This window comes from Lonchura striata, chromosome 11, assembly GCF_046129695.1.
Source record: "Lonchura striata isolate bLonStr1 chromosome 11, bLonStr1.mat, whole genome shotgun sequence".
Classification (NCBI taxonomy): domain Eukaryota; kingdom Metazoa; phylum Chordata; class Aves; order Passeriformes; family Estrildidae; genus Lonchura; species Lonchura striata.
In genome coordinates this window covers 22,371,473-22,936,038 of record NC_134613.1, presented here as the reverse complement: position 1 = coordinate 22,936,038, position 564,566 = coordinate 22,371,473, and the positions used below count along the sequence as shown (strand labels likewise).

The following is a 564,566-nucleotide window of genomic DNA, read 5'->3' as shown; positions in this document are numbered from 1 at the left end:
TCTGCTTCTTTTTAAATTCATCTCTAGTATTTGATACATTCCTGATCAAAAAGAAGAATGCAGGGGTTTAAACACAAAATGAATAATTGACACTTTAATGATGTAGTAGGAGCTCAGCTTGTGGGCTATTTTAATGCCTTGAAAAAGGGGGGCAGATGGGGACCCCCAAGGGGTGGGGAGGGCTGGGGGACACGTTGCACCCCCTTTTCCATCCAGGAATGGGGGCTTGGAGTGTCTGAGCCCAGCCAGAGAAATCACCCCAAACCTGCTGCGCCAGAGCCAGGGGCTCTGCCAAAAACTAAAATGCCTCATAAAATCCTGCTGGTTTTGCTGGAAGCTGATTTTGAAAGGAACCAGAAAAAAAATGTTTTGACAACATCAGAATGTCCCGTTTCCTTTGTTTTCATGACATTGCCATGATTTTCCAGTTCTAACTGATTTTTCATTTTACTCTTGCAAATGTTATACCCTGGGTGGTAACACACTGTGATAGGACCTTGGACCCTCTTCAAAATGGAAAAAGCTAAAATCGGAATGAGGCATTTTGATAAATCCAAAGTATTAAAAAATCATGTTTGAAGAGTTTTCCTCCATGGAGCATTTCCCAACTGCTGGACTCCACACTCCCAGAGCTCCTTGGCATCTTGAAACCCTTTTGGCAGAGATGGGATCTCAGCAGCTCAGGCTGTGCCCCCATCCCGGAGGAGCTGCAGCCTTGGCAAAACCCTTCCCATGGGATGGAGGCACACTTCCCCAACTCTCCTGGGGCATAAAGTCCTGCAATGGTTTCCTTTGGAAGGGACTTTAAACCCATCCAGTGCCACCCCTGCCATGGCAGGGACACCTTCCACCGTGCCAGGCTGCTCCCAGCCCTGTCCAGCCTGGCCTTGGGCACTGCCAGGGATCCAGGGGCAGCCCCAGCAGCTCTGGGCACCTGTGCCAGGTCTGCCCACCCTCACAGGAAGGAATTTCTTCCCAATATCCCACCCATCCCTGCCATTCCCTGTGTCCTGTTCCTCCATCCCTTGTCCCCAGTCCCTCTCCAGCTCTCCTGGAGCCCCTTCAGGCCCTGCAAGGGGCTCTGAGGATTCTCTGGATCCTTTTCCAGGAGAACATTCCCAGCTCTCCCAGCCTGGCTCTGGAGCATCACGCCCAGCCCTGTCCCAGTGTGTGACAACCCCACGGAGAACCTGGGATATCCTGGCCAGGGAGTGCCCAGGTGGGTGCACTGCCACCCCAGCCCATGGCCCAGTTCTGCTCTGGCACCTTTCCTCCAAGGGAGACCCAAGTTTCCCCATCCATCATCCATCCATCCATCCATCCATCCATCCATCCATCCATCCATTCATCCATCCATCATCCATCCATCCATCCATCCATTCATCCATCCATCATCCATCCATCATCCATCCATCATCCATCCATCCAACATCCATCCATCCATCATCCATCCATCCATCCATCCATCCATCCATCCATCCATTCATCCATCCATCATCCATCCATCATCCATCCATCATCCATCCATCATCCATCCATCATCCATCCATCCAACATCCATCCATCCATCCATCCATCCATCATCCATCCATCCATCCATCCGTACATCCATCCATCCATCACCCATCCATCCATCCATCCATCCATCCATCCATCCATCCATCATCCATCCATCCATCCATCCATCCATTCATCCATCCACCCATCCATCCATTCATCCATCCATCCATCCATCCATCCATCCATCCATCCATCCATCCAGCATCCATCCGTCATCCATCCATCCATCCGTCATCCATCCATCCATCCATCCATCATCCATCCATCCATCCATCATCCATCCATCATCCATCCATCCATCCATCCATCATCCATCCATCCATCCATCATCCATCCATCCATCCATCCATCCATCCATCCATCATCCATCATCCATCCATCATCCATCCATCCACCCATCCATCCACCCATCCATCCATCCATCATCCATCCATCATCCATCCATCCATCCATCCATCATCCATCCATCCATCCATCCATCATCCATCTCATCCCATCCCAATCCCACTGTGGCCCCGTGCTGAGGCTGCATCTGCTGCCTGTGAGGGTGAACTGGGGCCGAAACAGCCAAATTGCTTAATTATCCTCCAAATGAAATATCCTCCAAAATTCCTCATCACCAGGAAGGAGGAAGAAGAGGCAAAATCCAGCCGGAAAGGGCCAGGCACGGTGTTTCACTGGGAATTCTTGGGAACGGGTTAATGGGAGCTGCGCGAGGCAGGAGCTGCTGAGTTTCCAGGCTCTTCAAGGCCCTTCCCACGAGTATCTGCTGTGGGTGGGGACAAGCTGACTCACAGTTTCCAGGGCTGTAGTAACATTTCAACACCCGGCGCTCCAGCCTTGGGGACTGATGGCAAAGAGCACATTCCCAGCAGAGTGGTTGGGAAGCTTTTTGACAAAATGTTTTCTTGGGTCAAAAAATGTCACTTGGGCAAAACCAGATTTTTCTTTTTTTTTTTTTTTTTTTTTTTTTTTTGGTAGCAAAGTACCAGTTTCCATGAAATGTTGCTTGGAAAAGTTTTCTGGGAGTGAGCCTGGATTTCTGGTCAAACCCACTGAGGTAAAATCATCTCCCCAGAGGTCCTTGGGGGGTGATGGCCTCCATTCCTGGTGGTGCCCATCCCAGGAAAGGTCCCTTGCTTGGAGCAGGGACATGGATTCTTTAAATCCCTTCTAGGTGGAGCTGGGCCAAATTGTAAAAAATAATTAAGCAGTTTCTGAGGGGGAAAGAGTCTGACTTTAGCACTGGGGAGGAGAGCCTTGATCTGAGATAGGGAGCATTGGGTTCAGTTCCCTGGATTGGCTCATGACAAACAAGGATTGAACCACAAGTCAGGCCAGTGCCACGAGTACAGGATCATCCCCCGTGCTGCTGCTTTCATTTTTAGGAAAACAAACTCAAGGCATCCCAGAAAAGCCCTGCTGCAATCCAAGGAAAGCATTGGTGCCTCCAGCTTTGTAGCACAGGAAGAGTGCCTTCATCCAAACACAATGCCAGCCTCCACAGAGAGAAAAGCGGGGCTTTTCTCCTGAAAAAAAGATTCATTTCCATTTTTCCCAAGGCAGAAGAAGCCAGAGACACCCTGTGGTTCTTGCTCAGTCACAGGGTGAAACGTGAAGCAGGAGAAGCATCTCCTGTCATTCCCAGTGGTGCTGAAAATCCCCTCTGGGGAGTCCAATCCTCCCCAAGCAGCCTTGGGCACCTTCAGAAAAAGCAGAATCAGCTCAGCAAGGCAGAGAAGGATGAAGGGCATGGTCCTCCCAGTACTGGAGGAAAGATGGAGAGGGGACTTCTTACCAGAGCCTGGAGTGACAGGACAGCAGGGAACTGATTAAAACAGACAGAAGTGTTGGGTTGCATATTAGGAGGAAGTTCTTTGCTGGGAGGGTGGCAGGCCCTGGCACAGGTGCCCAGAGCAGCTGTGGCTGCCCCTGGATCCATGAAGTGCCCAAGGCCAGGCTGGATGGGGCTTGGAGCAGCCTGGGATAGGGAAAGGTGTCCCTGCCCAGACAAGATAAGATTTAAGATCCCTTCCAACACAAACCATTCTGGGATTCTGTCACATGAAGAGGGGGTCAGGGAGGAAAAGTCACCTTCAGCACCTCCAAAAATGGTGCAGCCTCTGATGCTCCTGCAGGACAGAGAGGCCCATGCTGAGTCCAGCCCCTGCGTGCATGGAATTTGGGAATTTGGACCATCTTCCTCAGCCTCAATCCTTCCTTCCCCAGCCTCAGAGGGACCAGCAGCCCCCAAACCCCTCCTGTCCTGCTCGGGATGCAGGAGCCCAGCTCTGCCACAAGAACCAGCTGCACTGCTCGGGTGGGAAGGGAAGTACAACCAGAGGACATCAGAAATCACACCCCCCTAGCAGACACCAACAGTTTGTCCTTCCATCAGCTTTTATTCAGCAGCTCGTGGAGACAGTCTGCCTTTCTGGAGCCTTTTCCAGGCAGATAACACCCAGTTCTGAAACTGCCCTTGACGTTCTTGTTGGCTTGGCTTTGGTGAATTGTCATTTTTGAGCTGGAAAGGGACTATTTGAGTAAGAAAAACAGCTCTGTGTGCTGCCACCATGCTGATCCAGCAACAAACTGCGTACCATGCCAAGCCCAGTGTCCCCAAAAGAAGTAAATCTACCCCTGTCCATGTTTACCCATACAATTTGCAAACATAAAACTAGAAGTTCCCCAGCGGGATAGGATTAAAAAAAGGATTATTCTATTTGGAGCTGGTCCAGAAAGCAAAGAGAGTATATATAAATGCATATGTTTATGTCCAAAATGGATTTTAATTGAGGTTTGTTGTGTCCAGTGGTGCTCTGCTAGAAGCAGGAGCTAAAAACACAGTGAGGCTGAAGGAGAAGGAAGGTTGAGGAAGACACCAAAGCAGATCTGAGAAAGGTCAGCCCTAAATGGCAACCTGTCCATTTCTGCAGTAGTTTGCTCTCCTATTTATGATGGTATTTTCTGGGAAGAGCTGGCCAGAGCCAACTAGGGCAGGCTTGTAAAAAGATAATTTTTCTCCCTTCGAAAACACAAAGACAGACAGACTGGGCTGCTGGCTTTTCTCCCTGCCCAAGATGTGCTGCCCTGGGCAATTTGTTGTGTTGCAGCAGCTCTTTGCTGGAGTGAGTGGCGTCTGGGCAGCTTCAGAGCCGACGCCAGTCACTCCAGTAAAGAGCTGCTTACCACAGCTTTGGTAAATATTTTCTGCAGTGCTGCAGCAGCATCTCACAGAGCAGCACTGTTATTTCGTAGGCATCTCCAATAATAACTCCGAGAGGAGCAGCCACAAGACATCAGCAAAAGCTGCTGCCACTGACCAGAACTTTGGAGAAGCAGGAACAGAAGTGGGAAGAGAATAGAAATAGGGATTGAGTCAGTGGCTGGAGAGGCAGCAAGGGGAAATTGAAAAAGGCAGGCTGCTAAAGCTGGTCCTGGGACACGGCTGCGGGATCAGCACACGCTGGGCTGCTGCTTCCCCGGATTTCTCACAGCCTCTCAATGGGGATGTGAAAATCATGGGGGGAAAAAGAGAATATTGGCTTCCCTGTTGTGAGCCGACCAAAGGTAGCCAGAGGCACTCGTTGCTGAAGCACCACAGCTCCATCTCTTTTTGTGCTGAAACTGCGTTTGGAGTGTCCCTGCTGGCAGCTGCCTGCAGCATCTCCAGGGCTGCTTTTCCAGCAGAGAGCAGGATTAGGGAGGAAAGGAGCTGAGCCTGGAGTCACTGGCACTGCTGGGTGTGACTGAGAGCAGATCACCCTTGAACAGACACTGGGACACAGCAGGACCCACTTTGGCCCAGCAAACACCCAGCTCACACACCCAGCACAGGAGCAGGCTCTGCTGAGAGGGCAGATGGGGGCTGGAAGCCAGTCAGGCCTCCAGGGGATCTTCTCCATTCCATTGCCACACCACGGAATGAGAAAACCCCTCTCTGAGCTGGCACCCCCAGGCTTGGCCCTTCTGTTCCTCCAGCTCTGCTGAGAAGCCGTGTCTGTCCAGGAAAACGCTGGCTCTGACATCCCAGGCTCTTGGGAGAGGATCAGCAGCAGCAGCTCCTTCCCCAGGGCTCTGTGGGTGCCAGCAGCACCCATCCCTGCTGCACAGGGATCCTGGCTGCCAGCACGGCCACTCCTGGCCATGCCAGGCAGCTCTGGGCTGCAGGTGCCCTCTGCAGACCCTTTCCATCCTCTCGGAGCCAGGGCTGGGCTTTTCCATGGCTGGACACGCATTTCTGACACTAAACCCTGGTGTTTTGGTGAGCCAAACCCTGATGTAACATCTGTCACCCCCACCCCAGACAGGTCCCAGCAGAATCCTGACCTTGATTTCCCTCCTGAGGTGGGGCATGGCTGCAACACCTCACTGCCCAGCCTGACCTGGCACGCTGGCTCTTGCCCACCCTCCCCAAAATCCATCCTGGCTCAGGGATGCAAAACTGACCTGCTGTGTGCAAAGAGCTCCCCACAGCCCAGCAGGCCATGCTGGGGTGAGGGAAGAGGATGGAGCCCTGCCCGGAGCAGGCACTCGACAGAAACTTCGTTTTTTAGAGGTGAGTGAGGTTTAGCTGCCAGCCTCTTTGTATTCAGCTGGGAAATGGTTGATGCACAGCGAGCAGATGTGCTGAACCCAGACCAAACCTGCAACGAGAGAGGAGGAGCGTGGAGAGCTCAGCTGAGAGGCTGCAGGAACCAAACCCCAGCAATTCTTGTCCCACTTTTCACGGGACCTTCCCTCTCTTCACTGAGCTCCACCAGCCCTGTGCCAGGCACAGCAGCTGCTCAGCACCAGCTCAGACAAGGGAAATAAATGAATAAATTCCCAAAGCCTGCTCAGGACAACGTTTTTGGCTGCTTCTGCCAAGCCCTCCCAAAGCTGCCTCCAGCCGAGGGCAGTGCCCATGGCAGGGACAGTGACCCAGCTGCCAGTGCCAACCCCCAGGTGGGACAGGAGGACAGAGGGACAGCGGCCACCCCAACAGGAGCTGTTCCCATCATCATCAGCCAAACAACAAACGCTCCTCGTGCGGCCATAAAGCCAGGGTGGCATTTTTATTAGCTGAGGTTTCCTCCTTTCTTTCTTTTTTTTTTTCCCCTTCTCCTCCTTTTTTATGGCCTTATCCACAAATGCTGAGAGCCAGAGGGAATTATTTGTTGCTTACATTAAAGCAAGAAGCCCTCAGACCACAGTGCTACAACCACTCCCCCTATCATTATTTTCTTCTTTTTGGATTTATATGAAGTTCATTATTAAGCCTGAGCTAACACAGACATCCTAACAAGGCACCCAGTGCTAATAACTGCTAAACAGCATTGTTAATTATTGTAATTACAGCGTTTAATTGATGATATTAAAGAGAATACTTGCCTACTTTTCCAACAACAAAAAAAAAATTCCACAAATGTAGCTTATTAACACGGATTCTATTCTTATTGGTAAAACTATTGTTAGATTTCAAAGAGAGCAAGTTTGGTGCATAAACAGCACCAAAAAAGACAGCATTAAAAAAATGGCTCATGCTGGGATGGTGGGGCACGTTCCCAAACTGTGGTGTCACTTAGCTGGGATGGGGATGGAGAGAGCTGAGCAAAATGAGGAATTCTGTCCCTGAAACCTGGCAGCAACAGCACTGGTGGCTTTTAGGAGGGGCATAAATCCACATATTCCCTAAAAATTTGGATGCAGGCAGGTCCGTGCAGGCTTGGGGAGCCAGGATCACCTCTCCAAAGGGTGGTTGTGTGCAGTAGGAGGGAGTGGGAATGGCAGGAAGCATCTCCAGGCTCCCCTGGACCATTTGGGGGTCCAATATGGGCCTGGACTCCCCTCTCCGTGTCCTTTTCAGCCCATGTGGCTTTATTTGCCAGGATGGGAAGAAGATTCCAGGGCTGTGACAGCCCCAGCCTCACTGCCCCTCGTTATGTTCAGTGGAATTATTCATGCTGAGCCCAGACACCCAAACGGCCGCATAAACACCAAGCTGCGCTTTTAATTAAAGATGTGCCGAGATAAAAAGCTGCACAAACCAATTTTCAACAATTAAAAGTAATATTAGAGGCGTTTGTCTCCCCAGTCTGCATGTGTCCCGGGCAGCTGGGGAGCCTCGCTGCGTTTTTATGGTTTTTATCCTTGGTCAGGACTTTTTGCAGCGATTCCCTGTGCGGGATGAGCCCGAGTCCAGACGTCTCTTTGCTCCAAAGAGTTAAGATTTCACTTGTCAGGCTGTTTTTGTTTCTATTCACATGTCAGCGCCTGTCATTTATTTAGTCAATGGGACATGTCCAAGGGATGGAGACAGACTGGGTTAGTCATTCTGACCGTGGGTCGCCAGTCACTGCAAACTGCCTGAGGTCATTTCCAAAAGCGCCAGGAACAATGAGAGGGAAGCTGGGCCCGGGAGACCTGCAGGAAACGCCGCGGAGATTAAAGACAGAGATAGTCCTTTGCAAAAGTACACTGGAGGAATGTTCCCTATGTTCTGTCAACAGAGTTTCTTCCTCGCTCAAGACTGTCTATTTTAAGTCTGAGCTCGCACCAAAAATGGAAATCCTCGCTCAATGGCTATCAGTGCATCTTGGGTTTCTGGGGCTGCCTCAGCCGAGGAAATGGAGCCTCCGGCTCGGCTGGAGCGGCTTCAAACGATCCCTCCTTGCAGCAGCTCTGCAGGATGGAGCTGGAGCCATGGCCCCATCGCCCATGAGCATCGTCCCACAGGGTCCCACAGAGCCCAGAACGGCTCCGCTTGGGAGGGACGGCGCCGGGAACATCTGCTCCAGCGTCCCCGCTCCAGCAGGGTCACCCCAGAGCTCCTGGGCTGCAGGAGAGCCGGGCGCTGGGAATGGCATCCCAAACCCACAGAGACAAGCAGGGCTGCCAGGCCCGGCCCGGGCTCCTTCCAGGACGCTCCTGCTCTGGGGAAGGGACTGGGAAGGGAGCGCTGAAACACGACCGTGAATATTTGCTGCAGCACCTTGGGCTGAGCTCAAGCCCCGTGACTGCAGATTTGGGGGAACGGGAAATTCCTCTGGCAGCCTCGGTGCAGGGCTGGAACACAAGAGCACTTTGAGGTGCAGAGATGCACTTTTTGCTTTTTAGGCAGAATAGGCCAGGCCACCCTTACTTAACACATAAGGTACCTCTGGGTGTTTTGGAAAACACTAATAACAACCACATGATTGGTGTAAAACGCTGCCTTTTCCATCCAGACACACCATTGTTTTCAGATAAATACATTCCATCGAGCTTTTTTTTTTCCTATCCTGACTTTCTGCATGTGGCTTGTGCATCTCAGGAAGATGGGGATGGGGGTTTGACCATGGTGGTGGCCAAGGAGGAGCCACTGGAGCCCTCTGGTTTGGGAATTAGGGATGGGGCCTAAACCCTGCCCTCGATGAGGGAACAAGAGCAAGGATGGAAGGGTGAGGAAGAGGAGCTGCACAGTAGATCTGTAGTAGTTTTTCCAGAGGACAGCAGAAAATGCATTTTTTAGGACGCAAACATCCTTCACGGACACTCACGCACACAACACGCAGGAGAAAACCCAAATTCCTCAGTGTGGTATTTATGAATCCACTCGCAGACATGACACAGGCCAGCTCCGGGAGATTTCTCCCCGTGTTGTTAAAGATTCAAATTACAGAGCAATTTGGAGCCTTTGAAGGGGCAGGAGCGGGCACTGGGAGCCCGGGGCTGCTGGGGCAGGGTCTGGCTGGAGATAAGGCAGAGCCAGGGATGGAGGCACTGGGGGAATTGGCTCTGCCTGCAGATAAGGGAAGCATCCTGCTGGAGCACGGGGTAAACAACTTTTAATACACAAGTGACTTATCTGGAGAGTCCCACGGGAGGAAGTGGCGCTGGCCGAGGCTCCGAGGCTCCGTCTGTGACACGGCGGGGACGCCACACTGCCAGGGCACCCGGGGGCTCTGGGGACACCAGAGGGGTCTGGGAAGACCAAACGGTTTGGGGAGCTCAGGGGATTTGGGTTTGGGGAGCTCAGGGGGTTTGGGAAGCCCAGAGGGGTCTGGGAAGACCAGATGGTTTGGGGAGCTCAGGGGATTTGGGTTTGGGGAGCTCAGAGGATTTGGGTTTGGGGAGCTGAGAGGATTTGGGTTTGGGGAGCCCAGGGGGTTTGGGGAGCTCAGGGGATTTGGGTTTGGGGAGCTCAGGGGATTTGGGTTTGGGGAGCTCAGGGGATTTGGGTTTGGGGAGCTCAGAGCATTTGGGTTTGGGGAGCCCAGGGGGTTTGGGGAGCTCAGGGGATTTGGGTTTGGGGAGCTCAGGGGCTCTGGGGAGCCCAGGGGGGTTGGGGAGCCCAGGGGATTTGGGGAGCTCAGGGGATTTGGGTTTGGGGAGCTCAGGGGATTTGGGTTTGGGGAGCTCAGGGGATTGGGGTTTGGGGAGCCCAGGGGGTTTGGGTTTGGGGAGCTCAGAGGATTTGGGTTTGGGGAGCTCAGAGGATTTGGGTTTGGGGAGCTCAGGGGATTTGGGTTTGGGGAGCCCAGGGGGTTTGGGAAGCCTGGCTGCTCATGGGTGCTGGGGTAAGGCTCAACCAGCTTGCAAAAGGGAATGGAGAGAGATGGATTTGTGTAGGAGCCTCTGACATTTGTCTCTGGCAGAGGGACCAGGGCTGCTGGTCCACAGGTGGTCTCATGCTTTTGCAGGTAGGGATTGAGCTAGCCAGAGGAAAAATCACAGAACAGCTGGGAAAAGTCAGAAAGACTCCAAAAAGAGACTTAAATGCTCTTTTTAAACAAAAAAATTGCCAACATCCATCATTTTCCCCACTAACAAGGCAGAGTACTTAGTAAAATTCAGGTGTGCTTTCATTGACAAGGCCAGGAAAGCACTCCCAAGCTGCAGACAGCAAGTCCCAGTTGTTTCACCCCAGCTGGAGAAGGCTGGCTGTTTCACCAGGGCAGGGTAAGATTTGGGAGCAATAAGGAGATCCCAGGCACTCCCTGTGCTCCCTGCGCAGCTGCAGGGTTCATCCTGAGCTCTGAGCATCACTCCCAGGTGGCACCCGGGGGGACACGGCCAAATCCTCGGCCCTTGGTGGATTTTTGGGGAGAGGAGATGGAGTCAGGAGGGAGCAGGAAGAGCTGCTCTGCATTGAGAGGCTGATTTATGGCCGAGGCCTCAGGCAAATCCCTTACTGGCTTTGTGGTTTCATTTCCCCATCTCTACAATCTCTTTCACGGGTCATGTGTGAGGGGGAATTAACAGTCAAACTTTGTTTTTAATAAATATTTAAAGATTTGTCTCGTGTTTTTTATGGGTATTTCTGAATGATCTTCCTGCCCTTGCATAAGGGTCTCTCCCTGCCAGCTCTTTCATCCCAGCTCCTCTCCCTGGCGTGGAGCGATGCCTCTGCTGCAGATTTGGGCTTTCAGTGAGTAACAATTAAGTTGCCTCAGTTAAATGTAAAGGCATGTGAAGAAAGTTTTCTGCTGCCAGATCAGTGCTGGGTGCCAGCAGCAACCTAAACTGAAGGGTTCCTCTGCAAAAACTCACCCAAAGCAGCACCCAGCACCCAGCAAGGAGCTCCGAGTGACCCCCAGCACTCCAAAATTCCCCATTTATATGTGAAGCATGGGTAAAAACTCTGTTTTCACCAGCCCAGCGTGATTTGGAAGTGAAAGCACTTGGGCCTGAAGCTCCTCTGAGCTGAGGCCAGTGGAAATTCAGTGTGGGTTTGACCCCAGCACTGTGCACGCTTTAGTCTCTGCCTGTTTATTGTAAAACTCATTAAAACCATCAGGGTTTTTGCATCTTAAAAGTGTTCTCTGACTTCGTAAAATATGTGAATGCTTAAGAAACAGTCTGTGTGCAACTGTATGAAGAGTGACTAAGGAGGAGGAATTCTGTGGTGTTCAAAGGAGGGGAAGGAGCTGGGGAGCCTGTGCAGTAATGAGTTAATTTGCCTCCAGCCTGCCTGGTGCCCAGCTCACCCTCCCTCAGACGTGGCTGCTGATGGGCCCTGTGCTCCTCCACCCACAGGAGTGATTTTAAGCTAAAAACTCAAAATTTGCTGTCTCAGACGTGCCCCAGCTTCCTCACAATATGGATGTGCAATTTCAATGAGAAGAAATTCAGAGAATTTCAGAATGAAGCGTTTTGACTCTTTGAATTGAAAAAAAAAAAATCTCCATTTCTAACCAACACTTCATGCTAATTTTAAAATGCTACAAAGTTTGGAGATCAAATCCACCCATGCATTCAACCAACATTTTTGTTCGAGCCCTCATTTCCCAGAAAAGAATCTGGTTTATTCTGAACTAGAACAAAAATTTGCAACTGCCAATGATCAGTTTTCATCCCAGATTTAATGTAATAAACGTTCTAGAAGTGCTGGAAGCTGAAGATGTCATTAAGTGGATACCTTGTACTGTCACCAAGATTCACGGAATTCCCCAAACTCATCCCAGGCTTCAGCAGCCCTGGTGAGGGGATGCTTCCAGCTTGTTCTCCTCTTGTGGGAGAATGATCCCAAGCTCTGAACCTGATGGGAGGCACTTGGCTTCTGTCACAGGGGCACACGCAGAAATATGGCAGTGAAAAAAGGCAGCAATGCTCAAAGCACTGCAGGATCCCAGCAGAACGAGGCATGAGAGGAATATTTTATATTTAGGCAGAGGAGGGGGAAGGCAGGAGCTGGATGATGCTGGGTTATTCATGATAAACAACATTTCTCCCTGCCATGGGGAAAAGTTCCACGTTTCATTTTCCTGAGGAACAGCTGTCTCCTGTGTTTCCCACCAGGTTGTTCATGATACAGAGCTGGAGCAATTCTACTTGCCCTTTCCATGTCCTTTTCAGCTCATGTGGCTTTATTTGCCAGGATGGGAAGAAGATTTGGAAAGCATAAACAAACACCACAACATCAGTTGCAAAAAAGAAACAACTGGCTTAATGGCTGTACTTGGTGAAGGGACTTTATGTTGGATATTGGGAAGGAATTCCTGGCTGTGAGGGTGCTGAGGCCCTGGCACAGGGTGCTCAGAGAAGCTGAGGCTGCCCCATGATCCCTGGAAGTGTCCAAGGCCAGATTGGAGCACCCTGGAATAGGGGAAGGTGTCCCTGCCCATGGCAGGGGTGGGATGGGATGAGCTTTAAGGTCCCTTCCAACCCAAACCATTCTGGGGTTCTGTGATTGTAAAGTCTTTTCCAACCTAAACAATTTTGAGATTCCAGCCTGATCCTCCCCAGCTCTCCTGAGCTGATGTCTCCTTTAGTCTTTACAGTCCCTGGAGAAGTTCCTGCCTGCTGTTGCTGGGTGCTTCCCCCTGGATCTTCTGTCCCCCTGTGTCCCTGCTCCACCTTCTCCCCACGCACTGGCTGAGGTGAGGAACCAACAGTGCTGATCCAGAGGGGTGCAAAAGATCCAAAATGAGGGTCCCACATCATCTCAGGCTGAAGAGACAGGGAACATTTCCTGTTCAGGTGTTGGTGCCCAGCACAGAGCTGGCCAGCAGCAGGGGGAGTGACGGGTCCTGCTGCCCCGGGGGAGCCAGCACTGGGGTCCCATGGGTGACACCCTGTGTGCTGCCTGCCAGCTCCCCCCGGCTCCCTCTGAGCGCCTAAAGCAGTGACCTGGCCAGGAACAGACTCATTTTCGGCAGTCAGCCACATTTCATCCCCAGATTCTCTCTCTGTCCCTGGGCCTGACCCCAGCACCCTGCTCCTGCCAGGCTGCTCTGTGCTGGGTCTCCCCTCTCTGTGTGGAGGTGGAACAATGCAGCTCTCTGAGCACGGAGCAGTGGGACATTGTTTGCTTTTCCTGTTTTGTTTTGTGTGCAGTAACTCCCCTCTACGGAGTCACTTCGGCTCCAGAAACAGACTATTAATAAACTGAACTGCTTTGGGGAGCCCAAGGCAAACGCTGGCCTTAGAGGGGAAAAAATAAAATCTACAATTGCACAGAGCCTTTTCATCCCTGTGAACCTTCTGAGGGACATGTGGTGATTATCCAGCACGTCACTGCTGGCTCTGGAGCCACCACAGCCCAGCCTGCCTGTGCTGGCCCTGGGCTGAACGAGCTCTGCAGAGGCTTTCTCTGAGTTGGGGCTCTTTGGTGGCTTCCATCAGCTTGGTTTGGATTCACCAATAAATGGTCCCATGAAGGGGACAAGGGGTGGCCCTGTGGTTAAGGCACAGAGCTGAAGTCAGGGAGCTCAGCAGGAGGATGAGACCGTGCTTTGGGATCAAGGTTTTCTCTGCTGGCCCCACCAGGTTCTGCAGAACATAACCTTTAGGTTTAAAAAGAAAAACTGCTCCATTATTTGGGACACCAAGGTCCAATTCAAGCAGCTAATGGGGATGAAAACACAGCTGAAGTCTGTGCTCCCTGTTCAATGTTAAATCTTACTCCAGGCACAGGACCAGACTCTCAATCTCACTTTGGATAAAACCAAGAATGTCCAGCAGCAGGAAGCAGTCAGGGATCACAGGAAGAGGCTGAGAGTTACTTTGGTAGTGGGGGAGATGATATTTAAAATATGTGAGCACAACGTCCAGCCTAGAGATGGGACCAGAGGTCCCGTGAAAGCACAAAAGGAACAAGACCATGTGCCAGATCTTTCTCCAAGTGATACTTGAAGCCAATGGAGTTGCTCTGGATCTGTGGTAGAGGAGCCAAAACCAGATTTTAGCACCAGTTCTGGAATGGGATGCACACAGAACTGACACGGGGCTGTAAGGCTGACAGAGAAGGCTGAGCACTGAGTCCAGGTGCCACACTGGTATGGATCTCCCAGAGAACAGAGGGGTTTCATTATTTTACTTTTAAAAATTTATAAAATTAATAGAGCTCTGAAACAAGAAACAGCACAAGCCAAGTGTTCAATTTGCACTCACAAACCACAAACCAGCACCTGCCCCCCACCCAACTCCCAAAATAAACTTGAGCCTAAATTTCAGTAATTTTTAAATTCAAAATCCCCAGATAACTACAGGTTTCACTTTCTTCCACTATCTCCAGCACCAAGAAAGCCTGGCAGCTTCCCTTCCATACAACAACTGTCCCTCCTTGGCATTCACCTGCCCCCAAACAACACTGGGGTGGGTCACCTCTATTTTCCTGCCTGTCCTGGAATGAAACCACTGCTTGCCCAGGGTGAGGGCTGGTGCCTTCCCCTTCCCCATGATCACCTGTGCTTGCTCCTGGCCCTCAGAGCTCCTTGTCCATGTGCTTCCCTGAGAGACTGGAGCCTGTTCCCCTGTCTCCCCGTGGATGAGGCTTTGCCTGATGTGCAGGGACTTGCTTTGGCACCATCTGATTAGCTGCTGTTAACATCACTTATCCTGCTGGAGTTTCTTCCCAGTGAGCAATGAAACATTCCTAATCCAGGCAGATTAAAGAGAAACACGTTTCATCATCCACCTCCCAGCTTCATCACTCCATTAGAAGGCAAAAGGCCTTTGGGTTTGGGAATTGCTCACAGCTCCATCGGAGTGGAGCAGCCCTGATGGAGACACAGCCTGACAGCTCCAGCTCCACGGGGAGGTTTGGCTGTGAAAACGATTTTCATGGTGCTTTACCTCAACCTGCTGCAGATGTTTTGTAGCCTGGGTGAGCCCAGCCTGAAGTGCTGCTGCTTCCAGGCACTTCCCAAGGCTTTCCACGCCGGGTCAGCTGCAGCCACTGCTGCTGTCCTGCCTCCCCCCTGGGCTCAGTCTGGGAAACAAGGAGGTCATACCCAGCATGGCCTTATCCAGAACACACCTCCTGTGCTTTAACCTGCTCTTCTAAGCTTGTGGAGATGCTCTCAGTGGATGTGAGCACACGTTCCCCAACCATGGCAGTGGCTTTTGTGGGTCAGTCACCACCTAATTTAGCTGTGCCACAGGAGAGGGGCTCCATGAACATTCCAGCAGCCTCTGAGCACCACTGCTGGGGAAGGACCAACCTACAGCCCAGAAGATGTGACACCAAGGAATTTACTGGCAGGATGGAAATACTGTGTCAGAAAAAGCTGGAATTGGAAGCTGCTTTTTTGCTGTCACCCAGAAATCCCAGCGCAAGGTAAAAATAGGGAGGAAACCAGAGCTTCAGTATTTCCGCTGCTCATGGGGCAAGTTATTTTTATGATCACAATAAAAAAAGATCTGCCTTGAGAGGTTTGGGGAGGTACCACTGGCTCTCTAAAACCTCTCTCTGGAAAGGGTGGTGACCACTAACCCCAGGTAAAGCATAACAGTCTCCCTCCAGCCTGGATCTCTCCCCAGAGTTTCCCATATCCATTGTTTTGCCTGATCCCCTGACATTGTACTCTTGGAGCAGGGGATCTTGTGTGCCTTCCTGGGGCACAGCAGCTCCTGTGCTCCAGCAGGACCCTGCTATAGACCAGAAAAGTTCCCACTTTCCTGAGCCTTGGCTGGACACAACAGAGCGAGAGCAGAGGCAGCAGCACGCAGGAGCCCGGCCGTGCTGCTCCGCTCTGCCACGACACTGAAAACCAATTTAGATTCAAACCAGGCTTTTCACTTGCCACCAAAATAAGCAACTTATGGAATTGCTATCCTCCCCAAACCACAGGGTTGTTTTAATGACCTTCCATTTAAGCATTAAGGAGTGAAATGTCTAATCCTGTCGAGTGTGTAAGAACGTGAGTCATTCCCTCAGCGCTCTAAGCTGCCTCCCTTTTGGCAGCTGCTCTGTGCAGCAACGGGAGCAGCCTTCAAAATGGCAGGGCTTGCATCTGCTCACCTGGAATGAGAAAGAAACCCTAACTGCAGGTAAAACCTCATTTCATGTGTGTGTGCAATAATATTATTCCAGTTGCCAAGCAGCAAACAGGAGGTGCAGTAAAGGACAGAGATAAACCCATGTGAACAGGGGTGTGCTCTCAGAGTTATTGACTCCTGGGAGGGATCTTAAAGCTCATCTTGTCCCCATGGGCAAGGCACCTTCCACTAGCCCAGTTTGGGGCTCCAAACCCCATCCAGCCTGGCCTCGGACACTTCCAGGGATCCAGGGGCAGCCACAGCTTCATTCCTTCGTATGGGAGGGGTTTATCTGATTGTGCTGGGCTTATCTGATCTTGCCCAGTGGTTAAGACTGAGATCTGCTCTGTCTGAATGAAAAGGGAAAGGTGATGATTTGAAGCAAATATGGATTCAAACCTCATAGATAGCCCTGACTGTCCTACTCCTGGCAGCCCTGAGCTTCACAGTGGGTAGAAAATGGACAATGTGATGGGGGAGAATGTGGCCGTGATCATCCCCTGCGTGGGTGGGTTCTGCTGATGGAAAAGGTGATGGTCTTCAAGTCAGCTCCTTAAATTAACCTCTGATATAAACAGTGAACAAACAAGTAGGAACAACCCATGGCTGTGTGTCCACCTGCTTCTGCTGTTCGTGTAACCACTTGTTTGCCCACGCTGCAAGATGCTACTGGGGCAATTAATGGGGTGAGCTCGCCCCAATGGGTTTTTTCATCAGCAGAACCCAAACCACTGAGCCCTCCCTTGCAATTCTTCAAGCAACACAGTTGCTGCCTTAGTCTTCCAGTTGAAAAGGGATAATTGCAGTATCAAGGAGAGCTCTCAAGATCTCCCAGGAGATGTTCTGGAGCTCGCAGGATCAGGTCCTAAGCATGCATGATTCACTGAAATAAGCAGTGGTCTGCATGTTTAAACTTGGCTTTTAAATTGGCTCCCAGAAATGAAGGGCCCACACTCCCTGCAGCAGCAGCATCCGACAGGATGTCCCTAATAGAGGTGGTTGGAACCTCCTTCAAAATGAATGTTGAAATTCTAAACTTGCTTCAAAAGTCTGGTTTAGCACGCACAGAAATGCAGCTCTCAGCAGGCATGCAAAAAAAAAAGCATTTATATCTCCTTTTCCTTTCTCTTTTGGCTCTTTGGCTGGAGGAGGTGATGCCCAGACCCAGCCAGCCATGCATGGGATGTCAGAGCTGGTGCCACCTAGCAGCTCCCCAAAATCATGTTCCTTTCCCTTTTATGCTAAGCAATGCTCTGCACCTGAGTTGTACCCACTCAAACACCTCTAGCCTCACACACCTTGTTAAACTGGCAGCTCAAAGAAATCAGGAACAACTTCATGTGAAGTCTGACGGTCACCTCAGTGCAAAATTACTGGTGTAGTTACTTCATGGAGAAGACATGAAAACCAAGGCAGTTTTAAAAAGAGACAGAGGAAGCGCAAAGGAAGAGAAGAACAAAACAATCCTCCAGTAAATGCACTGCAACGAGCCCAGGGATGTCATTTATGGAGTGCAGCTTTGCTGCAAATGTCACCCCTGTTTTTCCTTCCTGTTTCAAGAGCAGTTAAACTGAATTTCACACCTACTCCATGCAACATCTGGCTTTGTGTCTTGTCCAGCCTTCCAGCTGCCAGACAGGAGAGCGCTGGCATCCCTGCCCCAGCTGCCAACAAAGGCCTGGCACCTGGATTTAGGGATTCCAGGCTAAGGATTTTCTGTAGGAGGCTCCTCTGTGCCGACAGTTATGAATCTCCAGGGCTGTGTAGACATTTCTATCAGTGCTGGCCATCGCTCAAATCCTTGCAAACAATGACTAACAGGAGCCCACACATGGCTCTGAGGGAGCTGTGCTCTCCAGCCTGCCTGTGTCACACGTGTGAGGTGGAGAGACCATTGGGACCAACAGGAGGTTCCTCCAGACCCAAAGAACTCCCATTGTGGTGTCACCCAGGGCTTGGCACACACGTGGGAATCCACTCTGCCATGGGAACACCGTTTGGGGCACCCAGGCTGAAAAGGCCAGAGGAAACTTGGGTCAACATCCCCACGGCCTGGTCACGCCTCCCATGGCAGCTCTGGCAGCCTGTGAGTCACCCAGAAAAGATTAGAGGAAAGTTCCCCTCTGTTTTAATGAATGAATAAGCTCTAAGGTTTTTCTAGGGTGTGGAAAAAGATAAGGCTTAAGGAGGAAATGCAATTGTCTGTGGAGCCTTCAGGTCTACCAAGTGCTTCCAGCACGTTCCTAGAAACAGCTGGCATTTGATCCTATGAATTATGGGTGCCTTTGCATCATGTTCTGGACTGGCTGGAACCAGTGTACCCAAGATTCTGGTTGCAGTGCATTTCACTGGGAAGGGTTTCTAGGTTTTATGAAGGTCATCACCCACTGCCAAGTGCTAAGACTTTATAAGGATCATTCACTTGAGCTACAGCATGCAGGGAAGCTAATGGTGGGAAAAACTCTGCTGAGCCTGTCTAGATCCCTGGAGGTCTGCAGAGACAGCTGTAGCACCAGGAGCATCTCCCACACGCCCCAAGTAAAGGGCAGGGGCAGGCTGAGACTGTTCCAGCTGCCCAGCAGCAGCAGGAACCAGCGGTGGCCACACAGGGTGAGGCAGCTGATTTTGCTGGCTTACCCCTCAGAAATTTGGATGTTTTGTGGGTGGGAAGGCCATGGAAGGTCATCTCCTGGGGTCTGTGCAAGAGCTTTGTGGGACAAAGCAGCACTACAGGTCAGCAAGAACCTGCTCCACTCCCACCACAGAGCTCAGGGCTCAAACTGGAGCAGCCTGGAGCTCCATCATGTCCATGCTGAAACCACCTTCCCTGTGCCTTGCAGGGTTCTTGAAGGGCTCAGCCCACCATGCCTGGGGGCTGCTGCCCTGCCAGGGCACAGATCTCCCCCAGGAGCCCTGGGGGTGCCCTCTTGGAGCACCCCTGAGTGGGTCCTTCACTGCAGGTCATTTCCATCTCTTTTTGTCTCTCCCGTGAGCAGGGGTTTGAGATGGGTTATCCCACGGGGTGTGCTGTGGCCAGGCAGGCTCCCACCTTGAGGAGCCTGGAACACCAGCACCATCCAAGGTCGTGTCTGGAAGCGCTCAGGAGAAGGTTCCAGCCTGGGCAGGCACCAGGAGCTGTGTGTGGCTGCCACAGGATCCTTCTCACTGAACTTTTGGACTCCTTGCAGTTTGAAACTATAAATTATCCCCGTTCTGGCCCCTCAAGATGCCTGTGAAAGATGCAGCCAGGAATGCTCAAGTTCACCCACTGGGGAAACGTGGTGTTACGTGAAGATTGCAGCCTCCCCCCTTATCTGGGAGGCAGCTGATGAAGGGCCTGGCGTCAGTCTGGCAACTCTGATGGCTCCCATTTAGCACCAGGAGAGAGCTGCCTATCAGCAGGACGCTGGGGCAGATAGCAGACAGGACTATCTAATCACATACCTTTTGCATTAGTGCTGCCATCTATTCCTTCCATTTACAATCCCGAGACTGGGCCCGCACTGAATTTTCACAGGAATGAACTGTCAACAACCCCATCCTTCCCAAGGCCTAAAAATGGGAGCTTTATCACAGAGGCCAGTAGACTTCTTTTCTTAGACTTCCAGGCAATGGCCAGAGCAGACTTGGAGCCCCCACGAGCGAGACATTAAGGAGACCTTTTTGAGATAACAGCAGTTCACTTGGCTCTCTCAAGAATGCCTCATGGCTGTTCCTTTTCAAAGCAGAAGTAAGGAAACCAGCTCAATTAGAGCATATCAAGAAACTTTGTGTCTCCTGGTTTGTTTACCTTTTATCAGCGCTCTTAATATGCTTTCCTGCTTTTCCGAGGGGAGTAGGAGGATTTTGCTTTGCAAGATCCCACTAGAAAAATCAAGTAAGAGGCAGTTTTTTAAAGTAACAAATCAGAGTTAATAACGGCAGGGCAAACTTTCTTCTAGCTTGACGTCTCGCTGCTTTTGGGTGCGTGATTAAGTTTCATTTTGCAGGAGATGGTTGTGCTCAGCACACGTTGCCAACCTATAATCTCTGGGGTCACGTTTAAATAGTCTGTGCAACCATTAGTTCTTCTGCGAGCCAAATGCACATTAGGACTTGTCCTAAATGAAGTGCCCATGAAACATCCTCTCCAAGAATGGCATCTCACAACATTTTTCCAAGCCAAGCCCTGACTCGGCAGCAGACTCCAGTTCAGCAGCTCTCGGAGCCTACATTATGCCATTAATTGAAGGCATAATTAACAATGGCCAAATCTCACAAAAGTGCCAAATTAGATTTCACTTGAGACAAGCAGATGTATTTGGGATGACTGGAGCAGGCCAAACCCTGCCTGCCACCGAAGCCTGGAAGTCTGGTCACAGACAGAGAATCAGATTTGCAGCCTTCACATGACTCAGCTCTCCAAGCTGGAATCAGAAGCTCAAATCCCAGAGATGTGGACACACAGGTCCCTGCAGTGCTCCTGAAATTAAAGATTTGCTTTTGGAGGTCGGTTGGTTCATCCTAAATTTATATAAAAGCTTTTGTGCCTCCTGCACCCTTCACATTGTGCAAGTGAGGTGAGCTAGAGCCCTTCCTGTACCCTGCACTGCCACACAGATCCCTCTTGTGCTGAGAAGGGAAAATAATAACAGGAGAAGGAGACAAATCCTTCATTAAAATCTGGTGTTAATCCACTAAAAACCCTGGATAAATGGTCATAGGGTTTTTTATATTGCAGTGACTTATTTCCCTCCTGCTGCATCCCAGTACCACCCTGAGCTGTCCAAACCTTGCTTTGTGACCTCTGCTTACCTCCACTGTGTTTGGAACTTTACTGATTCCCTTTGGGAGGGTTTAGGACAGGACAAAGTTTGGCCAGTAAAGTCCAACTTCCAGCTATCTCCGTGTGTAACTTAGGGCTTGGGCTACTAAACATCCCATCTCACCCTGTCCCTCCAGAAAAACTAATTTTACTCATTTCCCTCTGGGAGATTAAATGCAGGTCTGCTCCCATTCCAGAGTTCTTTGGCTGAGACACAAATAGCTTTGGAAACACTCTTATCTGTGCTCAAACATCCTTTCAGAAAATGTATCGGCCTGCAAAGGGCTGTTCTGGTACCACAAAGCCTCTTCATATGAAAAATGGAAGCTCAGCCCACAACCAGACCTTGTCAAGGAGATTTGCTTGCCTCTTAACACCAACATCCCACAAACCCAGAGGGAGGAACATCCCAGTGCAGGAGAAGCCTCTCACAAACCATCCACCCTGGAAGGAGCCTGCCCACACATTTTGGGGGCTCCTTAGCAGGATGTTCCTGATGGTTTTGTCCTGCACATGGTCACGGTGAGGTGATGCTGCACCCCCAGTTAATCTCCTTCCTGGAGTGCTCTTGTTACCCAAGACAGCTTCCCTGAGACCCCTTGTTTTTATTGTGTTGGACATTTTTTATGGTTTCTCTAACCCAGGCACAGGCTGAGCTGAAAACAAGCCAGGCTTGCTGAAAGCAGGAGCGGTTCGGAAACGTGGGCAAGTTGAAACCTGGGCTGGAGCAGCTCGGGGCTGCCTGGGACATCCTCGGGCTGGAGCCCCCTGCTCGGGCACTTTCCTGACCCTGACCCTTTCCTTTCCTTTCCTGACCCTTTCCTCTCCTGACCCTGACCTCCCTCTCGTGGTGGTGACACTTGGCTCACGTGGGTTTGGATTGCACAAGCACAGCTCTGGCACTTCTGCTGCCACGGTGCCAGAGAGGAACCAGCCTCAACTCCTGACACATCTGCTGCCCCAGGGCACTGCCAGCCTGGCTGCCTAAAGCATTATATAGATTTCTGAGGGAGAATAAAGAGTTTGGCTTTGCACAGCAGTAGCAGTGAAATCCCAGCACACGTCTCTGCTCCTGCCCTCCGTGCCAGCCAAACCTGCTCCTCACACCTCTGCAAAGGGGCTCTGGGGCCTGGCGGGGATGGCTGCCAGCTCCCAGCTGGGTTTGGGTGACTCTCACCAGGCCAGGCTTGGTGGGAGCTGCTGACTTGGGCTCTGGAGCCTGTCCTGGCCCTGTCTCTGTGAAGCCCAGGATCTCCTCTCCTCACAGGGAGCGATGGCAGCTCAGGGGCTGGCAGTGGCTCGGTGAGCCCCCGTCCTCACCTGCTTCTCCCAGGCCATCCCCAGCCTGTCCCAGGCTCCTTCTCATGGCAAAGGAGCAAGCAGGGCCACCCCAGTGTAAGAGATGGATGAGGGGATAGAGGAGAGGCAGAGGCTCCTCGTGTCCCTTGCCCAGTCTTGCACCAGGGACTGTTCATGGCACAGGTGCTGCCACCCAAGGGAACAACTCATTCCTGATGGCTCCCAGTCCCTCTGCCTCATGGTTTGCCTGATGGCTCCCAAATCCGTGCTGTGGAGCACCAGGAGCCCCTTGCAGACATCTCCAGATGAGCTGCAGCTCCTTCCCATGGCCTCAGGGTCAGCGGTGCTGCCCTTTGGGACCCACGGCTCTGCTGTTGTGGGCATGGATTTCCACTGCCCTGCACTCCACACTGGTGTCTTGAAAGGCTGACACGTTGCAAAAGAGGAACAAAATGTTTGCAGCACACTATCAAACCTCAGTGGCTTCATTTATCCCCCAGGACTGATGCAAATGGCCAAAGAGATAGCGAGGAGCCAGGCCCCTGCCCTTGGCCCGCAGCCCGGGGAGAGCATTTTCCATCAGCTCTGTTTAGGAGTTGTCTCCCCACAACACTCCATCTACCTTTGTTCTTTGACAAAAAGCCACTCTCCCAGTAGTCCTGAGGTTAATCACTCCAGTGGTGGCATTTTCTGGTGGGACAATTGTTGCTGTCACCTTGCTCTGGCCCACAGGAAGGCAGCGGTGCTGCAGCACGGTGCCTGCAGGTTGCAGCCCTGAATAATCCCTTAAAGTCCACAGGATTTCATGCAGAAACAGCAGGGTTTGTTTTTTTCCTTCTTTCATTTAATAACATGGGCAAACTTGCCTGGATCACCCACTGCTCTATTTACAGAAGTTCTATTTATTAACAGGTACCTCCCTTGCACACCCTCACTGCACACCCCCATGTCTCCTCACATATTTATGTCCCCAAAAAATAGAAAGGGATAAAAAAACCCCTGCATTACATGAAACCCATCATTTCACCCACTTAATGGAACACATTTTCACGTGCTCTGAAGCTGGAGGCTGCTTTTGCTTGGCCATATTTTTCATGCACTTCGTTTCCTTATCACACCATATAATTTTCAGACGAATGAAAATCTGGGCTTTCACTTGCACAAACACTTGGACATGAAAACCTGGTCACTGCCAACTCTTACAAACATATCCTCATAGCTGATGGGGTTTGTAAGGCCTCAGTCCTGGGAGACCTGTGAATGTACCAGAATCTCAACTTTCCTCTTTTTTTCAGGAATGATTTTCTGGCCTTGATGGTTCCAGAGAACCCCAGGAACCCAAATAATGCCAAAGGTAGGAGGCAGAAGAAAGAACTCCCTTGTTACAATTTAAAAGAATATTCATTTGCTGGAGTTTTAAGGGAATCTTGTGAGCTGGGGTTGGCAGAATTTTGGGAACACAGCACAGGACCCTGCTCCAGCACCTCCTTTGGAAATGGGGTCCAGAGCAACACCCTGCTGGGGGCTCTCCCCCTGGGCAGTCCTTCACCAAGGACTCAGCATCACCCTTTCCAGGCTGCTTCTCAACTGGTTACAAAAACTAAAGATGCATTGTATGTACAGGCTGCCTCTGCCAAGAAAAATAAACCCAGGAGATGCCTTTTCTTTCCAGGCACTCGCAGGCAAACCAACCCAAATATCAACAATCACTGTGTTAGACCCCAGCTCCTGAGAAATAATAAAATAAAGTGACACTGTAACCCTGGGCTTTAAATAATGTGTGCAATGCACTCCTGTCCATCTGCTGCTTTCCATCCCAAAGCAATTAATAGGTAAGTGTTAAGACAGAAAGTAATAATCCCAGGAAGTAGGACAGTTAATTTTTATGAAAGACTGAGGTACTGTTTGCTTTTTTCTGGTGGCAAAACATTCATTGCTGGTGGTGGCAGTGGGAATGAAAGGTCAGACCTGTTGCAGCCCATGGGTCAAGGGCTGTGGAGGGTGCAGGATGCAGAGCTCAGGGCATTGTCCCTGCACCAGTGCATCTCCACCTATGTTTGACAGATCATCATCACACCGTGGGGGCTTCTAAAATAAAGAACACGCCCCTGGGACCTCCTAATTAATCTCTGTAGGGCAAAGAATTGCAGAGGAGATTTCACAGGTGTGCTGGTGTCGAGGATCTGTCCCCAGCTTTACAACTTTGCTCAGCTTTTCCTCAAAGGAAAAGCAGAACCAAGCAGATCAGAACGTCAGGGGCTCAGCACATCCATTTTCCACACAAAAAAAGCCCCAGAAAGTCCCTTCCTGCTGCCACACAACTCGATGGGAGCAGAATCTGCTTGCTCAACTCCTGGAGAGTAATTGCAGGCTAATAACATGCGCTGGCATGTGGGCTGGGATGTGAAGTATGTGTGGAGGTGCCTCTGGAAATATGTCACTTGGAAAACACCCCTTTTGCCCACAGAAACACTGTTCAACAACAGGAATTCCTTCAGATCCATATCCATTCAAGCTCTGAAGCCACTTGTTGTTGCTCTGCCAGGCAGTAAAGCAGCGATAAATGAAGGAATTTACACATCAGACATCTCAGATTTCTCTCTCTCCTTTCCCAGGAGCAGGACGAGGGGACAGTTAATGATCCTAGTTTATGGTATAAATATTTTGACAGAATATATTTTGATACCATAAATTTTAACAGTTCTGTCAGTTTTTAAACTCTGCTTATTCCCCACCAAGAATCTGTGTAGAGTAATAATATCTGAAGTGTTTTTTAAGGAGCATAACCTGTCCTTAGGAAAACATTCTCCTTCTTTTAAAATAATATTGCTTTGCCTGACAAAGGAAGTCCAAATGTCTGGAATCACAGAGCATTCAGCACTCAAAGCTCTGTTTTTCCATCTTTAGGTGAGATTTCTGTATCTGTGTAGGATCCTTTGCTCACACAACATTCCTGGTGGGCTCCTGTTACCCTGTACCTCTGAATCCCACTAATCCCAGCCCAGAACTCTCCTATCAGCCCAGAGCGAGGAGGAAAAGCTGTTCCCACACAGCCCATGGATAATTGGGAATATCTATAGGGAGCCAGGTTTCACCTCTCCTGCCAGAGAAACCATCACCCTGCTGGGCCACTTGGTCCCTCCTCCTCCTCCTCCTCCTCCTCCTCCTCCTCCTCCTCCTCCTCCTCCTCACCTGCTGAGCCAAATTTCCAGCACTGAGAGGAACAGAGACCTCGAGACCCCGAATTTCCCCGCAGCTGCCCTGTGGTGGGACAAGACAGGGATTTGTTCCCCCAAAAAGGTGAGCAGGGCACTCAGGCAGTGACATCACCTCCCACTGCCTGTCCCACGGCAGCAGAAGGGACTGGGATGGGAATCACCAGATGGGATTATTACAGGGCCAGAGACTACAAATCCCAACAAAACCAAGCTTTGTTAGCGCCGCTGCTTAATGAATAACCGGTTTAATTACACAGTCCGAGGGGAACCAGCTTGAAACAACTTTCCAATATGTTTCCTGGATGTCATTCCGCCCAAATAGCTGCTAATGGGATGAATTTCAAGCAGAAGTTCAGCTGGATTTTGGGGTTTACAGTGTGCTGGGACACGCTTCCCACAGCGGAGCTGAAATTCTCTGCAAACATACAATTAAAATTCTCAGACTGCTCTAAAAGCTGCTACAGCTTCGTCTTCTGCAGCAATTTCTGATGGTCACAACTTTCTCTTTCCTAGGGAAAAAAACTTTAATATCTACAAATAACAGGGCTTGTGTCAATCTCCAGACATGCCAGCTCAGGGCTGAGAACGAGATAGGCAGAAAAATGTTGCTGGGAGAAGGCTCTGGCCGTATCTGCTTCCGAACTTTCCCAGGCACAGAAATGAAATGTGGACCCCGGCACCTCGGTGTCTGGCTCCAGCTCTAAAGTGGTTTCCACTGGTTATAGAACATGCTGACAGCCTCTTCAGATAAGTAGGGCAAGGCAAGGGCACTCGGGCACTTGGCAGCCAGAGGCTCCCGAGCCCTGCCTGTGTGGCTTCGGGAGCAGCTCCTGAACCTGTGAACAATTCCTGCACCTGACCCATAAATCCCTTCGGTAATTTAAAGCTCATTAAAATCTCCAATCAATAGTGCAGGACACTTGGAAGCCCTCGAATCCATTACTGTAAGTGGAAGAGGAATGGGAAGGCAGGCAGTGCTGGATGTGAGCTGCCTTGCGTGGCTGATCCCAAATGTAAAAGGATTCCGAGCTCTCTGCCCATCTTAGGTTTTTACAGCGTGCCCAAATCCCTTCCCTGTATCAGAGCTCCCAAACCCTTCATGGCGTTCATGGAATTTCTGTTCTTTTCATCTCTTAAGGATATAATTCCATTGGGATCTGGAGCTCTCACAGGGTGATTTCTGTTTTTCAAGCAAGTTCAAATAATTCCAATTAAATCTATTTAAACACCCACTTAAGGATGCTCTTTCAGGGAGGTGGGGGAGGCAGAGATTTTGAGATGGCTCGGATTTGGAGTCAGATGTAATTTTGCCTCTCTCCTGCTTGCACAACTGACCATTAGCAAAATTGTTGGTGGCGTCAGGTTGGTTGTTCCTGTGTTTTCAGGTCTCTCTTCCACCATTACAGAACTTCCATTTCACAACTGACACGTCATTTTGAGAGGGCAGAAATTGCTTTACAGCACTATAATGCTGCAGTGCTGCAGATAATGGGTCATTTGTATCGAGGAAACTCTCCTTTCCCATGAGGATATTTCAGGGAAGCAGGCAGGTGCTGGGAATTCCAGCGACATTCCAGTGTCCCTGATGGTGTGGTGTCCTCTGAGTGGCCAAGGGACATGATGACACTTCTTGGAGAGAAATGAGCAGGAAAGGGTCCAAAGCCTTCACCAACTTAAGGCTCCAACAAGAGGGTTTGAGGTGTGAGTTTGGGGCAGGAGCTGCTTTTTGGGATGGTTTCCCCATCCTCTCGGGACATGTTTGTTGCTCAGCCAGGAGTCCCTCGTGGACAAACACCCCAAACCTGTCCGTGAGCAGGGAGAGAGGCTGTCACAGGGTATTACTTCCATCCTTGCCGTGTTGCTGAAACAGAAGCAGAGGCTCTTTCACACACACAAATTACTCCGGAGCGTAAACATCGCCCGGAGGAGCCCACTCGGATTTCAAAGCTCCACGGCGCAGCCTGGCAGCCTCACACGGGATTTTACCTCACAGAGGGGTTTCATGACCATGAAAAAACCCTTCTGCCTCAGCAGCAGCCCGATAAGAGCTGCTCTGCCTCTTCTCCAAGTAACCTCTCCCTCATCAGCCGGACAGCCTGAATCAGAGGCGACAGCAGAGCTGGGTGTGATGTCTCTCCTATCAAAACCTCCCCTGACCTTCCAGGCAGTTCCAGATGTTTGCTGGGCGTCAGCACCGGCCCTGGTGTGTCCTGTGGGCAGCCCAGAGCTCTGCTGACGTGATCCATGTGCTGCCATCAAGGCTGGAACGGTGGCAAAGCTCTGCCCTGGTGCTGGCTCTTGGGGGATGAAGGTCAGGCTTTGGCCAGCACCAAGCCCAGCTGCCCAGCGCAGGCTGCAGTGATTTACCCTGGTAAATCACATTTATTCCGTTTTCAGCATTCCACTAGGCCAGGCTGGATGGGGCTTGGAGCACCCTGACACAGTGGAAGGTGTCCCTGCCCATGGGATGAGCTGTAAGGTCCCTTCCAACCCAAACCATGCTGTGATTCATCTGCCTCTTACCCAGTTTCAGGACTATGATTCAAACCAGCAGTCTAATATCTTCAGAAGGCTCAAATTAGCCCGAGACAGCTCGGTTTCCGGCAGATTGGGGATAATTGCTACTGGTTGATCACCCAGACTTCTCTGCTTTGAACTCTCTTTTCAGTTGCTCATTCATTTCCCCCAGACTGTGTCTGGGGCTTAGGGCAGGCGCAGTTTGGACAGGGAAGGAGCAGGTCCTGAGCTGCCAGCACCTCCCTGAGCTCACAAACCCCACATCCCACCTCGTCCCAGGCCTGGCCACGGAGGGGCTGTCGTGACAGAGCGTTTATTGCCGGAGCAGCAGAGCAAACAGAATCCCACATCAATCAGGGCTGGTTAAAGAGTTTATTGCATTTCACGGCTGCCATAATTGACAGGTTTGGAAAGCTTTTCTATTTTCTTTTAGGTCCCTGTGTAAGGGCTTTGCACATTGTTAAGGAGGGTCTCCTCACGGTTCAATTTGCCCTCTGTTCGAGATGAAACTTCCCAAATTTCCCCGGCGTGAGCCGAAGAGGTGTTAATGAGAGCAAGGCAAAGGAATGAACTGCAGCCAGCCCAGGGAGCTGTGTAAAGAACTTAATGTTCGTGGGGAAGTGGTTGAACTGGTTTCTTTCTCTGAAAAAAGCCCTAAGAAGAGCTGGAAATGTTTTTGTAGAGCAAATGTCAACAATGCAGGGCTCTTCCCCCTGGTCTCCTTCAGCAGAGACCCAAAGCAAATCCCGGGAGAGGCACGTAGGATTCAAAGCAGGCTATTTAAATCTCAGCTCACAATTACACTCGTATCAAGGAAACTTAATTATCTGTATTTTACCATCTTATCTCCAGCATGATTTCTCCAAACAAACAGCAGCCTGGAAACAGCCCGTAGATAATCCAGCCGATCTCTGATATCTCAGTCGGGGAAAGTCAGCGCCTGGGGCAGCAGAAAGAGATCCTGGGGGGAGCCAGGAGCTCCAGAGTCCCAAAGGGACCTGCTGGCTGCTGGCCTGGCCATGGGACACGGCTCTGCCCAGCCCAGGCAGGGCTGGAGGGGCTCTGGAAGGGGTCTGGTGGTGGGGACAGAGCTCTGGGGCTCAGCAAGAGCAGGGAAAGAGGCTCCGCATCAAAGCCGGCAGCACAGGGCACTGCTGTGCCAGCCAGATGTGCACAGCTGTGGGCTGAGAGGCTCCTCTGTGTGTTATCAATATGATAACACCCGAAATTCATTAGGAGAAAGCACTTGTGGAAATGGGGAATGCCTGGGAAATCACACAGTTTTTTCAGCATTCCTTTCAAGGTGAATGCTCTTGCTGGATTTCGTGTTCGCCAACCAAGAGCTGCACAACAAATTCCCTTTCCAGCAAGCACAAAGATGGATCCTGGATCCAGCATCCCTCGTCCTTCAGTAAAGATGGGCTCTGGGACACTCCTGTAAGGTCATCAAATTCCCTGGGAGAAGTCTGGGGATTGATGAATCCCCTCAGGTAAAGCTGATCCCACACAGTAATTTTCATAGGCTGCATCCCAAACACATCAGTGGCCAAACTCCTTGGGATGACGACAGTGCTAATGACTAATTCTGATAATAATTAAATGTCAAGGAGAACTTTCCATCCAAAATGATAGCACAAGCACTAGGGAACATTCTGAGATAGAGGGAACAAAGCATGTGGAAGTTCATCCGTGTGTAATGTTTCCTGTTTTCACACCTGCCAGAGGGATCCTGAACAGGATGGATAAAAGTTGTGGTCCCTGGTACCACCTGCAGAGCTCAGAGCATGCAGTGAGTCCTGAGCCAGGACTGAACCCCCCTCCACAGACATTTCACAGCCCTCTCACTCTGGTCATCTCAAGCTCCCTCCACACCACATGGAGAGCTCTTGTGCATCTCCAGTGGGCACTGCTTAAGACCTCAATTACTCCCTAAGATCTTAATTAATCCCTGGAGGTGTTCACCTGCATTCCTCCACTACAGAGGGGTCCAAGTTCTGCATCAGGTATCCCAAGCAGTGAAATGCCTGAAGAAGTGTGGGATGGATCCACAGAAGCACAGAACTGTGTGTGAACTTTTGTGTGTTGCCAGGTCTGGAGCCTTTCCCTGCTGGACTTTCCATGGCAGTTCTCTGAGCAGAAAATGGCCCTGAAGCCATGGCACTGCCTGGCAGAGGGGGGAATGCTGCTCCTTCCCAGCACCACCCAAAATCACTCGGGGTTTATCCCTCTGGAACAGTTCCCTTGCTCCAAATCAGCAGATTGACCCTTTCCATCAAACTGGGAGGGCACAGAGCAGGAAATCCAAACAGAATTCCCTGGCACTGGCTCTGAGCTGCCACAGAATCAGATGGAAACGGGGGAGAGTTAAATGCTCAATAAGTTCATTAAGCTTTCTGCAGAGGCCATGTCCCAGTGCCAGACCCTCCAGTGCTGGCTGCAGATCCCAAGTCCATTCCCACCTTCCTTTGCCCATTCCAGCCACGCTGTCCCCCCTTCCCACCACTGCTGCTTCAGTCAGGCCTTCCTGAGGCCACAGAATTGTTTAGGTTGGAGAAGACCTCCAAGATCATCAACCTTTGATTGATCAACCAGGTCAGCTATTCCCCCAGTGAAATGTCTCTGAACTTGACCTTCTGCCCCCATTTATCCTGCAAGATCTCTGTGCTCCCTCCTCCATCCTGTGGGTGAGATCCAGCTGGGTGCTGAGCTCCCTGGATCCCACTGGAAAAAATTCCCAGCCCTGTGTCTCCCAGGGACTGGGCAGATCTGGGCTTTGGGGCTCTTTGGAGGGTCCCAGGTGTCCCCTGCCCACGTGAGCCTTGTGGTGGGATTGCTGCACCCTGGGAATTGCTGTGCTCTGCTCTACCTGGGGCATGGCAGGGTGCCACGGTCAGAAGTTCCTCCTCACTGAACTGCTAGTCCCATCTCCAAGGAAAATACCCTTTTTATGTGCTGAACCCAGCATCTCATTCCAAATGTAACAAATTAAAGTGTATGAAAGTTTGAAAATACCTTAAATTCTAGGATAAGCAAAACTATAAAAAGCTGAATGCCACAAATCAGGGACTATGCTGGAATAGGAGACTTTAAGGGAACCTGCAAAATCTGGGATTGTCTGGGTGAGGGGACTGTGATTCCTTCAGGTTGTTATTCCCTGGCATTAATTAATGAACTGGGAACAAGCATGAGTAGATTCTGATCTCTGATGTTGTTGATAGACTTGGGTTCAGTTTTTGCTGGCTTTTTTTGGTTTCTCTGAGTTCTGTATTCCCAGAATGCATTTTAAAACAGTCCCTGCTGTGAAAATGTTCTTCAGGACTTCCAAAAAAGTTCATTATAGTGAATTCAGGTTGTTTGCTTCTTCGCTGCTCACCCAAAGTCCTTTTTTCTCTGGTGACTTTGCTCAGAGCTGGTGCCAAAATGATCTGCAGACTTTGCCACTAAAAACGCAGCCTCCTGAATCACAGGCTGCAGTTTGCACAGTAATTTATGTTTGGGTGGAAAGCACATTTTCCCATGCAGAGAGGGACAAAGGAACATCTTTACAAAATACTGAGTGTGTTTGTATGTGTGTAAGAGAGGCACAGAACTGCTTCCTTAGCATTCCTGCTTGGATTCATGGCACAGGGATCCAAACCACTGCAACTTGTCCCTGTGATGGACCCACAGCACTCCAGTCCTCACTAAATATTGCTCCTATTTCATCCCATTTGCAGACTGTTGATTTTTTCACTTCTTTCACACTATCTTGTAGTTCTGTTGTACAATTCCTGACAAAACAGCCCAATTTTGTCACAGAAATCAACAAAATTATACAAGGTGCACCATTACTGCTTCTGGATTTCCACAAAACTTCTGAGTACTCCGCACCCACAGCCAGTATCAGAGATTCTGAACAACCCTCTAAGCTCAACCTTTCTATCCCCACAATAAATTTACAATGAATATTTCCTGTTTGAAACCCTATTCTGTACATGACAAGAATGTTGAGTGAAATGAGTCATAAACTGATGATTAAAAAAGTTAAGATTTTATCATGGAATGGTTTGGGTTGGGAGGGACCTTAAACACCATCTTGTTCCAACCCCAATATTTGGGGGGATGTTTTGTCCTTTTACAGAGGTTCCTCTTTTCTGTGCAACACCTGAGAAGCACCAAGGGAAAAGGTGACACCTGCAGAGCCCCAAGCCTCAGTGATTCCTCTGTTTCATGGTTTGAAAGACCTTCAAGCCCATCCAATGCACTCAACAGCAGCCAGGGTGTCCAGGAAGGAACTGGAGTTTCCCCTCCAGCTTTGTCTCCACTTAAAGAATCATGGAATAGTTTTGGTTGGAAAAAACTTCTGAGATCATCCAGTCCAACCATCAACCAGCTCCACCACCGTGTTCACCCCTAAACCACATCCTCAAGTGCCACATCCACAGGTGTTTTGGACACTTCCAGGGATGGTGACTCTACCACTGTCTCTGGCAGCCTGTGCCAGGGCTGGGAATCCTTTTGAGCAGAGAAATTTTTCCCAATATGCAACCTAAATCTCCCTGGAACAACTCGAGGCTGTTCCCTCTCCTCCTGTCCCTGTTCCCTGTCCCCAGCCTGACCCACCGGCTGTCCCCTCCTGTCAGGAGCTGTGCAGAGCCACAGGGTCCCCTCTGAGTCTCCTTTTCTCCAGGCTGAGCCCCTTCTCAGCTCCCTCAGCTCCTCCTCCTTCATGTCATGACCTCCCTTTGCAAAGAGGGGTCACCAGGTAAAATTTAGCCAATGAAACAGGGAAATCCAGAGCTGGTCTTGGAAACGAGAGAGGAGAACCACGTGTTGCACAGGGAACACGTCAGGAGAGAGGCACCAGATTACTGTGTCCTCAAATGCTTTCGTTGGATATCATTTGGTAATTGGTGCTGGGAACATAAAGCTAGAACAATTGGGGAAGTATAAAAGAAAAAAAAAAAAAACAGGACAAAAACCCAAAGGGAAAATCAGAAGTCGGAATTTTAAACAGGAAAAGCATGGCGTCGGAACGGGCGGAAGATAACAGAGTGCTCTGCTGAATACACAAACAAACAAAAAATAACAGAGACAAACTGGCAAAACATTCCTCTGGCTGACTTAACCACTGCTCTTCTCACTCACAGGTCTCCAACCAGCGCTGTCACTGCTCCAGCATCCTTCCCTGCAGATAAATCCGAGGGGAAGGGATCTCTGCTCCAACAGGGCTTGGTAAGGGCACAGCAATGAGAGAAATGTCACGAGCAAAATGAGTAATAGCTCCCCTCCCATGGAATGAGGATAACACCTCTGACCTCCCCCTGAGTACTTCCAGGATGATTAGGGAAGGTTCTAGATAAGGGGAGGACACACTGCTGTCCCTGCTGGCCCTTCCTGCTCCCGGGGATCCAGGCTTTCCCTCCAAGCCCATGGGGCTGATCCCTCCAGGCTGCAAAGCCAACCCCAGCAGGGCTCCCTCCCCTCCCAGCCCTGCTGCCCGGCCCAGGAGCCAAATGCCACGAGGGAGAAGCCACAGGCCTGTCCCTGCTCCTCCCATGGTCCCTGCCACGCTCCCTCCAGCACAGCTGTCCCCAAAGGCTCCTCCTGCCCCTTGAATTCTCCTTCTCCCTCATCTTGGATTGTCCAAGAGACCTCCCAGCTCTTCTTTTCCCCAGTGATGGCACTCACAGCTTCTGGGGAGCTGTCAGACGCCAGGGAAAGAGCTGATGGCCATGACTGTGCATATAATTAACGTCTGGGTTCTTTAAAACACTAAAATCATCTGGAGACCTCAGCAAATGGCCCTGGAGACGTGAATAGCAACCTTCAGATCCACAGCCCTACTGACAGCCCTCAAGCAGGGATGGGGACAGAGCCCACGATCTCCTGGGGAATGTGGAGTTTATTGCAGTTGTTCCTCACACTCGTTCCCAAGCAGCTCTGCATTCTCAGGAGATGAGGAGAGGGTGGCTGTTTGTACCCTGGATAACTAAACAGTGCTGGGGAATTATCTTCTCTTCCCATCAGGAGTCAAATGCTGAGGGTTCCTTTGTAAAGCCCAAATGAGCCCCCTGGAAGTTTTCCCAAACATTGTTTTACACATTATTTTATCCAAGGAAGTTAAAGGTCTCTCTTCAAAGAATGGGAAATGGATCACTTTTTTTTTGTTTTCAGATCTCTGTGAGAAATCATCCCAAGGGGAGAAATCAGTGGAGAACTGAGGGGGTCTCTCCTGTACAGACAGTTCAAAGAGTTGCCATCAATCTCTCACCCTGATGGAAATGATGTGAAGCCAAAACTTGGAGCAGGGAAAGGGCATCAACCTGTCCTTGGTGTGGAAAGCCTTGGCTGATGGTACCTGAGCAAAATTCACCTTGGAAACCTCTGCTCCACATTTCCATTTCATCCCTTTGCCTCCCCTGCAAGACCGTTTGTGGTATTAATATGAGAAAAAAATAAGAGTATTCAGGAAGAGCCATAAGGGAACTGAGGCTTTAAAATGGTGATGGATAATTATTAGGAATAAATAGGCTCTGCCCTATATACAGTACATCAAACAAGCAGCTCACCAAGTCCTTTCACTATCCTGAAATTTTCCTATCTCCATAGTTTGGGCAGGGAAGAGGTGCCTGGAGAGATGCCATCCCCTGCCCAGTATCATAAAAAACCTGTCTGAGAATGGGGAACCTTTCTCCAACTGAACCATCACCAGAGAACATCATGCACAAAACTGGGGCTCCCTTGTCTTTAGTACAAAAATGAAAACAATAACAGAAAAATGACCACTGCCACCAACTTCTCTTGAGTTCTGAGGGGACCAACTCTTCCAGAGTGGCAACAATTGACCTGTGTGCATCCTACTGCTTTGCCATCAAGTATCTTAGAAAACTGAGTCTTCTCTTCATGTTTCTCAGAAGGACTGAGAAACGTGGGAAAAATAAAAAAGAAAAGAAAAAGCATAACTATCATGACGAAGAAACAGGAAAAGCCATTATATACAGCAATAAAAAGACTGCTTCCCCCCCCCCAGTTCAAAACATGATCCTATTATCTTAGCAACCAGCACAGCCAAGCAGCTTTTACCACAGGAATTGTATAACCATTCCTAAAGAAACGGGAAGGGGAAAACATTTATTCCTTTCTATATTTTATGACGTGAGAGCTGATAGGATTTGCTGAAGCTGAGGCTGCACATATAGAGCCAGAGTGGGTTTCACACTCATTGTTTTTGCTTTTTGCTGCCCATACGCCGCAGGGCGAGGTAGTTTCCTACTGCTGGTGTTGGAAGGGCCTGGAACCATAATAGTCTCTCTGTAACATTCCCAAAAGTTGACATGTTTGGTGCCTGTTTTGTCAAGCAAACCTTTGCAATCTCCTTCAGAGCTGTCTAGGGTGCTCTAAATTAGTCAGTTGTTCTTGCACTCAGTGCTCGCTGCCCAGGTTAATAAAAAGCCCTTCAGGAGAAATATATATGCATTGAAATAAAAAAAAAAAAGCTCCCAGAAAACTCTTTCTTCCTATATAAAGAGTGCACTCAGACCCAACCCCTTGGAAATGCTCCGCAGTGCTCGCATTCCAGAACCCGGGAAGGGTTAAGTTGGATTTACAACCCTTCGGAGCAATTACCCAGCGCTGCATTTTAATGGTAATTCCAGAAAGAGCATCTCTGAACAAGACAGGCATGTTGGGAGAGACACGCACAGGAAGCTCTTCAGGCAAAACATTACATAGGCTCTTAATTAGGGTCATTGACTCCTCTGCAGAACGATCTTATCACGGCTGGAGAGGCAGAATCAGCACTCTGCCACCCTGCCCTGGGCTGGGCTGGGGATCCAGCAGGGATGGGATCCAGCAGGGATGGGATCCAGCAGGGATGGGATCCAGCAGGGATGGGGATCCAGCAGGGACAGGGATCCAGCAGGGATGGGATCCAGCAGGGATGGGGATCCAGCAGGGATGGGGATCCAGCAGGGAGGGGATCCAGCAGGGATGGGGATCCAGCAGGGATGGGGATCCAGCAGGGATGGGGATCCAGAATCAGCACTCTGCCACCCTGCCCTGGGCTGGGCTGGGGATCCAGCAGGGATGGGATCCAGCAGGGCTGGAGATCCAGAATCAGCACTCTGCCACCCTGTTCTGGAAGGATTGGATGGGAATCCAAAAGGGATGAGCATCCAAAAGGGATGGGGATCCAGCAGGGCTGGGGATCCAGAATCAGCACTCTGCTACCCTGCCCTGGAAGGCTGGGATGGGATGGGGATCCAGCAGGGACGGGGATCCAGCAGGGACGGGGATCCAGCAGGGACAGGGATCCAGCAGGGCTGGGGACCCAGCAGGGCTGGGGATCCAGCAGGAATGGGGATCCAGAATCAGCACTCTGCCACCCTGCCCTGCCCTGGGCTGGGCTGGGGATCCAGCAGGGCTGGGTGCTGCTGCATGGAGGACTGGGCAGTGCACTCAGCTTTGCTCTCGCCTGTGAGCTCCAGCAGGCTGCTGAAATGCTCAAGTGCCAAAAGTGGCAGGAGGAGCTTTCAGCTTGAACAAAACCCTGTTTTCATTGCAGTTTTGCCCTTTTATTTCCCTGCAAGATTTCTCTTCATGGAGGGCTTCAAACAACATAACCACACAGCTGAAATGTGGGGCCCAGGGTACCTGACTGTTCTCAAGCAAGTCTAAGCCCTAATAGCAGGGACTGGCCTGCTGAATGCTTAAAATCTGAATAATGAATTACTTATCTTTGCTGTTGAGGCAGAAATGTATTAGGCATTACTAGCTCCAGCCTCAGATTCCTTGACTGGGTTCCAGCTGTAAACATTCAACAGGAAGAGGTTAATTTTTTGATTCAGTTAATATAAATACTGAAAGGTTCCTTACTTCACTGTCCCACATCACTGCAACATGCATTCTGTAATTAGAAGCATATTTTTGTGATTTCAAGGTATATTTTGCCAAACCAACAAAAAGGCATCAAACTCCAACATTTCTGCCAAAAATACCCACTGCATAATTTATGCCAAATCAACAAAAGTCTTCTTTTGTCCTTCCCAAACCACACTAAAGAACAGTCTGTTGAGGAGTCCAAATGCTAAAGTTCAAAAAAAGCCCTCTATTATACAGGGTGCAAGATAGGGAGGAACAGCAAACTTGTGGAAGGAGCATCTCTGTCTGCCAGGAACGGGATCTCCTTAGCTCTGCTCATTCCCCCTCCACCCCACGCACACTTCTCCCTCTTTTTTCCTCTCCCCCCTCCATTTTCCTAAAGCCTTCTCAGCATCTGGAATGTGTAGGCAGCCATCCATGTGTTTGCAGTAAACTTTGAAAGCAGAGCCAACGAGGACCACATGGGCAGGTAGCCCTGCAAAGCCAACCTGGCTTTTGGGGCTGCTTGGCCAGGAATGGGAGATGTCCCCAAAACTATGGGATACAGATAATTATGAACAATGACACAAGAAAAAAAAAAAATTAAAGAAAGAAATAAAAAGGAAGGGGTTTGGTGGTAATTAAGCTTTTCCTTTCCCCGACTCAAAAAAAAAAAAAAAATTAATTAGAAGTTCAAGCATTTGGTTTTAATTCAGCCTGATGCACAAATGGTTTATTTCCACACAGCATATTTTCATAGGCTACAGAGCAGCCTCCAACTAGGAAGCCATTACAGCCCCTGATTACAGCTTTTACATGCACTTAGAGCACTTTGGGAAGTCGTGGCAGAACGGATTCACTCCCATTTCTCCCTGTGCATGAGGGTGGAGCCATGTGCCATTAATTAGACAGGCTTGGTACAGACAATTAACAAACTTTTTTTTTTTTTTTTAACAGAGAAATCCAGTAGTCTTTACATATTCAGCATCAATATTGGAGCGTGGCACTTTGCCAGGGTGCACAGCTCGGAGCTGAATTTACTTTAGACCATCTGCTGGGTCTTTAAGAGACTGCACCACGACTGGAAGTTGTTTGGATGAATGTTGGACAATAATGCTCAGTCTGGCCCCAGCAGAGACCCAACATTCATTGCCATGGCAACCACTAATGCCAAGGGTCCCTGAAATTATAATTCCTTATTTATAGACGCATCAAGGATGCTCCAGTGCTGCTCGAAACCGGCCAAAAACCCAACAGCCTTTTCCAGTGCAAATGCAAACCTTGGGTTTGTGATGTGTGCTGGTGGCTGGGGGTCACTCAGAGGCATCAAATGCCAAAGTCTGGGTGTTCCTCAGCCCATCAAAGCCCTTGGTCCATCCCTGGAAGTGTCCAAGGCCAAGCTGGACAAGGCTTGGGACAACCTGGGATCGTTGAAGGTGGCAGGGGGTGGGATGAGATGGGCTTTAAGGTCTTTTCCAACCCAAAACATTCCAGGATTCTGTGATTCTCTGATTTGGGAACCAAGTAAAAAATGACAGGGGTTTTTGGAAACTGTTGTTTTTAATCCATTACAAAGGATCTTTACTGAAACAGTGCACGAGGCAGCATCTGGGGAGAGAGGCTTATCATCTTTCCAGCCTTTTTTGCAAAACTTTCTCATTCATTTCCTGCTGGCTACTGTCAGAGAGAGGGTACAGGACTAGCTGGGCCACATCCCAGATCCCGTCTGTGTTCCTGCATACTTACCTTATCTCTCTGTGTCATGGAGCTGTGATTACATAGCTCGAGGGGCTAAAAATATTGCCAAAACCTTTAAAAAGAGAGGCGCAGTTTGGGTTCTTTAACTGCACTGAAAAATGGAAATGACTGGACAGATGAGCACTGGGGTGACAGAAAACCCAGTGGGACCCCACTGCTGCCTGGCACGGATCCCAAAGGTGCCAGGGTGTCTGTCACCTGCGTGTTGAGATGGCAGAGGCTGCTGAGGGAAGCACCAGAGCCACCACAATGAAATTCTTTTGGTGACCATTTATCAAAGCTGCATTTCTTTAGGTCTGGCATGAGCTGGCTTTGCTCTCCAGCATGGCTTTGGCAGCAAATCTCATTGGAAAGCCAGAATCTGATCTGGGGGCACATTTACCTGGCTGCAAACCCTGGGCACAGCCCAGTGGGGACACCTCCGTGGCTACAAGGGGGACTGAGTGGCCACGTGCCCCAGCTCCCTCCTGGGCACTGAGGAGCTGAGGGCAAGCACAGCCCCCAGAGCCAGCTCCATCCTGGGATCTGAGTGCCAGGGATTGCAGCAGCAGCCTGGGGGATCAGGCACAGGGCACTTGGCACAAGAGGTGGGAAAGAAGCCAGGGTGAGACCTCTGAGTGATTGGAATGGTGTGGGGGCGAGCCAGGGACACACACGGGGCTGGATAACACAGGGCTGCAAAGGGAATGGAGCCAGGAATCCAGGGGAGAGCCTGAGCCCTTCAGGAACCAGGTGAGAGCCCTGAGAACTTCACTGATAATGTGGTGATAGGAGCCCTGAGAACATCACTGACAACCTGGTGGAGCCCTGAAAACTTCACAGAGGAACCTGGAGAGATCCCTGGGCCATTGCCCAGGAACCAGGTGAGATCCCTGAGCCATTGCCCAGGAACCAGGTGAGATCCCTGAGCCAGGTGAGATCCCTGAACCATTGCCCAGGAACCAGGTGAGATCCCTGAGCCAGGTGAGATCCCTGAGCCATTGCCCAGGAACCAGGTGAGATCCCCGAGCCAGGTGAGATCCCTGAGCCATTGCCCAGGAACCAGGTGAGATCCCTGAGCCATTGCCCAGCCCAGCAGGCCAAGGAGAAGCAGGGGCTGCTCTTGCCCCTCACAAACCCCACCAGGAGCCCGCTGGGAGCTGCAGCAGCGCTCGGAGCTCTGGCAGCACTGAACTGCTGAACTCCACCAGCAGTGACCTTTCACGTTACCTCCAGGACTGTTTAGCCTGGCTGGGCTCCCCTGGCCCAGCAGCAATCCCACCGACTCCATCTGCCCGCTCCAGAGGAGAGTTATGGCCTGTGCTGCTGATGCAGTCTCTTGGGTTTGTTTTTTTTCTGGCAATCTTGACTTCATCCCAGCAAGGGCTCCTGTCTCTAACTGGCCCCTGTCAAAACAACTCCAGCGGGGAGATAAGGGAGAGAGGACTTTGAAGAGGCTCCTTCCTGCAAGCTGCTCACTATCTCCCCAAGACATTTGTCAGCATCCCCGAGGAAGGGCAGCAGACTTGGGGAAGGCAGGAACCATTCCTCCTCCTAAGCCCCAGTCACATCACAGCACAGCATTTAAAATGGCTCGTGAACCCCAGATAAAAAGCAGGAGATTAGTGTCTAGAAGCAACCTCTGTTTTCTATCACCAGATGTGGCCGTTTCCCAGCAGGACAGATATTCATTTACGGGGGGACAAATATTTCTGTCCACTTTTCCCAGCTTTCTTGCTTCTCTGCTCTTCCCAGCCACCTTTCTCCTGATTTAAATTAGGCTGTGGCTTTGGAGCATGCCCAAATCCACCCCCAAGAGAAAATAAGATTAGAAAAGGGATGTGATTCATTTGGTAGTTTCCCTTTTCTTACATCTTGCTTCGAGTGAAGCATCATCGGGCGAAAGCTGCCCCTCCATGACAATTTGCTTCTTCACAAGAGGACACGATGCAGGGCTGCTTCTGCCCCTGTGGGTGGTCACTGCTGCCTCCATGGCACAGCAGGGATGAAATTCCCTCTCTTCCCCATCCCACAGCCCAGCTGGGCTCGGCAGGCCAACAGAATTCCCTTCAGCTGATAAGGGAATCATGCCCAAACTGAACCAGCGCTGCCATCAGGGAGAAATTCTCCCTTTGCTGGTCTGGGTGGGTCACTGCTGCCTCAATGGCTCTGAGCTTGCAACTGGCAGAGGGTTTGGGTGGGTTTTTTGCACCAGCAAACCACACACTTTGAGTACCAATTTTCACAAGCTTAACCCTGTGAAAGAAGGAGATTTGCAAATATTTCCACCCGAGTTTTCTGGGCAGCCGATGGAGGAGCACGAGCCCGCAAACAAGGCCGAGCTCCGCGCTCTCGGACACTCCTCGCTGGTGGATGCTTTGATGGGCTTTGGCTGCAAAGTCTTCTTCTACCCTTGCTCCAGGATGGTAACAACAGTGCTAACAAGCCATGTTCCCTTGGGAAAAGCAGTGTCTTTTCCAAGGATTCCCTGCTGAACCTCCACCATGACAGCAGTTCAACCCCAATCCCAGCCCCAAAGCCCCGAGCAAACCCCAAACACATTTTGTGCTCCAGGGGAAGGTCCCTGCCCACGGCAGGGGTCGGAGCGTGGTGATCCTCCAGGTCCCTTCCAGCTCCAGCCCTTGTGGGATTCTGGGTGCTCGTGGAGCAGAGTTTCAGGATGCCTGGCTGGAAGCTCAGCACTCCCAGCGGAGCGGGGCTGGCTCGGGGGAGCTGTGGCAGTGAGCAGGGCAGGATGGAGGGGTCGCAGCCCCCGGGCCCGGCCCGGCTCCGCGGCCCCGCTCCCGTTTCCTGCGGCGGCGCTTCCCCGCGGCACAGCCACGGCCGAGGTCTCATTGTAAAACGGGCAAACAAAACACGCCACTTCGAGCTATTAAAAAAAAAAAAAAAAAAAAAAAATCCTGAAGTCTGCACAGCAAAAAGGCTCCAGCACGGAGAGACTTTCTCTGCCCAGCCCATTGTTAGCGGAGGCGGCCGTCCCTTTCCCATGCCAGAGAGATTTGCCTGGTGCCGGCCAGTTCTTTATCCCACTGCGCAATTAATACAGCTTCCCCCAGATAAACAGCAGCTTGTTTAACTATGTCTCTTGATAGGTCCCAGCAAGGCTTGATAACATGGATGGTCGGATGTTGTCAGGACCAAGGAGTCAGACATGCTGGCAGCAACCTTTTCCCTTTCAAAGCACACATGTTTAGAAAAGAAATCTCGCTGTGGCATCAGCCGAGGCAGGGCCGGGGCTGGGAGCTGCTCCCTCGCAGGAGCCAGGCTGCTCCCGGCGCTGGCAGCCAGCTCCTGAGCTGTCAAGACCCCTCCTCAACCCCTTCCCGTTATGATGTGTTAAAATCCACCAGCTAAAATTCTCGGGTTATGGTTTCTACTATGCCTAGCAGCAGCAGCAGAATGAAAATTAAAAAGAAATTGTTGTTTTTAATTTCCCTTCTGGTTTTACCCCCAGCACGCTTTTATGTCAGCTCTCCAATGGTCTCTGCTGGTCACAAGCGCCAGTTTCTTAATTTAGCAACTTTTTAACTTTATCTTAAAGCCCTTTGATTTGATTGTGCAAGAATCTCAGCAGTCATTAAAAATAAACTAATTATGTTTGGTGAGATTGGGGATCAGGACAGTGACAATGCCACAGCAGTGGTAACACTCCCATGGAAATGATCCCTTATGGATCAGGACTGCAGCCACATTCCTGCTTTTTGAGGTGGACCCTGGCTCCCCCAGGAGATGGATTTGGGGTGCTGAGGGTCACCCCCACACGATACAAAAGGATGGTAGGGAGACACCTGGGCAAGTGTTTCAATGGGAATTTCCAGGACAACAAAAGGGATTTGAGGGCACCTCACTGATGCTGCTTTGGGGTCTCTCCACACAGCCACCCCATTCCAGGGGTCTCCTACTCCTCTGGGAGTCCACCGGGCCAGAGGCTGGGTTATCTCCACTGCTCCAAGCACTCCTATCTCCCAGCTCATCCTCTTCCCTCCTGAAGAAATCCCTTCCTTTCCCATCTCTCTCTTGGAAACCACCCTGCTCTTTCCACATTCCCTCTTTCCTTCCTTCCTGCTGAGCTGCAGCTGCTCCCCAGAGCTCCTTATCTGGGGCAGGCTGTGGGAGGAACGGGGCTGCTGCCATGGTTGGATGCTCCCTTCCTCCCACCCTGGCCCCTCTGGAGCCCCCTGTGTGCCCACCACCCTCCCAGGCATGCTGGCAGCATTTGAAGTGGGCAGCACCCACGTGGCAGCTCCTGGCTGCTCTCCTGGGACAAGGCACCCCTGGAGCTGGTGGGACACCCCAGGTGGGGCCACCTGAGCCTGCACAGGAGGAGCAGAGCAGCCCCGGGGGTCAGCTCAGGTCTTCAGTGTGATGGGAGGGAGCTCCAGGCATTCCTGGAGCAGCAGCAGAGCACAAAAGCCTCCCAAACCACCCCAGACCCCAATTACAGGGGTAGGGCTCGCTTCAATCTGGCCTTGGGCAAACCCAGGCAGGTTTATTAAAATAATAAACCCCTGGTGTCTCAAGCAGCAAAATACAGGGCAGCAGGATCAGATAAAAGGGGAGCTCTGTCCAGGGACAAGTGAGGCAAAGGAAGGCTCCAAGACCTCCCTGTGGAAAGATCAGTCCATGGCCCCAGGAGTTAATCCTGGGATAGGTTCCTTTCCATTGTGGTCACAGTTGTGCTGGCACCTTTCCCCTCAGCCAGCAGTTTGGGTCTGGGCTGTTTCAAAATCTCTACTTAATAGCCAGATTAAACAGGTTCACAGTTGCAGTTTGCAAACCACAGGAGCAGCAGCAGAAGTAATGAAATGTGGTTCTTTCTGAATGAAAGCACCAAGTGACCTCCGTGGCATGGTGCTCCCTGATGGCAGAGCACTGCAGGAGTGGCTCTGCTCTGCAGCCAGCACCAGGTGACTGCACCCATTCTGGCTCAAAGGGATCATTTCCCATTTATTTACAAAGATACTGCTCCTCCAGAAGAAGTCAGGGGCAGGTTTGGAGAGGAAATGGCATCAGGAAGGCTGAGATGCCTTGTGCCAACTCGTCTGGAATTTTCTCCCTTAGCTCTGCTCTGTGACAAACCACTGAGGTGTCCTCGAGGGCTGCACAAGAGGCATCACAGCCACGTCCAGCTGCCATCAGGGGACACTGGGGTCTCCAAGTGTCACCCCTGGAGGGAGATCACAGGGCAGGCCACCATTCCCTGAGCTCCCACCGAACACAAAACCTGCTGCTGCCAAATGCACGCTGCCCTTTCCTTCTGTCTGGGGCAGAATGGGCTGCTCAGAAATGACAGCAGTGCTTTTGAAAGGTGAGAGATAAAGAGATAAGGTCTGTGACCCAGAACTCCAGCAGCCTGGAGTTCTCATTGGCCTGGTGATGTTTTTTGGGAAGAGCACGGCTGCGAGCCTGGGAAGGGCTGTGGGGCTGGGTTGTTTGGGGGACCATGAAAACCTACACAGATATTGAGGGCTCTGACCTGCTCACACCAGACCTACAAAGGCACAGCCTTGCTACACCAGAAAAGCTCTCCCCTTCCACTCCATCACCCACTGCCATGAAGGTGGAGGCACCTGAGAGCAGCATCCACAAAGTGTCCCCACCCAGAGGGTGCTGTGGAGAGGAGCCCTTGATTCCCTGGAAACCCGAGGGGTGAATTGAGATTCCCTTCTGTGGCACAGCAAAGGTACAGCAGAGTTATCCAGGGCATTTAATGCTACAGGATTCACTCATTCAGCCAAAGCCCAGCCTGCCTGCCTGGGCTGACCATCACTTCACAGTGCTGACCATCCACAGGCACTGATATGATAAATCTGACACAGAAATCACAAACCTTCCCAAGCACCTGGGCCGTGTTCTCCTCTCCCCACGGAAACTGCTGCAGTCACACCTTCCCCTGCTGTGCTGCTCCTCCCAAAGAGCAAAATATCTCTGAATGAGGCCCTGAGCTACCCCTGAACTGTCTTCACTGGAGAACTGGAGCTGGTCAATGGAGACTGGCACGAGGCATCCTCCTCCTCCAAGGGAGAGTATTTACGAGGAAGTCATTACGAGGGAGGCGGGGAAGAGGGGCTGGGGACACTGAGAGAGTCCTTTCATTGATCAGATTATTTTTAGAAAACAAATTTCCCTTAATGGGTTTATGGTTTCAGTGAGAAGAGCAGCTGGTGCCAATGTTTACAACTCTGAGTCACGTCACAGAACGTCGAGGCAGTGGAAAGTCTTATGAGCCCTGGACAATGGTCCCAGTGAGCAGAGCTGTCCGGGCAGGCTGAGCTCCAGGGAGCCACCCCTGCCAGGAAGCAGCAGTCACCCACCTCTGCTGGGCACTGGGGCTGCACCCCTCTGACACCCCCTGCTCCCCGGCAGAGGGGATGGGAAAGAGGGACAGCGACATTCCGAGGGCTGATGTGCTCCAAGGGGCAAGCTCATGTTTTTCTGACGATGCCAATTCTATTTTCATGTCACAAGAAGTTGTTTTTTTTTTCCACCTTGGCCATGCTGGGATGTTTTCTGTAAATGCTTTGGTGTCTTTCAGCAGCACAAAATCCAAAAATCCATGCCTGCATGGAGCTGTGGGCTCTGGGGACAGAGCTGCCCTCGTGTCCTGCAAAAGGGAGGGCAGGAGAGCAAGCAGGGATGTCCTGCAGGGCTGCTGTACCTCCAGAGTGCACCTCTGAAGCAAATTCCCACTGTTCTTCCCAAAGTTCCCCAAATTCCCACTGTTCTTCCCAAAGTTCTTTCCCATTGCCACACGTGGTTTTCCTGTGAGGGCAATCCACAGGTGTGTGAACAGTTGTGAGCCCCAAATTCTACATCAGCAGAAGAGGCTGTGAGGATCTGTCCTGCTGTTCTTCTGTTTTCCCCTATATTCTCATTTTCTAAACTCAAGGAGGTCCAGGATGGAAAAACCCAACGTGGTTTTACACATCAGAACCCTTCCTGCACTAAACCCCAGCTGAGTCACCTCATCCAGCTCCAGGGGAGTCTGGTCCTACCTCCACATCCTGCTGGCTCCTTGCTCCTCCCCAGCAGGGCAGGGACAGCTCAGCCTGACTGCCCAGGGATGCAGGTGCCACCTCTGGGTGTCACACGTGTGACACAGCTGTCCCAGCTGTGGGGCTGCTGTTCCCTCCCCCCAAACGCTGCCCCTGACACAGATCTGCTCCCAGGGTGTTGGAACTCAAAATGTCCCTCAGACATTTTTGGAGGTTCCAGGCCTTGGTCAGAAGCGTTTTAGACCCTGACAGGCAGCTGGAAACAGCTGTGATTTTGAGTTTGAGCCATGGAATGAGTTACCAACTTTGGAGGTGGAACGAGCAGTCACAAAGGGTTAGATGGGATAGTAAAAGTATTTACAAAACAGAGGGAAATTTTTTTAGTGTTGTACAGGGGGGTTTTAGCAGCTGTCCAGGGGGGTTTTTACTTTGTACATGGGGGTCAGAAGTTCTAAGATGGAGCAAAGTGGGCTGATCCTGTTCTTCCTCCTTCTTCTTCCTCACCTCCCTGTTCTTGGTGGTGTTGGCACTCACAGATTGGTTTAGAGTAGAAAAGCACTTTGCAATATAGGTAGTAGGTATTGGGGTAAAACTGTAAACATGTAATACATAATATATCATATAAAAGAGAGCAGCAGCCCTGGGTGGGGAGAGTAGAAGACACAGACAGAGAGGATGTCAGGGTGTGTGTGTGCCTCTGCCTGAGCTGTGAGCAAACCACAGCAGCCCCAGAAGAAAATCTTTTAGATAACTCACAATAAACTGCCTTGAGACCCAGCAGCAAGAGCCTGAGCAGTTTTTTGGAAGCTCAGCTTGGAGGAGGAATTTCACCACCACGTGGGACCCCAGAGCAAGGCTGGGGTTCCCACACCAGGGCAGCTCCAGCAGCCCTGAGGGTCTCCAGGCTGGCACAGCCCAGCCTGCACAGGGCAGAGGGGCACACGAGGGGCAAGGACACGTGGCCATTGAGTGGCTTCTCCCCCAGGGGCCTGCAGTGCCCTGATCTGCTCCAAACCCCATTTCCATCAAGGATCAGGTCCCAAAAACCCAGGTCAGCCTGGTCTGGAGGATGTGGAACACACTTTGGTCCTTTCCCATGTTTGTTTTTCTCCTGCTGAGCACCTCCAGTGAGATTTCCATCCACAAAGCAGCCAGTAAGAAACATTCAAGCAATAAAAATAGAAGAAGCAGCTCTAAAATCTATTAAAATCAGCCTTGCAAAGCTTTGGTTGGGTCTGATTTTTTGGTTTTTTTTTTTTCAGCACATGAATTTGGCCAAAGTTTCATGCAATGTGCAGGGCCCGTGGCTCTGCTGGCCTTTGGTTTGGAAACAGGGGTCAGATTTTGGAACATCTTCCGAGGGCACCATTCCACTGGAAAACGTGGGCTGGTCACACCCAGCCAGCTCGCAGGATTAGGTCAACAGATACTCATTTTTTAATTGGGAAGAAAGTCAGCCTTCAGGGAGAAGTATTCCTAAAAGATTGTTCAACAAGTATGTAGGATTAACAGAAAAATCAAAAGCACAGATTGGGAGAGGCCAGTCATTCCTTAGAAAAAAACAGAAAGACAAAAGGGATACTGGCCATCATGGAATATTGCCCTGTAATGGCACAGGGTGAGGCACTTTCAGTGGGGTTCTGCATTTTTGGGCAAGTTGAGAATTTGAGTCAGAGCTTTCCAAATCCTTCTGCTCACCCCAGTTGATGAGGGCATGAAAAAATCCCTGAATGGACCCAAATGTCCTTAGAGTCAACATCTGGCTCCAATAAGCAGCCCGATGGTCATGCTTTAACAATGTTTGTTCCAAACTAAATCTTTAACTAAACATTTTCTGAAAAGGGGTTTTGATAGTGGAGTTGCAATAGTGAAGAGGCTGCTCGTGTTTGTTTTTACTAGAGATCCCAATTCCCTGGGGTTTAACTCATCCTCACACATTCTTTTGGGCCTGAAACTTGGTGAAGCAAGAGGGATTTCTGCCATTATTGCCAGATTTTATCACGGCATCACTCCGGGGATTTTAACCTGCAAACTCCAACCTGGCACAGCAGCAGGGTAAATCAAATTTGGGCTCTCCTCCTCCGTGTCCAGGATAGGAAGGACAAAGATAACCACAGCAAGGGGAAGGTTCAGGATAGATATCAAGACAATTATAGAAAGGAGTATAAGGGTTAGGTAGAATTTCCATCCCACGATGCCACCTGGTCTGGTGGGTGGCATCCCTGCCCATGGGGGAGGAGTGGAACAAGATGATCTTTAAGGTCCATTTCAACCCAAACCATTCCATGTTTAGGAAATATCAGACTCACACCTGCCATTTTTATGTCAGGTGTCAGCAAAGTCTCCCAAAGCTACATGGACCACTTTCCACATTTGATGGAATGGCAAGCTCTGTCTAAACTCATGGCCAAACTCTATCTCTACAAATGAGAAAGATCCCTTGTGGCAACTGCACAGGGCTACGGTTGGGTGTTGTGTTGTTCTGGCTGGCTGTCAACCAGCTCCCACTGCTCCTCTCCAATGCTTCCCAAAGCACTGCCAGACAGGCTAAAAATGTGAAAGAATGGCTAAGCTAAAGCAGCAACTTTGCCTGCATCTGCTGTCATCTAGATCCTGAGTGCAGGATCACCTGTCCTGCTCCACCCCCTCAGCTCTGGGATGCTCAGGCTGGTGGCACCTGGGCACCTCCTCCTCCTGGCAACGCTGTTTTAGCCATCACAGCTGAACCAGGAGAGGCAGAGACAGCAAATCACACTGCTTTCCTAAATTTACTAATATTAAAAGTTATAAAAACTCCTCTTAGGGATGCTGCAGTGATCATTCGACTTCCACATTCCATATTCTGCTTCTTCCAGCTACCAAATGCAACCCTAAAGCGAAAACTGAATTTAAGACCTCCTGTGTTTTACAGCTCAGCCTCTGTGCAGGGGGATCCAGGCTGAGATCCTGGGGATGCAGCCAGGACAGTGTCCACAGGTGACATCACACGTGCCCTCCAGCCCTGCCAACCTTGATTTGCAGTTTTTTTGGTGTTTAGCTGTCCCTTTCCCAGTCAAGAGCCGTTTCCTGGCTTTGCTGGCAGAAGGGAAGGACACTGGAAAGTGCAGCTGTGGAGTCTGATTCCCATTTAGGACCGAGGGCCCCTTTACCCAGCTCCAGCTCCACAGAAAGGCTTAAATGCAAATGGGAACCAGGCCCTTGGAGGGCTCACTTTGAACAGGTTCTATTCTTACCACTTTAAACAAACTTTTAGGAGAGGGGAGCAACTGAGCTTTAACCAGTACAATATGGCAGGGGCTGCTGGTTCAGGCCTGATCTTTTCCTTGTCCCACCCTTCCCAACTCCCTGGGCACTGCTGGAGAAGAGCTGAAGGGTCAGGGTCAGGCAGCAAAACAGAAACCTTTTTTTTTTTAATTTTTTTTTTTTTTAACTGAATAAATATAAAGATACTGTATATGAACAAAAAATGAAGCGTGTTCCACAGAGGATTTTAAAGCTTCCAAAAATATTCCCTCAGCCCTTGCCAAAGGTAATAGAGCCAGACTTTCCATGGAAAGCATCATTGTGCACGGTGAGGTTCAAGGAGGTCGCTCTGCTTGAAGTGCACAAACAGCCAGCGCCCTGTCCCGTCCCTCCTCACACACACACATACTCTGCCACCAGGAACAAGTGCCCTTTTTTTTTTTTTTTTTAAAAAAAAAAAAAAAAAAAAAAAGGAAAGAAAACAACTTTCTTCCCTCTTAGGTGGTGTAGAATTCACCCTAGCTGTGCAGCAGTAGCAGCTACAGCTTGTATTTACAAGCACCCCCTTAAGAGGACTCGGATGGCTGTTTATGTAACACCCCGACACCAACAGGTTTGCTCAGGGGGTTCTGTATTTTTGGAGGCTTTTCTAAGCCCTGCTTTCTTCCCCATGCCCAAAGCAGTGGCTGTAACAGATCCTGCACTAAGGAGGTGGGAACCTGGCTGCCGAGAGGTTTCTGTAACACAGGCATTACTCCACACTTCTTGGAGGGCTGGAAAATAACCTTCTTTTCTACAGTTGCTGCCTTCCACCTAATTATCCCCAAAGCTTTGACTTGTAAACACCTGACCTAATTCTTTCCACGGGCAGTTTTTAATAACAGAAATTCTTCAAAAGTGTCTTTATGATGCATCACACCATGGTACCTTGTAAATAAGCTGTGGGCCAGCCGAGCCTTTCACGGGGAAACAAGGCAAAGACACTTAGTCACTGAATATTCAGCTTTAGGGAGAGGCACCAAGCGAGGTCAGTCCTGAGCACTGGAGCTGGATGATCCTGTGGATCACTGCGAGCTCAAGGTGTTCTGTGATTCTGTGATCTGAAATTCCACACCCGAGCTACGCCGAGGAAGGAAGATCTTGTCCTGAGCAGCACCGTGTCCATATGGGTTTCCTTTCCCTTTTGGATCACAGAGCTTTCTAGAAAGATGCATCAACGGAGCTGCAGAATTTCCTCAACGTTTAGGTAGAGGTGGGGGTCTGTAAACAGAAAATCAGCACTTCTTGAGCTTCCTTCTCTCAGCACTGCAGCAATCAGCTCTCCCTGGGCATTGGCACACCGGGCAGAACCCAGGAGCCCCTCCAGGGCATCAGCAGCTCAGCCAAGGGAAAAGCTGGCAGAGGAGCCCTGATGTCCCCAGTCCCCCATCCCATCCTGCATCCTGTGCCTTCTCCTGGCACTCCAGAGCAGAGCAGATTTTGCAAATCCTCCCTGTTTGCATTTGGGATTTGTGTATATTTGTATACGGCCGTGCCCAAACCTGGAGTTGTTTTGGCAGCACAAATACACCTAAATTTCTGAGTACACCTGAATTTGTGAATACACCTGAATTTGTGAATAGACTTTTATCTGCGATACACCTAAATCCTTGATACACCTAGATCTGTCATACACCTAAATTTGTGATACACCTAAATCTGTGATACACCTAAATTTGTGAATACATCTAAATCTGCGATACACCTAAATCTGTGATACACCTAAATCTGTGATACACCTAGATCTGTCATACACCTAAATCTGTGATACACCTAAATCTGTCATACACCTAGATCTGTCATACACCTAAATTTGTGAATACATCTAAATCTGTGATAAACCTAAATTTGTGATACACCTAAATCTGTGATACACCTAAATCTTTGATACACCTAAATTTGTGATACACCTAAATCTTTGATACACCTCAATTTGTGAGAGCACCTGAATTTGTGATACACCCAAATCTGTCATACACCTAATTTGTGGCACACTTAAATCTGTGATACACCCAAATCTGTGATACACCTAAATTTGTGAATACATCTAAATCTACGATAAACCTAAATCTGTGATAAAGCTAAATTTGTGATACACCTAAATTTGTGAATACACCTAATTTGTGGCACACTTAAATCTGTGATACACCTAAATCTGTGATACATCTCAATTTGCGATACACCTAAATTAGTGAATACACATGAATATGTGATACACCTAAATTAGTGATACACCTAAATTTGTGATACACCTGAATTAGTGATACACCTGAATTAGTGATACACCTAATCTTGGCCCAGTGACCTTTGGGGCGAGGCAGCAGCGGGACAATTCCTGCTGGCTGCAGGCAGGAGCTGAGGAGCAGAAGTGCAGAAGGAGCTGCCCAGAGCCTTGCAACACGAGAGAAGCTCTGCAGCCCTTTGATCTCGGAGCTGTTCTTGAACTGTCACTTTAATGATGTGTCAAAGACTAAAAAAGAGTTCAGATTAAGAATACTGGAGCCTGGGGAGAGGAGAAGGCCATTTTAAGCCCGCTGGGTCTAAGCTGGGTTTCTGGAAGCTTTTTAGACCCTTGCTGCACACTGTGCACCAGCACAGAGCTGCAAATCAGGTCACATTTGGGAAGTCCTTTGCCACGTTTGCCTTATGAGAAGCCGTGTGCTCCCTGCACGGGCAGATCCCTGCCTGCTCCGGACGTGCGCGTGCACGCTCTGCTCCGGCAGGTTCCCTGCGCAGGAGCTCCAGGGAGTTGTTTTCCTGAGTTTTCCCGAGTTTTCCCCGTGGAATGTGGAATTTTGTCTCCCTTCATGGTGTGTCCCAGAGCAGTGCCACGGCTGAGCTGCAGGGCCGGGCTGGTGGCTGGAAAAGGGACGGGAATTCCTCAGAACAGCCCCAAGTGCAGGAAACACGGGCGGTTTTATCAGCAGGACGTTTGGGCTCTCTGCAACTGCATATATTTCATTAATATCCCAGCCAGCTTTCATGGCATTACCATCAGGTTAATCTACTTGAGATTAATGAACCTCAGTTTCAGCCAGGCAAGCTAATTAAGATGATTTTCTTTGAACTTGTTCTAATGAATGTATTAATATCATTCAGGGCTTCTTTTGGAGCTACAAGCATGGCCATGTTATTCCTGAGAAGAGGCCAAACATTTTTTATTAGGGAATCATGTGCTGTGCAGTCTGGGACTGCCTTGCCTTTGTTTTCTCTGTGCTGCACCTTTACAGTGGCTGCAGAGAGAGCAGCCCTTTGCTTTGCAGATTTTGCTGTGGCTCCACAAGTCAGGAAAAGTTCAGGAGTGCTCTGCACATGCTCAGGGTCTGGTAAAAAAAAAAAAAAACCACCAAAAAAACCTAGGAAAACTTACTATCAACTAGCTCTTGCTCTTAAAAAACAAATTTTAAAATATTTATTTAACTACTCCTCTAGCTCTATTCAAACAGAGATTCAAATACAGAATCACTTGGGTGGGAAGAGACCCTAAAGCTCATCTCATTCCACCCAGCAGCATCTTCTCCCCAGGTAACAAGTGATTCTGATGCCTGGGGTGTCTGTCCTTGACTTCCAGGCCTAGAGAGGAATTGTTGTGTCTGACCAAAATGTGAATGCAGTAGCTAACACTGAATATGGAGTTCAGAGTTATACACTGAAGAACTGCAGGATTGCAAATACATGAAAAATATAAAAGCTAAAATCCTAAGGCATCAACAGAACAGGAAGAAATGGGAAATGGCCTCAAGTTGCACCTGGGGAGCTTCAGGTTGGATATCAGGAAAAATATCTTCACTGAGCAGGTGGCACAGGCTGCTCAGGGCAGTGGTGGAGTCAGCATCCCTGGAGGGACTGAACAGAGGTGTTGGATGTGAGCCCTGGGGACACAGGTCAGTGGTGGCCTTGGCACTGCTGCTAAAGGATGATCTCAGGGGGCTTCTCCAGCCTCAGGGACTCTGTGACTCCGTGCTGGGATGGGGGCAGCAAAGAGGGGAAAGCCTCCAGGGCTTATAAACTGTGTATTTGTGAATACACCGACATCTGTGAGACACCTAAATCAATCTGTGATACACCTAAATTTGTGATACACCTATAACTGTGATACACCTAAATGTGTGATAGACCTAAATCTCTGATACACCTAAATCTGTGATACACCTAAATTTGTGATACACCTATAACTGTGATACACCTAAATTTGTGATAGACCTAAATCTCTGATACACCTAAATCTGTGATACACCTAAATTTGTGATACACCTATAACTGTGATACACCTAAATTTGTGATAGACCTAAATCTCTGATACACCTAAATCTGTGATACACCTAAATTTGTGATACACCTATAACTGTGATACACCTAAATTTGTGATAGACCTAAATCTCTGATACACCTAAATCTGTGATACACCTAAATGTGTGATAGACCTAAATCTCTGATACACCTAAATGTGTGATACATCTAAATCTGTGATACTGACCCTTTCTCCAGCCCCAAAACACCCCACTGCCCTGGGCTCCACCATCCCAGCCTCAAACCCCACTCCCTGCACGTGCACACACATCATTCCAAGCTCCTTAATGAACTGTTACCCTCATGAAATGAGGTCCCCTCTCTCATGGTCACAATCCCTCAACATAAATCAAATAAACAGCCTGAAAACAGTTCTTTAAAATTATATTGCCACACAGGTATCATTCAAAATTGGGGAGAGTATGGTTCCTTTTTTTTTTTTTTATTTTTTTTATTATTTCCCTAAGTAACCAGCCTGCAATCAATGTACCAGGCCAAGGTGGAGTTTATTTATAAATGCACATTTATGATGAATCATTGGAGGAAATGCAGGCAGACTGGAGACAAAAGTCTGCAGTTGCTAAACCAAATAGGAAATGCTCTTTACATCTGCATCTTCAGTTGGCATCCACTTCCCCTCCCAGTCTCCTTTCTGCTGGATAGGCCTGTTTATTTTTGGGCTACTTTTGTTTGCAAAGCCAAACAGCGCTTCTGATTTCTTGTATTTATATATATATATATATATTTTTTTTTTAAATTTGTAAACAGCATTTCTCACTGATTCACTGGTTATTAGCAGTGGAAATCAGGGCACCTTCCTGCACAGAGTTGTTTACTCTCTTCAGGGAAAGCAAAGCCACAGAGTGGAAGCAGAGTGGAAAAACAGCCTTGTTAAAACTATATAAAAATAAGGACAATGCTGGAACTACCCAGCTAACTATGGAAGAATTGCCACCTCTATTAGGTTTGTTTTAGATATCACTAAGCTGAAATGGATAAGTTGGTACAGATCACCACGAGTGTCACCTGCATGTCAGGCCAGGCCGGGTGGGGCCCTGAGCCAGCGAGCCCCATCCCTGCCTGTGGCAGGCACATTTTTCTCTTTCTCAGGATTTTTTCATAGAGGAGTACAGAGAGAAGAAAGAGAAAACAATTTTTATTTCTACTCCTTGTTTTTCCCATGTGGAATGTGTTTGGAGAATTGTTTACCTGGGGTGAGTGCTTGGTTGGATTTTGGTGAGGATTGTTTTGAGCTGATGGCAAATCCAATCCACCTGGGGCTGGGCTCTCAGAGAGGGCCAGGAGATGTGAATGAGTGAGATATGGGAGTTAGAGAAAGTAGGTTTGTAGTTTTAGTATCTCCTTTAAATAATATATTAATGTATTATAGTTCTAATAAAGAAATCATTCAGCCTTCTGGACTGAGTCAGACATCAGCATTTCTTCCCGCTGGGCTCACCTGCATTTCCAAAACCTGCCCATGGCCCTGCTTGGAGCTAGGTGAGCTTTGAGGTCCCTTCCAACCCGAACCATTCCATGATTCTGCATCTCCAGGAACTTTCCAAGCGACAGGACACTACTGGGTGACACTCCCATTCATTTTCACTTCTTTTCCCCCAAACTGGCCCTACCAAAGCCCCTTCCCACCACAGGAAGAAGCATCCCCTGTGTCCCAGGAGGAGCCTGTGGCTCTCCAGGGGACACCCCCGTGTCCACAGAGACCCTCACCCCTCAAAGCAATGAGGAATGGCAGAGCTGCAGGAGCACCCACGGCCCTCCAGGCTCCCACCCTGCGCTCCAGGCAAGGGGACCTCACCCATGTCACCCTGCAGGTTTTAGAGCTCTGCTGCTGCAGTGAAATATTGACTCTGCTGGAATATGAGCTGATGTGAGATAAGGAAGGAGCTCTGGTTCATAAACCTGTCGTTTCTCCCAGGGCTGGTGCTCCCTGTGTGTGTGTGTGTGTGTGTGTGTATCAAACGTGCACATCAGCTATTTGATCACCCCTGCTCAGTGCAGAATTTCTGTGCAGAGAGCTGGCATGGCCTTTCTTTCCTCCAGGAGACTTTAAAATCCTTCCAGCCCAACTGGAGAGAGAATTCACACTGCCATTTTTTTTTTTTTTTTTTTTTTTTTTCCAAAGGTTTTATAGAATGTGCTATGCGTGCAAAACGCAGCCTTTAACTGCTAGAAAAATACAGGCATTTGAAATGCGAGCAACAGAAATAGAGGCACACAAAAACAGAAACAAAGAGGGCTGATTTGATCCACTTCAGAGCCACTGCAGGAAGAAGCACCCTGGTAACTGTGATCAATGGTAAACACGGATCCTTATTTCGGGAGGCCAGAGCAGCTCCTCTTGTTTCTGCTGGCTTTTTATAGCAGGTTAAAAAATAACAATATTGCCGTGGAAGGATGAGGCGAGCAGCAGCTTCCCTGTGCCTGAGCAATCGGAGCAGCCGAGGCAAACCCAAGGAACAAAGCAGGAGCTCTCCCTCCTTGGGCTGGGGACTGCTGGAGCCTGTGGTTTGAGGGGCAGCGCTCATTCCTCTGCAATCTCGACCTGAGGAATGCTCTGCCTCCCCCTGACCTTGGGAGCAGGGATGTGGCCAGGCCGAAGCAGCTTTCCAGCAGTCCCGGCTGCTCCCAGGAGCTCTTTGCTCCTTCCAGCCCCTCCGCTGGCCCTTGGAAAGCCGTGGGAGTCTTCCTATTTATTTTACTGCCCTCAGGAGCAAGGCTTTGTTTGGGGAGGCAGCCTGGAGCAGGTTTAGGGACTTGACGCCCTCAAGAGCGATCCCCCCAGCCGGTGTTTTTATAAAGAAAAGCTTTTTTCTGAGCTGCAGCACCAGTGGGCAAACCCCTCCTGTCAGCTCCTGTCCCATCTGCAGGGCTGTGGCTGCCACCTGTGCCAGGTGTGGCCCCAGGGATGGACCCTGAGCGGGGTCACAGCTCCTGGGCCAGGACTTCCAGAGGCGCTCCAGGCCGGGCCAAGCGGCGCAGGGATGTGTTTGAATAACAGCCCGCTCCCAAAATTAAGAAGAGCTGTATTATGGCTCCTGCCAGAAATAACGTAAACCAACGTTACTCGAGGAATGGGGCTGGGGTGGCCACTTTCAGGGCCATTTTCAGGACGCTGAGGGGAATTTGCTGTTCTTTAAAAAAAAAAAATAATAATAATAGCGCGACTAATGGAAAATCGATAAGAAAATCATTCAAATGCCAAAAATTCTCTCTCGCACAAACCAAACACTAATTCTTGTGATATTATATATATTTATTGGTTAAAAGCACATACCAGCCTGTCTAAATCTGTGATTGGTGCCTAGTTTATAACACCTTTGTGGCTTTTAGGTTCTCACCCAGACACATCAAAGCAGGGGACACTTAGCCAAGGAAAACTTCATTGTTAGTATTAACTCACTCCAAGAAAAAGATTTTTGGAAGTTTGAGAATTTTTCACTTCATGGCAATTGTTGATTAATGAACCTCAATGGACTACAGCCTAAAAGAGGACTTTGTTAATAAAAAATGCTAAACAGTGCAGGCAGAGTAAGGAGATGCTTTCTTTGAACCTATCTGATAAAAGGAGTACACAAAGAAGAGACCTGTGAAGAGGGATTTAGTCACGGTGATCCTGCTTGCTTTCCAGTTCTGCCTCAAGCTACTTCTACCTGCAAAGAACCCCAATTACTGAGGCCAGGAGGAGAAATCAGAGGATCACAATATAGCTGGAAGATTACAGCACTCAGGAGATATTTAACAATGATATTTAGGACAGGCAGAACTTTCCCCCTCTTAGCTACCCCAGCAGGGCTGCTGGAGGAGAGCAGGACCAGGGGCCAGGGCAGTGACACCTTCAAGCAGGATCCTGAGGATCCTGAGGGACTCCTCCTGGTTTTGTTTGGAGAAGTCATCTGGGATCTCTGAAGCAAAATGTATGAATCTGGGAGCAGGGTTAATGAAAATGACTCATTACACTGGGGTGATCCAGTTAATTCCTGTTTACACACTGGTTTAGGCTTCCCAGCAAAGAGGTACCACGTGGAAATGCAGGTTTTTTTTTTTGCTGTGGGTAGATGGTGCTGATGCTGCTGGAGTTAAACACCCAAACCAGAGCAGCTGGGCTGAGGGACCTGCACACACAGACCTGTGCTGGGGACAGCAGCAACCTCACCATCCCCTGAGCATCAGCCACAGCTCTGCAGAGCCCAGGCTTTCTCTGAGAGCTCTGCAGACCCCAGGCTTTCTCTAACAGCTCTGCAGACCCCAGGCTTTCTCTGAGAGCTCTGCAGACCCCAGGCTTCAGCCACAGCTCTGCAGACCCCAGGCTTTCTCTGACAGCTCTGCAGACCCCAGGCTTTCTCTGAGAGCTCTGCAGACCCCAGACTTTCTCTGACAGCTCTGCAGACCCCAGGCTTCAGCCACAGCTCTGCAGACCCCAGGCTTTCTCTGAGAGCTCTGCAGACCCCAGGCTTTCTCTGAGAGCTCTGCAGACCCCAGGCTTCAGCCACAGCTCTGCAGACCCCAGGCTTTCTCTGACAGCTCTGCAGACCCCAGGCTTTCTCTGAGAGCTCTGCAGACCCCAGGCTTTCTCTGAGAGCTCTGCAGACCCCAGACTTTCTCTAACAGCTCTGCAGACCCCAGGCTTTCTCTGACAGCTCTGCAGACCCCAGGCTTTCTCTGAGAGCTCTTGGGGCTGGGAGGGAGGGCTCTGAGCAGAGTTCTGCTCAGCTGTGAGGAAGCAGCAGGGCCCAGCAGGCAGAGGTGAGGTCAGGGTGGCCGTGGCCGTGTCCTTCCCCCGATCACAGAATCCCAGACTGGTTTGGGTTAGAAGGGAGCTCAGATCACCTCACCCCTGCCATGCCAGGGGCACCTTCCACCATGCCAGGCTGCTCCCAGCCCTGTCCAGCCTGGCCTGGGACATTCCATGGATCCAGGGCAGCCCCAGCTGTGAGCCAGGGCTCCCTTTCCTCACTCCTTTTGAGTCTGTTGGTGTGACAGAGCTGGGATCAGACAAGATCAGTTCATGGAGCCCAGGTGAGGATGAGGAGCCCACTGGGGTCTGCTCCTGGGGAATGTGGGTCACTGCCACAGCCCCTGATCCTTTCCTCTGGGGCTCTGAGAGCCAAGGTCTCCTGAGCTATTTTGAGGTTGCTGTCACAGACAGGGGGAGTGGGGATGTGACATTATGGGAGCAGGCTGTGGATTTAGGGAGGCTGCATTACAGCCAGGGAAAGGGCTGTGTTATGGAAATTATATGGGAAGAGATGTGCCCAGGCAGTGCTGGCCGTGCTCTGCAGCCTCAAGTCTCTGTCAGGGGGTGGTTAGATGAGGGAAGAGGCTGCTTTTACTGTGGAATAGCCTGTCTGTCTATATGTTTCTGAGAAAGAAATGAGAATTGTGTTCCTTTATTAAATTCAGTATTTGTATCCTGCCTCTGTGATAAGGAGCAGTCTATAAATCATGGAATAAAACAGCTGTAAATCATCATCCAAGCTATTAAAGCCTCTGAGGTCTTTAACAGATTTTCTACCCCCACTAGTTCATAAATACAACCCAAAATGTCACCCAGACACTTCTTCCTGAGGCCCAGTTTTTTTATTTTGGGTTGGGAGTCTGAATTCACAGCAGACCTGAGGCAGCATTTATCCCAGATGGGTGTTCCACATCTCACTGCTGTGTCTGTGCTCTCCCACCACCACACACAATTCCTCCCCAGCTTGGATCTCTGATTTCCTTGGAAAAGGGGGCAACAAGGCAGGAAAAACTTGGGACTGGAGCTGCTGCAGCCCAAACAGAGAGGGGCAGGTGCTTCCATGGGGCTCCAGCCCCAACTTAGTGTTTAAGGTTTTAGAATATAATAATATATATAAAACTAAGATAGAAGTTTTAGAGAAGTAGCTACACCTTCTTCTTCATGAGTTTAGGTAGGATTTTATAATTAGATAACAAAGTCCACATTGCGAGACACAAAAGATTAATGATTAAGTTAAAGGTAAAAATAATTTGTGTAATTTCTTAATTAAATAGTTTAACCTTAAAAGGACTTATAAAACAAGATAGTTAACCATTTTATAACCTGCCAATAGAATGCTATAAAACTCACAACTAGAAAAACCATAATATAGATAAGAAATAACAAACGTGAGTCTAAGCACAAAATACCATCTCACTTCAATCCCAACCTTAACAAAACAAAACAAAAAGTTAAAGAAGCAACATGGAGTGATGCATGAAATAAGGTTATATCTCACATGGCAGATGCACTTTAATGAAGTTACTACTAGGTTAGTCTTTGGAAGCTCCTACTCAAGATGCAGAGAAACAATAAAAGGCATCAAGACCAAGAAAATCCCAGAAACCCCCAGAGACTTTACCAGAAAGATAAATTTTCAATGGTAGCTGTAAGCCACCAAGATTCCCAGCCTGTTAATATTGCATTGGTGCAGTGGGTAGTAAAGGCAACACTTACAAAACAAAGTTTAAATAAAACTGATAATTCCAGTCAAGAGCTGAGCAAAGCTTAGCTACACATAGTTTACAAACCCATTCCCACTTTTCTGGATCAAACCATGGAAGCCCATAGAAATCCTTGTCATAAATCAGGAGAAGGAACTGAGAAAAAAGGTGTTATTTAATCTTGTTAGCATTTGAGCCTGGTGCCTGAAAACAACCTCACCATAATGTGCCTTAGACCAAATACAGAGAAGGATTCTGATTGTAGTAACTGAATATTGGGAATTTTCAGCCTTATCTAGAAAAGAGATTTGAACCAGCCTAACCAGATCTGTTATAATTTCTAAGTAATAGATGTGACCTTGCACATTATAAGACCCTTAAACAAAAATGCTCCTTTCTGCACCACTCAATGGGGAGAAAAAAATCCTCAATACCTCTCCCTACACACACCCAGAGAGCAGCAGGACACCAGTCAGAGCAGGTAAATCTGCATTACCAGATGTGCTGGAGAGCCCAAATTCCCAGGCAGAGCAGTGGGAGGAAGGGCTGCCCCTGCCATGCCAAGAATGCTCTCCTTAGACAGCTTGAGAGGACAGGATAAGTTGGAAGGAAAAGAAATATCTTTGGCAAAGCCAGTTCCAAGGGTTTTACTGTCAAGATGTTGACTAAATGAAATAAATAACAGGTGACTCCAGCTGCCTTTCTCTGTGGAAGGAAGATGCACTTTATCCTCTGGGAGCATCCCTAATATCTGCAGATCCCCATCCAAATCCATCCATGGCTTAACTTTGTGGAATGAATACTTTGCACTGAACTAAATTCTCAGGTGTTTCAGCAGGGAACAGGAATAATTGGGGGGCAGAATCAGAACACAGATTCTGAACTAAATTCTCAGGTGTTTCAGCAGGGAACAGGAATATTTGAGGGCCAGAATCAGAACACAGATTCTGAATTAATTCTCAGGTGTTTCAGCAGGGAACAGGAATATTTGGGCGGCAGAATCAGAACAGATTCTGAACTAAATTCTCAGGTGTTTCAGCAGGGAACAGGAGTATTTGGGGGGCAGAATCAGAGCAGAGGGTGGCAATGGGACAAGGTTCATCTGAATGCCCACCTGCATCCTCTGTTCCTGTTGCAGGTGAACAAAACCAGGGATGTTGGAGGTAGGAAGGGCTGGCTCAGTATCCAATTCCCATTTTTTCCAGCACACAAGCTGCCTGCTGCCAATTCCAGGTGTTCAACAATAACGCAGCAGTTACTCCCAAGTAACACCTATAATTTGAGTCGCTGGGACATTTCCTCTGGCATTTCAAAGCATATGGAAAGGAATGTGAAAACCTTTCATTAGCCACAGGCAGGCGGCCGCTGTCAGAATCGCTCAGAAGTGCCCGAAAAATTTTCCAAAAAAACATATCCATGTCTCCCAGACAGCACTGGGGAGCAGGATGTGAGCAAGGCACTGATTTCTCCACACCTCTCCTGCCCTCTGGGAGGGTTTCAACACCAGAACATCGTGTTCAAATCGCTAATCCCCATAAAGCATCACCTGTGCTCTTTGAGGAAGAGGGATTCCCTCGCCCCGGGGATGACAGCTCCCTTCCCCAGAGAGGGCATGTGGGGTCAGAGCTGCTGGAGGTTTCTGTTCTGCTGCTCTGGCCCTGCCTTTGGTGGGAAACCTGCAGCCTCTCCTGCTCCTGTGATGTGCAGAGTTGCAAATCTCTGTCAATATTCCATGGGATGGGTAAAACTTGCCAGATTTTCTGTTTACTATGGAATTTCTACGCAGCTTCAAGAACCCCTCTATTTTATAAGAAAACAGAGTGGCATATAAAAACATTCTTAGTGCTGGTTTATTTATACAATTAATGGTCAACAGAATAAAATGTACTTTTATGCACTGCACCTCCCTGCCCCAAAAGCCAGTTTTGTTTGACAGACAGTTTTGTTCCACGCTCTCGGGGGGTGCATTAACCTCTGCAAAATCCATGGGTGAGTTCAGAATTGGCATCATCCCTCCTGCTCCTGCAAAGAAAACCAAGCAAGCTCAACACTGAGCCTTTCTGTCCCACCAGGAGGGAATCACTGAGCTTCTCTTTCCCATTAGAAGGGATTCTTTCAGTGGCATCCCTCGGTCCCACCCTGCAGCTCCGTGGCAGTCTGAGGCTGCCAAGTGGGAATGCTGCCTGTCCAAAGGCCAGTAGCAGCTCCTGGGACTGGGAATTCCCACTTGGGAGCACAAAGTCTTTCTAGATGGGTCAGACACTGATGTTCTGTGCAGGGCAGCACTGAAGATGAAGTTCTGTGTGAAGGTTTTACCAGCTCATGGATCTGCAGCTCCTCACGTGCTGTGAATCTGCCATGGATCCAGCTCTGTTGTGGATTCCAGCCTGGAAACTCCACCAGAAGCACGAGCCTGAAGTCAGGACACTGAATGTTCAGCCTTGAGCCATTTCAATTCCCAGTTTATCAAAGGAGATCAGAATCTACGTGGGTCTCACAGGAGCCTCTTGCACTCCTGCTTTGCTCCTGACTGGACATTGCATGACTGGGATGGCCATCCTCATCCTCCTCCTCCTCCTCCTCCTCCTCCTCCTCCTCCTCCTCCTCCTCCTCCTCCTCCTCCTCCTCCTCCTCCTCCTCTCTCCTGGAGCCATATGCTCCAATCCAAGGCCAGTTAATGGCGCCCAAAATCTCCAAGAGTCCAGAGTTAAAGAAGCACAAACTTGAGATTTGCAAGAAGCTAAAGAAGCAGAACACAGAGAACAAACCTGAAAAGTGAACTTAGCTCAGATCTGTAAATGACAACCAGCTCCCATCTGAGGAGTTCCTGGGCATTTTCTCCCTAACACATCTCAGCTAAACTGGTTTAAGAATGGCTAAAACCAATATGAAGATGTCTACACTAAAGCTGTCTAGGAGTTTAATTAGATCAATTTGAAACTGATTTCGTTAATCCAGTGAATGTTTCGTAATATGGACCAGATTCTGAATTTCAAGCACTTCAAACCTCATTACATGTATCCTTTATTACAACAGTGCTTCCCTCCATGCTCTCATGGCAGATTCCTGCCTCCTGAGGTTTGGGCTGGAATGCCAACAATTCATTTTAATGCAGTTCAGACATTTTAAAGCTTTGCTGAGTTATCCCCAAAATAACCACTGATAGTAGGTGGCAAGCACCCTGAAATGATTAGGGTCTTTCTTGTTGAGGAAAAAAAGATATTTGATGGAAAAAAAAAAAAAGCAAGCAAAACTGATGAGAACAGGATAAGCATTAATGGAGAAAAGCCATGTGTTGGAGTACAAACTGGTTGAACTCAAACACTCAACGAGTTCTGCTAAAAAATATCTTTGCAGAATTTGCAACTGGGATTGTGTTGGGATTTTATTTATCTGCTTAAGAGTTGGAACCACGTTTCCCCGTTCTTTATTCCATGCCAGTTTCCCTTCCCATCCCGTTGCTGGGCACCAGCTGGGCACTGTCCCTGTGCAGTGTTGGATCCTTCCTGGTGCCAGTCAATCAAATGGATTTTGCTAAATTCCTGCAGGCTGGAGCGGGCTGGCAGCAGCGTGTGGTTAGCCTGGCCGTGGGATGGCGTGCCATGTTTGGCTGACTCAGCCTTTTGAAGCCGTGCAGTGATACCAGGCCTGGTGTCTCGTGGTGATTAATCAGCTCTGGGAAGTGACAGCTCATTTGGAAGAACATGAATGGGCTCTCTCTCCATACAGTGAGCAGCTCTAAACTGAAACAGGCCCCAAAATGAAATAATCTAAACAAGACCTCTCCTTCTCCATGGCTGCTTCAAAGTGTCACCTCTTTACCTTTGTAGGAAGGAGAGAGCTGCACTTCTCAGTTTGTGAGGAATGGAAAGCCTGAGGAACAAAAGGATCTCATTCAGGGACTCCAGTCCCAACCCACAGCACTTTTTAAAGCAGAGCAATTTAAGTCACAACCAGCATTAAAGTCAGGAAACGCTAAAAACTTCCAACCATTAAATGACCTTTTATTCAGCCCTAGTTATCCAAGATCCCTGTACTATAACATAAGGCTTTAAGCAAGTAGGAATAAATATGAATCTTGTGACCCTCCAGGTTTTACCAACCTTGCAGAGCTTCTATGAAACCCAATGCACAGCCACAATCCTGTTTGGATTTTTAAATAGATCCCTCTGCAGCTTCCAAGAAATAAAGTCAAGCAGAACACTTCAGTGGGGTCTCTTTGTGGGATGCCTGGGAATGGCAGGAACAGCAGGGAGGATGTGGATATATTATCTTACTCCAGGAGGGACTAGTGGGGAAAAATCCTTGTTGCTGGGTTTGTGCCTGAGCAGCCCAGAAGTTGGTGGGAAATTTTAGGGCCAGGAGAATGCAGGAATAGGAATGACTCAGGTGTTGGAAAAGCAGCCTCTGAGTGTGGCTGGAGTGGTGCAGAAGATGCCCCCAGAGGCTGGGGAGATGGCCAGGGCAGGGTGGGGAGGCAGGGGCTGGAGGGAGATGGGCACAGAGCTGGGAGCCAGAGGCTCCAGGGGAGGCTGAGGAGGGAGGAGGGAGCTGTTTGCTTTGGATTTTGTGCCTGTGTTTTTGCTGCAACGCCCCAGGAAGACACAGCAGGGACTGAACTGACCAGTCTGGTGAACTTTTTATATTCCTTTTGGCCTTTTAATACCCTGAGAAGTGGAGGATCTTTTATTTTTAAACATAGCTGAAGGGCTAAATTAGCATTTTGGCAAGGCAAGTGAGGCTGGAAGGCAGCAGTGAGGGAAGCAACTGTTACCTGGAGCCAAAACTGAATGGAAACTCAGGCAGAAATCCCACCAGTGCTGGAGTCCCATCCCTAGAGCAGAAGGTGAAGGGCCCAAGAGAAAAACCTGCCCAAGCCTTTGCAGCTGATGAAGCCCTGCTGATGAAGCCCTGGCAGTGGGACACATCTCACTCAGGTGGGTTTTTCCCTCCTGGATCCTTCACCCAGAGAGCTGGAAGCTCCAAACCCACCCCACAGTGGGCTGAGGGCTAAACCTGCAAGTTGGGTGGTCCTAGGTGTGTTCATGGAGCATCTGGGGTGGAGCACCCCATTAAACACAAACATGAACACAAATATTCCTGCTTCAGCGGGAAGGGACAGGGCTACCACACACGGGGAATCCAGCTGGAAAATGCTCCCATGGAATCAAAGAATCCCAGGATGGTTTGGGTTGGAAGGGACCTTAAATCTCCTGCCATCCCTTGCTTGGTGTGCTCTTGCCAGCAGCAGCACTCGGGGCACTCGACACCTCCACAGTGTCACAGGCACCCTGCTCACTCCCAGCACAGCCCATGCCTGGGACCAACATCCCCAAATCCCACCTGACAGCCACGGCAGAGGTCACACAGCAACTCTGCACAGCCCTTTTCCTGGGAGGAGCAGCTCAGCCAGCCTGCAGCGTGCTCAGCTTCCCAGGGTCTGTGGTGGGACAGGAACAGGAGCAGGAACAGGAGCAGAGCAGGAGCAGGAGCAGGAGCAGGAGCAGGAGCAGGGGCAGGAGCAGGAGCAGGAACAGGAGCAGGGACAGAGCAGGAATAGAGCAGGAACAGGAGCAGGGACAGGAGCAGAAACAGAGCAAGGACAGGAGCAGAACAGGAACAGGAGCAGGAGCAGGAACAGGAACAGGAACAGAGCAGGAATAGAGCAGGAACAGGAGCAGGGGCAGGAGCGGGAACAGGAGCAGGAGCAGGAGCAGGAACAGAGCAGGAACAGGAGCAGGAGCAGGAGCAGGAACAGAGCAGGAATAGAGCAGGAACAGGAGCAGGAGCAGGAACAGAGCAGGAATAGAGCAGGAACAGGAGCAGGAGCAGGGGCAGGAGCGGGAACAGGAGCAGGAGCAGGAACAGGAGCAGGGGCAGGAGCGGGAACAGGAGCAGGAGCAGAGCAGGAGCAGGAGCAGGAGCAGGAACAGGAATAGAGCAGGAATAGAGCAGGAACAGGAGCAGGAGCAGAAACAGAGCAGGGACAGGAGCAGGAGCAGGAACAGGAGCAGGAGCAGGAACAGGAACAGAGCAGGAATAGAGCAGGAACAGGAGCAGGGGCAGGAGCAGGAACAGAGCAGGGACAGGAGCAGGAGCAGGAGCAGGAGCAGAGCAGGAATAGAGCAGGAGCAGGAGCAGGAGCAGGAACAGAGCAGGAATAGAGCAGGAGCAGGAGCAGAGCAGGAACAGGAGCAGGAACTGGAGCAGGAGCAGGAGCAGGAGCAGGAGCAGAGCAGGAGCAGGAGCAGGAACAGAGCAGGAATAGAGCAGGAGCAGGAGCAGAGCAGGGCCATTCCCTGGGGATGAAGGTACTGGGAATACCCTGCACCCCATCCCTGTGCTGCTGCCCACCTCTCCCTCAGTTCCCTGGCTCTGTGCAGTCAGTGGTGCTTTGGGCTCAGGGCTCTGTCAGAGCTGGAGGGGATTCTCCCCCTGACCCCTCACACCCCTGCCAGGCAGGGCCAGCCCTCAGCAATGCCTCCAAGCAGAGGTGATCAGCTCCATAAAAATCCCCTTTTTTATATATGGATGTGAGACAATACTGATACCCAGTGGCTGATTAAGTTAATTACAGTTGAGTAAATATCCCCCATGGTCACCCCCAGCATGGCACCCCAAGGCTGGCTCCAACCAGCAGCCTGGAAGCAATGGGATATTCAGTTCCCCCTCATTTTTGGCATCCTTCTAGACAGAATTGCTGCTAGAAACTGTTTTTGACTGAGGCTCGAGTGCAAGTTATACCTACTTTGCAGAGTCAAAACATGAGCTAAGGCGAGGGCTGAATCCTTTAATCATTCCAGCATGTGATTTGCATTTGCCTTGGCTAACAAATGCCAAAGAGGCATTACCAAAACCAAAGCTGGATCCTGCTGAGGTCATGTTATGCTTTTTTCACAGCAATGTGCTGCACCTGGATATCAGTTTTTAAATGCAAACAGGTATGTTTTATCAATTTGTAGCAGGAAAACCTATGGTTTCACAAGACTGGAAAAACTTGGCTTAGTGTGAATCAGAATTCCAGGCAGAACTTGCTGCAGCCCTTGGTGAGAAAGTTGCTCTTTATTTCTCCATCAGTATTTTTCCTTCCCAAGTCCATTTAATGTGAAAGAATTAATGAACAGCATAACAAATCCCTGTGTACCACAAACACTAGGCAGCACACGGACCAAGCCTTCCCAAGGTAAGCCAGAGGGTGAAGGTTGGAATTTATCAAAACATGACAGAATAAACTACTCAATTATGTTGGGGTGATTGCCAGCATGCAACAATCCTCAGAGCAAAGAGCTTCTCAAACCAGCCTGAGGGCAGTGGTAGTTTAGAACCTGCTGTTTAACCCTGGATTTCAGGAGTTTCCTGAGCCTCAGGGAGTCTGTGGATTCCTGCCTGTTTTCCTGCTGGCACTGATGGCGTGGGTGACACGGTCCCCGAGCTGGGACAGCTCTGAAGGGCTGCCAGAGCTTATCCCAGTGTCTGTCTTCGGTCACAAGCTGCTTTTTGATATTAGAACAAACCCCAAAGTGCTCCAAGCCCTAGGGCCACCACATTGTCCTATTTCAAGGAAATGTGGAGCCAGACCAAAGGCAAGGCTCTGTGAGGAGGGAGGGCCAGAGGAGAGCTGTGTTTTGGGAGCAGCAGGAGCTCTCCCATGCACCAAACCCCCCGTTCCTGCAGCCCTGCCAGGCTCCAGGTCACCAGGGCTGGACTCTGCTGCCTCGCTCCGGGCTGTGCCTGGCCTCAGATTTGTCCTTTCCTGGCTCAGCTGGTTGTGGCCTCACCCACTGCCTCAGGAGGGACATCTCCTTGGTTTTGGATCATAAGTCCCTTTTTTGGGCATTTAGAATGAGCCCATGTTCCATCCCTGACCCTGCCCATGACACTTAACACCAAAGGTTCAGGGTCTTACTTAATTACAGGAGATTTTTTTCCCCCAGCATAAACTGGAGAAAAGTGATTTCCACAGCTGCATTATTTACCTCAGACTTGACTAAGGCTGCTTTTACAGCAGTGCTACAGGTTAAATCCTCTGTTATTTCCTACCCAGCCCCACTTTGCTGTAAGTTACAGTGCTCAGTAGTCAATTAATCCAAGCAATAAAAGAGAGACCAGCAGAGTTTTCCTAAAGAGGACCTTAAATAAAACAATAAATTACATTTTAAAAAGGTAAAGAAATAAACAAAGAGATGACGAGCTTCACTTGAAGTTGGGGAAAGCTTTTCCCCCACCAGGATGGGATCAATAAATCTCTGACACACACCAAGGCTGGTGGCTCCCACCATGGATTCACCTCCTGCAGCACCCTGTGCTTCCTGCTCCCCTTCTGCAGATCCTCTCTCCCTCCAGCTGAGCCTTGGGGTGTAACACCACCCCAGCCCTGTGGTCCCAGTGTGCCAGGGAAGGGAGACACCTCCAAAGTGCTCCCTGCTCCCTACTTGGACTCGATGACCTTAGAGGTCTTTTCCAGCCTTAATTCTATTTTACTCCCATCCTCCTTCCCTCTGCCAGAGCCACTCATCCACAGCCAGTTTCCCTTCCAAAGGGCTCAGGGTGTTCCAGCCCTGGCAGCATCCCTGCTTGGAGAATGGACCAGGCTGGTGGAAAAGCAAGCAGAGCCCTCTGAAGCTGTGCCTGCAGGAATGAGCTGCACATCCCTCCGGGCCAGCCATGGATGGTGGCTCCCCGTGCCCCCAGCAGGAATAGATACAGAAAATCTCTATAAAAAAGCAGCCTTTGCTCTGTCCTGGCAAGGGTTTTAATGAGATCTCCCACAAACGGAGAGGATTTTAGTCCCTGTAATAAACTGTGTTCTTGCCTGTCTTCTCTGTCCCACCCTTCAGTGCTCTCCTCTCTGAAAATTCCTTTGTTCAGCCTAAAGAGACATTTCATTAAATAAGAAATCATTTCTGACAGTGCTAAATACAGCTTTTTTTTTTTTTTTCCAGTTATGTAGCTGTTCTGTTTCCCTTTCTATTAGCAGAAACAAAGAGAATCCCAGTGCCTTTCATGAGGTGTGAGCTCCAGCCACCCAAACTCCAACAGGTCTGTTTGGTCAGGTTCCATTTGCTCTTTGGGATGACTGAAGCTGGAAACAGAGATAAGTGTGGCAATACTCATTGCCAGCAGGATGACTCATTCTGCCTCTCTGAGCTCTGATACCCTTGGAAAGAGCTTTTTTGCACTGGTTTGGGTTGATCCTCTTTCTGGTTCCTTCACTGTGAGCTCAGCACATGGGAAGGAAAAGGCCCAGGGCAGAGAGAGGCAGGGGAAGAGCCTGGATCCCCTCCTGCTCTGGGGCACCTCCGTGGCAGTGCAATTACACCCCAAAAAAGCAGCAGCAGCAGCACAAACCTGACCCTGCTCCAAGGTGTGCTCTGCCCATCTGTTGAATCCCTGTTGGCCAAGACATCACAACCAGCCTTCCACATGGGTGGGGGGTGGGCAGTGCCCAAAATTTCTGCCTTTTTACTTAATGAGACACTTCATCGAGGTCTGTTTTTCATCTGTGTTCCTCCTGCTTTGCTGAGCCCCTCACTTTACAAATCAAAGCAATTAGCAGGGATGCTAAAAGAGCCCACAGCCACCAGTGTGCCCAGGGATGCTCCCAGGCCCCAGAGGCCAACTCTGGCTCCCCAGAGGGATCTGCTTCCCTGCTCCAAGACATGATCTCGGCACCTCCTCTCAAAGCCTGCAGAGGCAAAGGCAGCAGCAGCAAGACTTGGATCTGCTCAAAGTGTCAAAGGCAGCTCTGCCTGATTTTAGGCCTCTGAGGATTTGGGTTTAGCCAAACCAGGCATTTTTCTACAGGGCAGAAGCCAGTGTGGAAATCCACAGCACAGAGCCACGACCAGGACTTGGACAAAGGTGCCACCAGTGTGTCCCAGTGTCTGCCAGTGGGTGACATTGTCCCAGGAAGAGACTCTCAGCCTGTGGCTGCTCTCTTTTGTCACGGATGCTGCTGGGAACCACCCTGGCACTGCTCTGACTCTTGGATGCAGCAGCAGCATCCCCGTGTTGCTGTTTAACCTGGGTGCATTCCCAGGCTCACACTCAGCAGCCTCAGAGATTAAATTCTTCAAGTTCCATGAGGACAGGCTGCCAGGTGAGGAAGACAGGGGAGTTTTGTTTCCCCTTTGGAAGAGAGGGAGCTCACAACTCTTCCACTGCTGGAAATTCTCACAGGTGCTTTCCTGAGGATCCCAAAGCTCAGGGGTGCTTTGGGAATCACTTCTAAACCCCAGCCCTTCCTCACCCAGCACATCCCTTAGTCTGGCCAGAAGCTCTCTGGGAAGTCAGGAAAACTGAGATATGGGTCTTCTCCCCAGCAGATTTCCTGTGTGACCTGGGCAAGTCGCTTATAATCATGTGAGATCTAAGAAGTGCAAAACATCTTAAATTCCCTTAAGTAGAGGGGAAACCTAAAGGTTTCAGAATAAGATTTGCTCATTTGGAATTCAGCCAAGCCTTTGGGTTTAATACCCTTACATTTGCAAAAAGCTGTCGGGGATCCTTAATGCCCTCCAGAGCTCACAAGCTCGGGTTTAGGTTTCAGCTGGAAGCCAATAAACAAGCAAAAAGAGTGAAATAACCACTTTTGTGCAAATCTGAAGGATGGTATTTCCAACCAGCACCATGGAAGTGTCATTAGGGTTGCCTACAAACTCCCTACAACGTGGCATAAAATGACCTGAGTGTTTCAGCAGCGAGGATGAGGAGACAAACTCAGCATGGCTCTTTCCAGATTCCCCTTTCCCAAACTTTTCCAATAAAACCCCCAGTCACTGCACTGCTCTCACTACACCTAGGCAAATAAAACAGGAGTAAGCACATATGCCCAACTTGTTTAAGCTCAATAGCAAATTCCAGCTGGCAGCTTCCAAACCTTGCCTGTGATTTATTGGCATTTCAAAATGTTTTACAGAACCACGGTCCACTGGCACCAGAGCCTTGTCACACTCAGCAGAGAGAGGAATAACACACTACAAAGTCCTTTATGAACGTGCCAGGTCCTCAACATCCTTTTGGGGGGAGCACAGCACAATTCAAGTGTTTCCAAATAATTGTGTTTTCTGCCCAAACAGAAAACAGGCTGGAAAGGAGCACGGAGACAAGTGAGCCTGGTCAGACCCGAATTCCTTGAGGTGTGTTCTAGCTGGGAGTTATAAGATACACAAGTGGGCTCCAGAATAGCTCTGGCCCAGCAAAACCCATCCCAGTAAACCCAGCCCCCTCAAACCCCATCCCAGCATGATCATCTGAAGCCCTGGAGCATGGATGGTGAATTCATGTAACAATATCTGAGAGCACAGGGACTTCAGTGATGGCACACCTCTGAAATGAGAGAAATTTCATGCTGCTGGCTCAGGGAAAGCCCAGGAAAACCTGGAGCAATCATGCACAAGCTGCTGAAGTGAGTGGAATAAAGTGGGCAGAGAATTCACTGCAGTCCTTGGCAGGAGGGTGAGAAGGGAATGAGCCCAGTGCTCTCCCCTCAGCCCAGGCTGTGCCTGGGGGACCCGTGGTGGGGGTGGGTTTTACTACAAGAAAATTCATCTCTGAACCTTCTTGTGAAGCCAAAGCTGGACAAACTGGTTTCCCATCTTCAGCCCAGCCAGCTACAGGCTGTGGTGTCAGGCAGTGCAATTTTTCCTCTTTCATCCCTGTCCCATTTAAACCCTCTGAGTACCCCTGGGAAGGAGGGGATGGAGCTTTGGGGCTGTGGGTTACTCCCTGAGACCTTCCACTTCTATTTCATAGAAACTGGAGATTGGTGCCACCCTGCATCCCCCTCGCAGAGGCACAGATGGAAGTGGGGAGGAGGGAATTTTAGCTGCTGGAAAGGCTGACGTGGAGTCAAACAGCAACACCCCCAGAGTGTCCCTCACCCCTCCCTCCTCCTGCCTGGCCCCTTCCAGTCTCCCCCAGTTGTCAGCAAAGCCCAGACTGGTACCAGGCAGCCCTGGCCCTGTCTCACAGGCAGAGGCTCCGTGCTGCAGAGCTCGGGGTATTTATGCAATCCCAGCTGGCTCAGGGCCCACGCCAGCTTTATTTATCTAATGTCTGCGCTGCAGGCGATGGATTCAGAGAGAAGGGATTATTAGAAGACAACACACAGAAAGGGGAGGAAAAGAGTAAGTGAGAAGTCCAGTGGAGCGAGGCTTTGCTGCTCTCCCAGCCCTCCCTGGAGCAGCGGAGCGGGAGAGCCACGCGCAGCCCCGAGCTGGAAGGCTCCTGGGCAGGGTCCCTGTCACAGCCCTGGAGACCCTTCCCAGGAGGAAATTCCACTAATGGCCTCGACCCAATTAATTATGCTAGAAAGGATGTAGGATGAAAATTAATTTCATGAAACCAGTCCACGAAAATTATCCTGGAACATTAAATCGGCATTTCCACAACAATTAGAAGTTCCTCTAGGACCCTTTTAATGTGGGAGGGAGTCTTGAGTCGTTGTTACTTGTCATGTTGTGAGAAAAAAGCTGTTTCCTAGAAAGAAAACCACCTACAGAGACCTGATAGCTGGCTGAAAGGATTTAAATTTCCAATGTGTACCTAGAAGGGAAATAGATCCCCTGCAACAGCAGCCATCCCAAAAGTGCCTGTGCATTGAGGAGATAATAAACCTGTGGGATCACAAACCTTTAGGGATGGAAATGTCAGAGCACAGTAAACTCTGTGTTTTATTTCTTATTTCTATTGCTGTTTTCCCCTTTTCTAATTCCACCTTTAGATTCAGGACTGAAAATCCCATTAAATCTCATGTTTCAATCACCAGAATCTGCCACGGCTGCAAATCTGAACAGAAATGGCATTTTCCTACCCCTAATTTGGACATCTGAAAGGGGGAAGGGGCTGTTTTGTTTTGTTTAGGGGTAAGCTTAGAGGATGTTTGGTTTTGTGTTTAATTCCTGAAGTCTTTACCCAACTTTTAAGGAAAATGAGAAAAGCAGCAGCTAAAGCCAGGGGTGAAATTCTGCCTATGAGCACCCTGACAGGGCATTATCTGGTGAGAATTATTTGCCACTATGCACAAACTGTCAAAGAAAACTCCTTTTGCTCCTCCTTATGATTATCTCCAGCCTGCAAACCATGCAGTTCTCACACAGACCTGGATGGTTGTTTAAAAACAAGTTACCTTTAAACTTGCACTGCTTTAGGAGCAAAATGCTCACTCCTCCAGCAGGTACAGGGTTGGACTCGTGCCTTGTTCCCTCAGTACTTTTGGTTTTCTGCCTCTTTTTCTTTCTGTGAGCTCTAGACGGGGGGGGAAAGTGCAATGTAGGGAGCTTGCATTGCTGGGGCCTCAGTAATATCTGTCAGTATAACTGTAATTAGATAGGGAGTCCTATTAATCTTGTGCACTGCCTGAGGGGCACTGCCAGCATCCAGCAAAACCTCTATTGATGGGGGAGGATTCCAAGCATGCCTGTCAGAAAAATGAAAGAGATGAAGTATTCACTTACTTTACCCTTCCCTCGACCACTCATTCCCAACCAAGGGATACTCCAGAGCCCAACAGACTAAATTTCCTCCTAACATCAATGCCTGAACACAAAATGCTCAGCCATTGGGTTCCTCCTCAAGTATTTGAAAGAAACCTGAAAGTGTGATATTTTCAGATTTTTTAATTTGGAGTGTGCTGCTCATGGGATGAGAACGGTTAATGCAAACAAAGATGTTGGTCCGTTGTGATAATGGAAGGCAGAGCCTGCTCATCCTTCCACATGATTCATAGCTCACATCTCATTCATCTGGCATCAAAGATGTGATTTATAGATGTTCTTTTTCTGCACGCTCCACCCTTGTTTCCTGGAGGAGCAGGAATAAACTGTTTTATACAGAGGTAGGAATTTTTTTCAAATGAGTCTGTAGGGTGAGGGATTACTCTGGCCTATTACAGATAGCTGAAACACCCCAAAAAAAGAGTTTTCTTATTGGAAAGGCATGTAATAAAACTGGCATTTTTTTTCTACTGCACCTAACTGCCAACTTCATCACTTCCTATCTTCTTATGACTAGTTTTCTTTTTTTCCTATTTTTTTACATTCATCTGTCTTATTAGAATTACTTGAATGTTAGATAGAGAAAAGAGGCCAATAGATGGAACCTGCCCATCCACAGGTGTTCAATACATCCAACTGAAAACAACTGTGGCATTTTTTTACAAAGGTGGAGAGCAGAACTGAGACAACTTTGCATTTTTTTTCTTTGAGGCTTCTTATTTTATTTTTCAGCCAATTGCAGTGTCATTGTGAAAAGCAGATGCTATTCCCCTGGTTTGCTTTTTTTCAGGGTGAAGGAAAATGATAAAATCAGAGAATGGTTTGTGTTGGAGAGGACCTTGAAGCTCATCTCATTGACTCCCCTGTCCAAGGCAGGGCACCTTCCACCAGGCTCATCCATGGACTCAGTCCTGGGGTTTGACCTGAACAGAACCAGCACTTTCCCCCACTGCTGTGAATTAACTGTGCCAAGGCTCAGCAATTATGAAACGTGAGGAGTCTGACAACATGAGCTACCAAAGGAAACGAGGCACCAGCTCCAGGGTCTTGCATTAATCCCAGCAAGAATTGCAGTGTACACTTAGCATTAAGCTGTTTGGATAGAAATGTGACCATATAAAGAAAATTAGCATTAGTTATGCATCCAAGTGTTTTGGATATCAAGGCCAAACTGCTCTGCAGTTAAAGTTTGGGGGCCACAGCTTTGCAAAACTCCTTCCTCACACATGGCCGCTGAACTGGCAGTGGATTGTGCAGCCCCATGGACGTGACTCAGTACTAATTTTCAAACTCTGACAAGTGTGAATGCCATATCTGTTAGGACTCTGAGGAGAAATCCAACCTGCCTGCTGCATTTTCCCTGTGGGAATCCCACCCACTATGTCACAACCATCATCTTTTGGTATTTAACTTCTTGTTTTTGAAAAAAAAAAAAAAAAAAAAGAAAGAAAGAAAGAAGTGGCTGCCCCAGCAATGAATGGAGCCCAATGTGTCCCTGTGTGTACCTGCAGGAGCACGAGGAAGTGAACTCTCCAGCTGAAGCACGTCTGTGATTTCAGCACAGCACTTGCTGGAAGTTGAATCAAAATGGGCCAATCTAATATTCTGCAGCAAATATTTTCCCTCTTAGGAAGTGGCAGGTTCTGAAATCTGCCCATTGTGGCAGTGAGTCAGGGAAGCTCATTAAAGCAGCTCTCAGGAGAGCAGCTGGATGAGTTAAGACAGAAAATTGCCAACTCCATTTGCCACTTTGCCAACACTTACATTTTTCAGCCAGGGCTTTACACTTTGGTGCCCAAGGTGCTGAAACTGTTCTTCCCAACATGACCCAGCAGACTGGGAATGGGGATGTTTCCTCAATATATGGTTTTATTTAATGCTGAGCCTGTGTGAGGGAACTCTGCTCTAAGAGGGTGCAGAGTCAACCAGGAAATATCTGAGTAAGTCTAAGAAATATCTGAGTATTTCCTATGCATTCCTTGACATTTTAAATACACCCTCCAAGCATTCCTCCCTTCCTTGGACATGCCTGGATCTGGGCTCCATCTACAAAACCAACTGCAAAAGCTGGTCACCCAGCAAGTAAGAAGGAGTTTTTAGGACCTTTTTCTGTTGGATGGTATTTCCTAGCAGCAAGTACTTCTCAATTTTAGTCCAGCAGATTTCTGTTCCAGAGGATTTTCCCTATGGGAAGAGCGTTAGCTTAGGCATCCCTGAAAAATTCTGCATATAAATCTTTATTAGTGACACTGCCAGACAGATTATTAGAATCAAACATTTGTGCTCAAAGACTTTGGTCGCTATAAACATAATTCAAAAAGCCTTTGGGCCCTTTAAAATGCCATATGTTCTCCTGTGATTAAGGGCTGCATCTCCCTGGAGGCAGCCAAGCAAGGACTAAAAATTGATCATTTTATTTAAAGCCTTGAATAACCAGCTTTGCTGTGATTTGGGGAATCTCACATGGAATCCATTCCTATCCAGCTTAGGGTTTGGGCGTTTGTAGGCTCCAGACAAGATTTTTGCCCCCTCAAAGCATCCAGCATCTTCCCAGGGAGGTGTTGGCCAAAAGGGAGTCCTGTGATGCAGCTGCACAGAACTTCTGGAGGATGCACAGTGCAGCAAATAGAACAGATCAGGTCTGGGATTTCACACACATGGCAGCACAGCCATGGTGAGCAAAACTAACTCAGGCTTGTCTTCCACTTGTGTGACTCCCAGTCTTTCTTCACCTCCTTCCCCTGTGTGGCTTTCTGCTGTTCCATGGAAGGTGAGCTTGGCCTCCTCCCTCAGGAGGTGCTAACAGGGGCTCTCCCATCCATTCCCCTTCCCCTGTTTTCCCCCAGTTTGCAGGAGCAGATCCCTCTTTGAGATCTTCACCCTTTTGCTAAATCTGGCTGGAACTGGCCAGTGAATTCAAAAGCTTTCAGACACACACACACACACACCCCCAGAGGCAGCGGGATCACACAAGGCTCATTTCCTTAGGATATTAGGCAAAAATGCCTACTTGAAAGCTCTTTGATGTTGGATGCACCTTTCTCCATTTCCTGGTTCTGCATGAACAGCCAGGGAGAACCAAAGACATCACAAGTAAAAGCCCATCCCCAGCAGACTGTTATTAGCCTTGTTTCTAGAGCAACTCTTGGCTGGATATCAAAACAGAACCTCCTCCCCTCTGGGGTTTGCTCACCCCATGCAGATCTGTGGGTGGCATCTCCTGAGGATCCTTCTCAGCAGATCCTGCTAGCAACACCAAGGTTTAGTAGAAATCAAATCTATTTATGGAAATACCCTATAAATGCCAGTTTCTAGCTCACTGCTTGAGTCAGGATGTTAATGCTGCTGCTCACATCACTGTCACTGACTCTTAGGTGAGCCTGGTCATCAGGGGGACATTCCACTGGTGTAGCAATAATGCCACTCCAGGTGGACAAACCACTTACAAACAGCCACTCTGATGTAAATCAGGGGCTTGAACTAAATCAGACACTTGGAGTTACTGAGAGGAAATGATGGAACAGATGGTCTTTTTGAAGATTTAGCACAGTTTGTATAAATACTGGCAGGATTCTGTTGCTTTGGTCACCCTGCTGCTGGTGAAATCCAGCCACAGGTGAAATCTTGCAGGTGAAACACAGCACAGAATGGAAAGAGAAATGAAACCCAAAAGGATGAATGAGCCACTTGGGGTTTATTCTGGGAATCAGAGGGGTGAGGAGGGAAGCAGAGAAATGCTGCTGCTGCTCCAGCATGGCTCCATTTGGAATTATGGTCAGTGAAGGGGCTGTTACTGAGGGGTTATTCCAGACAACTTCCACTTGTGGTCAGCCCTCAGCCAGGCTGATGAAGGTGGATCCCTGCTGTAAGGCATGTTTTCAACATTTAGCTCTCAGGTAGCTAAACTCTAAACCTGCTCATAGCAGAATTATTTTAAGCCCTTAACCCCAGAGTCATGAACCAAATGTTGATCCCAAAACCATACCCTCAACTCATCTCCCATTCAAATCCCTCCTTCTGGGAGATGCTGAGTTACCTCTGCTCTCGTTCCCTCCACTGAGAGCTGAGGCTGCTCAGCACAGTACAGGATCAGACCTGTGTGGTGGAAAACTGCTCCAGTTCCTGAAGAACCAGCTTTAAAACCAGGAGCAGAGCCTGGGTCTGAGCTGGGAGCTGAACCCAGAGAGGGAGGCAGCAGATCCACGCTCCAGTTAATTATATTAAATAACACCTTCTCCTAGATACCCAGATCCCTGTCCCTACCACTGCTGCCACCTCAGTGCCAATTATGCTAACAATGGGTTTCTTTTCAAAGGAGGAAGCAAAAAATAACATTCAGTTGAAACTGCAGGAAGAAACTTCAGTGGGCAGAGGGTAATTATCCAAACTGGAATCCAACTGGGCAACTGGAGTAACAGACCCCTGCTCCGGCTGGGAGGGATGAGGGGAGCATTAAACCCATGGTGAAGGCAGCAGCTCTTTCAGCACAGCATTTTCAGTCTTTGTTTTCCCATTCTCTGTCTTCCTGAAGAGACAGAATTGTGTTTTTCAGATAACCACACCGCAAATGGAGAGCTATGAAACCACAGAGATCTATTTTAAATTAACGTAAGCCATGTAGCTGAAACCCACAAACCAAGGCAAGGCTCTCCCCACCATAACTCAGGGCACAAGGCATGTGAGATAAGAGAGCTGCAGCTTTATTTGATAAATTTCAAACCCATCTCTCATGCAACCTCTTGGTATCTCCTGCAGCTGCAGCACAGACAGCCCAGGTGGGTGGGTGTGCAACCACAAACCTGAAATTTCCCAGCTTTCATTTTTAATTCAGTTCCTTAAAGTTCTTGGAGGGAAGGGAAGGGATGGGCTTCAGGGTTGGGTTTGGGTGGTTGGTGGTTTGTTAGCCTTTTTTTTTTTTTTTTTTTGTTGTTTCTCTGCCAATTTAAACTTCATTTTATTATGCTCAGTGCTATGTTTAGGCCTCTCTCCAAAGACTGTCTCCCAAAAATTAAGAGACAATTTTATTACTACGCAGAGGAACTTCAAAAAGGGATCTGATAGTGGGGGACTTTTCAACCTTGCTTAATGAGATCTAATGACTGGAACTTGCAACTAGACATATTCGACCTTGTATTCAGATGTAATCTCATAGCTGAGAGGGTAATGACATACTGGAACCACTCCTCATGAAAGGTAGCTGCCCTATTGCTCAGAAATCTTACCCCAAATCAGATATCCTTCTAGAAAACAGCATCTCATTTGGGGCTGGCTGAAGGGCTGGAAGGGAGAGGGGATGAGATGAGGCTGGTTTATCTGGGCTCAGGCTGGGAAGGTCCCTCTCAGCCCCATCCCCAGCTCCACAGCAGGCACCAAGCAGCATTTCCCCTGCCAGGAGCTCCAGGAGAAGAGATTCCTCCTGGGAATGCCCAACTGGAGTGCCCCTTATTGGCTGGCTGTAAGCAAAATCTCTTCTGCAGAAACCATCTTAGCCTGAAACCGTATCCCCTGCTACAGAAATGAGGTGTTTATGGCTTATTTTGAAAATATTTTCCACTGAAAGGTCACAAATCGTGGAGTTTTATCTCAGTATTTCCAGCTTTCATCAGAGGCCTGGTTAAGAGCAAAACTCCTTTTGGAGAGGAGGCTGCCAGTGACCACCTGAGCTCACCCTGTGGTCATCGAGAAAGGAGAGGGGAGCAACGGGGACAAAACCTGCCAGGGCAGGGGACACCTGGCACACACTGGGGGGACAGGTGGCTCTGGGCCAGGTCACTGTCACCTGATGGGCACGTGCCACATGGGCTTGAGGGGCCAGCAGGGGCTCTGGCTTGCTAGCCCCCACAACAATTAATGTCTGTACATAGATATATGTGTATATATATATATATATATATATATATATATATATATATACACACATATATATACATATATATGTATATGTATATATATATAGCTCCACTCTCTATATATTTATATATATATATTTTTATATATATATATTATATATTTTATATAATTTTTTTTTATATTTTATATATTTTATTTATATATTATATATATTTTATATTATTTAATATATATATTATATATATTTTTATTTTTATATATATATCTTATATATATATTATATATATAATATATATATATATTATATATATATATAGGTGTGTACATATACATACACACCTATATATACATATCTATATATCTGTGTGTATATATACACATATATACATACACACGCATACATACATACATACACATATATATATACATATACGTACACACACACACACACACACACACACATACATATATATATATATATATATATATATATATATATATATATAGGAAGGATATATCTCTAGGGGAAGGATTGAGACCTGCAGGAGGTGAAAGCAGCCCTGCTGACCAGAAACCTGTTCTTCCTGTTACAGGTCCTTGCAGGGTCGTGTTACCCAGCAGGGAACAGCTTTGGGTCAGGGGCAGTTGGCACCCCTGGGGACACCCCTGCCAAGTGCTGCTCTCACTGCAGTGGTTCCCCAAAAAGCTGCTGAATTGAGCTCTGAGATATTTGGGCTCAGCTTACAGGATGTCTCCAGGCTGCTCCCACAGACCCTCACCCTCCCCCAGATCCTGCTCTTCCCTCCCCCGTGGAGCTGCTGCCTCTCCCCATGCTCCAGCTGGCCTTAGGATGCTGTGCTCCTTCCAAATATTTCAACTGCTGAATTAGGTGTTTTACCAGCCCTGAAACCTGAAAGGTTTTGGGTGGGATTCCTATCGGCAGGACTTCTGTAGGGGCAGAGCTGGACCAAAGTGAGCACAAAAAGCAGGGAGGGAAAAAACCCAAATGGGATTGTTTTACTCAGCAGAGTTGACTTGTGAAAACTTCATGGAATAGGGAGGGAATGGGGCTTAGGTTTGGATTTCTGAAGATATTTGTAGAGCAAAGAAGCCCTGATGGTTTGGTTTGGTTTGGTTTGGTTTGGTTTGGTTTGGTTTGCTCCTGACAGATGTGCAGCTTTTGCTCTCCTCTTTGTCATCTAAAATTTGTCTCACAGGCTCTGTTCTCCTGGAAAAGATCAGGATGAACTGTCAGGAAAACCCCCCTGGGGATTCAGAGCACTGGGAAAGGGGCAAAGGGCAGCTGGGGACTCCACCTGGAGAGAGCCAGACCTCGCTTCTCTGCCCCCCAGAAATCCCAGCCCTGCACAGGAGCCCTTGGATCCTCAAACGTGGGCACCAGCCCTTCACCAGAAATCCCCACAACTCACATTTCCTGGGGTTTGGCCCAGCTCTTCCAGCCAATGTGAAAAGTGAGGGGAAGCAGCATAAGGTGGGGTTTTGGTTGTCCAATTTGTAACTATAAAATACATACAAAATACATAAAATAATGATAATTCTCTGTGAAGGAAATTGCCCTTATGCAGGTTTATGAATCGTTTTAAAGATGAAAGAATACAAAACATGAAAGAATATGAAAGAGTTTTTAAACATGAAAGAATACAAGGCAGCAGCATAAGCGCCACTAAGGGCAAAAAGAGGGAAAAAGAAAGAAAATTATAAGGTGAGCAAGGAGAAAAGGAAACAGATTCATGCCTATCCCTATGACAACAGCCCAGCAGCAACATCTTTGCCCTCAGATCCAGCAATTCTTCAGAACTCTTGCCACTGCCCATGTTACCACCCGTATTTGGAATATATTTTACAAATATTAAGAGAATCTCTAAAATATTTACAAATAAGCATCATTTCTACCAAAATAACAGAATCTGCTGCTATTCTGAAAGGCCTGAAATTGATTTTGTAGAAATTTGTGGAGAAGAGTCAAAATAACTAGAAAATGTAAACAGCACATGTTCTAAAAAAGTGAAAATAAGTGTCTGAGGTGTTTCACACACTCAGGTCATTCCTGCAGAATTTTTCAGCCCTGGTGCTGCTCTGGCCAGCTCAGGCAGGGGTGATTTGCAGGTGCCCAGGGTGACATTTTATATGCAAGAGGAGAACAAGCATCACTTGTGGCATTTTGGTGAGACAGCTCCACTGATTCCCATTGTGCTGGTGGATGAGAAGCCTTTAATTCCCACCAGGTCCCACTTTCCTGGCTATTTCCACTGCTTTGCTGGAAGTGGAAAGACTCTCATAAATTTTAACAAAATTAAAAAAAAAAAAAAGGAATAGGAAAGTGAGGAATGGTCACGGAGGCTTCACAAATCACACAGAGCCCCAGCATATGAGAAGATGTCATTGTTTTATAGACTGCCTAAAATCCAGCTAGGGCTTCTGGTGCTGTGAGAAAGGGCCAGTTCAGGATCCTTCCTTAAAGGAAGAAAAAAGACGAGCTGGAAGCAGGCAGGAATGTTTTCCAGTAACAAATGCCTTTAGAAGGATCCGATAAATCTTGGCCTGGATTTATTTGAAAAGGAAAATTCACATAAAGACACTCCCTTGATCAACATAGCTTGAGTGGCTTATCTTTAAATCAAACCCAAAAGCTCCAAGGCACACATCTTTGAAATCTGAGCTTTAATGGCATTAAGAGACTCAGAGACCACCAGTTTCAGACTCAGATCCTGAAAAGCAGGACTTGAACCCAACTGGTTGATTGTATCCAGAACAGCATTTTTGTTTTCAGCTCGGGGGAGGCCAGAGAGCGAAGGGTCAAGCAGGACTGAGATTTATTTACTGGCACTGAAAAGTAAACACCAGGCATTACCCTGATAACAACCTGGCCCTGACAAAGGCCATTGGCAAGGCACATTCTTGAGGAGGAAGAGTTTGGGCTGCTGGATTTCTGCTTTGCTAAGGGGATAGGCAGTGAAGCAATTGCATTCTTGAGGGTAGACAGGCTGGGAGAGCTGCCCTGTGCTGGATGTGGCAGGGGAAGGTGGGAGGGAGGCAGGATCAGGGCTCTGCCAGCCCCTCTTTATTCCCCTGCTGGGTAGAAACAGCACAGCTCCACTCTCCAAAACCCAGCAGAGAAAAGAAATGTCTCATTAAAGAGCTGATGGCCTCGCTACAGAGCTTCTGTGTGAGGGTTTGGTCCTCACCTGCATTTACACAGTTACACTCTTATCCATCCATCCCACTGGCACCAGTGGGGAAGAAGCTTACTCCAGGAAAATCCCTTCTGGGTAGGCTTAGAGAAAAAAAAAAAAAAAGGGAAGGATTCTGCCAGGGAAAGGAAATACAATTGAAAAACCTTATGTTGCTTGGGAAGAGCATCACAGAGCTTGGGTCAGTAGGAAAGGCCTCCTGTGCTGGCAGGCTGATCTAGAGCATCTTCACACTCTGCATTTCATTTGCCTATTCTATTTAATTTTGACTATTTCTTAATTGCATAGTAAAGAATACTTAATTCAAACAATAATTAATTTATTAAAGCAGAGCTCCCAAAGTCAGAAGATTCAGTAACTTTCTGAATGCTGTCACTCAGACACAAACACCGGGGATCTGAGCTCCAAAGGAGAAGACTGAGAGCATCCCAAAAACTGCCCCAGGACCCTGGCAGGAAGCAGGGTGAGCAGCCAAAAGCACATGAAACACAGCTGCAGAAAGTCCTCCTGCCTGAAAACTGAGTTTCTGATGCTAATACAGATGTTTTTCTCAGGTGCAGAATAACTGCTGGGGGGTGGGACCTGCAGCCACAGTCCTGGTTGAGGAAGGGCACAGCCACATGCAGAAAACTGAAATTACTATTTTAAGTGTGCAGCTGCAGAGAGGTTTCACATGTTTTCTCATCCCGGCCTGCTTCTCTTTACTTGTGGATTTACTTGTTTACATCAGAACCTTTTCTGAAGGAAAATACTGAGAGGTTTTAAATATTTAGTTCTCCTGAACCAGAGCTCACAGAAAGCCCTTTGTTGTCCCAATCTCTTTATCTGCCTCATAGTCCTGATTTTCTTCATTTTAAGGGACCTTAACATATAGCACAGCTTGATAAATTTATGTCTCAAATTACTCTGAGAATAAGCACAATTTAATACTTTGTATATTATTTGCAGATTTGATTAACATTTGATGACAATGTGTCTTGGCTGGGAGCCCAGAGTGCACAATGCACCTGTCAAAAATGAAGAGCCCTTTATACCCATTGCTTTCCCTGGGACTTCCACATTAATCATCACAATTTGCTGCCTTTTTTTTCCAAAAAGAAACCTAAATAGTGGGTTTGGACTGAGTGCTGCTGAAGATTTTTATGGGATAGATGGGATGGACTGCTGGCCATTCGAGTGGACTTTGATCTGTGAGTTGGGTTGGCCAGTCCCACCAGGATCTTCCTGCACTTTTCCTCCCTTTTTTTGGATGGAAAAGGAGAATTTAGCATGTCAGAGCAAAGCACCTAAGGAAAAGCAACAGAGCATTTGTGACAGTCAGTTTGCATGGAGAAGCAGCTCTCCTGGCTGCTGATCCCCATGGCTGCACTTCACAATTCCATTTTTATACATTTGGGGTATTCCGGTTCAAGAAAATCAGTTACTTGGTAAAGTTCCTGCCTGCAAGGCCAAAACACATCCCATTTTTTCTGGTGACAGCAATCTGGGCTAGGACACTGCCAGACTCAGCTGCACTGAGGGACTGGATGTGGCAGAGGCAGCTGGAAGAACTTCCTGCCCAAGCAGCTGAGTTCCCACCTTCCAGCACTTGCCTCATTTTATTTGTGAGGGGCAACTCTGCAGAGATCTAAACTGAGGATTTATAGAATCACTAAGGCTGGAAAAGACCTCCAAGATCATTAAAATCCATCTTTTGACCAATATCCTCTTTCCCACTCAACCTCATCCCAAAAAGCCACATCTGCTGGGTTGGTGAACACTCCCAGGGATGGTGACCCTGTCACAAGTGCTGCCCTGAGCCTGTGAGGCAGGCAGGGCACAGCTGGCATCTGAGGCACAGGGACATCATCCAGCCAGAGCCTGCTTCCATCTGAAGGCAGGTTGCTGGGGATGGAACAGGGAAAGTAGCAGGAAGAAAAACCTGTGATATTCCAACATATTTTTGGCTACAAAGAGCACACTGCGACGTCTGCTGATATGGAAACACCTCAAGGCATGTTTTCTTCCCCCTGGCTTCTCCAATATAATAAAGATACTGTTGACAGGTGACAGATTGTGGTCTCCCAAACTGAAAGATGAAGGAGGAAAACAAATCTGTTGATCCATGCTGTGCCTCCTTCGGAGCATGGAGCTGGAGGAGCAGGAGCACTCCCACAAAAGGCCAGCACAAAACAGGGGCTCTCTCTGTTTAACCACACAATTGCCCTTTATGATTGTGTGTTTTGACATGTTCTTTTTGATCACTCATGATCACTTTTATTATTAAAAAATTCAAAGCTCAGAGTTCCTCTTGTAAGCTGTCAACATAGAAGAGCCACTTCTATTTGCTTCAGCCAGCAGCATGTGGGAATTCAATGTATTGTTAATTAATGTTCCATAGTTTGATCCTGAAAAACTCAAGAAGCAGCTGAGGTGATGGAAAGCTCAACTTTAACTTCTCTCTGCAACTTATTATGAGGTACCTGTGCTGGTACAAATGGGTTGTGCTGCTGCCAGAGCAGAAAAGTGGATTTTTACCCTCACTCCACACTCCTGCAGATACCACCAGAAAAGGGGTAGCTTCTGGTAACAGAAACCATCAGGTCTCTCCTTAATCCACCTTCCAGTTGTCCCACAGAGAGGATTTTAGCTCATCTGTATTCCCTGTAACACGTGGGGTAATGGGGAGCAGCACTCCCTCCTTCCCCCTCTGGCCTTTCCCCGCTCATCTCCTTTTCTTTTAACATTTTCTTTTATTTACACAAAGTCCTCCTGAATGCTTTTAATCTTTCTGGCCACTGCTGAATTATGTTCTGTAAAGATGTTTAAGGAACTCTCAGCTCTGTTTATATACATACATAGAACAAAATGCAGTAGGTAGTGCAAAATAAACTTTCCCATAATCCTTATAAATCTGTCTTGTTTCAGAAAATTGTTCTGCGTGGGAGAATGGTGAGGTCACTCCAAAGGCCTAATTGCCAAACTCCTTTGGCAATTTTTCCCACCTTCTCCTTGTCCTCACCCCTCTGCTCCCCTCCCCTGCTCCATCCTGTCATCATTCCCGTTGTTCCTTTATTCATTTAATACCAATCCCAGCGCACCTGGAAGGAAACGCACGTGAGGGCAACTTCAAGAGCAATAATGAAGTCCTTAAAGGAAAGCACATGGCAAGTCTGAGCAGTAAAGAATCCCAGAATCCCAGCGTGGTTTGTGTTGGAAGAGACCTTGAATCTCACCCAGTGCCGTGGCAGGGACACCTTCCACCGTCCCAGGCTGCTCCCAGCCCCGTCCAACCTGGCCTTGGATATTCCAGGGGCAGCCCCAGCTGCTCTGGGCACCTGTGCCAGGGTCTGCCCACCCTCCCAGGGAAATTCCTTCCCAATCTCCCACCCACCCCTGTCCCTGGCAGTGGGAGCCATTCCCTGTGTCCTGTCCCCCACCCCGGTAAAGCAGAGCCCCGCTGGCAGCGCCGGCTGCGTTTTGTGCTGAGCAGGGACCATTCCTCACCTGTCAGCACAACTGAGGTCACAGCATCATTTCCAGGAGCAAAAAGAAGTAACAATATCCAGCAACTCCTTCTTAGCAGGTTTCCATTCTCAAGCCCCTTCTAGAAGCTGGAAGAGCTCAAGGGCTGCTCTGAGTAAATCCCACTGGATAAATAACTCAGCTGAAAGCACAACCAACGCTCTGCTGTGCTATCGGGCTACAGAGCCAATAAACTAAAACAACACTCATGAAATCACTTAACCAAGAGGAGCTTTCCCAGTCTTGTTTCATGGGAAGAATGGCATCCAGCCCTGATCCCCAAAAGCAGCAGTCATGCTACAGGATTAATAAACCCAACTTCAGCAGACGCGGCTCCACACAAAAACACGCGCTGAGGTTCTCTTAAAAAAATTCCCCAGCTAGCAGTGCAAGGAAAAATATGTGTAATGCCCTGATACAACTGACAAGAAAAACAGAGAAAAAGATTTATAGAGTAAATTCATTAAACTTTCAACTTGCATTCCATCGTTCTGGAGTCCAACTCAAATTACTGTATGAAAGCTCTTTCTCATGGAACTAGATGAAATTTAAGATTACTTTTAATTACAAAGGGTGTGGGAGAATGTTTTCATGGGAGACAAATACCTCTACACCTCTTACCAGTGTGGATTTAAGAGGCTCACAACAAACAGAAACTGATTTATGAGCATTGGGGCATCATTGTGTCAGGCTGCAGCATGGGCTGAGACTTAATTTCTTTACTTTTACTGCCATGTATATATCTTTTGCAAGTTCTAATTGGAAATTAAAATGGCAGAAATTTTATGGGAGGAAAGTTTATTACTACTAATGGTTTTCAAAACTAGGCTACAGAAAAATATTAACTGTGGTGATGATGTGTTCTTTTTAATTTAAATTTAGCTGTGCTTTCAATAACTTTTTACATAAATCAAGGTTCTGCCAAATTGTTTCTCTGGTTAATCAAACTTATCCTGTTTATTGAATAAATAGTGGCCTCTGCCTTGCTTTTATTTAGGAATTAACAATTGTGCAGGAGCTATTAGCTCACATGCAGGTTGCAACCCTTCTTTTTATCAAGATTTCCCAAGTTTGCCAAAAAGAAACGCTTTTACAATTTCCTGTCACCTTGCCAAACTAACCATTCCTGCTGAAGCTTTCTGTGCTAAGTATTGGGTTGTTTTTTTTTTTTTTTTTTTCCCTAACCAAATGGTTCAGCAACTTCAGAGGAAAAGGGTTAAAACAAAGGAACAAACCCCCCTGGTAACCTGTCATTAAAGACAGATAACACAATACATGTGCCAGGGGGTCAGCTGAAGGTGAACTGTGACAGTTCTGAGCAGCCAAGCACTTGACTTTGCAGAAAAAGAACCTTTAAAGGCAGCTCAGGTTCGGATGTAAGAGAAAACAAGCACATCCCTGGGTGCTGAGCATCTGTTTGCACACATTCACACCCAGCTGAAATGAATACAGGAATAAACTAAATCTACCAAAATGCAAAGACAAAACCTGTGCACACATGAGCACAGAGCATCTCTTTGAGATGTGGACGCTTTGGATTGAAGAAAGTTAAGAAGAAGAGGTTGCTGTGTTATCAACTGATGTACAATTTAAGCCTTAAATTATTTTCCTTTTTAATGACTTCTGTATAAAGGTGTAAACTGTGACTGCACTCCTCTCTGGGAGCCCTGGAATGGAATTATTGCCCCACAGAAAGGTGAAAGCAGCTCTGTGAGACAGGTACTTCTCCAGCTCTGAACGGCTGTTTGCAATGAGGGTCACAAGAACAGAGTTTGGAAGGTTAGGAGAACATAAGAATTGCCTGTAGATTACTGCTTTTAAAATTTCAACGGGAACGAAAGACATCAAAATTCAAGCATGATTTGGGCTGCCCCAACCCTCAGCACACAGTACTTAAGATAAGTGCTTATCTCTGCATCCAACCTCTTCTGTGACGGGACTGGTACGTGCAGTACCCACACCAAACCCTGCACACAACCCTTTTGCTCTCTGCCTTCCATCCTATTTTCAACTATTCCAAAGGGGTGGAGAAAAGCTGTGGAAAACACCAGGATGCAATTGCAGGGTCATTAATTCCATCATAAATCACCTGGCACCGTGTCCTCCCCATCCCTGCTTGCTTTGCTGCCTGCCCTGTGCCAGCAGCACGGTCCCTGATCCAGAGCAGGGAACTGTCCCAGCAACAACCAAACCCACAACAAGGGGATGTCAGCACAGGAGAGGAGCTGGCATGAGGAGGAGCAGCAGGCAGGAGATGGAACCACCCTGCTCCACTGCCAGGTGAAAGGAACCCTACAAACACAGTGCCAGAGCTGTGGGGTCACTGCAGCTGCTGCAGTGGATTCCTGTGTAAATGCACACTTGGATTGGCTCTGCAGCTCCATCCCAAGTCCCACAGTTTCGCTGTCGTGGCTCCAAAGGCATCCAGACAGGATGAAAGACTTTGCTCCTTCAAAACATTTTGCAAAAGCTAATTATTACTCCTGTGCTGTCTTCCAAAAAAGAACTAACAAGGTCACGTGCAGAGGCACAGCTTCTTCAGGTTAGGGGTTGGTTTCTATCCCTGCACTATCAGGGGACTGGATCTTGCTTTCAAGAAAATGCATTTCATGCTGTTGCACTCCTAAAGGGAGGATCCACTTGTTTATGGCAGGAATTTCAGCCAGGAACCCAGGCTCTGCTATTCACAGATATGGGAGTCAGAAGCCACTATCTTATTTAAGGAATTAAATTAACAGAAATTATTTATATACAAACCGAACTATCAGGATGAACTGATGCCCAGGTGGACACATGGAATTGTTTCTGCGCTTCCAAGATGATTTTTTTTTTCTTTGAACTGAGATGATGATGTTGATTTGGTTTGAGGTCATTTTCCAGATCTGCTTTAGCATTAACTGAAGCTTAGCTGGTGCTTCTTGTGGCACTGTGCTCTCTGCCAAGCTTTAGTTTTAGAGTGATTAATGGCAGCTTTCATGTGTCACCACCCTCGTGAAAATGCCAAGTACACCTGCAAGGACTCTGTGGAAGCTCACAAGTTACAATTCCTTTATTCTCTGGTATTTCCTTTGTTAAAAGTTGAGCTCCTACCTTGAAACACTTGAAATCAAGGAAAGGTGTCTCCATCACAATCCCAGCATGTTTTGGTGGTGACCCCAACCTGAGCTGCAGGAGGGAGCTTGCACCTGGGGCAGGGCAAACTCCTACCTTAATTCCATGGATGGGGAACAGTGTTCAGAGAGAGTTAATCAGGGATTTTTGTTGCTGTTTTTGCACATTTTCCTCTCTGTTTTGTGTTGCTGTAGCCAGTCTTACAGCCCCATCAACAACTTTCAATGATTTTCCTTATTTTCCTTCATCAGCCATCTTTATCTCGTAAATACTGATATTTTCCAGCCTCATTATCAGTCCATTTCCCCTTTATTTCCATTCCTGCACTCATATATATGCAAGTGCCTCTTTCCACATGCATTTTCACACAGCAGCTTCCATTTCCCTTCTTTGCTGGGCTGAAGGAGGGGAAGGGGGTGTTTGGTTCCCATTGACAAAATCCTCTTCCACAACTGCAAAACTGTGACTTCTACAGCATCTGCTGAAGTTTTCTTAAACCTTTTCCCATTATCATCCACATTGTTTGCTTTAGGGTGTTTTTCTTTTTTTTTTTTTTCTTTCTTTTCAAACCACTTTGCTCATAATTGCTTTAATCTTTGGGAAAACAGCCCTTTTAAAGAATCCAGTATATCCATTATACAATTAATGACTCCCAGTGGTCTTCCCTAGCGTGAGATGCCTTGACAGAAGGGAAGTGGAGCAGATTTATTTGCAATGGCACTTCACAAGATCTTGTTTCAATTTCTTGGCCGTGCTGCTTTCTGGGACAAGTAGGTCATAGCACATAAACAGACAGCACTGCCATCAAGCTTTCCTTATCTTCCTCAATGTAAAAGTGGGATATGAAAAATTAAGTGAAAAGCTAAATTATTATTCACAGTTTTGCAATGTTTTAACACTCCTGTTACTGTATGCTGTGTCCCACAGATGTGATAAACAAGCAACTGTGAAAACAAACACTGTGAAAGGGGAGGGTGGAAGAAAGGAAATAGGATTATTCCCATTTTACCAAAGGAAAATCGAGGCACTGAAAGATGAAACAACTCGCTCCTAGCACAGGCACACAGGGAAATGGAAGAAGAATCTGGGACTGAACTCAGATCTCCCACAACACAGTCCAGGACTTGAACCACAAACCATTCTTCATCCATAATGAATAGCTCCTGGCATGCTCACCCCAGCACCCAGCCAGGGAAAGGGACATGTCTAGGCAGGAGAATATTAACACTTAGCTGCAAAATGGTCCTGGACCGTCCCTGGGAGCGCAGGATCCAACCCAAGTGTTTGATGAGATGATGAAGCAATTCAACCGTTAACTGGAGATTGATTCCTGGGCTAAAAAGGGCAATGATGTAAACTCGGGACAGAGGCTGAGACTCTCATTTTCTGGAAGAAACACATTCGATTCCTATGCTGATTTAGTTTAAAAAATGGAGCTCATTTAAAGTGGGGTGAAGCTTTTGGCATTCTCCAGTCAATAGTTCATGTAATGTACCATACCAGAAGATCTTCGTGTTCCTGCCAAACTTGCAGCCAGCAGAATCCTTCACTGCTGATAGTTGAACATTGCAGCCTTGTGAGAGAGCAGGCATTTCCCATGATATATGGGGAATCATTTGCTTATTGGCAAGGTCATTGGAAAATTGCAAAATATTTTGCCTAAAACAGAGAGAGTTTCATGCTACTTTTTGCAGGAATGTGTAAAGAAAAAAAAAAAAAAAACAGATAGAAGGCAGTTCTGCAGTTTTCAGGGGATTTCTGTTAAAAGATAGGAAAAATAGACTTTTTGTTTGAAGTGCAAGTGTGAGGTTATTGAGCCTGTGATGTGTTACAGCTCCTCAGAGCCACCATGAATGGAACAGCGTGAACCACTCCTGGTTTATCTTTTTGAGCTCATTCCTGAGGCACAGCTCCCACTCCAAAGCTCTCAGTTTCACCTGCAGCAGGGACAAATTCCCTGAATCCCCCCCTCCAGCTCCCAGAGCAGCTCAGGACTGCTGGAGCCACCAGGAGTGGCAGCAGAGGTGACATCCGTGTCAAACCAGGCACTGAGATGCCTCTAATTTAAATCAGATGCCAAACAAGCCACAGGCAAAAGCAAAGAGCAGCACTGAAGCCTGACAGTCAGAATTCCAGCAAAAACATCTTTCTAGAGGGTTCAAGGAGCAGCACTTCTTCTTTCTGCCACAGGAAGATCATCTTGGATATGATCATGAACCTGCAGAGATTTTTCAGTAGCACTGGAGAAAAATGTGCTGCTGCTGAACAGCAAAACCAGCAAAACCATAGCTTGGCATCTGGCCCCTGGCCTAACAGAAATTTGAACATAAGGTAGAAAATTTATCATTGGGCTTTTGAACTGAAGCTTTGCAGAGCCCCAGCAGAGGAGCCCCACACTTTTTGGGACCAGAAATCTTGTTTGAACAGCCCTGAGAAAGTGCAGCACCAAGTGTGGTGATCACAATGTCAAACAGCTCCTCAACGTTCTCTCTTCTCTCAGAGGTTCCCTGGCTGAGAGAGAGGGCTGGAAAGGAGAGCAGGGAACGTGGCCACATGTCCAGGCCTGTGTGTGCCACATGAGATGTGCTCTCCTGCCCCTGCCTCCCACCTGGAAGCTGCTGGGCCTCCCTGGTGCTCCTGGGGCACAGTGGGAGCTCTCAGTCACCTCCACTGCAGGTCAGCACCACCCGGATCCACCAACAAGCTCTGTCTTGTGCTCAGGAGCTGCTCACACTAAATGAGGCTTGGATTATTAACTCTGCAGGAGTATCACCCAAACTGAATGAAGACTGTTACCCACATGATGTCAGCTGAGGTATGGCTGTATCTCCTTTTTGGGTTTATGAACTTGGGGTGTGTCATGAAACTCTGATTTAATTTGCAATATTATGAACTGGAGTCCCTGAAGCTCCTGATAGCAGAGATGGCTTCAAAGTCCTTCCAAGCAGGGACCAGGTTTCCCATGCCAAAGCAGTGTAGATCTGGGGCTGGGTTCTGCCCACCATGGAAATTCTCAGCTCAGAATTGGCTCTTCGGGGGAGATGGATGGTTCCCCAAAGTCTGAGGCTCTGGGGTTGTAACTGTGTTTTCATTAGGAAGGTTCCCAAGTCCACATCCTAGTGCCAAAAAAATGCGTAAAACTGATAGATGACAGCTCTGTCCCCACAAAGCAGCCACCAGTGGGAGGAATCCCAGTGGCTGCAGCCACTGCTGCAGCCCAGCATGGCCTTTTACTGCAGTGGGGAGGGAGGGCACATGCACTGCAGCAGTGCTGTCACAGCTATCAGCTGTCACCACCCCAACTCAGTAGCTGCCCTTAAAACTGTCTGGCTGCAGTGTGAAATTGCATCTGGAATGGAGGTGCTCACGGAGGGAACTTCCTGGAAAAACACATTAGAAAACACTTTCCTCTTTTTTCAAATACAAGCCTCAGAGCCCAGAGCAAAGTCTGCAGCTAAACCCAGCACGCTCAGGCTGTAAATCTTGCTGGTGCAGAACCGAGTCCGAGTCCTGGCTCAGCAGAACCTCTTGGATGAGGTGGTGGTGTTTGCTGCAGGTTTAGGACCAATCTGTATAAATTTACCCCGGCTCCCAACTTGTCCAATATTTCCTCCTTTGCTCCCAGACCTGATTTGCACAGGTAATGAAGGGCATCTGTTCCACATCACCCTCAGGACGCAGCGCTGCGGCTCCGTGGCTCGAGGCACGAGTGCAGCAGCTATTCCATCTCCAAAAATTTGCCCGAAAACACTCCCTTTGGATCATTTTTTGGACATTTGCTGGAAGAGTTTTCCAGAAACACCCACCCAGAGTGAGCTGGTGTGTGAGATTCCGGATCAGGAGCTCTCCCTGATTTCTCCTTTGCAGGGCTGGATGCTGATTTCAGCCAGGCTCGGAGCAGCTTCCAGCAGAACTCCCCATCCCTGCAGGTCACAGCTGCAGTGAACCCAGAACCCAGCTGCTTGCCCTCATGCAATTCCCATTGCTGGGAATGCTGAGCATAGGATGCTTCTTCCCTTTCATTCCTCCCCACATAGAAAAGCAAACACCTACATTTATTTTTTTAATCTAAGGCACTCCAGTGACCTTTTCCATTTTGAGAGCACTTAGCACTCCCTCCAGGCACCTGCAAAGAAGGCAAAGAGAGCTATTCCATTATCCCTCAAGGAAAAAAGAGGAATCTTTCTTTTCTTTTTTTATCTTTTCTTTCCCTCTCTGCCTTTGCTGCAATATCCATTTTCAGCCTGACCCTTTTCCCCTCTCAGAGTTTCTTTTCTCTGCCTCATATTTCTACTGCAAGGATGCAGAACTGAAGCAACTGCTTGGATCTGCTCTGCACAACCTCGCTTCACCCAGGAATGGATTTTGGGAGGAAGAAGAGGGATTACCTCATCCTTATCTTGAAGCTACTCCTTTCTCTTGACTGTGTAATTTGCCTGACATCCCATATGCACCAAGTCCACTGAACACCAGTGAGCTGGACAGGTTCCAGTCCAATATTAATCCAGGCTCCTTGTTAACTCCAGGATTTCACAAACTTCGGCGCAGGAACTAATGAGAAATCAGAATCTGGCGCCATGGCTGGACTGAAATCAAACCATGAAGCTCCTTCCCGACCTATTATAAAAATTACAGTGTGGAAAGTGAATTTAATGGTGCAGAGTGCTTAATTGTAATATCAGTAAAGGCTTTGATCTGGGTGACTCTTGACATCACAGAATGAGGAAACTCCCTTAATGATTTGAAAAACCACACAAATGGTTGGGGAAGGAAATTTGTTTTATGTGTATATATTAAAAACTGTTACTAAGTCTCAGGAAGAATTTTATTTTGGCGGGGAAAAGGGATCTGTATCACAAAGGGAAACAGAGGTTGGCTTAAAAAAACAAACAAGACATCGAGGACATTTTTAGTGCAGTGGAATCACAATGGCCTGGTACAACATTGCCGAGGATTACAAAATGTGATGTTCTTAGCAGGGCCTGTGCTAAGTGTGGGGTTTAGCCCAGAAGCTGCAGCTCAGGTGCCTCAGAGCTCCCCAGGGCTGAGGGGTGAATCTCTGCCTCCTTAGCCCATGGATGATGCAAGATCCTTCTCCAAAGCACTGCCTCCAGTTGTTGTGTTGGCAGAAGAGCCACGGCTCCACTGACCCTTCCAAGTGAAAGCCCAGGAATTTTCTTTAACAGAGGCTGGCTGAAAAACCCAGGCAGAGGCAGAGAGGAGGGAACTGCACCTTAGAAATCAAACATCAGTGCCTCTCCCATCCTCCCTCCCAAGCCAGAGGTCTAAACACCTCAGGAATGCTCTCAGCATTCTCCTACCTCCAGCTGGCAAGGAGCAGCCACAGGCTTCAAAGCTCTGTCCCACCTCTGCTGGATCTTCTGCATCTACCTTAACGTCAGAGGTGACATTTCACTGAGCCAGGTCCCCCAAAAGGAAGAATTTCCTGCACCTTAGGCTGCTGACAGCTGCCAGAGTTGATCTGGCAAGACTATTTTCATAGTCTGATGTGAAAACCAGAACTTTCAATGACGCCAAGGCACAAGAGTGTGATCTGTGGCTTAGGAGAGGAGAGGAAAAAAAATACATCTATTGGTACAACTACAGAAAAACAAGTCAGGGTGACTCATGAGGTGTCTGGTCTTTCAAGAAGAATTCCCAGGTACCTGGTTTCCACTGGAGCCCAGGCTGCCTCAGTAATCCTCCAAAGCCACCTGCCTGGGCGGGAAAAGTCTAATTTCAAAGGATTAAAATTTAGAGCTTCATCCTAGTGGAGTGGTCTAGCTGATAAGGTAATGTTAGGTCATAGGCTGGACTCGATGATCTCAAAGGTCTTTTCCAGCCTAGTTGATTCAGTGACTTTGTGTTTCTGTGGGGTATTGCTCTTGCTCAGCCTCACAGGGAATCTGGAAATCCTGCCCTGAGGTTGAAGCTGGTGGGGATGCAGCCAGGAGAGCTCTGCTGTGTCCCCTGCCTGGGGATGGACAGAGCAACCCCCATCCCTCCTTGGGGACTCAATTTACACCGAGCCAGGATGTGGCAGCAGAGAACTGAAGTGAAAATTGCACTCAGTGAGTTCCTGGATAGGAATGCTTCAGTCCTTACTGTAAGGAAAGCTGTAGGAGAACAACTCTAAAACTGGAATATTTTATCTGAGCTAAAAGATAAGCGCCTGTCAGGTCAAAAGGTATTAATGTAAAGTTGAACCGTGTACCTGCAAAGTCACCTTCCACTGAGGAATTCCCAAAACATTCAGACTCTGGCACATAAAGCTGGAGCAATCCAGCTGTGAAGAGCCCAGATCTCACCCCACCTATGAGCACTGCCAGCAAACACCTTTAGCTGCCCTTTTCTCCATGCTCCTAGGTCCTTTCCCTGCCTTTTCCTCTGCTGTGACTGGGGCAGGAATGTCTTTGGGGGCAGGCACCTCCTGAGCTGGGACCCCTCAGGTACGGCCATCTGCAAACACACTGAATAAATGCCTCTCCTGCAAAGTGCTTTAAGTGCAGGGAATTTACTTTTCCCCAGTGGCTGCCCACTGATACAGGAAATCTAATCCTAAATCTCATTAGGTTCTACAAACAATTCGGCCTCTTTCCCCAACAAAGTCACCATCCTGGACTGCTGAATGTTTATATTTTATTGCTCAACTCCTTCTTTTTTCTCTCCATTCCCCCACCCTTGCGATTTTCCTTTTGGTAAATATTTCTACATTAGAGAAGTCTAGCCAAAAGATATTTAAAAAAGGAAAGTGAGCAGGAGAGACAGAGTATCAATCATTTACCTTCAGTTCCCCTGGGAAGAGGTGGGGAGAAAGAACAGCAAGGTAAAAAGTTAAAAATGGCAGAACCACACCAGAGATCTTTGAAGAGCATCCAAGTCTATTTCTTCCAATATTAAGGCCCTTGCAACACATGCCAGGACTTGGAAGGCAAAAAAAAAAAAAAAAAAAAACCAACTTAATTCACTTCCAAAAGTGAATTTTTCAGCACCAAGCCAAACTACTCAATGTTAATTTGGTTATTTGGCAAAAAATAACAATAATACTAGTGCCTGAACTGATGCCATCTGCATCTAAAGATTCTGGCCAGCCCATTTCCCAGGCCAAGAATTACAGCAGATACCCCTGACTATTAAAGAAATAATTTGCTATTTAAATGTCTATTGTATAATGAAGTGTTGCATTGTGTTGGGAATGTACTGACAGAGTATCTTGTACACAAACAAGGGATGAGGTAAGAAAAAGTGATATATCAATTGTATAAACACTTCAGAGGTCAAAAATTGGTTCCCATTTCCTGTCATAAATGCAGGGCTTTAATTAAACACTCAGAAAAGTGCTGGTAAAGTGACTTATTTTCCTTTGTTACCCACAAGATGAAAATATTAAAGAGCATCCTCAGATGCCACACGTGGGAATGCCTCGGATGTGCAGGAAAAGCAACAAGGCTGCTCCCAAAGAAAAGCTACTGGCAGCTCCTGGGATGAACCATGGGACAATCCCAAGGAGACCACCACAGCCTTTTCTCCAAAAAAAGGAGCAAGATGTGGAGCTTGGGGGAAGGATTTCAGCCAGAGGCACGGCGGGGTCAGGACAGGGATGGAGGGGAGCAGTCGGGGGGACACAGAGGAGCAGCAGCAGGCCAGGCTGCTCCTGCTCTGCCGGCAGCCAGGAGGGAGCCCCGGGGAGCTGCTGCTCTGAAGAAAGAGCTGGAGGGAGGAAGGAAGGGAAAATAAGGCAGAGGTCTCTGCTGGCTGCCCACAGACACCTCGGGGAGCTGCTCCCAGCTCATTCCCAGCACCAGGCTGGAGCCAGCGCTCATCCTGTGCCTCAGTCATGTCCCCTGTCACCTCTGCCACCTCGCAGAGAGCCACAGGGTCAGCCAGAGGATCCAGGCTCCCTCCCAGGCTGGTCCAGCACCCATGGGAGAGCTCCACTGAGCTGCCTCTTTAAGCCAGGGCAGGGAGAGCCCTTCCTTCCCCTCCCAGGGAATGCATTGCCATGTCATTAATTATGTTTTGGATGACTCCTGAAAATCATGCCTTCAAATAATTGGACAGTGGTTTAATTCAAGGCCTGATAAAAAACACATTGAAAGCTGAAGGAAGGGTGCTGCTGGGATGTTTGTTTGTGCAGGGCTCTTTTTATGGAGAGTCAATCCTCTGTTTAAAGCTTCCACTAACGGGCCAGGCTGCTTGGCAAGTTTCCTGCTGATTTAAACACTCACACCATGGACCTTTGCTCTCACACAGGACCTTAGAGAGCTCAGAGAGGACCAGGATCTCACTGGGCTCCTTCCCTCTAGACCATGCTCATGATGCAGCCAACTTGGCCTAGAAAACAGGGCTAAGGATTGTGAAATAGATCACAAATTCTCTTGAATTCTCCTCTTTTCTCTTATGAAAGCCCTTCATACTCAGGAAATGCTGGGGGATTAACCTATCCTCCAAAGAAGGGGAAAAGCTTGCAATTAAGAGGAGCTCCCTGCATACTTGCCCCTCATCTCAGCCCCTCCCATGGAAAGGCCAGGCAATCTCCATAAAAAAGAACTTCAGGAGCAGAAATGTGGCCAGTCTGGGCCCCGTGTGCTGGCAGTGACGTAGCTGTGAACCAGCAGCACCAACCAGTGCCTGGGGCCCAGACTAAAAAGCTTTGTCCCAATGACACCGAGGGTCAGGATTGATATAAACACAATGGAATTTGGACTGATTAAGGCCTTTCCTCCCCACGCTGGATATAGGATTTCCTGTACTGAAACATGTTGGAGTGTATTATTTCTATGCCAGGGAAGGGAAAACACTCTTGTACACTGAGAGGAGAAAAACAGATTTCATGGGGTGAGGAAAAGATACGAAGCAAAGAATCCCAGCTGAACAACACAAACGTTGGGGATTTGTATCTCTACTGATCACCCTCTTCCCCAAAGCTTTTGGGGAAGGAAGGAAAGAAAAGGAAACTCCAAGCCTACAGCCATCAGGAAGGGGGAGAGAGAACAGAATAAGCATTTACAGTATTAAAGCTCTAATTCATGTTCTGAAGTAACTGGATATGCCCATGAGATTCTTCTGCCCCAAAACCATGGGAATTTGGAGATGATGATCAGCAGGTTGACACAAACACAAATCAGGGCAGTTCCTTGAAGTGGAACTTGTTTATTACAACTGAACGACACCGGCCCACACAGTTCAGACTGAAAATGCAATGGTGAAGCAGAATTTTTACATCACCAGGAAAATGGAGAAACAGCAAAATGGTCTTCACCAAAGTGTATTCCGATGGTTAAATGCAATAAATGGGTGGTGAGCTCAGTCCACCACAGCTACTCACTCAGTACCACTGGGAGTAAATTAAACCTCCCAAGTGAAGTTCTGCCTCATAAAAATTCCCCTATGCAGGACACGTCCTGCCACTCACGTGCAATTCTGCAAGAGGCCTGAAAGAATGAAAGCAGTTTGTGGTGCTAAGATGATAAAACACATCTCCAGGACATCTTTCAGCAGCACAAGCAAAATAGTCCTGGGACTGTTAGTGATCCCGGGGAAAATAAACACAGGGACCCCGGCAAGCCTGGGATTGTTGAGAGGCTCCGTGGGTGGCTTGCATTGCATTAAGGGTAACAAGGTTTTCTTTTTCAAAGGACGTTTTGCTGTTTAAAAAAGAAGTGAAAGAAGCAGGCATTACAAGCAGTGGTCATTCCAGGAGATGCATGAACTCGGGGCTGACTGCATGGAAAAAGGCATCAATAGCTCAGCTGCTCATCCATCACAGGGATCACACTTTGCTTTGTGCTGTTACAGTTGGGGAGAACGCAGACGCCTTCCAGAGGGTTCCTTCCCTCCCTTCTCCCTGCTCAGGACCTTCTCCAGCGGGCAAGCCCCGAGCAGTGGGGCCAGAGCCACACCAAGGAGCCTCCCCAGGGCAAAACTGCACAGATTGACCTCCAACAACAAAGCACTCCAGAGGAAAAAAAAAAAAAACAAGACAAAAAACCAAAACCAACCGAAAGAAAAAGGCCAGAGGAAAAACAAACAAAAGGCCTGGAGAGTTTTCAGAGGAAAGCAAGAGTAACCCGTGAAAGCCTGCAGGACACTGTGAAGGGCTCAGTAAACCACCACTGCCTCAAGCCCAGGGGAGTGTGGAAATCTTCAGTACAATCCTGCTGTGCCCCCAGCCCACGTGCAGCACGAGCCATCAGCCCTGCCCAGGAGCCACACAGCTCTTGCTAAGGGCCCTGGAAGGACACAGCATCACAGCTCCACAAATTGTGTTGAAATGGAGAGTCGTGAGGAGCTAAGTGCCACTAATTAATGTTTTTGGCCTGGCCCAATGCTAATCAAATTCAGTAGATAGTTCAGCTGGAATATATAGAGCAGATCAATAGTTGGCATCCAGTCCTTCACACTCCCTTCCTCAGTCAAAACTCAGTGTGGACACAGTTCTGCCTCTCTCCATGCTGAATTACAGGTCCAGTTCCTCATCCTCTCCCCCTGAAAGGCAGGCTGGATGTTGTCTCCAGGGAAATGCTGCCTGGTACAACTAAATTTTAATTTACACTCACAAGTTTGAGCTTTTCAAATCCCTATTGAGCAGCTGTCAGGTACAGTGTCACTGCAGTCATTTGATCAAGTAGTTGGTGGCGAGAAAGAAGATGTTTAAATGATCAAACCAGCAAATTCAAAAGGGTTTAGAAAATCCCAGCTGAATACAAAAAGTTAAGCAAAACACTGTCATGAAAACATTTCTGATTCCCATCCAAAAAAGCCTACCATTTATTATGAAGCCTTTAAAATTGACAATGAGGGAATTCTTCACTGTGGTCTCGCCCTCACTTTCACCCTACAAAGCAATGCTGTATGGAGGCAGAGTAAACACTCTGTGCTGTATTTTCCTAAATAAAGTGAAGGAAAAAACCAGATCAATGTCTATTCTGCTGCCAGCAGATATGGAGTCAATTAAAAAACTAAAATATACAATAACTTAACTCTTTGCACAGAGCTCCAAACATATCAATACAGTGAGCAGAAAATTGTTTTCCATACAAGCACTGAAACACCCTGGGTAGAAACACACTCTCAGTTTTTACATTTTGAAGGTGAGTTTGTTATTCCAAAACCAAAGGATCAGCAGGCAGCCCCCCGGCAGCTCTCACAGCCACTGGAAGTTTTTTCCCTTGACCAGTTCTGCCAAGGATGTTCCCCAGGTTCATCTTTTCCCAGGATGTGTGGCAGGTATGGCCCCCCTGGCAGGGGGGACATGCAGAAGAGGCTTTATCCTTTCTCCAGGCTCCAGCTTTGGGAACAAGGACACCAGGCAGGGCTCACCCTCCTGCCAGGCAGATGAAAGTGGCCCTGGTGCTCATGAGAAGCTGGAAACAGGCAACAATCTTAATTTTTGAAGGGCAATTTTTGTTCTTCTCTTGCTTTCCAGTTTCACAGCTGCCTTAAAAACATTCACCTCATCTTTTCAGCTGGTACCAAGCCAAAACCCTTAGATCAACTCCTGAGTATGGGAACTTCAGTCTGGGATTGGGCAGCAGCTCCCCCACACTCTGTGGGCTGTGTTGTGCCTTCCTGTATCCCAGGAATTCTGCAGGCCTGTCTGGGAGAGCCAGTGTCCTGTGTTTTTCTCTAGGAGAGGATTCCAGGTGCCACATCCCCACATGATGCCATTACGTGCTCCTGGAGCCAAGCAAAATGTTTCCTTGCAAATTTTGGCTCTTCCCTCCAGCTCAGCCCTCGCTTAGACAAATTCTCCTGCCTTCGGATTTTTAATTCCCATTAGCATCACTCTTTTCCTGAATAAAAACTTTTCAAAATGGGCAAAGTCCAGGAGACTTTGTTAGAACAGCTGCACAGCTCCTGCATTACAGCTCCATTTCCAAATGTTTACAACAGTGTGGCACAATCTGAGGAGCTCACATCCATAAAAACCACCTTGCCATGCTCTGAAGAAGGCAGGGGCTACAGCCAAGGTGCTGGGAGCCACCACTGCTGCAGGCTGGGTGTAGCTGTGGCAGCAAGGACGGCCACCAAAGAGCTGCACAATTCCAACAGCTGCTTTTTGTCACTTATCTGGGCATTTTTCAATGGTTTGGAGGCAGGTGGGACTTTGTTGTGTCCTCATTCCCCTCACTGGTTGGCATGGCAGGCACTCTCCCCCTCTGCCTTCAGCTCGACTTCTTGGCTAGAGATGCCAACTCCTGCCAGGGCTGTGCTGAGGCAGCCATGGTATTTCTCCAGCCTTATTAAAGAATTCCTTCACTACTGAAGAAATGGATTTTTAAGGTACCTTTTGTTCTGCCAGCATCTGGTAAACATTGGCCTCAAGCCCCTGTGGTGCCCTGGAGAGGGAGAGCCCCAAATGCCTGGGGCAGGGACTGGAGCAGCAAATCAGACCCCAAATCAGTTGGGCCAACCTCCCCCAGGCCATGGCATTCCAGAGCCAGGTCCAGATAAGGTCCTGCCTCCATCTGCTCTGGGCACAGAAGCTGCTGGAATGCTGGAGGGGCTCCCAGGCTGGAGGGATGCACAGCCCGAGCTCCTGGCTGGGCTATTCCCAAAGTTCTGTGAGCCCACTGGACCACAGCTAAGCCCACCCTGGATCCAGGACTCTCTTTGCCCATGTGACTTAAGTTTCTCTGAGAATTTCAGCCACTTAAGAAGGTTTTTAAGCAGCCCCCAAGTTTCAGTGTCCAGCAGTGGCTCTGGCCACCTCTCCCAGCTGTGCTCCCCTGGGATGCAGCAGGGACAGCTGCCAGGCCAAGCCAGGCCTGAAGAAAACCAGATTTTAATGGCATTTAAGAGTCACACTTTTACATTCTTTGAGAGTTAAATAATTTCTTTGAGAGAAATAGTCCTGCAGTGATTGAGCTGTAGCTTTCTTTTTTCTTTTTTATGCCCACACATTCATCCACATGCCCTATATGTTCCTCTGCCTATATAGATTTTGTGTCAAGCTTTTCCTGCTCCCCTCGCAGTGCTGCTCACAGAGTGAGGGGCAGCAGAGCTGGGGGGGACATCTGGACATCCCAGAGCTGACCCAGCACTGCCCCTCTGAACATGGGCTGAGAGGGATGGGCTCAGTGAGGGGGCAGCCTTTGGCACAACCTGTGACTTCTACAAGGTGCAGGCTGGATGTGAACTGCCCATCAAACAATGCTTTTAGTTCCTCCAAGTCAGAGAAATTTGTAGCATTCACTTGTAGCCATCCCCAGAGCCTGCTACTAGCATTGCTTGGCTTGTAAAATACTATTTCCTCCTAATTATTCTTTGATTACTTTCAACATTTGGGTTGTGATCTTCCAAGCAAGTGTCTGTTTCTAGCTAAATTGCTCACAGTCATTTAAACCCCAATTGTTCTGGAAAGGAATATAAAGTTAAGCGCTGCATTAAAGTGTTTGATGACACACATTCCAAAAAATTTGGATTCTAACTGTTTCAGACTAGGCACCATTATTTGCTTGGTTTATTTTTATATGTATTTATTCTATGAAAAAATCCTGAGCTACCTCTAAATGATAGTAAAAACCCATTTCTCTTGATTGGAAACATTGGGAAAAGTCAATCATCTTAGTGAAGCATTCAGTTGAAAAACTGGTGAAAACCATGCAAACACATGAGAAATGGATGTCCAGACTGGAGTTTTCATGGCTTGCTGCAAGGATGGCCTTGCCCACGTGGAGAATAAAGAGGAAGGATTAATATCCTGCAAACACACAGCAAATTAAATGAGCAGCTCTCTCCCATGTGGGGTGGCCTCCCTTCCCAGCATGGGCACGCAGGTAGCTGAGGCTGCAGATAAGCACAGAACTCACAAGTGGAGTCAGACCTACTTCAGTGGCAGCCCAGAAACTCTTCCCATCCTCCCCCTTTCCAGTGCTGCTCTCCCCAGCTTTGGAGCCTTCCCTGCACACCCACAAGGTACGAATCTTCCTCCGAAGCTTTGTTTGTTTGCTTGTTTTTAAACAGAAAACCGCCAAAATTCAGCGACTGTTTTCTAATTGGAACATTTTAATTTTCCACGAGGGAAAAGCAAATCCCCCAACACAAGTAATTGCCACTCAATCCTACCCTGGGTTAGAGTTCCCAGTGGGTTTCTCATCTTGCAGGGCTGAAAGGAAAGATTTCCCTCGGGACCTGCAAACGATCCCTCCATTATGTGGAGGCCGTGCGGGCGCATTCAGGGATCACAAATCTGAGTTTCCTTGAGTGGCTGTGGCATGGCTGCCATGAATCCATATTAAGCCATTCCCCAATATTTATTGTCAGCAGCATTAGAGGATGCCTTGCCTCCTGTTTCAGAACTTAATGGCCCATTGACCGCGCTTCCTGCGAAGCACAAACTGTGTCCCACGACACTAAATCTGCGCCACGCTAATGAAAAGCCCTTTTTATTTCAGTCCAGTATCCAGAGTGGAAATGATTTAGATCACAGTCACTGGGTATTTTAACTCACTAACTCACTATTTCTTTAGTAATTAGAGATGAGGCCCATGGCAATGCCAAGTTGTAGGTTGACCCAAACATGCCTATCTATTCTGGATACTCTCCTGGAGTTTTTTATTTAACACATTTCAAATTAGAGCTGAGGTGGGAATGAAAAATTCTTTGGCATAAGTGAGGGATGCAGATGAGTGCATTTTCCACTTGGTTTTTTTGGTCCTCAGCACAGCAATATTTTACTGCATGTTAAAGACACCCAGATGAGATGTGACAACAGGGACGAGCTGGGTTCCAGCAGGGCCCTGCTTAGGAGTACCAGAGCAGAATGATTTCCCCTCAGTACCTTTGGGTTTGTCCTGCACGGTGACTTGGGCAGAATCATTCACACAGACTGGCAATCACTTTCCTCCTCGTTTTATGTTTGTTATTTTTCTAACCTCTTCAATCTCACTTTGCTGAAGCAGAGGAAATGAGGTAAATTGGTCCTAACACAGGCCAGGAATTGCTGTCCTACTCCTGACATGGGGTTTAAAGGCACTGTGGGAGTGGAACAGTAAATCTCTGGAGCACAAATTTCTTGTGATAACATTAAATTTACCCAAATTTTATTGCTAAGATACAAAGTGTTATGGCAACACGAAAGAAAACAAGTTCTAAGGTTTTCCTTTAAGGCATAAAGATCCACAAAACTCCACATACTGCAGCCTACACTTCAGCAGAGACACAGTGAGACTTCAATAACGCAACTGTGCACTCTCATGCTCTTTTTCAGTCCTGTGACACCAGACTTTGGTTTTCCTTGCTCAGCAAGCACATCTATAAACATGCTGTGTGGATTTGCTCTAGATCCCTGCAGTGCCATCTGCTTTGGCATTCCCTTTTGTCCCAAGGAGCAGGGCATGCACTGGTGTGTGGTGGCAGGGGAAACTGCAGGAGGGTTTGGAGTGGAACTGGAATATTTTCCTGTAAGTTAGCAAGAAACAAGTGACACTCAGTGTAACTCAGAGACCCTCCCAAGCATATCAAATAAATCTGAGGATAAGAGTAACAACACAAAGGTCAGTGCTTTCAAAAACATAACCTATGAGAAGCATTATTAATTACATATACAGGCACAAATATACACACAAACCATCCCATTATAAGATAGTTTTGGACCTAAAATCCACATTCTTCTCCTTGATGTGAAAGCACCACCTTGATTCCACATGGATAAAGCAATCCCTGCAGTCTTTGCCTCCATCCTATTTTTGATAAGATATTTCTACTGTGTATCTTAGGTTAAGTATTAACTTACACGAGAAACAGATGTTTCCCCTCTGCAAGGAAAAGCATCTTTTCAAAGGTCATCAGTGGGAGAGAAGGACTTCCAGGATTTACACAAGGCAGTGGCAGCTCTGGCCACTGTCCCTTCTGCTTTTAAGATCTTTTCCATTTGGCTTTAACTCTACCCAGTTTTAAAGAAGTTCTTTCATCCCACTACCTGGTAAAAGATATTTTCCATACTTCCACTGCAACCAGACTCATTCACTGGGCTGTGCCTAAAACCACAAAGGCTATTTTGTTGAATAAATCCAATCCCTGTGTTCATTCCTAAACATAGCTCAAAATATTTCAACGGTGCCTCCCCTCCTTTAGATGTTTTAATATTGGATAGGGAGATTTGCAGGATATAAGCTTTACAGCCTGTGAAGTTTTCACATCTCCAGGTGGAATTGCTTAACAGTTACAAAAAAAGAAAACTTAAAAAAAAGAATAAGAAAAAAGAGGGAGAGAAGACTTGAACCTGCTGGTCCACAAAAGAGAAGTTAATAAACCACAAAGAACAGTTATACAATAAAGTTTTCCTCACTGGTTAAACACAGTGGAATTAATGATCTGAGTTCCAGGGATATCTAAAAGCTGTATTGCATTACTTTGTATAAGGAATAAACAGTCCCTGTCCCCTTCCAGTATTTCACTCTCTTCAGGAGGATGAGGAAGAACTTCCATAAATAATAATGTATAAATATGCAGATGTCCAGAGATAAACAGCACATAGGGACAAACAGCAGAGCGAAGAATAGCTCAGACCAAAATTAACATCAGCACCCACAGAATTAAGGGAATTTGAGATGCAGTCCTTGATCTCAGCACATGAATAAATAAGGATGGAGGAAAAGGCAGATCTAAGCTGAGATTCTCAATCTGGACCTGTTAACCCCAGTGTGTGACTATGGGCAGGGATAACATCCCAATCCTCTACACCACCAGCTGTGGGAATCATAAATGGAATGAGGACACTGAGGAGCTGTGAATGGAGGAAGAACTCTCCCTTCTTCCTTTCCAACAGCCTGAGCTCACCTGATCTCCCAGAAAGGCTCAGACTCTTCCTGGAAGGCTCCACACCCGGAGGGTGGCACAGTCCCAGTAGCACAAGGACTTAGATGAACTCTTGCTCACTGATTTCTTCCAAAGCACCAGGGTGTCCCCAGGGTCCCCAGCCCTGTGCTGAGGAGTGGAGCAGCACCCCCAGCCCTGGGGGATGTGGTCCCTGCCTGCCCTGCCAGCGCCCCAAAGCTCCCAGAGAGGGGCAGGAGCTCTCCAGGGAGAGCCAAAGCACAGGAGAGAGTCTGCAGCAATTCTGCAGCTCTGGAGAGACTCTGATAGCATCAGGGGCTGATGGTGTCAGTCACACACGTTTGGAATTATCAGCAAGGCACCCCTCAGGAGAGCACGGACCCCACTGCAAGGCCCTGCACTGGCTTGGGCTGCTCTTGAGGCCTTTTTATGCTTTAAATAAACAGAATCAAAGTCCAAGAGTTAAAACTCAACTTCAACTCTTATAAACGGCCAGTTTCTGAAATTACACAAGCAAACAATACTAAAATAAATAAAACCTACGGGCGAACCCTTTCTAAGAGCCCACAGCATTGTTAATGTCAGTACCAGAGAGCGTTTGTCTTCTGTAAAGTTATATGGAGTCTTGGTTTGGCTGAACTCACCTTGTCTGGTCACTTCTCCCTTCCCTGGAGAGAATATGAATGGTTTCTATTTCGAGGAGGTTACAGGTAGCCATAAATTATCACCTAAGTGTGGGCTGCCTCAGCCCCAGCACCTTGCCAGCTCCTCAGAGCACTGCATGGCTTTGGCACTGAAAGCTGCCAAGCCTTGGGCCACGTCAACTCAGTTTTTGACATGTGTTATGTGGATCACAGGGAACCATTGCAGAGACCTCGTTATGGAAGAATGAAGCATTTTTTCCCCATCTATCATAGGTACTTTTCAAATGACTGCATTCCTACAGGACTAAATCATCTTTTAAAAAAACGATTTCAGCTCCTCACTGCCCATCCCTAAAATATCAGCCATGATCAGGTAGCTCAGACTGTCACTGAACAGAGTTAATTATCACCTGCACATTGCTCATTGAGGAGCTTTGTATTTCAGGCACAACAAGGAATTAATTACTCAAAGAAGTGAGTTGACATAAAATCCTGCCACGAGTGGAGATGCACACAAAGGCCTTTTCCAAAGTACACATTCCCTTAATGCTCGTGGAATAAAGCTATTTATATGTAATGCATGTGATATATGTTAGCTCACTGATCTTTTGTAGTGTATGAAGGGATGCACTTTAAAGGCAGAACTTAATTAAATTTCTTAACACTCCTTTGTGAGGATAAAATAATCATTCCTGTTTTGCAGGCAAATGCTAAAAAGTTAATTAAATTACAAGATCCAGACAGTGACTTAGAGGCAGAGGCAGAAAAAGAGGTTGGAAGGTTTGGTTCCAGTCCCAGCTGACAGGAAACTCCCCCCAATGGATGCTCTCCATCAATACAAATTTCACCTGACTTCAGATCACCCCACAAACCTCATATTTTTCTGAAGAGACAACCTGAACTGTAAGAAACATTGCTTTCCTATAGAAAGGATAAAATAATCTTGGTATTGTAGAACGGTAACAATAATAAAGGATTACTTTGGATTCCAAATCTCAAAAACTCAGGGAAAAACCCCAAAATTAAAACTTGAATCAAAACTGCAAGAACCTGAAAAAAGGCAATATAACACCTGATTTCTTTGGATTCTGAAGCTTCTGAAGTGTTCTACCCTATTTGCTTACTTCATCAAGTCCAAGATAATCTGAATTAAATTAACAAATAGTTATTACTGGATGCAAAGATGCTGCTTGAAAGAAAAAGTGAGCTGGAGGGCAATCATTAAAATGATCCAAGTAGAAGGTCCCCTGATTTACATAGAAATGATTTGTTATTATTGTATTAATGATGTCATTTCTTTATCAAGTTCACGATACAAACCAAGTCAAGTGCTTGGCAGGGGATTAAAGGAGAGCTGTAATCCCAGAGAACATGTACAGCTTCATTCTTCTAGAAGAAAGCTTGAATATTCAGTTCATTGCGCCATCGCTCCTTTGATTGGGCTAATTAAGTCAATTATGTAAAAATATTCTGGTTTACCAGGGCAGGCAAGACTTGAGGAACAGTGGAAAAGAACAGAGAGAAGGAGGGAGCCCCAAAACTCTTGAGGAGCACCAACCAAAAAGGCAGATGGGTGAAAATAAACCCAGTAATTTGGGAACACAGGAATTGGGGAAACCTGGATGAGTTTGGTTTGTGACACAGCCTGTGGTGGAGTCACAGTGGTGCCTCAGTCCTGTGTGGATTCTGGGATGTTTAGCAAAATGTGAGAGCTTGTCAAACCCAAAATATTCCTGGCATCTCCCTTGTCAGGGCAGCTTCTCTGCATCACAGAAGGTGGGGAGTGTTAAATTCCTTTGGGTGACAGCTTCAGCTGTGTCTGTTTGTGAACACACACAGAAACAAAGCAACTTTTCCTTGGAAAACCAGCTCCCAAACAGCATCAGAGAGCAGGTGACATGAGAGTGAAGGCACTGGGCATCCTCCAGTCACCTCTGGAATGGCTGGGAAAGCTGCAAGGCTCTGGAGATACCAGGAATCCACCTGGATTTAGGGCTCTGGGGAAACACTTGGGGTGTTTTGCTGCTTTTGGAGAAGACCCTGCAGCACTTTCTCTAAATTCAGCAAGTCCCATAGCCTGCCCTGGTTTCCTGCTGCCTCTGACATCACTCAGCTCAAAATGCCTTGCAAAAGTGGAGCAGATAAGAATGCAGAGGGGTCCTTATCACAGGTCAGCTTTGTGTTCCATAGGGAGAACAGTCATGGCTTTGCCTTTCATTGCTTAGTACAGTGAGAAAGGAACTTTTACTTCATGAAAGGTAAATGCATTCTCGTTTTTTCTTGAAAGATTATTCTGATTTAAAATCAACCAGTTTTAACACAAACAACAACAAATAAAAAAGACTGTGAAAACCCTGCTTGGGCCAAAAAGGCCCTTCTTGTCCTAGCAAAGCTGGCCTGACATGGTTGTCATTGTCTCTGAGCACCTCCTGTCCTTCCCTACAGGAAAGCTCCTGTTTTGTCTCTGCTGTGACCAGGACTCTGCATGGGCAGGTGACAGAGCTTGGACAGCCCCACTGTGAGAAATGGATTTGTAAAGAATTCTCAAAACTTGACAGAAGGCTCACACAGCTTTTTTCTGTGATTAGTGTCAGAAGTAATAGCAGCGTTGTGTGGCAAAAGTTAATAGGTTGCAAAACATTTATAAAGTATCATAACCAAGAAATAGTTTAGCTTTGGATGGAACAGTGATAAGTTTTAAATCTCTTCTGTCTCATCCTTCATTGAGACCGATGACAGAATAAAATCTTTTCAAACACATCTCAGCCACCCCCATCTCTGTCAAAGCTGGGGGAACCAACACCCCACGGCAGCACACAACAACGTCACGCCGCTGGAACACGAGGCTTGCCCTGCAGACAGGGGCACCCAGCAGGGCCTCTCCCTTTGCCCAGCACAGCCTGGTCCCTTGGGGCAGGCAGAGCTGGCTCTGGGCACTGCTGGGCAGCCTGAGCTGCACAAACCCAGAGCAGGGCTGGGAGCAGCGCGGTGCCCCTGCCCTGAACTCTGCCCTGCACACCCCAAAGCAGCCAGGGGCAGCAGCTCTGCCTCTCTGCTGGCCTCCAGTGCTCCCCAGGTGCAGAGGTGAGCATGAGGTAATCACACCTCCCCGGTGTGAGGTTTAGTCTGTAGGAAAGCACTGGCATTGATGTCATTCTGGCACGCAGGGTGTTGCTTCTCTGTAAATGTGGCAGCCAGTAGCAGACTGAGCTGCAGAACAGTGTGTGCTCTGTGCTGCACAGGGATCCCCCAGCACAGTGCCCTGGGGCAGGGCACAGCCTCAGCCAGGGGCTCTGACCTTGGGCATCCTCCTGGCATCCTCCCCAACACTCCCTGTGAGTGGGGACACATCACTGTGGCATCCCCACCCCTGGGCATCCTCCTGGCATCCTCCTCAACACTCCCTGTGAGCAGGGACACCTCACTGTGGCCTCCCCACCCCTGGGCATCCTCCTGGCATCCTCCCTGATGCTCCCTGTGAGCAGGGACACCTCACTGTGGTATCCCCACCCCTGGGCATCCTCCCCAACATTCCCTGTGAGCGGGGACACCTCACTGTGGTATCCCCACCCCTGGGCATCCTCCTGGCATCCTCCTCAACACTCCCTGTGAGCGGGGACACCTCACTGTGGCATCCCCACCCCTGGGCATCCTCCTGGCATCCTCCCCAACACTCCCTGTGAGCAGGAACACCTCACTGTGGTATCCCCACCCCTGGGCATCCTCCCCAACACTCCCTGTGAGCGGGGACACCTCACTGTGGCATCCCCACCCCTGGGCATCCTCCTGGCATCCTCCCCAACATTCCCTGTGAGCAGGGACACCTCACTGTGGTATCCCCACCCCTGGGCATCCTCCTGGCATCCTCCCCGATGCTCCCTGTGAGCAGGGACACCTCACTGTGGCATCCCCACCCCTGGGCATCCTCCCCAACATTCCCTGTGAGTGGGGACACATCACTGTGGCATCCCCACCCCTGGGCATCCTCCTGGCATCCTCCCCAACACTCCCTGTGAGCAGGGACACCTCACTGTGGCATCCCCACCCCTGGGCATCCTCCCCAACATTCCCTGTGAGCAGGGACACCTCACTGTGGTATCCCCACCCCTGGGCATCCTCCTGGCATCCTCCCTGATGCTCCCTGTGAGCAGGGACACCTCACTGTGGTATCCCCACCCCTGGGCATCCTCCCCAACACTCCCTGTGAGCAGGAACACCTCACTGTGGCCTCCCCACCCCTGGCAGTGCCAAGGCCAGGTTGGGACTGGGATAGTGGAAGGTGGCCCTGCCCATGGCAGGGGTGCAATGAGAGGAGCTTTAAGGTCTCTTCCAACTCGAACCATTCTGGGATCTGCAATGCACACTGAAAACTGTGTGTGGTAGCTCCCAGAATCTCAACTCTCTCTTAGGGGTACGTTTTCCAAAGAATGCAGCAGGTTACTGCATTTTCAGCCTTTTTTTCTAACTGCAAAATGCTCTTGTACATACAGTTCGTTAACCAATTTTAAAATTTGAATTCCTGTTTGACTCCCGCCTTAGAAATGAGCAGAGCCCTTTCAATGGATCAAAGGCTTGCACTTACAGGAACAAAACATATTGTTCTAAAGGTAAATACATTTCAGCTTATTTGTTATTCATCTTCATGCTCTCAGACAATGAGTTTTTAAGGCTTTTCAAAGTCATTGAGCTGTCCTGTTATTATTAGACTTTTAAAATGTATTAGGCCCCTCATTAGGTGGCCACACTGTGCTATGACACATGTACTGTATTAAAAGCTGTGAACTTCTGGATGCCAGTGCTTCTGGGTTCTTTATTTTGTTTTACCAATGAGAAACATTTTATATGAATACAAGACTTTATTGTAAAAAAAAAAAAAAAAAATTGTATTTCCCCAGTGCCTTTATGTGTCAACAGAGGACTTTCCTGGAGAGTAATGAGTTTGCACTAAGCAGGCAAACACAAATAAACTAAGTCTATGTGGATAACCAAGTGTGGTGTATGTATATATTGTATCTCCAAGGATTTTAAAACCCAACAGCACAAGGAATCTGCTCCTTTTGGAAAACAATAGCCATTTATGAAGCGTTTTTGCCAATTAAATTGCCAGAGAAACATTAACCCTTATTATTGCAGACATTCCCAAAGAGATTCTAAATAATCACTCTGCACCTTACAGAGGGAAGAGGGTCTGGAGCTGCCTTGGCCTTTCAGTGGCTGCAGAGCTGGAATTCCCAAAGCCATTAAGATGCAAACATCCCGCTGATTTCAAGGATACAAAGGGTTAAACTTCTCCCAAAGATTAAAAGCCCCAGCACAGACTAGGACTGGCTTCACCACCACTGTGCTGGAACTTGGCAGTGGCTTAAGAGGACACATCAGCACTGAACAACAGTTTGGGACAGGAAGAGAAGATGAATATCTAATCCAATTGAAACTGCAGAGGAAATATCACGCAGGCTGGCTGGAAGGGACCCAGCAGGCTCAGCCTAATGGCTCTGGGCTCAGGAAAAGCTCTGCTCTGCTCGGGGTCTCACCACCAGCCATCCCTACCCCACGTCAGCAGCTGGATTTGGAGTAGCCAGAACCTCCCCTTATAACAGAACTGAAAAAATCAGTCATGTATCTGCTAAAATCCAAACCAGACCATTAATACGGATGTACGGATAGCCAGGGATGTCTGGGAGGAGATGGAGGATAAAATTCACCCTTGTGTTTCTTTTATACAGAATATATGAAAAAAAAAAGTCTTCTGAAACAGAAATGCTTCCTATTTAGGATACAAGTAGGAGGAGCATTGCTCCAAATGGAAAAATAAATAAATATCTAAAGTCTTTCACCCAGGATTCCCAGACGTCTCCAAAATTTCCTGGTTATCTAGGAAAACCCATTGACACAAGTGCTGTTTTCCCAACAGAGGAGCTGTAAATCACCTCCAGCCTCTGCACAGGAGCATCCCGAGAGCTGGGACAGGAGCCAGAGCCCCGCGAGCAGCCGCTCGGGGCTCCCACACCAGAGCTGCTCCACGGGAGCCTCTGGAGTCTCCAGCTCTTCCTGGAGGCTGTTCTCATGCACATCCAGGAGAATGTGAAGGAACCTGTCTCTCCCAGCCTGAGCCCATGGAAAAAATGCCAATGCAGGGCAGCTCCCAGGTGGAGGAGCTGCTCTGGTGAGTGGCTGTGGCTCACCTTGGCCAGGGAGCAGCTCCTTTGGGAAAGGAGGCAAACTTCCAGTGGTTCATTCCTTAGCATGGCTCCCACCTGGACATTCCTCAGCATTTCCCACCTGGGAAATTTCCTCCCATTCCTTAGCATGCCTTCCACCTGGAGATTTTTGGGCAAATTTTAAAGGTTCTGTCCTGCTGCAAGTTGCAGAGGCACTCCAGCCTGGCCTAAAGCCAACCTGGGGACTTAGTTGATTTATTTATAGTTTGGCTAGTTCGTAGCTGGATCTCTTTTCTGGTCTAGGTTTTTGCCCTGATGCTGGAGCAAGGGAGGCAGCAGCAACAAACACCTGGAAAATGAGGAGAGTGGGATGGGATTTCTGTTGTGCCAACAGCAGATCATTATTTCAGGATGAAGTGACACCTAACAGCAGCCTTGCTTGCTTTTGGGAACATCTTCTGAACACACCACCACAAACTGCACTCTGGGCATTTTTCCAAAACAATACATCTTTTTAGAAAGAGGATATTCTAAAAGAGAAATGGATTTCCGTAAGAAATTTGAGAATTCAAAAGAAGATGATTGTTGATGTTTCGGAGTGTTTTACAGAATACTCCTGTACTCCTTTCTCTCAGATTCCCATTGGTTCACTGTGCTGTATCAGCTCATGCTGCACTTTAGAAGTGCTGTTTAAACTTCATGAATGGTTTTTCAGGATGAAGCAGGGAACAAAGCCTTGGCAGCACTCAGACAGGCACAGTTCAGTGACACTGCCCCTTGCTGCTGGCCAGCTTCCCCTCGTGCCTCTCCCACCAGGAGGGATTCCCTCACACCCCACTCTGACACATGTTCAGAGCCCCTGAGGTACAAGGATGACATTTCACAAAGGACACTGAAATCTCAGCTCCTCATCAACACATGTTGCATAATTAGAATCACATTAAGTGTGGTTTTTGCAAGGTGGTCCCGTCAGGGTGAGGCCTCGCACGGTCGTGGTTTTGATTTACTGGACACAGTAATTGCTTTCTGAGATGAAGGAACCAAAATATGTGTCAAAATATTAATGGTCAATGTCTGCAGAGGCAGAAGGCTTGTGCTGGCTCTGGGGTGATGTGATGAGTGTTAACTCTGTCAGCCCAGCTGAGCAGCTGTCCCTGAGGCACACAAACATCACCCTTCACTCACTTCCCATCTCACTCTTTGCATGAACATCTCCCCATGGGAAACTTTGCCCTCAAGATTTCAGGGGTCCATGAATGCAAAAATAAATTAATCAGAGAGAATAGATGTATGCTCAATCTGGATATCCCTACAGTGGAGCCATCTGTGCAACGATTTCATGCCGAGGTTGCACGTGGCAATTCTTTACACAGAAAATCCCTTTAAAAAGGGTCTGGTTTAAATCAGGGACCTGGGCAGCTTCCTGAACAGAAAGAGCTGGCCCAAGTCATGTTTGGATTATTCCAAAAATGACCTATCCCAACAGGACTTCACTGAGCTTAGCTGGGCACTTTCTATTTAGATGCCAGTGTTAAGATCCAAAAAAAGATCTGCACTTAAGAAACCTTCTTCATGCTGAGGATTCACACCCTGAGATTCCATTTCTCTCTCCACACACACACATTATTTTGATCCACAGGACAAGTTTTATGCAGTCTGTCTTCAGCTGCAACAGAACACAAACTTAATACTGACAAATCCATTTTTTGCCTAGTCCACTTTCTCCTGAGTCACAAATCCCACTTGAAACCACTTTGAACTGGACACCAACTAATTAACAGCCCCACAGAAATCCAAATAATTCTGCAAAACCGAAGCATCTAAAATGAAATGTAAGAAGTCCTGTCTTTAAGAGACCCTCAATTCCCAGATCCAGATTTATTGCCAAAACCTGCCACACACAGGGAAATAGTTGAAATAAGGGAAGAAATAAGGATATTGCAGCCTAATTCTCTGTTTAAACATTGCCATTGGTATTATTTCATGAAGTTTTGTAGAGGGTTTAACTTCTCCCTAAGTCTCTATCAGCACTTTTGCAAGTAATGACAAATCTGATTTGTTACAGGAAGAAGTTGAGTGTATCTCAAACCCTGAAGTACAGCTTAGGACTGAAGAACATCAACTTCCAGCTTCCAGATCCCTCTGGAAACACTGGATCCATTGTACAGGACCTTTTCACTTCCACTGCACGGAGTCTGTGGAGGCTGAAATGGGCCCAGTGGGATTTGTGATGGAATCCTGGCTGCCCCGAGGTGAGAGAGACTTGTGTCAGGGATGTCAGGGCAGCTGTATTTCACTGCTGGAATGTTCCTTGTCTCCAGGTACACACACAGGGCCCATCCCCAGCCCTCCACAGCCAAGCTTTAAAAAGTTTTGATGTCTTTAATTGTTATTTTATTACACATATTTCACCATTTAGCCAGCATTTTTCATTTCACCCCCTAGTCTGGTAGGTCTACAGAAGCAAACCAGTACAACTGGTTTGGATATAATGTTGTAGCTCCCCTTATTCCAAATGGTTAGGGATTTTATTTGCTATTGCACACAGGCTCCAGAAAGTACAGACTGCATCCTGTGTGTCAACACAGGGCTGCAGCCTTGGGAAATTCAGAATTTAAGGAACACAGAGTCATCCTCTGCACCAGTCACCAGCTCACAGCCTGCAAACACAGGAAGCCCAGTTCAGGAAAGATCTGAAGAAATGTGGGACTCCTCATGAAGGTACTGACAGCGAGTTTAACCCCAGCACCCTCCCAGGGACTTCCAAATGAAACTAATTGGAAAGGCAAAACACCTTTTTCCATTAAACTTTCCCAGGGAATCTAATCTTTCTGATTTTAACCCACTTAAGTTGCTCAGCTGCTGCAGAGGGATTTTAGTTCCTTTGCTACACTTTGGACACCAGGATCAAAGGGAGGATTTGACTTTTTGGATGAAAACTGTGCCACCAACCACACTCAGGCTCCAAGGGACATTTCCTCCCTCTGCTCTCCTCAGGAGTACCTGTACTTGGTGTCTGTTCTCTCAGTGAGGTGGGGAATCCTCTCTGGAGAAAAAAAGCCTTTTTTCCTTACAGGGGAAAACACCAGGAGATAAAAATCTGATGGATTTAAGTTGCCCTGGTGTGCAAAGTAATACCTGAATCAAAATTTCAGCTGCCAAGTCTCCATCTTGCTATCTCCTGCCTGTTGTCACTTTTTTGGCCACCTTCTTCCCATAAAGATGCAGCCAGAGGGACACGGGGGACACAGGAGACTCCCTGACCACCAGGGTGTCAGGATAAAACCAGCTCCCACTAATTCCATGGGACAGAAGGCAGCCCAGACCTCACCCAGGGATTTTAGGTGGCACCTGAGTGCAAATGACAGCCCATGACAATAATGGCCATTAGCACTTTTCCTGGGCAGAGCCCATATTCCCATTTCCTTGAACGAGATGATAATTATGGACAGGAGCCTGCCAAGGCCCCTTTTTTTGCCATAACTATTCTGTTTCCTCACTCCCAGTCAGATGGTGGGAGATTTTTCTGAGTGCCCCTACTGTAAATTGCCAAGAATAACTGTTGCCTCCCCTAAAATGGGAGTGAAAACAGCCCTGCGGGTTCCCTCTGAAGTGACAGCAGCTCTGACCAACTTCAAAGGCAACACAAGGTTTTAAGTGAGGGCTGTTTGTTGATTTTTTCTCCAGTGAAGTGATATTACATGGCATTTCCAACCCTCAATCCTATTAAGTGACAGAACTACCTAATAGCACTCATTAAATAACATAACTTGGTGTCAGAAATTCACTGACAGGCTCCTGCAATTGAAGTGGTAGATTTATACCCTAAGAAAATACGGGTTTGGTGTTATTGTGACTGGGTTTTTTTTAATAAATGTCATTTATTTTAACAGGTGAAAGCCTAAGTGCCAGGACAGTTCATGAAAAGGTTATCACAGCTGAGAAGTTGGTGCCTGAATTTTACATTTAGAGGGAAGAAAGCAATAAGAAAACATTTATTCTGAACTCCTCCAGCTCTGGGAGATCATTTCTTGGGTGACACCACCCTTCTCTGCAGTGCTGTCACAAGGCACTCAGATGTTCCAGCACTGCTCAGGAACTTCCCATCCTTCTGTCCAAGGAAACCCTCAGAGTTAAGCACAGGTACCTGAACCTCTCAAAGGGCAAAGCCAGGACTGAGAAGATTCTTATCAACATTATCACTCTCTTATCAACATTACAGCTCAAGGATGGTGTCCACACACCCTGCACAGGGACAGGAGAGGTTTGGCACAGCCAAACCCATTTTAGGTCAGCACAGTGGCAGAGCTGATGCTGCTGAAAGGTCTGTCCCAATCTTTTCTCTTTTTTTTTTTTTTTTCTTCCTGTCACACAATCCTGCTGCTCCTTTACACCAGCTTTAACTTTTATCAGCACTTCAATGCCAACTGCACAAATCCTCAGGTCTTTTTCTCAGTTTTCTGCAGGTGCAGTGAGATGAATCTGCTCAGACAGGAGCCCAAGTGCCAGAGCAGCAGAAGGAACCTTCCAGAACCCTGAAATAATTCAGGTGTGAAGGGACCTTTTGAGGTCACCAAGTCCAGGACAGTGAATCACTGTCTTGGCTCTGCTGGATCAGGCAGAGCAGGCAAACCTGCAGCCTTCTGCATCTGGCACCAAAATCCCAACTCTCACAATTGTCCAAAAAGATTTAAAGGTTTTTTTGTGGTTTTTTTTTCATGCAACATGAATGCTGTAGCAAAAATGACTTCTTTTTGTACTCTAAAAGAACAATAAAACAAAAATCTTCCTGGAAATAACAATTACCAGTTGTATCCCTGACTATAACATTTTGACCAAAGGCAGAATGCTCTAAGGAATACCAAAACAATGCAGTGAATATTTGTGCAGCAGGAAGAGTTTGGAGGTGTTTGTTTATCAGAGTTTGTTCCTACTAGACAGAAAGGTTCCTAAAGAACCCATATAAAGAGCCCTGATTATTAATAGAATCATGAAATGGTATTTCTAACCTGTTTATAAATGGTTCAAAGGAAATCACAAATATATTTAACCCCCAAGTTTACAGTAAATGGGCAGAGAACTAAATTGGTTATTCCAGTAAGCAATATGTTATATGGAACTGAGCTGAGCATGTCTGCCATTATTCTACCTGGAAAAAAATCAAAATGGGGAGAGGAGGAAAGATTTTTAGTTTGCCATTCTTTGCAGAAGCCAAACAAAAGGGAAAAGCCCAAATATTGTATTACCCTCCTGTACATATGGACAAGTAATGCACACAATGATTTCACAACGTGCTTTAAAAAGATTCAATAATGGCTTGGGAAATATGGGAAAGTCATTTTTAACACCACATAAAAAAGTAATAGAGGGTCCAATCCTGTCACCACTAACTTAAACTGGGGAGAGCTGAACTTTCAGGATCTTCTGGCAGATTTAGAACTTTTTTTAACAGCCTAATTCAGATATTAGCAAAGCCCAGCCTGGCTGGCTCCCACCACATTCCCACTTGCTAAATTATTCCCCTCCTCCATTATAATTTAAAACAAAAATATTTTGAATCTGTTGCGTCTTTGTGTATTTGGACAGTGCCTGCCCTTCCCTGTCACTCTGAGAGTCCTGAGGACCCATCAGCTGCCTGAGCATGGAGAGCTGCAGCCAGAGCTGCCCACCCTCAACTGCAGCCCTGAAACCACCAGAGTCTGGTCAACTTCTGATTTTCTGCATAATATTGCCACAAAAATCAGTGTCTCCCACCCAGCCAGAGGGCAATCCTAGAAATGCAAAGAGAGTTCAGTTTCCAGAGATCTCTAGGTTTGAAGGAGACATTTTAGTGCTGCCTACACAGTAAGAAAAATGCAAGGATGAATGTATGGACTGAGGTTGTGTTAGGGACCAGCCACCTTCCCCATCAATAACATCAGAATATGGCACATTTCACAAGGTGAGCTTGCACTCAAGAGCCTTTCTTTTCCTCACCCATCCCATCTGCAGCTGAGTTGGTGCTGCAAACACCAAACCTCTCCATGTGGCACGTGAGATTTCAACCACTGTCCTGCAAACACGCTGCATTTCCAAGATGCAGCTGGATCAGACCAAAGTTCTGATGCAATTTATTTAAAAAGGGGGAAAAAACCAAACAAATGAATCCTCAGTCACTCTTTCTCATGCAATCTCAGTGGCCAAGTCTGTACTACAGGGCTCATCCATTCCTGCCTCCTCTGGCTCACAGCTCGGACACACCCGGCACGCTCCGATCCAACAGCCCCGTGTCATGCACCAGGGAGTTCATGCAGTAAATAAATACAAGGGCAATGACCCAGAGTTCTCACTCACCCTCTGCTTGTCTCACAGTGTTTCCAGTTCTGCTTTTAGCATCTAAAACCTTTCAGTTTCTGTCAACTGATGCAGCTCGTGAACGGAAACCTTGAAGCTGCACAAACACAGAAGGGCTCTGCCCACAACATGCACCAGGAATCCTCTGGGGTGCCTCCTTCAGAGCCACCTTCCCCTCCACTTCCAATGTGTTAAACCCCACAGTTCAGCCCAAATAAATCACAGACTCAGGTCAGTGGTTCCTCTAGTCCCCTAGTTTGAGTTTATATGCAGTGCTGGCTTTAAGTTCAGCTCTATGTGAATGCCTATATCAGCGCCTGACAGTTCTTCCCATATCCAAGACAGCTCTCAGATTAATCCAGGATGTTTTGTGTTTTCCTTCCACTTTAGTGTTACCCTCAAACAGTAAAACTTTTCCTATTCAAATCTCTTGCTGCTCTTGAAGGGAATGGAGCAACGTGGTAAAAAAGTTTTACCAGGGTAAAGTTGGTCTTGAGAAAGAAAGTTCATTTCTGATGCTTTTTATGACCTTGCTGACATTTCCTAGCCATAAGATGGAAATGTTATATGATAAAAAATACAATATTAATCAACCAATTGAGTTGCCAGTTTTAATTTTGGATAGAAAACTGGACAGAGAAATAATCAAAGACTTACCAGAAAAGCAGATGGCTGCAGAGTGCTTCTGGCAGTCATGCTACTCGCACATGGGACCACTTGTGTTTAACAAATTGGACAACAGAGAGAGAACAGAAATGGAAATTGGGGCTCTACTCCATTCAAATTCTTCAGAATGTTTGTTTTGGATTTGTACCTCTGCTGCAATTTACAACTCTAGATTAGATAGAGCAAGAGTAATATTCTTGACTAGAAGGAAAACAGAATGGCTGAACTGTTTGCCAACTCACACACATTGTCTCCCTGTGTACAAATAATACCAACATATAAATGGGTCTAAATAAAACCCAGGACTAAACGTGTCTCTTACTACACAGCAATAAAGTTGCATGAGACATTTCCCTGAGTCAAACTGCAAGGCCCATATCAGCATGGAAACGGGATGGAAGGAAAACCCAGAGCAACCCGAGATGTCACAGCTGTCCCCATGCTGCAGGGACCTCCTATTGCAACTGAGAATCCGTCCCAAAACACACTGCTCAGGAATTAAAGGGGCATTTGTTTCCAGCATGAACCAGTTTTGAAACACAAGGCATAGTTCAATGTTTCTTAATTGATCAGGAAGGTAAAAAACCACAAAACCAACGTCAGCTGTTTCAATACCAAGGCACACAGGTAGCAGATGACACCAAAAAAAGGAAGAAAAAAGACTAATTCTGTCGGTCTTCCTGTAAGAAATCAGTTACCTCAGTGTTTAACAGGAAAACATGAAGGTCTTAGTGAGATGCCAGTTGCAGCTTAAGGAAATGTATGGCCAAATATGACATCACCTACCACAACCAAAAATTAAGATGAAAGTTGTGCTGGTCTCAGGGACCAGTCACTCACCAGGGAACCGGTGGTTTTATGTGCACGCCTTCCTGAAGAATCCAAAAATAACATTTTTCCATGGAGCAGAAATTCCTGCAGCGTTCACGCTTTTCCTTTCAGCAATGTTGCAATCCAACGTGCCAGCCCTGTGTAATGAGGTCATCCGACAGTGTAATTTGTAGTATTTTAATCTGTCAAAATTGATCCTAGAGTTTCTATGGCAACTAGATCCAAACAAAAGATGCAGCAGACAGAATTCGTCTCTCCCTGCACCACCCAGATTTTTATATAAATATATATGTGTGTATATATAAAGCATTACACATATATAAAGTTAATGTTCATGATTCATCATTAAGCAGTGCTAGAAAACTGGCACTGGAGAAATAGCAACACACAGGGCTAACATTAAAAAAAGGTAATAAATGTATAAACTGACATCAATAAAATACATTAAAAAAAGGTAATTCTTCAGTTCTCAAACACCTGGGAACACAGCATGCTTTTCCCCTAAAACCCAGTCAGGGAAAGGTATTATCCATTTCTGGTTGGGATAGATGGAAGGGGATCCTGGCTTTGCTGCCATGAGGTGGAGAACATGACACCTTCCCCCACCCCAACAAAATTACCCTTCAACCATTACTGTTAACATGTTCATGCTCAGGAAAGCTTGACTGCTATCAGCTTCCTAAGCTTGAGTTTGGAAGTTCTTAAGCAAGTCTTGAATGTCTGTAAATTTATTTTAGTGCCCTTGCAGGAGCTGAGCTGGGTCCAGTTGCTGGATGGGAAATTCTGGATGTGGAATCCAAAGCCATTTCCAGTCATATAATGTGATTAACATCAACACCAGCCAGCCCCTTTCTTTTGAAATAAAAAGGTGGGATGAAAAGCTTGATTTTCCTACAGGTCACTTCTCCTTGACATAGGAGGAGCTTCTGAGCACTCCTCAGGAGATCTCATTTGTGTCCTGAACACAGATTGCCAACCACACAGTGTTCCTAACGCAATTCCTGCCAATCCATGCAAATCCCAGAACAGTCACAGGGGTGCTGACTGGGGCTTTAAAGAGAGGCTGAACCTCCCCTAGCAGGTGACATGTACCTGCCTCCAGAAATCGGAGTGGAGTCCATGAACGATTTTCTGACTCCTGTGCAGTGTCACTTTACAGCCTTTGGTGTAAAAACATGGGACAGTTTTAGCAGATCCCTAAAAAGGGTGAGAGGGAATTTCTGAGAGCTGATGTGTCAGCTGGGAAGAGGGTGATACACTGACTTTTGCTGTGCTGGGTCACTGCAGGTCCTGTGGGTTTGCTGCTGGCTGCCATCTCTGGAGGTCACCACGTGCCTGATTCCCAAGGCTCTGGATCAGCCACGGGGTGGGATTGTGGCTGGAGGGCAGCTTCTCCTCTAGGCCAAGTGCTGCTGCCTGTTAAGAAAATGAGAGAATGTTAAGTTAGAGAAATATTGGCCATTTAAAAGAAACAAACACACCCAAAAGCAGTGATCCCAAACTGATCCTCAATTCTCCTCCTAGAAAACAGAATTTCCCCATCAGTTTATGTGTGTTGGAACAAAAAAATCATGGTGAATACAGGAATAAAATGGTGTGCATGCATAATTTGAAGCACAGGAATATTTCCACAGTTTACCCTCCTAAAATTAAACACACTCAAGTCTTTCACCTGAGCAAAGACCCTGATCCCACAAAGCTCATCCACTCCATGGCAATTCCTTTGATAAATGAAAAGTGAAGAATCAAACCCTGGCAGAAACTGAACTATGTATTATACTGAATTACAGATGCTTCTTTAACAACTTCTATCTTTACAGAATATTGGCATTTCACAGCTTATCTTACAGCTGACCTAGACCTTGGCATGTTTTCAGGTGAATATATTTATAAAAATGTACACAATGAGCTGTTCCTTCTTTTGAACTTCAAAAAAGTTATGGCTCTGCAACTGCAGCAGAAGATTCAAAATACTTGTTTAGGCAGGAGTGTTTAAAAAGTATAAAAAGAAATGAAACTGTGGATTTCTTCCTAATTATCAGTTTGTGACCATCAGAAAAGATGTACCTTTTCCATGTGAAACCCCTCATTACCCCCTCCTTCCAATAAAGGCACTCAACATTGAAATTAAAAGTTCCTGTCTGCATCCACTTTACTGCCTGCACCATCCTGCCCTTTGAAACGGAGTCGTGTACGAGGCCCATCAGAAAAACTGGAGGAAATTGGAGATAAAAAAGATTTTAAAATAAAACCAGTATTTATGTCTCCCAAATGGGAAGTTTGGAGCAGCGAGGGCAGGAAACGGGCCGCTATTTAAGCTGATTACCCAAGCAAAGTCCTCTGCCTTTTCAGCAGAGCCACGGTCCCCGAGTAAAACCATTTCAATTAATTGGAGTTTGGGGCAGGGGGAGCCGGGGGAAGATGTCAAATTTGATCTGGAGTGTTAGTGATGGCTGGCTGGCCTTTCAGGGCCGCTAATTGGGCCCGTTGGCTGGACGGCCTTGGGGACGGGCCCTAACGAGGCCGGCGCAGGTGGCCGCGGTGGCCGCGCTGTCGCAGCCGCTCAGCGCCCGCTCGGCTGCGCCGGCGGCTCGGGGCCCGCCGGGCACGGGCCCAAAGGTCCTCCCTGGAGAGGCAGCGAGACCCTTCCCGCCTGTCCCAGGAATTCACACAAAGAAAAGTCTTCTGGGCCACGCTGGCCCTATGGACATGGATCTTATGATGCGTTTTGCCTAATTATCCGGCGGGCTTTTCTCCTCACGGGGCCGGCGCGGGCCGCGCTTCCACGGTGTTTGCACACATGTACAAACTACATCTCCTCATTCACACTTGCACATAACTGACGAGACAAATAATATTATCCTAGCGGGAAGAGCCAGAATTAGAAAGGAAATACTGCAACGTTTAGATTTAATCTGGTGAGCGTTAGATCATGATTCACTCTGACATAAAAGCTCAAGAGCACATTTAGCCAGGGTGAAACGCATTACTGTGTTTTACATGAGAAGGAAATAAGTCTGATGTTTCATGGGCTGCATTATTTGCTGTTGAAATCCTAATGACTGCCCACGCTCTACACCTACGTTGTACCTAATGAATTTGGTTTAAATTTCAGAAAGCTCCAGCAACAAATTGGACGATCGTATTTGCTTCTGGCTCTCCACCACAGAGGAGTTTTTTAGCAGAAGAGAACAGAAAAATTACAATAAATTAAAAAAAAAAAGGTTTCCAATGTAACACTTAATTTATCTTCCCCACATTTCACAGCAGTATTTTTAAAATAAGCATCTTTTTTGATAAAATATTTTTTCTAACAGGTAACTACTCAAACAGCATAAACAGGACTGGTAATCCCCGGTTTTCAATATCCACAGTTCAATATCCTGCTCAAGGCTCAGGAAGTTTTGCTTTATCAAATAAAACACTGAATTAATGCTCCATATGAAACAGTGGCTGAATCAGCACAAGTTTTACAACTGCCTTAACCCAACCTTCTGCTTTCTTCTCACCCACATCCACGAGATTCCATTGCTTCTCTCCCATCAACTCCTGCTTTTTGGTGGCCACAGGAAAGAACAAATCCCTGCAGGCTCCTCCCTGCTCATTGTCTCTCACATCAGTGACAGAGCAGTCACTTGGGATGGCAGCACAGTCCTCCCCTGGCTTAACACAACCCAGGACTGGCAGGCTCCAGGAGAATCCTTTTTCCTGGGACGTATCCAGGCTCAGTCGTGTTTCCCAACCAAGGCTCTCCATCAGAATTCCCAGCACTCTCTCAACAGGACAGAATAGATTTCATTTCATAGAATCATGGAATAGTTTGAGTTGGAAGGCACCTTCTAAAGGCCATGAGCACCTTCCACCAATTCCCATCCAACCTGGCCTTGGACACTTCCAGGGAGGGGGCATCCACCACCCCTCTGGGCAACCTGTGCCAGTGTTTCACCACCACCATTGAAAAATTTCCTTTCTTATGTCTAATCTAAGACTTTCACCTCTTTTCTGTTTATGGGAGGAATTTATAGCTGAGATGTGAGCCACAAGGTCTGCAGTGCCTTCCTCAGCCCAGAGCATCCCAACCAAACCCCCATGTCTGGGTTTCCCGTGACATTTGGGTTTTACTTGGGCTCGTGTTCATCTCAACACATTTCCTTCCTGTAGCAACAGGAATGAAAATATCTAAAAATCCCAAATGCACAGAGCAAGCGGCTGACTCTTTCTCACAAATGCCAATTCCCAGGAGCTGCTGTGACTCCATGAACATCATTCTCCTGCGAATCCAACTGAGGTTTTCAGGGCTCTCCAAATATCTGCAATTTCAAGGCAGATAAATGTCATGTAAACTCAAATTTTGCAACTTTATTGCTGTGTATTATTCCATGCCAAGTCACGCTTTACGTAGAAAGCAAACATAATTGAATTTATTTTCTGAGAAAAGCAAACTAAAGTTTACAGCTCTGCCTGGCCTCGAGTTTGTTTATAAACACAGGAGCAGACTGGCCTTATTACAATGGGGATGGCAAAAAAAAAAACCTTCTTCAAGCTGAATACGAGCCAAGAGTGCTCTCAGCAAGTGAGGGCTTCATCTGAGTGTGGCCTTGGCCTCTTGGGCCTGCTGAAGAGAAGGTGATTTAATAACAGGTTATCTAAGAGGAGATAGATACAACTCCCTCACTTGGAGAGAAATTACAGTGATGACAGAGCCAAACTTCTTGTTCAAGACAGATGCTGGAACAAGGGGCAACATCAAAAACTGCGCCTTGGCAGGCTCAGATTGGAGATTAGCAAAAAAGCTTTTCAGCAGAAAGGTGGTGCAGCCCCCAGACAAGTGCCCAGAGAGCCACAGGATGGTGATTCTTGGAGATATTTCATGCTAAACACGTGCCCTTTGACACTTTTGATAAAGTACATTGTAAAAAACCTTCTTGACAAGGTGTTGGAGGAACCATGGATGTTTGGCGCTTCTCAAAAGCACCTACTCCTCTTTTTTTAATAAACAAACACCTTCAAAAGCCTAATCATAAAATGCCTGATGACTTTTGCTCCACGCCCTGTGTCCTCAGAATACCAGACCATGTGGGGCTTCCATGCACATGCAAACCCTTGTTCTGATGGAATATTCCCTATAAACACAGACTCAGGAGTAACAGTGCAGGATCTGTCCATGCAAGTTGTGTCACAAGAGCAAACTCCAGATATTTGAAGAGATTATCAGTCAACTACAGTTCTTTCCACTGTAGAAACAGTTACTCAGTTAAGATAAACAAAGAAATTCCCATGCACTGAAAAGGAAAACCTATTAACTGATTAAACATGTGAATCAGTTGATAAACTGGTTATCAAAGTTCTGAAAACATTTTTAACAATGACCCTTCCTGCCATGTTTAACAATGACCCATAAAAGCTAGAATAATTCAACCCTTTACAGGAAACCAGCTGGAGAGAAAACAGAAAGTATTTCTGTTCTAAGAAGCTGCAACTATGCCATATGAGCTGACAAATTTAGACACTAATTATGAGTAAAGTAGTGATAAACATTATAAATGCCAATTTAAAACTTTGCACAAAGTTTTTTCAAAGGTTTCTAACTTTTCAGCACACAGAAGAAATTGGATGGATGTTTGTAACTCATTCCTTATTTCAGGCTTTTCAGGAAACTATAAAAATACTTATTAAAAACTAAACCAAAACACCTTTAATTTTTAGGACAAGTTGAAGATCTGGAAGTGGACTAGAAATGTAAATACCTGTGCTTTTCCTACAACTGACCATGTAAATCCACCTCAGAGAAAAAAAACCTCCCCCTCATAAGTATTTGCAGACATGCAAAAGCAGAATTTAGCACAGACGAATAATTTCACCTGACAGAGAACATAATTTTACTTCTCAGCACATTTTAAAAAACGTAAATTGAAAAAACTGTTAGACCTAGTCCTTGGGATAGTTGAAAGATCCTTTCAGACAAGTTCAGATTCACAGAAGAGCAAAAATTTGGGTGCCAGGTGAAGGTTCTGGCTAACCAACAATTGTTCACGTGCAAAGCATGGACAGAACCTGCTCCACATCAGGTGGAGATTTACATTTTCCCAAAAATCAGAGAAATATTCAGACCTAAGGCACATTTCAGAGCATTCTATTCCAATGCTTGACATCTATTCCCTTTCCTGCTCACCTTTGTATCAGACATTAAAACCAAAATATCCCCAAATCCTACTTCTGCATGGCTTCCTGGCAAGCAAATTGCCTATAGGTTTATTTTTCACTATCAGAAAAGTCTGTCCAGCTAAAAAGCAACACCACAAATCAGAGAAACCCCAGAGTGCAAGAGATTTTCATCAGGGTCTTGTACACCAAGTTAGCCAAGACTTTGACAAAAAACTTTTTGATCAACTCAGAACTTTTTAAGAAGTCACAGAAAAAGATTCCGGCTTTCTACCAATTACAGCAGAGTATTGGAAGTAAGTTAAAACAGTCTGTATTTAAACATTTGGCTTTACAATGACCTTAAAACAATCCAGTCTTTTAAAAAAAACATCTCCCAGCCTTCTCCTAAGCTGAAATAATAACACATACAGAATTAAATGCCAGTATTCTATTTTCATTCCAGAAACACAACATTTAAAAGCAATCAAATGAGGCATTTGTTAACAGAGGAGCATAAATAAAATGTCCAGAGGTTTTCAATTTTGAAAAGCCTGCTACCATTTCTGGGAACATCATATCTCAAAAGTGTGGCTTGCTCACTCTATAGAAAGACTGTATTTATTTGGCTACAGCCCTGTTCTCAGGAAGCACTGAGGGCTCTGCTTTTGGAAGAGGAAGAAACCAAGAATTTCAGAGTGATATTTTGAAGTGTATTCCAAGACTAGAATGGATTTGGAACTCGGCTGAGCCCCATGCAGACCCAGGATGTGGAAGGAGCATCTCTCTGTGAAGAGTTCCTCAGTTCACCCAATCTAAAAAGAGATGAATACTCCAAGGATTTGAGAATTTCATTTCTGTAATTTGAAAAAGATGTTGAAACTGCCCACTTCATATAATGAAGGTCATGCTGCTCTTCTGTGGTGTCCAGAAACAAAGCAGGAGCAGAACAGTCTGTCCTCCCCCTCATCTCCCTCTCAGCAGTGAGAGCTGCTCCCACTGGGAGCAGAGCTTTCATTGTGTGTGAACAGAAAGTCAGAACAAGTTTCCCCACAACCCCTGGCTCAGGCAGTGCCTCCTCCTCCTCTGCCTCAGAGCTGGACTCCACGTGGACTTTGCATCCAATGCATCTTCCCCATTGACAATAATCTAAAATATTCCTTCAAACGAGATGAAGCAGAAAAATGCACGGCCAGATTTGCAACCTTTCCTTTCTCCTGCTTGCTTACCCCTCACTTTGGAGCAGCCACTCTGACAGCAGCAGTGCCATTTTGTAAAACCAAAGCCTACATTCTTACAGAAATTGCTTGATTTCAAATGTTCCAGTTACCAAGTTCTCAGCTTGGATATCTTGAAGAATTTTAAAGTTTTCAGGTGGTGAGAGCACACAACTTCCAAGTCACCTTTCTCCAGACAGCCCAGAACCACAGAGCCCATACTGATCATCAAACATTTCCAGTGCTTTGGTCACCTACAGATACATTTCCAGCTACAGCTACTTCCTACATCCCAGCTGTGTCAGCATTCAGTTAAATTCCTATTCTACTTAGATTCCATTCCTATTCTTAGATATTTTTGCAGTTACACCTGACATGCAATCCTTGCTTTTCTTCTAGGGATGAGATTTGAGTTGTAAAAGCATAACAAAGTGATGTTGAGATTCATGGTACTGCTTTCAAAGCAATCTCCTTTGGAACCCACGATACAATGAAGCATCATTTTCAAAACCAGCTTTCAAGCTTTGCAGATGAAGGCAAAAGTGTCAGACAAACAACACTCAGGTCTGGCCCTTCTGGATCAAAGGCAGCAGGGCTGGTGTGCCAGGCTTCCTGCAGCTCCTCTCTGCCACTGGGAGTTCCTGCCAGCTCCAGGGAAGGTTTTTTATTGCTCACTCTCAGCCTGACTCATCCTTTGCAGCTCGATGCTGAGCGCCCCAAAAGAGCAGCTGGGGATGTGTTCTGTGGAGTGCTAGGATGTGTGGCCCATCACCATGTCCCACGGGTGGGACGTGCTCAAGTCCCACCAGTTCAGCCCCTTTGTGCCTTTGCTAAGTGGGAGGATAAAGGGAAGGGAAGGCCTTTGGGCAGGGATTTTTCCTTGGCTGGCAGTGTTTCCCATGGCAGAATCCCATCCCTGACATGGATGCTCCCTCCTGTCCCATGTGTGCCACTCACTTCCAGAACCAGAAGGGAGCATGATGGGAGCAGGTTGGATCAGAAATTAAAGAATTTCCTGATGCAAACTCTGCCTGCAAATCCTCGGTTAGAACAAGCAAATCACTACAGTACCAATAAAAGGTGACTGAGCAATCTCAGACTAGTGCAGCCCTGGCCAGGTAGGAACTGTGCTCAGTGGAGGGGATGACAGCAAAACTTCTTCAGTTCACTATGAAATATTTAAACTCTCTGCACTGTTGAGGCAATCTTTCAAATTGAGTAATTCAATGAAATTGCCACAGACTGATAAAACAAAGCAACTGTGTCAAATCTGCAGTTTCCCTGAAAGACCCGAGGGAGAAAAAGAGTTAACAACGACCCTGAAGGTCTTTATTTCAAAATAAACCACATGTTAAAAAAAAAAAAAAAAAGAAAGAAAAGAAAAAAACCTCACTGTCTGTAACATTATAGTTTTCAAAGACTGTGCAGCCAGGAATTACAGATAAGCCCTCTTAAGACCATAAAGAAAAATCTTTTGATAGTGTTCAGCTTATTGAACTGGCTCCTCAGTGTATTTGCAGCAATAAAGCTGTCAGGCAGACAGAAAAGGAGAGCTAAGTGTTTCAAGGCTCAGCCACATGAACTCCTATTAACCTGCATTACCAGGCAGTTGTTGCTGTGAGCACGGCGTTGCCTGGGTCAGGTGCTTGTAAAGGACACAAAATCTCTCCGTGACAGACAAGGGGAGTGCTGCTCTGTGCCACGCATCTCTGAGCACACAGCCTGCCAGGCAAGCACCACACGGAGCCCTCAATTATTCCTGGAAACTTCCTGTCTGCTGAGCAAATTTCAGGATGGGAAGAGATGTGATTTCACTTTAATAACTTCCACGTTTTCCATCCCACCAAGCCGTTGGTGGTTTGCTGGGGTCTGAGGGCTGGATGAACAATTCCTGATCACACATGGAATGGCACAGGGGGCTGGGGAGGGTCTGCTCCAAAGCCCTGACACACCCTGACAAATCCAAGGTGAGGAGACAGGAGGACATTCAGGATAAACCCTCAACATTTTCATCTTCCCTTCACTCCAGTTGTCCGAGCTGAATGGGAGCACGCCTGGAATTCCCCTGGACACAAACCCAGGCTGTGAATGACAGACAGATTTTTGGACCTGGCAGCAAAGCACATTCCCTATCACCTGGAACCAGGAGCTTGGAATTCTCTGCAGCACTCCCACAAGCACTGCAAAGATGCACCTTTAGGATGTACCAGAAGTGAGGCTGAGAGGAGGCACCCAGGGCTCTCTGCAGATAAATCAGAAGGGCAATCAGCAGGAAGAACTCATCCAATCTGAAGGAAAACATTTGCACAACAAGCAGTGGCTACAAGCCAGCCCTTAATAAATTTCTGCTAGAAATGAGAAAAAGGTGCAGAAAGATTCTGGCACAGCCTTCCAACAGGATGGGAGAAACCACACAAAAAAATGTCACTGTGGTTTAAAATGGTTGTTTATAAATTCTCAGAGAAGATGAGAGGGTGTAGTGGCCTGTGACTGCAGGAACTGGATTTTCTCAGTTTTACCTTGAATTTGTGCTTCATGTTCTCCTAAATTCCCCTCCTTTCCAGCCAGGGCGACATCCTGGCATTTGATTAATGTTTATGAGCTCCAAGGGTATCACTAAAAAGATGATGTAGGAGTATTCTCAGAGGGCAAGATATAAGTTGCAAAGATAGATGTGCTTATACTGTGCTGATGTTTTTTTTGTGGACATTGCTGGTGCAGGTGAGGAGGTTGCTGTGTCCATTATGCTGCTCATCGAGGCCTCTGTCCCTCTCTCAAACCCTACCAGCCTCATTTACAAGGTTACACATGCCCTGATTGATACCAATGGATCAAATGAGAGAAGGAAGGGTGATAGCCTCACCCAGAGCAGGGGTCGTTTGCTGGGGTAACACACTGGTGATAACATCATTGCACTGCCCTACTGAAATATTGTCTCCAATTGCTTCTGTGAGTCCTGCTGTGCTTCCTTGAAGATGTTTTTCCTGGGCAAGCCTCTCTGATTAAACTTCAGTGTCTGGAAGTGAAGGGCAGCACAGCAGCACACAGTGAGCAGGTAATTATGAAGCTGACACTAGGTTTCATGAAAGCACAGAGGAAGTTTAAGGTCCATTTACTCCCCTGGGTTTCATTCCAGGCATTGCAATGTGCCTCCCTCACCTGTCACCATCTTGCTTCAGCAAATGTAGCCCGGGGGGATTTCAGAGCTGGATCCTCAGCCGGGTTAAAGTGGCTGCTGCTGACAGATGGAGCTGAACCTCAGCTCGCAGGCGAGGAGCACGGAGCTCAACTCTGCCAAATTACTTCAGAAGAGCCCTGGTTGAAAGGGATCTTCATTGTAAAATGCTGAAAGACACAAACACACATAGAAAGCCCTGAAACCTCTCAAGTGCACGGGCAGAAGGCAGGAAGCAGCCTGGGTTTTCTGACTCTCATGGTCCTGCTCATTTTCAGCTGACGGCCACATCGGATTAAGGCATTCCAGAGAAAATGCCCTTCACACACAATCCTACCCAAGGCCAGCCTAATTTCCACTGTAGTTAAAGGGCTGGGGGAAGTTTAGGTTTGCTGAAATCCATGCCAGCAAACTCCATCAAATCACTTTTGCTCTCCCATTTTTTCTCCTGTCTAAGCACAACTGCTGAACAGAGATTCACCCATCAGGCTTGTTGTAACTCTGTCTAAAGATCTCCCATTTCCTGCTCCAACCATCCTCATCATGGGACATTTCTCCTGGAGATGCTCTGGGGATGTGGCTGACAAAAAAGAAATAAAACACACATCTCCCCAGCCCCGCTCCAGCAGGGTTGTCCTCACAGGGCTCTGGCAGGCTGGGGGCTGTGGCATCTCCCTGCTCTCTCAGTAGCCACAGCAACCACCGAACATTTTGTAAGAGATTCACACTCCTGCCTCTGTCAAGTGCAGATCCAGGTGCCTTTTGCACTCTGCTTCCAGCATCCCTGCTGAGTGAGAGCTGCAGGAGCCTTGGCTGTGCACACAGGGCACGCACCACGTCGAGTGATGCACGCCCAGCTGCTTTCACCTTCACTCCCAAGACATGTTCCAGCCTGACTGACCTACTTCTTCAAACCCTCTGAGAAAAAGGACACAACAGAGCTCCTTCCACACAGTAGTCACTGGAATTCACCATCCAACAGTTCTCTTTTGTAATGCAAGAGCTGTAACCACCGACAGCAACCACGATTTAGGATACACAGCATTCACCAACCATTTCATTGAATTGAATGTGTATGAGCAGCAAAAGGAAACATCAACAAATTCCAGATGCAGAATGTAATTATGTTTGGATGGCAGAATGTTTCATATTGTTTTCTATAGGAAAAAAAAAAAGTCATCATTAAAGCAGTGGAATTTCAGTAAACTATTTTTTGGGTTACAGCCCAGAATAGTTCCACTTGGCAGTTCAGAGGCTTGGGTAAAATATTCCAAGGTTCATAAATCCTTGACTTTAATTTGTAGATATATGTTACAGCTTTAGTATCACTGCAAGGGGGTAAATCATGCTCCCACCTCAGCAGCTGCCAAAGGGCACCAGACCAAGCCTTTGGCTCGATTAGGCAGTGCTGAGGAAAACCACCCATCAATGTCTGTCCTGTTCCCATGGCACTCAGATCCTCTGTGCTCCCAGAAGGTTCCTTGGCTAGAACAGGCTCTGCAGCACCTACTTCTAACTCACACTTTACATGGTGGTGTCCTGTGAGGGAAAATGATACCTGGAGGTGGGCTGGACATGGACAAGGTGATTCCTTTCTCACATCAGCTTATATCAAGTGTCTCGGTCCTGCAGGCAGTTAGGAACTGGGAGGGATTAATTTGTAAACCCAAAAATCCAGCAGCATTCCACAGCCAATAAATAATTGCATTTACCTTGAATTCTCTGAAACAGGTTAAAGAGTTCTAGCAGTATTGGTTTCTTCAAAACATTCAAAGTGAACCTGTGGTAACCTGGCTCTCACACAGTGCCAGATTTCTGCAGAAAGGGAGTCCCTTATAATCTGGCCAGACTTGCTTTGTTCTTTGAATTCCTGCTCACCCACAGCAGCTCTGCAAATACAGTCTGAGGCTGAGCCAGACTGCTCCAAGCCACCAGTCCTTCCATTGTCCCAAAGAGCACCAGGAATTTGGGTGGCTCACTCAGGGACTTTGTCTCCTTGCTGCTTGTTTTCCCTGGCAGCCTCCTATTGAGCCACAGCAACATGTCCACACAGCAAACATTCAAGAACCAGGTCACCATCTAACATCCAGAAATTAGAGAGCAGCTCCACTTCCACTGCTGAGCCAAACCCCAAAATGAAGTGCTGGCCCAGATTAAAAATTCTCCCAGAAAGGGAGAAAATTGTGGCCTTGTGTCTTAGAGTCTTACTGTGGCTCCTTTTTGGAGGGTTTGGAGGCTTGTACTGGGCTGTGCCAGACTGTAAATCTTCAGTGGAGACAATCCTGCTTCTCTGGAGAGATCTCCTCTCCTGAAAGCAAACCTCAGTTGTCCTGCATCCCAGCCTTGCCTGCCAGGCCAAATGCATCTTCTCCAATAAATGTCCCAAAAGAAGTTGAAAAATAAGTAAAGACATTTCCCATAAATCCAGATTTATATATAATATATATTAAACTGCAGATGGCAGAGGAATGTAAATTGCTTTGCTAATGGAAGAATTCAAGGAAAAAGCCAGAGTTTTAACATGCAAAGAATGCAAATATCCAGCAAAGTGAGCAGATCCATGGCTTGAGGAGTGGACAGCCCCAGCTGGGTGTGCAAAGGACGTGTGGAAACCCAAGAGCTGTTTGTACTTTTATGTTACTGACTCCCTCAGTGACTATAATGTCTCACTCTTTGGGTTCCTCCAGACCCAGATTCTCCAACATATTCAAATCTGGGAGGCTTGGGACTCATCTTGATGATGCACAGCACTGCTGGTCATAAACCAGGCACTGAAACTGTGCTTTTCAAAATGACAGCTCTGGCTCCAAAGCCTGTGTTTGGAACAGGAAAAGAGATGGATACAAACAGGCAGGAAAAGGCAAGGGAGTGCTTCCAGCTCAGGAGGATGGGCAATACTGGCAACTCAGCTTTATAAACCCAAGCCAACCAAGTCCACAAGCCAACAGGAGCTGAGCCAGGGACTTCTGAGATCACCCAGAGCACCATCCCGAGAAGGTGGCTCAGCTTCAGCCATCCTGATGATATTCCCAGAATTACAGACTGCTTTGGGCTGGAAGGGACCTTACAGACCACAGCACTCCTCCCCCTGCCATGGGCAGAGACATCTTCCACTATCCCAGGGTGCTCCAAGCCTGTCCCAGCTGCTCCTGGACACTTCCAGGGATGGGACAGCCACGCTCTCCGGATATTCAACAACCATGAAGAGCCAAGCAAAAATTGTACGTGACACAACGAGGGAGGTTTGAGTGACTGTGCCTGCAAATTCAGGCAGGCATTTGCACAAGCGAAGGTCAAAACCAGGACACAAAGCACTGGAAAAGGTTTTTGCATCTCAGTTCACATCCAGCCTACAACAATTTCTTTTTTTGTATCTTATTTACATCTTCATCTGAATAGAAACACAGTAAATGAAGTGAAGTTGAAATGGTAAACAAGAATTTCAGCCTTTAAGCTTTGATTTAGATGATCTGCTTTCTGATAGTGCTGAAATGAATTGTGCCACTCAGTTTTTTCTGGAGGCAGAGTTTATAAACAGGTAATGTACAACAATGTTTCTTAATCCCCCCACCCATTTAATAAGTGAAGGATCACCTAAATTTAAAACACCAAGAACCATTTCCTGGAGTATTGCCTAGTTTGTTTTAAATTTTTTTAACCAAAATAAAAGAGAAGTCCAAGCTGTGTTTGTTTATTGCTTTTATGTTTCAGTTGTACTTATTTCTGTGCTCTTACAAGTGGGAGCACATAACTTTTATTTTTACAACAGCCTTTTTAAAAAGGGAAGTCACTTCTGTTCCCAATTGTATGTGTTTTCAACTAAGGACCGTAACATATGAGAAAGTGGACGACAGAATGATAACAAAGATTAGTTTTAAAGGTTTTTCTGATATATCCTAATGAGTAACTTGTAATAATGTTTAGATATGCTTGATTATGGGAGAACATGATGCCCATTCCAATTTGTAAAAAAAAAATTCAGACTTCCCTAAATTCTTAAATTCCCTAATCTAAATGTCTGGAGAGTTTAGAGTCTACCTCCCACAGCTTCCCCAGGGATATTTCCTAAAGCACTGAGAATGGAAAGATAAGCCTTCCTCAGTGTTCACACTGTTTGCTGCATTGTTTCATTTCCCCCTAATTTTCAAAGGAATCTATATGATAATGGCAGTGCCGGTCTCTCATCAGGGAGAACCCTTGTTCCCATGGACATGGGTGGCCAAGCAAGCAAGGAAATGATTTCTGGGGTATCTGTGCACGGCCAAGGATCTGACAATCCTTGTGGGTCCCTTTCAGCTCAGGACATTCCATATAAAACACCCAAACCACACCACTCCCCAACTGTGTTCAGGGTACAATTCAAAGCGTTATGATTTTCAAAGTATTTACAGTTTGCTGCCTAAAATAGAACCCCAACAATTAAAGCTTCTGCCATACCTTCACCTAAGACCAAAATGATTTTTGAAAGGTTTTTCTTTAGGATTTAAAGGCAACAGATGCAAAGCTGTGCTATGAAATAAGGAAGAGAGCAGCAGGGATTGTCTCTCCCGTATGATTCCTTCAGCAGATGTTCCTTCCCTGGCATGGAGGACTCTGTGCTAAGCTCCATGAAGACCCTCCTTCCTTTAGAAGCTGTTGAAAAGCAGCTGTGGTTGGGCCACCTCTACCATGAGATTGACCCCTGCCCTGCCTGCTCCATCCAGGCTCCGTTCCCCAGGGACACGCGGGGCAGGGTTGAGTTTCCCGGCTGCCATTCCAAAGCAAAAGCCAGAAATCCAAGAGTCTTTGCTTAATAAATAAAATTCCAGTGCTATTCACGATGCTGGTGGCTCAGTTTACAGGGAGAGTTGACAGTTTTCTTCTTGCTCGGGCTCAAGTGAGTTACGGCGATGAAGGAAGACCCAAGAATGTTGATTAATAGATATTGGAATCTCCAAAAAGGAGGCCCAAAACCCATGGCTGGAAAAGCACAAGGGCAGGGCTAAGAGGCAACCAGAGCTGCAGAAATGGGGGGTAGCAGTGACACTCTGGCCAGATCAAGTAACACTTTGTTCTTTGCAAATCCAGGAACGACTCATGGTAGAAAAATTCTAAATATCAGCACTTCCAACTGCACAGAGACAACTTCCAACTTCATGAGGTGCCAGGCATGTGCCAAATTTGAGGCACTGACCAGAAGCAAAGTCAGGCTTCTCATGGCTTTGGTCCCAGAGTTGCAGGGCTAAAATAGAAAAAAAAGGAATCTGCCAGGAAGCTGCTGTAGCCCTCGGGACACTGGATGAAATTCTGGTTTGATCCATCTGGGGAGACCATGAGGTGTAACCATGTGAGGTTTGAGGATGGACAAACAGCTGTCAACAGTGATGTTGGTGTAGGTGGTCATGGCAAGGGACTGGGAGATCTTCTGAGGAACTTCCCAATCTTCTCTTCCCATTCCTGAGCACTTTCACACCACCAGCTCTGTAGCAAAGCATTGGAACAAACTGCCCAGGGACGTGGTGGATGGGGCACTTGAGAACTTGGCTCAGTGGTGGACATGGGGGTGGTGCAGAGTAATAGATGGACCCAATGATCTTAAAGGTCTTCTCCAGTCTTAATGATTCTGTGATTAATTGGAGTGTTACTCCTGCATCACTCACTAATTTTACAACAACAAATTTATATCCAACATCCACAATTTTGCTGATTACTGACACACTTGCTAATAAATCTAAAATCCAGGTGTCCTTCAGCTGACACTGGCAGTGAAGGAGGAGCAGGACACACATTGAACCCTGTCAGAAATCAGCTGTCAGCCTCGGCCAGCAGATCCTCCAGCTCTCAGCTCACTCTGCAGAATCTCAGACACGAGTACGAGGAGCAGTTTTACAAATTCCAGACAAACTGCTCGTTCTGGCATCATGACAATGCAATAAACACACATTTCAAAGCCACTTTTGTCAGGTTCCTCTGTTGCTCACTGGACAGCTGCCAGGAGGAATGAAAATGTTACCCAGGGGTGAGCTCTCTGAAGGTATCTGAGCTGGGGCTGAACTGTGCTGATGGATCTTACAGAATCTCAGTCAGGAGCATGCTGGATATTCTGAATGCCGTGTTAGATTTATGGAAAACAAGGTGATACATAGAAAAAAAAAATTACTAGATAAAGCAAAACATAATTAATGCTCCAATACTGTGATAGGAGATTTCTCAAAAGTGGGGGGAAAAAAAAGGAACCAGAACTAAACCAAACCCCAAGGAAGACGTAACCATCAGTCAGCTGTTAAAGGAAACCTGTTCTTTCTTTTATATTAGCTACTGTCTAGTGGTCCATAATTAATATTGATTTGAAGGCAGCCTGCCCAAGGGAGCCAGAACAAGTGAGTGCAGCACATGCTGACAAATGAAATATCATAATGGTCACTTTGCAGCATGCCTTGAATGAGTATCTATCAGTAGGAGGGGGTTCCCCCCACCCTCAGACTTCCAAAAGGCAACATTCTAATTTGACCAGATTTCAGACACTGGAAAATGGAACTGATACTTGAGGAAGCTGGAAAGTACTCCTGTATTTTTTCAGCTACTTTAATCAGTTTTTCATGTCAAGCCCAGACTGCGTGTCTCGGGGAAGGAATTCCTCAGTGAAAGTCCATGGACTACAGGCTGGCATTAAAACTTGCATTCCTGGGTGGGTTTTGTGTGAGTGTTCCATGAGCAGGGACCTCCCCTCCCTGGGACCTTCCCCAGGGGAAGGAGGGCGAGAGGTCAGGCTCTAACCCAGGATTTTAGCAACCTGAATTTCACTTCTTGGCCTGCCACAGACTTTCTATGAAACAGGGGGAAATTCTCTATCTTTTTGGGGTTTACTTTCGCACCTGTGGTAAGGGAGTAACAGGATCACCTCATGGAGGCACAGAAAGGATAAAAAACAAAGAGCTGAGGAAAGTGAGACCTCTGATCAAAGTGTGATTGCCCAAAGGCTTAGAAGGCCGTAACCTGCAGCCAACATTGCCTGGCACACTGAGAAATGCAGTGGAGGGACCAAAATTCAACACGCTGAGGGGTTTCAAGCAGTGTTTGGATCCATAAATGCAAACAGTGATCTCCTCAGAGGTAAAACATGCCAGAGGAAATGGTTCTGAAGTCTTCTCCCCCAGAGCCACACCAAGGAGCCTCTGGTGGGGAAGAGCAGCGAGTGCTCCTTGCTGCCTTCTGTCCCTCTCCAAGGGGAGGGTTCAGGCAAAGGGTAGGAACGTGCTCGGCTTGAGAGCAGCCTCAAGTGACAATTAAAAGGATAAACCAAAAATTGCTTGCACAAGGAAAGCAGCTGCTGTGTGGGAGACCTCTTTACACTCTGCACTGGGCTTTCTTTCATCTCTCTAATGACTCGTGCAAGTACCAGAGTTCAGTGCGATTCCTCCCCACGGCAGAAGATCAACTCCTGACGTGCAGCTACTCTGAGGATGCAAGACACAGTAAACATTACATAATTCAGTAAAAGCTGTGCTCATGACCAGGACAGGAGCTGGAAAGATTTCCTATGTTTCCATAAACCATCCCATTTCCCTCTATACAATCCTATCTCAGGAAACAAACACAACAAAACAAAATCTATTAATTCTAAGTTCTAAGACTAAAGAAGGAAATGACAAGTTATATTAAGAAAAAATAGTGTGGCGCTTGAAAAGAAAAACCAAGATGTCCCCAATTAGTAAAAGCAGATCTGTGCATCCCCTTTAGGGACTGAAACAATTTTAGAATTACTCCTTTTTCTTCAATTTATTTTTAAACAAGAATGCTGGATGATAGATAAAACTTAACTAAAAAAATAATGAATCATCCCAGAAATCATTCATATATTTCAGTAAGATTATTTAAACTTCTTAAACTGTTTGTTTCCAAGTCCAAAACAGTTAAAGTTCACTGTGTAAATACTGGGCTCCTGAGCATCCTGCTGAATTCAACAGCACAGAAAACCTTTGGCATCATTAGAAATAACACATTGTTTGCATTTTTCATAAAGACATCAAGTGTATTTCATCCCCCTGAAACACGATCTCCCCCGGGGAATTATGGATGAGCAAAACCAGGACAAGTGGAAGTTTAATTTTTTTTAAATGCCAAGAAGCCAATGGGTTAAGCTCTCAATTTATCTTTGTTTCTCCAAAGATACAACACTCTCACAGAGACATTAGGAGCGAGACCACACCTGTGTTTCTTTAGCGGTGGCCTGCTGAAAATATTTGTCAGGCATTGTGTCAGGAGCCAGAGCACATTCCTTCACTTTATGATTAACCTTTGCAGAGATTACGTTGGGAAAAGGCTCAAAGTGACATTCAGAGTGAATTAACGGCGCTTGGGCTCAAGGCTCTGCCCTTGAAGCTGCCGGTGTGTTTCAAACAAAGCCCAAGGCAGACGTGGGGTGAGTGTCCAGAGGAAACAGAATCCACAGTCAAGTGCTGAAAACGAGCCAGGGACGTTGTGATATTTGGGCAGTGGTAAATTCAATACTCCATAGGAAAAAAAAAAAAAAAAAAAAAAAAAAAAAAAAAAAAAAAAAAAAAAGAAGAAGACAGATGAGAGAAAACTGAGCTTCCTAATCAGATCTGGTCCCAGGGATGAGCAGAGCAGCTTCAGTGGAGTAAAACCTGCCCAGAAGCAGATCCCTCAGCCCCCATCCCACACCACCCCAAACATCTGTGACAGGTTCTGCCATCTCTGCTGGGCTTGGCACTGCTCCGACTGTTCCTCCTGACAGGGTTTGCTCCCTGGATCTGTGTCAGCTGGGGCAGCTCCAGCCTTGTTTCATTGAGAGTTTATCTCGAGACTAAAGCAAAAGTCAGAGGCTGCCCGAGGCTGGGCACTCGGCCAAATCTCCAAAGACAAAGAACTTTGTCCAGCACAATGCTAATAAATGATTACACCCTCCTTCTACAAAACATTAATTCACTTGACTTGGGGCACAGGATCCCTTTTCCAAGTGTACGGTAAGGGTTTAAAGAAAAAAACAAACCCATGGCAAAGCAACAGCAAGAAGCCCTGAGCAAAGAGATTTTCCTGCTGCACATTGCCCCAGCTCCCTCGCCCCTCAGCAGGGATTGCAGTGGCAGGAGCGATACGGGAGTGCTTCAGAGGTGTCAGGGGCACAGGGCAAAGCTTGGTGTGCTCCCCAGCGCGGGACTGTCCCCAGGGTCAGCCCCAGGCCAAGGGGACACCCCAACACCCAGTCCCCCTGCCTGGGGTCTGCCCTGTCCCAGCGCTCTGCCTCAACCTCTCCCACGGCACGCGTGTTCCCCTCCACGCCTGGCTGCAGAACGACACCCAACGCCTCCAGGACGGCCAGGCCGGCTCTGGGTGTGCCAGAGGTGCCGAGGGCAGGGCTGGGAGCAGCGGCCATCCCTGCGAGGAGAACATTCCCTGCGAGGAGAACATTCCCTGCGAGGAGAACATTCCGCGTTGTTGAGCACCATCTGCCGGTACCACGCACGGCCACCTCCACCTGAGGCTCCTCTTCCAAGGACAGCAGCTCCCCTACCCCACCAACTGCTCATCTCGCTGCCTTCCCTTTCAATTTTTTGTTATTCTTACAGCACTGCTGCAGTGTCAGAGCCTGACGTGGTTTTTCACGGTGGCTGGGGTTGGCAGAAGTGTTTCTGCATTGATCAATACTCGTCTGAATCCAGCTTCACCTTTATTTGAAATTGATTCTGTCAGCTATAAGTCCGTAACTTGGGGATGAATACTCAGCAGCCTAATCTCACACAAAAAACGGATGATGCTCCTCCTGAGAACAAGGGCTGCTCTAAAAACTCCTGGCAAAGGACATCAGGACAACCAGAGGATGTACGGTTTCATCTCCATCCCCCTCTAATTCCTGTTGCTTCCTCATGAAAGGCATGAGGAGTACAAGGGAAATCATACACTTCACTACAGTAAATTTTCAATACTACTTCAAGCTTTTTTTTATGTGATTGAGAACAATTCCCTGTCTTCAATTATTAAAAGACCTGTGGCAGGGATTGGCTTGAGTGCTCCAGCCTCTGCAGAGCCTCAGTCCCTCCCAATGTGTTCCCATTTTCCATACTGCTCCAAGCAGTTTGCTTCTGCCCTTGGAATGCAGCGAGCTGGCAGCTACATCCATGCATTTATCAGGAGTCTGTGAGCTCCAGATGGGAGCACAGGATTAATCCCTGCATGTTCCTAAAGCATCTGATACCCAGGAACATCTGGGATTTCTGCAGTGTCCCACAGTGCAGACCCTTCCTATCATCAAAGCATTAAACTCAGCTTTCCCAGGTGGCAGAGAAATATTCAGGACACTGGGTCTGTCCCCAAAAGCCAAGGATGAGCCTGGAAGTTGTGGGGTTCAGGAGAGTTGTGGGGTTTTGGTTAATCAGAAAGACTTGATAGCAAGTAAATAATGGAGTTTACAGACATTCTTTCCTTGTTAAGGGACTTCTCAGTACTTGGACTTTGAGGTTGTTTGTGTCAACATCAAGGATTTACTTTTTTTCCTTTTTTTAATAAATTCCAAAAACTCTTGAAAAACACTAAGACAAAGGCATGACTCATATTCTGAATTTCCTGTTGATTTTTTTTAATGACCAGGATGTCATTGGACAGCTAGTCCTAAAATAAACTGATTACAATGGTTTTAAGAGACATGGGATATAGCAAGTTTAAAGCAGCAGTTCTGCCTTATGAGCCCCTCTCACCAGCAGTGCTGAGTGAAGCCTCCAGGGCAATTTCTGAGACTTTTGCAGGTACAGAATTCCCAGCAATGGGTTTTAGAGGTCCAGTTCTCACCAAAGACCAACAAAGCTCTTCCTGGAAATTGAGACTCGACAGAAACAAAACCCAAAGCCATCTCCAAAATCAGAACTGCGCTTCCAGGTTCGTCCTCCTGTGGGATATCAGCACAGCTGGGAGGCTGACAGGGACACCAGGGGCTGATAGTTCCTCTTCCCCTGGGCCAGGCACGCTGGAATGGGCAGCAATGGCCAGTGGGGAGCACTTTTCCCCTGCTCCAGGCCAGAGGCAGCTCTGCCACCCAGCACTAGCCCTGTCTCCATTAGCAGCACGAGCTGTTTTCTCTGCTGGGCTGCCAGTGGCAGGGAGATGAAGATAAATGGAAGGAAGCACACAGCAGAACATTAAACAGAGAGGAAGTGGTTTGGGATGGCACTTGGAAGGGCCCAGGAGCATGAGGCTGGCCTGGGTCCTGCTGGAGCCCTCTGGAAGTTGAGGCCATCACGTTCCTTACAGGCATATTAACCAGAAAAGGCAATTTTGGGGTTTTTCTCAGGCTCTCAAGTTCTTCCAAAGCACTGCTCTCTTGGAAAAGCATTCTGTTGGTTCATTGGATGTGGGGGATTTCTGCTGACCAGAAAGGCTGAATTTGAAGGCCATATGCTCCATAAACCCAGGCGGATAACGCTGATGAGCTGTGAGTTATTTCATTAGCATCATGCAGCTCTAACGGGGGAGAGGCCACGTTAAACTCCACACAACTTTTTGAATCCTGTGGAGGAGGGGTGGTGGGGAGAGAAGGAGACTCTTCTAATCCAAATAACACATTATGAAACTCGGTTTTGGTCAGGCTGACAGGGTTTGCTGGTGAGCAAAGCTTTCACACACGCAGATTTTGCAACTGCAGAGGAAAGCCTTGGTACAAATTACAGAAGGTGAAAAGGCAAGAAAGCCTGTTCCTTGATCCATTCTGAAGTGGGGCTGATCCCAGAGAGTGAATCACAGAGCCAGCTGAACACAGGATGCTCAAAGACAGGAGCAGGCTCTGGCTTTGCACGGCTCTTGATGTGAGAGCAACAACAAACCGGGGTGGGAGGTGGTAAAGCCTGGCTTGGGAGCACAGCCTGCATGATTCATTCCCCAAAAAGCATCTCTCAGAGTCTCACAGCTGAGAAGCAGCCAGCCAAGAGACTTCTTGCTATTCAGAAATTTAGTATACAAGGAATAAAAATTTGTTATGGAGTTACATATGGCACTACATCTGCAAATATTTTGTATTCTCAAATGTTTAGAGAATTACAGAAATACTAACTCCTCCAGCCTCCTGTAAATGTTCTGAACACATTTTATAGGAGCAGCAGAGGCAGGAAAGTAACTTTCTCCAAAGCCAGACAGTTGGTAGCAGTTTTGAGGAGACCCAGAGCTAAAAAATACTGCAGAATATTTAAGAATGCTCCTTTCATGGCACACACAGATTTACTACAACAGCATTCACCCCCCACTTTTATTCTTACAGTTTGGGGATCATTATAAAGTTTTAATTTAAATTCCATCATATATTTATGGAAAGGAGATTGGTGGCACCACCACCCTTACACCAGCTATGATGAAGCAAATAAAAGAGAACCCTTTAGTTAATTTTAGGTCCTTATTATCTCTGCATACATTTCATGATATTAATGAATATTGCTAGTGAATGTTATGTCAAGTACTATGTGGAGGATTGATAATTAAAGATCCAGAGCAAAAGCTCCTTTTAAAACCCTGATTTAACTCTTTCTACTTATAAATTCCCAGCCAGCCTTTCAGGATGCAGAATTTAGTCGCCCAGTCAAGTACTGGACATACAAAACGATGGAAGAAAGAGAAAGCAAAATGTTTGGGAACATCTTACAGGCTTAAATCTGCTCCCAGGAAATCAGTCCTGCACAGATAACATAAGTGAACCAAGAAAAATGGAATTCTGGTAAAAAGCAATGAATAAAGAGGAGAAAAAGTAAATGACTGCTGCAGGCTCAGCTCAGGAGCTGCTGGCTCCCATTCCCCCAGCTGTGTCACAAAGCTAAACCACACTGGTTTGTGCCACACCAGCTGGAGAAGGCTGAGCTCGGGGTGTCCTGGTTCAACAAAAGCTGCAGCGCAGGGCTGGCACCATTGCAGCAGGGCTGGCACCATTGCAGCAGGGCTGGCACCACTGCAGCAGGGCTGGCACCACTGCAGCAGGGCTGGCACCATTGCAGCAGGGCTGGCACCACTGCAGCAGGGCTTTGGCGTGGCAGGCTGCAGCTCTGCCCTCCCCCACTGATAAACACAGGAGCTTCCTGGGCAGAAAACTCCAAAGTGTGACTGCTGTACCTGCAGCTGAGCTGGGATGGACCTTTCCTCCTCCTCCTCCTCTCTCCTCACCCAGATGACCAAACCCAGGCGTGGTTTTAGGGACTTGCACTGCTGCACTCCCATGTAAGCCAGTGTTTGTCTGTTTGCAAAGGACACAGGAACTGATACAACACATCTGCTCCCACAACACTATTTCTTTCATCTGTTGGAGCTTTGGCTTCTCGGAGAGGAAGTAATTGGCTGTTAATTATGGGGGCTGAGAGCTGGTCACATCACAGAACTGTGTTTGCAAGCATGATTCATGACAGCATCATTTCTCAGCAGCTGTCAGCAGTAAAGGCTCAGCACTTACAAGAAACTATTATAATATTATACCAGCAAAGGATGAAGACAAATGCTGTGCACAGCTGAGAAAGCAGCAAACAAAATATTTTTCTTAAACCTTTATTCGATAGAGAATCAACTTGAAACATGCTGTTTCTCAGGAGAGATAAACAACAACGCTGCCAGCACGGCTTCCCAGACCGTGAAACTGAAATCCAAACTCTTCAGATGTCCTCCCCAGAGCTGGATGAAAAATGAAAGACCTTTTCTCATTAATAGCTGGAAATTTTAAACTTGCTCTTAATACTCCCCAGACTGTCTCTGTTCCTGTGTCTTTCTTGTCTTGTGCTTAAATTGTTTGCTCCTTGGGGAAGACATTTTGATTTGTTATCTTCATATAGGCCCCAGGAGATCTGGCCAAAATCCAGCCCTAAAGTATTTAAAAGCAGGAAAACAATCAACCTGCATCAGATCAGAAGTCCATATAGAACAGCATCCTGTCTCCAGCGGCTCCCAGCAGCAAATGCTTTGGGGCAGAAAATGCAAATATCAGAGCATTGTGGACTGAACTGCTTCCTGGCTGTATTTTCCCCTGCTCCCTGCAGCTCAGTAAGAAACAAACAATAAGAAATAAAATGGGCACTATGACTCTGGTGCATAACAGAGAGATCTAAATGCCATTTATTGTTGCTGTCTCTGTGGATTCTTCCTGAGGGAGCTTTGGCAAGCCAGGGGAAGTTCGTCCTGTCCAGTGTTACCTCATCCTTGCAGATCCCATCACCTGAGGCAGAGCCTGGGAGAGCTGGGCTGCACCCATTTCACAGCCCTGAGCAGTGACAAACTGAAATCAGTGGCAGCTCAGGTGACACTGCTGGGCTGCAGGCTGAGGTGATTGAGGAATGATTTCCATAGGGTCCCATCAGCCATCCCTGCCAAATCTGCCCACACACGGCCCACAGACACTTTTATCTCTTTAAACAAAGTCCAGTCCTGAAAACATTTCTTTCTAGAAACCAAACTTTAGTGCACTGGTCACTGGAAGGGGGAGTTGCACACAACCAGTTTGTCATAACCTCAGTTCTAGGTTGGGTTTCTACAGCATAAATAAAAATGAGAAATTCTACAGAAGCTGTGGAGAACTCTTTTCTCCTCAGCAACAACCATAAATCTCCTGTTTGCCAGAGCAACCACCATGAGGAAGATGATGGTAAAATGGGCAGCACCTCTCAGCCATGGTGGAAAACAAGGTGGCCCAAAGACAGCACACACTGAGGACCAGGGGCTTTTACTAGAAACTCAAATACTTTTGTATGGGCTTCAAACTTTTTGGTGTGGTTTTACATCCACAGCTCCCTTCCGGATAATTGATGCTGGGGAAAAGTCTGGTTTGCAGTAGGCAGGAAAAATTAAGGCTTCATGTTGTATGTGGGCTCAACCAAAATACCAGGACTTGTATATAAAACACAAATGAGAAGAAAGGAAAAACAATGTTATAAAAATCCCTCAAAGGAATTTAAAGAGAGCTGACAGATAATGGCATCTCCACAAAGGCCTGAGCCTTTTCCCACTGAATTCCTGAGACTTTGGAGGAGAAACTGAGCAAAATGTTTGTTGCTTAATACTCAGAAAACATTCGGTTCAGCACTACTTATATCAGGAAAACAGGAGCCCTAGGAGTTTGAAGAGAATGATATACTGCCCTCAAAAGTCTGATTTTTCGCATCAGAGAAAAGCAAGACATTTCCTTAATTTAATGAAAATTGGCTCAGCCTGGAATTAGAAGCTAAATACTGCAGTTTTATTGATGGGCAGATGACTGCCAGAGAACAAATCCCTTGTCCAAAAACCAGAGAGTATCAATAAGAATTTCTTCAATATCTTTTAAGGTCACGTGGGTGCAGAGCTGTGGTTTCACAGTGCCACGTAATGGCTGTAGGGACAGCACACAGGAACCTGAGCAGGTTTGTAGTTCAGGTTTTGTCTCTTGGTGAGTATGAGCTGGAAAAACTGAAGGTGCTCTCAGTCCCAAAGAGTCAGGGCTTATGCTCTAATACCACCTGACTGAGCTTAATCCAACAGTGACCAGCTCCTGATCCATAAGTCTCTGTGCAACTCTTCAGGTCGAGTTACTCAACTCCAAACCCAACCCCTCTGCACCATCCTTGAGTCTGTCCAAGCCACTGAGCACAGACACAGAAAGAAATAAAAAAACCACCTCAGGCACCCCTGTCCTCACACCTGTTCAACACTCCCAGCCCCAAGATAAATTAACCCAGGCCCTGTTGCCAAGGTTAACAAAAGTTATTCAAAGAAAAACAGTAGGTAAGTCCTGAATCTAGAAGTTTGGAGGGCACCAGCCTCTCTTTGTGCAAGTTTTGCAGAGCAGATGAATAGTTCTGATGATAGTTGAGAATTTAGTCTGCAATAAATGTGCCACAGACCATAGAGCACAAGCACCCCAAGAGTTAAAGGCAGTGTTACCTGACTGATCAAAAGCTGAGTGGTGAAGCTTTTCAAAATCCAGGTTGTCTTCATAATTCCTGGGCCTTAGAGACATCCAGAGCAGGGTGAGCTACCCAAAATGTCACCACAAAAAGATTCCCAAGCTACTTCTGCCACCTGATAAAAGCTCGTTAGCTCTGTAAATGTTTTCAGGTGGTCCCTATAGACTAATAACGGATCTGCCCAAATTGGCACCACCTGGGAGGATTGGACTCCCAGCCTGCCCCTTGGTTGGTGCCACTCAAGTCCAGAACACGTGCTCCAGAACATGCTGGGTGTGAGAGCTGAGCAGGAGCTGAGGCTGCCCAGCCAAGAGCACACAGCTGTGCCTGGCTGCTGATGTTCTCACAAGCTCCCTCCCAGCGCTGGGACACTCGGTGGCTTTTGTTCCACAGCACAACTGGAGCCATGCACCCTCATGTGACTGCAGTCAGGGAGCCAAAAATCTGCCTGAGAACAGAGCTGGCAGTGCTGGCCAAAATCCCACGCTGCTGGTCTGTGCCAAGGGGGTTCTGATCCAGTGGGAGCTGCAGCAGCCACCCCCAGGAGCAGAGGGTGACACACAGGCACAGAGCTGATTGCCCAAATCATTCCTCAGATGTCCTCCTTGGGACACCCCGAGCTGGCTTTGCCATCCAGGCTGAGGATTTAGGGAGTCCTGGGCAGGCCTGGAGGCACTGCCTGCCCACCCAGGGTCCATGTCCAATCCACTTCTGGAGTGATGCTGAAGATTCACCTCAAAACCAAATATCTCAGCTGGGTAATCTTGAACCAATTCATCACAAAGAAAAAGAGAATCCTTTGCGGGACTCGGAGGAAATGTGGACAGTTCCCTTCTGCACAGATTTATTGGAAAGGTTTTCATAAACACAGATGTTGGGAACGGATGGCTACTGTGTAATCATGTGTAGGAAAAGCCAAAGGACAAAATATCCCTTAATGAAGACCCACATACCATGCAGGAGTCCAAAACAAGGCAGGAAGAAATATGGGTGGTGTTACAAATACACAAATTGCAGGAATCCAGGTGCCAATATTTTTTTTTTTTAATTATTTATTCTCCCACTCTATTTGTAAGCAAAACCCCCCAAAAAACCTTGCTCTCAGCACACACAAAACAGCTCAGGCATGCTCTACGTGGTATTTGAGTCAGATTTTAGAGAATTAAGCCCAGTTTAAAACAACTGCATTGAGATGGGAGATAAGTCTCACTATTTCTGATATCCTGATTTAATGTTTGCAATGACTGCACACAATTTAAATTGGCATTTTAATGTCACAATTTATCTGAAGAGCTTTTACTGGATTTTATAGAACCACAGAATGCCCTGGATTGGGACTTCTTTGGGCAATTTAAGATCTTTGTTCTGTTTCAGGTTTTAGAGGTATAAAATAGATTTTTTTAATCTTGCTGAAAATATTTGAGGCAATGAACCCATTGCCCTCTGCAATTCCCAGTAGCAGCACTGATTCTGCTGTGACCAGGAATAATCCTGCATTAGCACAAAAGTGTTCACCTTTCCCAAAGAAGAGAAGAAAAAAAAAAATATTAGACATTGAAGCAAATAGAAAGTCCAAATTTCTGGCTTTAAGCAGTTATTAGTGCAAAACTATATATTTTAATTTTTACAGAATATCTCCATAGTGTTTTTAGGGAATTCTACTCTCCCTTTCCCCTCCTTCATTTGTGACTTTCATTCACTAATCACAGAAAAACAATATCCAAGGAGAAGAAGTTATTTTTGTCAGTCCAATATCCCTGTTATGCCAGTGAACTTTGCAGAAGTACCCCAAACTCAGGCAACTTAAGAATATATTTGTAATATTCAACAAAATAATAAATTCTGCACATGACACAGGAAATAATTATCAGATGATCTCAGCCCCAGAAGTATTTCACTGCTGTGGAAATGCCAGGTTGGAGAGTTCATGTGGAAAAGGAAAAGCCTTGTAACTTCTCCAAACATCAGTCATCACTTCCAGATACCTCTAAATACAGCCATTCATTTCACACTGCAGGATATTGTATTGAAAAGCAAGGCAGGGCCAACACAGCACCTTCCACCACTAACTATGCACTGCACAAACCTTAGCTAAGTGTGTTTTTCCTATTTGGAATAGGGCTCTTTCATTTCCAAAAAAGAGCTTCATGCTTCTCGCAGAGAAAAATATTTATAGCCACATGCAAAGAAAAAAAAAAAAAATACAAAAGAGCTTGAAAAGGCAAATCCAGAGGTATTCCAAGATAGCTCCGTGTCAAATATAGAGTGACTCATCCACTTCTTTCAATGAAAATGTTCATCGCAGATAGATCAAAGGCCCTGAGTACACCAAGCCCTTTTTGCTAAACCTGGCAGGAGAGTAAAAAGGGTTTCAATCAGCAGCCACTTGGTGGGAGGTCTGGGAACAAATGAAAGCCAGAAGACGCTGGCATTTGAGAGAGACCATCCCCTACAATGCACAATAGGGACAATGTATATAATGTAAGCACGGTTTGTGAGGAATGGAGGAAAGCCTGGCTGGATGTTTTTGTGCAGCTCTACCAGATGGATCTGATATGAGCAGTTCTGCCTTATTTTTGTACCGACTTTCAAAGATCCTGCCCAGTGCCCATCACCCACGTGCTTTAAAGGCTGGGCTCTTCATTGAGGATTTCTTCGGGGCCGGGATGGATCCTGCCGGCCTGCCGAGCTCTGAGGATGCTGTGCGGTAAAGGAGCCTCTGCAAAGTGCGATATTCCTGTGAGCTCCCGTTGTACCGCTTGGGCTTCCACCTCTTCCACCACCCCCACAAAGGTTGGGCTGCGGGGGGAGGGAAACCACAAAACACAGGAAAGTAAAATGTCAAAGTCTCATTTAAAATCACCCTGACCTGCTGCAGCGGCAGCGGGACAGCACAAGGCTAAGGATTATCTTGCACAGTGGCGTTTTGTGCCGTGCTGCTGCTGCAGCCTGGCCCCCGACCCCCCGGCAGCGCAGCGGCTCCCCCGGCCCCGGGATGCTCCCGGTTCGCTCGGCAGTCCGGGGCTCATCTGGTTCTCCCGATCCCGGGGGTTCCCGGTGCTCTCGGGGCATCCCCCGATCCCGGGGTTCCCGGTGCCTCGGGGCATCTCCCGATCCCGGGGTTCCCGGTGCCCTCGGGGTTCCCGGTGCCCTCGGGGTTCCCGGTGCCCTCGGGGTTCCCGGTGCCCTAGGAGCATCCCCCGATCCCGGGGTTCCCGGTGCTCTCGGGGCATCCCCCGATCCCGGGGTTCCCGGTGCCTCGGGGCATCTCCCGATCCCGGGGTTCCCGGTGCTCTCGGGGTTCCCGGTGCTCTCGGGGTTCCCGGTGCCCTGGGGCGCTCCCGGCCCCCGCGGCCGCAGCGCCGATCCCACGCTGCCATCGTGCGGTCGCTGCCGGCTCCTCGCTCCGCTCGCCGGAATTCCGCAATGGTTTGGGTTGGAAGGGACATTAGAAACCACCTCGTTCCACCCCACGGGCAGCAACACCTTCCGCCACCCCAGGCTGCTCCAAGCCCCGCACAGCCCGGCCTGGGCACTGCCAGGGATCCAGGGGCAGCCGCAGCTGCTCTGGGCGCCTGTGCCAGGGCTGCCCATCCTCGCAGCCAGGAATTGCTTCCCAATATCCCATCCATCCCTGCCCTCTGGCAGTGTAAAGCCATGATCCCCTCTGTCAAGCACTGCTGGGCTTGGGCAGACCCGATTTCTTCAGGACTAATTTTGGGGATGGCGAGCTCTCACAGTCAGGCAGGACACAAGTGGCCCCTCCTGCGAGGGTTAAATAGGAATGAACATTTCTGGGCGTGTTCCATGCCCAAGGGTTCAGCGTTTCTGTGCAGTAAATCCATCATCCCGTCCTCCTCTCGCTGAGGCTTTACCTTGCTGTTTGTGGGAAATGGAGAGAACTGGACCTTGTAAATGCTCCTTAACTCCTTCCCAATTCCCTCTGCTGGCTTTGTTTACCATTCCAGCAGCACAGACAGCAGGCCAGGAGCCCCATTTCCATCCTGCAGCGTGGCCAGAGGGAGCAGGAATACACAGACTGCCCAAATCAGCCCCGGGGAAGCAGCACTGCCACACCAAAGGGCACAAACTCCAGCTGCCTCCCCTCTGGGATACCCCAAACACGAGGAGAGGGATGGCACAGACTGGTGTTAACATCTCACTCACTCACCAGGGCATGGGCTACTGCAGCTGCCTCAACTTCCCATACACAGGAATCGTCTGGGCCACGATGCCCCAGCCCTGCCCCTGCAGCTGAACAGTTTTTAGGAAGTCATCACAGTGAGAAAAACTAAGTTGCAACTTCCTTGAGTTTTTCTGCTATATTTTTGTAACCCTTTTAAAATATTAACCGTGCAGAATTGACGATTCCTACAGAAGGGAAAATCTTGACACTAATATGCTTCTTAGTCATAAAGAATTCATGCATTTTACCCTGTTTTGAAACTCATTAACCAGGATTCTGGAAGCAATTTTTCCATGACCCAAAGTTACAAACAGTTTGAACATTTCTCTGGGTAACAGTTGCCTACAAAGCACTTAAAATTTATAAACTTCTCGTCCAGTTTGTGCCATTTATCATTGCTAAAGTAAATGGAAGCAGTGGAATCGACTATGCATCATGAGTAATATAATGCAATATTAAAGGACACCCAGTGGAGCACTTTGGAGGCTGAAGGGTCTAAATCATACACTCAGTGCTGGGAAACCATAAGGAAAATGTGCAGCACCATTTGTTGGTGGCTGGAGCTGTCAGTGCTCAGCATCCTGTGAGCACAGGGGTACAGGGCTGACAGCAGGGATTTACTGTTTGTGTGAATGAGGAGAGGAAGGGACACAGGAAAGAATTCCTAAGGATGATCACAGGCATTTCCACACCACCCAAGCTACAGAAAAACTTGCAGGGAGACAAGGAGATGGGTTGAGGGAAAGGAAAAGCCCAGCTCTTCCCACCTTTCCTTCATTGCTTCTTATCTACATCCCAGGAGAATATATAGATTTATTTTAGCATAATAATCAGCCTTTGGAATTATTTGCTTTCATCCTCTTTTTAAAAGGATATTTTGGTTTTTAATCTTTCACTCATTTTCTTTCCCTCTTTTTGATTTTCCCTTCAATCCCACTGGAGATGCACAGAATCATGATGTAAGAAATAAGTCATCCTTCCCATTCCTCTGTTCCTCCTCCAATAATCTGCAAATTCCATCAGCTGAAGGATGTGGGACAGGGATGGATCAGGGCAGCCAGGGAGGCACAGACACAAATCCTGCCTGGTGCAGGGCTGTGCTGATACTGGGGAAGAGTTTTAGCAGAAGGATCAGAACAAATCCTAATCATGTTACAGAAAATGTGGGATGAAAATGAAAGTTTAAATTCCTTGAGTGTTTATCTTCATTTGTCCATTTTTGGCTCTTAAGATGGACACGTAGACACCATCATCTCCAGTCAAATGATAAGAGGATTTATGAAAGATGAAGCAATAGGAACTTCATCTCAAAAGTCTCAAAATGCTATTTAATTTATCGAAATTAATAATATCAAAATAATATATAAAAATATAAAAATATACATTATTTTTCTATGATGGTTAAACAGTCCTATTGCTCTTCTGCCATAATTACTTGTATTATTAGAAATGAGAAGCTTCTGAAAACATAAAAGCGATTTTCAGTGTGCTCTGTTTTCAGAGTTTTTAATGAGAAGCTTCTCTCCATCACAATCACAGAATAAAAGTTTGGAAGAAAATAGATACAAATATTCCAATGACTCAAAAACACCCAGGAAACAATGAATTTTGAAAGCATACTTATCTGCTTTAAGCTTGTGGTCTTTAACAAAATCTCCTGACTTTAGAGAGCATTTTTGGCTTTTGAAAGCTACCATTTAGATCTCTACAGCTGCTCTTCACAGCCACTTCCTTCAAATTTTTGCAGAAAACATCTGGGGCTGACACAGGGAGCAAACAAGGCAGCAGAGGTCACATCAGCACGAGTGCCTTGTGCTCCCCTGGCTCGATGTTTTTATGGCAAAAGTACCTTTATTTGTAAAACCAGCAATGTTTCATCAGTTACCCAGCAACAGGGATCACACCGTGCAGGCAGTGAGCAAATCTGCCTCAAGAAAAGCTGGAGATTCCACGTGGCTGGAATGATTCTCCACACCCATGAGCCCATGGAATTTTGGCCTCCTGTGACAGCCCCTGGCTGGGCTGGGGGCTCCAGTGGCAACTTCCCAGGCAGGATGAATGTGCCAAGAGAACATCTCCCCTTCCAGGACATTTTCAGGTCTCCCATTTATCCAGACTGATGCTACCAAGAGTAAACTTGAGCTGGGGGCATGTGGCACTCACCAACATTCCCAGTTTAGTCTGGGAGTAAAGATTTCCCATTCCCAGCTCTACCTGACATCCTCAGCTCATCTCCACCTCCAGATTCAACAAAGCACCACTGCATTGTCCTCCCATAAAACCCCAGCCTGTCCTACCCCGGGAGCTCATGGAATAGTAAATTAGGCTCTGAGCTTCTTGAGGATCCTTTGGGAAAGCATTAAAAGGGAGGCCATATTCATATTCTACTATTCCAGCTATATTCAGTGCAATATCAAAGTCTTGTCCCCATGGCTCTGATTTCCAAAATGCCAAGTCCCTGCAGGACACACACACACATACTTCAGAAACAAAACACCATAAAAAGATCAAAGATCCCTCTGGGAATACATTCTCTGCACTCTTCAAAGCTGCATGTCCCCTCACTTGCCCCCTTGTAAACTGATTAATTTCAGTGGGAAAAGTGCTCACAAACCCAGCAGATCCACGCAGTGAGGATAAGTGTTTGTACATGTTAACTCCCCAAGCAAAACCCTCTGTATCTCTCCCTGCTCGAAAGAAACAACAGGATTTACACTAAATTCTCATTTCCAAGCTGCAGTTGATGTTTAATCTGTTAGCAGGCAGCTTTTCCTTGAGTGCTTTTGCACATGGATGGGATGCAGCCCCTTGCTTTCCCTGGATGCAGGAATAAATGAGAGCACCATCTGGGCAGGCCCTGCCTGCTCCAGCCCAGCGCCTGCGGTGCAATTCCAAAATGTGAGGAATGCTCACCCAGAAGACTCCGTTCACATCCTCCCTCCTACTGACTAAAGCTGCTCTGACCCTCCTGGGCTGCTTTAGGAAGAATTTGGTGGGAAGATGAGGGCTCTGAAATCCAAACCATCTTCAAATGTGCCTGTGTGTGGTCCGAGCAGGCAGCTTATGCAATGAGAAATGGGAAGCCACTAAAACGATTCTGCTTCTAAATATTTTGACCTTTATTGACATTTATAAGTAGCAGGCAGCTTAATTACCAATTAAAGGAAGTTATTAGCTACAAAAGGAGCCTGTTCTTTTTTTTCCCTCATGGCTCCTTTCCCAAACCAGGGCTGTTGGATGAGATGTCTGAGGCAGGACAAGGCGGAGGAGCCCAGGAGACCTCAGCTACTTTATGGCAAATCTGTGCAGAAATCCTTATATCAGTCAAAAACCTTCATAAAGGGGATATCCAGAGACAGCCCATGCAGAACTACACACTCTCCACTGCTGCTGGGGTTCAAGCCTTGTTTTACAGAACTGTCCCATTTTCCTACATGGAATTGCTTGATGGACATTATTTCTGGCTGATTTTCTTTCAAGCACATCCATAAAAAGGCCTTCCCAAACTGGTTTTGTGGGTGGTTTTTCCTCTTTTATTTATTTTTTTTTTCCTTCACAATATGCATTTAGGAGTTGGCCTGAGGAGCTGAGAATATTCAGGACTTGGCTGCTAATCCTGACACACACTGTTAAAACAACTGGAAGTTCTGCCCCAGAGATGGATGAATTCTTAGAGCAAACAAAGCAGCTCCTTTAAAATCACCCAACTCTTCATGCTGGATTGCAAGGGCTGGGAGCTCTACACGTATTTATTGTCCCACTAGAGCATTGAGATTGTTTGCTGGCATCCATGAGAATTAAAATTGAAATTAATTTAAAATATACATATTGGAATGATCAATGCTCTCCCATAATTTTAGAGTAACTTTCAACAAAAATTAAATACAACACTGCAGGATGAGCAGAGCTCTGATACTGACAGATGCATGTATGACTTTTTAAACTAAATTAGTGCTAATATGAATCAAGAAATAGCCTTGTGAAAGAATTACCCTACACTTGTATTATTTTCAGTTCTGTAACACACATTAATGTTGATTTAAGAGTCTATATGTATGAAGGGAGACACAAAGTAGAGAAGACATGGAATCCCAAAAATACTTAAAACATTATTTCCTCCCTGGGTGAATAAGCTGAAGGTATGAATTCCCCAGAAGCTGGGAAGGTGGATGAGTGATCCAAACCTCATTTTGGAGTATGGTAAGGAAGATAAGAAAGTTCCAGGCACAGTGATTTAGCTTTTCCTCAATTCTTCTGCTTTTACCCGAAGAAATCCCACAATCCTTTCTACCAACCTCAGCTTCTGATTTTCTGGCAAACTTCCAGACTCCCAAGCAAGATTTTAATGCTATTTTTTTCTTTCCCTGAATTTTTACCCCAGATCTTCATGGCTTTTTCTACTCTGCATTCTTTACACCTTTTTTACTGGGTTGGTTATTCCCCCTCACTTTCAGAGGGAAAAGAAATTTTACTTTCAACATATTTGAAACTTAAGAGTTTGTTTCTACAATCACTAAAGTCTAAGGCAACCAGGTGTTCTGTTCAGAGGGAGCAGAAGAGCCCCAGGTGCCTGGACATGGTGTTTTCAACCAGGGAACCTTCACATTTAAAAGGAGAGCATTGGCATCGTGTTCATATTCATTGTCCACCTACAGAGGGTGGGAAATTTGCTGGACAAAAAGGTTAAATGTGCTGATGGCAGGAGGGCAGAGCTGCTCAGCTGTGCCTGCTGCAGGAAATGCCACCAGACCCCTCTGCAGTCCCAGCTCAGGGGAGCCACACCTGGTTCTTGGGACATGGGAGCTCAGCTGAGAGTCCTCCGTGGGGATTCCAGCCCAGGAGCAAAACCAGATCTAAAACTCCAGGGAAAGAAGCTGCTGCAGCCTGTGTGACACAGACATCCACTTATCAAAAGTCTGAGAAGAAATTCTGTTCAGATTTTTTCCTGCAGTTTAATGCTTGTGCAAATATCAGCTGCAAAGACTTGGGAAAGCAAATGAAATCTTGCAACAGTGAACAGGTATCAGTGGTAAGGAAATATTTGCCTGGATTTTTGACAACTTTGAACAATTCAGTAAATCCTAGCACTCCATATGCACAACCTGATAATAATAATTATTATTATCAGATAGCTACACTGCCCTTGAGACCTGGGCAGTGGTTTCTGGGAGGAAGGAAATTGCTGCCACATGCAGTAAATAAAAAGAAGTTTTTTTAAAAAAAGAAATACACACAGAGTTGTGCTGCAGAATCATTCCATTGAGCCTGGCTAGAAACACAGGCAGCTACAAACCAATCATTCATCTCCAACATAAACACAGATTGGGTTCAACTTGCAGTAACATAGGTTGAGATTTTTAGTAGATGACATAAATAAATGTATTTTTATATTTCCTGACCACATTAAGCTTGAAATCAAGAGTTCTAAAATGTGAGCCATACACTGTAAGGCTTCTAATAGCCAATAAATTCAGACAGTCACACTGAAGCAATGTTTTCTCCTTAAAGGTACATTTTGCTGCAGTGTGTACAAATACAAGGGGACTTGTTTTTTTATGGATTTGTAATTATATGTAGCTGAACACGATCATTCAATAAAGGTTAAAGTTCTCTTAGGAGGACAGCAAGATGGAAACCACTTCAGAGGGCACAATCTCAGATCCCAAATATTATTTCTACATGGAAAGACATTAGTAAGGAGATGGGGAAGGCTGAGGAAAATTACTTTCTCCAAAAAAAAGACCAATTGAGGAAAGGTAAAACATTCTGGCTCAAGAACCTCAATGTATTCCTCTGTTCTTGCCCCACTTCTGCTGCACTAAGAAAGCACAAAACCAGTTCTTATCCTGCCCAGTGCATCTACTTCCCATGAGTAAAGCAGGGCTCAGAGTACTGGATTTCCTTCAGGTGGAGTTAAAGGAATGAACAATTCTAGAGAATCACCAGTGATACTTAAGAGCTAAAACACTCCCTCATCAGAGGGGGTTTTTCATCCCCAGCCCTTACAGCACTTCAAAAGGGAGCTCAGCATTATCCCCACACTGGGAAATGGAATACAACACAGCAAGGAAATTTTCAGCTTCTCAGGAGGGGCCAGCAGCAATGTCAGGAGGGATTTCAGGTGGCACAAGAGGTGTGTGAGATGCACAGAGGCTGATGGCCAGCAGTCAGACAGCTCAGGGCCAGGGGCCACAAGGCTGAATTTCAGTTTTGCTCCCCACAAAAGCTCTGGCTGAAGGACACAGTCACGGCCCAGGCTTGGAAGGCAAATCCCCCAGCACAGAACGAGCCTGTTTGTGTTTTGGACCCAGCACTGGCAGTGGGTCTCTCACAGAGCCGTGTTCCCAGTGGGGGAGCCATAAAGAGTCAGTGTGTGCTGGCTCCAGAGCCCCTGCTTGCCTGGATGTGCTGGAAAAGCCAACTGGAAATGTCTGAGTGCTGATGTCACTGCACTTCCATAGTTTTGGAGGCTGCTCAGCTTGCCTTGGGGCGCCCATTCCTTGCAGGAGCCTCACTGAGCTTCGTCTCCTGGCTGGAGGTTTGTGAGCAGAGAGAAGTGAAGGTGGCAGCTGAGAGCTTTAATTCACCTCACCCTAACCCAAATCATGCTTTTCAGGGAGAATTTAGCATTCCTAGCCCAGTTTAAAAACTAGTTGGGACTGAGTAAATGAAATGGAATTTATTTTCAAAATAAACTTGAAATCACCAATGCTTTCAAGGGAAATTGAGCTGCCTGTGACAAAATTCATAAGAACCTCCCCACCCACCTAAGTTAAGGTTGAAAAGTCAAGTGTTTAAGGGCTGGAAACACCAGAGTTAAGGCTGCCCTGTGCACTCCTAATTCACATCTCCTGCGTGATACAATTAAAAGCTATTTTTCCCCATGGCCTCACCCCATTTAGTGGGCAGGATAAACAGAGCTATTCAGTATTTCTGGTTGGGTTTTTTCCTACCTTTTCGAGTCAATGTGTGGCCTTGGCTTTATTTATAGCATGCCATTTAAACTCTTCACTGAAAACACGATTATTCACATCCTTGCGGGTTTTAATATAACACTTATCACAGAAATATTTGCTTCAAAAACATAACAAATGTCTCCTGACAAAACCCCTGCCAGTGAGGTAGGATGGTAGCACAGTCCCTTGAGCCCAAATGCTTAATCAGAATCAGAGGTCCCACAAGCTTGTTTTGCTTAGGATGAGATCATCTGAATGTAATACAGTGTATAATATATTCTTGGGTTTTAGCAAACCAATAGTAACAAAAACCCCATTTCTCTGGGACAGAGCTCCAAAACTTGCAGTGCCCTGAGTTCTGCTTTTGGAAAAGCATCTGTTTCCTTTCAGCAGTGGCCACAGCATTTGCAAACCTTGTTCTCTGTGGTTTAAAGACCATGGGGCAAACAAGCAAGGCCTGATCTGAAGCAAAGTAACATAGCAAAGTAAGGCTGGAGTGAAATTATTCCTGGCTTGCTTGATTCTGGAGGACTCACACTGAAATTTGCAATTTAAAAGGCAAAAGAATTACTCCTACTTCTGTTTGCAGGCCTCTGAATGTGCATGTGATTATGTAATACACCTAAACCCAAAATGTTTTCATATTTGATTACAAAAAACCTGAAACTTCTTTGAATGGGTACCACACAGCAGTGTTAATGGCTTTTTTTCAGCAGTGAATCAACCATCAGCAAAAGTTTAGCAGACATTAGCTCAGGCACTACACAATTGCTCCTCTCATAGAAAATTCACATTTACCCTTTGAATTTGGATCTGTGTTACAAATCAAGTATCTTTTCTTTTGAGACACTTTAGAAAAAAATGTTGCTTCAGGTTCTTCCACACGTATGAAACCACTTGATAAATACAATTTTGAAGTTTATACAAGCCTGCAGTCCCACATGCACATCCTGTCTTGGAAATCAATCCCCGATTCCCTGTCATGCTGCTTGTTTTACAGCACAGGCTCAGAGCAAAGTGGTTGTTAGAAAGATTTTTAAAACATTTACTCACTGTTCTGACAGCTCTTAGGATCTCTTTTCCTTCCTCTGGTCTGTGTTGCTTATCTCCCACTGTTCCTCACTGATGCTGTCTTCAGAGGCCAACTGAAAGAAAAATGCACAATGCCAACAGTTTATATCCACCAGACTGGAAACATGTCTGGAACATTATTATTATTATTAGTAGTAGTAGTAGAAGTATTGTTATTATTATTATTATTATTATTGTTATAATTATTATTATTATTATTATTATTACAAATATGTTTTGGAATTTGTATTTCTGGCATAATGAGAAGATTCATTCTAAAGAATGTAGCTTTGCTTTTTAAAAATGTGCTAAATCAGTTTGGATCATATCAACTTGAAGCATTTCAGAGATGTCTGGGACTAAGATTATTTCCTGATTTGATGTAGCAAAAAGAAAGTTCACCAATATAATCTCAAGTACCACTTAGCAGCATCTTGAATACTTAAATTCTTCTATTAAAATACTGCTATTATTATTGTGTTTATGCTGTATTTAACCCTTCCCATGGCAAAGTGACAGAGGCTCTCAGAAATCACTAAGTCAAGCTGTAATTTGCTACACTTTTAACTGATTTACCTTTTAAACAATAAAGAGGCTGTGATGGACTGAAGTGCAGTATCTGCAGTGGGGCAGATATTTCACTTTAAGAACACATTAAATCTCCAGGGACATCACTTGGGTTTGGACTTGAGCTGAAGTTGCTAAGGAGCATTAGTGAGGCCTTGTCTCTGAATTTATCCCTGAAAAAGCAGAAGTAAAAGATTTTTAAATTTTTCTTCCCTGGTTTTGTTTGTTTGATTTGATAAATAAGCTACAAGAAGGTTAGGCCATGGCACCAAACAACTGTCACTGTGAGAGCTGTGAAAGAATTTAGATTATCCCAGTTCATATTCAGTTTCTTCATGAAATTTTAAATTTTATTTAGGAAATAAGGAGCCTGAAAGTTTAGACAGGACTTTTCTCAGGCTGTTCTTGTGTGAGGAAAGCCCTCCTGTCCCTGGCAGCCCTGACACTGCAGCTCCTGAGGCTGCACAGAACCTTCTGCTCCCTTTGCTGCCCTTCCCCACCTGCCTTGGCCAGACAGACAGAGCTCCCTGACTGCTCAGGCAGAAATCAGAGTTTGCAGCTCCCTGGTGCCCTGTGCAGAACCTTTCCCTGGGGTTTTTCAAACCTGCTCCCAGCTGAAGGGCTGAGGAGGCCCGGCCAGGCTGGCAGTGCCCAGGCTGTCCCCAGGCTCCAAACTCTCCAGCCTCAACCTCCAGCCCTGGGCAGAAGCAAAATGAGCCTGGATGTCTTTAGTTATTAAACTGTTTTATCTGTCCACTCCCTGGCAATTTGTGCCTGTCTGGTGCATGAGAAAGGGCTCTTCTGGGGCAAAACCACAGATAAAATGTGTTTTAAAACTGAATTTAAAGCCCTGAATGTGTATATTTCATAATCTAAACTGAATATCCATAGAAAGAACAACTGTATGTTTTTAATAATGACCTAATTCAGCTAATTCAATAATGAACTAATTCAACCCCTTCCAAAACAATTCATGAGCTCTTACTCATTATCAACTGCCAGTGCTTGGGGACCTTCACTAATTACCACTATTCTTTGGTGCTGGATGTATTTATGTCATGGGTGCAGGGTAAAGATGGCCATGGAAAGAAAATATAACTGTTTCTTTTTGTTCCTACTCACAAACAGTGATGGGAAAACCTCCAAAAGCTTTCTTGCTGTTTTGTGGTTGTCAGGACACTTCATTTTCCCTCATTCCCAAGCTTCAGAAGCTTCCTCTTTGTGATTGCAAACAGATGATGGCAGAGGCAGCAATTAGACTAATCCAAGTAAATTCCAATCACTGGTAGCCTGCAGCAGCTTGCAGGGCTCACATCAAATGGAGGCCCACCCTTAGCACCAAGCTGTCAGCAGGAAAAGAGAAATTAAAATTGATTTTTAGAAGCAAATTTCTGTGACCTTCCTCATTGCACCCAGGAGTATCTATAACATCTGTCATTTATTATATATCATGGCTAGGATTTTTAACCAACCACTGAGCTTGGGCATTCCAAATCCAGTGTGCACCTTTGACTGTGTCAGTGCAAAGTCTCAGGAGTTTTGACCACCTGGGAGTTCCACAAAAGGAGGAATTGTCTGCACCTCTCTGCACACACCAAGAAACATTAAAAATATACAGTTTGGTTTGAAAATTACACTTGAAAATTGGAGATTTCAGTACAGCCAGAATAGATTCTGCAGATTTATCCTGTCTTTGCCAATCTTTATAATCTTTGCAAAACAGAGGTGGTAGGTTCTCAAAAAGTTTCATTTTTTAAAATAATGACCCCAATAAAGCCAGTGGCTACTGATAGCAGCTCCTCAATGAAATAAAATATGAGAGCAGTGTCTTTCATAAGAATGCAAGAGCTGCTAAGGAAATTCAGTGTAAGTTTCAGAGTCACTCATCTCCACCTTTTCTCAGGAATCCTAGTTCAAACACAAGATTCCCAGACTCTGGAGGTTTTCTTTCAATGGAGACTGTCTCCAGAAGCTGCCCACAGATTTCCCAGGATACCAGACTGGTGTTCCCCACAGTAAAGCAATTTCTCTTCCTTTCAATATTCTTCCATAATTCCAATGTTTTTCTCTGAAAAACAAAACCAGGTCATAAACCCAGTGGAGCTTTGGACAAAAAGTTTCCAAAAGAAGCAAATATAATGCAAGGAAAGTCATTTTGTAACACAGAAAAATACAAGCACAGTTACACAAGTGTTCTTGTTCCAAGAACAATTGTAAGTGGGTTTTGTTTTGATTTGGAAAAAACTCCAATATCTCAGTGTAGTTGCAGCAGACCACACACTGGAAAAATTACATGGTTTTCTGTGGCTGTATAATAAGAAAGGATTTTTCTCTCTGAGACAGAAAAGGCCTATTCAAGGTTGGAAAGGGAGTGTAGCTCAGAAGAATGAAGAATCAGGAAGCTGAGGAGATAGGTCAGAATTGTGTGAGGTTGATGTGGTCTCATTGTCTGAACAGCTGCCAGGAATTAGGAAAGACAGCTTCTCCTTTTTCCTCAAAACACAGGGACTAAAAGCAAAAATCCAATAAGGAGCAGGTTTAGGGTGTTTGCTCTTAGGGGTGGCTCCATCCCTGGTGTCTAGCTGGAGATAAGAAGTTTTGCAACACAAAGTGGCACAGATAGAAAATAAAGTGGGAGGATAAGCACAGTGGGCTCTGTGCCAAAGCTTTTGTGATGTGCTCACACATTTCCTGCAGCAAGAGAAGCCATAAATATCTCCAGCATAAGATGCACTCCAGGCTGGAGACAAGTGAAGCACTCTCAGAGTCAGCCCCTGACTTCACACTCATGGAGCGAGCCCACTGCAAAAGCTGCTTTCCAGGTTATTTTACTGCATTTTACTTCACTGGGCAATTTTGGATGGACTCCAAGGAGTAGATTTTTTAAAAAACATTCTTTTTACCAATAAAACACAATAAAAGATTTTATAGCCTTGATGTGTGTCTGGCAAGGTTTAAAAACTGCTACTAATAAAACTTTTCCAAGAGGAAAAAATGACCAAGCTGTCACAATGTAAATACGATCTTTTTTTTTTTTTTTTTTTTAATTTGGGGTTTTATGCAGGAAACTGGGAAACAACATCACAGGAAAAGATTATGTTAAGAGAAGAAAACCTATGCAAACACAACTTAGAATGGAATAGCATCATGTTCCTGGCAGCCCATGTTAAATGCAGTTGGAAAGAATTATGTTTTCATGCTCACCAAGGGCTGCCTCCTCCTGACCACTGGGTCAGTGACAATTCACCAAGTGACTTCAGGGATGCCCTAGAGCAGCAGCCTGGCTCATGAATATGGCACCAGCAGCCAGAGCAGAGCTCTGAGCTCAGCCCTGGCCAGATCCAAGCTCCCTGTGTGAGATCCATGCAGCTTCTCCCATGGAGAGAGGGCTGAGCTGTCAGTCTGCTCCCCTGCCAGCTCTCTGAACAGTCCCAGCCTCTCCTGGCGTGCCAAAGCCTTTGTTCTTGAGGTGTTTTTAGGTGCAATTATGATTTAATGAGGAGTGAGTAATGCCCACCCTTAATCACCACACCTCTGGCGTCGTTCAGCGCTGCGGTGACTCTGGTTCACTGCCCTACCTGGTTCTGCAGGAGATTAAATGTGCCAAATGCCCAAAAAAAATGATAAAAACGTGCCTTCAGCACCCATGTCCCCTGCAGCAGGAGCTGTGAAAACAGCACTGCCCTTTGTGTGCAGAAGGATTTTCAAGGATCATCACCTCTGTCCCTCCTGAGGAGCAGGGGGGCAGGCAAATGGACACAGAGACCTGCAGGGAGGAACAGGGAGCTCCTGGTGATATTCCTGCTCTCATTTCAGTGCACTTTTTACTTCTGAAATCTCTCTTCTGAGAGCCTCTGTAAGAACTGCAATGTTGATATTTATTTGACCCTACCTGGCAACATTCTCAGTTATGAAATCGGCCACGCGAGGGCACCAACACTACTCAGGGGAAAAAAAATATTAAAAAGGTAAAAAAGACAAAACTAGGTAACTAAAGGAAAAAAGAGAGCTTTGTTTACAAACTGTACAGCTGCAAAAGCACAGGAGAGCAGGTTCCAGGCAGGAGTCACCCAGCCAGAGCATCCAGCAGCTCGGGGGTGCACAGCAGGGAGGAGAAATCCCCCACCATCAAAAGGAGCTGAGCTGCTGCTGCTGGCCCTGCCAGGCTCCCCTTGCCCAGAGATCCCTTTCCTCAGGGTGGGGTGGGAAAAGCTCCCACACCTTTGTCGTGTTCGTGCCCAGAGCCCCCTCTGCCCTGGCTCAGGCACGGGGGCAGCAGTGACCCCCAGGCTCTGCCCCTCTCCCTCAGTACAGAGAGGTCTTCTCACCTGAGAGCCAGAAAAGTGCAGAAAAGTCTGAAATCACATTTTCCACCCAGCAGTGCTTACCTGGTTCTGTGCCTTTTCAGTGGACATTATCTGTGAGAGGGACTGAATGTAACTCCAGAAGTAAAAGAAATGAGGAGTTGTAGCTTGAGCTGAATATCCAGACTTTGTTTTTGCCACAAAGACACCACCAGAAAGAATTCCTTTAGAAAGAAAAGCATGTGATTTTTTTCAAGCCTGCATCTTAATTATCTGATTTTAAATTATGTAATGTAAAATCAAATTATGTAATGTAAAATCAAATTATGTAATGTAAAATCAAAGCCCTTGGCCTCGCCAAATCTGTCACTGAGTCCTCCCTGCCAAATACCATCCAGGACAGATATTAGCACCAAGAGAAAATCATAGAATTCAGAATTCCAGAATGCTCTGAATTGGAAGGGACATTAAAGATGTGTCTGTACCTGATTCCACCTCTGCCCTGCCATGGCAGGAACACCTTCCACTGTCCCAGGCTCCTCCAAGCCCCATCCAACCTGGCCTGGGACATTCCAGGGGCAGCCACAGCTGCTCTGGGCACCTGTGCCACCCTCACAGGGAAGAATTTCTTCTATATATCTCACCTAAATTTCCTCTTTCAGTTTGAACCCATCCTTGGCCCATCACTGCAATTCCTGATGAAAAATGTCTCCAAACCCTCTGTTCAAGAGGCAGTCCTGTATGAATGTATAGATGAGTGCAAAGCTAATTTTGCTTACAAAGGAAAATCCTCATTGCTAACAGATTCCTGTGGTTAAGCTAAAGCTTGTCCTGCAGCATTGACTGGATACAAAAGGATTGTTCTTTTTTGTTGTGACTGTAAGTGAACAAAATGCTGTTTGCAACTAGATGTTTCTCCCGAGGTTTTGTGATAGCCTGGATTAATTCCATGCAATTATTCTGGGCAAGTAAATTTATTCTGAATGCCCTGGTAGGTTTGTGGCAGTTCAGAGGAATCTCCCAGACAGGACACATCTGTTGTGAAGAACACCAGGTAAGGCAGGGATGGGGGAAATGGAAATAACTCCAGCTACAATCAGGGCAGAAGGGATCCCAGCTGCCAGACCAGGGGTGAAAAGGGTTTTACAGGACCATCCTTACAGTCTGAACTTATTAAACATTTTTGTACTATTGGAAAAACTGTTTCTTCTACTGTGTTTGTAGAGATACAGGCCAGAAAAACAGAGCAATGCAAAGTTCCAAAATGTACATATGAATTTGAAAAGTGTTTGAATATTCTACAGCAGACTGTGCATAGATTGTTTTATCCAGTACAGAGTGCTGTAAAATCCTAAAGTTCTTTATTGTTCTTGAGGTACTAAAATTATTTCTAATTCTACTACTAAGAATAATCAAGCCAAAAGTGAAAAATACATTGATTTTGTTGTTATGCCTAATTCCAGACGAGTTCCTAGCTCCTGGCAGCACTCTGTCAAACCACACAGCCCTGCTGCCCTGGGGCAGTGCTCAGCTGCAGAAACATGCACAGACCCCCTGAACATTTCCTGCTCTCCTGCCTCCTTTTCCTGGGACTGTTGGTCAGGGCTAATGAGAAGATGAAGGGCAATGCTAAATTTAAATTTACTGACTAAAACAGAGAGCTACTGGCAATGTCTAAGTTAAAATCACATGTATTTGTGACATTTTATATTCAAAATAAAAGCAATTCTAGAAGATTTAGACCTGATTTAAAATGTCTGTAGTCTGCTACAAACCCTGTAATCTAAATGCTCCCACTTGGAATGCCGAGATGGAGATATTTTGAATCCAGGACTAAAGCCTTGAGTGCTGAAGTAGTTCCATTTTCCCAAGCCAGCTGTGCAGCTCCTGTGTTAATTAGCAGATACGGGATGATCATTAATAAACAGGAACAGGAGGTCTCTGAGGTTGTACATTTATTACATGTTCTGAAAAGGGGCTCAGTCATTTACCTTTTGCTTTTTGCCACATTTGGGGGTTCATTTTGGTCAGGAGCCAACCTGCAAAGAAGCTCAGGTACTCCAATGAAAACATGACTATTTAAAATATTTGTTCTGCTTTTCCTCATGGCCCAGCCCCATCTTCAGATTCAGCAACAGATGCTCAGGAATGCAAAACATCCTTTGGGGACTGTATCAATTTGGGGAAACAGTGCTTTTCTAAAAAGCCCTTCTGAAACTTTATTTAACTCAGCTAAAATGTGTCTAATAATTTAACTCAATGTCACAGTTCAAATTTCAGGCTGGGATTGGATAAAAAGGAGAACATCAAGATAAAAGCTGCAATTAATTAAAACTGCAATAATTGCAAGTATTAGTTTTCCTTTCCAACTTCCACAGGGCTTGTTGCCATGACAGGTGGGAAGATGCTACCAGCATAATTGTTTCTTTTTGTCATGGTTAGAGGATTTTACTTACTGATATTTGTGGAACAGTTTGAAATTCAGAACTAAACAGTTACCAACAAAGAGACCTTTAGAATAAAGTAACATTAGCGAAAATATGTGGCTTCTAATAATTATAATTTTGATTGAGGTGATCAATGTTTCCTTGTTTTCCCCACCCTGCCAGAAGTTTAACTGCTCCTTCCACTTTGCCCAAGCTTTCAGCCTTCAATTATAGCTCCCATTCAGCAGAAAAAAAATCATCTTTTCCCTCTGGACCCCACAGATTTGTGGAGCAGCAACCCCTGAGAGAGCTCTGGTGTTTTCCCCGGCAGGGAGCAGCTGGTGAGGATGAGGAGGGACACCCTGAGGTGCTGCGCTGTGCTGGTGGCAGCGATGGGACTGAGCGTGGCCGAGGACTTCCCGTGGACCAAGAACAACCCAGGCTCCTTCTACTACGGCACTTTTCCAGCTGGTACCGTCCAAACCCGGCTGCTCTGGGCTTGGATTGTTCTAGATTTGCTCCTGTTTGCACAAGGAAGTGAGCCAGAGGTTTTCTGTGTGCTTCCAGGGAAATGGCAGGAACAGAAATGGAGGTGGCTGCAGAATGCAGAACGCTTTGGGATCTGCTCCTGGGCATACAGGGATCCACATGAGCCTGCATTCCACAGATCCACTTCAGCAGGAAATCCAGAGGAAAGGCTCACACATAACAGCTCATGTCCAAGTGTAACAAGGCATACCTGAGAACTCTTCTCCTTTTTATAAATTACCTACAATTAATGAAATAAACCAAAACACCCTTTGTTATGCAGCTAATTTAAGAAATCAGTGAAATAACTGTGCTGGGTTTTGTTTCAAGCTGTTCAGTATTATTCAATCCACTCTTCAGTATGGATTTATAAACCTTATTCTTTCTTCAACGCGTACTTAAACATATTTCATCCAAGCAAAATCAAAACTAGAAAGATAGAGGCACTGATTGGTTTTCATGCTCAAGTTTTTAAGTAATTTATGATATGGTATTTTGTGTAACAATAGGAAAATAATCCAGAATATTTCTGTATATTTTACATAACATCTAAACTTGTAGTTGCTAACGCTACCATGAAAACCAGGAGGGAGAAATTATGTGGAAACCTAATTTGTTTTTTACAGTAAGATATTTCTGCTATCAGTGCCCTACCTCATCACTGTAAAATACAGATTTTACAGGCTTAATAAATGAAAAGATTCAATTTCTTTTTCAGTGGATCAGAACAGGACAGCTTCATTTATTCCCCATTTCCAGACCTATTTAGGCACAGACACATTTGGAAATGTAGAAAACCTGGGCCTCTCCAGCAGTGCTTGCTCTCACTTCCAGTTCCTTTCTCCTACGAACATTTAGCACCGAGACCATTCAGCAGGAACACGGTTCAGTAACTGCCCTGGTTTTCCCTTCAGGTTTCTTGTGGGGTGTGGGAAGTTCTGCCTACCAGACCGAAGGGGCGTGGGACAAGGATGGCAAAGGGCCGAGCGTCTGGGACACCTTCACTCACAGGAAAGGGAAGGTGCTGGGGAACGAGACGGGAGATTCCGCCTGTGAGGGCTACTACAGAGTCAAGGTAGGGCTCAAGAGCAATTCAAATCTTCTGGGGCCATCCCTCGATCCTGCTTTCCTGTTTTGAAGGAACAATTTAGCTGCTCTAAAGGTTATTCAACTTAGGAAGCCAAGTGCTGATATTTTTAAGCAGTACAGTAAAATCTTCTTCCTTTATAAGCTCATAAAACCAATAATTCCACAGTGCTTCCCAGATACATCTCAGCTTTTCAGGATTTTTGTGTCCAAAAAATATTCTAGATGCTGTAGGAAGTCCAAATGCTTTAGTTAGAAATACAAGAAATATATTTGACCTTTAAATAAAATTAACTTTGTGTGTGTGTGTGTGTGTGTGTGTATGAGATTTTCTATGTATTTTTCAGAGGCTTTAAAATTCAGTCTGGATATTGCCCATTTTTTGAAAGGATAATAAACAAATAATCAATGCAGCTCTGTTCACAACATGTTTCCAAGGCTAATACCATCAAAACCAATTTTCAAATTACTGTGCTGGAGGAAAGACAGATACACAGTAAGAAGAATCCAAATGACTATGAGAAGGCAGGGTTACATAATTGGAATTGCAACTAATTTAATAGAAGTTATAGTCCAGTGAGGTTTCTCCACAAAGATGAAGTCCAAGAGAGAACCAGAGGTCTCAGCAAAAACTAATAGAAAATAAACTAATTATGCCTTACTCTCCTAAAATGGGAAATGGCAGGTGAGGTTTCATTTGACCTCTCAAACCAGAAGTTTGAAAGAACTTTAAAAAGTTTGAAAGAGCTTAAAAAGTATCTCAGAGAAACTGGGACTCTGAGCCTCACTGGGGTGTGGCACCAGAATAGACTGACACAGAGAAAATTTGGATTTAGAAATACTTTCTAAAACTTGCTTGTATTTGTCCACTTACCTGGTCCTCTTTATATCAGAGCACTTCTTGCTTTCATTATCAGAATTCTCTTTGCCTTGGCACAAATACCACAAATTTCTACTTTCACTGAACACTGAAGATGTACAATTTCTTAGCAAAAGAACATATAATCATATGGGATTTAGGGGGTTTTCTCATTCCAGTATTAGACAGTAAAGGAAAGCCCAAGTAATTATGTTTTTGAGCCTGAGCTGAAATGTTTGAAGTCAATATTTACAGGCCTCTATTATTTTCTAACACAAATTCTGATATAAATATAATTGCACTACAAAACCTCAGCTCATTTTTCTGCAGTGCAAACATTCAGTCTCCACAGTTGCACAAAACATTACAGGACTTCTTTGGGCTGTCAAAAAAGTGGTTAAAGAGGAAGGCTTCAAGCAGAACAAGGCATCACCTCAAAGATTAGAAAAAACAGATTGAATCCTCTTTTGTGCAAATCTTCCATGGATTTTCTGCATTCAGAATTAGTTAAGAACTGAAGTTATTCTGCTTGGCCTCAGGATGTGTTAATTGGATTTTCTTCTCACAGGATGACATTCAGTTACTGAAGGAGCTGAAGGTGAATCACTACCTCTTGTCTATCTCATGGCCAAGGATTATGCCCACAGGCATCAAAGGTAAGCACAATTCCACCACATTCTTCCCAATATTCTTACCTGTAAGGGATTTTACTCCTGAGTAACCCACAGTTGTTCAGCATTCCTGTTATCCAGATTTCTGTTTGTCTGCATTTCACCGTTACAGAATTCCCAACACTGTACTGTAAAATTCCTTGCTTAATATTTTTAGATTTCTGTTCTTCCTGTTATTTGGGAACCAATGCAGGTAATTCCTTGTCTGTGCTTTTCGTCAGCTGAGCAACTGAATGAGAAGGGAATACAATTCTACAATGACACAATTAACAGCCTTCTGGAAAACAACATCACCCCTATTGTGAGCCTCTACCACTGGGATCTGCCACAGGTCAGACAGTATTTGAATTAGTAAAACACCTCAAATAAAGCCTTCTGATAGAAATAATTTCCTAAGGTTAAGAACTAAGAGTACTTTAAAAAATTAGAAAAACCTGCATGATTTTAAGAATTTGCATTTCCTGTTCATTTGGATTTTACGTGCATTGAAGTTTTAAAATACCTTTCTGAGCTAGAAATAGAAACAGAATTAAATAGAAATAAAAGTATTTTTTAAGCAGCAGCTGACCTTCAAGTAAAATTATTGAATCTTGAAATTCTTATTTCCAAAGGTTCTCCAAGAAAAGTATGGTGGCTGGCAGAATATAAGCATGATTAATTATTTTAATGATTATGCAAATCTGTGTTTTGAGAAGTTTGGTGACCGTGTGAAACACTGGATTACATTCAGCAATCCTTGGGTAAGTCATGAATGCTTTCCTTCCAAACTCTCCCATCACACTGTTCTGTTCCCAAAATTCTGTGGGAGTGACAATAGAGGAGAGCAGGTGAAAAAAAATGGAAAGGAAAAATATTTAAACCATTAATCCTTGTGGCCAAAAATCTCAGCAAGCAGATTTTGCACAAGGGCAGGGTTTTAAGACATGAAATTCCAGGAAATTTTTGAAAACTCCTCAGCTGGAGAGACTGAAATTAGAAATTAAGAAGTGGAAAGGCAGCTGTTTTTTCCCCTTCCCCATTCCTCAGCTCACCCCTCTAACCCTCCTCACCAATACCCTGAGCTCAGTACAAGCAGGCAGGAGATGGGAGCCAAGGAAGGGAAGAGGGGATTGGGGAGGACCAGCCCAGGCAGGGGAGCACAGGGTGCAGAGGATGGAGAACATCTCTGGAGCACAGGGTGCAGAGGATGGAGCACATCTCTGGAGCCCAGGATGCAGAGGATGGAGCCCACCTCTGGAGCACAGGATGCGGAGGATGGAGCCCATCTCTGGAGCCCAGGGTGCAGAGGATGGAGCCCATCTCTGGAGCCCAGGGTGCAGAGGATGGAGCACATCTCTGGAGCCCAGGGTGCAGAGGATGGAGCCCATCTCTGGAGCCCAGGGTGCAGAGGATGGAGAACATCTCTGGAGCCCAGGATGCAGAGGATGGAGCCCATCTCTGGAGCACAGGATGCAGAGGATGGAGCCCACCTCTGGAGCCCAGGGTGCAGAGGATGGAGCACATCTCTGGAGCACAGGATCCAGAGGATGGAGCACATCTCTGGAGCCCAGGGTGCAGAGGATGGAGCCCATCTCTGGAGCCCAGGGTGCAGAGGATGGAGCCCATCTCTGGAACCCAGGATGCAGAGGATGGAGCCCATCTCTGGAGCACAGGATCCAGAGGATGGAGCACATCTCTGGAGCACAGGATGCAGAGGATGGAGAACATCTCTGGAGCCCAGGGTGCAGAGGATGGAGCACATCTCTGGAGCCCAGGATCCAGAGGATGGAGCCCATCTCTGGAGCCCAGAGAAGGACTGACTCTGTGACTCTGTGTTTGCAGGCAGTGGCTGAACAGGGCTATGAAACAGGAGAACACGCGCCAGGACTGAAGCTCGGCGGCTGCGGCGCCTACAAGGCTGCTCATCACATCATTAAAGTAAAAATCCTCCTGAAATTGTGTGTCAGTTCAGGATTTTTAGCAGACTTCACTCTTTAAACTGAAATATAGTTTCACAGCCCTGTAATTTCCAAGTAGGACACTGAAATTATCGTCTGGCTTTAAACTTCCAGTGCAGAATCCAAGGCACCAATGTTCAGTGCTTGATTTAACACTTGCAACAATTTGAATTTCCTTATATTATAAATGTCTCTTCTAGTTGGTTTCAAGGTGGTTGAAAAAGAAAACATCCAGATTAGTCTAGAAAAAAACATCCTGGCCTGTTGAAATGTATCTGAATGTTGCAAGTGACTTCAGGAAGTTTCTGGTAAAAATTAATCTTTCATCTGCCTGAATAAATTAGGGAAAGCCATCCAAAGCGCAGAGCCCTGTCCTGAGGGCTGTGTCAGCTCCATGTGGATGTCCTGGAATTCAGGGAAGGAATCTTGCATAAAGGACTTTGTAATGTCTTACATGAAATCGAGCTTTCTGTAACAAACACACAAAAAAAAAAAAAAATTCTGTGGTATTTTTAGGCCGACTTCAGTGCAAAAAGTGCTCACCAGTTTTTCCATGCCCTAAGAGATGAAAACGCCACATGATTTATTCTATTTCTACATTATTTTTACAGACTCATGCCAAGGTTTGGCACTCCTACAACAGCACCTGGCGAAGGGAGCAGAGAGGTAATGAGGATTCATTCTGTGATTGTGCTGCTGTTTCTGTTAAGGGCTTCAAGAACTGCAGAACTGTCCCTTTGTTTTAAGGGATGGTTGGAATTTCCCTAACGAGTGGCTGGGGGGAACCTGTTGATCCACACAGCCAAACAGACAGAGATGCTGCTGAGAGGTACATCCAGTTCCACCTGGGATGGTTTGCAAACCCCATTTACAGAGGGGACTACCCAGAAGTTATGAAGAATTATGTAGGTAAGTCCCAGTAGCTGTGACATGAACAGATCCACACTTCCAGCACATTACAGGGGAATAACTCCTGGCCAATGTGTGCTTCAGTCAAGTGAGGGCACAGGGGAGATGTGGATATTCTCAGTTCAGTCAGAGAGAAAAAGAGAAATATTTCTGCCAGGCTAAGCCTGGGAAAAAGTCTGAGAGGAATATAAACAATCTATTATCTTGGTTTCTGTTCATAGTGTTTATAGGTATGTTCTACCACGCTGACCTAAATCAAAGTGTACCAATCAGGTGAAATGTTGTTACTTTAAGACCAATGAAATTAATGTTCACAATTTTCTCTATAAAAGAGAGAGGTGCTTTTTAATAAAGATCATTCTTTGCCTTCTGAAGATAGAGCCTCTTCATTCCCATCCCTGCCTCAACAGCAACAGGGAGACACAGCAAAGCAAAGGCCCCCGGGCTGGACACAGCTCCTAAAGCACTTTGGGGACACACCAGGACACTTTAAATCACTGTTTCTTCATGTATTGTACCCAACTTAATTCTCCAAACCAAAAGGATGAAATATTATCCCATTTTAAAAAACCAATTAAGCTCAGGTGCCCTCAACATTAACACTAAATTCAGGAAAACCCTATTTGTCCCCAGCACAGGGTGCCCAGAGCAGCTGGGGCTGCCCCTGGGTCCCTGAAGTGTCCCAGGCCAGGCTGGACAGGGCTGGGAGCATCCTGGGATAGTGAAAGGTGTTCCTGCCTATGGCAGGGGGTGAGGTGATGATTTTAAAAGTCCCTTCCAACACAAACCATCCGGGATTTTATGATTCTATGATTTATTGCTGGTGAGATAAAGAAAACCAATTTCTGTGCTCCTCAGAAGTTGTTTCCTGTAATTATTTTGCTAGGCAGGAAGAGTGCCCAGCAGGGCCTGGGGACATCAAGATTACCAACTTTTTCAGTTCAAGAGAAAACCTATATTAAAGGCACCTCGGATTTCCTGGGAATTGGTCATTTTACCACTCGTTATGTTCTGCAGAAGAACTTTCCCTTCCTCCAAGTGTCCAGTTACCACACTGACCATGACCTGGCTGAACTGGTGGACCCCAACTGGCCAGCTCCAGGCCCTAAGTGGCTCTACTCTGTGCCCTGGGGGTTCAGAAGGTTGCTCAACTTCATTAAGGTGAGTAGAGCAGATCTTTAATTGGAAAGGAAGCAAACAAAACGCCTGGTGTAGATTTAGATGTTCAACAGTTTCAGCTATTGGTCTTGTCCTAGTGGGAATTTTCGTTGTCAAAAAACCCTGAATTTCAGCTCAGAAAACTACAGAATTCAGTCATTTTAAAATAAACCCCATAGTTAACTTAAATTCCTACTACATATTCTTCTTATTTAGGTAAGTGAATGTAGAAAATTGCTTTTAATGTACTTTGCTAATTCATATATTGTAAAAATGAAATGATTTTATGTGAAGAAATTTAAACATTCCTGTTTGCAGACCCAGTATGGGAACCCCCTGATTTATGTGACAGAGAATGGAATGTCTGAAACTGTGCAGTGCCCTCAGCTGTGTGATGAGTGGAGGATCCAGTACCTGAAGGGATACATCAACGAGATACTCAAAGGTCACTTGAAAATAGCTTTATGGGATCTGATTTTCAGGGTGTTTTCAACTTCTGCTTATTTTTTACTTTGTCCTTTCCATCACAGAGAAATAACTATTCACAAGTCAAAATGGACAGCAAACCAGACCATCAAATTTTCACCAAAATGATAACCTAAGCAAACATATTAATACTAATAATTACAATAACCTACCTGAGATTTAATACTGCAATAAATCATCAGTTTCCACTCTCAGAAAGGAGAAATTATCATGTCCAGAGTTCTAGTACCTCTAAGCTAAAGACAACAATTCAAATAATCTGAATTAATTTGTGCTTCATTTTTCTGTCCTATTCCCCATCTGTTCCTGCTATAAACCAAAACATTTACAGAACCACATTTTAAAGACAAAACCCACCTTTATCAGTCATTTGTGTTGTTTCCAGCTCTAAATGATGGTGTAAATGTCAAAGGTTACACTGCCTGGTCTCTGCTGGATAAATTTGAATGGAACAAAGGCTTCTCTGAAAGATTTGGGCTTTACTACATTGACTTCAAAAACAAGAACAAACCACGATACCCAAAGGCATCTGTTGACTACTATAAAAAGATTATCAGTGCAAATGGATTTCCAAACCCAAGAGAGGTGATGTAGCTGTTAATTTTGATTTTTTTTTTCCCCTTCTTCTTTGTGTGCAAATGTCACATTGAATTTCAGGAAACAACTTGTATGAATATGGTACAGAAGTGACACTTTGATTCCCTAAAATAGGGATCTGTTTAATACAGAGATACTCAGATATTGAAAGCGGGAACAACCTTAATTACTGCTCCTACAGCATTCCACAAACTCCAACTGGACTTCCTGATGCAGTCAAAATTTCTCCATCAGAAGTTATTTAGCAGTGCTGTCGGATTTCTAGGCAGAAAACTCCACATATGTACTATCCTACTGGAAAATAACCTGGGATGTATTATGTACCATTAAAAACTTTATTAAACAATTAACTCCAAGAAATACACTGAAATAAACACCACAAAGAAACTTTCAGAAACCCACGTGTTGGGAGAATAAAGTGGTTTTAAGTTAGGTGCAGGGACAATTGTGGGAGTGAGGAGGATGCTCAGTCTCTCAGAACTGTCACCCTTCCCAGGTGGAACACTGGCATCAGAAGGCCATGGACACCTGCTCTGCCACACACCAACACCTTGCTGCAGGTAAGGATGCCTCTGTTTTGCTCTATAAAAGCAGATTCTGTAAAGTTCAGCTATTAAATTGCTCTCTGAATGCTGCTAAAAGGTATTTTCTCCCCAAAAGCACTACAACGCTCTAAAGAAAAATGTTTTTATTTATTGTCTCCAACTAAAACCAATGGATCAGCTGTGGATGTTACTGAAATACAGAAACTGGAAGAGCTAATACTTAAAATTGAGGTTGGGGATGACAGCTTTCTCCTTAAAACAAAACTGCTGAATGCTTTTTCAAACACAAACCAAACCCAGAGAAATCAAGATAATCACATAGAAAATCTCTAAATGCTTGACTTCTACATAAAGGGAATGAAAAAAAAAAATAAAATAAAATAAAAGGGCTTAAGGACTGGCCTAAGATTAAATTTGGGCTCTGATGCTCCAGGTAACAAAGAAACCCCAACACAACTGAGCCAGAACACCTAAAAAACCTCCTAGTGTAATTCAGGACCTTTCAGAATTCCTGAAGTAGGGATTTTATTAAGAAAGATCAAATAACTACTATAGATTTTTTAAAAATGAGCTAAGTTCCACATGGTAGGAAACATCCCAGCAGTCAATTTAGGTTAATCTTGCTCAGCCTCCACTCCCAGGTCATGTTCAGTGTGAATGAAGTGGGTTTACTGAGCTCTTCCAGGTTTCTCTGTGGAATAAAGTTCTACAAAATAAAACCCATTTAATTTTTCAAGTAGATAGAGAGCAATCATAAAAAGGCAAAGCTTCCTAAGGATTTCTCTTTGACAAATCTCTTTCACCTTGAAGTGAGGGAAATAAATATCAGAGGACCAGTAATTTATTGTTAATGCACTGCAGCTAATTCACAGCAAGGACAATTTCTGCAGCCCTTTGACCACTGACATATCTTCAGAAATTTAACTTCAAAAGAAAAAGAGAGGGAAAACTATCATGGATTTGCTCCAGTATCTGCAGACTTAGGAAATTCTGTTTGCTTTGTTTGCTGTTTATGCCAGTGTCAACATTTTTATGTTCAAAAAAAATCTTTATGTTAACTCTAAGTTAGGTATTACTGTACTCCAGGGGATTAAATCTCTTACATATTCCTCATTTCTCAAATTTTAGATTCCCTGATTACTCACATGGAAATGGTGACAGAGATTGTTCTTCCTACAGTTTTCACACTCTGCATTCTCATCAGTATTGTCCTCCTCATATTCTACCTTCGAAACCACAGCTAAAATTGATGTTTGCACACATCATCATTTGCCAAAAGGACTAAGCTGCAGCTGCTTTATTTGAGTAGTTAAAAATTACCACAGATGGTTCTTTTTATACCCCTATAATGAAATAGTATTTGTCAATCCACCTAGAGCTTTTATAGTTTTTCTATTCAATTCCCAAAACATTTCTTTGTTTTTACCAAAATACATTCTCTTTCCACTGATTCTAAGCAGTAGATTTTACAATCCTTATTATTTTGCAAACTATTACATATTTTGTTCATCAGAAAAATAGGTAAGAGTAAAGAGATTAAAATCTTACAAATTTCAAGTGATTAAAAGCTGCTTGCAAATTCTGATTTCAGTCTGTTCATCAACAGCATTTTGATTACCTTGTAATTGCTATTTGAAGAAAGACAGACATGATTTTAAAATATAAAAGGACTTAAATACTCCAAGAGCACTGCTTAAATGGGAACTTATTCACGTCTACAATTTAGGATAATACATTCCTTGCTATTTAGTTGTGATGAAGAGTTGTTTGAAGTGAGTAATCCAAGGTGACAATTTCTAAATCAGATTTAAACCACATCTCTGAAATTTAAACTTACCTTTTAAAACTTTATAATATATTACACAAAAAAATGTGAAATTTAAGTAATCCAAGTACTTCCAAAATTAATTTTCCACCTAAAATTCCCTTCTACTGCAGGTAGAAACAAGTACTGTAACAACTTGGTTCCACAATTCAAGTGCCTGAAATACAGCTTTGCTTAAAACCAGAAGTTATAAAAATTCACAATAATAATCTATAATTTATAGTTTTTAAAAGCATGAATATTGGGGGTTTTCCTTATTCTTACTTATCCATAGTTAAGTTTTTAATGCGAAATATTTCTGTCTTAGATTATTTAGTCAGCATGAACAAAACTATGGAATTGCTTTAATCAGATCACCAAAATGTTACCTCACTGATTAATCAACTTAACACATGCAACTGCCAACATATCTAAATGATTATGTCCAAACAATTATTCTGATTTTGTTTTTTTAAAAAATTATGCAAAACATACAAAACAACACTGTTAAAATAACTCACTTCACATTGAAGGAATAAACTATTTTGAAGAGGAGAGAGAAGTATTTTCAAGAATACTGCAAAATATAAATACAGGGACAAAGAAACCCAAACTGGCTGAAGATCCCAAGGCCCTGGATGAAGAGCTTTCCAAATCCTTCAGGATGATGAAGCATCACTTGATCTCAGAAGAACATAACAATATTGCTTGGTTTGTTGGTTAAGACAATTCACACTTTGAACAGTGTTTGATTGCATTTTTAATGATCAGAAAATAAAATATGAAACCCCAAAGTGCACAACTTTGTTGAATGTCTGTAAATATATGAAAAATATCCACCATATTTACAAAATATTTATACTGTACAGTCATAATTGCACTGCATTTTTAACAAATGAGGTCCCACTTAAGTGTAATAAAGCAAATAAATCAGTGAAGATTAACTGTTTGAAGCCCAGAGTTTCTAAAGGTTCTGTTAAGACAGAAAACACCGAATTTTCCTCCTTCCTGTACCTTTCCAGTCCTGCTTGCTCAGTAACATCAACTTAAGTGAACTGCAACTGACTGCACTGAGTCATGGTAATAAAATACAGCCTTTCTTCACTGCTTCCATTTACTGTGGAGTCCGACAAGAAACCTGCAAGGACAAAGGGAAAAGTTGGCATTAGCCACTCTTGTTAGAAGGTAGAGATTAGTTAATGGAGCAGCTTCCAGAACTGTTTTCCAAGTGCAGTTTTACTGAAGCACTTCATGACAAAAATCAGTGACAGGAAAGATTTACCAAACCCTCACATCAAGTCTCATGCCAAAAAGGCAAAGCATTTCTGTACCAGTCTCTCTGCTTAATTCTTCCCCATTCTTGTTCTGCATTGGCTTGCAGCAAGGCAGATCCTCTCCTTTTCACCTTCTCTGACTTGAGACCACCATTAAATACAGAGAAAATTATCTTCAAAACCCTTCTCAGTTTCAGTAGCAAACATTTTCGAAATAAGGTGCAAGATATTGCGGGTGTCAATCATCTCCTATTTGAAACTATACTGTCATTTAAACTCTAAAAATGTAACTCAGCCAAGGTGAGAAGGCAAAAAGTCACCACTTTCTGAGTATCCTTAATTCTGTAAATACCACCTCACTCTTTTAGTAAAAGGTGAAACATCCTTTTGCTTTTGCTAAGAAGTAAATATAAAGCTCAGACCCACTGAATGCAGGATAAAAACTGAACTTGTTTGAAGTTTATGGTTTGATTATTTCTCACCACATTCCCCACCTGAATTGTTTGATGTCCCGTGTTCAACAGGAGCATTGGTACTGACTTGCCACGTTGTTTTAACCTCCTTCTGTCCATGCCCACTGCTTATCTCCACCTTCCAGACTTCAGGGTTATCACTGAGAGAATAATCAAAAAACATCAACATTGAGTCAGGTGTTCAGTCACATCTGAATTTTATGCTGCAAACACTGAAGTTTCTCTTACTGTTCATAGAATTTCTTCACAAGAGCTGGTCTGATGGGCAGCTGAAACACATGCTTCTCATTCAGAGGGTTTTCCTTGTAATACTTCATGCAAATCCTACAAGAGACATCAGGTTACTTTCTTTCAAGAAATGCTTGTACAACAGAGAACAAATCTTGTGCAAAATTAACTATACTCTGACATTTTGTAATTTCCTTTAGTTTACAGTTTTAGTTTTTCAGTTTTAGTCACAAAGCAAAATTTGGTAGGAAGATCCAGCTGCTCCTTCTGCAGTCTCACTATCACCAACATTTTAGTGTTTCTTCAAAACTGCCAAACAAACTATTTGTGATTGTCATTTAAAGAGCAAAAGTAGAAATGAAATAATTACTGTGTCAAAGGGAAGAGGTTCTCATGTCTGAACTGCAGTAAGCCTGTACAGCTGACCATTATTTCCAGCATATGGTGAAGCTTTTGAACACGGTGGACTTGTTCCTGGAGATTCACTGATGTGGAGATGAAGTAATCCTGGAAGAGCAAAGACTTCTGCTCTTACCTGAGCACTCCATTGCTACAGACACACCACACACCCTCAGCAAATAAAATCATTTTCCTGCTTCTTTGGAGAAGCCAAGTTTTTTAGAGTGGCCCAGCAGACTCAGAACAAAGTCCCATCAAAATGTGACAAAATGTTCACTGCCTTGACAGTGACCCAGATCAGATATCAAGAGAATTATATGGGAATAAGGAAACAAAACAATGACATTTCTGCATTTCTGACATTTCCAGCCTCATGATCTGCAGCTCAGTTTCTCAGCTTACATGATTTGCACCATCAGCTAAGAATGCTCTGCTTTATAAAATAAAAATAAAGCATCTTACCAAGTAGGTTACTGTTGCAAGTTCCTGGCCTGTAAAAGGAACAGCAGGAAAAAAAAATTTCAAATTTAATACATAATGGTATCAGATGAATATAAGCAACATTCAGGTAATCCAACAGGAAATTCTACTAAAGGACAAAGTCAGCAGGAGTGTGATGTTATTTATTGACATGATCATTGATTGCAAACAAGAAAACCACTCTAAAGTGGTATGGTCAAGGCATGATTTTATTTATCACCAAGGCTGCGCAATGAAGAGACCCACCATGTACTTGGAGACACCCACCCTCCTCAGGATGTACAAGTTCACAAGAGTAGTGAAAATAAAATTTAAAAATTAAATTAGAAAAGCAAACAAAGAATGAGAACAGGATGGCAGATGCCAAAAAAGAAATGAAGCGGTAACAACGGTAAAAGAAAACTATGTGTCTTTTGAAACAAGTAAGTTTTTAAAATTTTGAAATTTAAAAGCTGAAAAGTTCTATTATCAAAGCTGGAAATTGCTTCAGCAGATGGGAAGGAAGAGCTAGAGATTAACCAAAAAGTTCATTATTTCCTGCATGGAACACCTTTTCTCTTGAATTCCCATTGCTGTTACCAAGTGTCAGGCTCACCTATGAAAAAACTGACATAATCCTTCTTCAACTTCTCCAAGCCAAGCTCCAGGAGCATCTGAATGGGAGTGATGTCACTGAGGGAAACATCCTCCATCTTTCCATGGTAGGACTGCTGGATCAATTGACTTAAGAAACTGCTACTCCCCTGATGAATCTAAAAATAAACAAGTCTTTTTGTGATGTGCATGAAACATCATCAACATTGTTCAGAGGTTCAGCACCAGGGAAACACACAATTTAAAAACAACACAAATGAGGAGCAGTGAAGGGACGAGAACTGCCTTTTACTTGGAACTATTTCAAATTTTAACATCTATTGTGAAATACAAATACATACCCATGGCTGTATCTCACCACGTTCCAGGGATTTTATGACCAATGTGAAACAGTCTATTAACTCCTGATGGGAACTGACAGCTAGAAAGAAAACCACATTTTCATTATCAATCCAGGCTCTTTCTCTGGCTGTTAAGTCAATAACACCAGGCCAACACACCCTTGCAAGAACAAAACCCCTCAATTAAAGAATGGGAGCTGAAATTACAGACTGCACAGTTTTTTGGCAGCTTTGTCATATGATGACTTTAAAAATCAATGATCAACAGAGACCACTGAACTCTACATATACTGAAAATTGTCCTTCATGTCTGGAGAAAAAGGAATTATTAAGTTTTCAGTTTTAGGGCAGATGGTTTCAAGCTTTAAAGCAACTACCAATGGTTTAGTAACTTTTGCAGTCAAATAAAATGAAATTATCTCCTGCTAGGTGCTGGTCTGCCATTGGAAGGTTGTAAGAAAACAGACCACCCTACATCCTTAAAATAGGCTCTCTTAGGAAGAGAGCAATTGATATTGCTGATAGCAATTTCTGAAGGGCTGATGAGTCCTTAAAACTCAGAAATGGACAGGAACTTCCCTGAAAAAGCAATACCGTCTAGCAGATAGAGGAGAAAATGAAAGGAAAACAGACAGGGCACAATACACTTACTTTTCATTTTGCACCATAATTGCTCAGTAAAATCCAGGTCTCCTCGCTCACCAAAGATTGCTTTTATGCAACTGTCCACAGCAGCTGTGTCACTTTTGATTTTCTGCAAGAAAATATGAGTCTTCAATGAAAAATTGTGCCTGAAAGTAAAAAACTTTCCACATCTGAATTTCTCCAGAGATCAAAACTGGCTGCATCACTGATTTTGCTCCTTTTCCAGGGAAACTACCAGACAATAATTTGGAAATATACTTTTATTTAAGTGAGTGTGATTCTTTGCAGAATTATCACACTGGATAACCGCTAGCCTCGGACCAGGAAACAAAAGCCACTGTCGGAGAGACTTCAGATATCAGCCAGGTATTGTCTGTGCACCCAGCAGTGCCCTGGTGCACAAAATCCAGACACAACAATGTCATGTGTAATCCTGATACAGAACAGTTACTGTAATTCTGATACAGAATAGTTCTGTTGACATAGAAATTAATATATTCTCAGATTATCAGCAAAATGCTGCTTCTCTCTTAACAGAAAATAGACCTAAACATTTCCTTGTAGGCTCAGAGGGGAAAAAAAATCTTAATATAACTAAATACATTTTTTATAATTCAAATTTGCCCATTGCTTCACAATATCATAAACCTCTAGACATATTCAACTGATACTATTAAATTGGCCCCAAGTAACTAAATTAGGCAAGAAAAGCAAATTAATGATAGAACGCAACGGCACAAAGGTCAGAATTCCTGGAAGAAAAGAGACCTTCTCCCATTATTTTTACACAGCAGAGACAGGAAGCAAGAGATCATATTCCTTAACAACACTATTTACAGATATAAACAATATAAAATATTTAGTCAAAATCTGAAATAACTGCAGTTAAAATGGAAGCAAAATAACAAAGCAGCTGTTAGGAAATTGCACACACCTCTGTTTCATTCTTGTTTTCAAATATATAATCTCCATCCAGCTTCTTCTTTAAATCTAGTAGAGTTAAAAAAAAAAGTTCCACCACTATGAAAAGCGTCATCAAACCAATCATTAATCCCCAGGCACATTATAACTAATACACTGAATAACAGAACTGAGTTGTTTACAAATGGTTTTATTGGGTAAGGATATAGTCTGAAAAGACTTTAAAAAATATTTTTTATTATTATTATTACTTTGATCAATGATATTAGGACAAAGAAAAATGACAAATGTGTATTAACCTATTTAACTACTCTGTGCAGTGGTTACAGCACAGAAATGAGCATTCCCAGTTCTAATGCTTTATTCCCTTTTATTCCTGTGAAGTGCCACACCCCTCCCTCCCCATGGAACAAGCAGCAATTACCACTCAGAAATTCCTGGACCAGTTTAAGAGCTGATTCAGACTCTGATGGCTCAGGCCACTCAGTCACATCTGTCTTCAGACCTTCAGCCAAAACCTAAAAGCAGCAGGAAAATCATAACAGAAATCAGTTCTTCTTGGGGGTCCTGCATGCGTCATCTTTCACAGACAACTTCACCAAGAATCACAAATCCCTGCACAGCTAACCAGGAGTTACAAATTCTCAGAATTTCCTGGATGACTTGTCCTCTTTCTATTCAAAATTTCTAAAACTGAACTCAGAGTTTCAGCTAAAATAAATGCTTGAAGTTATCTTTGAAAGGTCTGATAAAGTTTTCAATAAAGCAAATTATTAGCACATAAAATCCCCACTCCATGCAAGTGTGAAACTGGAATTTGTCCCCTGCACTCACCAAGAGGAACTGCAGCTCTCGGTACAGCTGGAACACAGGACTTCTGGGGTCCCCTGACTCCAGGGCAATATTCTGAAAGTTCCACAGGTTTATCTCAGTTTCAAACTTTATAAATCAAGTATCTTAAAATTTTCATCAGTGAGAAGCACGTCAGCACAACTTACAATTCAACTTATGAATAAGTTACATTGCTTTTATCTTCTTTATACTACTTTATTCTTTATCCTACCCATGATGTGAATTGTGCCAAGAGCTTGGGTTTATTTGCTTTTTCCATCCTGATTTACCAGGGTGGCAGCAGAGATCAGTGGGGGAGTCTCCAGAATCTTTTCCACACCATTCCATGTGATATCCACAGAGATGCTGCTTCCAGATTCTGCAATGGTGTCCTCTATTGCAGCAGCTCCAACCAGCTCATACTGAGCAAATCCTTTTGTTGTCACCTACAATGAACAGATTTCAAAAATAAAAACAACGAAACTACCACAAGCAAAGTCATTTTAAAAGCATTTCACAAACATGCAAAAAATAGTTAATACCAGACAAATGCATTATAAACACGACCTGAAGTCAGGCTGTTATACTATGGAATTATACTGAAGTGGCTTCCATAGAGAATCTAAAAAGCTTCCCCAAACCAGCATCATAAATTCCAAAATAATTCTTAAACTTCAACTGAAGCCATGACAGAACATAAAAACCTACAACAGAGGAATGATGTCTTATTTTATGTTCCATTTTGAGCTCTTCCAGTTTTGGAAAACAGGTTTTATCAGCTGTAGGACCTAGGAAAGGAAAAAAGTGAGAATCAAAAAACCCATTTGACACAATTCAAATTTGGAATTTAAATTAATTCCCAAATACTCCATTTGGTGAAGCATGACTCGTGGTGTCCTTTAGAAAGCAGGAATTCTCCTTGTATTTCCCATATAGGTGATAACAGCTGATATGAACATATATAAATGTTTAGAATGAGTCAGAGATTGTCTAAGATGCTGAATGGCAGCAGTTTCAAAATTTAAAAATGAGTTGAGGTGGGCCTGCACAGCTACAGGTGCATCAAGTAGATTAAAAAGCCATTTCCCCCTCATAGCATTGGTTAAAAATATCTTTTCTTTTATTTTAATCCCTTCTTGCTCATTAAAACCAGGAATACAGAGCATTTCCAAGCCGTATCATGCTAAGAACAAAGACAGCATTGTGGCATCAGCATTCCCACATTTTTTAGCCTTCCTCATTTAATTTTCTGTGCACCATGACCACCTTACCATCACATGAAACCAGGTAAATATTGAGCCCTGTGACTTTGTTTCCAGCCTTGAGAGGCTCAGCTCCAATCCAGCAGGTGTGCTGAGGATCAGAACCATCACACCTGGCCCAGAGGGGAGGAAGCACAACCGGGTCACTCGTCCCCAGGGAGGTCATGTTTGGGTTTTGCACCATGGTGTACAAGGAAATCAACTGCCTAGAACAGGGAGAAAGCAAGATAACAACAAATATATTAATTGTGTAGACTGAAGATTCTAAAATTATAATTAAATATTACATTTTAAGCTAATTAAGAGAATACATTAGGTAAACCACGTTTTGGTACCATGCATTAGTATTTTAATAACACCAAAGATGCAAATCAGTTTTTTAGGGCTTTTCTTAATAGGAGCTTTCACCAAAAAAAAAAAAAAAAGCACTGAAGTCTTACTGAGCTTTTTTTGCTCATCTACACCCAGTGAATCCCATTAACCCAACAGCCCAGCTCACAGTGCTTTTCCAATATCTGGATTTTAGCTACTTCTTAAAACACTTTTAGGCCTTAAAAGTAGGGAGGCCCTTTTTCAGGATGGAAAACAGCCACAACTCCTCATAAAGTAATGAGTAATTTTACTCCAGGGGATTGAAAATACAGGTTCTGAATATTAGAAAAAGACATAGAATTACAAAAGAAAACACCCTCAAAAGTGGAGGGAAAGCTTTCACACTTACTTTGCTCTTCCAACAGAAAGAGCCAGTGCCCCAGGATTCTGCTTTGGCAAAACCTCAGAGGCATAAACAGCATCATCTGCTCTTGATTCCTCCAAGGAGTCGCTTTCTTCGTTGTGTGTCTTGAAAAGAAACGCGCACGTAAGTCACAAACTGCAGGGTGTGTGAAAAAAACCTGTTGGAAATTCAAAACTCTGGATTACATTTAATATCTACCATGCATACTTACAGCTTTCTGCAAAATGTACATTGCACTGCTTCCATTCCAAAATTTTTCAACAGGACTTTTGTGACTACCAGCAACCAGTGAGATCTCTACGTCAGTCTGAAAAAAAAAAAAAAAAAAAAAATCAAAACTTTTTAATACACTGTATGGAGACACTGCATTTCAGCAGTTTTTTAATATCAGAATTTGCAAAATTAAATAGTCACACAGATTGTTTTCTAATCCTATTGCATCCATTCACAACCCACTTGCATCATTTCTGCAGTGCCTGAAAGGAAAGATGGAGAGACAGGACAAGATGGAATGGCTTCCCACTGACAGAGTAGGTGTAGGCTGGAAATTTGGAAGAAATCCTTCCTGTGAGGGTGGGGAGAGCCTCGCACAGTTTCCCAGAGAAGCTGTGGCTGCTCCTGGATCACTGGAAGTGTCCAAGGCCAGGCTGGACAGGGCTGGGAGCAGCCCAGGATGGTGGAAGGTGTCCCTGCCATGGCCGGAGGGGAAGGGGATGACCTTCAAGTTCCCTTCCAACCCAAACTAATCTATGATTTTACCTCATAGAGATAGGGATGTTCGGGGATACTGTCCTTTCCTTCTTCACGTATCCTGAAAGAAAATAAAACGTTGAGATACACAACTTTTCCCCACAGCATTCCTCGTTAAACAGCAGCATTACCCACATGCATTAAATACACCAAGGCTACAAGCGGAACCTCAGCAGCCTCCGCACAAGCGGGGCCAGACTTCGCTCAGCAGAGCGGCGAGACCCCTAAGCAGTGACCCCGAAACCACACCGGAGCAGGAGCCCGCTCAGCCCCGGGAACAGCCCCGATCCCCACCGGAGCAGGAGCCCGGACAGCCCCGGGAACAGCCCCGATCCCCACCGGAGCAGGAGCCCGCTCAGCCCCGGGAACAGCCCCGATCCCCACCGGAGCAGGAGCCCGCCCAGGCCGCCGCCCGCCCGGCGCCGCCGCTCCGCCGCCATCGCCGCCCTCCAGGCTCGAAGCTCCCGCCCGCCGGCGCTACGCGACGCCCGTGAGGGCAAGGTGACGCGCCACGCTGGATCCCTCCGCCGGAACAGAGTCCCCTGCTTTGGCTGAGAACCGAGCGGGACAAAGGCGTCCGGAGAACTCAGGATGGGCGTGACGGGGCCCAAGAGACTTGGACAGGGATCGGGACCGGGGCTGGAGCTCGGTCCGGAGCTGGAACTGGGTGTGTGGGGTTGACCGGCCGGCGCGGCAGAAGCGGCTGTGAAGGAGCGGAGGGACATGGACGTAGTGACGGGCGGGTGAGGCGTCCTTCCTTTTCCGGTCGGGGCGCGGCGCGGGCGGGCGGCCGCAGGAGCAGCTCCGCCGCCATGGTGAGGGGAGCGCCGGGCCCGGCCCGGGGCGGCGGGGCAGCGGCGGGGAGCGCCGCGGGCAGCAGGGCAGGCCCGGGGGAGCCGGGCCCAGCGGGCAGGACCGAGCCGCGGGCAGCTCGGGGGCCGCGCTGGCGGCGTGGGGCGCGCGGCCGCCATTTTGGGCCCGTCAGTGCTCGGCGGCCGCGTGGAGCCCGTGAGAGACCGAGCGGGGCCGGGCCGGGCAGGCCGCGGGGGGGAACTCGGCGTGGTGCGCCCGAAGTTCTTTCCATGGGCATGGGAAGGGATGGGATAGGTCCCCATCGCCATCTGGCAGCGCTTTATAGTTTTTCCATGTATTTATCTAAAGCGAAGCAGGCCCATCTTGAGTGGGAAAAACGGATTATATATATCTCTTTTCTAACCTATTTTTGTTGCAGAACAGGTTTTAAGAGGCCTTGGTCTAGAATCAGGTTGCAGGTGAAGAACTTTTGCCAGTACAGCTCAAATTGTGCTCTGATGTTTTCATCCCAATCAAGTTTGTTGCTTGTGTTGGGGTCTCTGGGTTAACATCAGGGCCAGAGCCTTGCTCGTGACCAGTGTCACCTGCAGAGATGGCCCTTCCATTGCTGTTAGCTACTTAGTTTGGAGTGCTGGAGTATTTTAATACTTCTAAAATTAACTGCAGACAGGGCAAGCAAAATGCTTTGCTTGTACTGTTACCATCAGATTAATCAGCAACCGAAACATATAATGCTAAAAAATTGTTTTTAAAGGGTGCTGTTCATCCTCTGGCTAGTTTTGGGCACCCTTTCAGCCTTATGACAGGCAGCTGGTGCTTGAGAGCACTTAATTTTCCAGTGCACAAATTTTAGAGCACCAGAGGTTGTTCACTGTCCTCTGACTGTTTGATGAGCTGGTACAACATTTCCTAATGAAATTACAAGTATTTGGTTAAGACAGGTGGGTTTTTTTAATAGTGGCTGGGAAGTAGTTTTTGAAGGGGTTTGTTACAGAGCCCAGAGGCTGAGTTGTACAAATACCTTGGAAATGCAGGTGTAGTTTGCTGGAGTGAGCTGTGGAGCAGAAATGCAGGTGTAGTTTTCTGCAGGTGAGCTGAGGATCATAACTTCAAGTACAACATTGCTGTGATGACGTAATTTGCGTCTTATCCAGTGCTCAGCGACAGTTGCCTGCTGTCATCATGCTGGCACTGCTGAGCTGACGACTCCTTGGTTCTGAGCAATACTCAGAGTTAAACACTGAACGATTCACACACTCACTTCACTTGTACTTAAGGGTTTGTGCTTCCCCAGGCTTGCGCTCGGCCGCTGATCTCCGTGTACTCCGAGAAGGGGGAGGCGTCGGGCAAGAACGTGACGCTGCCCGCGGTGTTCAAGGCGCCCATCCGGCCCGACGTGGTGAACTTCGTGCACACCAACCTGCGCAAGAACAACCGGCAGCCCTACGCCGTCAGCGAGCTCGCAGGTGTGCCGTGGTTACTGCTCAGCACCGCCATTTGCTGCTGCTCAGGGTCTGCACTGCTTCAGCCTGAGCTTTGTGTTAGGGGGTGGTGAGCTCTCTGCGCAGAGTAGGGAGGCAAAACAATTCCTTCTCCAGCTGGGGGCCAAGGACAGTGATCCAAATTGCAGGCCCAAGAGCACAATGTGGGCTGAAGAGAGAAAAACAAGAAGGGGCTTCATAACATAAAGGTTTAATTGGATAGAGCAGAACTTGCCAAAGTGAGAGACCCCATGACCAGTCGTGCATTTGTGACCATTTTGGTTGATGTCAGGTGTAGCCCTGGCTGGGCTCTTGTGCTGCCCAAGGTGCATCCATTGAGGCCTTTTAATAAATCCCTGCTTTATTCTGTAACTGTCTAGGTCAGCCTTCACAAGGCATCAGGGCTGCACTTCAGGGGGGGTTCACATGGAAATAAAGATGGAGTTTGGAAAAGTGCTTATCCATGGGGTTCTGTGTAGAACGCAAGGCCAGTTGTTAATAGTGTGGTTTGAAATGCAGCAGTTAATTTATTATTCTGAGGAGCATCGAGGTGGTGTTTTGGGATACTCTGTGCTCTTGTTTGAAGTGCTTGTTCCTGGAAGTATCACAGTGCCAAGGTCCTCAAGTGGAATCATCATTCTTTGCAGTAAAAACATAAAATGGCTGAAAGTGTTACATGTGAAAATCCCTGCTCTACATTGACGGGTGAGACTTGCCTGAGGCAGTCACCAAGGAAAAAATCCTGCAAACAGGCATTTGGTAGATTTGCTTCTGTTTGTGCAGATAACGTCTGCTTCCCAAGAAGTCTGTGCTGGGAACATGCCATTTTAACCTTATTTCTAGGTTTCACACAAACACTTTAACTTGCTAGATATAGCAATGCCAAGTCAGACCTCCAGATTGAGGATCAAGCTTAAAATAAATGTCTTAAAGATCTTAGGTCAGAATCAGGTACATTAATAGACTAGGATTAAGTTTTCTTGATCGTATTTGTTATGCTGAAATGATGAGGTTCCACTTCATTGGTCCGTGTTTCTGAAACACATGATTGTGTGGAAGTTCTGATCAGTGCCCTGAGTTCAGCATCCCTGTGGCAGTGATGTCACTCTGAATGACCATCGTATCTCTCTCTGTTGCAGGTCACCAGACCAGTGCCGAGTCATGGGGCACTGGGAGAGCCGTTGCTCGAATCCCGCGTGTCCGCGGTGGTGGCACTCACCGCTCTGGCCAGGGTGCCTTTGGCAATGTATCCTTCCATGGCTGTGCTGGCTTTGGGGGCACTGAACTCAGCCAGCAGAAACACTTTTAATTATCTAAGTATGAGATGGAATATTTCTCTTGAGGTAATGGCTGCAGCTCAGACTTGATGTGATTCCCACTCTCGAACCACATAATCCATTCTGTCTTGCCGTGATGTCGTAATTTGCGCCTTACCCTGTGCCCAGGGACAGTTGCCTGCTGTCAGAGTCCTGGCACAGGTGGTTGACGACCCATTAATGCTGAGCAAGCAATAAAGAAGTCCCTTTGGGATAAGAAAGCTCCAAAAAGTCGTTCTTAACTGCAGCTCCCAGATGTGTCGTGGCGGCCGCATGTTCGCCCCGACCAAGACCTGGCGGCGCTGGCACCGCAGAGTGAACATCATGCAGAAGCGTTACGCCATCTGCTCTGCTCTGGCTGCCTCTGCCCTGCCAGCTCTGGTCATGTCTAAAGGTGAGAATTCTGCTCCTGGAATTGTTTGTCTCAGCCAGCATTGGGTACTTTGTGGTGGCTGAAATGGAGTCTGCAGTGCGGTTTGATTTCTGTTCATGGAGGCAAAGATTTACTCAACACTCTGGTACACAAAGTCCTGTGTGGGACCTGTAAGACCACTGGAACTTCACTGCTCTGGTTACTGTGCCTGACTTCATTTCATGAATTTCTACCATGAATTTAATGTATCATGCATCATTTCTGAATATACAAAACAGTAACTTTGAGGAATGGGTCCAGCCAAGGTTAGTAAGCAACACTGAGTGTCTTGTGAAATCCTGTCTAGGCCACCGCATCGAGGAGATTCCAGAACTTCCTCTGGTTGTTGAGGACAAGGTTGAGGGCTACAAGAAAACCAAGGAAGCTGTTCTTCTCCTGAAGAAGCTTAAAGCTTGGAATGACATCAAAAAGGTGAGCTGGAAGGTGTGATATGAAGGGCAGAACACAGGTGATTCTGCTGTGCAGTTACTAGAGTAGGAATTCCAAACAGTTCTGTATTTTGACTCTGGAGAGTGATGAACTTTTCACCGGTCCGTGTTGCTGATCCGCAGTGACGATGGTGAAGTTCTGACTGAAGCAGTGCAGTGGGTCTGGCTGGAAGGCTGTGGGCTTTTTTGGGATGCTCAGTTCCTGCTTTTCCTAGGTTTACGCCTCCCAGCGCATGCGGGCCGGGAAGGGCAAGATGAGGAATCGCCGCCGCATCCAGCGCAGGGGACCCTGCATCATCTACAACGAGGACAACGGCATCATCAGAGCTTTCCGGAATATCCCAGGTAGTTAACCTGGGACACGCTCACTCTGCTGCTGGGAGACTGCCTGCGATGATGAGATTCCACTTCATTGGTCCGTGTTTCTGAAACACATGATTGTGTGGAAGTTCTGATGGGCTGCAGTAGTTGATCTTTGTAAAAGCCTGTTGGGGTGATTGTGACAAATGTTGCAGCTGTTCCCAACCCTGAAATTGTTTGGGGCAGTTAAAAATGAGGCTGGTAAGTTTGCTGCTGGAAAAAGGCTTATTATTGTTAACTTAAAATGCAGTAGATGTTCGTGCAGAGGTGTGTGTAGCTCTACAGTGTCAAAGCTAAAACCCCCAAATCTCTTTCTTCATTTTGTCTACTGCTGAGCCTCACTTAAATTACAAACTGAAGGGATTGCTTTGCCTGGTTTCCTTCAGGAATCACTCTGCTGAACGTGAACAAGCTGAACCTGCTGCGCCTCGCTCCCGGCGGCCATGTGGGGCGTTTCTGCATCTGGACAGAGAGCGCCTTCCGCAAGCTGGATGATCTGTACGGCACCTGGCGCAAGGCTGCCACGCTCAAGAGCGACTACAAGTGAGTGCAGCCAGGGGATTCCCCCTTTTCCCAGGAAAAAGGATGCTGGGGCTTGCTCCTAAATGCCTGGTCATGGTAAATTAGCCATGGTTTTATCACCAACTCATACTGAATGTTGGTTTTGCAGCCTGCCAATGCACAAGATGACCAATACGGATATTGGAAGAATCATGAGAAGCCAGGAAATCCAGAAGGCCCTGCGTGCTCCAAAGTAAGTGATTTTATGTAATGAACAGAGACTTTGCGGGGAGCTTTGAAATGGGTTCCAGGCTGGGATTTCCTAATTTCTGGGTATAAACACAAGGAATTGCAGTTGTCCAGATTACAGGGAGAATTTATCAGAAGTGGCATTGCAAAATATGCTGATGATACAACATGGCTGTGCCTTTCAGGAAGAAGATTCAGCGCAGAGTCCTGAAGAAGAACCCGCTGAAGAACCTGAGAATCATGATCAAGTTGAACCCGTACGCCAAAACCATGCGGCGCAACACCATCCTGCGGCACGCACGAAATGTGAGTGGGGCTGCTGGGGCTGGGACTCGGGGTTCAGGTCGATCATCTGGTCATGTCTCTGATCATCTCTCTCTCTGTTCTAGCACAAGCTCAAGGAAGAGAAGAAAGCCAAGGCCCAGGCCAAGCTGGCAGCCCAGGCCCCAGCTGCACCCAAGGCAGAGCCTCCTGCCAAGAAGGCCAAGACAGCCAAGGCTGCCAAGCCCGCAGCAAAGGCCAAGGCCGAGGCGTAACCGCGGCCGAGCTGCCCCGGGCTCCCCGCGGGGGCCGTGCCCGGGGTCTGTCCCTAATAAACGCTGTTGGAACAGAAAGCCGTGTGGCGTGTGCGTGTCCGAGCAGGCGTTCGGAGGGAAGCGTGCGGGCGAGCAGGGGGAGGAGCCGGGTGCGGTGAGCGGCGGCGGTGACGGAGTGACGGAGTGACGTTCCGGGGCGGTCCGTGACGTGCCGGGGCGGGCCGGGCGCTGCCCGGCGGGGACGATGTTGAGCCGGCTGCAGGAGCTGCGCCGGGAGGAGGAGACGCTGCTGCGGGTCAAGGCGGCGCTGCACGACCAGCTCCGCCGGCTGCGGGTGCGCGGGGACAGCGCGGGGCGCGGGGCGGGAGCGGGGCCGGCCCTTAGCCCGGCCCAGCGCGGCCGCGCTCCGCCACGGGCCGGGCCCTGCGGCCGTCGCTGGGGAGAGGGAGCAGGGAGGAGCTGCGGGGTGCTGGGGAAGGGGGATCCATCTGCGGAGCTCTGAGAGGTAAGTGTAACTGTGCGGGGTGCATCTCAGAGTAAATGTAATGGTGAGTAGGGGGCATCTGTATTAAAGTAGCTGTAATTGCGAGTGTATGTGTACATTAAGAGATAAATGTAAGTGTGAGGGTATGTAGACTGGATCTCTAGGAGGTAAATGTGAGTGTGATGCATGTAGGATACACTAAGAGATGTGAGTGTGCATAGGACACATCTCTGAGAGGTAGATGTGCATGTATGCAGGAGACGTGAAGAGATAAATGTAATTGTGAGTAGGAGACACCTCTAAGAGATAAATGTGAGGATACATGAAGAGAAATGTGAGTATGAGTAGGATACACCTCTGAGAGGTAAATGTGAGTGTATGCAGGATACATGAAGAGATAAATGTAATTGTGAGTAGGAGACACCTCTAAGAGATAAATGTGAGGATACATGAAACGTGAGTGAGTAGGATACACCTCTAGGAGGTAAATGTGAGTGCATGGTTTGCTGATGGATGGAGAAGGCACAATTTGAGGTAGTGGGACTGAAGACTACTTGGGACTACTCATGCATATGATAATAAAGGCACTTAGAACAGAACCGCAGATTTAACAGAGCTTTGAGAGGTGAAAAGCCCCAGTGGTGAACGGGAAGCGTGGGGCAGGGCCGGGCAGGCCGGCAGTGCCGTGTGCTCAGTGCGGTCCCCGCAGGTGGAGGAGCTGGCGCTGCAGTCCATGATCAGGGCCGGCGAGGAGAACGTCCCGGTGCCCCTGCCAGCGCTGGCCGAGGACACTCAGCAGGTAAGGGGGGCCCTGGGCTCGGAGGGGGCCCCACGGCTGGCTGGCAGCACCAGCAGGGCTGGGTTGTGCAGCTCCTCCCAGCACCTCATTGATGCTTCTCATCACTGCACAGCTCGGCTGTAAAATGTGTTTTGCTGCTGGTCTGTTTAGAGGGTTTCACCTTTCCCATCCCCAGAAGCAGCACGGTGTTTCCAGGGGGACTGGGAGGTACCTGTGTGGTGTAGCATCAGTTCACCATGTGTTAAATATTTTGTGTAATGCTTGTGACCCTGGGGTGGAGGCTCAGGTGCTGCAGCTTTTCACTCAATACCTGGCCAGCCTGACCCAGGTGAAGCTTTTCCATGGAGACCAGAGCCTTGTTGCTGTGATGGGCTCTCAGTCAGCAGTTCTAGCTCTGGGACCTTTAATTACCAGTGATTGCACAGCTCTGACAGTGATTTGAGAAATGTTTGGTGTTTGTGCTAGGATTGGTAATCAGCCCTTTTCTCTGACAGACTCTTGGGCAGATGGACAATGAGGCTGTCATCAATCAAACTGAGTTACACCTCAGTCTTCAGGATGATAAACAGCAGGAGGAGGAGGAGGAGGAAGAGGAATCTGATTCTTGAGAAAAAAAAATCAGAGATGGTTTTTACTACAGACTCAGGAATTTCTTCTTCATTCATCTGAAACTCACCAAGTGATTTCCATTTTGTGCTGTGTGTGGGTATGAACTATTTGGCATACCAGAGTCGAGGGCAGTGACACTCAACACGTGAACTTCACAGGCTGGGCACATCTTGACTCAGATGTTGAAAGAATGAAAATCTGCTGCACAAATATGTAGCATAATCCATTCCACATTTCAAACCTAATGTAGCTCTTACAACATCTTTGTATGTGGAAGGGAGAAGTAATTGAACAACCAGACCAATTAACACGTGCACTAAAAGCAATAACTTGTCTGTTCTCACTTCCTGATGTGAGAAACAAATCCAGGTCCTGGAGGCTGCTGCCGCCCCAGTGATTACATTCTAACCTCATTTGCCTAAACTGGCAATTTAAGATGAGAAAAGATGTGTCCAGAGCTGTCCCCAGCTGCTGTGTTCTCAGTTCCACGGAAAGCTGGGGTTACTCCCAGAGTCCTCCCAGTGTCAGCCCAATTCTGAGCCCAGCAGGGAGGTCTCTGTCCCCCTGGTGCTCTTCAGTTCTGTCAGTCTGTCCCAGAGAAGGACTTTCTACTTCTGCTCCTTCAGAGCAGCACCCAAGGAGCCTTTTATTTGTCCACGAATTGTCAACTAAGAAATGATCCGTGGTGCTTGTACTAAGCTAATACTCTTAAATTGCTGTTATTTTCTTTTCCCCTCATTGTAACCTCATAATAAATCAAGGCAAGTTCACCTCTTTCATGTGATTTTTAAGGAGGAGCATGAGGAGTGTAAGCATTTAGTTATAAATGGAAAGTGATGTCAAATCTCCACAATTCTTGCATTTGGAAAAGTGTTTGGAATCCTGGGGCTGGTCAGAACTGACATTCAGCCTCCAGTGAATTCCTGTTTAATGAGTATTAATTTGGCTCTCGTTTGGTTTGTACCAATGGAAACTGTTGAGGTGTAAATGTGACTTCATCCTGTACTAAAGACTATTTCAGTTTTGGATGTCTTCATGAAGGAATTCAGAACAGGAGTGCAGGGATTGTTTAACAAAGCTTTCCCAAGCCTGACAGGTAAACAAAACCTCAAAAGTCTGAGCCAGAAATGCAATGGTCAGATAAACCCTTGCAGTGATGTGTGTGAAGAGCTGGTTTGGGAGGAGCTCAGGAGCCATCCTGGCCTTTCTTGGCACATTTCAACTCCAAAGGGTAATTTTGACTTTTGAAAAATGTTATTTGTGCCCAGCATGGTCCAGAGTAGTTTTCATGGATAGAATTCCTGCTGCTTTTGTGAACGAGTGCTTTTGGATTTGAACAGCCCAGTTCTAGTGCATGTTGCAATAAAGTTCTTTTCCTGCTGTCCTTACAATTGTGCTTCCAGTGCCAAATTATTGCTGTCTGGGGGGACAACCCAAAGTGGGAGTTAAACCTCCCAAACATTGTTGTGTATTTCTTTCAGCAAACAGTAAAAGGCTCTGTTTGCTGGGTGTAGGTAAAGCTGAGGACAGAGTTCCATTTACACCCTCCCAGCTGTCACTTCAGGTCTCATCCCAGCCAGGACAGGCTGGAGGAAGGCCTGGATTGCCACTGAGTCATCTCCTGCCTCTGCTAGCCCAGGCCGTGCCAGCCCTTTGATATCCAATCCTTTGGCCATGTGGAAGTTCATGTCCTACTGATGGGGATTCCTTCTGGGGAAGAATTTCAGGCATTTCCTCATCCAAAGCATCCTTTCAAAGAGATGAAATTTATAGTGCAGTGACCAGATTAAAAGCCTTGGTCAAGTTTTAAAAAAAGCTTCAGGAAGTTACTTGATAATATATTTATTAAGAGAACCCATTGCTAAACATCTGAGAGAATAAAACAATAAAGGATTTTCATACACTTTTAGACACTAAACACAGTTGTCATGACTCTTTAGGTTAAAAGAAAGCAAAGTGCTTGGATCATTGTCTTGATTCCATAGGACACTTCCAAGAACTAACTTTTAAAAATCAATTAGAAAGACATACATCACTAAATCCAAGGATGATGATATGTTCGAAAAATAAATATAGAAATATGGACAAGTCTACAATTAGAATATTGCCCTGTGCATTTTGAGAAATGCAGAGCTCTTGCCTTCTTCACCTGCAAAGAGAGAGATCTCTAGACAACAGCAAAATTGGAGCCTAACTTTTGGGAACAGCTGGGCAGCAGCAAAGCATGCTCACAGACAGGCTCGGAGCATCCCGATCCCGAGCCCGGGGAGCTCAGGGAAAGCATGATTGAAGTACCAACGATTTACAAAGAGGCTTGATAAAGTTCAAACAAGCCAGGGGCCAACCCCCCCTGCCCCAGTGATATTTTCATTAAGAAAGAATATCCATAATCACCTAAAATCAGCAAGCACTGGAACTTACACAGCTTACATTTGGTCAGTGAACGACGGAACCCGGTACGATACCAATTAGTTTAGGACGAGATTTAAAACCGTTTTGGCACATGCTATCAAGACATTCTTCCTTAAGAGGTGAAATACATGTTTGAACAGGTACAAGCTGAGGAAAGAGGACCAGGAGAGCGTGGTTGTCACCAGAGGTACAGTCCAGGAGCTGCCCCCGGGCTCAGACGCCGGCGGCGTGCGTGGGGGTGCTGGGCTGGTTAAGGCCGATGGTGGAGCAGAGCCACCCCGCAAAATCCACCTCCTCCGCCTCGGATCTCTTGATGAAAGCATGGATCTGGGCACAGGAGAACAGGGTCAGTGTGGCAGCTCTCAGTCTGCTCAGGGGCACCCAGAAATCCACTTGGAGCAATGGAGCTGTGAAACTTTACAAAGCAGGTGGAGAAACTTCCACAGAAATGCAGAACAGCCGGCACGAGGCAAAGTATCCCAGAGGAATCCTGCCACAGTGCCTGCTGCACCACAGAAATGAGGAGGATGTGACTCAGCCACTCAAGGTAATACTCTGGAAAATGTCTGCCTGGGCACTAAAAAGCTTTTTTGTAATAAAAAGAGTCTCTTTTTGCATTTTGCACCATTATTGTGCAGCAGGGTCAGGGCAGTCCTGGCATTACACTTAAAACCATAAAAAGATGCACTGAGACTGATATGGTTATTTCACACCGAGAAAAATGCAGGATTTGTGTTGAGTTCTAGAGATTTTGCCAGACAAAGCCAGTAAAAAAGTGACAAATCTTGTGTTTCACAAGATTAAAAATGTATTTAATTAGTCCATATGGTATGTGGAGCTTTGTTCTTTTGTCCTCCTAAAAGTATTAATACTTCATTATTAACAAATAAACTCAAGAGAGAATTCTTTTTTAAATTAAGTCACCCATTGTGATTATTAAATGGCAGACTCCACAACCCACCAGACTTTTGGTCTCCTTGACAGTCCCTGTTGTAGGAGGGTGTGAAACCTGCAGCCCCTTGATCTCTAGCTCAGAAAAGCTGTTCCTCCTCAAGCTGAGCTCCTCATGGAGCTCACCAGCCACCCTCGAGGCCACTGCTCTGGGCCAGCTCAGGAATCCAACCTGCCTGGGAAAGGGCTCTTAGATCAAATGAAAAACCTTCACTTACCATCAGCTGCTTCAAGTCGGCTCTCTCAGCAGGATTCTTAATTAAACTGGCAAAACACAAAGTGGTGCACAAGTTACACTCCACTATCTTTTAAAATGAGGCTCGAGGTGTGTCCCATAGGTTGGACTGCTCTGCTCTGGCACCACTCAGTAAAAGCACCAGGTGCCTCTCAGACAGAGGTGGGAACCTGCAATTCCCATTCCCTTCTGCAGGCTCCACAGCTCCAGGAAAGAAATCCTGAGTTGTCTGAGACTGGTGAGTGTCTAAATCAAGCTGGGGAGATAAATCCCATTTCAACTAAAACAACTTTATCCCTCACATGTCTCTGCCCCAGGTCTCTTCAAGCTCAGTATCAAGTAGGGTTTTTGCATGACTGTCCTTCCTTTTGGAAGCTGTAAATAGAGATATTTTATAAATAAACAAACTTTTGCTCTGCAATGAGCTGCCTCCCTTAGCACTGGTTCAGTGCTGGCACCACTGAGGTGCAGCTGGGAAGGTGAAGAGATGGGGGAATGGCTGCTGGGATAAAGGTGTTGGCTCATGGGCCAGGAAAAACATCTGAATCCTGCAGGATTCTGCACCCCATGGCACAGCCACTGCAGGATGAGGTGCCTGAGCCCTGCAGAAGCTGTCTGAGCTGGGCTCACTCCCTAAGGACTGCTCTGAGCTGCACAGCAGCAGAACTCCAGGGCTGAAGAGGAGATCTCCCTGAGCCTCGGGGATCCTCTGCATGCACATGTTGCCCGTGAGATGAATTTTAGGCAATCAACACCCAAAGAGGGTCGATTATGCTGATTGCAATCCTTACATTTGCCCTGGCCTGGAGCAGGGATTGCCAAGTGCCTGACAGATAAAGCTGAGCCCAGCATGTCCCTCTGCCACTCAGCCACAGAGAAAATCCAGAGAAATTTACTCACCATTTGTTAACAAAATCTTGAAATTCAGAACCAAAGACACCGTTGGGTAGTTTTGGAGGTGGCTGTAAATAAATAAATACATTTTTAAAATCAGCAATCATTCACCATAACATTACAGCAAAGCTGTACAACCCTGGCTGATTTGGGTTATTACTCCCAGCTGCAAGACTTCAGGTGTTTCAGAACTAAACCAGACTTTCCCTGGCATGGGGTGGGTTTGGTTGGGTTTGGTTGGTTGGTTGTTCTGTTTTCTCCACACACACACCTGGATGGAGTGAGCACAGCCTCAGCTCTCATTAAAGAAGGCACAGAGCACTAATTAGCACCCTGTCATTCTTCACACTGCTGAGGGAAGATGCCCTGCACATCATTAGTTCCATAATCCTTTTGATGTGTGTTTTCTTTCCCTGGGATTGAGTTTGTTCAGGCTCTGAATTCAGATAGAATTCTGACAAATAAAGAAGGGGGACTGCATAAACCTGCATGTTATTGTCTCATCCTCCAGGACTTGGCCACAGGATCAGGGTTAAGTTTCCATCTTTACACTGAGTTATTTTTATGCACAGGGCAGAGACTGGTGCACAGCCTGTGTTGGAGGGAGCAGCTCCTGCTGGAGAAGTCTGTGCTAAATCAGAGGTGGCACAAGATAATCCTGCCAAACTCTGAACTACTGCAGCTTTTCAGCCCAAACTGAGCCCCTCAGGGATGCTGCAAGAGCAGGACCACAGCAGCTGAAGTAATTCAATGCTATCTCCATTCCCAGAGTTAGTGCTGGCAGATTGGGCTGTTACATAATATGCAAAGTAGATTTGTAATCTGAGAGAATTGTGCAAGCAGATGAGTTACAGAAGCAATTTATCAATTTATCAGTGGCACAGGCAATGCAGGGACCCAGACACCAACTGTGCCTTTCAAATGGGTGAGCTGGACAGTTTTCAATAATTCATCCAGCTGGAACAATTGTTATCCAGCTACTCCAAGTGACAGCTAACATGAGCATGCTTTTCTCTTTTTAGAACACAAGCAGGGGAGTCACACAAGTTTCAGTGTACTTGTGAAAATACTGGAAACAACCCATTCTAAAATATGAATCTCTAACTAGCTTTGGAGTTTAGCTATTAGAAAGAGAATTGTGACTCAGTCATAAAGCTAAGCCAGACTAAGCAGCACCAACCCCAAATTCCAGGATGATTTTGAAATTTACAGTAGTGAAGTGCAGATTTTTAAGTTTATAAATTACCTCATTGACGATGTAATCCAGAAGTTCAAAGATTGCCATTGGAGGTCTGCTGTCTGATCCATAGGCTGGGAAGAAATGGGAGAGAAATTGGAGAAATTGGGATCAGTGTCACTCTCCCTCCATGGCTTTAGGGGTGGCTTTAGCAAGGCCAAGCCTGACACTTCTGGCACCCAGCAGATTACAGGAAAAAGATGCAACAGCAAAATGCTTTCATGCAAAGAGACATTTCCAGGTCTGACCCAAATCATTCACTTCACTGGGGATATCCTGCTGCCCTTGGATCAGCATCTTGGAGAAAACCAGGGCACCAGACTGGGATCTCAGAGTGGAGTTTTTGGCTTTTTATCAGTCCCATAATCTGAAGGTTGTGAGTTTGATCCTCACACAGGGCACCACTTTGTGGAGTTTTTGGGCTTTTTTATTGTTAAGGTTGGGATTAAATGTGTGAGATGGTATTTCTTGTTCAGACTCAGATGTTTATTGGTTCTTTTTTTCACAAATTGTAAGTTTTACAGCGCTTTAAAAAACTAAAAATGGAGCTGTATCTTTCGTTCTACAAGACTTTTAAAAAGCCTTTTAAAAAGAGAGCTTTTAAACTGTCTAATTAATAAATGACACTTAAATTATTTTTACTTTTAACCTAATAACTAATTACTTGTGGCTTGCAACGTGGACTTTTTTATCCAATTACACAAAACCACCCAAACCCATGGAGAAGAAGGTGAAGAAGTAGTAGTAGTAGCTTCTTCCCTAAAACTTCTATCTTGTTATATATATATATATATATATATATATATATATATATATATAATATTGTTTTATATATATCTTTTCTATCTTGTTTTATATATATATATCTTTTGGATCTTGTTTATATATATATATATATATCTTTTCTATCTTGTTTTATATATAGATCTTTTGTATCTTTTTTTTTTATATATATGTATATTTTATATCTTATTTTATATATATATACTACTATATTTTAAAACCTTAAATTCCATGTTTTTAACTAAGTGATACTACACACTTCCAGTCAAACTCCACACACAAAATCCCAGTTCTACCATTCAAATTTGGAAGTTTTCTCTACAGCCTCAGGTCAAATGCAGTGTTCTCAGGGGGTCAGTGCCTGTCAGCACAGAAAGTCTGGAATTGTCAGTAAACAGGATTCCAACACCTCAACACTGGGGCTGCTCACAGGAACCACCAACAAAAGGGTCTCTGGTGCTCTGCTCCCACAGAGCTCCTCCCAGTGAAGCTGAGCCAGGTGCCCAATGCAACCCCGATTTTTTCGAAGTTTCTGTGCAGCCCAGGAGCAGATGAAAAGCAGCTTGAGGCTGGCAGGGCAGGGAAGTGGAAATGCCTCCGAGGGTGGTAACTCACAGCTCATGGGCCGGCCGGGCGCTCGTTGCCTGGGCGAGGTCTCTGTCACTGGAGAATCTCCCTCCACGGGGCAGCCAAACATCAGCTCCAGCTCCTTGGAGTCGGGAGGGGGAATGGGGTACCTGCCGATGGCCATCTCCACCAGGGACAGCCCCATGCTCCAGATGTCTGACTGCACCGAGTAGTGAGTGCCCTGCAGCCTCTCGGGCTGCAAAACACAGGGGAGGGGAGGAGAGGCAGCTTTGTGACAAGGAATTATTAAAAAAAATCACATTCTGCAATAACCTGGATCAATTAAAGCGTGAAACCCCAACTTATTAGTGCAGCAGGTTCAAATGAGTGACTTTTTGGTATCTTCCTGGAAATCTGTTCTCTGGATTTCCTGAAGTTGCCCAAACATTCCAGCACTGTAAACAACTGTGAGACTCTTCAGAAATTATTCTCTTATGTGCTGTTTTATTTCTTTAGCACACTTTTAATGAACCTATTACACAAGGCCCTGGAGACAAGATCAGACTCAGCCAAAAATCTATTTTGTATTGTCTTTAGGAGATTCACACTCTCTAAAGATATTTAGGCATGGGATTTTTTTGGTCAGTTGAATCATGATCAGAAGTGTATCCGACTATTCCAGTCCCACTGCTTAACAGATCCTCAGTTTTGAGCAGTGTATCCAGCTCCTGCTTCTGCCAAAACCAGCAGATGAGTGCTGCACCAACTCCTTTTGCTTAATTTGCACACCTGCTTTGTCAGTCTATGTTCAGTGCTGAATATGGTTCCTGAAATTATTAATACATTGATCTACTTTACCCTTAAATCCATTTTTACTAAGAGTTCTCAGAGAAAATGTTCACTTTTCTGTACTTTTTTTAAAATCAAGCTTATATTTTACCAAAATGGTGCAGATTCTTCTCTGATTACATGCACATTGTGGAAAAATACATATGCAATTTGAAACTCCCTCTCAGAGAATGTGAGAATGCAGTAAAGCCTCTTCCTTCTGCCATAAGGGGGTGATAGTTTTGTTTAATTAGTTTTGTAGCATTTACTGAGATTTTTGAGTTTTCTCCAGTGTCCAACCTCAGTCAGTTCCAAAGCCATCTGGACAAACTACACAACTGCTGGACAGCAACAGTAATGCCCAAATCCCAAGATTTTCATAAAATGCAAGTGTAAAAGAAGGTGGGTGGATGAGAAAGAGCAGGAAACAGAGAGAGCACTTGTTATATAAATATAATTAAAATCTAGAAATCTGTTCTAGTTAAACAGTGTTGTTTTTACACACCTCCATGTGGTAAAAATGGATGTTTGCATATAATAATTCTGTATTGTAGTGTGCAAAGGGAGCTACTGCAGGAGAAGATCCCTCAGACACCACCAGGACAAAATCCCCTTCTGGCTTGGTCTGTGATGCCAGAGAGCAAAGTAAAACTCCCCAATTAAAACCCTCAGCCTGTAAAAACAACAAACTGAAGAAAACTGAAGGCAGACAGCACTTGGCTCTCATCCCTGCTCCTGGAAGAGCCAGGGCAAGGCAGGAGCACGGATGAGCTGAGCTGTGGATTTGGTTTTGCTCATTAGCAGCAGCCCCCAGACTGAGAACTTCAACCCCAGCCTGGTTTCAGGTGTGTCACCAAGGAGAAATGACACAAAGACAATGCAGGGCTCCTGCTGAACAGAGGCAGCATTAAAGCTTTTCCCTGTAAATCTAAGCCCACACAGTTTTAATCCTTCAGCCAGAGCTGGGAACAAGAGCACCAGCTCATTGTGTGCTGCACAAAGTGTGTGAGAATAAAAGAGCTGCTACTGCCATTAGCTGGGGCTTGCACATCACACAGAAAGAAGTTCCAAGGTGTTCCTCACCCCCAGGGACACAGAACACCCTGGAACAGCCCCAGATTAACTCCCTGCCCACTGCCAGGATTGCTCCTGTGGCTGCACTTTGCCTGCAGAGCGAGCCCAGCAAATGCTGGAGTGGGAAGAGAACCACACTTCCCAAGGAAAGCAAACTACAAACACTTGGTTTTTCTGGAGACAACCTGTGCAACCCCCAAAGGCAACAACTGACTGGGCTCTGCAGTGTAGACACAGCCCCAGCTCTTCCGGAGTGTTAGAAATATTCCAAGTTTTTGGCTTTTCCTACAACAGCTCTTCCCCCCCCCACACACAATCTGATACGACACCAGAATATTCCTGGAATGCAGGAAGAGCTGAACCAAGAACAGCAACAGTTGGTTCTTGTTTGATCACCAGAACTGGGGCAGCTCAAGCCTAACAAACTCAGAGCTGTGTAATCTGGACTGAAATCTGTACTTACAGACATGTAGGAGCGTGTGCCAACAAAGGAGTTTGCCATGGAATCTATCAGCTGCCCACTGACACCAAAGTCACAAAGCTTGATTTCACCTCTAGAGTTTACCAAAATGTTGGATGGTTTCACATCTGGGAAAAAAAAAAAAAAAAAAAAGAATTAATTTTTTTGAGATAAAATAGGCAATCTGACAATGCAAGGTGAGAATTCTCATGTGCCTCCCTTTGCTTCCCTTCTGTGACACAATTCTGGCCCTTCTCTGGAATAATCAGGGATTTGGGTCCCTTCCAGGTTCACCTCACAGACTGTCTATTTAAGCACAGATAAATAAAAAGAAATATTTGCAATTACACATGCAATAAAGGTTGTCAGCTTTTTGATCCCACCCTATTTGATTTCACCCTTTTTCCTGACTTTTAAATATTAGGTTTGGGCATCCACATCCTCCTTGCAGATAAATGGTCTCCTTTGAGATAAATAAGTGTACAAGAGTGTAACTCCTGCTGAATCATGAGACTTTGCCTAGAAATGATCAATAAAGAGGCCCTACATATTTATTTTACAAAGGTTAATGAATTACAGCAGCCACACTATCATTCCTTCATATCTACATAGGCATAAACCATCCTATGGCCAAACACTCCCTGGAGTGGGTTCTTGCTTTCTGGGTTTGGGTTTGTTGGAGTTTTTTGGGGTGGTGGTCTTGGGTTTGATTGTTGGTTTAGATTTGGAGTTTGTTGGGTTTTTCCTTTGTTTTTTAAAGCTCTGAAAAAATAATTTTCCTATTATTGAAAATGTGTATTTAAAATAATTGGAGGTAGTTTTTTTTTCCTGTGACAGAGCCCCCTCATGATTTTGAATTCATCACTTTTCCTAAATGGAAATTTAATAAGGGTCACTGGTAGCTTAGCAACTAATAACAGCTCTTTGTGAATGCAAAGGTACAGGGAACAAGTGTTTCGTGTTTCTTTTATAGCTGTAAGGAGGTTTTTCACTGTATCTCACTGCTTAGCTGGTCATTACCAACCCATTATCAAAATAAGCAACCAACAGCCCACACTGGCAGAGAAATGCTGCAGAAAAAGGGGAACTGGAAAATTGTTTTGAAGAAAGAGAATCATGATTTCACTTCAGAGCAGACTGAGAAGTCTATAGGCTGTCACGTTTTCATTTGCTTTTCACTTTTAAGCACAGATCTATTCCAGGAGCTGCCCTTTGGCTGGGATGTCCCTGGGAGGAGGACACTGACATGACAAAGGTCTCCATGCAGGAGGTTTGTGCCTCACTGAGCAAGATCCGTGGGGAGGGGGAAATAAAACAATTCCAGCTGTTCCCCACCCCAGCTCCTTTTGAGGAGTAACACCAGGTTTGGATAATAATCTACTTGGGGAAATTGTGGCTCCATTTTCTTGTCCCTGCCATCCCTTTCCAGGCAACTGAAACTGTCCGGGCACAGTTTCCTGGTCTGATTTGTGGATGGAAAATCCAGGCAGGTATTTTGTGTGTGCTGCTTTCAGTTCCCCACTGCTGGGACAGGATCTGCTGGGCACACAGCTGCACCTCCTGCAAGCTCTGCCTGCCCTGGGCAAGCTCTGCCTGCTGAGACCTCACCACAGGGACCCTTCACTGTGGAAAGGATGGATCCAGGCTGGGAGCTCCACCTACGAGTCTGAAACTCCAGCAGGAGCTAAAAAACAACCAAAGCCAGAGCCCAAGCAGCTGGAGCAGGGAAGCAACCAGCAGACATTGGAGATTCCCAGCTGCACAGGAATCTGCACCCAAAGCTCTGTGCAAAAGCAAGGTGGAAAAAAGTGTTTGCAAAACACACTGGAAGCACAGCAGAGCCGGAACAAATCACCGACACCCAGGTTTGTGCTGCTCACCAATGCACAGCTACAAACTCAAAACAAAGATGTATATCCTCACTCCTATCTCTAGAGTTCATTGATACTTCATAATTAAATGGCAAAGAAAAAAATCATTACCACTCCACTGTCAGTGCCAGACAGAATTCTCTCTATGAGCATTCTGAAGTCTCATAATCCCCCTGGTCTCTTGAAGGTTTCCCTTTTCCCTCCCAGTGTTTTTGCAGGTGGCAATGCCACACTGCAGCTCTCAGACCAGCACAGCTCCATCTCCTCTCTGGATTTCTGCACAAAGCTTCTCCTCCCTGGAGTATTTTCATTTTCCACACAAGGCACCCCACGTGATCAGTGTGATGTTTGGAAGGCTTACATTTCCACCCCTCTAAATGTAGCACCTATTCTATTTTCACTCCAGAGCCTCTGAGCATTTGAGCAGTTTCTCTGGAAACCAGAGATTTGTATTGCCAGAGGAACAGGAATGCCAAGGCATCCTGCAAAATGTATGCTGGAACTTGCAAGGAACAGACAAAAGGAACACTAAATGTGTTATGCAAGCACTTCAGCTTTAAAGAAAGTGGAAAGTATTTTATATACCACCCCAGACAAGCCAGGAAGAGAATTCTAGAGAAGTCCTTTGCCAGGGGGATGGGTTTATGGCCCTGCAAAGGGAGCTGGTAACACAGAGAAGTTTCCAGAATGCCTGATGACCTCTGTGAGAGGTTCCTTCCTCTGCTCTGCCCCACAGGTTCATTCTGAAAGGGGGCCTGGATGTTGTCATAACACCTTCAGCCAGAATTCACTCTGCACCAGTCACAGAGCAGACATGTGAGCAGACACAGGCCAGAAATGTGTCTTGCAGCACATTTTTGGGATCTTCCAATCAGTTCCCATCTCCCCAGGCAGGATCTCACAAGATCTGGAAGTGCAGCCCTGGAACAGAGCAGTGACACTTCCCTGCTGCCTCCAGCTGGGGTTCAAAACCTTGCAAAGCAGCTTCTCTGCAAGGAGAGACTTTCCAGAGAGGATTAAACTCCAGACAGCACCACAGATACCTTTATTTAACAGAACAGAAGATATTATTAAAATATCCAGCACAGTCATGTCCTCACCCTTTCCTTTTCTGTGCCTGCCTTGGATCCCACCAGTTGAACTTCCAGAGGTTTTGTGATTTCATTCCTGTCTGCTCAGAGAGGGCCAGAACACAAAGCTCCCCATGAGCAAACCCTCTAGAAAAGAACTGCTTTCTCCTCTATAAAAACAGAATTTTCCTCTATAAAAGGACTGTATTTTCCATTCCTGCTCTAATAAGCCCCAAAAACTTCTTCCCTGAGCTGTCTGGAATGACAAGTGAACACTTTTCCTCTGTTAGTCCAGGACACAGCTGTGCATGGAAGCAGTTTAGGTTAAATATTCCAAACTTGCTGATATTGCCACACAAGTAATAAAACATAGCAGCAGAATAAATTCCTTCTTGCAAATGAGTTCTCACAAGCCTGGCTGTCTTTAGATTTAAGAACAGATTTTTCTGGCCCTTTGTTGCTATGTTCTCATGTTTAACAGGGATGTCTCTTCATTTTTAAGTCACCCACTCTCCCCACAGCACAACTCCAATAAATCCTGCTGAAAACAAGCCCACCAAGTGCACACATTCTCCCCAGGGATGGATGAGTGAGAACAAACAGCCCATGTGAGATGCTGTTCTCACCTTGTCAGTGCAGGAGATGAAGCAAAGCACAGAATCTCCAATTATTAGAGCTGTGTATAAAATAATGCTGACACAGTTACAAGAAAAGTGCTTTCACCAGCACTGTTTATCTCAGCTGGGATTCAAGGGAGAGGCAGTTTGGAAAAACTGCCAGAAGCAGCTTCACCTGCACCCCAGCCTTCACAAGGGGAGTGCAAATAATGCACAAGGTCTGTGGCACAGACAGACCCACGGACAGCACCGAGGACAGAAGCTGCAAGTTTGGCTCTGGCCGTGCAGAGATGGGAGAACCACTCACTGCTCTGACTGATTCTCCTTTTAGCTGCCAGCACTGGCCATGATCAACTCCCAAAATGTCATTTTGGCTCCCTCTTTATCAGACATCACAGATGTGAGGTGATCACAGAGCAGCTTCTGCAAGGAGCGCACAAGGTCACGGATTCCTGCTGCTGTCAGAGCACACAGGAGGGAAACTGAGCTGGAAAACAAAAACCACCATGTGGACATGGAGCTTTACACTGCAGGGCACACTCCAGCCAGTAAAATTGGAAGCAATGCAGAAAAGGAATTTTTGATTTGCTGGTCCTTGAACCTGCAGTGTAACCTCTGACGTAGCAAACACCGTGAGGTTAAGCTGCACTTAAACAAGATCAGGAGGGCTTCACTTTATCAGATTTACAGATGGTAAAACTGAAAATAAATAAATAAAAACTGCTTTCTCAGCTGATCGAGATCAACCTAAAAAAAACCCCAAGCAACCAATGTAGTAACAACCCACTGCTGTGGCTGACTTGAGGACAAGATGCAGCAGTAACTCTTCCAGGATGCCCTAAAATAAGGAGATCTCTTTCCCTGGAGTCCTTCTGCTCTGAACAGAGACAAATAACTTTGAAACTGTCACCAGAAATGTTTAGAGTCTCCCTCCAACCTCCTTGCTCCACAAGAGAGCTATATTTGTTTAAAAAAACCCCACAAACCAGGAATGTGTGATAAACACAACTTCATGTGTAAGGTGATTCTACAACAGCTTGTGCAAGCTGGGATTGCTGATTCCTCTTTTTGGTCTGGGCAGTAAATTCAGACATGCAATAATGTCTGCTGCAGATATTTTATAATCTGAATATTCTCCTGTGGTCCAAAGCTGCCCAGCAGCTGCTGTGGGCTGCATACAGGGCAGCAGCACTGCTCCAGCTCCACCTTCACAGCACAGCCACAGCAGCAAAAATGGATTTATTACTGTACCAAGGGTCATTCTTCTTTAATAGAACATGCAACAGATTAATGGAGGAGCTGGATTTTAAGAAGGGCAACTAAAAGCAGAAAATAATTTCATACATTTGTTCTAAAGTAACTAAAGAGTCAGGAGAAGCAACACTCCCATTTTACACAGCTTCACTATGGTTTTTTAATTGTTTTAAAGTATGAAAAGAATGCAGTTCTGCATGACAGCTCTCAATAAGCAGCATGTGAATGTAAGATACACAGGAAAAAAGTTACTTTCTTTTAAAAGTTTTTGTAGCAATGACTATTGGAAATTTAGCTCAGAGGTTTTAATTGCATTCAGTATCAAACACAGACAAGTTCTGTGTGCACATAAAATGTAAGAACAGCAGCTCAAGCATGGATTATAAACCCAGACAAGCTGGGTCTGAAGACACCTGATAGTCATGGTAAGAGATCTGGATTTGAAACAAAAAGTTTGCCTTATACTGCCCAAGAAAAACCCTTTGAACCAAAGTCATATGGAACCATAAAGAACCAAGCATAGAAAAGAAGAGATATTTTAATGTGAATAAAAATTATACTCAAGGAAAGTTAAAATACAAACTTTTATCTCACCTCTGTGCATTATTTTATGCTTTTCTCTCAGATATGTGAGTCCTTTTATTACCTAGAGACAAATGAGAAATAAATTCATTTAGGAACCAGAAGAGAGAGTTGAATGCTTTGTCTGTACAAGAATTCCAAGTGCATGCAGCTTAACAGAAATCCCAAAATGTAATCACTGCCAATTAATACTGAGTTTTAATTTTTCCCTCCAGCTCGGACTAGAAAAATGAAAAATTAGCCAACCCCTTCCTGGGAGTTCTGTGTACAGAGAGTTTTGTATACATTCTTGCTGCAGAACGGAGAGGAACAGGTAATACTGAAAAATAAGGAAGTGTTAATTCAGCTCTCATCCAGAAGCATCAACTGATCCAAAAGCAGCAGCTCCAAGCACACACCCCAGAATGTGTTACTCATTCCAGTGCCCACAGCTACCACGTACAAAAAGAAACTGAAAAATGAAAACACACACTGAAAAATCTGGGGATATTCCCTTCTCCCTCATCCCCCTGGATGTGGCAGTGCCCAGCCAAGCCCCAGAGGTGCCATCCCCATCCCCACTCACCGCAATGCTAACTTTGCCCAGGATCTGCTCTGGAATCCTCCCAGCCTTTTTCAGCACTTGATCCAAGGAGCCACCATCCTAATCAGAAATATTTGAATAGTCAAACTTGAATCAAATTTTTCTAAAATATTTTAAGCAGGGCTGTAATCTAAAGCCTCAACTTGTTAAAAACAAACAAACAAACAAACAAAAAAAAACCAATAACAACAAAATAAAACAGACAAAAAAACCAAGTTGCTCTTCATGTTTGCTTTAACACTGCTGTGGTGCAAATCTGAAATAAATAAATCACTCCTCAGGAGGAATCAGTCGGGTTTGTGTTTATTTTAAACAAACATTTGGCCACTAACAACATCCACTCAAATAAACACTGCACACAATGCTCTTCCAGAGCAGCACTTCCATGGTTTGGATCTCCTTAAGGAAGCACTGTCCCCAAACAGTGACAAGCAAGCAGGAAGCATTTCCCAGGTTTCTGTAATTTTCAGCCCAATGCATTTTGCTCTTGTCACAGCCATCCACGATAATCCTTCTCCTCCAAAGACAGAAAGAAGAGATTTTATTGCTCCTGATTATGGGGATGAAAACTCATCATACTGAGAGAGACAGAGTTTTCTTCTTGAAAATCCCAGAATGATGGGGCTGGAAGAGACCTGGGGCAGGGACACCTCCCACTGCCCCAGGCTGCTCCAAGCCCTGCCCAGCCTGGCCTTGGGCACTGCCAGGGATCCAGGGGCAGCCCCAGCTGCCAGTGGCACCCCAGGATGATGAGAGAACCCAGATCCCTGTCCCAGAGCAGATCCTGCCCAGGAGGAGCTGCCTCTGTCAGCTCTGCAGGTCCAGGGTGACTCTTCCAAGGATGCTTTGGCACAGAAAGAAGCAAAATAGGGAGAAAATGTTTTGAAGGTTCCCTGGGAAGCCATGGCCTTGTTTATTAGATTAAATAAACTGCCTGCATGCACACACACCCCCAGCAAAGGCAAATATATCCCACTGTTGCTAAGAGCTTTTCAAAAGGAAAACTGGGAAAAATGTTGTTTATTTTTAGCAACTGATTCAACAATAGACTTGTGCATAAGGTCTGGATTCCCTGTAGCAGAGAATATACAACCAAAGAAGAAATGGAAAAGTTATTTTTCCAATTTAAAACCATATCCTGTTGTCTGGATCAGCACTGGATAACTCCCAATACTTGCCATAAAGATCCAACTGGAGTCATTAATTGCCTTCTGCCTTAACCTCCCCTTTGGAAATTTTCATCAACATTTACACATGGTGAAAGCAAAGAAACTGGAACACAAAGGTTTATTATTTGAGGACTAACATCTACAACTCTTATGAGAAGGGAAGAATATAAATACTTATCTGATCACGTATTTTTGTAAAAAACACACCCACATAGTCCACACTTGATTAAAAATACATCAGCAGAAAAAAAAAAAAAATCTCCAGAAATCTCTTGTTAAACCAGTCTGAATTTCTGGACAGCTGTCTCTGCTGAGACACTGGTGTATTAACCATAATTTTATTACAGAAAAAACCCTTTTTTCCCCTTCCCTGAGGAGCAGCTCTGGTCCCAGACAAGGCTGAACACAATTCAGCTGCCTCGTCTTGGCTGCAGCCTTCAGTGTCTTGCAGGAGCTGCCTCCAAGCCTTTTGCCTGTTAAATACCTGCTGCTGAGCAAAGTTAGGCATTGATCTTGAATTTAGGTACCTAAAAATATCAAACACTCAAGTTCCATTCCCGTTCCACCTCCAACTTTTTGTTCGTAATCCTACTTAGGTTTTGTAACCCACTGCTAAAAATAAGATTTCTGAGTGGTAACAACTGAAAAAAATAAAGACCACAGTGGAGATCTTCATCCAATCTTTTATCCAAAAGGAGACCAAAAACTTCTACCAGTGATCTGCATTAAGCCTAATGAAAAATTAAGACTGTAATAATAAGATAATAGTATAATAATATAAATTATGACTATAATAATCCACCTCTCTTTTGATTTAGTAACTTCTTGATCAGTTGTTCTATGTGTAAAATGTTGTATCCAGTCTGGCTTGGACCAGATTTAGCACTGAGCCACCAGATTTCCCCCTGCCTTCTCTTAAATTGAAAATGTTTGCTGTCAGACATAATATTCTCTGTCAGATATATTATTTCCTGCTTAGGAACCTACAAACCCTGACTGCTGCTGGTGATTTTCTCATTGACAAATAAATTGAGACTCTTTAGGCCTTTTATTTCTCCTCTGGAATGTGCTAACACACACAGGCTCCTTCAGCAACTGCAGCTGTGCACATCTGTGACATTTAACATATTCTCCAGCAATACCAGACAGTGTTTTTTTAACACCTACTTTCCTATTTTTCACTCTTTCTCTCAATTCTGAGAGCTTGACTGTCCCTTTCCCAGCAGGAATTTGTATTTTGGGGGTGCACATCTTCCCCTCAGCTCTCACATCCTGAGCGCTCGTTCCTAAGCAACCATCGATTCCTTCTCAAAATTCTGAGGGACCACAGAAGCATTAGAACAATCACATGCACTTTCCAGAAAAAATACAGCTTCTCTCCAAAGAAACAGCTCTTTTCAGGGGAAAAAATAAAGAGGTCTTTGGCTGTATTGTGTTTCATGTTGTTAAAAACCTCCACCAAGTGAGGCAACAAATCTGACTGTCCTTTAATTACAGAAAATTTACTTTTCATGTTTTGAGTCCATATGGCTGGAGAAAGGCAAACAGATGTTGAGAAGAATGTGTACTTTGTATTAAAATGAAACAGAGCAAAAAATATTTTTTTGGCATTAAAAAAGTTGTGTAAGATCCCTCTGGGCTTGTTCACTATTGTTCATGTTTGCATTTTCTGTAAAATTTAAAAAAGGGACAAAATTCATAAAAATAAGGAAAAAATGGAATATGCACAGCTGTATTATCGGTGATCTGGTCCATTGTGCAGAAAAAACAAAGCTGAACCCCAGTCAGAACAAGTGTTTAAGTAGCAGGACTGGGTAAATATTTTGAAATACAACAAAAGGATAAAAGAGAAGCAATTGGGAAGCTACATTTGTGCAGGGCAGACACTGGAGAAGGGGATAAAACATCTACCAATCCTAACCTTAGATTTGCAGAGTAAATCCAAACCACATCTTCAGTGGAGCAGAGAGCTTTGGCAACTGCAGTGCTGGTGGCACTGAGGGAATGTTCAGGGAATAATCCCAGGGGAAAACTCCCACGAAATAAATTTTCTGAGCACCCACCATGTGCTCCATGCTGATGGAGATTATGCCTTTTTTAGGTTTTAATTTTTATACTTTTCAGATTCTGAGCTGCTTTAGAGTGTGGGTCTGGGCTCCATATCAGGGGATGCTGAGCTCTCTGCACAGAGCAGAGACAAAACAATTCCTGCTCCAGCTGGGCACCAAGGACAATGATCCAAACCTCAGCCCAGGAGCACAAACACCGTGGGCTGGAGAGAGAAAAACAAGGATGGGACTGCCTGGGCTGAAGCTGGAATGGGACAATGAACTCCAAGGTGCCAATGGAGCAGAACTGATCCCAGGGAGAGCCCCCGGGAGCGCTCGTGCATTTTGGGACCGTTTTGGGATCATTTTGGGACCATTTTGGCTCCTCCTGGGGCAGCCCTGGCTGGGCTCTGGTGCTGCCCAAGGTGGACTAATGGAGGAGATCCTTTTAATAAATCCCTGCTTTATTTTGTAACTCTACATAGTCTCTGGTCTAGGTCAGTCTTCCCAAGGCGTCAGAGATCTCCCCAGCAGTGGATAACCCCTTCTTGCACTCACCATGTGCCCCATGCAGATCTCCCCAGCAGTGGATAACCCATTCCTGCACTCACCATGTGCTCCATGCAGATGGAGATCTCCCCATCACTGTAGAAGGCTCCATAGAAGCCCACGATGTAGGGGGAGTTGCACTCGTGCAGCACCTGCAGCTCCCGGATGATCTGGTTACGGATGGCTGGCTTGATCTCCAGGTGGATTAACTGCAAAAGAAGGCCACTAAATAAAATCAAATCCACTCTTCAGCATTGATTTGTGCCATTCAGAGAGGTTTTCAATACCTGAAAGGGCCTGAGATGCCCTGATCTCAGAGCTGACTCTGCTTAGAGCATCTCATGACCTCCAGAGGCCCTTTCCAATCCAAATTATTCTACAATTTAAGTGTAAAATAATCCATCCTTGATTTCCTAGTGTGTGGGAAATGGATTTGTAGAGAATTCTTAAAGCTTGACAGAAGGTTCACATAGTATGTATTTGTATGTAAACTTACATATATAATTTGTATGTAAAAGCTGATAGGTTAAGAAACACTTATAATGTATTGTAATTAAAAAATAGTTGGCTTCTGATCGTGATGGTGTGAATTATAACATCTGTACTGTCCCACCCTTCACATGAGACTGAAAATGAAATAAAAGTTTTTAAAACACCTCTCAGTTGCCCCATCTCTGGGTCAAGAAAGGGCAAAATCCAGTGGGCAAGGGAAAACACTACAACACAGCACCCAGGAAAGGCAGGAATTCCATCCTCCTTCCACAAAACATTTCTCCAGCAGAAACTTTTTGTTGCAGCACATTTCCTTAGGGAAATGTGTCAGAGATGCACTAGCTCAGAGGCAGCTGCTGAAAAGTACCTGTCCAGGTGTTTGCAAAGCATCAGAGGAAGGAATGAGCTGAAGCTCCCATTATAAACCCCCCCAGTACCTTCTCCCCACTAGACTGTTTATCCCATACAACACAAGTGTGTTCCCCATGTGAAAGGAAAGATTATGGAAAGAGAATTATGGAACTGAAATTTTGGTTAATAAATGGAAGAAAAATCACAATTCAGCAAACATCTCAGTTGCATCAAATATTAATTTCCTGTTAAACCCACAGCAGGTGAAAAAACAGAAATCAATTAAATTGATTTACTTCAAGAAAACCTCAGTGACTTGTGCATTTTTTAATTCTCACATCTCAGAATTGGGCATTTTCCTTTGTTTCTCCCCAAACTGCCAGTTCTCAGCATAGTTTATTCTTAGCACATGCTCATTTTCCTTTAGTTTTGCTGAAGATGACACTGTCCCCTTCTTAAAAAGAAATATCTTAAAAAGAAAATTATTTTTATACTATCCTTTAAAGAAGTCTTCAACTTCTCAATCAAAAAAGGGGAAGTTCCCAGTGTAGTAAAACAATGGGACCTGGGATGAGTGTTCTGTTCCCAGGGATATTGACAGGAAGTGAAAGCTCCTCATGTAAACAAAATGAGAATTAAAACATCAAGCTATTTCAGTCCAGAAAAAAAAAAAAAAAAAAAAAAATCTCAGTTCTTTTGCAAACTAGGTCACAACTGCTCTAGGTTGTAAAGCATCAAAAATACTCTCAGAGAAGGAAAAATCCCTTCCTGCCCAGAAACTGCATCCCAGGATGGAACTACAGAACAGGAGACATCACTGAACTCCAATGTATTCCCTCATTCCCATTTTTTTGAGTTCTCTTCTTCTCCAGCCTCATCCAGAACTCTTTTCTGCTGTGTGCCTGTGAAGGAAGCTCTTAAGACAGGTGATACCTTTTCCATTCCTCTAAATTTACTGCCCAGAATACAGAATATTGCCACTTTTGTCTAATTGATAATTTCCAGTAATTTTTTAGGCTTCCTACTCCTGAGAGGGGAAAAAAAGAGAACCAAATGCCAATCCTTTCATTACTAACGTGGGACACTATTTCTGAAAAACTGGGAAGCTCATGTAGGATGAAGAATTGCAGTATTTTCTACGTATGGAAACTACTCTCTGAAAGCTGGCATTAAATAGGAATATTTGTGTGTCAACAGCAATTATTTCTCTAAATAAAATCACTGTATTTCAGAGACAATGTTCTCTATAAACACCATCCCCAAGCTGTTCTTTCTGACCCCCTCACCTTTCTTGCCATTATGAGGCCGGAGGGTTTGTGAGACACTTTGAAGACCACACCACCATTCCCTGCTCCCAGCTCACTGATCTTCTCAAAGTCATCATCCTTCAGCTCCCCAACCTTCTGCTTCTGGGTGAGGAACGCCTCCAGGCGCTTGCGCTGCTGCTCGTCCAGCTCCAGCTCCTCCAGCTTCTTCTGAAGTGCCTCCAAATTTGTCCTGCACGAGAAAGAAGGACAGGATTGAGCAGAGCTGTGAGGGGACAGAGGTCAGAGTGAATCACTCCACTTTTGCACCTGCACTCGTTGTTTAGAGGGACCCAACCTGCACAGCCACCCCCGTGAGATGTGTTGTGGCAACTCTGATTTAAGTGTTTTATCCCAGATAAAAGAATGACAAACACAAAACACCCAGCTTCCCCATCCCTCAGGTCCTGCCCCAGTCCAGACATGCTGAGTTTCACCACCTGCAGGAGTGGCTTCATGACTCTGCATTTCTGCTCAGAGAGAGCTCCTGAATCACAGCACAGCACTCCACGCTATTTTTAGTTGTGTGTTTTCAAGGTTGTGTTGTAATTTCCTACAGAGTTTGCCTAAATGTTTTATTGACTGATTTCCACAGGACTGTATAAACAACAATTCATTCAGAAGTTTCTAATTTAGCTGTCAGTAAAAAAGTCATCAAGCCCAGCCAAACACACTCGAAATGCAGTCACTGGAAATGTGAAAAGTCTTTGGCCCAAAGGCTTTAAGCTTATTTTAATTTTGTTTAAGGACAGATCTGCTGGAAACCTCATTTTAACATGAGGATTTGTGTTTTTAAGCAACACAAAATAAAAACCCAAAACTTTATGCAGTAGTTAAGTTTGGAACTACAGACACAAGTTTAGTGTTCCAGGAACATTTTTACAACTTCAGCTCATTCCAATATGACAACTTAAAGGCTCCTTTAAACTTTTCTGCTTCCAACTGCAACAATAAGTTGGTGCAAGAGTAAATATTTAACAGCAAGTACCTGTTTTGCTTCACCAAATTTAATGCAATGTTCCCAGAGAATACAGTGTTGCTATGATGAAGAATTTGAGGAAAATAATCTATTTCTTCAGAAGTACGAAGAATGGAACTACTTTCTATTTTAAAAAATAATTAAATTTCACCAATAATCGAAACTATTTCCATTTATCACTTCATAAAGTGTTCACTCTGAAAATATGTTGTATAAAGGAACATCCTCACAGCCAGTGAGGAGTTGCTCAGCTGAGAGGATGCATGGCTACCACCACGACTGTCTCTATCTTACCTTAAAAATCAAGTACCTGCACCAAAACAAAGGGTTTTTTATACTACCTTTTAAAGAGAAGCATCACTTCTGTCCTCATACCATGTTTTATACCTGTACAATCCCACACCTGGAGTCTCCCCACTGAAAAATCCCCCAGGAAGATAAATGTGGCTTCCAACAACATCCAAGTTAACCTGTTTTACTGTTTCTGTTTTAAAGATTAATCATTAAGAAAGAAACATATTTTTTGAAATTCAGAAATGCATAATTGAATGATTAATCCCTGGATTATTTTTTTCCTCATCGAATGTGCCCAGTGAAGCAAACAAATTCCAGGCTGAAGTCAAAGTGAGGTGAATACACCTGAACCAGCTCTTCTTACCCCATGAGCACAAACAAGAGAAAAGCTGAGGCAAGGTTAAGCACCCCTCACTTTCCTGCAATAAACTGCAGAGCAACAAATGCTGGACACAAATTCCATGTTTCACCCTGGAAAATTACTGCTGTGAGAAGCCCGAACTCAAGTCTTCATTATAATTTACAAGCTTTGAAAAGAAACTTGCTGTCATTTTAAGGATTACTGAATAAGGCAGGGTTGTCCATGTGGAATAAGAAAAAAAAAACAAACAAACAAACAAAAAAAAAAAAAAAAAAAACCAAACTAGAGACACAGAAACAGGATGCAACAAGGCTTTCCTTGCTGTGCTTTGAAGAAAACAGCTATTCAGTTTTTCTCTCAGGCAGAAGGGGGTTTTTGGCTTTGGAGACAACACAGAGATGCTTGAGCACATGACTTGGAGCAGACAGACTGCTGGTGTGATGAACAAACAACTGTCCTGCTGATGCTTTGGGAACAAAAATATTTGCTAGGATAGCACTTATCACATCTATATAGTCTAATGTTTGTCTGGATAAAGATTATTTTTTTTATAAGTTACCTGTTTCAATCTAAATGAACTTGGCATTCACTTAAAATAGGCATTTCCTTGCTTGAAACTCTGAATTACTGCTGGGATCCCTGCTTGAATACAAGTCAAGAGGTTCCAAAGACTCTCCCAGATGGGAAAGTGAGATTGAAATTCATCCATCTCATGAATTTCAGCACCTCAGGTTTCCCTACCAGGTGTGGCCACCAGTAAAATCACCAGAATGTTCTAAACTCTAATTTCATTATTTGCAGTGACAAGCAATAAAGTTCTCAGATTTTAAAGGAGCAATTCTCTAATTGTAAAGTTAATTAATCTGAAAGATATGAATCCAACAAATGCATTGTCAGAATCACTATTCAGAGTGTAACTACCAACATCTCCAGTTAGTTTTATGATAAGAACAGAACTATAATAACTGAATGTCAGGCATCAGGAAAGAATTGATTTTTTTCATTCTGGTTCTTTGCTCGAAGGACTGGACATGAATCAATTTAAAATGCAGATAGGTAAACAGAAGGTGTGTTTTTGTCATCTAAATGGGTGGTGTAACCGACTCAGAGTGTTTCCAGGAGGCAGGACTTTGGAAGTTTCAGTTTTTAACTCCAACTACACTCCAAGAACACTCCCCTGACTGGTACCTGGGCCCTCTCCAGGTAAAAGCATCACAGCAAGTTCCAAAGCACAGAGAAACAGGTGGAAAAGTAAATCATTACACAGAAGTTTTACAAACTGAATGAAACCAGCATATCCAGAATACAGAAGAGGGAATACTTTAGACAGTTCATCACCAGGCACCAAAAAAATGTTCAAGACCTTTGGCAGCCAAAACAGCAACATGCTACTGTGCAAGTGTCTGCCTCCAGAAAGAGCACTGGTAGTCACTTAATCTTATATAAAACTCTTATTCAGAGACAAAGATTCCTATTAAAATTCAGCACCATTACCTGCTGCAGTCTTGGGGTTGTGTTTTTCACTGTCAAGGCACCATGGCTTTGCCAGGGATCCATCAAAGCAGGAAATCATCAAATCAGCTCAGGGCTCCACGGTGCCAAGCACTACTCTGAAGCAATAGGTTATCATTTCATTTCTTGCTGGCAGTTTGGAAGCCCAGCACACACTAAACTGCACCAGGGATGGGATCCAGCTCTCACAGAGTGATCCTTGGGATGAAGCCACGGGGAGGGCAGCGCTGCTTCCTCCATTTGGTAAGGAGACAGAGGAATCCCACAGAACACCACCAGTGAACACCTTCCTGCTCAGCTGGCAGAAGGATAAACACCCTGCTCAGCCAGCACACAACACCTCTGCACTCAGTGCTGTGTCTTCAAATTACTCTGAGATCTCTCTCTTCCTGACTAAATGGAAAGTTCAAAAAAATACACACTCAGGGCAAGTTTTTGGGAAAGCTGGTTGTTTCTTTCTCTCTTCCAAGGGCAGCATGAGGTACAGGTGCCCTAGAGGAGGAATTCTCTCCACCCACATCAGATCAGCAAGGATCTTTCCTATTAACTCCCACTGTTTATTCCTTTCTGTGCTCAAGGAAGTGTTCTGACAGCACAGCATCCCCCCCCACGGCACTTCTGTGACCTCCCAAGTTGGAAAAGAATGCAGAAAGAACTCAAACCTTCCCCCAACAGTGAACCCTGATGGGTGTAGAGAACCTCACCTCTTATCCCTGTCCATCTGAGACCCTGGGGGAACCCACACCCGGCCCTTCTGCTGCCACCTTGTGCAGGTGAGAAGGGTTTGTGGGAATGTGGGAGCTTTTCAGACCCAGGGACACCTCACCCCAGGCAGGCTCATCTGGGAGCTTTAAATTCTCACCTCCCCCAGTCCCTCACCTTCTGCCAATGGCCAAAAGTGGATGCTTGAGTAAAAGAACCCTGGGTGGACACAAGAAGCCCAAATAAATGCCCAGCAGCACGTCGAGTCACTGCTGCACTGAGCATCCTGTTCTCTGCTCCCCCGACATGCACATGTTCCTGTGCACAAAGGTCTGGACAGACAAGGTGTGTCACCAACACCATCCCATCACCAGGCACTTTCTGAGCCCATCACCCTGCCCCTTTAAGGGCTGGCTGTGGGTTGTTTTGAGATTCTCTTTTTAAAGATCCAGCCACTGATTTCTAACCTCTGAATGTGTGCACATGGCACACAGCTGGGCACTGCAGGGACGGAGCAGTGAGTTTGGGGACAAGGAGGAAATTTGTGTTCCCACAGGAGCCACAGACTGCAGAGAGAGCACTCAGCACCCAGAGGTGCACAGAAGGCAAGTGCAGCTTCTCAGCTCCTGGCTTTGGGGACAGCCACCTCAGCACTGAGGAAAGCACTCCTGGAGGAGCACGAACACTTCAGAGCACACTTGTTCTCCTGGATGCAGTAACAGGAAGAGTAATGCTGCTTGTAGTCTGCTAGCACATAAAGGCATAACAAAAAGCAGAAAATAAGTCCTTAATTAATACGAGTACTCCAAATCCCTGGGAGCTTTTTTTTTTAATTCATGTTAGTGCTAAGTTAATCATACGCTCAAGCCTAAAGGCTACAGCAAAGCTGTTACTCAACTCTAAAGTCTGCTTCAGAGAGAGAAGAAAAAAATGTGGCAGGGGAAAAAGAAAAAAAAAATCGGAGAGTCTTTACCAGTAATTTGTCAAATATCTGTTCAAAGGCATTACTATCAGCGCTGCAAGCTGAACAATTAGCATGAGTGAAAGCATCAAGAAGTACTTTCACTTTCAGATCTCCTGTCGCATGAGGATACAAAGCTTGGGGGTTGTTTTCCAGAACAGTGACATTAATGCTTTCCCCAAGCCCACACAACTGTCAATTTGGAGAAGAAAGTAGGCAGTTCACTACATAATTTCCATGAACAACCTCAATCAGGGAGCTGAAATTAAGTGTTAGGAACATGAAGACATTCTGTGGTTTTGAGAAGACAGACTACTATGTTGTGTGACTCTGCCAAATCCAGGCAACAAGAAAAATTCTTATTAAACTTTTCCTTTAGCAAAGAGCAGTTCACAGAATAACATGGAAGATAAATGTAATTCCAAAAGTCCTCCAACTTAGAGCACAGGTGTCTGTCTGGGTTAACTCCAGTGCAGCCTCATAAAACTTGCAGTCAGATCATCAACTCAAAAAAATCCAAATTCCCTATAAATGCAGTGAGTCTGTTTTGGAAAAATACACTGGTTTTCAACCCTCATTGATTTTCAATCCTTGCAATGTGTTAGAGGATCTTAACAAACTTCCCTTGTACTTAGGTGGGAATTGTAGGTGAATTTATCATCTGAACATCACAGACTGGTTTCTTAAAGCTCATCTTGTCCCACCCCTGCCATGGCAGGGACACCTCCCACTGTCCCAGGCTGCTCCAAGCCCTGTCCAACCTGGCCTGGGACATTCCAGGGATCCAGGAGCAGCCCCAGCTGCTCTGGGCATCTGTGCCAGGGCCTCCCACCCTCACAGTAAAGAATTTTTCCCTAATATCTAACACACCATCCATGTCCACATCACAGTGACATTGCACGGCATAGAGTGAGGTTTAATATTGCCAGAAAAAAAAAAAATACCCAGTAAGCGGAAGACAATTTATTAAAATATATTTCTCAGTAAAAGGCAGGCAAAACAATACTATTAGACACTGCTCTGTCTAAAAGAGTATCCTGATAGCCCTAATTTAATGTAAATTCTCATTTTTCTAAGGCTGACAGGCATGAGTTTTAAAGAAAACAGACAACACAACTTCAAATCTCCTGTTGAGTCTCCAACCAAATGGACAGCTGAACTTTCAGAACTCCCTCTAGGCTGGGAATCTTTGCTTTCAAGCCTCCTCCTCTTCCTCTTTCCCTCCCCACCATCCCATTAAACACCACATTTTCCTCCCCTGAGCCAAGGCCCATCACACAGCAGGTGTGAGCTGCAGGCAGAGCTCAAAGGCAGCAGTGGCACAGAGGTTCCAGAGTCGTGCCCTGGGTGCCTCCTGGTGCCATCTCTTGGTGTTCCAGCCCCTCATCCTGAGTGGCACAGGAGCTGCCAGCTCAGACACCCCCTTGGCATGCTGAGCTCTCTAACCAATGCCACAGGGAGGGAGCTTGTGGGTTTTACTGTTAAGAGGCTTCCACAGGACTTACTGTGCCATTGCATTCAGAATTTGCCCTAAATCGACTCTGTAATCTCAAATTAAGAAATTCTACAGCCAAACCTTCAGAAATCCAAGCCCTCCATCTCCCTTTCATGTCTGTGCACTATGGATTTTTCCCAGCCAACACTACACATTATCAGAATAAAGGAACCACAGGGCAATTAAAACTTCCTTATGGACAGAAAAATGAACTTATTGACTGGATATTTAAACCACAACACAGAAGACAGACAGAATTATAAATTCTGATCAACATTTGCCTGCATTTCCATTGTTTTATGTCTCTGAATTAGGAGTTGAATATAATGACAAAACCAAAGGATGAAGACATGCAGTAGTTACAGTAACAGGATCTTCCCAGCTCTCCCATGTGGCAGCTCCACAGCCTTTGAGGGACACGACAATAACACAAAAGATGAAGTTACAGGATCTGTTTCCAAGGCCCCTGAACAGGCCAGGATTAGAACTGAGATGGGCTGAGCCTGGAGCAGAGCAGGACAAACTCCACGCAGAGCCACAGCACCCACACCAGGGACCAGGAAAAGAAAACTGCCAGAAACTGTCTGAAAACAGACAAAAACCCCATAACTGGGATTCTGAGAAAGCCAGGGATGGAAAGTCTGCCTGTATTTTAAAAGGAGGGATTGCATAACACTGAACATTTGTCAGCACAGCCATTTAGCAAAAGAAATTAATAACTTTTACCTAATATATGAATGGAGTGTATCAATACATACAGAAATATTAACATGTCTATATCCAAAGAGAACATTTTTTTTTTCCAAAAGAATGTGTTCTGCAATCTGCTGACTCATCTTCCCACCACACTGAAAAAAAAAAAGTTCTGGAAAAGCACAGAACAATGCTGAGTTGGACAAAACCCTGCAAGAAAGGGGGAAGAGCTGCCAGGAAGTTTCAAGGCTTTGTCATAAAAACCCATAAGGAGGTTTTTAAGAAAATTCTTGTTCATCCAAAGAATCCCACACTGTTGGAATGTCTCCATCCTGGTGCTCAGGATGCAAAAGGAAAATAATCTGCTTTTTTTTGTATGCCCTGTTATGGACTCAACTTGATGGATGAGGTTGGATCCAGGTGGAAATCCCATCCTGAGGTGGCAGCAGGGAGGAGTTCTGCTGGAATCCACCTTCCTCCTGCCCAGGCAGGACTCAGGGAGACAAAGGCTCCTCCACAGATGTTTGCCAAGAGATGGGGAGCACTGAATGAGCCTTTCCCAGTTGTCCCCTTGCACTTCCGTTCCAAAGTGCAACCACGCTTTTCTCTGAGTAATACTGAGCACGTATCAAAGCAGGAATCATCTGATTACTAATTTGTAGGGACAAAAGTGATTAGAAAAAGAAATCCACTGCTTCCTTAAAAAAAAAAAAAAAAACAAAACAACAAAAAAACCAACAACAACAACCAAAAAAAAACCCCAAAAAAACCCCAAAAAACCCAACAAAATTAAGAAGTCTTTGGAAGACAGAACACGACTCTCCAAAAATTCAGTTTTGCCAGCTAACATTTCTTCCTCCAAGAGACATTCTTTTGGCAGTGGAATTTGCACACTTTCCACAGCCCAGGCAACCCCCAGGGCAATGGTGGGAGAACAAATGCAGCTGTAAAAAAGGTTACACAGGTAAAAAGGGGGAGGAGCTTTTTTACTGGAAAATTTAGAGCTCAGTAATTGAAAGGGAACAAACTACCTAAAGATGAGATGGAAAGGTTTATCAGACCTCACAGAAAATTCCTTCCTCAGCTCATTTCAGAATGTTTCCCCTGTATACAGTGAAATACGTTTAAAAATCCACTCTAGAAATTGGTGGGTTTCCTGCCTCATGTAAATTCCCCACAATTTTCATGTTTGGTTTTTTTTAAGTAAGTGCTAACTCAAAACCCCTTTTCCCAAGTTAACAACAGCACTGTTGTTATACCAATAAATAATTCAGCTACACGTCGGCTTTACCCAGACCCTCTCAATCCCTTTTTCTTGCTGTGAGATAACACTGGAAGGTCTGGCAGGAGATTTGTTCCTCTTGAGACAGAGACCTGAGCCTACTCCATAAAAATCTGTGCTGCTCAGGAATTGCTGGAATTCCTGAATTCCAGCATCTCAATGTGCTCTGTCACTCCATCCTGCCAAGGCAGGAGGGCATGGTCTCACTCTGCCCCAAGGCTCTCATTCCCAAGTAACCCATTCCCAAATCAAATCCCATTTGCAGTGGGATTATTTCCCTGGCTAAAATGACCCTGTGGCTACCCCAGTGCTGGTGGACAGAGCTCTGAGGACTCCTCTGAGTTCTCAGCCAGGAGAGGAGAGGCTCTGCAGAAGGAGCAGGATCTTGCACAAGCTCTGTTGGGAAATCTCACCTCTGTGCCTGTCTGCAGCCTCCCTGTAAGGACAAGAAAAGCAGCTGGATCCACAAGCACAGCTGCACTTCCCTCCCCACTTACCCTCCTCACATTTCCTCAGCAATGCTCATTTTTACACCCACTTTTTAACTCCCCTTAAACCAATTGAAGCTTTTTAAACTCATACAAACTAAAGTATTCCTCCATTACCATCACTATGCCTAAATCTGACTGTCAGAACATAACAAGACAGCATTAAATGTTTTAAAATCCTTCCTACGTACATAATTGTCAACAAAAAGCTGCCTACAGCCAGCAAGAGCTGCACAGGTCAGTGTGCCCCTTAATTCATTAATTTCTGTGCTACTGGTGTACTCTTAGTCATAGTTTTTTTCAGCACAAGTCTGTGAGGTGCTGCAGGCTCTGACTTTTCATTATTTTATTACAACCGATCACATGTTCTATTACTGTACTTAAGTAACATTAAAATGGTATTTCTAATTCAGTGAAGAACTATACCAGGCTCAAGCACATTAAAAGAGAAAGCAGTCCATGAGTTTATTTTAATTTAAAATGCACTCTCCCATATCACATGTATTTGGAAGCTTTATTAATCCTTCATTAGTAAGGGATTTTAAAAAAAGTTTCTCTTGTTTCTTTGTTTTTTGGGGTTTTTTATAATATTTACAAGCTTGCAGTAAATACTGAATGCAACTGCAATCCAACTAAATCAGTGATAAAATTCCAGGGTCTAATCTTCCAGAACATGGCACACAGGCTAAAAAGCTCCCCTGAAGTCCAAGGAATTCCAAAGGGGGAAAAAACCCCAAAAAACAAATCCCCCCATGAAGCAAATAAGAAATGACCCTGCAAGCATTAAAGTGAACAACTCTGTGAAAATCTTCCTTTCCTTTTATCTAATCTCACATCCAAGAAAACTGATAAAAAAATCTATTCCATGAGGACAAATCCTCTTGAAACAGGATCCACTGGGAAGGAGCTCACAATGGAAACTTAAAAGCCCAAAAACCCAAACCCAAAACCTCACAACCCCATTCCCCTGATGGGACACAACCTGCCCTTCTCCTCCTCAAAAACCCAAACTGAAGCTCCCTTGAGAAAGACACTGAAAAACATGAAAATTGCAGGAAGCATAGTAAGTAAGCAATTGTTTACTCTGCAAATTGTAATATATATTGAAGTGCAACCCACTTCTGCACAATCCCCAAACCTTGCTTAGCCAAGCAAACACGGGGACTTGCAGCAGTCATTCAGGGACTTCCTAAATGCAATTTAACCAGAATAAACAGCAATTAATACTCCAACTATGACTGGAATTTCCAGTCACCCATTCTTACAAAATTACTCTCTGGCTTGAACAATTCTAAGGCACAGATTTGCTATAATTAACGCTTTAAAAAGAGAAAACCCTGAAAAACCACATTGTGCCCAATGGCTTGGCTCTACTCAGTTTGCTTTGGATTTTCTTTCTTTTTAAAAAGAAATACAGTTCTTAATGTGGTAAAGACCTATGGACAGGATCTTAAATCCCTCTCAAGAGCCCATTTCTTTTCAGCACATCAGAGAAGATGCAAATTCTGTTGTCTACTTCTTTTTTTGCTCTCATTTTTATTTAATTAAACACAAACCTCCTATTGTAGCTCATACTTTACATCTGAGATTTGCAGAGGTCACAGCTCAGGCTTGATTTGGGAGATACCTCTTGTTGCTAAAACACACTTATATTTTGAAAAGAAATGTATTTTGGAAAAAAAATACACTTCAATCCCATCGTATCAAAGCTCATACAATACATAAAAGTCAGTGGCACTCAATTTTAAAAAGAATTGTTTTCATTTTTGTATTTAATCAAATCCCAGGTACTTTTGGAAGGTTTATATTTTAACTCCAGAGCTAGGAAAGTTTTTTGGATTGAGACAAAGTAAAAAGTCAGGTTTCAGAGCAATTAGTTTGACCCTTCTCTTTGACTTTTTTTTATTTCAAAGATACAATTAAAGAACTTCATGATGCACCTTTCTTTTCATATGAACACAAACCTTATTTTAATATGGAAAGTGGCATTATCTCAAAACCTGCTTTTTTTCCTACTTCACGTTCTGAGGCTGGGTTGGCTTTAGAGAAACAAAAATGGGTTGAAAACTGTCAGATATTCAAAGCAACAGGGCGTTAGACATTTGAAAGGAACATAAATCCTTAAATTGGAGACTTGTTCTTGTTTCTTTTGTCTGTTAAGACACTAAACATTCAGCCAGAACAGTTTTCCTTCAATTAATTTTCATTCAGGTTTGCTCGGTTGGGTTTTTTTTTTTTAACTTTCTCTGCAGAAGCTTTGCACAATTCTATCTGTGCAGCTCCAAGGACTGAAATTAAATCTGCAGCTGGCCAGTGTCATCTTGGTTTGAGCCTGAAGAGCTGAGGCAGCTCAGAGCAGCAGAAAGGTTCAGCCCTCGCCGTGCAACCGCGGCTCCGCGGGAAGTGTCAAAAGCAGAAGTGAAGCTCAGGGCACAGGAAAATCTTTCGTGAAGTTGTCTCCATTGTCCAACTGGGCAGAGCCAGGGACTGGGAAGGCCCTCGAGAAAAATTATTGGTACAGGATGTTGGGGTTAAGTAATAGCCACAAGCAATAAAATCTGCTGTCGGAGAGAAAAATTGTGAAATTTTCATTTAAGTATTTGGGATACAGGTATTTAAACTGTAAGTGCACTAACTCCTCTTTATACTATCTTGCCAGGAAAAAAAAGAGATAAATAGGAAGAAAAGAAAGGAAAAAAGAGAAAAGAGCCATGCACATGATACCCAGGCCTCCTGCACACTCCTAAAGCCCCACACCACGTGCCATAAAAAGCTTTCCCTTGCTCCAGTCAGTGGGCTCCCATCACCAAATAAGGACGAAGACAGAGGACAGGACACAAATGCAAAGCAGGACATCCTGAATCATCCAGCCTCTTCTTTCATTTCCTCCCTTTCCCCTTCCTTTGTGCCAGGAAGTCACGGTGTCAGAAGTGCTCATTCCTACCAGCATTAATGAGTTACAGAACCTTCCCCAGTGACAGCGAGAAAGTCTCGGAATTCCAGCACTCCCCAGGCCCTGCACATCCGTTTGGGCTGGTGCCAAAATCGCCTCTGAGCCTAAATAACTTCCTTCCCTCTGGATGCTGGGTCCTCGGTGCACTCCCAGACAGGAATTTCATCGCCTCGCCCGGAATCTTCCTTTTTGCCTTGCCAAGTCTGCAGAGCTCCTTGGGCGCTTTGCCGTGCCCGAGGAGCAGCGAAGCGTTTGGAGAGGGACAGGTTTGTGTATGCAACGAGTAACCAGAGCCTCACATTGCCAAAATTCCTGGACTGCAGGCTCGGGGCTTCAGCAAGTGTTAATATGGCAGTGCAGGGATGCACGGCATGCACAACAGCCTCACAAACACCTGACTGAGGAATTCAGGCAGTGACCAAAGGGGGAAAAAACCCAGAGCAGGCTCAGGGAGGAAAATAAACAACCTTACAGATTAAGGAAATGAAAAACAAAAGTGTTTTCAACTCAATTCCAAAAACATTTTTAAATTCTGATGCAACTGGTCTTTGCTATTTGAGATCTTTCACAATGAGGGCTTAAAATTAGCAGGATGAGGGGATATTTCCATGATTAATTAATCCTGGCTGTATATAGGACAACTGGTTGCTGAATTTACTTTCACTAAGCCAGTTCTTTTAAAAATACTGGACACCTCTAAGCCTGGCAAAAGCTCGGTATAAGGTCCTGTGTGTGACACAGATCAGAAGTCTGGGGGACACACGCACAGAGCCCAGCCAAATCAACACACGGAGCAGAAAATGAAGCAAGACAACTGTTCATCAGTGCAAAAAAGACCCAGCACTCCCAGGAGTCTCCAAAGGCTTCCAACAAGTAAATGAGTACCATGCATGTAAAAGCAATTTAAAATTAATGACACTTCTTGCGGGAAGAGATACGATATTGAGTATATTGGGAGCGAGGTGATTTACATCAGATACTACAAGCAGCAAGTGATTGGTGTATCAGATTTATTCTGTAGAACAAGACTAAAACACACAGAGATCCCCGAAGACTAAATCAACATATTCCCAACTGCCTTGAGAAAATCGACTGGGAAGTGCTACTCAGGCAAATATAAAAACACAGTATTTTCCCCCCCTGTCAATCCAGAACAAAAGCCCTGTAATATTTAGATCATAATGCTTAGATACAATCAGTAACTCCTTCCAAAGAACAGTTTTTAAACAGCTCATCACTCAGTTAATCATCAAAAGAGTTTGCTAGAAATGTCACAACTGGAGCTGCAAGATGCTGAATTTTTTTATTTTTCAGGAGGTATTTGCTTGGTTTCAGGATTACATTTCTTTTGCGGTTGATTTGGTTTTGGTTGTTTGATTTTTTTTTTCTTTTAGCTGTTTGGGTGGTTAAAGGAGATCTGAGCCTGTGTGAAAACATGTCACTGATGAACACTGATGAGCACTTTAAAGCCCAGGAGTCGCACATGTCACTGCAAGGCTGCCTGACATCCTCTGTGTCACCGTGCTACAGCAGCACATCGCAGCTGAGTTTCCACCTCCCGGAGAGGACCGACCTGACCATACAGGGGCAGGAATCTGCTCCTCCAAGACACACCTTTGTTTCAAGGCTCACTGAAGGGCTAGCCCGACACCATTGTCTAAAAATCAAGGTGCGAACATTGACCCGCGAACCTCAAATGAAAACCTGCCGTAACATTTCATCACTTCGCGGTGCCGGTGTTGTCTGCCTGACCGAGGCCACCCTGCCCACCCACATCCGTGAGAAATGTGCAGCAGAGGCTTCACCGGCAACCATGCAACCATCCAATATTCGGTATTTTTTCCCTCAGAAGTGTCCCCGTGATCAGCTCAGCCCTTCCCACATTTACAGTGTCATGTTTGTGTTGCCCATAGAGGAGCTCCGAAGCTGTTTCTCCACACACACTCCCTGCCGTACCCAGCACAACACGTCAATTAGTGACAGACAGATCTGCTCCAATTAACGATTGTTTGGGTTAAAGCCAAGGACGAGGAAAACAAAACAAACACCTTTGCTACAAATCTGCGGGCTCCAGTATAAATTCTCCCACACACACGTTTATGAACCGTGCCATCGGAAACGTGTAATTTGGCATTACTAGATAATTATATAAGCTAAGAACCCAGCGGACACCATTACGGGCTAGGACAAAGGAGTTATACAAGTTTCCCCCTGTTTTTTCAGCAGGTTTTTTTCCCCCGCCGATGTGACAGAAGTTTGTTTATTGCCGAAGGCAGCATCCCCTGCCTCCGCGGAGGGCACTGCGAGCATCCCCCGCCCTGGGGTACCCGGGAGTCCCGCCCGGCAGCGGGGCCGGGGCGTGCGGGGCAGGGCGGGCTCGGGAGCACCGCACCCCGCGGACAGCGCCCGGCCCGGCCCGGCCCGCACCCCGCCCCGGCAGCACTCACTCCGCAGAGCTGGTCCCGTTCACGGCGGATCCATCCGGAGCGGGGTTCAGCTGGATCGGCCCGGGCTTCTTCTTCGGCATCTTCGCCCGCACACGGCGCGCAGGGGAGCGGACGGAGCGGCCGCGGCCGCACTTCGGACAGGTCCGAGGGACTTCCTGCGGCGCGGCAAACCGGGCGGGGAGCTGCCCTGTGCGGCGGTGCCCCCGCGGGCTGCGGGCAGGTGGCTGTGAGGCTGCCGGACCCCGCTCCGAGCGCGCCGAGCTCCGGCGGGCACTGCCCGGGATCGGGATGTGCCCGGCCGGGACCGCGCCGGCGCGCGCCGCCCGCGCCCGGCGCGCGCCTGCGCGGGGAGCGCGCGCACGCGCAGGGCGGGGAGCGAGGCCGCGGGAAGCGCTGCTGCCCTCAGAGCGCTGCTGCCCTCACAGCACTGCTGCCCTCACAGCGCTGCTGCCCTCAGAGCCCTGCTGCCCTCACAGCGCTGCTGCCCGGAGCCCTGCTGCCCTCACAGCGCTGCTGCCCTCAGAGCGCTGCTGCCCTCAGAGCCCTGCTGCCCTCACAGCGCTGCTGCCTTCAGAGCCCTGCTGTTCTCACAGCGCTGCTGCCCTCAGAGGGCTGCTGCCCTCACAGCGCTGCTGCCCTCACAGCGCTGCTGCCCTCACAGCGCTCCTGCCTTCAGAGCCCTGCTGTTCTCACAGCGCTGCTGCCCTCACAGCGCTGCTGCCCTCACAGCGCTGCTGCCCTCACAGCGCTGCTGCCCTCAGAGCGCTGCTACCCTCACAGCACTGCTACCCTCAGAGCACTGCTGCCCTCACAGCGCTGCTGCCCTCACAGCGCTCCTGCCTTCAGAGCCCTGCTGTTCTCACAGCGGTGCTGCCCTCACAGCGCTGCTGCCCTCACAACGCTGCTGCCCTCACAGCGCTGCTGCATTCAGAGCCCTGCTGTTCTCACAGCACTGCTGCCCTCACAGCGCTGCTGCCTTCAGAGCCCTGCTGCCCTCACAGCACTGCTACCCTCACAGCACTGCTGCCCTCACAGCGCTGCTGCCCTCAGAGCCCTGCTGCCCTCACAGCGCTGCTGCCCTCCCAGCGCTGCTGCCGGGAGCCCGCCCTGCCCTGTCAGGGTGGGCAGTCCTGGCACAGGCTGCACACAGAAGCTGGAGCTGCCCCATCCCTTGGAAGTGCCCCAGGCCAGGCTGGAGCAACCTGGGACAGGGAAGGTGTCCCTGCCCATGGCACTAGATGGGCTTTAAGGTCCCTTTCAACCCAACCTGTTCTATGATGACTTAAACAGAGCCTTGCTTTAAATCCACTTGCTTCCACAAATCGATGAAGAACCTGTTTTTTTTTTTTTTAAAAGGACGTGCGAACTGCAGTGTTACAAGCAGCGGGAGCAGAGGGATCTCAGAGGTGTCCTATGCCACCGGCTGGACAAAGTAATATATAGTAATATAATTAGAGTGATAAAATTTAGACTTAAGACAATTACAAGACAATAAAAAGCAAAGAATTACAGATGTCCGGATGTTTTTGGGCCCTAAGTTGCCAAAAACATGCTTTGTGAACAAAGTAATAACCTTAAAAGCAATAGCCTGTTGCATATTCATATATCTCATACATGATGCATAAATTCCGTGCAAATTAAGAACGTTTCTGGTTTTGTCAACTTCTGCCCTTTAATCCTGGTGGTTACATAAAGACAGAGAGAAGGTGGAAGAACATTTGTTTTTTCTGATAAGGAGGCTGTAACTCTTTATGGGCCCTTTCACTCTTATCTTTGTGCGAAGAATTTCTTGATTATCTAATCTCTTTCTTGAGCTAGTTAAAAAGTATCTTACATAGCATAGTTTCCATCATAACATTGTGTTATTACCTAAAACTATATTTAACACACCACTTAAGAGAATTAATACAGCCTAACTTTCTAACATTGCACGTATAATATTGATTGTAACCTTTGTGAAAAGCCAATCATAAAATATGCATTTTTCACAAGAGCAATATATATATATCCTTTCTATGGCCGTGTTCTTCCATAGCAGTTCTGTCTCCACAAAGGAGAGTTGAAATGTAAAGGTTCTGTTGTTCCGCTGTGGGTCTTGCAGGGGTTTCAGGGCAAGATATGGAATATTGCAGCACGCAGTGGCCCTGTTTGGACAGCAAAGCAAGTCTGGACACACGTGTGCAGTTAACTGTGACACACACAAAATATATTATCATACAATAATCGTATGATAAGATTCAGGAGATAAAAGGAGTTCCATGCATTTGACTTCCGTGAACAAAGTGACACTACAATCCTGCCTCTGCTGCTGAGATCTGCAAAGAACTTTGCTAAAGTTTGAGTTGCTTTATAAGATTAATTTCTCATTGTCTGAATCCAGCAGAATTCAGCTGAAAACTCTTTTAAGGCCTGTAGGAGTTACACAGTGAGAAGGGCTTACAGGTTTCTTCTGATTTCTGACACAGCTGAGAAATTCTTTCTGTTGCTGCTGTACATTTCTGTACCACACAGCGCTCCATCTGTCAACAAACATGACACATGGAGCAGAAAAGACTGCAGTTACTCATAATTTTGCTTAAGTGATAAATGAAACCTCTCACAGACACACGTGAGCCAAGAAGTGAAGCAGCACTGAGGAACTCAGCACTAAGGTGGAGGTAGTGCCTTGGTATTGGTAAAAGAGTGAAAAAACAGTTTCTTTGGCAGTTCCATTTTTTCCTGATTTTTTCCTGATTTTCCCCTGATTTTCCTAATGGTCCTTTTCATATATAAGACATGTGAATACACCACCTGAATGAATAACATCTTTCCAGCAGTGGACAGGTTTTATACTCCAGTAAGTTGATTCAGACACCAGAAGAAGTGCAGAGTTAATTCCATTACAAAATTTCTACTGTGAATACTTTGGATAAAGAACCAGCCAGAATTCATTATGATTTAAATTTTTGTGGTTTGCAAAAGTACAATTATATTTTAATCAAAGTAAACATTCATGTTTTTACAGAAACTGAAATGATGAACAAAGTTCCCCATATATAATGCAAAAATGCTGAATAGTTCCTGTCATCCATTTCTAAAATAAAAATTAAAAAATTAAATTTTTTCCCCACGGTTTTGCCATTAAAGACATATTCCCTCCTTCCAATTCCAGATATTAAGGGACAGCTCCCTCCTCTGGACACTTTACATTTGCACTGAGAACACTGGACTGTGAAATTACTGATTTCATCAATCTCTTTCAAAATCCCTCTGACCAAAGCACAAAACCCAAAAAAATATCTTGGGTTCACTGTATCTAGAAATAAATTCATGGGCATATGGATTGATGCCACTGAAGAAACAATTTCTGTAATGTTGTCTGTAAAACAAATAGGTTTAACTTCAGTTACTAAAAATTAAGTGCATTTCCCCAGCCAAAACAGAAGACATGTTTTGGAAAATTGAATATTCTCCGTGGCAGGAACTGTGTTTTGCTGTACAAACAGGTGTTTCTGGAGGTGAATCACAGAGGAAAAGGTGAAGAAAAAAGAGAAGGCATTGTCATTTCAGCGAGAGGCTTCTGAGCAGGGAGACTTTCTGATTTATTGATTTCACCACTGCTTGGAAAAATAGAAATAAATTTTCTGTGAAAACAGAAGTGGAACAAAGAAGCTTGTCTTCATTACCACTTTTTTTCCCCTTACAGAAACTGAAATTTTGCCTAATTTCTTGAATAAAAAGAAAAGAAAAACCACAATTATTATATAGATCAATTGCATCTAAATTAAGCCAACTTTTCAAACTCGATTGCCACATAAAGCCACTCATTTTGCTGCCAAAACGTGAACACAAACTTCTATTTGCAAGATTTAATACTTCTTAATCTATTTAGTGGTTAGCAAAGCAAGCTAGGGAAATAATTAGTCCCATAAAGCAATGGCATTTAAGTAGTCTGATCCAAATTTTAATAAAATTGGACAAGAATATCAAAAATTATTTGAAGGGAGCTGACAGAGATCACAACCTGCCTTGCACCTTATTTTCCTCAAGAAACACAGATTTTAAAGAGCACTGTGGGTCACAGCACAATTCGAATGCTTTGTGATATACTATAAGGTTAGAAATGAACATTTAAGGTGGCTGCATAATATCAAATTTAGATTCGATCAGCAAGGTATAAATGTAAATAAGTATAAAGCACAAATAACTGAAATTTGCTTAATCCTTAAGATGTGACTTCCCATTAATACAGATACAATGGGAGCAGTTGTGCTGAGGGTTTAATGGCATGAACAGCTTTGCCAGCACAATATTTGAAGGTTTTTTTGCCGAGCAAATTCTGCTCCCTTAGGAATAAACCCCTTCAAGCATGGAAGAAGGCAATTATCCATTTGACAGATTTGCCTTGCTGTATATTACGTGTAACAAAGCAGGAAATGAGACTGAAATATAAAATAAGGTGCTAATTTTCTGCAGTTTTTCTAATGAAATTACAGTAATCAAACAGAAACAAGCAGTAATATTTCCTTTTCACCTAAGCTAGAAACTAGAAGTGTTTTCTAGAATGGAGGCAGCCTGCAGGGGGGTTTTTGTTTGTTTTTTCCTGACTTATTATTTTAGCAGCATGTGGCTGGTTATTCATTTCCTGAGGAAAAACCAATAATCAATGCCTGCCAACATTTGCTTTTTATTTAATTAGGAACATAGGACTGGAAAGAACCACCTAGGTCATCAAGTCCAGTTTCTAATTAAACACTCTTCAAAAATATTGATTAATCAAAGTTGCATAAATATGGTGGATTTTTTATAACCCAGTGTCCTCTGCAGAGATTGTAAGTGATCTTCTGCTTTTTTTTTGTTTTGTTGGTAAGGATTTTTCAGTACAAAGAGTGACTATTATTTTCAATGAAAAGAGCTCATAATTTAGATATTTGATTTTCAGTAATTTTATATGACAATGACAGTATTTTGTGTTGGAAATTTGTGTTTGATCTATGATTATTATTAAATCTCTGTGTTAATTTTCATACTTCAGCTGCCTCAATCGATTGAAGAAATTTGCCATATCTAAAAAGGTAAGATTAATTGATTCAGTGCTAAAAAATCCATTAGTCTGTTCTCCCTATATTTAATATATTCTTGATTATAAAAGATGCTGCAGCAATTGGGAATATACATTTTAAACATTAACTGTTAAAATAATTTTAACCAGAAAGTAACTGCAATTGATTTTGTCCTACTAGAAGGAATACATTAAGTTATCAGTAACACTGTATGTCAAATTTGAATTTATAGAGAAGTAAGGGAAAACCAATTCCTTTAATGGATTAATATTTTACAGTAATTGATATAGTTTTGTTTAAACAAAGAGACCATAATTTAAGTCAGATATTCTATGACCTGAGCTGTAAAAATATAAGAACAATTTAGAGCTCCGAGTGCTTTGGAGACGGGAGTCTGGAGCCTCTCCTGTTGTCCCTGCAGCCCAAATCCTTACATGGCACTTAATGTGCACAGCTGCCAAACCTCCGAGGGCTCAGCATATTTATTCCAGCCTGGACAACTGCAAACTGTTCAGCTGGAAACTCCCACAGGGCTTTGTCTGCAGATCTCAGGATGGCTCGCTGTCCTGGGCCTGGTGTGAGCCAGGGTGGGAACCCCTGAGCTGCACTGGCAGCAGCGTGGCCACAGGAGCGGGACACTGCTTGTGCCCGTGCTGGGCACTGCGGAGGGGCTGCTCAGTGCTGAGCCCGACCCTCAGTTCAAGGCTCAGCGTGTGCAGGGCTGGAAATGCAAGATGTGGCTGGGGGTGTGTCCTATTGCCATCTGTCAGAGCTGGGGCAGGTGTCTGCTGTTCACTGGGCAGTTTTCTTCATCTCTTCTACAACCAATCCTCCCTCCTGGAAATATCTTCTGTTCATGGGCCATTAATTATCTTATGTTCGTGGGCCACTGAGTGTCTCTGCATGACTGATAAAATTCCATCATCCCACTGGGAGATGCTCCGCCCAGGGTGAAGAGCCAAAATTTCCTGCCTGGATATAATCTGACCTGGGAACAGCACAGCAGCCTTTGCCCACTGCATTCCCAGGGGAGCAGCTTTCTTCCCCACTGCATTCCCAGAGGAGCAGCTTTCTTCCCCACTGCATTCCCAGGGGAGCAGCTTTCTTCCCCCTGCATTCCCAGAGGAGCAGCTTTCTTCCCCACTGCATTCCCAGGGGAGCAGCTTCCTTCCCCACTGCATTCCCAGGGGAGCAGCTTCCTTCCCCCTGCATTCCCAGGGGAGCAGCTTTCTTCCCCCTGCATTCCCAGAGGAGCAGCTTCCTTCCCCACTGCATTCCCAGAGGAGCCCAGGCCCATCTCCCCCAGCCCTGGAGCTCCAGAGGAAAACTCCCCACTGGTGCAGGATCCTGATCCAGCAGAAGTACAGCTGGCACTGCAGGAGGGCTGAGCCCCCATGGGATGGGGCTGTGCCACCTCCCTGGCACACAGGGGACAGGGCCTATTCTGGCTCTGGCAGTGGGGTTTTATATTACTGCAGTTTTATTTTTATGTTGCCTGATAAAGAACTGTTATTTCTACTCCCATATCTTTGCCTGAGAGCTCCTTAATTTCAAAATTATAATAATTCAGAGGGACGGGGTTTGCATTTTCCATTTCAAGGGAGGCTCCTGCCTTCTGTAGCAGACACCTGGCTTTTCAAACCAAGACACCAGGGAGGAGAACGGAGCTGGGAAGGGGCTGGAACCCCAGGAGGGGCTGAGGGAGCTGGGAAGGGGCTGAGCCTGGAGAAAAGGAGGCTCAGGGGGACCCTGTGGCTCTGCACAGCTCCTGACAGAAGGGGACAGCTGGTGGGTCAGGATCTGTTCCCAGGGAACAGGGACAGGAAGAGGACATCATCTGAAGCTGCACCAGGGGAGGCTCAGGTTGGACAGCTGCAGGAATTTCTCCACAGAAAGGGCTGCCCAGGGAGGTTTGGAGTCTCCATCCCTGGAGGAATTCACGTCCAAGGAATTCCTGGACATGGCACACAGTGCTCTGGGCTGGTGACAAGGTGGAGATCAGTCACAGCTGGGACTTGGTGACCTTGGAGGTCTTTTCCAACCTCAGGGATTCTGTGATTCAGTGAAGTGACAGGAGCTCAACAATTTTAAAACCCATTCCTAGAGGTGACTCATGGTGGAGCTTTGCAACATGGGATATTTCAAGTTAAGCAGTAATCTGCAGCACGTTTTCCCTGACAAGGTAACACTCCAGGCAGCTGGAGGTGCTGGTGGGTGACACACTGGACATGCCCTGGCCATGTGCAGTGGCAGCCCAGACAGCCAAGTGTGTCCTGGGCTGATCCCACAGCGTGGGCAGCAGGTGAGGGGGAATTCTGCCACTCTGCCCTGCCCAGGTGAGACCCCACCTGCAGAGCTGCACCACCCTGGGGCCCAGCACAGGAAGGGGAGTCCAGAGCGGGCACCAGGATGAGCAAGGGGATGGAGCACATCTCCTGTGGGGAAAGGCTGGGAAAGCTGGGATTGTTCAGCCTGGAGGAGCTTCGGGGTGACCTTCCAGTTAATGAGGGGACCTTACAGGAAGGATGGAGAGGGACTATTTACAAGGGTCTGGAGAGACAGGACGAGAGAATGGCTTCAAACAGAAGAGCAGATTTAGATGGAATATTAGGATGAAATTCTGGGCTATTAGGATGAAATTCCTCCTTGTGACAGTGGTGCAGCCATGGCACGGTTTGCCCAGAGCAGCTGTTCTATCCCTGAGTGTCCAAAGCCAGGCTGGACGGGGCTTGGAGAAAGCTGGGATAGTGCAAGGTGCCCCTGCCGACAGCAGGCGGGTTGGAATGAGGATGAGATGATCTGTAATGCTCTTTCCCACCCTCAGCATTGCCGGCCTCCATAACCCTGGGGTCGCCTCAGCCGCCTCGCCCCGCCCGCCGCGTTTTGGCGCCGAAAGCCCCGAGCCGCCCCTCCGGGAGCTCGCGAGACTCGCGGCTCTCGCGGGACCCGGCGCGCGCGGGGACAGCCCCGGCCCCTCAGAGCGGAGCGGACCGGCACAGAGCGCGTCCGGAACGGCACCGGCACCGGGCTGCACCGCCTCAGCCCCGCGTCCGGAACGGCACCGGCACCGGGCTGCACCGCCTCAGCCCCGCGTCCGGAACGGCACCGGCACCGGGCTGCACCGCCTCAGCCCGGCCCCTGGAACAGCCCCGGAGCCGGGCCGCACCGCCTCAGCCCCGCGTCCGAAACGGCACCGGGCCGCACCGCCTCAGCCCCGCGTCCGGAACGGCACCGGGCCGCACCGCCTCAGCCCCGCGTCCGGAACGGCACCGGGCCGCACCGCCTCAGCCCGGCCCCTGGAACAGCCCCGGAGCCGGGCTGCACCGCCTCAGCCCCGCGTCCGGAACCGCACCGGGACCGGGCTGCACCGCCTCAGCCCCGCGTCCGGAACCGCACCGGGACCGGGCTGCACCGCCTCAGCCCCGCGTCCGGAACGGCACCGGGCCGCACCGCCTCAGCCCCGCGTCCGGAACGGCACCGGGACCGGGCCGCACCGCCTCAGCCCGGCCCCTGGAACAGCCCCGGGACCGGGCTGCACCGCCTCAGCCCCGCGTCCGAAACGGCACCGGGACCGGGCTGCACCGCCTCAGCCCCGCGTCCGGAACCGCACCGGGACCGGGCTGCACCGCCTCAGCCCCGCGTCCGGAACGGCACCGGGACCGGGCTGCACCGCCTCAGCCCCGCGTCCGGAACCGCACCGGGACCGGGCTGCACCGCCTCAGCCCCGCGTCCGGAACGGCACCGGGACCGGGCTGCACCGCCTCAGCCCCGCGTCCGGAACGGCACCGGCACCGGCACCGGGCTGCACCGCCTCAGCCCGGCCCCTGGAACAGCCCCGGGACCGGGCTGCACCGCCTCAGCCCGGCCCAACCCAGCCCAACGGGGGCTCTGGGTCAGCTTCACTTGCGGAGCCGGAAAAGGGAACTCCTCCTCCAGACCGCGTTTTGAAGTGGGTGAGCTGTAAATTTGAGGAATTGCCACTCCACCCCCCGTAGGCTTTGGTCAGGCATGTGAATGGATAAGCGCTGTAGTCAGGAGTCGATTTATTAAGGTTAATTCCTGCCACTCCCAAGTAACTCTGACGAGTTGAAACATCACAAACCCTTATTTTATTCGGCTCAGCAAGGCTGGGTTGTGTTATCCTCTGTACGGTATCTGCTGTTTAATTTGTATGATGATCTGGTTGGCAGATCTTTTCCTGAAAAAACTGTAAATGTTTTATATAATTGACGTTTATCTGCTCTGTGTCAGCCTTGCTGCTTCTCTTTAAACGCTTTTGGTGTTTTCCACAGGAGGGGGAAGAAGGCTTCTTTGTAGCAATGCTGGATCCGTTAGAGAACAACTTGTTTGATCTTCCTGATTATGAGAACACAGAAGACGAAACCTTCCCACCTCTTCCACCTCCTGCCTCTCCAGGAAGAGACGATGCAGAATGGGCTCAGGCTAATGGAGGTGAGCACCCCCTAAAAATCCCATTTTAATGCTGTGCAGTTGAAATTAGTGGTGTTGGACTTCAGTGCTTAAAAATAGGCAGAAAAACTGTAAATGTAAATTGTTAATCATGCAATGCTTTCCAGCTTGTGGGAAAAATTTATTTTTGTAGAGTCCATGAAAATACGTGCACAAAGGAATCTATAAAACTCAAGCTCCTCTGACACAATGTTGCTACAAATAATTATACAGCAATGATCTATAATTACTCTTTATGACTTAGCTTTTAGGAGGGATAAGAGTGTTGGATGTGCTCTCAATGCACATGACACAATCCTGGGTGATGGCAATTGTTTTGAATACTTAAATGATGCTTTTCTCCCCCAGATCCAGATGGAAACCAGCAGTCCCAAACAAAGGATTCTGCTGTGACCACACAGAAGGCAGTAAAAAGACAAAGGCCTAAATTAGATGCCCAGAGGTAACTTTATACAGAATATTTCTTTGTGTGCTGAGTTTGATGTAGGGCTGTGGGAGAATGATACAGGTACCTCTAAAACTGGTGTGAGTTCTTTATAATCAACACAAAGAATCCAAGCTGCTCAAGTAATGTGAGAGTTTTTTCTTTGTTTTTTTTTTTACTTGTTAATTGGAAGAAGAAAGTAGGTTTCAAATAACTCCCCCATTTCGGATTCCCAGGTTAATTTCAGAAAGAGGAATCCCAGCTCTGAGACACATGTTTGACAACGTGAAGTTCAAGGGCAAAGGGCACGAGGTAAGAGCTGGTGAACTTTGGGTTTGTTTCCAGGAGGTGAATGCAGATTTGCTAGAGTGCTGCCCATCTGCTATGGGGAGCATTGATAGAATTCTGGTTAGCCAGCTTCCCAGCAGTGCCTGACAAGCCCTGATGCTGTTTGGAGCTTCAAACTTAAAAACAATCATTAAATGCTTTAACAAAATCCATCTTTTGATCATAAAATTCTTTCCCTCGACTCTAAAAGCAGAATATCCAATCTGTGACTCTTGTATTGTCCATGCAAGCAGGGTTTTGAATCCCAAGGTTTTTTTAAAAAAAAAAAGTGTCATAGCACTTGAGAAAGAGAAATAAGGACTTTCTCTACAAGATTTATGTTTTGGGTGCACTTCAACATGCAGAGCTTATTCTCCTTTGCATATCATTATAGAGTTTGTTGTAGGTAGGGGAGGATCAGTCTCTTCTCCCAAGTAACAAACAATAGGACAAGAGGAAATGGCCTCAAGTTGTGCCAAGGGAGTTCAGGTTGGTTATTAGGGGAAGTTTCTTCACCAGGAGTGTTGTCCAGCCCTGGCAGCCTGTGCTGTGGAGTCATCATCCCTGGAGGGATTAAAAGACATTCAGATGTGATGCCTGGGGACATGTTTTAGTGGTGGCCTTGGCAGTGCTGCTTAGTGGCTGGGCTTGGTGATTTCAAGGACTTTTCCAACCCAAACAATTCCATGATCTCTTGGCACACTGGCAAGGACACCTGTGCATCTCTGGTTTATGTGTTCTCATTACCACTGGAGCACAAAGGAACTGGGCAGTGGTGCTGAAAGGTTCAAAAACCTTTCCTAGATCAGCCTAATTTGATGTATCTTCATTCTAAACATCAGGATCAATGCCAGCTGTGCCCCTGTGGATTTATTTCAGCCTGAGTTCAGGCCTGATTGTTTAAGGACAATGCTTCAGGACCTGCAGATGTTTTACAGGCTATGCAAATGCTCCTCTGAACTTGTATCAGTGCTGTTCTCACAGCCTGAGATTACAGTGACACTGGATTGTGGGAGGAGGAAGGAAAGGTTTCCCTCACATTGGTACTGCTGACACTTTGCAGGGACTGGCAAGCTGCAGCTGCCCCATGTGCTCAGGAATCTCTGTCCCATTTCCCTCTGCAGTCTCCCTTCTCTGTCAGCTTTGGTAGCTGGGTGTTGTCTTTCCTGCTCCAGGCAGAGGACCTGAAGACACTGATCCAGCACATGGAGCACTGGGCCCACAGGCTGTTCCCACAGCTGCGGTTCGAGGATTTTGTTGACAGAGTGGAGTCTTTGGGAAGCAAAAAGGAAGTTCAGGTATGTATTTCTGTCAGCTCCTCTTCACAGTGTTTGGAATAGTGAAAGAAGTAGGTTTAGGGGATCAGTTATGCAGCAAAAGAAGACTTAGGTTGTGCATACTGCTGAGAAGTATAATGTTTAAATAAATTTCTCTCAGTTTAGAGCTTTGTCTGTTATTTATGTTTGTATTTAGATACAACCTTTCTTTATTTGAAATAATCTTCCAGAGAATTGGCTTTTGTTTGGTTGATTTGTAATGTTTGAATTTGCAAAAAAGACTGATAAAGAATTCAGCTTCACATGGCTGGTTGATAGATGAAGGACTGGGAAGATGATCACAGCATTGAAGGTCTGTGTGTCAAATGGACATGAAGAGAGAGTATTTTTTCAGAGTAATAAAGAGTAAAATTGCTGTGGTTTTCCCATCCTTCCAAAGTTGCACATAAAAACTTGCTACAGATGAACACCAGTCTTTTAATGTCCCACCTGCAGACCTGCCTGAAGCGGATTAGGCTTGATCTTCCTATTTTACATGAAGACTTCAAACATAATGAAGGTAAGCTCTCTCTGCTATTTGTTCAGTACTTCAGTGCTTAACATTATTTATTTCCCTTCCTACTGACCTGAAGTGAATGATCATGATAGGCATTTCAAGTGTAGAAGAAATTGTTGAGACGTTTCTGCTTCAAAACCAGGCTTCTGTGAGTCTTATGATGACAAAGCTGAACTGGTACTTGAACATATGTGTGTAAAAATAAATAAAAGTGCTGAAAGGAAATGGAAAATGGGATTAACCAGCATTGTTAGAAATATTCTTCAAAAAAAAACCCCTAAAAGTGCAATTGTTGAGCACACAGGTTTGTGTTGCAGTCTCACATGAGTGCAGTCTGGAGAGCTCTTGGATGCTGCTAAAGCAGGAATCACAAGCTCATGCTGATCATTCTCTGAGGAGCTGCAGTGCAGTCGGGGTGTGCTGTCCCATGCTCGGGGCACTGTTGTGTTTGTCAGAGCTGGCACACAGCTCTGGGAGAATTCCTTCTGCCAGGGTCAGAACCCAGCACTTAGTGAGGACATAAGAGTCTCTTCCAGTCAGATAGAAATTAGACAGCAACAGTATTTAATTAAAGAGGAAGTAGAGTTCACCTGGTAGTTTGTAAGAAACTTTAGCAGCAGAAAGGAGGGAATTTCATTGTCATTCCTAAGGACCTGTGCAGGGTTTTGCATTTCTACTGTCAGTCTCTCTTGAGAGCATTATCTGCTCCCTGTCCCATTTGTCTCCACGTGAACCTCGGCCTCCAGCCCAGGCAGTGCTTGGGAAGGTGCTGTGGATGAGTTCATGAGTGGGAGCAGCTGGCCTGGGCTTTGGGGTGCCCTCGGGGCAGTTGGTGTCGTGGCTGCCTTCACTGCTGCTGCACTGTGAGAGCTGCAGTGCAGCCAGAAGCAGCCACGCAGAGCAACGCGAGTGGTTCCTGCCGACAGCGTCTGCAGAGCGATCAGAGTGTTCTGTGCGATGGTTCCACACACTGCCCTTGGAACGGGCCTGGGGCTGGGCTGCTCCTCAGCTGGGGGCTGAGGGCACTGCTGAGCCTTCAGGGGAACAGCTGGAGTAGGCATCCCACAGGTGTGACATGAACCTCAGCCCGGGCTGTTGTATTAACAGCCCATCCTTTTTGTCAGCTCTCCTTTCTATTCACAGGCTTAAAGCGGTGCAGAGGCTTGGGGTGCTCTGCTGCTCTCTGGGTGGGTGAAGTTTGTCTAACTGAATTGACTCCACTTTGCATGTTTCAGTGCTGGTAGATGAGTAAATACCTCTCTAATAGAGCACACTGAATTCAGAACTGAGTACTCAATGTATGTGTTCAGACTTCTGATTCACAGAATCCTGGATTGGTTGGGGTGGAAAGGGTCCTTAAAATCCATCCTGCCATGAGCAGAGACACCTTCTGTTAGTGCCACACAGCCTGGCCTTGAAAGGTTGGAATTCTTGCAGGACTCTGCCACTTCCTAAAGGACAGTACTTTATTAATAGGGTTGGGAGGAAGGCTGGCCCTAAGGCTTGCCTGGATGTCCTGTCCCTTTTGAGCCTTCAAGCACAGCTGCTGTTGTTATCTTAGTACACAGAGCTGTGTCTCTGCACTCAGGCATTGATGGTTGTGTGTGTGAGCTCTGAGCACGTGTACCCTTTGAATACTGAGCCTAGGCAGAAAATTTCCCATTAAAATTAAATTACGGGATGAGCTTTGGCTGTCAATACAAAACATAAAACACATAAATGCTTCCACAATATTCTCTTGACTGATGTGTTGTGGATCTCGATGGATTTAAAGTGTTGATTCTGCCCCTCTTCCCCCTGCCGCCCCTCCTTTTTAAGCAGAAGCAGACGGGGAAAGCAATGGGCTGGATGCAGCTGCTGAAGATGCACATTCCCACTCTGGCGGTGCAGAGGAGCTGAATTCCCTGCCTGGGACAAGCCTGACAGAGGAGCAGCAGGAGCGGATGAAGAGGAACCGGCAGCTGGCCCTGGAGCGGAGGCAGGCGCGGCTGCAGGGCCTCAGCCAGTCCCAGCACCAGGGTGAGGACCCCATTCCTGTGGGAGCAGGGAGGGCAGGGGCCTGAGCTGCTGGCTCATGGCCCCGATGGCTTTCCCAGTGAGTGCTGCAATGTGCAACTCTCACATTTGAACAGGTTTCCTGTAAACTCCCTGCTGGTTGTACCAAACTGTGACAGCTTTGTCTCTGGTGAAATGAAACTCAGCCTCTTACCTCTGAGCTGACTGCCACAGCCTGGGATTCTGGTGATGGAAACGTCAGTTAAACACAGCAACAGTGTCTGGTCATGGTTTTCCTTTTTTTCCTCCACAGAGCTCCCCATCAGTTACTCAGAAGAGGAGTTGGACAGCGCAGTTGCTCAGGATCCCACTGACCTTACTGAAGACACTCAGGTTCCTGCAGCCAAGGATGCTCCCACAGAAGATGGAGATGATTAATTGGAAAGTGCCAGGGAAGAGCAGTAGCTCCCTCACACCGTGAATGCCTTTTTTGACCAACAGTAAGTACTGGCATTGTACTGAAACGTTGCTGGCTCTTGGCACTGCAGAAGCTTCAGGGAAGTCTTTGCCATGGCGTCACTGAAGGACAGAGCTCTTCCCTGGAAGCTGCAGGGGAGCAGCTCCATACACCAGGAAACAGAACAAAGTTCTTCAGCTGCACTTGAGCCATCTTTTCCACCTCCCAAAATGTTTCCTAGGAAATGTTTATGAGTTTTTGGACCTACTTTGAATACAGTTTATCATTTATGTTAGACTGAATGAACTGGGATGTTGATGGATTAAGTTGCTATTAAAGGTGTGTTTGGGTTTTTTTAACAGGTCTTTTAATAGGGGTACTGGATTTTTTTTTAACTGCTTATCCATTATTTATATATTTTTCATATAAAATGGAAGCTGTTAAATTCCAGAAGTCAAACCTGAAATTCTTGTTATGAGGCTGCTACAAGGCCAGGGCTCCCACACTTCCCCATGCCTTGGGTCAGACATCTCTCCTCAGACAAACACCTCCCCTCAGGGAACAAGTCCTTCCCCTGTTCTTGGCTCTGCTTGAGCCTCTGCTCCATCCTCTTCTTAGAGTCCTGGTTTTCCTTACACAACAGCTTTTCCCTTTTGAGGAATGAAGAGGAATCACCTCTTCTAATAAAGGGATAAAAAGTACTGAATTTCTACACACTGAATTAAACCACTACCCTCAGGGCAACAGGTGTTACTTTATGAAGGAATTTGCTTTCTATATCCTTGTAGGGAAGAAGGAAGTATTTAGGTTTTAAGAACTTAATTTATAGACAACATGAGCAAAGTAATTTTTTGAATGATTTTTAAGAGAATTTACAGCACACAGCCTTTAGTCTGAAATATGAGCTTTATCAGGTATAAAATCTTTTCATAACTCATCCATACTCACGATCAGATAAAAATAATTCATATTTAAAATAGATGTTTAGCTTCTTATTGAAAGGACTTTTGAATATTTAAATAAACTCATTTTTTAAAGATCCCCCTAGCTCTTGTGCACAGTGAACAGGAGCGGGACAGCCCCAGCAGCTGGTGGCAGGTCCCAGTTCAAGTCCTGATGTCCTCTGTCACATCCAGCAGTGCCAGCTCCCGGATCTCCTCCAGCAGCTGGTACAGGCTGGGCCCCTTGGTCTGGCAGAACTCCCGGGACTCCTCATCCATCACTTCCACCCTGGCTCTCTCCTGGGCCCGCTGGGCCTCCTCTGCAGACTGGCTGACTTCTTTCACCAGGTCAGACTTCACCTGGAAGCTCCTGTGGGCAGCCTCCGTGTCCGCAGTGCGGTGCGGCGCGTTCCTGATGATCTCCAGCTTGATGGTTTCGGCGTGGCAGCGCGAGGTCTGCACAAGGATTCTCACCTGCACAGCAATACTGTGGTTACATTTCTGATGGTGCTATTTCCTTTGCTTCCCCTCACATGAGATACTCACTGTGATGTGATCAAAAAGGCTCAAGGTCATCGAGTCTCCAGTAGTTGTAGTGGAGGTGATTTTATGCTGAGAGCGATGGAGGGATCCAGGCTTCCACTGGCAGCTCCCAGCCCCTTGACAGGAGATGACCAAGCCCTCTTTGTTTTTCATGTAGGCTGCACCTTTGATTCCATACCTGCAAAAGAGCAGAGAGAAGCTGTTCTAACCATTTTCAGGTCTCTTAGTTTCAAAACCTGCAGGCTGGCTGGGATTTTAGAAAAGCAACAAGGGGGGGAGAAGGCACAGCAGCCTGATAATCCTGCCTCAGGAACACTGAGAGGTGTTGTTAAAAAAACCCAGACATGGAAACAGCATGCAGTAAGTGTTTTGAGAGCAGCGAGGCAAAAGTGAAATAGTCAGTGATCCATTATCTTAGTGCTGGGTGGGGCCTGGAATGGATCAGTGATGGGAGAAGAGCTGCTTTACAGGTTTTTCCAGACAGATCACGAGGAGACAGTTCTCCATTTTAGAAAAAGCTCCTTGAACAGCAGCAGCGTGTTTGCCCTGGGTTCTCTGAAGGCAGCAGCCTTTTCTGGCTGGGGAGGCTCTTGAGGCAGCGCTGTGGCATGCTGGAGATGCCAGCTGTGAATTGAGCTGTGCCAGGCTGTGCCCTCGCACGCTGCAGCAGCAGCAGGAGTCACTCCCAGCCCGTCCCAGCCCCGCTCACCGGGGCACGAAGACGAGCACGCCGTTGGTGCGGATGGAGTAGATGACGCCGTCGGCCACGCAGCGCTCGTCGCTCTCGGCGCTCCTGTCTCGGAAGTACATGCACTGGAAGAGCTCTGTGGACTGCTTCTGAGCACGCTGGGCTGCCTGCCAGCACCCCACACAGAGACAAAAATACATAAATACTCCCACACGCATCTCTGCCTTTGATTTCCCAGCTGCTCTTTCCCATTATTTAGTCTCTTACTGTTGCCCTATTCTTTTGAGAGTTTTAAAGTTCTTCTAAAAGTTTTCCATGCCTTCTAATGTTTACATATTTCTACTGAATCTTCTCACACTGTTCATGTAAATAATGATTGTTTCGCATTCTTCTTTGTAGGTAGACAGAATTGATAGACTGTTAGTTTGACCAGCGTGGTTGGAGAGGTGGCAGTTTCACCCTCCAATCCACTGTCACTTTTACTATTCTATATATAGTGGAGTCAGGAAATAAAATGCTCTCTTTTAGTTCTTTTCTTCCCTCTTTACATCCAACATCCGTGTGTGAGTTACTTTGTGTCGTTGGGTGACATCTTACCTGTCACCAAGAAAAATCACATCTAAAAGAAAATCCTACTTGCATTACAAGTGAAGTATGAGCACTTTTACTACCACTCTCAGAAGAAAAGCACTACAAATGAAAGTAAAGTCTTAATTCACAGAAGCTAGTCAGGACTGGTATCCCATTCCCTACTGCACCATGGAGACTCCCACGAGGACGCCCTTACCCGGTTCCTGTTATTGATGTGTCTGCACAATTCCTCCAGATCCTTGTTACTGATGATGTTATCCTTCACATCCCCCGTGCTTCCCCGCAGGGTGGCTGCCAGCAGGAGCCTGTGCACGACGATGTCAGCGTATCTCCTGATGGGAGAAGTGAAGTGAGTGTACTTCTCCAGGGCCAGCCCTGCCAAAGACAGGAACAGGGATGAGCAGTCAAAGCCTCCCCCAACAGCTCAGAACTCGCAGGAAAGGCAGAAAAGTGACCAGGTACCATAATGATGAAACTGCTCCTCGGGACAAGAGCCAGTTGAGAAGTACAGGGCGTTGGACATGGCGTGGGTGGCCATGGAGCGCAGCAGTTTGTTCACAATGGGATCCGAGGGGTCGTTTGCTCTGTCCAGAGACTCGGCCAAAGCCTTGTTAGACCTGGCAAAAAGGTGTTAATTCCAAAGAAAATGACACTATCCCTGGTTATAATGGCTCACATTTCACAACAGCATAAAACCCACATAGAAGTTAATAGACATTCATACAAAAATGGCAAGCAGAGTGATATTGAAACTCTCAATGCAGTTTAGTAACAGCTCTGCTCTAAGAAAATGTTTAGAAAAATCCCAGTTTTCACCCAGTTGTCTGCTGCAACCTGGAGAACCAGGGGCTGGAGCAAACTCCACCCTGTGCAGTTCAAAAGAGTGAGCTGGTCCAAACCTTTGTGTCCAGCACAAATGGGACAAGGTGACACCCAGGTCACAGAGGCTCTACTGATGCCCTTCACCACGGACTTCTCATGTTATCTTGCCCAAGTCATTCTGAATTATTTTGAGTCATTTAAAATTACTTCATTGCACAGAATTCCACTAATTTAAACCAGTAGTCTCTTAAGCAGGAAATACAGTGCAAATAAGGCCACTGCAGAGCTTGACCAGGGCACAGTGACTGAACAAATGTTTCATCTGGGTATGTCTAAAATTATTCAGCCACCGGCATTTGCTGTACAGCCAGCATAAGGAAGGCAGGCTTCTCCTGGTCATTACATCATCAGAAAGGTTCTGATAAAACTCCTTTTAAGAGCAGCTATGCAGTGTCTCTTAACATTGATACTCAGAGCTGCAATTGTTTAACAACAACATGGCCAGATAGTTAATTACTTAACTTTAATTACAGAACTTCAGTAATAAAAGCTACCGTGTGTCTATGGAGAAGCCTTTGGCACTGGCACAGTCCCGAAGCTCAGTGAAGAATTCCTGGCGTGGTGGAGGGTGCTGCCGCAGCAGGGCTTGGTGGGGAAAAGCCTCGGCAATCCTTTTTGCCACCCAGTGGTTGGCCAGGATCATGCACTCCGCCACGGTCTCGTGCACTTCCAGCGGCTGCTTGGGGATGAGGTCATGGATATTGCGTTTGTCATCCAGCTGCACTCGGATCTCGATCCCTTCCAGCTCCAGCGCGCCGCAGCGGTCCCGCTCAGCCCGGACGTGTCGCGCTATGTCGGTGAGCTTGGATATGGCCCAAACCAGCTCAGCCAGCTTCTTCTGCCTCGTTCCTTCATCCAGGCTTTTCAGCTCCAGGATATCCCCCACGACACTCGTGTCCCCATCCAACAGTCCCTGGGCTGTCTCGTACTCCAGCTTGTAGGCAGAGCGGATCAGGGTTCTGGTGTACTGCACCCTCAGCATCTCGTACGATTCCTTCTCCAGCTCCCACAAGACACTCACAGCGTATCTTAAAGACAACACCACAGTTCTGGAATAGCTCTGGCAGACTTAAACTCCCATTGCAAGCACTTTCAACTCTTAAAAATATAGAGATTTAATTCTGGTTGTGGAAGCATCTTTTTCTTCATTAAACCAGTGCTCAGCAACACCACTAAATAATGCACTTGCCTTTCAGTCTCATGCATCACAACTGAAATGAGGACCAGCTACACAGCAGTATCTTCAATTCATCTGCTGAAACAGAGTACCCCTAAGGTGTAAGGTCTCCTTTATGTTAAAGCAGAGCTGCACTGTGATAATTATTTTTACCCATTTTTATTTTACTAGTCAGATGCATCCACAATGAACACCTCTGTACCCTGAATATCCCCAGGGCAGCCTTGCGTATCCTCACTGAGCCTGTAAATTGTTATCAGCTGGTCTATAAAATTCACCCTACCTCTGGTAGAACGGAAAGGTAATTTTTAATGTATACAGTTCTTCCAATAATAATGCAAAATGACTTGTAGAAGTGTCCCTGCTGAGAACAATTCCCAAGCCTTACCTGTCCACTCCGCTGAGGAGGGAGCACAGGTCAGCGCTGAGGACGGAGGGCAGCATGTCATAGCGCCGGTCTGCCAGGTAATACGTGGTAGCCCTGGAACAAAACACAGCTACTGCTCTTCCCACCAGGACTCCTGGGACTACAGGCATTGCTCCACAGCCCGATTTGAAAAGGTTATTCCCACAGAACACTCACAGGTGCAATACTGAAGTCAAATTATTTAAATAGCTATTTGCACAGTACAGCCCTAACTTTGCCTTCCTTGGTATTTCAGCTGCCATTAAGGGCAGAACCAGGGTTGGACACAATTTGCTCACTGGAGAAATGTCAAACATCTCTGCTGCTTCCACATTATACTTCTTTGAATCTACAAAGAATACAGTTCATTAAGTGATTCAGCAGTTTAAGTTCAAGACACTGGCAATAAAAGAAAAAAGAGAATGAAATATTTTCACATTAAAAGACAAGACTGAATATGAAAACATAAGCCTGACAAATACCTCTGGAATTAAATTAATCTAAGACTTAATTCTATTTTGTGGGTGTTCATTTCCCTTGGAATGCAAACAAGTGGTTTTTAAAAATACTTTAAGTCACAGATGTTAAATTAGACTATAAAGCAAAAAGGAGTGATTAGGGAAGAAGAAATTTGTATAGCTTTCTGGAAAATGTGTCCAAATAGAAGCAGAATGTCATTAGTTACCTGATAGCTTAATTAGCTTTAAGAAGTCTTTAGTAAGGTATGAAAGGTGAAAGCATGTTTCTTTCCCTCCAAAGTTTCTTTAAGGTAGCATCACAAACTTCTGAGCTCCACAAATTTTCTAATTTATATAAATCACCTTGCTCTGGCCTCAACATCAGTGTAGGAATTTGCTGCCACGAAGTGAGTCACATCTGCAATGTGCACCCCCAGCTCGAGGTTCCCGTTGGGCAGAGTCCTGACAGAGAGAGCATCATCCACATCCTCACAGCCCTTGGGGTCAATGCTGAATATCAGGTGGGTATCTCTCAAGTCGAGGCGTTTTTTCTCCTCTTCTGGACTCACTTTCCATGGATTCTTTGGAGAACTCGCTGGCATTTCACTCATCTATACAGAAATATTGTTGATGAACATAGATTTATGTATTTTCTACAAAAAGATGCCAATAAATTAGATTTAATTAGTTTTTCTAATTCTTCTTTTGATTCATTTTCCAAGTCCATTACATTTACTTTATGGAAAGTGTGAAAAAATTGAAAAGAATTCTATGTGTATTAGTAACCAATGTTATTACTGTGGTGATACTGCAGCTCTGGCAAATATAACCACTACATATTGTTTTTTTAGTCTTATTCTTTCTATTAATTGTAGGTATCATCAAAATAGTTATCTATGAAAGCTGGTTCTTCTCCCAGTTGAAAACAAAGTATTTAATACTATGATTTCAGTAGGATGAGGCCTTTAAGATCAGCAGCATAACCACATACTAAAGACAGAAAAATTTTAAGAGTCTAACTCAAATTTGAATTAAGAGATTGTAATCTTCTCCTCACAGCAAAAGGATTATCTTTAAATCACTACTGACTAGAAAATCCATAGTATCAATAGAACCATTGATCCAAGAGATTCCAGAAAAAATAAAGTAAAATAATAATAAATTTTCAGCTTTCAAAGTGGGCTTTCTAAAACCCACCGGCAACAAAGATGTTGAGCTGTAAGAGGATCCCTCTCTTTGAGAAATAAGACCTTGGGAATGAACAGAAAAGACTGGATCTGATCACAGAGACAAACCTGGATTTCTGAGAAAGGGGCAGCACAAATGCTGTTCTCCACCAGAATAGCTGCAATTTCGCCCTCAAGATCTCCAATTCTCCCCAGCACTCTCACAAAGTGCCCGTTGGGGTACAGGGAAGTCGACTCCCAGGAATCGATGCGCACGACAACTCGGTGCTCCTGCAGCAGACAGCTCTGTTAGAACAGCTCTGTGCCCCTGACAAGCACAATTTATTCCCCTACCACAACCTTAAATTTAGCAGAAAAAAGCCAAAGCAAGTAGTATGGAAGTGCTCAGGGTAGCTGGACTGTGGCTGAAATTCAGAACTCAAACTGAAACTGAAGTGGTCCTGACAGGAATTGAACACAATCCTTCAAGGCAGAAATTGAACCCTCACAGATTTTGCTTTACCATGTTTTTCTCAGGGAAAGCATCATTAGAGCCTATAACGCCCACACAGCTTTGTAGGAACACAGAACAGAGAAACATTCCAGTTAAATTACCTGCAATGCTTCAGCCTGCTGAGTGCTGATCCGGATTTTGGGAATTCGGTAATCCCAAGGTGTTACAAGGACTTTCTGAGCATTTCTGCCCTGGGACTGGCTCTCTTCTTTGGAGGGGAAAGTGACCACATAATCCCTCCAGTTCTTCTGGATGATTCCAACTACTTTACCTTTAAATAAGGAACATTGTGCATTAAAGAATTCAACAGAACCAAGAAAGCAAATATGTGGGAGGTGCAGGAGATCCACTTTGTAAAATCAACTGATGTGTCCCCAAATCTGTTACAACTGCCAACAACATATGGTGTGCAGACAATACAAGTGTGTCATAAACTACTGCTGGCACTGGCAGATTTTAATGAGCTTTTATTTATGTGGAGACTAACTCATTGTATAGATTTCAACTGATACACAACATAAATTATTCAGAGATCCCCACTGCTGCTGAAATGTGGCCAATTCTAGTAATACAGAGAATTTTTAATAGCAAAGAGCAAAACTAAACATGATTTCCCTACAAAAAGAGAATTAACCTCTTGAAGCTTTTAGCTCTGAACTCAACAAACTTTAAGATGCAGCTACAGCTGCAGAGCAATCATTTCAAACCAGACTAAGCTCCCATGGTACCCAGGCTTGTCACACAGGGATACTTTTTCACCTAACATTTTTCTTTCCATTATTTATCAAAGGGAATTAAAAGTATGCTTCTCCTTACCTGTGGGCATAGGGTCACCTGTGGTGTCTGCAGGTGCTTTTTCCTCAGTCTCATTTTCACAGAGGGCAACAGTCCTTCCCTTCCATTCATGCACAGGGAGCAACTCAACCACAACCACATCCCCGTGGATTGCACGATTCCGAGCCTTGGCCCCATAAATAAGGATGTCACTTTGAAGTTCTGTATTTAAAATAAAAGGGAAACAGAACTACAATCTGCTAAAAAAATTAAAATCCCTCCATTCTTGGCAGCATTCTGCTGAAATAACAGAAATTTTTTCCTGTTGGAAAATTTTTCCAATATGATTTCCTCTAAAAAGGACTACTGGCAAGAAAATAATATTGCAAGGAAATGAAAAGCTTTTCCTCTTTTTTTTTTTTTTTTTTTTTTTTTTAAGTGTCTTTTAAGGAATTCTGTAAGTGAACTTTTGGATAAAAAGCAGGATAGGCTGGGATAAGTTCACTGTTCTTAAACAGCAGCTATAAAAACAGACAGCATAGTTAAATTGTGAAAGCCACTGCCACAGGATTCTGGGGAGGATTCAGAATAAAACAAGCTTTTAAAAAATAATGAGTATACTGAGCACTGGTTTGTTTGCAGGATCTGTCACAGGACCATTTGAATGTAGTTATTAGTGAGAGCTGGGCCAATGTGTCTGTGCAAGGGCAATGGACTGTTCCTTCAAAGGTGCTGATTAGTAACTCATGCCAGAGAGACAATCCTGGATCACTTTGGATCAGCTTGATCCAAAAGGCAATTTTCCAATTATGTTCACAAAGACCAGCTTCCTAATCCTGCCAACATCTATGCAAACTCTCATTGCAGTCAAATGAGTGGTCACCTGAGGTTAGAGCAAAGGGACAATTTGCACCAGCATTTCCCTTCAGAGGGGTGCAGGGAAACAGGACAAGATGCCAGAATATGGTCAAAGGGGTAAGAAAGAGGAAGGAGTTCCACCCTCACAGTTCCACCCTCTGGTTAATCTTCAACTCCTTTCTGGCCCATGAAAACCACACAGGCACTGCAGGGTCTCAGCCTTCATCTCCTTTGACAGCTGAACACGTCTCACCTACCTGTGTCTTTGCTGCCAATCCCCTGCAGCCGAACAAAAGCTTCCAGCTGTGCTCGGTGCTTATTGACATTCAGGGCACCCTGGAAGAGACCAACAAACCAACCAGTGAATGAAAGAGTCTCCCTAAAAATAGACAACTTTAAAGGATAACATTTTGGGGATTACAATTATTTTTACATTAATTAGTTTTTATTGATCCGTGGGTTATTTTGAACACAGCTGTTCTCTCTATAAGGGGGAATTCAGGATGTAAGGCTTGAAGTATTCACTTCTGGAAAAGTAAATTCTTTTTAATGTTGAATTTATTTGTAAGATGCTAAATGACATTTTACTCCAACCACAGGCAGTGTAAGATTACCTTTACTGCCTGCCTTTGCAGAGAATTTGACATTATTCCAAGGAAAAAAAACTTCTGTCTTTCTGTTCATATTTTATCCAAAAATCACTGCCTCTAATTCTTTAAATTATTTTTTAAACAAGGATGCTTGTCTACCAACAATCCATATTAAGGCCCTCAACAGCCACAAACCTGTAAATTAATTTCATTAACTGGGAGATCTCTGTGCAAATGAATTTACAACTGCTCTGCTGCTTTTGTGCAGCACTATTTAGATTTAAGAATGAAGTCTCACTGCTTCAAATCATACCTGGTTTATCAATTTACAGGTACATCAAATATCAACCTGAAGAGAAATGCATAGCAAATTTCAAATCTTCAATAGTTGATTCTTACTTTTAACTTCTACAAGCCAAAAAAAAATCCACATCACAACACAGTGCAGGGGAAATATTTCAAGAATCCTAATCCCTTCCATCCTCTTGTTTTCTTTCCCTCTTCCCAGCACAGCCATATTTCTTTCTCTAATCACTTTAATTCAGGCAACTCAAGGGATCAAGCACAAGACTGCAATGTTCTGTGCATGTTCCCTGTGTAACAAATACCTGCAGGTATCTTCCAGACTTGATCCCAGCCTCCAACACTTCCACAGGTAAGTGCTCAGGATATTCTTTGCCATGGTTCTCTTGGCTTTCACTCTCCCGTTCACGCCGAGCTTGGACTATGGAGCCAAAGAGCTCATGGGCAGCCTTCAGGTCAGGCCAGAAGTTATCCAAGTAATTCTGTATGCACAAATAGAAATAAACAGAAAAGTACTCTGAGATCTCTGTTCTTTTACTAATGCATTTGGAAAGGATCTGTCTCACACTGTACCCAAATACCACAATGGCAATGATGAGTCTGCTCTAAACCTCACACATCTGTCCAAGGTCCAGCCTAATCCACTGCTAAACACAACAAAGGTCAATCAGTTTGGTGCAGTTTTTAGTCAAAATCCTTTCACAGCTGAACGTAAACATTCCATCCCCAGCTCCCACTGAGTTCCAGTGGTATCAGAGATAAACACTAAAACGAAGAATGAATTGTCTTCTCAGACATCACTGTATCCTCAGCAGTCCAGGCAAAGTAACTGGCAGAACATTGTTGATGGATATTTAGGCTACAGTTGCTTATGGAATGCTTGCACTCCAGATTTAGGCAGCTGCCTAAGGGAACTGGCCAATGCTCGTTAATGGCAAATTCCTTAAAAACAAGGAAAACAAGGAAAAGGTCTCCTAAGAAAGATGACCTCTATCATCAGAGCTGCTGTTTAGCTTTTCAGCTCTCTCCTTTGCTCACTGCCACTGGTTTTTCTGACATTCCCATAAGTGACATATTTGCTTGCTTTGATAAATGGAGACATGAGTTACCATCAGAGTTTTCTTGAATGTAAACTTTGACTGCAATATACTTAAATGTACTTGCTTCATCATTTTGATGCAGCATAAAGGAAACCTTTTATTTTTCTGGCATGTTACCTTGAAGGAAATCACAAACACTCCTTCTGTTTCATTTCCGTACTGCCTGATTGCATCTTCATCTTCTGTTACCATAACAACTGGCATCTGACCCAGGCAGTGATTGTGATACCAGGCTGCTGCATTGTAAATATTCCTGGAAAAGCAAAGTTTGAAATAAGACTTCTGCAACAGTTCATTTTCTACTTGCAAAATTTTGCTGGCTTCATATAAACAAGATTTTGATTTAACACTCAGACTTTTGAGAGATATATAGCAAGCTACAGAAATGTTTTTCTACAAAAATATTCCTGTGCCACTCTTAAGCCCCACAAGAAGAGAGGAGAACAGAATGTTTTCTCCCCAGTACATCCACTTGTACCCTGGCTGCAACACAACATGAAGTTCCTCTGAGTGACTGTAAAAAGCAAGCTGGAGGTGCTAAGACTCTGATGCTACAGTGTGACTTTAAACTGCTCCAGCTTTTTCTTTAGCATTACTGCATTTAATTTAATTACATTTTGTCTATTTCCATAAGAAAACAATGCTGGTACTTTATAATCACAAAATACAATGCAGACTTCCAGTTGCAGAGCTAAGCAGGGCAGGAGCATGAACTCTCAGTAGCTGGTGCATGCTCACACTCCTGCACACAAAGTCATGATGCTGTGCAGTGTGACACTGCAGAGGTTCAAACAAACCTGGTCTGCCACTTCTCCATGGATTCTCCCTTCTCCCTGGGCAGGTAGCAGCGCTGGTGAAATTCATTAGCAAACACAGTACAGTCGTGACGGGGATCCTTCAATAGATTCCGTAACTTGTTGTACTGTCTGCAATGCAAAAAGAGAAATATATTCTTGTGCCTGCTTTTGATAATGCTATTCTAACTCCATGTGAAAATACAGCTGAAAAACTCCAGGAAAATTACTGTCTTGCACAGAGAAATGCATTAATTACATTACGCCACTGATGATAAATCCTAAACCATCACCCGCAAGCAAACTTTTTTAAGTTCCATCGTGAACACTTCTGATTTTAAACATACTTGTTTTCCAGTAAACCCCACAAAACATCCTAAGTGTTCAGGAACTTGTTTTGTTTGTCACTTTTGGGGCAAGGGCTATTTCTTCAAAAGCCTTTGTGCTTTAGAAATATGGGAAGGCCCTGAGAGCAAATTTTAATCTGAAATGCCATGGCAATGCCCAGGTTAATTCTGGTGAGATAAGTAACAGACAGTAATATTAATTATTCCCCAAAGACAAGTGCTCAAGTGTCAACACAACAAACCAAAACCTGTCCATATTCTAGCTGTGGGCACATAATAGATCATTACAGCAAAGTCTAATTAATTCCTGTCACCAGCCACTTGATTTGTTAATAATGCTACAGGTTTCATATTGCTCCTATCAAGTGAAAACTATGCCAGGCATTGATATCCATGGATCACAAAGGCCTAAAGAATTATACATTTTACAGATCTGTATTTTTACTTCAATCTAAATAAAAAATAAGTTATTATGGGAAAAGTACCTTCGTCCTTTCTGATGTTGCACAGCCTGACAAGCTGTTTGCATGAAAATAATTCCTTTCAGCTCTGGAAATTCCAGAATCTCCAGGTAGTCCTGAACAACCTTGCAGTCGGGGACAACGTAGTGTGTGACATCATCTGATAACAATTTGCCATCTAGAAGATAATTCAGAGTTTCAAGGTTCAAACTTTCAGTTGCAGTAATGGTTTCTTGAAAATATTTCCTGATGTAAGAAAATTAGAGTTGTGCCTCCTCAAATGGGTACATTTCTTTTTCTGATGAACAAAATTATGGATTTTATGGTTAACTTCTGTGGTACAGTCCATAAATTTGTGACAAAAACCCTTCTGCATCAACTGATGCCAAACTTTTGTGCAAATTCTATCCAAAGAAGTGAAAAATATCCACTTGCATTATGAAAAGGCTATAGCTTAAGAGAAAAGGTTACAGTTCTTTCTTCTCTGTTTCCATATGAAAAAGGGACTATACATCTGGCACAGAAAATCTTTTCATGGAATTTCTAAAGGCTGTAGAATTATGAGCAGTTCCTTTACTCTGCTCCCACAGCTCTCTCTGTTCAAACACACCATTTACAGCAGGCTCTTTACATAAAAGAGCACAGGTAAGAGTGCACGTAGAGAAAACCACTGCTACTGCAAAGAAAAGATGTTTTTAAACCTAAACTATTAACCATCAGTGTTAATTTTCTTTACAGAGACTCTATCCCTAAGGAATATGCCATGAAAATATCAGACACAACACATCACAGATGACATCTTAAAAAGTACCTCACAATTCAAGAGTTTAATTGCTTTTGGTATTTCAAAGATTACCCAAAAGCTTTCAGATGGGAGGGGATTTCCACTGTATTTTTTCGTAATATCTATTTATTATTTATTATAAACACCAAACTCCCCACAGTGCAGGCAAATTATACAGAATAAAGTATATAGGTTATTTGAATGTATTTCTTAGAAGCTGACAGGGGGCAATCTTTGAGCTGTGACCACAAGAAGTGTGAATCCAGCCAGCACAACTGTGCATGCAGTAACCTGGCCTCATCTCACACTGAAAGCTTATAATGGATGATGGCAGCAGGCGTACAAGAAAGCTAATATTTATTAATAATCCAGAAGAGCATTAGAAGTGAAATGTCACTGGGAGATTTATGAGCTGTGCCCATCCAAAGCTATCCTTGCCTAACCCATCCATTCAGAGCAGAATGACTCCCAGGCAGGCAGAGCTCACCCTTACAAGCACCTGCTGATGTGATTTTCGCAGGTAGTCTCTCACAGGGCATGAAATAGATTTGCTCAGCACACTGTGTAGAGTCTGGAAGGAAAACAAATATCTCACTCACATCTGGGTTACCTTGAATAATCACACAGGGATATATTCTGACCGTCACCTATAGCACAATTTACATTTAAGTACAAAAGAGGGGGAGTTAGGCACAGCAGGAAAGGTTAGAGTTTTTTCTGATGTGTGCCTTTAATTTATCCTTGAGGAATTCACAACCAAATGATGTATTTTAGGGAGCAGTAAGTAGTCCTGATCTCCTAGATAGCAGTAATACACTATAATGATCTAAGTAATACACCTTCTGCCCTCGATTGCAACCTAAATCAAAAGTGAAAACATCTATCCCAATCATAGTTCCAAAGAAAAAAAAACTGTCACAATTCTCAACCTTTTCTTTCAGGCAAGTCATTTCAACAAGTCGATTTCAACAAGTTGGATATTATGTTTGTTATTTACCAGTCAGTTTCCTGCATCAAATAAATTGTGCTATTGAACAACCACAACAACAAACCCAACTGAAATATCAACCACAGCTCTGGTGATGATCTACGATGCACATAACAGCACCACAGTACGTAAGAACAACAACAAATGCAGACATCAGAGCCTGGCAACCTTCCCGTGTCTGAAATGCCCTGATATAACACAGGCAATTACATTTAATTACTGAACAGAAATAGCTACTGATGAAGAATTACAATGGCTTCAAGATAATGGCTTGGCCCCATTGTAATACTTAACAGGTATGTATAGAATTTAACTCATGCTATAAACCACCACCCTGCAGAAATTAATTCATTTTAAAGGATCTTTTAAAACAAGAGAAGTGTAAAAATTGAACAATCCTTTAGCCTTTTATCACTGCCAGTAAACTGTTCACAGTTAAACTCTCTAACAATCAACTCCACGATTCCTTCCGCTCTTAACGCCTCGTTGGTTTCTCAAGGGTCTTGCTGTAAAGGAAAACTATTGCTACAGCCGTGATTTGTTCAGCACCATCCGGACACCCCAGAACGGGGATCACCCCTTCCCCACCAGGGATAACCCTTGCCCAAGGATCATTCTCTGTCCTCAGGGATCCAGCTCAGGGATCATTCCCTGTCCCCAGGGGTTCCCCCAGCTCAGGGATCATTCTCTGTCCTCAGGGATGCTCCCAGCTCAGGGATCATTCTCTATCCTCAGGGATGCTCCCAGCTCAGGGATCATGCTGTCCTCAGGGGTTCCCTCAGCTCAGGGATCATTCTCTATCCTCAGGGATGCTCCCAGCTCAGGGATGCTCCCAGCTCAGGGATCATTCTCTGTCCTCAGGGATGCTCCCAGCTCAGGGATCATTCTCTGTCCTCAGGGGTTCCCTCAGCTCAGGGATCATTCTCTATCCTCAGGGATGCTCCCAGCTCAGGGATCATTCTCTGTCCTCAGGGGTTCCCCCAGCTCAAGGATCCCCCCCCAGCTCAGGGATCATCCCAGCCCAGGGATCACTTTGCCCGCAGCTCTGTCCCCCGTCACCCGCGGCCCCGGGGGACGCCGCCCGCCGCCCCACGGGCGATCCCGGCTCTGTCCCGGCTCTGTCCCGGCTCTGTCCCGGCTCCCCCCAGTCCCCTCACGGCGGAGCCTCACCGCGGGCGCGGGCGGCGCGGCACTGGGCGCTGCGGCACAGGGCGCTGCGGCACGGCACGTCGGGCCGCAGGTAGTGCTCCCGCACCACCCGCACGGCGCGGCCGTGCTGCCCCCGCAGCTGCAGCACCTTCTCCGTGCGGAGCATCGGGGCGGCGGGGACCGGCCGCGAACGGCGGCGACCGGCCGCGAACGGCGGGGACCGGCGGCCCCGAGGCCGCGACTGCCGGGGCGCCTGCGCGGGGCGGGGCGCGGGGTCACAGCGCGGGGATCGGCTCCAACCGAGGGGCGGGAAGAACGCGGGTGGGGCGGGCTGAGGGGACCGGGGCGGGCTGAGGAACCGGGCGGGATCGAGCTGGGGGAACCGGGCGGGATCGGGCTGAGGGGACCGGGGCGGGCTGAGGAACCGGGCGGGATCGAGCTGAGGGAACCGGGACAGTCTGAGGAACCGGGCGGGATCGAGCTGAGGGGACCGGGACAGTCTGAGGAACCGGGCGGGATCGGGCTGAGGGAGCCGGGGCGGTCTGAGGAAACCGGGCAGGATCGAGCTGAGGGGACAAGGGGCGGTCTGAGGGAACCAGGCAGGATTGAAGTGAGGGGACCGGGACAGTCTGAGGAACCGGGCGGGAACGAGCTGAGGGGACAAAGGGCGGTCTGAGGAGTCGGGCGGGATCGAGCTGAGGAGACCGGGACAGTCTGAGGAACCGGGCGGGATCGAGCTGAGGGGACCGGGGCGGTCTGAGGAACCGGGCAGGAACGAGCTGAGAGAACCGGGACGGTCTGAGGAACCGGGCGGGATCGAGCTGAGGGGACCGGGCAGGATCGAGCTGAGGGGACCGGGACAGTCTGAGGAACCGGGCGGGAACGAGCTGAGGGGACAAGGGGCGGTCTGAGGAACCGGGCAGGATCGAGCTGAGGGGACAAGGGGCGGTCTGAGGAACCGGGCAGGATCGAGCTGAGGGGACAAGGGGCGGTCTGAGGAAACCAGGCAGGATTGAAGTGAGGGGACCGGGACAGTCTGAGGAACCGGGCAGGATCGAGCTGAGGGGACCGGGACAGTCTGAGGAACCGGGCGGGAACGAGCTGAGGGGACCGGGGCGGTCTGAGGACGGGGTGGGAGCGAACTGAGGGAGCTAGAACTGGAGCTGAGGGACAGAGGGAGCGAGCTGAGGGAGCCGAGGCGGCCGAGGGACCTGGAGGAGCGAGCTGAGGGGACTGGAACCGGAGCTGAGGGAACCAGGGCGGCCCTGAGGAGCGGGCAGGAGCGGGCTGAGGGGGAGCCCGATCAGTGCAAGCCCTGAGGGAGCCCAGGCTTGTGTGGCTGAGCGGGCACAGAGGGCGGATTCCCTTCAAGTGAGGGATGCAGTTGTATGAACCTCCATGTTCTTTCTCGTCATCTTCCAGGAGAAATCCCAGGTCTGTTCCTCACCCCTGATTTTGTGTGACCACATGTCAGAGCACTCCAGGAAATGAGGATCAGGGAAAAGGTGCATGACGAGAGCAGGCAAGCCCTAATGACAACTTATTTTACAGTAATCACCAATATTGTCCTTCACATTTAGAGGGGAAGATAAAGGCACTGACAGGTGAAGTCTGGTCCAAGATGAACCAGAAAAGCAGTGGAAGGTCAGGAGTCCAAAGCAGTGTCTCTGGTGTCTGTGATGCTGCCATCCATTTTGGGGATGATTGTGTTGACTGTTAGAAAAGCATTCATACTTTCTCAAATAATAAGTGCCTACACTATAACTTCACTTGAACATAAATACATGGTGAGAGCTGTGTAGTGTTTGTTCTTAGGAGGGGAAAAAACACTGGGAAAGAGCCAAGGCAGTATGTCACTGTATGTTCCTGTTTATTCTACTTCTTATTTTTCACATGTTTTATAAAATGTGTATCTCCAATGACTAATACTTCTAAGTAACCAATTTGTGCCAGTAAATGGAAGCACCATCTGTAAGTAGCTGATTTGCAGAAGCCAAGTTCTCAAACATCTGAGGAGGAGGAGGTGTTATAACTTAGTGAGAGACGACCAAAGTGTAGACTTGGGTTTGGGAGTCAAGATGACTTCAAATGTATTATGTAAGCAGGATGTGAGAGGAAAAGGGAAATGGAGAGCAAAATGATGGAGATCTTGTTCAGCAGGAGCAAAGATGAAGTAACCCATGCTGATAGAAAGGGTAATAAAAACACAACATTTGGGAAAAAAAGACATTTAGTTGAGTTTGAAATGTAGCAGATGCTGATTGCTGACACAGTGAGGAACACAGACCAGTGTGCTTACTCAGTGACATTCAATGACTGTAATAAAATGAAGGTTAATTAAATAGAAGTAGCTGAGATGACTGCTCTCATTTGTGCACTGTTTCACAGAGGAAAATGGAAGACCTTTGGGCCAAGTTCACACCCTAGGGATACTGTTGAGTAGCTGCACTTGTATTTATAACATCCTAGTCTGAGCAGTTTTTTCATTCTAGTGTTTCCCCACTTCTTTCCTCTCTTGGAAGAAACCTCAAATGACTGCAAAAGACAAAGCTGGAGTCACTAGAGCCAAAGAGAGCTCTTGGCACTTTATCTGACAGCTGAATTTGTCCCTGTGAGATCAGAGGTGAACTTTCACACTCTGCTATTTCATGCTGATCTGTTATTGTCTTTACACAAGGCAAGACATTTGTGCAGGGACAGCCAAAACTAGCAAGATAACATGTATATATTTAATTGTTTTAAAATAAAAGCTGCAAAAATGTTGGTGTATCCATATTAGAACATCTTAACAAATCTTGAAGAATAAAGATGATGTGCACTCTGCTTGCAGAACTATGGGACATCTATTGCTTCATACAGCTTAACTTCATGAAGTACTTTGTAAAGGAATAAATCATGGTAGAATATATTCCTCACTTTGTGCAATGCCCCTGCGTATAACAACAGTGAGTGCTAGAGAAGCTTTTATTTTCACATGGGCAATGGAAGTCTTTACAGTTGTGCTTGCTTGGGATGGGAAGTGGGAACCTCTTGGGAGCTCTCCCTGCCTGGAGAAGCCTGTCAGAAGATGCAGGACAGATTTCAGAGTGTTACCTTTTCACAGAAGTGTTTGGGCCAAGAAATTTGAGGTCACTGGAGAATACCAGCAATTGGCTCAAGCTTCCGAAGCCTGACTCACCTGACAAATGCCACAAACAAGAGGCAGAAGATAAATCTGGAATCCACATAGTCATGGAATCAATAGAAATTGTATCTTTCCATTTGAAAAAGGGCTTTTTATATTTTTTTTTCATCCAAGTACTCTGTGACTGAAGTAGAGGATGCAAGATTTGATTATCTTATAGCATATTTTTGAAGTTGGTTCTCCCATTCTTAAAGCAATTGGGGAACAATTAGCAATTCATCATCTCCTTCTAACTCAACCTAAACTGGATAAATGCTTCCTTCTCTTGGAGATTCCTTCTGGATCGCTGGCTCAGTAAAAGCCAAGTATTGTAAAAATTGCACCCACATCTAGAAAGGTCTCGAGATTAATGTGCCATTCCTTGAACTCATAAAAAAGAAAGACATTAGATGATCTTAACAATGTCTGTTTTATGTAATCCCATGTCCACTGGCATTAATTATGTCCCCCTCCTTTAATTATTTTTGTCAGATCTCATGTTAATTAGACTCTGTTATTTTGCTTAGGATTGCACTTTGACTGATGATTATCTCATTTATCCTTTAAAATAATTTATACAGCGTTACAATTAGAATGCTAATGTTCTTCTAATTTTAGCGAAAACGATTTTTTATTCGTGCATTTTTGGGCTTCCCAATATTCTCCGTGGATTTCCGTCCGTCCAAACCCGCTTAGTGTTTTGCGTTTGCAGTACCGGACACCCCCGCTGGGGGACGCTCTGTAATCGAGTTTGGGTTGAAATAGGAACTTTCGCTTCCCTGCCCGTGTCTAATGGGCTAAAATTCCACCTTTCAGCTTCCGTGGACAAACTGCTTGGAGTTGTTTATAGCATAAAAAGACAATTTTCTCCACAAAATAAACTAGAAAGCGATGCTTCTCTATAATAAAATAATAATAAAAAAAAAGGCTTGCAGATCTCTTCAAGCATGTCAGGAATATGAAACTACACGATGTTTACAATTATTGGAAGCATAAAAGCAATTTATCACAATACCTGATATTTACTATGGCATGCATTTGATCTTCTTTCCCCCATCCTTTTCTTCCATGGATGCAGTTCAAAAGTTTACAGCACAGGAATGCAACGCTGTGTACTATAGTGTTTCACTTATTTTCTGTACCTTGGCTTAGTTTATCCCAGGGTTTCCCACTGGATTTACTGATGAGAGAGCCTCAATATTATTTAAAGAGAAAAAAGCCTTTATGCTGAGATATTTAGAATGCTACACTTTGTCTGATCAGGGAGCTTTAGGTTGTTTGCAGCTGATTAATAACTCGGTGTAGTCCAGATTTTCTGCTTTCATAAAATATGCTTATATTTGTTGTGCTAGAAATTATGAAAACACTTTGGATCAAAGGAGAAGGCCACCATATCAATCATTTTTTATCAAAATGCATTTGATTTGGTGGGAGCCCTTGCACTGAGATGATGCTCAGGGTTGTCTCAGCCTGCAGAGCAGCTCCTGCAGGGTTCAGAGGATAATGGTGGTCAGAGATGGAAAGACCCAACAGGTCAGATTTTCCACCCACTTCCAAATTGGGAGTGCTCCCTCTGGTACATCTCGCTCAAGTCTGGGGTCAGTGCTGCACAATATCACGCTCTAAGGTTTATTTATTTATATACCCCAGTAAATAGAAAACAGAATAGCAAGGGTGACTTTTTACCCCCCTGCTTTCAAAATAACACAAAGTTTCTAGGTGAAGCTGATTAATTCCCTCTTAGGCTGCTATCAGCAGAAATTAAATGGGGTTGACTCATGGGGAACTCTGCAGTTGTGATTTGCTCTACAAATGAGATATAAGAGGTTTTCCTTGAGAGCTCAATGATGTATAAAAGGAAACTAAAGGAAAATGTATTACACTGCATTTCTGGGCTGCAGCTGTGCATCTTAGGTGCCTTAAATTCTTCTTACTAAAAGCCCTTGAGCTAAGATTTTATGCCCATAACTACTCTGTCCTCTGGAAAATCATATTGCCTGGCAGGTCTGGGTAAATAACAGGTTACTCTTAAAAAAAAAAAATACAGAGGAAAGAATACAAGATTTCAAGACTTTTTTTTTCATTATTATTGTCAAGAACTAAATCTCAGCCAGTAAGTAATTCAGGAATACTTAATTACATATAATCATACTTTAACCTGTGTTGCCCAGTTCTGTATGTAGTGATATTATTTGGGTTTCCTTGATGTCCCTGTGTGATAACTGACCAACAGTGAATATTTTTAATTGAATGTAAAAGTCATAAAATGACATATGTACTGCTAACCACTTATTGTGCAATTGGAAGTTTTCATTTGGCAAATGTTCAAGCTTAAAATGTGTTTTTCATGATTATTCTCCTTATTAAAGCTCATTTGCTATTCATGGAAAGTGAGCACAAAAGAGATGTGAACAGTCAAAGAAACTCATTTAAAAATTCAAATGAATATCCAAGGGAAATGGATTTCAGTGTTTGCCCAACTCTACTGGGACACTCAGCTGCTGATCGTCTCCTTAATGGGTGCCTTTGTCATTGTCCTCAAGGCTTCCATCACAAATGCTCCTAACTACTTCATATTGCAGTCATTATGCAAAATTCATTCTTGATATGGCTAAAGTGGTTCATTAGAGAGAGGCAAGGTGAGAGTGTGTTCACCACGTGCCTGCTGCTTTTACAAATGAGGCAAAAACTAATTTGTTGTGATACTGACTGCTGAGTTTAGTGTGGAGTCAAAGGAACTCAGGTCTCTGGCCCTTGCTAAGAGCTGAGACATCCAATGGCCTCGCTCATCCTGGCCTCAGGGACATTAGTTATCCCTCTCTGGGTCTTAGTGATGGCGAAGATCTCATAATCAACTGTGGGAACAAAAAACAGTAACTGATGTTTATTTTCTACTTAGGCTGAGCTCCTGCAAGATAAATTGCACCTGTATTCTTCACTCACTTTCCTGGCTGCAGGATCTGCATGCAAGGCTCCTTCCTCTCCACTGCTTTCAGCCACGAGTCTAATTGAAGTAAGTCAGGTGGTCAAGAGCTGCCCTCTAGATAACAAACACTTGACAGAACCACCAAAGTGCTGCTTGTTACTACCTCACTAAATGGTGTAGTTCCTTATTATGCTGAAAATACGAAGTGATGGGAGCAACCACATAGCTTCTAGGGATAGATAACTGAAAAAACATCTTGCATCATTCAGCCTGAGACTTTGGAAGTGCATTTATTCATGCAAGCTGAGGTCAAAGGCTGATGCTTTTCAGAAAGGTCTTGCTTCTTAGCCAAATTTTTAACTGCTTCAATTAAAGAGGATCAGATTCTTTGCCTGGGGTCATATGGCAACTCAGTGGCTCATCCAGGGTTTGAGCCAAAGATCCATTCTCTTGGTTCATCACCCTTGAATGTAAATAGGAAATTTCATTCTGCTTTATGAAGGTATTAGGCAGATTTTATACATTTTATATTTCTGGATTGTATACAATATGTATTTCTGAAAGAGACTGAGTTGCCATTATGATGAGGAAACAGTCTAATGGGTAATAAAATTTAAGAAAAACAAGATACAAAAGATGTTTCCAGAGGAAGAAATTGGACCATGAACTAGTAGTTTGTGGCAGCTGATAAGATGTGGAACTTTCTGAGGATATGAAGGACATTAGAATGCCAATCAAATACCAAAATGTTCATTTAACTTAGAGTCAGGTGCCAGGAATGCTCTTACAGATACAACAGCCCATACCTTCAGAAGCATGGAAGAAGAAGAGGGGCTGTCTCAGATTATTTCTGTCTAATATTTTTGCTTAAAATTGAGTTCACTGTGTTATTTTCCAGCTTATCTCATCACCCTTTCTTTTTTTTTTTTTTTTTTTTTTTTTTTTTCCCTCTTCTAGAATGTCCCATCCCTTCAAGTTTTATTTTTGGAGTTTAATATCTCCTGTTGATGATTTCTGTTCCTTATCTTCTCTTTTCTGCTTCTCTTTTAGATTCTGTCTCCTTCAGTCTCCAGCTAATGTCTCCCCATATGTCAGATTAAAAAAAAAAATAAAAAAATTACAAGATGCTGGGCTGTGAAAGGAACTAGGGAATGCTTATGTGGTTGCAGCAGGCTGACCATTAAAGCGACTTTATTTCTACAGCATTTCAGATGCTGGGCTTGACAGTTTCATTTCCGAAACTATTTATACTCACAAAAATCCATAGCAGCATTTCCATTATTTCCTTATATGATTTTTTGCCTATATTTTATCAAGTCATCTTCTTCTATTCAGGCCTGATTTCAGACAATAGGAATACAAAGTGGAAAAATCCTTTCTAAAAGAGACTGTAGCTTTTTATCTATTAAAGCATCTTTCTGTGTCCCAACACATTTTTATCTCAGCCTATTTTTCAGTTTCTCCTGTTGATTTGATCCAATGGAATGACATGCAGGGAAGACTTAGATGAAAGTTACACCTGAAAAGGGTGTGTGTTCAGAGCTGAGGAACCTTTACTGAAGCTGCCTTCCTCATTATCCACTAAAGCCCTCTTGCATCTCTGGATCCTGATTGCAGACCATGCTATATTAAAGCAAAGGCCAGGCCTCCCACTGAAAACACAGAAGGAGTAGATATTTTACTAAGCTGTCACCACTGGACATCACAACAGGCTAGGATGGATAAAAATGATAGATTTTATATTCTTGCTTTTCTAAATATCATGCTGTCAAAGCCTTTTTATATGTGATCTATTTTTTCATCATTGCAAGGAAAAAAAACCAACCGAACCATAACTTGCAGTTTTGAAAAGGAAACTACAGCTAGCATTAAATATTCTTGAACAACATCAGTGTATTAAAATCTAGCACAGTTTGCATAAAGAGACTGTGTGGCAATTTGTAAGAACATGTGAAATAAACATGTTAAGAGTAGTCAGGTGTAACTTGTTCCTTGCCACAGTAGTAAAATCAGTGATTCCCAGACTTTCTCATCTGGAAAATCCTTGCCAGCCCCCAGGACTCCTGCACAGACCCCCAGACTCCTTCAATGTCACTGGCTGTTGCAAACAGAATAAAGACAACATTTATTTCACAAATGAAGTTTGGAAACCCCCAGACATAATGATGGCTTTGGTTCCCTGCAGCTCTACACTCCGTGGCTCTGGACTGTTGCTGTGACTCCAGGGAACGGTAGGGTAAGCTTGTGATGGAATATGATGTTAACAACACTGAGCTACTGAGCACAGCCCCTTTTGCTTGCCTTGGAGAGATGCTGGCTCAGGAAGGTCAGCAGGTTGTTTGCTTCCTGCTGAGCTAATTGGCAGGGTGACAACCACTGCCTGCCAAACACATGCATTTGTTTAATCTCTGCTGGTTGGGGATGAAAACCACCAGTAGACAAAAGAGGCCTTCTTTCAGAGAGCTGATTTAGAGCTGGGTGAAGATGGGTTCTCCCCTTAAACCCCAGAGTGTCAGTAGTAGCTGCTCTGGATATGCACAAATTGCACAAACCCAAGCTCACTTTGGATCCCTTTTCCCCTGACACTGCAGTAGGAGGAGAGGAGAACTATTGATCTTGGTATAATATGAGAAGTTACCAGGATCAGGTAGATTTGGCATCTGTAGTTTTGTATTTAAAAGCTGATGCCACTTGTAAGTGCAAGATTGAACGGATTGTAGGAGAGACAAGGAGCTTCCTGAACTGATTTAAGATGCATGAAGCTGTTGTATTAAGGACATGTGCAAGACCCAAGGGAGTCAGTGCAAAGAATCTTGTTAATGTTTATAGGCTTTTGATCAAGTCCTAAAGACAGACTCAAGAGCTGAGATGTTTTGACTTGGAAACAAAGGCCCTGGTGCAATTATATAATTTCTATTATTCTCTTTAAACTGGTGTGTGTTATTCATCGTTCTGATCAGAACATGCTTTGTATCTCTGTCCTATTTCTGGTTTGATGATTGTGATAAAATTGATAACCTTTTGCAGGCTGCGCAGTTGTACACTTCCTTCAGATCTTCTGTTTGGCTTGTGCAAGTGCTTTTTACATTTTAAAGGACAAAATTTGTGTTTGTTTTTGCCAATTAGGGATTAGCAAGGGCTAATCATATTCTAAAACTATAGGAATGATTGTGATAAAGTTAGTGACCCTTTTCAGCCTGAAAGATGTACACTTCTTCATATAGATTGTCAAAGTCCTTTTTAAGTTTTAAAGGGCAAAATTTATGAGTTTTTTTTATTTCACCAGTTTGAGATTATTAGGGTCTAGTGGTATTCTAAAAATACAACTTCTAGTACAGCTTCATCTTTGCCTCTTTCAGAGATTTGCATCCTCTCCATTTGTATGGAATGTACCTGTTGCTGCCATCTCCTTGTAACAGAGGGCCATCTCTTTGGTATCCTCAGGATTTGCAGGTTTTAATTAGAATGGATTTATGTTGATTAGAGTTGATGGGATTGAAATGCCATGTAGTTATTAATTTCCTAGTTTTAATTTTGCTACTTAGTCATACATTACCAAAAATATCTTGGAAATGTGTTTTTTTCCCTTGTAAAGTGGCAAACCAGAGAAATAAATGCATCTCGGCAGGCTGTCATTTTGAGTACAATTCCTGCTAGATCCTGACTTAGAATTCTGTGAATGACTATAGAGCTGGAAGAAAATGAAATACCTGCAGCCAAGTTTTCTTAAATTTATTTGAAAACAGGAATGAACTTTGAGGAATTGCTGCTAGGATTTGCTTGGTTTCTTTTTTACATGTAAACGTCAGTGAACATAATTCCTTGAAATTCCAAAATTTCAAAATGTACAATTTAATTTTCATCTCTGTAGCATATGCAAAACAAAGTTTCTGGGCAGAAGTCAATATTATCCATCACATGGAATGCTGTTTCCACCATTGCAGGGAGGAAAGTGAGGCATAAAACAATGTGTGGTCCAGTCCAAGGGTCATTACAATCAGTCGAAGGTGCATCCTCAGATCTCACTGCAACAGGATAAGGTGTTGTGCAGGTGGACTGGCTTTGCAGGCTGCTCATCTCTGCGGTGATGAACAAAAGCAGTAACAAAATTTGCAGAGCAGATAAAAATTCAAATGATCCTCTTTCCTGAAGTCTCATGCTGAGCCCATTGCAGATGAAGAGAGGAGACCACAGCACTGAGCTACACAAGTGGCAGAGTTTTGGACTGGGAATGAGGACTCTGGCTTTTGCAGAGAAGGGGTTCAGAACAGAGAATGTTTATATTCAGTGCTGGCATTCAACTAGTTCCTAAAACTTCAGGATAAAAATTCCTGCAGAAATCGATCCTAAAGATAAATTCACAGCTTCTTTCAGCTTCTCTCTTCTTTCTGTAATCAAACCCATTCCTCACTGAGTACAAGAGCAGTGAACTCAAAATTTCTTTTGATAAAAGCAGAGCTGAGCAGCATTGTTCCACAATGTGTCCAAGTAATGCCAATTGCTGTAACACTACATTTCCTGCAGATTTAAGTTCTCTCCTTAATATTCTATCTATCTGGAGGCAGCTGTTTGAAGAAAACAGCTAAGCTTGATCATAAATTTGCCCCAGCATGTTTAGAAGTATTTGTAAATAAAATCTGAATGAATGTATTCTATGGACTTCTTTCAGAATACCAAGCACCAACTTTTGTCTGCTTCAGTCTGTATTTTAACTCTATTTCTGGTTTGCTATCACTTGGAAGTTTGGTCAGCTTTCTCCAAATGGGAATTTTCTAAGGGAGAGCAGATTTTGGGTTCCATTGTGAAGGAGGAGAACTTTGGGAAACCTCATTGCATTGGTGTAAGCAGATGGAGAGAATCAGGATTCTTCTTAAGCTCCTGGGTCTATGCCCCTTTTTTGGTCTGTGCTTGCTCAGGGCTGTTCCAACCTTTGGGTTTAGGTGAAGGTGTAAGAGAAATTCAAAGAGATACAAACCCAGGAGATGGGGAATATTCAAATAATTGACTCAATCACAAATGCAGCTGATAATGTTCAACCTGTAAATGCCTGTTTGGTGCTGGATGCTGGGAATTGGTCGGGTTTCTCCCATAGCCTTGATTCCATCCCAGGCAGCACTAGGAGAGATGTCCTGCAGACACATAGGAACATGGCAAGAAATTGTCCTTTCAGAACCAGAAGGTGAAGGTGTGCTTGGAAGCTGTTGATTTCTTGCTTTCAGTTGCAGTGTGAATTTTCTGGATAAAATTAAAAAAATCTCATCTTCCAGTCCTCCACACAGGAATTTGCACTAAACAGCCAACACTTGCAGTCTGACCTATATGACATTGCTGTTAATTATGTATTATATATGCTGCTTTTCCTATTTTTTCATTGTGAGGGGCCTCTTGGCTTCTCAGTTCATACGCATTACTCTCATTAACATTAATAAGAATTTAGGCATTGCAGAGTAGTTGTCAAGCTATATTGATATCATTCCCCAATACTTACCAGAGTCATGTGCTCCAAATAAAGGCAGAGTGTCATTCTGGATACCAGGTGTACTTGGGATCCTGTTTCCTACAGAATTATACTCTGAAGCTGCTGGATCCAACCAGGATTCCATGGAGCTCTCTTACATGCTCAGGCCATTCTGATCCATCCAGAGAGCTGATGTGTTCATGCAACAAAGCTGTCACAGCCATCCTGCAGCTCAGAGTTCCACTTATCCCTTTTGTGGGAAGCTGGTCTCTTAACCAGTTTACTTTGTAATAAAAGGAGTAATAGCTATGTACAATTGAATTTCTCTGTTGTTTTTGTTAGTGCATCAAATTCTTCCCTGAAATAACCAGTTACAGTTCAGCTGAATGAAGGCTGTGAGTTCATTTTCATCATTGCATAATTATTTGCTTCAGACTTACCAAATCCTTTGTTGATTTTTAAATTTACATCATACTAAGCAGAAAATAATGCCATGCCCTGGAGCAGTGCAGAAACCATGATTAAGAGAAATAGCAGCCACTAAGAATGATGGTCATACACACAGGATTAAGGGCAGAATTTGACTTCCTATAGGTCAAGATTTACACAGACCACTTGGTCACTGGCCAGTTCTTAACTCATTTTGAGTGTCCTTTTTATTAGGATTGGAGAGCAGATTTAAAAGCTGTGTTAATGAAAAAAACAATTGACATGATTGAACCAGGCCCTAAATGCTTAGTGTCTGTTGGAATTAGATGAACAATTCCTGTATATTTTGCTACTGTAATGCAGGATTAATGTTTTCTGATCATGTTTTCATTACTTATTCTTTAAGAGCACTGGGACAATTTGAGTGAATCTTTGTATTTGTAATGGGTCCATCATGTGGGAAAAGATAAATGAACGTGATTCTTGCTATCCTTATTTGGAGAGATCAGGGATGGATTGGGAAACTCAAACAAAACCTGTGCAAAACTGGCTCTAGTTCAGACTGTATTTTCTACACTGCCTACAACTAATATGTTTGTATTTGATTTGGACACTTTGTATTGGTAGAAAGGAGTCAGGCATAAATGAGGCCAGCACTATTATTCAGTGTTATTAATGATGTTGTCTACTCTTAGTTCCTCAAAACTAGAAAACTAATAAATTTTACATATTGGAAAAAAAATCACAGATAAATCAAACAAATACATAAATTCTTTAAAGTATTTAATATGTGTTAAGAGGACAGGATGATGAATTCAATATTGAAAACCAATATCAAGTTTACAATTATGTACCATTTATCATCACTGATTGCACAGACAGAGTATTATTGTGGGGAACAGAATGATGCATAAACTAAAACCCTGATTGGTTTTCTAAAAAAAACCCCCAAGTTAAAATTCATGTTATGTCTGAGAAGCTTTGTTTTTCTTTTTCAGGCATTATTTTCAATAGTAATTGTTCATTCAGACACAAATGATGCATATTTAATTTCTTGGGCTTTGATATTAACAGTATAATAATTTTCCAGTGTTGATAACTTGTGCTTTTACAAACACTAGCAGGATTCGGTTTGCTGTTATTTTCTGAGGCCAAATTTCCCCTTTAAGAACAAAGAACACATGGAAAATGAAAAAGTGGAGAGGAACTGGTTTTGAATTGGACATGCAAGCAAATGAAAGCAGCAAAATGCTTTTGAAAGGTGAATGGACTTTGAAGAGAAAATGTGTACAAGTGGCTGGTTTTACTCAGCAGATCTTTTCAAAGGGTAAAATTCTGCCTCCCCAAAAGTCAACGGCAGAGCTCGCAGTGACTTCAGTGTTTTCAAACTCCTGTTGTCTGTGTGAAGGACATACCTGCTCACCTTTATGAAAGAGCTGCTCTTCTTTAAACTCCTGTCACCCCAGCTGAGCTCTGGGAGAGGGAAATGAATTCTTCTCTGGCTCACACTTTATCAGCAGAATTATTAAGCAGTTTTCTGTGCAGAGTCACTCTTGTAATACACTTCTGCTTTTTTTTTTTTTTTTTTCTCTTATTTTTTTCAAATTCTTTTCTCATTTTCATGTTGATGCTCAGGTTTCTTGGGGATAACCAGATATCATTTCACCAAACTGAAGCTGTGCACTCATAACTGAGAGTTATTTTGTCCTTCAGAATCTCAACAACTCAATCTGATTTATGAAAGAATCTGGCCAAGCTTGAAGATTCAGCTGGAGTTTACAGAGTTATAACTCTAGTCTAGACTCATTGAGTCAACAATAATAAGAAAGAAACCAAACTGTCTTTTTATATGTCTTTTTTGTAAACTACACATTTTAAAAACAGAAGCACTGAACTAGAACAAGTGTGCTGCAATCTAGTCCTGAATGTCTTTAGAAGGGGGTTGCATTTAAATAGACACCAAGAAGAAATGAGTATTCCAGTAGTCTCTCTCAAATGGAGAAACATCCATAGCCACATTCATTGGCATTTACTGACATCTACGCCCCTGCAAGCAGACAACCACAGTGCAGAGAATGCCAGAACTTTCCATGGGAAATTACTAAGCTGGATGGGATTTTATATGAGCAAGAAGAGTGGGGCTGAATGTTCTGCCTCAAATATCTGTTAAAAGTCATACAGCAGAATGTAGCACCTTGGGTTTCATTGGTGTCCAGAGAACTCATAGTTTGACAGGCCACTTCTTTGGAAAGTTTTACAGAGAACACTGAAAGCCAGAGGAAAAAAAATTGTCGCAGCAGGCTTGCCTAATTCATTTTAAGCAGCCTGGTTTAGTCTCTATGCATTTCTTACCATTTAAAAAGGAAAATCAAGGATGCTAAATAGTTTCCCAAATGGAAACTGGTGACAAAACTGACTTCTAAACAATGGCATCAATATAGAGCAACTGGTGGTTTTTAATATTCTTAGACAAACAACAAAACCTAATTATCTTTATTTATTCAATAAATCAAATTCAAATTTGATCTATTGAATTGTATTAAATATTGAAAATTATTTAATAAATGAGCATGATTGCTAATTTATTATTGATATTCATCATTAAGATTTTGGTAAAAAATAATTTAAAATACGTAGAGAAAGGTAGTGAGGAATTCACCTCAGGTACCAGTACCACTGCAGATCCTGCTTAGGTTGCCTTAGTCATGGGTAATGAAGAAAAATAGCTTGTGGAGCCAGGGAGGGAGCAGAAGTGGGCCTGGAAAAGAGGTAGGGAAGGAGGAATCTCTCCAGCAGCCACTCCAGCACCCAGGGATTCTCCACTGCCCCATGCTGCTGGCTGAGGGGGCTGGTGCAAGGTCCCAGGAGTGCTGCAAACCAGCCCAGCCAGGCAAGGCAAGGCTGGGACCCTCGGGGCACGAGGGCAGTGCTGGACTGAAGGAGTTTTTTGGGAGGCTGGGAGGTTGCAGGGAGTCCCTTACAGAGCCAATGTACCAGTCCTGGCCCCTTTTTGAAACACTGCCATCACCTGCAGTCATGCACTGGCATGTGACCAAGAAACACACAGTGCAGGACAAAGGATTTTGGCAGCCTCATATGGACATAAAATACTGTACAATGTGGGGATTCATCATATAGCTACGGTGACAAAAAAAGTTCTATTAATCCTTTTGGTCTGCTATCAAAAAGAGACTTGGTCTTATGTTTCTTACATACTAAGATGTTAAAAAAGCAGGATCACAGCCAACATTATTATTCTAATTAGAATATAATCACTAATAGTACCTAACACAAGTAGAACATTTCATCTTGAAAAGCCTGTGCAAGTGTAAGATTGCTGGCTAAGAGCTAAGTTAGTGCAGCTGTTCAAATCATCTGTCATAAGCCTTTTGGTCTAATGATTTTAATCATTATGCATTTGTAACTTCTGGTACATCTTTCAGGAAGAAAATGACAACCGTGGGGTGCGATTCACTCCCTGGCTGATGCCTCTCTGACCATGCAGCGGCACTGAGCCACCCGAGAGCAGCAGCGATGCAGTCGATGTGACAGCGCAAGGGCAGATGCTCTGGACGGTAGAGGATGCTAGAGAAGAGGTAAATTTTCCACGCCGCTTTTCCCCATTAGCATCCCCTGAACCTCGCGTGGCATCAGCTCGGGCCAGCGTCTCCCCGTGCAGGGCTGCTTTAGGCACTGCGAGCTGCGTGTGCCTGCCCGTGTGTGCCCGCTCCTCCAGCTGCGTGCGTGCCTCTACTTGCAAACCCGGCACCTTGAAATGGGTCCAGAAGTTTGCGTGATCTCCCTCTGAACACATCCGCGGAGTCTGAGAGGTCTCTGCTCGGGAGATCGCGGTGTTTCAGCCGCAGCAGGCAGGGAGCCGTGCTTTCCCCCATCTCCTGCCTCTGCTGAGCCACCAGGTGTTTCTGCCTCGGCTATAGTTTGCTTCCTCATTCCCACATGTTCGGGCGGCAACCTTGGGATGCCGGGGTGCCAGTCTGATTCTTTGTCCTTTTAGGCTACTGAATGTATTTTAATTGAATCGGGCAGAAAAAAAAAAGCCCCAAAATACATTCACAAAGCCTAAGGCATCAGGACTAGATCCCCTTTCCCCGACACAACAAACGGTTAAATAAATAACGAGATGCCAAACCAACCATTACCAAACGAATAAGCCAAAAATGAGCGTCAGCGCCGCAGGAAACGGGAAAGTTTCTGCGCTCTGAAGCTGGTACCGCACGTCAAAGCGACAATCCAGGGGGAGGGGAGCGGAGCGCAGCCTCAGCCCAGCGCCTGCGAGAGCCGGGGATGCGCTGGTGCGCCCAGCCCTGCATCCCGGAGCGACTGCCCGAGAGATGCTGCTGTGACTTGGTTCTGCGCCGGGAAAAGAGCGGCTCCGAGCCCCCACCCCCGTCTCCTCCCGCCCTCCTCTTCCTTCCCCTCCCCCGGGTCCTGCGGGGAGGCGGGTTTAAGGTGGGTCGTGTGGCCGCGGTAACTTTCCTAACAGAGCCAAAGAGGCGCCCGGAGTCCCCCGCAGCAGCATCGCCCGCCCGTCCTGGGCAGCGGCACCGGCGCGGTGCCCCCGTGCGAGCGGCCCCGGCTCGGCCGAGGCCGCTCGGGCTCCGCTCGCCCCTCCCGCCGCCGTCTCGCCGCAGCCCCGCGGAGCCGGACCCGGGTCCCACCAAGGTAGGTGCCAGTCGGGACAAGCGCTGGGCGCTGCCGGGGACGCGGCACCGGAGCCCCGTGCCCGCAGCTGCGGCTCCCACGCCCCGTTTGTTCCTGGCGCTGCTGTGGGACAAGGAGCATCCTCTACACCCCCGGCTGCGAGGGACGGAGCCCCTGCCCTGCTCCTCCTGGAACTGCCCAGGCAGCCAGGAAGAGCCGGGAGGAGGCAGTCTCTCTCCAGTCCCTTGCCTCAATCTTTGCATTCTCGTTGGTGCTTTTGGAAGTGCTGAGCTAGGAGATGTGTGCGTGGGTGAGATCTTACGGCTTTATTAGGACTCTCCCCTATCAACGCTTCTCTCAGAAGCCGCTTCCTGCCCCCCGCGTGGTTTACTGGGGTGTTGTATCGGCACGAACTTTCTTTTGGTTGCGGGAGACGGATTTGGTCCCCTCGTGTCCCCGGCGTGTCCCCGTTCTCGGGCTGCCGCGCTGCGCGGGCGAGTGGACTCGGGCTGGCGCCTCGCTGCTGAGATTATAGTGGCTTCCCTGCCGGGGCTCCTGGTGGGAGAAGGTGCTTGGGGCAGGGAGAAGTTGTAGGATGCAGTGTGTAAGCGACACCTGCGTTTTTAGAGCCTGGGAAGGGGGTGGAATCTCCCTCTCGCTGGTGCTACTCGCTGCTGCCAAACATTGCCTTCTTTCGCCTAGGCAGGACTCTGGCCACGCTGCCAGGTGGTTCCTAACAAAGAGACAAGTTTGGGAGTGTCAGGACATCAGCTCCCAAACGCAGCGCTCAGCGGCGCTCCGCAGGGACAGCGCGCAGTTCTGGTGGCTGTGTTTATCTCGGGGCACCTGATTGATCCAGAGGGGTGGACAGGGCATCAATAGTTGGGAAACCAAGGCAGCCATCGCTCCTCGTTATCTGAATCTCCAGCCCGGTGATCACTGCACATTGGGCTTAGCCCGTCCTACCCCCCGGCAGGAAGAAAGTCTGGAGTTAACTCAAAGGAAAGCTACAACTCATGCCTTCATTATCCCCTCACTTAGAACAGAAGTATGTAACACATAAATTAGCCAGAATGGAGCAGCCTGTCTGCCTTCCACGACCTGTCAGATGGGGCAGATCCCACCGCCTGTCATGCTCAGCCCTGTATTTTGGTAATAGAAATAGAAAGGTGATTGGACATTGGGTCTTAATTTCACATCATTGGGCTAAGGAAATCTGAGAAGATTTATGCTGGAATATCCAAGTCTGAGAATTCTTCCCATGCTTAGATATCTCCTAGAGTCTATCCAGAGCTTGGTTGTCTCTCTTGCTGTTTGGACCTTCCTGCCATGTCTACTTTGTTATAAAACCCCACAAGTTTTCCTTCTCAGAGGAGTTAGTGCCTGCTGAATGGATTCTTTCAGGTGTATTGCCTTGATCATAGTGCTGCTAAACAAAGGTGACCAAACCAACTGAACAAGCCTCACGACAGGGCTGGATTTTAGCCAATCTTTTACAGAGCGTGGATCTGTTCTTGCTTATGAACAAGTTGATGTTCATGGGCCCTGCTCTGGAGCCTCTTAAAGTTGGATTGGGGCACCTGAAATTATCTTTCATTAGGTTAATAAACCTTAATAAGCATGTGTGAAATACGTTTGCAAAATTAGTTTCAAGGCTTATTTGTCAGTAACAACCTCTGGAGGCTTCTTCAGTGCTCAAACTCATGAGTTCAGTTTTATTGATGTTTCTTGTTGATACCTGAGTAAATTTGTTACTGAATTGCAAAAGTTTTATGGTGAAAGTGTTTCAACATATGAAACATTGAAAATGGTCATATGGCCGTGATCTGTTTTTCAAAACAGGGTCTCAGTGTTGTCTTTATTTCCAGTCATTCCCAGTCACCTACTTTATAAAATTCTGTAATTTTAGTTTAAAAACCCAAATTGGCTGATAATAAACACACACTATTAGGCTGCATTACATTGGTCCAGCTTTTTACTTATGAAAAAGGCCTAATTTGATCTCTTGGTTTTTTTTAAATTAAACATAAATTAATTGTCCAAAGAATCAAACAGAAGCCAACAGTCCCTTTTAAGAAGTCCCATATTTACTGTGAATGAGGCACTCAGCTATTTTCACTTTGAACAATCCATCGTGCTTTAAACTCCAGGCAGCAGAATTAATATTTAAGCAAATGCATACGGCAAAACTATAAATCACTAAAAACAATTATATTGGAGCTGTGAAAATACCTTTGAGTACAGTCTGAAATAGCATAAACTATTTCTCTCCAGCGTGATCACAATTCTTGCAAACCTTTTATCCTTGTATGTGAAATCATTGCTAATTCTGTGTTCCTGCAAAGCATGTGCTTGGTTATTGTTTTCAAAACCACGTGGTTTGGGCTACTATTTAAATATAATATTTATGATACTACCTTGGTTGTTCAGCTTAAAAAGGGAAGTGCTGCATACCATTACATATTAAAAAGCTTCCGTGTAATTACTACTTTTTGCAGTACTGCTGTGCAAATCTCTGGGTCAGGAATTTAAATGGAGATTTTACAGGGTTCACAGTTACATTATATAAAAGCCATAAGTCTTCTAGAAACATGGGGGCTGCAGGCACTGGGGAGTGTGGAGTGTAGTGCCTGCACTGGTTTGTACCTTTTTCTTATCACAGCATCTATGCTTGCCATTCCCTTTGTGTAATAGAGGTGCACAGAGTGTGGTGGGCTCCCTCAAACCATCATCTGTTGGCCCTCTTTGGGTCTGAATTACCTATTTACAGATTTATTGTCATCTTGTCATCTTATCCAAATATGTCTGTTTGGTTGCACCTTGCAGAGGAGTGCTGGGAGACATGGGAGGCACTTCCACTGCCCTCTCTGCCTTGCTTATCCATGCAAAGGAATCTGTGAGGCTGCCAGAGGCAGAGTCTGTTGCCAATTCAGAGCCAAAGGCCCTTCAGGGGTGGTGATGGACCTAAGACCACGCTGTAGATGCCTGTAGGATTCAGGTTTCATAATCCCCTTACATTCCTTAGGGTATCCTGCCCGGTCTCCAGTTCTGCTCCACCAGAATTCCGTTGTCCTGGGAGACACACACTGGATCTGGTGCCCAATGCAGATATCTTGGCTTTCTTCATATGTCTCAAATAGCACTTGGGATCCCTGTAAAGCCACAGCATCCTGCCCTGATTATCTCACATATTACAAAAAATGGCTAATATGTAAAACCCTGCATCAAAGAAATAGTTACAATTACCATTGTGAATAAATTACTTACCCCAGAAAGGCTTGTTCAGATATTAATGGAAAAGAGAGAAAAATTTCCCCTTCATTGTTCTATGCCCTGCAGACTGACCATGCTGCCAGATCCACCTGTATGTTCCTTTGCACAAAACTGATTGAAACCTCAGTGGAGAAGTTTTGTATGTTAAAGAATGAGACATGAAAAACCTTGTAGAAAATTAAAAGAGCCAGTCTCAGAGGAGACAAATCCCAGACAGAATCAGTTAGAGATTGCCAGAAGAATTCAGCCGTATGACACTTCTCTGTGAATCCTGTGAGTAATGTACAATTGATGTGTGCAGGTAGAGAGGAGGAATTTTGTTCAAGAGTTTGTAGAATGTGACAATTACCTTATGAATTACAGATAAAGTACAAAATTCATGAAGAGACAATATCCCACACTGCTGTGAAGATCAGACTCAGTAGCTGTGAGAGTGGGCTGCAGCCCAGAGAATCTGAGGCATTCAGTCAAGATGACCAAACACAAGAATTCTCCAGGATGAGTGTGTTTACAAACACTTGTATCTGACCAGTAGAGCTCAGCCCTCCAGGCAGGTTCTTTAATCTGGCTGCTGCTCTAAAGGGAAGCTATTGAAATTTGCATGAAAGCTTCTTTCTGAGCGAGGCAGAGAGGTACAAGATGAAGGTCACCACTTAAGCCCGCTCACAGAAATGCAGCAGGAATGAAGAGCTCACCCAACTCACACCAGATTGCAAAGGAGAGCAGAACTTTAGGGCTCACTTTTCCCTTTGCAGTAAGAACTAGCACGGAGAATTTCTCCCGGTACCAGCCTGAGAACAAAGGCTAATGAATGAATGAATAGGCACGAGGCTGAAATGAGATTCATTGCTAAACATGTGCTCTGCATGGAGGAGGAGTAAGGGAGAGTAACTGAGTGAAAATAGTTCTAACTATGTGCACTAACTTCACATAGTTCATTTTCTAGGGTTTTTTCACCAAAAACATTTTATAAAGACTAATAGTCATTCTGAAAAGTATTTTAAAGGGTCAAAAAGGCACCATAAATCTTGCCAGAATATGACAGCTGACAGGTTTCCCAAGTGAGGAATTTGTAAACAAGTTTGTGTCGGGTTTTATTTTTCTTGGTTTGTTTTATTTTTGGTTTTTATTCTTTTGATATTTAACTGGTAGATATGAGTGGAAATAGTTTCAGGTTTTCCTAAGCTCAGATATGCAGAAGTTTTACTTGGTCTTTTATCTTGGATTCCTTGTTAAGATCTAGATTTTTGCTAACTTCCTGCTTTATCACAAGTCTTTCAGAACACAATTTTTGCAAGGTTTATAGAGTGTTGTGGACACATGAAAATCTGATTTCTCTGGAACACAGATAGTAGGAAAAAGCTATAGAGAAATGATCAGGTGGAGTATTGGAATTCACAGTGGCCTCCTAAAGGGGCCAAACCAGGAAGGTAAATTAACAACTTTGAAGCTTTTAAAAGAGCTTTAAAGCTAAAGGATGTAACCTATTTCTGTAGATTGTAGGGATGGATAAGGCGTTTGGGACTATATGCTACTTTTTTAATATGTTTAAGTCTTTAACACTCACATCTGTTTTTGAAACAATTACTTGAATAGTAAAAACTATTATTTGGACATTGCTGTTTTAAGACCCTTTAAAGCTTTGTAGAGATTTTGATACAAATATTTTCTTACCAGTGTAAAACATGGAGGTGCACTGATATAAATCCAGTATAAGCATGAGGAGAATCAAGTTCTTTATCATGCTTTTAAAACCTACCAAGTGAGGGAAGCATGGATGATTTGTAAGTAGTCAACTGGCATATGGTACCATTATGATAACATCATGTTCACAGCACTTTCCAGATTGATATACAACCTTTCTAAAATAAGCTCTGCAGAAAAATAAAGAAGAATGTAAAGTCATTTAGCAGCCAGCACGCTGTTTGCACAGCACAGGACACTGGGAGGTGACTTCTCTGACAGTGTGTCATGTGAGTTGTGCATCACAGTCTAGTACCTGCTGACAGGCAGTCCCTCCAGAAAAGTGCCCCTGCCCCCTGTGTGCTGGGGCTGATTCCTGCTCTCTGAATGCACCAGGAAATGCTGCTTTCATTTTCATTCCACAGCCCTGGCCAAGTCGTGGGGTTAGCACAAGCTATGGAATTTGTTTCTCAGGAGGAAGTGCAGAATTAAGCCCTTTTTTAGCAGTGGAAAGAGAGAGGCTGGGGTTACCTGGGGATGGAGACTGAATTATCCTCTCGTTCTGGATGGAAATATCCAGACTGAGGTGGAAACTGTCTCGTTGACCTGCTGTGTCATTTACGATTCTCAAGGAACAGGAAAACCATAAATATTCTTAGAAGCAGGAGCCTTGACAAGACAAACTGCAGCAATGTTTCACTTTTCAAAGGGCTTTTATCTACTTGCTACAGCTAGCTTAATTCTGCTAAAGAATTAAGACAATAATACTTTATTGTAGCATAAATTTTACTTTTGTTTTCCTTTATTTAAATGCACAAGCTGTAAATATTATTTTAAAGAAGTGCTGGCTGAATAATTTGAACTTGTATTAACTTCTGTGCTTTAAAATTGATATGGCAAATCAAAACCACTGAAGTCATAACACCTACCATTCCTCAAACTGAGGAAAAATATCCGATATAGCAATGTTCTTCACCCCTTCTCCACTTCTACTCTCTTTTTCCATGCATATTCCACATAGGCATTTTATCAACCAAACAGGACCAGTCAGTTATTTTATAGACACAATTCAGGCATCAGAAAATGTCATTCTTGGTGTTCTTATGCAACGTTTTCTCCAAACACCTTGTGACCAGTCATGCCCTGAAACTCCAAGGAGAGAGGAGTTTTATGCTCGTATTTCTTTGTAAAGGATTGGGTTTTTGGAAGCTTGTTTTGGCAGGGGATGTCACCTTTAGGATGAATTGCCTTCTGGAAAAGACACCTGCCCCCTTCCTCCATGGAGGTCTAGGTAGTCCTTGGCAGTCTGCTGGTCCTGACCAGACCATACCAGGCATCCAACTTTTGTACTTCAATTTGGAGAGATGGATCCCATCCTTTCATAATAATGCCTGGTTTTCATTTTACTTGTGAAGAAAGACTAAAAACCTTATGGTAAATGAATGAATGAACAAATTTGAAAATTATCATTTGTAACTCTGAGCTTCAGTTTAGACATGATGAGTTTTGATAGCTGTAGTGTTCCAGAATGACAGAGCTGAGCATGTAGCAATGGTTTTGCTGTTTTTCTGTAAGCTTTCCCTGATGATTTTTGGATGTAACCCTAACTAATGGAGGCAATCTTTCAGCTGGAAATGTCATTGCACTGAGTTATGTTGAACTTGTTTTGAGGAGCAAAGTACAGTTACTGCAGTCACTGACCAGAACTACTGGTAATAAGTTTGCCATAACACTGAAAAATACTTGAAAATTAAATACTCTAACAAATCAGTTTTCTTTGATGGTGGTGAGTGTAAATTACCTCAGAGAGTCCTTTTGGGTTAGATTCTTTAGTGCCATTATAGTGTCTTAAATTATGTGTTATATGTTGGACAGGGAAGACATCAGTAGCCTATAGGATGTGTTAATAGTAATTGAGGATTAATTAGATGGAGTCTGTGCAGTGAGGGCTACTGGGAATGTCACCAAAACAACAAGAGTGGTGAATTGTATTTACAAAATATTCATTTATGATAAATACTGGTGGTCAAATATACAGAAAGATTTGTGAGCTGCATGTGGAAGGAAACTCATTTGCAGTACCTGTTGCAGGAGAGGACCCATCCACTTGTTACCCAACACTGGGTTGTGAATTCTCTAGGGCAGAAATTGTGATTTATGGGAACTGAGATCTGTGCAATGACAAAATACCATCTGCTGCTTGTGGTCAGAAGGTAGCAAATGAGTGAATGCAGGAGGTGTTCTTAACAGTTGAGGCAGATGCTACATCCATTCCAATCCACAGGAATCTGAAAAGTTTTATTTTTCTTACTGTATTTTGATTTATATTGTACCACTCTGGCTCATGAAGATGTAAGTGAAATTTATTTCTCAAAATATGTTCCGTGGGATTGTTTGTGGATGATCTGAACCCAGCCTGGAAACTGAGCTTGTTCTTCTTGCTCTGATCTGTGAGATGCAAAAAAAGTGGGAACTCTGAATAAGAGGCAAACGATGTTAAACAGAAAGGCAATGGGAAATAGGCAGGCAGAGGTGTGTGGGTAGGAAGGACACAGAAAGTCACTTATATATAGAAAAAAGTGAGAAAAAGAAACACAATTAAGAAAATAAACAAGAAGGGACAAAGATACAACTAAATAAAATTCGGTAACAGATTAAAGGCTCACTCGAATCACTGACTTGAGAATGTGAAGTGAGGAGTCAGATTTGTGTATGGTGTGCACAAGCCTTTTGCCTGACAAAAAGAGAGATAAATAATTAGCAGGATGCTGCTGCACTGAGTAGTGTCCAGCATCTAACACTGATGGTTTCTAGATAATCCAAGCATCCTCCCAATTTTTTGCAAACGGGTTTTTCCCTCCTCTTCTATTGTCCTGCAAGTCTTTTGCCTTATCCTCCCCAGCCTTCTTTTAGGCTTTGTTAAAGATTAAGTTTCCCACTTGAGGGACAGCTTGGTAGAGCATTAATCAGAGGAGAATTTCAAGGTCTATGTTCCCCTTGTAGTACAGAGCCAAGGTTGGGGTTTTCTTTTGCATGCAGGCATTGAAAGACAGGAGATCTACTTAAAATAATGTGCACTGGAAACTGAATATAAACTCGTAGTTCTGTTGACTTTTGTAAGAGAAACATGTTTGCCCAGGTACTCTAAATGGAATAGGCTCTGGTGTTCACACACAGCCCAGCCAGCAGCAGGCTGCTGAAGGGGAATATCCTCAGCTTGCAGAAGTGCTGCTGGGATGTAAATGCTGGTGGCAGAGCCTGGTGGATTTAGCCAAAGGGATATGGAAATGTTGGGCTCTGATTGTTCTGTGCTGCTGAGCTGTGCTCAAAGCAGCACCCAGAGAGGGAAGGACTGGTGTGTCTGTGCTGCTTTTCCTCCTGCTGATGGAACATGGGCTCAGCTTGGCCATTGCTTGGTTTTGCCATTGCCAACATTGCAGCACAATGCCTGGATTAGTGCTGGGTTTGCTTCAGTGAATCCATTTGGGAACCATAGAATCATAGAATATCCTGAATTAGAAGGGACCCACAAGGATAACTGAAGGCTGACTCCTGGACCTGGCACAGGGCACCCCAAGAATCCCCCCATGTTCCTGAGAGCTATGACTCTTTACAGAAAAGTTACTTTTCTAAATTTAAAAACATCTTCTTCCCATATTTCATGATGCTTGCATACCATTTATTTGTTCCACTGGATGGCAGAAATAAGAAGTGCTATGAAATCTTCAGTCCTGCATTAGAGCTCTAGAGAAGAAATGCAGTCAATGTGTATAAAAATAGGAGGGAAGGATGAGCTTGACTCCTTGTGTGTGAGGGTGAGTACATCTGCTCTCCTGAATCATCCTGGGGAGCAGTGTGAGGAATGCAGCCTTTGGAAGTTGTGTCACTTCAGGTAAATGCTGCAGCCACAGGCAGAAAGCTGTCTGAGCAGATGTGGTCCCTGTTCAGGCCATCTGACCCACCCAGGAGAGAGAAGTGCTGCAGTGCTTGCATTTCACACTGAACCCCAGCTGCCAGCTGGACTCTTCCCAGCTAAAATCTTGGACATCTGCCTAGGAATTCAAAGAAGTCTTATGTTGCATGTTGCCTGTCATACAAGGAAAAAATACTTTGATACAAGTATTTTCTTATATTAGCATAGTAGCTTGTCATTCATTATGTAGGAATTTATAAGGAACAAAAAATTCTTCTTGTCTAGCTAAAGATAATTATTCCAAGGGATGAGAAACTAAGGAGTTTGGAAATAGGATAAGGTGGTCTTCGTGCCATTCCCCTTCCTACTGTAATATTTTCAATTGCACATGAGATTTCAATCTATACATTGTAAGACAAAAATATATCCTGGTTGCTCACTGGTGTGTTTAACACACTTTATCCATTTGCTGTGTGAAGGACAACGCGTTTGGTTGTTGAAAGTCTCTCTCAAACTGAGTTTCAAACCAAGTCCATGATGGTGGGAAGTGCTGGCAGCTGAGATATTCAACTGCACTGAAGTCTTGTGTTCTTTGAAGATGAGACTTTTCAGATATATGTAGGACAGTGAGTATTTAAGGACACACGGTTTCTTTGGGTGTCTTTACATAAAATATAGAGGTCTTCATTCTGCTTGAGACCCTTGAGCACTTTAGTAAATTTGATATTAAGTAATAAATGTTATGATGAATGTTGTTTATTTGATAAACCTACTGCCAGAAAAAATGATGCATTATAGGATCAGGAAAGGAGGAGCCTGTCCTTGGCTTTGTCAAAGCCTGCCTCTAATACCACAGCCTTCTATTTTTTGGGCATACTAATGCTTCTGCTATTTTTTTTAAATCTTAGCATATTTGTAGAGTGCTCCAAGATCCTGTGCAAAGTTCTTGGGTGCACTGTAGGCATCCCTAGGCAAATTAGTCCTGCATTAGCTGTAGATCAGTCTGCTCTGCTCATTTCTCTTAATTTTATGGAGGTGATTGCTGCCAGTTGTTGCTAAGTCCAAAGCCAAGTAGTTCTGTTCCAGTTTGTTGCTGTATTTCATGCAATTGGATGATCATTGTTTCATTCCACAAGATCTGATTGTTTTCTTAGCTATCTGAGAAAACAATCTGAAGTCTGCTTGAAAATAGAACTTGATATGTAAACAAACTTTTATTCTCTGATAAAATAATATTGGATTTCCCTTTTAATTTCTAATTAAGCAGAAGTTTTCATAAAAAAAATATGGTGAGCAGGAGAAACACTTTGAAGAAACTATTTAATGTTAGGTCATCTGTGGCAGCATTGATTCCACTCAAAATGCCACAGAGGATGAACAAAAACACAAAATCATTCTAATTATTTAAAATATTGCTTGCTGTGATAGAACTGTGAGATCCACACATCTCTTTTCTTCAGCTGGGACAGGATCTGGTTTTGAACCACTGTTTGATGTCAGCTGTCCAGGTGTCTGTTAACTTTTCTAACACTTGTAAGTCATTAGCAGCCTCACTGAAAAACAGCTGAAGTTAATGAGTGTATTTCAAAGGACTCAGAATTTGGACCTAAATTAAGAGGCACTATGCTGGTAAATGCTACTCAGTGTCATTAAAGTATATTTAAATTAAATAAGATTCTGTTGCCTAATTTGGAAACCAAAACAAAACGCAAACTATCCCCTCAAAATGAAACAACTTGTTTTAAAAAGCAGTATATAAAATGGAACTCCTAAATGCATTTTTAAATATGTAAATGCTATTAAAGTCATATTTATGTTCCCTAAGTCAAGCCACTTCCTCGTGATATGGGCTGTGCTAATCAATATCCAAATAAAAAGAAATTGAATTTGCAAATGATGAGGCACTCCTTAGGTTTCTCCACTTGCTCCCTAAAGCTTCACGTCAAACACAGCAGACAAATCTTCACATCTAAATAATTCATCTGCAAATGGTAGGAACAAGGAGGGAGGAATAAAAAGACAACATTGTTCCACGCTAAAATACAATAATGCATTAAAATTAATCAATTTCCTCCTGCTGGGGAACAATCATTTAGAAAACATTTTAATTACCAAAACTGAATAATGGGATCAGTGTTTTTGAGAAGGTTGGATTCACCCTACTGAGCACTGGAGAATCCTCTTCACAGGAGCCCATAAAAATATTGCTGTTTTCAAGTTGCTGCTTTCAATCATGATACTTCTGGGGAGAAATTGGATTTTTTCACAGCAGCTTTTAAGGAAAATGTGGAGTGGACAGGAGGCCTGTGTTAACTGTTCTGTGCCCAGAGCTTGCCTTGCATGTGCTCCTGTATTTCTCTTTCTTTTGGATGAGAATTTATTGTGCATTGCTTAACACATATCTAAAGTCAAATGTTCAAGCCAAAGAGTTTGGCTGCAACAACAGTGTTGTAAAATTATAAAAGTCACATCCTTGTATCTATATTCAGCCTCACAAGGAAGGAAATGTGCAGGAATCAACCAGTCCAGGCCCTTGTCTTGGCTGACAGTGGTGCTCCAGGAGAGTGGTCGTGGTTATTCCATTGGGGATAATGACTTTGGACTTCAGAATTTGCCATGGAAGAACCTGCTTTTCCCTCTCATACAGGAGGGTCTTGGTCACCCACTCTGATTTCCCGGGCATTTTTCAGAGATCTGAATGTTAGAGATGTGAGTCACTAATTTTAGAGCATATGGTGACTCCCAAGGAATAGCCACTACCTGGCCATCTGGGAAAGTTGGAGGAGACTGTAACAAAAAATGTGTTTGTAGAAGTAGTTTCTGCCCATAGATGGGGTGTTTTTATCTAAAACAGTTTATGTCACTTTTTTTTTTTTTTTTTTTTCCTGGCAAAGTTTGGCTTTGCCATAAACATGGCATGGCAGGCACAGATTCACATTTACCAACAGGTGCCCAGAGCAGCCGTGGATGCCCCTGGATCCCTGGAAGTGCCCCAGGCCAGGTTGGATGGGGCTTGGAGCAGCCTGGGACAGTGGAAGCTGTCCCTGCCCATGGGACAGGATGGGCTTTAAGCTCCCTTCCCACCCAAACCATTCCAGGATTCTCTGCGATGATTCCATCAAGTCCCACAGTTGAGGGGAAGGGAAGGAATCCATTTCACAGGAAGACAGAAAATTTTGCATGGGGCATTTGTGAGAACTGGGATTAGAGTCAGTGCCAGGCATGGGAGGGGCACAGGGCTTGGCAGGGGTGTCCTGGAGGTTTTATTCCACAACTGAGTACACAGGTCAGCAAAATGATGAAATAAAGGGTACCTGGCTACCTGCTGAAGATTGAGTATCTGAAAGATGAGTTTGCTGAAACTGCCCTGCACGAATTCCAGGAACATTTACCCTGACTGGGGGTTTCAGTGTGTGCTCAGGGTAAGCTTCCATCTCAACACTTTGCTGAATCAGGATATTAAGTTTGCAAAGAAAATTTAAATAGATTCACTGAGAATGATGTAAATCTTTATGCTCACAGTAGGGCACAGAAACAAAGTGAGTATCCTGGTAATAAAAGTACCTTGTAACTCGTGGAATGAACAAAGTTCCCAGAATGGTTATTACACGCTGTATTTTCTGTTTTGCATTATTGAAATAGAATTACTGAGAATTAAATTGTATAAAAGGCATTTTCTTTTTTATTTTCATAATTATTCTTTCATCCACATAAAACTTTTTTCTATCTTGAAATAGTCTTGGTTGCTACTGAAAATTGCTGTTGCATAAATAAAACCAGTCTAATTGAGATTCATAAATCCACTTTTTAACAAGTACAATTAGGAATAGTTATTAGAGACCAGCTGGAAAACATTAGGGATGAAAATTTACCATAGGAGAGTTTTTATGTGTTTGAGACATTGTTTGATACCAAAACCTAAATTAGATCACCAGAGAAATGAACCTGCTATTTGAAATCTAATTTGTACGCAGAAAGTTAATTCTGAATATTCTTATTGATAAAAAATTTTATTATTAGGTCTCATTAAACTGCCTATTTTTAATGGAAGTCTGGCTTTCACAATGCTTTTCCTATAATTAAAATATGAGAAGTAGCAACTTGATTATATTGAGTGCATTTGTGTCCAGTGGCTGTGTAATAAACTGGTGCAAGTCCATTCTATTATCTGTTATGATTTTTGAAAGTAGAGAAGTTTTTTGGGCCTAATTCCAACCCAACTCAATTCAAAGGAATTGCTCAGTTGGTGTGGCTGGGATAAACATTTTAGGAACCCAAGCAGAGGGTTTTAAACATATTCACATAAAGCCACTTCGGTATCTAAGTCTCATATTTTAAAATTCTGTTAAGTAAAAGAGCTCTTGTGAAACTACATTTATTTTTTAAGAATTTAACAAATAATTCATGTTGCTTATGTATAATGCTCAATCACAATCAATAGAGGAAATTATGGAAAATCCATTCTCAAATTTTGGTTGAGTTTTCACTTTCTTCCTGTTGCAATTCAGGTTTTATTTGGAAAGTGCTGTTGCCACAAAGAAAGAATGCTTTTAGCCTAATTGAACTGAGTGTCTTTAAACAACTTCTATCAGTCAACTTTGAGGCATTTTTTCTTATTTATGGTTAATTGTATTTCCCTCCTGGAAAATTGGACAAATCAATGTAAAAGCAAGAAGATAATTATTAATTTTTTAGAATAAATAGGTAAGTCATGTTAGCTTTAATAAGGTGTCTGTGAACAATCCAAATCAAGGACGTAAATTCACTGCAGTCAAATGTTTTACACCATTGATAAATTTGACACGTTTATTACTCATCTAATTAAATTGTGCATGCAGAGCAGGCAGGAACCAACAATGTATGCAGATGTCACATGGATATTTAGTACACTGCTGATTAAGATCAGCTCGTTTACATCACACCGGGCTGATTTGTTATGATCAAACAAAACATGTTCAACAGAAAAGACAATGCTGGAGCCAAATTCCATTCTCTGGAAGTTTGAGACTCAGCGGTTTTACCAGGCTCATGGGGGTGAAATTAGCAGGAAAAGAAGGCAGGAGCAGGCAGAGGTTCTCTTGCAGCTCTTGTTTGGCTGGGAATGCTCTGGGAGCACACAGGAGGTGTGGCTGTACCTGTGCGACGTGGGTTGGGGACAGTTCCTGGACAGCTGTAGTGGTGTGTGGTATTCCTGTGGCCACAGTGCCCCTGGATTTGGGAGAGAGAGCTCAGGGAAGCTGGTGAGGAAGGCCAAACCCAAGGAAGCTGCTGAGGAAAGCCAATCTGTCCATGGGTTGGCACTTCACGTTTAAATATCTTTGTAACAACAAACCCACTGAGGCTGACAGCAGAACTCTCTCAGCTCTCACGTTGTCTCAGATCCCAGTCCCCACTCAGGGGGGCTCGTTGTTCATCTGCTCTTCCAGTGCCTTCAGCAACAACCAGCTCAGTCCCTTAGCAGCAGGAATGGGCTTTCCCTTTTTGTCAGTCCTCTCCTGTAACCCACTCCGTTGTGAGGTACCAGTGAAGGGAAGGAGCATCCCTGCCTCCTCCCTGAAAAGCACAAGGCTTCCAAGGGAGGCCAAGCTGGGTGTTCTTGAGCTGGCTTTTGTCTCTCTGGGTGTTCTTGAGCTGGGTTTTGTCTCTCTGCCTGTATAGCTCAGCTCAAGCCATGGCCTGAGTGACATCCAGCTCTCAGGGAAGGAGGCTGTACTCAGCAAGGACTTTGTAATCAATATTTTTCTGCCCAACTTTATGAACTGGTTTATCACCTCAGAAGGTGATTTTATTTGTTAGGTAATCAAACTGGTTTGTATTCAGTCCAGAGCCATTTGTATAGGGCAATTAATTACCACTTTTTATGCCTTCCAAATATACTTTTGAAAGAATTGCATTGCCAGGGGCTTTCTATTTCTGGCAAGACTAGAGTAGTGCCAGGATTGGGGTACACACATCCATATGTGTCAAATCCCAGCAGTAGTCTACTTGTTTTATCATGGAATCCTGTGAAGGCAGTTAGCACAAGGATAAATACCAGGGAAAACCTGTGCTTGCCAATAATGGAAAGCAATGTGAAGACTTTGCTCATCATCTGGCTGGAACTCCAGAAAGCAGAATTCTAAATGTGGAGATTTTCTGATTCCCAGCCCTTGAGTCTGTAGTTTTTGGCACTGAGTGAATCAGAGAGAATTTGAGACCTGGACTGGGACTGTTGAGGATTTGTAACACGAAAAGTGGCATTTGGGAATTCCGTGTGTACATGGGCAGATCCAGGGTGATTTCCAGGGATCTCTTAGCTCAGCACAACCAGAGCCATAGGTCAGAAAATAGGATGGAAATTATCTAGATGACAGATCTATGTTTAAGAAGAATAATCACAGGTTTCAGAACGTTTGGAGGTAAAAGCAATTGTTTCTAGGGACTTTTTTGTTTCATACTTTCAGAACTGTCAAGGAATCTAGTAGGATTTCAGGCCTTTTATTACTTTGAGCTTTGACTTCTTTGGATTGTAGGGGTTGCTTGGTTCACTGGACTGTGTCTAAAATAAGAATGTTTCTTTCTGGCTCTGCAGCCAGGAGGAGACAAGGAGATTGCTGATAAGAAGTTGATAATGCTTTAGTTTATACTAGTATGTTCTTTTAGAGCTAAAAAGCTGATGTAATTCAGCAGAGACACCATTAACTTCAGCAAATTTAAAGCACTTCTGTAAGAGAGCATGAAACTCATCCCATGATTTGATTTTGCTGCTGTATTTTCAATCTAGTTAGGGAATAACTCAATAACATTTTCCAGTCAGCTCCAAATTAAATGCAAAATCTTTGTTCTTCAACTGAATAACTTCTAACTTAGAAATAGCCAGAAATATCCTTCCCTGAACATCCTGTACCTGGAGGAAATGTTGTGCCTTGTACAAGGAACGTGGTTTTGGCCACTGGTAAAAAACATGTCCTATGGCTTTGTCTCAGAAAATACACACATGAAACTCTGCCATTACCCCTTTCAATTCACTTCCTTAAAGAACTTACAAAGCACTTCAGGTGTTTCTGGTTTTAGCTTGTATTTTAATATATTTTTAGTACAAATTCCCAGCCCATCAGTAAGTTTATCAAAAGAAGTTGTACATATTCTTATACTATGTGAGCTTCCAGGTACTTCTCCCTTCTGTCCCACACACTCTGAGCCTTCCTAGGCTTTACAAGGCTCGTTAAATTTTAGATTTTGTCCAGGTCTACTTTGGTGATTTCATTGCCTCACTGAATTCTTCAGTGATGCAGGGAAATGAGCATTTAGGGCAAAAATAAGGAAGGGACTTTAAAGGGATCATTCTAGTTGCTTTAGGTGTAAGATTTCAGGTAGAAACATGTTATTACTGAAGGTCTTCCTCTTCTCTGGAGTTACATTTTTTTTTTCCCCTGACACTGTTTTCATTTTATTACAAACTTTATCTCGATAATCAAATCTGGCCCAGTGCAAGACATGAAGTCTCTTCTTGCTGTGGCCAAGTTCACATGCATAATTCCTTTTAATACAGCAACACATCAAGAGGAAAAGACACCACTTGGTGCTCTCAAACCTAAGCTTCAATATTAAAAACCGCATTCCTGGAGCAGATGTACATGGATCTGTCTGGTGTCAGAACACGGAAAAGCACATTTTTCAGTCATTTAAAATACATCAGTCAAACCACGTCTGAGTGTACCTGCTGGCTTCCCTGACCCTCATGTTTTTGAGAAACAACTGGTTATTTGGATATAAATGTAGAGCTGGCTGACAAGATGAGCACTTCTGATTTACATCATTTACAGTTTCTTTGAAAAATGAGGACATACTGTGTAGAGATAACTTACAGTGAATTATCTTTGAACCATCCACTGGAATCTTGGAATACTTTGAGTGATGCTTTTCTGATCATCATTAGGAAATATTTCAAATTGAAATCCTCTGTTATGGGAGAGAAACCTTCAGGAAAATTACATTCTTGTAAGTTCTTAATGCAGTTAGAAGGACTGCTCTCAGGTTTGTGAGCAGGGCAGTTTAGGGAGAAAATAGAGATAGAAACACACCTACATTCCTATGTAAAAGAAATTCTCTGTGTGTGTGTGCATATATATATAAAATAGATTATTCAATAGATTTTATTTTCTGGAGTTTTGATTCCATGGTACTCCCTTTACTTGGTTAAAGAAAGGCCATTTTTTCCATCGTGCTGACAAAACTGTTCATAGTAAGTATATATTTAGGTATAGATGGTACAATGCACATCACAGCAATGGGAGTATCAGCAGCTTTCTGTTGATTTTGGGGTCAGTATTCAGTTGGAGGATTAATGTAAAATCATGTCTTTTTTCCAAGCATATAACAGAATAAAAACACCTAAATTACACCAGTACCTAAAAGTTATAATTATCACAGGAGACCTTACCATAAACAGTGGGAACTTTCTGGGTTTTGAAGGCTTCTACACTTCTGTGTGAGGAGCTGATGACCTTTGCAGGGTGCTTTTCTCAAGCAGCAGAGAAAGGTAAATTTGCCCATGGCAACTTCAAGTCATTTCAGATCGCAGGGAGAGTATTTCTCAAACTTATATGACAAAGCTGTGCTGAGATCTTGAAAATGTTTCTTTGGTTACCAAAAGCTCCTTGTTTGAAGCTGCTAATGGTGCTGTGCTAAAGTCTCAAGTTTTCTCTCAGTGTCCCCTGCACACCCAGGAGTTTTGGAGAGCCCTCAAACAGTTCCATGAAGAATGTGACAGCCAGGGCTGCACAGACACAGCTCCGGGGAACTCTCTGGAACTCTTCATATTCAGCTGATGGGCCTGTGTTATTCTGAGCTCTTTCCCCTCCTCTGATAATCACCACAAGATGTTTGGTGCTTCCAAAGAAGGCTGAGTTGCCCTGCCTGGTTCAGTCAGTTCTTTGCTTCTCCTGCTCTTGATGGAATGTCATTCAATATCAGATCTCGATTCAGTTCATTGCACAGCAAAGACTGCACTGGGTTGTTTGGAAGCATCTTTTTTTCCTGGGGCAAATGCACCACATTGTGTAGGACTGGCAAAAGCTCCTGTTTTGTGTCTCTCTCTGGCTCGCAGGCGGGGCTCATCCCACTCTCTGCTGCTTTCCAGTCTGTCCGAGGCACCATTGTCCCATTTTTTACTGTGGAAGCCACCTCAAAATGCCTTTGATGAGAACAAAGGAATAAGCAGAGCCATGTGTCTGTGTTGAGCAAGCTGGATGCAATATAAACCTCTGAGATTGGGATGAGACTTCAGGTAGGATGTCCCATGAGGGGTTTTTGTCATGGAACAAGGATAGAAGAAATTCAGTGGGTCCTCACTGGGGCAAAACTTGCACTGAGGCAGCAGCTCAGGGGAAGGAATGTAACTGAGAAAAACCAGAGGAAAGTGTGTTGGGTGTCTTTTTTTATCTTCAGCAGATGTTCTCAATCTTATTCCCCATTTCAAAATGGGGAATATTTTATATTATTTATAACTATTACATTATTCTTCATTCCAGAATGAGGAATACTCAGCCACCCCCAGATTAGTTCATGCAGGTTCTGAGGAGAGTCCAGTCTGAATGAATAAAACAGGAGTGTGAATCTGACAAAGGGGCTCTCCTGGGGTGGATTCTTGGCAATGCTTTGTAATTTGTAGGTCTACAGGAAAGCACTTCAATATGTGCTTATTTTTAATAGATCTATAAGTCAGTGTCAAAGGGAGAAGTGTTGTGAACTCCAGACCTGAACTTTGATCCACACAGAATCTGCCTCGAGAGAGATCTTTGCAAACTGAGCCATCCAAAATCATAAAGAAATCCCAAAGCCACAAAAAAAGATTTGCAAAAAATGTAACTTTAAAATCACAATGTCTTAATCTTAACTGAATGATGGCAACTGTGTCACCAAGCTGCTTGAAGTTTGTTTATCCTTTGTTTCACATGCCCTATCCAAAAAACCTGTGCTCAGGATCTGACCTACCCTTGGCTTGCCTGAGCACTATATGATAAAAAGCAGCTTCCTCTAAAATCTCTCCATCACTGTATGTTGAAAGGATATTAATTTATGAGTCCTCTTACTGTGACACAATCATTGCTTTGTGGAGAGCTCCTCTCCATCCCTCATATGAGGCAGCAGCTCCCCAAGCCTCCCCAGCAGGGAATTCTGGAGCCTGAGCTGGGAAAGGGGCAGGTTGGGACTGAGACACTTCTTGGGCACTAAAGAAATTAATCCTGAACTTGTGCACCAAGTGACCCTAGACCAAAGCCTTTCTGTTCCATGCCTTATAATGGTTTGAATGATCAGAATATAATGGAAACTCTGTGATATATTTATTAATATCTTCCCCAGAATGAATTCTCTTTAAATTATTACTGCCTCCCTTTTTTCAGGCCTGCTGTTTGTGGATGACCTTGCCTTTCTTCCTTTCAGCTGTGCCCGTACACATCACTTGTAGCTCCCCACTGTAGAGCTATAAATCCTCAGCACCACTCACAGACAAGAACAGATGATTCAGTCCTATCTGCTGCATTAATGTACAATCAAGCAGAACTTAAACCACAAAAGAAGCCTTGTTGGCTGTGTCATCCCAAGGCGTGAGGCAGGAAGTGGAGAGACAATACTGGGCATTTACTTCACAGATGAACAACTTTTGATCTTGCAAATCTTCATGCGTTTGCTTTTATGTAATTCTTACATAAAATCTTGCATGGCTGCTGCACCATCACCGAGTTGCTCTGTATGCAGCACATCCTATGTTGCCTATTTAGAAAGCTAAGCACAGCCTTCATGGGAGATTTGGAAGAGCTTCAGTAACTCCTGTGCACCATGAATTTGCTACTTTTTCAGGTTGTATTTTAAGCAGAAATTCAGGAGAAAGTATCCTCTTCTTTTATGTGTTTTGTGGTGTCACCTTGAAACCATCTGTAACTGGCCTGTGGAAAAGGATCTAGAAGTTTGCCAGACATAAAACTTTTCCTCACCCAATTTCTTTTTGCATTTATTGATGATTTATTATGCTGTAAAATGTCCTCATTTGCACCCTCAAATACTGTCCTCCCTTCTCATAAAAAGAAAAATCGTCAAGAGCAGTTTTTAAAATTTATAAGTGGAGGGAAGCCTGAGACTTGTGGGGAACAGGATTTGCACAAGTTTATACAGTAAATCAGTGCCAAGTGACAAGCAGGACCACTCTAATCCAGTCCAGATCTTTAGTTTATTACAAACACTCTTTAAAGAAATAAGCAGGATATTTTTTCCTTCAGTTCTTTGCTCTGTGATAACTTATAATTTATTGAGACTATCCAGCTCAATGAAACCATGTGCTTTTAGTGGACGTTCCTGGCATAGAAATATGTTGTCAATGCTCTATTGATCTACCTGCACAAGCCAGTCCAACAATGCAGTGTAACTTTAATTCCTTTTGATAGTTTGCTCTTTCTTGACTGCCTCTGCATCTTCAGAGACTCGGTCTCCATGCCTGATTAGTATTGTAATTTTTATATTATCTTCTCATATGGTGGAAAGTTTAGATACCTGTTAGAGAAACTGTGTAAAATCTTCATCTCCCCCCTCTTCCCTTCCATTCCTACAGATCTGATCAATGCAGAACCTTAATACCTTTTAAATCCTTTCTTAAAAACATCATTTACCTTCTCCATGGTTCTTCCAATACAGGAACTGTGGGGGTTTTAGGCTGTATGGAACTGATGGAGTTTATGCAAGAGCAGTGTACCTGCAAAGCAACTTTGCAGTCCATTCATTAAACTTTGTCTTGCAGTCCATTCATTAAACTTTGTCTTTTTTTTATTTTTCCTCATGTCCACGTAACAAATAGTTGCCATTTCCTTCTCAAGAGAGCAGATGGTTATAATAAAAGCCTCTGAAGATCAATGCATAATTTTTGGTGTAACTTAACATCCTGGCCTAAATGGTGGTTTTGTCTCCTGACACAGCACTTCTTTTATTTCATTTCCTCTGAATATTATATCATAACAAATGTGGTGCTTCTTGCAGCATGCTTTAATGTGGAAATCCCAGTGTTAAAAATCAATGAAGTTAATTAGTAGTGATGAATGAGTGAACATTAATTGCCAGACTGGCCATTAGGATTGCGGGCAGTCAGAGCTGTCAGAGGGCTTTAACTGCCCAGCCTCAGCTCCGATTGTTTGGTGCACTGTGGGCACTTTGGTTAGTTTTATCATAATGCTAATTAAATGCCTTGAATAGAAACTATTAATGAAGGATGTAAGTTGCCTATCACCAGATCTGCAAAAATCTATCGGTGTATCTTTTCTCTTTGTTACATTAACATGGGACTGTCCCACTCTGTGTGATGATGGGTCAGTCTGGAGCAGCGCAGTTGACTTCATTAGAATTATTTGAATTTACCACAGTGTGACTGAAATAAAAAACCTGTCAGTTGTGATTTATTTGCTGACTTGCTGTACCTCAGATTCTTCTTACTATTCTCTGAGTAACTCTACAGAGTCAACAACCAGGGTATGAAAGTGACTTTTCCCTGCTCCAGTACCACAAGCAATGAGGCAGCGCTGTGCAGTTATTTGTACACGGGGATGGAACAGATCCTGACCCTGCAAGCAATTAATACTGATTTTTTTCATTATAATTTCCTGTCTATCCTTAGCATCAGTGATGTGCAGGGCTTTCACACAGCATGACTGTGGCAAAGTTTGATAGTGTCACAAAGCTTTAAAAGCCCCCCCTTCCCTTTCATTATGTCATGAAAGAAAAAGAATGCCCAATCCCAAAGAAAACTCTTTTCTTCTTGCATGACATAACCTCTTTCGTATTTGAAAGTCTAGTGCCAGAAGTTGAATTGCTTGCTATTTAATCTTTACTAGGAGCAGCACAATTTAGCCTTTGGAGGGGAGGAATTGGAGAACAGAAACAAACAGAAATACACGACTGTCTTTCTGGTACAGATAGCTATTAATGGACTCTGAGGCAGGCCAAGCTCTTGCTCAGAGCACAGCAGTTTTTTATAAACCAACAGAGGGCTTTTGGTCTTTGTGGCATTACGCTTTCCTGCTTCTAAACAAAAAAGAAATAAAGCTTGTGTTCAGTTGATGAAATGTAAACTGACTTTCTCTAAAAGGAAAACTCTTGCCCTCACAGTGGGTTGTGCATTTACTTTCCAAACTGAGTCGAGGTTACCAATATAAGAGTCAGATAAATGATCAAATGTTCTGAGAATTCTGATTTATCCTTTTTTCCCTTATATCTCCACTTGCCTGATATTTTCCAGCCAATATATTTGAGCAGAAGGGCATGTTTATACTCTTTAAATGAACCCTTCCCAGCAGTTGGGCTGGGTGGGCTGTGACTCAGAGCCAGAATTAAGTGTTTGTTCTGAGAAGCTCAGCTCAGTGTGGTCAGATCACAGCTGGAGCATGTAAATTCTAAATGCAGAAATTATAACTTATTCTTGTGGTCTAAATTAGTTGGCAAAGTATCTGAAAATTAAGAAATCAACATGCTTCAATTACTTGCTGGGCTTGAAAATCTTTCTCCAGCTACTGCCTGTGTCCAAACTCCCACCTCATTGGAAGAGCTGTCCTTCCACAGCCTGGATAAACAGGGAAATCCCTAGCCAGGTTTTTCCATCAGACTGAGAAAAAGGAGGTTATGAGCTGAGATTTCAGAGATCTCTCATATTTCCCTTTCCTTGTTTAAAAAAGATAAGAAAGGAGAAAGTTAAATACAAAAAATGTTCACATAATACTGAGAGCAAAGAAAATTAGGATTGGGAAATAAAAAAGTTAAACCTATTTGCTGGGTTGGAATTACATGATCTTTGAGGTCCCTTCCAACCCAAGCCTCTCTGTGATGAGTTCTATGATTCTGATTTTTATTTCCATTCTCTACACATGGGTGTGTATGCAGCCTCCTGGGCACTGCAAGTGAATGACGTTTAATCCTTGGTGCACTAGAGCTTGTCTGAAACTGTCCTATAAGTATTATAATAAATTAATTAAAGTAGACATTTTTAAACCAATCAATTTTGATGTAATTATCATGTTGGTGTTCATTACTCAGCAGACAGAACAATGAATCCTGAATAGCTTTTGTTTTATTTATATCAAATGCCAATAGCTTAAAATAGATTCTCTGAGCAGCAGAAAGATTCTTCCTGTGGTTTCCTTCTGTGTGGGGAATTTACACCTTGGGATGAGCTTTGTTCAGTTCCATTTGTGCTGGAAATGCACCAGAGCCAGCAGTGGCTGTGACAGCAAAGAGGGGACCAAGGAGACCCTGCCAGGTGTGAGGAGTGCCATGAAATTCTCCTTCTCCTCCTGCTGAAGGCAGAATCCAACTTCTTTTGTCCTTGGCACTCAGCTCTTCTGCTAATGCTGCCACAAGCTCATTTTGAGTAGGATGACCTGGTAGCCACCCATGTACAGCATTAAAGGACCAAGGAAAAATGTTTTGGAGATGATAAAAACACCTCAGTGTGTTGTGTGTAAGAAAAGGGCATGAAAAGATAAATTCCCAAGTTTAGGGCTCGGAGTGAATATTTGTTTTGGATGTGTTTGGCTTGAGGCTTGTGAGCTGCCAGGCACATCTCAGGGAACAGAGACAGCATATTCCTGCCCCAGCCACGGTCTCTGGCTGCAGGAGGGATTACCTGGAGCACAACTGTGCAGTGGCCAAAATGCAGATTTACTGCAGCTGCTCTGCATCTTGTCCTGTAAAATCAATCATTTCCTCTCCAGTTCTTTGATCTGTTCCCATACTTGGAGGAAAGGTGAAATCTGTGGTTTAGCACAGGCCACGGGGGAGAACAGCTTCCTGAGCTTTGTCTGGAACATCTTGGGCACAGAGACATGCAGGTGTGCTCTGTGCCCAAAGAGGATCAGCCCCGGTGTCCCAAATCCCCAGTTTTTCTTTCCCTTATACACAGAAACTGCCTTAAATGTTGATCACCCACCAGTGTGAACCAAAGGGCAAATATCATAGATTTCAGTGGGGTTGGAGAACACTCCTAATATTCATATTTTTCACGTCCAAGCTTTGGAAACATGGGATAGTTTTGTGGAGCTCTTTTCTCTAATGGCAGCTGGCCAGACTTGCTCAGAAAAAGTTACAGATTCTAAGTTTCTCAGCAGTGAATTGTGCTGACATAAGTAGGCAGTGTAAAAACATGTGAAAGACAAGACTTTGTTTTTTTTTTTTCCTCCTAAGACTGGAGAAAAAACTACAAAAGTATTTCCTACTGCCCTGAGCTAAACTGGGTACTGTGGGTCCTGTGCTGGCTGAGTTGCTGGCCAGAGTTCTCCATCTGTCCCACTGGAAGTCTACCTGAAAGGAATGAAAGGAGCTGTGAAGGGCACAGGAAAGAAAAGCAACCCAGGAGCAATAAAAAGAAAATAAGGAAATCTGACATTATGCTAAGAAATATTTTTTCAACTCCCACGTGAAAATCTATTCAATGATTTTTCATCTAATTAATCTAATTAAACATCTAATTTATATATTCTTTATTTAGAGGATTTTCATGTTGCTATACAGTAAGATTCGCAATAATTGTGGTTTAAAATATGATTTTGGAAAAATGAATGGAAAGCAGGCAACATGATTAGAATAATTAATTTCCTGAGCAAAGGTCCATGTCTCCCATTCTCAGGATAGTTGAGCAGTGCACAATCAGAGACATAATTCCAACAATAAACTGCCAGTGGAGCTCACACCATGTGGACATTCCAGTGTACCTTGGTAAAGCCCTCAGAGGAGAAGCAGATTAAAATTTCAGATTGTGACATTTCACAATCAGTGAAATGTAATTTTTCTTTTCAGTGGCAAATGTAATTTTTTTTTCCCAGGAAAAAAGTGATGTTGATTTTGGTTTGTGCTTTCACCCCAGGTTTGCACAGAGCAGAGCAAGCAGTTAGGTGATTATGATGCAGCTAGAACAGAGGCCAGACAGTATTACAGGAATAAAGTAGGTATTTATTAAGAAGGCCTCAAGGGACACACCTTGGGCAGTGCAAGAGCCTGGCTTGTGGCTACACAAGATGGACCAAAGAGCGACAGCAGGTCACACATTTTCACACTTTCATAACTTTTGGTCCATTTCCATATTGGGGTTCATTGGCCAATTACAGCTTCAGGTTATGCAGTCCCATCTTCCCAGATTACTCTTCTCAATTGTTTTGTTGTTTATAATTTTTGGGCCTGAAGCTGCAACGCTGTCCTTGGTTCTGGGGCTGGAAAAGGATTGTTTTGTCTGACTGAACTGTGAGGAGAACTTGCTAACACTCTGTATGAGGTTCAGAGTTATGTACTAATGCAATACAGAATCTGGAAAATATAAAAGCTAAAACTTAAGGCACCAGTTCAGGATGGCCACAGCTTTGTTCTCCTTTGCTGGGTTGCAGCATAGAGCAGGTGCTGGGTGATGTCCCTGGAGATTCAGCTTTTCTCCTGTTTTTCTCCTGTTTTCTCCCCTGCTATCCTTCCTCCACAGCTGTCCTTGAGTCTCACCCCTCACAGTGCTCACGTCCTTCTGAGCTCTCCCAGGCAGAGCTCTGGAACACAGCATTTGTTGGATAAATGGCTTAAGGACAAAGGTGTCAGCGCAGCCTCCCTCAGCTGCCTGATGGCTTCCACTGAGGTCAGGCCCTGGAGACACTTTCTAGATGTGGTCAATGTTCCTGAGCATGTCCCAGCTCTAAGGCACTGCCTCCCTCAGCAGATCTGGGTGAATTAATACTTTTTAGTCTTAACTTGATATTAACTCTACAGAAAGTTGGATGGCTTTGCTGGTGTTTTAGTTTTAGTTTGCAGTCAAGCAGATAAAGGCACTCACCTGTTCCATTTGCCTGATTCCATCAATTAGACAGTGACTGGCAGGTGAGGAAGTCACAAAAACAACCTTTTCTGCCTCCTCATTACTTCAGTGTGAAACTGTTCTTGTAGAATGTCATTCTTCCTGTGGGGACTCTGGGAAGAAGTCTTTCCACACCATGTTGTATAAGGTGTTTGAATATTCTTACAGACTTGGCTTAAAGTTGTGGATAATAAAAATAATGGATAAAAAGTGTATTTGTCTTTAAAGCAGCTCCTAATCAATAGGATTTTGTTTTGCCAAGTGGTTCAATATTCAAATAGCATTATTACAAAAACCACACCACTTGCTTGAAGTGATTGTCTATTCTTTGTCATGTCCAGAACCTCCTGGATGTGTTTTGATCATTTTCTTAGTAAAAAGTACTTCTGCTGCTTCAGATCCTGCTTTTTCCTATACAATACTTCAATGAAATAGTCCATGAGGTAGAGAAGACATCTGTCCATGTAGATTTGAAAGGAGACATGGTTGCACCTTAAACTTACAGAAGCTAAACACCATAATTAAATTACAGCGTCTGTGCCGTGGAAATATAGATTTATGATAACACAGCAGTAAAGTCTTTTCTTCTGGAAAGTAATTCATTTAAAGAGCTCACTCATCTCATCTGGAACAATACTTATTGAAATATCTGGACCTCAGTTCATACATCATCCTTAATGTATTCTTATCTAAACTCTGCCACATTCTGTGGGATAAGGACAGGCAGAATTTAAATACGTGATGCTCCTTCCTCCCAGGGTTTACCTGGGTTTACATCACCCACCTGAGCTCCTGGTTACAGAGGTGCTGTCTGAAGAGCATTATAATGGCAGCAGAACAGCAGAACTGAGGAATGCATGGGATGTGCCAAAGAAAAAGAGAAAAATAGAAAAAATATTCTTAATATTCAGGAGTCTGAAAAATCAAAGAAATATTTAGAGCAGATTTCACAACAGACAAGCTCTCCTAAAAAGAATTAAAAATGTATGATTGAAAACTAGAATGTCAAATACTGAGTCTGTTTACAGCAGGGGAGGAACAAAGCCTGACAAGGAAAATTCATGAGTCAGCACTTGCTGGTACTCCACGAGGGGCTTTGGGAACCAAGTTTCCAGGACTGAGGAGCAGCGTTGTCATCCCTGATGCAGCAGAGCAGCGCTGACACTCTGAGGGTGGGTAACAAAGGCACCAGAAAGGCTGACTCAGGTTCCTGCTCTGCACTTTGAAGGGCAAAATGGCTTTTATTTATTTTTTTTTTTTTCAGGACTCTTTTAAAACTCAGATTTTGCAGCCAGTGGTGCACAAGGTGATAAAATCCCACCACCAGATAATCATTTATGGATCAGGTAATGATTTTCTCTTGTTCCCTATTGACGTTTTTCCACTTAAGTGAGGCCAGGCACTTCTATCCAATACTGATACCCTCAGTGGGGCTGCCAGTGGTTTTTTATAAGCAAGGGAAGGAGTGAAGGCTGCATTTACAACAACCTGCTTGGAAGTCCTTGGCACCTTTGTTGTCAGCAAAATTACTTGAGCAGGAATGCACATTCTGAAAAGGAACAAATTAATATCTGGATTTTACTCCTGTCAGGAATTACATGTTACAGACAGATAGTATTAAAGACCCATTTTTACATAATGATTTTTTGAAGTGCCAGTTTTTCTATTTGTGTCTTTGGGAGAAGTTTTTTGGAAAGTGTTGTGCACCATTTGAAGCTGCTGCATAAGTGATCCTGGAGGTTTTGCTTATAAAAGAACTTTAATTAAAATTTAATTTTCTGTTGCTATAGTTTTGGTAGTAATTTACAATGAAATTTTAATCTTATAAACCACTAATAAAATGCGCTTTTTTATCACAGAAAGTTTTATTTCAATATGATACAGCCAAATAATATGCTTATTTAGCTGTGAATGTATATTTCTTTACTGTATCTTAGAATGGAAAAATAAATGTAATTAAATTTTAGTCAGTCCAACAAGCTCAACTAGAGCATACAAATAAACTCAGTCTGTCACTGATGTCCAGAGAGGATCAATAGAATGGAAATTGCAGTTTCCCTCCAAGTGCTGCCATGTTTTATTGCTCACCCATTTCCAGCCAGTCCCCTTTCCCCTGCCAGATGGGGCCCATGGCCATGCCAAGCACATGGAATACAAGAAAACAGAGGCAACATCTCCAAATGATGCACAGCTCATGTTCCTTTTCCTTTCTGTGTTCCCCATCCCACTTGGGCAAGGTCCTGAGAGCTGCTTTGTCTCCCCAGGGAGCAGGAATTTCCCTAAGGGTGCTCAGTGGTGGGAAGGTTTGGACTTGAGCTTTGAACTCTTCTTCAAGAGGATGTGATATCACCCACAGCCCTGCAGCCTGTGCCTGATGCTGCTGGCTGGGAGAAGGCAGGGATGGAATTCCAGCAAGGGGAAAATGCCCTGGCACTGCTGGGCCAGGGCTGGGATCTCCTGACTTGCCTGCTGGATTCATTGCATTTCTTTAAGCTGCAAGTCGTGGCCCAGAAGCTCAAGAGCTAACCTTGAAGTACATCTGAATATTTGTGTGTATTTCTCACCCAGCAATGATGCCAAGCTCACCCTCAGCCAGTTTTGGCACAAGGATAAGGAGTTAAATCTGGAGAAGCAGCTGGCAGGAGGCTGCTCTGTGGCAGCACAGGCTGCAGAGGAGGGGTGGATGGGCCCAGACAGCCACTTTGGGACTGCAGTCTCTTTTTGGTGTGATATTACTTGATTTCAAATTAATGGGAGCAACTTGTGTGCATCAAACACAGATTAGACTTTACAAATTCGTTTTCTGCCTCTCCAGCTTTCCCTCCCCCAGGTCATATTCCATATGCTGGGAGAATTTTGTTTGATTTGTCCCACACAGAGTGGAGCAATCTCTGCAAGGCCAGGGCCAGCAGGGCTGTGCTCATTTGAGGTTTCTGGGCTACAGCAAGTGGATCATATTTCCAGTGCTGAGGCTCTCAGGGTATTCACAGGGTGTTAATGATTTCACATGAACTTCAATGCAGTCTGAGGGGACACGGGGCTCTAATTATTCGATCCCTGCTCAGATGCACACTGAGCACTGTACCAAACCCAGGGAAACCTTCCACTACTCTTAGCTACTCTATTTAGCCTAAATTAATTTGAAGTCGAAGTCATTGCCAAGATTTGAGTTCACTGGAGTTTTTCCCAAGCAGAATGAAAATTAAGACAAACATACAGAAATTCTTTTTTCCCAAGGCCTGTATTTATCATGCATTTTTCCAAGTTCCTCATTGTTGTTGAGATCCAAGTTCTTTCACCTGCCAGCTGCAGTAACTTAATGGAAGAGCAGATTTCTGAGCCTTTATCTAGTCCTTACTTTCAATCTGACATTTATTTTTTTTCTCATTTGAAATTGATAGACTTTGGCTTCTCCTTCTAGTGAATATTGGATAGGGGGTGGTATATATTTATACACCCTTCTGTTTGTTCCAAACTGGGACCATCTCTCCTGTCCTCTGGTGAAAAGAATCTTCCCCTTGCATTGTAAGGAGTGAGAGTCCCACTGGGAACTCTCCCTAGCTTGGATCCCTCAACCCTTATTGTGATTCATTGTGGAATAGCAGCACAGAGGAAAACTGGAAATTCCTGTGGCACATTGTGTGTCAAATCTATTTGGAACTTTCCAGAGACCAGGATTTGGGTTTGTGCTCTGCATTTCTCCTGCTCGCTGTGACATTTCTTCCTCAGCTTTTGAAAATGACTTCAGGATTTTGGGAAGTTGGTGTGCTCTGTGTCCTGGCTCTGAGAGTTCCACACCAGCCCTCAGACCTGAGCTGGGAGCCTGACAGGCCATCCCTCCAGTGATGGGGAGTCACACTTACCAAAAAGCATTTCAAGTGTCAGGAATAGGTGGGAGTAGAGGGGGAGAGGCTGCCAGCCAGCACTGTCCTCATTCTTTATGCTGACCAAGGTTTGCATTTTTCATTCAGGAAGAAGGGAAATGTTTAATCAAGTACTGTGCACTTGCTTTCCCTCACTTTTTCTGCGTGTCTTTGAAAAAGTATGAAAAATGCATAAGTTGGACAGTGATGTTTGACAGATTATCTCTGGGATCCCTTGGGAATGAAGAGATTTTGCAGTTGGGCTTCCTGACGTGTTATTTAGCAGAACAGACAGACCTTGAGTCATTTGGTTTCCCACTTCCCCGGCTCCTGGAGTACAACTGAAGTACATGCTGGAGCAACATGGGAAAAAGCATTATCAGATAATTAGACTGTGTCATGAAGATGTAATAAAAATCCTTAGGAAATTAATTAATGCACACGTACAATAGCTACTTTACACCACAACACTTGAGCCATTTAAAATGAGGTTCTTTTTAAATAGCAAAAGCAATTAGTCTGCTCGGACTGATTGCTGGCCAATTTTCGTAATGCAAGACTTTTTTGATTTATGGGAGTAAAAAAATTAAGAAGTGGAAGTGTAAAATTCCATTGTGGCTGTTCTTAGCAAGAAAACTATTGAGCTCTGTAGCTGTTTTTTCCTGAGCTGCAGCTCTCTCTTGCTTCCTGCAATCCCGAGTTTGAAACTTTTAATGCATTATCTTCACAAATATTAGCTCACTGGTGCAATAATGTTTACTAATATATGCTGTGTTCAGATACAGAGTTGGATGGTTTTTTTTTTATGGTAAATCTCTTCCTCCTTAAAGAAAACTTATTCAGGCTGAAATATCCATGTTCTTTTTGTCAGCATCGTGAAATAAATCCTCATCTAAAGTCTCTGGTGCCACAACTTTTACTTTAATAACAATAAGCCAGAATAACAGCAGTGAAAGTAAAGCAGGAAATGCACAGTGTCCCTGGAATGGCCACAACCTCCAGGGCTGAAACAGAATTCCTGCTCCCAGGCTGGGTGCAGCACAGACTCCTTGCCTGCCTTACAACAGGGCCATTGGTTCTGCTGAAGGGCTTGTACTTGGACATGTATTTAAGCCTCTGATTGAATCCCAGCTCATCTGGGAAGTCAGGAAGTATTGACAAGGTTTTTTTGGGCTACAAAAAACTATGAAAATTTCCTGCATCAGCTGCTGTCTCTCCACAGGTTGGGGTTGTAGCAAGACCTCAAGGAGCTGAAGGGAGTCGTGGTCATGTATGAGGCAGAATTTTAGGCAAGTGAGGAGCAGTGAATGCATCATAACTTTGATGGTGGTGTCAGGCAGCTTTAGCTGTGCCTCATTCCCCTGCAAATGCTCTCCCCCTCACAGCCCATCATCATCTCCTCTGTCCCTCTCTCTGTGTGTTTTCTGCTTGCCTGGGTTCCTTCAGGAAAGGGCACATCTGCTTGGCTTCCCACCTCCCTGCCTGCACGACCTGGAGCAAGATTAGGGCTTCACATGCCTTTTCTTTGGTAGAAAGGGAAAAAATATTGAGTAAGTGACACAGAAGAGGAATTGCTATGCATATTAAGCAGAGAGTGATTGCTGACAGCATGCATTATGTAAAAGAGGAACCTGCACAAAATGAAATACAAACCTTCCTGCAATTTAGCTGTTAATTTAATGTATATTATAGGATTTTCAGGTATTACATTGTCTAGGGACAGCCCAGCTTAAATTTTCTTACAGTTCCCATAATGTACTTCTGGTCTTTCTATTTCAGCTGCATCTCAGAGTGACTTTTTAAGAGCGTGTAATGACAGGACAAGGGGGAATGGCTTCAAACTGGATGAGGGTAGGCTCAGATGAGATACTAGGGATTTGAGGTAGTGAGGCCCTGGCACAGGTGCCCAGAGCAGCTGTGCCTCCCCCTGGATCCCTGGGAGTGCCCAAGGCCAGACTGGATAGAGCTTGGAGCACTCTGGGACAGTGGAAGGTGTCCCTGTCCATGGCAGGGGGTGGATGGGCTTTAAGGTCCTTTCCCACCCAAACCGTTCTGGGATTCTGGGATTCTATGCTGAACTTTTTCTTTCAAATAAGCTTTGACAGAACTTGCCATCATTTCAAAGTCTGAAATCACAGAGAAGCAGCTTTCCTGGGTACAAACCCAGATAAACCCAGCTCCTATTGAAAGTCGTGTGTGTTTATTTTTAGCAAACAGTGGTGAAGTTATTAGGGAATGGCATTTGCAAGGAGCTGTTTTATCCAGACACATGTTTATTGTTAGTTGTAAATAGCAATAATATTGCAGCCGTGGCCCATTTGTTGTGTGTGGAAGTGGCAGGTGCAGACTGACTGAAGCAACCCAACTCCACAGGAGGACTGAGCATTGCTTGGAGCCAGTTTGGTTTGACAGAAACAACAGCTCAATCTTTTTTCACTTTGTCTGATGGGAAGGAAATGCCTGTGATCCTCTGGGGCCACCCACAGGGCTGGACACAGGTGGAAATGCTGGTGGAAAAGCTCTGGGCTGCAGGGAGCCATCACACAATGTTCCACAGACCTGGCTCTGCTGCACCTGGATGTTCCCACTTTCCATGGCAGGATCTTCTCAGGTGCCCCATGGTCCTGCTGTGCCCCTTGGAGCTGCTCATCATCCTGCTGCTCCTGCAGGTGGGTGTGGGCTGGGATGTGGGCAGGGGGTCTGGCTGCACGGGGGGCACGGCAGGAGGATGGAGCCAGAATCTCCTTGGGGTGCTGAGCACGAGGATCAGGGGCAACGGGCAGGAGATGGCAACAGAACACTCCACCTGAACATAAGGAGCCTTTGCATGACAGAGCACTGAGAAAATCCTCTGTGCCAGGAAAGAAAAAATGTGTCTGGTTTGCTGGGAGGTTAACATGTCAAAGAGGCTGTGAGGCACTGAGCCGGGCTGGGGAGCTGAAAATGGGAAATAACAAGAAACAAGAAGAGAGATAGAGGCAGAAGCTGTTCCGTGGGGAGAGGGTGGGAAGGAACAGGCTCTCTGAGTGCCCTGATCCATGTTGTATCAGAGAAACTTGAGATTTGCATCACTGCAGAGCATTCTTACTGTGACCTGATAGATCTTGGTGTTCCCTATCTGTTATTGTGAAGTCTCCCGTGTGTCACTTTGGTAACAGAGGGGCTTATTCAGCAGGAGCACTTGACCCAAAATCGATGGCTCAGACTTGAGATTGTAAATTAAACAGCTTTTGACCAGAGCTGAAGATTTTGTACTGTAGAAGTGAAAATTCAGATAATGGCTCTTCTATGAATAATATAAAAGTCAGATTTCAACAGACAAGCTGGGATGTAGGAAATCCAGGGATCATTTCACTATCACTCCATTCACAGGTACTTGGTTGTGCTGCCTGTCAGGTGAGATATTCCCTGAATACTTTTAGTTGGACATTGACATTGTGTATTTGAATTGGTAACAGGGGTGGTACAACATGTTAAAAAAAAAAGGAATAAAAAGAGGAAAAAATTGTTTTTTTAATCTGTTTGGTTGAGGTGAAGCTGAAGGAAGCTACTGACATATTTGCTGCTATGGATTTTGACAGAAAATTTGCAGGTTCACAGTCTTGGAAAGTGTTAAGTACTTGGTTTCTCTCAGCTCCATGAATCTTCCCAGGTACTCAGTGTGTTGCAAGACTGCAAACAGCTTCAAGAAACCTTCAAGCCATCAGATGGGGCATGTTGTAAACCACACAGTGTTTTTTAAAATATTGTTTAGTGATGCCAAAATTTAAAAGGCTTTACTCGGTAATTTAGCTATAATATTTTACCCGGTGTAGTTCTGTTACAACCTACTGGGAAATATCCCACAGAATGAAGGTATGGGTTGCTTATATGAGCTCTCAAAGAATGTCCCTTTTGTATGCTGGGCTTTCCAGTCATCCTTAGGGTTTGGTTTGAATCCATTCAACTCAAGCAGTGGTCACCATGGGATGCTGGAGATGTGCACAACTCTCTGGGAGCAGCAGAAAGCAGCTGCCTGTGTCCCACCTTGGAGCATGGCACAGTTCTCCAGAGTTCCTGCCAATCCATGCCTGGAACCACTGGGGTTAAACTGCAGAGCTCTGTGAGAAGCAGAGGGTGAGCAGCTCCAGTGATCTGTCTACCAGGATATTCTCTCCTAAGTCTTTTCTTCCAAGAGAAATTCACATTCTATCAAAATGAGGGTGGATTGTCTGCTTGATGCCACTATCCTACTGTTTCTGCTGGGTAAAGGCAAACTCTTTCTTCCCACCCTAAATAAGAATCTGGATCTTTGGCCTGTAAAAACTGTCTTCCTCTTGATCTCAAATGATGGATAATGATGGATCTTCAAAGTGTGTCAGCTTCATCTTTTCCTTTTTCCCTCTCAACAGAGTCTAGACATTATTTAAACCTTCAAAAATGTTTCCATAAAGAAAAAAAAAAAACCCACTTATTCTCCTTTCCTATACAGAGAACTAGGAGGCTTCATTTTGGTGAAAAAGGTCCCTTATTTTAAGAGTTATTTGCCAGATTCTGAGCTTTCAGGGCAAACTGCCAACCCCACGGTTTCTGCAGGCATCTGGGAGGTCACTGAACTGGTTTATAAGGAGTTATCATATAGTGATTACTTAGATGGCTTGTGGTAATGCTATAATGGCAGTTCAATTAATATGATAAGATCTTAATGGGTTGTGTAGAATATTGTCTTTTAATCTATGCAAAGAGCCAAGGGTACAGCAGAGGTGCATATAAATCTGACTAAAGCCAGAGTGCTCGTGCCTCTCACTTGCTAAACCCCAGCTTTTAGACCACTGTAGGCAGAGGAGTTGTATAGGACATTCATTTTTCCTGGTGGTGATAATATTGTTGGTGAAAAATCTGCCCACAGAGGGGATATAGAAAGCACCTGTCTCCAAAAATAGAGGCCTCAGCTCCTACTCAGAGAAAGAAGATGCTTGATCAGCAAAGGAGTCTCTGACAGGCATATCAAAGGCCACAGTGACCTGTGGGCTGAAAAACATTTCAGGAGTTTCAGCTAAAAAGTTGGGCTTTTTAGATAGAAGTTTTAACAAATCTGCTTTATTGAGCTCAGTTTGTGACTCCTGGACACATTCAAATTTAGGGATGGCTCTCTCTATAGCAAATAAAAGTCAAATGCCAGGAGCCTTGTTTTTTCTCACTTACCTTTCCCTGGCCCATTAGAAGTGTCTTCAGCCTCTGAGAATTCCCAGTCCAGTTTCAAATCTGGGAGTTGGGCACAGAGTAGAGTCCTGTCATAGAAACTGGTAAGGAACCTTCCAGCTCTATTGCACACAAGTTTACCTGGGCTAACAAAAGTCATAAATCCTCATCTGTACCAAAGTGGTGTTGTTGTAGGAACAGGGCATTAAATAAGACTTGGTTGCCTAGTTTAGATTAAAATTATTTCAATTTAATGCAATGGGGCATGGGAATGTCTCAGCCAGCAGGGCTGTCAAATCTGAGTTTTTTCAGTTCATATTCACAGAATCATTTAGGTTGGAAAAGCCCTCTAAGACCATCAAGTGCAACTGTTCCCCCAGCACTGCCAAGGGACACTGACCCATGTCCCCAAGTGCCACATCCACAGGACTTTTAAATCCCTCCAGGGATGGGGCCTCCAATACTGCCAGGGTTTGACAACCCTTTTGTTAAAGAAATTTTTCCCAGTATGGAACTAAATTTGGAATTTTTCTTTGCTGCTACAGATTAATTGAAAGGAGCTGTGGTAGAAAACTTCCTGCAGGATCTGGGAGGGAGGATTTGAGCATCAGTTGTGACAGTTTTACACAGGGGAAGGGTGTGGAGGAAATACAAAGAGCTGCCTGTGGTTAAGGTGAACAACTGGGACATGGATGGTGAGGAGGAGATGGGAACCCACAGGGAGGAAAAGAGCAATAACTGCTTGATTCAGACCCTGAAGGCAAGAACAACCTTCCTGTGCTGAGAGGAGGGGATGGGTGTGAAGACTCAAAGGTTTGGACATGGTTTAATAATTCAGAGTTTCTTGACTCTGAAAGTCAAACATGTCTTCAGTGAGAACCAGATCTATCCTGTCCTTAATGAGTTCCACAGTTCCAGTGGAGGGAACATGATCTCTCCAGCATGTCCAGGGCTATCACAAAAGATTTCTTGCCCTTCTGAGTAATTCTGCTGTGCAAAAGGGTGATGCTAAGCTTAGGCAGATGTTCTGCTGCTCTTCCTCTTCTGTGGTCAGGTTGTTCATTCCACACCTTGCACATGGGCTATGAATAAACTGCAGCCTGCAGTTCTCAGAGAGCAAGGGAGCATTTACTCAATGGTTTTGAGCACATTCCCTCAGCTAGAGAAACATTCTGTCTTTATTCTGTTTTTTCTACCTCTGCCTTTTTATTAGGAAAGAGGACTGCATCTTTAATGCACTATTTTACAACCTTTTATGTAGAAAGATTAACAAAAAGGAACCACACTTAATTTAAGGTGACAACTTTGGTTTGCCTCTGGATTCTTTTTTGGCAGGTATTCCCTTAGTAAATTACATTTGACAACCTGAAATAAATTCAAACCAAAATTTATGCCTGCATTTGCTCACAGGGTTGTGGTTCATCAGACTGTGTGGTTAAAAAGCTATGAAAAGTAACAACTAATTTCAAAATTTATTTTTAGACAACCTACACAGACTACTGATGCTAAAACTTTGTGTAAGTAAAATCAGGTTTCTGATCATGTGGAGGTAATTTTTCAGCTGATAATAGAGTTTACTTATAGATGTTTGTGCAAGAAAAAAGAAAACAACATTACGAAACAAGAAGAAATGAGTCATAATGATACACTTTCAGTTGCAGTTTAACACAAAAAAGGTTTTAGAAACATAACCAAGGACATGGCATCATTGAAAATTTTCCCAAAGGAGAAGTCAATGTTAGCCGAGATTGCCAGAATTTACTTTAGCTATTACTATGGATGAATAATTATGCTCAATTCAGCCAGTGATATGAGTTCACAGCAGGTTAATTGGTAATAATGGGTTTCATTCCAAACAGTGAGGAATGATGTTTCAACCAAAAAAATGCTTTCACTGAGAGCTGAAGATGTCCTTGCTTTCTGTGCTCCACAGTCACAATAGCATGTGTAGGACCCCAGGGCCCTGGGTTCAGGGAGCTGCCCCTGGTTGCTTGTGGCTATTGACAGGGGATGGAACAGTCTGGAGCACCATCTCAGCTGGGCAACCTTGGCCTGCTTTTAGAAATTATTTTCCTTCCCCCTGGCTAAATTTTATGTCTGGACCAAGGAGAAAAGAAGGATCTTGTTAAAATCCCCGATGCAGACAGACCTTTATCTCTGTTGCAGAGGTGTAAACATAAGAGTGAGGCATTTGAAGAAAAGAAACTTGGTATAAATTGGCCTTAGAAGAATTTTCTGTGCTCGTGCCTATGGAATAGCATGGGAGTTCTCCATCCCTTCCACACTGCACCATATAAATAATAATGAAGCAGGAATAAGTCTATTGATTGTGAGCTGGCTAAGAACAGGATCTGAGCTCTCAATTCAGTCTTCTCTTCTTTCAGCACCTTCCCCTGAGACAGGGCTCTTTGTCATGTGCACACATGCCCAGGAATGAGGAGTATCAATGTGTAGGACAGGAGAAGATATGAACACAGTTACCCTGGATAAGCCTCCTCACCTGGGTTACACCCCAAGTCATCTCCCTCAAAGTGTTTTATCAAATTCTTCCATCCTTCACCGTCGGTGGATGATTTTCTGTCTCAGCATTCAAGTCCTTGTTTTCCCTCTGCTTCCTAAATTGTGGTTTCTACATTTGAGGATCCCAGTGGCTTTATCAGAAGCTCTCCAGACAGCAGGGAGTAAATCTCAATTTAAAAAAGAAAAAAGAAAACCCTCAATATTTAGTCCTTTCATTAGTTCAAAAAGAAGGAAAAAACCCCAAACCTCTGTATGCATGTTCAGAAGCTGCTGTGTCTAGTCCTGTTGGATTTGTATGCAAGTCATTCCATACAAAGAGAAGTTGGAAATACATTAATAGGACATTTCCAAGGTTGAAATATTTGGGCTGTTATTTTCTCCTCTACCCTAACTGATGTTTCTTTGTAAAGTTCCCCAGAGATAAAAATGCTGTTACAGTGTTTGGATTCTTCCCCACTTTGATGAGTCAATGCCCCACACTCTGCCTTGGGATCTGTTAGAGCTGTAGCACATGGAGAGTCCATGGAGAGGAGCACTGAATGGATGTTTCCCTCTCAGCCCCCTAAGTCTGGAATCACAGGGCTGTGGGACTGAGCAGTCCCCAGTCAGGCTGGCCTGGCCACTCAGCTCTGCCCCTCAGCCCTTCCTGCAAAATTATCCAAAAAATGCAGCGTATTTCCTGTGAGCAGTGCCTGCAGCAAGGCATGGGAACAGATACAAAGGCCCAAATTCAGGATGTTTAGACATTTCAGCAGTGGGTCAGTGGATTGGAAATGGAACACAAACATGTGCTCTGCCTGGTGCTGTGAGGAGTGGGCTCAGCTGGGAGCTCAGTGTCCTTCCAAACACGAGTTTTAGACAGTGGGAAAAAGGTTGTGAGTTTGGTCCTCATATGGGCCATTCACTTAAAAGCTGGACTCAATGATCCTTCTGAGTCCCTCCAACTCAGACCATTCTGATTCTGGGATTATCCAACTGGGCCTTTTATGCACAGTGTGGGCCTTTTCTCTGCTGAGCTTCTACTGTTCTATCTTTTGACTGTGCTGCTTGTATTATATTCACTTTCCATACATTTTGTAGATTTTCCTGTTGAAAATTTTCCACTGTGTTTATTTTTATTTTAATTTCTTCTTGATTTAGTCCTGTGTGATCTTTTTCCTTCCTTGCTCTTTGAGACCTTCAAGCAGAAGGAGGTGTTTGTTAGCTGTCCTGAGGAAAGCTGGAGCCTGTGCTGAAAGTCATCTCCAGTTATGTGGACACAGGTAACCCTGAAATACTGACCAGCACTTGCCCTTTCCTCTCCCTGAGGTACTGACTGCTTTGCCTACCATTAATTACACCACCTGCAATCTCACCTTGGACTTTTAAAACCTTACGTGGTGTTTTTACTTCAAGATTGTCTCAGATACAAATTACAGGTAATTATCTACATCCATCATCCTTCCCTGTGTTTCATTAAACATGGAATGGTTCTGCACTGCTGTCTTGACTTCTCTGTTCCATTTCCCTCTCTGCCCATCAGTGTCATTAAGGAATTTTTGCTTCCAAGGTCTTCAAAGGGCAGCTAGGATAAGTCTCAGGAATTGGAACACCACATACGAGAAAAAACACCACTGCAGCCCCCTGCCCCCCTCAAAATAATAAAGCATCCAGCATCTGTCTTGGGTAGAATAACCTTTTGCTTCAGGCTTTCTCACTCCTGGGAGCTGTATTTTACCCTGAGGAAATATTTTACTGCTTTTGTTCCCTGAGTCTGCCAGCAGAGTGATATATGTAGATGTATTTAATATGCTCTCCATGCAGAATCCGAGGTGACCTATCCATCCTGCACTCAGGTTCAGGAGCCTGCCTCTGGTTTCACTGACCAGGAAGGAGCTCTCCTCCAGTCAGGGAGCTAATTCCAGTCTGATGTTGGTGAAAGTAATGAATTAAACCATGAGGCTGTTCTGTGACTACAGGAGTGGAGCTCTTCCAAGTGCTTTCCTTGCAGTGTAAATCACTTGGATTCAGATCCTGAGCTTAACTGAATCACTCATTCCACTGAAGCTTTGAAACAATCCAAGGAATCTGCTCACTTCCTCAGGCAAGTGAGAAGGGTAGCATGTGATGCTCTGGTTATAGAGCAGATTTAACACTTTTAAAAGTCCAATTAGAATCACAAAATTCTTTGCATTTGAATGCGTTTTGAGCAACACAATTTAGATAAGAAATAAATCTATTTTGCAAATAAAGTTTCAAAATGTTGCTGCTCTAGCAGCTGAATGAGTCCTACAGATGTGACAGGAATGCTTTGAAATGTAGCAAAACGCTTTTTAGCCTGTTGAAGAGCTAGAAATTGCTCACATTAGAATAGAAATGGGTAGTAAATTTATATAATAAATGATGAGCAGTCTGAAGTGCGTGGATCAGACATTCAAATTGGTTTCTCTTGTAACTCAAATGAAATTTAAGTTACACAAAGATGAAAAGGGAAGATGTGAAACAGCACTTGACCAAGGTGCAAGGTCCTGTACCTGGGTCAGGGAAGGGGAACATCCAAGGCCAGGCTGGATGGGACTTGGAGCAGCCTGGGATGATGGAAGGTGCCCCTGTCCATGGCAGGGGTGGCACTGGATGGGCTTTAAGGTCCCTTCCCACCCACACCACTCTGGGATGCTGTGAATACCTCAGAGGTGAGATTCAGTGGGATGCTGTGAATACCTCATTTGGCAGAATTTGTATGAAAAATCAGGCATTCTTGCAAATGAGAAAAATTATCCACTGTTTTCTAGTCCAGATTCACTTGCATGCCTCCAGCATGTGAATAGTAAGGGATCTGAACTACTTGGACTGCTGCTTTGACTAAATGTAGCATTTTTTAAATCTCTTTTTATTTCTATAATATTTTCAACTTTGCAAGTGCTATGAACCAGCAGTGATAGTGACAATATGGTGATTTTTATCAGCTGAGGAAGTGCTCCAATTCTCCTGCATTTCTCTATCAGGATGTGAATTCCTTCAACCATAAACCAGAATCCTAATTATTTATATATTGATTATATATATATAAAAATTATTTCTGACCCACACTCTAAGAGATTTATTACTGTAAAATCTACTTGGTTTTTTTTATTATGCTCTAGGTGGTGGGAAAGGTTTTGACTGATATCCTACCATGATATTAATAATATTGTTTGTATATTTTAATGATTGTAACTCAGCTAAATGAGGATATAGATCTGCAATGCCAACATATTAATTTTGTAGTAGTATAAACATCTATTTTTTGTTAATGCAACTTCCATGTTCCCTTTTAATTTCATCAGCTGATCCTTGTTCTCGTGTGCAGGAGCAGGCAGAAGAAGCTCCAGAGTCATCCATCACAATTTATAAAAACTTTTCAGCAGTGTGTGGGTTGTCTCATGCTTTCAGAGAGGATATAATTCACTGGCTGTTTTCTGCTGCTGAGGAAACAGAGCCTTTCTCTGAGAGCAGCAGGAACTGGGCTTCATTTATGTGGTTTTTTACCTCTCAATGGTCACAGAGTCCATGGAATGGTTTGGGTTGGAAGGGACCTTCAACACCCTCTTGTTCCAATCCCAGTTTCCTCTAGAGCAGGCTGCTCCAAGGTCCATCCAGCCTGGCCCTGATCCTCATGCCCTTCACTCTGAGAGGACAGCACAGCCTTATCTCACAAGGGAAGTTTAAATTATTTCCCCTCACCATTAAACTGATGCCCTGGAAACATTTCTGAACAAAACGTGTGAGAACAGAAGAGGTTTAATTACAGTCAGGGCCTTTCCATTACAGCAATTGTGTGCCATGAGGTCCTTTGTCATCTTCCCTTTAAATAACTGGTCCAGTCGAATAATTCCACAGATGTCAAACTGAAGGAAGTGTTTTTATCATGCTCATGTTTATGTTTCTACATTACAGGTGTGTATAATGTTCATGTAACACTGTACACACAAATTTGGATGGTCCAGATCTAAAACCAAATTTCAGTGTCTGCCACTGCTACCAGGTAAAAACCATTGAAGCAGAACCATAGAAAAATAAAAAGCAAACTTGAACATGGAGGTGTTTTACTGGTGTAAGTGTTGTTGATGGACATTCAGGTGTATCCTGTACAGCTCTGGAAAAAATCAATGCCCAAGTTCCTTCGGTGCTGCTTGAAAAATTGTACAGTGAGTGACACAGTGACTGGTTCACAAACAGCTTTGGAGGGCTGTGAGTCCATGTGTGCTGATGATTTAGAGCTGGGGGCTCATTTTTTAGAAGGCAGTGGACAGAAAGCAATCAGTGAATTAGATTGTGAAGAAGTAAAAGGTTTGCAGCTTGTTTGCTGCAAAACCCTCCTTGGTCCTGATTTACCAACCTTCCTAAACTCTTGTGAGGTCTCTGTATCAGCTGTTCCTATGGAGTAGACACTTGAGTCAGCAACGAGAGCAGACACTTTTGTGATAGAATGCTGTTAATCAGAAAACAATTTTGGCTTTCGGAAAAACCAAGTCCCCTGTGGTGTCAGTTGGGCAGCAGCTGCAGTGGGGTGTGCACTGTAAGGTGAAACATTTGGGAAGTGCTGCTGGATCTCTCAATCCTCAGACAGGGCTCCAAGGAATTCACTTTTAAGAGAGTGATGGTTTAGGATTTTATACATACTGCAATATAATAAATTATAGCTTACTTTGAAAAAGCTGAACAAATAATTGGTCATTACCAAGAATTTGTCTTCTTGGTACTAGTTAAATAAATGTACATGAAAGATCCCACTGTTTCCATACTAAAGAAGCTGGAGCTGAATACTTGTTGAAAAATAAATCAAATTGGTGGTTTAAGAACCACTGATCTGTAAAAATGAAATTTAAATTACATTCTACTGCATTTTTCACATTCAAGACATGAAAAACATATCTAGTACATTTCCAGCATCTGGCAGTTATTTGTGGCATTATAGGAACTTTCATCCCTGGAACACTGGGCCATATCCTTCACTGGAAAAAATCAGTTTTAACCCAGTAATGACTTTGTTAAATACAGTGTACAGTGCTCTTGCACAGGAATCCTCCTTTTATCCAAAGGTCTCAGAACCTGATAGCTCTGCCCATTAAAAAAGTAAACAAAACTTTAACCTTCCTTCAGAGATTCATCAGAAAGGTCAGTGCTCAGTTCCCTCCAATTTCCCAGGCTCAGCTGGGAGCTGATTAAAGCTGCCAGCTACAACTTGTCAGTTTTGTCAGAGACAACTTTATAAACCCTTTGTTATTCACTTTGCTGTGTGTTATAAATATATTTATCTTCCTCTGTCAGGCATGGACTGGACAGGTGCTAAAGGAGCAGTTAAGCTCTAACATTAATCTCTCTAACAATGTCATTACTTAGTAACTCAAACCAAAACCATGGGCAGAATATTCAGGAACTTTCTCTAGTTCTTCTTACAGATGACTGGAGTGGTTAGGGAGAAAACACTTGTTATTCCAGGAGATTTCCAGAAAGTCTATGTCTGTAAAATCAGAATATGCGACTGGCTGTTATTTTGTGTCTCTGGAGAAATTTTCCTGAGTTTTCCTGGTTGTTTGTGGGACTCAAATATTATCTGAAATCAGCTTTCTCCCTTTCTGTAGTTGCTGAGGCTTGGCAGGCATCTCCTACTGAACACAGAGATCACATTCTGCAGCTACACGTTTAGGCATAATACTGTTAATCCTAGATTTTTCCAAATCAAATAGGACTTGTGAGTAAAACCAGGCTGTATAAAGTTAATTTAATCTACGTAGAACTGTTCAGCCGTTGAATGTCTTCAGTGAGGTTCAGCAAAGCTGGTTGTTTTTCCTTTGAGTTTGCTCTGAAAGATTTTTTCCTTACAGAGGTACAGATAAAGCAATAAAAGGCCGTGTTGCATGACCTGCAGAATGCAAGAGCAGTTCCAGAAGGGGCTGTGCTGTGCAGGCTTCCCTGGGAGCACACAGAGCCCAGTGTCACCCTGCTCCGAGCTGGGCTCACAGCAATCACACGGAGGGCTGGCTGAGCACAGCCTTCCTCCATCCCAAAATATCAAACTGCCAGAGCTTGTGCACTGCCCTGGAGGAGGGAGAGCTCCCGGTCACAGGAGAAGGGCTGCCCATCTCCAGTTGGCAATTTGGGTGGGAACTGACTCCATTTCACAGGCCTGTTCTTGATTTAGGCCAGGGGCCTTAATCCCTGCCTCTTTAAATGAGTTTAGGGGCTGCAGTATGACATAAACTATTATAGACAGGTGTGTGGTAAAGCATCCACTGTTACTTCTCCTCTAAAAGATCTGAATTCATTTCAAATCTTTGATGTCTTGGGAACTTTCTCAGGGACTTGAAACTGTGTATTGCCATTCTCTAATACTGCTGAGTTTCAAAATGTGCCATCCATGTGAGTCTGGAATGGACAAAAGAACAAAGGGCAGAGTGTGGCCTGGGTGGGCAGGTGTGGAGGAGTGGCAGAGGGTCACTTTTAGAATCTTCTATTAATTTCCTGTTCCTGCTTTCCAGTCTAATGCATTGTGTCTGTGTGTCACAGTTTCATTCATTTCTCAAGGGTCATGAACAAACAGCACCCATTTAGGATTTTCACAGCGTTTCTGAAAAATTCTCTGACTTTTGGACTTGTCTGGAGTATTATTTCAAACTGCAATAAATGGAAATCTGTGTTGATATGCAGCACTTCCTCAGAGGCTTTATTGTGTTCTGCTCTCAGAGCTGTAAGATGTGTCTTTTGGTTACACTTAGAATCACAAGCAACATAAATTTAGTGGTTTAACATATTCCCTCCTGGACTTTTCATCACCCAAACTGATGTTTGTAAGTTTGAACATGCTGTTCTCTGTAAGACAGTCTGTTCAGGAATCAGGAAGGAAGAAAGACAAACAGAGGATTTCTTCCAGGTCATGTCTGAGTGAAAGTGTTAATGTGAACATGCTTGTAGTAGACTTCAGTTTCTAGTTATAATCAATATTTGACATATTTTTCCCATGATTAAATTAAAGCTGGGAAAGTGAGATTTCCCTGAGGAGAAAACAAGTGGCAAAAGAGTTCATTGGTGATCTGCACCTAATGGAAATAAGTGCTATAATTACCTCTACTCTCATTCATTTCTTTGTCCCTGCTCCCTCCGCCTGGCCTGGTGCCCAACAACTTTCTGGCTTATCACCCACATCAGAGAAAGAAAGAGATCACACAGGTGGATTTGCTTTTTCAGGACTCTGCTGGATTCCTTAGGAGTGAGGTAAAGAAAAATTGTATTAGAGCTGTGTTTCTTCTGCTCAATATTTGCCAACAAAATGAAGAGGCACTGAGCATCTTTCAGGTTCCATGTCAGCACCCACAGGGAGTGGGAGCATTTTCCTCACCAGGAGTGAGGACAGCCTGGCTTCCCACCAGCACAGCCATGGGACACTTCAGGCTCCTGCAGGGATATTTTTTCCCCAGAGGTTGGATTGGCAGTTGCTGTTCTTTGCCTTGTGTTCCCCTGTATTTTTGCTAAGGCCTGTTTTACCCCCCTGGGCTTGAGCAAGGTGTGGGAGGTGGATGTTCACCACATCCCTGGGCTGACACCTCACAGGGGTCAGCTCCTCACAGATCCTCACATCCATCCCTGCCTGGGCACTGGGCTTGGTGGTGTCAGGGACTGACTCACTTGGCTCTTTGAGGGCAGTTCCAGGAAAATGAAAACAGGAATCAAAATAGCTTGAAGAGAGACATCAAGTAGAAAAATGTGACTGGAACCATTTAAAGAGTATTTTCTGGAAAATTATACTCAAGCCTTATCTTCCCCACACCAGCAGTTTGATTAGATTCTGAATGAGCCTTTTCAGAGCCCTCCTGGCAGGTCAGCCAGAACTCACCTGCCTCTGGGAGCCAGCTGTAGTCTTTATTTCTTTGTTTCTAGGAATAGAACTCAGCAATTGCTCCACCATTAATGATGTCTGAATCCTGAGTCTCTTTCCCTGTGACTTTTTGAAGGATTAACCATTGGAAACAAATTATTCTTTTATACCTCACATTTTTTTAAGATTTCTTTTAGACCATGAAAATAATTAAGCTGTTTTGAATCTGGAAAATTGATATATTTTGAAATTAAACTTTTTTTGTGCACTGCTACTGAACTAGGAAAATCCTTTAACAATTCCTAACAAATACAGATTTTTTTACTCATTTTTTCCTGTGAAAAGTGTAAGAATATTGCAATTTGTGCTACATTTCTGAGGTACCTGCTACCAGACTATAACATTATGTTCCCATTCAAACTGAAAATTACGGTGGCTTTAAATTAAAATTAAGAACTCAATCTTTATGATGTTAAGTCAGAGGCAGTCTAATGCTATCCTGCCTACAGTTATTTACAACCCAGATGTTTACAGAAAAAGAACCAAGCTCTTTATTTTTATTTTTTTATGGAATTACTGTCTCCTCATTAAGTCCCTCCTCGGCGCTGGCCCACGTGGCTCTTTGAGGCAAACATTGTTTATGACACATCTCTGAGCTGATTCAGAGCTGAGCAGAGAGAAACTGGGAATAATCCCACTGCAAAAACAAGCAATAGTTCAGGCGTTCAGCTACCAAGGTGGAAAATTGCTCTGACACTTAGGATGTTGTTCCATCTTTTTCTGAGGCTTAAACATCATTTCCTTCCAAGGTGTCACTGCTGCTGTTGTTCCCAGCAACTCAGCAGCCTGGCCTGAGCTGGTCATACTGGTCATACTGGTTGTGTTGGGCACTGAGCACAAGGGCCCACTGCAGACTGGGCCAAAAAACCTCTCTAAAATTTTCCACAAGTTATTTACCAAGCAGGAGTCCTTCCCAGTTGTTTATGCTTGTACACCTTTCACTGAAAGCAAACTGCAAATAATGAAATACAGGGAGCAGGTTTATCAAACTGAGTTTCACTTTTATACACTGAATTATGAGCATCCAGCTATTTCTTCATGAAATTCTCTTTAGCCTCTAATTAATATGAATGCAGGGCCCAGAGGTTGCATTTCTATTTTCTAGATGTAAAGTTTTGATGATAAAAGACAACTTGATGGGATTAAGAAGAATTTGGTGACTTGAATGCCTGACTCTAGAATCCTTTGCAATTTTTTCCCCTTATTTATTATGTTTTGGGAGTTTTAGCTGGGAAAGCTTTGAGATGTCAGAGTTCTTGCCTGTTCCTTGCTTGCTCGAATGGCACTCCGTGATTAATCTGGGGGACTAATGATCTTCTCAGTATCAGTGGGTTTTAATAGAGGAAGAACTGGATGACCTAGTGCACTGTAAAAACAGCAAGAAATTTAACACAGCAACTACAAAGATTAACTGCAATTAACTAAAATAAACAGTCTTTGCTGTGAGGTAGAGGCTCATCATTTGGATATGACAGAGGAGAACAGAGATCTGGTTGCAGTCAGGTGTTCCAGAACTGATTCAATAAGGTATTTTTGTACAGAGAGGGAAAAATGTCAGAACCTTTGTACAAAGCAGTGTTCCTGCAAGGCAGAGTGGGGATGGGAGAGGTCATGAGTGAACAGAAGAATAAATTTGGCAGAAAGAAATAGAAACCTCTCTCACGTGAAAACTTGTTTATTCATGAACATCATAAAGGCCATAATTTTTTTGAGCTCACTCCCGGTGCCAAAAATGGCAGCATGAGGAGCAATGTGGCCAAGAACAAGGATCAGATGTGAGGCTGTGTGATGTCACAGAATCATTCTGTCACTCAATGCCAATGATTTCCAGGGCTGATTGCAAGCAATCATTAATCACTTTGCATTGAGAGCAACCAGCTCCTTCACATCTGGGGCAAGAACAAGTGGCACCTATTTAGCCAATGTTCTGCTCTCAGCAATTTCACACGTTGCCTTTCAAAAGAAACAAAACTGGGAGGGATGAAGCAAGTTTATATTTTTTTTCCCAGGAATTCAGATAATTGAAAACCTTAGTTTACTTCTAAATTCAGTATTCCCCACTCACACTGACAAGAGTGTGCCAGTGAGCAACAGGGAATGTCCAATGTGGAATTGATGGAGCTGCTGTAAGAACATTGACAATTTCCGAGTATTATTATACTTCTCTGTATGGTTATTAGAGAGAAGAGTGAGATAATATGACAGCTGTTCCTCTTTTACTCACCTGTGCTGGAAAAGGTGAGTACCTTGGCAAATCAGTTGTGTACTCAGATTATGGAATTAGAATAGTCTCCCAAATCCAGGGGTCAGTTACTATAGATGGCTGATATAAAGAAAGAGCATTAGGATATATATTTCCCAATTTATATTTTCAAAAAGCCAAAATGTCTTGGGAAATGGGACCTAATAGAACCTGCCCTATGGTGTTAACATAATGCATTTATTCCACCCTTCCTTCTTAGTTTAGAACCAGTTTTATTAAACCAGGTACAATGTTTCTGGTGAATCCTGCAGTGTTTCATAATAATGAAGAATTTACCTTTGCCTTTCTCCTGTGCCTGACAATCATGAGTTACTTAGACAAGTTACATCAAATTGGAATATTTTAAAATGTAAATGTTTCTCAGTAGCTGGGGTCTCAGGCAGTCAAAGTGAGAGGTAGCAAAGTGCTGCATTTCTATGAGTTAATGAAATACTTTTCCTTTCTGTAATCGTTGTTCCCTAAGGATTGCAGTTGTTCCTTTGAAATCCTGCTTAATCTCCACAGTTATTTATTTTGTCAGTACCTTTAGTCGTGATGGTTTGCTGTCAATCATCCATTGTCAAAAGAGAAGTGAATTTCATCAAATATTCCGTAGGTGCTGTCCCAGAGCTGAGGAAGGATTTACCTGCAGCCCTAGGCATTGTTAATGAGACAAAGCTCATTAATGACGTGGCTCATCTGCTCTAAGTGGTTCTGACAGGCAGGAGAAAGCAGAGCTAAAGGTAACTCATAACCCCAATGTCTTCTCAGAGTGGCCTAAACAATAGTCATTGATCTCAACATAAATTGCACGCTTCATTTTTTTTGCGGTACATAATTAGATAATTCTCCAAAGAACTTTTTATCACATGCATTTTCATTAATTAATATTAAATGTCATTAGCAGTCAACTCGGCTTGATCAAAGGCGGATAAGTTGCAGCAAGATTCTGAGAAATAACATACCATTTACTAATTATATTATTGATTTTCTGGTCTGAAGAATCCTCATTACAAGTGATCCAAAGTGGACCTTGCTGAGCCTGCTGGGGGTGCTTTGAACATGAGGAGTCGCTGGCAGTTCTGAGCCTCCCGCTTGCATAAATCACTCCTGGGCCTGCTTGTGCATCTGTTTTCAAAGGTGATGCTTTAATGGACTCTGAAAGCTGCAAAAGTGTGTTCTGTGTGGCTCCACATGAAAGAGGGAAGAGATTTGGGGCTTTTTATTCCTGATTTTAATCATTCGGAAAAGATTTTAGATCTGTAGGCGGATACTTTTGAACAGTGGAAATAATGTGGCATAGTTGATTTTAATTAGTAGGCCAGCTTAAGACAGAATTTCCCATAGCTCCCTGTGACTTTTTTTTCTTTTTTAAATGAGTTTTTAGCATTTTTTTTCAAAGTTAATGATACATTCAGAATTTTCAAATTTTTATTTCATGTGAAGGCAAAAACAGAAAAAAAAAAAAACCAAACCCAAAACAAGCCATGAGGTGAATATTTGAATTAGAACAAATGTGGATCTGAGCAACAGGAGCAACCTCAGATGTGTCTTATGTAAGTTTAGTGCTTTTATAGGAAAATGAAAAGGAATTGAGATCAATGACATAATTATGAAACGTTACTCTTACCCTTAATTGCTTATACTTAAGAACATGAATATGTGTATATGTATGTGATTAGCCTATTCAGTTGCATGGAATTTCAATTTACTTTCAATTCATGATAATAAGGTGAGATATTACTAGTAAATATTTTGTTTAGATTGTGAAGTTTGAACATCTTTTAGAGCTAAACCACTATCCACACTCCAGCTGGCCTTTTTGTGCCTATTTTCATTGAGGTTTTAAAGGATTTTGACAAAATCCTTCAGAGGAATAACTTACAGACAGATAAGACTTGGTCAGAGTCAGAATTCTGAAAAAAAAAGTGTCTGAAAAATGAGAAGTTAACTGTAATTTTTAAAAATCTACTTCCGATTTTCAGATTTTTAAGGTCTTAGAATAACATTCTAAAAACTTCTGACTGCTCTGGTTCCCACCTACTTATTTCTACTCCCACCTTCTGTTTGATTTCCTAGTTAGCAAATCAAAGAATTGAAACAGGCTGAGAAATGAATGTCTGGGCTGGTGGGTGGGCTCCAAGCTTAAACAAATAAACAGACGAGCAAAACACATCCTATCCCTGCATCTGTGTGTGCCTGAGTCTGCTTTGGCAGAGGATGAGGGGTTTCATTCCTCAGCAGATGAGGAGCACACACTGCACTGTCTTTTTGCTAGAAAACCCAAAGGCTATTTCAAGTTGTATTAACAGCACATTCCTCAAAAATCAGTGTAAGGAGCTATTCTTTGAATAGCCCAGGTTATAAACTAGTAATCAATGATTTGTTCAGGTATTTTGGTGTTGTGTTTTTCTATTTACCCCTTGTGGCAGTTTTTTCTTGGACAGTGATTTCTCTGGCTCATGCACAGCTGTTAAATATCTCCAGATTTGTGTGGCCCAGCTATAGCAGCAGTAAATCATGGAAAGAGCTGGGTCAGGAGGAGAGAGCTGGAGTTTAGCTTCTCCATATCTGAAGAAAGGAATTGCATGAAAGGAAGCAATGCCATGGAAGAAGGAAGGAGGAGGAAGAGGTGGTGAGACACAAGAGTGGTGTGCAGGCTACTGAGATTCCAACATGTGGCCAGAAGAGAGTTTACAATCACCTGTCCTGCTTCCACTCAAACATTTTCATGCACAGAGAAAACTTGTTTATTCTGTGGCAAAAGAGGGATCACTAAATTATACAATCTTTACCCTTTACCCTGCAGCTCATGGCCCAGCAGGTGCTGGAATTCATTGCTAAGAGCATGGAAAATGCACAGGTTCCCTTGGAGACCAAGTGAGTTGGGTTGAAGTTTAAATAAAGAGAGAGACAATTGCCTGTAGTGACATCTGTGAAGGGGATGTGGCAAGTGGTTGTTGATCTAGGAAGAAGTTCCCATAAAATCCTAAGTGGAATTCTCCAGAGGAGTTTTGGACAGCTGTGTGTGAGATAACAACACCGGGAAGATGATGGTCAGAAAAAATGGCTGAAGAGGGAAGCAGGACTCATGGCATGTACCTAAAAACGTGGAGCAGGTGGAAGGAGGGGGATAATCTGTGGGGAGCTTAGAAACCCTTCATTACTGCTGTGCTCTGCAAGGGAGATCACCATCAGCTCACACTTACAAATACAAGTTTTCCACAAGTGTGGTGCTAACAAAACCAAAAGTCTCAAGGCTTGTGCTTTTTTCCTGACTGTGCTGAGGCTGGTATCTGATGGGAGAGGAAAATGGGGAGCTCTGTTGTTTCCTGTCAGCCAGCAGCTGGTGTGCCCACTTTGTGGAGAGGAGGACTTGGGTTTGGTTGATTAGCAGGATAAGTGAGTTCTCTGTTTGCTCAGAGAACATCAACACACAGTGAGCTCTGTGAAACTTTACACAAAGTTCAAAGCAGTATAAGCCATTTTTAAGCTCTGATTTTTTTGCCTCTGCAGAGAGATTGATAAAGGGCTGGTAATGAAGTGTTGTCCTTGGTCATCTGAGAGCAGTGGAGCTGAGAACAAGCTCTGGAGAGGGCTCAGTAAGAGGACTCAGCAGATGGTACATGTGAAAAGAACACAGAGAGAAAACTGCGCTTGTCCTACCTAATAGGAAAAAAACCTTAATTAGTACATCTGAAAATGAAGGAGATTAAGTCCTAAAATTTCCCCATAAACTCTCTCTTTTATAATTTTCCTTAATCTTTTTTCTCAAAACAGTTAAATAAGTCTTTAGTGTCAAATTTAGGAAGAGGGGGAAGAGGAAGCCAAGGCAGTTGCACGCACCAGTTGTTCAGGTCTGGTTTTGTCCGTAATGGTTTTCCCAGCTCCTGTTTTCCTGCCAGCAGACAGACTCTGGCTCTAACCTGGGTAGCTCCAGTGCCATCTGCATCGGACTGAGCTGGCACATCCAAATTCTCCCCAGAATCAAACTGGCACAGTGAACTCAATGGACTTCAGCCATTTACACCAGTAGAGGCTTTGGCTCGTGCATCTTCTTTGACTTTCTTCCACCTCAGATACTCCCTTGCAATCCTGCAGTTCTCCGTGGGTTTCCTCTTTCTGATGTGTTTATGAGTGTTCCTCCCTTGACTTTTTGACAGACATTTTGCACAGTGCCCTGTTACTGTAAGCCAGGTGCTTTTATCCCTAATGAAGAGTTTCCTGGAAAAAGAAAAAAAAGAATAAACAACAGATAAAGTAGGTCATGGAGACAGCAGAGTCAAGAGCTTTGCATAGTGATGTGAAATTAAATAAGGCTGGGGTCATGTTCTCGTTTATCTCTGCAGTTAGTGCTCTAACAGGGTCTGTGATGGTTCCCGGAAAGGTGAGGAGATTTTGGAGGACTGTTTAGATCTGCTGGGAGTTTTGGGCACACAGAGGAGAAAGCAGACACAGGGCTGTAGCAGCTGGCTGTTTTCAGAGAGCGTTTGCAGCTGCTGGTCTTGCCCACCTCAACCCCCTGAGACCCCTCTCAGTGAAGGTGCAGCTGCTGTGCTGGGAGTGACCAGGGGCCTCTGTGGTGATGTTGCCTGAGGGGCTCCCTCAGTGCTGGGTGCTTGAGAGAGCCAAGTTTAAGTCTGGATTGCAGAGATATTTTGCTTCTTGCAGTGACTTTCCCCAGCCCAAATGCAGCCCTTGATGCCCAGCACTCCTCTTGCCTGGTTCACAGGGGAATCCAGCAGGGATTGCAGAAATCTTCCTCACACACCTTCTCCATGGCATCAGCTCTGTGTCCTAGCAAAGGGCACATCTGCTCAGCCTGTTTTCCATGTTGGATGCCTGAATCTGGCAGTTTATAGCCAGGCACCTGAGTAACCAGCATGCATGCTCTGAAAACCAGATAAATTCTGTGAACTTCCACCTTGAGGCTTTGACTGAACCAAATATCAATCCTCCAGTATTGACGGTGTTCCAGATGTGTCCGTAAGAAACACAGGAAAGCCCAAAGGATTATTGCAGCTTCTGAGGAAACCTCTTGTATTTCAAGTAAAATTGGCAGTTTTTATGTGGCCACTCTAATTCTTAAGCCATTAGAAATCTAAAAATTGATTGAACGTTTATCTTATACTTACCAGACATCCACAGAAAAAGTTATGTTCTGTCTGGGTTATCAATGTCTTTAATAGCTATGAAATTAAAAACTCTTAGATTAAGGTTTCAAGAGGCTGAGAGGTGAATGGAATGCAGGAGGAGGAAACCTGTGTGCTGCTGTAATAGGGAATGCCAGGGAAGATAAAGCTCTAGGAAAAGCCCCAGGAGAAGAGCTGAGGATAATGTGCTGTTGGACCAGTGGGGTCAGTAAAGGTGGAGATGCAGAGGTAGCAAACATTATTTCCTTTCTGCCTGGTGAAGCTACTGAAGAGAAAAAGCTTTTCCCTGTCTGCAGCATTTTTTAAAAATCCATGTTTCGCTTCAGTGTTAATTTTATTCCAGTGTTTGGTTTTGTTTTTGTTGGCTTGGTGCCTCAAAAGTCCAAGGAATTCACCAACTTTAAAGCCAAATTGAAAAAACTGAATCTGGATTTGCAGTGCAGCTCTAAAGCTTGCAAATCAGCCTTCTCCCATAAATACTGCCCTGTTTCTGGAAAAGAAGAGATGGATCTTTAAAATATGAGCTGTAGCATTGGGATGTGATGGCACTGCTGTAGATCAACAGCCATCAATCTGTGTTACTTAATTTGTCCCTGGCTCAGCTGTTCACTGTACTTGGGACTTTTTTGCTGTTTGTTTCATTTTATTTTCCTCTGAGATAAATGAAGACAAAAAGAAAGGGTCAATTGTTCTTGACAAATAGAAGTAATTTTTAAAGATATATAACCGTAAAGGATATTTTACATTTTCAAACAGGTTTTTTTATTTTCTGACTTTCACAGCACTTTCACAGATCACAGTTAATTTATTTCATGGTGCGTCTATTGAACATCCTTTTATTTTATTGCTTGTTACTCTGATTTTCAGGTCAACTTTATGTGCACTCTTTAAATGCTGTAAAAAAGTCTGTTGGAATAAATAGCTGAGGTGTTTAAACTAAATATTTAGAAACATTTTTCCTCATCTGGGCATGGCTGTAACACTCAGGTTGCTTTATTTATCCTGGGTGTTCTGGGATTCGAGGCCTTTGTTGCTCCAAGTGTCTCAGGAGGCATATGCTGTAATTGTTTGCCATCTTGCACATGGGCTGGGTGGGTGGCTGGGTGTGAGCTCAACTCAGGCTCATTTGGCTTCTCAGTGATGAGCTTTTTCATGAGTGTCAGACTCCTTCTCTCCTGATGGAATGTCTGTGGAGGTTTCCCTGAAAAGGCATGGCACAGGGAATATAAATACACTGTTCAGTCAGGAGCCAGTGTGACTCCCCACACAGATTCCAGCAGCTTCAACATCCCACTGAGTGACATTTCTGGGAGCAGTGGGGAGGACACCGAGCCTGGCCCTTCCTGCCATCCCTGCTGCATCCCTCAGGTGCAGGGAGCAGCCAAAGGCACAAAGTGCCTCTTCCTGACTTTCCTTGTTCCATGTTTGAGTGGAGAGGGTTCAGAGAAAGCTGCCCCAGGAGGGTCTCCCAGCCTGCAGGACAATGTCTGTGGTGAAATCCTTCAGGGCCCAGGGTTTTGCCTTGGTAGCCTTGCAGCACCAAGCTGCTTTGGGCAGAAGGTGCCAGGGAAGGTCAGCCCCTGTCCCTGGCAGGGCCTGGGAGGACAGCTCAGGCTTAGGCACTACCAGGAGCACAAACATTTCAGTGGCCTTGAGTTTGGATTGATAACTTCAAGGGACACGTTCAAAGGGCTGGCTTCCAGTTTTACACTGGTAGTTGAGTATACAAGTACAAAATTATGGGCAGAAAATCACAGAAAGTCTTTTTCCAAGCTGACCTTTCTGAAAAGGAGCCAGCAATTATGTGGATTTGGGCACTGGTTCAGCAGTGTTTTTAGGTGTTGTTAATGCAATATTTTCATTATATTTCTGCTGGACTATTGATTAACTGTTCAATTATTTAAGAAAAAGAAGTTTAGCATTGTAGTGAATAATAGCTTTTTGGATGGGTAGTTGTGCTTTGCACAAGTGTTCATGGAGTTTGTGTAAGAACTGATAAAATCCAGTCTGCACTTCTTTGTATGCTGATAATAATCTCATGGATGGATGGGCAGTGCCAAACGTTTGCACATTGTTGCATCAGTGTATGAACACTTCTCAGTTTGTAACAAGCTTATTTTCAAAGCACCTGGCAGGCTGGCCACTCCTCTTCCTCTGGGGAAGATTCTGGGACTTTGAAAGCTTGAATGTCATTAATTCCACCTGAGGTTCCAGAGCCTGGTGCTGTATGTGGTCTCAGATAGCAAACGCTGGATGCAGAACCTGGGGGAAATTGGAGCCACCTCAGCCCTGCCCACTCTGCTAAGCCAGTGCCAGGCCTGGAATCTTTGCCAGTGGGATTTAAGCAGAGGCTCAGTCACATCCAGCAGTCTTTTTCTTGATAAACATATTTCATTAGCCATAACTGAAGTAATTGTCCAGATTTCTTGCCTCTGACACATCTCTGTGGTATTTTGACCCAGTTTTCCTCTGAGAGCACTGAAGGAACAATCTTGAGCTTCCAAAAATAACATCTGATAGATTAAGCAGCACTTACTTCATTATTTATTCTCACTTAGCTGTGGCCAAGCTCCTGATGACTCCAGAAGTCAGCTCTGAAAAGCGTTAGCACTGAAGCAGATCTGCAGACTCCATAAGTTATCCCTGGAACTGTAACAATGTTCTCTCTAACAAGCACAACTCACACGGATGTATTTCAGAGCTTAGAAACTTAAAGCAACTTAAGAGTTTTGGATGTTCAGATCCCACTGAAATCAGCCCCCCAGCCCCGTTTTGGAAAACTGAGCAACTGGTTCAGAGAGTATAAGGGAGAGCCATGAGGGCACTGCAGCAATTATGACCCTGATGTGTTTATTCAGGCTTTAAAATAGAGCCTCTAAAATGAGATCTTGGAAATGGAGTTGGCTCCTTTGTTGGTACTGAACAGCACCCACTTCACAGGATGATGCAGCAGAGGTGATGACTGTGGCACTGAGCACACAGGACTCAGGATGCAGGATTTCCCCATAAACTGTGAAAATCTCAGACTTTTGTGTTTATTCTTTCATTTCCCAAGTCATGTTAATTACATGTTAATTCTTGTCTCCTGTCTCCTGCATTAATTGTGCAAGGTGCCAGCAGAGGGAACACAGCAGCCCAGGGCACAGTCTGCTGTTTCTGCTACTTCTTCCATCACTTGAATTTCTCTGTGCTCAGATGATAAGAATCACATTGTCAGTGCTTTTGTATTCAGTACCTGATCCTTCCTGGAAGTGTTTATCTGTTTAAAACAGCTTTAAATTTTCATTAAAAAACAAACAAAACCACAACCTGTCACGGGCAATATTTCTGTTGGTCATGACAACAACTTTTAGAGGTGACTGGTGAGGTTGAATGGTTTTGTTCTTCACTGCCCTGATTAAAACAAGCTGTTCTGAGCAGGTATCCTGAGCTCTGCAAATTATCCAGTCTTTTCATGGTATCTCAAGTTATTAATCATAAATGGAGGCATCCAAAAAACTCTGATCAGTTTTGAAACTCATGGCCTCATTTAGCTTTCATAACAGCTTGTTTCGAACAAAATCTGATGTGGAGCCAAATGAAGTGTGTGTTTAAATGATCCCTTGCCTAAACTATCATGAAAATTTCAGATGGAATGAGAAGAAGGAATGCCACCAAGGGCAGCTTGTTGGAAGCTTGCTACTACTTAGAGACTAAAATAGTGTAATCAGCAAACACTCCGTCACTTTAATGCTTCTCCAGTGAAATCCAACTTTTTGTTTCCTGGCTCAACCACTCTCTTGAATTTTCCTCAATTGCTCCCACACAAATACTAGGACCAATTTTTATTTTGGCACACCTCATTTTCCTGTTTGGTAAAAACCAGAGTTAAGAACAGAATTATTTATCTTGATGCATGTAATATATTTTTGAAGAATCAACATGGCTTTGTGAAGCCTTCTTAACCTGTAAAAGCTCTTCAAAGGAAACATGAACATCAAGAAGGTGCAGTTAGATTTCCAGAAAGCTTTTTCAAGGACTCACATCAAACTTCCTGAAAGAAACTGGACTTTCTTGTTAGGATATTAAAGAAGGAAATGTCTATATGGGAACAAAATTAGGTAAGAAATGACAGGAAACAAATTTCTGGAGGCTGGGAGGGTGCAAGAGGGATGTGTTACATCCCCCGTGTTCTTCCACCCCTTCCAAGCTCCCTGCTCTTGCCTGAAAGCAGGATAGTGGGATTGGTCTGAAATAGCACAATTATGTTCTGTTATCTAATTATTTTGAATGTTTTGTCCCATTTCTGCCTTGATTTGTTTCCACGTCCCCAAACACATTTCCTCTGACCCAGTTTTCTGGTTTTCCTGATTGCTCACAGGGCCAAGTGACTTCCCAAGAGTTTTCTCCCACTCTCCTGTTGATGTGCCCTGTGTCTCCATGTGCTGGGGAATGGTAAAAACAGGATCCACTGGGAATTTTTAGCACTTTAAGGTAAGACTTTTTAACATGGCTCTTTGCTAAATGAGTCGCTTGGAAATTTGTGGGGAAAATTCAGTCTAGGTTAACTGACTGCATAAACATTTCGACTTTATGATCTTCGAAAGTACAGAACGATTTAAGAAAGGTGTTGGCTAGTGAAAAACACCTCTGCATACAGCCAGACACAAAATTAGGGTTGTTTTTGCTTGGTTTAGAGCTCACTTCATCCCAAATTGAGGGAAAAACATTCAATTTAGAACTCTGTCATGAACTGAAAATTCTTTTTGAATTTCATGTCAAAGTCATGTTTTGAAATATTTTATGACAGAGATGTCAAAATGAAATGTTTCACCACTTCAAGCCCTGAACACGAAAGTCTCCAATGGTCATTTTTAGTTAGATTTTCTAGCCCGTCAGCCAAGGAAGCAGAGGAGAAATTGAACCTGTAGTTTTGGGTTTCTTTTTTTTCCCTCGACCACTTAAAGTACACACTGGTCTTTTTTTCACAAGAATGTTAACAAAATCAAGTCCTCGCCATCTAGAAAAAGCTTTATTGGATATTTATTTCACTCAGCAAGGATTCTTTGAGATCTTATTTTCTTTGCAGGTAGGTCCTACCCTCAGGGGTAGTGCTGCAGGAGAGTATCAGACCTGGTTTTTCCACACTCTGATGTTCATGAAGTTTAAAGGATCATCTGCATCTCAAGGTCTCTTTGCAAACCCCAGCACAGTTTCCTCAAAGGAGTTTTTTTGTAAAGAGACTCCACAGATAAATAAATCAATGATTTGCAACCTACTAGATTTTCTGTAGCTAAGATTTGGAGCTTTCTTTTCTTTTGTGATGGAACCACTGACTTGTATCAATATTGTAGGTGAAATAGTGAAATTTTTAAGGAAGGAGAAAGATAGGAGAAAATAGCCTAAGGAGGTTAGCAGATACCTCATCAGTTATGATGAGCAGAGTGAGACACTTGTGAAAACCACCTGGTTGTCCTCTGGATTGAAAGGGTCTTGCCAAATCTTACCTAAATTGACTTCTTTTACTCCTGAAAAGAAAAATCAGGCCTGGAAAGACAAAAAGTTCAGAGTCCATGTGGGGATTGCACAGAGAACCTTTGTGTCATTTATTTTGGTGTTCAGCCCACCAGGCTGCCTGTCCTGGGAGAGTGGCAGGCTCTGGAAATGTTGGAATAATTTGGCTGTAGCTTTAATGAAGTTACAGGCATTGTCCTCCTCAAGGCTGGTGCTGCCTCCTTGGAGAACCTGCCCCAAACACTGAATTTGAGTCAGGACTTTCCTCTGTGCTGTGGTGAGCAGTGAAAGCTGAAAGCCCAGCATTAGATGTCATTACTGGATTCTTTTTTGATATTGGTTTTTAATATGTGTGCTCCTATTTTTAGAGTTTTATTCTGACTCCTTTAATAGCAACCATTCCATTTTGGTGCGAGGGCTTTTCTATTAACAGTGATCAAAGTGAAATATTTCATTTGAGTCACAAAAAGAGACACTTGAGATGAATGAGGTTCTGCTGGATTTGGGGAGTTGGATGGTTCTGATCTTCGATCTGACTTACAAAGTTAGGAAATTAATGACACAAAGCAGCTCCCTCACAAACAGATAATAACAGAGCATTAGCAATACAAGTTTAGAAAACAGTTTGGAACCTCTTTCTAATACATGGCAAAAAATATTCTGGATGCAATTAGGGATTATAAATAATTCTTTGACATTTGTTTGATTTAAAAACTAAACTGAGGCATCATTTTCTTAAGAACAAATTGAAGTCTCTGAGAACTACAGAATTCAAATATGGGGCTGCTTTAGTCCTCATTTTCTTTAGAGTGAGTGAGGCAGCAGGGCTCTATTCTCATTTGTTTTTATTTTGTAGGGAATACTTTAATATAAAGGATATATAAAATTCAATATAAAGAATGGGTAATTTTCAGCAAGAATGAGTGATCTTAAGAGTCTCTTTCTTAGCATCTGGTGTATTCTAAGCAAATCTCTTAAAGTTTTCTTTCTCCTGAACTCAAGGACACTGGCTTCAGTTGGTACCAAAGGAGAAGAAATTGGAGTGAGGGAGAAGTTTGATTTCTAGCTTGAATTAATTATTATTTACCTTTCAGTTCCTGATAACTGATGGAAAGCAAATGCAGGCAATAAATTACTGATTTAAAGTCGGGCTGCCTTTCTGCTTGTAATTAATGTAACAGACCCAGGCTGTTGATGTTCTCCAGAAGTTAACAAACTGAGCACAGAACTATGTTTAGATTTAATCTCTCTCTGAAGATTTGCATCTCCTGGAGCAGCTTTGCCCACACCTGCCCATCAAAAGGAGCTTTTCTTTAGCCCCACTTGCTCAGCCCTGCCCTGTACCAAAGGTGCAGAGGATGGAGAAGGAGGGTAAATTACAACCTGGAAATACAGTGCCAAGACAATTATCCCCGTGCTTTGGCATTATTGCAGTGCTGCCCAGAGTCACAAATAAAGGCATTTTTAGCAGGGATTTGTGTTAGAGGGTTGCCAGTTTGTGCAGCCTCATCCCTGGGTTGTTCACATCCCCTGTCTATGCTGTGCTCAGGGAATGTTGAGCTCTGCTCTCCCACAGCTCTGACTGTTGAAACATTGGGACTTTTGACAGCTCAGCTCCTCCAGAGTCATTTTCTCCATGGACATGCAGTGCCCAGGACAGGGATTGGCAGTGGCTTTTCCATAAATATATCCTTGCCTTGTCAGCCCTCTGGATTTCCAGACTAAGCTTCTGCATTGTTGCTGTGGGACTTTGGAAAAGCCCATAGGTAAAAAATGGTCACTCCTTGACTTAAAACCATTTCACGAGGAACATTAGCATTAAATCATGTTAATTAACATTAATATGAAATACATGGCTTAAGACCTCTCTTTGGGTTTAGCAGTGCTCTAGGAATAATTTAAAAGATGAGCTATTGCTCCCATTGGGATTTTGACTTGAATTCACTAAAGGCAATGGGTGTCCTTGAACTGGCTAAGAAGGCTCTGGGTCAGGAGGTAATTTCTGAGCAGTTTCCTGGCTCTTCATTCTGCTTTGTGATGGCTTCTTTATGCTGGGCTGTATATCAGGGCCCTGCAGAGCAAACCTCTTAACATCCCTTTGCTGTTCTGGGCCCTGAGGCAATGAGCCATGTGTTTTTTTGATGATCATATGAAGACTCAATCTATTTTTAGGGCAATCTTGTTGCCAGGAATAATTTCTAGGACTTCTGATTTGAATGGTGAATTATGTGTCCATGTAAATGCCTGAAATGGATATTTAAAAATACTTTTTCCTGACTTAATGTTTTACAGATTAACACCTCTAATGCTGTTACAAAAAAAGCAATTTTATTTTCTATCTGTTTTGAATTTTTGACTGGTATCATTGGAGACTTCTAGGCCAACACCACAACTTTGGTTTCAAAGCCCCAAGCAGATGAAAGTCAGTACATTGAATAGATGAACAGGAGGGTGATGAAGAGACCACACCCAGTGAATTTTGTACAACCTCTTTTCAGTTGCAATGAAAATATTTTTATTTCATGTTCAGTGTTCTATGTAATGTGCCCCAATGCACTGACCTCTGTAATTCTCAGTGGTTCCCCATCCAGGGCTTGAGGAGTGCATTGATTTTCCTTCCATCATGCAATAAGCACGAGTCTCACATCCAGCCTATATTGACACCTGTAAAGCCCCATTTAAATAAATCAAAGGGGGCATTTGGGTATTCTCCCACTTGCCTGTAGGTTGATGGAAGAATAGATTGCTTTAATACCTCAGTGATTTATTTGTCAGTACAGACAGCCTGTCATAAAAATAATCAGTATCAGAAATGTTCTTTGGAAGAATCATTTGGGCTATCAATATCTTGGGTGGCTTAATCATCAAATTCATTGCTTTTATTAGGTTTAAATGTATAAATTCCTTTTAGAATGGATTTGAACTTTTAAAGCATTTTACTGTTTAGTTGATTGCTTTTTCAAGTATTTCAGTTTCTGAATAGCTCCACAGTATTTGGATTTGCACAAAAGTAAGGAGGAAAAGGCCTAGTAGGATAGTTTCTTCAAAATTGTCTCTAATGGCTCTACTTTCTTCTCTTTCTCTAGCTACAACAATGGTGGCACATGTGCTGTTCCAGTGGATTCTAAGAGGGCTTATTCTGACTTTTCTGCTCAAAACTACTCTGTCCCTAAATCCAGATGATCCCAATGTTTGTAGTCATTGGGAAAGGTAATGTGTAACCTGCCAATTTTTTTTAATAATCCATTTAATGCTTTTACATTTAGAAAGCAAGCTGAGAGCCATAATTAGCTAAATACCACCATGTCTCAGAAAAGAGATTTGCTTTACAGAAATAGTACTTTGGAGTGCCTTGGAGGGTTTGGCTCATCCCAAGAAATTGGTTCTAAGGCTGCAGATATCGACCACATCCCCCCTGTGCACTTTGGGAAGCTCCTCCAGAGTCTGGTGAACAGGAATGCACTGAAGTGTTTGCATCCATCATGGAGAGACCCACAGAAATGCTGGCCTTATTCTGTCCTGCTTTTTTCTGCTTGTTGTCCAGCAAGAAAGTTTGAAGCCCTTCCTGCTGCAGCATCCTGGCTGTTTTTGTCTGGCCTGAACTTCAGGGCTCTTCCTGCCAAATTCGTGTCGGCATCAAAGAGTGAACGAAAGCATTGAACATGAAAGGCCCTGGAATTTCTTGTTCTCTCTGTTGTTTCAGTGTCCTGGTCCTAAAAGTGGATCTGAGCAGGCCAGTTCCTGTGAGCACAGAGAAACCCACAGCCTTTGATGGGGCTCACACTCACACAGGGGTTGTTTGCAGGGGCTAAAGGTCCTGTACTTCTCAGTTTAACTTGATACATTTCCAGTTCTGTTCTCTGGTTCTATTCCACACAAATCTGAATTGCTGTACACTTCAGCAAAATACACCCCTTAACAAAGGTAAAAATAGAATTGTATTTAATGACTATGTTTTGAAGCCTTAATTAGAGAATTAACTCTTTGTAGATAATGCAACTGCAAAGCAAAAGCTGTACAGGAAATGGATTTTGCATTCTGCGTGCTGGAAGTGCATGCAGAGCACAGGAATAAAATATTGATTTTGTCTGAAGAAAGTCAGCAACCTAGAGACCCAATCAAGGAGAAACAAAAATTAAATACCAAAATTGATTGGTTGTACTGACCAAGATGACTTTGTTAGTTAGATGTTAATAAATCAAAGGGAAAAGATTGTTGGGGCTAATGCTGGATAATAAACGGGATCATAAAATAATAATTGAGATTTGCAAGTGTTACTGTCTTACATTAATAATGAGCAATGTAAATATTTTATATTTTGGCATTAGCAGAAGTAAAAACATTATTGCCAAACCCAGCAAACAGTGACAGGGGTCAAAGCAGAGGAACCTTGGCTTTTCTGGAAGGGACACGACGAGCAGGGCAGGAACAGCCCAATCTTCGATTTCAAGGCAGCCAGCCCCTCCAAGTAAATATCTTGGTATTGCCTTGTAGGTGCAATCTCCCAGGGCTTAATCACATCTGCAGTCCTGCTGATGAGGGGGAAATCAGCTGCAGAATTAAGACAATCCATATAATGAGTGACCTAGAGTATCTAATTCCTGGGTCTTGACCTGCCTAGGTGGATTCGAGTATTGCTCTCCAAAGATGTTGTGGATCTGATAAAGTGGGGCCTGTGTCCAGACCAGAGACAGGAGTCCCGTGAGCACTGCACACACCTGCTGTGGGACAGTGCTCTGCCACCACTGACCCCAGCATGACATTTGGGTTCTTGTATCATGTGAGACACCCTACAATAACGAACATGGAACCTGTTGCATGGCTAAGTGGTTTGCATGGCTAAGTTTTGGGAGGATTGCTCAGTTCTTACTATTGTTGGAGCTCTGTGATTTCTCAGCAAATTGCCCAGGTTTTGCCCATATCTGTTCACTTCTCACCTTCTAAATTTCCATGAATTTTAGTAATATTTTTTTTTTCCCAAAAGAGAATGGTTTATTGCTCACAGTGATATCTCTATGTCTGTATCATAAAGCCAAACTTTTCAGGAAGTGGTCTAGCAGAAGGAAGCCCTTTTCTGCTTTTTGCTAATACCCAAAGTTTCTAAGATTCTTGATGTAAATATGTTTCATACTGGACTTCCATGAGCAGCAGATACAGGGAACTGCTGCTTTTCACAGCCTCTCACCTCTTTCCTTGTCCCCCCTCAGCTACGCCGTGACCGTGCAGGAATCTTACGCTCACCCCTTTGACCAGATCTACTACACACGATGCACAGACATCCTCAACTGGTTCAAGTGCACCAGGCACAGGTAGGAGCTCATCCTCAGAAACCTCATCCTCCCGCTGCCTGTTCAGCTCCTCACACACCTCTTGTTTACCCAAAAGTTTGTGGTGCTCCAATACAAAGATGTGTGTTTGGAATTCCAGGGCATTGAATAGAAATACAGAGATTTTTGCCTGAAGTTTGGGTGAGATAAGTGATAGTCAGTCCTTCATGAAGCCATCCAGGAGAATGTATCATTCCACTGGCCCTGACATGGGATTGGAAGTGTCTATTCCCTGACCAGACATGACCAATTCTCTTTTCCAAGTGACTGGTGCATATCCAGGTTTGTAAAAGGAAGTCCATGCAGCTCCTAAATTGTGAATAATCAGGCATTTGAGGGTTAGTGATAATTAGAAATGGATCTGTGTTAGAATTAGTGCACCCAAATCTGCACTGAAAATCAGGTAAAATGAAGATGGGTCCATTTCTAGGACTGTATGAAAACTTGTACTAAAGAGTTAATTTTTCCCAGGCTGCAGGATATTTCTTTTATATCCATTCTGCTTCCAAAGTATCCTAATAAATATCCACTAATATTCACAATCTTTCAAGGGGGTTTTAGAAGCCTTTTTTTATCTCAACTCTCATGAATTCAGTTGCAAGTTGGCTGTTGAGCACCATCCCAGTGGGACTGAGGCACTTGGCTTTTTAGCTCCTGAGTTAGAGTTTGGAAGTGAACAGAGCTGCAGAGCTTTCTGGAATATTGTATAGATTGGAATGCAGCAGAGTAAATTCGATCAGTTTATCCAACATGAGGGACAATAGATTTTGTTCAATTGAGGTAATTTCCATAAACTAGCAAAGCTGTTTTGAAGTGTTTGCTGTTAAATATGCAGTTAAATATTACCTTTCTAAGGTGCTATCCTTGCTAATGCTATGAATAAATGTAGGAATGCTTCAGAATGCTAAACACCTTTCAATTTCTGTGGACTACAGTATTGTGGTGGGGAAACCAGGCTTTACATGCTGAACTGGGACTATAATGACACTTTCCAAGGTATTGGTGCCTTGGAAGGTTTAGCAAGCAGGAAAAATTACTTGGGGTTAACTTCTCAAGCTGTGTATCGAGAGCAGCTGCCACTGTGGTAAGGTTTTGTGTAGCAGCTGACACAGTGGTCTCTGTTCCTTCCACTGATGAGATCTGACCTTGCTGATGTGCAAAAATAAGTCATTTATTCTTGAAGAACCTCCTTGCCCTTGCAGCAGGACTGGGAAAATGTTTTAAGGCAGCAGCTGTCCCAGGAAGAGCTCCAGTGACTGTCATGAGCATTGTGCTCATAACACGAGTCATATTTCAAGCTTCAAAACAAGTATCGATTCCTCCCTTATTGTGGCGTTTATTATCAAAAGGCTTTCATGCATTTAAAAATAATCATTGAATGCTAGCCTTACCATAATTTAACACAAATATCATTGCAGCAGGAGGCATTGATTTTCAATAGTGTCCCATGGTTTTGTGTCTCGTGCTGCAGGATCAGCTACAAGACCGCGTATCGCAGGGGGCTGCGCACGATGTACCGCCGGCGCTCGCAGTGCTGCCCCGGCTACTACGAGAGCAGCGACTACTGCATCCGTATGTACACACTCACCTGGCACAGCTCAGGGTGGCCTTTGGAGCAGCTCTAGAGAAATTAAAGATTCTCTGCATTAGGGTTGGTTTTTAGGGTTTTCAGCCGGCGCTGATCGCAGGCAGGATTGCGGGGATGGAATATTTCGGGGCGGTTTGGGCATGTGCGTCTTGAGTAAGTAGGGAGAATTTGGCTGGAGTCCTTGGGGAGGGAGTTAGTGAAGTTCCTTAGTGCCTTCTTGATTCAGAGTTTACTTTGGGGAGTAATTAATGCAAGTATTCAGCAGTGTTAAGGAATTAGGGGAACTGAGAGCACTCAGGAATAAACCATCACATAATTTAAGCATCAGTGTAAAGGTTCTGCCTCTTATCTTTGAAAGATCTTACTAAAAAAGTTAAATTAGTTAAAATCTCATTTTTTTTCACAATGGTTCCCATCAACAATTTAACTTTTTAAAGCGTCTCAAATATCAGAAGAACTTTCTCCCGACTGTACTGTATAAATAAATACAGAGCTCTGGAGTGTTTTAGGTCAATATGAGGGGGGACAAAAATCAAAATGGATCTTTCAGCAATGCCTAAGAGCTTTGTTAATTAAAAATACCCTCCATTAGTGTACATTAGTGTCACATGTTTTCAGTATTGCAGCCTTCTGAGTGTTCTGCATGTGCTCAAAAGGAGAGTGGAGATGGGAGCTCTTGTCTAGGTCTTGGGTCATGAGATTATGACACCAGAAAAACACAAAGAGGTTTTGATCAGCATCAGAATTCAAATTTTATTAACAGGTTTATAATGCCATGAAATAAATGTGAAAATGATACAATTACCCAGCTCACTTCAAACATCTTGGCATTGTGCTTTACAGATCTTTCTTTTTAGCTCTGTTGATGTTTTTATCTGAGCTCTTGTGTTGGACTCATATTGTAATACATGAGCAGCTGAAAACCATGAATGGACCCTGATCTCATTTTCAGTGACCTTTAAGCCAAACAGTTACATTCAAGGGGTTTGCACTGTGAAAAATCACCAGCCCTTTGAGATAAGGCATTAGAATTATTTTACAGAAAGTGTAGTAAGTTGATCTTTGGAAGTGCAAAATGCTGTTAGTCAAGTCCTGAAAAACATTTATTGCAACCTATTGTCTTTGCTGTAATCATTCCTATGGTAAGTATGTACCTACCTTCAAATATCTCAGGTGTCAATACCATGTCAGCAGTTGTTCCACATACTTTTATTACAGTCTTGAATTTCATGACTCAGAATCCTGTCACAGACCATATTTATTAACACTTTTCTCCCTGCAATCTATTGATTTTTTATTTTAAAAAAATTTTAATTGCCATACTATTGCAACAATAAATCTCTCCAGACTTTCTGATTCTTTGAGGATATTAACATTTGTTTTGAAGTGGTTTTTTGGTAGTGTTAATACTTAGTGTTTTGCTGCCGCCAGGCAAATTTTATCTTTCTGTGGTGGAGAAAGAACAGCATACACTGAAATTTTGCTAATGCAGAGCAGGCAGCAGGTATCTGGTCAGACCAAGAGCCCCGTGTTTGACACAGAGCAGATAATGGTTACACTCTCTCTGCTGTTTACATGTGCAGGAGTCAGGTTCTTGTATTTCATTATCAGCCTGGTGTGTGCTCAGGGACATCTGCTCTCTGCCCTTCCCGGAGATCGGAGCAGCAACAGCAGCCAAGGGGGAAATGATGTCAGGGAAGAAGTTCTCCATCATGATGGATTCCAGATACTTGGACTTATTAGTTTGCTACTACAAGTAGCCACACAGCAGAAAAAAAAAAAAACAAACAAACAGAAAACCTCCTTGAAATTCTCTGAGACCTCAAACAACACTTTGGAGGCACAATATTTTGCTAATGGGATCCTTTTCGTGTCACCCCTTTTGTTTGTAAGACATCGAGCCCTGATCCCATTTGTTTGGTTTTGTTTTTCCACAATTATTTTCCTGTGCCAACAAGCAAATTCTCTCATTCATCATCCTTTGCAGTCAGCAGTGAATTCCATTTTCATTCCTGGAGGCACTTCTCTGCTTTTGCCTTTTTCCATCCCATTTCTTACTTCTCTTTCCACTGTTATTTTTTTTGCTGTTTCCTAACAAGGTTGTCCAGCACTCCTGGCCAACGTTCCTCTAGACACATTCAGTGCTGCTCCTCTAAAGGCATCTGCTCCAGGAGTGGCCAGGACACAAATTTCTGAGCTTTTCCTGAGCTGTCCCTGGCAGGAAGGGAGGGAAGCTCCAGCCCTGCAGAGAGGGCTCTCCCTGCTCAGCCAGCCCTTTAAAATCCATTCCATTAGCAATCATGGAAGCCACTACAACATGGGGAGGAGGGATACATCCTGCAGTGAGTCTGATGATAAAAAGAAAGTTTGATTAAAAAACAGTGTGTAGATTAAAGGCTAATTGGTTCTTCTTTCATTAATAGCAGTCTTTATTTCTTGCAAAAGTTAAATGGCTTTGTAATTAACAGTGACATGTTTAGACTAGAGAGGGCTGAGTTTAAATCTCTATTAATGACTGTTTCTTGGATTTTAAAACAGAAGTGAAGGCTTTCAGCTACTGTTTTGATCTTCTCCCTTTTCATTTACTAACTTTCAAAAGGATGTCAGATATATGGTTTTATCTTTGTCCTCCTGTTGGGGCTTACTAAATAGATTAAGTCTAATAAAATTTACCCTCAGTTCTAAATAATCACGTTGATCCAGAGCTCTTGCTCTGCCACTTCTCTGGTGTCTTCTTTCCCTTTTTGGCATCTGCTACCCAATAAAATGTGGAATTCAGGCACATGGTCCAATAATTTAACTGATTGCCTGGTAAATTATACAATCGGCCAGTCCATTAATACTTAGGCTAAACAGTTTTGGGGTATGAAATTGTTTTTGTGCCTCCAAAGGGCCTGAAATACTTTGGGGTTGCAGTGTTATTCAAAAAATCCCCCCTTGAAAAATGCTGCAAATGCACATCTGCATTTTTGTTCTCCTTCACTGATACCTTAGAAATGTTGTTACCATTGTGGGAGCTTTGCAAAACGATTCCCCTTCTCTGAATGTTCTTACACTTGACAGAGCTTTTCCCTGAGCTGTCCCCGAAAACAAACAGCACAGTCTGGGCAGTAAATCAGAGCAGCTATGATTTACTGTACTTTGTATGCTAAGGTAAGCTTTTGGCAGAGCAAATGCATAAACTGCAGAAAATCTTTTTTTAAACAACCACAGGGTTCAACTGCCCTTCAAGGTTTTTGTAAGGATGTTTTAAAATTATATTGCCTAGATTAGTATCTGTGGTAGATAAAACAGCTCTGAATACTTTGCTGCTCAAAAAAAAAAAAAGAGAAAAAGAATATTACATGGCTCTTTTGTGCTCTCTAGCCTGTGAGGAGATGGTAATTGAATAGTTCCCTTTAAGAATATGTCAGGTGGAAAGATGCCCTGTGTGCTAAATGGATGCATTTTTGTCTGAGAGACCAATGCTTTGTTCATTCTGTCCATTTTAATCTTATTCTTGCACAACAGATTTGTACAGAGGAGACACTTCTTGTGGGGAACAAAGGGTCAGAGACCTGACATCAGAGGGAAGGCAGATGGAACTCTGAGCAGCAGCTACTGCCAACTGACTTTTGGGCAGAAAAGCATCAACCATGAAACAAAATTTGGGAATTCACCTTTTCTTCACAGATTGAGTTGAGCTTTTGTTTTCTTCACTCTCCTACCTTACACTCTTTTTCTAATGTCTAAATCTATGCAATGTGACAGGATGTAATAATGACAGGATTAGTGATTTAACAATCTGATTTGCTGCCATTTATCTGTTTTTCAAACCTGCCAAAATTCAGTAGAGTTATAGATGGACCATTTCATGGTGCTTTCCTTTCTTGGCCAAGATATTATTGATCTCAGATTGTTTCTCAACATTCAGCTTTCCACATCACAATTGTCACAAGCATCAGCAAGGCTCCCTGACTTTGACAAATCTTTTTCTAGAGAAATTGTTGGTCTCACTGGTTGAATCTCAGTTTTTACCTACAGGGATATTTCCGTCAGGCCAGAGGCTAGGGACATTATTGTATTAACATGTATTTATTTACCCAGCTTTTCAACTCACCTTTGTTTGATGCCTTTAATGAATTTCAAAAGCAAATGAGGAATGTTCTTTCAATAGCTGACTTGGGGAAATTATGCAAATATGAGGCCTGATTGTTTTCAGGAGTTTAAATAATGTTTCATAAATTCTGTAATTGCAATAGCCACGCCAGCTTCCTAGTGTGATGTGTGCATTTCTAGTGCAGCCATATGAACATTCCCACCTCAGGACTGAATTCCCATTTACAGGGCTCTGTGGCTAGTGCAGTTTTTGTACTCCTTGACAAGGCTGCCTTATTGCAGCCATATGGTTGGATTGTTAAACATCTGTAGCATAGGAGTAACAATTCCAGAGCTTCCTGCCATCTGGATGAATTACAATCCCTGCAATTCCACGCATATGTTCCAGCAGCACACCGACACCACAGTCGAGTGTGCTCATGATGAGAAGAAAAAGAATGGCTTGTGTGATCAGTGCAAAAGTTGTACACTCCTAGAAAACGTTAAATCAGCAGCTTAAACTTCCTGAATATTCATAATGTTTGTTCATATGTCAGATTTGTTGTTTTTTTTTTTTCACTTTATAAGGCAGTACCTCATTAGCATTTTAGAAGAAATGTTGCCCCCCCTTCTCACCTCAATTTTAAATTCCTTGTGGTGAGCATTCCTGCAACTTGAAAATATATTGTTTGAAAGCTGCTGGACTTTTAAAATACATTTTTCTTATCTTTATAGACACACATTAAAGCCAATGCTGGTGCTTTCTGTGAGAGCCTTACTGTTACATTATTCAAGTACAGAGTCCTGTACATCAATAATGCAACCTAAATTAGGGGAAATGCTATAGCAGGACATAGATACTTCCTATCAGGGGACATTCTTTTTCTCTGTCTGATTTGGGAAGTGTGACAGCGAGAAAATGGTGTGGAAAGCCTTTCTGCATATAGTTATTAATTATAGAATTGAAATGACAGTAGGAGACACTTTGAAATTTCTCCCTTTATATGCACTGGAGATGACTCCATATATCTTTTGCCAGTGAAGAGCATAGGGAATATTATTTCAATCCTTTGTTCCCATCTGAAGGAGAACTGGGAGAAAATGGGCCTTTGCTTGCTCATTCAGAACCTCTTGGGACATGGCAGTGTGAGGGCAGAGGGACACCAGCCCTAGAAGCAGGTCAGTTCAGCAGGTGACACAGATGAAGCCAGTGGGTGGCTGTTTAGCCTGAAGACACTGGAGAGACACCCTGGATGTGAAGGTGGAAGGGTCAGTTTTCATCTCCCATCCATTATTTTGTGTTTGCTCTCAGCCTCTGGATGCTGAAGGATTTGCAAAGATGCTGGTGGGGAGCAGTAGTGAAATAAAGGAAGGACTTCTGCAAGCAGTGCAGGAGAAGGAGGAGAAACAAAATGCTCGTATAAAGGAATGAAAATAGCATAAAGTTGAAAAGGGGGGAATGCTGAAGCTATGTAATGTCTCAAGGGGCTTAATAAATATCAGAGAAAAAATTATGCAGGCATTATGGTTGGAAAAAGATTTAGACTGTTGCTAGTGTAGCAGAAAAAGCTTTTCTGGCTGCTTTAGGCAGTCTCTGTTGGATCAGTATAAAAGCACACTGGGACTGCAGACACAGAAGGAGGCACTGGATCCAGAGCTCCTCATGGTGCTCATGCTAATGGCCTGGATGGCTGGGAGCTTCAGCAGGCCCAGAAAAAAGCACAAGAACCATAGAAGTGATTCATTGTTGAGTTCAAAGAAAGAGCCGTGCAAAGTTTAGTCCATTAATTTGCCCTCTTTTAGCAAAGTCAGGCTGGTCCCCAGCTGCTCTAATTCAGCACAGATCCACCAGGATGTGTCTGGATGCCCTTTCAAATCCTGCTCCTGCTGGGATGCACCTCACAGTGGTTCATGGCAGCCTGCACTGATCCTGCATGGCCTGGAGGCACCAGGGCTGGTCCACAATGCCTTTGTGACCCAGCCCTCCCCATGCTGCTGGGGATTCTTGCACAGAATAAAAACAGGGTCCCGTGCTCCCTGGGATGAATGAGGGTGTGGACATCCAGAGCATTTGCTCTTTATGAAGAGCACAGTTATGAAGACACAAGATTCTGGAAGATTTTCCCCTCCAAAGCAGTTTGCAGTTCATGAGTAGTCCAGGCATGTGCTGAGCCAGGTTAACTCATGGAAATCAATAGGGTCAGAAAGAAGACAAATGTGTGAAATGGAACATGTTTAAAATTGAAATTGGAATCATAGAATGGTTTGGAAAGGACCTTGAAGGTCAGCTTGTTCAAACCCACAAGTTGTTTTCTTGATCACTCCTTTACATCCTTCTCCCATTAACAGATTTCTCTTGTACTCTGGAGAAGTTTTAAAGCCCAGGAGAAAAGGAAGGAAAGGTAGAGAGAGGAAAAGAAGTTACCTAAATCGAGATGGCCTTTAGAAAGAGCTCCTGATGTACATACAAAATCTGAGCTAGCATCTCTTTCTGCTGCCTTTCTGTATTCCTCTGGCTGTGGCCTTCCCTGAGCAGTTCCCCCACGAACTCTGGATGTCTGGGAAACCAGCAGTCAGATGTGGGGGACCATTACCAGGCAGATTTCTTCTTGCTCACAAAAAAGAGCTCCTGCAACCTCCTGCCAGCTGTCAGTGCCAGTGGTCCCTTCCTCCTTTCGAGGCATCTTATAGCCTGAAAATGTAAATAAAACAAATCACTGGCACTGCAAGGGTGGTTGAAGTGCTACAATAGAATGATAACACATGGTAGCATATGAGAACACATGATAACACATGACAATGCATGATAACACATGAGAACATGTGATAACACATGATAACACAGCAGGGGTGTGGGTTAACCCAGTGCCTCCCCGCTCACTGATCCCTGCAGCTCCCATTCCCTTTGCCTGATGGGATGGGAGAAGAGGAAAGAAGAACCAAAGAAACAAAACTTGTGGATTGAGATAAAACAAATGAATGATCCTGAGGAGCAGAGAAAGCCTGGGTGCTGTGCCAGCACAGTTCAGCAGTAGCTGAAATGTCAGCATGGTCAGCTTTGGTTTGGTCACCAACCTAAACCACAGCATGATCCAAGCTGAGAGGAGTTAACCCCATCCCAGCCAGCCCAGTAGAGCCAGCCATGCTACAGATAATAAAACACTCATCAGTATGATCCTCAGGAAATTTCCTTATGGTTTTTCTTTGTCTTTCCACCTATTGGTTTCAGTAGTGGCAGGGGAGCACTTTGGAACTGGAGTGAACCACTCTTTTCAAGTGGTTTTTTCTCTGTTCAGAGCGTTGGGAAGGACAAGCTGGTGCTGGCAGTTGTCTGGGCTGGCTGAGGTGTTGTGGGCCTTGCTCCTGCCTCCCTCTGCTCTCACAGCCTTTTATAGCAACAGCCATGGATGCCCTAAATACAGCAACCTGGCCAAGCAGGAGGAGGCATTTGGCTACCTGGGTGCACTTACTTACAGTTCAGCTACTCCCCATCTCCTCCAGCACAGCAGTGAGAGTGGTGGAAGCATTTGGCAGATGGAATTTGGCCCAGAGTATCCAGTGCTTTCAGCATCTTCCTGTGCATAATGTGCATTTCTTTTATGTGAACTTTTGGAACGCCTGTCTGTAATTATTCCATCCTTTTAGCAGTGCCTCTGAACAATACCAGTGGCATTCACACAGGGAATACCACGTGAGCCTGACAGAAGAAATACCATTCCAGGCACATGGTGTGATTCTGTGCAGGGCCAGGAGCTGGAATTCAGTGATCCTTGTAGTCCTTTTCAGCTCTGAGCTCCTGTGATTCTATGATTCTATTAGTCTACTTGTGTTTATTGATGCTGGTTTCTCAAAAGCTGGGTAATTCCTGGGAATGAGTTTGCTGGGTGGGAATTCAAAAAACTTGTCATTCCCTTTGTTCCTAATTAACTCTGGATTTTGTGACACGTATTTGACATCTCATAGTAGGATAAAGATATATTATTCCATGGATTTTCTGCAACTGCATCTATTTGTGGTGGAGACTATAAAAAAAGGGCAGTTACTCTGGAGCTTAATGCAAACTGACTGTTCTCTTATGGAAAAAGTCTGGAAAATTTGTAGAATGCAATAACTTATGTTAAAATATAAAATACTTACAACTCTGAAGCATAAATCATTTAGACCAAAACGTAAAAATATTAAGATGCCAAATTGTGCAGAAAATCACTCTGAAACTTTGGGAAAGAAATAATTTCTTCCTATTGAACCTACAACTTTGCAGCAGGAGCCTGGATATCAAACAGGGTGGGGACTCCAATTTCCATCACCTTTGGTGAGAATTGTGGCTGTGCACCATTTCTGAGTGGTGTTAACATGGCACAGCAATAAATGATCTGCAGAGTGAGTTCATGGAATCTTGGAATGCTATGGGTTGGAAGGGACCTTAAATCCCATTCCATTCCACCCCTGCCATGGGTAGGGACAACTCCCACTGTCCCAGGCTCCTCCCAGCCCTGTCCAACCTGGCCTTGGGCACTGCCAGGGATCCAGGGGCAGCCCCAGCTGCTCTGGGCACCCTGTGCCAGGGCTGCCCACCCTCACAGGGAACAATTCCTGCCCAATGTCCCATCCATCCCTGCCCGCTGGCAGTTGAAGCTGCTGATAGTGAAGGGAAATTCTTCATGGGACAAGGGAAACAGAAGAGTGTGGGAGGGCACAGTGGGTAATGGGAGTGAACTAAAGGTGCCCAGAGGGCACACTATGGAAATTTTATGTTTGCAATAGAGTCAGTTGGCAAATCAGCTTTCATTTCTGGTTCCCTAATTGTTCAAAGGGAAAGAAGATGATGTTGGCTGGAAAAGCATCTGTTAACACTCATACTTAGTACAGGGGAGGGGATTAATCAGATGTCAAAAAGCTAATCAGGGACAGAGCTCTGCTAAGCAGCCATGGAGCTGTCCTTTAGAACCCGATGTGCTTGGAACTGCCTTTACAGACTTTTCCCTCTCTGTGTCAGGATTACAGCACTCCCCTTCACATTGTCTGCTGCTGCACTTTCCATTTTCATAGAGGGGTTTTAAGGCTCCCAAGGGAGATTTTTCATGCAACTTCAGTCCATTGCAGATTTGATCACAAAACGGTTTTGAATAGTTTATCTTAAGCTCAGTATTTCTAACATAGGTATTCACTTTTGGAAACCTCACTTTCTCTCATGCTGTAAGTCAAGAGGAACTATTTAATCAATCTATCTAACCCCAAACTTTTCTTTCTTTTTATCAAGATTTTTCCTTTCTGAATGCTATGATTTACTTTCATTACTGTGATGTCCAGAAATCCATGTGCAAAACTAGAAGATGGCCTTGCTTCACAAAGCTTATGCTGTAAAGATGTAAAATAAATAAATATTTTTTTCTGATTAAAAATAAAATAATGTGTATGAAACACATTCTAAGGAGTGAAGAAATTGAACCATTTCAGGTACAGCAGTGCTGTGCTCAAGAGCTCTGCTGAAGCAGCTGTCTGGTGCAGATCTTGGATCTGATGTCACCACACCTGCACTCACAGGTGTCATGTTTTGACAGATGTCCAGCTTAAATAGAATTCCTTTTAAAACCATTACTAAAAACATCTAAAATTATTGTTACCAAATACTGCCAATGCTGTACCATATTTACCTTATTACAAACAGTAGCCCCCTTCAGTAGTTTCTGATAATGTAGGGAGAAGCTTTTGTTTCCAGCTCCTATCTTCTATCTCCAGGCCACAGTGTGAATCCCAGAAACTGGAAAGTGCATTTTGCTGTGTGTCATTAATAGAAAGTTTCTCTGGACATTCAACATCCAGAAACGGGGCTTGATCCTAAATCATCTGAACTTCTGAAATCTGGAGTTGGTGACAGGAAGTTTAAACGAGTGGCTTGAGATGAGAATCAGCCCCCATCATTACAAAAAAAGTTTCCTGTGTTGTCTCTTCTGCAGGTCTTTTCAGAAGGCTGCTGTGAAACACATGCTGTGATTCCTTTTGAAATGAGAGAAAAGTGAAAGGAGTCTGCATTTCAATATTCCATCCCCAGGAACATTAGTGTAGCTTATACACGAGCATGATCTTCAAACAGAGCACAGGCTGTCCTTGATTCCAGCAGGGTCACCTTCACTTGCATTGTGGGCCTTGGTTTGAAATGAAATCTGAAATGTGTTGGCCCTCTGGGGCCTGTGCCTGGCCTCAAGGACAGGTTTGCCTTTAGAAATTTGTCCACATTCATCCTGTTTTGGTGAGAAACAAAGAAAGGATTGTTGTTGGATTGACTTGATAAATTTTGGAATAAGAATGAAGAAAGATTTTGTTTGAAACATCGATAGTTTATTCAATTTGCTACAGGACTGAAAGTTTTCTAGGAACATCTGTGTAATTTGGTTTTATTAAGTGTTGCATTGCCTAGCAAAGACAGCCAGAAGTGTCATGCAGCCCAGATGTCTTCATCGATCTACTTTTGATCTTTTAGGAACAACATTTTTGATGCCTCAATCCTTACTCTAACACACAGCACACACTCTGTACCTATGAAAATCAATCAGCAGTGGAGCTGTGTCATTTGCTGTCAGAAAATAGAATTTTCTTGGCATGAGACCCACAATTCAGGGCAAGTCAGTAATCAGAGAACTACGGACATGTAGCAAGGCTACCAGATTTAAAAATAAATATGTCACAGGCTGATGGAATTTGTACACAAAGAAATTCACTCAGTGCCCTGAGTGGGTAACCTATAGCAAAATATGCAAGTGCTGTGATTTTGAGGTGATTTCCAGATATAAATGCTTCCAATTATAAATGTGTGAGGGCTTTTTCTGATAATGGCTCATTTTCTTTGACATTTTCCCCATGTGTTTCCTGTCTCACTGTTTGATTTAAACAGCTCCTCAGCCAGTGCTGGAACCTGTAAATTCCTGGTCTCTTGGATTGCTGCAGTCACGGGAGGAAAGCAGGGGTGCTGTGGCAGGAAGCAAAGCAGTGGTACTGTACTGGTGGGGTTTCTGTGGTGAGGGTGGAAATATCCCCCAGCAGCTGTTCCACCCAGTTCTGCCACACCTCTCACCTCCCCATCTGTCATTTACTTCTCACCTTCCTCACCTTAGGGCACTGCGAGTTCCTCCAGCCTTTCTATGATCAAAATGTTTGTGATTTACCACTTTTAGCTAATTTACAGCTCAGTACTTCACACCTGGCAGCTCATTTTCCATTCCAGCACAAATGCCAGGAGAGCTGAGTGCAGGAAATGTTACCCAGGAGTGGAGAAGGGGCATTCCTGCCTCTGTGCTGGGTCTGGTGTGCCCTCACAGGTGCTTTGACAGGCCAGGTTATGCTTTCTCTTCTTCTGGTAGCTTTGGCTGCTCTTCCAGAGACTGGCAGGAAAGCTGGAAGGATCAGGGATCTTAGGTACAAGCTTCTCCATTCCCAACCTGTCGAGAATTTAATTTCCTCAGGTAACAACAAAGAAACCCCTGAAGTTAAGAATGGAATGACTGGGGAAACCTTTCTGGTTTTGGTACTTCTGTCCTCAACAAACCTGGAGCTTCCTGCAGGCAAAGCCTATGTTTTTTTGCTGGAGTGAGGTCTCCTAGGCTGTGCACAGAGAGAATGAAGGACCATGCCAAGAATAAATGTTAATATTTCTGTATTGCTTAGAAAAAGATAGTGCTGCTCTTTCTGAAGTTGCCACACAGAGCACAATTTGCAGACAAATTAAGTTTGTTGGTTGGATGAATCAAGTTGCAGTGGAAAATTAACAAGTGAAAATGTATTTCCTACAAATTGCTGGGAAGAGTTGGTCAATTTACCAAAATGGAAGGAGTAGACAGAGGGCACAGGAGGGAAAAAGCTTTCCAGGGTCACAGATTCTGCTCTGCTGATTCAGGATCTCCCTTAACCTCATTAACAGTTTGAACTAGTGCTAATGATTGCTTGAATCCTGAGTGAAGCAATGGGAAATCATTTACCAGAAAATGTTAAACGCTGAAATTGTCCCACAGAATAATATTGTATTAGAACATTGATCAGCAGAATTGATCTGTGTAACTCTTTCCTCTCAACATGGCAGAATGCAATGATTATTTCTACTTGAAGCAATGACAGAAAATGCATAAAACTGGTTGCATGCCTCAAAGGATCAACAATTATCAATATTTAGCTGATCCCTGGTGACTTCTCTCTTGGCTCCAAGTCACTTTCTGTGAAGGCAATGAGAAAGACTGAGCCTTACAAACTGTCTTAGTTTGGCATCTGTCAAGCAAGGCGGGAACCTCCCTGGAACAGAGTACGCCTTTCCCTCTGAATTATGACAAGTTTGAAAGTACAGGGCTCTCAGGCAAAGAGATGGGATGAGGAATAAAGGAATTTCTTTACTGGTGTGTGTAACATGGCAAAGGAAGAAAGAAAGAAAGGAAGGAAGGCAGGAAGGAGGGAAGGCAGGAAGGAAGGAAGGAAGGAAGAGAGAAAGAGAGGAGAAGGAGAGGAGAGGAGAGGAGAGGAGAGGAGAGGAGAGGAGAGGAGAGGAGAGGAGAGGAGAGGAGAGGAGAGGAGAGGAGAGGAGAGGAGAGGAGAGGAGAGGAGAGGAGAGGAGAGGAGAGGAGAGGAGAGGAGAGGAGAGGAGAGGAGAGGAGAGGAGAGGAGAGGAGAGGAGAGGAGAGGAGAGGAGAGGAGAGGAGAGGAGAGGAGAGGAGAGGAGAGGAGAGGAGAGGAGAGGAGAGGAGAGGAGAGGAGAGGAGAGGAGAGGAGAGGAGAGGAGAGGAGAGGAGAGGAGAGGAGAGGAGAGGAGAGGAGAGGAGAGGAGAGGAGAGGAGAGGAGAGGAGAGGAGAGGAGAGGAGAGGAAAGGAAAGGAAAGGAAAGGAAAGGAAAGGAAAGGAAAGGAAAGGAAAGGAAAGGAAAGGAAAGGAAAGGAAAGGAAAGGAAAGGAAAGGAAAGGAAAGGAAAGGAGCGCCGACACAAACCCAGCAGTTCCGCTCCCGGCCCGCGGGGGCGCTGCCGGCTGCCGGCCGGGCCTGCAGGGGGCGCTGCGCGGGCTCGGCCGCGTTCCCCCTCACGCGGCGATGGCGGCCGGGGCCGATGGGGAAATGGGCTGCAGCAGCAACTGCTCCCCACAGGAACCGTATCAGAAACTCTGCAGCTGTAGCAGGAGCTGCGGGGTGTCCAGCAGGCAGCGTAAAACCCAAAAACTCAGAGAAATGGTGGGGCTGGGCAGCGGCAGCCCAGCTCCTGAACACGGCCCAGAGAGGTTCCTCTGGAGCGGGGTTTCCCCTCACGCACCCGAGATGGTGAGGGTTTTATTAGTGAGGTAGGGCTTTAATAAAGTTCCAGTGCACCAGCTGCTCCCACAAGCAGAGCTGCACTCCCTTAGGAGCAGACAGCAGGAGATGAAACCTCACAAGGTGAGGTGAATTCCCCCCACAGTGACCGCAGCCTGGCTCCGCACCCATCTGGCAGAAAAGAAAACCCCCCAGGTAAGAGCAGCGCCTGCGCCCTTCTCTCTCCTTGGCCATTTCTTTAGTCTCAAATATTGGTCGTTATTATCTCTTAGCAATAGATGGGACAAAATTCCATGAGAGAAAGAAACAAAAGGGAAAATCCTAACCCCCAACAAAGCGGTAAGGGATTTGGGAGCGTGAGCCATCTCAGAGGGTCAGGATTTCAGCGGAGGGAGGAATTTCTCTCTGTGCCCCGAGGTCAAGCCCAGGCTCCGCTGTGTCCTGATCCCTCTGGAGCGGAGCAGGAGTCCTGTGTGGGTGTGTCTGACCTTGGTCCGAGGGGTGAGTTAGGAGCTCTTTGGATCAGACATTGTCTTTCTTGCAGGATTTGCCTCCGTACACTGAACCCCCTCCTGCCTTTGCACCCATTCCTTTGGCTGGAGCTGAGCTGTGGCTTAATCTCCACACTATGGAATCAGCGCTGCTCTTACCCAGCCCTGTAACCTGTCCACTTTGCAGGGCAGATGCACCTGAGTGCTTAGAGTCCCTCAGTGCCTTTCCACCATCGCTTTTTGTGCCTTCACCTCCTGCACTTTTTATTAACACAGCCAAAGGTACAGCAGAGTTCAGCTTCCTGACCCCAGTCGTGCTCTCTGACATTTGTTGCTATGAGGAGGCTGCTCTGCCGCTCTCGCTCAGACAGCACTAAATGGTGAGTGCTATCTCCCATTCCCTCTCTCCACCAGAGCAAATGAAACCAATGGGGCATCAAAATGCCACAAAGACTCTGTTAAATATGTGATTCCCCTGACCTCTCCTTTTGCAGCTCCAAACTTCTCTGTCACTGTCACTATTTTATGGTCAGTGATGTGATACCATTCCTGTCTCAGGGATGTGCTGCTCAGCTCAGCTGTTCTTAGAACCAACCAGACTGGGATTCCAAACTGTGCTCCACACAGAACAAGTGATGGTCTCTTCCCTACCCTGCCCTTCCCCTGGCACAGTTTATTTCCCTATTCACTCCCTAAGAGTAAGGCCTAAAGCACATTGCAGCATGGGCTGAAGGAGGTTCTCGTCAGTGCTAGCTCTTCAAGTGCCAGGAAACTGTAAACATTCCTACTGAAGGGCCCTTGGAGTCTGAAACATTGAGACCTGGATGGAATTATTCCAGGACCCCTAAACTAGTCCATGTCACAAGCCTGAGACACTCGAGAATGTGGAAGGCTCTGTGTTCACCTCTACAGTGATCAGAACCCCAGGTTGTTATTTACCTGCTGATAGAAAGGGTAAAAAACTACCTTGGAGTTTATGCTTATTAACAAATTTTCGTGTCCCAGCAAATGGATACAGGGATTTACTGATCCATTGTCAGTGATGACACTGACACATGTCAGATTCTGCTCTTGGGAAAAGACAAAACCCTCAAAATGGATCTCCACAGTTCTTTTACTTCAGACATTCACAAGTCATGTCTGGCCTAATCCCTGAGCTTTGGCTGGGTGTCAAGACTGAGGATAACACAACCTGGAACAGATCAATACCTCACTGAGGCGATGGTCAGAGATCCCCATGTCCCTGACAACAAAAACACCATTGATTCTCTTCTGATTGCATTGATGCAGAGTGTCTAATTCCAAACCTGCAAAAGAAGTGCTGGAATTGCACCTACAGGAAAAGGAGCTGATCTTGTGACCCACTGATGTTATCTGCTCTGCATGTCTCATCTTTCCTTTGCTCACATTGATCTCTTTGGGTGTGTGTTTTTCACTGGTACTTTCATGGGAAGATGAAAAAGAAAGGTTGCTATGCACTGAAACAATAAATTCCTCAAAGCCTGAGCAGGCTTGGAGATCTCTTCATCTTTGGAAGCTATTACACCTTGCATGAAAGTGCTTTCCAAGGTGATAAATTAATGGATGTATCCTGAGTGATGACCACAGAAACAGACATTAAGCAATGCAAAGAGCTATTATCCCACTTCATTGAAGCAATTATCCAGGAAACCATCAAATCAGCTTGATTCCTGATGGAAAGTCAGTGATTTAGGGAGGAAATAATCCATTCCACAAATAAGCAATAATCTAAGAATGAGGAAAACCTACCTGGATGCATTAGCTGTAGTCATCTTTCTTGTGCTATCCAACCTCTCTTTCCTGAGCACAGGCTAAGAGAATCCAGCCAAAAGCTGACTACAGCCTTATCTAATGAAGCTGATGCTGTAGACTCAGCACAAGCTGGACCCAGGCCAGTACATTAAGATGGAAGCACCAGAGAGGCCCTGAGTGAACAGATTCCTAATGGATAAGGAGCAAGAATCTTTTTCATCTTTTTCATCTACTTTGACCTCTCTGCATTATCTGGAACCACTGGCCGTAGGGTAACAGCTATTTCACCTAACAAAATCACTCTTTACCCTAAAAGTGACACAAGGGAATGGAGGAATGGGCTAAAATGGCCCGAATTATTCTAGACACATGTATTAAATATTGAAGGAAAACATCACTTTTTCCATTAAATTTCTGCTTTGTTTAGTCCAACAACTATCAAGCATGGGGCAAGCTGATTAAATAATCTGAAGTTAAAATACTAGCAACATAAAAGAAAAAATGCAGGCTTGCCATTGCTTCACAGAAAATAAATGAAATTGGTCAGAGTTTGGGCAAGATCGGTGTATAGTGAAGAAAACCTGGCAGAGGTAAGACAGAGAAAAGATATTTTGAGGCAATGACCTTGTGCCATGTGTGCAGTCCAAATAGACCAGTTCATTCTGTGCAGTTCCAGGCGAGTGCCTGAATTTCTCATTGTGTCTCATAGCAGCATCCATATCTCCATTTAGCAATGTTTTCCATTATCATAATGTATCTACAGTTATTTATGCTTTCTGTCACCTCCTGGCTGCTCTATGATCCTGGGCAGGAATCCCACAGAGCCCAGGAAACTCCAGCGTGTACGGAATGCTCGGGCACGGCTCTCCCACAGCACGCGCTGCCGTGAGCGAGCACAGCTCACAGAGCCTCATTTCTGTTCTGCTCTGGGTCCTTCACACTCTGTAATTACCCTGCTCTTTGTTTTGGAGGGATTTTCATTGTCTGGCACGGCAAAGTGGGACAATGGCAGATGGGAGTTGCTGGGTCTGTAGCTGTGAACTCCCACAGGTTCTAAGGACCACCACAAATGTTACCACACTCCAGTGCAAGCACAAATTGGGTTGTTTGTGCCTCTCTCTTTTGTGAAATAAATATACAGGTTATATTTTTGGACAATGAAAATTTTTCAAGTTAGTCACTCCATACTTGTTCCCCTAGGATGAAACTTTCCCTAAGTGCAACTCAGCCTCTGGGCAAGAGGCTGATTGTGGAGCTCAGTGGATGCCAGCAATCAGTGGGGTGGATGATGCGATGAGGAGGGTGTGAAGGTGTAACAACAAAATTAAATCCTGTAACATCACAATTTGGGTCCATACAGAGGAATGCAGCATCAAGGAAGACAGAACAACTGTCCATCCCTGCTTTTGTCTGGGATGAACACTATGGTGCCCCTTAGCTGAAGGAGCTCTGCAGTGGAAATACTCTGCTGTTTGCTCCACTGAGCTCTTCTCCTCATTGCAATATTCTGGGCACTTCACACCTTTGTGGAGAGGAGACACAGACAAACAATTCATCATATCTGAATTCAAATTCTGGGCAACAATTAAAGAATAAGCACTAGTGTTAGAGGAATCCGTTTCTCTAACATCCATTCCTCAGTGCAGCCATTTCAGGTGTGAAAAGAGTTTAATCTTTAGGTCTATTTCCCTGAGGATTGACCTTATATGTTAAAAAAAGCCCAGTCTGTAATTATAAAGTAAGTGATAAGCATCAAATGGATTGTTACAGACCCCTTTTGTTGCCTTTATTGCATGATAAGAAGCAGTTGCTGTGTAACCTTGAATGTGGGCAAATAACTCATGCTAAACACATTGCGACAAAGATGGCATTTTGGCAGGGCTTTGATGTAGGTCATTTTATTACCAGGCTGAATCAAACTACAAACTGATGTCAAACTCATGCCAAGAATGCTAATAACACACTGATCAATGAGGTGCTGGATTGCTCAAGTGAAGTGGTCGAGGGAAAATGCAGACATTAAAAGTCTGGAATTCCAAAGGTTGAAGTGCTTGGGCTATTATACTGGGAGGAATTATATTCCTTGCATTAGGACAAGTTTTCTTTACTCCAGGGGCCTTTAGATGAGTGTTGAACAGGACAGTGTCAGAAAGTATATACTTATCTTTATTTTTCTTGACCTTTATGTGCAAGTAATTTTTATAGTTCCATTAACTAGTAGGATCATTTGCAAACCACTGTACAAAGTGTATTATGAAGAATGCCTTGGGGACCATTGTATCCTATTATGTTGAATGTTAATAGAATGAAAAATTAATTTAAACTCTAAAGACTTGAGCAAGGCAAGACTTGCCTTTTATAGGAGAAATTCAAAATTTTATTTGCTATGGTAAAACTTTAGAGCTGTACCCTAATTTGACCTTTATAAGCCTAATTTGGATCAGTCAGTGCAGGAATCTGATTGTTTGCCACTTGTAATAAAATTACTTCTGTCAAAGCTTCTCAGTTTAAAAAAGGGGGTTTCCTGTGACCCCCACATTTGGAATTAGTCACTCGTGAGCTGCTACTTGCTTAGCAATTAATCAACCAGAGATGAGAGAGCCCACGGTTCCAAGAAGCATCTTCACCTTACTTGAATCTTTAATTGCTCATTAAACATAGTCATCTTCAGTGATTTGGGACTTCAGAACACCTGAAAACAAGGATACAGTTCTTTATAATATATTTTTTATATTTTTCATGTGACTGAGTGCTGTAGAATGAGGAGCTCTCTCTTGAGTCTTGCTGCTAAGTCTCACATTGCACTCTTCCCATAGGACTGCAGCTAGGCAAGTGATCAAGGAAACTTCATTGCTTAATTAGTTACTATTATTTCATATTTACGTTAACATAGTTGAGGTGTGATAAATTTGTGTGGGAATCAACTAAATTTAGAGCAGTAATGTGCAGGAGTTCTGTTACTTGGAAGAGTAAATATCCAGTCCCTCATCAACCTTCTTACTCATAATGTTTGCCTTGAGGTGAGAACGTGGCTAAGTTAAAAGGGTAAAAAATGCTACACATGTTACGAGTGATTTATTATTTCAAATGTCCTTGCAGGCAACAGCAAAACTTCAGTTTTGACTTCCACATCTCTTATGAAACTGGGATGTCACATCAATGAGAAATGCATTCCCAGCCAAATCTGTGCAGGGCACAGTTCCCAAGGTATCCCTATCCCAGCTAGTTTGAATAAAAACCTATAAATTTGTGACTTTTCTATATGGGAGCTTGTTCTGGATATCCAGCCATTTTCAAATGATTGTAGGAAAATATGTCTATTTTTATTGGAATATCCTGTTTATCTAATATCCTGTCCTGAATTTCATCCCACAGCTGTAGAGTAGGTTGCTTCACTGTCTCCAGAAAGCCTAACTCGAGTAAAATAAATGCACAGAAGATTAGGACAATTAGTGACTAGAGATTAGCAATGAATATTTCATGGCCACTGCAATACTGTCTAAACACAAGATATGGAATAAGAATAAATTGCATTTTTGACATGCAGCAGACGTAGAAAGGAAATGATTAATTTAGAAAGATCTTGCAGTCATTTTAACGAGGCAGCATTCTAATCATTGGTCATGTGGGATCTGCTGGATAAAAAGCAGGAAAGTTTGTCCCCCAGGATTATTGTAAGTTCACCTGCATTTTGATGTTGAATTTAAATATTTTGTGAACAGCTCAGTGGGTTTGGTCTGTAATGACCCAACCAGAGAATAGGCAGCAAACCATTTCCATGGGCTTTGATGGCAACCTGGTGTGGGTCCAAGGTGTGATCCAGTCTGGGAGTCCAACCAGAACGTCAGGTGTAGTGGGAGTCACTCAAAGCAGCAAGGCAGTGGTGGAGGACTTCAGTGCAGGAGGGATCTGGGAACTGAAAGGGTTCCAGCTTTCATTCCACCTGCAGATCAGGGAAACTTCCAGAAGCTTTGCTGGCTGATTGCAAAGGAATTGGGTCCTTCAGCTCCATTTTCACTGCAGCAACCCAAAGCTACTTCCCAAATCAGCTTTGTTAGCCTTGGTTTAAACAGGAAAGAATTATCTTTGTCTTGGGATAAGTCGTTTTAGTCCATCTTCAGACAATTCTTGTTTAACTCAATACCCATGTTTCCCATCTGATATAAAAACAGAGGATATACAGCCACAGATTATATATGATCTAAATAATGTATTTTTTACATATGTACATACAGTGACCTCATTGCCACTGCTTCATATTTTTAATAACTCATACATGTTGGTCTAGATGGAAATTATGTGTTCCAGCTTGACCATCCGATTTGAATCTCTGACACAAGGAGTTTCTGGCAGTGTTCTCAGTGGTAAAATGGAAACAAGGTAGTAAGTAACAAAGTTCAATCTGTAAAGCAGTTATTCAGTGCTCTCCAGGTTCTTTAATATGTGATGGGCCCACACTGGAAACTGGCAGACACTGAAACAGCATAGGAAAAGAGAATCCTAAAAACTATGAGTTGTTCCTCAGCCAACCTGTTCGTCTTGGTTTGAACTTGAGGGTATTGAACTTCCAATTTTATATCAGTGACACAGACAGCTGTAGTTCTGGAAAACTGGCTGACCATGAAAAGACAAAAATGCATTTACAGCCACTGCATCATGGAGTAAAATTATTTATTTTCCTGGAGCTGTTTTTAAAACTAAATCTATTTTAGATCTTAGTATACTTTCAAGACTGAGCTCTATTTTATCTTATGAGCAGTTGCAATTTGAGTGCAATGTAAGAAGCTGCTGTTCTATAATAAATGTCAGTTTGGTAAAAACTTTATTACAAAGCAAAACTGCTAACCAAAGGAATTTCTGGTGTGTGAGTTTTTCATTACAGGGCTGAAGTGACAAATGAATTTATTGCTGTCAAGAGACCTATATTTTATTTTGGTCACTTAGCAGTAATTAAATCTTGTGAGTAATTGTTTTTTGTGCATTTACTTTGTTTAATATTTTTAAACAAAATATTGCTCTCTAAGGCATTGTTTAGGGTATGTTTAGCAACCAGTTAATATGTTTACAATGCTGTGTGTTGTTTCCTCTCAACAGCACTGTGCACAGAGGAGTGTGTGCATGGAAGATGTGTCTCTCCTGACACGTGTCACTGTGAACCAGGCTGGGGAGGGACTGATTGCTCAAGTGGTGAGTAAAGATACCAAAATACGATAAAAATATGTGTTGCTATTAAAAAACAGGTATTATAAAGCAGTGGCTTTAGAACTTGGATGCTTTGAACTGAAAAATGAGGATTGCCTGCTGGTTATTTTGTAAGAGTTCATATTGGGTTGGAACAAAATGACCTTTAAGGTCCCTTCAACCCCAATCATTCTGTGGTTCTATGAATATGTGAAAATACCCTTTCCCAGGATAATGACATTGGACTTTTTTGGTTGTGTTTTGCAAAGAAATGTGAAATGAAGTGGAGGATGCTGTTAATGCTTTTGGTCCGGTTATTATGATACCAGTACAGATAATAGAGCTCTATAAAGAATTTTTGCTCTCTCAAATCTTTAGCACAGCACATTCTTCATGAAATACTCTGTGGAGTGCCAGAACTGTTTGGAAAGCGCTCTCTCCAGATAGAATTCTTGTCCTGTTCAAGCCAGTGGGAGTTTTGCCATTGACTTTTCAGGCAGCTCAGATTCTCTCCTCTGACTTACAATCCATTCCTTAAATCCATACTGCCAAAGTTAAGGAAATGGGAGTAGGGAGTTCTGCACCTTTTGCTGGGGAATTAATCCACACTTGAGGCTTTCAATTCTTTCAGCTGGTAAGGCTGTGTTTGTTAAACTCTGTTAATTGGGAACGGTGAGTTGAAGTGGTTGGTTCATGCTGGAATGGAACAAGCAGCACAAACATCCGAGTGTGACGTAACACAGGCCTGAGACATTATTGACAAAACAGCAATAAGCTTGATAAATGGAGTCAATTTGTGCATCAGGCAAGTAAATAAAGCTGCATGGGTAGAAATGCTGTGAAATGAAACTGAATGGATGCTTCGTTTTGTGTTGGCTTCCCCCCTTTCTCCCAAATTGATTGGGATTTTAAGGAAAAGAAGGTAACAGAGAAGGGATCTATAGAGGGAGGAGCTGGGAGGGAATGGGAGGTAAATGTGCCTGAGGGTGAACACAACCAGAGCCTAAAGGCAGCAGGGCAGATTCCTGGATGGGTTCCTGGGGTTTTGTCTGCAGCTCTGCTGAATATCCCCTTGATTCCAGCAGAAAAGGGAGGGGAGCAGGGAGGAAGGATGTTAGTCCAGAGGGGATGTGGATATTCCAGCCCTGGGGGTGTTCAAGCCAGGCTGGACAGAGCCCTGAGTAACCTGGTGTGGGGGTGGCATCCCTACCCATGGCAGGGGTTGGGATGAGATGATCAGTGAGGTCCCTCCAACCCAAACCATTCTGGGATCATATGATTCCAAGGATGGAAACAAAGGCCATACTACCGTTTTTGAAGCAACGTTTTGGGATTACCTGGAATGCAGACAAGGGAAAAACTGGGCATCATGATATATTGAATATCTATCTTTAAAATATTTTAAAAAATAAAAATAATACCATCAATTGTGAGATACTGTACAGATTCTCAGGAACTCATGTAATGTTTTTATTATCTTAGTACTAGATTTAGTTTATCCTACCAGTGAGTATTTGTACAGTGCATGTGCATTAACAGAAGTTAAAAATAATAATAATAAAATTACTATGACAGTAAGGACATACAGTTACAGATTACACATTTATACATATGTGCACTCAAAGAGTAAAAAGCACTTCATTCTGTGTAAAAATGGCCAGGAAAGGATAAGATGTCAAAGTACAGAATGGTCTTGTGGACTAAAACTACCCAGTGACTCTTATTAAATTGCTCTAATCTTGCAAGTGGAGATAAAAGAAAAAGAAGGTTTTTCCTATATTGAATATTTAGCTTTTTAAAGTAATTAGGAATATTAAAGCACTGACAATGATTGAGATAGAAACATTATTCATAACTTTTATTTCCGCACTGGGCAGGGATCCAGTATATTTCATTTATGAGGTTTCAGTGGTGGAAAGAGAAGTGTTAGCCAATTCCTAAATTAAATATGCCCTGTTAACTTTTATAAATGATAGCCCAGGATTAGCTTCAAAATTTAAGCTTTCATTTTATTAATATAATTAGTGTGTTTGCTGGCCTGTAGTGCCCATTGTCTTTCATTCCACTTGTTATGTGCTGGGTAACACGTGTTCCTGTCCCAAGGTCTGATCCCACAGGCTCTGCCCAGAGGAATGCTCCTAGGAGGGAAAGTCAGATTTACTGGCCCTGAGGGCTGCTCACCTTTGTGCTTGACACTAGAAATTTGAGTAACTGGAGTCTTCATTGCTAGGGAACTTTGTTTAAAGGAACAGATTTCAGCTGAATACAGCACATTGTTACTCCCAGTATTTCCAGGGAAGGGGGAATCTGGAAGCTTTGCCTAAGTGAGGTTAGTTACATTTTTCTGATACATGATCCATGTGTTAAATCATATTTTACTGTTAACCAGTTATAATGTAGAAAACAATTTTCACTTCTACTGGAATAATGTGTCACCTGTACCTACTTTCTTTCTGTTCTTTCATGACTGTTGGGCAACCAGTGACGGTCAGGTGTTTGCAGAGCCTGAGGCTGTTTGGGATGTTCCTGCACGGGGTGCTTGGGACAAACCGAGGCTGATGGTCAGTGGTGCCATCCCAAACCCATGGGGTTCAAGAACTTCCCAATACATTCCTCAGGATCAGGGATTGGATGCAGTCACAGGCATATTGCTTTTCATGTTGGCTGTTTGAAGTGCTTTCACTGGGAGAGGGATTGCCAGCCAAAACACTCCCTTTAAATTTAGCAAAGCTCCCAGGAGCTAGAATGGTTTCCTGAGTGATCTCTCCTGAAAGCACCGCTGAGAAGGGGAGCCTCCCTGACACTGGGGGTCGTGTGTTGTCATTTACTCAGGGGAGATCTAAGGGTGCTCACTCTTCCTGAGATACATTTCAACACTCTGCAGACACAGCCATTATAACTTTCTAAAGTTATATCTAACTTTGACTTGATTTGATGGGTGAAATTCAACCATTAGCAAAGCTCCAGCACAAGGTCCAAGTGTCACCTCAGAACCAGAAATTGGCTCCAAATATTCTTCTGTTTTGTGTGCCTATGCCTGGAGAGAGTCTGAATGCTGACACTGAGCCCAAATTTCCCATGGAGGGACAAAGTTCTGGTGTAAAATAACAGTTCCCCAACACTATCATTCTCCCTTGGCTAAAATATTCTCAATTAAATGTTTTGAATAGTTACAGCTACAGCCTGTAGTCATGCAAACAATTTAATCATCTTGCTCAGACTTGGTTTCATGCTTTCCTAGAACCCAGCCTATAAGATAACAGTTACAAAATTTGCTTTTCAGTGCAGCTTTCCAGTGACTGATCATGGTACATGTTAGAGTTCATCTGTTGTCAAGGTTAAAATAACTTCAGATGAATTGCTAAACAATTATAAAAAACCCCAGTGCCATATTCAGCTCTGCATGTCTCTGTACCTGTGTTTTACTGCATGCTGTTGTACATCTGTCCATGCCCACAGGCCTAGCCTTGATTTCATGCTATAAAGCTGTAATATATTAAGGCTTGATTACCATAACAATAAAAAGAGAAGTAATGAGGTATTAACTAAAGAAGCTCTTGAACAAAATGTTTTCAGCATTTTAATGATGCTAAAAATTAAAAGGAAAATTCTTTTTAAAGACTACTGCATACCTTTCCCTTCCTTTTAACTTGTTTTATTGAATCATGCCTGTTTTGTCCATGCAATCTGGACTGTTGGTCTCTTAAATACAAAGCAATATTGCAAATGCTCTGTGTGAACTTACCTGCTCACCTTTCCAATTATTTCAAAGCAATTAGCTTCAAACAGTATGATATACTGGCTTGAAGTTGTGGTGGGGATATAAATGCCTGTTGGTGGTCACCTGGCCTCTTCTGGGTCTTGCTCACAGCCATCTGTATTTACAGGCCCTTAGGCCACCATCCAGCAAAGAATTTAAGCTTATCCTTACACAGGTAGGACTTTTCATCTGCCTTAAGTATTTAGGTGGTTCTTAAGTTAGTTTTGAAGAAACAGCTAAAAAAAAACTTAAGTGAAATCTATACAAAGCTCTAATTGAAATCATCAGGCATGAGAGGGATAACGTGGTGGTCCTTCTTTCAAGATGTTAATCAGATAGATTATTGAAGACCATTTTGACTTTCATGAGCATTATTTATTGTGAGGAAGGTCACAGAAATCTTTCCAGTTAGTAGGACATTCCCAGAAAAGGGGCAACAGGTAAAAAAAAGAAAATTCAGGGCCGAATTAAAAGTGAAAACCTTCCAAAATTGTGCATGCCAGGCTGAGAAATTTCCAAGTAAACAAACACAGAGGTTGTAGTGAAAAAATAAAGCGGTTTTCAAAGTGTTTGATTTGTTATTAGTTTTGAGACAAAACACAGTACTTTCCCAAAGTGCAATTAAAGAGATGTTGGCATAATAATGCCAAACCATTTTTCTTGCTGTGTCACCTGGGGGAGAGAGATTATAGTGCTGCTGTCTGGCATAGCCTGATCCATAACGTATACATATGGATAACATAGTTTTCCTTGGAAAGGATGTTTTGTACAAGCTGTCATTAGGAACAAGAACCTATTTCATTTTTATATCTTTGTCAAAAATAGCCAAGGTCATAACAACAGGCTGTTGTAACATCACAGCAAGATCACTTTTAAGGGTATAGCCCTGGAGCAGCTGGAGTGCCTTAGTCCTGAGACTCGTGATGAATGGGAACACCAGATTCTGTGCTAAATCTGAACAGGGTTGTTTGACATGCCATGAAAAGCAACAGCAGAACTCTCAGGAGAAAAATGAAGTGTTTTAAAGTGAGGCTGTGGTGGTTTTGAGGCTTGATTTTGGCATTCATATTCTCCAACTGCTTTGAACTATTTCTGAAGAGGAAATAAAGTTCAAAGGAAAGATCCCTGATTCATGAATCAGACTCAAACAAAATTCATGTGGGAGGCTGATCTGCCAGAATCATTAGCTGATTTTGCATCTTCAGATTTTTAGGACAGGATTGACCAGGAAACCACTAGAGTTCACCAAAGAGGTGCAAAGGTGCAAGACCATAGCTCTTCCAAGCTGTTGGTGGCCTACTGCTCAGATCCAGAGTCTGTTCCTGAGGGACACCTGTCCACGGCTCATCTGGAATTTGTCACTGTGGGGTTTGTACTTCAGTGACTGCTGTATCCAAGTGCCAGATGAGGTCACAGAACCAGGTACAATGTCCCTGTTTCCACCACATCCCAAGTGTTTCATTTGGCATTCCAGCTGCTGGGTTTAGAGGCAGTTTCTAAAGATCTGTTTGAAGTTGTTAAACTGCATTTGCTATCCAGTCTTAATTATTGCTTTAGCTGAAACAGGATTTCATATACATAGTGTGTGGACTTCAAAGTTTTAACACACTTTTCATTTAAGCCAAGCTCAAATTACAGCTTAATTTTGATGTTATTTGCAGATTCAGTGACAACTGCATCATGCAAAGCAATGCAAATGTACAAAATCAAACTCCAGTAAGGTTCATAGAAGGATCTTTCCATAGCAATTACAGAGTGGAATTGATTTCTGTCTCTCAGTTCTAACAATTTGCTCTTCCTTAAAGTTAAAAAACACCCATCTCCCTTCAATCACTGCTGAACTGGTGTAATCAGGTAAACAGCTTGTGTTTAATTTTTGCCTCTGCTGGATGTTGGGCCCACGCACCAGGGCTCAGGCCCTGGGTTTCATGTGTTCCCAGGCTCTGTGGCAGCAGCTCTTCCTGGGCCCAGCCCACGCAGGACAGGCTGTGACAGAGAATGAGATGTAAACACAAGCTGCTGTGCAGTGCCATTGGTGGCACAGCAGCATGTCCTGCATGTATTTTTACACAGATCATTTGGCTGCATTAAACTGGGCTGATCCGTCACTTTTCATTCGGTGGGAATATTTTGTCTCTTGCTGAAGCTGTTGATATCTGCCCAGTCGTTTGTGGCAGCTTTTCCTCAATTTGTGAGGGATGTGTATCCTTTATCCTCTCAGCTTCCATGAATTAACCACTTGGGAGGTGCTGCAAGCTTATGGAAAGGTACTGGAGTCACATGAGCCGGGCTTCTCCCACAGTAACAGGGCTGGGCAAAGGGCGAGGGCTGATTTTGGAAAAGGAAAAGTAGATCCAAGATTTACTCTGGAAAGGAACTGTTTTCTGTACTTCTGTGTGATTCATTGGTGATGAATAGATAAGCTGCCAGTTGTTCTAAGTCTTGTACTAAAATGAGTGAAAAATAGAAATTCAGCACCCTGTGTCCTTTTACTTTTCAGCTTCATCTTCCCTGTCAGAGTCTGGGAGAGTTCTTCCTTCCCTAAATCAGCTAGTTGTGTCTAAAGCCAAGGTAGTGACAGATCATTTCCCCAGCACTCCCAGCCCTCCTCTGAGACTCCCTCTTTTGGATGATTTGAAGAGTCAATTGAGCTGACCTGACTTGGTCTGTTCCAGTCCCTGGAGTTCTGTCTTTCAGCTTGTGCCTTGCTCCCAAGGCTTGATCCAGCCTTGTACTTTATATATATGAATAGTCCTTTTAAAGTCAATAAGGAACAATCTTAACTTCTTTAAGTTAGATAAATGCTTAAGCCATTACCTGAATGGGAACTCTGAGGTGGAAATCAGGTGGGTGAGGATCTCTTTTATAGGGGCCAATAGTTACTGAGTGTCATCCAGGATGAGCAAGGGCATGAACATTGCTTGGGTCTCACAGCTGACAAACGGGAGGTGAGAGGACAGGTAAGACCCAGTGACAATCTGGGCACAGCTATCCTTGAGCAGGATGAAATTCTGTGTTCCATGGAACTGAACTGCAATTCTTTATGCGGGGTATCTGCAAAATCAGTTTGCATTCAACACTGAATTCCTGCTGAAAACCGAAAAGGGAAGCTGTGAGCAGATCTTATTGTTTAAAGCCTCACTGATTGCCTGTCAGTAGGGCAGTATGTCAGGGACTGGTGCTTCCAAAAGTGAGTGAGAAAAGACATTTAGGTTTTGGAGCAGAGAGCTGGGTGTGAGGCTTTGGGAGCAGGCAGGGCTATCCAGGGAAGCCGTGTCCCAGAGCACCTCCGTGCTGCTGAGGTGTTTCTAACAGAGCAACAGTGAAGCCCTCCCAGAGCACAGCCCCTCTGAACCTGGAGCACAACTGAGCTGTGTGACTGCTCTCTGATCTGGGGAATGGCTTGATGATTGACTAAAACTTTGAATTTTCAGGGTAACTTTCAGTAAATGAAACCATGGTTACAAGCACTGAATGGGCTAAACGCATTCCCGTGCAGGTTTGTGTGGTTATGCAAGAGGGAATTTGGCTCCCATACATCTTTGCTTGGCTGCCAAACTGGTGAGAGCGGAGCAGACTTCACAGAGAGGCAGCGTGTGTGTGACGAGTTGTTAGTTTTATTAATTTGACTGAGGTTTTTCTCACTTTAGACAGGGTAATAGCTATAAAAGAAAGAACCTACTAAAATATCCTCTTTAATGAACTGAATTGCTAATGCTGAATTTCATTGCTGGAGCATCTTACAATAATGTGGCTTTAAATGTGCACTACACAAATGAACAGACTTTAGATCAATTTAAAAGTACCATTGGTATAATTTTATGGCCTGGTCACTAAGAGCTGTCACTCGGAGAAAAGAGCAAAATTTCCTTTTGTAAAGCATTGGCAAAAATCTCAGCTGTGAACACCCACTCAGAAGTATTCCTGGGATTTTTGCTTGCTAAAAAATACACTCAAAAAATTAGTGGTCCTTGGGAAAGCTTCTAAACCACTTTTCCCTGTGTTAGACATGGTGAGAGATTCCAAGACATGCTTGGAGAGGGCAGAGTTCTGCTCAGAGTCCAACACTAAGATCAGAAAATCCCTCAGGAGTTATTTCAGGTACCTGAAGCTTGAGAAGCCTCAGGCATGTTCTGACTTTTCCTGGGTTATGAATTAATGTCCCCCAAAGACAAGTGCTACAACTGGAAAAGACCCTACTGCTCCATCCCATGCTCTTAGGATTTTTTAAGAGGTGCTGTTCTTCTTAGATAAAATACTATTTCCTGGGCAGTCTCTAAGGATTGAAATCAAAAAGGAAAACCAAAGGTTTCATTCAAAAGTTAGACTTGAAATTTATCTTGGGCCTCTAGCAGGTAAAATTTGCTAAAAAATGGGAGATATTCATCCCACAGTGTTAGACACCAGTCTGCCTGTGTGTGGATACCCGAGAGCCAAGGCACAGGCAGGAAATCATTGCAGGAGGCACCAGGGAGTGTGCCCAGGCATGGGAGGCAGGCACATGAACACACAGCTTTCCCTGGTTCTGAGGGTTTCTTTGTCTAGGCTTAAATTGCAGGGTCTACATACCAAGACACTGGAATACTTTATTGCAGGAAAGAGCAGCTGGGTGTATTTTAGCTGCTCTTTGGCTGCACTGAGCAGTCCCCATCGTCCATGTCCCCGCCCACTAACCTGGTGTTCAGCGTGGGCAGTGTCTGCTCCAAGGGAAAGTGTTACATGCTGAGATTTGTCCTCAGGCTTCACCCTAATTTTGTGTGAACTTAGCTCAGCCTCCATGGGGCGGGAAGTCCTCATTTATCCTTGATTTCAGTGGGAGTTGAGTATATTTGTCGTCTGGATTGACTGGGCCCATGCTGGAGCTGAAAAGGGGTGGCAGTGGTGGGCTGGGAAGAGCTCAGCCACAGTTAATATCTGTGCTAAAGAGGAGGGAGGCTCTAATGTACAGCTGCCCTTGGTGTCTTGGGTGGGCTGCATTTAAAATACAGCCTGGAGGCAGCTTTACTAACTTTAGAGATGTGTGATGGTTGCATCTGCAGGAGACTACGCAGAAGTGATGGAACACGGCAGTTTAAAGTGAGAGCGATGGCACCGAGCTCCTCCATCGCCTAATGGGGGCGTGGCAGCAGAACGGAGTATTCTGCTACTTACTGGTTTAAAATTCTTTCCATGTCAATAAAATATCTGTGCAGGAATAAGAGACCTCTTTAGAGATGTGGCTGCCATTACACAGGTGACACTCTGGAGTTTCTCTTTAGCCTTAAAATCACTTGCATTTCTGGTAGCTTCTCCATGCAGGAAGAGGCCATGGTGAGCTTAAATCACTGCATAAAATGAGAAAGTTTCAGGGTGTTTTCTTTGTTTTACCCAGTGTTTGTGCTATTGTGAGTTTGATATCAAGGTTCTGAAGTGTTTTTAGACGTTTTTCTGAGAAATTCTGTTATCCTAAATTACACTCACAAAAATCTCTCTTAAGCCCCTCAAATAATACTCTGATACTTATTTGTAGTCCTTACAAAACCCTAAAAAAGTGTTCGCCATGGGAGCAGATACTTTGTGTCCCCAATGAAATGAGTGTTTGTTGACAGCTTGTCTCTCTTGTTGTTGGGGAGAGAAATAATGAGATAGCAGAGGACTTTAACAAGTGCAAATGTGGCTGTAAACGCGGGGCTGGCAGATCAGAGCCTCGCAGGCTGCTGCAGGTGAGCGTTTTGTTCTCACTGCTAATGGAGCTCGGGCAGGGAGAGGAGCAGCCCCGCAGCTCTCCAGAAGGAAAAGCATGGAAAATGAGGGAATGTGTTGTGACCTAAGGAAATAAATGAGCAGATGGAGTGCCAGCATCATACCTGACACTCCAGAGGAGGTGGTTGTAGCATAACCATGGACTGCACCACACAGAGTTGTGAACAGAGACCAAAGCCAAGAAAAGCAGGGGAAGGTGATAGGCATGGAGGCATGGAATAAAAAAGCAGGGCAAAATAAAGATTGAGACATGACAAAGAAGGAATTCAGGGGAAATGTTGGGAAAATAATCAATGTGAGACGACAGGCAGAAGCAGGTGGGTATAGGAAGGGAGGTCAGTGTGCAGAAAACTGACTTGAGAAAATACATAGTAGAATTTCAATGTTTTACAAATGAACACTGTGATGCATGTGAGGTACCTACAATTTCAGCCTTGTAGACAATTACTGTCTGATTCTACCAAGGAGAAATTACAGATTATTTTTTTAAATGAGAAAGTGAAGTGGAAGGACTGAGGATAGAATGGTGATGGGAGATGCCACAGGCACATTAATAAGGGCAAAGATTTTTCTAGTTCCAGCTGAAATAGAGTTATTTTTCTTCCTTGGTGCTGATCCAGTTCTGTGGTTTGGCTTTAGGATGAGAATAATATTGATCACAAACAGTTTAGTTGTTTCTCAGTAGTGCTCACCCTAAGTCAAGGACTTTCCATTTTCACCTGCTCTGCCAGGGAAGAGCCCATAAGAAATTGGGAGGGATCATGGCCAGGACAGCTGACCAGAACTGGGCAAAGGGATATTCCATACCATGGAATGTTGTGCCAGTGAATAAACTGGGAGGCACCAATTGCTGTCCTGGGATGGGCTGGGCATCCAACCAGGTGACAGAAGAAGGGTTTAGAGATGAAGTGCTCAGGTTTAAGTGGGGTTTGTCTTTTTTGGTGCTGGCAAAGAAACCTGTTGGAAGTGTTTATGAAGGGATGTAAATATCTTTTACAGCACTATGACTTTAATAAACACTATGTAATGTTTGAACACAATGTATTGAAATGGGATGCTGGAAGTTATAGTGCATTCAACTGCCAAAAAATGCCTTTTCTTGGCCTGGAAGGATGATGCCAGCAAAGAAAGTGCAGTTTTCAATAGACAAGGGTTTATTTTGTTACCGAAAAAAGCAGAGGTGAAACACCAGTAATTTTGCACGTTAAGGAAAATTTACACAGTCAAAAGTTCACTTGTATTTCTGTACTCATAAAAATACTTTACACCTTTAGTCCTTACACTATTTGATTGCCTTAAATGTGTGCTATATAACAAGCATATCTTCCAGTCATTTCCTTACACCTCCAAAAGACCTGATTCAGTGCAGAGAAACTGCAGGGTTTTATTTATTAAACATGCCAGTGTTAGCCCAGCAGAATATCTGGATGTTTGGGAGTGAAAAGGAGAGTTCTAAAGACTTCAGTCATGTCCAAGAAAGCCCAGTGAAGGCCATTTGTCAAGGAAGCTGGGAAGAGACCCAAGTGTCACAGATATGGGTGTCTCTGTCTTTGTAATGGAAAGGACTCATGAAATATGATCAGTGACCTAAAAGATGACTAAAGTCAGAGAATAACAATGCACAATGAGTTTTTGGGTTGTGCAGGGAAATCAAAAGGGACCTACCGGTACACAGAGTCTTCTGCTCGAAGAACTACAGGGGAGAAAGGTGGAAAATGGAAAGAAAGTGTGAGAAAGGTTTCTGTCCACAACAACTTTATAGCAGTAGGTTTTATCCACTTTCATGGCTTTGGGGTGTGCTGTGCAAGAAGGATTTAGGCCCCATTAGGAATAACAGTAAATGCCAGATGGAAATGATGTGTGTATTGTTACTGAGATTATTTTATATCAGAAGAGCTTTATGAACATCAACCAGAAAAAAGAGAAATAAATCACTTATTCTTTGATCATGAAGGGTGGTCATTCAACGTGAAAAGTCTCTGCTGTTCATAATTTTCATTTTCAGTCGCTTCTCTGCCTATCACACAGTGCCTGCTCATGTGAAGGCCAGAGGATGCCAGGTATTATAACCCTGACTAGGATGCTTAAAAATATGTACATCAAATTCAGGGTAGAGGGTGAAATTAGCCAGCAAAATTCAAATTTCACCAGAAGCAGCTAAAACATGAAACAGCAGACACTTGGGGTGATTTACACATAGGGGTTTCTCAACCTTCCTACTGCCTTCTTAAATGTCACCTTTCTGAACCCCATGTACAGAGCTGCAGTGCTAATTATGCAACTTTGTGAGTCAATCATAAAAATTGATTACAGGAGAATTTTTAGCCAAGGCCCTAAATCTGATGCCCTCTCTGACTTATCTACATTGCAGTGATAATTTCCTAAATAAAGATCAAATCCTGGAAACAAACTGCAGGAGGAGGCAGGTTTGCAGAAAGATATGAGGATTCATATGGAAGATCAATTTTTCCATAGAGATTGCACACTTTGCTGCTAGGGTGGGAGAAAGGGAGACATAGCTGGCATTTTGAGGAATTCTTAGGAATCCAAAATAACCTTTGCTTCATCATCTACTTTAGCCTCTTAGTGCTGCCCAATTACATGGCATCCACTTCAGTTGGGAAAGCAATAGGAAAATACATGTATTTCTGGAAATATTATCTCCTCCTTCTAGGACAAATTCCAGCCACTGGAATTCCTCAGATGCCAGTGGATTGTGGTACCTCTCCCTTGCAGACTTGGTGTGGCTATGGGCCATAGGAGCTGCAGGACAAATCCCAATGAAATTGTTTCCAGCATCAGGTGAAGGATTCTTTTTGTCAGAACTTACTCAGAAATCCTTTGGGAAGAGGGTGTTGTTATTTAGCCTATCCATGGAATCTGATGGTGGCAGCCCAGCTCTGGGTTTCTTGGGAACCAGCCATCCATGACATTGGTAAGAGTTTCACCACCCTTCATCCTCAGCTTCTGCCTCCAGGGCTCTTCAGAGTGCTCACGTTCACAGCTTAGAGCTCAATCAAACACAAGAAGTGCCATTTAGCCATTAAAAAACCCCTCTGCTGTAAGGGTGATTAAAGACTGGAATAGGCTGTTCAAAGAGATTATGGAGCCTGTCCTTGGAGATACTCAAAATTCAACTTGATACAGTCCTTGATAACTTGGACTAGATGATCTCCAGGGGTCCTTTCTACCTCAGCTGTTCTACAATTCTATGATTCTATGAATTATTTTATTCCTGTAACTTTAGTGATCTCTGAATCAGAGCAGGAGGTTTAGTGGATTGCTGGATATGGTAGAAAACATAGAATATCTAAGCAGCAGGTCAAAGCATTCTGAAAGCCCCTGGGAATCTCCTGTGTCTGAGAGCAGAACTTTGTTATGGTTAGCCTGTCCAAAGAATTATGTGGTAATTCTCACTCCAAAATCTTGAAATGCCATGGAAATTCTTATGACAGGATATATTTTCATCAGTAACTTCAACAGTACTAGAATTCCTTGCTGATATTCAGGAATTCAGGCTCTGTTCCCAACTCTGTTTCTCAACTGCTGCATCATTCTGGACACGTCCTTTCCCTCTGTATTTCATTTTCTGGTTTATGGAGTGGTGAGCCTGACCACATTTGGATGAATACTGGAGTTTCTGGATGAAAACTGCTAGAGAAGAAATAGATGTTTCTCCTCAGATGAGTGAGAGCCTCTGTTGTGTATTGTGTGGTGGATGCATGTGTTCTATCTGACAGCAAGACATGACATTAATTAATTACCCTGACGTGCAGTCATGATGCTGCAGTCGGTATTGGAGATGTCCAGATGTTGGGTTGCTCTTCCAGGGTGCAACATGTTGGAATGCATTAGGAGGTGCATTTTTGCTCTGTGGATGACTATGACAAATTGAGGCACAGCCAAGGCATTAAGTTGCTCCCAGGCATCTTTCATGCTCCATCCCTTCCATGAGTGATAGATGGTATTAAACCTCTCCCTTTCTCTTTCTTTTTTGTGGGAAAAAAACACATTGTGGATAATGGAACGGAAATCATCAGTGCTAATATTTATCCCAACTTTGTTTTGTATCTGCAAGATCAATGTTTTTTTAATTCACTTTTCATTCTCTTTTGCTTCATTTGCTTTGTTGTTGTAAAGGATGTGGTGCATCTCGGGATCACATTTGGAGCGCAGTTTGATTAATACAGAACTACAAAAGTGGAATTATTCTGGGCTCATAGAAATCATAACAGGAACTCAGCCACTGTCAGGTGTTTAAACTCAACATTTAACATTTCTGAGTTCTTTACAGCAGGTATAGCTCCTCTCACCTGAGATTCTAGGCTGATTAGAGAAGGGGACTTAGGTAAACTCCAGGTGTGACCTTTGGGGGTGGGATATCCCAGGAAGGGTCTGTTAACCCCGAGCAGGTGTGAAAGGGAGAACATGAGCAGGAGGAGCATCAGATATCAAGGAATGAAATTGCAGGGAATTCTCTGGGTTGGGCTGCTATTGCCATAACAGGAGAGCAGGGAAACACAACCCAGACCTCTCTCTAGGGAAGCATTATGCTCTATTAAGTAAACTAAAATGTACATCTTGATTCTGGTTCTCAGGATATTTGCAATTGCCATTTCAGCTGCCTTTTGGAAATCCCAGTCTTGGGACTGTGGCCAGTGTGCTGCCAAATGAGGAGGCTGCTTCCCCTCAAAGTTACATAGGTCTTCTAATATTTTGTTTTCTAATGCAGATCAAAATCCAAATCCTCCTTTTTCTGCAAGTCTTTCACACATTAAAACCCAGCAGTAACAGCAGAGTGTGTTAAAGTAAAACAGAAATGATGAAGCAGGGTCCAGTCTTGGTCAGTTCTGTCAGTGGCAGTTTCCGTAACATCTCTTATGCTTCTTGCACAACACAGACTTTCCCCATTGAAATTGAATAGTTTCTTTAATAAAATAAGCAGTGATCAGGACTGGTACATGGGTCATGCAGCTTGTATAGAAAATTGAAGCTTTCATAACATTGAAGAAAGGCAAGTTAAAATTCTAGTAAATTAGGTTAAAAATGCTCTTTTTCTTCATAATTGAGAATTTCTTCTTATAGTTCCATTGCAGCAGGATTCAGGAGAGAGCACAGTTTTGAAATTTTGAAATTTGGGTTAAATCACATTTATGACAAAATTCCTTTGTCAGTGGAAGTCTGTCCACTGAGCAGTTACAATGCTGCTCACCCCTCTGGGAGAAGGATGATGAGGTTCCTCTGACACTTACATTTCAGTGAAGATCTCAGATCCAGCTCCTGTCCCTCCTAAAGGGGATTTCAGGAGTTAATGGATCTGTTGTGAGCTCTCTGAATAGAAACTGAACTTTTCTTTCCCTGGACACCACACAACAAACATGTTCATCACCATCCCTAGCTCCATGACTGATTAGCTTATATTTGCTTCTCTCAGTGTCTTCCTCTAGAGCCACACATTTTCCTGGTTTCAATACAGAAATGGAAATGAAATGTCAGACTAGACTCTGATATTTCAAAAGAGACAGACTTAAAAAATAGAAACATGACCAGAAGAAATATTTAAAATTTTATCATGGCCCAGTCCTCAGATATGCAGCAGCAGATCCGATCTGAGCAGGGGCTGTGTGTAATTGCATTTTAAGGAAGTGAACAGAACAACCTCAGTTGCAGGATTGTTTGGTTTACTGTAATTAGATAAATTAATCAGTACATTAACTTCTAATGCAGAGCACAGTTCTGAAATGAGTTGCAGATATTTGTTATTTTGTTAGGATTTAAAGAACAAACTCACTCTTCTATGAGAGATCAGTGCTACAAAGCTACCAAAGCTCTGTGAGCGTGTAAGAGTTTTAAACTCCATAAAAATAAAGTATAGCACAGAGAAAGTTACAATTGGGTTACTTGTTATTTTTAAGAGAAAGAAAGAGGTTTGTGTGAGTTAGTTATTGCACTTCTATCTAAGTTTGTAAGCATCAATGCATGACTGGCTCAGCCTAACCTGCAGATAGTGAAAAAATATTTCAAAGCCAGGAAGCAAAGGGCTTTGCTTGTAGTGCTCCCACTGACATCACGTGTTTGATCCCTGAAATTGTTTTTCCATGTAGCATGGGTGGTTACATGTTCTGTATAAGGGACAACTTGTGGAACACCTGCATGAGGGTGCTGCCAAAGGTCCAAAATCTCCCTGACCAGGACACTTTATACACAGCCCCCCATTAACAAAGGGACATCTGACAGGTTATGGTAAATATAAACCAGCACATTAAATGTGGCTTTCTGCTCACTCCTCACTCATCCACTCTTTTATGTCAGACTTTCAACACAGGGTTTCTCTGGACACATTAAACATGAATTTTGGCTTAGTCGTTGAGTTCAGTCCTGTATCTTGTTAAAAAGCTCACTCACAGTGAACAATGTCACATTACTAAAATATTTTTGTCTCTCAAACAGATACAGGCCAGAAAGCAGGTACAGTTTTTTCCTTGTTGGAGTGGGAGCTGGGATTCCTATTGGGGTATAGCTGGCATCACTAGCCTAGAACAAACACCCTGAGATGCTACTGCCACAGCAGCCTGAAGTGATGATCCTTTGTGCTGGACCCAGACCTGTAACGGTGCTGTATGTCTCCATGTCCCCCCTTCTGTCTCTTACCATCTCCCTCCTGTGTCGCTTTGCTCTTGCTTTCTGCTTTTTTCCATTCTTTTCCTGTGCTCCCCTCCCTTGTTGGCCTCAATTCCTCCTCATTCCTGGGTGGGAAGGGCTCAGATCCCCTTGCTCCCCCCAGCACTCAGGGCTGTGCCTCCTGAGCAGCAGCTCCACTCGGTGCCTCCTGATTGTCTGCTCCAGCAGGCAGGGAGTAAAGTGGGATTCAAGGGGCTGCCAAAGGCTTCACCCACAGTGAGACGTTGGAATAGAGCAAGGAAATGGCTCTCAAGCAGAGCAGAGGCAGGATTTTAGTGCCTTGAGTTCTCTGTTATCCCTTGGCTTCTCTAGATTGCTCTGATGTTGCTTGGGTAGCCTGGCTAAGAGTCTACAACACCATTTTGTATCACAGAAAGATTCCTTTAATGTGTTTCAGAATGCCAGGCTGCCTTTCAGCCAAATACCAGTTATTCTGTGGGGTTACTGGCTTAGCCAGTCACTCATTTAAGTGGAAACTGCCAAGTGTGCCACTGGTATCACATTGGGGTCTCCCTCTCACAAACAGAGACAGGCAATCAGAAACACTTATTTAATGTAATTTAATTCCGTGAATTCAACGTTTGCAGAAGCTTCCAGGCTGCCACCCCAGGGGACTTCAGCAATGTAGTTCTATATTTGAACTTTAAGTGGGGGGAGGAAAAGAGAGGAATAAAAAGAGACATACATAAAGGCTTATGAGACATTTTCTAAAATTTCAGAAATAAGAGTCTATAAAACACCCTTTTAGTCTTAGTAATGTGAATAGAATTGTTCCTGCAAAATCAGTGATTGCTGCTGAAAAACATCAGAGTCACCATCTGAGCCTGCTCTCAGATGGCTTTTCAGTTCAGGTGTCCTTGCTCCAAAAGTCTAATTAGAATGAACAGAGTCTCCATTTCTTCAGAAATTGAACCCAAACCAATCTCTGATGCTGGCAGGTTTGGAGAGCAGGTGGGCATGATTAGATTTCTGACTCTGACCAGACCCTGCACTGAGTCTCCTGGCACATGGCACCTACCTCTTGTCTTTTGTTTGCTTATAGTCATTAAAAAGTAATTAGTGAAATTAAGGAGTTCTGACTGTAATACACTGTCTGTTTGAGAACAAGATGGATTTTAGTGAAGGATCTCAATTTAATTCCTGGCACAACAGTTTGTGTTCCACACCAGGGATCAAAACGTGCACGGCCAGGTCCCTGTGTTTGTCTCTGGGTTTGTGCCTTGGGGAAGGAAGAGCCTGTGGTTTCCCAGCCTACTTTGTGTAGCACTGCAAGGTGGGGGGGCTGCTCCCTCTGCCCTTTCAGGACACAAACATTTCATAAATCACAGCCACCCTCAGGCAACTCTGACTTTTGTGCACCTGAGATTGCAGCAGCCCAAGACCCCCAGGGCATTCTTTGTGTATGTAGGTGAGGAGTCCCGGGGAGCCTGGATGGCAGCAGCAGCATCTCTTGATAGACCAGCCCAAAAGATCCTAATAGACTCTTGACTCAAGATCCTTGACAGACTCTTCCCTACCAGCCCAAAAGATCCTAACCAGACACAGGTCTCAGGTTGAAACCTCTGCAATTGTTGAGGGGCATTGCTTCAATTGCTGTTACAAGGTGATGTGTGATGTTTTGGCTGTACTCATCACCTTCACTTTAATCTGTGAGTCAAATGCTAATGCAGTTGTGCATCCACTCTGGTAGAAATGACCATCAAACCCCCCTCAACCAACCCAGAGTGAGATCCTTACCTGTGGCTTGAGAGAGGGTGATTATGCAAATATTCTTTCTGGTTGTAGGGAGTTGAATTATTTGTATTCCACATAATTTTTTAATGCACCCTTTTGTTCAGCAATTAATATTTAACAGTCTCAAATAAAACTGTCAAACAATATGGTTTTCACAATACAGTTTTGAAATATCTACCAATCCTTCATCCTCTATTATAATACAAGACTGGAAGGGCTAATGTGACTGGTGATTTAATTTGGTTATGGTTAGTACAAAGATGAGCTTTAATATTCCTCTTTATTTAATTCAGAACAATAAAATCATATTTTGGGTTGGAAGGGACCTTAAAGACCACCCAGTTTCAGCCCCTGCCATGGGTCAGGATGCCATTCACTATCCCAGGTTGCTCCAAGCTCTGTCCAGCCTGGCCTTGAACAGTTCCAGTGATGGGGCAGCCACAGCTTCTCTGAGTTCCTTATTTCCCACCGGGATTTTTGCTTGTGGGTGCAAAAGAAAAGTAATAAAATGTGAGTGCACAGGACATTGGTGATTGTCAGTGTCCATTCAGTGACTTTTCTCTTCCACCCATTTCTACTCTGCCTGGAAATTTATCTCAATTTAATTCTCTGGTTATAAGCAATTTGCAACTTGAGCAATAATCCTCATAACCTTTGCTACAGTTGTGTCCTTGATGTAATAGGGAAGGTAACGCATTAGTAGGCACATGCTGAGCTCGGGCTGTACCTGAGATTTAATGATATTTAACTCTGGACCTAATTTCAGTTTACAAGCGATTACACGCTGTCCTCTGGGACATTGCTGCAAAGAATTTTCAAATAAGTTGCAAAATAGTGACGAATTAACTTGTAGTTGTGTCAAAATCAATTATCTTACATGACAGCTCAACTACACTTTTCTGTTTGCTGCACTGCAGCATGCTAAACATCAGCCTAAGCATAAACATAAAGTCCTTGTATGTCAGACTCTGGAGCAGATTGATCCTGTATTTCATGAGCAGGCAAGTGTCCCAGAGGCTCTATAGCAATGTTTTGCTTACATTCACAAAATCAGAATGTTCTTTCCTGCCATGTTTATAAACTGTTGCATCATGCAATCATATAAATTTGATATAATTTAATCAAAATATTCTCGTGGATGTTGTCCTGGGTTGATTGACGTTAAAAACGTCCTCTCAGATTGGTTCTGCCAAGGCAATGCCACAGAAAATCCCATCCAGGTGCTTTCTGCAAACTCTTGCTGCAAGGGTTGGCTGTGCAGCCCTGAGGTGAGCGAGGGGATGCCCCGCTGGGGTGGGGCTGCCAACACTGGTGATGGGATCAATCAAGGCAGGGCAGGTAGCTGGGGAAACGAGCACTGCATCTTTAGGAAAATTGTCAACAACCAGTTGGATCCAGGCAGCACCCTCACCACACCTGGTGGACTTTGGAGAGGAAATGGAAGCGGGAAGAATCCAGAGTCAAATCACTTTTTCTGTATGAGGAACTGAGAGTTAAATTTTCCATCCTGGAGAACCTGGTGTAATTCAGCTGCACCCACAGGTCTAATTGGTCCCTTCTGTTTCTGAGACATTCACTCTGCACAGAGCTGCTGTTTCAAGTCCTAAACATTTAGGAAGGCAAAACTTCTCTGTAGCTGTAAAGGTTTCATCACATGCTGTGTGCAAAGAGATGTTATCTGTGAAAGCATAAACTCCTCCACAAAATCCTGTAATTATATGATTATAAAAATGCACAGAGCCACTTTATCTTGGTTTATGTACAAAAGACACTTAAGCTGACAGAGTAGCATTATTCAGTAGGGCTGTGATCAGCTTAAGAGAAATAAAAGACAGTAAAGATACATCAACATCTGTTTAGGTCAGAATCACTGTAGTAGAGGCTGCTAAAAGTTTGGAGTGGTGTAGTGCTGGAAATCTGTTTTGCAGGTTTAGCACTTGAGCTGGCTCCGTGTAGAGGCCTGTCAAATGTTACTACAGAGAGAAATACGTCGAGGACTTGTATCGCTTCCAAGCTTTAATTCCTCTGATATATTTTGGAGAACAAGTGTAACTGAAATAGTAGATATTCCTGCCAACAGATTACTGAAGCAGGAAAATGCTATTTCAGATGTAGTATTGTAGGTAATGAAGATAGAATAAATGACCCGGCCGTAGAAAATAACATCAGTCATTTATGAATTGCACAGCTATAAAACAAACATTCAAAACTAAGGAAATCCATTTGGAATGTTTTGGCTTGGAACACCCAAAAATTTTATGTGATAAATACTCTGAAGTTCAGGTTCTAAGAAAACTGTCAGGAATCAGCAACTTAAACTTAAGAGGCAGAAACTTGTAGCTGGAGACATTAGAGCCAATTTCATATTAGTTATCAAAAGGAAGATAGTTGAAATAAATAGAGATAGTACAGATAAGTAGTAGGGAATAGAAAGCAGAACTGAACAGCAGACAAAACTATTTTGACTTAGAAGTCAAAATACATTAGGGATAAAGTTAGATTTGCCAAAAGTCAAGCTATGCCTATTAACAAAAATAGCTGTGTGAGTAAAAAGAGACAAGAAAAGGATGGGGGAGTCCTGCTTCAGGGGAAAGAGAGTAGGATAGTGGTGTCACCAAAACAAGACACATGTTTCTGCAGATTCTGCAAGTGGGGTCAGGAAAATGATGAGTGAAGGGGAAAGAAACAGCCACAAGTGAGGCAGGAGCCCAAGCTGAAGGCATTCATGTGCTCCTGGAAGAGCAGGTGGGTGAGCTGCCAGCCATGCTCTGAAACAGCAGCATGGGAAACGTGACCTGATAGCAGGGGAGAGGTTAATGAATCCTGCCAAGGTGAAAGGGGGACTTGTCAGAGCCCAGAATGTGCTGACCTGGTTCCTGCAGGTGTTGCATGTGGAGGGCATTAATGCTTCATGCAAAATTTACTTATTTGAAGTTACTCAGGGTTGGGATTTAGCAGAGTGAGGCAGCAGTGCACATAAACTACACACAAACCACACTCAGCAGAGTGTAATCACAGTTACACAGCTGAATCACAATCCAAACACACATTTCACCCCTGCTCTCCATAAATGTCTTCACCATCCTGACACTCTGTGTCCCAGGTGCTAGGAAGGTGGGTTGAAACCCACTCAAGCCCACTGGTCCCTTCAAATTATCTTTATCTTTAATATGTTTTATGTTCCATGTTGGGCTGAGCCAAGTTTACACTCCCCATGCTGGTCTAGAGAACTCAGAAAAACACACATTCATTCCTTGGTCACAGTATTGTGCAGCTGGAGAAAATAAAACATAGTTGCTACATTTGACAGTGGGAAAATAACGTGCCTAGCTAGAGGCCTGTTTTTCCAGTCCCAACAATATAAACATCGTGGAATACATTTTTAAGGAACTGAGAGAATCAATTGCCTAGAAGTAAATGAAAAATGGATTTTAAAAGAACATATATTTATCTAAGGTAGATAGTACAAAAGGCAGCTAATAGTTTTCTTTGATAACATAACCAATTTTCCAGGCAAAGGAAACAGTGCAAAATCCTTTGTAAACATAAACAAGTAGAGGCAAATTGCTGGCTGATGGGTTCCTTGTAAATGTTGCCTTGCCAGGAATTCTGTAGCTTGTGGGAAGTCAGGAAAAAATGCTGTATGAAAATACCAGCATGGAGCAGGTAACACTCACTGGGAATCCACACAGCGTGTGTGCTGCATCAGAGCTGCCTCCTGCTTGCCAAGTTTGGGCTCCACGGCCAGGGGGGGTTTCCACAACTCCAGCCCAGGGAGGAACCCTCATTCTGGGCTGTGGAACTGGCACTGGAGGGACCTCACCCCTCTCCATTGTCCAGCCTGCTCTGGACTCAATGAGCTGCAGTGAATGCATGGCTGGGAGCTCAGGGCAGGGCAGAGGTGCTGCTGGGGGGATGTGTGTACTTAACTGTGGAGAGCAGGACAGAGCCTTTAGTCTTCCCGAGAGGATGTTGCAGAAGTTTGAAATGTGCCATTGGCAGAGAATTTGTCAAAGAACATCTGTTTCCCAGTGAAAGTCCCTATTTAGGAGTTCACTTTTAGCCATTAACTCAGGCTCAAGTTGACCTCTCCGGGTGGTTTGAGAGCCTGCAGCTGACAGCCAGGAGGGCCCATTGTGAAACCTCTTCCCATCAATGTAAAGATTGTTTTCCTACTGGATGTATCCAATTCCTCATCTTGTCAACAGTTCCCAAGTTGCCCTGATGGGCCTCCCTTTCAGACAACATTTTAGCTTAAAATCCTCTCCCATTGGCCCCTGCACGTTGGATAAAGCAGTTTCCAGCTGGTGCATGTAGAGAAGACTCTTTCATTAAAGCAAAAATTTATCTTTTTTGTAAAACTGAATTTGGCTATTAGCTTTATAAAACATCTCATTATTATTTATAGCTGGTGGCAGTGGAAGGGATGCAAGACAAGAACTGACTTGTGACAACCATTTAGGTATTTGGAGTGACCCCACAGAAGTGTCTGGCTGCTCTAATCCTGATGTAAATACCTGACCAGAAGAATAAATTACCATAAATTTGTAAGGTTCCTGGGATCCTGAAATGTGGCATGATACACCTGTAGACACCAAACTGGAGCATGGGATGGAACCAATGGAACCCTGCCATCAGAGTTCATATTTGAATTCAACACTTTCTCTGAATCCCAGGCACTTTCATCACTCTCCTTTGGTATTTTTTACCTTGGGAGAAGTTTGAGCATTTCCTCCACTGAACTCCCTTTGCTGACTCCATTTTCCACTCTTATTTAATAAGCAGCAGAAAAGGGATTACTTAACATACTGCATTAAAGAAAGGGTGACATTCTAGTCCTGGCAGGCAAAGGGAATTTTGGAATTGACTTCAGTGAGGTTTGGATTTTATGCACAATATTAATTTCCTTTTTCAGGAATACTCACATCTGCTCTAATGTAAATAAATATTACCATGGAAAGTTATCCAACTGCAATTACTTTTTGCATTACATCCTAAATATCTACTTGTACATGACATTTACTAAAGAAAAACACTTGCAAATTACATGTTTGATTAACATTACATCTTTCCCAGTTTAAAAAGGGTATGGTAATTGAAAGCTGCATTACTTAGAAACCATGAACTTTATTTGAGCTCTTCTCTATAACTGCAAATCTTCCCTTTTTTATTGAATATTTCACTGAACATTTATAATAGGTGGAAGGAAAGTCCTGTTAAAGCAAACATCCCAGAACATGAAGGTAATGAACAGTTCCAGCTTTGTCACTGAACAAACAAAGGTGCACATGAAAGGAGACTTGGGTACAACAAGGGCTCAGGTTTTGCACCGTTGGTCCCTTCCACAGCCTCCCCTGGCTCTGAGTCTCTGGGAGCCCCCTGCCCCACTGAGAGAAGCTCCCAGCAGCTCCCAGCACTGCTGGGAGTGCACATTTTGGCACCTGCCCAGTGTGAGAACAGACATTGCCTTTGAGAACAGGCACCCTTGAAAATGGTGATGATAAAATTCTCTGCTTGCAAGATTCGTCACAAGCTAAACAATGTCCTGTGGAGTTATTCTTGCAAATGCCATTTGGAATGTTTTTCCAGCCCTGGTGTCCAGATCCCACACCAATGCTGTTCCGAGGAGTTCAGCAGTGTATTGCTGATCCCCTCCCAGAGTCAGTGGTGCTTTCTCTCAGTGCTGCTGGGTGAACTCCTCTGTGTGAAGCTGAAAGGAGATGTCACATGTGGTGCATTTTGCATTAGAAATGAGTTCCTCAGTTTGGAGAGTGAATATTCTGGGACTGTAACAGTGTTCCTGGGGGAATTTATTTGTGCTTTTGTGCTGTTTCCAACTTCTGTATAAGCTCTGAACCCAAAGTTAGTCAAACAGTTCCAGTGCAATTCCTGCTTGTCTTGCTGGGAATGTCAGGTCCTTGGGCTGTTGGAAAGCATAGCAGATGACTCTTAGGGGAACTGGGTTAGTGGGAAAATGAATATGAAGAGCACTGGCTCTAAACATAAATAAATTTTACCTGTGTTCTTTTGTTGCCTTCTTATGATGCATGTATGATATAAATCCTCAAAATCTATTTTTATACTATTGCCAGCAGCCTACAAGTCGAGTAAGTAAGAATTATGGCTGTCATAACAGCATCGCTTATGAGGAAATAAAGGAAAAGACAAACATGTCCATACAGTACTTATAAATCTATTATAAACTGTGGTCTGTGCTTTGCTACAACGCTGTTAATTTAATCTCCATTGCAGTGTACAGTTGGTACAGTAAAGAAAATTTACTGTGCATGGAACTTGAGATCTGATTAGCTAATCTAAACATCAGAATCAATTCATGAAAGTGTGTGTGTATGCAAACCTGCAGGAGCTTTGGGGTGTGTCATGGTCTTGAGGGGATGAAATCAGTTGGTTGCTAATTTGAAAATGCTGTTAATCTCTAATCGCAGCTGGTGTTCAGAGATGTTCTTCCCCAGCAGGTGAGGCAGGGCCACCAATTGGAACCAATGCTGGAGAGACAATCCCTGCCCAGGTGTGCACCTCATGGCAGGAACAGTCACTTGTCCTGCTCAAGGCATGGAGTGGTCCTAAAATCAGTCATGCATGGGCAGTCACAGCCCAGCTGTTTGCCTGGGGGTTAAATGTCCTGTCCCAGGGTCCTTTCACCACATGGGCCCATCAAGTGCAGCCCCATGTGAGGGATTCATCCCAACTCATCCCGTTTGCTGCTCTGGGAATTGTAATTCCTTGGCAACCCTCTCAGAGACAGAAGTGGCCAGTGCTTTGATGACCCTGGAATTTGCTTTTTGGCTGTGCCTCCTCCCTGCAGCTCACTTGGGACCTCTGCTTCCACCTTTCCCTCTGTTTTATGGTATGCCCTGGGATGTTGCTCTAGAAAAGATCTAAGTAGAAGAAAAAACTGAATGAAATGAAAACAGGAGTTTTGTGAGAACACCTTTAAAACATGAACACACAGTGAAGTCCTGTGGAAGTTTTTGCTCTCAGCCAGGGGTTTATGTTTCTTTAACCCCTCCAGCCACCCAACCACGTTCGTTTTACCTTCTCATCTCATTATTCAGAGGTTGGCCACACTGCTCCCAATGGCATTCCTAGAAATGTCATGACTTTTTTCCTTTCCTTGGGGCTTTGCCCTGTGCAGAATGCTCATTTTTGGTAAGCTCTGCTGATTAATAACTGTATTTCTCTCCATATTATTTCTGAAATGCCCTTTGCACTCACCAGAGCAGCCAGGTCACCAAGCAGGAGAATGAAAACTGGAAGGAACCACAGTCTAAGCACTCAGTTGGAAAACAAATAAATAAATATCACACTCCATTTTTATGGAAAGCATTAAATAAACTGAATGTGAGGAAGATACTGCACTTGCACTACCCAGACCTTTGAAGTACAGGTCTATAATGTATTATTTGTTGTGCATCTGCCACTACTGCAGTATCAGCTAATGGGGGAAAGATGCTTTAGATGTCATTTTAGAGTAAAAGCACAAGACTTAGTGAGTCCTGGGCTGCAGGAGGGGCTGGTTTGCTGCTCCCTCTGTGGCTGCAGGTAGCAGAACTCCCTGCTTTTCCTGACAAGTGGTGGTGGAGTGCATCCTGCTCATGGAGGGGGAGCAGGACTGCAGCCAAGGGTGTTTCTGTAGGTGAGGTAACAGCTGTAAGAAAGGGATCCAGGGAAACACCCACCTCCCTCATCAGCCCAGGGAAAGGCTGGCTGGGTGCCCCCTCACAGCTGCTTGGAGGGGCTGGACAGATGGGCAACTCTGGGGCCCTGATCCACTGGGCACAGGCAAGAGTGTAAATCCCACTGAGATCCCTGGGAGGGACTTTGGCTGCCGCCCCATCCCTCTTCCCAGCCTGCCCCACAAATGCCCCTTTGCAGGGACAGAGGGCACTGGCTGTATCACGTTTGCATCTCCTGGTGGCTTCACCCATGAGAAAGCATCTGGTAGCGATCTTCAAATTCCCATTGTTCCTACAAAGCTGTAATGGGGAGTAAGTCAAAGAGAAAAATCCTTTTTCTCTGCTTTTAGCTCTGCTTCTAGTTCAGCGTCCCAAGAGGGAAGCAGACGTGGCTTTGCTGTGATGATCCATGGCTGCTCTCCTTCATGTTTGGTTGAGATGTGAGACCTGAGGGACTTCCACAGTGCCTTGGTTTGGGAGGGAATGTCTCTGGTAGTTGGAGCAAAGGATTGATTCCCATGATTGGGACAAAACTCCATGCACTCCAGCAGCTCCTTCTGACCATGGACCTGGTGTGGGACCAGTGACCATTAATACACTCAGTCTCCCCACTCAGATGATGGGGACAAGAAAAGTCCATGTAACATTCAACCCTAAAGCAACCCAGGTTTTCCCAAAAGGAAATCTGTGTCTGAGGAGAAAGTACCACATGGCTCAGCTGAAACTGGTTTAAATATCTGGTTTAAATGTAAAAAACATTTATTTAGAAGTTGCATAAGCTCCCACTTATTCCTGTACGTGAATTAGAGAGGATTCTGTTTCAGTGTTACTGTACTTCTCATGTTTGCCACTGACAGCCTATCTACATCATATAAATAATCTCTAGAGCACCTAATTTAGTACTATTACAGTCCAGATGAAATGTTTATGTAATTTCCCTTCTTTTGAGATAAACTTCAGATACAGAGAGAAAATTGACTGTAAAAATGACATTGTAGGACTCTATATTTATCTTCTCTCAGTGATTTCCATAGCAAATTTACTCCATTTACCATTTGAAGGCTTTTTTTTCGTGTTGCCTTATTGTAAGCATGGCAAACTGAGCATGAAATTGTACCATCATGGTGTGTTTCTCCAAATCACACTTGTCACACTTGTAATCTCAGTAGAGGCAAAAGACAGATTTGGTGTCTGGGCTGCACTTGTAACAGTGATCCCTCTGTAATTACAAAAAGGCTGTTTTATTAAATACCACTCCTCTGCTATTCCTAGGCTGGAGGCAGGGATGGACATGTTGGGATTAATATTTACAGAGGTGTTTTGCAGCCCCAGCCAGGAGCAGCACTTTGGTGTGATAGGCATTGTCAGGAGACAAAATTTAAAAGCCTTTGCCTCCAACTGATTAGTCCCATATGCATGCTTTGATGCTTAAAAAAAGAGTTCTTTTCCTCAGGGCAGTAATAAAATCATCCTTTTCTGTCTCATTGTCTAACTGCAGCCAGAGAACTGCAGTATTTTTGGATATTCACCAGTCTGCCAAAGGCTGTTGGTGGGTTAAAACAAGTTCCTAGTGAGGAGGGGGAGACAGGCAGAAACAGACACACATAGACAATATAAATCTTGTTTAAAGAAGGAAACAAAAAGGATCCTTTAGACTAGATTTTTTTTTCTTCACTTTTTACTTTCCTGATCTTTTTACTTTTCTGTCTTGCATTAGTAGACATCTTTCAATCCAGTATCTTCTCAGCTCAGGTTCTTGTCTGAATGCCCAGGGTCTTTAGTAAAACAAAGTAAAACTTGCTAGAATTGTAGAAGGCAAATCAAACCTCTGATGTCAATCAAAGTCAGGAAAACATCAGCAAATCCACTGAAACCAGAGAGCAAACTGTCATAACTCCCAACCCCCACAGGATCTGATATTGGAGAGCACCTAGGCAATGGGTGTTTGTGTGCAGAGAGATCATGGAACAGGGGATCTGGTGGATGTGGAGCTGTGTAGTGTAGATGCATTCAAATATCACATAGATTTCATGAGGTTCAGAGTATGTGCTCGAGATGAGATTAGGCAGCATATGGTCCTGGTATCTGTGACTGTCAACACATCCCTTCTCCCTTCATCCATAGAAAACTGTCTTCAAGAGGTAACCTGCTGGTGGGAAAAAATCACTTATTTATTGGCAGTCTACTCCAAAAGCCAAACTTGAAAAGCAAGAGTGGCGTATTAGAAAATATTAAAGATCCAAGATTAATTTCAATAAATATCCTTGTGAAATGTTTTGCTAGATGGCTATATTTAAAGGGAGTGGCAGAGTCATTTTGGATAAAAAGCAGTGTCTTCTGATGGTTTTGTTTTGTCCACAGAGGCACAGGTGACATTCAGTGAGAACCTAACTCCTAACCTTTGAACTGCTCCATCCACTGCATGGTCTTGGTGTCCAAGGAAATTCAGTGTTCAGCTTTCCCTGGCATTGGATGGGGGAGGGAGTTTCTGACTAACATCCATTTTTGATGTGCAACAAAAATGCCATATGGAGTCAAATTGGTGATCGCGGCTGCTTCAAATAGAGTGTTATTTCTTATTTGTGACATCTTCACAAAAAAATCCCTTCAAGCTTGTCTTTTAGTGCTGAGCTCTCACAGCTTATTGGCCAAGTCCTTGATGGAAACAGGGAATGATCTGGAGAAGTCAGTTTTACACAGGCATTTTTCTGTGTTTTATTTCAAAGGCCCCTATTATTAATAAATTGTAAAGAACATTCTTTTAATCTACTGCTGCACCTTCTTGTTGCCATGAATTCATTTCCTGTGATGATCATGGCAACACAAAGGGTGGCTCTGTAAATTCAGGGTTGTGCAGAGAGACCTGACAGTGCAGGGTCCCTGCAGCACAAGGCATGGAGTGTTCCCAACTCCCAGCTTCAGGTGGCAATTAGCTCCCTAATGCTCCCAACCTTCCCACCTCCCACCTCCTCTCACTGGGGATAATATTGACATTTAGAAGGTGCAGACAAATGCTGCAGTAAGGAAGGGAATGTTTTTTTAATGGAGTCTTCTACCATAGCTGGGAGAGAGCAAATGTGTGTACACAATTTGCATGCATTTCAATGTGTATCTCCTGATGAGTTCCAGGGCACTGTTTGTTTCAGGGGGAAAAATAGCTGATGTAGTCACCATAATTGAATGAAGTCTGTTTAAAATATTCCAATGTGAGAGAAAACCATTCTCTGCAGAAGGCCAAAGTGAGCTTGTATACCTATGAAATCACATTTCAGTCCTCAAAATAGTCCTGGAGTAATACATAGACCTTTCTGGCTTCTGGCACAGATAAAAGTCTCTCAAAAGGCATGATGGCAGTGATGGATCCAGGACACTGCTATGTCTGTCACTGACTAGGACATCTCCTTGGTCCCTTTTGTCCTTTTAGGAATTGTTGGCTCCTGCCTTAGCCCCAGCTCTGGCTGCCCTAGAGCCCGTGAGGGACAGGTATGGACATGCACCTCAAACTTCTCCCTGGACCTACAGGCTTTTACCATAAACCCCACGAGCCCATCCAGAACTCTGGCTAAATCCAGGTGCAGCAATGCTCTTGATGTCTAAATTTTGGGACCTCACCTGTCCAGATTAGGGCAGGTTGCCCCCAGAGCTCAGGGTCACACCTCGGCTCCGTGGTCACCCTGTATCCCTCTGGTGCTGTGACCAGCCCAGTGACAGGAGAGCACAACCAATTGTGAGGTGAAATTCCTCTGAAAAGCTGCTCCCCCCCTTACCCTTTCCTTGATTAGTGACTTGGACTCTCAGCATTTCACATTTTGGGCAAAGGAATTGCTTTTCCCCCATATTCTGTTACAAAACAATTATAACTGTGTCTTTTCCTTCAATAAATTAATTTTCTGGATAAAGAATATAGAAGAGGTTTAGGAAATTGAATACAGCAGACACAGCTTCTTATCTATACATGTATTTAGTTACTCCTCATGGTCTTGGGTTGAAGACTTCCAGCAAAAACCATCCAGTGTCTTCCAAATTTGACACTGGGGATGGTCCTGTGCAGGGACAGGAGTTGGACTCAATGATTCTTGTGGGTGCCTTCCAGCTCTGCATATTTTGTGATTATATATACACATATATCCATACTATATAATTTTATATATTCATAAGATTTTTAAAAATTGTTCTTTAACTGGTTTTTGGGGGATATGAGCTGGGAAGTTTTTTTATTTAGTAGAACTTGATTTTTAAAGAACTCAAGACAGCCAGGAACATGGCAGAAGTGGTGCAGGGTGGAACAGAGGCAGGCAGGCAGCAGGGATTCCTAAAGCACAGCAGCTGGAGTAATCCAGCAGATTTGGCACCAAGCTTCCTTGTGTTTGTACCATGGCACTGGTGACTCTTTGAGTTGAATTAGGGAATGATGGAAACAGGAGCTCACATAAAACATGCATTGTTATCCATCCTTTATCCACAGCAAATTTTAGAAAAGTGACAAATTTGATCTAATTTCATTAAATTTTCCAGTTGCCTGGAATACCAGGAAACAATGTGATCCACCTGGATTTTTTGTCTTGTCTCAGACCTGAAAGGAATTCCCTAGTCCACAAAGGATCAAGATTAGTATTTGCTTTTCTTTCATGAAAGGTTACCTGTAGAGTGCCTCACATTCATTGGGAAATTTATTTCCTGATGAATCCAATTTACATTAATGTGGGCTCATTAAAAGATAATTATTGTGCTGAGAAGAGGACCACAGCATCCATCAATAGAACATTTGTAATTGTTTTAGTCGTATGATAAAGAGATAATTCTGAGTTCAGCTTTTCATAATGCCACTCTTATAAATGTCAAAACCGGATCCTTATTGTGGCAGCTATGGCAAAACTTAATTACTCTGATAATTATTATCAAGAAGCAGATGTCTCACACCAGCTCACCTTCTCTCCATTAGCGCAGTGTAGAAACTTTTAATGTTTTAACAATCAGGACTCTGAAGGAGACTACAAGGGTCATAAATGTTAAAATATCTGGATCAGCCAAGCTTTGCTTGGAGGAAATTAGCACTTTTGAAGGCAGCATTTGGAAAACTGTTAAACAGTGTCCCAGCTGCAAAACTCTTCTGTAGAGTTTCCCAATATTGGAATATATTTAGTGAAGGTTCTAAAGAGAAAATTTGGTTTTATCTGATTAATTTTGCTCCGTGTGTGGAAGCACACACTAGATTTCTGGTTGTCTTAGCAGGCTCACCCCCTGATTAACATTATATAATAATAAATAACAGATCCTTGCATTTGTAGAGCTCTGTACCTTCTTGTTCCAAGTATTTCATTAAGTAACTAATTGAGCATCAGAGCACCTGAATAAACTGGGAAGATGCCCTCTACAATAGAGTTCATGGTTTTTTGCCTTGATAATTTCTTCTTGGTGTAGGTAAACACACACTTGATAACAAGAGGGGGAAATAAAGGAAATGAACAGTGAGGGAGAAGCAGAAGGGCAGATAAAGGATCCAGTCCAGTGCTGGAAATCAGTGGGAATGGTGTGTGAGGTGGTGGGGATGTCCATGTGTGCTGCTGGCAGAGCAGGCCGTTCTCTCACCTGTCAGGGGGAGTGTAACAGCAGCCAGCAGAGAATTCACTCCCTGGGATGCCCTGGGGACTGCAATTCCATAGCTGGGAGTGCAGCTAAAGGGACAAACAGACCTTGTACTGTCCTTTGCCAAGAGCCATCCATCCTGGGGTCCTGTGATGCCACACAAGTGCCTCCATGGCAGCAGCTCCGCCATTCCATGTGCATCTCTCTAGTGAGCACTGGCTAAATTCCCTGCCTCACTGGAAAATTTATACAGGGAAAAAATATTTACTGATGCCTCTGACAGTCAGAAAACCCAGACATTCAGGAGTGAATTCATAAACAGACTACAGAGGCTCCAAATGTCCAGCAAAAACAGAGAACTAAAAAGAAGAGGAAAAAACTCAGCACCATTTGATTCAAAGAATATGCATTAAATTCTCATTCCTAAGGTTCCTTTCTAGCTTGTACTTGCAGAAGGCACTGGCAATTGTAAGGACATTTTTCAGCCTGAAACTTTGCTCATCTGTTTGAAGAACACCCTCACTAGGACCCTAGTCACGCTCCCAGGTTTGGAGTAGCAGCTGCAATCTACCACTTTGATTAAAGAAGTCTAATTTAAAATTACAAATGTATTTTTCAAACCATTCTTTCAGCTCTGCAAATGCCGAGGTTCTTTGTGAAGTGTAATGCAGTTACTTTTATGTAGTAATACAGTTCTCAGTGTGTCTCAGATAACATCAGGCTCTTACATATTCTGACTAGGCAATGAATTTCAGTTAATAATGATGTTTGGGACATTAGCACCTTTCATCTGGAAATACTGAAGAAATACGAAAACAATTGAGAAACCACAGAGCAGGATTTCTGATAGGCTGACCAAGGCATGAAATGTGGGCCGTGATTCATGTCTCACAGTGGGTCAGGCTCTTCTCTCTCCACCCCGGGCTCTCAGATCATTCCCTGTACAATGGGCTCGGAGCCACATCTAACATTGTATTCTTACGGCACTGCAAAGCACAAACCACCTCCCACTGCTTCTTACATTTCACAAAGGTGGGAATATGACTGTGATCCGGCTCCACTCAGGAGTTCATCCATATTTAGAAAGGCATTTAGCACATCCCAGGCCAAGTTTACATATGCATATGCATGGCTTGAAGCAAAGCAGACGCTGTGCAGTCAGAGCAAGCCCAGCTCGCATGAGGGAGCGCCCAGTGCTGACACGAGGCTGAGCAGGGTGAGCCTGGCGTGGAACCCGGGCCTCTGGCTGCCCCGCCTCAGTGCTTCCTCACTTCCCTGCACATTGTTCTGCCCCACGGCCTTCCTGTGCCACGTGCTGTGCAGAAAAAGTGTTTTCTGAAGATATTCCAAAGACACACGGCATCATTTTATTGGAATTACTACAGAGCCCAAAGTTGTCATGAATCGACCAGTGCAGATCACTGAGATAGCAATGCTGTTTCTACAGGGGTTTTTATCTTAAACCATCCCATGATTAGAAGAAAGTTCTGTATATCACAGTGAAAAGCAGAGATCCTTGAGTTCCCTCCAATATTTTTAAAGGCTATCACTGCCAGAGATAGGGTAGAGGAAATATACCTGTCTGTGGAAAGTTAGATGGAAATAGATACAGACTGTACCTGCAGCTGAAATAATGACTGAAGGAGCTGTCTTCAGATGAAGAGCACACTTCTGAAATACCCTGTCGCAGAGCATTTTTTTCTGAAGTTAAATCTAGACAGAATCTCTCCTAGGAATAGGGAAAATTGATTTGCTTACTGAATTGCTCACAGAAAAAGCTGACGTTGAAAGTTAAAGTAATTACAAAGAATGGAAAACAATTGGGTCCAAATCAGAAGGTTTTTTAAAATTGCTGCTCCTGCCTTTGACTTGCAGTAATGCAGGGGTCTGCTCCCATCACAGCAAGGATTTGGAATGCATAAAGACATGAGCACTCATTGAGCATACGTGGTAATGTCTGGAAAACAGAGCTATAATTTCTTTCTTCTCCCTCTTGCTTGGTTTACCAAGGTGTCCCTGGGGTACTCATTGTTAAACATATTCATAAAAGTCCTCCAACTCTAAGAGAAGTGAAAGATACAGAGAAAAATCCTGCTTTTGCTTAAAGCTGAGCAGCACCAGTAGAATTTGCCAGTGGCTCAGCTCCTCCCCCGGTGTAAATTAGCACTTACAACTCCAAATGGAGTTTTGTAGTTTCCACCAGCTTGTTCTGCTTGCAGCATTACAAGTGACAGCTGAGTTTGGCTCGTCCTGCTAGAACAAATAGGAAAAGGATAGAACAAAATATCCTTTGCCAGCACTTTCCAGATGATCTTTCTTTGTGATAGAAGTGTTTGTATTTTAATAAGTGCCTTTTTCACACAGTCCAGCTACTTTTTCTTGAGCCTACAGAGGGAAAACACAAGCAGATCCTCTGTGGGGGCCAATTGATGGCACCTCAGCAGCAAAATGGACAAATTCTTACAGCACAAATCTGTAACTCCTCACCTGTAGCAAACAGCATTGTTACTGTGAGGTGGCACTGGTGGAGCAGCTGTGAAAGGCACCTGAATTATGCAGTGATCTGACACAAACTGGAATTTTACCACTGAGGAAGTTCCTGCTTGCTGTAGTGGCAATTATGCAACCCCAGCTCTGGTTTGTTGCTCTTTCCTTTCTTTGTGTTAGAAAATAGTAGATGTACTCTGCAAGTCTGCACTTTCCTTATGAGATCTCCATCTTCTGCTTTAAAATCTATATTATATGAAATGTCAATCTGTCCACTTTTGTCACTCTGAATATAATAAATATCAAGTTAATAACAATGACTAGTAGAAAACCATCTCCATGGGAATTGGGGTGGGTTAGCTGAAAAACTCCACTGATTGAAAAAGAGTTAAAAGCCATGTCATCCTGTCACCTTGCAGTGTGACAGTGCTCCCTGCTCAGCCTTCATTTCCCTTCCATCTCACACCAGCTGCTGCTCTGACAGTTCCCACAAGGATCCAAAGGCTGGAGAGGGCTTGGCCAGGCAGCTCATCCCCGTTCCCTGAGCTGCAGCACGTGGGGGGTCAGCACATTCCCACTTTTGCTGGTCTGGATCATTCTCCTTAGGAATCTCTGCCTGGAAGAGACTCACCAGACCACAAATAAGCAAGCAGAAACATCAGTGCCACGTTTAAAATGGCTCTAACCTTCTGTTGTCCTCATCATTGATTTGTGATGGGGGAAAAAAAGCAGAGTAGGATTTGATAGGTGACCTCTGACATGAAAGAAGACAGCAGTGCACAGCCAAAAAGGGAAAGAAAGAGGGGAGAAAAGATAAAGGAGAAAGTTGTAGGTACCTATAGTGCATCACATGCATGTATATGACTGAGAAAGTATAAGAAACCATATGTTTCTTATTCCAATTGTCCTCTGCACCCTTCTCTCCGAAGAAGGGATAGTAATGAAGTTTTATTACACATAAAATTAGCTTCTCTAAGTGCTGCCATTAACTAGATAATAAAAAGAGTTGCCTGAATCTTGCAAAAGAATTGTTTTTTAAAATGTCAGTTAATTGCTAAATTACTCCAGCTCCTTTCCAACTGCTTTATCTTTGCAACACTGAAGTCTTCAGCGAATGACTGAAAGGTTTTATGTCCCTCTTCTTCATTCCCTGTAAGGAAAGGCAAGAGACAGAGGGAGCCTCTTACACATTGCAGCAACTTTTGGTGTTGGAGCATCCAGTCTGTCCCTGGGCCCTTTAGTGTCCCCTAAAGGGGACAGACTGACCTGCCAGATAACAACTCCTTGGGGTATCCATGGCTCTCCCAGGGTGTGGCTCAGCCCTGGTGCCACCTGGATGTTCCAGAAGGATAAGTTACCAAAAAAATTATCACAAACATGCTTTCAAACATAACTGTGCATCAAAAGAAGTCTTCTTTGGATTGGTGGGGATGGGTTTGTAAGCCCTGAGTTGGGGTTTAAAGCTGTTTCAGGTGAGGTGTTCTTCCCTGGAGCCAGGGATGAGCCATCAGTGAAGAAACAAAGGAAGGGGAACGAGGCAGAGTTGAGGAGAAGATCCACACCAACAGGAGCAAAGGCCTGCTTGGATCCTCTTTCAGGCATGTTCATTACTTCTTGTTGGGGATATTCTGTGTGAGGCTGGCATCCCATTCCTGCAGCCCCTGGGTTTACCCAGCTCCAGTTCTGTGGATTCCTTTACTGCTCTCCTTGCTTGTGGTATTTACTCATTTAAACCCAGTTCAACAAAGCTTTTGAGAACAGGTTTAACATTAATCTCATGCTTTGAAGTAGTTTCAGTTGAAGCCTATGGGTAAGTGTCTGGCTGGAGTAAGTGCTGCTGTTATGAGCAGCTTTGGAAAAGTCATCATTTGTGTGCCTAATGCCTGAGCACCCCCATGCACAGCACTCTGATTTGAGAGCAAAGGATCCCAGGGACATTGGCAGAAGGCTTCCTGGGTTTTCTGGCTTTATCCATAGCCCAAAGCATCATCAGTAACAGGGAACTGCATCTCTGTCTCTTCCCCATCTCCTTATCCTTCAAGAGTTCCGTTTAGGTTATTGTATAAATCAGTATGAATCAAGTTTGACTTTGTTTTTATCCAAGGATGCTGTCTAAGCTCTTCTCATGCTGTAGAGAAAAAACACTCCTTGCCATCAAATCCTGTCATCTTTATCCAGTTTTTCTTGGATGAAATGTCTTCGGGACTCAAATGTCAAGGTTAGTTCCAGGTTTTTTTAAATCTTACAGGATCTCGTATCAAATAGGTGGAATTTTCTCCAGCAAAAAGGCCAAATATAGACTGTGGCCAAACTCTGCACCAAGTTTTAATAGGGAGCTCAGAGAATTAATTAGGTATGTAAAAATTGTTGGCAGTAATGCGAACTCATGTCCATCTCCAAAGCTGGAGACACGTGGTTGAAGAGATGAATTGCTTGGGAACACATCCAGCACTGATTGTTTTATGTGAGATCCCAGTGACTTCCATGGGAATTCCTTTATGGAAAGCCAGTGGAATACGGCACCCTGGTCATTGCTCTTTAAGAGGCTTTAAGGACTTCAATGATTTCCATGACTTCAGCTGCCCCACAAGACAAGGGAGATGGTCTGAGCCATGTGATCTGCTTCTGGGCTGAATGTGTGGGTGATGCAGGAAAGCCAGGTGAGAATTAAGTGGGTTATCTGAAGTGCTTGTGAATAAACTTCTCACCCTACACTGTCAAGTTGTGTCTTCTAGATAGATCCACGGGAAAAAAAATTGACTCAAGTTTGCAGAGTTATATCATATTCCTGAGACAATTTTCCATATCCTGGCACATGAAAATGTAAATTTTCTTTAGGTGTGCTGATGGTCCTTCTGAAGAGATATCAGGGGAATCTTAAATGTCTTAAAGCAAATCAAGCTCTCCAGATATAGTTGTGCTTTTGAATATGCAAAATATCATGACTGGAAGGTCTTTTAGCCAGGAGTCTCTGAGCTGATGTTGTTCAGGCCGTTGACAAATCCACTTTCTCTTCCCACAGTGCAGATGTTCACAGTGCTGAAATTCTATTTATGGGTAAAGAAAGATGCTATTACAATACTCTGGTAATGAAGGGAGAGTTCTGTGGGTTCATTGCTTCTTTGTTAAATACAAAACCCAATAAAGGGATTTGGAAGATGTCTGGGAGGGATAACTAGCAGAGAGTGCAGAAATAGGGAAAAGGAGTCTGATGGAATGGTATAGATCAGAACACACACAGGCAATTCCTTCTGGTTTATATTCTGATCACACAACAGTGTTACTCTGCAGTAACTCCTTGAAGCTAATAGTTTATAAAACAAAATTAGTCTGGAGAGAAAATCAGGTATTACACATTTGTAAAAGGGGAAGAGGAATTTGACCTCATCGAGAGACATTAGTGAGGAATAACTGGGGGGGAAATTCTCAAAAGTTTTACACTGCACTTGGAGAATGGATGTGGGATCTGTGTAGCTGTGATGCCAGAACATGCCCAAGTACAAGGAGCTTTGTGCAGCTCCTCGAGGGGCCTGGCAGCCAGGCCTGGGTCTGTCGATGCCCCACGTGTGCTCCAGCAAAGTCAGAACCACCTGAGACAGCACAGGGAAATCTGCTGCAGCATCAACACTTCACACACTTAAACCCAGTTATGCATCAGCTTTTAAACCTTCTATCCCTTCTGAAAGTATGAGTTAGATTCATGATATGAAGAACCTTTGAAGATTTTCTTCTGCAGAAAGGATCTTTTTGGAGATCCTTTCTTGGGTTATGTGGATCTTGCCTTTGGCTGCTGGGGCCAGTTTAAGAAGGGGCAGTCACTGCATTGGGTTTGCATGGCCAGCTTTGGTTGTGGGGGACCCAGGAGTGAGGAGATTCTGTGAGAAGCTGCCAGAAGTTCCCCCGTGTCCCATGGAGCCAACGCCAGCCAGCTCCAAGACCAATCCAACACTGGCCAAGGCTGAGCCTGTCAGGGGTTTACTGGAATAACAGAGTTAAGATGGGGAAAACCCCAAACTTGTGCAGTTGCAGTTGGTGGGAGGAGTGAGAGGAAGAGCTCTGCAGACCCCAGGTTTGTATTTTCTGTCATCTGCCCAGGTGAGGAGTGACAAAGTGGCTTTGGAGGCTGGTGCCACCAGGGACACCCCACCCAGGCACTGCCAAGGCAGCACATTTTGACTCTGTTTGCCAAGCTGTCCTGTTAGTGTAGGCTCTGGAATGATTGGTGATTTCAGGATGTTGTTCTCTAAAGAAATCGGAAATGCTGGGAAATGAACTCCTAAAATACTGTGTAATGTGTGTAACTCTTTTGGAAAGTGTTTTAGAGTATCAGCTCTTTGAGGAGGTGAGCACCGTGCATATTAAACTGATGCCTTTTCAAAGCTCTGAGCTGTTGCTAAAATGTTACAATAAAAAAGTCATTCCCTCCCAAACACATTACCAGTTAATGCAAACGCAGGATTTTCTAAAAAGCCATTCCATTCCTTGGTGCTGAGAGCAAGGAAGCAATCCAGAGGCTGCAGCCTCATGCCACTGACCTCCTGTGTGACTCGGTGTCCCCCTGGAGAACATTATCACGCTGGGGCCGTGACTCTAATTAGGGGACAACTGACAGGAAGAGCTCTAGAACTTTTGAATGGGGTCAAGAATACCTTTTGATCAACTAACAGAGGCATCTTAGGATTAAAGTCATGAATGTTAAAAGCCATTTCAAACCAGCATTGGAATAGGATAAGCAACACTTCAAGCACCTGAGATCAAATAAGCAATTGTTTTGTGTAAATTCTTGATCAAAGAGACAGTAGTTCCTGCCTGATGCATCACCAGGCTGTGAGAGGGGGAACTAAGCACCAAAATTCAGGTGTATCTCATATTAAAACACTGTGCAGACATGGGCAGCTGCAGGAGCTGAGGATATATCCCTACCTCCAGCACTACAGGAAACAACAGAAGTATTTTCCTACTTGAGTTCCAGATGCAGGGAGAAAAAAGGATGTTACCAAGGGGAAAATGCAATATGCTGACCATCTGGTGAGGCACTTGCAGGCAGGGTGAGATCTCAGCTACAGGAATGGATCCCCCACATCTCTCTTAGCCAGACTGCCAGGCAGCAGAGATGCAGAAAAGATTTGGCTATTAAGAGGTGCTGTGAAATACCGTGGTACTTGAGAGGATTAACATAACCAAGTGCAGACTTCAGCTGCTTGACTCTTTGTATGTTTTGCACTTATGTAACATAATGTAGCACTAAATAATGTAGTATTGCATTAGACCACATGTTGAACGTTAGCAGGAGTGATGTCACACACTAATTACTGTGAACAAATGACCTGTGATTTCAAACCCATTATTTCAGAAATGTGCAAATTTAAGCATGTTTAAAGTGGGAAGGACCAAGCAGGTCCTTGCTGAGGAGGCTGCAGCGAGGTCAGGCTGGGTCTCAGTCCATGGGATTGGGATCAGCAGGGTCCCTGGGCAGGCAGAGGCCTGGCTGGGACAGAGCTGGAGACCAGCACAGCTCCAGCTTAGCTCAGGCAGTGCCTGAGGGTCCAGGGCTGAGCTGAAATGCAGCCTCTGGGTCTTTGGGCTGTGGGTGGTGGTCCCAAAGGAGGCTGGCAGGGCTGTCCTGTGCACCAGGACCTGAGAGAACAGCCCAGTACAGAGCATGTCTAGAATGGCACTCACTGGGTTCTCTCCAGTGAGGAGCTTCCCCATTGTCCAGGAGCACTTTGGAAGTCACTCCCAGCTGTGCTGACCCTCTGCAGAGGATCTGCTGTGTCAGGTCGTGCACAGAATCAGTGCTGCAAGAGACCCACAGGATCATCCCACTGTGTGACATTGTTTCAGTTTAACCAGAATTTGACTTTTGCTTATTCCAAATGGAACTTCCTTTCCAAGCTAATTTTTTAACCATCCCATCTTTGAGAACCTTCCTCAAACAGATGGGTCGAATTTGGAACACATTGTCAATGCCAAATTCTCTCCCTTGTCCAATGCAGAGGTTACACTAGTGTTCATCCTTTAGAATCTAAAACCTGTGTAACAAACTAATGTTTACAGATTATCATTCCTTATTTGTCTCCTTGGAATGAGGCACAGCATAGATGTTTTTGATAAATTATTAAATATATCCACCTGGTAGTCAGGTTGAGCAGTGTTCATCCTAAAGGCTCAAAAAATAGCACATTGCAAGTGCAGTTTTTACTTATTATGCAAGACTTCTTCTGCAAGCAGAAGTGAAGAGTGGGAGAGGTGGAGATACAATCCCATGTGTTGATGGAGCGATTACTTCAGGAATTCATTTATGTTTGCTAAAAAACTTTATGCAGATTTGTCCAGGTCATTTAGAGCTCTGCCTCTCAACTATGCACATGCTGAGGATTATGAAACCCCACTGAGTTCTCATCTTCTGAATTCCTTTTATCTTGTTTTCACTATGGACTGCATCATACTGAAATTTAGAGGGAATATGTTACTTCCCTAACTGCAGAGTTGCCATAATGCATTTAACATGGCCTGCATATCAATTACATTCCTATAATCACAGATTAAAGAGTCTGGAACGGCGCATATAAAGAAATCAAGAATTTAGTTAGGTTTTATAACTGTGGGCTTAGAGTCAGTGAGAAATAAAAATGCATGCAGACTTGGTTTTCCTTCTCTTCCCTTCCTTGGGCAGCTGCCCAAATGTTGCATCTCTGAGTTAGAAAAAGGAGTTGGGTTTGGCTTCTGTACAGATTCCACATTCACTGAGCTGCTTTCTTCATTTAGTGAGCGCTCTCTCTGAGCAACACTGGCCACATTCATCTTTATTAGGCTGTAATGGGAGGCACTGCATGGGAAGCCTTGATCCTGAGCTCTGCATAAAACTGCAGCTTGCAGATGCTCTAATCCTACCAGCTATTAGCTCCATAAATTTATAATTGATATATAGGTGTAAGTCTTCCACATCACCTACCTGAAAGCAAGAGTTATGAAATTTAATAAACTGCCTGTGTCCTTGGAGCTGTGATCTCCCTTCATGGGGGAGAACAAAATGTCCATCAGTGCTCCTGACAATTACTAGAATCGTTGTTAATGTACTATGAGGAGTAATTCACCATCAGGGCAAGCTCTGAGACACAGTAGGCAAATTTAAAATATTTTATTGTGCTAATATTACAGTTACAAGTGATATTTTAAAGCAATTTGCCGTGATAATGTCAATGCAGTGCTAAGTAGTTCCTTTTAATGCTGTTCACAGAGAAGCTGATATCCACACAGATGTAGCAAAGCTTCTGAAAGAGTGGCTTAATACAAGGGGAAAAGCAAAATCAGCGTGATCCAGCACAGTTGTGAGGAGAAAGGTGCTGGGTGGGTTTGTGGAAGGGGGCGAGTGCCTGAGACAAAGCAGTGTTGAGTAACAGATGGCAGCCAGGACACACCAGTGACTCCCCCACCAAACTGGTGCAGTTCAATTTACATCTTTGTCTTTCTAAGAAAAACAGAAATGCTAGAAACATATGCAAAAATACTTAACTGTTACCTCCAAGGCACTATTTCACCACATTTTTAGGATATTAAGACAAACTAATCATGTCTCTAATAAAGAAAAGCAGTTTTTCCTCAGCACTATGCGAGGGAAGCAGCATTTTCCTGGAGGTGTATATTTGATGAACTGCAGCACTGATTATTTGATTGATTTAACTATCAGAGAGGTTATAATAATAATAAACCAATTCAAGACATTAACTAGCAGAGCATTTGAAATAATACAAATGAGACAATGATTCATGGGCATATTCAGATTTATTTTTGTGGACTGTTGGGGTCCTTAGGTATTTAGAGCCAGTTTACACAGAATTATGGATACTTATGTAATGCTGTTTTCTGAGAGGAATTCTTGATCATAACTAGTTTGGAACCAAGCAGAAAGCAAAAAGAGCATCTAGAACATTAAAAGGAAAGAAACAACATCTCCTGAAGGAGTTAGAAAAAATCAGAAATTTATAGAGAGCTCAGCTCAAGGTAAGAGTGGGAACCACCTCCAGATACTGGACAATTTGCGACCTCAAATTTGGTTTGGAAGGCTTTGGAAAAGAAATGGTTCTTTGTTATGCTTTTGTTTGTGCTCTTTCACCTATGGGAGTCTTTAATTATGCAAATGTGTGCCTTAATACAATTGTGGAGACAAATGTTGGTGATATTTGTGAGTGCTGTGGATGCCTGGGGTAAAGGCTGACTTTTGGGACACATGTGAAGCTGCCATGGGATTAAAGAAATGTAATTTATAAATGCATTCATTTGATTGCTGAAACATCTGAGTTTCCACTGCTGTCTCCTGTAGTCCACATGAGTTTGCCTCCCCACACTGATGGTTTGAGGATCTTTAGCACAAACAGAGTCTTTGTAATAATGGCTTCCCCATCTCTCCTTCCTTCTGATGCCATGCACATCCTTTACATCCAATGGGAAAAACTGATCTCCTGCAGAGACTTTGGAAGCCACAGAAGAGGCTCCTCTTCCCCTCCTGAGCCTCACCTGAGACCAGGTGGCCTTAACGTGGCTGTTGGAGGTTTCATTCACATTTTTTACAGTTCCTCCTTTTTGCTGCAACAAAGGACTTCCTTTAACTAGGCCACCCATTAATGATCAGGTACTTTTATCCTTTCTTGCCACACAAACTCTTTTCTCCTATCCATAATATTCTTTGCCTGTTTCTGCTTCATAATCAATGTAGGCAGTTTTATTAGTTCCAGGACCTAATTTAACATCAAGAGAATCAGACCACCTCTCTGGTGTGTGAATGACTGGCAGACCTGATTCAGGAAGGATGTATTTCATAGAACCAGGTTTTCTGTCTGCCAGCATTGCTGCCTTAAATGCAGGGAGAGCTAAAGGAAACCATGGTGGGTACAAAAGCAGCAGTAAAGAGTTCTTTGTGCCAGATTCCCCTAAGTGTGCCTGTAAAAATATTTCCTAAGGCAGCTCTCCATCACTGCTCGTGTTAAATCTTTTAAATCCATGTGTAATCTGGTAAATCTTATTCATCCAGATAGATGGACTGGAATGAGAACTCACCCTGCGAGGAAAGACTGGCCTGGAGAAGATAACAGTTCTTATTTGTCATCCTCTGTTATTGTAACCATATTACAGGGGATAATGAAGTGCAAGGGACAGCAATTAGTTGGTGGCAGCACAAGTGATAAGCACAGCACCAGGACTTTCATATACTGTGGTGTGCAACGCAGCCTATTGATTTAACGGCGGGTTTTCTCCCTTTCACTCTCCAGTAAAAAACAGCACAGAGATTTATGTGAGCAGCACTGCTTTGGAATACAGATCAGGCTGGAGAAACGCTGGTGTGAATCTTTGGATGCTCACAGTTTAAAAAACCCCAGCCTAGGTTAATTCATACCGTGCTTTCCAAAGGGGCTGGATGCCGTGTGGTCCCCGTAGGGCTCCTTGGCTTTGTTGCTCACACCTGAGTGCTGATTAATCTGCCTTTTAACCGTGCCTGCGTGGAGCCACACATGCTTGGAGCCACCAGCAATGTGTCTCTCTCCAGGCCTCTCTGAACTGGGTCACCCTTCAGCTATTGGTTAGTGGGAAATTATTCCCTTTGAGATTCCCAAGCCACTCCATGGGGCTGACTATTGTCATGTTCTGGCACTGAGATTGTAGAACAGATTATGGGCAATCTGTCAGTTCAGGCTGTTCAAGGAGAGATGAAAAATCAGACACGTGTTGCTCTCACACACTGAGCAATTCAAACAAAGACAACAGAAAAAATATTTTTACTATTTCCTATTATAATATGGCAAGCAAAGCACAAAGTGTACCTTGAATAAAGAGTTCTAATGATGTATAGCCCTTCGCATTATCAAAATGTTCCTGTGGATCTCAATGGAGAATAATTTCAGGTGTCTTGAGTCAGTTTTGATGTTCAGCAGCTACCACAGACCCTGTGGATACTGAGCCCTATCCCAAAAATCACCTTTGGCTGCACCTAGGAACATACTTCACTTTTCAGGGCTGAGGTCAATCAACTATGTGGTGATGATGCATTTAGATTAGTTTGTAATTAATGTTTCCTGGCACAATTTTAAACTTGAAAATGAGAACCCAGAAGAATTTGTTGTTGATCATGGAGGGGATTTTAAGATCAGTTGAAACCATGGCCTTTGAATACAACTAGGCCACCAACATTATAGCAATTCTTGTATGGACTTGCAGAAGTGTCCAAGGCCAGGTTGGGATCCTGGAAGGTGTGATGATCCTGAAGGTCTCTTCCCTTCCAAAGCATTTTCAATTCCTTCCTCTCTGACCTTGAATTATGTAACATAATGAGTTGCAGGCTCTGCCTTAAGCAGGGTATGGCTTTTTTTGGCTTTGTCTCTGCTAAATAATCATCTGCCAGTGAACATGTTTAATATTGTCACTTAATATTGTAGGTTAAAAAGAGAACTGCATTGGAAATTTCATTCTGGTAAACAAGCAATGAGATGAAAAATGCCACAAAAAAACAACTCCAGTCACTGCAATGCTTAATGTTTTCTGGTCTTGGTTTTATATCAGCTTCCTATTATAACTACAAAGGCAGAACCCCAGTGTTATGTAATTAGAAGACGTATAAGCAAATTAAGCATTGAACAAATATTTCAGAGCTTAGAATAAACAATCCTAATAACCTTTTTGGCCATCAAAGAAGCCTATTTTTTATTCTACATAAAGGGCATTCTGGCAAGGATGAGAAAATTGTAGGGAATGTGAGTTAGTGGGATGTTTTACTGCGGGGCAAGAATTCCCTCCCAGCCCTGGCCCTGGTTTAGATGGTTTCTCATGCTGTCTGTTGGCCAGGGCAGTCACTGGCTGGATCCTCAGCTCTTGGATTAAACCAGAAAACAGCCCCCCCATGGATGCTGCACCCCCTGTGCCCTCAGGCAAGTTGTAGGAGTAATGATCCAAAAGGGTTTAGGAGTTTTATTGCAGCAGGGAGGCAGCAGGGGTCAAATCTCTACCAGAAAACCTATAACTAAGTCTGTAATTCTTTTATGGGCAAAGCTGCAGGGATTTCTGCTTGATTAAGGATTGCATGATTGAGGCCAGTGACATTAACAGGCACAATGTCCCCTCTGCATCTAAAACAGTGATCAAACATGACAGGAAAAGCCATGTAATAGCAAAATCCCAACACTTTCTTGCTGGTAAGAGTGGCTGCATGCTTCCCATCCTTCCCAGCTCTATAAATGGGATTTTTTTTTTTTTTTTTTTCTGCCATTAAAAGCAATTTTTGGAACTTCCCTGTTGTATTTAATGCATACCTCTTGCCTGTCCAGGCTCTACGCTTCCCCAGCTTTGTTTTGAGGCTACATGATCAATAAATGTCACTGCTGAAGTGCTTTGCCAGTTCAGGTATCAGAAATGAAAGCAGAAGCTTCAGCTCTCTTTTACTGGTTGTGACAAATTGATTCTTTTTGGTCTACCTTGCATTTCTCTCACTTCATGTGTCTGAAGAGAGGGGGATTTCGCACAGCACCTGCTGCTGGGCCAACCTGAATTCCAAGATCCTTTAAAGATTTGTTATTAAATTTGTCTTGTGCTCATGTAAAATGGGAAGTGGTGGGATTCTTATAATTTGAAACCATTTGTGTTTTGGCAGTTAAAAATACTAAAATTGAGACTGTCCATACAGAGTGAACCTGCACTTGTAATTACAATTTGTCCCTGAATACTCAGGGCTGTGCAATTAGGTGAGGAATTATATGCTTAAAGGACCACTTGGGCACTTTATGGCCAAATAAAAACATAACTAATCATAAGTACAGGTGCATATATGTTTGCTTAAAAAGAAACAACAAACAATTATTGGATCCCCACAGGAACATTTGTTCCCTTCCTCAGGAAATAAGAGGACTGACTTGTGCTGAAGAAGGATTTTTATCCTTGCTGCATGAAACCTTACCAGGATTGTTTTCCAATTACTGTTCTGAGCAACAGCACAAGTTCAGGAATGGATTAATCTGAAACTTTACTTGTAGCTCCCTGAAATACATCCCCAGTTTACTCTATTTTGCAGCCAGTTTTGCTGAGACACAGAAGTGCAGAGAACTTTGACACTTGGTTTAGCTTCTTTCCCCCCAGAAGTCCATTAGCGAACGCTTGCTGTTCTCAAGAGTTTGTGACACATATGAAATGTAGAACTCACATTTCTTCAGAGTCAGTTAATGAACTGAGTGTGCAATTTGTCTGCTGGACTCTGTCCCTGAGATTTCCAATTCCTTTTGCTTAATTTCTGTGTTCTGAAAGTTTTTAAACTGTCAGCAAAGATGCTTTACCAGTCTTCACATTATGGCAGGAACAGAACCCTACTTTCATTAAGGGGTGGAAAGGGATGCCAGTTGGGTTCTTTTTTCCTCAGATCCCACAGGAGGAGATATGAGTGAACAAAAGCTACTACTGCAAAAAAAAGAGATCAGGTGAGATACGTACCCACTGAAAAAAAATCAGAAGAGATTTAGTCATCTATGCAGAACACATGCAACACCTAATTAAATCAGGTTTCATTGACATTAAAATAAACAGCCTAAATTAATGAATGCAGTTTGTGAGGAACACTCAGCTCCCATTGTGCAGGCAGACTTTACACGAGGCGTTTTTGATAAGACATTTTGGGGGGCAGAAGTTGTCACTGCGTGTTTGTACCGTGGAGAAGGGCAGAGTACAGGACAGAGATCTCTGCTCTGGCACCTGGATGTGTCCCAGCTCCTCTGCTCCCTGCTGGCTGACCTTTGGCAAGACACATCTCATTTCTGACAGCCTCTGAAAGCATTTTGTAGTCTCCTCAGGAGTAGCAATATTTAGGAACAAAGCATCATTGTCCCAGGAATGTGTGATTTGCGTGCTGCTTTATTCCACAGGATGGGGCTTAAACAAAATTGATGGGAAATGCTGGCTTGTGCTGGATCTCTGCACAGGAGTGAATCTTACCCAAGATCAATAGAGTCATTCCCCAACCCTGTGGGTTTTATGAGTGCCACAGCTTAAAGGAATCAGGTCCTTCCCCAGCAAAAGCACTATGCCTCTGCCATAATTGCTAAGCTTAGGAAATGGATAAATACAAAATTCTGGGTTTCCAGTGTTTTCCATTTCTTTGTGACCATTAATGAAATTACAGCCCTGCTAATAACAATGTGACATCCTGGCCATGGGAAAGGTATGTGGGAAATGTCAGAAATGCAAGTTTGGGTGAAAAAGGTGCAAGTCCTCACATGTTGTTATCCTGCTGACTTCATCAAGGTTATACAGTGTTTTCAGGAATGCATGGGAAGTGGTATTTTCAAGTTGTTATTTTGATTTTCCATAAGATTTGGCCACCTCTGATGGGCTGGGGGAGTCCAGCACCTCTTCGGCAGAGACTGGTGGAAACAGCAACTACAACAGTGAGTGGCTTCCAACAAATCCAATGGCTCCTGTAGCATGGTGGGATCTGAGGGAGCTGCTGCCTGTCCCTGGGCATGGTTTCTCTCTTGAATGGCACATAGTCCTCTGGACCCCAAACCTGAGGGATGCTGAGGCAGAAACTCAAGGGAATTGAGTAGCTTCATGCAGTGTTTCAGTTAACTGGGTCAGATTTTTAAATTCATCCCAAACCTGTGCTTTAGGCAGCTGGATGGATGCAATTTATAGTTCCATGGCCTTAAATGCTGCATGTTGTACCACAGGCCTGCCTGGTGCTCACCTCCAAAACACCCACTGGAGACATGAGACTCCTTCTGCTTCTCCCTTCATGTGGTACTCTGAGGTTAAAGAGGTGTTAAAGCTTCTTCTGATCACTAAAGACCTCATGAGTTTTACATTAAACCAGCTCTAGGTCAGTATGTCCTGGCCACATTTCAACTTGGGTGAATCACAGGGCACAGGATTGGATGTTCTGGTTCATTTTATGCTTCATCCCCTTCATTCTGTTGTCAGTCTGAGGACCAAATCTTCTGGCATCAGCTGCCTATTGTAGAACTGCATCCACTTCTACCCAGAACCACTTTGATCTCATTTCCTTATGCAAAGCATCTACTGGGAGCACTCAGAGCAGGCAGGAAAAGAGAGCCTCAACTGTGTCGGTGTTTGCTCCTTTAATATATTTTGGGATGTGTGTGGGTTTATTTACAAAGCACGTGTAGTTAAATGTCATTGAAAAATATAATTAAAAATCAATTAGAGATCATTCTAAAAACAAGAGGTTGTAAAAATGGAATTTACAATAATAACCAGACTAAGCATTTGGCATTTACATGTCTGCACCAAATAGCAATTCCCTTGTTAGTTGTGCTTGAGTGACAAGGTACTCGCTTATCTCCTGGATATAAATTCCAATATTCTTGTTATTGCTGGGACAAATAAATACCTGCATAAAGACTTCTTGCACTGCCAAGTAACACCAACTGATTAAATTCAGACAATTGTTTTTTTGTTCTTGTCTGGGCCCAGTGCCAAAATTATCCCATTGTATGAAGGACCAGATTTTGCACTCAGCTTATGCTCAGTTAATGCAACGTAAATACGGTGCTACCAATACAAATCTAAGCACAGAGAGACATTCTGAAATGTTGTAATTTCCTACATAAAACCTGAACATGCAGAACACATAGAAGCAAAAATGGAAGAGTATTTGGCCTGTAACATAACATGGTGGTGAAGGCGATGGCTGTGACTAGAACTCTCCAAGGGGGAGGACACGAGATGTGCTTGGAGACTATGAGGTACAGAAGTCCCTGTGACACATTTTGGCTTCCAGAGAAATAACTGGCAATGTCTCCATAAATCCACTGGAATGCCTGTATGTACATGTGGAACTCATGCCTGCACACTCTGGATCTGGCTTTAAATGGTAAGAGCTCCAGGACTGTCTTGCTGTGGGATCAAATATCCCAGATTTATAACCAAGCCTGAAGTCTTTTTCTTTGTTAATACTCATCTCCTTCCTCTCCCATCTTCATGTGAACAGCTGGGGGTATTCCTGAGGTTCTTTAAAATAGGTGGAAATTAAGTATCTAAAAAGTATCTATTTAAATCATCATGAGCCCATAGGAAACACTGGAATCGGTGATAATGTCCATCTGTGATGGTTCCATGTTGAAGGGGATGGGGCAGGATTACCCTTGGGAAGTTCTCTGCCTGTGCCTGTGTGCACATCCCTTCTCTCCCTGGCAATGCTGAGGTGAGTGGTTGGCTCTTCTCGAGGTTTGGAGTCAGCCTGGAGGGCAGGGAATTGCACTAGAGAGCAAAGTGCCTCTGTGGGGTAGCTGCAAGGTTGGTGGTAGTTGCTGCACTGGGCCATTTCTCTCAGGTGATGGATTAAAGAGATCTGTGAAACATCCCACACCCTCCTGTTTGATTCTGTGCTGATTGGGTTCTCTCCTGTGCTGGCTGTGGCTTCTACAATTTAGCTCTCATTCCTCATTACATGCACAGACCAAAATGAATCAAAACCCTCTTGAAAATCTGACATTGCCGCCCTTTAGAATTTGGATGACATGGAGAGTCTGTTTCTCCTATTTATGACTAATCAGAGGTTTCATATGTGCCACCCCATGCTCTCATCAGTTCAAGATGCAGAAATCAGCCCCTTTCTTTTACCATTGCATCTTTCTTTGTCTCTGAAGATCTCCATTAAAATCTTACTGTAATACTCAATCTGCATTTTTTCCCAGTTTTCAGATCCATGGATACACTGCAATAACACACACTTGTTTTATGAGGATGGCTTCCTGCAAGTATTTTATTCCATTTTAAGGATTTCTTCCCTCATTTTTTCATCCCACAATTCAGACCATTCCCAGGGGTTGTTGCCTGTGCCATCCCTGCACCTCTCCCAGCAGCCAGCACCCTGGTGCATCCCTCTCCAGACATCCTCCCTCTGATCCAGGCAATTTGTGCTCAGACTTGGATGGAATATGGGTTTTTTGTGTTCGCATATGAACATCTGCTTCAAATTCCCAAGCCAAGAAAGACAAGAAGCAAATTAAACTATTTGTTCTTCTTTCTGTCTCTTTAATATCAAAGTCATTCCTTACATGCTCCTTAAGCTTCCACTTTTGATCAGGAGATATTAAAAATGGATCTAAACAACTCACATCTTAATCATATTCCTTTGTGAGCAGGGAAAGAGTGAGGGGAGCAGGGGGGAGAAGCCAGAGCTGCTTTGCTGCTCATGCTCAGTATCCAACCCGTATCCAACACTTCATGCCCTGCCCTGGGAGCAGAGGGGTGTCCCTGTCCCTCCTGAGCTGCCCTGTGCAGAGCACGAGGCCTCTGCAACATCCTGCAGCTTCAAATCAATCTCTGCCTGCGCTGGAGCAGCCTGGGAACAATTCCCTGCTGCTCTCAGAGACCTGGAAAAGGGAGTTGGGAGGATGACTCAGACATTCCTTCTTCCCCCTGGGCTTTCTTGCAGTGCCAGCCCAGCAGCCAAGTCGCTCTTCTGGATGCCTTGGTTGCAAGTTCTCAGAAATCTCTTTAAGAAAATTCTATAAAATGTCCTTTAAGAAAAACCAAAGAGAAACTTGAATGTTTTCACAATCCTGTGCAGATTTTGGAAAAGATGTCATCCACTTCAGGAGGAAAACCAAGAAGTTATGGTGCTATTTGGATCCAATCAATGAAAAATCAAAATAATAAAATAAGGTTTAGCATTTCACAAGAAATTGTTCATTCTACACAAACCTGATTTCATTCTATGATGGAATCACAGATTTAGTTGCAAGTTCTATTAGAGTAGCTGTGCAAATAAAATAAATTTTTTGACGTGTTTGATTCAGTACTGAAGGATATTCTGATTAAAAAATCAGCACCATACAATTATCAACAACATGTATTAATAATTGAATAAAACCTAAATGACAAATCTCAAAAAGCAGCTGTCAATGTGGAATAAACATCAAATGTATTTCTGGTGGGTTTCTGCTATTTCACTTACTCCTATAAATATTTACATTACTGATGTAGGAGTAAATATGGAATCACTGCAGCAAAAAATTGTGAATGACAGAAGAACTAGCAGAGAGTGGTGAGTGCTGATGGGCACAGTGTTCACACAGAGCCATCTAAACCAGCTGACAAATTATTTTAGCATTTCTAGAGGAAGGCTGGAATTTATATCCATATTATTGACATCCCTGCCCATGGCAGGAGGTTGGAACGAGACAATGTTTAAGGTCCCTGTGAACCCAAACCATTCGGTCCTTTCCAGCACAAGCCTTTCTTTAGTTTCTGGGATTCTCTTATTCCCCGCAGGAAGTTGTGCTTTTTTCTGTAGGCACTGAAGGCTCTGGGAACCGAAAGATCTGCCCGTCAGTCAGGAGATGAGTTTGCCAAGCAAAGGAGCCAAGGCAACTGGAGCTTTGTCCTTGGGCCAGGTGATTTTCTGCCGCCGAGGTTCACTGGAAATTCCATGTCCCTGGCATGCAGCGCTGCCACCGTCCGGGCGCTGCCCGGGCTCCTGCCGGGATGGAGCAGCCCAGGCGGACCCTGCCCCGATCCCGGCAGCTGTCCCGCTGAGCTCATGAGGAGGAGGAGGCAGGAGCAGCGCTGAGCTCCGGGCGGACACGCGAGGAGCAGCAACCGCGATCCCTTTTCTGCTGATGAGGCAGCTCAGAGGTGAGAGGGCAGCATGAGAGGAGCCTCAAAATGCTTGAAGACCTGAGAAGTGCAAAAGGGAGCCCTGGATTATTTCCAGAAATAAAAAGAACCGGCACCTCATTTCCATGTATCTGAATTCAGTTCAGTGTTTTGGTTTTAACAGAGAGTCATCTTAGGTCAGTGGGAAGATTTTGATTTATTTAGTGAGGTTTATACTGGGCTTTGCAGCCCTGCTTGCCACAAACCCTTCCCTTTCCCTGTGCCTTAAGGACACTGAGGAATGGAGACCTTCATCCTTCGGGGAGACATGTAACTCTGAGGATTTTTTATACTTCTCCTTGTGCCAGCTCAAACTTTATGGATAAGTTAAGAGCTGCTCTTTCTTGTGCTCTCAGTTGGCCATCTGTCACTGACACTAAAAACCCTTGGAACAGGAATATTACAAAGCTTTGGGAAAGATCTCACCATGCCCTTAAAGGGGTGTGAGGTTTAGTGGGCAGCTGTAGAAATGGCTTTGCTTTATGAACTTCACACGCTATAAAAAGGCAACTCATTACCCACAGGCTTAATTAGAGTGCTCTGGACTCTTAAGGGGAATGTGGGAGCTTTGTCCAAGCCAGACAGAAATCAGCCAATGTGACTCTTATCTAGGATGCAATTTTGGGAATAAAGTCTCTCAATTTGGACATTGTATTCAAAAAAACATCTACTTGCAGTAAAGTATCAAAACAAGACATTTCGAGTCTCACACATAGCTCTGGGAGTCTTTGAGCTCCTACAGGAGTTAAATAATGATATTTATAATCATTTGTAAAGCCATTCCTTGGAGGAATGATGGGAATGAACCTCACATCTCTTACACCACAAACTTCCTAAGTGAGGAATGAAGTTCACATCTTGTCATGATTTATACCCTGATTTCTGGTTCCAGAGTCACATTGCTGTAGCTTGCAAGCCAGGGGATCGTGACAGCAGCTCAGGCCGCCTTTTTCTGAGACTCTGTGGGCACCTAATGAATTCACTGTGAATCTCCCACTGTCTGTTTAAGGTTTGACTCTAAATGGCAAGATCAGTCTTTGTCTCTCCTTCTACTGAGGGAGCTTAAAGCAAAGTTCCCTGAACAGTGAGGACTAAAATAGTTGAGCACAGCAAAGAGACCTTTCTCAGTGAGCTGTCTGACATCCATCCCCTCTTCACAGGGACTCTGCAGGTCAATAATACCTCCATGAACCCAGAAACCAACCTGCCAGACAGCTTCATCCATACACCCCCTCCATCCCACACTGCCCTTTGGCTTTGCACTGCTGTGGTTCCAGTCTCTCTACTCCCTCTAATAGGCAGACATGAAGTTGTCATCTAGAAAAACAGGAGTTACAGGGAAAATCTGCATTTTTGGGTCACACAAACCCATCCAAATCTTTCCAAGTTCATCCACTTCCATTGTTAATGAGCTGCTGTGTGACACATCATGGATGCAACATCCTGTAACATGGGGAGAAGAATCACCTTCAGCCCAGGAAAGGCCCCTCAGAGCAGACAGACAGGAGGAGCTGCTCAGCCTGTGGGCCACAGCAAGGCTGCAGAGGCTGCAGTTCCAACCTGCCTTGTAATATTGTAAGATTTATTTTCAGATCTTATCAGCAAATTCACTGTGGGCTGTTCTCTGCTGAGCAAAATTCATCCATCAATCTCCTGGCATGGCCACATTCCAGCCTACACCGAGGTGACAGTTCAGTTGTGCTAATGATCAGCCTCACATCCACATCCGCATTCCCCCTTGGTCTGATTCTTCTTCTCTTATGATAATTTAATTGATTGAGCACACTGGCTTCTAGTCAAGAAGCTCTTCTCAGCTTAACTCTCAGTTTAAAAAAATCACCGCTCAACATCTCTATAATTAGAGTTAGTTGCTAAACCCTGTATCCAGGTGATTACTGGTATATAAGAGGGACATATCTTGAACTGATCAAGTCAGGGATTTAAGCAAAATGCCCTTGATCCATGTTTCACAATTTGTTAATGTCTTCTGCTTTGGGTATTTTTCCCCTTTTTTTGATGTTAAATATAGCTGGGTTAGGAAGGTTCACGTAGAATCAGGACAGTTAGGGGTAATTTTTTATTCATATCCCTGTTATTGTTTGGGGAAGCTCAGTAGGGTTCATTAATATTGCATTTCCAATGAAAAGGCACTCAAAAGCCAAACAGTTCAATTATATTCTGAAGCTGCAATGCGATACAAAAATGAGCAGTGCAGTGATGCTGTCGTGGCTTTAACCAACTGCTCCTATCCGTAGTCAACAGCACCACTCCCCCCTTCATTGCACAGGGCAGCTGTTCCACAATGCAAACCAAACCAAATGCCACGGTGTGAGGGGTTCATTTGGGGTTTTGTACTTGAGTCGGGTTCACTGAGAGGCTGAGGAAACAAAAGAAATCTTTGGAGTGACAGAGTTTGACTGATCCTGTGTGCTGACCCTACTTCCACGAAGGTGTTTATTTGCAGGAAAGCTCCCACTGCAGGGGTGGAACTGCAGCTGCTGGAGTGGGAGAGGATGTGCCAAGCTCCCTGTTCTGCTTTGCATTTGCTTGGTCCAACAGAAGCATCCAGAAGGTGATAATCTGCATCCAGAACTGCACAGAATTATGAAATATCACTTAAGCCTGGAGGGGAGAAGGTTCTGGGGAGACCCCACTGAAGCCTTAAAGGGGCTTATATAAAAGAGAGGAAGTAACTTATTGCACTGATAGATGGTGATAGGGCAAGGGAGACTAGTTTTAAACTAAAAATGAGAGAGATTTAGATTGGGTGTTAGGGAGGAACTGTTCCCTGGGAGAGGGGTGAGAACCTGGCACAGGTGCCCAGAGCAGCTGTGGCTGGCCCTGGATCCCTGGCAGTGTCCAAGGCCAGATGGAAAAAGGCTTGGAGCACCCTGCAAGGATGCTTGGAAGGTGCCCCTGCAAGGGCAGTGGATAGAATGGGATGATCTTCAAGTTCCCTTCCAACCCAAACCATTTGTGATGCTGTGATTATCCCCTACTTCTCTGAAAGAGAGTGAGAACTTGTGATTGATTCCAGTGAAAGTGAGATCATGCTTTATATGGAGAGGACTCTGATTTTCCTGATGCAATAGGATCTGGATACTCAAAATGATGGCATATAAAAATTTAATGTTTTGGAAGTTTTATTATTTTTCCTTATAGGAAACACCAAAGTAAAATTTGATTTTGCTGGATTTATGGCTTGATCACTCACCCTATTAAGAGTAATGATTGCACTCTTTGACCTTGTAGGGCACCAGATATGAAATTTGAGATGATGGCCCAAACATTTTTGCAATACAACTCTTGGCTAGTGCATGACAGGCTATTGACTGAAATACTGTCAATGCACAAATGAGATTATAACCAGAGAAGGTCTTGATTGCTTTGGTCTGTTACTCAATACCCTCTTCTCTTATAAGCAGCTTCTTGGCATTTTTTTCAGGCTAACGTCGACCTTCCCTCCCTGACAAATGACACGAGTTCATTGTATAGACAGACTCTTTGCTGCAGTTTTTTATCTGCAGAAGACTCATCCCCAGCAGGACTCTTGCACTTGGTGTCTGCACTGCCCGAGTCCTGTGCTCTGGAAGAGCCTCTCTGAGCCTCCTTGGCTGCTCAGTATTCCGGGAGGTGTGATCTGGCCGTGCTGGAGAGAGCAGGAGCAGCCTCACGTCCTGCTGGGCCAGCGTTCCGTGGCTGCAGAGGGAAAGCACGGCTGGAGCGCTCAGCTTTCATTTCATTTAAATGAGCAGAATTGCTTTACTTCCCCCCTAGGTATAACAATTATTAAGAATTTATATTGCTATTCATGCTGTATAATAATGAACAAAAGCTGGGTTTGCACTCTTAACCTTTGCTGTTAGGTAGAAATGGAGAAGCAGCAACAGTGACTCTTATGAGACCAGATATATCTGCACCATCACACTCACTGCCTGCTTTTACACTTTGGGAGACAGAGAGTTTGTGCTGTATCATCTTTTGATGTCCTCACTGAAAAATAACTAGTTAATCCAATTTTTACTTTCTTCCATATGTTTCCAAAATAAATCTATTCATCACTTAAACAAACCCACCCAGCATTTCTCAGAAATATCATTCTGATTTTTCAGTTAAATATTGTTTGTATTTAAATATAAATATTGTTCCAAATGTAGCATTAATATTTTGTCTACTGACAAGCAGTTCTGTACCTTATTAAAATTTAAACAGCCATTATGTACATGAAAGTTTTTTTGTTGTAGTTTGCAAGGTGCTATAACAATAATTACCCGAGTGCATCAATCATTTTTCATTGCCTCATTTGTATCATGGGGATAAGTAGCTCCAATTAAAATCCCATTTTACATAAATAGATATGGTTTGAATCAAACCACAGTCTGTTTCCACTTCTGAAACGCTGGCCATAGGATATCTTCTTCATTATTCAGAATGTATGATGTGTACTGCTTATCTTTTTTGTGCTTAAAAAGGCGTAAGTCTGCAGGCAGACATGCCTTAGTGCAGGTTTGGCAGGGAACAAATAATTGTTACTGTAATTATCTATCAATTTTACTGTTCCAAATATTTTAGCCAAAAAGCTAACTAGTATAATCACATGTTTATTCCTGACACATTATAGTTTGAGTAAGCAGAACTGAAAATGTTTAATATGAATTAACAGCTTCAGGAAAAATTATAATTTTTCTATTATTCGTGATTTCCCCTCCACCACGGCACCTTTTTCTGCTAAATGTGCTCCTGTTGTCAGCTATTGTGGAAAACCAAATGAGGGGAAACTTGGGGAATTCTCTTCTGCTCCACTGTGATTAACTCTGCAAGGAAACAAATCAGACTTTCCCTTTCCCACCTCTGCCAGAGGCTGCTTCCTTTCCCAGGCTACACCTCAGGTGAAGGAAGGCTCTGCCCTCTGCTCCCTCTGGGAATGGTGGGATGTCTCTGCCTTCACCATCCACCTTGGTTTTTCTTCTCCCCTCTGGATTGATTTGGCCCAGCCTACAGATCTCCTCATTTTTCCTTCCAAACCTGGAACATCTTGGTTCCAGAGGGTCAGTCCAAACCCACCTGCTCCTGCAAAGCCTTTTACACGTTCAAAGTTGGAATGTTCAAATTGCAAATGGATCTGTATTCTCTGTGCTGCTCCAAGAGGCTTTTAATATAATTTCTGCAGAATCTGGAACTCAATGAGCAGAAAATTGCAGAAATTTCAATGACTCCAGCAAAAGGCTGAACAGTAGTTTAGGTCAGACTGTGCCTTCTCTGTAAATTCCCTTTCTTTTCTCAGCCCAGTGCTGAGGAAAGCACTGGGGAAGAAGCTGGGGACAGCAGTGACATTTGAGACAGCCCAAGCTGTAGCAGGTGTTGATGGCCTGGACCCTCTACAGCCTCTGGGAGCACCATCAGAGGGGAGCTATGGAGTAAAAATAGGGGAAAAAACTGAAACAAAACTAGAAATTCAAACTGAGAAGAGGTTTGGATTAGATCTTAGGAGGAAATTGTTCCCTGTGAGGGTGGGCAGGCCCTGGCACAGGATGCCCAGAACAGCTGTGGCTGCCCCTGGATCCCTGGAAGTGCCCATGACCAGGCTGGACAGGACTTGGAGCACCGTGGGACAGTGGAAGGTGTCCCATAGCAGGAGGGGACATTTAAGGTCCAGGTGAACTTTAAGGTCCCTTCCAACCCAAGCCATTCCCTGCTTCTGTGATTCTACAAAAAATGCAAGACTCAGGCTCAAACATACCCTAAAATCTTTATCCCAGATATTTAGGCTTGTGCTTAAAGAGACATTTTGGGGATGTCCAAAATGAGGACAAATTAGGAACTTACAACAAATGATGTAACCCAATTTTACAAGGACTTTTCTAACTGCTGCCTTTTTGCCTCAAGTCAGTGTCTCCCACTTTCACGTTCCTGCTGCTACTGCTGTGACCAAACCCCTTATTTGTGCCATCCTGTAATCACCAGATTCCTCCTCTGCAGTACTGAAGCAGTAGATAATGTCTGTGTTTTTATTTGTCAGGTCAGAAGCACCAATTCATAACTCAGGGATCATCAGCACCGTGAGCTGACACCAGAGTCTGTCCAGCTGCTGTTTTCTTACAGTCACACAACAGAAAATCAATGGTGTCAGGAACACTGGGATAATTCTACTGTTACAATCAATACATGCTGATTAAACCAGTTGTGTCTGTTGGGTAAATTTGCTGCATCATAATTAGAATTATTAATTAAAAATAGGAAATCAATTGACACAAATTAAGCAAAAAAAGAAATTTGCTTTATTTCTTTGACACTCTCTCTAGAGGCCTCAATAACTGTGACAACAGGGACGTGACCGAGTGGCATTTGTCAGTTTTTTAATGCTGTCCTGAGTTTTAAAAATTGACTTATAAACCCTGCTAATGCAGCTCCCAGGAAATCAGACAGGAGATGTCTTGTGTGCAAGAAGCAGCTATTTATTTTATTTCAGTTAGTCATTATTCTCTGCCTATCCAGGAGTAAAAAGCAGGAGTCTTGTGTGTGGCACTGGGAAGGAGAAGCAGCTGGGGAACGAAAGCCTTGGGGAGCAAGATGAACTCATCCCCTTCCCACGTTGTTTTCTGTTTTCAGATAACAAGGATAAACAAATTGATCATTTCTGTGCTGGTTTTAATGGGCTTCTCATTGCTGGCTACTTCCTATAATGTGCTGGTGACCTTCATTATTTTCAGGGACAGATTATGTGGGACACTAAGGCAGGGACAGCAGGAATTCATGTGGTCTTTCATTCAGCTCTTTATTTTTCTCTCTGTTTTTCAGGTTTTTATATAGTTGGGGTTTTTTCCCCCTTCTTTTAACCTCTCTCAGTGTTCTTTTCCTACATACTCTTTCTCTTTGTTTCCTCCTACTCTTACTGATTTCCCTTTTTCTGTCTAAAACTTTCCATGTCTTGTTTTCTTCCCCCCGTTCTGCTTGTACACATGAAAGCAAGAAAGTGCAGGATTGCTTTGGGTCTTTATACTCCTGTGTTTTGCTGACCTACAGCCAAATATTTTCGCTGAGTTTTCACACCTATGAAAGATGTGAGGGCAAAAAGGACAACTGGTTTGGGTAAATGTGTGACTGGTCACTGCTGGTGCTGGTTAATAAAATGTTCTTTTAGCAATCATTGGTGGTAAACTGGGATTGTGCTGTTCAGCCTGGAGAAAAGAAGGCTCAGAGCCCCTTGCAAGGCCTAAATGGGCTCCAGGAGAGCTCCAGGAAAGGGACTTGGGACAAGGGATGGAGGTACAGGACACAGGGAATAGCTCCCATTGCCAAAGGGTAGGGTTGGATGGGATACTGGGAAGGAATTGTTCCCTGGCAGGGTGGGGAGACCCTGGCACAGGGTGCCCAGAGAAGCTGGGGCTGCCTCTGGATCCCTGGGAATGTCCAAGGCCAGGCTGGATGGGGCTTGGAGCACTCTGAGATAGTGGAGGTGTCTCTGCTCGTGGGCTGAGGATGGATGATCTTCAAGCTCCCTTCCAACCCAAAGCATTCCAGGAGTTTATGATCTCATTCATACAGCTTTTCTAGTCCTAAACCTGTTTTTCAAGGTGTTTTACAATAACAGTATTTCATTGACGTGTATTTCCAAGACCAGTCAAAAGTAAGAGCAAATAAAAACGTCTTTAGTTTAAAAGCCAGGACAGATTGAGTGGTTTGCACAAGAATCAGGAAAAGCAGAGTTGTTAAAAGTCCCAATTCCAAAGAGTTATGGCCATGTCTGAGGCGGGCTCAGCAAGCTGCCAGTTTGGACCTCCCTGGCAATGGAGAACATGTGGAAGCAGGAGGATCCATCCACTATATCTGAGCACAACTGTTGAGTACCTTAAAATTAAGCTGTAAAACCTGGGCATCAATAAAAAACTTTACAGCACTCGTGTAAATAGTGTAAAATAAGGTGGATGTACTCGAGCAGTCAGAACCTGAGAGGGGAATTCTGGCAGCTACGCTTGGGGTGAGTTGTGCTCCCAATGGGAAGGAATAAAGAGCTCCCATGAGGAAAATGGTCCCATAATTGAGACTTGAGAAAACAAGCACTTGGATCGACAGCTTCAAATCTTTTTTACGAAGATTCCACCTGGCAGTATTTTGTGGGCCGCAGCTCAGCACTCTTTTGCCAGGATAAATCAGAGGATAAATCAGGTTATAAGGCTAATCTGGGAAAACGAGCGGTGTCTTTTGCTTTCCTTTCAGTGGGCTGTGGATCAGGGCTGTAATTAGAGTTTCTGCTTTATAAATCTTTGTCACAGCAGTTGTCACATGTCACGGCTGTGGCCCTGCTCCACCACGGGTCCTGTTGCCATAAGTGAGATATAAACAGTCATCAGTGATTCCTCTGAAACTGCAGGGCAGGCAGGAGCAAGTGCAAGGTTATCTCTCAAGGTGTAGCCATGATGAGCTACAATTACTGTTTTTTCAGAAGCTTTGAAAATGGAATTACTTAGCTTATGCATAAAAGTGCTTGTTGTTTCTTGGCAGTCAAGTGGCGTTTTGATTTTTAATGAAATTCACAGTATTTGCATTATGAGGTTATAATTATTTTTAAGTCCATGAGTATAAGAATAAGCCTGAAGTATTTTGGCTGATTCAAGGAAAAGTAACACTAGAAATCTGTGTTCATTTCTGTCACGTTTAAAAAACTTGAAAAAAATACCGTTATCACCTGTAAATTGTTGACTGTAGAGCCTTGCTTTTAAAAATGTGCAGAAACTTATCCCAAAGTTGGAAAAATTGAATCCTGTCCCAGACTGCTGATTGAAAGTTGGCTTTAGCCCTTAACACAACTCTTGCATTCTTTGGAAGGAGCAGGGACCAGGACATTGGTTTCAACAGTGACCTTTGGTGGCCAGAGCCACCCCAGCTGGGAATTCAGAGATTTTTTATGGAGTCCCCAAGGAAGTGGTGCTGTGTTGCTCCCAGCTCCGTTCAGCTGCTACCAAGGAGTCGTTCTGTGATCCACTGACCTGCTGGGTTCAGCAATCACAGAGCTGAGAGCTAGGCTCTGGAAGAAGCTGATTGAATTGCCATGTTTACTGCAGTTTCTCAACAACTTCCTTGCTTTGCTAGCAAATTTTAAAGGTTAAAAATGCAGATTTTTAAAATTATGTGCACCTGTGTTCTCAAGTCTCAGTGGGAAGTCACCTTCTTCAGCTTTTAAGTGCACAGACCCAATAATTTCCACTACCTTGATCCTGATCCCCCAGTTTAATTTTCTGTGTGCCTTTCAAGAGTAGAGGATAATTCTTGGGCTTATAATGTTGCTTTCAATCTTCTTTCTCTCAGATCTGCCTAGGAATGAGTGAAATGAGTCAACAGTAGAGGTTTTTTTAAGCCTTCTTCAAGCTTTACACCAGCTCCCTGACAGAAAATGTTAGAATTCTTTTAGTTTGACAGAAATTAAGGATGTGCCAAACAGAGGAGTCTGCATAGATGGGAGTTGCAGAACAACTTCTCCCATTTGCTGGCTGTGAGGTCTCTATAAGGGCAAGTCCTTCTGGTGCAATACGAACTTAATTCGTTTGCTTGTAGCAGTTTTAATTACCAAATATTTGAAGAAACTCCAGCAGTCTCTGTCTGTGGAGTTTTACTGCCTTCTGGATCCCTTGCCTTGCAAAAATTCCAATTGTGCAACCCTGGCAATCAGCAGGGAAACAAAACCTACCAGGTCCCAGCACAGTCTATGGAAAATTTTGCAGCAAATATTGTATAACTTGGGTTTGGTTTATTAGAGAGCAAATGAGGGAGAAGATCAGCACAGGTCTGTAAAAAACACTGTCAGGATTAATGGGGATGGAAGCAAACGGAGAGAAGCAAACCTGGAGAATCCCAGATTTCCTTAGAGAGAGTGGTGGAGCTGGGACCTGGCAAACCAGGAGGGAGAATCCCAGGAAGTGCCACTCGGTGTCCCAGCCCTGGCTGAGCAGGATGGAGGGGCTGGGTCCCTTCCCCAGGACGTTCAAGTCCTGCACCAGCCACGTCCCACTGCAGTTTGCATCCCAGGGATGCTCTTTGTACCAACTGCCCACTTTTTAAACACTGCTATTGATGAGAAACAGAACAACACTTTATTAATTAATCTCTGTATATATTAAAGAGTAATTTTTCTGTTTAATTCAGCACAGGACTATAAATGTAGTGAAAAAATATCCTATAAGGTACTTATAGCATAAATTGACACTTTAGATCTTGGAGCTGTCCTATCTCAGTGCTATCACTTCTCTTCTGGGGAGTTTTGTTGTTTAATATAATTTGACTGTCTCAGTTTCCCTTCTATGAAATGGTGATTAAATACATTTTTCAGCTCATAGATGGACCCTGAGAATTAATCAGTGTTTGCATGGGACTCTGGTGATGGAAGCAGTTCTGTTAAATGTGCAAAACCACATTTACCTCTGGTGATGGAGGCAATTCTCTTAAATGTGCAAAACCACATTTATGTACCTACAGACCCTTCATGTTCTGATCTTATTGCACAGTTTAGAACCCAAATAGCTGCATATTGTCACTTTTTTATTACACCAGTGTACTTTGAATTTTCTTTAGTAATGTACTCTGAATAATTAATCACTCAACTAATAATTATCCATTCCAAATAAAACAACTTGATTACTAAGCCTGATGAGGAAAATCCAGTCAGGAAAGAACCCTTTCAAACACAACAACATTCTGCAGATATCCTTAATATTTAAAGAGTGAGCTATATTTAGTAATTCTTCTGAAGCAGGGGGAGAGGAACGGATGCTAATTTCCTGTGTCATCAGATTTGTGCATGTGTGTCAGCAGCATTCCTAACTCACCACCCAGCACACAGTCCCATCCTACAGGCATCAGGAACATCCAGCATTTCCCTGGGTGGTTCCTCTTGTGGGCTCGTGCCTGTTTCTGCCCATTGATTATTTAATAGTTGGGGTTCGGTGTTTGCTCTGCTCTGAGGCTCTGCAGGGACCAGGGCACCTTTCTTACCAAGGAAGCAGCAAAGTTGTGGAATCAGTGTCATTTTCCAGATGGCTCTCACTTAACCCACGGAGGCCAGCCCTTATCAGAGATGATTACAGATGATGGGAAGAAATTCCCTGGCTGCACAGGGCACTGGGGTGAGCCCCAGGTGCTGCTGGTGGCACTGTGCAGCGTGGCCAGTGACAATTTAGGTGATGGTCTCATCAGACAACCTCCTTTTCCCTGTGATTTTTTAAAGGTATATCTCTGCTGCCACTAGGAGAATATAGAGATCTGAACCTTAAAGGGAGTCTGACATTTAAAACCTTTAATGCACAGGTGCTGTGCTCTCTTCCAGCAAAATCCTTTCACCTCCCTGCTGCCATTCAGCCTGGAAGTCACGTGTCTGTTTTGCTTTTTCCTTGTCAGTGGCAATTGTCACTAAAAAAAAATAGAAATTAAATTAACCCAGGGGTGAAGCTGCTCCACAGTTCCTTGGGCTGCAGCTGAACCCCCAGGAACTGACACCCCAAGCCTGGGAAGTGGAGGTGCTGTGTGGATTGTCCTGGTTTCTGTGAGGCTGACCCATGGACAATGCTGCAGGCACAAACAGGTTGTTTGTAAACAATGAGGAAAAACCACATGGAGCGATGATTTCGTGTTTCTGCCTGCCTGACACTTGATGGCTTAATCCAGGAATCCACAATGGGGAAGCTGTTCCGAGAGCACCAGCTTCCATATGGCTGGGATCTTGTCAAAACATTTCAGCTCAGCACACCCCTAAGTGATTGTGAGCATGAACAGTTTTGATCAGCCTGTTTTTCAGAATGCAAAACAGTTTAAGAATTGTCTGTTTTTAACATCATAACAAGAAAGTTTCACTTCCCAGTTTAGAGCAACTTCTGCTTTAGAAATTGGCATTAATTTACGCTTCTGTGAACAACATTGGAACATGTTGGCAAGTCAAAATAAAATATCAAGGTTTAAACATCCAATCTCAATAATAGATGAGACAAGACTTTCTCCTCCTGCCTGGCTCTCCAGAAGGAAACCCAAGCCCCACTGGTGGGCAGAGGAAGCTGTAGGGACACAGGCAGAGGTGCCTGAATGTTCTGCCCAGCACTCAGGGCTGGTGCTTTGCCTGCTGAGGCTGCTCTGCTCTCTCAGCATTTGCATCCTAAAGAAGTGGTGCAGGAGAGCTGCAGCAGTGGTGCAGTCTAAGGAGCTGCTCTAGGGACACTGGAATTTTTCTGGCATAAACCTTTCCTGATGCAGGGCTCTGTGTCCTCTGCCTTTCCCAACACACCCAGGGACACGCAGGCTTTGGCTCCTGCTATTTTAGCTATGCAGTATTTGTCTGCCTCATTATTATCTCTTTATCAAAAGCACATCCCACATCTCCATGTCTGAGGGATGTGAAAAGAGAGTGTAATATTCTAATATTTTAGTATTTTTGCTTTTTTTTTTTTTTTCTTCCCACCAGTAGTTTCAGACTTGCTATTTTCTGTTGGTAAATATCAGAGAAGTTTGCAGAGACTGTGCTGAGTCTGGCAATGTGTTTAGATGAGTGAATGTTCCAGTTTTTACTGGGTCACAGAGGGCAGGACTTTTTTACAAAACTGTTTCTTTTTCTGTGCCTGAAAGGGACATTACTATTAATGGTTTATAAGAAAAAGACAGCAGTGTATTTAAGATATCTTGAAGACATTAGGTAACATTAAAGAGCCATATGAAGGTTCAAGTATGCCCAGAAGAAAAGAGAACAGCAAGTAGCTGGTGTGGATACCTGCATACAACTTTTTGCAAGCCTTTGAACTGTTTTAGATATAAAAGACACCCCTCTTTCAAAAGCCACTGGGCTTTCTGCTGCTCTAATTCTCTCCGAATGTCTGTAAGTAACAGAATTCACACTAGGAAAGGTAAGATTTTTCCTGAATTCAGTTGCTGGGGCAGATCATCCTTTAAGCTGATATTGTTCAGCTGAAGAGAAGTGTACAGGTGACCCAGTGATAGGACAAGGGGGAGGGGTTTTAAACTAAAAGAGGAGAGATTTTGCTTAGATGCTAGCAAGGAATTCTGCCCTGGGAGAGTGGGGAGCCCTGGCACAGGGTGCCCAGAGAAGCTGGGGCTGCCTCTGGATCCCTGGAAGTGTCCAAAGCCAGGCTGGGCAGGGCTTGGAACCACCTGGGATAGTGGAAAGTGTCCCTGCCCATGGCAGGACGTGGAACAAATTCTTTAAGGTCCCTTCCTACCCAAACCATTCCAGGATTCTATGATTAGTCATTGGGAGGGAATTGTAGCAAAGAGAATAAGTGGTTCTTTTTACTCTCCAGCTACACTGTTGGAAATAAAAGCAAATAGCACAATCCACAGTGTTTATTTTGTGTTTCAATATCAACACAATAAAATAAATTGCTTATTGACCATCTTAAAAATGACTGATGAGTCAGAGCTGCTAGTTACGTTATGCATGAAGGATGTGCTTATCCATCTCCCTGAAGGAGAAACTTTATGGTACAATTTGCAGCTGCTGAGGTGGATACAGGATTTCTTCCACATCCATGTCTTGATTTTCCCCACTGCTTGGCCAATCCTGATTAGCAAATCCAGGTCTCAATTCTGCTCCCTCTGCTCAGCAGCTTCAAGAGAAGGGACACATCCCTGAATGGGAAGGACAGGGAGAAGGAACATCCTCTACCCCTTGTTGTAGTGACAAGAAGCTTTTCTCCTTTAAGCACTGCTTCAACAGCAAATAAAGAGATATTGCCTATCTGGCAAAACATCAGCAGGGTGACCTTCGACAAGGCCGGGTTTGTGCTCTGTGAAAAACAAGGAGCTGAGAGCTTGGCTGGGCAGCGTTGGTCCTGCTCATCCTCTGCAGCCACACAGGCTGGACACGTGCCTCCAGGGGCTGGATCAGGTTCCTTTGCCCCTGCTGGATTCCCCAGGTGAAGTGTGAATTTGTCCAGCTGCAGGAGCTGGGGGAGGATGTGGCTGAAGGGAGCCAGCCTGGGCAGCCTCCTGGGTCTGCTCCAAACTGCATCAAAGTCAGCTGGAATTACTGAACCATGGGGGTTTACTTCTGCTCCCACAACTGCCTTGGTTGTTTATTTAGATTATTTAGAGTAGGAAGGAGCCCATGTGGATACTGCATGTGGCTTTCTCACACCAGGCACTGCTGTTGGGTCAACAGCTCTGAATCTCCAGGGTCAGAGGCCTCTCTGAGCACCTCTGCTGCCACCACCCCTGAGTCCCTCCAACATGAATTTCTTGAAGGCTTCATCTCCTCCCTATCCCTGCCCTGCAGTGTTTTAAGCATATCCAGTGTGTTTCTACCCCTTCTTGCAGGTAAAACTGACTTTACTTCTGTGCAGAGGCATTACCAGAAAATTTCATTACCTAGTCAATGAAAACATCTAAAGTCCGTTACAGATGCTGAGAGAGAGAATGTTTTACCCAGTTGGAAGACTGAATTTGGAAGTAAGTTACTTGCAGATATTATTATTACAAGCCTGTCCTAGACAATAATAATGAAGTATTGATGGAAGTTTTGCCAGAGCAAAGACTGCTGGGTTTCATACAGAGGAAAGATAGTATCTTCATTTAGTTTTATTAGACTCTTGATACTCTGCCCATGTATTTTTTAATTCACCACAGTAAAATTCTAATTAAAGAACAGACTTTGCTTCCCATTAATATGACACTTAAAAAACCAACATTTTAAAGAATGCAGCATCTTCTCCACAAAAATTATAATGAGAAGACAAGCTGCCAGTGTTGTATAGAATGTTGTCGCTCCCTTATGAAGCGTTTCATGATTTTAAACTCCTTGTAAGATCCAGAGTGTCAGTAGAGTTAAAGGCTCATTAAACAGAGCAGTAATTTCTACAGAAAGAAATAGGAAATATTCTCAGGTTTTTTTAATGTTCTAATTTTCACTTCTTTTGAAGCGTCTGTCAAAATAACTCTTAGTAGAAATTCTGCAAGTGCCACACTTCGGTATCTGTCAGGAGTAGAAGTTGTTTCTTCCTTTTTGCTGGTTCCAAAATATATTGAGTTCATTACAGGATTTGATGAGGCTGACATCCAAATACTTAACTGTTCTTTGACTTGGAGTGATTTTGTTTTCATTTATCCAAAAGACAAACCTCCAGCTAGGTAAGTGCTGTAAGCATTCTGCAGAATACTGTAGGAATGTTCTTTAAACAAGAATTACTTTGGAAAGCAAATGTTTCCTCAGAGGATACTAAATCAACTGCAGGGTCTCTAAAGTGCTGAGCCTGAGTTAGGTACCACATGTTAGAGAGTCAGTGACTAATGAGATCATCATCCAAGATTAAATCAGGGCCCAAATCAGCCACATGTTCTGTATCTGATTCAGAGCAGGAACCTTCAGGTAGAATCAGCAAAATCTTTCTTGAAGGATGAAAATCTGTTCTCCTGTCCTTAAGAAAGGGGAAAAAAAAAAAAAAAAACCAACCTAAACATAAAATGGTGTTGATTTCTTCCTGTGAGTAATAATTTATTCATTTTGGGAAAAATCAGCTGATGTTTGCTTCCCAAGTTTCCATTTCTACCTGATGAAGACTGATCCATAAACTGGGAGGATGAGCCTGATTGCAAGTCCTGCCAGCCTCAGATTAACCCCAGGGGTTTTCCTTTTGGGTGGATACACAAATGCATATTTACATATGCAAAATACATTCTCTGGGCAGTCTTAGAGTGGTAAACACTGAGACTGGCATTTTCTTCATTATAATTGTGTGAGCTGTGACTGAAAGTCTGGCTTTGGAGATAAAAGGAATCCAGGACTGGGAACCTTAAGGCTGCAAAGCTACAAGCTCAGAAGTCAGCAAGTGCCAGGGTACCCTAAGTTCACATAATTAAAGAAAATATCATAATTCACAGGCTGAAGTACTGAATTACTGCTGTCCTTCTAACCTTTGATCTGACATTTTATTTTTGTGACAGCAGCTCCATAAGTCAAATGCCTTATTTACATGGGATATTCCTTGTATGTTTTGGGGAACCCAATGAAAGCAAATGAAGAATAAGGAAAATCTCTTCAAGAGTGTCATCAGGCTGATGTTCAGGTGGTTCATCAGCAGGGACAGAGCAAAGCCCTGACATGTGGGTGATGGACTGAGAGCACAGGGCTGGCACCCTCCCCATGGGCCACACACTGCACACAGATTAAACAGCCAATGGCTCTCCCAGAAAAATTGTAAGAGGAGTCCTGCTAAGGCCCTGAGTCTTTCATTTCAGATTGCTTTTCATACGGTTGGAATCTTTGAGGAAGGCAGGTAATGAGTTATCCAGGGGTGGCACTGAGTATCTGCAAATTGCATTTTTGATAGTTTGATTGAGTACAGGTGAATTTTCACTGGGGACACATGAGCACACCCCTGATGTGACCGTGGCAGTGGCAGGTGTCCCAGCTGGTGAAATCATGGAATTAGAATGTTGGTCTCTAAGCATTTGGATGAACATTTTTGAAGGGCACTTCTGAAATCTGGGTTATTTTGAGCGTTATTAACATGTGTTAGATGTTCCAAGGGTGATCAGTCTTATGAGACAAAGATTTTTGAGTTGGAATCAAGCAGATCAGCAGGTGATGTGTCAGTGACCTGGCTCCTGCCTTTATCAGTGTCTTGGTGTCACTTGAGGGGCTCAGCTCTGCTCAGAGCCAACACAAAGTGCTGGAGGTGTCACTGGAGGGGAATTCCCTCTTCATGGACCTTGTTCCAAACCACTGTCCCAGAAGGAGTCATGTTTGTGCAGGGAGCAGACACAGCTCAACACAGAGCTGTAATTCTGCTGAATAAAGTGGAGGGAATAAGAACCTAATGGATTATTTTAAATTTTCCTTCATTATATTTAGGTATATGTTTTACCTTTTAGTATTTCTTTGCCTGCTGTGCATTAGCTGGGTCAACCATCTGATTCCAAAACTGAATTGGACAAAAAAAAATCCACCCAGAGCTAAATCCACATTTCACCTCAATTTGTATGCATAGAATCATTTTACAACAGTACAGTTACATTAAGAGGAGAATCTAGTCCTAATTTCAAAGTAAATTCTAAAATAATCTCTCTTAAACCACGTCCTCCTAGATTTAATAAGCTAATTTTATATCCTGTTTGCATTTTTAAGAGCTAGCATCTCATTTAAACATTACAAACGGAATTTGGAAATATTCCAGAATATTGATTATTGAATATGAGCATCTTCCGTGCTTTAGCAAATTTGTAGAAACCTTCTTTAAAGTGTGGATTAATTGAAGTTCCCCATGAGCCCAGTATGGTCCTGAGTGCTTGGGCCAAGGAAATCAGAGCTGGGTTTTTTCAGCTGTGCCTTGTGCAGGATGTTTGTGAGCACCCTGCTGACTTTGCAGACCTGCAATACAGAACTGCTCCCCGGCTATAAAAGAACCACAGGGAGGCTGATACTGATGAGAGCAGAATAAACTCAGACTGGAGACCACAGCTTGTGCTGCTGCTGTGACAGGAGATGCTGTTTTCATATGAATAGTGTGTGCAGTGATGGAAAAGCTCTGGAATAGCACTCTTGACTCTCTCTCCTTGGGATAAGTCACTCCATAAATGCCACCCCTTCCTTGGGAGACCTTTAGTTAATCTGTTACCTTTTCAAACTCCTGTGTTTGCTTCATTGTGCCTGACTTGTGCTGCTGCACTGGGTACTGGGTGTCTCTACTGCCCCAGAACACAGGAATTTCCTCATCATCCCTCCAGGGATAAGCAGCCCCCGGGGAGCTCAGCAGTGCTTCCCTGTGTCCTGGAGGTGTATTCACCAGGACACAGCTGCCAGCAGGGTGCCATGCACCACCACAGCAGAAACAATTCTTCACTGCAGGAGTGAAGCAGTGGAATCACCACCCCCAGAAGGGTTCAAAAACAAGCAGAAGTGGCATTTCATTGTATGGTTTAGTAGGCACAGGGATGCTCAGTTGAAAGTTGGACTTGGTGACCTTGGAGGTCTTTTCCAACCTTAAGGATTGTAGGATTTGATGATTCTATTTGCAGAGCCTGCAGGAATTAGCCCTCATTTCAGGAAGGAATTGAGGTTTCAGTGTGGGAGTGGGGATGGCAATAGGAGGAAAACCCCTGGTGCTGCTCTGAGGAGAGAACCACTCCCCTGTCACAGCACCCTGTGCACACCAGTGTGGTTGTGCTTGGGCACCCAGCCTCATCCCTTGCAGAGCCACATTCATTTTTACTGCTGACTTCTCATCTCCAGCCATATTTCTGAAGGTGAAAAAGTGAGGAAGTTAGCAAGTTTGCCAGGGAATGTGGGCACGTACCTGAAATATGGCAGTTCCCTTCAATGTAGCATCTCCCAGGAGAACAGAGGCTGTTTCAGCCTCATCCCTCACGGTATTGACATCCCCACATGCTGCTAAGGGGAGCATTTGTACCTCCCTGACATCACCTCTCTCAGGTTGCTTTCCTTATTGATGGTCTGGTTAAAGTCTCTGTATCATTTTGACATTTTTAATGGCATCTGCATTTACAGCAGAGCGCTCGTGTGAGCTTTAATCAGCTCTCTGTTCACACGTTGTTGCTGTTATTATTTATCTCTATTACAGTAACTCACGGAGGCAATCAACAAGAGCAGGATCAGACTGTGCTAGTCTGGGGCTGGGGTTTAAAATGGTCTCTCCTTGTCCATGGGAGGACTTGCTGATGATCCCAGAGTGCAGCAGGACCTTGTGGCTCTGTGCCTTGCTCTGCTCTCTGCCCCTGTCCCAGAACCTGGAGTCACTGTCACGCACCAGCCAGGATTTGCCACACTGATGTAGAGAGAAAAAATACCTTTTTGGTTGCTGAAGTCGTTTGTTTCTTCTGTTTTATAATTCTCTACTGGGAGCTACTGGATCCCAGTCCTGTAGCCAGTCACACACTCAAGTAGTCTCAGACCTGAGCGAGCCTGCTGAGCTCAGTGGAGTTAATTGCATGAATAAGTACTTGGATTTTAGCTTATCATCCCTGTATCTACTTGCTAAAGGTGCAGAAGTGCCCACAGTGCAGATCTCAGAGTTATCATTATATCATCAGACAAATATCACATCATGTTCCAGAGAAATGATTCCACAGTCATTGGAGTCACTGCAAAATGGGACTTAGAGGAAAGGGGAAAGAAAAGCAACAGGAACCGATAAACTTTGAGCAGCAAAGATCTGATTTTCATGTGAGGTTACTGCAGTGTAAAAAACAGGTGAGGATGGAATTTTATTTTCCAAATTTTACACGGACACATTGCTAACAAATTTCACTCAATTCCCTTTGGTGAGACTGTGGGGTGAAATTTGCTACAGGGAGGAATCAAACATATGATCAAATACTGATTGTAAAGAAGTGTTCAAGCAGGATGGACTTACAGAAAAGGAGCTGTGTTTGGGGCAGGCACTGTACAGTAGAAACAAGATGCTTGAACTAATGATGGGAAATGGTTTTCCCTTCCTACAAATGGTTTTCTTTTTCCTTCACTTCCTTTCAAAGTGAAAAACACAAACCCAGCAGACAAATTGGATGCTTGGAGCATCCACCTGAGACATGAAAGAGCAAGGATAGAATCATATCTTGTAATGAGTGTTATTTATTCATATTAGGGAAATTAATTGCAACTGGAGCTGTATCAGCTCAGAAGAAGCCACAGTCTGCAGCTGGGGCTCTGATGTGAGGTGTGGGAAGGCAGGAATCAATTCCCAGAGCACACAGGGTGCAGTTTGATCCCTGAACTCCACTTTCCTGTGCTGAGGGACATCAGCTGTGCTTGTGTGGTTCAGGTTTGTGTTCTTTATGGAGGTGCAGAACTGCATCCCTTGATGTTCAAGTTGTGCAGAAAATAAATCAGGGTTTCTGGAATGGAAATTGCTGGGGAATTCCAGCAGCTCCAGCAGCTTTGCTCCCTGCCCCAGAAGACTCTCACAGCCTTAGCAAGTGTCTATGTGAAATAAAGATAGATCATCTCTTCCCACAGATTCTCAGTAATAATTTAAGTCTTATAAAGAGTAAGATTTTGTTTGCTTGGCTCCCAGTGGTGTTAGAAAGGAACTATCATCCCTGTTTTCAGCTGTGGGGGATGTGAGGCAGAGCAATAAATGATCTGGGGTGAGGCATGAGTGGGATTATGCACAGGGGGACATGGTGTGCTCTGCTCAGGACATGAAACCTCTGCACCTGCATCCTCTAACACCCTGCAGACCTTTAGAGACCTTGCAATTGTCTTCTGTAGGTTTATTTAGGCTTTTAACACTTGCTCAAGAAACACAAATTTGTGAACTGGTAATCAGCAGTGCAAATTAACTAAGAGCTGTCTTCTTTTTCTACTGGATATCATCACTCTGACCAATGAGTATCCTCCCTCTCAAAATGAAGGATAATAAATAAAAATATTGCCAAAATTAATGGATAGAAGCAGTTTTTCAGTGTGGGTTTATAGCCAAGTACTGTAGAAAGAGAGGGCTATGGAATTTCTAGGACAAAAGCACAGGCTTAAGTGAGCTTTACATTTACCTCACTAATCCTGGAAACAGATCCAGGGCTGAGAAGCAGCATGTGTCACCTGGGATTAGTTTCCATGTTTGCAAATAAAAGAGTTTGTGAAGACAACCCTATTGCTGGGATTCCACTCTCCTCTCCTGCCTGGCAGTGGGATTTACACCACTGGCAGGAGGGTTGGTGGTGAAATGGAAACCAGCTCTGAGCACAGCCAGCAGTGCCTGGAAAGCCATCAGTAACTGTGTCCTTCCCAGCAGCCTCTTCTGAATAGGATGAGGATTTTCTTCATCCTTGCCACAGCTACGGTGAAAGGCTGCTAAGCAGAGGGTAGGGCTGCTGAAGAATTCCCTGTTTTCTTGCAGACGTTTTGCTGAGGAAACCTTGACCTCAGGTGTCTGCTTGATCTCTGTTCAGTGCATGCAGCTCAAAGAGGTGTGGTACAGGTGCTGTTTCGATAGCAAACCAGGAGAAACTGTTCCTGTAGGGCTGACTTCCCTCTCCCATCCTCCACATGCTCTTCAAAAGAGGAGGGATCAAGAGGGATTGCCACATGAGGGTTCTCCCTGTGCCTTAATGCATCCCACAGGGAACCTTCTCTCCCTGTCAGTGGCCAGAGGGTTTGGGGTCCTTCTGTGTTGCTGTTATTAGCACAGGAATTACTCGATATATTCACTCCATACCTTCATCCCTGAGCCTGGGCAGCCTCAGGACATCCTGTCTCTAGTGTTATTTTCTTTCCTCCCATCTACTTAGTCCAGACAACAAAAGTAAATAAATAATTAAATAAATCAGAACACAAACAACACCAAGGACAGAGCTTTCTTTAGATTATCTTGTATGTTATCTTATGGGAGCATAACAAAGAAACAATATTTGATGACATTATTAAATCGACAGGATTTGCTTGGCAGCACCACCTGCCATTAAGTGCACTGCAGGCAGGATGTGACCCTCTGCATCTAATTCCACTATAAATTCATTCCTTCCAGCAATCTAAAAGCACTAAGAGACAGGATATTAAAAGATTTCAGTTCTGATCCATTAAGGTGTTAAACAAGTCCTCAACTTTAGGTATAACAGTGGTGCCATTGTGTCATTGCACCCTGAAGCTGGGCTGGGAGGAAGATGCTGAAGCTGGGTTTGGGAGGAAGATGCTGAAGCTGGGTCTGGGAGGAAGATGATGAAGCTGGGTTTTGGAGGAAGGTGCTGAAGCTGGGTTTTGGAGGAAGGTGCTGAAGCTGGGTTTTGGAGGAAGGTGCTGAAGCTGGGTTTGGGAGGAAGATGATGAAGCTGGGTCTGGGAGGAAGATGATGAAGCTGGGTCTGGGGGGAAGGTGCTGAAGCTGGGTCTGGGAGGAAGATGCTGAAGCCGGGTCTGGGAGGAAGATGATGAAGCTGGGTCTGGGAGGAAGGTGCTGAAGCTGGGTCTGGGGGGAAGGTGCTGAAGCTGGGTCTGGGAGGAAGGTGCTGAAGCTGGGTCTGGGAGGAAGGTGCTGAAGCTGGGTTTGGGGGAAAGGTGCTGAAGCTGGGTCTGGGAGGAAGATGATGAAGCTGGGTCTGGGAGGAAGGTGCTGAAGCCGGGTTTGGGAGGAAGATGATGAAGCTGGGTCTGGGGGGAAGGTGCTGAAGCCGGGTCGGGGCAGCAGATGCTGAAGCTGGGGCGGAGGGCGGGCAGATGTTAAAGCCGGGCCGGGGGGCAGTTTGGGAGCGGGGGTTCCTTTGGGAGGCTCTGGCCGAGGCGCACACGGGGCTGTGGGGTGAGGCAGCCCCGTGTGCCCCCCTGGCTAACTCCGTGTGCGTTCGCAGGCTGTGACAGCGAGCACTGGGGGCCGCACTGCAGCAACCGCTGCCAGTGCCAGAACGAAGCGCTCTGCAACCCCATCACGGGCGCCTGCGTGTGCGCCGACGGCTTCCGCGGCTGGCGCTGCGAGGAGCTCTGCGAGCCGGGCACCTACGGCAAGGGCTGCCACTTCCAGTGCCAGTGCCACCACGGCGCCACCTGCGACCACCAGACCGGCGAGTGCCACTGCGCGCCCGGATACACCGGCGTGTTGTAAGTGCAGCAGCGGCCGCGTAACGGAGTAATTGGCTGGATTTCCACCCCGTTATACACTGGTCGGTGTAGAAATGAGGGAAGGGGATTTCAGAGAGAATGGATTAAGGGAACCTCTGTTCTTGCTGCTGGTTATACCTGTGTCCCTGAAAGGAACCTTCAAGAAAGATGGAGGGGAACTTAGGACAAGGGTGTGTGGTGATAGAACAAAGGGACATGGCTTTAAACAGGGATAAATGGGATATTGGAAAGGAATTCTTCCCTGTCAGGGTGGGCAGGCCCTGGCACAGGTGCCCAGAGAAGCTGGGGCTGCCCCTGGATCCCTGGAAGTGTCCAAGGCCAGGTTGGATGGGGTTCAGAGCACCCTGGGATGGTGAAAGGTGCCCATGGCAGGGAGTTGGATCTGGTTTCAATGTCTCTTCCAACCCAAACCATTCTGGAGTTCTATGATTCCATGCTATTAAAATAAAATATAGTGCTAAAATAAGCTTAAAAATAATTTATATGTTCCAACTTGTGCAACAACTCTACTTATTCCTAATTTCAGAATGTGAATACAATCCAAATTACAGTGGAGTTTTGATGAGCAGTTGGACTCTCTCCTCATTAGTAGTCTAGTGCAGCATCAAATGGGACTTTTCCATCCCCAATTTATTTGACTTTCAATCTAACTGAGAAAGCATTGCTGTTAACTATATCAGCTTAGTATCTAGGGGGTAAATTTTAAGCACAGAGAGCAGGGATTTAGCGGTGTGACTCCTATTAACTTTAACGAGAATCATGTAGCTAAATCCCCATCCACCACACGGAAAGTTTACCAGTAGGATTCACAGAATCTGCATATTAATTTTAGGACAGCAAGCAATAGTTTCTTGTTTAAAATTGCCCACAGTGTAACATCAGTTCTCATTAGAGATCTTTCAGTAGTTTCAGAAGTAATTATGTTTTTCAGAATTATTTAAGAGGAAAAGAGAATTTAGTCACTGAATTTGGTTGGAGATCTCTTGTAGGTGAGTTAATAGTTTTGCAGTCTATTATTATTTGTTGACCTGCATGAGGGGGAAGGTAAAAAATAAGGATGGAGTTAACCCTCATAAATAAGTGATGGGCCTTGTGAATATTTTATTTAGTACCTGATTTCCTCCTAGACTTGTGACCTTAGTCATGGAAGCACTCACTGCTAAGGACTCCACTTACTCTTGGGAGTGCTCCCCTTGACATCAGCGTGCCAGTTGTCAGCAGGGCCAGCCCTGGTGTTGTAGGAACATACTCATCAGACGACAGTCAGTTAGGGGGACAGTATCCTATAATTTCAGAACCTCAGTGCTGAAAGCTCTGATGTGCAGATGTAGGACACACTGGGTTTTGCAGGGATTACCCCCACATTGCCCCCCACGAGTACTGAGAGAGACTCAATGAGCTTAAATAGCCTTTAAATGATGTTGAGTCCTCGCCAGTCCATTATACACTGCAAATGTTAACATTCAATAGTGACTGGAGGATTTTCAAATGTTTTAATTCCATCCTTTTATTCTGTTTGCAGCTTCTTTTAGTGCCATGTCATATAATTCACATTGAAGCCTTCATCCCACAACTCATATTTTCCTGGGCTATTTTAATGGTTATGGGTTGTCCTGTTGAGATGGGTGGGATTTGGTACATGCAGAAAGGTTACCTCATGCATCAGCCTTACAGGGCTGGATCCAGGCCACATAAACAACCCCAGCAGGAATAAAAGGAATCTCAGCTAATTGGCAGTGCCAGCTGAGCCTTGCTGGGGTCTCATCATTTGCACGATGACTCCCGTGATGACCTGTGTTGTGTGTTTGCCTCACTGGCTGTTGCCTGTAAATTCTCTGAGCTGATGTCTCTGTTTGCTGTTCTCTCTCTCCCCAAAGCTGTGAGGAGCTGTGTCCCCCCGGCAGCCACGGGGCGCAGTGCGAGCTGCGCTGCCCCTGCCAGAACGGCGGCGTTTGTCACCACGTCACCGGGGAGTGCTCCTGTCCTGCTGGATGGATGGTGGGTGCTGCTGCTCCTCCCTCAGGAACTGCAACTGCCTGGTCACTGGTCACTGGGAAAAACGCCAGTCACTTGGGGGTTTTTTTAAATCTTAAAAGTTTATTAGTAATAAAATAGTTATAAAAATAGTAATAAAATTAGATTAATAAAAATTTGGACAGTGAGGATTAGGACACTATAAGACAATAAAAAGCAAAGAATTACAGATGTCCGGATGTTTTTGGGCCCTAAGTTGCCAAAAACATGCTTTGTGAACAAAGGAATAACCTTAAAAGCAATAGCCTGTTGCATATTCATATATCTCATACATGATGCATAAATTCCTTGCAAATTAAGAATGTTTCTGGTTTTAATCAACTTCTTCTCCTTAATCCTGGTGGTTCCATAAAGACAGAGAGAAGGTGGAAGAATGTTTTTTCTGATAAGGAGGCTGTAACTATGTGTCCTGTTGCTGTTATCTCTGTGCAAAGAGTTTCTTGATTATCTTATCTCTTTCTTGAGCTAGTAAAAAAATATCTTACATCTCAGAGTTTCTATTTTAACATTATGTTATAACCTAAAACTATATTTAACAACTACTTAAGAGAATTAATACAGCCTAACTTTCTAACATAACACATATAATATTCACTTTAATATTTGCGAAAAGCCAATCATAAAGTACGCATTTTTCACAGTCACTGATGTGACTGATGTGTGTCAGCCAGGCTCTAACAATTCCCAAACTGGAACCACATTTGCTGGGTGTGCACAACACCTGCACAGACAGGCCACCACTTTGGGACCTGCCACCTTCCCTGGAAGTGTTCCAAAATGTGGGTGTGGCACCTGGGGACAGGGGTTAGTGGTGAGCCTGGCAGTGCAGGGGGAATGGTTGGACTTGATCATCTTGGAGGGCTTTTCCAGCCTCGGTGGCTCTGTGATTCTCAGACTGGCAGGTGCCATCACAGAGTTCAAGAACAGCAGCATGCCACAGGATAAGAGAGCTGTCTGTGAGTTCCAGTTCCTTGGAATACTCCCTGCAGCCTTACCCAGTGCCCTCACACAGGACAGAAAGCCCAAAGCCCAGCTCAGCACTGTCAGAGGCACAAAATGTCCTGTTCCCCTTCAGGGAGAGGGGGAAGCCTGGGGGAATCCGAGGCTCAGGCAGGCAGCAGAGCTGAGCCCAGGGCACATTTCAGTGTCGTGTCCTTGCCCAGGCACCTCTGCCATTGATTGCCAGAGATTTGCTTGTGTCAGGGCTTGCACTGCAGAGAGACAGCTACCTAACCTTTAATCCTTTTGTGTCAGGAAAGCAATGCCAAGCATTTTCAAAGTCCTCAACTTTATCAATAATGTAATAATGAACTCTCTTGGGATGTGCCAAGTCTCACAGGCCTTCATCCCATTTAGCTGTACTAAACTTCCTGGCATTTTTCCTCTATCGGACAATTAGTCTCTTGGCAAAGTTGATGGATTTTAAAGCATGCAAGTACTCTGAACTTTTTATTTTTACATGGAAGGCCCTGCAGATCATCACACAACTGTGAATTCTGATGGGGACCCTCTACCTGTTCAAACATACAAAAGCTGAGAGAGGTTTATGTTCCTTTCCATTTATACATCAACTGCTTTGAGTTCAGAAGTACCAGCTCTGAGATTCTGCTGTGCATCAGCAACAATGTTCTGTGGAAGAACACTGGTGTTCTTCATTTTTGGTGGAAAATATCTCTAACTGGAGAGCTGGAATCTCTCTAAAACCACCCATGGTACGGGTGGTGGTGAGGTTATTCCATTCCAAATGGCAAAGGCAAAACCTGTCAGAAGTATGAATATGGCCCCTTGCCCTCAGCTGGCAATCAGTGGTGGCAAAGAAAAGGTTCTTTCCTTGAGTGCTGGAGCATTAGGAAAGCAATTCACATCTTTTTGAGGGTCTATCAGTCCATTCTGGCACTACCCCCTGAGAAGTGATCAATAAAGTGATTCACATAAAAATATTATTTTTTTCATCTCTTCTCCTGCATGCCAAGATTTCTCAGGATCCGGGTTGTTTTTCTGTATTATTCCTTACTTGTATTTTATCAGGAGTTTTCCCCTGTTTTTCAAAGTTAAAACATCACCAAACAAATAAGAATATCAGAATAGAACAGGAATTTTTAGATGTCTTTTAGGATGCAGCACAGACCCTAAGAAGAACCAGAGCACTGCACAGTAGCTGTGGTTGTATTCTGGCCCAGTCCTGCCCAATTCCTTACAGCCTGGAGTTCCTTTATGCATTTTTAGGAGCCCAGAGAGACTTTTATGAAAACTGTGTTGTTGGCTGTACTGTCCCTGGAGGAACCCTAGAGTTAACAATTGATGTTTGAAACAAGCATAACTGAAAATTGAAGAGAAAGATCAAGTATTCTGCAGAAAGAAATTGAAATTATAAGTAAAAGCACTCAGCTTGTAAATGTTGAGATTTTAAGTATAAAGGGTCTCTCCAGGGTTTTAATGAAAAGCTGGTAATTCAGTGTACAGAGAGAGATAACAAGTGTGTGTTCATGCTATATTTTTAACTCTTGGTGGTTGGAATGGTTTGGGAAGTGAGACATGAGGGGGCTGTAAAGGAGCAGGCGAGATGGGATTGCTAGACAGCATTCATTTTATTTCACACCACGGATTTCTGTGACACCAGGAATTTTACTTGCTGATTTTGAGGCTTGAGACTGCACATATATATTGAATATACCATCATTTTGGAAGGAGAGAATTCCCCCTAGATTTATACAAGTGCAAATCCACTTGGACTTTATTGCTGCTGGATGAGCTTCAACTTTCATCCTTTCCTAGGCTGGCTTATTAACAGGAGCTCAGCTCCCTTGGGGTTTGGTGGGATGGGGAAGGGAAGGCATTGACTTTAAAAGAAAGAAGTTCTGGGGTTCTGAGGTTCCTCCTTGGAGCTGCCATCTTCAAAGCCTGGTTCTTTTATGACTTGTAATGTCTCCCACCAGTGCTGAATCTCTCAGCAGCACAAGTTCCACGGACAGTGTCCTGTGGGATTTTACCACCCCATGGGTTCTTCACCAGGAGGATGGTGGCCAACAGCCTCTCTTGTTGAACAGTCAACAGAATGTGGCTTCCAGCCTCCCACAATGTTGGGCTTTTTCCATCTTTGTGGCTGTGGAGTTTAGTGGGTGGCTGCTTTAGGGCCTCATGAACAATTTACAGATTTAATTCTGTACATCTTCCTCGCTGGCAATATTAAATTCTCCAAACGCTCTCAGGAAGTGGGGAGAGAAGTTAATTTTGCATTTACAATGCTTCTCAGAAGCCCTTTTGAAGGGCTAGATCTCTGTACTCAGGAAAGTAACAATATTTCCTGATGTGACAGAACATTTGTCACTGGCAACACCCCCTGTTTGGCCCCAGACCCCCTTTCCAAGGCATGGTGGTGCTGTGGTAGTACAGCACATTCTGCTCAGCACTTCTCTGCTATTGATTCTGGGCATTGTGAAGCATCATTTGTATTTTTGTCTATTTTTCTTTCTGTTGTGGATTTTAAACATGGAGGTGTCTGAGAAAATGAAGGAGAAAAAAAAAATCTTTCTGTCCTACAAAGTACAGAAAACAATGTCAAAAGCAGAAGATGATAAGATCAGGGCCTTAAAAAAGGTGCTGATGGGGTGAACTTTGCTGATTAGATGTATAAGCAGCAGGAAATGTTGGTCTGACATTTGATCCTCTAGAGAGGGATGTTTTGAATTCCCTTAGTACATATTAATGCAAAAAGTACAGCTAAAGATTCTCTTGGCTCCGGGGGGATGCATCCCAGAGTATTGCTTTCTCATCATTTGTTGATAGAAATCCTGTTCCTTTTGAGACATGAAGGGAGAAAGTATTTATTATCAAGATAAATGGACACTTAGGTTTTCAGATATATAGTGTTGTGTATTACTCAAGTCCAGAGACACCAGTTTTTAATGCTGTAATCTGAAAGTTCTTGAACAGAGGCCAACCTGTCTGTTTTACAGCCAAGGAGCCACACAGCCCTGGTTGGGAAAGGCTCAAAGTATCTGTTTTATGGTGACATTGAAGAGCAGCCTCTTCACTTTGGGGCTGTTGATACAGTTAAACTTCCCAAGCCCTGAGGAGTGAAAGCAGCCATTATATTCCTGGTTTATATTTTGAATCAGTTGTGTCTGATACATGCTTTGCTCAAAACCCAGAGGCCCCAGGGCTTGGTTAGGGAAACAGAGAAATTAAACCCAAATAATCCCGTGGCCAGACACTGTTTCTGTCTCATGCTGGGCACTGTGGTGGCACTGGCAGCAGCACCACTTGCTGCAGATGCCAAACATTTTCCATTATAGGACCACAACTTCAGATCCCAGCACTGCCAGACTTGTTTTGGCTGAAGTTCCTCAGTTGGATGCCAGCCTCAGGCTTTATATTTGCTCACAGGGAGAAAAACATTCATACAACTTCTAAGAAAGTCTGGGGAAATCCTTGTATGGCCTTGATACTTGGCAGGGACATTCTGGGATACCTGGGGAGAAACCACCTGAGACTGGCAGGTGGATTCTCCAGAGACATGACCCCACACAAGGGTGAACATTCCCTGCCTTGGGGCTGAGCAGCTGGAGCAGGGATTACCTGGGAGCTGCTTCACTTGTGGGCAGTGCCAGGGGCACAGCAGGGACAGTCTGGCTTTGCTTCCTCCCAGGGCTGGTTCAGCAGGGAGGGGAAGGAGGAAACATCTCAAAGATGAGCATTTGGGTCTGGATGGAGGAGAGAATTAAAAGGAAGGCTGCAACAAGGATTTGGAATAGACTGGAATAAAGAGGCAAGAAAGCAGAGGGCTGGGACCATAAAACAGGATGTCAGCTGAGTCAGGTCAGGGACTGAGATGTGGCTCCAGGGTTGGGGATAAAGAGCTGGGAGGATGCTGGAGGCTGCATCCTGTCACTGTTTAGGGATTAGGTAGATATTCCACTGCAAAATTCCTTCTTCTGGGTAGAAGGCTGGTGCAGTGCTGATGTGGAAACTCACATTGCTTCTGTGCCATCACTGGGGGCTTTCTGCAGCTGCTCTAATCCTCATTCCCATTCTGCCCCTCTGGCTTTTCCAAAGCTTTGGCAGATCCATCCATCTGAGAGATGGATGTGTGGCTGGAGAATGCAGAAGGAGCAGTGGGAAGGGTGTGAAGGGCAGTAGAGGAATCTCCAGCCTCCAGTTGGGTTGGATGAATGAGACTGGCTGAACAGGAGAGATCATCACAGACCATCAAAACCAGCACAGCTACACCCTCCCAGTGCAACCTTCCCAACAATCCCTTCCTTCCCAAACCTCCTCTGTGCAGCAGGTGGCCAACAGCTTTTCAGACTCCCCATTTCACAAAAACCTCAGGAACACACAAGCAGTTTTGTAGACTTCTCTAGTAGCCTTTAACTTCTCCCACATCTTTGTGTGGCTGTTCGAGGGGTAGTGCAAGCCCAGCTGCAGTTTGTGGGGGAGATCCAAGGAAGAGAATTATCCCTGAGTGTGCAGTGGTGAGAAAAATCCCTTCTGGAGTCAGGCCAGGCAGGCATTTACTGTGGTAGCAGAGTTTTCAGACTGTCTTTAGCACATCTTATGCAGATAAAATATTGCTACTACGCTTACATCTAGTTTTAGCAAGAAGGACAATAAAATTCCAAGCTGCGTAGAGAAATTTATTGCATTATGAATGTTGACTGAAATATTGCTCTTTCTGCAACCTTACCAGGGGCTGGTGTGTGCACAGCCTTGTCCTCCTGGAACCTTTGGAATTAACTGCAGCCAGGACTGTCCATGCCACAACGGAGGGCACTGTGACCCCGTGACAGGAAAATGCCTGTGTACAGCTGGCTATATAGGAGACAGGTAAAAATCAACCCCCAAAGACTTTCATTTTAACCACAGACTGTCAATATTTATATCCCTTCTAGGACAATCTTCCTCCCTGAAAAATGGTGTTATGTTTCTATTGCTCCAATTAGGTTCATCCTTCTGAAGCACTTCAAGCAATATAAATGTGGCAATGTTATTACTTTTTATTGGCAATGCTCTCCATTTACAGGGGTTTTTAATATAACTTTTAAAATTTAATGGATTAAATTTAATTTAGATATTTACAGTGATAAATTTAATAGAGAGCATTACATGTTTACAAGATATGTAAATGAACTATCTTTATACAAATTAATATCCTCAAGAGTAAGCAATGCTGCAGTTTAATGTCTCCTTCATTCTTCTGTGCTGCTGTAGCACTGATCCATCTCAGCCACCAGCAAAAGGTGATAAATCCTCAAAATTTATAAACGAGAGCCTTCACCCATGAATCGATCAGAGCAGATGATAATATTGTTTTACCAAGGTGTCATGGATTCAGCAAAATGACTACACAGCAAAGTCAATGAGGGATTGCAGCACGTGCTGCCTTAGCCTGCAGCTAATCCTGGCTAACAAAGGGTGGGAAATGCACTTAAAGCAGCTCTCAGGAGCACTTTGCATGGGGCCTGTGGCACCAGGGTTTGCAGAAATGCATAGCCCACCAGTGGATGTTGTTCTAAAGCACTTTCTCCTCTATATTCCCTTTTGTATTAGCTCTATACTGACATATGCTGCAATTATATTTTTATGCAACAAAGCTCATTGGAATTTCTCATCTCTGCCCTCACTGAATAATCAGCAGGTCGTTGTAGCAAAAACATCCAACCCTCAGCCCTGTGGGGGGGTCAGAAGGCTGCTCCTTCCCATTACACATGGAGCTTCTCTGTTGCCATTTTATGGACAGTTATAATTGGAGTTTATGTCAGGATTTGCATGGGGTTGAATATGGAGGAAATACTAATTATTTCCAAATAATTTAGAGAAGAAGACATCAGTGTGCCTCTCTCCCCATTCTCCATCTGGAGACTGTTCCCAGACATGTGGTACCATATAATTCCTGTTGTTCTTTCTGTCTTTGTGGGGACTTTTCCACTGAAGGAGGCAGCCTGGGACTTTATAGTGGGGACCACACTTGAATCCTGAGCTGCTCCCAGTGCTGGCCATGCTGGGGGAGGCTGGCAGAGCCTCTCTTGCTCTCCTCATTTGGTTGTTGCACACCCTGATGGATTCCTGGCTGTAGATGGATCAGTCCAATCAAGTGTTGGAGCTTTTGGGAGCTCCCAGCCAGCAGCTTGCATCCCTGTTGGGGATGAGGAAAGGAGATGGGAAGAGGATTTTACTGCTGATTGCCATTGGAGAGGGCAACTCAGGGAGAGACTGGGCAGAGGAGGCACCTCAGGCAAGACATGGCAGGAGCTCACAGGGGTTGTCCTTGAGCAAAAGGAGTGTGGACTCGGAGATCTGTACTTGGAGAAAAGGGAGAGAGATTTGGACTCCAAAGAGAGACATAACTTGGGAAGGGAGACAGTAAAAAAATAAGGCAGAATCAGCTGGGAGAAATGGAAAAGAAGGTCACATTCTGGATCTGGATCCAAGCAAAACTCTTGGCAATGGCTCATCTTCCCCATCCCAGAGCAGAGAATAAAAGACGCTGAGAGGAGAGGCAGGAGAGCAGAAATGCAGGTGTGTGAAAGGATGAATGAGAACAGGATTGAAAAGGTAAACAGGCAGTTAGGAAAGCTCTGCTGCAGCAGGGTGAAACTGGATTAGCCTAGAAATTCCCATCTTTCCAACAGGTTCTTGGAAGGTTAGAACATGTTCATCTCTCAGCCTTTAATCCCCCTCCTATAAGGGAGGGGAAACCTCAGGCCTCTTGTGTCCAGCTGCAGTTCTGCTGGGCAGCCCTGGTTTGTACTGGCTCTGCTGGTTTGTTCTGAGCACACACCTGCCTCACCTGCCTGGGGGCCCACTGATTTCAGTGAGGGACGAGGTCTTTAAGGAGTCTGAATGGCTTTCCTTGGGTTTGTGCTCACACCACAGGGACAATGGGACAGAGCAGGCAGCTCCAGTTTAGCTCAGAGTCTGTTTTACAACTCTGCATCTGCAGCTGTTGCAGTGTCACAGCAAAAAGAAGAGCAGGAGACTCTGCTGAACAACAAAACACTGCCTGCTTTAACATTTTACAAGGCATTAAAAAAAAGCTTAATAATGACAGGTGCTGTGAATAACAGCAATAAAGACATAAATACATTTTACCTACTATCATCTTTAAATTGTCAATAAGTACTATATAATGCTACATTTCATCATCTTGTGCAGAAGATAATAACACAGAGTTAGATAAATATCTGTGGAGATGAAATGGTCATAAAGGTCTTTGTGAGTGTAATTGCCACACTTTTGTTCCCTACCTGTTTTCCAAGAGTGGCACTGCACTAAATCTCTAGGAAATTGGCAGCACTGTTAATAACTGCAGGATGCTTTGTGTTCACTGAAATGACTGGATCTGTCATGGAAATGTGTGTTTTACAAACTGGAAAGGAATAATAGCAGGAGCACAGTTAGAAGCTGAGAATGGAGTGTTTCTGAATTGAGTGGCTCACAGGAAAAGTGAACATGCTGGTTTAGCTTTGTTTTCCATATTGCCCTTAAGTCGAAAGATTGAATCTTAACAGCATAAATCTCACATTTATTAGAACTATACGGGCAGATTTACTCTCCTCTTGTTGTGTTTGTACTTGTATCTCTTATCTCCATGTTAGTGCATTTTGGATGGCTTTTCATATTTGTCTGTGCTACATAAACGTGATCATTGTTTCAAAACAAAAAGGACAGCCTAAAAAACTTCGCAGCATTATTCCTCAAAAAAGGAAAATTGTGGGGAAAAAATGTAGGGGCATGTAGTAAGTTCATCTGTTAAGCATGCTGTCTTCTGTTTAATATTTTGTGAAATTGCTTCCATTAATTCTACAGGTGACAGCCATATTATCCTATCCCAACCCAAATAATTATGGTACATATTAAAGTTCAGTGGATATTATAATACGAATCTCCCCGGATAGGCAGAAAGCAATGTAAATTAAACAAGAAACATAACTAGGGCTTAGCAGCTCATTTTGTAATTTAATTGAACAATGTATCTGGTTGTTAATGGTGCTATGGACACATTAGATTGATATGTTGCAAAGGAAAGATGTTTAAGTAGAAAGCTAATTCCTGCTGTGATTATTCTCATGTTCCAGAGGAGTCATTATTAGTATTCTTTGTATAAAATTCATTAGAGGTAGCTGCTTGATCTCCAAATAAATAAGTTGGTTAAATTGTTAGTAGAAAAAGGCTAATTATGTAAATGGATTGGGTCGTCAATATTTCATTTCCAGATGCTTTTCTCCCTGCTAGGTAATGCTTCATCTTCTATAAATATAGAATGATACAGTGCACTATTGACTAAGAGTTCATCCCGTGGAGCTCAGAGCTCTCCTGCTCACTCGGGGTCTGTGCAGCAGTGGGGACATGAGGAGCTTCATTGTTTCTCCTTGCATTTCATTTGCTGGGAGTGTTCCAGCCCCACTGTTCCCATTCTTTGCTGGCTCTTTCCTTTGCAGCTGAACCCCCTGAGAGCAGCAGGGCTCTGTCTCTCTCTCATGCCTCTCCAGACTCTTTCCCTCTTTGTCCCAAACTCCTCTCACTTTGAGTCTTGTATGAACTACTCAACTCAGATTTGTGACCAGCAACTGTGTCGGTGCCTGCTGGAATTAAATCACCAGCCAGGCCCTTTGCTGTGTTCATTTATTTTTAGTAAAACGTGATAATCTGAAGCTGCAAAAGTAATGCCCTTCTTATATACTGCCTGTGTTCATTGCAGTTTTGCCTGGCTTGCATCACACATTAATCTTTTATTACTGATCATTATATTAACTCTCACCTGCCAGCTGTGAAATGACCTGCAGAAAGACATTTAACAATTGCCTCCATCCACTGAGTTTACAGTATACACTTTAATCAATGCTCAGGCTTAAATTAATGCTGATAGGCAATTTCCAATGCCTGGCATCCATGTGATAAGGGAATTGGGCTTTTCTGGGCTTCTTTTTCTGTTTTTATTAACTGAAAAGGCCTATCTGTATTTCACGGTGGATCATGTAAACTGTGGTACTGACTCATTGCAGAATTCTGAAACCACTGAATTATGTCAAGCACACAAATCAGTTGCTTTCTTCAGGACCTTAGCTGAGCTTTTCCAAGTAGGAAATAATCTGAACTCTTAAACTGGTTGTGTAGGACAAGGAAACAGACTTTTTGGCAGATCTCAGAACATATCCAAGTAGGGAGATATTTTTAACAGTGCATGGAAGGTGCAATTTAAAACAATCTCTGTAAAGTGTTTGCAGGTTCCAATTGTATGTGCATCAAATATTAAAATGTTGGCAATTTTTAAGAAGATTCTCCACTAAGGAGCATGAAAGTGATTTTTATTGAGATTTTATACTACCAAGCTACCCTGGAGTAGGAGAAGAAAAGAAAATTTAATCTTCTAGTTACTCAGAACACACACAAACACAAAGGGATTTCTTTTCTCCTAGTTGGTATAAAACTGATGCAATGTCAACAAAGAGGGCAAGTAAAACTAAAACATTGCTGGAAAACATTTTGCTCAGTATTTCTAAATACACTTTCCCTTTTAACCCTCCTCATCACTGAGAGGGCCATGTGCTTTCAAGGGAGGTGCACAGTGATAAAGAAAAGTCAAGCAAGTGAGGGGTTTTATAATAAAATCTTTTATTGCCTATCAGTTTCTTACGATTGATGAACACAGTTGTCAAGGTCCAGGAAAGAAGAATGCATCTTGTGAACGAAGGTAATATGAACTAATGCAAATTTGGCAGGATATAATCGGGCAAGGATGAATGCAGTTTCCCCCAGCAGCAATTTGCATGCCCAAGATACCCCATCACTCCGGTGATACCATCAGTTAGTGTGTTACTTCCATAAAGGAGCAATAATTGCTCTGCTTGGTATTTAACTCATGAACAAAGAGGTTCCTGTGTAAAAGCAATGTCCTGCAGAGACTGTGGATGTGACTGGAGGCCATGTCCCGTGCCATGGCAGGTGCCAGGAGGAGTGTCCCATCGGCACCTACGGCTTCCAGTGCGCGCAGACCTGCGCCTGCCAGAACGGCGCCAAGTGCTACCACGTCAACGGGGCCTGCATCTGTGACCCCGGCTTCAAAGGCATCCACTGCCAGGAAAGGATGTGTCCTGAAGGCTTCTATGGCCTCAAATGCAACAAGAGATGCCCCTGCAATATTACCAACACCCTCAGGTATGTACATCGTGTCATATTCTAGTGCAGGAACTGGTCCAATAAAAGCATTGGGGAAAAATTCGATTAACTCCAGTTACTGTCCTTTTCTCTGTAGTTTTAAGTGCAAACACAGAGATTTTTTTCTGGTTTGCAAAATTTTGATTTAAATGACCTCGGGTTTGGAACCATAAGACTCAGTCCAGTCAGATACAAAGCATGTATCTGTTAACAGTTCTGGTAACACCTGAAACAGCCTGACATACAGCTTTAATCTGTAAACCCTCTAGGCATAAGAACCACCAGGTGATGCTCATATGTGTGGATAATAACCCACTGAAGTTTCAAAAACAGATATATATTTACTCAAATCCAACACTTGCCCTCTTTTTTATGACATGGGTTTGCTTGTTAGATCTATAGACAGCAAGGGGACTTTCAACATGAAACCTAATTTGCTTCAGCTGATGTCTCGTGGCAAATTACCTTGTTGGAAACACTTGGGGCAGATGTATAAATAGACTGAAATCAATATCCCTGAGTCAGTCTGTGGAACTATAGTGTGGTTGACATTGTCAAAATAGACTCCTCACGCGAGCCCATTTTTGCTCTTCATTCTCTTTGTGTATGTGGAAAATATTCAGGAAAATAAATATCAGGGAATTAGACCTACAATGGAATGAGCCTCACTTAAAAGGTCAGAGTTTGATGTTTTATTCCCTTTTTTGCTTTTTTAAAGATCTGATTCTGGAGGTTCTCTTTACTATGAGACAGAGCCACAAACAGACTTGAGCACTTTGAATTTACTTTTCCATTGCAGGCTTGAATAAGTTTTGCAAACCTTGAAAAGAAGGAAGAATTTAAGACTCTTTCCTATTATCCTCTTTGTTACCTTAAGCAGCTCTTTGCCTTGCTTACTGACTGCTGGAATTGCTGTTTGGAGAATCCTCACTCCCTGACTTGCAGTAAAGGGAGCCTGGACATCCAAACCCTCAGCCTGAGCTGTCTGATGTTCTGGAGCCACATTTCCTCACCTGCACAGTGCTGAGCCCCTCAGCTCCCACTGGATTCCCTCCTTTTCCTGCCCATTGCTGTTCTGAGGAAGAGCCAGTTTTGGGTTGTGTAGGCTTCAGGGGGAAGTGGAGATAATTGATGCCCAGGCAAAAATGCCCTTGATAGACATTCTTCAGTTTGGAACCAGACAGGTGGGGACCTGGCTGTCCTGCTGATTCTGACAAACCCACCTTGCCATCTTGCTGCTGCTAAAATAGAAACATACTCAATTATGTATGCAAGAAATGGCACCTTGTTTGTGTGCACACACAGACACACACACAAACACTTCAGGCAAGTCTCTCTGGGCACTTGAGATAGACCCTATTTGTCTCAGTTCTGGAAATAAACAGTTGATTTTCCTTGTGAATTCAGCTGTGAGTGGTGAGGCTTTGCTTAACTGAAAGTCGGAGCTCACAATGGATTATTTAAAACTTGTAATTGTGGTGATACAACTCCTGTGCAGCAAGAGAGCTCCAGCACAATTGGGTTTGACAGCCAGGATCCAAAGGGTTTGAGACTCCCAGGGAGCTCTGTACAAGAGTCTTCCTTCGCTTCTGATTATGTTGTGTATCATGAAATCACTGCAAAAATACCATCCCTGAGGCATGAGCTGCACATTAACACAAAAGGTTAGTTCTGTGTTGGGGGATGCCTCAGGAATTACTGCAGAGTGAGCTGAGGGATGAATTCCTACATGTCTCATCACTGCAGCACCTGTGGTAAATCCAAGCTGAATTGCTCCTCTGTGTAAACTGTTCTTCAGGTGTACAGGAGGGTGAGAAGATGCTCATGGGCAGCAGCTGACTTGTGTCTTCACCCCTCCTGAGCCTGCAGAAACCTGTTTGTTCCCATAAAGGTAGAAATAGAGGGGAAGGAAGGACTGCAGGCCACAGGCAAGGCTGAGCTTGGCTGCAGTTTCTCGGCTACGTGCTCAATTCATTAAGAGATTTTTAGGTGAGGTAAGACTGTGGGTTGGAGGGTGGAAGAATTCACCCTGTGTTACTCAGAACTACCTGGGAGGTGCTCTGTGAGTTTGCCAGAGGATCTTTCCTGAAAGAACAAACTCGCACCTTCCAGCTGTGAGAAAAGAAGAGGTCTCAGAGAGGTTTGAGAGAGCTCAGAAAGGGGGAGGATTGAATCCTCTCCCAGCTCTTTTTCGGGCATGTGGTCATTCCTACACACCCTCCTGTGCCTGCTTGCTGTCTGATGGAAACATTTCATTCCTTCTCTCCCAACACTGCTCCGTCAGCATCCCTTGCAGCATCCTCTGCTGAGATGGAATCTCTGGTTACTTAATAAATGAGTCTGGTCACTCTGTTGATAAAATCTCTCTTTTTCCTACATCTTATCACTGCTGTTATGGAACAAAGAGATACCAGCAAGCTGTAGGTCAGTAAATGTTCTTTCATTCATCCATGGAATTTCAGCTCCACTTTTCCAAAGGCACTCCATATTCTGAACAAATCTTTGTACTGATTGTTTAACCAGTCCCATACAGTGCACTTCTCTGCCCACCCACCTCTTCCCATTCCTCCCTGAGTGCTTGTACTGAAACTGGGCTCTTCCAAAGTGATTTATTTATTCACAGCCATCTATTTTCCCCAGGAGCAGTTTAAGGTCTTGGCTACTTGTGATCCCCAAGTGTAGAGGGTAATTAATAAACACTTGTAGAAGGTGAAGGAAACTCCTGTCCCTGGATTTGTCTCATTTGATCTGGTTATTGGAGAGTTGACTGGAATGGAAAGTTCTGAGGGCTTTGAGGAGTAGCTGAGGAGGAACAGTAGGAAATACACAATCAGCTTTTCCATTTTCATAGATCTATCTATTTTAATGTCTGAAGAGATCAGAGTGATCATCTAGTCTAACCTCCAGCATGGTAATGACTGAAGGACGCCATCCAATAATTTCTGCATCAAAGCACACTGAAAGACACTTTGTACAGGACTTTGAACAACCCCACAATTAGGTGATTTAGAATGTGGTTAGACTTGGACTGTCCTTCCACTGGAAAGGATACACCTGTAAAAAACTCCCCTCTGCAAAAAGTCCATGTTAAGACAGCCTACAATAGCTGGAAGGGGCAGGGAGGGAAATGAGCAGCTGGAGTAGCCCTGGGCACCCACCCTTCCTGAGCACTGCTGTGGAGCCAGCCTGGGGAGCCGTGTGCCCCAGGTCAGAGATGTGAGAAGGAAGAAAGCCACTGGTTCAAAGGCAAATTGAATGGGCAGATCTCCAGAGGCTCCAGTTGCTGCCTCAACACTGGCAAGATGGGCAGGACCAAACCCCATGGAGCTTCCATGGAGTTCTGTCTTGATCTGAGTCAATCGTGCTGGACAAGGATGAAGGAGCAGCCCTGAGCCTCACTGTGGCCACTGCTTTAAAACAAGAGGCTTTTTAGTGAGGGAAACTGGATGTAGTGTGGACACCATAAAACAGAAAATACTGTAAAATTAGGATTAGGCTGCTGATAACGAAAATGAGAGGACTAGTGCTGCTGTATAAAGAGAAAAACAGAAAATTCACTGGGAAGATGTTGCTTTGGCTGAAAGATGTGTGAATAACAAATTCAGAATTTGGAACAGACTGTGCTATTTAAAACACATTTAATTTGCCTTGAGAAATTTACCTGCTTTCCTCAGACTTCCTCAAAATTAGATGCTTAAAAAATTTAAAGGTCAAAAATGCCCTTACGCTTTTCAGTTCAGCTAATAAAAATTTTTAAAATAAATCTTCTATTGATGTAAATGTGGCTGAAAAGCCACGGATTGCACAGTAGATTTCAAAGTGCAGCAGGAGCCCTGGAACCCTTTCCTTGTCAGCCCTGATGTGTGTGTGGCCAGCTCTGATCCACCTCTGCTTGGCCTGGAGCCACAGGAACACTTGGCTGCCTGTGTTCACTCCTGGTTTCTACTCTGCTTCTTCCTGCAATGCAGGAAAGTTGAAGAAATAAAAGTTAAGATTTGATGCAAACTACAAAGGATAACACTGCCAAACTCTTTGAAGAGTGTGAGGTTCCCTCGCTGCTCCCAGCAAGGCTTAGAAAACAGATGTTGGTGGGTTTGCCTTTGGGATCCTTTTGGAACCCTCCCATTCTCTCACCCATCCTTCAGCCATCCTTCTGCAGAGGAATTGTGTTCATTAATTTCAGTTTATTGGGGGCTGGAGAAATGCCTCACAGGCACTGTGACCCCTGCTGGCAAAGTGTTACATGGCCTGGGAAGGTACACCCAAAACAGGAGAGGAGGAATTATACAGATACTTATAAAAATTTCTAGCTGTATTTCCATCTCCTATTCAAGCTTTGTTCTGCCTCAAACATTTCAGCTTCAGTCCAAAATAGCATTTAATTAACTGGGCAGTCTGGATACATGGATGTTTGGATGGGTGATAGATGAATTTCCTGGCTCTGTTCTGTATCTAGGTACATAATTTGACCAGAATGTGGTTGTACAAATGCCAGCAGAAGAGAAACCTTCCTAAGAAACACACACATACACTATTTCTACATCATGAGCTGCAATATATTTAGCATGTAACTCTGCTCACTTTAATTAGTGGAATAGTTCATACAAACCAGAGAGAAAAAAATAATTAATAGAAAAATGTTGTACTATTTATTGTACTATTTATCGATATCAACTGCAGATCTTGAAAGCGTTTCCAAAGGGAGAATGGCATTGCTTTAGAAATGGGAATAATGAAGGCAGAAGAGTCAGTTATGTGGCCAAGATTCCCTGGCAGGATTGGGAAGAGAACAGCTGCCTTGTGCAGTTTGGGAAAGCATCTCCATCTCAGTCCTCCTGAAGTTAACGCTGCATCAGGCACCTGCACTGTCAAACAAGTGCTTTGGAGTTGGGAGAAAAACAAAACCCTGATCTGCTCAGGCTGATGCCAAAATGATCCTTCCTTCAATGGGAAGTTCATGTGGCTGGAGGGACCCAAACATCTGCACTGGATTTTTCTGGCTCACAGTCCCATGAAATGTGGGCAAGGCTTTCATGGGTCAAAATATGCCCTCAGACTTCTACTGGCCTTTGTTTTGGAGTCCAAGTTCCCTGTCTCCAGTAGATTCTTCTGGAAAAGCCTGTTTGGTTTGGATTCTTGTTTTAGTGCACATCAGGATGAGGTTTAGCCCTTAATGCATAGCTTGTATCCCATGCAAAAAAGCTGTCCATGCTGATGAGGGAGCCAACCTCAGATTAAAAACTCTGAGTGTGTGTAGTATCTTCTGCTGAATTGTCATAGTCTGATTCAAACTGTCCTAGTCATATATTACCTTTGAAATATTTAATTTACCCACCAGATGCAGTTCTCATGGAAGCACATGATACATGTAGTAGTAGTGGAAAGAGAGCAACACGAAATTCATTTTAAAATCCTTCTTTAATGTTGAGCTTTCTGCTCCTATTAGGTAATGATTAATAGACAGAGGGGGAAACATGAGCTTTTGTTATTTTCATCTGAATGTTAAGAGGTGTTTTGTGAAAACCATCATTTCAGGGACTACTTTGTCATGGATGGTAGTTTGTTATGCTGATGAATTGTTTTAATTAGTCAGTAAAACACTATTTATGATGAAACATTTGACACTTAAAAAATTTGATCTTTTTTAGTTGCAACACTATATGACCAACCTCTCCTAACAGAAATTGCCTGAAACATAGTTGGAAATTACATTTTATGATGTTACCTTGAAAATTAACATATACAGTATTAATTTTATAGGTTTAAAAAAACCCATTCAGTCATGTCTACAGTCTTAAACTGGAGGAATCAAGACAATAACAATAAATAACAATAAATAACTGTAAAGAAAAAGAAATTGTTTCTGGTATACAAAAAACCAGGAGACAGGCCCAGAAAGAGATCCCACCTTGCAGAAGTCTATTCTTCTTGCTCTAAGAGTAAAGAAAACAGGATTTCTGGGAATAGAATAGAATAGAATAGAATAGAATAGAATAGAATAGAATAGAATAGAAATGCTGTGCTCTTGAACTCAGGTTCATCTTCACAGCTTTCTTGATTCCTCCACCCACTGGAACTTGTTCTATCCCTGCACATCTTTAGCTGTCTGCATTACAGCCAAATAGTGCAGCACATACTTGTCTACAGCTTGTAAGGATTAATGGTGTGGGTGATGCCAGTAATCCAAGTCCCACTGATTTGAGAATGGAAGAGCATAAACTTCAAGGTGTAAACTAACCAGTGCTGTGGCAGTTCCCAGATGTTTGGAAATGCTGGGCTATTTAGCACCAGATTCTCTATTCATGCCCCAAATTATACAGCTGCTCATATCCACCACCCTAAAGAGTTTCCAGGCTTATCCTGCTCTGAGTGTGACACGTGAAATGTTCTGGGCTGTGTTTTTCCTTCCTGCCCACATCTCATTAACATCTGTCTCTTCATTAGTTGCCATCCTCTGTCTGGGGAGTGCAGCTGCAAGGCTGGCTGGGCTGGGCTCTACTGCAACGAGACGTGTCCCGTGGGCTACTACGGCGAGGGCTGCCAGGTGCCCTGTCCCTGCCACAACGGGGCCGACTGTGACAGCATCACTGGCAGCTGCATCTGTGCCCCAGGCTTCATGGTGAGTGGGGCTGGGCGTGGGGAGAGCTTTCATCAAGTGGCTGCAAAAATAAAAGAGGGGTTTCATCTGATTTGAAATAATATTTGCACAGAAGCAGCCAAATGTGGGTCATTTTCACCCATTCTGTGCTAAGTCCACATTGCTGTCCTTTGAGCAGTGTCAGTATGTGGCTGTTGGTTTAGTTAACATCTCTGTTCTAACTTTATTGCTGTTATAAAGATAAAGATATGGTTTCCCATAGTATATTTAAGTCAAGACATAACAAAAAAGGTGTCAGATTATTGTCTGCCTGGAAGAGCAGAGAAAGAATTCTCATGGCCATTCAGCATGTTCCTTGTCAGTCACACTGTGATTTTAACAGATGAAGGTATTTTAAAATGTTACAAATGATAGAGCAATTTATGTCTTTTCTGAGCCTGTGTGGCAGGTGTCTTTTACCGAGCATCAGAAAGAGCTTCAGACATTCTGAGGTAAACAAGCATTGCATTTTATAGTTGAGATGTAAAATGGCTGAAGAAACCAACCAAGATGAAAACATCAAAACTTCAGAGTCAACAATTGCCAGGCTGCAGCAGAAGCAGTGGGACATGGATCCAGGTGTCCAGTCCTGCTAAGGCTGGGCAGAATGGAATTCTTGCCAGTAAGTTCCATGGTTATCTGTATATGATGCTCCAGCCCCTCAGGAGCACACTGTGGAGGAGAAGTGCAGGCTGTGTTTAAGAAACAATAATTCCTAAAGGAAAAAAATACTTGAAAGAGAAAATTCCACCAAACTTCACAAAAAGTTGGCTCTCTCTGTCCTTCATTTTACATTATCTGTCCCCGCGGGCCTATCTATGTTTTCTATATTATAACAATTATGAATTATCAGCAGCTGAACCTGAAATTTGGAGCTTCCACTGATTTTCAGGGGTTGTCTCAATGCCAGGTATTAACAGATCTATTTAGGTGTGAGGGGCTGGACTCAAAAGCATCTGGTACTTAGAGAGGGGGATGGAGGGGGGGGGAAAAGAAAAGGTCTTTGAGGTTTGATTCCCAACTCCACAACCAGAAAACAATAATTTATCTTCTCTATACAGTAGTTGATACACAAGTGGAGGAAGGATGAAGGCAGCAGCATGTTAGCAACAATTACAAAATAAAAAGATGCCAAGATCCTCCTTCTTATTAGGAATGCTATCCAAATTTGCAGCACAAAAGCATTTAGGGACCCTTTACTGTACACATTTTAAAAAAGCATACCTTGTCCAATATACATTGCCCAAAGGCAGCATTAGTGGAGGCAAAAAGCCTGGGAAGTTCCTGTTGCATTGCTTCAAAATAATATTTAATCTCATAATAAAGAGCTTTCTTGCATTGACATTTAAACAGCTTGGTTATTGAGGATAGCTCTATAATCACTGAAGCATATTTAGGCATTAGTATCATTGCTCTCACATAATATACTATAATCTCTGGCAATTAGTCCATGAGGGGAAGTAAAGCCTTGAAATTGCTAATTTATTGCCTCTGAAGCATATTTGTCATTCGTGTGCATGCCAGATGAGCTGCAATGGTTCTTTCAAGTGCTGCAGAACACAGGCTGTGCAGAAAAGTTGCTGGGAACCTTCCCCTCCCACCCTGGGGCATTTTCCTGCCAGGATGCTCCTGGAAAAGGTTGTGGGGCCAGAACCAGGCTGGAAGTGCCTTATCCCAGTGACACACTCCAAGCCAGCCGTTCCCTTCAGATATTCCTGCCTGGCTCTTGCTGAGGCAGCAGGGGAGCTTTGCCTGGGGTCGAGCTTTGCCCTTGAACGGGGAGAGTTGGGAGCTCAGGATGTGTCCTCTGGCAGAGCTGGCAGTGCAGTGCTGCTAACGCAGAGCTGGGCACAGCTAATTATTCACAAAAGCCAGAAATGAATCCCTCTTGCTTTTTCAAGTATGAGGCTAAGCCGAGGCAGCCACACGGGCAGGAATTTTGCCACATAATTGGAAAGAATAAAACCAGGAGCAACATCTTACATTTTACAGCAATGTTTGATCTACTCGTGACCCTAGAGCAGAGCAGTCTGGGGGGATTCTCAGGAAGGGGGAAAGGAAATAAAAATGGTGGAAATGGGATATAACTGCTGAATTTATCTGCAAAGGCACAGGGGGTGGACCCACAGGACTTTAGGATTACTGGCTGCCTGGAATATGCAGTGCCCAAGGAAGGACAGTGTTTTCCTGACAAAGCACTCCTCCTGCCCACTCCAGCACAGATGGTGGGTTTTTAACTCACCCTGCCTGTGTCAGGGCAGCTGGGCTGGGTTTCAGGATGAATCATCTGCTCTCGCAGCCAAAACAGGGACATTTTGTTGGGATGCAGAACAAGCCATTAAAAACACAAAGCATCTGGTCACCTTTATTAAATGTATTAAGTGAAAAGGCAGCCATCCCATAGGCTGCCATGTACGTGAGGAGAGCACTTGATTGTTAGAAATTTAAACAGATTCAAGTTGGAAAATAAAAATGTATATGGTAGCTTAAAGAAAATACATTATTTATTAGCTGTGACATTTCCAAAAATTAAAATGCCCAAGCTAAATAGTGGTGAGCTTGCAGTTCAGGATAGAATTTCAAAAGATCTCCTGTCTTATTTTTTCTGTGAATGTTTTGGGTCAGACTGAAGAGCCAGATTTGCATATGTCTGGCTCCCAACCCAAATGACAAAGTTGTAAAACTGTTACTGGGTGTCAGGGTATTTGTGTGAGGTGCTGCTGTGATCCCCCCACAGCATGGAGAGATGGCTCTGTTTACCTCTGTGGGTTCTGAACCACCTTGCAGAACTGGGTGTGGATTTGGCTGAGGGATCCACGACCCAAACCAGGCAGTTCTTGGAGGCAGCATACATGGCAATGAAAACAGGATAATGGTAGAGGAGACACAAGAAAATCCTCCCCAGAATCACAGACCTATTCCCCATTGCTCCACAGGCCTGTTGGGAATGCTTTGCTTCCTGCATCCCACTTGTAAAGGAGGATAAAGGCTGTATCAGTTTAACTCGGATGATTGCAGGGAATCCTCATTACAGGCACACCAAGAGGGCACTTCCCTCCAACTGGGACTTTTAACATATTTGAGGGTTTCCTCTTAGCACTGAAGTGATGAATTGCCAGAATGCTCTTCTGAAAAATGGTTTTGTAAAGCTGTTCTGCTGCCATCTCGCTTGTGACCAGAAGGAACCTGGCAGACACACACAGGGAGTGCACAGATCAGCCCTAAAAAGCACCAGGGGAGAGTCTTGAATGATAGAAATTGGATCCTCACTCCCATGTGGAAATGGCTGCTGCTTGCAATAAATTATCTGGATGCAATTATGGGGATGGTGAGAGGGGTTATACTAACTTGTACCTCCCCCTCCTTCCAAATTCTGCTCCAACATGTTCTCCTGTAAGTCCACTGAACCCAGGTGTGCAGGAGGGACATAAAAGAAAGTGGGACTTGCCATGTCCTCTCTCTCTTCTTTTGTTTTTGGTTCATTGAATTTTATTCCTGTAATTCAATAAACATGGTGGAGAAGGCCAGAGGATATGAATTAAATATGACAGGAGACCACAGGAATCCTGACCTTGTGTCTCACAAGGAAATCTTGAAATCAGCTCCCTGCCCGTACCTATCAGCATTTTAGCTCCTGAAATCATTATAAATGCTATTTAGATACAAGTAACCTCACCTTCTCCCTGGCACAGCTAATTGCAGCTTCCCTGAAAGCAGTGGCTACCTAGAGACCTCATCCTGTGCTATGCCTTTGTTTCTTTATGGATGCTTTGTTTTCTTCTTTTGAAAAATGGGTTTAACTTCAAATGCTTCCATTCTCTGTGTTGTGGCAAGGAGAGATGTAGTTAAAACATTTCTCAGCCCAAGACACTCCGAGAAAACTTTTAACACTTCTCTGTGGAATGTGTGGTCAGCTTTTACTTCAGCGGGCACTTAGGTCTATATTTCACATCCAGATGACAGAACTTATATTACTTTAAAGAGTTCATCTATTTATGCTGCTATTTTTTGAAGACCTGTCTGCTTTTATTGAACCCTGAGTGCTGGCAAGCAGAGCAAGCACTTCATCACCAAAATGAAAGAATCCATTTTGACATTTCTCTATTTCTTCACTATATTGGTAGATCCCACACAAGCCAATCACATGCTGCAAAGTATGGAAACTACAGCAGTGGTGATCTCTTGCTAGAAGAGTTTTCAGTTTTTGGAATGACCCTAGGATTCTCTAAAGCTTTCCAAGATTTATCCCACTACTGTGCATCTATAGCTATTTGCATCTTCTGTTGGCATTGTATCAAAATTGCATTTTAAAAGCACAATTAATGCCTTTCAAATATATCCTTGTAGAGGTGCTAATGTGTATGGATCTCTGGCTGGGCTCAGTGGGAATCCAGGCACTTAAGTACTGAAACACAGGCTTCATTTGGGTCTGTAAGTCCGTAATTTTTTCTGGCATGCCTGAATTTCTCACCATAATGCTTTCTCTACCACAGGGGAACAAATGGTTCCCAGGGTTTACATCAGAGTAAAACTTTACAACCTACCTGCACACTGAGTATAAGTCAGCCCTCGTAGCACACAATGAACAGTAGCTCAAGCACTTAGTAAAAATAAGTATAAATTATAGTGCTGTAAAGCTATTCAAATGCACAGCAAATGCACACCAAATTTTGCAATGGATAATCTCTTGGTCAGTGCAAACACCCACACACAGACTCAGACCAGTCTTAGCCTGCTCTGTGCTTACACACTGAGTAAAATGACCAATTTACTGTTCCATAGAATAAGAAGGACCATGATTATGGTCCTTTAGAGGTCATAAACACTTAAAGATCCAGTCTGTTGAATACTCCAGCCCTAACAGGCTTCCTTCTGGCACATACCATATCTCTCGTTCCCTTAAAAAAGCATAGAGGAGAGAAAAAATTATCTTTATATTAAGAAAGTAGAAGCCTATTTTCCTGTCCTACACCTTTAAAATTCTCTCTGTTGTCTGAAAGGAAAAAACAGAGTAAATAGAAAGAAGCATCTTATCTTCAATTGAATTTTCCCTGAAGGACCCAAGTCCCAGGCAAGTCTGGAGAAATTGGAAGCATCATTGCCTGTAGGTGTTTTCTAAACACACAAGGTACAAATTTATTAGAGTATTCCCTCTCTTCTGCATACTAACTTTCATCTTTATTCTAAATATATCATTCTTCACCACTTCACAAGGAAGCACGAGAAAAAATGGATGAGACTTCTTTGTGTTATAAGCCCGTGGTTCGGTAGTAAAATTATTTTATAAATTTCACAAAATTCTTAATATAAAAAATGAACGTAAGGCTGGAGATAGAGGATCTGGTTTGGGGGCTTTCACTCATTTAAATGATCCATTTTTCTTTGAGATAATTCCAAAAGTACTTCAGTAGAAGCTCATCGCAAAGCAACAGGGCACCTCATCAAAAGGTTTAAAAAGAAAAGACGAGGGGAAAAAATCTTCAATAGAGCCTGTGTCCTTTTATCCTTGATTTACGGAGCATATCAGTTACCCCCCTTTGTTAAGAGCTCTTTTCATTTCTAGGTATAAAATAAATTCAACCATTTTATCAAGATGTTCTTGTTACCAGCCACCAGTATAAATTTTACTTGCTGTGGATGAGGGAGAGGTTTCCTGGCACAGCAGTTGTCCAATTAACTGGAGTATCACAGGCAACAGGAATGGTTTGCAGGGTCTGGTTTCATGAATTACCTGGCTGCAGGGGGAAGATGCATTTTGTCCTCTCTGGTTTCCCATTTGTGTCCATGACCCAGTGTCTCAAACCCACGGAGAAGGGCGAGGAGCAGAGGCAGAGGTGACGAGGAGAGGCACCCTCACTGTGCAGGTGGGTCTGAGCATGGCCTGCAGCTGGCAGGGCATGAATTATTAATTGGAAATAAAAGTAAAACAAGTTGTCTTAGAAGTTGGGGAGCTACAAGAGCCTTGTTTGCCACTGATTTCTGTCCTCAGTCCTCTGGCCTCTCTTGCCCCGCTGCAGTAACGCTGTCAGGTCTCCTTTGATGCTTTACCTGGCCAAGAACACTCAGGTGAGCTCAGGGACCTCAGTTAATCCCCTGACTGCATAACGGTGTTTAAAGTACCATGGGTCACATTCCCTAAAAAAGAAAAGGGTTTTGCCTGAGCAAAAGTTGAATATGAAGTCAAGACATAGAAGAAACTGGTTCCAATTCTCCCAGCCTTTGAACTCTTTAATGGTTATTGGTTTTTTTCCCATTCTTTCACCTCAGTTATCCAAAAGTTCTTAGCAGAGTTAATTTTAAGAAGTTTGGGGATATCCCACTGTAGCCCTGACTAATTCCTCAGCTACCCATGAAGTAAAGAGACATAGACAGGGGAGAGACCAAGCAGGCAGGAGGACTGTCCTGGTGATCCCAGGAACAGCTCAAAAGGGGAAGTCCCTGCTCGGATACAGGGAGCAGTGAGATGCAGCTGAAGAGTCACCAAAGAGATCTGGCAGATTCAGAGTGTTCTGAGCAGGTTTGAGAGGCTCTTTTTGTCAAAGCCAGCAAGAAGGAAATGCAGTCTCTTTGATAACAGATATCAGTATCGGTTTTAGGTCTGGAGGTGATGTGAAAGGCAGAGATATAGGAAATTCAACTAAAGTAACCTTAAAAAATGGAAGATGTAGCTGTGCCCTGGGAAACCACGATGAAAGTAAAAAATTATATTCACCTGGTATCTAAAAAGTGAATAAAGATAAAAATCAGTCAGCCAAAACAACACAACCAGGCCCCCTACACTATGGCTGCATCCCAGATCCCTCTTTCTTGGTTTTGGTCTCTGATGAATGCACTCCGCTTTGAATTTGCATTTTCTTGGTATCTTCTAGATAGAGATAAGTCTGTAAGTTCAGCTGATTGTTTTTTGAAGCTTAAAAATTACTTCACAAGCGGAACAAGAAATGGATGCAACCAAAGCAGGCCACAAAGCCTCTCTGTTCCATACAGCCCAATAGTGAGCTGGGAAAACATTTTTGAAATGAAGAAACAAACACTTTCCCATTGGACAGAAGTTTTTCTGTCATCTGGGCTGCAAGTTGGAAGGTCTGAGTTTACAAACAGAAATCAAAACATCTCACACACAATGTTTTGGTACATTTTCCACATAAATAGAGCTGATCACAGATCATTTGCACTTACCAAGATTTTTGCACCTTCACAGAGCAGATGAATCACATCTTGATGTCCCTTTTCACTGATGGCACCTGAATTTTCTTACCCACTTCTCAATGCTTACAAAAGAACATATTTGTGTGTATGCAGTGACTGTGCTTTGATTTTTTTGTAGTCCATTTGGGCTAATAACAGACTATAAATTTTTTCATCCCAAAACTACTCAGTGTGATCAGTACAGACTGAGAATGATCTTCCCATGGCTGTGCAGTGCCCTGCATGGAATGACTTGGTCTCAGTCCAGCTCCCTGTGGATCAGTGTGTACATCACAATCCCCATTTCTATCACCAGCCACCAGCAAATTTGCTGGCACATTGAGCCTTTTTACCGTTTTCCCTTCACAAACCATTGCTTCAGGTCAAGCCTGGTGACGTGGCTGTGTGATCCATCTCAAGGTCCCTGTGGGGCTTTTTCTGGGGACAAAGAACACAGGTTCTGAGAGCTTTTGGAGCAGCACTCCTCGTGAGCACTGTGAGCCACCCAGCTTGTCCTGCACCTTTCCCAAATGGAAGGTGAAGTTGGAAAATCAGTCCAGCTGTGGGGTGGCACTGCCACACGTCATTCAGGGAAGAGCAGACCACCTCAGTGCGAGAGAGAAGGATGTGGGCTAAGCCAGGATTTCAGTAACTACTCACAAATGTATTTTCCTGGCTCTGCTGAATTCCAGGAGGAGACAATCTCCATTCCAGTGCCAACAGGGAAGATCATTATGGGGAGGCCACCTGTGTATTCCGGGTTCCAGACCAAGCCGCTCCCCTATTGATTTTGATATCAGTGTTTTCTATCAGTTTTATAGAGGTTTTCATATCAGTGCTGTCAGTCAGGCCTGTGCTGTTCTACCCCCAGAGCTCCTATGGACCAATTAGGGATTTCTGTGGGAGCCACAGCACTCTGGAGCCTGCAGTGCCCCTGTGCTCCCCCAAAACCTGCAGTGCTCCTGTGCTCCCCCAAAACCTGCAGTGCCCCTGTGCTGTCCCAAAACCTGCAGTGCCCCTGTGCTCCCCCAAAACCTGCAGTGCTCCTGTGCTCCCCCAAAACCTGCAGTGCCCCTGTGCTGTCCCTGCCCTGCAGTGCCCCTGTGCTTTCCCAAAACCTGCAGTGCCCCTGTGCTCCCCCAAAACCTGCAGTGCCCCTGTGCTCCCCCAAAACCTGCAGTGCCCCTGTGCTGTCCCAAAACCTGCAGTGCCCCTGTGCTCCCCCAAAACTTGCAGTACCCCTGTGCTCCCCCAAAACCTGCAGTGCTCCTGTGCTGTCCCAGAGCCTCCAGTGCTCCTGTGCTCCCCCAAAACCTGCAGTGCCCCTGTGCTGTCCCTGCCCTGCAGTGCCCCTGTGCTGTCCCTGCCCTGCAGTGCCCCTGTCAGCACCCGGCTGCAGGGGCAGGAACAGAGGCTCTGCTCCCGCCTCAGGGCGTTTGCTGGATGCTTTAGAGCAGCTGAACTGTTGTACCGCAGTGTTTAACAAGGTCACTGAGTGCACAGGACACAGTGGCTCCCGCTCAGCTGTGCAAGCTGCAGCCCTTTCTTTGAATTCAGTTGAACTTTTCAGAGCCTTTTATGAGCTATTCAATTTCATTTTTCTCTGCTCACTCTCTTCTCAATGCACAAGCTCCAGAAATTGTCCATGACAGCTCAAATTCTACTTTGCCAGCCCAAGTTTACCTGAACACAACTGCTGCCTTCAGTGGGATTGTCCCAGGTACACAAGAGGGGGGTTTGCCTCAGTGTCTGCCTCTACTAATGAGAACGTATTCACTCACACACAGAGTTTATAATTTGATAAGAGCTCTGAGCAAGTCCCAGGTCTTCTCTTTCTTCTCGTATTTACTTTTGCTGGGCTCTGCTGCAGTTTTATTTACCCGAATAACTCCAAAGTTTTCCTAAGTGGGTCCAAAGGAACCAACTTGGTGCAGAAAGCCTGAAAGCCTCTGCCTTTGTTGCTAGTTGACATATTTCATGTGTTTTATCCTTAATTGGCAATGTGACTGTGTCAAATTGCATTTCTCTTCCTGTAGCCTCATTCAGAGCCAGTGGAGCTCAATATTCTGCTCAGACTGAGTTATTTGATCTGAATTTTGCAGAGGGATGAACTGCTTGCCAATAGGAGTGCCTCCTTTCATCTATTAGGCTTCTAAATGTATATATCTTTATCCACACTATCTATGGTTCTGTGCATGAAAGTGTTGGTAGCTGACTCTCCCACTAGTTCAAATTGCAAGCTGACTTTGTTAAAACCTCCTAAGGACAGGATTTAAGTCATAGGTTAGGTTTGTGTTTTATTTGCTGTGCAACTGTACTGTCATAGTCTTTGTCTTTCACAATCAAACATATAGAAATGAAAAATCCTGATTTTGTTTTTCTTATGCCAAAGAGCAGCTACAATTTTACCTGATCTCAAGGTCTTTTGCCATAGGGTTTTGATTTAGGAGAGTTTGAAGGGGATCTCTCTTATCTGCCTGTGTGTGGTCACCTGGTTATTTACCAGCTTTTCAGAATTACGTCACAAAACCTATTAGCTTACACTCAGCATCTTTTCTTTTTTTGGGTGATCTTTTCTTTATTTAGATTTTTAGATGATGTTTTTTTGCTTTGATCCTCTCAGCTGTGGATCCTGCAGCTCAGCACCAAGGTCCACCACAGCTGTTTGCAGCATTAGCCCTGTTCCTTTGTGTTTTCCACCCACATTGCTACTTCCATGGCTACGGTGCTCATAGCAAGGGGCCAGTGGAGAATTCCTGCTGTTTCCAGCACTTTTAGCTCCTCCTGGACTCAGTCCTTTGGGGTGGGGACACGAGGTCAGGTGTGCACTGATGGATTGGTTTGAAGCGGTGCTTGGACATTGTCCTTAATTGCACAATACAGCTGTGGCAAAAGTCTAAAAGAAAGTTTGCAAATAATGCAAAAATATTGGGATTGTCAAGACAGTAGCAAATTTGGGGAAAGATTCCTGTTCCTGAATTACTGGGTATGTTGAAATTCAGTATTTAACAATGTAGAGTAATAGATGGTAGGGAAATAATGTTAAGTAAATACACAAAAAATGAGTTCTAATTTAATTCCTGCTATTCAGGGAAAGAGATCAGGCAATCACTGTGGGTAGTTTTCTGAAAAACTCAACCCCTCAATGAATCTTAAAAACTCAAACGAATCCAGAGCACCTGACAGAATAGTTAGAATGATGGGGATGAGAATAAAACAGGATGGAAAAGCCATTTTTTTGGTATTGTGTAAATCCATAATATATCCAAGTCTCAAATTACTGCACACAGCTCATCTGATTCCTGCTTACAAAGGATAGAATGGAAATGGTGACAAAGATCATCTTTTATATGGAACAATTTCTATAGAGAGTCACTCAATAAGCGGGAAGTCGGCTCCAAAAACAGATGGCTGAGGAGGAACACGATAGAGATCTGTGGAACTGGGGATGGTGCACAGAACATGAACAAGGAATGGTTATTTACTATTTCTAATAACCCAGGAACAAGGGCCAACCAATTAAATGATTGCACAGCAGGTTAAAAACAAAGAGAGTGCTTTTCACAGAATGCGTAATTAAGTTGTGAAATGGCTCCCATAAAATGGGAATAACAGTGGGATGATTCTGCTTAGAGAAGGGGTCACTGAGGGAGGGTAGGGATGTGAGAGGTCTCTCACTCCATGGGGCAAGGGGAAGGAGGAATGCATTCTTGCTACTTATCACAGTATAAGAAGTTTCCCAATTAAAAATCAGGCAGTGGGTTTGAAGCAAGCAGATAAAGATGTTTCTTCTCATTTGTATTTATAATTAAACTGTGGATCTTCTTGCCAGAAAACATCATAGGGGCTGAAAGTATAAATGATGCCTTCTATTTCCTATTTTAGCTGATGTCCTTTTTGCAGAACTGTTCAGACTTGACAACCAGAAACCACATTTATTATTAAAAAAAAAAAAAAAAAAAAAAAAAAAAAAAAAAAAGTCAGGAGGGCACAGGTGTTTTACAAGGTGGATCTTGGACTGTGGCACTCAGGCTGTGTGGATAGACCAGAAACCATCTCAAATGTCCAGGCAAAGGTATTTCCATTAAATAGCTGGGGCAGGATTGACAGGCAGCCCTGGGTTCCCATTCTGAAGGTCACTGCCTGGCACTGAAATGCTAATCTGTATTTCCAAAAGGCTCCTGTTAGCCACTGATCTGCTCTGCCCAAATCTGGGGAAGGAACTGATGTAACTGCACGGAGTGTGTCAAAATCTTTAATTTGCCACAGTGGTAACCTTGATTTTGATGCCTTCATTTTAAAAAGGCCAAAAAAACCCAAGTTTTTTAAATCTTTACCAATATATTCAAGGACTGTGGTTTGTTTTTGACATTTAGCCACCTTCCATCCCCAGTTTGGACATGAGTAGCTTGTTGGGCACATCATGGAGATGTGCCAGAGATATACTTATCAGGGATGCAAATAATTCCCACTAACTTGAAATAATGCATAGGATGACTAGGCCATTTTACCTTTGAGGATATTTAATTGTGATCTGGCCATGTGTTTTGGAGCATTTGAAAACAGCAGCTGATCAAAGCTGGAAATAGTGAGAGCAATGATCCCCACAGGTTCTTGACTCTTTACAGCTTCCCCAGAGTTAAGTTTCAAATATTCTGAGTTTGCTCCCTGCCTCACCTGTATAAATCTGCAGTGGCCTTATTCCAAGTTTAAATTCCAGGTTTAAATTGCTTTAACTAGAGAGGACCTGGTTTCCCAGCTGGCCCCACACTGGACACAAGAAATCCCTCTGGTACAGACATGATTTACCTGCCTTGATAATCTACCTGGTTTACCCAGTCTAAATCCAATTCCCTGAGTTTAGAGAGGTCCTTCCTGGATAAATGTGTTTTGTGATATTCTATTAGGTGAAAAGTGCTGACTGCATAAAAAAATATTCTTGTTCAGAGGTTGATGATCATCTTTTGTACTCTCCACACTACTTTCCTTCTGAATACATTTAATTATACGATGCTGTATTCATTGCCTTGCTGACACTAAAGGGCTCTGCAGTTAAGCCTAAATACTAAACCAGGCAGATATTCAAGTGTTGTAAAGTCAGGCTAGATTTTTTTTGCCAGCAAGTGCTGCCCTGATTTACGGGAAGAGAGAGGGAGGGTGGGATTTCTTGCCTGCTTTCTTTATTGAATTTTCTTTCCTTTTTTTAATAACCATGTTTAGCTAACTGGTACTGTAGGAATGGATTTTTTTAATTGCAGATAACTGACTGGTATTGGACGTAGTTTTAGTGCAAACTAGAAAACTGTTCCCTGGTGGTGAGGGGGATTATAATGTTTGCTGACAGAAATCCAGCTCAGGTTTGCTGGCTTTTAGTATGCAAAATCCAATTTTTTTAATGAAGGTTTTATTTGTGTTTGTTTTCACTGGATTTCATGGAGGGGAAAAATCCTTCCCAAAGCCAGGATTTGCTGCTTTTATTCATCAGTTTTCCCGTGCCAGGGCATTGTTCCTTTTGGCTGTATGGAGCACGCTGGAGCCAAGCTGCTGGAGGGCAGGAGAGTGGTGAGATTCTGTGCACCCTCCACTGGAAAAGATGAATTTCCAGTGGAGACCCAGTGTGAGAGGACCCTGAGCCAACAGGCAGTGCCTGACTCACACATCCTTGCATCCTCCACAAAAACCCCTCACAGCTGGGATTTGCTGGGCTGGGAACCATGAGTCCTGTGCAGTTAATTCCAGTTCTCCACATGCACAGTGTCCAGACTGGGGGGGTGCACAAGTTCTTCCATCTTGATAGGTTCAAATTATTCCCCAGGCAGCCAAATCCTATCCAAAGGCTCTCCTAAGCTGTGACAGATGATTCCCAAGGGGCCTGAGCAGTGGGTTGGGAAAGGTCCCTTCTGGGAGGATGGATGGATAATTATTGCTCTGAAACTCGTTGTAGCCCAGGCACCATAGGGTGAGTACTCTTTTCTTTGGTTTTTTTTCTTTTTTTAGTAAAAGTAACCCAAATATACTGTTAATGCATCTGAGATCAATTCTGAGGCTGTGAAGTGGGAAACAACCCAGGCAGGAAGTGAGAAGTTCTGGGGACCAAGAGGCCAGAAATGGGAACAAATGGTCCTGGTTCTTCTGTGGCCTTAATGAGGGAGTAATGTGAGTTCTGCCAGTAAGAGGCCACAGCAAATATATTTGGGTTTATAAAAAAGGAATCCATGAAATTTAACCAGATTTCTTACAGTTTGGAAAATAACAACTACAGTTACTTTGTGGTAACTTTTACTCCCCTCTCATAGCTCAGAGCTTTGCTAGGAAAGACTCTGATCAGTAAAGTAAAATTAAATTGTATCTAATAAAGTACTGTAGGTACTTAAAACTGACATTATTTATAATACTTTGCTTACCTTCTCTTTATAACAAATGAAGTTTCGATTTTGTTTGTGTGCATGTTCTGCTGAATACTTCTGATCCATCATCAAATTTAAAAATTAGTATCAGGCTGAGTAATTCTGGACTTGGCATTTACTGTGAAATTTACTGTATGAATTAGCATATTAGCACAAATTCAGAGGTGAAATAAAATGCTGACATCCATTTGTAAAGGTTTGTAAATGCCTGTAAGGTTATAGGAAGCAAAGGGGAGGTTCTGCTCATTCCCAGAGGGATCCGTGCTTGGCATCTCCGTGTTTTGCTCGGAGAATGCAGTGTCACCGGGGTGCAGACTGGGGAAAGCTTTGCAGATGGTTCTTGGTGGGGTTGATGATTTCCTGAAAGACTCTGGCATTCAGGCTGCCAATGGTTCTGTCTTTGGATGAGTCATGAGCTGTAAAGTCACTTTTTTAAGGGTAAGAAAACTCTTTCCCATCCTTTCTGCCTTTCCCATGAAAAGGGCACAGGGAAAAGGAGACTGAGTAAGATCATTGGTGGTTTGTTTCATTGTGTCCTTTTAGATGTGTATCAAACCCCAGCACAGCTCCATCACATCGTGTTCCAAGGTGGGTAAAAGAACTTTTGTCAGTGCTCAGTCACAGCAATCACCTGCACACGGAACACTTGGCACAGGAGCCTTCCCCAAGGTTTTACTGCATCTTATCATTAGCACCAATAATAGCCTCTGCAGGGAGTAATTAGTAACACCCAGAGGGGAAAGGAATTCTGCCAGAGGACATCATTATGTCTGGAAGGCTAAAGATGCTGTGTAGTAAGGTCATGAATAAATTGTTTGAGTCCAGGGTGGAGGACAAGCCTGGTGCAAGTGCAAAGTTTCCCCCTGCTGCTGATGCACTGATGAAGAGCGCAGTAATTTCCACTGAACACCATTAAGGAAATTAGTTTGTTCTGACAGTTTGTGTTGCTGGATACCATATGTTTACCTTGAGGGAATGTTTGTGGAGAACCACTTTGGGTTAATTGTAAATGTCACAATTAAATAAGTAAATATACAGGAGTGTATCTGTGATCTGCATCAGTGCACAGACACCGTGTCCCGGCACGCTGGTGTCCCACGTGCTGTGTGTACACAGGAATATACATTTGTATGTGCTAAATCCATACTGATCAGCTTATCTGGCCACACAGGCCTCGGGTACAAACAGCAGCAGCACTTTGGTCCCTGATCCGCAGATCAGCACACACAGGAGCCTCTGCACCATGCCCTCCTTCCCACTCAGCACTCTGGGCACCGAGCGTGGAGCAGCCCTGGGCTGGTGCCAGGGGCTGCACCTCTGATTCACCTGCCCAGCCTGGCGAGGAGGGGGCGAGGGAGGGATCAGATGAGGTGTTAGAAATCTCTGATTAGCTGGAGTCCCACTGCACATTACCAAAGTTCCAATATTTTTCCTTTCAGCGCTGTCAGTCGCCCCCAGTAACCTGTGGGAGTTGAGGAATTTCAGCTCCTTGCAGATTAAACCTCGAGAGCAAAGCTGTCACCCAGGTCTTTGTCATGCAAACTTGAGGCCAGGTTCAATAACACCCTGCTCCTCTTCTGCATTGCGGAAGCCTTGAAAAATTGATTTTCTGTTTTGCCACTGAGTTCAGTGGAACCAGACTTCAACCCTCCAAGGGAATCGTATTCCTGTAGATTGTAGCTACTTCTGAAATCCTTAATTTCACATCCTTAAATAGCAAACTTGGTGACAGACCAGGTGTGGGTGCAAACTTTGATGGATGTTGTTGACCATTGCTGTGTTATTAACTCTCTTTATGGTCTGGGATACCCTTTTTTTTTTCCTTTTCAAAATACATTTCACAGGCTCAAAGTCTTAATCCAAAATGCACAGGAATAAATATAAATTTGTATATTGATCACCAGAAAAGGATTTTTAAGGAAGTTGATCACTGCTTATAGCAGGAATGAATTTTTAAAAGAAAGAAGAAATGTAACCTGTTAGTGTAACATTAATCCAGGGAAAACACTTTCTGAAGCAGCCAGAACTTGTTAACACAGCCAACACCTAAGGCAGCTTTGTGTCTTTAAGCTCTACTAATATTGAACAATAATAATTTTGGTGGGGGAAAGTCTTCCCCTCTCCCTGAACAGGAACAAGACAGATTATTGACTGCCATCTCGAAAGATGGATGCTGTGGCCCTCGGAGTCTATTAATATTTGATGCTGATGGATGTGAGCTGGCAGCCTGAGTTATTAATGGAGTTTGGTTCCTTGGACCTCACCCTCAATCCATGGGGGAGAATTAACCAGAACAAGAACTGGATGCCCAAAGCTCTCGAGGTGCTGGGAAGGGCTGTCAGTTCCAGCAAAAATGGGTGTTTCTGAAGGGTTTACAGGCATGGAAAGTCATAGGTGGGGCTGCTTAGGCCACTGCCACCATTCATTCTGGTGTAAAGGAGACTTCTAGGGTCGCAGGAATTGTATCTTCCATCCTCTATCTTTGCCATGTTGGGATGCTCACCTGAGGTCTGGATTTCCAAAGGATCTGTGGTGGTAATTGCTGAGCAGGGATGAGGTGTGGGACACCCCGTGCTTGGTGGCACTGAGGTGGCCTCTCCCAGGCTGGGGGGATGCAGAGCAGAGAGCAGGAATGTGTTGCTCCACACAGAGCAGGGCATTTCTCACAGCTGGCCATGACCCACATTCCCTAAAGAGATTTTCCATTGTTTATGTTAAAGTCAGATGTGACTCCTGAAATTAGAAATAATCCAGTGGATAGATTTGGGGGTATATTTTGATAAATTGGCCCTTCTAAGTGAAAATATTGAAAATGAAACACCTTTGAAACTTTGCAATGTCCATATGGGTCATTCTGACTGGGAACACAGAGATGGAATATACCAAGTTACTTATAGCTCAATTTCTTAATATAGCTTTAACATTTCCAGGGGCATATGTTTGATTGAATTAGCTACTCCTTCATAGCATGGATACCATATCCAGGCATTGCACTATCCTCATTAACCTCCCAATCTTAATAGAAAACAAAAAGAATGATCACCATAAGGAGCACAGCTGTTGATTAATTTTACTAAATAGGATAGAAATATAAAGTACCATATTGCAAGAGTCAAGATTTAATACACACAATTTAAAATCAGTTTATTAGAATATATAACTCATTAACAGCTGGATGCATACACTGCAGCATTATCCACTTGGGCAGGTGGTGAGAGGGAAGTGGAATTTACATATCTTTAACAGTACCTGAATGCATTTCATTTTAGAGGTCATTCTCCCAAATCAAGTTCAAAATGTTAATAACAAGGTGTGCATTTATAATTAATAAAATCTTAAAGCCAGTGCTATAGTTCAAGAGCATTTTCCTCTTATGTAATTAAGAAGTTAAGTGTATTTGGCAGTTGTCACTCAGAGAGCTCTGAAGGTCTCACTTGTCAAACCTGGGGATAGAAATCTCATTAAACCAGGTGGGGTTTTTCAGTTAAGGTTTGTTTGCAAAGTACGTGAGGGGATGGTGGGCAGCCAGAATGCCCAGCTCTGTCAGTCCATAAAGCCAAGTACATTAAAGTAAATGCCAACACTCAAAGGCTTGGAACAAACAGCCTGATGTTCAGCTTGTGACAATCACAGAATCTTTAAGGTTGGAAAAGGCCTCAGAGATCACCAAGTCCAGCACCACCACTGTGTTCACCACTAAATCATGTCCTCAGGTGACACATCCCAATGTTTTTTAAAGATTTCAGGAATGGTGATTCCACCACTTCCCTGGGCAGCCTGTCCAATGCTGGACAGCCCTTCCTGTGAAGAAATTGTCCCTAATATCCAATCTAAACTTCCCCTGGTGCAACTTGAGGCCATTTCCTCACCTGATTATCCTGTCACTTGTTACCTGAGAGAAGACACTGACACCCACCTCACTACAACCCTTTTTCAGGGAGTTGTATCCCTTTTCTTTGAGATAATCTAAAGTGGTTACAGAAAACCAGTGAATCCACCCCAGTTGTGCCTGGCCAGGGAGCACTGCCCCCAACACCAGCTGCTCTCTGGTCACAGAACATCAGCTGAGACACTGGAAATCCCCCTGCTGCCTCCATCCCTGGCCCAGATGGTGTTTTAGAGGTGTCAGGATGTGGGGATTGGGGTGATTGATGGTTGGACTGGATGATCTTCAGTCTCTCCTAACCCTGATGATTCTGTGGTTGGTTAATGTGATTCCCCAATGGGTATTTTAACTCCACATCACTCTGTTCTCCTTTCCTTTTCAAAGGAATTTTCTTTTCCTTCTGGATCACTAGTTCAAATCCAGATAAGGTCAGTTGTCATAGAAATTATTAGCAGTACCAGCAGTTCTATGTAGTACATGAAATGAGTTGGGAGTTTCATTCACACAGGATAAGGGTTCCTAAGTGGCACTAATTGGCTGTCTAATTGTCACACACAGGAGAAAGGCAGAGGATTGATTAGGCGTGGAGACTGAATGCCCCTCTGCCAGCCCGGGTTCCTGGAGCTCATTCCATAGGCATGCTGGCAGGGTAATGAGGGGCAGCCTGCTTTGGATTTTCTGGCTGTCAAGGCAGCATCTTTTCCTGCCAGGCCTTTCCAGGGGCACTTGTTTTACTCCACCAAGGTCAAAGATAGCATCTTTTACAAACAGTGCCTTCACTCAAAAATCAGAGACTTGCAGGATTTACTTGTGAGCAGTATATTTTAACTGTTTCCTTTCCTTCCCCCGAAACAAAGTTTTTCTAAAAGATCTAAAATAGCATGAATCACACTGGTGTGAGGCAGAACTGCTCCAGCAAAGCAGATGGGGGTTTATGGTGCTCAGAAATCTGTTCATATTTCCTTGTGCTGTCTGGGTGTCTGCGGTGTGATATACAGGCTCCTGGAGGTACTTGTCACAGCATAGGGAAGCTGACATGGTGCACATTTCACTCCTGATAAATGGATCCTCCTATCAAAACAGTGAAGCCTCTCACCTGCAAAAATACATTTTGACCAACATCTTTTCTCCTGAGCTATGGCACAGCTTACACCGTGCAATGGAGTTACTTTTTAACTTGTAGTACGTTCACTTTCCCTGGCATGCAACTAAATTATTTAAGTTTGACTCACTGAAGTAGTAAATTTAGGAGCTAATTTGCAATCTGAAAGTCAGGATTACACACAGAGGAAAAGGAAGCCAAAATACCTTGTATATGTTAATGTGTAGACCCAGCTGTGGGAGTCAGTAAGTTTACTAAGGCTTAAACTTCAATTAGTGAGGTTAAACCACAATTGCTTTAAACCTTATTGTGCTCACATTTTAATTCCCTTGTTGTATCAGGTGAACAGTATTAGTAAGAACTGTGTCTATCCTTTCACCACACAAGACGATCAGTGCATGCAGCACATCAGAATGTAGCATTAGAGCAGTCTGTATTTCTGTAAAATGTAAGCATTTATTCTCCTTTCCCTCCCTTTGCCCACACCTAGAGCAGAATTAAGACAGAGACCACGTTTCTGTGTTCTGCTCTTCCCCTGTCTCTGCCACACACGTCACTCCTGTTCTGCTTTTTCCTAAAGTCACAATCTCATGCAAATTAATTGAAAACAAATGCAGGTACCAACTACACATCAAAAAGGTTTGATGCACCTGCCACGTCGTTTTCCTCTCTGCCAATTTGTGGAAGATAAGCATGTATGAGACCCTTTAGGTTTTTAACAACCCTATTCTTAGAATATATTTTCCAAGAACCTCAGAGCAATCTCTGCACGGTTTCAGACTGTATATTTTGTGATTAGTGCTTCGTAAGTGATGTTTTGCTTAATGATCTAACATCTGCTCTAGGAGGTTTGTTTTTGTAACTTCCCCACCTCCTGCTGAATGAATGCCAGAAACTTGTCCCTTTCCTCCAAGTCAATCAAAGCACTAATTGCATCATAATCATGGGAAGCAGCGGTGACTGCTCGAGTGCTGAAGACTCAGCAATCAACTCACAACACTCTGCTCGCTGTTCAGAGAGAGAAAGCTTCCCTGTGCCGAGGTGGGAATTTCCTGCATGCCAGATTTCTTCAGCTGACTCGGACTTTTCTGGGTTGCAGGGAGATGACTGCACCATTCCCTGCGAGGCAGGCACCTACGGCACCAATTGCTCGTCGGTTTGTAACTGCAAGAACGATGGCACTTGTTCCCCTGTGGATGGGCTGTGCTACTGCAAGGAAGGTAAACAAAATTCACATTTAACAAGTCCCTGCCACCAATGCCTGTCCCCTTTCAAAGAGGCACAGCTGTGCAGTCAGGAACTTCACTATTTTCTTGTCCTCCCAAGTATCCCAGCTCAACAGGGGCTGGACTACAAGTCCAGTCTGCCCTGAACAGGGGCCAGACTTGTCTGCTCTGCTGCACAAATGTGTCAGAGAGCTGGGTGTGGGGGCAGAAGCACTGCTCCTCTCCAGGGGAAATGCAGAACAGTCCTCTGGATGCTGGGTTTTTAGGCCTTTGCTGCCCTGTTTCTCCCAGATTCCAAAGCCACTGGGCACAGGAGTGGAGGCAGCTTCCTAACTGTGTGTCCTGCAGCCCCTGGCACTGGGCTGTGCCTGGCTTTGGTCATCCTCACCAGCCCTGACCTGACTCCTGCCTGCCCATCTCCACCTTGGGCTGGTCTCATTCCTGCTGCCCTGGGCTCCTGGCTCATCCCAGCTCTCTGCCCTTGCTGCCATCCTCAGCTGCTCATTATCCTGTTCCCTGACATGGTGACACCCCAGCCTTGTGCAGGTGTCCTGTCTCCTGAACTAGCACAGGGGTTAGGTTGTGGCTCTCATTTATTTGGGGAAATAAGAAGTCTTGCCTGCTCCAAGGGGACTGACATCTTTTCTTCCCACATGTGTCTATAATTCCCTCCTGGACACGGTGGTGAGCACATCCCATGGATCCATTAAACACCTGAGAATTCCTCCACTGCTTCATGGCACAGCAGCTCTTCTGTTCCCCCAAAATCCCAACATGAGCTATGCCTGTATGACATACAAAAGCCCTAAAACAGAAGTGAGGCAAATAACAATAAAATCTGGCATTTCAAACATGAATTAATGGATCACTGTAGAACACCATTTAATGAGGGTGTATAAACCATGAGTTACTGCTCAACTCCATGACACAGAGCTGCAGTGCAATGAAAGTCATTGTGCTCCTGGTAGTTAAAATTTGAGCCTTAATGGCTAGAAATGATGGCATTGGTCTTATTTTAAGTATAATAGCTGCTTTATATCTTTATATTAAATAGCATTCTCAAAAAAAGAAAAAAAAAAGAGGTAAGAAACAGGCAGCATCACATGAAAAGTTCTTGCAGTCCTGTAGGTCCGAAGGTCTCCAGCCTGACAGAGAGGGACTGTACCAACAGTTCCCAGAAAGGCATCAGACACCTAAATCTGGTTACAGCCAGCACTGTGGTACCTCCATCTTCGTGCAGAGATGCTGGGAGATGGAGCTGGGAGGTCACAGTGAAAGGGTCAATCTTTGACCCCAAGTCAGTGTTAATTTACACCAAGAAACTGCTCCTAGAAACAAAGAGCTGCAGCTTGCCAGCTGCCTGTCTTGCTGTTTTCATGAAAACATCCCAGATGCTGTTTCTCCCCTGTTTCCTCAGGGTGGCAAGGAGTGGATTGCTCCATTCCCTGTTCAAGTGGAAGCTGGGGTCTGAACTGTAACCAGACATGTTCCTGCAGCAATGGAGCATCCTGCAGGCCAGACGATGGCTTCTGCCTCTGCTCCCCGGGATGGCAGGGGGACTTCTGTGACCAGCCTTGTCCTGTGAGTGCAAATAACAATTTGGGGTGTTATTTAACAATTACAATTTGGGGTGTTATTTAACAATAACAATTCCACCCCCGTAAATCACAGTCCCCATAGCTCTGCTGAGCAGAGAACAGGGGAGGATCTCAATTTGTGTGTGATGTCTGAGGAAATCAAGTGCAAATAACAGATTGGGGTTCTAGCAGTCAACTGGATGTATTAGACTTTGCACTGTATTTTATCAGAGCTATTGCTGTGTTATCTGCATTTTCCTGAACGTCATTTTTTAAAGTGATTCCTCATTTGGTTCTGTATAGAAACATTAGGCACTGAGTTTCTGTCTTCTCTGTATGTTAATTTAAAACATGCAACTCAGCATTAAGAGGGATGTGATAGATGATTTTGCACATTTCAGAACAAAAAGCTGATCACTGAGAGGCTTTTTTATTTATATTTCTGAAGGATGGAACATATGGCCTTAATTGCAGTGAGCGTTGTGACTGCAACCACGCAGATGGGTGTGATCCTGTCACTGGGTACTGCTGCTGCCTTGCAGGCTGGACAGGTAAAATCAGCAATTCCCTTTGTAAACCTTGGGGGTTTGGTTCATTTTGGGGTTTGGGGGGTTATGTTGGCTTGTTTTGCTTTGCTGTTGCATTAATTATAGCCCTGGACTTGTGACTGCAAACTTCTAAATAATGGATTGAGACAAGATCAGCTGAACTTGCCCATATTTAAATCACTTTACTCATGATGGTGACAATAATTGGCATTCATTAAATTAGTATTCAGATGAGTTGAAGATGGCTCCAAACCTGCAGCCAGATGTTAGCCTTCTGTAGAAGCATCCTCAGGAGGGATGCAGATCATCCATAATCCTGCAGAGTTTTTCTCCTTGAACTGCCCTTTCCACAGGGGTGCAATTGTGGGATGGTGAATCCCAGGACCATCATACCTGGGATGCAGACAGGGCATTTCTGATGAGGCATTAGAGCTGCTCCATCATACAAAACTCTGAATTTTCCCATTTTCCAGTGGTTCTTGTCACAGAGTAGTTGCAGAGAGCAGATTAATGCTGGTTTGACAGGGCTGTTGTGATTACACAGCAACAGAGAGGAATATTCAGTGAAGCTGGAGAGTCTGGGCTGGAGTTCTCAGTACAATTAGACCTGCACTTGACTCCACACTGATGTTCTCTTTCCAGCTTTTGACAGCAATAGGGGGCAAGTTATTGACCCAACCATTTCACACTTTGCTGCCGAAAATGCTGGTTAATCTCTCTCTGCTCTCTGTTGAGGCCCTGGGTGGAAATAAAGTTCTGTTCCATATACTGCAGAACCATCAGTGGCACTGACAGTCAAAATACATTTATATTAACAGCAAGTCATTTGGAAAATTTAATTGTTTTTCAAACAAGTACAAGTTGGATGGATGCATGGAGCAAGGCAAGCTGATCAGGCAGCCAACATTTGGGATAGTGTCACCTTTCCCATTGATTTATGCCTTAAACCAACACATGCCTCCTTTTTCTGATGGAGAGGACACCCCCCAGCAGCCCAGATCCCAGGAGCATGAAGCAAAAGCAATGAAATTATGCCTAAAACATACAATGGAAATAATCTTTAAAGAATTAAATAAAATGTAAAAATACTAAGTTCTACATATTGTGTACAGCAAAGTTACTTTTCTAAGATATTGGACATGTAACCGTGAAAAGGACAATTTTCCCCCAGGAAAATCCATTTTATAAGATCACTTGCATCCCCTCCTTCATTCTCTTGCCTTCCTCACTGGCTGGGCATCATTTATCTTTCTCTGAACCTCCTTGCCATCAATATATCCATCTATCAGGCTTTAAAACTCTATTGTTCATTATTGATGATCAGCAGAGAAACAGCTGGTGGATTTTCCTGTAGTCACTGTGAGCTTCTTCAAGGGAAAAAATGGCTTTTAAAAGTAGAGTAATTTGAAGAGAGATATTTATATACACCTACTCTAAAAGTTTATTACACATATTCTGGATGTAGCATTCCAGAGGAAACTGCAGGGACTGACCTTTGCAGGCAATGCAGATTGAAGGTGTGGCTTTTTCTCAAAGGAATTTGCAGCAAATACTTTGTGCTTACTCCCATGCACATCTGTAAATGGCCATCAAATGCAGATACTAATCAATTAAAGGTAAGAATAATTTCTGATGTCCTTCTTTTAATTTCCATATTGAGCAAGGTAAGTGTATATTAACTTGGAGGGGCTTTGCTGCAGCCTAAGCACTTTATCCATCAGTGTGCTCCTGCAGTTCTTTTTTTCAGGATTTCATTTCAGGGAGGAAAATATTATATCCATATTTGAGACCAGGTTGGAGTTGCAATGGTGACAGGGCTCTGTAAGGTGGAGATGTTGATAGACAGAACCAACACGTATTTTGTCAATTCTGTTCCAATGTTTTTTCCACTTGGCTTGGCACCAGACACAAGGATAAATTCTGCTCCTACCAGTTTGAAAGTATGTCATTTAAGAAACTCTTCAGCTAGATAATTATATTTTCATATGAAGGAGTATGGCATCAGTGAAAGATTAATCTTATCTGCAGTTGTTGTGAACTGGGCCATGATGTGTATTGCGGTGCATTTTATTAATATGAGGTGATAAATAATTCAGGCTGAAATTTTTGCTTTCTGATTTTGGTACTAATTAGGCATGGCCTGAAAAATATCAGAAAAGTTCAGGATCATGGAACTTCTGAAGGTTCTCCTGCCCACTCACACTAAACAGAGAATTCACGTGGCTTTCTGATCCTAATAGCCACAAAACTTCATCTGAAACAGCATATTCTGTATGTTCATCCCAGACGTGGGACTCCCTCTTGATGTCTGTGTTTAATGTAAAGATCAAGGGGAAGATTGAGCCCATTTCCTTTAAAGTGGTTTCAAGATGTTACTGATATAAACCTTCAGGGACTGATAGATGGTAACAGCATGGAGGAGGACTGGCAAAAGAAGGAAAAAGTCATGTCCAGAGCAGCACACAATATAAGGTAATGGCACTCTACCATCTTTTTATTATGTCATGACATCCACCCAAGACTATTATTCAGGACAATGACCTTCTGTGGATACCAGCTGGGGGAAGGTAATTTTCAGCAGCTGAGTGTCCCTGGCAGATGGGAAGATGATGAAGAGATCCCCACGTCTCAAGCAGGAGATCACAAAGCTGTGCAAACCAGCTGGGTGCATAAATGAGCACAGAGGCAGCAAGCTGCTCCAGCTGTGCACATCCCCTCCCTGTCAGCACCCTGGGGAACACATGCAGCCAGAGGCAGGGGCTGGATCAGCTCTGGGGATGGTTGTACCTGGTGTCACTGCTGCACATCGCCAGCCAAGTGGCACGTGGGGCCACCAACGGCTTTGGAGATAGCTCAGCAAGAACAGGAGCCCAAAATGACATTGGCAGAATGCTCTCGTGGTAAAAACAAAATGAAACTTGTCGAAATGGTGGCCAAAATCAGATCTGTGACCTGCTGATGCCATGCAGAGCTGAATTTCCCTCCACAGGAAGGAAATGGAGGATGCAGTGACACTGAGAGCCCAGCCCTGCACTGGATGGATTTCTCCAGGTTGGGCATGTGTAACTTCATGTGTACAAATAGTACCCTGGAAATCCAAACAAGAGATGCTTGTATCTACTGCTGGGTTAAAAAGGAAAGGTCTTGCTCTTAGAGGACCAAGACTTGATTGTTCAGGCTGTTTTTTAAGGATCTCTTTCTCCACCTTTGCTTTAGGCACAGACACTTCTGTGCTTGCATCTCTGTGTGTGTGCACAGGTCCCTTAGAGCTCCCAACACATCAGACATTTGTGGAAGAGGTGTTATTTTATATACACTCAGGTTGAAATGAAAATGCTCAGTGCTAATTAAGTATGGTTAATTAGGGGTCCTGCACACACTGAATCCACAGAGGGAATGGAAACACAGAAATGCTGCATGGTAGAGCAGCTCTTGGAAGTCCTTTGCAAGCAAACAGGTCCTGGAGAAGCAGGATGAGTCTCACCTCTCCCAGGTGAGGGAGATCCAGGCATTGCACTATCCTCATTAACCTCCCAATCTTAATATTAAAAAAAAAAAAAAAAAAAATAAAGGGAGATCCTCTCCTGGATGCTCAAGTGACAATGACAAGTTTATAAATTTCAGTTAAGATTCCTCTTAATTACTATAATCTGAAAGTGGACAGAAAAGGACCAGCTGCCCTGGTGGCCTTGCTGGGTGAGCAGGATGACAGTGCTGCTGTGCCAGATGTAATGCTGAGGCTCTGGAGATGACAGCTCCAGCTGCATCACCTGTGGGGATGCAGGGTGAACTTCAAACTCCCTCAGCCTGATCCCAGCTCAGGCAGCTGCTGGCAGCAGGTTTTGTGCCAGAAATGGCTTCCTCACGGATTCCAGGTGGTTGAAACTGTGTAGCCTTTAGCTGCTTCCCTCAGTAATCCCTCAATAATTAAATTAGAGCTGCTGGCCTGTCCTCTGATTTCTGGAGGAGCTTGATCAGAGCCAGGTAAGGCTCCCTGGGAAGACAGACCCAGGTGTTGCCCATCCTGCCCCCAAAACCTGAGTCCATCCATTTTCCCACTCCCAGACTGCCCACAGGCAGAGCCACAGGCCTGGCTGCTCCTCATGCTGAGCTCTGCTCCTCCCTGAGAGGAGCCCATGTGCTCCAGGTTAATTGTGGCAGTGTGTGTTGTGTTACCCTTCCAGCTCTTACACTGGGTTTAAACAGGAAGTGATCTATTCCACTCCTCTAAATGCTAAGGCCAGTTAAAATCCTGTTTATCTGAATTCCTTTAATCTGAAATGCTGTCTTATCTGCATCTTGTTCTGCCTTTTTTCTTGTGTGGTGCTCTGGTTTTGCAGAGCTGCTATGGCAATGGTATCTCGGCTCCCCACTGAGCTGGGGTACCCAGAGGCTTCTCTCAGTATCCAAAGTTTATTCACTATATTTTAACATCCCAAAGAGGTGTGGGGAAAATTAGCCTGGTGCTGTAGATACGAAATGGAAAACATAAAAGTGTGTATCCCATAGTTAATCATAAAAGAAGCCCATATAGATTTTCCTTAATTAATCAGGATGGCAAACACAGGTATGCAAATGATGCATGCTGCTGAGGAACAAACATCTTATTACCTTGGTGCTTTAGACTTCCAGGCTCCATTCCTGGCTCATAAGAGCTGCCTCCCTCTTTGCTGTTACACAGGAAATCAAAAGACACATTTCGCTGTCCTTTACAAGCCCAGTCACTTCCCCACGTTGCCAGAGCACAGCTCCTGATGGTCCCTGCTCGTGTCCAGCTGCTGTGGGAGTCTGGAGCTGCAGGATTTCACCTGGGGCTGTGAGGGAGGGGTGGGCTCAGGAGGTGCTGCTGGGCACAGCCCTGGGCAGCTCCAAGGGACCAGGCTGCAGGGCTGGGAACATTTGCAGGCTGGCAGTGACATCTGCACTGTCACTCAAACACAGAAACGTGTTTCTTGCCTCCTGTGGACACATTAATTCAGGAAAACTGATAAGCCTGTTACTCAAGGGAAAGCCTTTTTGAATTTTAAAGGAGCAGTGACCACGCTGACAGGAGCTCTAAGGTATTTTTAACTTCATTTTCTCTGAGTTCTTTGCAAGGAGGTGAAAAATCCTTGAAGGAAAAACCCCATCCTTTCTATAAAATGCATTTTGTTGGTATTTATATGACTTTTCTTTCATTGCAGCTGTATCAAATTTATAATCTTAGAACCAGATCCTGTCCTCAGCTGTACTGGGTTGAAGCCTAAATAATTCTCTTGTCATTAGTAGATCAACCTCACCTATGTGATGATAAAACTGGGAGCTGGTTTTCCATGCCTCTTTAAAACCAGAAAAAAATCTAGGACTTGTTTCATGCACCTGCAGCTTTTTAGCTAAAGATCCAGAGTGTTTTAGAATTCACAGTGTCATGGGTTGACTTTTTTTTTTTCCATCAGATTGTACCATTGGTTTGTAAGACAGAGCCTAAAATACCAGAATGGAGCAATAGTAAGTTCCTATTAAACATGCATTTTCTAGATGTCTAGTCCCATTATCTGCACCATATTTTGCATTTATCACTTCTGGCAGCCTTATCTGAGATTTTTAAATTAATAATTTATTTCTGTGATTATTCTGTATCCTTACATTAGCTTTAAATGGACAGGAAAACTAGAAATTTCTAGAGTCAGTCTAAAATGGTGCATTTTAACCTCTCTCCTGGCCTCTGCCTTTCCAGTGTGAAAATCTTTTCCATATGAAAGGTGTGCTTACTCGCTGGATTCGACAAGTGCCCTTTAGTCTATGAATGTAAGATAAGCTTATTAGAAATTAGCTTTAATTTTTCATTGACTTAATTTCAAGTGAGTTGATAAGATTTTAATGTCAGGCTGTGCTTAAAAATTCTCTCTTTGACAGGAACCTTTAAGGATGGTTCCTGCTGATATAGGGCTAATTTTCAAAAATATGAATTCTGAAGTTATATCAAAGATTTCATTGATGTCCTGACATTAATTATGTCTGTGCCTTCCTTGGCAGGTATCTGGGGGGCTCCTAATTTTCATCTGAGGGAGGTTTAGTTGTGTTTGTCCTGTGACAGATTTTGTATATATTTCACCTTTTGTGAAATCAGTTGGATTTTTGCCACTCCTTCAGTGGGAGTTGGATCAGACCCTCAGACTATAATTAGCAGCTGCAGTAAGGCTACTGCTAAACTTCAGCATGTATGCAAATCATTGCAGTAATAATCTTATAAACACAGAAGATACACAAGTTTGTTTATCTTTGTATTTATTTTGGGGTTTAATTTTGCTTAATAAAGGACAGCTTTTAAATTTCTGAGAGAAGACAGAGCTTGGATGGCATCCTGGGTGATGCTAATTTAATGGGCTTTAAAAACATGAGACTTGACGTTAGAGGTACCCAACCCTTTTCCATTTTAATGTGGAGACATTCTATATATAAGCCTGGCTATGTGTACAATAGTCACCTATAAATAAATGTGGGCGAGGAGTGGGGAAAAATTATTTGTGCACATTTCAGCAGACTAAATCCTGGCTGCTGGCATGCTGGGTGTGAAAGGAGGAGAGGGAAGAGTGCTCAGCAAACAGCCTGCAAGCTAAAATGAGGTGTGGATATATATTTTTATATTTATATAGTGGAGAGACTGTTTACAAGAGCAGGTAGTGACAGGTCAGGAGGGAGGGGCTTCACACTGCCAGAGAGTAGGGTTGGATTGGATATTAATAAAAGTAGAAATATTCTTTATGCTGCCTGCCCTGTGAGGTGCCCAGAGAAGCTGTGGCTGCTCCATCCCTGGCAGTGCCCAAAGCCAGGCTGGACAGGGCTTGGAGCAGCCTGGGACAGTGGAAGTTGTCCCTGCCATGGCAGGGGCTGGGAATGGGATGATCTTTAATGTCCCAGCCCAAACCATCCACAATTCTATGCTACATTATATTATTCATGAAAGAGTTTGCAGTGAAAAATGTTGTAAACATCTTCCTTCCCCTCCCACACCAAGGAGAAAGGGCGGAATTTCAACATCATTGACCACAAAAGGCTGTGGTTGTGCCCCAGTTCTTGCTCAGCTGTTCTCCACTCATGGTTTAGTTCAGGATCTTGAACATTTGCAGCAGGAAAACAACCCAGCTCTTCCCAGCTACCAGTTCCTCCTGTTTGCCTGCTGAATGTCTGCTCAGATCTTCCCCAGCTTTCTCTTCCCTCGTGGCCTGAAACTCTTGCAGCATTGAGAAATAGGAAAGCTCTGAAGATGAAGCAGGGCTGTGTAGGGCCTGACTCCTTTTAGCCCCATTTTCTGCAGGTCTGCCCTGCCTGCTCAGGGCAACTCTTCCCCTGCAAGAGTGCACCCTGGAGAATACCCTGGAGCAAAGGGAACCAGATCATCCTTAATTTTAGCAAACATTTTGACTTGCCTAATTTCTTGTGAGGTAGGTCTCTTGCCTCAGAAGCTTTTATTGCATAAATTTCCCAGGTTGGGTGATTCATACCTGGAGATTTCTCTAGATAATTAAAAATAGGGGTAGGATTAGAGCTCCACAGAGGTGCATTAGGCTCTAAGTGTATTACTTGCAGGAAGACACTTACATTAATGGGTGCATAAATCGCCCCTGTACAGATGAGAGAAGGGACAATTTAGAATTTTTCACTGGCTGCAGGGAAGGGCTTATTCTTCATTATTTAGGACCAGATCATGGAGCTTTCATTTAGACTGATGGGCTGTTACACTCAGGAGTTGCCCCTCTCAATCCACTGGTGAAAGATGCTCAGCAAGAGAAATAAGGGCTCTATGGCAGCAATTTGGGAAAAAAATAATTGAAAAAAGCATTTGAGAACACCACCAAAGTTCATAGATAATGTGAGTGTGGTTGCTGTTCTCTGCTGAGTAGTTTCACTATATAAAAACAAAAATAGCTTATTTGCAGACTAGATGAGCAGCCATCAATTCTTAATGTTTCCATTTAATTTTATGAGAGATCCCTTTATGTTTTCTTCTATCTGCTGTCCTCCCAACACTGATTTTCTCATTCTTCAGCATTCTTAAATGCTGAGCTGTCAGAAATTGTGCTGTGGTGCTTCTGACTGGCTCCAAGTCAAATACTTCAGGGTTTGCCTCAGGTAGGAATAAATATAAAGATGCAAAAAGTGATAGAAAAGCATCAAGAATTCTTTGTGAACTCTTGTTCAAGCTCTGTGATAGCCCCTCTGAGCAGCTGATCCACAGCTTGGACAGTTCTTCCTTGTGTTCTCAGTGAATTGCCTTTTCCCTTTTGGAGAATGAAGCAGCAAAAGAGTCTCTGCTTAGGAAAGCACAAGGACCTAACCTCAGATACAACTTAAACAGAATTTACAAGGACAACAGAAATGTAACAGCAATGAGAGTATTAGGGAAAGATAAGAGGATAAGGTTAAAGAAAACATGAATGTGTGATTATAGAAGTCATTATCAGAAATAAATGTACAAATCAGGAGGCCAAGGCAGGATTCAGGGAGACCTGGGTGGCCTCAGGCTCTGCCCCTGGCACAGCCACCTGGGCTGGCTGGGGCTGCTGCCAGTGGGATCAGTGCAGGGGGGGCAGAGAGCAGAGGAGAGTGTCCTGCTCCTCCAGGGAGCAGCCCACGCCAGAGCTCACACACACTGAGCCATTCCCATCCTGTTCCCAGTACCTCAACCCCCTGCTGGCCTCTGCCCACACCTCCCACCCCAAGCAGCCTTGCAGCATCAGCTGGAGGGTGTGTGCTGTGCTGGGCACCTGTCAGCAGGTACAAAGCACCTCTGAGGCTCCATCCTGCCAGAGACACGAGCCACCAGCATTCCACATCAAAGCCAAGCGTGACTCACCAAACCTCAGGCCTCCACAGCATTGCCTGCATAAATCCTGTGCCTATTTTTGCATCAAAAGCAGCTCTTTCCAAAGCTATTCAAATGCCAGAAATAAGAGATTATTATGACTTCATGTCATGTTGAAAGACAGGTGGAGGAGAGCACAATGTTTGTGTTGGATTCAAATGTCTGCTGAAATCATTCCTGTCATTCTTAATTGATGTTGCATCTGTCTTTAGATTGGGACTATTGAGGGGAAAAAAAAAAAAAAGCTGAAGATCTTATTCAGAGAAATAATTACAGTTATACACTGGTAGATGTAAAATTAAAGTACTTGGGGGGGGAGGGAGCTACATCCTATAATTTATCAAATTCCTACATCCCTGAAAAATAATTAGATCCTGGGCAATGTGCAGGCACTGCTGCAGAGGCTACTGTCAGGGGGATAGCAGTGGTCAAAACCAGGCCACTGGTTCTCATTTATTCCATCCATTTTTGCTCTTTTATTGTGTTTGGAGTATTAGTTTCCAACTATCCAGAGACACAGCAGAGAAACAATGGCAGCTTTATTAAGAGCCAGAGATGTAATCCCCAAGCATGAGTGCAATTGCAGAAGCTGGAGAGGGAAAAAAGGGAGTTCTGCTTATGTCTGGCTTTCAGGAATTTTCCCCTCCAAAGTCCTTCAGCATGATGTAGTTATGGGCAGCACTAAATCTGCATTACTTTGACAAACTTTCTTGAAGCCACTGAAGATTATTAACAGAAGCAGCCTGTGAAGGAGCTCTTCAATAGATGCCTCACATCCCAGTTGTATGGCTTGGGGGGTTTTTTCCTCTTCTTTTTCTTGCTCCTTTTCCTGATGCTTGTGTGGATGTTGGACTAATCCATCACAGTTGATTTTGAAATTTGAATACAAAGACTGATTTCATCTGGTCAAACTTGAAACTGCTCCATGTAAGACAGACACAAGTTTCTATCAACAGCTTCCCACTGCCAGAGGGCAGGGTTAGATGGGATAGTGGGAAGGAATTCTTCCCTGTGAGGGTGCTGAGGCCCTGGCACAGGGTGCCCAGAAAAGCTGGAGCTGCCCCTGGATTCCTGGAAGTGTCCAAGGCCAGGCTGGATGGGGCTTGGAGCAGCCTGGGATAGTGGAGGTGTCCCTGCCCATGGCAGGGGTGGGACAAGATGAGCTTTAAGGTCCCTTCCAACCCAAACTATTCTGAGATTCTGGGATTCTCTTTCTCCTCCACCTCTCCCTGCTGCTTTCCTTTATCAGGATTACCTGCAGTTCCACATTGGAAGATCCCTGCCCAGCCAAATAGCTTCACCTTTGGGAAGCCTGGGCTGAGTTACCCCAGATATTCCCCACGTCCCAGACAGCAGCTGCTTGGACACTTGCTTGGAAATTGTCCTGGAGGGGCAGGAGTTTGGAGCAGCTCTCCTGTGTGGTTGTCCCTTGGAGCAGTGCAGTTGTGACTGCTCTGATGGGCTGAGTTGAGCCCAGTTTGTGTTTTCCACAGTAATTCAGGCCCTCAGGGCTGGTCTTCCTCCCCACCAAGTGTGCAAAGGAGGTTGGTGTGGGGAAAAGGGAGTGAAGCCACTCCTGGGATTGTCAGCTAAATGCCATGTACAGAGCAGCCCAAAGGGAATCCCACTGGAAAGCAGCCAGTGCTTGCAGAAATCCAATACCCCAGATCCCTGCTGGGCCATGGAGAGTTTGTGGCTGCTGTTTCACAGACCGAACTAAAGCCACAGTGGGCTCTGCTCTTACCTGGGCTCTGTCTTACTGCAAAAGTGCAGATCTTTTGCCCGTGTCCAGTGGATAACTACAATTTTATAAGTTATGTGAATTTCATCTACAATTCAGCCCCAGAACATTGTTTAAAAATGTCTTGGAAGTGTAATTTTATACCAGTGTCTGCAATTGTGAACCACAGCCTCGGGCTGGCAGATAATTCCCAGGTACCCAGGCAATAGAGTTTATGTATAGAGCTGCTTCCTGCAGCTTCAAGGACTTCTGATAGTTGTCTTTCTAATTTCTACACCATGCATGAGAAACCAGGACTTTGTTCATAAATTAGGAATCTGTGGTTGTAACATGAGGTTATACAGAGGTGTGTCAACTTCAGCAGGTTTTGTAGTTCTGGAAATTGAAAACTAATTGCTTATCAGAAATGTTCATCAGCAAGTTCCTAAATAAATATTAAAGTTTTACATTACAGAATCTTGCTGCTTCACTGACTCTGATTGTAAAGTAGCTGGGAGGGATGGACTCCCCCTTCACATGCTGTCAGGTTAGGGAATTGTAACATTAAGGTGCTTTTTCCAGCACAATTCCATAAGACTTGCATGTCCAGATGCAATTTTAACTTCTCATTTACATTTGCAATTCAATGCATGTAGGAGCCTTCAAAAATGAAGTCTTCCATGAGAATTAACTTGAAGTAATAAAAAGTCATAAAACCCTATTGCGGCACCACATCAGTTGTCTTCTGGAAGTGTACAAATAAATAAGGGTTGTAATGGGTGCCAGTGGCTTCTGGAAAGTTTCCTTTTCCCCCTTTCCATTTTGCTACAACAATCAGCTCCACAATGACTCATTGCCTTCCTTAGGAGAGGGAAGACATCCCTCATTACCCATTACCAAAGGAAGGGCTTTGCTGCTGCAAGAATAGCCCTGGCATTCAAATTCAGGTGCCTTCCACAAGAAAAGAGTCATTCTTCCCCAAACTTTGTCAAAAGAGACAAGAAATAATGCTGTTTAATTGTCCCCATTTATAAGTAGACATTATACAATGAAAAAAATCGTAATTTTAATGCTGCAGTCGGGAGGAAGAATGCACATTTTTCTGTGTTTGTGTCTGAATTTCAGTTCAGGGAGCTCATACTGAGACTCAAGGCTATAAGTGATCATCTATATGTATTTATAAATACAATCACATTTATTTATTTAAAATTTATCATCTGACTTTTTAATTACAGAGTACTGTGGATAAAAGATATAAATGCACACACAAAACACTTCTTTAAGTAATCCAAGGATATATTTGATTACAAAGGGATCAAGGAAGACTTTAAAATAATTGTTTTTCTTGGTTTTACTAATACAAATGTTCCTTGTCTCTTTTCATGGTCCCTTTTTTCAGATTTATTTACTTGGATATGAAAGAATTGAGCTTGTATTAAGTTTTTACTGTATTTTAATGTGGTTTTTATTAAGCTGTACAGAATGGTCCATGTCTCTTTATAAATAAAGCTAAGATCATGTATTACTAGAAATCACATTTCAAACTGTTCTTTTGCCAGACTTGGTTAAGATTTTCTAGGAAGGGACATTATAGTTGTATGATTAATCTTCAGAAAAGGGAAATTTTGGCTCTGCAGTATTTCTTACTGTGTTAACTTCAGAGATTTATAAAACCAACTTGAAACTGCACTGTAAGTGTATTTATAATGACTTTCAGCTGATTTAATAATGCTCAGGGTTTGGTGACTGTACAGATCACAGCTCCCCAAATGCAGTGCATTACCTCCAGCATCCAGATGAAGTTATCAGAGGTGCAGGAAATGATTTGGATTGTGTTTCTGCAGAGAGCTGCACTAACCCAACCCCTGGGCTGCTTTGATCCCACGGTGGGACATGTGCATGGGTGATAAAGAACATCTCAGGTCAGGGATGGTGAAGAACATCTCAGGTCAGAGATGGCGAAGAACATCTCAGGCTGGGGATGGTGAAGAACATCTCAGGCTGGGGATGGTGAAGAACATCTCAGGTCAAGGGTAATAAAGAACATCTCAGGTCAGGGTTGAAAGCCCAGCTGGGGTGTGTGGGTACCCCTCGATCTCAGAGCCAGGTTCCCCCTGGGGTCGTGTTCTAAGAAAAATTTCCAAGCCAGTCTCTGATCCATTTCTGCTGTTTTAGGTGCTCCTGCCAGTGCCACTCCCTGCAGCTGGCACTGCTCAGTGTTCATGCTCCTGCAAACCCATCCAAGGAGCCCTTGATCATGCAAATAGCCCTGCTAATTGCAGGCATTGGTACTGCCTTATTCCAGTGGAGTGAGAGCTTCTCAGACACAGTGTGCAGGATCAGCTCCTTCAATCACATTTATATGTGACAAGCCATGGCACAAGGTTGTTTTTAAAAATCACCAGTTTAAACAAAGCCAGTTGAAACCATGCCAGAAGCCTCGTGTTAAGTTTCCTGGCTGTGTGCTCCTTTCAGTGTTTCCAAGCTTTGCTCTTCATAATAACAAATAACAAACCAGCACCCTGGGAAGTACTGGGAGCTGGATTGGCAGGTCTCAGTCTCCGTTTAACATGCAAATGCTCAGCCTGTGCTCACACATGGCCACTTGCTGGATCAGAACTCAGTTCATTCACACAGAACTGGGGAGTTCTGGGTGGATGTGGGGTATGTGCACAAAACACCAGAGCACGGGGTTTTAAGCCAGGAAGGGAACAGAACACAAAATAGAGCTTAATTTTGTGTTCAAGAATCCAAATACTGAACATGGTTTTGCAAAATCCTGATTTTTCTTTTTATGGTCGTCCAATTCACAACAGGTAAGTAATCAGGCTTCAATCAACTGCCTATTTCCAAACCAGTTATTTGAGCTATTTTGTGACTTTAAAACAATTCCTGACCTTCATCTCTTGGATGACATGCAGAGTTTCTTTAATGGTGCTGAGGACTGAACAGGTGCCCACTAACACCTACAGAATTCACCTCTCTGGCATTTTCTTAATTTTCACTTTATTAAGCAGATCAAAGAGGAGCTGTTTCCTTCTCAGACTCCCTCGCTGGCTCTGAGGGACTGTGAGGCATCAGTCCAGCCAAGCATTTCTTTGATCAGTGAGCAGAGTAAGAATTGTGGGAAGACTAACGTGTGGCTTTGTGTCCTTAGGCATCCACTGTGACAACATCTGCAGCCAGGGCCGCTGGGGACCCAACTGCTCCATCTCCTGCAGCTGTGAGAACGGGGGATCCTGCTCCCCTGAGGATGGAACCTGTGACTGTGCACCGGGATACAGAGGGCCCTTGTGCCAGAGAAGTAAGATTTCCTATAGCTGGCAGAAGCGAGGCAGAAATGCTCCTTTATGACACCAGACAGACAAATCCACGGTTTCTGATCTGCTTTAGCTCATGACTTCCTGAGGGCAAAAGAGCCTGGGAAATGCTCCTTCATCAAGAACTCTCCTGCACTGAGCTGTGCCTTGTGTTTCATCTTCTAATCACACCTGGAGGTCACAGGTGACCTGGAAGGAGGAGCAGCACCTTTACAAACCTAAGCTGGCAGGACACAGATTTGCAGTGAAGGCAGACCTGTTAAACAGTCAGCCACCACCCATCATATCATGACAAGTGGATGAGTGTTGGCATCAAAATAACAAGGCACTGTTTTCTTAAATGCCAGAAAAAGAAACACAGCAGCCCAAAATAGCTCCTGTTTGATGCTCTGCTGCTACATATTAAAATGTACCAAGCAGATAAAAATCTTCTCATTTGCTTTATCTGGGAAGCTGCATTTGCCCCATAGGGACCCTAATTCACTGATCCAAACTACACCAACCATCTTCCCATGTAAACGAGAAGTGGATTTGTCTTTCTATTCTGCTCAGCATTTCTTCTTGCTGTAAGACATTCTGCATGCCCAGTTCATACATCCCTTTGATTTCACCAGTTGCACTTGACACTAGAACACACTCATCTCTAAAAATAATTTGTAGCTGACAGTTTTTATTTAAAGCCATTATAACAATGACCTTGAGTACTGCTGTCATTAATGGCCTATAAGCATTTCCATTATAAACCCCAATTTCCAGGTGCTTCAGCATATCTGTGTAGCTGTAAAACCTCTCTCCAAGGCTAAAATGTGGAGCTCACAGCTTTAGGGAGATGAAGAAGAAAATGTTTTACAAATTTGAAACCTTAAGAGTGCAAAACTTCCAGAAGTTAATAGTTTCTGACCTTTCTGAGATGAAAAACCCAGCTTGGTTCTATCAGCTGTTGGCATGCAGGCTACAAGAGCAAGCCTTGCCCAGTTTGCAAGCCCAGCAATCAGGCTGCTCCCTGAGGGTGTTTGCTAAGGATCTAATGGAGAGAAATTTTCCTCCCTAGTGGGGTGATAGCAGAGGGATCCTGTGGATGCTTCTGCTATTGCCTCTGTGAGTATTTGGCCTGGGAATCCAGCTTGCTTCCAGCTCTTTTCTGAGATTTCAGCTCAAGAATACCTCATGAACAGGAGACCTTGCTAAGCTTGTTCTCAAAATCATCCACATTTTTCTCTTAGAAATTAATTTAGAAACAGGATTTAGGCTGTTTTATTACAAGGCAGAGCTGAGGCTGATACTAAAGATGATACTCAGCCAACTTGTCCTGTCCATGTAATCAGGATTACATGAGACACTGGGATGGTTTAGTGCTCTTAAGCCTGCAGAAATGTCTCCAGGAATGACCCAGGTTGTTTTATAGCTACTGCATCATCAACCAACCTGTCAGCTAAGCTCCAGCTGGAAATGTGCAGTGGGGTAAGAGCCTGACACCCTCTGAGAACATACAGTCCAAGAGAAAATTCTCATTTGCTGGAAAAATAGAACAGACATGATTTAGTAACCACTGAGCCAGAACTATAGAACAGAGAATCACAGGAGTAAAAATAAAAACATATAAAGTTATTTTTACTGTCACTTACTGCAATTTAACATTTCTTTGTGTTATCTATTGCTGTGAATGTTTGAACAGTGGATGCTTTTTCACTCTACATGCTCTTAGAAGCAAAAATCTGCTTTTAGAAGAGATACTGAGCCATAATCCTGATTCTGTACCTGATGTACAAATTCTGTAATAATTTCAATCCAGGTTTTAGGCAAAATAAGCACACAATTCATTACAAGTTTACCCAGCTATCTGGTGTGATTACTGATTCAAATCAGGTGATTTTGTATGGTGTTACATGATTACCATTATTGGGTTCTGTTCATCACTTGACGGCTGTTGCTCCTCCCATGAAATGTATAAAATGACTGCCCCAGCTGAGCACGGACATTGCACCAGATAGGTTTGGAAATCAGCTTTTGGCAGAGTAGTTTTGACATAAAATATTGTTTCCTAATACACCTTCTCTGACTTCTTGACTCAATTTCCATTTCTGAGTTTCTGTTGTCTGTACATGTATGCCAACTGTTTCTTTTCCTGTCTATCCTAAAATCTTTGGAATGTGTGTTATTAACCATATCTGCTGTGAGGTTCAAACATCTTAAACTCCTGTTTTGTCAAAGTGTCCAGGTCAGAGAGACTGAAATTAATGTCCTGAGAGAGGCTGCTGAGAGCTCCGCTGTGGTATTAAATAGCCGAGGACTTCCATGAGGAAGGAAGGTGGGAATGTTTGAACACAGGAGCAGTTTACCAGAGCCTGCACTTTATTGAACATGCAACAATCCAACAGCCTTCATCCTTTCAGCTGTCCACAAAACTGCGGCTGACAAATTAAGAAATATTGGTTTGGGATTAAGACAGACAGAGAATTCTCGAGCTCTGAGTGATGAGAAAACGTTGGAAAACCTGTGACAGCTTGCTTTGTTCTGTTTGCAGTTTGCCCCCCCGGTTTTTACGGCCACCACTGCAGCCAGCCGTGTCCCCAGTGCGTGCACAGCAATGGTCCCTGCCACCACGTGTCCGGGCACTGCGACTGCCTGCCGGGCTTCTCCGGCCCCCTCTGCAACCAAGGTACCGCTTCCCTGCCGGGGCTGGGGCTCTGCAGCGGCTCCAGCACAGCCCCCTGCCTTTTGCACTTCTTTCACATCCCAGGCAAATCTTTCCTTCAGAGGGAAAATGCAAACAGGTACTCTGTCACCCTGGTTTGAAATGACTGTGGAATGAGACACCTGCTGTAAATACATCAGCATCCAATGGCTTCGTTTTTCTGGCTGCTCAGCCTGTCCTCACCTGAATGTTGAGAGCACCTTCATGTGAACTTTGCAGCAGGACAGGGAGGTACTGGTTAAGGTAAAGGCTGGCTCAGGTGAGCAGTCCCAAACAGCCACTTGTGCACAAAACCTCATTGGCACTGTGCAGAACCTGGCTGGGAATAGCTAAAACCATGGACACAAGTGGAGGAGACAGGAAAGTTTGCAGTGAGGCAGGGATGTGAGTTCATTTTCACAGGTGCAGAGGAGCTTCCGCTCCCCAGACACCCATCACCTTTCTGTACCTTTCAAAGTTCCACATTTAACTCCAGGTGTCATTTTCATCCTAAAAATACACACAAAATCCCTCAGCCTTCTGCACTCTCAGTTGCTGCATACTGCAGTGGGTATTTTCTACACAGATATTTAAAAGAAGTGATTTGTAGTGGCCACTGCCCCTGTGAAGTCTCCATCCCTCCCAAAATTGAATGACACTTTCAATGACCTGGTTTTCAGTAAGTTGGGATTGCAGGCAGCAGTTACCCAAAATCATTAAACATAGATTAAATATAACCATGGAGTTGTTTTTTTTTTTCCTGTGCTGTGTAGTCAACTAAACATTACACCAATTAATTTATTAAAATGAACGTATTTCAGTGAATTTGTCCATTTTATGTAAAACGTTAGCTAGATTTCAAAGCATAAGCAGGTCTAATTATCCTCTTAAGAAAACTATTTTATTTTTGCTCAGATGTTCAGCACTTCTGGTTTTACTTTGAAATGTTGATCTATCTAGCAAATTAATCTTAAAATATTCATGTCCTAATTAAAATCAATTTGTGTTGCAGTTTGTCATAATGAGTTAACATGTAACTTTATTTTGTAGAAAGAAAAATGCTAATTAATTTTCCATTAGAAAAACGTGAAATTTAGATTTCACTTCGGAATTTTCATTTCCTTGTGCCATTGGCAGCAGGAACATTTTTCCACCAGCAGTATGTGTATGTGAGGAGCTGTGTAAACCCCAAAACTGCACAGGTTGACTCAGTTGTACCAAGGATTCGGAGCTGAAAACAACTAAACAGCTGCTTTATTAATATCTTTCACAATCCCAGAGCGAGATGGGTTGATAATAACTTGTTATCACTGCTAGAGCACACCTGACATCCCACAGGGACTTTGGGAGTCCCACTTCAGAGCTTTCTGAGCTAATTAACATCCCAATCTGTGTTGTACAGTCAGACTGCTGCTGAAGAAAGCAGCATTAGGCCTTGTTTTACAGCTCTCTAAAAATGATTGAGACATTTAAAAAGGGCTTGGATTTGGATCTTACATCTTCACAAGAGTCTCTCTGTCAGTCCACAGCCAGGTGTTTAAATTAGAGAGAAAAACCATTTTGTCATCCCTCTGTGCTGACATTCCAGAGGGCATCATCCCATTTCCCAGAGACAAGGGGAGCTCCTGTGGAGGGAACCCCTCTGCCTGTGTGCACCAAAGCACCAAAGAGTGACCTGGTCCCTTTGCCAGCAGCTCTGTTTGGATCAGAGCTTGCCCTGATCCATCAATATTCCATGGTGCAGAACAAATCAGCTCCTCTTCTAAGGAAGTCCTTTGAGAATTCCATTTTTGTACATACAAACCCCAGCCTTCATTGAGGTGGTGTTGCCTATCTCCATCTCAAAGATGCCATAAAAGAGTGCCTGGAGCTGCTTCATGGAGAGCACTGGAAGGGAATATTGGTGTGGCCTGTCCAGGAGCCTGGGCTGATAGATGAGTTCAGTTTTTGCTGTCTGTGATAGGAGGGTTCTGCTTTCCTTCTTTCTTTGTGTATTCTTTCCATCCTGGCTGAGTGTTGTGCTTAGTTTTATCTCTTTTCACTAAGGAACAGTTCTGTTTAGCATACGGTGTGAAAGCCAAACCCAGCTTTATCCACTCCTACAGATAAGTCCATAGTCTATAGAAACACAAGCAGAAAACAATACTCTGCTGTTGTAAGAGCAGAGGATGGTATATTATATAAAAGCCAATGAATCACAGCTCAGGATTTCAATCTGTGGCTGATTCACAGTCAGGATAGAGTGAGGTCACCTGCAGAGACTACTTTTGAGAAAGTGAGAGAGGCTGAAGTGGTAAAACAGCTGCATAATTCAGGGAAGCACCTTAATCACTTTTTTGACATTGCTATTATTTACCAGGACACAAGTCCAGTTCCATTTGTTACACTCTTTGCAAAGATGGACTGTATGTTTTATCTTGTTTTGAAAATGCATCAGTTTTTGTCAGGGAACACAGCCAATAAGAGCCCAGAAATGAAACATTTCATTCATTACTGAGCAGAGCTTTCCATCAACTCTAACGTTAAAGATTTCCAATAATTTGGTGGGAGGTTGAAGATCTACATGTCTATTAGTTTCCTGTCACTGTGCTTAGGATGACTCTGGAAAAAAATTGAGAGTTTCTTTTCTTCCAACTTCACTTAGGTGGGCACACAGGGAGAGGTGCTGATTTTGTTGGGATGTAGCACATTTGTTAAATAGCTCTCAGTCAAACAGATATATAGCACACATAAATATAAATATAAATCCTTGGAAATTAGATCAGTCCAGCCACTCACTTATGGCTGCTATTCAGTGAATTCTCCTAAGTTTTTCTTGTTCTCTTCTTTTCCTAAAGACCCCTCTTCTCTGTTTTGTCTCTTCTCTTGTAATCCTTCCATACTGCCCTTCAATAATTGTTATCTTATGACTATATTAGCTTCATTTTCCAGCAGAAAAATGGATTTTGATATCACTCTTTCCTATTGTTTTCACTCCTGGGATGCAAACAAAATGGGCTCGAATACTTTTCCTTCTTTCCAGAGGAATTTTGCTTCATCAAAGAAAAACCGTTGTAATTAATTTTATCTCTAATTGCTAAATATTGAGTCCTGTGATTTCCTCACATTCCTTTTGAAGAGCCTGCTTTGTGTTTTCAGTGTGTCCCAGTGGGAAGTTCGGGAAGGACTGTGCTGAGGTGTGTCAGTGCACCGAGAACGGGACCTGCAACCCCATCGACGGCTCGTGCCAGTGCTTCCCAGGCTGGATAGGCATGGACTGCTCCCAGAGTAAGCCAAGGGTCATTTTCCATCTCTGCCTTCACATATCCTATTTATGTGTTTGTTTAGTGCTTTCTCAAAGCTAAAGACAGATTCTGGGGAAATCCCTGTTGTATTACAGCCAGTGCCTTACTCCCTTTAAAGCGGATTTCTTTTAATTAATCTAAGTTAGCTTTGGATTGAATTCGTTTCTGCATTTGGAGTTTGCAGAAGCCCTGACTGGCTTTTATTCCAGGAAAGGGAGGTCATAAGCTCTTATCAGAAAAGAAAGCTCTATGTTCCCTTTTAATTTCTAGTTGGATTCCTTTTTATTTATTTTTCTGAAATCATTTTCTTTCAGCTATTGCATTTAGACATTATTAACCAGTAAATGTTTTCATGTACCAAATCCCTAGAATTGAGAAATTAGGTAGCTGAAATATTTCTATTAAATGTAATTTAATTGTAAAAGTCAATATGGCCTTGTAGGGATGAAGGATTTCTTTCTGAAAATTGCCCAGGTAGAAGATTGGCATTTGCTGATCCCAAAGTGTCATTTCCTGAGAGCATCCCTTAATTGAAGCTAGATCACAGAGGGAGGCAATATCCGATCATTCAGAAATGTTACTTCATATTCAGGATACAACTAGCATATTAGACAGCATTCCAGAGTAAAATATATTAAACTCCAAGTGATAAAGCAGGAATCGGATAAAAACAGACGGCTGTAATTTTGCTTTTATTGTGTGTCTTCCACAAGCAGAATATTGCTGTCACTCAAAAACAGCAGGAAAAAAAGGGGGAAAAGACAGAAAGCTGCACATATTCCTCATTATATTTAGCCATCTGTTTGGGAAATGTCTGTTAGTGTCTGTTAACCTTGCAAAAAGATGGTTTTCCTCACAGAGCGAGGCAGGCCAGGTCAGCAGGACCCGTTCAGCAGGCAGCCCCTGGCTGTGGGTGCTCTGTGTCTGGATGAGCATGGGGGGACGTGGCTCTTTGCTCTTTGCACACAAAGGGAGCCTCTCCCAAGGTGACCCTGTCCCACTCCAGGCTCCCGTGGGCACCTGGCCTCCCCTCCCGTTAACCTGGAATGACCTGGACTTGGAGCTGCTCAGGAGATAATTTTAGCTCCAACTCCAGAGCCAGTTCTGGATTCACTAACAGCCCCTGCAGCTCTGCCTTAGAACAGCATTGGAAAAGTATTTCTGGTTGCTTGTAGCACAAACACTTCAGGCCAAATCCTGCTCAGCTTTACATTGTGTGAGTCCAGTGACCTTTGCTTGATTTACGTCATGGCAGGGTTTTTTTGGCCATTCATTCTGGCTTTAGAGGTGTCTGTCAAATGCCAGAAACTTGCATTTCTCATCCATGGAACCACTGTCATCCATGGAAATAGGCCTGGTGTCTGTACTTTCAGGTTTCCTGGGAACTGTGCCTTATTAATTCATGTCTTTAGCAGGAAGCAATGGAAAGTGCTTTTTAAAGCAAAAATATAGTTGTTATATTGAAGGCCTATCATAATTTCGGATCTTTTAGTCTGGCACTAATAACTGCAACTTACTGCGTTCATTTCTGGAGGGAGGCTTACAATAACTTTTTTTAATGTATTAATATTGTACTTGTTGAAATATAAAATAGACCCAGAGATTTTAATTTAATATTAGCCCCCCAACAACAATAGCAATCTGAATTTGTGGATGGGAATTCATACTGGAAGAAGTTTTCTTTACATTTTTTCATGATTGGAGTAGCACTCTGTGCTTCAAATGAATGTGGTAATTTTAGTGGTTGATTGCATAGCAGGGTAAACCTGAATAGCTGGGCTTTATTATGCAAGAATTCCAGCATGTCAAAAAGAAAATTAAATTACCTCCATATCTTGCAACCCTGCCTAAATTGTCCTCACAGATTATGCGAGTGAGGCATGGAGAGTGGGCACAGGACAGAGCGGGGTCATGCTGAGGGTCGCTGGGTCACTGCAGCACAGACCTGATCCTGCCTCCTGCCCTACACAGAGGATCACAGAATCACAGAATCCTGGGATGGTTTGGGCTGACAGGCCGTCCCTGAAGCCCATCCCATTCCACCCCTGCCACAGGCAGGGACACCTTCCCCTATCCCAGGCTGCTCCAAGCCCCAGTGTCCAACCTGGCTTTGGACACTTCCAGGGATGGGGCAGCCTCAGCTTCTTTGAGCAACCTGAGTCAGGGCCTCACCACCCTCACAGGAAGGAATTTCTTTCCAATATCCCATCCATCCCTGTCCTCTGGCAGTGGGAAGCCATTCCCTGTGTCCTGTCCCTCCATCCCTTGTCCCAGGTCCTCTCCAGCTTTCCTGGACCCCCTTTAGGTCCTGGAAGGGGCTCTGAGCTCTCCCTGGAGCCTTCTCTTCTCCAAACTGAACATTCCCATTTCTACCAGCCTGGCTCCAGAGCAGAGGGGCTCCAGCTTTTGCAGCATCTCTATGGTCTCCTCTGGACTTGCTCCAGCAGCTCCAAATCCTTCTGCTGTTGTTCCCCAGGGCTGAAGGCAGCTCTGCAGCCTCTGAACAGGGCAGAGGGGCAAAATCCTCTCCATCAACCTACTGTGAGAAATCCCTGCACCAGGGAGAGGTTATAGGGTGGCACCAGGCTTTGGAGAGCAATTGGTGGCTTGGAAAGACCAGCCACTGTCCAGGAAGGACTGGTCACTGTCCAGGAAGGACTGGTCACTGTCCAGGAGTCACTGCCAAGCTCAGCAGTGCGAGGTTCTGCCTTTGCTGATGTCTCACGGGTTCTCCCTTTATTGTTGCTCCTCCACAGCACTAACACAATATCATTGCTTTCTGTTTTGTCAGCTGACAAATGTTTTTTATTTTCATAGCTTGTCCCACTGGGTTTTGGGGCCCTGATTGCTTTCATTCATGCAACTGCCACAACGGAGCACTGTGCAGCCCCTACGATGGAGAATGTAGATGCACCCATGGTTGGACGGGGCTCTACTGCACTCAGCGTAAGCCTTTCAGAGACAGGGAATCTGTCAAAGTATGTGCTGCTACCTCGTGTCTCTTCCAAGTACTGCAGTTTTCCCTGGAAAACCACATGCTACCTACTCCTGATAACCTCACATCACCCCTAAGAAAATAGTCCTGAAGCTTTCCAAGGTTTTTTATGCCTTTGGCACTCGGTAAAGGAGGGGAAAATAATTTAGATTATTGATTCATTGTTAGAATTTGCACAGTCAGTGTCCCTGCTTGTTAATGCCCCAATATTTATGGTCTGATTTAGGAAAATGTCAGTGATTTCTCACCCTAGTGCCAAATTACCAGGATGAAAGAGGAGATCCAGTTCTGGCGAGCCTTTTATGAAGGTTCTTTCACTTGCAAATAATTGATTGATCCCTGGTCTTCCAGAGAGTTTCTGTTTAGCATCTTCTTTCACTTCTTGAAAATGTAGTTTGTATAGATGGGTCAAGTTTTCACTCTTCTGAAACACTTAAGAGGCAATTCTGTAAAGATGAGAAACATTACTTCAAGAAAATTGGCTGTCACAGTATCTCTGCATTTCGACCATCAAATAAATGTCATTAAATATACAGAGGCTGAAAATTCATAGATTTATACACCCACATACTTTATGCTGATAACACATCTGTATTTGACTTTCAGCTTATTTCTTACTCTTTCCTTGCTCTGATTGCTGAAAGGTTGCCCAGCTGCTTTTTATGGGAAGAACTGTGCCAATGTGTGCCAGTGCCAGAACGGAGCTGACTGTGACCACATCACTGGGCAGTGCACGTGCAGGACAGGATTTACAGGCAAACAGTGTGAGCAGAGTAAGTACCAGTGACCTCAGTCCCCTCTTTCTCCAGAGAGGGGGGTGTGTTTCACAATTCTTGCACAAACTGGCTCTTAAATGAGGTGTTGCTGTCAGCAGGACAATGACCCCAGGCACCTTATATAATCCATAGGGAGGAGAGGGCACCTCTGGAAAACTGGGCAGTTTAAGCATAAATAAATTCAGTGAATCCCTACAAATTGGGCCTTTCATTCCCAGGCTGAAGTTAAGTGAGAGAAAGCAAATCCCTGCACTCAGTGCTGACTGGATGGGGCCTTCCCAAAACACTTGTACCTGATAAATGCACCCCAGCCCTGAGGCTGCCTCAGGCCTTGGCAGTGCTGCTGAGAGCAGCAGCCCCAGGTTTCCCAGTGTACAAACACAAAAGGGTTAAAAGCAATAAGTCCTTTCTGCTCTCTGCCTTCCAAAGAATATTGGGGATATGGGGCTTTCCCACAGAAGTTATGATGTAGACATGAACCAAATAAAGATTCATCTTTCCAGTGAAAGCAGATCAAGGAAAACAAGGTTGCTTGCCATTTTGGGAAGGGTCTGTGTTTAGCTTGAGCAGTGAGTGTTTCCCAATGAACCTCAATTGCCTTGCAAGGGATCTGGAATGTTTTCCTGGAACTGTTGTCCATGTCCTACTGGAATATTTAGCAGGCTGTGCCAAATGGCTTCTTTAAAGAACACAGAACGAGGGTCCTGGAAACTGGATGTGTTGTAACTGGATAATTACTTGTTTGTCCAGTAAATTCTCACCCACTTACTGGGATTCTAAACACAGGTGAAATCCACTTCATCTTCCCAAGGCACTAATTCCACAGGGTTCCCTCACTTTTTTTGGCAGTAAGGTAATTCAATAACTTTCCTGCCAGATTTGCAAGGGAAGGCTTTTTAACTGCAGTTTGCTACATGGATCTTTATGGAAGAATTTGTGCACGTAACTTAATTCATAAATATGTTTTTGCACACACTTGCATTCAGCAAAGTGAATATCTCAGGGCCAAATCTGTGTGCTCTTGGAGGATTGCACATGGCACCACTGTAATCCTGTAAGTGGCCAGCTTCCTGGAATTTGGGGACACCTTTCACTGCAGCCACAGTGAAAATAGGAAACTAAAGAATTCCACAAAGAACTGCACAATAGCAGATTTTATACAAGGAGCTGCTTTATGATTTGACCCCTGTATAAACCTGATGCTTTCTTTTCTATACAAACTGGAAATGTATTTATTTACTTGTTTTTCTACTGTTTATTTTAAAAGAATCTCTTCATTAAGGCTCCTTCCTTCTCCAAATCCTGCTGAATGGGCAGTCACACTGCATTGCAGATGAAATGCTTAATTGCAGGCATCATTTCTGTGGTGCAGTCCCAAAATTTAGGCCTTATTCATTTTAAGTAGGCTGCAGGCTGATAAAAGAATGAGCATTAATTGTAATAATTTTATTTTTTTCTTTGTTTGAGTACCAACAGATTAAAGATACAATTTTAATATACACTGCAAAAATCAATAAACAGATACTGGCTATGGTTCTCTACTTAATATTAAATTTTGGCTACCAGAAGCTACTTTGAGACTGACACTGGGGAGGTGTTGTCATGCAATGAAAAACATTTGCAGTGACACACAAGGAGTCATATCTTGAACAATATATTCCACAGGATCACAGCAAGAGTGCATGTTTTCAGTAATGCAGCTTCTCCGTGGAAATAAGTGGGATGTGACAGACATTGTTTCTTTCAATTTATTCTTGAATAGTGCTTCCAGAAGTACAGTAAGCTGCCTACAGATTTATTGTAATAGCTCATCATGGTAATTGCATGAATAAATTTCTCAGCTGGACATTCAGGTATTTTGTCTTTGATAGAAACACAAAGACAGGATAGAAATTCCTTCTGTAGTAGGAATCCTGACACCAAAGCAGAGCAAATCAAACCATTCAGATGCTCAGTTCTGAAATTCCACCTACAGAGTTCTATTCACCTGGCACTGGTGGGGATGAGTAGGAAAGCATGTGGGGTTTGTTTGGTAAAGGCTGTTGGGTTCATATTAAGGTTCATTAAAACTTTTCTTTGCAAGTCCCTCCCTGAAAAAATAAAACAGGTAGGTTGGTGAAGAATGCTGAGCTTTGTTGTCTACAGCTTCTGAGCTCAACCTCTGTTAAACTCTGAACATTTGTATTACATATCAGGTCTTTGAAAGCCTTTGTACCTATCATTGATTTAATTCTATGAATTTTCCAGAAAGTTACAGCTTAATAAGTAACAAACTGCACACAGAATACATTTAGCTCCTGCTTTAGACTAATAATAATTTCACATTAGGGTGTTATCCTAGAGATCCTAAAACCTGGGAGACTTCTCTATGGGATTTCCCATGGCAGGTGTTGTGCCCATTCCCAAAACCAGAAGAATTCTTCCCAATGTTTTTCTTTGGCTCCCCAGAGTGCTCTCCAGGAACATTTGGTTATGGTTGCAAACAACTGTGTGAGTGCATGAACAATGCAACGTGTGACCACGTCACAGGCACTTGCTACTGCAGTCCAGGCTTCAAAGGGATCCGATGTGATCAAGGTACAGTGGAATTCTCTCTATAAAATCCTTCTCTCCCTCTCTCTCTCCCCCCTCCAATGATGTACTTGCCTTAAAAAAAAAACAGTATTTAAAAAATGGAATGTACGATTCAATTTACAGTGTGTTATGAATTACTTTTAACAGCGGCTCTTATGATGGAAGAATTAAACCCCTATACTAAAATTAGCCCTGCTCTTGGATCAGAGAGGCACTCAGTGGGAGCAATCATTGGAATTATTATTCTCCTTCTAATTATTATGGTCTTGCTGGCACTCTTTGTGTGGTATCGACGGAAACAGAAGGAGAAGGGCCATGACATGCCAAGTGTATCTTACACTCCAGCCATGAGGATGACTAATACAGATTACTCACTTTCTGGTAAGGGTCTTTTTATGTTAATCAAATCCAGGCTCATATTCCTGTCTGTTGGGGAAATACAAGTTTCTGTGATGTGTAACATGTGTTATTGAACCTCAAAAATAGTGACACTTCCATTCTTCCTCAGAATACCATGGTCTTTAAACACATAAATGGCACAGGAAAGCAAATATAAAACTGATTTAAGCTGCTTTCTGTGTTGAAGTTGATATGGAATATACCTAGGCAGGAAATTTGCTGCATGGAATTTTGAGTCACGTGCATTCCTGTTGCAGTGCGGAGATGTTTCCCTTTGTGAAAACTTGGGAAGCCATTTTTGGTTTGAGGAGGGGGATTGGCTGGGTCAGTCCTAAGGTTTTGGTTTTGTCTGTGTTGCAGTTTGTGGTTTGAGGTGTCTGTTTGTTGTCACTCTGTGCTGTGTGCAGACCAGTCCTTGTCACGCAGACAGCTGGTGGGAATCGTCTTCCCAGGAGCTGAGGAAAGCAGGAGAGAGCAAGAGAAAGGCTCTTCAGGATCAAAGCATTCTTCCTTCTTTCTATCCTCTGCTACTGCTGTGGAGGACAGCTTTTCTTGACAGATTGTCTAAATTTTGGAGGATGTGATCTCCTTTCCAATGCTGTCATTCTTACTCATTCCTCTCTGGCCAACATCAGGGCAATGCCAGGCAGGAGATGGCTTTACTTCCTTCTGGTTTCTCCGCTGTCTCTGGGGATCTTAGGGTTTACTGCTCTCTGACTTGTTCTCTTCTTTTTAAATGGCTGAAACCCCAAGTCCAGGTAAATTCAAGCCTCTGGGGCAGGCAGGGGTTGGCCCAGCAGCTCTGCTTCCCCAGGCCTGCAGTGTCTTTTTCTTTTTGCTTTCTGCTCTAAATGCATGAGGCCCCTTGGCTTCTCTGCTGTCTCAGGGTGGCACAGCTGGAAGCTTTTTATGGATTTCCCTGTCAAGGATGTGCCTGGAAGGAGCCTCTCCCATTAAGCCAAGGATGGTGATGCCTGCTGTAATAACTGGAAGTTAATCATGGAGCTTCTTATGGCACAGTGACTTCAGTCCTCATGCCAGGGACATTTTCCTGCCACGGTGTGTCCCACATCATGGGCTTCCCTGCTGAACACCATGGACTAGTCTCATATCTAGACCACTCAGTAGAGCATTCCTTTTTCTGATAGCTACAAAAAAATAGGGGAGAGAAATTATCATGGATGTCCTTTCTTTCCTTCTTATTTTTGAATTTTAGCTTTGCTGGCTCTTGCTTAAGCTGCCCATTTGGGTAGCAAACAGATGTTCTTCACACTCCTCCCAGGTGCAGCCACCTTTCCCAGAGCTCCTGATGCCATATGATATTTAAGTACATGAGGAGCAAAAGTATTTTGGAGATGGCTGAATTCCTGGACACATCCTAAATAGCTGGGATCACATCCCTCATGTGCACTGAACCTGGGATCTCTTTTGCTCCTTGGGCTGGGAGTTTAGTTCTGGCCCTTGTGGCATTGCTGCTCTGTGTCAGGTCAGTTTATAAAAACTCTGAATACCAGATCCTCACAAACTCAAAGAGCACCAGGTCAGGGGCTTTCACGGGCTTCTCTAGAAAGGAATTGGATAATGGTTCTTTCCTGTTCTTCTCTGTCAGGAATGGGGATGCAGAGACTGGGCCTTTTCTTTCCTCTTACTTGCTTTGTGCAGTCCTTCTAGCAATAGAAATTGTATCACTCAAGAAGCTGCAGCAGAGTAGGGTCAGGCATCTCTTTCTGGAGGTCATCTTGCAGAGGAAGATTAAGAAGACAGAAACACACTGCTCCATCTTCAGCTCATTATAAATTACCTGCATTGTTTCAAGTTTGGGGTTTTGCCCTTTTTAGAAGGGCATTTACAGTTTCTAGACAAGAGCTTCTGAAAACTCTCTGCCAAATCCTGATTGTCCTCCAAATCCTGACATTCCCCTACTGAGACTTTCAGTAAGTGCCCCAAGTTTGGCCTTACCAATGCTGCTTCTCTTCCCTAGAGCAGAGAGGCAGGAAAAGGTGCTGATGTGCACCTTCCTCAGCAGAAAGTGGAGAGGTGGATACTGAGACAAGCTCACAGAAAAGGAATTTGTGGCAGGCAAGACAACACGTGTGTGTCTGAGGGCAGGTGTGTTACAGAGGATGCTGAAGGACAGCAATGATGCCTCAAGTTTTAGCTTTTATATTTTTCACATTCTGTGCTGCTTTAGTGTGTCATTCTGAGCTTCATACTAGGGGATGGAGAGGCTCTCATCACAGAGCAGGGAGACAAAACAATTCCTTCTCCAGCTGGGGACAAGGACAATGATCCAAATCTCAGCCCCAGAGCACAAACAACATGGGCTGGAGAGAGAAAAACAAGAAGGGACTTCATAACTTAAAGCTGGAATTGGACAATGAACTCCAAGGTGCCAATGGAGCAGAACTGATCCCAGGGAGAGCCCCCAGGAGCGCTCGTGCATTTTGGGACCATTTTGGGACCATTTTGGGACCGTTTTGGTTCCTCCTGGGGCAGCCCTGGCTGGGCTCTGGTGCTGCCCAAGGTGTATCCATGGAGGAGATCCTTTAATAAATCCTTGCTTTATTCTTTAACTCCATTTAGTCTCTGTTCTAGGTCAGCCTTCACAAGGCAACAACAGCAATATTGCACAGAGGGAACAGGAATTCCAACCTTCACCTGCAGGTTTGCTTGTGCATTAAAGGCAGAATACCATAAAGGCTTGTCCAATGGATAGAATCCCATGTAAACCCATGCACTTTGGCAAGAATTCCACCTGGATGGCTGCAGCATCCAGCCTTCTGTGGGTTGTAACATTATGGCTCTCCTGAATCACCAGTTGTTCTTTTGACTGTTCACTTATTTGGGTAATGGTGGTGTTGTTTCTGAATAGAGTCACATACACAGATCCCTAGCTCCTGGAGGCAGCAATTTCCTCCAGCACATTTATTTCTGGAGGATGTTTTTGGTATTTACATCCTCAGCTCCTGTGAGACTGATAATCCATGCATATGTGTGAGAGAGATTATGAGGAAGGGGAGCCCCCTGGGCAGCCCTTGGACTCTTTTGCATTTGTGGATGAAGGATGTGGCAGCAAAACACACACTTTGTCCAGCAGCCAGGGGAGAAGAAAACCACCCGTGCTGGGAGGACTTAGCCACAGCACATAGATCCAAGAGCAAACTTTCCTGAAATCAAAATGGTGCTCCTCAGCATGAGAGCAGTGCACTACATCCAAAAAAGATTTTAAAGTGCACGTTGTTTAGTTCAAGGAGATAGGACCAGAATGGAAAACTGTGTGGTAGTGCTGGAGAGCAGCAGGGATTTCTTAGTGGGACTTTCACAAAAACTTGGCTATGGGCTGAAGTGATGTTTGAGGTCTTATCAAGGTCTTAGCAAACTTTCTGGTATGGGTGAATCCTCTGCTGAGAGCCAAGAGCTAAGCAAAGCTTGACACAAATAAAGCATCCTGAAGCCTAGACAAGACACTTCCAGAAATGATCTGCAGATGATGGGTGGTGGGAGGTGGCAGAGTGAACCCTCCTGTTTGGAGCCTTCAGCCGTCTCACTGACACTGTGTGGGCAGAGAAGACCCACACAAAGAGAAGGAAGCAGCTCCATTTAGCAGTTGAGAAGTCTGGCTCTGTATTTACTGCAGAGTGCTTACTTATTCCCTTTTTTGTGACTGGGCTGGTGCCCAGTTTCCTCAAAACTGTCCTGCAGGATGGGGACTGATGCTCTGTGGCACCCCACAGCCCAGGCTCAGAGCAGGAGCTCAGTCTAATTGCCTTTCCTTTAGGCATTTAATTCTTTCCTTACTGTTTAGACCAGAATAAAATTCTCACCTTTGAGAAGAGAGAATTTTTTTGTGGGTTGGTGGGTTTTTTTGTTGTTTTTTTTTAAACAGGGATAGCATTAGATTTGAATTTGATGTATTTCCAGCCAGCAGTTACAAGAGCTTCATGAATAAATGTGTAGAAAATGGACTGTGCTATCAAGGTAAATCAGCCTGGGTGGCTACTTAGGTATCGACCAGAGGGAACTGTGTAGAAAGAGTAATTCTGAGTTCAGGGTGCTGCGTGCAAGGGCGGTTAGAAAAGGATTTTGGGGGATGTGTACAAGCTAGGGTCATTAATTCAACACTGTGCTAAGTAGTGGAGCACTCTGGTAGAGTTTTATTTCAGCTGATTTTGGGTGCAGAGAACAAGCTCCAGCCAGCTGAGCTGGGGGAGAACTCGCCTTGTCTCAGGTGGCTCCCGGTGACATCTGTGGCACCTCAAACCCCACAGCAGAGCCACAGGGTCCTGGCTCTTCCTTCCAGCTGGTCCTGGCTCACAGCCAGTGGGGAAGGGAAGGGGGAGGGCAGAGCTGACTCCACCACCACTTTCAGAGCAGAAAGACACAGATCCAAGTGTCCTGTTTAACTGGGACTGTGGGCTGTGGGGAGGGAGGATGGGCCCAAGCCCCCAAAGCAGGCTGAAGGCTGTAATGCTGGGGGCACACACTGACATGAGGGGTGGGTTCCAGCCCCAGTTCCCACTGGCAGACCCCAGGAGAGATGTGCTTCCTGTTGGTTTGATTGTAAATGTCACAGAGTTGTAGCAGGGGGAGATGGCAGAGCCCTGGCAGCCTGGCTGACAGATACTCAATGCAAAGAATTCAGCTCTGGAATCACATCCTGATCTGAGATCATTTGTTAGCAGCAACTCTGGAAAACAGCTGGGACTCAAAGGCTCTGCACTTACCACAAAACAGAGCTAACCTCGAAAATCTCTTTGCATGTTTCAGCAGAAAAGCAGTGCTTGGTCAGAGCTGCACATGCAGGAGCAGCTTCCCCTGAGCCCTGAGCCAGAGCCCTTACATAAGAGACACCCTGCAGATAAACCCACTTCTTGGAAACAGGATATTCTGCAGTAAATTTGGCTCAATCTAGATCTCCACAAGATGTCAGCAAAGCAAAGTGCATGTTTAGAGTGAGGCAAATGCAGAGGGCAAGGAGAGGAGGTGATGGTGGCTGGGGACCCCAAGTCCCTGCCCTTCCCCACCCATCGCTGCCATCCTTCAGTAAAGGTGATGGGCTCAAGCAGCCACCCCAGCACTTCATTACCCTTTGACATGAAGATGTTCCCCACAACCAACCTCTCTGCCTGCAGTTTGAGCCCATGCTTTAGCAAAGCCCATTCATTTGCTCCTTACAGGGCCTTGGTGTTTAAATGATGCTGCTCCAGTTGAAATTTTCCATCCCTTCTCCTGATGGTACTTTGAAATGTGTATCCATTTGTTACGCAGCTGGAACCAGATTGGGATTGATGCTTTCATTAGAACTGCCAGATTAAATATGATGCCTTTCTTGGTAAATTATTCTGTTTGGTAAATGTGTTTATAACTTAAAATTGAGGAAGTAGATAAAATATCTCTGAGCATACAATGTAAATGCCCAGGTTTGCCTTTCAGGGCTCCAGCTTTGGTTTTTGAAAAGCCTTTGCACACAATGGAAAACGTTTTGTACTCCTTGGTACAGTTACAGCACCTTGATTTCTAACATTACTCCTGGTTTTGTAACAAAAAGGTTTCATTTGTTTCAACTGCAAGACTGCTCAGGGGCTCTTCCATGGGCAGCTGTGTTGCAGCCCATGCATCTCCCGAGTTTTGCCTCCTTCCCCTCACCTGCAAAGCAGCTGGACTGTCAGAAATGACGTTATTAACACCTTCAAGAAGATAACACTGTATTTTTAAAATATTTTGCTTTTTTTCCTCTTATATTTAATGCTAATAGTCAAGAGCTTCACACCATAATGCAGGATAGATTGCATCTGCAGATGTTTTAGAACACCCAGTACTCCAACAAAGATTTCTAAACTACATTGTCTCTGCTGTGTTTTCAGTTTCTTAAGAACTGTTGTGGCTTCCAAAGTATTTTGTGATGACTTGTTTTCTTCCCAGATATACCCCAGGGTAGCAGCAGTGTTCATTGTTTTTCCAATCCAAGCTACCACACTCTCTCATGTGGGGTGACTTCACGCTTCTTTCCCAGTAATCTGGATGGAAACAGCTCCTGTAAGGTAGATATTACCCCACCCCACTGTAGCAATGTTCTTATCAGTTCAAGGAAATCAATCAAAGCAATGTCTCTCGGGCCCTGTTGTCTGCCAGCACTATTTCAAACTCCAGGGTAGCATTCCTGATGTTCCAGCACTGAAAGGTTGGATTTCCCCTCCCTGTATCTTCCCAGTCTCTGGGAATGGGAACTGCAGTCTCATGCCTGTCTGGGTCAGCAAGGCTCGGTGTCTTGGCAACTCTGAGGTATGTTTGCTTCTCAGAAGAGATAAATAACTCAGTAAATATAATTATCCACTAACACAACACCAGTAAATCAATGAAGCATTAATCAGTAATCTCTCTTTGCTGTTTCATTGTTTCCCACATCAGACAAACAAATTCCCTGCTGACACAGACAAGCAGAAGGATGCAAGAAGGTACCTGGTTAGCTTTTGAGGACTGTCCTGACTCATCCAGGGACATTTTGGGAGCTCTGCTTCACTCCTGGCTCTCCAGCAGAGCTATTCCAGCCCTATCACTGGAACATCCAGGAGCACCTTCCTTATCATTTGTTGCAATTGATTTCCTCAGACCATTCATGAACAACACCGTGACTCAATTCAGCACTTTAGCAGTAAATTTAGATATGGCAAATGGTAAAACAGCTCCTGCTTTGGAGCCTTAATAAGCCCAGGTGTGGCAAAGCAGAGGGAGCAGGGGAAAAAGGAAATGCAGTTGATTTCATCAAGGTTGTCAGCTTTAAAAATGATGATGGTTCAGGCTGTGTCACCTTAATCCAAATGTAACTGGAATGCCTTATAAACAAGATCAGTGCAAAAAAGACAGTATTGTACAGGACAGGCAAAAATATCTGTACATGTGCTCCTGTAAGTAATTTCTTAGTTGTTAAAAGAAAATCTCATTAAAATGTAATAGAAAGGCTGGCTCCAGAGATTTCTCAGAGAAATGTTTAGACAGATGTGTAAATAAGTTTTTTGATGTAGATGGTCCCCTTGCATCATGAATTTTTGCTCCCCAAATTGAAAGTGCAAACGCCCATAATGTCAAATTTAGGATGAGTGTCCATCTGGACCACTAATCCTTTTGCAGAAATTTAAATTAATTCAGAAAAGGTCAAAGCCAGCACCTATCCTGGATTCCCAGCCTGCAGTGCCATCTTCTCACAGAACTACTTCAAAAATTAAGCTGCTGGAAAGGTTTAATCCCCAAGTGGTGCTTTGGGACTTTCCTGGAAGCTGCTCCCCCGCTGCAGCTCTGGCCATTGTAGCCAGGTTGTCCTGATAATCACTGAAAGACCAATAGAACTGGTATTTTCAGGGTATTTATCAAAATATATGGCCTGATATTTCCTTTAGATCTCCCACCATCTCACTTATTAATGAGAATGCTTTGCAGGACTGAATAGATGAGGATGGCCAAAAATACACTTTGTCTGTCTGCAGCTCTGCAGCCAAGTAAGACAAAGGAGCATATAAAGCTCTAATAGCTGCCTTAACGAGTTCATTTCCAAATCAGCTTGCCTGGTGCCATTCTCACTTTCTGCAGAGAAATGTGCACAAGTTGTACTTGGAGGATTCATTTCTTTAGAGTGCCAGCTGGGGTCACAAAGGAACCAGCACAGATGCAAAATGGGAAAAAAAAAAAAAAAAAAAAAAACAAAAAAAAAAAAAAAAAAAACAAAAAAAAAAAAAAAAAAAAAAAAAAAACAAAAAAAAACCACACAACAACAAAAAAACGCAGAGGAATGTCAGAATGTCTGAAGTGCTGAGCCAGACCCGGGATGTGTTACCTCCCTGTGCCCCAAGGAGATCAGGCCTGGAGGTGCTGGGCTGGAGCCATTCCTCTCTCTGAGCCTGGGCAAAGCACAGAGGCAGGACAGCTGGGAGCCCTGCTCCAGTTTGAGGAGAGTTTTCTCTCCTCTGCTTCCCTGCCCTTCTCTCCTTTCTTTTTGTGTCTTTTGCATTTTCTCCCCTCTTTTCTTAGTGATCTTTCCACTCTAGTCTCTTTTTTATTTCTCACGTCCCTATTCCTGTTCTCTTTTCTCCCCCAGCTCTACACCTATCATTCCAATTTTGTTCCTCCTCTCCCATCCCCAGGATGTGTGCTGACCCTGCTGCAGTCCCAGGGTGGCACCTCTGGAGGGAAGGAGCTGGGTGAGGCTTTAGCAGGAGCTGAAGGGCCCAGCTCTGCACTGGGCACAGTTTGTGACATGGGTCTGTCTGCACGGGATGGGAGCAGGGCCAGCCTTCAGCAGGGGGAAGGATCTCACCTCCTCATGCCCCCTCTGGCAGACACACACCTGGCCACTGCTCAGGTCCTGGAGGTGAACTGGAGCTGCTGAGAGACAAGCACCAGTGGAGGCACCAAACCCTCCCCAGTGTGTTTGGGGCTGGGGTTGTGCCAGTGGAACACAGGCAGGAGGAAAACAAGTGGGAGGATAAGGGGGAGCCTATCAGAAGAGACTGAAAAAAGGCTTAGCTGCTTTTATCTGGCAGAATGAATGCTGAGGGGGAGCGTGATTGCCATCTATAAATACAGCAAGGTAAACACGAGGAGGGAGGAGAGCTATTTAAGTGAGATGACAGAGCTGGCTTGAGAACAAATGAGGAAGAACTGGCCATGAATGCATCGAAGCTGGAAATTAGATTTCTACCATCAGATCAGTGAGATTTTGGAATAATTTCCCAGGAAGACTAATGGGACAAAGAAATCTGATTACTGTTAAAATGGAGCTTGATCAGCTCTCTGAGGGATTGTGTGCCTGGGTGTTTGCAATAAAAGGCAGCTGGACACAGGGACTGGGGGCTCCAAGCCCTTCCAGTCCTGTCCCCAAGCCTGTGCCAGGTGCCAGCAGGAGCTTGTAGGGCTGAGCTTCATCTCTGAGAATGGATCTGCAGCTCTGAGGTTCAGGAGGAGGCTCCAGCATCTCAGTGCAAGCTTTTAACTCCCAGCACTTTGCCACAAGTAATTGCTCTTCCCACAGGAGAGAGCTTGGCAAGTCAGCTCGGGAGAAGTGCTGGAACCACTGGAGCCAAGAGATGTTTTACTGTGAGTTTAACTGAAGCCAAACCTTGACCTTTGCTTAGGAGTTCCTACAATAGGTTTGGCCTTTTTTCTCATGACATGTGCAACAGCAACTAGTAATGATGCTGCAAGTTGCTGAGGAGTATGAGACATGAACTCAGGTGACCTTTTGCCACAGAATTAGCAAAAATTTCTGAAGCAGATAAATGGAGATTACATACCTCCATACCTGTGTCTTCACATCAGAGCTCTCATTGCTGAGCCACAGAGCAGATTTCAGAGATTTCAGATTTCAGAGCTGCTGAGGACCTGTTTTACTCAGAGGATGTTTGGCAGGACCACTCACAGAACCCCTCTCAGGGCTTCAAGGCCAGCTTTGCGTCTGAGTTTTTGTATTGTGCATGAAGTCAAAACAAACCTCACTTTTATCAAGTGCTGCAAAGTTTGTGAAGAATCCTCTGTGTAAAGGATGAAGCTGCTGCACAGCTCAGAAGCAAATGGAGAATTCTCACCTTGAGCTTTTGCAAAGCTCATAATTCCATCCTCATTCCCTTCCAGCAGCAAAAACCCAGGTGTTGGTTTCTACAGACATCATAAAAATCAATTGCTATTAGATGTCCTGATTTTTTAAAGCCAGCAGTTTCACATCTATTAAAGGAAGTCCTAAATTCCACCAAAGACTTCACATAAAATTAGAAAATGCAAAACAGAGGTCACTGGAAATGGTCTGACTGGATGTCACCCAGCTAATAAAAAGGAATTCAGTACAGAAAGCAGCATTTAAGTACCTTTGACTAAAACTTGCCCAAGAAAAAGGAGGACTGCAAATACAGAATGGCTGCAGCACATTCAGGATGGGCATCTAAAACTGAGCAGCACAAGCTTGGACCAGGGAGACCTGAAGTCAGTAGTTAGGGAAATAAATGTCAAATTATTGATTGCTCTCCTGGAGGATACAGGTATGATGGAATTCCTGCCAGCACTTCTTTGCCTAATCACCGTGAACTTAAAAACCTGGGCATTGACAAATGGCTGGTGGTGATCAAGTGGCCACTGTCATCTATCCAGCTATTTCAGAGAGGCAGATAATGACTTTGTTTACTCAGGTTGGTATCTCGTTGATCTTAAAAGAAAAGGTGCCAGATATGAGGTAGTTTTAACCAAATTGCTAAAATTACCAGCCTGGAATTTTAATGGATAAATTTACTATGAAGGATTTCTTCCTCCAGAAAAGCAATTTTGCCTCACAGTAAAAATTGAAATATTTTCTATCTTAAAAAAAAAAAAGTTAACAAATGATAGTGTGCTAAGAAATGATAGTAGCACAAAGAGACAGCTATAATCACATTCAGAAAAACTACATTCAGTAAAACTTAGAAATGTCCCCAAATCATTTCATTTTAAAAAATCAATTCTAGCCCGTAGCTCTTCATGCCAAATTTTAGGTTTGTGAGCTGATTTATAAATCCTGCAAACCCACAGCTTTTAATAGAAACCCCAAGACTTTAATAAATGTGCTCTAAGTGGTGCAGCTGGGTTGAAAAATCAGCATTTGTGTTCTGGCTGCAAGTTTTGAAGAGCAGAACAAAGCCATGGGCTCTGCTGAGGAGAACTGAGGGTGCCAAGGGTCAAATTCCTCCCAGTGACCACATTCCAAATGGATCTGCTCTTCATGCCCCTGCCACTGCTGGGCTGTCCAACTGCCCCATCCATCCATCCATCATCCATCCATCCATCATCCATCATCCATCCATCCATCCATCATCCATCCATCATCCATCCATCCATCCATCCTTCATCCATCCATCCATCATCCATCCATCATCCATCCATCCATCCATCATCCATCCATCCATCATCCATCCATCATCCATCCATCATCCATCCATTATCCATCCATCCATCCATCCATCATCCATCATCCATCCATCATCCATCCATCCATCATCCATCCATCCATCCGTCCATCCATCCATCATCCATCCATCCATCATCCATCCATCCATCATCCATCCATCCATCCATCATCCATCCATCCATCCGTCCGTCCGTCCATCCATCCATCATCCATACCTCCATCCATCATCCATCCATCCATCCATCCATCATCCATCCATCATCCACCCATCCGTCCATCCATCCATCCATCCGTCCGTCCATCCATCATCCATCCATCCATCCATCATCCATCATCCATCCATCCCTGCCTCTGCTGTCTCTGTTCCCATCCCTAGTTTGGGGAAGCACAGGGAGCTGCTGGATGATCAGGAAATGACTCCTGTGCTCTCCAGGCTTCCTGCAGAGCTTCCTCAGTGTTGGGGACAGCAGGAGCACGGAGGGCACAGGGACACCACAGGGATGCTGTACCCAGGGTGGGGTGGCAGCAGCACTGAGGGCTGTTGGAAAGGACTCTGGAGGGGTGAAAATGCCTTTGGAATGTGGCTGTAGGTGCTGGGTCCCAGCTGGGATTTAATATCCCAATAGGCTTCAATACATCAGTGGGGGCTTTTTTCCAGGTCTAAAAACCTATTAAGACAGCTAAGGAAAAAGGAATGATAGATCAGGAAAAATTAAATGTTGTGGTAATTGTGAATACTCTCTTTCCATTTTAACTTCCCTTCTGTTTAGCATTTTCCTGTAAATACAGTAAAATGGCAGAGCTGAATGCTTCCAAGCACAGCAGGAGGCTTCCCAGTCTGGAAGCAGACACAGGAGGGCAGTGATGGCTTCGTATCTTTTCAGAAACAAGGCTGGGATTTGCTCTTGAATTGACACTTCCTCTGGACCAGCTGTATTCCAGCAGGTGTGGCTCTCAATAATGTGAGGAGGAAAACTCAGCAGTTTTAGCACCTACAGCAATTCCCAGACCCCCCTGCAGGGCTCAGCTGGTGACCACTGATCTGTGGAGCCCCTTCTGCTCTGTCCCAGCCCAGTGGGGCCGGGCAGCCCAAAGCAGAGGCTCCTCTCCTCTCACTGCTCGCTCTGGGAGGAGCTGTCCCAGCAGCAGCACCTGCAGGGTGGACTCTCCTCTGCTGGCAGATCCACAGGGGCCTTTGTCTCCAGCATTGCCAAAGAGATTTTCCTTGAACTGAGAGAACTCGTGTCCCTGCATCTCCTGTCGGTGCACCCACAGCTGTGTCACAGACCCCCAGGCTCCAGGCAGCCCCTCTGTGCATGCTGCTCTAGGGCTCTGATCCATCCATCTCCATGGGACATTTTGGAGCGTGTCACCCCACGTCCACAGGCATCCCTGTCGTGGTTCCAAAGGAAATCCTGTGTTCTCCAGCATGTTTGTGTTCATGGCTTGGTGAAGTGACTTTCCTTTGTGATTTTCCCTAATGCCAGTGAACAGCTGTGCAGCTCACACACATCAAGGGCTGAGAAGGTGAGGCCAAGGCAGGAGTCACCTCCCATTCTTACTCCTGACATCCTTGGGCTGTAGTCTGGGGTGGGAACTGTCTGTCTCTTCCAGCATTAACCCATTATCATACTTTTTGAACAGCTCAGTTACAAAATCCTTGACAGAGAAACTGCAGACTGGAGACCCTACAGCTATCTGAATGAACTAGGTCAGTAATTTTTAAACACTTTAATCACTTTAGTAGACTCTAGAGCAATTCCAAATCCAAATCAGCCTTTCATAAAGGCATAAACAATAATGAGGAATATTGGTGTTGTCTTTAGTTCACAATCAGAATTGCCAGTAGTGAAAGATGGAGAATTAAAAATTGTTTCCTTTACCACAAACCACAGACTGGGAAAGCAAAGTCAATATTCATTTTAGTCTCCCTTCCAAGGTTGCTATGTTGAATCACTATCATCTACTCTATAAATGTTTTTTTAAGGACTAACTCAGGACATTAAAAATTCAAATTTGGCTTTTTTTTTTTTTTTCTTTCATGCTTAATAAAGCTTAGCACTAAATACTGGCATCTTGATGAAGGTGTGGAGCCTCTGTGGGAGCTTGGGTGTGCAATGCTCCATTATCTCCCAGTAAATCATTCCGTGGCAATTCTGAACCACCAGCCAGTGCAACCAAGCCAAGAGTGAAGTGTAATTGCCTCTTCTGAGTTTATTCTTCCTGGCTTGACTTTTAACAGGGTTTTTAGCAGCTCTTAGCTCAAATCCTGCCCAGATTTAGTGCTTTGGATGCTATTTGTTTTCCTATCTGAGCACTCGGAGTTTGGCTCATCAGTAGCCCAAAGCTTTTGCCCTTTCCTTTCCTGGGATTAGTAACATCTCACTGAAAATATGCAGGAGGAGGGAAAGTGCAGCATTAGGGGGTATTATGGGATTTTCAAGGTCAACTATCTCACAGCTCACATGGCAAAGGAATGAACATAGGGCAGCACCAGGCATCACATCATGGCCCTGCCACGCCGTGCCTCGCTCCAAAGGTAACTCTTGCTTGCATCAGGAAAATCACAAATCTGTCAAGCTTCAGTGCAAAATCTTTTCATCCTTAACACCATCCACGTTTTCTATGTAATAAGCTGCAGAACCACTGTTGTGCTTACCTGTATGTGACATGGAGGTGGCTGTGTGTGAGGGTTTCCAAATGCTTCTCAAACCACAATAATTTTCCTTTTACCATTTTGCAGCTTTTTTTGCACACTATTTGCTCTATTTGTGTTTAACTTGTGCTGTCCTGAGCTCCCCATGTGCCACCTCTGTTCTGCATTCATGCATTTTATTTTTCCAGCAGAAATGATGCTAAATGCCTCTGCAGCAAGAATGATCTAGAAGTGATAAATACTTTAGCTAAGGAGCCTCCAGCAAAACACTCCATTTTTTCCCATAGCATTTTGCATCCAAGATAACTTTTTCTTTCTTTTTTCAAACTAATTAATGAAAATTAGATTTTTTTTTTCCTTTCTTCTTAGGACCAGAATTAATGCCTGCTCATGCTAACTTTCACAACGTTGAATCCTTGCTGAGATCAAGGCTGTTTTTACATGCAAATAAAAAGTTTTCACGTCTTTTACTGTTGTGCAATAAAAGCTGCAGGTTCCTCTAATGAAAATTTCCAAAGAGAGTTTAAATCTTCAAGTTTGAATTATAAATATAACATAAAAGTCCGATAAGGTCACACAGGGAATCCTGACTTTCAAACATCATCAAGCAAGGAAGTACCACAGTTGAAAACGTGTTCAACCTTCTGATGCCATGATCAGCCTTAGTTTCATAACACAGATGCTCCAACTCTTGTATTGGAAGAGCAGCCAAGCCTTGGGCAGGGCTGGACTCAGTTAAAAAGTTAAAAATAGCAGTGGACAACTGCCCAACTCCTCTGCTGTGACCCCATGAATTGTCACAGAGAGCAGATGTGGGAGTGAGCCAAGGAGAGGGAAATAGAAGAGAAATGGAAGAGAAATTTGGAATGGATGGAAACTCGCTCCTGGTTCTTCAGTCAGTGACTTCTGTGGTGATCCCAAAGGATGGGACCCAGCAGATGAGGAGAACCAGGCTCCCAGAAATGCCTGCAGCCCTGCTAGAAACTGCTGGTGTCCTAAACATGAATTAGAGCTGGGGAAAGGAAATTGTAAGAATATCCACACCAAAATCAACTTGAACACTCATCTCCTAAAACCTGCATTGATAAGGATTTTCTTAATTGCAGTGGATCTCACCAGACTGCAGGTGTTTTGCCTGTTTTGTAGGACTTTGTTTGCCAGGTTCATGTTCTTTCCAAGTGGGAAATGCAAGGACAAAGGCTGTACTTTTACTGCTGCACATTTGTTTATGAGCTTCAAATTCCAGGTTTTTAGAGAGCTGATTGTGCTCAGTGGAGTCTGGGGAGGAGCACAAGTAATTCCCATGAATGTGGACTTGAGATATCATAGTTTGGGAAGTCTCTGGTGACAAGAAGAGGTGGCTTTGTCACCTTCCTGTGTGTCACTGCCTGCCCAAGGCAGCCTGGTCCTTGTTTCAGGGAATGGCTTGTCCTTGCCTTTTCTCTCTCTCGTGTTGCAGAGCTGGAATTGTTTGCCCTGTGAGAAATCCCTCTTGCTCTAGTGCAGTCTGCACGGGGCAGGGGCAGAGCCCAGCTTCCAGCTCCCATCCCAAGCAGGTGAAAATTCCCAAACCACTGACCTGAGCTCAGGAGAGGTTCTTGTCTCATTGTCTGGAACTGGCCACAGCAGATGCAGGCAGGGCTGGGTTTATCTGTGATGCTTTTTTAACAGCAGTCCTGGATGCAGACACTAAAGTGGGATTTGCAGCACATCATGAGTGACTCAAAGCTGCATTTATTCCAGAGACCAAAGGCTATAAGTTTGATTCACAGCTGACTTCACTTTTTTTCTCAAAAGCCAAAAGGTGTGGAAAACTATTTCCAGCTGAGAGTCTAATTTCACCCCAGCAGGTAATTTAGCTTCAGACTTAAACCTGGACTTTCCTGAAGTGCCAGATCTCTGGCAGGTTTAGGACTTTTCCACATTAACTACTTTTGCAGTTTAAAAAATAATGTATCTAGTATTCATTTCACCTCCCAAGGAACTTGGTGAATACAAAAAAATGGGTCATAAACCCACATTATTATAACAGATAAAAGAGAAAACTAAAGGAGGAATTATGGGAATTTCTGGTTGGGAAGCTTTGTGGGGTTGTGTGGCTCTCCCCATGGGTCAGCCTGGGTCCCTTTGTTCCCTGCCTCTGCCTCTCCATGGGTACAGCCCCTGCCCCCGGGGGCCTCAGCTGGGAGCCTTGCTCCATGGGGTGGGCTCCAGATGCTGCTTGGACTGCTACCCTTGGAGATGTGCTCATCCCTGGCAGGAGGAGGACGTGTGACCCCCAGGCCAGCCCTGGGGCTGTGGGCCAAGGGATCAATTGGCTCCATCCTCCTCGCTCTGACTCTGCCCAGGCAGAGCACAGCGAGGAAAGAGCACAGAGCTCATCCTGCTCTGGGACAGAGCTGCCCAAAGCTGCCAGTCTGCCCTGCCCTGTGCAGCAGGGTGAGTCTGGGAACTGGCTCGTGGTGCACAACAAAGCAGAAGGTGCTGGAATGGACTGGGGGGTCACTCGTGGCCAGAAGAGCCCCATCCCAGAGAGCCAGGCAGTGCCACCAGCCCCTTTCCTGTGCTCAGGGACGGGCACTGAGAACCAGAGCAAAGGGTTGGTTTGTCTTTGATGTGCCAGTAACATATTTATTGTCTAATTTAGTCATTTCCCTTATTTAGCAAAAAAAAAATGAAGCTGTCATGAAAAAGGGGCTGGTACAGCATTGCCCCTAGCCAGGACAACTTTTCTGCAGAGACCAGAGGACACACAAGGACAAATAGCTGGGAGACCTCTGGGAGACACTGTTTGTGGGGCTCTTTTCCCAGTCTAACTCAGTTACTTGACTGGGAATCCCATAAGCCACAAGGACATTCCTCAGTAACCAAATCTGTATTGATTGTCCCAGTCAATAGGAAATACCAGACTCTATAGCTAAAAAGATTTAAAGGCTTACATTAGATTTTCCTTCTGATTGATATCTAGGGTAATTTGCAGAAGTAAAAATGGAAAAGGTCCCCATCCCCTTCTGCCTCAGCTTCTGTGAGGAACAGCAAGTTCCTCTGGAGCTGCACAAGGCAGAATTATTGGCTGTCAGCTCTGCTCCCTGTGCTGCGCTGTCAGAGCACAGTGGTCACTTAGGGACTGTTGTCACACCAGTCACTGAACTGTGCAAATTCATGAGCAAAGTGTCAGTAGGTAATTTTAAGGAGATTGTGCACACATTGGAGTGTAAGGCTGTGAGTTAAATAATACACTCTCCACAAACAAAACAAAGCCTAACATTAGTCACAGAGTGCTGCAACGAAACCTGCAGACTCGGATTTGAAAGGACACGTTTTAGGCTTCTTTCACACCATTCCAGTAATGAATGTCTCAGCAGATGGTTTTTATCCTGATCTCCTGATGGATGGCAGTTCTTGGTAACCCTGCTGCAGAGAGCTCTCCCTTCCAGGGAAACTCTTAAGCACATGCATAATTCCAGGCGTGCACAGACTCCCCACTAGAGCTGAGTGTGTGGTTACAGCTGAGGATGTGCTTAAGAGCCTCCCTAAATGAGGGCCTTGATGTACAATTTAGAGGGAAGAATATATGCTGCTCAGCAGTCAAAGCAATCCAATTTACATAAATATTTATTTGTTTTCCATTATATATCATTTTTATGCAGGTGCTTGTGGGATGGATAGACGTCAGAACACATACATAATGGAAAAAAGCTTCAAAGGTATGGTATCCAGAGCTGCAGAACCCTGCCCAGGTGTGAGGAGGGTGTCCTAGAAGAGGTGAGATAGGAGCCCAGGCAGGGAGGGACAGAGCCACCACCCCCACGAGCTGCCTGCCTGGCTCCCAGCACTCCTGGGCCATGAATGATGGATGCAAAGCTTCCCAGGGCCACGGGCTCTGCAGCACAGGGAGAAAGGGAGGGCTCAGCTCAGGGCAGGAGGGGCAGGTGGAGCTGGCCAGGGCACACTCTGCTAGGAGCCACCGGCCACACGGGCTCTGGGGGAGCTGCTGGTGTGCAGTGCTGCCCTTCCCTGCTCTTGGCTCCTGGCCATGCTGAGCTAAGGAAAGCCCAAGGACAGAAGCTGCCCCTGCTCGTGCCCTCTGCTGAGGGGGATTTAGAGCAGAGCTGGAGAAGAGCCCTCCCTGAGGCTGAGGTTCCCTCACGCTGGCACCACTTGTGGGCACTGACTCCAGGGCAGGTCTAAAACAGGAGCTCAGATGAGTCACGAGCACAGGGCCCAGTGGTTTTACATTTCACTTTTCCTCCACATTTACATTCTCAATATTCCAGCTCTGTCTGGACCACGGAACGCAGTGGTTCCCACAGCTCCTGGCAGACTGGGCTGGGGTTTAGCACACTGAGCTTGTGCTCCAGAAGATGGAGCAAGGAATCTGTGTCCTGGGGAATAAGCAGCTTTCAGGCCGAGGTCCTGGATCTGAATTATGCCTGGGAATGTCCCTCAGGGAGCCCAGGAGGGAAACAGCACACAGCCTCTTCCTGCAGTGCCCTGAGCTGCTGCCCGACCCCCCTCTCTGCCATGGCTCAGGGCTCCAGAGCCACACCTTGGGCTCAACAAGGAATATCAAAAGCTGTTCCACATAAAAAGCATTAACCAGTTTATAGCCAGGCCTAAAGATCAACATTCACTTTTGAAAACAGCATCCCTGTTTTCAAAAGACAGGGATGCAATATTTGCTAGAACATCACCTTACCACACAGAATCACCAAAGGAAACCACGAACCAACAACCAAGTCTTTGTTGATAAAGCTAAAGTAAAAATATGGAATAGATTATGTATGTATATCATATATATAATTTATGATATACAAAATACTCAGTCCACTGGTTTCAGCTACTTCAATGATTCCCTTTTTCAAAAGAAAAATGTTACTATAATAGAGTTAGTTGTTCCCTTTACATGGAGCTACTAACTTCATTAGTTTAAACATACTTACTGTGTTTACAAAGCACATGCAGCAGAACTCCCACCCACGGGCACAGTCACACAGAGAGGGACCAGTGGGGCACAAAAAATGAATCACAGTGACAGAGAACTGTGAAATACATTTTCAGCTGCTCCATATTTTAATTTTTAGGATCTGAACTATTTCCTTTACATGTTTATCTCTTTATAAATTGAAAAACCAGGCTCAGAAGCCACAGTTGGAACTGTTTGGGGCTGCTCAGCTGCCTCAGACAGGCAGGGCTGGCACTGGCAGGGTCACAGGGGCACACCTGGCTTCCCAGGTATGTTTGGGAGCTCAGCTGCAGGCACTTAGGAGCTGAGGGCTCTCAGGAGCAGCTGCCTTTGGCTGGCTGAAGGTTCCCAAAGCCCCTCTGGAGGTCAATTCCTGGGCTCAGGCAGCTCCAGGGCTCCGTGGCACCCCCAGTCCCAGGGGAGTCTCCTCCCAGGAGGAGCTGGGAAGGTGCCCAGTGCTCAGAGTGAGCTGTCCTTGCCCTGCCAGGCCCTGGCTCAACACATTCCTCAGAAAATGGAGAGGAAAAAACTCCCAGTCCCAAACAATCGGATTCTGTCAGCAAAAAGACTTGGCAGGCAGGTGCCTGGTTTTTAGCTACTTTCATCCAATTTAAAACCATGTCTTTTCCCACCAGCGTGGTCTAACTGGGGACAGCCTGTCCTGCATTGGAAGTGGTCTCTGGTGCCCCTGGACCAGACAGAGCCTTGCAGGGACGGGGCACAGGGGGCTGTGGAAACCCTGGGGCACCTCCTGCTCCCCCATCTCTCTGAGGAGACCAGAGCTGGGGGCTGTGCCCAGAGCAGGGCACCAGCAGAGGGGTGTCCCCTGTGCAGCCTGGCACCAGGGCTGTGGTGGCTGAGCTGCTGTGGAGCTCCAGGGCTGGGCACAGAGATCTGCCAGGTGCCAAGGCCAGTGCCAGAGCAGCAGAGAGGGGCTGGCTGTCACAGTGCCAGCCCTGAGCCCCGTGGCACCGGGTGACAGGGGCTCACCAGGCACAAGGGTTTTCAGAGCAGGTTTCTGAGCAGCTCCTTTCCTGTGCATGGTGCTCAGTGATGCCATTCCTGAGCTTTTCCTTGCAGCTGAATTCTTCTGATTTTGGAGGTTTGGTTTTTAAATGAATAGAGCTGCACTGATGGAATGATGTGACCTCAGGCACCACCATTTTAAGGAAAAACACCCATGGCTTTGCAGAAGAGCCAGGAAAACCCCAGCAGAGAGAAGCACTGATCCCAGGGATGCAGGGCTGGGCTCTGAGAGGTTCCCCTGGTTGTTGTACAGGATGTGTCCCCACTCCTGAGAGGCAGCAGTGGGCCCTCACTGTGTCACTGTCCCTGCAGCAGCCAGGCTGCCCAGGTTAGGGACAGCAGCCAGCACAGGCACTGCAACCCAGCAAGGGTTAAAGAGCAGGAGAGCACCTCTCCTCAGCACTTCCACCTCGGCTGGGGGATCCAAGGCTTCTCTGCAGCATGCCAGGGGAAATTCAGGACAGAAGAGAGGAACCCAGTCTGAGGGAGGGACATTTCCAGTCCCTGCTAACAAAAATAAACCCTCCAAAGGTCTGGTGATTGGTATCCAGGCAACACAGAAGGCAGGGACTTCAAAATTAGAGCATATTCCCAATATTTCTCTGGAAGTCCAGTTGATTGAGTGCTTCCAGTGAGTCCCAGCACTGTGGGGGAGAGCTTTCACCTTCATGAGAGCTGCACCCTGTGGCAGGGAGGGATGAGGAGGCAGCACAGCCAGGGCTTACACATGGCCTGCAGCACCATAGGCTGAGAATCTATAAATATGTTTGTTCTGCTTAAATTAATTCATGAAACAAAATTTGACAATTGATACCAGATTTCTTAATTATCCTCAAATTACCTTAATAACAAAGTAACTCAGCTGCTTCTACAGCCTTCAGAGTTAAATCCTCCGTGATCTTGCACGTAATGTTTCTTGAGGGCTAATGACTCCCTGGTGTACCCAGAATCCCAAACATCCAGCATTTTATGGTGCTCTATAAAATATATTGTGTCCAAAGCAAAGGTCTGATCCCAGGCAGGCACAGAGCTCTGTTTACGTCAGCAGCAATGGGCTCCAGGCACGTTGTTTCTCAACAGCTCCTGGGAAAAGGCAATTCCTGGGGGAGGCCAAACAAGTCTGGGCAGCCCAAGGCATTCATGGGCTCTTCCAGCTGGTGCTGGGAAGGGCTAAGGGACACCTGCCTGGGAGGCAATGTCAGCCCTAACTGCAGGTGGATTTTAGCTTAGGGAGATAAAAGTAGCTGAGCTGGATGAAATAAAACAGCTGATGTGCTGGGATTTTGCCTTTGCCAGCTCCGATGTGCCCAATTCCATAAACAAACCACACAGCTATTTACCTGCAGCTGCAGTTCTGCAGGGGGAGGAATTCTCACTCTGCTCTTTGCCGCAGCAGCCAGCAATCCTTTATAATCAATATTTCCTGAATCTACACCAAACTCTTGTTTGATTTGTTCCCTCCCAGCCATGGTGGGACAGGGAACACTTTGCAGGGGGCTCTTGGGGCACAGAGGGAATCCTGCTTTTCACCCTGTGAGCATCTGCTCAGCAGCACTGCTTGAAATGGAGAAGCAAGCTGATGATAATCCTCATGTCCCTCACCCCAAAAAGCAGAGCTGGCTCATTAGAGGCTGCCCAGGTTCTCATAATGAGCTCTACGTTCCTGGAGTAGCCAACACATCCCAGACTGTGGCACCTGGATTTAAGTCACATACACAGCAAAAGCCAACACTGAGCTCACTCATGTGCAGAAGCCTTTGGTCTCACAGGGCTGCTCCATCTCTCTGTAGAAGGATGGGATGGGGCAGTTTTCCACTCACTTGTACTGGGCTGGGGCTGGTGACACTGGAGGGATAAACCCTGCAGCCAACAGCCAGGGAATGTCAGTGCTGCTTTGGTTCCCATCTCCTGTCCTGTACCAAACCAGGCATGTTTCACTTGGAAGCAAAGGCACTGCTCACCTCACCAGGCTGATGTCACACAAGGGATTTCTAAATTTTCTAACTAAACACTGCACTGGTGCCAGGCCTCTGCCAGCCTCCCCATCCCTGATGGTCCCAGCCCTTTGTGTGCAGTGGAGCTTCCCAGTGAGCTGCTCTCACTGACCCTGAGGGCTCTCCAGCCTTGCTGGTACCACTGAAATCAGGGCCCAGAAAGGCTTCACCTGGCACCTCCCTCAGGGCTGAACCAGTACCCAGGGGCACCAGGCTGGGGGTGATGGACACACAGACACACAGATACAGGCACAGACACAACCCCAGAGCTGAAGGAGGGACAATCACTCAGAGTGGAGCAGACCTGGCACGTGAGGGATCAGGACGGGGCTGGCAGGCTCGGAGCCAAGGTTTGGAGAAGTGATGTCATGTTGTCTGTCTATTTCTTAACCTGAATTTCTCTTTTTGTCTCCCATACTAGACAGCGGGGGCAGCTGGGATTGCAGCTATTTTGCAAGTCCCCCTATTTCACCGGGAGTATTTCATATATACCAGGATCTGCCTTTGTACTGTAACCCAGCACAAGAAAATGCCTCATCTTTCATTGCATCGCTCTAATTCTAAATTACTGGCACTGCCCAGCAGGATGCACACAGCAGCAATGGCACGTTCTTGAATGTCAATGTTAAGATCTATTTATTCTCTATTGTTTTTTATTTTTAAAGCAAGACTGTACCTTGCAGCAGGCTGGTCTGTCCCAGCCAGGGTCACTGACCGGGCAGGCCAGTGGTCACAGCTCTCATGCCAACCTTCTTCTCCCCAAGTAGTGCCTCCATCACCTCCTCTCCAGCCCAGGGGAGAGGAGCAGGAGATGTCTGCAGCAAAGTGGGGAAAAAAGCAGAGCAGAAGTGAGGCTGAGATGGAGGCTTGTCCCCCTCTGTGGAAACCCAAGCATTCCCCGATTGTAGGATGCTGCCTAACCCCAAAACCGGCAGGGGCTGCACATGCAGAGGCTGCACTGGTGCAGTTGTGAGCCTGTGGCAGCGCCGTGTGCTCCAGTGCAGGGCACTGGATGTGCCCGAGGCCCCGGGACTCACCCTGCAGCTGGCTCAGCAGCCCAGGTGCCAGCAGCAGCTCCTGCCTGCAGAGCCGTGCCGGGGTCTGTGGGCAGGTTAGCGGGATGAACACGGCTCCCTAGGAGACAGGGGGAGGGAGGGAAGGATTGCCACCTCACATTAAATACTGCTGTAAACGACAGCTAGGAACTTGCACAGGAAAACCTTCAGTACTCAGCAGGTTTTCATTTCTTTCCTGCTAGTGAGTGGTGGATGCAATGGTGTGGAACACCCAGAGCACAAGCACCGGGTGTCTGTGCTGGAGGCTTCAAGGATCTTCCTTATCCCCTGCCCCCTTGTCCCCCCCAGCCTTCCTGCAGAGGCTCAGCTGTAATTAACCTGATTAAGCTAATGATCCTAACGCACCCACTCCGCTCTTGTTTTGCAGATTATATGAAAGAATCTGTGTGCAGCTCCAGCACTTGTTCCCTGAACAGCAGTGAAAACCCATACGCCACCATTAAAGACCCCCCCATTTTAACCTGCAAACACTCCGAGAGCAGCTACGTGGAAATGAAATCGCCTGGTCACAGGGAGTCCCCGTATTCCGAAATGCCAACTTCATCAACAGCCAACAAAAACATCTACGAAGTTGGTAAGCAGTGGGTGGCAGGGGGGTTGGTGGAGATGCTGGTTTTCCCCTGTCCTGGCACAAGGATCCTGGGCTTGGCATGGCACAGGGGGAAGGCCTGGGCGTTGGTGTGCTGGTTTGGGGAGCTGAGCCACAGTGGTGGATGTCCCGAGCTGGAAGGGAGCCATTAGGATCAGGAGTTTTGGGACTGCTCCTGATCACCACAACCCAGTTCTCCTTGCTCCCCCAGAGCCCACTGTCAGCATAGTCCAAGACACCCGCAGTCGGAGTGCCAGCTACCTTCAGAATCCCTACGACCTGCCTAGGAACAGTCACATTCCCGGTCACTACGACCTGCTCCCCGTCCGGCACAGCCCCACGCACGGGCCTTCCTGGGACAAGCAGTCCTAGAGGGATGGACTTCACTGGGCACTGTGCTGCCAACACAGACTGTGAGGAAGCAGAGGAGAAGCCATTCCTTCCTTTCCTGGCAAGGACTTAACACGACATCAGCTTGGGCCAACTGCTGCTGCATGATGTTATTTATAAAGACATTTTTGTATGGGTACCTGGAACTAACGAGAGCCTCCTCCACGTGGCACTGGAGCACATCACCCCAGGAAGGTGTCTTCATGCTCCAGGCAAAAACTCTCTGTGGCGTGTTCTAACCCTGGCTTTGCTGTAAAATAAACCACAAAAACATGCTAAGTAGAAGGACTTCAAGATTTACATTTCTACCAACTGCATCAAGAAACCTTTTACTGTTAGGAACAAGGTGACTAGGAATACGCTGGAATTTTTCATCTTTGTCAAGGGAATGGACATTTTTCTGAATGAGAGCAGGGAAACTTGTCATTTCACTGTCTGGAAAGCTCATTTACTGCCATCACCATGTGCAACCTGTGCAGATCATGCTTGGTAATTAACATTGAGATTGTCATCTCTATATTCAGTACCAGAGAATTTGAGTTGAGGAATATTAACACAGACACTTTCTGTGCAGTTTTTAATATCTTTCCAAACATCCCCTGATCTTTGCTAATGAATGGAGTTTCCACAATGAGTCTCACACCCACTTACCACACTTTTAACGGTGATTGGCACAGGTAGGCTTTGACTTTCCTTATGCAGCTTCTATTTTGGTAGCTAAATCCAGCAGATCTGTCAGGCAGTTTAAACTGCTGCCCCTCCAATTCCTGCCCTGGGACGCTGCAGGTTTGCACAGACCAGGCCTGGTTTCATTTCCTTTCTCCAAGCTGAGCCACATCGGCTTCTCTCTCCCATCTCCCCAAACCATCTCCTCATGATTCACTGTCAGCATGCCACTGATGACACCTCAATCTGATGTGCATTACCATGTAGTGCAAATTTATCCGTTGATGATTCTACCTGAAATGTCATTAAATGGAGCTGAAACTGGGTTTTCTTTTTCAGCAGCTGTTTGTGAAGTAATTATCAAGGGTCTGACCTACGGTAAAATTTTGGACTGAGCCACCATGATATTTTTTTTAATTTATAATCTCTATTGACCTAGAGAGTAGAGCACTTGCCGTTAGTTCCTTGTAGATTTTGAGCATGAAGTAGTATTGACTCTAAATAAGTAATTTTATTAGGCAAACGTGGAAGTAGCAAGTTGATTGCCTTTTAAATATAGCAGATATTCTGTTGCACATTCGCCAGTCTGATGGAAGCAGAAGAGGACGACACCAGCCCGTGGGTTTGCTCCCAGCACGATGCCAGGAGTGACCTGCAGGGCTCAGGACTGGCAAGAGGAGCCCTCCAGCTCGGGGGCAGCAGCTGGATCCCAGTTCTGGGAACACTCCTGGAGCACCATGGAGGCACCCAGCCATGTCCCCACGGATGGGCTCAGCCCTCAGGCCTGGGGTCACAGCCCCTGGCTCTGGGCATTCTGCCCCGGGAGCCTTTCCCCTTGGAGCCAGGACTCTCCAGGTGCTCAGGCTGGCTCTGAACCCCAGTCTGAACCTGGACACCCCCAGGACACCCCCAGGCTCCCGGAGCAGGCACTGCCCGAGCTGCAGGATCCTGCCCACGAGGTTTCCCGAATGCTGCATGTGTGCATGGGGGCCGTGGCTGATCAGCAATAGCAGTTTTGTTTTCCAGGAAAGCCTTATTTGAGATGCAAGGAAACAATTATTTTGTAGGCCCAGTAGGAATATATTTTGCATACATGAATAGAAAGGTTTACCTCAAAAATACCAAGAGAAAGACAGTTGGATAAGGAATACTCTCATTAAGACCCACCTTGGCACCCAGCACAAGCAGCCTGAGCTGCTGGCCTGACCCACGTCTGTGTGTTGCTGTAGTATGCAATGGGACTCCAGAGAGCAGAGATGTGCTCAGTTGTTTGGTTTGGTTTTTTTCACAGCAGGATTTTGAAACCAAATGCAATGATGTGCATAGAGCTTAACAGGAAAAAAAAAAAAAGGCAAAACCAACAAAAAAGTACCTTCTTGTATATCAGCGTTAGCTTAGGAAACAGGCACCAAAATGGCAATACTTTTTTAAGGCAAGACAGATTTGTAATATATTTGTTCACTGTGCAAAGGTATCCTACCTTGTACAAAATAAATTGAATTTCTCTCAATGTGTAGTTCTCCAACGTACTCATTTGCAGAGCAGAACTTCCAGCTGTGCACAGAGCCGAGCTCTCCAGGTGGTGTGGCCGCTCCCCTCAGCCAAAACCCCCCAGGCACCAGGCTAGGACAGAACTGGCAGGATGGCTCAGAAAACCCAGTGATGCCATTCCAAGTTGGAGTAAACCAAAGGTAAGTGGCTCTGCACACCCTTCTCCCAGTTCCTCAGCAGTCTGACCTCAGTGAGACTCCTGGGAATGCTCAATCCCAGCTGGAAGAGCCCCTGCACACCCACCATGTGTGGTGACACTGCCCTGGGCCACTCACAGGCCCCCAGCCCTTCGGGTGGACACTGGGGACCCACGGTCACCCAGCAGCCACGGGACAAGACACGAGGCAGCCCAGCAGCTCCCAGGGAGCCCAATGAATAAATCACAGATTTGCAGTGGAAACACCTTCAGAATTAATGAGTCCCACGCAATGCAGCCACTGCTACGTGCTGAAGCTTTTCACTATTTGTGCTTCATATTTCTAAAAATCTTGTTAACTAAAGCCCAGCGTGTAATCTTCTTATTTGACAAGCCACACTCAATAAGCTATTTGAGACAGGAAATTCATCAGGTCTGAATTTACAGAATAAGTAATTCTAGCTTAATAAAAATGACTTTAAATCAGAACAATTCCATGTCCTTTCTGCTTAAGAGTCAGAACCTCAACTCCCATCAAAGACAAGAACCACTGATGCTCACTAAATAATTCTTAAAAATTGGGACTTTCAAATATGTAGATGACAGCAAAAACTTTTGGCAAGCAAAGCCCATTTTGAAGCAATATATGGAATTCCCAGAATCTCAAAAAGCTCCTTCCAGGCCCAACGCAATGTGTGTTGCCATCAGTTGTCTCCCATTAGCAGAGAGGAGACACTTCAGTACACAAGTAGTGCCAATTATGGAACAGAATGATTAATCAGCAGCTGAACAGGACAATCCCCCATTGGAAAGCACTCAGATGGAATAACGACTTGCTTTGTCTCTCCCAAAACACCTCTGAAAGATCCTTCCTGTCCCAGGAGTGTCACCCAGCCCAGGCCAGGATCTGCATCCAGGTCCCTGCAATCCTTAGAAAAACACAGCAGAGACCCCCAGAACAGGATTTCTCAGGTGAGAAGTTCCTTTTCTGTACACACTCCATTGGATTTTGCTTTAGAAGTCCTCAGCCTCCCACAGTGGTTTGTGCTCCCACCATCTGCACTACAATTCCATCTGCTACAGGAGGAAGAGTTTTGCCTAAAACCACACAAAATCCAGACTAATGTGACAGCAGAGTCAAATCACCTGCTTACAGGAATGAGAAAAGGAAGCAGAGTGAAACTCATCCTGCATTTCCAGCTGACAAATTTTAGAACTTGGCTGCCAAAGGAAATCGATTGATTCCAAAACCTGCTCCAGTATGGGCAGAGAATGTTCTGCAAGAACAGCTCCTGCAGTGAGAGAGGGGCTGGGCTCCCAGCTCACCCTCAGAGCCATCCCCAGGGCCACCAGTGCCCGTTAGTGCTCATGGGCGCCTCTTCATCACCACACCACAGCAGGATCCAAAGCTTCCATCATCTGCTGCAGAAGGCAGGAGTTCTCCCGCTGAATTTTCTTCCTTGTGGCAACATGGGGGAAAAAAACCAGCCTTGTAGAAGTTAATCAGAGGTTTGAGTAGAGTGAACCCACAGAATTTTCTAAGCTTCAAAGCTTCCTGAAGCTGCCAAAGTGCCCTGGCTACAAACTGCAGCAGCCCCAGGAAGCTCAGAGCTGCTCTCAGGGAAGGCAGCAGTGCTACACAACATTTTCAGCTCCTTTTCCAGAGACACTTCCATTCCAGTGTCTTCTCACTGCCTCTTCCAAGCAGCTCAGAGGTAAAACCTTCAGTCAAATCCCAATTCTCCCAAGAAGTGCAACCAACACCACAGTGAGTTGTCCCCTGTAATTCTTTATTAGAATCATGGATGAATATATTTTAAATCAATCTAAAAAAATAATGAATCAAAGTACAGTACATGCATAAAATACAAAGTAATTTACAAATAGATCAAAATAGCATCTTCAGAACTAATACCAGGAGGAGAAATGGAGTAGAAAACAAGAAGTGACCGACTACAGCAATGCCTTCTGTGTGCCTCACACGTCATGAGCACCGCGAGACAGAAAGGTTGGGAACAGAACACAGCTGGAAGTGCCAACCACATCTGGATCTTCCAAGTGGGTCATATCAGAGTTTGAGAAACATCCCCTACAATCAATTTCTTCCTTGTAATTGTATAAATAACTGCAGGCATTTACACGCCAGAGAGTTCCTTTAAATCCTGTGGGAATGCAGTGGCTGTGGCCCCCAGTGCCAGTGTCAGGCGTGCTCAGGACAGCACAGAGCGAGTGACAGAAGGCACAGGTCATGGATCCCTGAACAGGCAGATTGGACAGGATTGCTACGGAGCAACAGACCACAGGAGGAACACATCCAGACAGACAACTACTCCAGAGGGTTTTGTTGAAGAGCATACACCAAACCACTGGAATAATTTTTAAATACTGGATCAACCAGAACTGAAAACTAAGGCCAGGTAGTAGAAGTTATTCATTCATGAACTCAAGCATTTGTATATATTAATATATGTGGCATGCATTGATAGATGTGATATGTAATACGTGCCAACACCCTTCAAGTCTGTGTCCCATGAAAGAAAAAAAGGCATCCTCAAATCCTGATACCACCAGCACTGTGGAGGCCAAGCCTCCAGCAGCACAAAGATGCTGCAAGTTCCAGAGCTGGAGTGACCCCTCCTCACGGACGTGGCTCCTGTGTTCACCTCCTCCCCAAGGGGCACCTCCGTGGGGTCCCAGCAGCTCTGCCTCACATCAACCTCCTCTGCAGCAGGTGCCAAACCACAGCACCTCTCTCACAGGTAGCCAAAACTGCTGCTAACTGCTGCTTGTTTGCAAGAAATTCTCTTTTCTCCCCCATAATATCCTATAAAACTTCACTTGACAATCTGAAGATGTAGCCAAAAACATTTAACTTACAATAAAATTGCACTTCAGAGCTTCATCAAGTTTCAGATGCAGAATGCAACACCTTAAGACAAGGAAAGATTATTCTGCCCAGAGAGATTTTCCTTGTTAACCTGACAGTAATTGTTTTCTGAGGAGCAGGATAACGTCTTCAAGGGCTCTCCAAAGGTGTCAGTGCTCTGACTAGTGGGCATCATGTTGGGAAGGGATCAGCTGAGCTCCAAGCAATTTACTGAGCCCAAACCAACAGGTCGGTGTTGGGAAAATACTGCAGCCACATCCAAGTAAGAGACTGATAAACACTGAAATCAAAGTGTTTTAAGACATGGAGAAATTCATGGAGAAGGAATAAGCAGTAACTAAACACAAGAATGTAACCACAAGAATTACAAATATATTTAAATCTTGGACCTGGGGAATATACACAGCCTTTTAGGAAAGAATGGACAATTTATATATTCTGACAGCACTGCATCTTTGGTTTGTTTTCAGTGGTTGGAGGGACATGGATGGGAACCACGTTGTTGCTTGGGGACATGTCATTCTCACGTCTGTCAGACATCTGCTTCTGGGAAACAATCCGATAGATCTCTGGAAGAGGAGAAAGAGCTGATCAATATGTGCACACCAGCAAAATGCCATCCAAGAGTTAAACCTGGAGGAAACCACACACAGCTTTGGAATTACATAAGTAATGCAATGAAGCTTCCACACAAAGTTCAGTTGTGGTGTTTTCTAGATACAGAAAATAAAATATATTTTTGCAACAGAAATTACTTTTTTAACAACTGTTTTACTTTTCTTGAGATTAAGAGTCAGTAAATGGACGGAATTCATGAATCTCCATGCTATCAATGAGAAACTATGTGCCCATCCATTCCTTCTGAAGGTTCTTAAACTCCAAGGACAGTGTCCAAGGACAAGGTCACATGTTTGCTGATGTAGCCACAAACAGGATTAAAGGGAACCATTCCAGATTTCTCTCCCTGATAGGACAGCAAGGGCAATTTCTTCTTGCTGAGCATACCCATCATGTCTATCGTATCCAAGCAGTGTTAAATCTTCAGAAAAGGTTAATTTGGGCCCAAAGGGGGAGACTCAGCCCCTTCAGCAGCACAGAAACCCTTTATAAAATGTGCTGTGTGAGAAATATGGGCACCAGATGAATAGATTCTTAACAAAGGAATCAGAGAGCATGGGACAAACACCTGCACCAAGAGCCTTGTCCCATTCCTGGGGCTTGTCATGGCTGATGGTGCTGCACAAAAACTCAGAGCAACTCCAGCAGCACTTCAGCTGCACTGAGAGAGTAAAGCGTGTGTAGCACTTCACCCCCAGAAAGGAAATACAGGACACCAAAAATAGAACATGGGGAACTCACTTGCAAATTTGAATACCATTAAAAATATAAAAGCTTGCTAAAGATCAGATTTACAAAAAGCCCCAGCTCAAACTCTGAAGGAACAAACTGTACATTAAAATGGCTTTTCCATGTGCAGTCAGGTACAGATCAGGTCATTGAGGCAAACAAACAAGAGCTGAACAGGTTAAAGGACTTTGATTTCACCCTTTCTCAAGCTTGCTCTTCTTTCCAACCATCTTACACACAAACAACCTCACAAGATAAGTGAAACCCATGAAAGAAGTCCTTCAAAGCCACCTGCAGCCTGGTGTGTGAATGTGCAGACAGGGCTCAGCTTGGCCCTGTGGCAGCACTCAGCAGAGCCTGTGTGCGAGGTGGGAGGAGCAGAGCTGGAGAAATCTGCTCTGCACCTTCAGGACAAGCTTCATGCTCAGGGCTGACAGCCAGTTCACTCCCAGTGCAGAACAATGCTTGTTCCCATCAACAGGAAAAGCCTCTGGCCACCTTTGTTACTGGGAGTCCTCTGGTAGCACCTCCAGCAGCAGCAATTCTCAGTTTCACTGAGAATTTCCTGAACAAGTTCATACAAGTCCCTGACATATCACACATTTCCTCCACCCCATGAGCCAGGACTCACACAGGGTTCCCTCTGTGCAACAGCCTCATCTGACAGCAAAGATCTCCAGCAAACAGCCCCAAAGCCTTAAAAACAATCTTAACAGCACAAATTCCCTTACTGATAATGAATCTACTCCTCCTGACTCTGGGAACATTTCCGATGATGCTCAATTCCACAACCTCCTGAGCAGCTGGGAAATGAATCCACTGTAAACAGTCCCAAATTTGCTGCTTCTCCCTCCTGTGCAGAACAAAGCTTGGTGCAGCCACAGCTGAAATGCTAAAACCTGCCCTTCCCTGGTGAGCTGCACACCCAGCTGCACACAGGGCTGTGCTGCTGTGGCAGGGGAGGGGAGCAGCCCAAACCTGCTCTCACTGGGGCAGAATGCCCAGCAGCCAAGCCCGCACCGGAACTGCTGTGCCCGGAGAGCTCTGGGCTAATGAAGATGTGCCCTTTTTAATGAAGACACAGCACTCTGGGCTCTGCTCAGGAGCTGAATGAGACTTTATTAAGGGCACAGCTAGCAGAATGCATCACTGCATAATAGGAACTGTGAGAGACAGGCCTTGCACTGTGAGAGCTGGGAAAGAGACACTGCTGCCCAGGAAGAGCTGGGCCAGGCCTTGGCTGCTCAGCCTGCACTGGGGCTCCATTCATTTTCAGGTGTACAGAGGCAACAAAAGAGGAAATCCCTCAATTTTTTGACATTAATTCTCTGATGTTGTTTCCTTGGTGATGGGATTCCTTAGAGATGAAACCACGGCAGAATGCGGTGTGGGAACAGAGACGGCACAGAGCCAGGCAGGGAAGGGAGGCAGACTACAGTTTACTTTAAGGATGCTTTATCCTGCTGTGAATGCTCAGGGTGGCTGGGATCATGATACCAGTCTCTCTTATTTGCCAGATGATACAAAGCAGCTTTGTGTGCACAACAATCAGCCCTGGCAGTCTAGACATCTTGGAACAGAATAATTTGGATAGTGACTCTAAGTCACAGATGGGAAAGGTCCTCAAAACCTCATCTGGAATCCACAGCAGGACAGGAAGCCCACCACATGTATGATACACCCCCTCTAAAAGTCCTCTCTATATGGGAGAAGAAAGAAGAACTTTTATCCCTTATTCCACCTGTAGCAACAGATCACATAGTCAGGCTGTGCTGATGACACTGGATTCATATTTCCTATGGCCAAAGCCATCTACCCAAAGTGCTTGATCTGAGAATCCAGGTGTGGAGAAGCTTAACAGGGACCCTGCTGCACCTCCAAGGGAAGCACCTTCACCACCTTCCATCACTGTCCCAACCAGACCAGCTTCAGGAGGGCTGGAAAGACAGAGGGGGTGCTACAGACCTTGGTCACAACACCCTGTTCAGGAGAGATCCCAGCAGCTGGGGAAAGGCTCCGAGCAGCCTGGGGTGTCTGGTGCAGTTCCCAGCACTGCAAATACCAGCAGGGCTGGTGCAGCAGCTCATCCTGCCCCTTCTGTCAGCCAGCTCTGCTCGCAGCCGCCGGCAACGCCTGCTGGCTTCCCCAGCTTCCTGCTCCCAGGGACAGCCAGCATTCCACCCACAGGCTCTGAGCTGGGAGGCAGCCCTGCCAGACACACAGCAGCCAGGATCCTGCGGGGTGACTCCAAAAACCACATTCCTCAGGTGACTGCCCCCCTCCTTCCTCCAAAGCAAGTCATTAAGAGAAAAAGCCAGCTGTGAAGTGAGCTCCAGAACAGCCCTCCTCAGCGTGCCAGTCAGAGCCCAGCTGGAGCCGACCTGCTGCTCAGGCACTGTTCACTGCACCTTTATCTCCCCCGACAGGAGCTCCTGTCTGCACAGAGCACATGCCCACTAAGCACAAGTGTTTCTTCCAGCAGAGCTGAACTGACCCCTCCTGAACAAGGATCACAAGGATCCTGTTCACAACCCAAGAGCTCTTCACCCCAAACTCTGTCACAGCAACATGCAGGCAACACTGACATCCATGGAAAAGCAACAGCCTCAAAAATCTGTCAGAGCCCACCATGAGCAAGTTTCACCACCTGTTCACCCATTACACACAGAAAAAAAAATCAAACCTCCACAGATTAGAATCCAATCTCACTTCTGGAATAAAAGGTACTGTGGCAAGCACGTGAGAAGAGATAAAGAAAGCCCAGCCCATGCCCAAGAGGTGAGGTGCCTCCCATGGCAGCAGCAGTGCATCCTTTGGGCATCACACAGCTCTGAAGGCAGCCCAGGGCACACAGGAAACTTCCCACCTCTCCAGTGTCAAGAGAGAACACAACGGGCCAGCAGGAGATGGGGACTATGAGGTGACCAGACTACACAGCCATGGCAGCCTGACAGCCACCTCAGGAGGGAATAAACACTGCCTGGTTTATGTGAGGTTGTGTTATTAGTGCTGGTAATTAACTAACCTGCACCTGAGAGCCCTGAGCCCCCTGCAAACAGAAAGTGGGAGCAGCAAGGCTTGTCCTACACCACAACAGCACACTGGGCCAAATCTGACCTCAAAACCCAGGTGCTCCTGAGAGAAGGGCTACCAAGGATGTGGGCATAAAGGAACAAGTCTCAGGTTTTGGCACTGACAAGGGAGCAGTGTCTTTCTCCTGAAAAATCCATGCGCATTTTTGACAGGAGTGCCTTTAGGCATGTGAAGAAAACAGGAAATGCAGCAGGATTCCCAACACCTCTGCATTCAGCCACTCCTTAGTCATCCACCCTCTGATGGCACTGGCAGTTTGTCATGCAGGGAACAAATGTGTGAGCTAACAGAATTTGTTTCCTTTTGAAACAAATTTGTGCAATGCTGGAATTACAACCAAATGCCTACACTGAAGTTAAAAGGGAACCACATGGTTCAATCAAAAAGGAAACAAATTCTGTTTCTGTATCCTAAGCACTACTGCTTAGGAACCCAGGTAAGAACACAACAGAGTCAGAACTGTCAGAGGCCTCTTACAACTCAGGATAAAACAAACAGATGGACACAGGCAGCTAATACCCCAGTAGCCTAACACCCCTCTCCACTGCCAGGCTGTCCATAAGGCATTTCAAACAACTGAAGAAATGCTACAGGATTTATACTTTTACTACTAAATAACCTCCTAGTTCTAGCCTCACATGCATGTTCCAGTATAGCTACCAGGACCTTTCTGGTGTGTTTTTAAAGGAATGTCTAAATTAGGTGCCAAAGAGAAGAAGTAGTTCAGAACTAAGTAGGTGTCAATGTCACAGCAATGAGATCTGATTTACAGACAGTTTGGAAGTGGGGCCACTGCTCATACTAAGCATATCACATAGCCTGGCACATGCTACACTGGGAAGGAGGGACTTTAAATTTGCAAATTTAAACATGGAAAACATATTGTAGGCAGTTGGAGAAAACAAGAGACTGCCTGGCACACCTAGAACAGAAACACAGGAAGCAGAGGAGTGTCTCAGATATTTTGGAAACTCAGACTAGAGCATTTGCCAAAGCTGAGAATAATGAAAACTCCAAAACCAGAGGCCACAGTGTCCCACTGTGCCCTGGCTGCTCAAAAATGCAGAAGCCTCATGAGAGTGAGTGACTTCCACACCCATTTGTGAATTCCTATCCCATCTTTACAACACAGGTTTAAGTTAAGGTTCTCCAAATTTAGTATCTCAGCTTTAACAAGTTCTGCCTACCTAAACAAGGCTTTAAACTAAAAAGGAAGTACTTTATCCACAGAATATAAAATTGCAGCACTGACTGCTGTCACATGTTACACAGGCCAAAAGTCCAAGCAGGACTATTAAATGCAACAACAGCAACTCCTGCAGCTCAGGAGTCACTGTGTCTCAAAGGATGGATCTCTGCTCTTTCATCCCTTTTTCCTTGGCAACTGCTATGGTCACCATTAAAGATGGCAACAAACTGGACTGACTTCTCCTTGATAAACAATGTCTGTTCTCACTTGATGCCAGCATGAGAGAATTCCCTCTGTGGGCACTCCCTCTAATGGGAGATGGAAACTGAGACACAAACCAGGCTGACAAGAAACCTGGGGCAGATCAAAGTGAACAAGGATTCATTCCCCAGTTCAAGGCTGGCCTTTCAACTGTGACACTTTGAAACTGGACTCCAAATCTTATAGCTAATGAGGAATGATTAAACAGCAACATTTTAAACACTTTATAGGCAAAGAAATGCCTATTTGCATCATATCTGAGCAGCCTTCTGCCCTTCCCCCTTGAAGCACAAAGCCCTGGATGACTCACCTGTCAGAATAGTCTGGAAAGCTGCTTCCACATTTGTAGAGTCTAAAGCAGACGTCTCAATAAATGACAAACCATTCTTCTCTGTGTGGACAGAAATACTATAATTAGAGAGGTACAGCACATATCTGTTTCCCATCTGGAAAAACTTCTGTAGCAGATAATATTTGTAGTGTTCTTGATGAGACACCCCGGTATCAAGAGAAAGTAAAACAAGTTGTGGGGTTTTCCCCCTTAAGTGACGGGAAAGTGACACCACCCAACACCAACACTAGAATTTACACCCACTCCCAAGCACAGGATCAGCCCAATGCTGTGTACTTTAAGGTACATTTTCCTGCAGCACTGAAAGGGATAATCTGTTGCAGTTTCTCTGCATGAGAAAGTTTCTGAAATTTTCTTCAACCTCATCAAGTTTCTCCACCTCCTACCTGCTAATATATCACAAGAGTTTATTTAACAGGAATAGAGCAGCAGGGGGAATGACACTCCTCCAGCTGCAGGCAGGGATCCTCACTGGCCATAAACTCTGCCAGTGGAGCCACAGCAAACTTTAATGTGAGGAACCCAGCTACACTCCTGGATGAAAGAAACTGGGCAAAGGCTTACAGAAACTAGAAATACTGTTCACAGATCTTAATCACATAACAAAAGTCAGAGAGCCAGTTTAATGAAAGTGTTCAGCCACAGGCACCCGTGTAAGGCTGGAGGTCAGTTGGGACACTGAAGGCAAAGCTACCAACACACCAGAAACTCAAACCTAAAGCCACAGGCACAGTTTCTGCAAGACAAACGGTGCCCAGCCAAGAGAATAAATCCGGTTTAAGATGTTCAGGTGCCTCTGGCTGATTCTTGAAACAACATGCATGTTCTACAAGATCTGCTTTCTGACTGTGACACGTGACACTGAGGGACACGACCAGCCGCAGGTTTTCTCCTCCTGCCCACACCCTCCCCAGGCCAGCTGGGCAGAGCCCCGGACAGCAGCAGGACATTCCCGAGTTCCCCACCTGCGAAAGCTCTGGCCTCGTCGGTGGGGACGGCCCTGAGGTGGCGCAGGTCGCTCTTGTTGCCCACGAGCATGATGACGATGTTGCTGTCAGCGTGGTCCCGCAGCTCCTTCAGCCACCGCTCCACGTTCTCGTACGTGAGGTGCTTGGCGATGTCGTACACCAGCAGTGCCCCCACGGCTCCACGGTAGTACCTGGGGCAGGGGACAGCCAGCCACACACCCTCAGCTCACAGGAGGCTGTGCCATGGTGGGGAGCAGCTCTGGCTAGGCCAGCGGTGCAAACGGTGCCCAGGGCAATTCCCCAGTGGGACAGGACACAAGGAAGCAGAGCAGCCGAAGTTACACCACAGGGCCAGCTCAGAGTCTGGGAGCAAGGCAAACCCCATGGCTCTGGGGAAACCCTTCATCCTAGACATGAAACTCTAAGCTCTGTGGGAAGCTGCTGTCACCTTCCACCTCTGATCCACTCCCAAAAATTCTCCCCCACCCATCACTGTGGGTGCAGCACAGGCACAGCCCAGAATGATAGGGAGACTGTAGAGTGACTCACTGGGTCATAAAAATGTCAGCGTGATCTACTTCCTTTACCAAAGGCCACAGCTCCTTTCAAGAGAGAGCCCCAGCAAAGCATTCAAAAGGAAACAGGCTGTGTTCTCCCACCCCATAATCCCCTCCAGTTCTACTGAAATCCAGCTTTAGCTACGCTGGTTTTTAACAACTAAACAAGCACACAAGTGAGCAGTCTCCTGGCTGCTACAGGAAGGTTTCAGCTCTCAGGTTACCACTGATAAAACAACCAGGAACACTGATATTCCTTTATCATTCACTTCCATGGAAATGAGTCTCTCACAGCTCTTGCATTCTAAATTTGAAATGCCCCCAGTTACGTGTCATGAGAGCACTGCAAAGGAAATCAGTCTGTGCAGGAACACGCCAGATCAAGTTTCTGGGTGAATAATATTTAACCTTCCTACCACCAGAGGTTGGGGTATTACCCAATAAAACACTAACACCCCTGTTTGCAGCTGGTGAGGAACTGGAAGGGCCCAAAATTGCCCTCCTCAGCCAAAGCTTGTCCTCAGCCACCCGGGCTGCACTTACGCTGAGGTTATGGCTCGGTATCGCTCCTGCCCCGCTGTGTCCCAGATCTGAGCCTTTATTGTCTTCCCATCCACCTGGATGCTCCTCGTTGCAAACTCCACTCCAATGGTGCTTTTGCTTTCCAAGTTAAACTCATTGCGAGTGAATCGAGACAGGAGGTTGCTCTTGCCTACTCCAGAGTCTCCAATAAGTACAACTGCAAGACAAAAATTATATCAGACTCAGACTCCAGATGTAGATGACACATTGAAAATCAGACACAAGAAGTATTTCTTTTGAAGAATGAAGCATGAAGGAAAAGAATGGCAACAGCACCATCCTTGTCATGGATCTGCTGTCCAAAACTCAATATTTCTGGAAAACCAGAGCTGCCACATTCACCAGCATTTTGAACAGATGTTAGACTTGATTTTCAATGGTTATATTTCAGCCTCCTTTGCACAGTTTGGAACAACATTCCTCTTTTAGAAACAACATACATGGTTGTCACTGCAAACATTGGTGACCAGTTCTGTTTCCTTAGATAATACTAGAAGTAAAAAGCAAAACACAAACCCTACAACCACACAACTGAAATCTGCTTTGCTGAAGAAGTCCAAAACACAGGGTAAGCAGCAGACTCTGCTTTCACTTTACACTCCTCATGCCTTTGCTCCCCACTGGGGCAGAAAATTTTGTGAATGAAAAGAGAACCAAACCAAAGAACCCACAAGGCCACCATCACCCTGCCAGCCAGTTTGAAGTGTTTGCTGAGCCACAGCTCTCTGCCCTTCTGCAGTCCCCACTGCTGCTGTGGCTCCTGCACACAGGAGGCCACAGACTGAAACTGCTCAAAAAAGCTGCCAGGGGATCGCTGAGCCTCACCACTGGATCCACCATTCCCTGGCTCAGCTTGACTCATCCCAGCACCAGTGCCAAGCAAACTAATTGGAAGGATTCAGCTATGCTTGACAAGAGACTGACAGAAGGTTCAAAGTCCAGATCCTGCAGGAAAAACAGCATCACGAGGATTCACTGCATTATCTTGTAATGCTGAGTTGAAAGGTGCAAGTTTCATTGTAACTTAAAACTCAGTACCAAGAGGCAGAACAGTGGATGAAATGTGCTCACAACCAGAGTCACATTGGGTGATCCTACGGCCTTAAGGATGATAAGGTTCCAAACTAGTAGTGAAGGAAAGGGAAGAAAAATAAGATTAAATCATTGAGAAGAAAGGCCAATAACGAAGTTCAGCAGTGAATCAATGCCAGTCCAAGCAAAAAAGTGCACACTCAGGTGACAGCAAACACTGTGTCTTTGTTTAATTAGAAAAAAACAATTACTTGCTCAGTAACACACATCATTAACTGTTAAGACACCACAACACAGCATTAGAGACTCTGTGTAGTACAGCAAAGCAAGGAGTGCACCAAGAACACTCAATGACACCACCCCCCGTGGAGCTCAGTCTAGCAGCAGAAACACTCCCATCTGCAGCTTTTGTTTAAATAATGCAGAGCAACTCTTTGCTCTGACTGGAAGGGCAGAGCAGCACCTTTTAAACTCCCTCCATAAATGAAAATCGAAAAAAACGTTGGCTTCAAGCACGGCCTTGTGCAGAATTCTTCATCAAAACAAACATCTTCCCAGCTGCCCGTGCCAGCTGACTCAGCACGCAGCCGGCCAAGCACACGAGTTGCAGAAAGCACCCTCTGTTAACCTCTCCTGTGAGGGAAGATCACAAGTGCAGGTAGGTGAGGCCCCTGAATGCAAACAGCAGGCTGCTTTCCTACGTGCCAGGTCACTGCTGACCAGCTCTGCTGGCACGGAGATGCTACGTCCTGATAAACCCAGTGCAGGGGACAGGGCACCGCTTGCATCACCACCCCTGGCAAACAGCCACAGCTTTCCTCTGCCACTGGCAAGTCACTTCTTCAACTGTTTTGGCAGGTTTGGACCACGGGTTTAGATGACATCATGTTTGTACTCACTGGGACACACAAGTTCTTAGGAAGGAAAAGTTGACAGCTCCCTTTGCACAGCTCTGTCTTGCTATCACCCAGCAGTGACAGAAGCTTCTCGAAGCAAGAAAAGCAATCCACATTCACCATTTCCTTTTCCCAATAGGATGCATCATGTATCTGTTAAATATTTCCTCAAACCTGTTTTTGTAATTCAGTGCAAAGCCCACCTTTAATTCATTTAACAACAGAGGGATCCCTTTAATTCCTCAGCCAGGTTTTTTCCTTACCATGTCTGAATCCCACTCTGCTTATGTTCTGAATGGTTTCCAGCACCGGATTAATGTGTCCCAATTATAAGGAGAAAATAATACCTTCCTCCTTGAAGTCAGCTATTTCCTCTACTTAATTGGGCCATTGCAGCTCCTCTTGAACACAGGCACGAGGACAGCTTGGAATGTCAGCAGGCGCCTAAGAGTCCTCACCCCTTCTGCATTTCTGCCAGTCTGGGTAAGTATCACTCTTTAAATAAAATTATGAACTGAAACAGCTTTAACAACCATTCAGGTTGTGTTATTAATTTCAGTTTTGTTTTCCTTATCAAGCCACCATATTTTGATATTTTATACTACAGTGTTCCCATGTATTACATTCTTAGCATAGAAATGCAGTAGGAATGGTCCTGGATGGCCAAGTCCCATGCTAAACACCCTAAGGAAACAGTTTCTAGGAGGGAAATTACGTTATCTAAGCCCATGATAAAGTTAATTGTTCCTGCACATTGTCCCTTTCATTGGGCTTTTCTTCCAGAAACTCACTCCTAATGGTTAGAAAGTGCCTTCTGATTTTCGGAAGGAATTAGTGGTCAGCTGACAGTGGTGTCCATGTGCCAGCATTCTCCATTAGCTTATTAGTGTCTTCTCCCAGTGGTGTTTAGGCTGGGGTATTTACAGAAAGCAACCACAGCTTGTCTGGGCTTTGCTCTATTTGCTAAATACAAAAACTTGTCAAATGGTTCCATACAAACACATTGCTCATTTCCCCAAACACCCTCCCTACAAGTTTTTCAAATTCTTTTCATCACAGTGAGAAGGGCACATGTCATTCTAAGTGGGATCTCCCTGTGATGCAAACAAGAATTTCAGTATTTCCATCTCTGCTAAGCACACCTGGAGCTGGAATTCTTTCTCCTGACCATTTCACCCTGATGGCTCAGTCTGCCTGTTATCAGACCTAATTGTTCAGCTTTAGGTTGGCAAACTTTTACTTTACCAGAGTCCAAGTCCTCAGGGATAAACCCTTACATCCCAAATCCCAGCTTCTCTGGAGGACCACAGTCCTCATCTGCTCACAACTTTCAGTGCCACACTCCCACTTCCTCTGTCCCACCCAACTTGCATCACTCACAAATTCCTTTTCTAGGCCAGCACTGGAAGGAGGAAGCTCTGGAGGAAACATTTTAGCCAGTTCAGCCACAAGACCCAGTCCTGACATTAATCAATAACCAGCTGGGGAGCAGCACCTCCCTCACAGGAGCAGCACCTTAGGAAGTTGCACAACCAAGGAGAATTGTATTGGCACATCTGAAAGTCATGGAAATAATCTCCCAGCCCCAAGTGACCAATTTAGTGGTGGGACAGTTCAATACTTGCAACCACGTGCTTTCAATCAATGCATTTGACTTTCTATACATTTACTACCCCAAACATTTAAGACAAGCATACAAGCATTCAGTGAAGATAGGGAAAAAAAAAAAAAAAAAAGAGTATGAAGTCCACAGTACTGTATAAATTTCACTCTGTAATTCCAGATTTATTTCTGTAGAAGACCAAAATAAGAACTCAATTTCCTATGCTGCATTAGAAGCAATTTAGAGAACTATGTCAAGAAAGGGTTATTAATTTTTCACCAATATTCCAGCTCATTCACACATTTTTTATTTCTGTAAAACCTCTTAGTTTAAATTTTCAGAAAATATTTTAATTATCTCAATAAATAAGAAATCAGGTTGAAAATAGAATCCAGCAGCACTAGCTTCTGTTGTCTGTGGCAAAAATTATTGCACAAGTCACATATTACATGATCTAGGACAAGTGCACCAGCACAAGAAAATCACCATATCTAAAACTTGTCTCTGCACTGAGCTCTGCTATTAAGAGACATATCAATAAAAAGGTTGGACATGTCTTCATTACCCCCAGAAGAACCTGCTGATGAATACCTCTCCCTGCCCACTTCAGCTGGAGTTTGAAGGGCGTGTGAAAAAAATTACTTGATCTTACACATCATAGGTGGCCATAAACCCAACATGGTCATGACTTAATTTAGTCACCCTCCTCAGCTGTGCCCCATTTTATCCACTCTTTTTCTGCCAGAAAGGGAACTGGCCCCAGAGGCCTTTGGGGCAGGGATCAGCTGTCCATACAATCAATAACACCTCCCAACAGCTCTGCAGTAAATGGCTGCACCAGCAGCTTTGTTGCAGCACCAAAGTGCCTCCACATCTGAGGCAGTGAAAGCCAAGGGCTTCTACCACTGTCAAACCAACAGATGTCACACAGCCACATATTTATGTAAACACACAAGTAAAAATGGGTCTTCTAAACACCAAACCAGCAAGCTGCTTCTGTTTCAGTGCATTTCCTCAATATCAAAGAGAGAAGTTGGAGAGATGAACAGAGAGCTGAAACTGGAGTTTTTCCTAGCAGACAACTGAACATCACCACAAGTCAGGTCCATGACATGAATCTGTCCCAAATCCAGAATCCTAGATGGCCAAGGTGCAGACATAATCATCCTGAGCTTTGTCCATAGAAAACATCTAATACAAGTGAGGGTTCCTTTGATAACTGCTCATCTATTGCAAGCACATTGATCAGAAAGAGCAAAAGGTTCCTGTACTAAAGCCAGGCTTAATTTATAAAGTAATAAAGTAATAGATATATATCACTATTATATTTTCCTCCTACTAAAATGAGAGCAAGATTTATATGAACTGTACTTCATAGGCCTTGTGTTTCCTCAGGGGCCATTCTGGGAACAGCAGGCACTGCTCTCAGCCAGACCGTGAAAGTATGGAAGAATACAAAGACTGGAAGCTGGACGAGAAGAATTTAACAGAAACTGTTTTTTATCAAGCTAGGTTTAGTCCTTCCTATATGCTGAAGTGTTGCAACACAGTCAGGAGAAGTGTATTTTGTAACAGGTCCCTGGATTTTACTGTACAGCAGCACAGGTGGGCTCAGCTTTCACCCAGCAGCAGAGTCAACCAGATTTCAACACACAGCTGCAGTCAGGACAAAACCAGAGGTCTCACAAACAGAAACGTGGCAGTTCAGCCCAGGAACAGTAAAAAACAGCCAGACTAGAGAAGATCACATGATTGTTTTAACCAGGTTAAACTCTGAACTCAGTCCCACCAACCGACCCATACAGTCCCTTAAGAAACTCAGAAATGTCCTGCTGGATGAAGTGTCCTGACAGGCCAACACCCAGAGTCTGACTCCAAATAACTGATGTCCAAAAACCCTGATGTGCATCACAGCAAACAGGCTAATCTCTGTCCTAGCCAGCCCCTGCATCTTCAAATAAGCAATGCCTTCAGACTTGCCATCGTAACTGTCACACTGACACACCCCAAACAAGATTTTTTGCTTCTATGAATTTGTGCAGGCTTTCAAATCCATTTACAATATGCATGGCAATGCATCACTCCAAAATTTGCATACACACCTGAGGGATTTTGTCCATTTGCTTTCACCCGCTACCCAATAAAAGAAGCATTACAGATATCCAGAGAAATTACGACAAACAGGAGAAACTTACCCTATTTGCCCTTATCACTCACTGTTTAAATTTTAATCAAGCTGTACATCAATTGAGTATAAGGACTATGAATCCATTAGGTCTCTTTTCTGATCATTTTGATGCCTTTCTCCATCTTTTTAATTCTACAACATCCCTTTCAAAATGGTTATGTCTGTCATGGCTACACATCACCTCAATTCCCAAGAAGCTCATGTCTCAAATTCAAGCACTGACTTAACGCTCTCCCCAAGTTCCCACTTCCTTTTCCAAAATATTTACCTATATTTACCCCTAGCCTTTTTGACCAGTGCCTGGCAAAAGACATTCAGTTCAGAGATCTCCTTGCAGTAATTTCCAGATCATTCCAGAGTGGTGACAGCTTGTTTAGAACCACCATCACCTCTGGGAAGTTACAAAAGTTTCCACAGTTTCATTATTCTGCATTTTTGTGTTATTTCAGCTGCCACATCAATCCCAGTTAAGTGACAGACATTGCATCAACTTCCTGCAGTCCACTTTAGGCTGGAAAAATCCAAATCATTTATTTTCACAACAGCATTTTGACAGCATTCCCTGCACCCTCAATGGCTTCCATAAACCAAGCTGAACAGAAAACGCTTTAGCAAAGGCAATCAATTAAATCAGCTTTGCACTTCTCTCTATAACTGGATTCCAACTTTATATTTTCCCAACTAGAAAAGGAAGCAGGCCAAATGAAAGATAGGAGCTCTCCCAATAAACTCTGTGTCACTGATATTCCCAGGCTTCCACAGCTAGAACATTAATTACAAGCCCACTGACAGAACTGCAAGAACAATGGGAATTCAATGGCTTTGATAACCTGTACCTACAACAACATTGCCTGATGCCATTAAAACAGTGGTCAGCAAGGTCCTTGCCAGGGCTGCAAGCTGAGAAAAGAGCTCATTCTGGACCTTCCTGATTTGCTTTCCATAACAGTACAGATGTCTGATTTATAGGTAGAAATAATGGCACTTTCCACATGCAACTGGACAAAACAGCCAACAACAACAAAAAAAATGTAATTCCTCAAAGTTATTACAGGAGCTTAAAGGTACAGAAAAAAACATCAATATTTTACCTTTGTGAGGACAAGCACAGGGTCTGCCACCATTAAAACACAAGTAATGCTCTTAATCCTAAATTCAAATTTACAATATCACATCACAATAAACAACTACTTTTTTACACTACTTTGCTTGCTTTTACAGTGGGATTTTAAAAACTGGATAGTCAACTTTCAAAATATCAGCACTTCTGTACACATTTCACAGCAGGCCACATGAACCTGTCCAGCAGGCCGGTGTTTTACTCTGCAGGGAGTGAAAATTGAATATTTAACAACAACCTGGGAGGTTTTAATCCGACTTGCCACCGCATCGCAGACTGCAGGGGCATCAGCCCTGGGAATGACGGCATTCCTGCCCTTCCCTGGGGGAGCCAGGACAGAGCAAGGCCAGGCTGGACGGGGCTTGGAGCAACCTGGGACAGTGGAAGGTGTCCCTGCCCATGGCAGGGGCTTGGAATGCGATCATCTTAAGGTCCCTTCCCACTCAAACCATTCCATGATTGCAGGAGGATTTTATGATCTCTGGGCGTGGAGCAGCAGGGACATTCCACTCCTCGCCATGGGCTCTGAACACAGAAGGCAGCAAGGAGTACTATTTGATTAAATGAGCGCATCATTTATCAATGCTGAGTATATCTCGCCCACTCTAAAGCTCTATTTAACAGCTGGAAAGGTTCTTGTCAACCTTGAGGAGTCCTTTTCAGCCCTGGGCATCCTTCCTGGCGATCTCTGCTCGCCACCCCGCAGACCGTGCCGGGGCGGCCTCGGGCGGGCGCTGGCACCAAATCCGCCGGCCCGGAGCTGGCATTGTGCGTGAGGGAGGGCCGGACACCCGAGCGGGGCCCGGCGGTGCCCGGAGCGCTCCCGCACCCGCCGGGCCGCGCCCGCGGGCCCCGCCGCTCTCCCGCCCTGCCCGCCTCACCTTTGAAGAGATAATCGTACTCGTCGTCGCGGGTGCCCATGGCGGGTGGCGGAGGAGCGGGACCGGGAGCGCAGCGGAGCGGGGCCGGACCCTCCCTGCAGCCGCCGCAGCTCTTCCGCCCTCCGCGCTCCGCCCGCCCGCCCACAGGCGCTTCCGGGGCAGCGGCGCCGCCGCACGACCGCGCCCGAGGCAGCGCCGCGGCCGCGCCCTCAGCGGGGCCCGGCGGGCGGGGGTCCCGCCCGGCCCCGGAGCCCCCAGCGCCGAGCCCCCTCCGCCGCCCTGAGGGAGCGGCCGCGCTGCGGCGGCGAGCGGCGCGAGGAACTAGGGGCAGCCGGGAGGGGGTGGTGGCAGAGCGGTTCCATGGTGTAATGGTTAGCACTCTGGACTCTGAATCCAGCGATCCGAGTTCAAATCTCGGTGGAACCTGAATCTTTTCTACCCCCAGTTCGCTTTTATTTCTTTTCGGCTTTGTGTGCCCAAACGATGCTCGGGCTTCTCTGAGGAGTCCCTGTGCCCAAAGGATGGATGGGCACACTGAGCTCTCCGGATCCCTGTACTCAATGCCCAGGCACGCTCCCTCCAGGATCTCTGAGCCTATTCCCAAAGGATGGATGGGCACACTGAGTTCCCCGGACTCCTGTACTCCTGTACAGCCCAGGCACAGTCCATCCAGGATCTCTGAGCCTATTCCCAAAGGATGGATGGGCACACTGAGCTCTCCGGATCCCTGTACTCAATGCCCAGGCACAGTCCATCCAGGATCTCTGAGCCTATTCCCAAAGGATGGATGGGTACACTGAGCTCTCCGGATTCCTGTACTCAATGCCCAGGCACGCTCCCTCCAGGATCTCTGAGCCTATTCCCAAAGGATGGATGGGCACACTGAGCTACCCGGAATCCTGTGCCCAAGTGATGGCTGGGCATGCTCCGAGCTCCCTGGGCCTCTTCACACACTGTGATAATCTCACCTCACCTCTTGCCTGGAGCCCACCAACTTTAACCCCCACCATGGGGTGGGTGCCCTTCTCCTGCCTCCATGGGCAGGCACTGGCTCATCCCAAAGCCACCCACTAGCACAGGGGAACTTGGGGTTGGTCGATGGGAAGTCCCCCAAGAAGATCCCTCCTGTGAACTGAGCTGAGAGAGTCATATGAGCTTGTGGAGGTATTAGAGAGGCCAACAAGCTCTTTCAGCTCATAAGGTGCAAAAAAGCCATGAGCACAGGCCCCTTTCCCACTGCCACACCTGCCCACCCTGCTTCTCCCTTCCCAAAAGGTGTCCGGTTCCCCTTGTCTCCCCTGTGCCATGGCAGACACCAACTTTGTCATCAGCTTCTCCTGGTGCAGGCTTGAGATACAAACAACAGAGGATAAAAATAGCACTTGTGTCCAGATGATTAAACAGAATCCCTTAAAACTGCTCTTTCCCACCAGCCTGCCCTCAGCAGCAGCGTGTTTGCCATCACTGCAGTCAGTGGCTGTGTCATCATTCCTGCGTGTGGAAAGTAACCCCCAGGCATCAGCAGCAGTGCTGTGCAGCAGTTACCGTCTGCTGGCACCATAACGAGCCAGAACGTGATCCTCTGCATTTAAAGAGAAATCTTTCATGCTGCCTCAGAGCTTCCAAGTGGGGAAAACAAACATTAATAACAAAGACACCTGAAGGGTGACTGCAGCGTGTCCCTCCACAGGTCACAGAGGCATCACAGTCTGGGCTCACCCACACCCTGCTGCCAGCCTCTGATGTGCCCTGCACCTCCAGCTCCTCACAGGGGGTAGTGTAGTGGTGAGGGCTATAGGCATCTGTGTTGGATTCATCCTTTTTATCTCCAGCTAAACCCAGAATACACAAAATTTTGAACCTGAAAATGCTCATCCAGCTCCTGCCTTTCTCAATCCCCCGGCATTGAGTAGTACATCAAATAGATAACAGATACTTGCCTGTGTAGAGGCTGGGTATATTTATAATTCAGGAGCTCAGGTTTCTATCTCATATCCTATTTGCACTTGTCCATTAAACTTTGTTGTTAAAAAGCTATTAATTTTCACTTGATGTTTCTCAGACCTGGTTTCATCCTCCAGAACTGCTTTTAGAGCTAAAAAGCCTTAAAATAACACAGATTAAGTACCTCTAGTTATTCTCCTGTAAGAGCTGTTCTCCTTTTCATGCTTTGGATTGTGTTTGTGAGCCTAGAAACACCCTTTATTTACATTTTTCATGTGTGCAAGCATTACTTCCTCTTGCATCACATTGCAGATGTTCCTCATCTGGAACTGACTTACCCTGTGCAAGAGTTTAGGGCACAGAGTGAGGACAGTGGCTCTTCTGGCTTAGGTAAAAATCACAATCCCCACACTGCTGCAGCACTGTCACTTGTTGAACTTGAGCCATTGTAAAGCAAAGACATTTTTACCATTGATTTTTTTTAGCAAAACATGACTAGTTGTGCAGATTGCTATGGAATTGGGCAGCAGCAGGGATTACTTCTAGCTAAGCCTGTTTGAATGCAATTGACATTTAAAATCAGATTCTTCACGGTGAAAACTGAAACAGTAGAAAGAGCTCTGTGTCTAAACAGGAATCAACAGAGCAGGACATGAGGAGAGCATTGAACTAGCAAGGAGCTCCAGAAATTAAAGTCTTATATCCTGTTCAGTTCTGGGTTAATTTTGTTGCTATTCAAGCCACAGAGGAGAATATCCAAAGCCTCAGGAAATGTCACTGTCAGCACAGGCTGGTTTGGGCTGCTCTGCTCTTTCCCTGTGTCCCCTCCCAGAGTGAATTGCTGCAGAGATGGGACGGCCTGGGACACCTGCTGTGCACAGGAAACACAGCCAGAAAGCAGAGGTCAGGCTGGAATAACAGAGACTGTGCTCTCCAACTGACAGCTTTTATTGTGAGAACAGTCACTCAGCACTGGCATTTCTGCTGCATTAATTGCCATTAGTGTCATCCTTGCAGGAACACTAAATTCATGGCAAACCTTGAATTAGCACGCTCTCATAATTCCTGACTTAGGCAGAACCATTTGCAGAGGCAGCACATCCCAAGCAACTGGAGCAGAGACAAGGGATGATACTCAGCTGGGCCTTGGCTGGTCAATTTAGCAAAGAAAGAAGCAGAGGTCACACTCATAACTGTGTATTTATGGGTCTGTTCTGGAAATTCCCAGAGCAGCTGCCAAAAAGAGCCCAGCACCATTAAGGTGCAGATGTGTGTCAGGGCTTCCAGGTCTCAGCTGCCCAGCCCCAGGCACTGTGCATCAAGATCTCCCTGCATCCAATTCTCACTTCATTCTCCACTTCCCTCTTCCCACCAACTCCTGAGATCCCCCAGAGTAATCCTGGCCTAATAAAGTGGAAAATTTACCACCAGCCTTGATGGGTGTGGCATTCCCACAACAAGGTCAAGATGTTTTTGCAGAGCACACTGGTGGTATTTGACATGGAAATGGCAGAATGTGAAACAGGGATGGCCAGTATTTGCTGCTGGTCCCAGCAAAAAAAGAAAAAGCTTTTCTGGCTCGGAAATCCCTGTTCACACTTTGCAAATCCATCTCTTTGCAAAGCTCAGAGAAGATTTGGGATTGGAAATCACAATAATTCAAAATTGTCCTTGAAGGGCTGTTGACCCAAATTCCCATTTCCTGGATAAAAGCAGCCCCTGGCTTTCCTGGGGCAGAAAGCAGGAAGGACAAAAGCAAAGGCCCAGAACTGTGTTTTATCAGAGGAGAAATATTTCCTAAGGGGAAAATTCAATCAATACTTTGCAATTTCCTAACAATCCATTAATCATTGCAATTATGCAGAGATAATTCAAGCTTTCGAATCCAGCTGCTAAATTAGAGACAAGCGTACTCTTAGCACGCACTATCCTCAGTTTCACATGTCAGTCAGAAAAAAACTCCTTCAAATATAAAATCTCTCCACAGAAATTTAAAGAAACCAATTATTTTTAGAAACCTAGACCAATTTAAAGGGTTTACAATGTACAAGGATTCTATTTTCCAGGTAATTCTATGCCACAGGTAGGAATAATGAAAATACATGGAGTTAATATGAATTTTTCTGCATTCCATCACCTGCTATGTCCTTTCTGATTTCTACAGCTTTAAGAAGAAAAGGTATAAGAAGAAATATACCAAATCAAAATTAATTTCAAAATTAGCCTTTCCTTTCCTAACCTTGAACTTGGAATAAAAAAAAAAGACCTGTATCTGAACATATTTTTTATCCAAAATCAAATCTAATTCTGGTTCTGTTGTTCTTTAGGAATCCCTGCAGCACTGCAGAAAGACTGGGAAGGGAACAGAAAAATTAACCATCTTCTGGAGACATTTTTTACTAGGACAATATTATGGTAAGCAGAAAGGAAGAAAAGTTTTCAGTGTGTTTTGGGAACAGGAATTGATGCAAGACTCAACGACTTGGTGTTCCTAGTGATGACTGTCAAAATGAAGTCATCAGTCTCCTGAATCCATTTTGGATTCATCACTCATCTCTTTGTCTGTGTCTGCTGCCTCCAGAGACACCAGCAAGATAACCCTGGCAGCCCCAGGATAATTGCTGGCCAAGATATAATTTTACAGAATCATCACTCAAAATATTCTTCCTCTTCCACACCCTTCCAGAGGGGTTTATTCCCTATCTAGGGTCAAAATTTGCTTGATGTTGGAGTTGGTACCAGGCAAATGCAGCGACAGCAGTGCAGGCGTTATCACATGGCCCATCATCTTCTGATTTGGATCCAAAAGATCAGCCCTGGGGAATGAAGAAGCACTTTGGGTTCTGTGGCCAAGTCATTCTCTGCTGAAACAACCGGCGGGGCCGGCTGGCTGTGCTCAGCATGGCCACGTTGTTGTGGAGCTGCACGACTGTACTGGGAGCCAGGCTGAGACTCTAAAACTTCGCTCATTAAGATCATTAGAGAGCTGTCGGATGGAACAACTGGGATGGCTTTGATCTGGCAGAATATCCTTCCTCCTGTTCCCAGACCTTGGGAACCATCCAGTTTTCCATACTTTTTTTTTTTTTCAAGTCATTTGAACAATGCTCTTTGGATTTTCTATAGGTTGCAATAATTTCTTCAAGCAAGCTGGAGACTGTAACAGCTATAACAAGATTAATTTATTAAACAGAAACCCTGATATTTCAGTGATCCCTCTATAAATAAATTCACAGCTGGTTGTGCCAAGAAAATGACAAAATGTTGCTGATCATCCCAAAGATATTCCCTATAAATCCACTAGGTGTCCTACTGTTTTCAAGCAATTAGGCTCAAGGTTTGTTTGGGTTTTTCCCTAGTTTTGCCAGGGAGGAATTAGTTTGAGGCTTTAGTGGAATTAGGTCTGGGTTTGCAGGTTGAAGAGACGTGTACGTGTGGTTTGTGTGACACAGCAGGACATCCGGCTCACAGCGGCAGTGCTTTTGGCAAATGCCACTAATGCTCCCCACAGAGACCAACTCAAGGTTACAGGCTGGAAGAGAAAAAGGGAAAAGAATCTGCCTTCCTCTCCTGGGAATGCTAAACAAGATCCAGCTGAGCCAAATTCTCTTCTCACTCAACCTTAGGCATCTATTTATAGGACTGCTCAAGCGAGGCCAACGCTGACCTCAAAGGTGGTGGCAACACGCCTTAACCTTCATGGGAGCTGCTCTGCACAGGCTGTGGTTGTGACATTCCTGGTCACTGTCCCTGTCCCTGATGAGTGTTCCCTGATTGCCAGCACCTGTCAGCAAAGGCCAGCACAGCACACCCTCACAAGGTGCCCTGTCACTTCTAACACGGGGGGCCATGTAAATGCATAGCAAGAAACACTATGCTTTTTTGGTTTTTTTTCTGAAAACAGCCAAAGGGGAATTTTCTCATCTCAGAAAATACTTGGGGTGGAGTGTGGCCATTGGACAGTCTCCAGCTGCTTGGCTGCTCCTCTGTGGTGTGACCTGGAGCACACTCACCGTATCAATTGTGCTATCCAGGACATCCCTCCTCTGCCTCCGGATTTGTTATTTGGAGCCCCAGATATTTCCTAGGTATTGAAAAAGCAGCTTTCATTATTCCAGTGGTTTTCAGTGCTCAGAAATGCAGTATTTCAGTGAGAGAGAACTGCAGGGTGATTTTTATGGTCTTGTAACTGAAGCACAAATCACATTCTGTGTAATCCTCCCAGTCTTGCTTTCCTAAATAGGGACCATTGCATTTGCAAACACCCCTCCCGTTCACTCTCATTTCAGAGGGCTGCCACAGCTTGGATCTACCCCAGATCTGTGCAAGGTAAATGAGGAGAAAATCACTTCTGTTTTCTATTTAACAAATGCCAGAGGCAGAGATGCTCTCAAACAATGAGATTGTCTCTTTTTCCAGTAGGTGCTTCATGGCCAGAAGTCCTGCCCAGGGCTATTGGCTCTGCAAACAGGCACTGGGCAAGATGTCAGCACCAGTTTAATCACAAACTTCAAGGGGAAATCAGAGGGGGAACAACAGCCTCCTGTCCTTGGCCCACCAGGACTCCTTGCCATCAGGCATCGTGCATCACGGGAAGCGCCGAGCATCTGTCCTCTGCCATGTGTCACTGCTCTGCCACTCTTCCCTGCTCTCTGTGCTCAAGGTATGGCAGTCATTTTCCAGCAAGAAGAAAAGGATGCTCAGATCTACCCCAGTGTGTACCTGGAGGTACCTGCTGCAGTCCCACCCCTGAGCAGGGTGCAGCATATGCTGGCTGGGAGGGAGTTTAACGTGGTCCGGCGCCTGTGTTTGCAGTGACACACAGCAAACACCTCGAGCCTTGCCATGATTCAGAGCTTAATGTGTGGGAGCCATCTGGTCCCGTAGCTGAAGGAGCAAACGGAAAATCTGATGAAAGCACAAACAGTCACAATGAGAGACTGAAAAGATGTGTTGATATTCCGAGCAGAAGTCTCCTTCTGTGGGGGGTAATCTCATCACCCATTGCTTCTTTCCTGCTCTTTCCTCTGGAAACCTGCTGTCAGCCAGGTTCCACTCTCAGCTCTGGGAGTACTCACACCTCTGGGAAGCTAAAAATATGTTTCATGTGCTTGAGCATACCTCCCGAGACAAGAATTTGCTCAGCAGCCAGCTGTGCAGTGAGCAAGATGTTCAAGATGCTTCCATGCAGCACATTTTAGGGAGCTTGGATTGATCCAGAACTGTGGCTGGTTTAAGATGCACTCTCGATTGGGATTAGTCACTAAGATTGTCCCACTGCTGTGCAGAATGACAGTTTATGGCTGTGACAGAGTGAATGCAGTTTCACCTCAGCTTGCCTAGATATTCTCAGCCCTGGAAAGGAGATGTATTTGGGAGGGACTGGAGTATCAGGGGAGAAAACAAGGAACTCAGTGCAGTGGATGGGGTAGAGCTTGGGATGGCTTCAATGTGGCACAGTTGGTGCATAACTTGTCCAGGATACTGGGTTAATAAAAATTGTTTCATTTTCATGTATTTTGCAGCCAGTCTGGTTTTTCCTCTTTCTAACCCTGGTTTCTGATGGTTGGAGGGCACAGCAAGGCAGTGAGACAGAAGATGCCTATTTTAGTACTTCTCTGCAGGGAACACACACGTTTCAGACAGGTACACATTTGTTTCCTCTGACACCAAATTAATGGGAATTGATGTATTGATTCTACAATTCTTCTAAAAATGGCTTCAAGTTTTGGCTTGCTTTCAAGCTGGTTAAATGCAATGTGCACACAGTTCAAGACAGCTATTTAATTATTCTAATATTAATATAGTTTTTAAAATTCAGTTCCCTGTGAAAGGCAGAAGGTAAAAAGCATAGAGAGCAGCCCAGAAAGTCTCTATATCCTGTAGTCATCCCACCATGAGGGGGAGATTCTGCCTTTCTGCCCCACTCAGGTGAGATCTCACGTGCAGAGCTGCCTCCAGCCCTGGGGAACAACAGCAGAAGGATTTGGAGCTGCTGGAGCAAGTCCAGAGGTGAACATGGAGATGCTGCAAAAGCTGGAGCCCCTCTGCTCTGGAGCCAGGCTGGGAAGGATGGGAATGCTCAGTATGGAGACAAGAAGGCTCCGGGGAGACCTGAGAGACCCTTCCAGTGTCTAAAGGGGCTCCAAGAGAGCTGGAGAAGGACTTTGTACAAGGGCCTGGAGGGAGAGGACAAGGGAAAATAGCTTACCACTGCCAGAGGGCAGGGATAGATGGGATATTGGGAAGGAATTGTTCCCTGTGACAGTGGTGAGGCCCTGGCACAGGTGCCCAGAGAAGCTGTGGCTGCCCCTGGGTCCCTGGAAGTGTCCAAGGCCAGCTTGGACAGAGCTTGGAGCACCCTGGGATAGTGGAAGGTGCCCCTCTCTATGGCAGGGGGGTTGGATCTGGATGATCTTTAAGGTCCCTTCCAACTCAAACCATTCTGGGGTTCTATGATTCCATTATACAAGAATAACCCAAGTCGGTCATTTGTCAGTCTTAAGGGTTAAATCCAGTGTCTTTATGACTATTCTTATATTTAACTGAATAACTACTGGCAAAGTAGTCACCTCAGGTACTCAGCAACTGTATTTGTATACTATGAGAGTATCTCTGTGCCAGTAGGCTCATGGTCCTAAAAAGGTCCTAAAAGAGAAATAGCTTTCATTAGGAATTGAGTAAGAGTCCTAGATTTTCTTCTTTGATCACTCTGTCTCTTCTTTTATGATCTCACTAGGACAGTTTATATGACAGATGTTTCTGTATTTTGAGTGGCAACATGATTCCTTCAAATATTTGAAGTCATCTTCATGTTTATTTCCTGGCAAAACAGCATCCATCTGCAGTTTAAGAATAGAACATATACAAAAATGTATAGAACTCCAAAGCACAGAGTACAGAATTTGTAGGCAAAATTCTCTTCTCAGATACATTTACATAACTCTGGAGTAGTGTCTTCCTCTTTCTTGTTACTCTGAACCCCTTTTCATCTCACTGTGTCAGAGCCATAGGATCTACCATACATGGCTAAATCCGATTTCATCACAACTGTTGCAATCTCCTAGACAAAATTACAATCTCAGAGGAAGTACATAAAGATGCATGGGCCTCAATATCCTAAAAATATGCTGCTGTCAGTTCTCTGTTAGTAGCTTTCCATGCAAATGAAAATACTGTGGTGGTGGAGAACTGCTGAACTATCTGGAGCAGATTTTCCACATGCACACGAGCAGAGAATCTGCATTATTTGGCCAAGCTCCTTTATAAAACATCATGTTCAGTAGCTCTTTCTTTAAACAAAGAAAGGGTTTGCACTAAATTGTTTGATATTTATTTTGTGTAACTCTGTTCCTTGGCTGTCCATGCTATAGAAATGCTGTTATGCTCCAAGAAGACAGATTGCCTGGGCTGGAAGCCCCAGCCCCGATCCAGGGAAGCACATGGCTTCCTTACAATGATTATGATGAATATAATTACTATTCAGTCTATGGGTCGATTGTTTTTGGTGTTTAAAACAGAACAGAACAAAACAAAACAAAACAAAGCAGGTTTGGAAAGGAAAACAGAGCATTCAAAAAAAAAATTGTTAAATAGGAAGTGGTTGACTTTCAGGAAGTAACTCCATATGCAGATTCTGCTATCCAGTGTTTCCAGTCATCAGAGAACGGAAAGAAAAAAATGCCATTAAATATCCCAATGGTCCTTTAGAAAATAGTGCAGCTCCCTTTCTGTAGGTATAGCATTTTACATCTCCTTTCCAACAGCTGGTGGTGTCAAAGGCCAAGCAAGCAGGACGTGGAATGCAGAGCCTGACGTTCTTCGGTGGTTACTGAAGGCAAAACCATCTAAAGCTGTAGCAGATGTTCACTTGCTTCCTGTCTGCTTATCAGCCCTGCAAAGGCACTTGGGTTTTGTGCTTGTTGTGCCAAGGGTAGCTATGGAGATCTCGTTCAAGCTGTGCAATAGTGATATGCTGAAGAGTTCTTTATGTATTTGGTTATGAATGATCAAGAAAATAGTACGGTTTCTAAGAACTCGCTCACAATTTTCCATATGTGCATCAGTCGTTCCCCTCGCACGACACGAAAATGACATTTCAAATTAAAAAATATCTTAAGAAATACATTTCTGCTGTGAAGATGTTCATTTGGCCTCGGTGTGCTCATGTTTTATACATTGTTTCTAGTACACCATGAAATAAAGAATAGTATATCCAACCAACTGTATTTCTCCAAGGCCTTGAAAGTGCTCCAGAAGAGTTTTTAACTGTCAATTTAAATATCACTGCCACTAATCCTTTTTATTGCACCTCAGCTCAGTTTTAATTCCTGTTTATATTCATTATGAGCTCTTGTAAATTATAACTTTAATATGAATGACTACATGCAAGTGTTAATGCAGTCCTCCATCTATTCTAGGGCTTTGAGATAGTTTAATGAGACTGATTTTTACACTGATGCATTTAAATTAATATGCATTCCCAACACAGTCAAGACCCAGGGCAATTAAGTTCATTACTTATTAGATAGATAGATCTTTTCCTCCATGAAATAGAAGAAATAAAGAAAATTTATTTTATGTAAATTCTAGTCCAGATGTTTTGATTTAAAGGGTTGCAGAAAAGGATGGATTTGGAATGGTTCCTTTGCCCATGTTGAAACTGGAAACCAAAAGTGATGGTTTTGACTTATCACTGGTAGACATGGTTATAGATATTCCTGCGGGATACAAAAGAGGCACAGTGGCTCTGTTGATGTTTGCCACATTTCATGTAACACTATCCAGGAAAAAGAGCACTTGGTAACCATTGTTGCACCTTTAAATTGTTGATAGCATTGCAAATTCATCTTGATCTGGAAAATGCAAAGAGTGGGCACAGAGTATTCCTTCTAGGGGTGATATTCAGTATATTGCAACATCATGCCTCATAGTCCGGGAGGAACTGAAGCTCTTTGGGACAGTAGAAGCTCTTTGGTTCCCGGGGAAGTAAGTGTGGACATTCTTTTGAGAAAATGAGCTTCCATATGAAAGCTAGAGACCTAAAATTCAGTCACTTTCCTGTCCCCAAAGGCACGCAAGGACAAGACATGCATGAAATAAAAGAGAAAAGTTGTTGAAATTAAGATATCAGGACTTTATGCAAAGGGCAGATTTGCAGGTAAAGGATGATCTGAAGAATGCAGTGATAGAAACTGCCTGAAGCATCTGGGAAAATACAAGAACTATGAAGATTAAAGAGGAAAAGATGAGAAAAGGGAACCCAGAGGTCAAATTCATATGAGTTGGGAGTGTGGAGAAGGTGAGCACAATTCTGTGGGTGAATTCCTGGTAGAGATGCAGTAAATATATTAAAAAAATCAATATATTGGTACTATGACTGGGTAAGAGAGTTTTTGTTTGAAGTGTTTGAAAATTGAGGTCACAGTATTTAGACTTAGACTGTAAGGGGTAGCACAGTTGGAAGCAGGATGGATGAGATGGTTTAACAGGGCTTCACTGTAGTCACATTAATTCTGTTTAAATAATTAATTCTCTTTTAAATTGACTCTATTCGGCACACTTGACATTTTGGAAAAGCTGCCATTGCCTGGCCTTCTGCTAAATGCTTTTGCATTTGTTTTCCATTGTTTCCTTCTTGAAAAAAAAAGTCCTTGTCACTAACAGGAACTATCAGCAGCATGGAACAAATTGACTTGCCAAGGACATTTCCTCCCATCTCATTATTTGTACTGGAAGTACTCTTTTTTTTTTTTTGTATCAAGAGTCAGAGTGTGATTTTTAAAAATTGCCATTTATTAAGGTAGTGTATTATGAATCAAATTCAAACTTGATTATGTAAATTACTTTCTGTGCATCAACATTTGGTCATACATTTTCCAAGGTGGTGATCAAGCAGTTTAATTAATAGTGAATTCATAGTCCTCTCTGCCTACCTCATTATGTAGAGCCCCTGACTATTGCAGCAGAGGATCTCCCCCAGGTATGAATCAGAGCAGATACATCACCCTCCCTCTTCTGCTCTTAGAACATTGATTTTGAGCCTCAAGTGGCTGAGATTGAGCGGATCCATAATGTTATTTGGCACAAATTGGGTTAAACAAAAAGGTTGTGTATTTTACTTGCAAGGTGATTTGGTTTGTGTTTTCTCTCCCATCCTTTCTCAGCTCTTGGTTGTGACTCAGCTGCTAAGGAAGTGTTCATCTGCTCTAAACTCCCCCATGGAAGTGGCAGTGCTGTGTTGGAAAGGAACACAAACATAATTTTGTGGGGGTCTGTTGGGGTTGGGGCTCCTTCAGGTAACCTGGAGCCAACCCTCTGAGAGCTCAGCAAAGGGCAGAGCCTGGGCTGACCTACATTCACAGTGACTCACCATGAGATTGAATGTTGTTCCTCTGTTTTGCTGGTTTCTCAGCACTTGCTGAGGCTTTAAACAAGGACACTCTTACCTAACCCAATCGATGGATGAGCAGTTAGGACTCAATCTAATGCAGCCAGTATTTGTAATAATAGAAGGGCACATTCCAAAGCTGTTACAGAAGCAAAGAATTTCAGATAATTAGGAGAGGAGTTGGGCAGTGATACAGATTTTAAAAGTACCCAAGATAAAATAACAGATACTAAAAATATCTGTATTGAGATGAAATCCTCGTGACTCAGTACTTGAGCCAACTTCCATTCTCTAGGAATTAGCAAAGGAATCATCCAAACAGGGTAGGTCGTGCTGTGTTGCCTTACTCTGGGCTGACACACTTCAAAGATGTATCTCACATTGAAAAAGGTCAGACTCAGGTCTGACTTTCCAGGGCAATTGCCAGTTTTTAAAAATACGTTCTGTAGCTGTAGCTTTTTAAAAAAATGTTGAGTTTATTTCTATCGAGAAAAAAATTGAATAGAGAGCACTCTGGACCTTGAAAGGCAAAAGCACTGAGAGCAGGACCAGAGATGCATTCTTTGTGACAAATTTTTGTCATTATTATAATTTTTAATACCCGTGACTCTCTAGCTAATAACTGAGGAGTGATCAATCCAGCTTGCAAATAGAAACACGAGACTGCCATTTCTTCTCTTTTTTTCTGCATGAAGTGTTCTCTAACTAGATGCATACCTTTGAAAATATTGAAGATACTGTAAGCATTAAAAGTATTTTGGAAGAAATGAGTATTTTGAAAGATATTTTGAGCATTGTAGAATCTCAGACAAGCAGAAATCCATGTTAGGAGAGTTTCAGCTACAATCTGGGTCAGATTTTCAGTGCAGATGTGTCAGATGCAGTTCCTTGGAAACTCTCCATGGCAGTTAGTGAGAAGAGTGACCCAATGTTTTCTCACCGTACAAAATCACTTTTCTGTTTGATGATGTCATGTGCATGAAGCACTGCTTGGATTCCCACAGCAGAGTCCTGTTTCAGCTTGTTTGGGAGAAGAGATTTCGTCTCAGAACAGTTTCAAACAGGGAGTTCAGCAAATCTCTTCGGTACACCTTGACTGATCTCAATCAGTTTTCAGAATTTTAATGATCCGGGTTTATTTCCAGATAATGACTATTTATGTAAATTAGATGCCTTATAAATAAATATGGAAGTTATTCCAAAATATTAATTACAGGCTTTATGGTTCAAACTCTTATTATACTAAAGGCAAATGGTGATGGGAATTGTCTTTGAGCTTATTAATTTAGTTACTTTGTTAGTTTCATTTTAACTTGGCTTACATATGTTGGGCAGTATTTCCTGAACTAAAACAAGGTGTACTGCGTACCTGGATATATCAATGGATTTTGAAGAATAATAAAAATCAAAATGCATCATACAGTGGTAGTAGCAAATGGAAACCAGACTTCAGAATATTTTTGTCTAAAAATCAAATAAATGAGTTTTACTTGGAAAATCTCAGCTTAAGTGTTATTAGCCGTTTACTCAAAAATTAGTTTTAAATTAATTATAATCCTTTGCACTTCTATAGCTGCTTCTCTTGAGAATCTCAATAGTGTTCTACAAACATTAATTAAGCCTAATAGTACTCCCGAGAAGTGGTTAAGTGATAGATATACTTCACCCACCATGATATAAGCAATCTCTAGAACAAAATATAAAAACTTTAAACAGCAGGACTACACAAGAGTTTAGAGCCTGAAGTATCCCATCAGGCAAAACTGTGGGGAAGATTTAGCTACATGGAAGGCAATTGCTTGGCCTGGACACGATTTGAAGGTGAATATAAAATGGAAATAATAAAGAACTCTTCACTAGAGATCTCTAGTGAAGGAAAGTGTTTTTCTGTGGCCCCATAGTATCATGTGTGACTCTGGTGATGAATTGAATACTGATTCAGAGGAAAACTGCTATTTGCAGAAATCACCCCCAGATGGGCCAAAAAGCAGGCATCCACATGGAACCTTTAAGGCTGATGCACGAACAGCAGGGATAGCAGTTAAGTCCTCTCACCCCTGAGGGAACAGGAGCTGCTGAAAATAGCAACAAACCAGCAGTATCAGTGTGTACATTTACAGCCCCAGACTGTTATTTTTGCTGGCGAATCTGCATGCACAATTTCCTTCCTGATATTAGTCCACAAAGAGCCGCTTTTGTTATCTGGCATTACTGATGACAGCAATACTTAAACCAGGTTAGTGCTGGCACAGACAGCAAGCTGGCTTTGATAGATGCATTAGGATTTGGACCGTCCTCAAGCAACCCTTCTGCTGTCCTGTGCTCACAAAATGGGCTGCAAATATTTGTCTGGGAGCTTCCAGCGTCCAGAAATGTGCTCCAGTGTACACACTGATTGCCTGCTAACAACAGGACAAGAGGTACGGATGGCATCACTTGACACCCCAACCCACAGCAACACAGCCAGGCACAACTTCACTGTTTTATCCCTAACACCAAAGGCCATCCCCTGCCTCTCCTACCGTTCCAAAGCTGATAGCTGCTGCCACGCTGCTGTGCCTTGTGAATAATTTTAGCAGTTGCCGAGGGAAACTTTACGACGCGCAGCCTAAGTCCTCAGATGCACACTATGAAATCTTGAGGAAGCAAATCGGTGCTGGAAAGGGAAATGATAATGAGTTTGCATCAGATTTTTATTTATAGAAATGATTTGGAAGCAGCTGGATCTCCTCCTTGGGTACATTTTCTTTCCTTTTTGTTTCCCAGTATTTCTGTGCTTTTGGGACCACAAACTCTCCCATAAATTACAATACATTTGCTGAGAAACTCTCTCTACCTGCTGGAGAAAAAAAAAAAATCTAATTTTATCCAAGTGGAATGCCTAGATACTGCAACTGGATAATTAGACTTTATCCTTACACATTTGCAGTAACTTTCTTTATTTGCATTTGTGAATTGTAATTCATGACACACAAGACTCCAGTGCTTCTGCTTAGTTCAGTGGCCTTTGGATCAGGGCTTGTATTTGCTTCATTTCCCCATATTTTTAGCTGCTTCAGTAATTACCTAGAGAAAGGTCTGAAAAATAGATATATTTTTAATATGCATATATGATATTCTATTTCCTGTTTTATAATGTATAGTCAGTAGTTTCTCTGGAGTGCAAAAAGCTTTTCAGAGATACTTTACTTGAATCAGTAAAAGGAAGAGTGACTGCACTGTTGCACTGCTGCACCATAATATTTAAATGCTTTATTATTTCATAATCTGTCCTAGTATTTAATCATTCCAAGCT

General features: G+C 44.5%; 9 protein-coding genes and 6 non-coding genes across 19 annotated transcripts; 11 read left to right on the top strand and 4 right to left on the bottom strand.

Annotated features, from left to right (window-relative positions):
* Positions 1-166,620: 166,620 nt before the first annotated feature.
* On the top strand, positions 166,621-176,293 carry LCTL (lactase like). Its single transcript, XM_021552618.3, has 13 exons — positions 166,621-166,744; positions 167,716-167,876; positions 169,315-169,402; positions 169,639-169,748; positions 170,029-170,157; positions 171,239-171,334; positions 171,966-172,020; positions 172,102-172,263; positions 173,150-173,424; positions 173,740-173,866; positions 174,293-174,492; positions 175,001-175,064; positions 176,178-176,293. Exons 1-13 carry the CDS (start codon positions 166,621-166,623, stop codon positions 176,291-176,293), a joined length of 1,707 nt encoding a protein of 568 aa, XP_021408293.2.
* Positions 176,294-177,595: 1,302 nt separating this feature from the next.
* Positions 177,596-186,259, bottom strand: ZWILCH (zwilch kinetochore protein). Its single transcript, XM_021552626.3, has 18 exons — positions 186,172-186,259; positions 185,797-185,848; positions 185,249-185,344; positions 185,023-185,141; positions 184,311-184,507; positions 183,748-183,827; positions 183,330-183,485; positions 183,043-183,114; positions 182,633-182,726; positions 182,222-182,277; positions 181,294-181,396; positions 180,643-180,722; positions 180,303-180,459; positions 179,690-179,718; positions 179,199-179,335; positions 178,829-178,924; positions 178,622-178,740; positions 177,596-177,991 (listed from the first exon to the last, which is right to left on the bottom strand). The coding sequence occupies exons 1-18, from the start codon at positions 186,225-186,227 to the stop codon at positions 177,900-177,902; spliced, it is 1,791 nt and encodes a 596-aa protein (XP_021408301.2). The 5' UTR covers positions 186,228-186,259; the 3' UTR covers positions 177,596-177,899.
* A 281-nt stretch (positions 186,260-186,540) lies between these two features.
* Positions 186,541-191,982, top strand: RPL4 (ribosomal protein L4). Its single transcript, XM_021552624.3, has 10 exons — positions 186,541-186,602; positions 187,895-188,066; positions 189,221-189,327; positions 189,653-189,791; positions 190,117-190,241; positions 190,474-190,603; positions 191,005-191,161; positions 191,289-191,372; positions 191,554-191,674; positions 191,758-191,982. The coding sequence occupies exons 1-10, from the start codon at positions 186,600-186,602 to the stop codon at positions 191,902-191,904; spliced, it is 1,185 nt and encodes a 394-aa protein (XP_021408299.1). The 5' UTR covers positions 186,541-186,599; the 3' UTR covers positions 191,905-191,982.
* LOC116184029 (small nucleolar RNA SNORD16) lies at positions 187,723-187,823 on the top strand. The gene has a single exon (XR_004148751.2). It is a non-coding gene; the product is annotated as a small nucleolar RNA SNORD16 (small nucleolar RNA).
* Positions 189,080-189,150, top strand: LOC116184026 (small nucleolar RNA SNORD18). The gene has a single exon (XR_004148748.1). It is a non-coding gene; the product is annotated as a small nucleolar RNA SNORD18 (small nucleolar RNA).
* On the top strand, positions 189,488-189,587 carry LOC116184028 (small nucleolar RNA SNORD16). The gene has a single exon (XR_004148750.1). It is a non-coding gene; the product is annotated as a small nucleolar RNA SNORD16 (small nucleolar RNA).
* On the top strand, positions 190,647-190,717 carry LOC116184027 (small nucleolar RNA SNORD18). The gene has a single exon (XR_004148749.2). It is a non-coding gene; the product is annotated as a small nucleolar RNA SNORD18 (small nucleolar RNA).
* Positions 191,983-192,109: 127 nt separating the features above from the next.
* SNAPC5 (small nuclear RNA activating complex polypeptide 5) lies at positions 192,110-195,187 on the top strand. The gene is made up of 3 exons (XM_021552625.3): positions 192,110-192,238; positions 193,098-193,187; positions 193,682-195,187. Exons 1-3 carry the CDS (start codon positions 192,149-192,151, stop codon positions 193,793-193,795), a joined length of 294 nt encoding a protein of 97 aa, XP_021408300.2. The 5' UTR covers positions 192,110-192,148; the 3' UTR covers positions 193,796-195,187.
* A 435-nt stretch (positions 195,188-195,622) lies between these two features.
* Positions 195,623-229,589, bottom strand: MAP2K1 (mitogen-activated protein kinase kinase 1). The gene is made up of 11 exons (XM_077785952.1): positions 229,295-229,589; positions 215,110-215,320; positions 213,043-213,189; positions 209,197-209,274; positions 208,644-208,695; positions 203,241-203,365; positions 200,924-201,131; positions 199,535-199,599; positions 198,295-198,356; positions 197,378-197,423; positions 195,623-196,535 (listed from the first exon to the last, which is right to left on the bottom strand). The coding sequence occupies exons 1-11, from the start codon at positions 229,372-229,374 to the stop codon at positions 196,422-196,424; spliced, it is 1,188 nt and encodes a 395-aa protein (XP_077642078.1). The 5' UTR covers positions 229,375-229,589; the 3' UTR covers positions 195,623-196,421.
* Positions 229,590-238,149: 8,560 nt separating this feature from the next.
* TIPIN (TIMELESS interacting protein) lies at positions 238,150-244,205 on the top strand. Of its 4 annotated transcripts, none has more exons than XM_031505714.2 (8): positions 238,150-238,289; positions 238,629-238,788; positions 239,155-239,248; positions 239,467-239,542; positions 240,733-240,855; positions 241,330-241,393; positions 243,212-243,409; positions 243,699-244,205. In XM_031505714.2, exons 2-8 carry the CDS (start codon positions 238,656-238,658, stop codon positions 243,821-243,823), a joined length of 813 nt encoding a protein of 270 aa, XP_031361574.2. In that variant the 5' UTR covers positions 238,150-238,289; positions 238,629-238,655; the 3' UTR covers positions 243,824-244,205. The 4 variants fall into 4 exon arrangements, with proteins under 4 accessions (XP_031361574.2, XP_021408267.2, XP_021408268.2 ...); XM_021552592.3 differs by having other exon boundaries at positions 243,209-243,409; XM_021552593.3 differs by having other exon boundaries at positions 238,183-238,285.
* LOC116184025 (small Cajal body-specific RNA 14) lies at positions 242,228-242,362 on the top strand. The gene has a single exon (XR_004148747.1).
* Positions 244,206-244,577: 372 nt separating the features above from the next.
* DIS3L (DIS3 like exosome 3'-5' exoribonuclease) lies at positions 244,578-259,558 on the bottom strand. The gene is made up of 17 exons (XM_077785951.1): positions 259,378-259,558; positions 256,460-256,613; positions 255,631-255,759; positions 254,951-255,086; positions 254,039-254,215; positions 253,098-253,176; positions 252,025-252,204; positions 251,310-251,479; positions 250,824-250,985; positions 249,892-250,139; positions 249,053-249,145; positions 247,982-248,515; positions 247,068-247,222; positions 246,802-246,980; positions 246,036-246,181; positions 245,330-245,504; positions 244,578-245,257 (listed from the first exon to the last, which is right to left on the bottom strand). Exons 1-17 carry the CDS (start codon positions 259,520-259,522, stop codon positions 244,949-244,951), a joined length of 3,171 nt encoding a protein of 1,056 aa, XP_077642077.1. The 5' UTR covers positions 259,523-259,558; the 3' UTR covers positions 244,578-244,948.
* Positions 259,559-275,919: 16,361 nt separating this feature from the next.
* MEGF11 (multiple EGF like domains 11) lies at positions 275,920-529,804 on the top strand. 2 transcript variants are annotated; one of them, XM_077785950.1, is made up of 26 exons: positions 275,920-276,015; positions 332,920-333,032; positions 337,139-337,262; positions 339,260-339,361; positions 340,851-340,951; positions 361,682-361,774; positions 435,394-435,640; positions 437,539-437,659; positions 443,385-443,521; positions 448,640-448,852; positions 455,297-455,471; positions 475,172-475,292; positions 476,716-476,879; positions 477,324-477,426; positions 491,146-491,292; positions 493,833-493,967; positions 497,121-497,249; positions 500,084-500,212; positions 500,906-501,034; positions 503,486-503,614; positions 503,759-503,992; positions 509,933-510,051; positions 516,576-516,642; positions 521,238-521,294; positions 527,017-527,223; positions 527,450-529,804. In XM_077785950.1, the coding sequence occupies exons 3-26, from the start codon at positions 337,147-337,149 to the stop codon at positions 527,608-527,610; spliced, it is 3,336 nt and encodes a 1,111-aa protein (XP_077642076.1). In that variant the 5' UTR covers positions 275,920-276,015; positions 332,920-333,032; positions 337,139-337,146; the 3' UTR covers positions 527,611-529,804. The 2 variants fall into 2 exon arrangements, with proteins under 2 accessions (XP_077642076.1, XP_021408313.1); XM_021552638.2 differs by lacking the exons at positions 509,933-510,051; positions 516,576-516,642.
* Positions 529,805-531,750: 1,946 nt separating this feature from the next.
* On the bottom strand, positions 531,751-549,089 carry RAB11A (RAB11A, member RAS oncogene family). The gene is made up of 5 exons (XM_021552647.3): positions 548,938-549,089; positions 541,179-541,374; positions 540,076-540,269; positions 539,069-539,149; positions 531,751-533,437 (listed from the first exon to the last, which is right to left on the bottom strand). Exons 1-5 carry the CDS (start codon positions 548,975-548,977, stop codon positions 533,298-533,300), a joined length of 651 nt encoding a protein of 216 aa, XP_021408322.1. The 5' UTR covers positions 548,978-549,089; the 3' UTR covers positions 531,751-533,297.
* A 202-nt stretch (positions 549,090-549,291) lies between these two features.
* TRNAQ-CUG (transfer RNA glutamine (anticodon CUG)) lies at positions 549,292-549,363 on the top strand. Its single transcript has one exon. It is a non-coding gene; the product is annotated as a tRNA-Gln (tRNA).
* Positions 549,364-564,566: the final 15,203 nt, after the last annotated feature.

What these genes read in the sequence shown, in the direction of transcription:
- DIS3L (XM_077785951.1), bottom strand. Translation starts at nt 259,522, where the DNA reads ATGCTCCGCACGGAGAAGGTGCTGCAGCTGCGGGGGCAGCACGGCCGC. An exon ending in CCGCGCCGCCCGCGCCCGCG is followed by an intron (nt 256,614 to 259,377) that starts GTGAGGCTCCGC and finishes ATTATCTTCTAG; the next exon opens with ATGGCAAATTGTTATCAGAT. An exon ending in GGAGCAGTTTCATCATTATG is followed by an intron (nt 246,981 to 247,067) that starts GTACCTGGTCAC and finishes TGTCTTTGGCAG; the next exon opens with GGCTGGCCCTGGAGAAGTAC.
- RAB11A (XM_021552647.3), bottom strand. Translation starts at nt 548,977, where the DNA reads ATGGGCACCCGCGACGACGAGTACGATTATCTCTTCAAAG. An exon ending in GTACGATTATCTCTTCAAAG is followed by an intron (nt 541,375 to 548,937) that starts GTGAGGCGGGCA and finishes TTTGTCTTGCAG; the next exon opens with TTGTACTTATTGGAGACTCT. An exon ending in TACCGAGCCATAACCTCAGC is followed by an intron (nt 540,270 to 541,178) that starts GTAAGTGCAGCC and finishes CCCCTGCCCCAG; the next exon opens with GTACTACCGTGGAGCCGTGG.
- MAP2K1 (XM_077785952.1), bottom strand. Translation starts at nt 229,374, where the DNA reads ATGCCGAAGAAGAAGCCCGGGCCGATCCAGCTGAACCCCGCTCCGGAT. An exon ending in GCATAAAATAATGCACAGAG is followed by an intron (nt 203,366 to 208,643) that starts GTGAGATAAAAG and finishes TTTTTTTCCCAG; the next exon opens with ATGTGAAACCATCCAACATT. An exon ending in CCGACTTGAAGCAGCTGATG is followed by an intron (nt 196,536 to 197,377) that starts GTAAGTGAAGGT and finishes TCCTGTGCCCAG; the next exon opens with ATCCATGCTTTCATCAAGAG.
- MEGF11 (XM_077785950.1), top strand. Translation starts at nt 337,147, where the DNA reads ATGGTGGCACATGTGCTGTTCCAGTGGATTCTAAGAGGGCTTATTCTG. An exon ending in TCTGTGCCCCAGGCTTCATG is followed by an intron (nt 455,472 to 475,171) that starts GTGAGTGGGGCT and finishes TCTGGGTTGCAG; the next exon opens with GGAGATGACTGCACCATTCC. An exon ending in AATGGAAAAAAGCTTCAAAG is followed by an intron (nt 521,295 to 527,016) that starts GTATGGTATCCA and finishes CTTGTTTTGCAG; the next exon opens with ATTATATGAAAGAATCTGTG.
- LCTL (XM_021552618.3), top strand. Translation starts at nt 166,621, where the DNA reads ATGAGGAGGGACACCCTGAGGTGCTGCGCTGTGCTGGTGGCAGCGATG. An exon ending in ACCACTGGGATCTGCCACAG is followed by an intron (nt 169,749 to 170,028) that starts GTCAGACAGTAT and finishes TTATTTCCAAAG; the next exon opens with GTTCTCCAAGAAAAGTATGG. An exon ending in GGTTGCTCAACTTCATTAAG is followed by an intron (nt 173,425 to 173,739) that starts GTGAGTAGAGCA and finishes TCCTGTTTGCAG; the next exon opens with ACCCAGTATGGGAACCCCCT.
- RPL4 (XM_021552624.3), top strand. An exon ending in ACGCTCAAGAGCGACTACAA is followed by an intron (nt 191,162 to 191,288) that starts GTGAGTGCAGCC and finishes TTGGTTTTGCAG; the next exon opens with CCTGCCAATGCACAAGATGA. An exon ending in AAGGCCCTGCGTGCTCCAAA is followed by an intron (nt 191,373 to 191,553) that starts GTAAGTGATTTT and finishes TGTGCCTTTCAG; the next exon opens with GAAGAAGATTCAGCGCAGAG.
- SNAPC5 (XM_021552625.3), top strand. Translation starts at nt 192,149, where the DNA reads ATGTTGAGCCGGCTGCAGGAGCTGCGCCGGGAGGAGGAGACGCTGCTG. An exon ending in ACCAGCTCCGCCGGCTGCGG is followed by an intron (nt 192,239 to 193,097) that starts GTGCGCGGGGAC and finishes CGGTCCCCGCAG; the next exon opens with GTGGAGGAGCTGGCGCTGCA. An exon ending in TGGCCGAGGACACTCAGCAG is followed by an intron (nt 193,188 to 193,681) that starts GTAAGGGGGGCC and finishes TTTCTCTGACAG; the next exon opens with ACTCTTGGGCAGATGGACAA.
- TIPIN (XM_021552592.3), top strand. Translation starts at nt 238,656, where the DNA reads ATGCTGGATCCGTTAGAGAACAACTTGTTTGATCTTCCTGATTATGAG. An exon ending in AGACTTCAAACATAATGAAG is followed by an intron (nt 241,394 to 243,208) that starts GTAAGCTCTCTC and finishes CTCCTTTTTAAG; the next exon opens with CAGAAGCAGACGGGGAAAGC. An exon ending in CAGCCAGTCCCAGCACCAGG is followed by an intron (nt 243,410 to 243,698) that starts GTGAGGACCCCA and finishes TTTCCTCCACAG; the next exon opens with AGCTCCCCATCAGTTACTCA.
- ZWILCH (XM_021552626.3), bottom strand. Translation starts at nt 186,227, where the DNA reads ATGGCGGCGGAGCGGCGGCGCCGGGCGGGCGGCGGCCTGGGCGGGCTC. An exon ending in CTGGGCGGGCTCCTGCTCCG is followed by an intron (nt 185,849 to 186,171) that starts GTGGGGATCGGG and finishes ATTTTCTTTCAG; the next exon opens with GATACGTGAAGAAGGAAAGG. An exon ending in GGTCCAGGAATTTCTGAGTG is followed by an intron (nt 182,278 to 182,632) that starts GTAATTGCTGCT and finishes TAACTCTACTAG; the next exon opens with ATTTAAAGAAGAAGCTGGAT.